General features: G+C 35.4%; 26 protein-coding genes, 4 long non-coding RNA genes and 1 other non-coding gene across 60 annotated transcripts; 18 read left to right on the forward strand and 13 right to left on the reverse strand.

Annotated features, from left to right (window-relative positions):
* The first annotated feature begins 394 nt into the window (after window positions 1–394).
* Window positions 395–49,570, forward strand: LOC111414665 (band 4.1-like protein 4). 9 transcript variants are annotated; one of them, XM_023046073.2, is made up of 18 exons: window positions 395–761; window positions 11,961–12,069; window positions 38,904–39,008; window positions 39,079–39,200; window positions 40,811–40,908; window positions 44,671–44,791; window positions 45,217–45,469; window positions 45,535–45,689; window positions 45,738–45,856; window positions 45,910–45,988; window positions 46,041–46,244; window positions 46,327–46,494; window positions 46,606–47,208; window positions 47,265–47,486; window positions 47,609–47,810; window positions 47,901–48,272; window positions 48,873–48,994; window positions 49,118–49,223. In XM_023046073.2, the coding sequence occupies exons 2-18, from the start codon at window positions 11,980–11,982 to the stop codon at window positions 49,131–49,133; spliced, it is 3,051 nt and encodes a 1,016-aa protein (XP_022901841.2). In that variant the 5' UTR covers window positions 395–761; window positions 11,961–11,979; the 3' UTR covers window positions 49,134–49,223. The 9 variants fall into 9 exon arrangements, with proteins under 9 accessions (XP_022901841.2, XP_022901835.2, XP_022901857.2 ...); XM_023046067.2 differs by having other exon boundaries at window positions 396–761; window positions 46,324–46,494; XM_023046089.2 differs by having other exon boundaries at window positions 396–761; window positions 45,535–45,626; window positions 45,726–45,856; window positions 46,324–46,494.
* Window positions 49,571–50,222: 652 nt separating this feature from the next.
* On the forward strand, window positions 50,223–56,485 carry LOC111414884 (Golgi phosphoprotein 3 homolog sauron). The gene is made up of 4 exons (XM_023046351.2): window positions 50,223–50,571; window positions 50,625–50,871; window positions 50,922–51,097; window positions 55,009–56,485. Exons 1-4 carry the CDS (start codon window positions 50,380–50,382, stop codon window positions 55,255–55,257), a joined length of 864 nt encoding a protein of 287 aa, XP_022902119.1. The 5' UTR covers window positions 50,223–50,379; the 3' UTR covers window positions 55,258–56,485.
* A 625-nt stretch (window positions 56,486–57,110) lies between these two features.
* On the forward strand, window positions 57,111–58,499 carry LOC111414831 (endosulfine alpha). Its single transcript, XM_023046283.2, has 3 exons — window positions 57,111–57,240; window positions 57,742–57,923; window positions 57,976–58,499. The coding sequence occupies exons 2-3, from the start codon at window positions 57,756–57,758 to the stop codon at window positions 58,165–58,167; spliced, it is 360 nt and encodes a 119-aa protein (XP_022902051.1). The 5' UTR covers window positions 57,111–57,240; window positions 57,742–57,755; the 3' UTR covers window positions 58,168–58,499.
* Window positions 58,500–59,121: 622 nt separating this feature from the next.
* LOC111414982 (6-pyruvoyl tetrahydrobiopterin synthase purple) lies at window positions 59,122–59,956 on the forward strand. The gene is made up of 3 exons (XM_023046457.2): window positions 59,122–59,261; window positions 59,451–59,518; window positions 59,569–59,956. Exons 2-3 carry the CDS (start codon window positions 59,454–59,456, stop codon window positions 59,924–59,926), a joined length of 423 nt encoding a protein of 140 aa, XP_022902225.1. The 5' UTR covers window positions 59,122–59,261; window positions 59,451–59,453; the 3' UTR covers window positions 59,927–59,956.
* LOC111414971 (alkaline ceramidase) lies at window positions 59,939–61,424 on the reverse strand. 2 transcript variants are annotated; one of them, XM_023046446.2, is made up of 4 exons: window positions 61,188–61,424; window positions 60,898–60,999; window positions 60,587–60,843; window positions 59,939–60,535 (listed from the first exon to the last, which is right to left on the reverse strand). In XM_023046446.2, exons 2-4 carry the CDS (start codon window positions 60,988–60,990, stop codon window positions 60,079–60,081), a joined length of 807 nt encoding a protein of 268 aa, XP_022902214.1. In that variant the 5' UTR covers window positions 60,991–60,999; window positions 61,188–61,424; the 3' UTR covers window positions 59,939–60,078. The 2 variants fall into 2 exon arrangements, with proteins under 2 accessions (XP_022902214.1, XP_022902204.1); XM_023046436.2 differs by lacking the exon at window positions 61,188–61,424 and adding an exon at window positions 61,050–61,147.
* A 1,377-nt stretch (window positions 61,425–62,801) lies between these two features.
* Window positions 62,802–68,284, forward strand: LOC111415232 (dicarboxylate carrier UCP2-like). 3 transcript variants are annotated; one of them, XM_023046799.2, is made up of 8 exons: window positions 62,851–63,004; window positions 64,931–65,121; window positions 65,223–65,381; window positions 65,432–65,550; window positions 65,886–65,995; window positions 66,445–66,798; window positions 67,593–67,734; window positions 67,906–68,284. In XM_023046799.2, exons 3-8 carry the CDS (start codon window positions 65,268–65,270, stop codon window positions 68,009–68,011), a joined length of 945 nt encoding a protein of 314 aa, XP_022902567.1. In that variant the 5' UTR covers window positions 62,851–63,004; window positions 64,931–65,121; window positions 65,223–65,267; the 3' UTR covers window positions 68,012–68,284. The 3 variants fall into 3 exon arrangements, with proteins under 3 accessions (XP_022902575.1, XP_022902567.1, XP_071054897.1); XM_023046807.2 differs by lacking the exon at window positions 64,931–65,121 and having other exon boundaries at window positions 62,802–63,004; XM_071198796.1 differs by lacking the exons at window positions 62,851–63,004; window positions 64,931–65,121 and adding an exon at window positions 63,351–63,466.
* Window positions 68,048–86,207, reverse strand: LOC111415215 (cytosolic carboxypeptidase 1-like). Of its 2 annotated transcripts, none has more exons than XM_023046780.2 (13): window positions 86,007–86,207; window positions 85,370–85,513; window positions 85,243–85,322; window positions 84,218–84,590; window positions 83,923–84,030; window positions 81,593–82,466; window positions 81,221–81,540; window positions 81,008–81,168; window positions 80,816–80,953; window positions 80,582–80,760; window positions 73,755–74,010; window positions 68,685–68,852; window positions 68,048–68,619 (listed from the first exon to the last, which is right to left on the reverse strand). In XM_023046780.2, exons 1-13 carry the CDS (start codon window positions 86,029–86,031, stop codon window positions 68,503–68,505), a joined length of 2,943 nt encoding a protein of 980 aa, XP_022902548.2. In that variant the 5' UTR covers window positions 86,032–86,207; the 3' UTR covers window positions 68,048–68,502. The 2 variants fall into 2 exon arrangements, with proteins under 2 accessions (XP_022902548.2, XP_022902555.2); XM_023046787.2 differs by having other exon boundaries at window positions 86,002–86,206.
* LOC111415247 (narrow) lies at window positions 78,646–80,567 on the forward strand. Of its 2 annotated transcripts, none has more exons than XM_023046837.2 (5): window positions 78,646–79,036; window positions 79,164–79,346; window positions 79,409–79,580; window positions 79,633–79,797; window positions 80,027–80,567. In XM_023046837.2, exons 1-4 carry the CDS (start codon window positions 78,976–78,978, stop codon window positions 79,790–79,792), a joined length of 576 nt encoding a protein of 191 aa, XP_022902605.1. In that variant the 5' UTR covers window positions 78,646–78,975; the 3' UTR covers window positions 79,793–79,797; window positions 80,027–80,567. The 2 variants fall into 2 exon arrangements, with proteins under 2 accessions (XP_022902605.1, XP_022902597.1); XM_023046829.2 differs by having other exon boundaries at window positions 79,633–79,788.
* A 921-nt stretch (window positions 86,208–87,128) lies between the features above and the next one.
* On the reverse strand, window positions 87,129–89,478 carry LOC111414876 (refractory to sigma P). The gene is made up of 3 exons (XM_023046340.2): window positions 89,367–89,478; window positions 87,534–88,810; window positions 87,129–87,476 (listed from the first exon to the last, which is right to left on the reverse strand). Exons 2-3 carry the CDS (start codon window positions 88,798–88,800, stop codon window positions 87,328–87,330), a joined length of 1,416 nt encoding a protein of 471 aa, XP_022902108.2. The 5' UTR covers window positions 88,801–88,810; window positions 89,367–89,478; the 3' UTR covers window positions 87,129–87,327.
* Window positions 89,479–89,878: 400 nt separating this feature from the next.
* LOC139431162 (uncharacterized) lies at window positions 89,879–90,555 on the forward strand. The gene is made up of 2 exons (XR_011641467.1): window positions 89,879–89,981; window positions 90,067–90,555. It is a non-coding gene; the product is annotated as an uncharacterized lncRNA (long non-coding RNA).
* On the reverse strand, window positions 90,473–226,750 carry LOC111414703 (agrin-like). Of its 13 annotated transcripts, none has more exons than XM_023046147.2 (22): window positions 172,998–173,165; window positions 148,880–149,610; window positions 132,284–132,319; window positions 108,657–108,875; window positions 101,491–101,727; window positions 100,777–100,992; window positions 100,288–100,716; window positions 100,140–100,234; window positions 99,609–99,726; window positions 99,325–99,555; window positions 98,747–99,190; window positions 98,397–98,660; window positions 97,946–98,332; window positions 97,633–97,887; window positions 97,083–97,259; window positions 96,463–97,021; window positions 94,972–95,580; window positions 92,361–92,812; window positions 92,233–92,305; window positions 92,031–92,174; window positions 91,751–91,933; window positions 90,473–91,690 (listed from the first exon to the last, which is right to left on the reverse strand). In XM_023046147.2, exons 2-22 carry the CDS (start codon window positions 149,445–149,447, stop codon window positions 91,381–91,383), a joined length of 6,006 nt encoding a protein of 2,001 aa, XP_022901915.2. In that variant the 5' UTR covers window positions 149,448–149,610; window positions 172,998–173,165; the 3' UTR covers window positions 90,473–91,380. The 13 variants fall into 13 exon arrangements, with proteins under 13 accessions (XP_022901915.2, XP_022901907.2, XP_022901899.2 ...); XM_023046139.2 differs by having other exon boundaries at window positions 97,083–97,256; window positions 98,747–99,241; window positions 172,998–173,164; XM_023046131.2 differs by having other exon boundaries at window positions 98,747–99,241; window positions 172,998–173,164.
* LOC111415059 (uncharacterized) lies at window positions 225,299–230,958 on the forward strand. Its single transcript, XR_002706339.2, has 3 exons — window positions 225,299–225,498; window positions 225,561–230,530; window positions 230,636–230,958. It is a non-coding gene; the product is annotated as an uncharacterized lncRNA (long non-coding RNA).
* A 1,413-nt stretch (window positions 230,959–232,371) lies between these two features.
* On the forward strand, window positions 232,372–236,895 carry LOC139431161 (uncharacterized). Of its 2 annotated transcripts, XR_011641466.1 has the most exons (3): window positions 232,372–235,405; window positions 235,478–235,639; window positions 235,707–236,895. It is a non-coding gene; the product is annotated as an uncharacterized lncRNA (long non-coding RNA). The 2 variants fall into 2 exon arrangements; XR_011641465.1 differs by having other exon boundaries at window positions 232,372–235,639.
* A 2,801-nt stretch (window positions 236,896–239,696) lies between these two features.
* On the forward strand, window positions 239,697–244,008 carry LOC111414657 (lipase member H-like). Its single transcript, XM_071198665.1, has 3 exons — window positions 239,697–242,964; window positions 243,023–243,881; window positions 243,937–244,008. Exons 1-3 carry the CDS (start codon window positions 242,913–242,915, stop codon window positions 243,974–243,976), a joined length of 951 nt encoding a protein of 316 aa, XP_071054766.1. The 5' UTR covers window positions 239,697–242,912; the 3' UTR covers window positions 243,977–244,008.
* A 6,122-nt stretch (window positions 244,009–250,130) lies between these two features.
* LOC111415109 (pancreatic lipase-related protein 2-like) lies at window positions 250,131–251,295 on the forward strand. Its single transcript, XM_023046620.2, has 2 exons — window positions 250,131–250,226; window positions 250,276–251,295. The coding sequence occupies exons 1-2, from the start codon at window positions 250,175–250,177 to the stop codon at window positions 251,241–251,243; spliced, it is 1,020 nt and encodes a 339-aa protein (XP_022902388.1). The 5' UTR covers window positions 250,131–250,174; the 3' UTR covers window positions 251,244–251,295.
* Window positions 251,296–251,432: 137 nt separating this feature from the next.
* Window positions 251,433–252,698, forward strand: LOC111415101 (phospholipase A1 VesT1.02-like). Its single transcript, XM_023046611.2, has 3 exons — window positions 251,433–251,528; window positions 251,590–252,511; window positions 252,570–252,698. The coding sequence occupies exons 1-3, from the start codon at window positions 251,477–251,479 to the stop codon at window positions 252,625–252,627; spliced, it is 1,032 nt and encodes a 343-aa protein (XP_022902379.2). The 5' UTR covers window positions 251,433–251,476; the 3' UTR covers window positions 252,628–252,698.
* Window positions 252,699–252,799: 101 nt separating this feature from the next.
* LOC111415209 (phospholipase A1-like) lies at window positions 252,800–254,388 on the forward strand. Its single transcript, XM_023046770.2, has 3 exons — window positions 252,800–252,882; window positions 253,303–254,224; window positions 254,286–254,388. The coding sequence occupies exons 1-3, from the start codon at window positions 252,819–252,821 to the stop codon at window positions 254,341–254,343; spliced, it is 1,044 nt and encodes a 347-aa protein (XP_022902538.2). The 5' UTR covers window positions 252,800–252,818; the 3' UTR covers window positions 254,344–254,388.
* A 3,334-nt stretch (window positions 254,389–257,722) lies between these two features.
* LOC111414797 (phospholipase A1-like) lies at window positions 257,723–258,929 on the forward strand. Its single transcript, XM_023046241.2, has 3 exons — window positions 257,723–257,823; window positions 257,877–258,741; window positions 258,796–258,929. The coding sequence occupies exons 1-3, from the start codon at window positions 257,772–257,774 to the stop codon at window positions 258,854–258,856; spliced, it is 978 nt and encodes a 325-aa protein (XP_022902009.2). The 5' UTR covers window positions 257,723–257,771; the 3' UTR covers window positions 258,857–258,929.
* Window positions 258,838–259,750, reverse strand: LOC111414814 (UPF0235 protein C15orf40 homolog). Its single transcript, XM_023046265.2, has 4 exons — window positions 259,530–259,750; window positions 259,282–259,378; window positions 259,077–259,204; window positions 258,838–259,029 (listed from the first exon to the last, which is right to left on the reverse strand). Exons 1-4 carry the CDS (start codon window positions 259,659–259,661, stop codon window positions 258,931–258,933), a joined length of 456 nt encoding a protein of 151 aa, XP_022902033.1. The 5' UTR covers window positions 259,662–259,750; the 3' UTR covers window positions 258,838–258,930.
* LOC111414805 (coiled-coil domain-containing protein 124-like) lies at window positions 259,372–260,474 on the forward strand. Its single transcript, XM_023046253.2, has 2 exons — window positions 259,372–259,486; window positions 259,717–260,474. Exon 2 carries the CDS (start codon window positions 259,741–259,743, stop codon window positions 260,371–260,373), a length of 633 nt encoding a protein of 210 aa, XP_022902021.1. The 5' UTR covers window positions 259,372–259,486; window positions 259,717–259,740; the 3' UTR covers window positions 260,374–260,474.
* Window positions 260,475–260,791: 317 nt separating this feature from the next.
* On the reverse strand, window positions 260,792–262,756 carry LOC111414787 (protein ABHD8-like). Its single transcript, XM_023046235.2, has 4 exons — window positions 261,748–262,756; window positions 261,525–261,692; window positions 261,256–261,466; window positions 260,792–261,196 (listed from the first exon to the last, which is right to left on the reverse strand). The coding sequence occupies exons 1-4, from the start codon at window positions 262,632–262,634 to the stop codon at window positions 261,080–261,082; spliced, it is 1,383 nt and encodes a 460-aa protein (XP_022902003.2). The 5' UTR covers window positions 262,635–262,756; the 3' UTR covers window positions 260,792–261,079.
* A 637-nt stretch (window positions 262,757–263,393) lies between these two features.
* LOC111414891 (COP9 signalosome complex subunit 2 alien) lies at window positions 263,394–268,127 on the reverse strand. The gene is made up of 5 exons (XM_023046363.2): window positions 267,944–268,127; window positions 267,569–267,889; window positions 266,843–267,515; window positions 263,937–264,078; window positions 263,394–263,886 (listed from the first exon to the last, which is right to left on the reverse strand). Exons 1-5 carry the CDS (start codon window positions 268,025–268,027, stop codon window positions 263,739–263,741), a joined length of 1,368 nt encoding a protein of 455 aa, XP_022902131.1. The 5' UTR covers window positions 268,028–268,127; the 3' UTR covers window positions 263,394–263,738.
* A 26,392-nt stretch (window positions 268,128–294,519) lies between these two features.
* Window positions 294,520–416,902, reverse strand: LOC111414840 (Dpr-interacting protein delta). The gene is made up of 9 exons (XM_023046294.2): window positions 416,647–416,902; window positions 345,190–345,296; window positions 324,887–325,094; window positions 323,663–323,830; window positions 313,256–313,384; window positions 300,139–300,423; window positions 299,599–299,661; window positions 298,455–298,607; window positions 294,520–295,662 (listed from the first exon to the last, which is right to left on the reverse strand). Exons 1-9 carry the CDS (start codon window positions 416,726–416,728, stop codon window positions 295,574–295,576), a joined length of 1,284 nt encoding a protein of 427 aa, XP_022902062.1. The 5' UTR covers window positions 416,729–416,902; the 3' UTR covers window positions 294,520–295,573.
* TRNAA-AGC (transfer RNA alanine (anticodon AGC)) lies at window positions 352,283–352,355 on the forward strand. Its single transcript has one exon. It is a non-coding gene; the product is annotated as a tRNA-Ala (tRNA).
* Window positions 353,724–354,545, reverse strand: LOC139430925 (uncharacterized). Its single transcript, XM_071198408.1, has 3 exons — window positions 354,486–354,545; window positions 353,887–354,423; window positions 353,724–353,833 (listed from the first exon to the last, which is right to left on the reverse strand). Exons 1-3 carry the CDS (start codon window positions 354,517–354,519, stop codon window positions 353,724–353,726), a joined length of 681 nt encoding a protein of 226 aa, XP_071054509.1. The 5' UTR covers window positions 354,520–354,545.
* LOC139430962 (uncharacterized) lies at window positions 360,623–361,111 on the reverse strand. Its single transcript, XR_011641317.1, has 2 exons — window positions 360,962–361,111; window positions 360,623–360,910 (listed from the first exon to the last, which is right to left on the reverse strand). It is a non-coding gene; the product is annotated as an uncharacterized lncRNA (long non-coding RNA).
* A 5,946-nt stretch (window positions 416,903–422,848) lies between the features above and the next one.
* LOC111414939 (UDP-N-acetylglucosamine pyrophosphorylase mmy) lies at window positions 422,849–424,835 on the forward strand. The gene has a single exon (XM_023046411.2). The coding sequence runs from the start codon at window positions 423,268–423,270 to the stop codon at window positions 424,702–424,704; it is 1,437 nt and encodes a 478-aa protein (XP_022902179.1). The 5' UTR covers window positions 422,849–423,267; the 3' UTR covers window positions 424,705–424,835.
* A 1,169-nt stretch (window positions 424,836–426,004) lies between these two features.
* On the reverse strand, window positions 426,005–427,678 carry LOC111414949 (Succinyl-coenzyme A synthetase alpha subunit 1). Its single transcript, XM_023046420.2, has 5 exons — window positions 427,472–427,678; window positions 426,826–427,277; window positions 426,485–426,769; window positions 426,292–426,426; window positions 426,005–426,244 (listed from the first exon to the last, which is right to left on the reverse strand). Exons 1-5 carry the CDS (start codon window positions 427,506–427,508, stop codon window positions 426,164–426,166), a joined length of 990 nt encoding a protein of 329 aa, XP_022902188.1. The 5' UTR covers window positions 427,509–427,678; the 3' UTR covers window positions 426,005–426,163.
* Window positions 427,679–429,892: 2,214 nt separating this feature from the next.
* On the reverse strand, window positions 429,893–438,612 carry LOC111414849 (Endoribonuclease Dcr-1). Its single transcript, XM_023046304.2, has 4 exons — window positions 437,030–438,612; window positions 433,124–434,188; window positions 432,853–433,066; window positions 429,893–432,803 (listed from the first exon to the last, which is right to left on the reverse strand). The coding sequence occupies exons 1-4, from the start codon at window positions 438,332–438,334 to the stop codon at window positions 429,985–429,987; spliced, it is 5,403 nt and encodes a 1,800-aa protein (XP_022902072.1). The 5' UTR covers window positions 438,335–438,612; the 3' UTR covers window positions 429,893–429,984.
* A 423-nt stretch (window positions 438,613–439,035) lies between these two features.
* On the forward strand, window positions 439,036–447,223 carry LOC111414901 (palmitoyltransferase ZDHHC2). Of its 4 annotated transcripts, none has more exons than XM_071198504.1 (7): window positions 439,036–439,200; window positions 439,321–439,455; window positions 439,513–439,634; window positions 445,209–445,553; window positions 445,609–445,738; window positions 445,791–445,917; window positions 446,975–447,223. In XM_071198504.1, the coding sequence occupies exons 2-7, from the start codon at window positions 439,329–439,331 to the stop codon at window positions 447,135–447,137; spliced, it is 1,014 nt and encodes a 337-aa protein (XP_071054605.1). In that variant the 5' UTR covers window positions 439,036–439,200; window positions 439,321–439,328; the 3' UTR covers window positions 447,138–447,223. The 4 variants fall into 4 exon arrangements, with proteins under 4 accessions (XP_071054605.1, XP_022902142.1, XP_022902148.1 ...); XM_023046374.2 differs by having other exon boundaries at window positions 439,093–439,262; XM_023046380.2 differs by lacking the exon at window positions 446,975–447,223 and adding an exon at window positions 446,013–446,192 and having other exon boundaries at window positions 439,093–439,262.
* Window positions 447,224–448,510: 1,287 nt separating this feature from the next.
* On the reverse strand, window positions 448,511–450,340 carry LOC139431412 (ribonuclease 3-like). Its single transcript, XM_071199071.1, has 2 exons — window positions 450,236–450,340; window positions 448,511–449,833 (listed from the first exon to the last, which is right to left on the reverse strand). The coding sequence occupies exon 2, from the start codon at window positions 449,826–449,828 to the stop codon at window positions 448,794–448,796; it is 1,035 nt and encodes a 344-aa protein (XP_071055172.1). The 5' UTR covers window positions 449,829–449,833; window positions 450,236–450,340; the 3' UTR covers window positions 448,511–448,793.
* Between the last annotated feature and the right edge of the window lie 1,991 nt (window positions 450,341–452,331).

The following is a 452,331-nucleotide window of genomic DNA, read 5'->3' on the forward strand; positions in this document are numbered from 1 at the left end:
TTATTTCGGCTAATAATGCTAATAATGTTATAGTGTCTGATTACGCCTTATAGGTGCTGCAACCGATACTACAAGTAAATTAAAGCCAAGGTCATTTTCAGCCGAGGCGCTAGAATCATGACAATGAACAATAAACAATGAACCATATTGTATTGATAACCACACATATATATATATATATGATTTTTGATGAAAATAATGTTGTGGTTCGATGGAAGAAAAAGTATTCGTCGGAACTAGCGGATGGTGATAGTGACGATCCGGGTTCTTTCGGGAGTGGTAGCGGGTAAATAGTTTCTCTATGGTCGTAGCGTTATACAACGGTTCGGCGCCTCTGAGTTCTGGAGAAGAACCAGCGCACGGTCGCAGATTGGCTTGAACCTGAACCGCGGCCGTTCGCCTGAGCGCTAGAGCGCATTTCCCTAGTTACCGCCGTGGCAGGTGGTTGTGTCGCGTTCTCGAACCGGCGATCGTCGGGTTGTGTGTTGTTGGCTCGTAGAGTCCGTACTTCGTAGCTCTGTTCGCGTACCACTTTGCGATTTTAAAAACTCGCCGGCGACGACGATCGAGGAGTTGAACGGCCCGATAGTGCGAGACCGTTGGTCCGCGTCCGTTTTGTCCAACGACAAATGCGATCGCCTATTGTTCTTCGGACGGCGCTCTTTCCAGATTTCTCGGCTGCGATGCCGAAGGAACGTTTCCCGTCCGGATCATTCCGCTCGACCCGTTAACGCACACCGTTACTTCTGGGCCTTTCCGAGGTAAGCGAAACTCCGCGCTTTAACACACCTGCGCTGCGCTTTCCGACTCCGTGTTTCTTCGTTCGACCAGGAAGCGAATCGCTTCTGTCACTTTTGATGCTGTCAGGGTCACGTCACACGTGCTCACCTGCGCCGTCGCACTATCACCTTACTCACAATTTTCGACCTAATCTACATCAACATATATAACATAAATAATTCTTTACATCTTCATCATTTTTACCCAATACATCCTTACACCATTTGAAATTTAAATAGAAATAAAAAGAACTTTTTTTTTAATCTAGCTTTAAATCCGTTGTGCGATAATCCATCAAATATTCCGAAAAGGCAATTTTTTCGCCGAGTTGATATAAACCAGTTGCGTTTCCGCATGCCAAAATGCTAGTCCTTGTTTTTCGATTTTCATTCTATCCTTTGAACAGCGTTTCGCGTTGTGCTTTACAAGTTCTACCCAAAATTTATGATTTCAATGAAAAATTTTTGTTTGTACCAACACTAAACTTTCCTTTACATGAAGTAAAAGTAATGTCCTCAATGCAGTTTTTTTATGGAGATATATGGTTCTTGTGTAACCTCTTTACAGTTGCAATGAGATTTACTGCCTTTAGAAAGTTTTTCTTCCCCGATGATTCGATCGTGACCTTCGATCAGTATTTTTTAATTTTAATTTATATTTATGTTCCAAAAACACATGGTTTAAACTAAGATATTTTGTAGTGTTAATTTATTCATCGATATTCGGTCCCGTTATGACCGAACATCAGCTGTTTGATATTCTGGGTGACGTTGTAGTAATTTAGTGATGAATAAAAAAGATTCAAGATATATACATTCGTTATTCGTTCCGTGTTATCAAATTTTGCGATCCTCGTTAGAATATTCTAGGGATTACGGTGCATGAAGCCTAATATTGGGATATGTTGAGGCTGGTCGAGCTCGGTCCTTTGTTTTGCGCGTTTTAATTGGTACGTTATCATTTACGGCGCGATGGCTTCGAAATTGCTGGAAACGTGCGGGGATGGGAGAAAAGGGCAAGAGGTGCTTAGCTCGGCGAATTTATGGCGAGATTATGTGCGTAATTACATATGGCCGGAGGTCGAAAAATGTTAAACGTATCTGATGGATGCACGTATTGTGCGCGGCGTCTGGCGTGCGTTTATTTATCGTGTCTTTACCAGCGGGTGTTGTAAAAAGAAAAAAATAAAAGCGAACGAACCTCGGCGAGGCCGTTTTGAAAATCTCGAAACGGTCACCGGCCGTGTTGCGATACTAAATTATTTAAATTGTCGTAAAACGGCCGGTACAACCGTACGGTACGAAAACGTATGGTCGTTGAGGGGCTTTCGCAACTTCGACGGTCTTTATTGTCTCCGACGGTTAACAACGGCAACCAACAGAAACCAACGGCGACCGCGCCAAACCCGATTGCCCATTCGTCGTCCACGTTGTTAATTGTTAGATAAATTAATTGCGAACGCATATCGGACCTTGTATTATAATAAACCATTGTGCGGCCCACGTTCGCTACGTACGCCCACTTTTACTATATAAAATTGACAATGTTCAAATCCACTTTGAAGTGATTTCAATCGAAACACGTCTTAATCGACACTCACCTTTCACCTTTGTTCATTCACTATTCTAATTCATTCAACTATACATAATCATTCAGACTTTCTTGTTAGAAAATAATCGAATATTAACATTTTTATATATATATACAAATTCTAATTCAAAATGACACGCAAATATCGGACTCAATATGAATTATTTATAAGTAGTGAGGGGATAAAGAAATTAGAGTGACTGTATACAATGAATATATTCAATTTCTAATTGTTGTATATAATGAAATGTTGCTCCAGGCTTAATATTCTATATACAGTGTGTCATTACATCTTTACAAGTATGCACCCAATATCACAGTATTGGTATTGCAATATGCGATTTGCAGTATTGGTTGCATACTTGCAATGATGACGTCGGGTACGATAATTAATTAACACACTGTACTATTATATTCGACGTCTCCGAACTCGGCCGAGATTGTTTCTTATATCACGAATAAAACTTGGTAAGAAACATCTCGGCCGACTTCGAAGATGTCGGCCGCCCAAAGTATTGTTCATGATACTTAGGGCGGCCGATATTATTTCTTATACCATTAACAATAAAATAAATTAAGAAAATTTAAGAAATATGATAAAATGTTACTCCACGCTTAATCTATATACAATGTGAATTAATTATCGTACCCGACGTCATCATTGCAAGTATGCAACCAATATCACAGTATTGGTATTGCAATAAGCGATTTGCAGTATTGGTTGCATACTTGCAATAATGACGTCGGTTACGATAATTAATTAACGGCCGAAGATGTCGGCCGCCGTGAGTATTCTTCATGATACTTTGGGCGGCCGACGTCTTCGAAGTATAATACTTCGACGAATAATACTTGGGAAGAAACATCTCGGCCGACTTCGAAGATGTCGGCCGCCCAAAGTATTGTTTATGATACTTAGGGCGGCCGAGATTATTTCTTATACCATTAACAATAAAATAAATTAAGAAAATTTAAGAAATATGATAAAATGTTGCTCCACGCTTAATATTCTATATACAGTGTGAATTAATTATCGTACCCGACGTCATCATTGCAAGTATGCAACCAATATCACAGTATTGGTATTGCAATATGCGATTTGCAGTATTGGTTGCATACTTGCAATAATGACGTCGGTTACGATAATTAATTAACGGCCGAAGATGTCGGCCGCCGTGAGTATTCTTCATGATACTTGGGGCGGCCGACGTCTTCGAAGTCGGCCGAGATTGTTCCTTATATTACGAATAAAACTTGGTAAGAAACATCTCGGCCGACTTCGAAGATGTCGGCCGCCCAAAGTATTGTTCATGACACTTAGGGCGGCCGATATTATTTCTTATACCATTAACAATAAAATAAATTAAGAAAATTTAAGAAATATGATAAAATGTTGCTCCACGCTTAATCTATATACAATGTGAATTAATTGTCGTACCCGACGTCATCATTGCAAGTATGCAACCAATATCACAGCATTGGTATTGCAATATGAGATTTGCAGTATTGGTTGCATACTTGCAATAATGACGTCGGGTACGATAATTAATTAACGGCCGAAGATGTCGGCCGCCGTGAGTATTCTTCATGATACTTGGGGCGGCCGACGTCTTCGAAGTCGGCCGAGATTGTTCCTTATATTACGAATAAAACTTGGTAAGAAACATCTCGGCCGACTTCGAAGATGTCGGCCGCCCAAAGTATTGTTCATGACACTTAGGGCGGCCGATATTATTTCTTATACCATTAACAATAAAATAAATTAAGAAAATTTAAGAAATATGATAAAATGTTGCTCCACGCTTAATCTATATACAATGTGAATTAATTATCGTACCCGACGTCATCATTGCAAGTATGCAACCAATATCACAGTATTGGTATTGCAATATGAGATTTGCAGTATTGGTTGCATACTTGCAATAATGACGTCGGGTACGATAATTAATTAACGGCCGAAGATGTCGGCCGCCGTGAGTATTCTTCATGATACTTGGGGCGGCCGACGTCTTCGAAGTCGGCCGAGATTGTTTCTTATACCACTAACAATACATGGAAAGAAATATCTCGGCCGACTTCGAAGATGTCGGCCGCCCAAAGTATTGTTCATGATACTTAGGGCGGCCGATATTATTTCTTATACCATTAACACTAAAATAAATTAAGAAATTTTAAGAAATATGATAAAATGTTACTCCACGCTTAATCTATATACAATGTGAATTAATTATCGTACCCGACGTCATCATTGCAAGTATGCAACTAATATCACAGTATTGGTATTGCAATATGCGATTTGCAGTATTGGTTGCATACTTGCAATAATGACGTCGGTTACGATAATTAATTAACGGCCGAAGATGTCGGCCGCCGTGAGTATTCTTCATGATACTTTGGGCGGCCGACGTCTTCGAAGTCGGCCGAGATTGTTTCTTATATCACGAATAAACCTTGGTAAGAAACATCTCGGCCGACTTCGAAGATGTCGGCCGCCCAAAGTATTGTTCATGATACTTAGGGCGGCCGATATTATTTCTTATACCATTAACAATAAAATAAATTAAGAAAATTTAAGAAATATGATAAAATGTTGCTCAAAAATTAAAATGCTGCAAAAATTACAAGTATGCAACCAATATCACAGTATTGGTATTGCAACATGCGATTTCGTTCATCGGGTACAATAATTAATTCTATGCCGAGATTGTTTCTTATATCACGAATAATACTTGGGAAGAAATATCTCGGCTTCGAAGATGACTTCAAATATATTGCTATTCCTTATATGAGAGTATCGTATACAGGGTGGTCAAATTTTGATTTTATTTAATTTGTTGTAGATTCGCTGATATGGGGAAAATTATGATGTATTATTTAAATACTCAATATGATATTTGTTTGTGTATAGATTTAATCGAATGTGTATTGAATCGTCGACTGAGATCAGAATAAATTAGAATCGTTATGAAATAACGAGTGGAAATTGTCGGTGTTCTAAAAATATTTTGCATGGCATTAAATATAATGAAATTTAATTAAAAATGTTAGCGGTAGTAATCTAATATCAAGTTTCTAGTTCAGGTTTTGTGTAAAAGTATTAAAAATAAAATGTATAGAAACGAGTTACCATGAGGATGTGGCATGTATGAGAGTAAAAAAGGGGATGAAGTGGTACTTAGAAAGATTTTTAGTAGCCGAGTAATGATATTCCCATTTGCCTTCGGAATAATTAGAGGCCACGCATGGCTTTGTGGAATTTACGGGATGTTTGAACGCGGAATGGAAACCAAATTAATTAGAACATTTAATTATAAGCAGAGTCCAGGGTAAAGTGTAGATTATTGTATAATTCAGTTCATTAAAACTACGGTAATATCAACCCTCGCAGCTACGGTAGTGTATGCTTCTAATTGGTATGTAGGTATCTAGTTGATTGCGGGTATCGACTAGTAAAAATCATCCTTAACGATTATCGCCGTAAATTATGCTCGCGTTACGGGTGGAAAAAACTTGTTATCCAATGCCGGTCCCATCTTGACGTGTGAATTTTATAAATTAAAGTCGTTAATTCGGATCCGCGCGGAGGAAATGTGTTATTCAACGGCGGCTTAATTATCAGACAACAGACCTCGACTTCCTGTAAGTAGCGAGTTTTTTTTTCTTCTCTGAGGTACCGCTTCTTGCGCATTAGCGTCTTCCTTGTCTGGTTTTTCATACCGGATTAGAACAGATGTTTTAACACAAGAAAAATCCTAATTGGGATCGTATTATCGCCCGGGAAGTGAAAGAGTTATTGTTCTTTCTCGACTCAATTAATTCGAAAGAAACCCATTTTTTAATGCTTCTTTATAATGTCGGGTTCGTCGCTTGATCAAATTTATTTGGACATTGGGAATCCTTCCAGTTTTGCCGAATTTAAACGGCGACCAAAATGTAAATCGACGCAATTTCATTTTGTCGAGTAGTGTAGCCGTAATTTATTCTAAATTATTCAAGGAAGTGCGCGTTACAGACGAAATAAAATATGCCATTCAGCCGGTTTATAAATATTTATGGTTTACAGGTTTACGGTAACTATACGGCGGACTTAACAATTTGAACATTGAATCGTTTGATGTCAATTGAAAAAAGAAGCAATAAATAACAACCACAAGTGCGGGAACCACTACGGGTTATCTTTATTTCGATCGCGCCCGGGAGCTTCCTTTTCTTTGTCTGGCGGCCAGTGGAGCAACTGTAAATTCTGCTTATTACCTCCCTACACGATTCCAGAAAACGATAGCAAACTCCATTTTCCGATTAAACTGACCAATTACCAGATTTATGCCTTCGTTTCGAACTTCCGCCAGAACCGGAAACCCTCGTCCGACAACGTTATCACAAGTCGTGATTAGAAAAGACACAACCAAGTAAAAGAAAAAAAAATAAAATCTACAAAACGATGTACATACGTAGAAGGTGAATACACAGGATGGACACTTTGTATTCAGACGACTCCCTCGTGCCGTCACGTCCCATTCGCACCACGTATAAACGATGATTTAACCATTTAAATATTTATGATTATATGTGTAAACACGGGTTTTAGTAGCATTATAAATTCCACTTTAAAGGCTCGTGTCGAATTGTTCGGATTCTTCGTCGGAAACCATCCACCGTCCTTTTACCCTTTGTACCAGACTATTCCCTGCCTGCTCGAAGACTCTCTCGAAACAATCCGTATTGATTACGCAAACTTTAACGCAATCAACACAGGAACTTGTGGATAATTATATTATCATTCCTATTGGAGTGCCCCGTTATCGAAATAATCCTTCACCACCAAATTGGGAACCGGAACTAGGCCCCAGATTTTGCAATCGGAGAACCTTGTTGCTATAGTGATTCCTTTCGTACTATGTTCACGCACCTCTCCTTACTTTTCTTTACTTTCCATCAAGCAAAATCACATTTCAAAATTCTCGTCTATTTGTATATAGAAATTCGATATGTTACTATAAAAAATAACACAATTTTGTAGTACAAAGTTTATTACTAGTTTATAGAATATTAAGTTCAGTTAAGATCAACGAAGTTTTCTTATCTAAGTTCTCTCCGCGAGAACAACAACAGCATTGTTTTCATGAACCTTAAAAATTCTTAAAAAGTAGTGTTAAAAATTTTGTTTGACTTTGAAACTATTAGGTTCAAATAAAATTTGAATTCATGGAATATATTTATGAAATCATCACTAATTATAAATAAAAGTCTCATATTTCCAATAAATAAATCACTTTTAGTTCTTAACATATATATGTTTAAATCTAACCCAAATTAATATCAAATTTTAGGTTTTGCGATTATTATTAATTTTAAAAATTTGTGGAAACTCGATTTCTTAAAATTTTTTTATAAAATTATGACTAATTAATGATAAAAGTGTCTACTTTTCAGTAAATTAATCAAATTTGAAAAATCTCTTTTAGTTCTTTAGATATGAATATTTTAATTCAACCTAAATTAATGTTAATTTTTAGGGTTTTTAGATTAACTTTAAAAATCGGTGAAAAATCGATTTCTTAGAAAATTTTTATAAAATTATCACTAATTAATAATAAAAGTGTCTATTTTTCAGTAAATTAATCAAATTTGAAAAATCTCTTTTAGTTCTTGAGATATACATTTTTTAATTCAACCTAAATTAATGTTAATTTTTAGGGTTTTTAGATTAACTTTAAAAATCAGTAAAAAATAGGTTTCTTAGAAAATTTTTATGAAATTATCACTAATTAACAATAAAAGTGTCTACTTTTCAGTAAATTAATCAAATTTGAAAAATCTCTTTTAGTTCTTAAGATATACATTTTTTAATTCAACCTAAATTAATGTTAATTTCTACGCCTTTTAGATTAATTTTAAAAATTGGTGAAAAATCGATTTCTTGGAAAATCTTTATAAAATTATCACTAATTAATAATAAAAGTGTCTACTTTTCAGTAAATTAATCAAATTTGAAAAATCTCTTTTAGTTCTTGAGATATAAATTTTTTAATTCAACCTAAATTAATGTTAATTTTTAGGGTTTTTAGATTAACTTTAAAAATCGGTGAAAAATCGATTTCTTAGAAAATTTTTATGAAATTATCACTAATTAATAATAAAAGTGTCTCCTTTTCAGTAAATTAATCAAATTTGAAAAATCTCTTTTAGTTCTTGAGATATACATTTTTTAATTCAACCTAAATTAATGTTAATTTCTACGCCTTTTAGATTAATTTTAAAAATCGGTGAAAAATCGATTTCTTGGAAAATCTTTATGAAATTATCACTAATCAATAATAAAAGTGTATACTTTTCAGTAAATTAATCAAATTTGAAAAATCTCTTTTAGTTCTTTAGATATGAATATTTTAATTCAACCTAAATTAATGTTAATTTTTACGGTTTTTAGATTAACTTTAAAAATCGGTGAAAAATCGATTTCTTAGAAAATCTTTATAAAATTATCACTAATTAATAATAAAAGTGTCTACTTTTCAGTAAATTAATCAAATTTGAAAAATCTCTTTTAGTTCTTGAGATATACATTTTTTAATTCAACCTAAATTAATGTTAATTTCTACGCCTTTTAGATTAATTTTAAAAATCGGTGAAAAATCGGTTTCTTAGAAAATTTTTATGTAATTATCACTAATTAATAATAAAAGTGTCTACTTTTCAGTAAATTAATCAAATTTGAAAAATCTCTTTTAGTTCTTGAGATATACATTTTTTAATTCAACCTAAATTAATGTTAATTTCTACGCCTTTTAGATTAATTTTAAAAATCGGTGAAAAATCGATTTCTTGGAAAATCTTTATGAAATTATCACTAATTAATAATAAAAGTGTCTACTTTTCAGTAAATTAATCAAATTTGAAAAATCTCTTTTAGTTCTTGAGATATACAATTTTTAATTCAACCTAAATTAATGTTAATTTCTACGCCTTTTAGATTAATTTTAAAAATCGGTGAAAAATCGATTTCTTGGAAAATTTTTATAAAATTATCACTAATTAATAATAAAAGTGTCTACTTTTCAGTAAATTAATCAAATTTGAAAAATCTCTTTTAGTTCTTGAGATATACATTTTTTAATTCAACCTAAATTAATGTTAATTTCTACGCCTTTTAGATTAATTTTAAAAATCGGTGAAAAATCGATTTCTTGGAAAATTTTTATAAAATTATCACCAATTAATAATAAAAGTGTCTACTTTTCAATAAATTAATCAAATTTGAAAAATCTCTTTTAGTTCTTGAGATATACATTTTTTAATTCAACCTAAATTAATGTTAATTTCTACGCCTTTTAGATTAATTTAAAAAATCGGTGAAAAATGGATTTCTTCGAAAATTTTTATAAAATTATCACCAATTAATAATAAAAGTGTCTACTTTTCAGTAAATTAATCAAATTTGAAAAATCTGTTTTAGTTCTTGAGATATACATTTTTTAATTCAACCTAAATTAATGTTAATTTCTACGCCTTTTAGATTAATTTTAAAAATCGGTGAAAAATCGATTTCTTAGAAAATTTTTATAAAATTATCACTAATTAATAATAAAAGTCTACTTTTCAGTAAATTAATCAAATTTGAAAAATCTCTTTTAGTTCTTGAGATATACATTTTTTAATTCAACCTAAATTAATGTTAATTTCTACGCCTTTTAGATTAATTTTAAAAATCGGTGAAAAATCGATTTCTTGGAAAATCTTTACAAAATTATCACTAATTAATAATAAAAGTCTACTTTTCAGTAAATTAATCAAATTTGAAAAATCTCTTTTAGTTCTTGAGATATAAATTTTTAATTCAACCTAAATTAATGTTAATTTTTAGGGTTTTTAGATTAATTTTAAAAATCGGTGAAAAATCGATTTCTTGGAAAATTTTTATGAAATTATCACTAATTAATAATAAAAGTGTCTACTTTTCAATAAATTAATCAAATTTGAAAAATCTCTTTTAGTTCTTGAGATATAAATTTTTTAATTCAACCTAAATTAATGTTAATTTTTAGGGTTTTTAGATTAATTTTAAAAATCGGTGAAAAATCGATTTCTTGGAAAATTTTTATGAAATTATCACTAATTAATAATAAAAGTGTCTACTTTTCAGTAAATTAATCAAATTTGAAAAATCTCTTTTAGTTCTTGAGATATACATTTTTTAATTCAACCTAAATTAATGTTAATTTCTACGCCTTTTAGATTAATTTTAAAAATCGGTGAAAAATCGATTTCTTGGAAAATTTTTATAAAATTATCACTAATTAATAATAAAAGTGTCTACTTTTCAGTAAATTAATCAAATTTGAAAAATCTCTTTTAGTTCTTGAGATATACATTTTTTAATTCAACCTAAATTAATGTTAATTTCTACGCCTTTTAGATTAATTTTAAAAATCGGTGAAAAATCGATTTCTTGGAACATTTTTATAAAATTATCACCAATTAATAATAAAAGTGTCTACTTTTCAATAAATTAATCAAATTTGAAAAATCTCTTTTAGTTCTTTAGATATACATTTTTTAATTCAACCTAAATTAATGTTAATTTCTACGGTTTTTAGATTAACTTTAAAAATCGGTGAAAAATCGATTTCTTAGAAAATTTTTGTAAAATTATCACTAATTAATAATAAAAGTGTCTACTTTTCAGTAAATTAATCAAATCTGAAAAATCTCTTTTAGTTCTTGAGATATACATTTTTTAATTCAACCTAAATTAATGTTAATTTTTAGGGTTTTTAGATTAATTTTAAAAATCGGTGAAAAATCGATTTCTTGGAAAATTTGTATGAAATTATCACTAATTAATAATAAAAGTACTTTTTAGTAAATTAATCAAATTTGAAAAATCTCTTAGTTCTTGAGATATAATTTTTTTAATTCAACCTAAATTAATGTTAATTTTTAGGATTTTTAGATTAACTTTAAAAATCAGTAAAAAATCGGTTTCTTGGAAAATCTTTATGAAATTATCACCAATTAATAATAAATGTATCTACTTTTCAGTAAATTAGATTTGAAAATCCCTTTTAATTCTTAAGATAAAAATTTTTAAATCTAAACCAAATTAATATCAAATTTTATATCATAATTTTTTAATATTATTTTTCTTAATATATATATAATAAAGACATCTTATATGTTTTTATTAGGCAACTGAATTGAATGGATGTGGTTTGGCCAGAGCCGGTGTTATGTTGAAATAAAAGATGTTTTTTTGTGTTGCAAGATCTTGCAGGAGATGAAGTTATTACTTCGATTTCAAGGCACGTCTGCAAGGTTTTGAGGAGACACTCGTTAGCGCTCGTGCGAGTATCAAAGTATATAAATTCATAAAAGTGCTGCGGCATTAAATGTAACAATAAAAGTTTATCACGGCAGGTTAGTGGTGTCGGGGGTTTTTTAATTGGCCGATTTTATGCGTGAGTAATAAAAACTCGCTATCTTACGCTGTGTACTTAATAAGGTAAATCTTCTGTGTGTTAAGGAGTTACGGGTCATAACCGGAATGGTTTAATTCATCTAAATCCTTACGTCGTTTTCTATGCTTTTAGGGGTGAAGAAGCTTCAGTTATGGACTGTTTCGCCTGCACGAAAAAACCCACTGCCATTCACTGCAAAATCGTTCTCTTAGACGAACAAGAACTGATTCATGAAATACAGGTAAGTTTCTATACTTTAATTAATTAGTTAAGTACCATCAATAGAAATCACACATCATTAAATCGCCACTGGTCAACTTGATATTGTCCATATGGCCAAGGCAAGACCATATTCTGTTACAAAATGAGCTTTGGGATTCATTAAGGTCGTTTTAAATTTCTCAAGGAGAAATGTTAATCAAGTTAAAACATTGCCGGGAAGTCTTTAGATAAAATTAATTGCACCCGCGGTAATTTAGAGTTTAATTTGAATATTAAATTGTTGCTAATATCGCTGCTCGTTAAAAGAGCTGTACAAATCCCCATTCTCAAATTTAATACAATAGTTATATAGCGATGAAACAAAGTCCTGCTTTTCATACACAACTGAGACTGTTGCAAATTTGATATATTCAAGGAATTGCTGAACTTAATTTGTTTCGAGGAAACACGCCAAGTTTAGTATTCATAATTATTTGCCATATATTATCATTAGACTGGAACCGTGCGCGGATGTAATTCATGTTACTATGGGGACAAAACCGCCAGCTACGTAGCGCCATACAAATTGAACTCATGTACGCTATCGCTCACGGAAACTCTTGATAAAAACCTATTAAATTACTTTTGTGAGTAATAATACGAAGAAAAAAGTGCCTTCATAACTTAATTGGTTAAACTGTTTGGATCCGATAAAGATATGTCTTGAAATAGCTTTGATAAAATTAGATAATTTGAAATTCAGAAAAGTTGGGAGTAATAAATAGAGTCGAAAAGGGGTTTGAAATTGGTGATAAGGGAGTATCCGAAGTGAACCGTTACCCCCTCGTAAATAATTAACTTTATGGCGGCACGTCGTTGAAATTTTAATAAACATTAAACTTAATTTGGAGCGACAGGGGACGCGAACGACGAAGTATAATCTCAAAAATGCCTTTGATCTAAGAATCGGCAAGCTGGAAAAGCTGAAGGGCGAAAGACAATTTTCTAAATGCCATAGGGTAAACGTGACCAAGGCGGTTCAAAGGAGCTCGAAGACGTTGGTAACCAGACGAGTCATGTATAAAAACAATGGGCGCCTAGGAACAAAGCTCCATTATGAAATTTCGCACCTGTTATTAATATATTTGGTGTCTCCCCCTTCGTTATATGAGGTTAAGGGTGTGAATTCGCCGTATAATTGAGTATTGACGGCACGGCTTTAAAGGGGTACTACTCCGCTAATTTCACGCACAAACGGTCACAGCGGAAATAACTTGCAGGTAAGTGCCGAACTTTCTGCAATTTTTAAGTGGAACACCAAATTGCACAACGGCAAAAGCGAACAAAACGTACGTTCTCGGTTTAGAGCGAATTTAGCCAATTTTTTTGCGAAATGTTAATTGCGAACCCCGTACATTTGTAGCTGCAAACTTTTTCATCTGCTTTTTTTAATTACGACCAGTGTATCGATTTCTCTATAATTCATATTCCATCGTATTTTTGCCCTTTGTTTCAAGAACTCTTTTTTTTTTGTCCTTCAAAAAAAAATCAATTAATAATTTTTGGCGAGTTTGAACCGGTTTATTTCGCACAATGTTCGTTTCAAACTAATCCAATCAATAATTTTCAAATACATCGTCGACAGGTTTTAACATTTTTATTATTTTATTGTTCAATCTAAGCATTCAACATTTAAAGTAGCAAATATGAAAAGAATTTTTTAAATTTTTCTGGAAATACTGAAACACTGTACAGGGTGTCCCGTTAAGCGTACGGAGCGGCTGTATCTCAACAACGGTAAGGCTTAGAGGTTTGGGAAAAAAATCTTTATAAGCAAAGTGGGCAAGAGAAATAGCTGGAAATTATTTTGAAGCTGCCATAGAGAAACATAAAATTCCCGCTATCTCAGAAAGTTCGACGATGAGCTATAACTTTGACAACATCATTTAGTAGCTTGGATAATACCGCATCGCTTTTGTTTTGCAATATTTTTCATATCTGTCATAATAAGGGAGGGGGAGGCCAATGCGTTTTCAAATGTTTACATTTTAATATCTCCTGGACCATTCAACCGATTTGAATATTTTTGGACTTGTTTGAAAGAGCATTTCATGCTCTTTTAAAAGATATTTTCAGTAAGACCGCTTGGTTTAAAACAAATAAGCTAGAGGGCGTTATCTGCAGCGGTTACATATTTTTGTGATTTTTGAAAAAAAGTTACTATTTACTTCACAGACCGTTAATCACCATAAAATTTGCTAAATATTAGTGAAAACCGCATCTCGATATCTCCATCCATTCTCGAATTATAAAAGAAAATGTTAAAGTTACCTTAGGAAACAAATAAGAGATAACAAAAATTTTATTATCTAGAACCTTCCTTCACACTTTATCCAAGCTTAGAACTGCTTCAAAACTACTTTTGAGGCGTGTTGAAAAGCCAACGGATCAATGAAACATCAACAATGATAATAAAACAAAATAAACCGAAACACTTAGAATAACTTAAATTTTTGGCAAAAATAGCTCACTAATGTTCGAAATGTCTTACATAAACCTCGATGCATTTATTTAATCTAGTTTCGATGAAAAAAAAAAAGCGCTGCTAAGTCTCTTCCCTGGACACTTTTTACTGGTATTTAGTATTTTGTCATATTTTCCCTGGTTATTGGTTTTTCTTGAAAAGTCAGGTCGTTTAGTCTACCCAATAGATAAAGGGGTGAAAGCAATGTGGGTTTTGCTCGAACCAAGAATGCATATTATGCAAGTTTACATCAGCTTGTGGACAGATGCTTCGTGCATCCATAGCATTTGTGATAAAAGGTTTGGATTTGCCCAAATCATATTTAAAAGTCAATGGTAATAGTTCAGTCTGTTATCATAATCGGTATCTGTTAAGGCCTGATGTAAAACAACGTGGTGGAGATATTATTCTCTTGAGAACTCTTGTGGACAATTGTTTTCGGAGTTCCCAGATTATGTGGGATCACATTGCGCACCAATATGATTTACGAATTCATAGAGATGTCGGAATGGGCTACACGTTGCCAGTTTTCCGTAATCTTAAAAACACTTCTAGAGAAAAATGTCTTTCTTTGTCGTAATTGCATTGCACATTTTTGCCATGCAGTTGGATCGTATTCGAAACATTGAAAATAAATCATCATACGCTCTATCATACGCTTCTGCGTTAGTAAATGACATGTTTACAGTTACCATGGTAATGTGATTTGTTTTTCTCGATGAGGTAACTGGATCCGATTGATGGCACTCGAGTTTTTAACATTTTCTTCTACAACTCGAGAACGGGTGGCGATATCGAGATGCGGTTTTCACTAAAATTTAGCAAATTTTAAGGTGACTAAGGGTCTGTGAAGTAAATAGTATCGTTCCATTTAACTTTTCTTCAAAAATCACAAAAATATGTAATCGCTGCAGATAACGTCCTCTAGCTCATTTGTTTTAAAGCAGACGGTCTTACTGAAAATATCTTTAAAAAGAGCATAAAATGCTCTTTCAAACAACACCGAAAACATTCAAATCGGTTGAATGATCTAGGAGATATTAAAATGTAAACATATGAAAACGCATTGGCCTCCCCCTCCCTTATTATGACAGATATGAGAAATATCGCAAAACAAAAGCGATGCGGTATTATCCAAGCTATTAAATGATGGTGTCAAAGTTATAGCTCATCGTCTAAGTTTCTGAGATAGCGGCAACTTTATGTTTCTCAATGGCAGTTACGCCCCCTAGCGGTCCAATTACGAACTTCAAAATAATTTCCAGCTATTTCTCTTGGTCACTTTGCTTATAAGGATTTTTTTCCCAAACCTCTTGGTCTTACCGTTCTAGAGATACAGCCTATATTTAATGAATTTTTTCAAATTTTGAACTGAGCAGAATTTGATATCAATTTAATTTGAAGTGCGTCATATTCCTCAGCTTCTAAAGTAATAAATATGAAGGGAAAATTGTTTCTGCCATTTTTTATTATTCTGAAAACCCGATAATACATAATAACCGATAAAACACGGTTGTTATTAAATGGTCTAAAAAAAGAATTAAAACTAATTGGAAGAAAAAGTAATAATAAAGTGACGTTTCAGCTGGAGTAAGAAAAAATTCGTAAGGAAAAAAAAGAATACCTGGAGAAGATGTATAATTGGAATCGGTACATATTAGGGTGAAGGTTGAAAAGAAGAACTAATTACTGAGTCAGAGATTTTTCCACGGTCGGCTGGAATTTTGAACGTTCGCGTTTTCATAATTGTGGCGCGGAGTGCTGACTTTTTCTTCAGTTATTTCGTTATGAATAATTCATTATATAGTAGGTACGTTGGTGGAGTGGCGCGCACGCCACAGACGTAGAAAAAAGCAAGACGAGCACACTCGAAAACTCGAAAAGGAGGCCGATCCTTGGAGGTATCTGATTTTAGATACTCTTGTGAGTGGCCACTTCACCCTATGACCGCTCCTTGCTGGTTTTTCCTGAAGGGACTCACTATTATGCCGTATCGCTTATTTACCTTGGCCGTGTAATTCTGGGGTTACTTCTCGCGACCCAGATATATCCGAAAATAAAAACGCTTCTTTTGTCGCCAATATCGATTCTCCTTAATGAGTTCGCCGTCAAGAATTTTTCAATATTATTAAATTCAAGCTTAAAGTTAATTTAAATATTCGGAGTGCGCCCCCTGTGTACCGATGTTGATTGGACGTGGAGGCCTCTTTAAAGGGGCGCCCGCAAAAATCAATTTCCTCCAACATATTACCGAATTTAAACATACCGTATGGTCAATTTCCTCAGCCATTAATACAGTGATGCCCCCGGTGCAAATTGGCTTTTAAATGGCAAGCCTCAGGGGATATAACCCAAGTAAAATATTATTCGTTATTGTTTCATACCTCTTATTTAAGCGAGATATGAATTATTCACAACCAGTTCAGATAAAAACGGTTGTTCTACCTACGTTCAGGATCAATTGCAAATTTATGGGCTTACTTCATCCTGATCTCAATCACCAATGGCTAGAAGGCGTGACAACACGCTGGACCATAGGATTAGGAACACATTCGATATATTTTTATCGGGCGTCAATCTCGACTCTTGGTAAGTCTCGGTCGATACTAGGCTTTCCACAGCTTACTTTTCTTGATTAAACACTTACGGAGTGCGGCCGCCGTCTGCTGCTTTCGAGAAAACTCCAGATAAAGTAAATTACTTATTTACGGCAAGATTTGAGTGATGAATAACTTACTTTCCTTCCCGCTCAATTTTCAAACTCGTAACGAACACTCACTCAACGTTGACAACATTAATTCATTTCTTCAACTCTTTTATTAATTCTTTTCTAAATAAATAGTGCAAAAAATAAACTGTTGAGAATTTTTTTTGTCAAAAACATTTACATAGAGGCGAGTAAATTCTAGACATCAGCATTTGTAGGGTGGATAGATGGAAAACAAGGGGAGGACTAGATCTCGGTGGAATTGTTAATTTCGGGATAATTAAAGGAACAGCCAAACAATCTAGAATCGCAGTGTGACGCCAGGGCGAATTTAATCGCAGTACATTATTAAGTAAATTAAATTGTATTTTAATCGACGGATTTGGACGCTAATGGCCGCTTGAGGCGGGCATTGTGAACGGAATTGATTTTTTTTCCAAACCGGCCGCTTTTGTTCCAAAACTGAATTCCGAAAGGCAATTACTTTTTAATAACTTTATCGGAGCTTATGATCAATTAACGGATCCCGGAATTGCCCTTCTTATACACGGCAAACTAGCAAACACGATCGGTACGTATCCGGCTGTTTTTTTTGCTGTTTAAATAAATACCGTCTGAGGACCAACAGCACCGACCCCCGAAGTAATTTTCTGAATGAGCAGTTGCACGAGCGCTGTTGTGCGAAGTAAACTTTATTATTTGAAAAACGACCTCGCGGACAGGTAACGACGCTCCCCCTGATAAGGAAATAAAATTTTCCGACAAAATATGCCCCTTAATCATAGGGTGAACTGCAGTCGACAACTACCCCATAAAGTTTTATCTTATTCCCTATTACCTCTTCTATAGCGCCATTTCATTTTTTTCCTTTCTCATTTATATAAGGCATATGTAATTTTCGGTGAACCCCATATTTTTAATAAGAAATTATTTTTTTATTTTATGATGATATCGCAATTCGTTTTTAATATATTCTGGTTTTATGTTTGACGGTCCCAGTAGTAGCGCCTCGGCCGCGAGCGACCTCGATGATCAAGAATATATATATTTATCACTCATTATTAGAATTATGAAATGATTTTAATAAAGTATATTAAAGTAAATTAAACCCAAACAATGTATAAAATGTGTATTTTACATTACATTACATTACATAGAATACATATCGGGTAGGCGGACCAACCAACCTTGCACCGCGACCCTAAGGTCCTATTCGTACTGTCATGTTCTTCACCCCTCTTTCAAGAAGGATTTTAGCACCCATGTCAATAGCAAATACTTCCGCCTGGAATACAGTACAGTACGTACCCAGGCTGTAGGCTTGCTTAATTCGAGGTGTCTGGCAGTATACTCCTGCTCCTACCCCTTCAGGCGTTTTTGATCCATCTGTGTACAAGCAAATGTCTGCCCAAACCAGAGAATTTTCATTTTCGATCCAGGACTGCCGCTCAGGCAGTACAATCTGGTATCGAGCATTAATCACTGATAGTGATACCGCCAAATCTGACGGCATTGATAGCACAGTATCAGTGCTTGTAATGTTTTCCGCAGCCCATTGGTAGGACATGTCGGAACAGTTTTGAGCATATTGCTTAAATCTGTAAATGGTTGTTCTAGCCACTTTCTCTATATGCAAATGCAGAGGATATAGGCCAAGCAGAACCTCCATTGCTAGAGTTGGCGTTGTGCCTATCGCACCAGAGATTGCCAATCCAGCTACTCGTTGAATTCGTGAAAGTTTACTGATAGCTGAAGTCTGTCGGACTTTCCTATACCAGGCTGCTGCTCCGTATGTGATCATAGGTCTAACCACAGTCACATAGAGCCAGTACAGTCTTTCAGGGGTAAGACCCCAACTTTTTCCACAAAGACTGCGACAAGTCCACAAGGATAGTCTAGCTTTGTGCAAAACTCCCTGCAAATGTCCATTCCATGACAGGGTTTTGTCTAGGATTACTCCTAGATATTTGACTTCCTTTGAGAAAGGAATTTCTTCACCTTGGATAGTTGGGCGGATTAGTCCATCCAACTTTCGCTTCCTGGTGAAGGGCACAACAATTGTCTTTTGCGGGTTTATTGAGAGGTTCTCTCCCTTACACCAAGCGCAAATGGTATCTAGGGTCACCTGGAGGACTTTAGATATCCTCGGCAAACAGGTTCCTTTGACCATAACGACAATGTCATCAGCATAAGCTTGTATTTCCACACCAACGGCTTCGACTATCGCAATCAGATCGTCAACTAGGAGGGACCAAAGCAGGGGAGATAACACCCCTCCCTGCGGGCAGCCACCTCCCGGCCTGAAGCGTATCGTATCACCGTGGAGTGAAGTAGAAACTATTCTATTTTCTAGCATATTGCGGATCCAACCCGCTATAGTTGCTTCCACTCCCCTGTCAAGAGCAGCTCTTTCAAGAGATTGTGGTATTGCGTTGTTGAACGCTCCCTCTATATCCAGAAACGCACAAACCAAGATTTCTTTACCTTGCAGCGTCCTGGATACTCTACCAACTAAGTTGTGTAGAGCCAATTCTGCTGATTTTCCCGCTTGATAAGCATACTGGTGGCGACTCCGTGGACCAGATACCAATGGCACCGTACGGATATACCGTTCCAGAACTTTTTCAAGGGTTTTCAGCAGAAATGACGTTAGGCTGATGGGTCGAAAAGCATTAGGAGTAGGGACCGAACGGCCCGCTTTGGGTATGTAAGATACCCGTACCTTAGTCCATTCTGCCGGCACATATTTCCAGGCGACACTCGCTCTGAAAATTTTTACCAAAATTGGCAACAACAAAGACCTCCCCTGCTGTAACAAAGGAGGAAAGATATTGTCTTCTCCAGGCGATTTGAACGGCTTAAACGTTTGAATTGCCTGGTCCACGGATGTGTAAGTGACGACTTTTCTAGCCACACTCCAATCCGTATTTGAGGGGCGTTCAAATGTGTATTTGAACAGCAATTTTTAGTTGAGGTCGATAGAGGTCAAAGATCTTATACAAAGAACGAAGGAGCTGTTCTTTTATGATGGTACTTTTAGGTGCAGTAAATAAAGTAAGTTAAATAATGTACCAATAGAAACGGTTAATTTAATCTAAATGTAATGAACACGATTAGTAATTAAAGTTTTTCTAAAAAATATATATATTTATTTAGGGTGCGGCCTATAATTGGGAAAACTTTAATTACAAACCGATTAATTTGGATCGAAAAACAGACGTCGAACAGAGTACGTGATTGTTACGTTACGTATTGATCATTTTTGGGTACTTTCACTTGTAAATTAGCCGGCTATTATTTGCCGTTGGTGTACCACACGGGCTTTCGCGGATGTAATCGACTTGTTTTGCATATTTAATTATTTATTTAATCAATCGTGCGTGGTTATTTATCTATTGCTACTTTTGCGGACCGTTAATTGCGTTTAAACAATCGTTTAAATGGATATTTAAACTGCGAGAAGAAGTTAATTTTGTAATGTATTAACCTACATGCTGTTTGTTTGTAACAAAGAGGTACTATTGCAATTTCTTTGTTTTTAAAAAAAATTTGATACACTACCATTATTTACCTGACAAATAAAAACGTTTTTTTTTCTTTTGAAAAGTTGGTGTTGACTTTTGCACAACGTTGTATACTATACAGCAATGTTTTAGTTTAAATTATTCTCACTACGTCGTCATATCCATTTATCATTTTGCACCGACATATTGCAATAGCTATTTGCTTTTCTGTGTTTTTTTTGCTCGGTGGTAATGTATTGGTTTTGTATTTTTAAGTTATCATAAATTTAACAAATTTCTACGAAAAATATTTTATTCATGCATTTTTGCCTCTTAATTAAGTTTATTCAGTATTTAGTTGATAAAACAGCTCGATAAATTTATCGGGTAAATTTTTATTATAAATTGCTTTAAAATTTAAAATCAATTTTCATTTTCATCAAAAAATATTTTTTAAAACATTCGTATCAGACGAAATTTAATTTAAAATAATCTCCTGTTACGCTATAATAACCATTTGTCTTTTGGTATGATACAATTAAATTTTTTTCGATAAACCTTCATAATTTAGTTCAATTTTGCTCAATCGAACGATATTGTTTGTTATGTACACTGTGAAATCGATTTTTTATTAAAAAAACTTTCTGTTCATGCTTCTGTGGTTTTGTTTGTAAATATATATTAATAAACAAAGGCAAGTAGTAATATGATGGTAATTGCCCATTGAAAAAGGTAATTTGAATAACTAGTTTTGTGTCGATGAAAATAAAAATTGTATACCCGATTATGTCGGCATTGTACAATTCATAATAGGCAGTTTGTATATATGTAGGTTTCCAACGCGTCAAACAGAATACAACAACGGGTAAAGCCCAACCCGTCGTGTATCAGGAAAAGCACATTGTCATTGTGCATCGTGCCTTGAGTTCATAAACTGGTCGTTATTGTTTAGCGGATGCGTTCATCCTATTACGAATAGTTTGTTACAAGTCAAATTTAAGAACTTAAAAGAAACGATATACACTTCTCGGAAACAAATAAAAATGCAAAGAGCAAAATCGCCAATCGAAGTTCTTCGACTTTCCGAACTCGGGTCTGTTTTATAGCTCTGTTGTGACACTTTAGCGCTCTCCCTATGTTACTTTACATATGTTATCTATCCCTTTATTGGATTCGCACCGTTTTATATAAGGTCCACAGTTCCTCGCCAATTTCCACATTGAAAAATACTCAAATTTATCTTAAGAACAAATTTGGCAGACAAATTGATGAAAAGTACTTTTTTACATCACTCTACAACACGCTGGGTCTACAATGTTGGAAGCTTAGTGTTTTAAACTTTGCAGTTTAGCTGGGAACATTTTTACACCCAGTATATAGAGTTAGATGGGCTATTCCTAAGAGCATGGAACTCTGCCTATCTTTCTGCAAAAAGACATAGAAGACCCTACATATAACTAGCTACAGCTTTAGTGCCCAAAGGTATACCCAAGGCATACAGGCCAATTAGCGTAACTTCTTTTCTGCTCAAAGATGGGATAGAAAAGATGCTTGATCAACACTTTAGGAATGGAAGCAAAATCAACATTTACTGCCCTACATGCTTTGACGAACAATTTAGAGTATTCTTAATGATATATAGAATAAATGAGATGATATACAGAATACATACACTACTAAATTTTTGAATCTTCTGGACGCATATGGGTTGTTGCAACTGGTGAACGAGCCTACTCGTATTACTTCTTCCTCGGAAACCTTGATAGATGTTGTTGTTTCTTCTTGTGTCGATTTTGCGTTTACTTCATTGGACAGTTTGCATGGTCTAACTGATCATGAATTGATTAGATGTAGCTTGACAGTCGCACCTATTGTTACTGAACCAGTTTTTAGGGCTTACCGGGATTTTAATTCTATCAATCTTGTTGATTTTACTGCTGAACTGGAGCCGTTGCCGTTCTCTTTAATTTATGAACTGGATGACGTTAATATCAAAGTTAATTTTTTTAATAATCTTATTATTTCAATTTTCGATAAATATGCTCCACTAAGGAATAGACGATTTTCTAAAAGACCTAGTCCTTGGCTTACGCCGCAGTTAAAACAAATGATGTGTTTGAGGGATAGGGCTTACTCTAAATATAAGCACTCTAAGAATATTAATGATCTGTATAGTTACAAAGATTTGAAGCGGTACGTGGAAGGAGCGATAAGAAGAGAGAAAGAGGCATACTTTGGTTCGGTGGTGGCTCAGCGTAGTTCTGCTAAGCTGTGGCGGGTCCTTCGTGATTGGGGTGTCGCCAGACAGAGGCGCCAACCATTGCCCGGGAGTTTAGGTAATGCAGATGAGATAAATGATTATTTCGCTAGATCTTCTGAATTGGGAGGGGTTGTTGATCAGGATGTTGTTGACTTCTATAATGTATGCTGACGATACTCAGGTCTATTACTCATTCAATGAGAATAACATTGACAAGGCTGAAAGAGCTATCAATTCTGATTTAGACAAATTGGCCCACGAAGCTTCAAATCATTGTTTGATTATTAATCCGTCTAAATCAGCAGTTATGGTATTTGGGAGTGGTGGTGTGGTGAACAGGGTCAAGGGGTCTCTGAGTGTCGGAGTGGGTGGTGTTAAATTGAATTTTATGGACGAGTGCTGTAATTTGGGTATACGTCTTGATACCGCACTCCGATTCCGTGGACATGTTTCTTCACTAATTCGTAGAGCCTACGTGACGCTTAAATTATTGTACAGTAACAGGAGCTTACTTAACCAACGTTTGAAAATCCAATTATGTGAAGCTCTTGTTCTGTCCATATTCAATTACGGAGATGCTTTATATCATCCATGCTTAGACTCTGTAACCAAAGTGCGTATCCAAAGAGTGCAGAACTCATGTCTGAGGTTTATATATGGTATTAAAAGACGGGAAAACATATCACACAATCTGAATTGGGCAAATTGGTTGAATATGACGCGTCGTAGAATCCTTCACAGTGCTTGCCTCTTTCACAGAATTATTATGTATAAATGTCCACCATATTTAGCCAATAGAATCATGTATCGCAGTGACGTGCACAATATTAATATACGACATCGGCACATGTTATGCATACCACGCCATGAACTTCAAATCTTTAAAAGATCTTACTCTTATAATGTAACTACTATTATGAATAGCCTTTCTGATTCAGTCAAGCAGCTGAGTGAGCGAAGTTTCAAGTCATATTATAAAAAAATTCTTTTGATTGAGCAGAACAGCATTTAAATTTAAATTTTAAATTTAAGTTCTTATTAACAGGTAACATTCACTTTTTACATTTCTGAATTGTATGACCTAACAGGGCAGGGGGAGATTGTTCGCGGCAGCTTGTTCAACCTTTTCTTCATTTTGCTATGTTTTTGTTCTTTAATTTTGTTGTATTTTTTTTTATTATTCCTTATTATTGTTATTTTTCATTGCTAACTAATTTAGGTGCTTACTTCTGTTAATATAGTTTTTTATATATATATATATATAGTTAGTGCTATCTAGTTTGAAACCAATTTATTTATTATTTCTATTATAAAAGGGCCGATGAAAAACAATAGCAGACAAGCTATGTCTGCATTGACTCGGCTCTTTTTGATGATGCGCTGTTATTAAGTCCGGTTTTGTTGATAATTTCAGAGTGTTTATCATTTTATTTACTTGTATGTATTATTTTTTGTGGGCTTGTAAATTCTTTGTTGCATCATCAATAAACAATAAACATATATATAATAATTCTAAATTAAATCCTACTAATAATTTCCTATTTGAAACGGTAGATGAATACATTGTCGGTTCACTACTTTTGAAGTTAAAATCAGGCTCGGTTGGTTTTGATGGTGTTTCATCCTTAATGTTGCATCTTTGCTGTCCCCATATTCTACCTTTTGTAACACATATTATAAACTACTGTTTATCTAACTCAGTTTTTCCAGACGCTTGGAAAACTGCTAAAGTGATCCCACTGCCTAAGATAGCCAATCCTACTTCGTGTGGTGACCTTAGGCCGATTAGTATTTTGCCTGTTTTGTCTAAGATTTTGGAAAAAATCATGGCCTTTCAGATGAGATTTTTTGTTGAGGGTTGCAGTGTTTTGCCGACGACACAGTCTGGGTTTCGTAAAAATCATGGATGTGGTACAGCATTGATGCATATAACTGATGATATACTATGACATGGTTACGGCTTTAATTCTTTTCGACTTTTCGAAAGCATTTGATACGGTGAATTATACAGTTTTGGATTCTATTCTAAAGTACATTGGGTTTTGTACTAATGCTGCTGCCTTAATATTGAATTTTCTTTCTGATCGAAGACAGGTCGTTTCCTGTGGCATGATCGTCTCGGCTGCCCGTGGATTAATGGCCGGTGTACCACAAGGTTCTGTATTGGGTCCGCTCTTATTTAGCATTTATACTTCTGGTCTCCAAAATTGTCTCAAATATTCTAAAGCTCATTTTTATGCCGATGATTCTCAGATATATTATTCTTTCAGACAGGATGATGCTCCTGTGGCCCAACTTAGGATGATTGCGGGTGATGTTGCTCGGTTTACCAAAATGGCTGCCAGTCACAACTTAAGATCGAATCCCTTAAAATCGGTTATGTTGTTGTTTGGTAGACGCAATGCCCGCAACGCTTGCTCTCATTTTAGAATTGAGCTGGATAGTGGTGACTTGGGCGTTGCGGGTTGTTGTCGTAATCTTGGCCTTCTAATGGATTGTGATGTCAGATTTAGGGATCATGTTACTTTAAAGGTCCGTAAATCATTTGCGGCGCTGAAGCTTATTTATAATATTAAAAACTTTTTATGGGCTAATGAGTAATTTATATCATTTTCGATTTTTTTTTACTATGAGTGTTATTTTTATTACTTTCTCTCTGAATGGCTGTTTTGTTGGTATTAGTATTATTGTCAAGATCGAATGTTTTATGTTTTATTTTTTGAATTTTTGATTTTTTTTAACGCAGGGTTGGGTGGTAGAGAGGACTATGGTCCTAACTCCGCCCTGCGCACATTTGTAATCTTTTTTTTTTCTGTTGTTTCTATTAATAAAGGCATTATTATTATTATTATTATTATTATTATATAATAAGTGAACGTGTGGTAAGAATGAAGTTCATCGTTGAAATACCGTTTGAAATCAGTCTTAGAACCAAATAGATAATATCGATTGAAGTAATATCTCGGTTCATTACTCCGTTCGGTGTCAATGACGTAGATAATAAGGCTTATCTGCATACGTCATACGGTCGATTGGAGTTTTATAAGTAGTTTGAGCGCATGTTTCGTTCACATAATTTGCTGGTTTTATATTTATTGTTATAGCGTCACGAAAAACAATCGGACACTTTTCTCATGGTTGGTAAGAAGTTAACTTATGCAAATTACGCTGGGTTCGCAGCAGCAATCGTCTCGGCTAACCGATAATCAAAGACCATCGCATGCGAATCACTCGGCACGTAAACGATTGATTTGTTCCTTTGGGGATAGTTGTGCGATGATTTCGGTGGCGTGAGCTCCTCTTTAATAAGACTGAACTTTTAAAATCTCCTATCGGCCGTAAGGTATTTCGTGGCATTGATTCCCATATATATCGAGCTTTCGCTGTCATAAATCTAAGGATTTTATATAAGACCCTGTCCGTGCCCCCCCGTGATTTATCTCTATTAAAAGTACATTTGTCGAAATCCGGCCATGCACCTATAGTCAACCCCCATAATCAATCACATGAACCACTCAGAGGCTTTACCCAAATCACTTAACACCTTCGACTTGTTTTATTATCGTTCGATTCATTTACATAATGAAAGATTATGTATTTGTTGCAGATAATAATAAAAGTAGTTATTTTAAATGTTTACTTAGCATTTGTGGAAACCCGAGAAAATAGGAAATTTCTACTACATGAATACAGAGAGTAGCTTGGGGGTATATGGAATATAAACTGGTGGTTTCTGTAAAATAATTTGGAATTAAATATTAAACGCGACTCATAAAGAAGTCCGGTTTAAATTTGAAAACTAATTAAACAGCGTCCAACAAAGGGTTAGCGTAAAGATGTAAAAACCAAAATCCGCTGTCCGACATTAACTAATCAGGATCGTCGAAAACGTTAGCTTCTTTGCTGAGTGCTCTCTCTGTGTACGTTTTCATTAAAACACGATCCTCTCTTTTCGCCTTTTAATGGATTTATGAAGTTTTATACAAAGCCTCGCGGGCTGGTTCGTTTTGCTTGGCCGCAACAATTTTCTGGCGGCGCCGCGGTCCGTAATTATTTACCACTTCAGCACGCCATGGACAGCCTTGAACGTTTCCTCCACGAAAAAAAATATTACTTTTACGTAATAAACGGCCGAGAAAGATGGACGCGCAGTCCATTTTCGTCTTACTCGTGGACGAAACATTTATCTTACGGTTATCTCGTATAAAAGTATGATGAACATGGTTTATTAAGGCATGTGGTCCTGCTGGGATCCGCACAACACGTTATTGTCTTTCAGCAATCCCGCTGTTGTTCTAAGATTTACTACTCATACTTCTCTCTACCTCTATAACCATACCAAAGCATTTCTTTTATTCTTCCTTTTACAGCAAAACTTTTTATTATTAAATCTTGAAAAAATTAAATTCGTTTTAATTAGTATCTTTTTATGTAAACTTTGCTACAATAGAAGCGCAGCCTTTGTTTCAAACGGTAGTCAAGTTTGTTATGTATATATATATATATATATATCGCGTGCTTCCAAAGGTACGCTTCGTGGTCACCCAAGGATACATTTATGTATTATTACTTCTGCAACTCACTAGGAAGTGAATTGGAGTACGCCCTAACAAGACGTTTCCTTTAATTATCATGTGGATTCACTCGGATACGTTTTGCTATGTTTTATTTTTCCAGGATTAATAAAAGTCCTCTACGTAATAGGGTATCTTGTAAATACTTCCAGTTGTATTGCTTCAGGGATAAGAGGGTAACAGTATATCTCAAATTCATTAGATCCGAAGTGGGTCGATAAATTTGTCTGGTGCAACTAATACCTTCCCCACTTGTTAAGGCGGTATTAACGGTATAATTGTCTACCACTTCTATCCGCCATTGTGTTTATTGACGTTAAACCTCAAAGCGACCCGATGCCGCAGACGCTTCGGGCGAAATTCGGTCCCGATTCGAATTTCATAAGGCCCCATAAACATCCCTTTGATATTTAAATTTTTTCTTTTTACTCTTTTTTCTGCTTTGATTTAGATTAGTAATGTTATATTAATTTCCCAATTTTAATTTCAAATTCTCTTGGTTTCTCTAAGGAGTAGATACGATAAACATAAAGCATTGTATTTATTGATGTTAACTCTCAAAGAGACTTTGATGTTGTTAGGATGGCTTGGGGTTAATTCGAATTTCAAAAGATGAACAAAACGTGTCTTTGACATTTAAATTTCGTTTTTCGCCTCGGTGGGGCGATGTTTACGAGAGGAAAACTATTAACTGTACCGAAAAAGTTTCGTAAATAACCGGATTTCGGCCAATTTCCCCATATTAACTGGCGAAAAAATGGCGTGCAATAAAGAACGCTTAGCGGACCGACGCGTTATTTCGTAACGTACATTTTCGTCCGACGTGCAACACCCCATACGGTGCGCACGGCAAATTGATAGATGTCCGAGAGATGCCTATCGTAAAGATAAATTGTGCATTGTATTTTTTGACCTTTAAAAAAGAGAAAGCGAAAAACGCGTCGGCCGCAAACACTGTTTTACGTTGCACGTACGATGTCGTAAAGTCCAAAAAAATTTTTTCGCCAACCGAAATATTAATTTGTACTATTGAAAGGTTTATCGACCTGGCGACGAAATGTCAAGGGCGAGCGACAATTTTTGAATAATTGCCCCGCTCGCCCTTTTGTTTTCTATGTAATTTACGACGTCTATTGTATCCACAGTTTCATCCATTCATTGTTCGAACCTTATCTACACCGAATTTTTAATTGACCCCTCGAGTTATACCTTATTACCAACACGGCTGATATCGCCCAAAGACACACCTCACCAACCGTTCTATTACGGAAATAATTACCAGAACACCGATTCGAACTAACTCTAAAATAATACCTACATCGTTCAGCTCTCGTGCACGCGAGATTTCACATAATCAACATTATTCTCAGAATTTCACTCCATATCTTTCTCATGTAACCTTAATATTGTACAATAAAATTAATTCGGGGGTCCGTAGGTAGCGTTGGGGGGTACGCAAAAAGTAGGAACAGTAGTCAGTTGTTGTAGTATATGTAAGTCTGTGAAGTGTATTAACAACTAAATTTGTAAGATGCTATAGCGTATGTTTGGAAACTGATACAAAAGATGAAACTATATTTAAGGAATTAAAATTTTTTTGAAGCAAAAGCTATTCCTTTATGTAATATCATCTGCGTTGCTACTGATGGTCCTCCGGCAATGGTAGGACGCCATCGAGGTTTCCTGGCATATTTAAAACAAGCAGTACCGAATGTATTAACAGTACATTGTGTCATTCATCGACAACATTTAGTAGCAAAAAATCTTACATCGCTCACTGAATTATGTGATTACAGCAGTTAATAAAATCAAAAAGAATGCCTTAAATGAGAGATTATTTGCTCAACTTTGCCTGGAGAATGATGAAGGTTACAATCGTTTGCTACTTAACACAGAAGTACGATGGTTGTCTAGAAGTGCACGTTTGAATAGATTTTACTCACTTTTTGATTAAGTTTTAGAATTCTTTGAAACTGAAGACAATGATCTGCGACTTAATTTATTTCATTCAAGAAATGATATGTTTGCCAAATTTAACGAAACCAATTTGAAGCTGCAAGGCGATCAGTTGAATTTAATAAAAACAAAAAGTGTAACATCTGCATTCGTAAAAAAACTTTTTTTCTATAAAGAAAAGTTGGGAAGAGGAGAATTCTCTTAATTTCCAAAACTTTTTTAGCTACAAAATCGTGATGTTGATTTGCTTTGTATATTGTCAGCACTTCACTTAGATTTCAAAAAAAGATTTGAAGACATTCTTCATTTGGTTATTCCCGATTGGGTGTTGGACCCTTTTACATACAAATAATAATAATAATAAATGTCTTTATTAGAAAATAAGCTTAATTGTACAAAAAAAAAACATACAAAAGAAAATAGGCGAGTTCCAGCTTGTACTAGTTAGTACAGCTGCTCTAACTAACCTAAAAAACAAAAAAAGAAAAACATGACTCGGCCAAAAATTACAAAGCAACAGCTAGATACAACAACAAGATTGCAAAACATTTGCCCCCATGTAGACATTGTTCAAGAAAACAAGAATATTTCTGTGTAAATTTAAACCTTCGTAGTGAGAACCCCTTGCAATTATCGTCCACCTCATTATATTTCGAAGTTATTTGAAATATGTATGATCTCTGAAACAAAGACAAACGATAGAAGGGTGGCGACAGTCTTCCGCGAAATCGCGTATTTATTCGGTGGACATCATTTCAGAAAGTTATCAGTTGGTAGAGATACTGTGGTTCCTTGCAGTTTATAATTTTATGGTTCACTTTCCTACGATGATACATATTTAGCCATCCCGCATCCTTCAGTTTATAAGATATTCTGTTATATTTTCTAATTCCATATATATACCGAAGACACGAATTTTGCACTCGTTGAATACGTGTTACATCGCTAACGTCAATGCACGGATGGTAGACCTCAGCACAATAAGTGAATTGAGCCAAAACAGAGGCTTCGCACAACACCTTTTTCAGATGAATACCAAGGTAGTGTCGATGAGGAAACAACATCCTCAGATGATAATAAGCCCTGGATATACAGTTGGAGACATGCTTCGTATAGCGAAAACTGTTGTCCATAATCATACCCAAATTCTTTACCTCACTAACCAAAGGAATGTTACAACCATCAATTTGCAAATCAATACTTTCCCGAAAACCATTACATATAGCGGAATTTCCAAAAAGTATAGCATTGGATTTACTCGGATTAAGATGTAGACCGTATTCCCGAGCCACTTTATGAATGTAATCAAGGTCTTTTTGCATATTCGTAATACCCAACGCGAAGTCGCGTGGATCAAAGGAAACATACATCTGCAAGTCATCCGCATACATATGGTACTCACAACGATTTGAAATGTATATAAAGAAAATAGAATAGGCCCTAAAATAGTACCTTGTGGTACACCCTTGCTCAAACAGCGAAATTCAGACAAAGCATCACCGATTCTAACCGACTGATGCCTATTACTTAAATAATTTTCAATTAAGTTTAAAGCGGATTCACTGAAGCCAATATACTTTAACAATTCCACAAGCAAGTCATGACAAACACTATCAAAAGCTCTACTAAAATCCAACAAGACTACCAACGTACATAATCCTTTATCTCGAGCCTGTAAAATATCATTAGTTACCTTGAGAAGAGCATGGTTTCTACGAAAACCAGATTGATGCTTCGGTAAAATATTATTAAGTTGAACAAATTGATGCAACTGATTAAACATAATTCTTTCCAGAACTTTAGATAAAATTGGCAATATGCTAATCTTTAGGCTCAGATGGGTCACGTTTTTTTAGGATAGGAACCACAATTGACAACTTCCAACAGTCAGGTACATCCGAAGTTTCAATGCAAACATTGAGTAATAATCAACTAGCTCTGTGTTTCATTCATTAGCAACTTATCGAGCTAAGTACAAACGAAGAATTAAAACCAATGTTTGTTGACGGATATGAAAAATGTTGGTTACAAAAACAGATATCAACTTTATATCCCGAAGTATAGGACACTGCGGAAAAGTTTTTAATAGCTTTTTCGTCTTCATAGTTAATGGAACGTAGATTTAGTGACTTGATCTTAGTGAAACCGACTTGATGTTAGTGCTCGTGGTGACTTGCGGTTATTGCTTACAAATATAGAGCCAAACATAAACAATTTGATCACAACTCATCAGGCTCAGCCATCACATTAAAAATGTTTTTACGACCACTGCATTCCGGTAAAAACAGTTTTAGTAGCACGGCACTGACTAGGGGGTCTACAATCACGTTTTGGCTCAAAAAGGGGTGCGTAGCCATAATAAGTTTGGGAGTAATGATTTGAATATAAATAACTTGAAACTAAACTTAATATATTATTCAAATTAAAATTGTATGCAACCAATATCACAGTATTGGTATTACAATACACGATTTGCGATATTGGTTGCATTCTTGCAATGATGACGTCGGGTACGATAATTAATTAACACACTGTAGTTATTTCAGTATATATTTCATGCTGTAATCACCGGTGGGGAGTTCTTTGTGATACGCTAAAATACGATTATTTAGCCATAAAGGTTTCCGTTTCAGATTTAAAAAAGTAGTCGCGGTTGAGAGTTCGTGGCTCGATGATAGAGAGAGAGAGCGTGTTATTCTCCTTATTCGAAGAAGTATATTTCGCGTCGTAATATCGTTAATAAGAGCAGGTCGGGAAGCGGCTCGGGGTAGATCAAAGAAATTTTGCAGGGATAATGAGCGGCATTAGGTGGAAAGAGTATTCCACCCCTTACGTACCCGAGTGAAGTGTGTCATTACAAACACTTCGTTTATTTAATTCGGAATAGTAACATGTTTTTGAAGTTTACAGGAAAAATTATCAATTAAGAATACTTATCTTATGTGCATACTGCTATGTGCGCAAATAAAATCGATTTAGACTGGTTAAATTTTTTTATTATTGGAGTGCCTATCGTCGGTTTTTGCCATTTCGATTGTTCAATAAACAAGTTTCGCGGTTACAAACGCATTGGCAAAACGATTTCGCGGATAGATGCGGCGGGTGCTACCTATTGAAATGTACTCAGGGGAAACTTCAAAGGGTCCCCACCACAGGCGATTAACCAAAACGAAACGTAACCCGGCAACGTATAATCAAGTCTTTGCATCTTGTGCCGGCGCGTTCAAACACGTTTGAACGCAGAATGTAAACAATATGATTTAGCGAATTCCCGTCGCGATACGGATCGGCCGTGTAATTTCGCAATGTTTTAATGTATGGGTGGGTGGGGCGGCGTGTTTATAAATATTTTCGAGATGATACGCCGGACTTTACGTATGATAATGAGCTTGAATTACAGCAATCTTGTATCGCGCACCTCTTTCTACCTCGACCTTGTCTCTTGCACGACTCCTCGCAACCCGGCGGTAGGTAATTTTCTCAATTCCGACGCTCCGTTTTTTAAATTTAGCCCTCTTTCCTACAAAATTACCTGCCCCCTACGACGCCAGAGGGAATCCCTAACGTTTAAAATGGATCACGAACTTCTACCTGCTCCCTAACCATCATGAAGTTACTCCAAAAGTCCCGATATACCTTTGTTTCAAGAAACACCATTTTATTTTATGATTCAAAAACTCTTACTATTAAAAAAAACTTTGGTACAATAAATTAATTATGCTGTAGTTTGTAATTGTAGAACCTCGGCTTAATCAGTAGAAGTAATACCGTATTTTCTCGAATGTAATCCGCACCTTTTTTACAAATTTTATGTGCTCTAAAATCAAATGCGAATTACAATAACACTTTATTAAGGGTTTTAGAACGATATTTACATTTTTATGTATCATTTTCTTCCCATACTACGTCATCTTCGGATCAACACGGATCAATTCGGATTATACAAAACTTCTTAAATGATGTTATAATATTGAAAGGTTTTTTAAAAAAAGACGACTTTTCCTCCGTAATTGTTATAAATTAATCAATCTGAGACGTTTCGGGAACACCTCCCATCTTCAGTCTACAAATAGTCACTCGTAATATTATCTACAAAAAAACTACAACAAAAGACCATAAAAATCTCAAACCACACAAAAAATAAAAAAATTAATTAAATAAATTTAAATAATTTATTAAAAATAAAGTAATAGATAATATTACGAGTGACTATTTGTAGACTGAAGATGGGAGGTGTTCCCGAAACGTCTCGGATTGATTAATTTATAACAATTACGGAGGAAAAGTGGTCTTTTTTTAAAAAACCTTTCATATAAAAAGATAACGCAAAAGCTTTGTGGAGGATTGGGCGAGAATTGACAGGCAGGGAGAAGCCTCTAGGGAGTATATCCTCTGTAAAGACCGCCACCAATGAACAGGTAACTAAAGAACTAGATATCGCGAATGAATTTAATCTATATTTTAAAGATGTAGCGCGAAAATTATTAAATCAGAAAAGTGGTAAAGTGTCCAATCAATCGTTTAAATTCATAAAGAGTAACGTCAACTCATTATTCCTCGCCCCAACTGATCAACATGAAATCATAAGTATTGTAAATAAGATGAAAAATAAAAATTCCACTGGTTGTGACAATATCTCTATAAAACTAATTAAGAAAATTATTCACTTAATTGCACCAGCTTTATCTATTTTATTCAATAGATGTTTCGAACAGGGGTATTTTCCTAAAGCATTGAAAACGGCGGTTGTTGTTCCGGTTTTTAAGGGTGGGGATTCATAGTCTACGTCAAACTACAGACCTATTTCCTTGGTAAACAATTTTAGTAAAATCTTAGAAAAACTTTTAAAAGTGCGTCTGACTTGTTTTATTAATGAAAATAATATTCTGTCAAAGAATCAGTTTGGTTTTATTGAAGGTAAATCTACGAATGATGCTATTGCTGAACTTTCATCAAAAATTAAATCTAGCTTTGATAAGTCCAAACCTTGTTTTTTGGCTGTTTTTTTGGATCTGGCTAAAGCCTTCGATACTGTCGACCATAGTTTATTGTTACAGAAGCTGGATATCTATGGGGTTAGAGGTATTCCCTGGAAGTTATTGAAATGCTACTTGCAGGATAGAATGCAATGTGTTAAGATTGGGCAGGATTACAGTACAATGGTTTCAGTGAATGTAGGTGTGCCGCAAGGAACCGTATTGGGTCCGCTTCTGTTTATATTGTTCATAAATGACTTGCTTTCTTTATCCCTGAAAGGGCAGTCGATTTCGTATGCAGACGACACGGTTCTATTTGTAGAAGGTTCTTCCTGGACTGATGTTGAGGATAAGACGGTGGCAGATCTAAAAATGATAAATAGTTGGCTGGAGGATAGTAAACTTACATTGAATGAAGGAAAGACAAATTTTATTAAATTTACCATTAGAAAAAATACTAATAATAACTGTATGAGCCTCCCGATACATAAAAGTGATTGTACTGATGGCATATGTGTTTGCAAAAAGATAACACCTGTACTAAATACTATTTACCTGGGAGTTTTAATTGACAACCACTTGCGGTGGGATGCTCACGTGGGAAAAATCGTTGATAAGATTCGCCGTAGTGTTTACATCTTCAAAAGACTGCGAGATGTATGTGATTTGAAAACACTTAAAACATTTTACTATGGAATTGTTCAACCTATCTTACAATATGGTATTCTTACGTGGGGTTCGTCCGCTGGTCATCACCTACAAAAAGTAATTACAGCCCAAAAACTTGTTATGAAAGTAATGTTACATAAACCTCGTATCTATCCTTCTGTACTGTTGTTTGAAGAATCTGGTTTGATGACAGTAAAACAGTTGTATGTCACGACAGTCGTGATTAAGGCAGTTAACACTCAAAGGGATTTAACATTCCCAGCCCATTGTTATTGTACGCGAACTGCATCTCACGGGTTTGCCATTGCAATTCGAACAAATAAATCAATAACACAAAAACACTTTACTTTTTATTTGGCTAGGGTATACAATGAGTTTATTGAATTTCTAACATCAAAGAATTTGAATCAGCAAAACATTAATTTGAAACGGACAGCGAAAATGTGGGCTAGATCGCTCACTGAACCACAAATTGAGGACATTTTTCATATTATGGTTTAACAAATACTACTATTAAATAGTTGAGATTAGTGGTTATAGTACATATATTTTTTTTGTTTCTGATTAGTTTTCTTGTTTTTTTTTTGTTTTCTTTTTTCTTGTTCTGTTAGTAAACCAACTCTATTAGGTACAGAGAGTTTTGTGTAAAGTTTTTTTTTAAGTAAGTTTTATGAATGGATCGATGAAGATTAACTACTGAACGCCACACACAAACTGGCTCTGCAGTTTTGGTGGCTACTCCGGCTTGCGCCAGTTGCTATGTCTCTGTCCATGTACACGGTTTTTTTTATGGCATATTGCCGGGGTTAATTTTTTCTTTCTTTTGCACTTTATTTACGCCTATCTTTGATTTTTCTATTATGTCTCTGTATTTTTGTTTTCTTAACGTAAATAAAGGTAGATTATTATTATTATTATATTATTATATAACAACACCTCTAGTTCAATTTATCGTTTAGTTATAATATTGTTTTCAGGGATCGTTTCCATGTCGCCTACACTCACTGAACAAGTTCAGAAGCTCCTTTAATTGCTCCAGATTTTGTTAATTCTCGAGTTTGTTAATATACATATACATACACAGGTTGTAGTATGGATGTTATTCCACCAGATATTATTATTATGACAAGAAGTCTAAACCAAGGGCAATCAGTCTATGGTTAATTAGTATCCTTATTTAATAATCCTCCTGGTCTAAGACTCCATACTTGTCTTAATCATTGCATTTTGTTGTGCCCTAACTAGGACGTCATTCGGGAAGTCTTTCAGATTTCAGAATGGTTTATTTCTCAATATTACTAATGACAGCAATTTTTCCCTATCACTTGTTACTGCTAGCATCAATGGTATGCGCAATTTTTCGCAACCACTCGTTTATAAAGAAATTTCCCACACACCTCTTCTTTCCAGTGTGTAATTGGGTGGCATATCCAGATATGAAAATCATTAGGAGCTTTTGGGAAGTTGTAGTTCTGCGCCTCAACGATAACATCATTCGGCGCATAAATCCCACAGTCCAAAAAATTTTTTTAGTCCCTCCTTTCGTTTTTCTTGAGAGAACTAGAAAACTGCCTTGTCAATTTCATGAAATCGTCTCTTCTTTGGCCCGGTAAATTTTTTGCACGATGCCTCAGTCTGCAATAGCTACCTGGTCTTTCCGCAACGTTACTCTCATTATCAGCAAAAATTGTACCAGCTTTTCGATTTCCTTAACGCTAACTTAATAACATCTCTTTAAACTTTGCTGTATAGAAGAACCTTTTAGATTTTTGCTACTTTTTTTTATAATTACGCTATTATATGTATAATTAAGTACACACTACGTTCGAGCTACTACGAGGGTAGTATATGAACGGAATTCGTGCTAGGCATTACTATTTATTTTTAAAATTATATTTATTTTCCAATTTTTTCTGGCTTGGTAAATTTAAAGTCTAGTCTAATAAAAACTCGTCGTAAGCAAGGTTTCTTTAGGTGCATCAGCGTCAGTCAACAGAAAAAATATATATTTATGGTTAACAACAAGCATCGCATCGTTTTAGTGTTGTCGAATTGCTCAAAAAAAGATGCGGATTACATTCGCAAACTAAATTTTTTTACCACTATGCATTTTTAAAATCGGGGTACGGATAAGATTCGAGAAAATACGGTATTCTTTGTTTCAAGTTTATTCACTTGCGGCCGAGGCGCTACAAAGTGTTTATTATTTTATTATTTTATCATTTTTATTAAAATGAATTTGTTGATAAAAAAGTATATAATAAAATTGTAATAATATTTTTGTTGTAAAATTCTGTCGACAAATTGTATTTTCGAAAATGTAACAATTTAGTGGTGTTTAATAGAAATTTCGATTTAATCAGGATGTAGTACTAAAAAAATAATTGGTCGAGCAGACAAACGGATGCGAGAGCATATATATTAATTGACAGGTCGATTGTTTACAAATTCGCAGCAAAATCGACGTTGGGTGCAATTGGAACAAACTTTTGTTTTCGCATTTGCTTGAAACAGATAGACACGTAATGACATCCGGAGGCGATCTTGAATGAAAACGAACTTTAGAGTAACAACCTTCGTTAAATAGACGGTTTCTTACCTTTTCCCAAAGGCTATTTATTGATAGTAATAGTTTATCGATGTGTTGAACTATAACCGTATATTTATAGCTCTAGTTTCCATTTTTAGAATCGATGTGTTGGAATAAACAAGTTGTTCCAAATCTTGAGTAATCGCAACGGGAAACGGGTAGTTAAATTGCAAGAGTATTTCATAGTGAAGCCAGAGAGGGGGTCTAAAAGAGATACCAAGGTACAAATGGCTTTCGAGATAAGATCGGGTTTATACACACGTATATTTTGTGACGTTTCGGGATTTCAATTTAAATTCATGGAAGACAGGGATTAAAACTCGGAAGAGGTCCGCTTTGTCTAGAATCTAAATCCTCGGCGCATTAAACGAGTGGTCAGGACGAAGGCCCAAAAGTTCTCAATGCGGAGGGAAACTTTTTGATCCAAAGTAACGTAGCTCTTTAAAAACATATAGAGAAATAAGTATTTCCTTTTGCGGGCCCGCGGACCTGCATTATTAAAACAAGTTCGGAGTCCTTTGAAGTTCCGCTTTCATTACTTTAAATTTAGTTGAAAATTCGCCTCCCCATCGCGAGGGAAAACAAATAGAATGGAGTCGTCCTGTTGGAATTAATTTGACATTTTCAAATTAAAGGCGTCGCTCGTATGGCCTGCGGATAGATACATGAACGTAACCTATCATCTAAATTAGCAAGACAAACGTAATATTGATAATTAGAGTAATGGTTCTAATATATTTGGGGAAATATGCTTTGTCCGTGCAACACACGAATAATCCTACAGTAAGATTTACTTCGAAACTGTTGAAAAAGAATATTTGCATTTCAGATGACTTCCTGCAAAGCTTCCTGACGATGACCATAAAACGCCTTGGGAAAGGCGACCTCGCTAAGACTCTTGCAGGATATGGATTAAATTCCGCGCCACCTCTTTGTTAGAAGCTTTAAGTCGCTCATATTCGCCTTCCTCGCTAATCTATACGGTCTCAATTTATGAACTACCAGTTATACAAAGCACCGGCATCAATTCTCAATTTGTTCCGCCTTAAAATGTCTCTTGGTCTAAATTTAATTAAAACGTTTTAATTCATTTTAAAAATGAATTTTGTTTACAGGATGATAAAACTGGTCAAGCATTGTTAGAAGTAATCTTTCGACATCTGAACCTTTTAGAAACGGCCTACTTTGGATTGAGATACCTGGATCAAGAGGGTCAAACGGTAAGTAGAAAACCGAACGGTGGGTGGGTCAAGAAGCGACGCTTACGCAGAGTTAAAACGTTCCTTTCAGTTATGGCTGGACCCGGCGAAGAAACTCAGCAGACAGCTGCGGGGGGCAGAGCCCTTCACGTTGTACTTCGGGGTCAAGTTCTACGCGGCAGACCCCTGCAAGTTGCTCGAGGAAATCACAAGGTAAGCTCAAGAAATATGCGAATGTAGATTTCGTTCTGACAGGAACCCATGTGGGAGGCCTGCGCCTCTGGGCGTCCACTAGACTATTCATTACGCTTCGCCGACCTAACTACCAATTACACCAAAACCTATAAACGAACAGCCCCGTGAGATTCAACATATTATATTCTAAAAAAGATCACGAAAAATAATTTTTATGAAATTATAAAATTCTAGACTGGCCGTCGCGCCTTTATTTTACCTACATAAAAAAATAAAGGCACGACGTCCTATTTATTAATTTATTCGACTTTTTAAATCATCCGTATTAATTTTAGGAGTAATTTATGAACGAGAAGTGGAGGTTTAGTTGAATTACACGAATTTTTTCATTTCATTACCTTGTTGGGTGTATTTTCCCGTGGGGTTTAAACGTTGAAGGTAGATATGAATTTACATTACGTGTGTGTACACAAACCGCGTTTACGTCCGCAAATTAAAAACGTTCACCTACACGAGGGGGATAATTAAAAGGATCCGATATGTTGCGTTTACGATGGACGATTTCGTTAGTCGCCTGGGGTTCGAAACCGACAGAAAACAAGGTAATAACCGGGTTAACTCGGCAACAAAGGAAACCTGAAGAGACCCGCTGCCGCCACCGCCGTGGAGAACTAGACGGAGATAAATTTGAAATATATGTGCCATTTATTGTTGCCCGAGTAAACACGGCCATTGCCGGACCGCGTGATTCCGAATTTAGATAGATAATGCTTTTGCCCGCCGCCAAGCGATGTTTAGGACCGTTTTTGGTAGTGAATCCCGTTTATTTCAATTTTATGCGGATAAAACTTCCAGGATGATCCGTTGTTTACTCTAAACAAGAACGCGAACAATTTATCAACCCGATTTAAACATAAACAAGATAATTTGTAAAAGCGAAATATCATGAATAGTTATTTTTTATCTAGGCGGTAAAGCTATTTGTTTTGAATATCTATATAAAAAATGTATTTGTATTATATTGGACATGAAATAGGGTATCAAAAGTTCGTAAAGCTGACGTTAATAAACAGGTTCCCGGTAACCATTCGTTCCCATGACGCCACATGAAAGAGCAGGGGTTGATTCGGGTAACTTGCTATAAATTCGCAGGGTCGGCGAATATATTACAACCGTTGACGTAATATTTTAACACCTGTTCCCCGATAATAAAATTCAAATTTTTTTCAAATGTCTATTAGTAATTATTAAAGATCGCATCAATTATTAATGGAATAATATCGATTATGTCGAACGGGATGCGTATTCCGCAATTTAAACAGAGAATTATTTATCGGTCCGACAAATTCGAGAGCCGTCGTACGTATTTATAATGCATTAACAGCCGTAAATCATTTAGCGGTTGTTAATGTGGATAAACAGTGCGGCCAATTTTAGATAATTTCCCGTTTTTGACGACGCCTTTTCGTTCGAAGAAGCAATTAAAAGAGAATTTGGAGGTCGTAACGGAGAGCGGGACGAAAATTGTAAATTAATCATAAGAAAAATGATCCCTGACCACGAAATTGGTGGGTCGAGGTACATAGGGGAGGTCTGAGAGATATAATCGTTTTCCTTTTTTGTTATAGGTACCAGTTTTTTCTACAGGTAAAGCAAGACATCCTGCAGGGAAGGCTACCAGTAAGCTTTCAACTTGCAGCCGAATTGGGAGCTTATATTATTCAATGTAAGTTAAGAAGACGAAACCTTCCCGCCCTATCACTCTCGAAAACTCGAAAACTACACCAGTTATTACGATATCTGAGCCCCTTGCATATTGAATTTTACATAAAACTTTCATGAGCTCAGACATCAGACGGGGCGCCCACTCGGCTTCCAGATGAGACCCTTTGTTTCACGCTATTAGACTCGTTATTCTTTGATAACACGATGCAATTGCCATCGGACTAACGCTCCCTGCGACTCTCTTTGAACGGATACCTTACAAATGCCATACCAAAGAGAGCTTCCCAACACAACCCAACCCCTCCTCCCATCCAGCGACACCAAACTAACGATTCTATATCATAACTTTCATTTCCATTCAAAAGCTTTTCAATCTTTCTCTCTCTCAATATTAATATCACTTTTTTTATACCCTTAAACCTATTATTTTAACAACAAAACGGACAGTTCTTTATTCTTTAGAAATATAAATTTTAATCAAATGTACTGCCTCGGTCGCAAGTGGCCTCGGATTTAATCTTGCGGTGTTTTTGAGATACAGGGTGATTCGTAACCTATACCTCAATCCTCTTGATTTTTATTTTTAGGGTCACTTAAAAAGCATAGTGTACTTCACCGAAGTTAATACTTACAGTCAGTCCCAAAAGTCATCGTACACAAAAGAATTTTTTTATTACCATACATGTAATTATTTATTTTTAACAAATTTATAAACAGAAAACACTGCAATTTAACAAAATAACTTAATAATTCTTCAAAATCGTTCCATTGCAATCTCACAAAAGTAATCGTACATATGAAAACCGACAGGGGTTTCCCCGTCTCTTTGTCAATTACGTGGGATTTCCCGTGCAGCTAGTCTAACCTGCCCTACATCTAGTAATCGTTGCTCTCCGTTTGTCAAAAAAGTGTCATGGCTCCCCAGGGAACGGAAACAAGTGTAGAAGTGAGAAAAATTGTTATAAAATTACATAATGATACGTGAAATCGCTAAAACACTTAATAAAAGTGCTTCTACAATTCAGTATATAATTAAAAGGTTTGTGGATACCGGAAATATTGAAAATGCTCCGCGCACTGGCCGTCCAAAATTGTTGACTCCCCGAGAAGAACGAAGCATTAGGCAAGAAGTCAACGTAAATCCGCGGATAAGTGCCCCAAAAATAGCGGCAAACGTCCAAAACAAATTTAATAAAACCGTAAGTGCAGAAAAGAAACGAATCGAATTTGCAAAAATGCATAAAGATAAAGATATGGACTTTTGGAAAAGGGTCATCTTTACAGATGAATCAAAATATAACATTTTTGGATGCGATGGTAGGGGTAAAATTTGGAGGAAGGCCCTAGATTTAAAAAATCTCCTACCAACAGTGAAACATGGCGGTGGATCCGTTATGGTATGGGGATCCATGGCTGCTTCAGGAGTCAGTAGTTTAGTCTTTATTGAAAATATAATGAATAAGTGGCAATATTTAAATATTTTAAAGGCTAATTTAAAGCAAAATGCTATACAATTGTGTCTTGGAAGTAATTGGATTTTCCAACAAGACCAAGACCCAAAGCATACAGCGCATGTAGTTCGCGAATGGCTTCCCAAGCAGCTACATTCTCCTCCACAATCACCGGATATTAACCCCATAGAGCACGTGTGGGATTACTTAGAAAAATCTATTAGAATGCACAACATTAGTAGCAAGGAATCCCTAAAAGCTGCATTACAAGTAGAGTGGGATAAAATTCCGGCATCATACACTGAAAAACTTGTTCAATCTATGCCGAGAAGACTAAAAGCTGTACTTAAAGCGAACGGAGGACCAACCAAGTACAAGTACCAGCTTGGCTGCGTCTTTAATTACAACTTTTGGATCTGTACGATCACTTTTGTGACATTCCAATGGAAGAATTTTGAAGAACTATTAAGTTATTTTGCTAAATTGCAGTGTTTTCTGTTTATAAATCTGTTAAAAATAAATAATTATGTGTATGGTAATAAAAAAATACTTTTTTTACGACCTCATTTTTTATATTATGCAAAAACCGTTGGTGTACGATGACTTTTGGGACTGACTGTAGCAAGAAATTATGGCACTATGCAAAATTTCAGAAAGACCTACCTCTTATAACATCTATCCTGGGACACACTGTATACCGTGGGAACAAAGTTTTATTTTTTATAAGTGATTATTGAATACATTCTAGATTGTTAGAATGACTTCTAAGTTGCAGTAAAATAATTTTAAATAACCACTAGTTTCGGGATTTCGCAATCTTCAGCCGATTTAATTTCTTGATTTATATATTTAATAATAAAAAAAAAGTTGTTCTAAAAAGTGAGAGATCCAAAGCTATTAAAAATTAGTTCTGAACCCAATAGCGGAAGTATAGAATTATTTTTTCGTATTTCATGGTAGTTTAATTGGAGTCACTGGTTGGTTTTCCCGTTAGTAATAGCAAAGTCAAGGGCAATAATCTGTAAACTGGAAATGCACGGCGTCCGGTCGAAACGAGGCATTAGCCCCGGTATAAATAACTATATCGCCGACAGGCGAGGACAATATATTAATGTTAACGTATAATTGATAACGAGGTTCGTATTGACAAGAACTAGCTACTTGTATATTGAATTCACATCCCAGATGTCGACCTCGCCCTCGGATACTAAATACCTGTCGGTCATTTTGAAATTAACCACCAGCCGAGCGAGCGCGTTTATTTGTTGTTTGGTCGCGACAAAGGGCGGTTTAAATTGGTTCGCAACTTTTCCATCTGGTAGAACGGCCAAAGTGTTAAAGCTCTACATTAAATCACGCGAACTGGAATTTAAAACCGGTATAAAAGCAGCCGAATATTTAGTCCCGGGCTCACGTTACCATGGAAAACAAACAAATATTTCAATATAGCACCGATAGCATTTTCCGCTTTTATTACTACCAAAATTCATTTAAAATTCATTATATTAAACAGTTCGTAATCTAACTATATATATATTATATTTAATAAAACAGTCAAAAAAATAAAGTGTTGCTGTGATAATTAAGAAAATTAATTTGTGCTGAAATAAAGGTACATTTTAAAGATTTAATACTGAGAAGTTGGTTGTTTATGTTTCATAAAAGCCGGATTACGATATTAACGGTGCTCGAGCCATTATGGTAATTAAAGATTGCGTTCGCCCGGTTGAAAAATAAATATTAATTGGGTTGGTTATATTTCTTAAGTTGAAGAAACTTTTTTATAAAAAAATAATTAAAAATTATTGTGGTTAAAATTCGATTAGAGGATATCAAATTGGATATAATCGATAATAACAGTTTTTTCATCACTTCCAATAAGTATCTCATATTTCCTGGGAAGGTTAATAAAAGTTTTGTCCGTTTAAACATCGAAACGCCGAACATTAAAAAGTTGCGAGAATCAAATTTCAATTTCGCCAACGCGACTCGCGCTTTAAATTTTAATTAAACCATACTTTGCCTTTGGCCGTTTGCAGCGATTCTCCGCTTTTTTTAATTTACTTAGGAAGTTCCGTAAAAAATAAGGGCGATGCGAAAAACTGATATTGTTGTAACCCCCCTTATTTGTACCGAGCTGATCGCCGAACGTAGTCTAGGGTACGGTAGGTCGAGGGTCGCGTTTCTCCCCTTCCTCCCGGAGGGGATAAACTTTCCCTCATTTGTTGTGCACCCTCCCTTTGAAAATACGACCCCTTCGATTCCCCCTAAATATTTAACCGTATCAATCCGATAATTATGTTTGTTTTTAGCCGAATTGGGAGACTACGACCCAAGAAGACACAGTCCGGGATATGTTTCCGAATTTCGTTTCTTATCAAACCAAACTGTAGAACTTGAAAACGCCATCGCTGAACTCCATAAGAAGCTGGTGTAAGTATCAACTAAATAATAATTATAAATGTTAAGTTGTGTGAGTATACGCGTAAAATACGTGGTTTACTACGTTTTTTAGTCCCTTTTTTTGAAACGTAATCTGCTGTATGGTGAAAAAACAACAGCCGTTATGGCTGGGAGCCTCATTTTATTTGACCTGCTGATTTCGCCGGCAAGCTGCCGTATCGACGCGTTAAAAAATTCAACGTCAATATTTTGCCGCCCGTAAAGGTTTTTTAAATGGACCTGCATACGGGCACTAACGACTTCCCGTCTGCCATTAGTATAACGGTTCTAGGAACATAAGCGGCCACATCTACGAGTCAGTACGAAGGAAATTGAGAACATTTTCCTAAGCTGTCTATTAGAATTTAAAATTTTAAATTACTGAAGGCATATTTAATGTTTTCATCCTTTTTTAGGGGTCAATTACCGTCCGTCGCGGAACTTAGTTATTTAGATAAAGTGAAATGGCTCGATATGTACGGAGTCGATTTGCATCCTGTTGCTGTAAAACTAAAAGGAGAGGATAAAATGGATTATTATATCGGCTTAACGCCGAGCGGAATCATTCTCATGAAGAATAAAACCAACGTAGGCACCTACTACTGGCCGCGAATATCCAAGATTTACTTCAAGGGCAGATACTTCATCCTGAAAGTCCTCGAAAAGAACGTAACTTCGCCCCCAACCTTCAAACTCCACCTACACGCTCAACCCCATTCTCTCTCTCGTTTCAGGACGAAGAGATCACCTTCGGTTTTGAAACCTCCACCAAAGCAGCTTGCAAGCACCTTTGGAAGTGCTGCGTCGAGCACCACGCCTTTTTCAGGTTGGTTCAAGTCTCTCCCACTGCTTGTAATATTTTCGGTTTAAGTTCCACCTTTCGGTTTAGGTAAGGACCTTCGACATTAAATTGGAGAAATTTTAGTTTCTGTTTTAGCGGTCATACCGAAAAACAGGCTGTCCGCGATGCCCAACTCAAAGTTCGTACACCTCCCACATTTTCTCGAACACCTTCCAGGCGATATCAACGCAGAATCGTTGAAGGCGCCAACAATGGTAAGCAAACAAAAAGATTTATAATAAAAATTATAAAACATTTTTTATTGCAGTAGGACCAGTTGATGAAATCAAAATGGATCACTACCAATCAGAAGTGAAACACGTTTCCATTCCTCAACCGGCCCAACCGTAAGAAATAAAAACACCATCTTTCTTTTTTATCCAAAAATTATTTCAAAAGGGTAACGTGCAATAGTTCAACCGAACCAAGACATCGTTCCGATTCTCCACGAAGCACCAGAAGCGCTCCTTGGTCTCAACCTCACTCAAGAGGCTTATATAACAGCTCAGTTCCACCTAGTCCAAGATCCGTTCGCTCAGCAGGACCCAGATATAGATCTTCTTCAGTCGATAGCCAAAGCTCCAATGATTCTCGTTCTAAAAGGTAATCCCAAAAACTTCATCATATATTATTTCAACATAAATTGTAAAATAATAATAATTTATTAAAAATGTTTTATTAGTAGGCGTAAACATAGAAGCAGAATGACTTCTGATAATGAAAGCGAACTTTCGAAGAGTTCAAATAGATCCCATAGAAAACATCGAAGGCATCGCTCACGAGGTAATAGAAGAGATTCCGGTTCTGAACAAGAAAATGGAACGAGTCGTAGAAAATCTTTAAGTCGATCAAGGTAATTAAATATTATTTTTTATTATTATACCATTTTCTTCGTCTTTATTTCGTTTTGTCTAACATACAATAATAATTTGAAAATAATAATAAATATTTGTTAAAATTTTAGGAGATCTGATAGTCATTATGAATTGGTGGATTCTACATCTCAATGGAGAGAAGCGCAACGTAAACAAGCGGGACAAAATTCAAGTTCAATTCAACAAGCGACCGTTATAAGCAGTAAACGATCCGGATATTCAAATAATGCCCTAGAAACGGAGTCGGAAATTTCTTACCGGAACAAACACCGCCGTGCGAGAAAACACAGGTCAAGGTCACGATCCCCGGATAACAAAACTTGGTTGCCGGATGAGTTGAAAAAACATTTAGAATTCGATCTGATAGATACATCGGGAATGAGCGAGTCTCAACTACGGGAAATTCCATACACGGTCGTTCAAACCAATGAAGCAAAGCAAATGAAGATTAAACATCTTCAGTGGGGGAAAGGAGAGAACCAAAACGATAAAAGATCGACGGATAGTCCACCGCCTCCGTATTCTCCGCAAGTTTCTGAAGCTGGGAGATTGCGAAATATGAGAGTTAGTCATTCTAGGACTAAAAATCAGTCGCCTATTACCGGAGCTGCAGATTTAATCTCGATGACAACTTCTAGTATTGCCTCTAATTCGAGTAGTACACATAGTAATGCTACAAATATGCTGCCTAGGTTAATTTTAATTTTCAACTAATTAAAAAGGGAGAAATAAAAAATTATATTTGTAGGATGTTGGATTCTTTAGGAATCTCGGATAATTATTCCTATGGGTCGCAGCGTAGTGCGAAAAGCGGTCGAGTTGGAAGTTCTGCACTTTACGGAAATCCAAATACACTTCTTAGCGGTTTAAATAATGGATATCAAGATTCATCATCTTCTCCGACCGTTAGTCACGAACACACAGATTCAGGTCTTGGTGGTGATCAAGATTTGACTTACGGTAGTGAGAGGTAAAAGAATTTCTTGTAAAGTAGTGGGTTTTGTGGATTGATTTTCGTATAAAAATAAATTGTAAAAATAAAATAGGTAGAAATAGAATATGTAAAATATGATGTCATTGGTACTGTATTAGATCGAGCGAAAGCCATGGAACTAACAAGGGGAGTGGTGACCTACGTCTAGGGGTATTGCCAGTGAGTAAATCCTTCGGTTCCGATTGTCAGCCATTGAATCCCCAGCAACTCTATCCGAGCCATAGTAATATGGCAGGTTTTAGAGCAAAACAAACCGCCGTCAAATCTGTATATACTCAAGAAACGGACGGTAGATACGGGGTTAGTGTAAATCACTCCAACAATTTCGCGCGATTCTGCTCGCGTCTCTACTAATCCATAAACCCTAACTATAAATATTTGATGTTTTAGCACGCTAAGTCGTCCCGCCTAACTTATAATACCGCTTCAAACTCGCCAATTCACCTGGAAAGGGTGCCTCATAAGCCACCGGTCGATGCACGCAACTCGATCATGAGGTCTGGGTCTAAATACAGTAACTCTCCTTACAACTCTCCTTTAACTGAATTCATACATCCATCTTTACGGGGTTCTTTACGCTCTGTCGCGAGTAGTCCTGCCAATAACGGCAACGATTCCGGCCCCTTACGTCTACAATACAAGACCGGATCGAGTGTACGCTCGAAATGTAGCATTATATCGGATACTAAATCCGAAATAGACGATAACTATATGTTCTCAGGACATAGAACTGATACTAATCAAAATATAAATGAATTTTCTGTAAGTATTTTCTTTCTTATTGTACATTATTTTATTTAATCTTACATGATCGTACACCTAACTATTTCCAACATTATCATTCATCAATAATTCATGAATATTTAACAATATATTAATAAATAAATGTTATGTGTACGTTCTAAATAAAAACCGCTAGTGCTTTTATTATTTATTTATATTCATATTTAAATTAAACCAGTAGAATAAGCGAGAGATGTGGTAATCTGTAATCTGTAACCTATCTCGGGCCTTGCTTGCTTCCTCTTTGACTGCTTCAACCCTATTCGACCTGTAGCTGCTTCGAGTCGACCGGAAAAGTAGTTTTGAATTTGGTTTCTTTGGGTTATTAGATTAGTTAGGCCACATCGTGCGGGTAGTTAACTTTTCATCTATCACACTCTACCTCTGTGTCACATACCAAAAACAAAAAAAAAACAAACACATTGAAGCAGTCTTTGAGACGTTAAGCCGAGATTTTAATAAACGCCGAGAACAGAAGACCACAACCAGTAGCTAAGCTCCGTTTATTATTTTTGTTGCCCTTTAAACAGCGTGAAGTAATTTGTATTTTTTCATTTAAAATTGCGATATGTGATGCAGAGATGTCAAAGCAGAAGCGCACGTAGTTCGCATAATAAACCTCCATTACCGCCAATACATAATCGAAATCGATCCGTGAGTTTGGAATACGTACTAACACCACTAATAAGGAGTTCGCAAAAGTAAGTAGAAACTTAGATGTAATCCGCTTACGTAATTGAACCGAAAAGTATTTCCGTCATCAAGCGATACATGGCTATGTTTTGGCGTTGACCTAAAATGTTTTTATTTTTATTTTAATACAGGTCTCGACAGCAGTAAGCTTACCAAATATTGCTCAAAACGAGAACAATCAGCCCCAAGATGGACCGCGACGAAAAGAGGCATCCGAAATGAGTACTGAACTTTAAATACTTATATTATTTATATACTTATACAAGAAGAAACAAATTAAATGGAAAAAATATATATTATATACATCGATGTAAAAACATACACTTTTTCTACACGTATTAGATAGCTATTTGTATTGATCAGTGTTCCGAGTATACTCGAAATAAAAAATATGAAAAAGCATCCATTATAAACGAAAATTGTAATCACATAAATGTTCTCAATTCAAGTAAAAGTAACCGTTTTTAAGTATTACTACAATATTATAGGACTGTTTGTAATTATTTCATATGTGATTATCTTATGTTGACAGTATTTAACATATTTATATTATGTTGATTACAAATAAAAACTTAAGTTCTGAATTTTTTATGTTTTTTTTTACCAATAATAATAAAAAGTGCACATGAACAGATTTGAACATGATGTTTTTTTTGTTAATTTGCATCGTAGATCAAAATTGTGATATCGGCCATGATCGAGGTTGGGACCTACCGTCATGGTTATTAAAACTATGAAACTTCATTTCTATCTACGCTGGTATGACATGAAACGAGTCCGAATATTACAAATATATGGACTTCACGAATGCTTCAATCGATCATCTCAAATAGTAAGACTCGGACTATGGCCTCATTTTTATCTATGACTTGCAACCTAGATAAAATAACAACGGCCATTTTCGAAGACGTCGGTTGATCCTAAAATGATCCCTAATATGCTTTTTATTTATATTTTCCTTTATTTTCATATTTAAATGAAATTTAGGATTATATCGACTCTCAATTGCAAAAATTGAAGATACCTTTAATATTTATCATTTTGCTTGTCGCCATCTATGAAACAAAATTGAAAACTTAATTAATATTTTAAAGGTAGTTTTTCTATTTTAAAGTAAAATTATTAAAATAATTAATCGAATGAATAGAGATAATTAATGGAATTAATTTAAAGATTTTAATCAATTAAAGAAATTGTATTCTTTCTATTTTGGTGAAAGTACCAACTGTCCGGTCGCCATGTTCCCATTAACTTTCCACAGTCACAAAACGTCAACAGAAACGATAACTGGCAACTGGCAGTTGTAAAAACACGATTCGTGCACTGACTAAAATTTTGTTGCTTATAGTCCAAGGCCTCCCAAATAATATTTGCCCCGGTAAAACGATCGAAAATGAATCGCAGTGACGGTTTAATACAAAGACGGAACATTCTACGAGAAAATAATAGTGAAGGTGTGCCAAATTCGCCACAGAGCGATGACAACAGGCCAGATAGGGACGAAGAGGTCGACGATGGGGATTCCAAAGAAACCAGGCTTACCCTTATGGAGGAAGTTTTATTATTAGGCCTCAAAGATAAAGAGGTAATTAAAAAACACAATTGAGTAATAAAACAGTATCCTTAATTTTTTTAAAGGGTTACACGTCGTTTTGGAATGATTGTATTTCAAGTGGTTTAAGGGGATGTATACTCATTGAGTTAGGATTAAGAGGTCGAGTTGAACTTGAAAGGGCTGGGATGAGACGCAAAGGTTTATTAACTAGGAAGCTTATTCTTAAAAGTGACACCCCGACCGGTGATGTACTTCTCGATGAAGCACTTAGACATTTAAAGGAAACGGATCCCCCAGAAACTGTACAAAGTTGGATTGAATATCTTAGTGGTAAAAAGCATAAAATTCTTATTCTTCATTTTTTTAAAACAACATTTTAGGGGAAACATGGAATCCACTAAAATTAAGATATCAATTGAAAAATGTCCGGGAAAGGCTTGCCAAAAACTTGGTTGAAAAAGGAGTGTTAACTACTGAAAAACAAAACTTTCTCCTATTCGATATGACCACACATCCCCTTACTGATAATGTGACCAAAAGCAAATTAGTTAAAAAGGTAAATATAAAGATATTTATTTGGGTAATTTTTTTTATGTTCTATATAAATGTTTTTTTAATGTCCGTTATTTTTTGATAAGATAACACTTGTAAGGCTGAACAAAAATGCTTTCAACATAATTGAAATTATAGACATTTTTTCTCTTTCCTGAAATGTATTACAAACAATTTCTAACTTACAAAATTGAAACAAAAAAATACAAAAATATTATTTCAAGGTTTTATCAAAATTTGTATCATTACTTTTCACGCGCATTTTTTTTATTTGTATGACGCAATTTTAAATAGTATTGAAGAATGGCAATTGAAACTCTGGAAATTATATATTAATTATATTTTTTGCATATAACTCCATCTTGACTCGAATTCCGCCGACATTTTTCATTTACCAAGAGTGGGAAAACCATTTCTGTTTGGACTTAACTTAAAAACAGTGGGCCACACATACAGGGTGATTCATAAGTAATGGGCCAAATTGTAAATGTACGTTCAGGAGGCCAAAATAATAATATTTTCATTAACAATAATGGGTCTTAGTCTGCTCCTTACTGAGATACAGGATGTTAAAGCGAAAAAAATAAAATAGATTTTTGTTAATAGATCAGCTACTTTTCTACATAATGACTCATAGTTGACTTATAGTTTTTGTAAGGGTAAACAATAATGTGTGAGAGGATTTGAGTTAACTCGTAGATGTCGCCACATGCGCCATATGAATTAGATGAAATCAGCTACAAATTTTTTATCGCTCATTATTTTACAACATACTTGTTTAATTTGGATAGCCCCATCATTTCTGTAGAAAAAAGCTATACTTCTTTGATCTTGAAAATATTAACGATTTTCGAGATATTTGAATTTTACTAATTCACTACACTACATTTCACGGTGGTCGACGTAGCATTAATCTGTTAAGACACAAGCATGGCATGGAATGTTGACATTTACCTAACCGTAATTGATAATTGATAACAATATTAAACTGAAACCATAAAAAAATTACGTAATAAAACAATTTATTGTACGCCAGTTAATAAAACGAAATACAACATTAGAACAGACTTGAACTAAGACCACTTACGACAACTGTTATCAAAACCTACATGTTAATGTTGTGCGAAGTTAAATTAAATTTAAGCTTAATTATGAGCTACTGCAAAAGGTTTTCAACATGACCACCACCAGCATTTATACACGCATTTAACCGTTTGGTTAAGGATTGTCTGACTTTAAAAAATGTAGCAGGATTATTTCGTATTGAATTGGCTGCATCTTGAATTCTATTCCATAACTCGTCTCGTGTATTTATAGTAGGTTCAGCATAGACCATTGATTTCATGTAACCCCACACATAAAAATCAAGTGGATTAAAATCGGGACTGCGAGGTGGCCACTGAAATTCACTACCATGTCCAATCCAACGGTGAGGGAATGTTTCATTCAGATGTTCGCGCACAGCACGTGAAAAATGTGGAGGAGCACCGTCTTGCATGAACCACATATTTCTTCTTAGTTGTAATGGAAGATCTCCCAAGAGGTCGACTAAGTCATTATTTAAAAAAATTAAATATGACTCTCCATTTAAATTAGGAGGTAATTCAACTGGGCCCAGTAATGTATTGCCTATTACACCGCACCACACATTTATTTTAAACTCGTGCTGGAAATGTCTATCTTTTTTTAAACGAGGGTTTTCGGTTTCCCAGGCATGACTATTTCGCCAATTAAAAACTCCGCGTCTGGTAAAGGTTGCTTCATCCGTGAAAAGAATGTTATTTAGGAATGTTGGATTATTATTCAATTTTCCTTTTAGCCACTGACAAAATTGAACTCTGATTCGATAATCTGTTGGAAGTAAATTTTGCACAGGTATAAAATGATAGGGATATAAATTTTCCTTGTGTAAAATTCTAGTCACGGATGGTTGGCTTATTCCAGTTGCTGCAGACAATCGACGAGTGCTTATTTCAGAATTTTGCGCAATTCTTACCAAAATTTCATCTTCTTGCTGCGGAGTGATAATCTTAGGACGTCCTGTATGATATTTTGGACGAAATGAACCTGTTTCACCCAATCGATTATAAATATTTTGAAATATCTTCCGGTTTGGCTGCCTTCTGTAAGGGTACATTTCACGATATTTTCTGGATGCTGCTTGCCCAGAAAAACATAACATGCATAACATGTCTCTCATTTCTTCGTTTGAAAAGTGATTATGTCTCGGCATTTTGATTTATGTTAGGACAAGAATGAATCAGTTTACTTAACAATAAAATGTTTTAAACTATTCATTAAACGTAAAAGCTCATTGACGTTTCATAATTCATATGGCGCATGTGGCGACATCTACGAGTTAACTCAAATCCTCTCACACATTATTGTTTACCCTTACAAAAACTATAAGTCAACTATGAGTCATTATGTAGAAAAGTAGCTGATCTATTAACAAAAATCTATTTTATTTTTTTCGCTTTAACATTCTGTATCTCAGTAAGGAGCAGACTAAGACCCATTATTGTTAATGAAAATATTATTATTTTGGCCTCCTGAACGTACATTTACAATTTGGCCCATTACTTATGAATCATCCTGTATATATACTATCTCCTATATCGCTGACTAAGGCAGCAAAAGAGTGTAAACACTAGAGTGCAGATATATATATATCTGTCTCTGTCGTGCCCCCGTCTACTTAAGAGACATGCGTGAACACGTGGTGAGTACGCTTTTATCTTATTGGACGGTGAATTAAAAATTAATAGCAGCTGATGACCTTGATGTTTATAAATCACCAAATAAATGTTTGACATAAACATAACCTAAAATCTAAATATTTAGTTATGTATATTATAGGTTTCATGTGTATAATAACATAATTATTAACATATTTTAGGACTAAGCAATTTAAAATGTAATTATTATTTGTTAAGAAAGTGAAGAAAATTTGTTAAAAGATATTTTTGGGGCCTAAAAATTGGTTGAACAGGTAGAAGGAACGATCTCAGTGTAATAAAAAAGAATTCAAAGCCCTCCTTTTCTTGTAACATTTTTCTTAAAAATTTAATTAATAATTACATCGATATGATGAAAATTTTATGATAGAATATTATGTACATTAAATAGTAAGTACCCTAAGTACATATTTTATATCGTTAATTAATGTAACAACTTCATTAAAGGGCGTGAACTCACAAATTATGTTAAAAATTAATAACTATATTTTGGTACACACTTTTAATAATTACTATGTATTAATTTAATTTTAAAGAATATAATGTTTAATGAACAACCTACATAAAGTTGATATTTATAGCAATATATATTTGATGCATCTATGATAATTTATAATTAAAGTCAATTATCTACAATAATTGCATTTCAAAGCTGCATAAAATACGCGCGAAGCACTTCAAACTCTTTAAAATTTACGATTCGCGCAAGCGCCTTCGCGACATGGGGGCACGACAAAGACAAAACATATATCATTCCGTCTGCTTTTGATGGAAACGCTCGCCACTCATTGCTTAGATAGGGAGTCAGCGATATAGGAGATAGTATATATATGGGGCCACACAATAAGAAAAAAAGACTACCAGTAGCGATTCTAAGAAGTCCTCAAAGATACGCAAAGCGTCATAGAGAACTTTACATAATGATTTACATCTACATTTTGCTCTACATATTTCCCACCCTTGCATGACAATCCATAGATTCCTGCCTCGATATATATCCATTTAGGAGTACGTCCTTTAGAAGTCGTTCTTCATTTTTGAAATTTTTTCCGTCGCGGAATCACGGACATCTTCTAAGTTGTTAATTTTTGTGAAAAATGCGTTTTAATAAAAACATATACCCTTATATTTTTGTTTGAAATAAGAAAAAAAAATAACAATGATGAAATATTTGTAGATTCAAGATGCTGTGTTATCAAAATGGGTAAACGACGCACAAAGAATGGATAAACGTATGTTGGCATTGATATTTTTGGCTCATGCGAGTGATGTATTGGAGAATGCGTTTGCGCCATTAAACGACGACGATTACGAGCTGGCGATGAAGCGAGTTCGAGAATTACTGGATTTGGATTTCGAGCAAGAATCGGTGAAGCCGAATACCACGGAAGTGCTGTGGGCGGTTTTTGCGGCGTTCACGAAATAATCCGTCGCTATTCTCGGTTCCGGGTCATTTTGTATAGGTACTTTTCTAAAAATTCTTTGTAAATAAATTAGCGTTCCCTTCCCCCCACCCAGAAAAAAAAACATTCTCCTCCATCCTGAGGACGGAAAGCGACGTTTTTCCGTCGAATATAGTATTTCGATTGTTATTTATGTCCGTTTCGGGTCGCATTTTGATGATTAATGATTTTATATTATAATTAAAAATATTGAAAAAAAATTAAAGTAATAATGAGAAGAAATAAAAGTATCAGTATACATTAAATATACATACACATAGTATTGATGTAAATTAAACTAATTAATATTTTGTTTAAACACAACGTTTTGAGCAAAAATCAGAACGTTTTGTTGAAAATAAAATCGAAATTTTAAGAAAATGGATAAAACAACCAAACAAACTCACTAAAAGTTTTTTTTGTATCAGTCTTGTTTCTTGTAAGTGAAAAAAGAATGTATCTTCTTATTAATTATATGATTTATAGGTATAAAAAGCTTGTTTTATTGTATAGCCGGTTTTTTTTATTAAAAAAAGATTTTAGATGGAGATTTTCTTTAAATGTATTTGTGTATATAGAAATAGGGCCAGTTTTTAAAAAAGTTTTTTTTCTTTTAAACTTACTTTAACGACTGCCTCCAAAACATTCCACGTTTTGGACACCGTTGGATGAACTTATGCTAGTCTAAAGTATTTTTAAAAACACATCAAAAAATATATGCATAAATATATATAATATATGTCATATCAACTGTATGCTAATATAAAAATCATTTTCGTGTCCAATTTTGTTTATAAGGTTTAGAAATAAGTTTGTGCATGGGTACATTATTATTTTCTTTTTTTTGTTCAAATCTCTGTCTAAAATCATGGTGAGATTTTTTTATTGAATAGAGTTAATAGTCTCCTCCGACTTATGGCTATATGTGATATAAACTAAAATTGAAAATTAAAAAAAATATATATAAATATTAACTTAGCCCACTTTCACATTATAAATAAAAGAAACGAAGTTAATTGGCGATGATGTACGTGTGGTATTCGGTAAATACACGGATTTTCATGCATTATTTTCTTTCATTTTAATTTTAAGCGCACCTTAGTTCAGCTAATGTATTAAAAATTGAACTTTTTTTGTGTATGTAAAATTTATACATGTTATAGTTAACATTTTTTCAAACAATAAATGTATATATACTATATGTCTAAAATATTTATGCCCGTTTTTTATCATCACCACACCTTAAGGACTAAATTATATGGTTTTGTATATGTGTGAGGTACAGTTCCTAAAGCAGTGTCTAAAGGTCAAATATTCTTCCTAAGAGTTATCAGATGAAAGAGTTTGAAAGGGTTTCTCTCCTCAATGTTCTCTGTTGGACCAAAATATGTGGCAATTAGCATATTAGTGTGCAAAGCTAAGTTTGAATAAGCAATGTTATATCAATTTTTTATTGATTCCTTCTGCCCACAGATAAAACCGATTTTGCGTCATTTGTATGTAAATCAAATAAACCCGAAAACAATTAGTGCCTATTTGTAATAATTGTATTTAAACGTTTGGGAAAATATGTATTGGCCTGTTGAGTTTTGCTTCTATCCTTATTTAATACTCGCGTGTGTAGATAAAACGAAACGTGGATCTAGGGATGGAACATTTAAAATAATTGTATCGCCTTTTTTCTTTGCCGCATTACAAATCTCTCTTCGCCAATGTCTTTATGTACCAATATCCTCAATACCGTTATAATTATTATATTTGTAATTTCCCCCACTATCATGGCATGGTATCTCCAGTTAATATAGGATATAATGGATCTCCATCTTTTTCTAACCGGTGTGAAGTTGTAACGAATAAAGTACGTTGTCTGTGGACAGTTTAGTTTTTGCTTTAGTACCCGTTATTATTCGAACATTTCGACGCTTTTTCTTCGAATTAACAGAAACATTTCTTGACGTTCACCCATCGTAAGTATTTTGCAAATAGGTATCGGTCATAATCCTCGTTTCCCCTAACGATTTTAAGATGAGAAATCGTCGTGTTTTTTTTTAACTTTTAGTTTTAGGTAACATTCTTCCTTTATAATGAGTTTATTCATAAATATTGCATAAATTAAAAAGGGTTGATGTCGACTCTACTCAGTTAACTTTAAAAATATATGTTGACATAACCTCAAATGTGACAGTGTTTTGTTTTTTTTTTTAATCTAACACACACACACATATATATATATATATACATTTGTTTTTGAATGATTAAGTACATTTTTATGATGACTAAACATAACGGATTTTATTTTTAATTTCTTATCAAGAAGTTTATAAATTCAAAAAGCATTTAAAAAATGTAATAATCATTGTTCTATGTAAAAACGATTTCGCGCTTGCGCATAATCTTTGACAACACTTAAAATTAGTATTGCGCATGCGTCATGGTTAAAAAATTCCAACCCAATTATTAACTTTCAGATTCTTCAGAAAAAATGAGCGAACAAGAGAACGAGCAAGTTTCCGAAATGAGTCCTCACGAAGTGGAAAAGATAGAAGAGGCGAAATTAAAAGCGAAATATCCAACGGGAGTCGTTGGTTCAAATGGAAGTCGTCCAATCGCTGGACATTCGGCTTTCTTGCAAAAACGTTTGGCTAAAGGAGTAAGAACGTCTTAAATTAAAAAAAAATTTATAACTGTTTTGACTTTTTTAGCAAAAATTTTTTGATTCCGGCGATTATCAAATGGCAAAACAAAAAATTGGAGGTGTTAATAAACAGCCGTTGAAAGTGGCAGTTCCTGTAAACCCATACGCCACTGGAGATGCAATCCCAACCCCAGAAACAGTACCAGCACGAAAAACGTCCATAATACAATCCTCTAAATTTACGCCAAACGTCATCTAGTCGTCTGGCTGCTGTAATATTTACGGACGTCCCCAATGTAGATACTTGTTTCTTAACTTTCTTTCCCCCCCCTTTTCATCATCAGGTTAACTTATTATTAATAAAAACCCATTAACTACAACTTATATTAAAAATAATAAAAAAAAACTTTTAATCTGCGTTTATTTTTTTTTAGTTTAATGGTTATGTTATGTATTAGTTTTTATTTCGACAAGATTTTTTTTGAAAAGTCATATTTTAACAGTTGTAGTTTAGGGTAACTAGATTTAACATGTATACATACATTCAGATGTACATTTAGTTTAATAAAAGAAATTACATTTTACAGTTAATATTGTTTTATATATTTGTGGTCAACCAAGTTTTTGTATATCATTTTGAAATCCAGGTCGCAACATTGTGGCAGCTATTTATGTATCAAGGCGTTTAAAGTTAGTTATGAGCAGATTTACAAAAACATCGTTATTGTCAATCTAGGTAGCTATTTGTCCAGCAAAGCTTTAAAATTTGATTATGAACCGAGGTCGCTTGTGGCCGAAATTCCAGATTTACAAAAAACACCTTTATTTTCAGTCCTATATCAATCCCTAGTGATTATAAATGCAATTATCTTAATATCGTGATACTTATCTAGTAGAAAAACAACCTTTCTCTTTATCAATTACTTTTAATATTAAATACATTGACCTAGACACTACTAACACAAACAAACCGTTTTTATGATCCCTATGTCATCATGTATTAAAGCCATTTATTAAAATATATTAATGTTTTTATCAAAAAAATTAACAGAGGTTGCTTGCGTACGAGGCTAAGAAGGAAAATAACTCCACCAAAATATATTTAAAATGTTTGATGTATCTAAACTTTCTTTCCAATTGATTTTTGCGATACATATATATATATATACACCCACCTCTATATATAATATATATATATCAACGTTCTCAATGGAAATTCTTGTTAAGCGCTGACTAATACAGCGTTTTGTCACAAATTCTTAACAGTCTAAATAGTATTAAATTGTTGCAACATAATTCCAGTCGTTAACAAGACCTTGACGAGAAAGTAGTGGAAAAACCTATATAATCTGGGTAAGAAATGTCCTCATTAAATTATTTTTTTAAACACCCACCTTTCAGGTTATGTTTCCTCATCATAATCACAAAAAGTTTTCATTATTTCCAATTCCACATATTTTAATAACTTTGGAAATCAATCTAATATTGCTGTTAATTGGGTTGCCTAATCTAAATTAATTTAATTTTTTAATTTCCATGTAGAAAATGTCCGTGCCAAAAGCTTATATTACACGTCGTTGTCATTTTTCAGCAGCCCATCGATTACACAGGTAATAACATAAAACAACATTGACATCATTTTTTATTTTATTATTATTAGCTCAAGATTAAATCAAGAAGAAAATTCGATTATTTATGGAAAATGTAATCATCCTCACGGCCATGGACATAATTACACAGTTGAAGTAACATTATTTGGACCTGTTGATCCTATAACTGGGATGGTAGAGAATTTGACGATTTTGAAACAATACATGGATGCGGCAATTATGAACGAAATGGATCATAAAAATTTGGATAAAGATGTGGAGTTCTTTTTTGAAAGGCCAAGTACTACCGAAAACGTTGCGCTTTTTATTTGGAGTCGAATCAGGACTATGATGGAAAAACCACAACTTTTATACGAAGTAAAAGTCTATGAAACTGAAAATAATATTGTTAGTTATCGCGGGGAATAAGAAAAATATAAATAAATTCATTGTCTTTAATACACACTTTTCCTTACAACATATTTTTAATATAATATATTAAAATCTATCACATCAAAAAATCACATCTGTTTTACGTTTCTTATATATTTTTTCATAACACATTCTTATTCCTTTATTATCTATATTTTATCATTAAAATCTACTTGAGCGGTTTTTATGGATACATAAGGTATTCCTAATTCAAAATCATTTTTTGGCCAATATCTTAAAACGGCTCTTTCTTCCGGTTTTTCTTCTCTCACGGAAAAGTACGCGAATAAAACGCACGCTGTGTAGGAAGCTATGAATATAAATATATGCCACAATCCATGGAGATATGGAAATTTAATTGCAGACCATGCCTCGCATAGTAATCTATCATTTATCCAGCAGAATACTGCTACAAACCAAACACTCGCGCAACGAACACCTAAACGATGAATTCTTTCATTTTTATCTCTTCTAACTTCATGGATTAATAAAATCACGGATGGAATTCCTAATAACATTAAGGCAAATGCGTTGACAGCTGGGTGGATTATTGCTAGAAATGTTCCTATTATTCCAAATGCTATCCCTCCAAGTGTAAAAAGTTTTCTAAAAAAAATGTATAAAAATATATGATCAAAATCGTCAAAAAAATCTTACCTATCATTATTAATAAAATTTGGAAAAAATCTTCTTGGGAAGAACATAGAAAAAGCAGCAGAAAAAACCCATAAAATAGCAACTTCATCTAACAACTGCCCAACAAGGCTTAAAGTTGCATGAAAATACGCGGATGATAAACCAACAACAATTAACAAAGTCCATATTAAGTGTATTCCCGGATTAATAATTTGCCCATAAGGTTTAAATAGATGCATTAATAAAGGCGGCAAAACAAAAAATAAAACATTACTGAACTAAAACAATTAAAAAAAATTATTTCAACAACAAATTATTTTCTGATTACCTACCGTGTTTACAAATTCAGCTATAATAGGCGAAAACGTGTAATTTTCTTCACACCAATCAATTGGCGAACTTCCTGGTTGCAAGGTAGCCCACATTATATCGCTCTAAAATAAAAAAATTAAAACAAAATTAAAAAAAATAATTATTTACCTACAAATTCTTGGTACCAAAACATTGTGTTAAAACAAAAATAATAAATAAAATTTTAATCTAGATCGCAACTGAAACTATACTAAATGCAAAACGTTTGAATTGTTAATGAGAGAATGCGTTTCATTTTCCAAATCCTTACCAATAATCGACGCGTTTTATTATCAGCAAACCAAAGTGTTGTAATTCACACGCAAAATCGACAGAAATAACAATAACAACGTCGTTCCATGGTCTTGATTCGTATGCAAGGTTCTATTCAAACGCCAGTAAAAAATGCAGGTCGTAAATAATCCTTTTGTAAACAATGGCTTTGTAAACAAAGACTTTTGGCTCACAGCAGTGCACAGTGCACAGTTTTTTTTTTACTGTTGTTGGTTGAATGAAAATCTGTACACTGAGTCGAGTCAAAAAGAACTCTGTACTGATTGAGAAGATTCCTTTGTTTCAACAAGGAGCAATCTTTTTTCTTTTCAAGTACATGTGACGCAATCAAAACATAGTTATTTTCTTAATCACAGAGTATGATTTTAATTCTTTTTTTTTGTATCATACATTTATTATTAGATTAAGTGAAACAAAATACAATTTGTTTTTATTTAGATGTCGAATTAAAGATAAAAGTCGTCGAAATCTCAACAGATTAATAAAAAAAAATCACTTAATATGAGGCTACCGGCAATAAATTAGTCCCAATGAAGGTGTTGCTAAATATATCTTGATTGATTAGCGAGCTTGTATAACATTCAATTAAATAGATAAGAGTAAATTGAAAAGGTGTGACTTTGATTTGAATAGTTTTTTCCGCAATAAATCATTTGATAAGAAAAATAAAAATATTTTACTACTTTAATCTAATACTAATTTGATTGTTTAAAAATAAAGTTTATTTTAACTCGATAGTCTTTTATGATTAGATATTTTAAAAACTACTTGCTGCGTCTAAGGCTTTGTAGATAAAAGATTGAATTTATAAATAATAATAACGTATTAAATACCATTTATGAATAATTTCTTTATCGCGAAAGATTCTTCTATTTGAATGGAAACGTTTGTAAATTAATATTTGTTTTGTATATATATATATATATATGAAGTGATTGAGCATAGCAAGTAAAATATATAATAATATAAGCACACGGTGCGAGGCAAACAAAAAAGATTTTGCTATATCCTCATTCAAGAAGTATGAAACATTGTGAGCTTTTAAAGTATACCTTTGGCAATGACGCAGGGTGATTTGGGATACGAATTCATCTTGAACCACATATTCAGGAGAAATTTGATAGCAGCCTTGAGCAAACTCAATCTGGTGTGGGGAGTTATTCTACTAGAAATAGTTCTTTGCAATGAGGTCCAGATGGGAAAAAGACATCAAACATGTTTTCAAAGTAATAATGTTTCAAAAACACTTCGAAATTGTTTGTGCAGAAGGCACCAACATGTTAGAAACTGTTCCAATTGATTTCTGAAGATACCAACCCAACCCCAATTTATTGTTTAAGATTCTTGTGACATGGCAGAACTACTTTACATAATAAAAATTAAAGAAAGATAAAAAGAAATAATAAAGCATTTATCTTTATAATCGTTTCGATTTAGAATTAGATAAATTCGATAACGATTATAAATAGTGGGAGTTTCATAGTTCACACCCCCATTAGGGGCAAAGTGCGTAGTTGACGTTGATTAGGTAAAGAATTTTTTTTATTATCGGAGTGGAAAAAAATCATGCGACCGGGGAAATGTACTTTGTACATTTCGGCTATGTTCGTAACGGTATAAATACTTTTTCGTCGTAGGTATAGACTCACTTGTTCCGCGAACTTTCGGGTCAATACTTACCCCTACCAGACACGGAAACGGCGCGAGCGCAAAACTGAAAATGTTCTGAACGGTTTATTGAGACGTTTAAAGTGTGCGGTTGAAATTGGTTTTTGGAAATATTCGCGTTCAAATGTAAGTAAAAAAAAATTTGTGTCAAATCAATACGTTTATGATTTAGGCTTATTTTAAATATTTTCTAAATTTTTTTATTTTAAATTTTCTTTGGTTAAAATTTAATAATAAAAAATGCAGTAACCTATTACATCATATTTGCTTGGGTAAGGTTACCATTTTCATCACTTCTTTATTTTTCTTGGTTAATATTGATTTTGAGAATTTTTTTAAAAATCAATAACAATAGTCGCATTCATTTTAATATCAAATCCGAGGCCGTAAACAATCCCGATCGGGTGATCTTTGTGACATTCACTTTCTGCAGATACGCAGCGCGTATTAAAATAAAAAACATTAAATTAGGTTTAAAAAAAGAATAATTATGTTATTTAAACGATAAATGTTTGCGCAATATGTAAATATTTTATGGTGCAAAGTGAATTGGTTAAATAGATTGTGAAAAAATGTCGCCAAATACAAGTAATGTTGATAATTTTGTTGCTAAGAACAATTGACGTTGAAAATTTGTTTTCCGTTTTAGTTTCAATTTATGTTAAAAGTTAGTACATTTTTAATTGTCTATTCAAGGTCTTAATAAAAAAAAATTAGATTGCGTGTTTATATACATAGTAAAATTATAAACCTTGAATTGCAAAAAAAAGTGAATCGAAGGATTTTGAATGAGAACAATAACATCAAACGGGAAGTTTTATTTTGTAGGCGGTTTATATTTGGGAATGGTTGGCATTAAACTTGAGCACGCTTTAAAAATTACCTTCGGCTTTGGCACTAAAATTTTTACCAAAAATAATCTTTTAATAATAGACATAACATTTTACATTATTTTGAATATCGAACATCTTACTAGATCAAATACAAACATTTCTCAGATAACATTTGTTTATTTAGTAGTAAAATATGAATTCTATTTTAAGAAACCTTGCTTCGGGTCAAAACAAACAAGAAAGTTTTGCATTTATACGTTCACTTTACGAAATTGGCTTAGGAAATTTACAACAAATTAATATTAATATTCACGTTCGAGATAAAAGTTTATATTGGATGTTATTATTTTTTTTCGGCTGATCCATTTATTATTTATTGTCACAATGATACTCTCCAACCTAGCAACAAGCCAATTTAAATTTAAAAAGGTTTCAAAACAATTTCATTTAGATGGATTAAAAGTCTAAAGTACAGCATCAACATTGAAAGGGTTAAGGCTGAATAGGTCGTAGATTGATCAATATTTGCATTGTTGACGATCTAATAATAGAATTTACGTGCTTCCCACATACATTGCGCCAAGTGTTTTTTATCAATGAACTCAATATTTTAAGATCTTGATAAATTTTTATTTCTTAGATAATTTGTCACACCTACTTTTTATTTTTGATTCATTTTCAAATTTTTCAAAATTACTATCAAGATATTACGGTAATGTAGTCTAAAAAAAATAATATTAAAGTCTTTAAAAACTTTAAAAACAAAATATTTGCTCAATACAGAAGATGTTATTAGGAAATTAAATCTATCTGCAAAAGGCTAAATACTGCTTGCACTACAAATAAAACACTTAACACTGCTTGCAGAAAAATTTCTTGCTCAACTTCCTTCATTAATCGCACTCCGCAGGATATCTAACACCCCAATCTAATAATAATGCCTATAATGTTGATCAAAATGTTAAATGTGGTTTAGCCAAGTAGCAATCTTCTTCAGAAACACCTCCAATTTGTTTCTAAAGCCATGTTGCAATCTTCTCAGAAATAATATAGAAGTGTTTCGGCCAAGATGTAGTTTTGACTAATTTCTTAATTATTAATTTATCCGCTTACTTTTTTGATTTTTTTTATATTAATATTAAATTTTAGTTCGTTTGGTTTTGACTCCTTTTTGAGTTCTCTTAGTTCTTAAAGTTGAAAGAGTGAATTTCAATTGCAGAATAGTATGAACAAGAGCTCCTCGAGGGTACCACGAACTAGTAACGCTCTGAGGCGGCTCCAAGCTGCCAGAAATCATCAAAATCTAAGGGTGTCCAAGTATATTTTTAATGACGATTTCAGAGAAAGTTTACCTTCAATCCCCAAATTCATTAATAACAGTCTCTCGTCTTTTTGAAAAAAATCAAATTTGTAAGTCGCTAAAACTAACTCATATAATTTTTTTCTGAAATTGGTGCAGTAATAAATGTTTTAATTGTGTTAATAAATTAATTGGATTATATCGTTTCCAGAAAAATTTAACATCAATTTAATTTGGTTAATCTAAAGTGGTCAAAATGAGTAGCTACGATAACGTTTCGATTTTTGGAAAACTACTTACGGCTGGAACATCTGCTTGCATTGCCGATGCCATGACATTTCCATTGGATACTGCCAAAGTTCGATTACAAGTAAGATTTTTCTTAAATTATATTTTTTGGTTTTTATGGAAGTTTTTTAGATTCAAGGTGAAAGGGTAGGGGCCGTCCATAATGGAACCGTGGCTATTATGAGAGCGGAAGCTCGACAACTTGGACTTTTTGGAATGATAGGCACCATGGTGCGTCAAGAAGGCACAAGGTACAGATCTTTTCTTTATTAATTATTTTTATTCAAAGAAAGAGAAAGTTAAGTATTTATATAAAAAGTTTTTTCACCATTCTTTTTCAAATTTCACATTTCAATTTTGAAAAAATAATTTTAGAAGAAGTTTGTTGTAACTCCTCAAATAACAATTTCACCTGCATATTTTTATTATGGAGTGATAAAACGTAAATTTTTAAGTAATATCATGCAGTTGGATTGTTGTTTGGGTTTTTGTGGAAATGTTACAAAAAAGATTAAGGGATTTTGTAAAAAAGGAGTCAAATAGGTTGGGGTAGGGTATAGCAGAGTGTGATGAGATCTGATTACAGGAGCCTGTACAATGGCCTATCAGCCGGTCTGCAACGACAGATGTGTTTCGCATCAGTGCGAATTGGACTATACGACAACTTCAAGGCATTCTACCAGCAGCTTATTGACGGTACGCTTACTGGCAGCCACTTTTGACTGCTGGTAATCGATCGTTTCTGCTTCGATAAGCATACGATGTTTGATTATTTGTACATTTAACTGTGTACATTCGTAGATAAGACTTTTCTTTCGTTACAAAACAGCTCTTCTTCCTACTATAATACCTTCTCACCATTAAAAAAATTACGAAAGAAAAAAGTAGAAAACGTTTTGTTTATTATTTGCCTTTTTACAGTTAATTTTACAATTAATCTTTTCAGTTTCACAAAAGCTTCTTGTGTTATCATTTTTTTGTATAAATTATTTTATTTGTGTTACCTCTGTTCGTCTTTTACTTGATTTTCCTGACAAAACCTAAATCGACTAACATCATTGCTGACGATAATTAAAAAAAACAGTAACTAAAACGTAGCTTAAGCACAATCAAACTGCCTTTCTATTTCCAATGTTTCTTCATAGGCAAACAACGAGACGGAAGCTTGAACGTTGGTGCCAGGGTTGCCGCGGGATTAACAACAGGAGGATTAGCCGTTCTTATCGCCCAACCAACAGATGTCGTCAAAGTCCGATTCCAAGCATCCATCATGGGAACTTCCTCAGTACGATACTCATCCACACTTCAAGCATATAAAATGATTGCAACCACGGAAGGATTTAAAGGATTATGGAAAGGAACTTTTCCTAATGTTAGCAGAAACGCTATCGTTAACGTTTCAGAAATTGTTTGTTATGATCTGATTAAAGATACTATTATGTATAATCATCTTATGAAAGATGGTGTTCCATTACATTTTACTTCTGCAGTTATTGCAGGTAATTAATTTGTCAACAAATTTTTGAAATCACCTATTTAATTTGACGTTTCTTGAAAGTCTCATTATCAAAAAAGATTGATTTCTCCAAAACGGTTAGGATTTGAGAAATGAAACTTTTTGAGGTTATAAAGGAACGTTTGAAGATAGGTTATGCCAAATTTAAAGTTTCCATGATAAAGAATTATTTTATAAACAAATTTTGAAATCACCTATTTAATTTGACGTTTCTTGAAAGTCTCATTATCAAAAAAGATTGATTTCTCCAAAACGGTTAGGATTTGAGAAATGAAACTTTTTGAGGTTATAAAGGAATGTTTGACGATAGGTTATGCCAAATTTAAAGTTTCCATGATAAAGAATTATTTTATAAACAAATTTTGAAATCACCTATTTAATTTGACGTTTCTTGAAAGTCTCATTATCAAAAAAGATTGATTTCTCCAAAACGGTTAGGATTTGAGAAATGAAACTTTTTGAGGTTATAAAGGAATGTTTGAAGATAGGTTATGCCAAATTTAAAGTTTCCATGATAAAGAATTATTTTATAAACAAATTTTGAAATCACCTATTTAATTTGACGTTTCTTGAAAGTCTCATTATCAAAAAAGATTGATTTCTCCAAAACGGTTAGGATTTGAGAAATGAAACTTTTTGAGGTTATAAAGGAATGTTTGACGATAGGTTATGCCAAATTTCAAGTTTTCATGATAAACAATTTGTCATATCATATTTGTCACATTTTGTCATATCTCCTATCTGCTATATTTAGTTAATTAATTTATTAATTTTTAGGTTTTTGTACAACCGTTGTTGCTTCTCCTGTAGACGTCGTAAAAACAAGATATATGAACTCAGCTAAAGGACAATATAAAGGAGCATTAGATTGTGCTGTGAGGATGTTTATGCAAGAAGGAAGTAAAGCGTTTTACAAAGGGTAAAAAATGTTATAGTTATATAAAACATATAGTACGCGTGTAAGATTGGTTGCATAGGTTTAAGGGTTGAATGGATCTTGTAAGTTCAAGGATAACGTGTGTATTGTTCTTAGAGTAGGAATAAGAATACGGTGAGGTTTTGAATTTGAATTTTTCGATCTTCGTTGCAGATTCACGCCGTCGTTTTACCGGTTGGTGAGTTGGAATATAATGATGTGGATAACGTACGAGCAAATGAAGTTGTTCGTTGGGAATCATTTTGGACAAAGGGATTGAGTCTCGATTTGATAAAGGAAGAAAAAAAAATTTAAATTGTTACAATAATAATATTTAATAACCAATAAACTTGAAGAACGACGAATAATGTAATATAACGATAGTATTAAAGAATTCCGGAACGAGTTGTGATTTAAAATTCCTAAGTAATACTTACTCATAGGCGATTATAGATTTTAGGCGTTTTGATTTTATATATTATATTTTATATTATACGATAAAGGTGAAAAATGAAATAAAATGAGAGAGTGAGAGAGAGAAAACGAACACTAAGTCGTGTTTTATTTGCCTTAGAATGCAGATATAATAGAAGGAGGAATGTAAAACGAAAGAAAACAAAACCCAGCGGACGCTTTGTAGGTTTTTTTTCTGAGCGCTAAGCTAAACCAGTTTATAAGTAAGCCTAAATGCGAAGTAAAAAGTAGCAATTAAAAGTGGTACGTTACACGCGCGGCGTCCGAGGATGATATATAAAGTTTTTAGGATTTTTATTAGCAATAAAAATCTCCGTTTCTTGGCTTCACCTCGACATCAGACTCACGGGGCAAACCCGCTAAACTCGTTATAATACTGACACCAATATCACGCAAAATCTTCGTGGTGATTTTCTGGAACAGAAATCCTTCGGTGAGCGACGCAAAAGGCATTAAAAAACGTGCAAATAAGTGAGTACCTTTTTGTCCTCCCCGCAGCAGTACGAACACTCTAAAGTATAGGAACGTTTTATGTCGAATTCCCTCCACATCACAACTCTACAGGTAGACTCACGTTTCCTTTCGATCGAGTACCGACAAAAACTTGGTTTCATATGCCGGTTTGCGCTCAACAACTTCGGCAAAAGCTGAAAACAAATATTTTCATGCAATACAAAAATTAGTTTTTCACTATGAACCCGCGCACTCTTATCGCTCTTTTATTGCCATCCATTAAACTGTTACTATTACTCGATTTAAAATTTTCTATGCGATACCAGATAACAATTGTTCAAGTACTTAACGTAGTTACGATATATTTATGCCATTAAATCACATTTATGGGGAACTATTTTGAATTAATATCACGTTCTGAACATAATTCTTGCATAAAAGTGTATTAATTAAAAACAATAGGTACCATATGCAACTTCCGGAACTATAAAACCATATTTATTAGGTGCCAAATTCTAGACTTCATTAAACTCTCATAGACTAGAGTGCGGGAAGTTAGCCCCCCATTTTTTGATTTTTAAATTTTTTATTGTTGTTCTAGATTGTTCCAGAGTTGTTCTACATTGTTCCAAAGCGGCAAATCGAAAAAATAAGAACTCCGCGAGAAAACCGAAAAAATGGGTTTTTTGGCTAGCCCCCCATTTTTGGAAAAATCAAATTTTCTTTGTTGTTCTGGGTTGTTCTAGTTATTGTTCTAGAAAATCAAAATTATGGGATACATTATAAAATAACTCAATCTTTGTCGATTCAAATTGTTCTAGATGTGTTTTACGTTTAACATGGATATTAATTTTGTAAAATCACATATTTTTTGTTGCTCTAAATTGTTCTTGTTGTTCTAGGTACTTAAAATGTTTATTTAATCACTGCGGCTTTAGTTCTTTTAAAGTTTCATATTAAAAATTAGTACTTACAACAATTAAAACAATTCAGAACAGATGTTATTTTCACTAGAAAAACCTTAAATTTCAGTTATTGTGATATCGGACAGATTTTGTTGAATCACCTTTAATGTAATAGTAGTTTTAAAAAACTAAAAAAATATGGAATAATTTGACCATCCTAATTTTCTAAAAATCACAAGTTTCACCTTTCTCTTTAAACTTATAATAGTAAAACATAAGTTGCGATTTAAAGTGTATAATCTAAGTAATAATAATAATAATGCCTTTATTAATAGAAACAACAGAAAAAAAAAAAAGATTACAAATGTGCGCAGGGCGGAGTTAGGACCAAAAAAAAAAATCAAAAATTTAAAAAATAAAACATAAAACATTCGATCTTGACAATAATACTAATACCAACAAAACAGCCATTCAGAGAGAAAGTAATAAAAATAACACTCATAGTAAAAAAAAATCGAAAATGATATAAATTACTCATTAGCCCCATTCTGGTCACAGACAATGATCTCGCGGAGCCCTTTTTTGAAGGTGCTCAGTGGCAACGACTTAAGAGAACTTGGCAACGGGTTGTAAAGCCTGGGTAAATTAAAAGAGAAAGACCGTTGAAACAAAACCGAGCGGTGCTGAGGTGGAGTAATCAAGCCCTTGGATCTGATGTTCAAATTATGAACATCAGTCCGGAATGATATTTTATTATAAAGATAAGAAGGCGACTTAAATAAAAGTAATTTATGATAAAAAGTTAACAGATGTAATTTCCTCCTGTTAGCCATATTAAGCCAACCCACCTCCTTCAAAAAACATGTAACGTGATCTCTCAAACGCAACCCAAAAATCAATCTCAGACAGGCGTTCTGAACTTTCTGAATACGGCCGGCAGTTACCTGATCCAGACAAGTGCCGTATACCGTGTCGCAAAAATTAAATTGGCTGAGTACCAAGGCGTCACACAGTCTCGCCCTAATGTCCCTAGATAAAAAGTTTTTAATATTATAAATAAGCTTCAGCGCCGCAAATGATTTACGGACCTTTAAAGTAACATGATCCCTAAATCTGACATCACAATCCATTAGGAGGCCAAGATTACGATAACAACCCGCAACGCCCAAGTCACCACTATCCAGCTCAATTCTAAAATGAGAGCAAGCGTTGCGGCCATTGCGTCTACCAAACAACAACATAACCGATTTTAAGGGATTCAATCTTAAGTTGTGACTGGCAGCCATTTTGGTAAACCGAGCAACATCACCCGCAATCCTATGTTGGGCCACAGGAGCATCATCCTGTCTGAAAGAATAATATATCTGAGAATCATCGGCATAAAAATGAGCTTTAGAATATTTGAGACAATTTTGGAGACCAGAAGTATAAATGCTAAATAAGAGCGGACCCAATACAGAACCTTGTGGTACACCGGCCATTAATCCACGGGCAGCCGAGACGATCATGCCACAGGAAACGACCTGTCTTCGATCAGAAAGAAAATTCAATATTAAGGCAGCAGCATTAGTACAAAACCCAATGTACTTTAGAATAGAATCCAAAACTGTATAATTCACCGTATCAAATGCTTTCGAAAAGTCGAAAAGAATTAAAGCCGTAACCATGTAAATAATAAATTAATAAATAAACTAAACTAACAAATAATACAATAACTATTCGATCAGTATTACTATATCAGTACAATAACTTATTCTAAGGTAAACTATAACTAAATAAACTAAATTATGTAAATAAACTAATATCATGGAATAATATGGTTACATCACTTTGCTCATTTATAAACATACATTCAGCAACAGAAGTGTGCGTACAACGAACGTCTCATGCGATAAACTTCAACTCATATTTTTTCTGCATGTTAACAATATATAAATTTATTAACAAAATATAAATCAATAAAATATTAACATTACTTAATAAAAAAAATTTAAACTAAAAATACTTCAAATAATGCCTATGGAAAAATCTACGTACAGATCAAGGCGACTTCTATAAAAAATATATTAGTAGGAGGTCGGATAACCCTTACGTTTAATGACCTCCCTTAAACGTTTCGGCATGGATTGTACTAATTTCTTCGTGTCTTCCCTAGTGATTTTTGCCCATTCGTCAATCATAACACTTTTTAGCACTTCCTTCGATGTTATATTATGTTGACGAATCCTGCGTTCCAATAAATCCCACGAGTCTTCAATCGGATTTAAGTCCGGTGACTGTGGGGTTGTTTTCAATTGTTTTGGGGTGTTATATAGCAGCCAAAGTTTGGTATTGTGGGCACAATGTTTAGTGTCGTTGTTTTGTTGAAAAATGTATTCGGACCCCAAACCCAAGTTGTCGGTGCTTGGCTTCAAATTTTCCTTTAAAATGTCTATATATATAGTTTATGGTCCATTGTGGATGTTTGGCGCACATACATCCCCAAACCATCACTCCACCACCTCCATGTTTTACAGCAGCTTTTAAGTTTTGAGGATCAAGAGCAGTACCGGGTTTTCTTCACACAAGTTGTTTTCCTTTAATGCCGAAGATGCAAAATTTACTCTCATCTGTAACCAGAACTCTATAGGCTTATTTAGGTGTTCTTTAGCAAAGGCGATCCGCTTCTTTCGATTGACATCTGATACAAATGGTTTTTTTCGTGCAACGTCGACCATAAATTGGGCCCTGGCCCCGATGGCTTGCCGGGACACTTTATTGCTAAATGTGCAGGGGAGTTAGCAACTCCTCTATTCATTATCTTCAGCCGCTCCATTGAAAATTCAGTCTTTCCCTCTGAATGGAAAAAAGCCTTCATAACTCCAGTCTTTAAATCGGGTAGCAGACATTTTGTGTGCAATTATCGTCCAATTTCCCTATTATCCATTGTTTCGAAGGTCTTTGAAAAATTAATTTATGACAACTTATATAGCTATCTTCGACCTGCTATTATCCCTCAACAACACGGTTTTTTGCGTGGGCGATCAGTTGAGACGAATCTGGTTGCGTTTGTTCAATACATTCAGGATTCTATGAATAATAACTCTCAGGTGGATGCTATCTACACCGATCTGACAAAAGCTTTTGACAAGCTTCACCATAACATTCTTATGGATAAGCTGAACAAGTTTAACCTATCTAACGGGCTGTCTCTATGGATTTCGTCCTATATATCTAAGAGATTTCAAGCAGTGAAAGTACATTTATTTCAGTAGCTTCTTCAACTTGTACGGATTTTTTTCGTAAGTCATTAAATAATATTTAATTGTGTTGTTTTAGATTGTTCTATGCTTTTTAATCCTTATTGTGTATCCTTATTGTATCCTTATTGTAACTTTAACTTTCAAAGAGTAAAGTGCCCTTTAGAGAATTGTTCTAGTGAAAATAATAGCTGTTCCAGATTGCGTTAGCTATAATAAGTATATATTTGTAATATGGAATTGATAATAGAAAAACTATGGTCACAGCAATCAACTAGACATTTCGGCGGCCAAACCTATTTTTAGTTATAACTTCGTAATGCTGTATCCCATAATTTTGATTTTCTGGAACAATAACTAGAACAACTAGAACAACCCAGAACAACAAAGAAAATTTGATTTTTCCAAAAATGGGGGGCTAGGCAAAAAACCCGTTTTTTCGGTTTTCTCGCGGAGTTTATATTTTTTCGATTTGCCGCTTTGGAACAATGTAGAACAACTCTAGAACAATCTAGAACAACAATGAAAAATTTTAAAATCCAAAAATGGGGGGCTAACTTCCTGCAGTCCATAGATTAATGCATTTGATTTTTAAGGATTTTCAGAATCAAAGGGAGCAAATATAAATTGAGGAAGAGATTATTTTTTTTCTGCAAATGGGTTTGTAATTAATACGTAATACTATATTTGAGGTAAATTAATACAAATTTTTACGAATTTAAGGTGAACAACATTACAATGTGAATTTAATTTATTTTTTTTAAGTTTAATTTAATTTTATCCCCCATTATATATAATACGGCAACTATAGTGGTTAGTTATGGTAATTTATGTAAGAACTTCCCGGAGGTTGGTGGTCAAATAGCGTGACGAATTTTCCACAACCGAACAATGGTACCTACCTTTACCTCATCATCATCTAGTTTAGATCGGATCGCGTCCTTTTACTTACTAAGTACGTCGTATTCGATGAATCATCGTGGAGTTTATCATTGTCATTCCAGCTCTGGCGCGCATTGCACCCATAAAAGAAGAAGAACTTCTTCCTGCTATGACCGTGGACGTCGATGAACGCGAAAACATCACCGCCCAATTGTCGTTTTGCAAATTCCACCAGTTTCTTAGCCCTATACACCTCCGGATGCAGGGTTTCGTTTGGCTTTTTCCAGCATCTATTCAAGTCTTCACCGGCCAATCCACAACGAGCACTACAAAGAAGAAGAATGTGAAAAAAAAGGAAGTGTAGTAAAAGGCATGCAAAATAAGCGAATTTGATTTATAGAACTCGTTTCGTACTATACAATGGGATGGCGACTTAGTTGCATCATTAAAAATAATTATGAGGCGTAAAGGAATAAAGGAGACTGCTTGTAATGAGAGATCTTTCAAGATGCGTCCATTATTCTTAGTCATCTTATGAAAATAAATAAAAATAAATAAGAATGCAAAGAGAAGAAAGTTTTCTTGGTGGTACCGTAAAAATAGGTTTGTCCTATCTGAGATTTTTATGGTTACCAAAGGAAGGAAGTGTTGATGATGTTTGAATACTAATGTTATAGACGATTCATTTGTATGAGGGCCTCGTAGGTTGAGGTGTAGACAACGCTTAGAAGCTTATAGTAATTGATATTTTAATAGGTGTTTGATGCAATAAAATCAACTTTGAAACGATCGGGGAAACAATAAAAATCATCTTTCAAATTCGGGCTTAATTTACAAACAAAAGGGTTTTATATTCTTTACAATCGACAATAATCAACGGCTTCTAATCTTTAGAAAAGATTCTTTTTTGGTTTTTGTGTATTCTTAAAATAAGTACATATTAATGCTGTTAGATTATAAATCATCGGTTTAGCAGAAAGAACATGTGAGAAGAAATCTCAATAAGTTGTTTGCACGATTACGCATATTTCCTGTCAGGCTACATTATGTTTTAAGACACGCTTTCTTAGAAGAATATATAATTAAAATATTCTTCTCGTCGTTCATTTTCAATGTCCAATAATAATAAAATTAATACAATTTAGTTACAGGTAGTCGGTTCATTGATATATATTATTATAAATATTAATATAAAAACGGTTAACTTTAACAACCGGCGCGAAACGTTTGGCACGTTTTACGATCGATATTGTAAAAAATCGTGGAGAGGTGTAAAATTAAGAAAGAAAATTCGAGATGTTTTCAAGACCGTTGAACCTCCCGGAAAAACAGTTACCTTTTTTTATTAGTGGTTTGTTCGATCCGCCATAAATGACCGAAGACGTTCGTTTATGTTAAAATATACGGTCCTAAGTTCAAAGAACCCGACCAAAAGTAATTAATAGATTCGGTGTTGCGTCATTATTAATTTATGGAGAATTCAAAACGACAAAAATTTATGAACTATAATTTTATTTATTGTTCGAGAAAAGTACCCGATACGAATCGTCATCTTAAACCAGTTTTAGCCGGTAATTGTTAAGAACCCGACCCGATTGTTTAAAATAATTTTAAGAGCTTGCCCTTGGTTTCTACCAATTGCCGGATAATGAATATTTAAATGGCATCGCTCACGAGCGAAGGTTCGTGCGCATTTCCCTCCTTTATATTCAAAACGACCAAAAGAAACCCTTTGCACGGTTTCCCAGAAACGAGAAGAAGGAAAAGGATTTTGCTTGATACTTCTTCACGAGAGGGAGGAGACAAAGAACTTCTTTATATACAATCGATTCAAAAAGTTTTTGTACTACACGTTATATTTTGCAACTTATAGTCGAATTTTTGCTCAGCCTTAAGATTAGCCAATTAACTTCAACACCTCGGCCGCAACCAGCATCGACTTAATAGGGCGAAGTTTACATGCACAACCCTATATTTAGCTGAAGTTGCTTGAGGATGGACCTCGTTGAGGCCACAATTAACTTCGTGAGGAATTCAATTAGGCGAAATTCTTAAAATTAGCATATTTTTTGTTCCCTGAAGATACCCTTGTAGGTAAAAATCGGTAATGATAATTACATCTATCTTCTCTACATACATATATATAATTAAGTATAAAAAATGAAATTGTTGATTATTGTGTTATATTAAAAGTAAGTATTTGATAATAAAATGCTTCTTGATACTTCTTCACGAGAGGGAGGAGACAAAGAACTTCTCCCGCTAAACTTCTTTATATACAATCGATTCAAAAAGTTTTTGTACTACACGTTATATTTTGCAACTTATAGCCGAATTTTTTGTTAATCAACCCAAATAGAGATGCTCAGAATTAAGAGTAGCCAATTAACTTCAACGCCTCGGCCGCAAGCGGCATCGACTTAATAGGGCGAAGTTTATATGCACCACCCTATATTTAGCTGAAGTTGCTTGAGGATGGACCTCGTTGAGGCCACAATTAACTTCGTGAGGAATTCAATTAGGCGAAATTCTTAAAATTATCATATTTTTTGTTCCCTGAAGATACCCTTGTAGGTAAAAATCTGTAATGATAATTACATATATCTTCTCTACATACATATATATAATTAAGTATAAAAAATGAAATTGTTGATTATTGTGTTATATTAAAAGTAAGTATTTGATAATAAAATGCTTCTTGATACTTCTTCACGAGAGGGAGGAGACAAAGAACTTCTCCCGCTAAACTTTTTTATATACAATCGATTCAAAAAGTTTTTGTACTACACGTTATATTTTGCAACTTATAGCCGAATTTTTTGTTAATCGACCCAAATAGAGATGCTCAGCCTTAAGATTAGCCAATTAACTTCAACGCCTCGGCCGCAAGCGGCATCGACTTAATAGGGCAAAGTTTATATGCACAACCCTATATTTAGCTGAAGTTGCTTGAGGATGGACCTCGTTGAGGCCACAATTAACTTCGTGAGGAATTCAATTAGGCGAAATTCTTAAAATTATCATATTTTTTGTTCCCTGAAGATAGCCTTGTAGGTAAAAATCGGTAATGATAATTACATCTATCTTCTCTACATACATATATATAATTATGTATAAAAATGAAATTGTTGATTATTGTGTTATATTAAAAGTAAGTATTTGATAATAAAATGCTTCTTGATACTTCTTCACGAGAAGGAGGAGACAAAGAACTTCTCCCGCTAAACTTCTTTATATACAATCGATTCAAAAAGTTTTTGTACTAAACGTTATATTTTCGAATTTTTGTTAATCGACCCAAATAGAGATGCTTAGCCAATTAACTTCAACGCCTCGGCCGCAAGCGGCATCGACTTAATAGGGCGAAGTTTATATGCACAACCCTATATTTAGCTGAAGTTGCTTGAGGATGGACCACAATGAACATCGTGAGGAATTCAATTAGGCGAAATTCTTAAAATTATCATATTTTTTGTTCCCTGAAGATACCCTTGTAGGTAAAAATCGGTAATGATAATTACATATATCTTCTCTACATACATATATATAATTATGTATAAAAAATGAAATTGTTGATTATTGTGTTATATTAAAAGTAAGTATTTGATAATAAAATGCTTCTTGATACTTCTTCACGAGAGGGAGGAGACAAAGAACTTCTCCCGCTAAACTTCTTTATATACAATCGATTCAAAAAGTTTTTGTACTAAACGTTATATTTTCGAATTTTTGTTAATCGACCCAAATAGAGATGCTTAGCCAATTAACTTCAACGCCTCGGCCGCAAGCGGCATCGACTTAATAGGGCGAAGTTTATATGCACAACCCTATATTTAGCTGAAGTTGCTTGAGGATGGACCACAATTAACATCGTGAGGAATTCAATTAGGCGAAATTCTTAAAATTATCATATTTTTTGTTCCCTGAAGATACCCTTGTAGGTAAAAATCGGTAATGATAATTACATATATCTTCTCTACATACATATATATAATTAAGTATAAAAAATGAAATTGTTGATTATTGTGTTATATTAAAAGTAAGTATTTGATAATAAAATAGTAATATTAGTAGTACAAAGACATTTTTTAATGGAGTGTAAACAATTATAGGAGGTCAACGATACCGGCTGCAACCGAACGATCTTCACGGTCGCAATCCTGAACTTGAACGTGTCTAGAAGGCGGGAAAATTCGAACCGCAAAGTCTTGAAAGTGGGGTAAAAGAGCAGAGAGGAAGATTTGACGCGAAGAGTCCGTACACTATCTTTAGGCTCCTACTACATTTTAATACCCGATGTACGCGCGGTATATAAATAGATCCAAACAGAACAATAAAATGAAGAGCCGGTTTAAAATTATATACTATACCAACAATTCCAACAAGGTCTCTGAGCGGCGAGGCCCCATTCCTCGAGCCCGATCAGATTAACACTGTTTTAAGGCGAAAAGGGGACGTTTCGACGAAATCCGCCTTTTGTCGTCGCTTCGATTCTCTTTCACACTTACTACACGTCCAAAGCCAAGTCACGACCCGGCGAAGATCGAAAAAATGTAATTTACATTCCATCTTCTTTGCGCCGGTCGTTGCCTTCATCGCTTAGAACATCTCGAAAGCACAAGTGAATCCGATCACCGAAAAGAGATCGATCGTAAAAAGTGAAATCGGGCGGTAACAAGGTTTGAAAAGAAAGAAAAAAAAACCGTATAATTTGTTTAATAAGTTGAGTCATAAAACTGTTTAAGATTAAAATAGTAATATTTTGAAGATATAAAATATATATAGAGTTGATACAAAAGATATAGTGAAGTTGTAAAATAAGGAGGTGTAGTCAGAAAGACATAAAGAGTAGTACATCATCCCATAACCACCGCGAAATAAAACCACCGAGCGCGTAAGGTTAACCAGGTATATTTGCAACGGCCGGGTCGCAGGGAGATAAAATGCACGTGCAAAGTACAAAATCGCGAATGGCCGGCCGGTGAGGGGCAATTATCAGGCCGCGACTTTTGCGAGTAGAAATTTATAATCTCAAATTTACGGTCCGGCAATTTACGATTGTTTTTTCCGAGCGGCGCCGCAGCGCCACAGGTGAGGATCTAGCGGCGACCACCATTAGATCTTCTTCTTCTTGCGGCCGTCGGAGAAGAAGGAAAAAATCACCAGAACCAGGGGCGGCGGGGGGTGCATCCGGTAGACCGTGCACAAAACTAAAGACCGCCGCTCGGCGCCTTTAGTTCGCGACCAGACGCCAACCGAACATCACAAACCACAGAGATCTACCCGCAAACATGAACGTAGCCGGTGCCGCATCTACCATACTCCTATTCATCTTCATCACCACTACAAATTGTAAGTAACTAATAAATCATAATTCCGTTCCGTTCCCCTTTCTTCAATTTATTCTTTAATTCGTTCGTTAAATTGTCCTCGTCCGTTTAAACTTAATAAAACCTTCAAATAAATCTCATCCTTTTAGGTCAAAGGATAACCACCATCCAACTTGATGGAGTCCAATACTTCGTGAGTCGCATGAATCCTTATTCGCCGGAGTTGAACTTCTTCCTCGCATACCAATACTGCAGATCTCTCGGGCTACAACTGGCTTCATTTGAAACAAAGGAGAAGGCCCTATCCATAACCCAGTACCTGAAGAATGCCGGTAAGGTTTTATTACCTTTAGCGAATCTCGAAAGCCGCAACGAGCTTGGTTTTCTTTTTAAGGGTATCAAAAGTATGACTTCTGGACATCGGGCAACAAGTTGGGCACCGACATGTATCTTTGGATGAGCACCGGTCTTCCTTTCAACGCCACCTTTAATCTTATGCGAGGTTCCGATACTATCCCAGATATTCCTAATGGTAGTACCAGTCCGCAAAGAACTGCCAGAGAAAGGTATGTTTGCCAAAAAAATGTTTTTCTTAAATAATTTTTGTTTTAACTCTAGTGGTGATAGCGGTTGTTCAAATGGTTGTGTAGCATTGAAAGCACCCGATTTTACATGGGATACAGATGACTGCACGTCCATTAAAGACTTCATCTGCGAGCAAACACGATGCTATTATTACAATTATGGTTCGATACCGGTGTCATCGTCCCAGGGGTAAGAAAGGTGAGCCCTTTGCCATCCCACCAGGGGTCTTTCCGTTTGGATATGTTTTCCAATGTGGACCCAGGTGGGAAGTCGCTGTGGTGGTCGGGCCTAACGCTTAATAACCTTATTTTTCTACAATTTTTAAAAATATTTTCTGGGAAAATTGTAGATCTGCTTAAAAATGCTTTAGTTTTTCTTCGATAGCACTCCCATCCTTAACAAATAAATTTCCATTTTGTTCGTACAGAGTCTCCTATACCACAACGTCAACAACCGTAAAGTCTATTTTGTCGTCGGAAAGGGTAAAAGTGTTCAATGAGTTTTCTAGCAAGTACAGGAGGACGGCTTCGACCAAGGACGGCAACTTGGCTTTACCTCGTAGTCCGAAGCAAGACGTGGACATCGACCAGTCGACAAACGGGCCATACGACAGCAATTTCCACGTCAATGCTGAGCTTCAGGACGACCCGTCGGCTTCCATCGCGGAGGGATCCAAAAACGAAGAGGATCATGCCTCCACTATTGAACCCGACACCGTCACCATCTTGGCCCGTTCACTCTCATCCGTCCAATAAGTTAGTTACGACCCCTTATTTATGTACTTCATCATTAATCGCCTAGCATAAATAATCGTTTTGCAATTCATTCCATTTTGTAAAGTAAGTTTTGAGTTTTAGTAAGTTGTAGTAAGATTTAGTGTTCCGTAGCTTTACATTTTATTTTTTATTCCTAGTTATTATGTACCAAGTGAATCGTGAGATAATAAACATTTCTTTTTTAACATAGAATCATTTTTACTTACTTTCCAAAAATTACTCCTTCAGGATTTAGCATTGGAATTATTTTAAACACGTATTTTTCACGAGCAGCTCGAGATATTTCATTATCTTCCAGCAAAAATCGTATTATTCCGTCCATAATCCATGAAGAATTACTTTCGCAAGGATGAACACGGGCTGTTATAAATATTAAACGCCTTTCCTACAGAAGAATTGAAATATTTATGATTGTCTTGCCCGATTTATGATTTACTTACTTGAATACAATGAGAACTCGTTAATGGCGCACTTATTGTTATTAAAGGAACCTCGTTTGAACCATTAACCGTTAATGATAATTTGTCAACTCGACTATAAATGGAATTTTTAATGATGCTGCAAGGGTAAATACTCATCTAAAAGATAATTAAACTAATTAATCTTGATTTTAATTAAAAACTTAAACATACCAATAGCCTTGTATAAGTATAGGGATAATGGTACGCTAAATAACAATAATCTCCTTCAAACGGGAAACTAATTTTAAAAGATAAACTCCTATATTGCTTCCCATCCACTGTTTTATATTCGTTACCATAATAAATAATTTCATCTCCATATTTTCTCCAACCTACAAAGTAAACGCATTAAATTAAATTAATTTAAAAAAATTTTATACTTGCCCTTATCGTTTGTAATAAAATCTAAACAAGAAAAAAAGACTGGTTGCATTCCGTAGTTAAATTGGCTGTTGGCCTTTTGGAAATTAATAACGTTGAAGGTGTACCAAGTGTCCGGGCGCATATTGCTTATTTGGAAGTAAAACCATTGAAGACCTCCACGAGTGTTAACGTCCGGACTTAAAAAAAGATTATACTCAGTCCAACCGATCTGCTCAACTTTGCGCAAGTTTCCACATTCGAATCGAGACTCGAAACGCAATGTAGTGACCTTGTTTAAAACTTTTAAACCATTTCTTAATTTTTCTTTGATAGTCTCCACACTACAACGCATTTAATATGCAATTAATTTTTAATTGATATTAATTAACTTACTTCGGGACATCAATTTTATCATTTTCTGATAAATTATCTAAATCATAAACAGTTTTTCTTAAAAACGTATGTTCGTATTTTAATTTTTTTAATTTTCTAATTAAATTATCGTTTGTAAAATGGTTTATAATCGGATCAATAACTTCGTCGGACTCATCATCGGCCCCAACGTAATCAGGAAAAGCTAACCGATTAATTTTTTCATTCCGTTTAACTCGGAGTGAAATCTCGTCGATCATTTCTTTCCCGCTATTTTTTATGTCATCAAATATTTTAAGCCCGTTATTTTTTGAATCGTTTTGAAAATATTCCGCGAAGTATTTTTTCGTTAAATCGACTCCATCGATATCTTCCATGCGAGATTCATCCTCAAAAGAATCATCCTCGGTATCGTCGATTTCCGAGGTTGAATCATCGACTTCTGAAAAATCGAAATCTTCATCTGAAACACTTTTTTCGCGGCTTTTTGGCGAACTACACCCATCTTCTTCATCACTTTCATTTTCGTTGTCACTTTCATCGGAATGATCAAGATCTACTTTTTGGTACTCTTTGGGAAGTTTTGCATCGATGTTTAACGGTTTTACTTCGTAAGTTATTTTATTAACACCTCGATGGAGAATTGTGAAACCACGTATTAAAATTAATCTCATTTTAAGTTCTTCTTGTTTATCATTTTTTGTTACAAATTCTAAAAGATTATTCCATAACAATTGTTTGCTTATTGCGTCAATTCCTGAGGAAGTTTTTGTTATTTTGTATAAAACTCCCATTAAGTATTTTTTGTAGATTAATTTTTCATTTGGTGTGTTTAATATATTCAAAATGAATATGTAGATTTTGTCGGATCGGCTTAAAGTTTCAATTGCTTCAGCTACAAAATTTTTGGTATAAAAAACATAAAAATATATAAAAAATATATATATTTTATGAAATATATATATAAAATATATATTTTTTGTAAAATATTTATAAAATATACAAAATGTATAAAATGTTTAATATAAAAAACAAAAAAATATATATATTTTATAAAATATATATAAAAAAGGACATATATTTTATAAAATATACAAAATGTATAAAATGTTTAATATAAAAAACAAAAAAATATATATATATTTTATAAAATATACAAAATGTTTAATATAAAAAACAAAAAATATATATTTTTTATAAAATATACAAAATGTTTGATATAAAAAACAAAAAAATATATAAAAAATATATATATTTTATAAAATATATAAAAAAAGGACATATATTTTATAAAATATACAAAATGTATAAAATGTTTAATATAAAAAACAAAAAAATATATATATATTTTATAAAATATACAAAATGTTTAATATAAAAAACAAAAAAATATATATTTTTTATAAAATATACAAAATGTACAAAATGTTTGATATAAAAAACAAAAAAATATATATAAAATATATATATTTTATAAAATATATATAAAAAACTTACGTGTTTTTGTCATTAATTTTAAAATTGGTACAATTATAGAAAATATATATATTTTTTATATATATTTTATAAAAAATATATTTTTTTGTAAAATATTTATAAAATATACAAAATGTATAAAATGTTTAATATAAAAAACAAAAAAATATATATATTTTATAAAATATATATAAAAAAGGACATATATTTTATAAAATATACAAAATGTATAAAATGTTTAATATAAAAAACAAAAAAATATATATATATTTTATAAAATATACAAAATGTTTAATATAAAAAACAAAAAAAATATATTTTTTATAAAATATACAAAATGTACAAAATGTTTGATATAAAAAACAAAAAAATATATAAAAAAGGACATATATTTTATAAAATATACAAAATGTTTAATATAAAAAACAAAAAAATATATATTTTTTATAAAATATACTAAATGTATAAAATGTTTGATATAAAAAACAAAAAAATATATATAAAATATATATATTTTATAAAATATATATAAAAAACTTACGTGTTTTTGTCATTAATTTTAAAATTGGTACAATTATAGAAAATATATATATTTTTTATATATATTTTATAAAAAATATATTTTTTTGTAAAATATTTATAAAATATACAAAATGTATAAAATGTTTAATATAAAAAACAAAAAAATATATATATTTTATAAAATATATATAAAAAAGGACATATATTTTATAAAATATACAAAATGTATAAAATGTTTAATATAAAAAACAAAAAAATATATATTTTTTATAAAATATACAAAATGTACAAAATGTTTGATATAAAAAACAAAAAAATATATATATTTTATAAAATATATATAAAAAACTTACGTGTTTTTGTCATTAATTTTAAAATTGGTACAATTATAGCTAATTTGTTGGTTTGGGTTAATAACGAATTAAAAAATTGATCGGTGGCTAAAATATTTATATTTTTTTCTAAAAACAAAATGAAAATTGTTATAAAATTATTTTTTATAGAATAAAATTAAAAAATATCAGCTGCGAATAACCACAGAAAATGTTATATATAAATGAACCGACTTTTTTTTAAATTTTACTTTAATAATAAAATGTTTTAATTGATTATTCGTAACATTGATAAAAAAATTTAATGAAAACTTACTATTTTTTGCAAGATTTTTTATGAGTGGTAACAAAATTTGAAAAAGATCCTTTTGGTTGCTATATTCAAAAATTAAGTCGCTAATAAAATTGACGGTAAAATTGGTGACGTAAGAAATTTGATTATTTCCTTTTTTAATATAACAACAGTTGATGATTTTGATGATTTTAGTAAAAATCTCGTGAAAGTTTGACGTGTCTTTGTAAAAAAAGTAGACGGTTTGGGCGCATTCTAAGATGTTTTTGAAGTTGTGGGGATCCCAAAAAGTTTTTCGAATGGCTTTGCGTTCATTTTCGGAAACTAGTTTGTTCTTGATAATTAATCTAAAGAGAATTTCTGTTGAGTAAGTAGTGATTTTAAAATTTCTCGAGTTCTAAAAAAAAAGTGATAAATAGTTATTAAATGATTAAGAGTGAGTTTGCAATTAGGTACGACACGAATGTCCTCGCATTGTGGTCACTTGTCATCAACACATGGTCTATGCTAGTTATTTTGACATTTGTACTCAAGGACAAGGTCCATTGCCAGATACTTATATAGGTTTTGATTTTAACGAGTTTTTCTCGGCCAAAAGGAAAATAAGTTGGCAACGATTCCATTTCACCCATTATTATTCTTTTTGGAAACAAAGTCTCCTTTGTTTTCTGTGTTATTTTTAGATTTTTTGGACATTTTCCCGGCGCGGAAATCTAGCGGTTGAAATTGCAAACTTTAAAATAGATGTAGTACGATCAATCGGACACGACTTGCTTTCAATATGACGTGCGGGCACAACAACCACCGAGTCTTGGATCGTTTCCAACATTTCCACGTGTTCCAAACATTGAATAGCAGCTGCTATTCTGTCATTAGTGTCATTACCTACACTAAACTCTCGGCCTAAATCTCATCAAATCGAGCGAAGATGTCAAATGTTCCACGCTAAATCGCGTGTCATCGTGAACAATTTCTATTTTCTTTTTATTTTATTTTATATTATTTTGGCCAAGTGACCACGTTGCTTATTTTGTTCCGCATTAACTTACTTTTATTATTTCTACCAAGAGTGTTGGCAAAATTGGATGATTACATAAATATTTTATTGAAAATTGTGCTATAGGAAATACTAAAAAAAAAGTTACAATCAAGTATTCAATTTGGCAAAAAACTTACATTTAGCAGTTTGTTTATAAGAAATAAGCATAGTAATTTTATATAAACATTTTAAACTTTCTGTGTCATTTCTAGGACTTGGTACATTTAAATTTTTTACGATAATGAAAAGATTATCGCAATCCCTTATAACACTTCGTTCACCTGCAAAGTGGTAAAGAAAACGGTAAATATTTGGCTTCCTCGAATAATCGAGTTGTTTTTGGACATTGTCCAAATCAGTTTACTCGGTTTATGGTTTTGTGGTGTCAACGGACTATTAATATTTAAAAGATTTAAAAAGAAATCAAGACAACACGGGGAGTTCAGTAAACCATTCTTGGTCGAATGCAAAACGAATTCATCTCCTCCGCGAAGAAAGCCGCCGTTGGCCGTAATTCTCGCGAGAAGAGCCTTTTTTCAAAAAGTCGTGCTTGAAGCACCGACCTCAAGGTCGCGCCATCGAGGCTCTTCTTAAAAGGATGCATACATTTTCGTTTATTTTTTTTTGTTAACGGCCATCGCGTACCAAAAACAAAACGTGCACCGCGAGATTAAAAGCTCGTAACAAAAAATAATAAGAAAAAGTGATCAAATGATATCATGCAAAAATTATAATTATTAAAACAAAAAAAACATTGGGATTGCGATACTTTACACTCATCCGTGCACATTCTGGCCATTATTTCGGGTAAAGCCGGAAATTAGAGCGAAGAGTGAGATACCCGTTTGGCCTCACTGGCCGCCGAAATATACACTGAATTATGAGTTAGATGTGTGGTGCTTCTCGTTGAGATATTAGCAAAGCGAGTGCGCACTGTTGTTACCGCTCGAAATATTCCGGCACATGCACGGACGATCCGCTCGCGGCCGCGGACATTTGAAAAATCGCACCACCAGCTGACATTTTGCCTGTTACAAGAACGTGGGTGATTATTTATTTATGATATCTACTTTGAATTTAAACTTATTTGTTGCCAAATTACATCATTTACTAGAATAAGAATAAATAAAACATTTTACTATTATTTACATGATACAGATTTCGGACGATTCGTTCATCTTCAACCTTATTAAGCTATAAATAAGGTTATTTAAGCAATTAATTTTAATTTTGTTCAAATTATATTTATGAGAAATATAAATTGATTAATGGATTCTATTTGAAGTTTATGTTGCTTGAAGTCTTTCTGCTTATCCAAAACTCACAGTGAAAGTCGTAAACTACTTTGATTATAAATAGCAGCAGTAAATTTTGAAATCGCAACAGGAAGTGTTCAAGAATTGGTGTTTTGGGATATAAGTAAAATGAGGTCGAAGAAAACTATTTAGCTATGAAGTACCATTTAACAACTATCGTTACTAAAAATACACACTTTAACAACTTTTTTCTGGAAATTTTTATTATCAAACTCAAACCTTTTTGTTTATTTTCGTCAACTAAAGCTCGATGTAACACATTAATCATTCCTCCACTACCAAAAATAGAGCTAATACGATTCTTTGAAAAATTTTATTTTTTATACTTCAATTAAATAATACTTTAATAATTTTTTTCTGAATTAGAAAGAAAGTATGTGTGCTTCAATTAAAAACATAAATCATTCCTCCATTACTAGAAATAGGTGAAATTTTTGAAAATTTTATATAAATTAGCCCATTTTTAATTTTTTCATTTTTAATCATTAAAAATAAGGTTGATGTGATTTTTTATATTTAAATCTCTTAATATGTCCAAAGCAGTAAATTTTGAAGGGGTATAAAATCTAAAATAACTTGGTCCATTTCTTTATATACTTTATTAAGAGATATTTAAAAATACAAATGTGTATGTTTGTTTATAAAGGTTAAGTGTCTAAAATATAACATCCCAAAAGTAATAAAAGTTGTCCAAAAATTTTGAATAACGTTCCTGTATCCCATAACGATAATCATATTATATAGTGTATCTAAATATATCTAATTATACATGTAATTCTTTATATTATGTTGTTATCATTATTATCAAAAATGTGTTTAATAACAAATCCAACTTGTCCATCGTATCTCTTAAGAAGGGCGAGCAACTCTGGGTGATCTTTGAAACCCATATCCTTTAATTGTTTTAAACCATCCAATATCTTTTGATCTACAAAAAAAATATATATTTATAAATCATAAAAACAATTGTGTAATTAAAATTTACCTTGAGGGTTTATTGGTGCAGTAGCTGGTGGAATTTGATGATATTGCGGAATTGTTGGCATTGGAATTTGCGAAGTTTGTGGAATTTGTGAAGCTTGCGAAATTTGCGGAGCTTGCGGAATTTGCGAAACTTGCGGGATTTGTGAAGGTAGCAGAACTTCTCCTGGTACATTTTGAACACTATCATGATTGATGATAGTCCAAGATTGGCTTTTTGGGATAGGATTTCTCATATCAACATCTTCTTCCATCGGTGAAGATGATTGTCCGGATGAACCACCTTGCGGTTGTTGAGATTGTCCATTTCCAGTTGGAGTTGGAGTTGGTGTAGGAGCATTCATGGTAACATCGGCACGTGTAGAAGCTTGAGTTGTTCTGGGTTCCGGGAAAATATTACTCAAAGCTTTCATAATCATGTCTACAAACGGAGGTTGTTGCGGTTGTTGTTGTTGTTGTCCTCCGTTGGTTTGTTGTTGTTGTCCTTCATTGGTTTGTTGTTGTCCTTCGTTAGTTTGCGATTGTTGAGACGTTTGCGGTTGCGATTCTTGTTGTTGATTTTGGTTTTGGAATGGACACCCCCTTGGATAACCCATAAAAATATTGTTCATCATTTCCATAACAGACTCGGGAATTTCATAAAAGTTTACTGGATCCTCATTGCCACATTTAAATTTTGATGCATGATCACATTTCTTCTCGTATTTCCTTGAATGTTTTGCATTACGATGAGCTTCTTTGTAGGCCATCGATTGAGCTTTTTTAATGCTTTTGTTAATATTCTCAGAAATTCTTTTGCACATCCCAGAAAATGGGAGCTCTCCATTGGCACTACGCAGCATGTAATGTTCTTTATGATGTCCGGCATGTTCGCAATCTGAGCAAAGGTCAAAATCTGGACATTGAAGGCACTTGTATCTGTATCCTGTAATCTCCTTGTTGCAAGCATCGCAATAAACGCCGAAGACTCTACTTGGATTTTCTTGATGGGGCTGTGTAGCCGTTACATACAAAACTTTTACTGGCCCAGACATTTCAGTAAATGCCATGACTAAATCTTCATCGTTATCGATGATGATGTTATCGCCATCCATATCTTTCCAGGTTATTTCAAACGGAACATTATTTAACTTTGGAAAGACCATTGCAAGTTTTCCTTTTATATAAAGGAAGCTAGTTATTACTGAAACGTCGTCTACGACGAACTTTCTTGTTTCGATAGAATCATTAGTCTTTAAAAAGACTTTAAAGATCACGCTATCTGAATTCATTTTTCTTTGTCTTGAAAAAAAAAAAAAATAAAATAATTAATTGTTTATTTGATTGAAATATTAGGGAGATAGGCAACTATTTTTGCAACATGACATGAATCTTTTGATAAATTAAATGATTAATTTAATTGATATGGAATAAATCCTGATGATTCATTTTTCTAATTATAGATGCTTGCAAAAAATAACAAGCAGATGTAAATGTTTATTATCAAAATTTAATAAAACCGTTTATATATATTTTAAAACGCAAAATATTATAAAACCAGAGATGCATACTTGCGTTAAATGTTTATGTTGTGGTATTTACAAGAATATAAAAATAATTAAGAGAAAGTTTCCCAGGTCAAAAACCTTGGTTACACAAAAATGTAATTTCTTTAATTCTAATTTAATATAATTTTCCAAAAACAAAACAATTTCATATCGGAAATAACAATCCGTTTAAATAACATTTTGCTATTATTAGATTTATAAATAACATAATGAAAAAAAATACCGTATGGTAGATTGATTTCGAATAAAAACTCTTTAAATATATATAAGAAACATCATAGAATACTTACATTTAACTGTCACTGTTTGTCGACACCAAACTTACTAATTAAATCGAGCACGGAAAGTTGCTTATATACACTTCCTGATAAAACCTGCAAATAATGGAGCGGCGAAAACTACTATCAGTGTGGCAGCACTGACGATGATTCAGGTCGACTTAAAACTTACAATCTATTCTGGAATAAAATGGAAAAATATCACAACATTTCATCATAAAATTGTGTATATTCGAAGTTTATTGTCCTTTTACGATTATTCTTCGATTAATGTCGGCATAATTTATCGAACCAATTGTTCGAATAATTTACGAGCATCAATTTTATTTTAAATACGATTTCCTACGATTCAAATTACTCGATTAATTTGTTTGTAATTATTGAGATTTAATTCATTTAATATTAAAAAATAAAAAAATTAAAAAAATTCTTTTGTTTTTTTAGTTAAACAGTTGCCAATATACATTAAAACAAAATTTTTATTACATCTGTGTAAAGGTGGTTATCTACACCAAAGGATTTTGAATCAATTTACAAATGCCAAGTCATCTTTTAATTGTTTAATGTTTTAATCGCTTTCTTCTAGAATCGTTAACATAAATACGATTGCGATGATATCCTGTAGAGGTGAGTATTGATTTAGGGGTATCACCCTCTCTCTTTCTAGTTTCCTTGGAGTGACCTTTTTCTTTGTAATCTCACGAACTGCAAGAAAAATGTGCAATAAGAAAATCTGCAATATAATATCAATGCTGTCATCAAATTCCATGAGGACATCACCAACAAGATAGATTGTACTACTCAGAATGTGGAAATCTTTAGTTTATGTCCGACAGTGGACAAACATATAGTTGCTTGATGATAATGATGATGACGCAGGTAGGCGAAAATTAGCACGATGGCAAGGCTAATGTCGAACATTGAAATTTGTTAAATAAAAACATGGCGAAACTATTAACTTTAATATTTTTATTTTTTATTACTAAAAGTTTTTTGTAATATGCTCAACAACATAGAAAACTACCAACAAAGTAAAGAAATCTGTAATCGCTGAATTAATATTTATTTAAAAATAATAAGATATGTTTAAATATAATATTTTAGAATAAAACGAAACATTCTTAGTAGGAAAAAAATATATTTCGTGGCATTTATTTTGTATAAATAAAAATTGCTAAAACACAATACTAGAAGTTACAAATACTGGGTTTTCATTGCATTTTTAATTTATCCTCAAACAGTTTTTTTTGTCTAAATTTTGCCTACGATACTAAAACTTTATGATGATTAACGATCGGTACCTAAGATTCTACTACATATTATATTTAAGCTCTTTAGGTAATATATATACAACATACATATAGTTTTTCTTTTTCATGTAAATAACGCTAAACGTATAATAATATTTACATATATAAGTACATACACATATAATATTCAGTTCGTCAGCAAAGTTTTTTTAAATTATTGCCCGTTACGAAGGTATACATTTATAATATGGCAGGTGAACAACATACAATACATATATCATTTCCTCTTAAAACTGAAGCACGTCTCTTTCCGTCAATTTTTCTAAGTTTAAGGCTATTGATGCTACTAACTAGAATAATTTACACATTTCCCTTTCATTTTAAACTTTCATATGTATCAAAATAAAGGAAGATTTTCCAAGATAATCTTTGGCAAATTACACTTCGAACGCGTGGTTTCAAGATATGTTATGATGGGATTTTATTTACGGAATAGAGTTAGGTGATATGTCTAAAAGTGAACATTATTGCACGAGAAAAGGTACTACGTTCCTTTGATACACATGAAATTTTTTTAGACGAACCAAAAGTATCTTCAATCGATTACAGCATCCGTTCAATTACAATTATACGTTTGATTCGTTTCCTTTCATTTTTTTTATTGTTGCAACGACGCGACATCACAAAAAAACAAAACGACGAAATGTTCGTTTCTTGAATAAAATGGAAAATACACATCAGTCTCAGTATTTTTTTTAATAAGTGATAGCAAAGATTTAGACCTCATTGTCATGGCAAAAGTGAATGTCGTTCGTGTTGCTATGTTTCAACATATTCAATGGCTTTACATTCACGTTTATACGTTGAATGCAACCTTCGAAACCTTTATAATATGCGGCTGGTAAACCTCTTGGCAAATTTCCCATGCCACCTATCCATAATTTCGATGTAGTTGCTAAAGAAATTGCTCCTTTTTCAGCTACACCTTTCATAGGTTCTTCTCCATCAACTGCTATGAATATTATTCGTTTTCTTCTTTTTACGTGTACTGTATGCCATTTTCCATCATCAACTCTAGATTTCGCTCTACGATATAATTAATAGGATTAATTATTTAAAAATGATTGTTTAAAGAATTTTTTTTACCTTACAACCCAGAAATCTTTTTGTTTTCCCAGATTAAAACTGACTTCTGGGTGTCCATTGACGATAGCTATGGAGAAATAGTCTTCTTTTAAACTTTTAGTTTTACTGCGCCATAATAAAAGTCCATCGGAAACGAACGTGCGTATCGTCAGTTCGTATCTATTTCCACGTTCTTCCTTTTTCCTAAAAATAAAACGGAAATAAAAATGATGAATTTCGGCGAAATTTAAATTTAAAAATTTACGATTCAAAAAATATTTTGTTAGTATGTATAGCATACCCTAAGTCATCGTTTGTGTTAGTATCATAAAAATTGTTATCCTCATATTCTAAATAACCATATTCATTTTCCGTTTCCATTTCATCATCATCGTTCAAAGAATATTCTTCTGATAATTCCGAATTTATGTTGGTACCGTTTACACTTTTTTGTTTTAAATTAGTGGTGTTAGTATGTTGATTTTAACATATAACATTCTTACCTTTTATATCCCCGATTTTTGTATTGCAGAAATGTGTTTCCATTAAATTTGATTGCTGAATATTCATGTTTTTCTAAAAAAAATTTTTTTAATTATAAATTAATATTAATTTTAAAATTATTATTTACCGTTTTCGCAATGACTTCCTTCATAATTAGAGTGACACTGACATATGTAATCATTTAAATGTGGGAGACATAATCCGTTGTTTTGGCAAGGATTTTTGCTTATCGGACAGGGCGTACCGTCATAAACGCGGATTTGATAACCACATCCGGTGTTATTGGGCGGGATGAAAGAACACGGAAGCATATTTCCAGATAGCGGGAGAGGGTTACCGTTCAAAACGATTCTTTGGATTGCCCCTCTAAATCCCTTCGAAATTCCGGCCAAACGATGGACTTCTTGCCACGACGAAACCGATCCTATGAAGAATGGTAGATCGAGGTTTAATTCTGTTAATGGTTGCCCCGAATGACCTTTCACTATTGTTGCATTGTCTAATTGAAGGGTTCCATCCCTTCCGTTTCGTGTTATTCGAATCCAATGCCAATTTCCTGGTATTATTGTTTCTTTTGATCTAAATTTGTCAAATAAATAATATTAATAAATGATAAATATAAAAGTGGAATATAACTGAGTTGTCTGGTTTCAATATCCCCTAAATCCATTTTTGGGCAAAAATGAGATATATACGCCATCTGTTAGAAAAAGTTGTTTTCTATAAAATACTCAATGATTTGTATTAAAAAACGCGCGAATCCCTTAAAAATTCAAATCAAATAGACAGCCTTTAGATATTAAAGAGAGCTACTTTCGATTTATTTTTAATACTTCCTTCAACATCGGCTTTGGATCTCCTAGCACCGATGTTTGCTCTAAGTGTCTTGAACTCCAGGAAAAAATTAAAAATGAAAAGGTTGCATCTATTAAAACAGTGCTAACTACAGAATACCGAATACATAAGCTCAGGGCCAAAGCATTTTTTGAACAGCTAAAAGAGAAACGGGACGGCCTTCTGACAATTTCTTTTGATTGTCAGAAAAACTTGGTATTGCCCAAAATACCAGATCAAAGTACCTATTATAGTAGACAACTGTACATTTACAACTTCACTACTGTATGCTCCGTTAACAAAAGATAATGTTAAAATTTTCACGTGGACTGAAGATGAACTTTGATTGGTCGCCGATGGATGCGGCGGCCAACATAAAAATACCATTATGATATGTATGTTGTTCAAATGGCTAAGCAGTATAAGCAGTTCTATTAGAACAATCGAGCTGGTATTCCCAGTGGTTGGGCACTCCTACATTCCACCTGACAGGGTTTTTGCTACTATCGAAAAAGAAATAAGAAAGAAAGAAGAAATTGTAATGCCAGAAGAATACATAAATATTTTTCAAGAACATGCTACTGTTTTTAAACTTGGAAAAGATGTTCCCGATAGTGATTGGAAAGGTGCTGGTCAAAAAATCCTTAAGCCAGTGTCTCAGTGGCATTTTAAATTTAACCAATGTAAGAGATATATTATACGACGTGGCAACAAAAACGCCATCACCATTCTAGGTGAGTTATCTTACCGTTCAGACACCGGAACATTCAAAGGAGTTTTTAGGAAAAACCAAACCGCCATGAATATCTAGCCAAAAGAAATTCCTACCGGAGTGAAACCAAAAGATCTGAAAATGAGAGATGTATATAACTTGTTAAGCAAACATTATGGAAAGAACTGGAGAGCGGTAAAAAATTTGGCTTATTATAGAGATGTGTTGGGAAAATTTCAGAACAATAATATTCCTGGCGATTCCCCAGAAACCGGATCAACCGAAAATATACCTGATGTTAGAGTTTAAGAGTTTTTTAAGTACAGTTTTTAAATAACATACCTTTCAAAAAATAAAGTTTCCTGTTATTAGCTACAAAGAGATTTGATTCACTTTCAATTCATGCCTAATCCATTTAGTTCATATTCAAATGAGCCTTAATCCACAGTTTGGTAGCAAACGCAACCAAACACCATTTTTAAATCCACTTTGTGATTTTTATATCTATTTCAAAAGACGTGGTTATAGAATTTTTGAAACTTCAGTAAGTCTTCTAATAACAAATAAATTATGTTTGAATTAATAACGCCAAAATCATCCCAAAATACTTTTTGCCGTTTTCTCAAAATCGAAAAAATTGGACTTAAGGGTATTTGAAACCAAACAACTCGTTGTGTTTACTGAGGTCAATGACCCCACCCAGAAATGTTGAGTACTTGAAGTACTTGAAAGTACGGGTAAAAGCTAGAAAGAGAAGATACTGCTTCTCTTGCTAGATGAGAGAAGGAGAGATTGGACAAAGACTAAAAAGATCAATCTCTTCCAGTTTCGCTTCTCTCTGAGACTACTTAATGTATACTAGAAAGAAAGAAAAGTGACCGCGAGAGCTAAGAGGCTGATAATAATGGAAAGCGATCGAAATGAGAAGAAAGGGGCTAAGCAGAAAAAAGAAACATTGAAAAGAAGGACGAAAATGAATAGAGACTAAAAATACAAAAATGGGACTGAGCAGAAAAGAGGAAGACTGGGTAGAGAGGTGATAGGCTGGAAAAAGACTGTAAAGGCAAGATTGCAACTTATGTTATTCTTATTATTATTATTGGAAACTCGGACGATACTTAACTCCGTTGTAGTTATATGATTTTTGAAAATATTTTTTTGTAATTTTTATATTATTTTGTAAATAACTTACGTGATGTTAGCAATTCCACTTCCCAAGTTAAAACGAAATTGAACGTATCCATGTACGAGGTTGAGTGAGATAAAGTCACCCCTGCCGTTTTTCATTTGCCCGTTGTACAAGATGAGTCCGTTGTTAACTTTTGAAAGAAAGAATACTTCGAAGGTGAAGGACTTTCCGATCCCCTCCAGTTTGGGGAATTCAACGAAGCTGGAGCCGTTAAACTCCGGGATGGATATATCGATTTCGTTATCAACAATTTCGCAAGTTTTTCCTCGTCTCCCCGGAGGGCACCTGCAGAGGAACTTCCCGTTTGGCAGAGAATCACAGGTAGAGCCTCCTTGGCACGGGTCTGAGATGCATCCATCGACGGTTTTTTCACAAAAATCACCGACGTACGTCGGTTTACATTCGCATTTGTACGATTCTGAATTAAGGGCTTTACATATGCCATCGTTTTGACAGGGGACACTTGAGCATGGACTTTCCCCACATTCATGGACCCCCTCGGTCTTTATGACCAATTCTCTATTCCGGTGTAATTCAACCGTTCGCCTCCCGATCCTTAACCGTCTAATACAACCCTGTAGTCCTCTGTCGATGCCAACGTTCTCGTATACCCTAGAAATACGATCCCTTTCAGAATCTTTTTTATGAACGCTCCCGTATGCAAATAGGAAGGAAATTGTCAACCTCAATGAGTTTACCGAACGTTATATTGGCCACTTGAATTTTGGAGAAAAGGGCAATCAGCAGTGCACGGTATCGATTTTGAACGTATTGTCACGGAAATTTAATCAAGGGCGCTTCTTTCGGTCGAACGGAACGGGAAAACTCCCACCAAAGGAGATCGAAACAGATTATGTAAACGAGAGACTATCATTTCAGCCTTCAGTATAAACATTTCACGGTACAAATAAAAACCGATTTTTCAATAACAAACAATTAAAACATATGTAAATAAAAAACTTTGCTTTTCAGAAGGGTATCTTTTATTTTCGGCTCTACCGGTTTCGACTAATTCTTTTTAGTCATCTTCAGGAGCAATAGCCACGTCTGTTATACTTTTAATTTTCGAAATCTGGAATCATCTCTTCTTTCATCAGTACTTTCTTGAATTATTCGTTCTTAAATGTCGTTAAAATTTTCTCTATTTTTATGTTTTTCTTTATTTTTAGCTCACGTTGAATGTTATTATTAGTAATGGTTGCTTTATCTTTATTTTAGGTTATGTTCAACCCTGTGAATATGTGAATGATATGTGAATGAATATATCATATTCACAGGGATAATTCAAGAAAGTACTGATGAAAGAAGAGATGATTCCAGATTTCGAAAATTAAAAGTATAACACGTGGCTATTGCTCCTGAAGATGACTAAAAAGAATTAGTCGAAACCGGTAGAGCCGAAAATAAAAGATACCCTTCTGAAAAGCAAAGTTTTTTATTTACATAATCTAACAGGATGGGAAGTAATAATATTAATAATTAAAACATAGTTACCTTGAGTAATTGGACGGAACGTATCCAATAAAAGCATCTTCTTCAAGATCCAAAGCTCGAAGATTACCTTGCGATTGTCCGGCCACATCTTCGTTGTCGTCCACTTTCAATATTCCATCCCTATGGTACCTCTTAATAATAACTTTATGAAACCTTTTCAGCTGAATACGATCTAAAGACGTAATTATTACAGGACCATTCCCCAAATTATATTTAAATTGAACAAATCCGTTTACGAGAGCTAGCGAAACAAAATCGCCACTTCCATCAGCTCTTTGTTGGTTATAAAGAATTATGCCATCGTACGCGTACGCTTTAAACTCGACTTCGATGCTGAGCTTGTGATACGCTTTTAGTGGTTCCAGTCTGACATAGGATCTACCCTCGAAGGCTGGTACATCATAATCTTTGAAGATGATTAAATTCTCACAGTAGATCCCCGTATAATTTGCCGAGCAAACGCACTTGAATGTTGCTGATGGTAAATCGATGCATCTTGAATAATGATAACACGGCGTTGAACTGCATGCTCTATACTCATCGGTTGGAACTATATCAGCTAAATAAATAATCATTTAATTATAATAATTATTAATTTCATGTATATGTAAATATCTCACCTATACATTCTTGTCGATCAGTTGATTCAACGTAATTTGGAAGACATGTACACGCACCGCGTACGCAATTGCTGTAAGGTATGAAGCAGTCTGAATTATCAGAGCATAGATCCCCCAAAAGAGCTGTTACTTGCACCGTTGCTGGTGTGGGCCTGAAGGCGGCGGCGTAGTTTCCTACTGGTAATATAAATCGTTTTATAATCATGATTAGTTTCCCCCCAACTTCGAGCTCTTCTCCCCAATGAGTTAATCAAGGACTTTGCTGTTAGTGAATATTGATTTTCCTACTTTTCGGGGGCTTATTGATTTTTTTCTAATGAATTATAAATACACCCTGTTGTATTTATTGTAAATATTACAGATTTTTTTTGAATTTTATTTATTTATTAATTCTTTTTACAATTTAATTTTAGAAGCTCGAGGTTGGTATCACATCAAAACCACACCATCACCATTCTTTCATCATTTTATTCAAACTGATTACAAACAACACACAAAGACATTACAATAATATTTATTTAAAGATGTTTGTACACCGTTGATATCTCACCGCGGGAATTATAAATGTTATCCGATCCTGCGAGTGACAGGTTGTTTTCGGGAGTTTCATTCTCGTCGATGGGATCCAAAGAGTAAGGGGCACCTTGCGGGGGTCGAATCAATTCTTTCCTTTCGTAATAATACCGTGAATCCGGAGCTAAATGACGTGTTGATTTCGATAGTGGGGAATTTGAGTCGTCAGGTTGGGTAAATTGTTGAGGGGTGTATCTCTTAACGGGCCAATCTGTTCCGGCAAACATATCTTCTACAAATAAAAGAATCAATATAATGTTTTTACATATAATCGAATAAGGATGGATCACCTTTGCACGTTCCAAAAGCTTGTACTACGATATCCTTTTGGGTTCTGCACGCTAATAATCGTAGTTGGCAAGCTGAAGAGTACGTTTGGCCATCATTTCCGCAAACGATTTGAGGATTCGGTTCTTCGGGACATTCGGAATGACATTCGCAAAAAGCTAAACCGTTTTTCTCTTTGCACGTTGCCCCAAAGTGGCAAGTTAAGTCTTTGCAAGATATTGGAGGAGGCGAAACTAAATCGGCGGAAACGCAACCGTTGGGGCCAAGGATTTTGTCGTGATTATTGCAAACGGTGCACTTTTGGCCTTGTATTCCTGGTTTGCAGACGCACCTACCGGTCATTTGTTCGCAATCGTCTCTAACGGAACCAAAAGTTGAACATGCGCAAGCTAAAATATAAGAGAATATATAAAAATGTTATGTGATTGTTGTAGAAAGGTTGGAGGCCCATACGGATGCATCCTTGATAGCCAGAGGAGATTTTGGGTAAGCCCCAATATCCGGGTTCGCATCTATCGCATTTCTCTCCGCCGACTCCCGGTTTGCAATGACACTGTTGAGTTTCTGGGTCGCAGATGTCGGAATAAGATCCTAAACGGTTGCATCTACATAGCGACGGACAGCCGGCGTAATCTGGTCCTTGGGCAGGCGTCTTGTTGTCGGGGCAACAACCGAACCAGCTGTCCTCGCAAGTTTTCGGTTGAGAAATAGCTTGATCTAAAAAATGAAAATATCATGCGAATATTTATTGTTAATTATTAACGAATTATTCCCCCAGTGTTACTTTGAATTATTTTTAGTACCTTTGTGACAACACCTTGCGAAACGTGTCGTTTGATGGCAATAGCTTCCGGAGGGACAATCTTGCCTGTTGGGGCCATTGCCGCAGTCGAGGGGTTTCCCTGTGTTGCCATCCAAGAGCGGCTTCTCTCCGTTACATGGTTTGACCTCCATTCCTTGACATAGCTCTAACGGGCGCAATCTGAGCTCTTCTTGTCGTTGGCAGGCTTCCATTTTCATAGCACACAAGGAAGGATACGTGCGGAGATCGGAAGCGCAAACGGGTTTCGATGAAGCTTCAAGTGCGGCGTTAGCGCAGTCAAATTGGCACGTGCACCTGGGGAAGTTATCTGGACCTAACTCGCAAGTAGCCTCGAAGTCGCAGTGGATGTCTCTGCAAGCTTCCTTTTCGGCGGCGGAAGATTCGGCCCCGGATACTGTAGGCGTTTCGGTGAAAGGGTCGAATTCTAAAGAAATGGTTCCGGCGGTGTTGAGTGCGGTCGGAGAGGAAAGTGTCGCTGTAGATGGTTATTAGGTTAGTGAAGCGGCCACCACCGCGTAAACGGGAGGTTTACGAAGGATGTGGAAATAGAGAACTTACTTAATGCAATGGGATATCTTTCTCTGCAATCCCCGTAGAAAACGACCGTTAATTGGGACGCGTCCCGAGGCAGTTGGCAAGTGGCTTTTTGAAGTTCGCATTCGTTCGGATAGGTGATCATGTTGGAGGCGCAGACAGGTTCGTCACCTGATCCCTGGCAGTCCGTAGGGCAGACGCATTGGCCCGCCTCGCATCTCGCCCCAAACTTGCACTCGACGTCCTTACAAAGGTCTGAGGAGACGTCTAATGCGGCACTCGAGAGGATTATGTGTACAGAAACTTACCGCAATCCCCTTTGTAAGCGACTAGTATGTACTGTTTGGTTTTGCAGGACGTTTTCATCATCTCGCACTCGCTGGGGTACGTGATACCGTCTGTTCCGCAAACTAATCCTTTGTTCAACTATTCCAGATAACACAACATCGTAATAAATTTTTTGCGACTATAATTATTAGTATAACTTAGTATAATTAAATGTAATTACGATAGCTCGTTTTATCTCTTTTGAAGAGTAAAAATAACAAGAAATTCGGGATGAAGTCGGGAAGTAATAAAATATCTTTTAATTAGGGGGGATCTTAGATCGTTAAGGAGACGTAAAAAACGCTTTAAGAACTGGAGAGAGATCTTTATTATCACTTGCACGCTCGGGGGATGTCCGGATCGATAGTTACCCCATCGAAGATAACCATCTTTCCTGTCCCGCAATCTCAAGTGGCGCAAGATGAATAGAGACCCGAATAAATAAAGTAAATTCCTAGTGTTACATAGATTAATGCGGTACCATCTGATGGTGACAATCTAATTTACTTTACCTCATCTTTGCAAGTTTCGGGACAGACGCAGCGGGTCTCGGCTCCGTCGCTTTCACAGGACGCGTGAAAATCGCACTTTTTGTTCTCGCAGTCATCTGGGAAAAAAATCCCATTATCCCCACAAATTTATCGCGGACGACACACTTACTGCAAGATCCGTAATATAACACCCTCGTCTCTGACTGGTGCTTACATGCCTCCTGCCTTAGTTTGCACTCGTTTCCATAAGTTATCCCATCGGAGCCGCAAATCGGTTCGAATTCTGCGGGGCAAATCGGACATTCGCAATGGGGTACATTTCCTGTGGCTACGCAAGACGCTCCGTGGGAACACACATGGTTACTGCAGGGTCCTACTTCTCCGCAAACTCCTGCATGGGCTATTTGAATAGTCGTTCTGGAGTTACAGGCCGACCTCTTCATCTCACACTCCGATGGATAAGTTCTCCCGTCTTTGGCACAAACCGGTCTCATTACGGGTTCGCAGGAAGGCGGACATTCACATTTTGCTATTCCGAACTTATTGATGGCGCATTCTTCTCCTAGCGTGCACTTGACGCTCATACAAGGGTTAACGCCTGCTCAAAAAGCAGTCGTTGAAGGTCGTTAATTTTACCTTTTCAACTACTCTAAACAACCTGAACTGCATTTTCCTCTATAGATGATATGCAACGTTTTCCTCATCCGGCAGGATTCCTGTCGTAAAGAACACTCGTTGGGGTACGTCTTTCCATCGCTTCCACACACGGGGGTTAGTTCTAGGGCGCACGATTCTCCACATCTGCATATTGGGTTACGGTGGTCATCCAGTTGACACACTTCGGGTTCCGCACACCTCACGCCAGCGCAAGGATCTAAATGTAGATGAAACAAAAGCTCTAAACACATTGGGTATTGATCAGAAATTACCGACCCGATTCACTGCGTATACGTGTTTATTTATAATGGCGAATAGTGTGTTTCATTTTCAATGTTTGATAGGCACTTGTAATATATTAATCGGTTTCAGATTGAATATTGTATTACCGGAGAGCTCCAATATTCAAATCGATGATGATTTCGACGGCCGAAATTTGATGAAAGTCGAACGTATTAATCGTTTATTGTTTGGTTTTGCAATATCCGATAGTAAGCGGATCTCTTTCGACAACGAGTAATGGAAGGGAATCGATTTATTTATATACACAGCAACAACATATTTGTTTATATACGTTCAGGATTTTATTAGGTATTTATTGCTATTTTTTATTTTATATCAAGTTAAGTATTAAATTTATTTAAAATTTATTTTCAAGGTGAGTTTAATGAAGTTTTAAAGTGGTGAAAACTTTCGCCGGTGAAAGTGTACTCACCACACTTTCCATAGAACTTGACCGTTATATTGGCGTTGGTAGTACAAGCGTTCTTTCGTAGTTCACATTGGTCTTTGTAATCTGCGCCGTCTGTGCCACAAACGGGTCGGGACATCGAGTGATCCCCATAGTTGGGGCACTTATCCGGGCATTGGCAGGTGAAATTGCGTCCATCTGGAGTCGGCACGCACTTCGCTCCAAAGCCACACTGTTTGTCCCGGCAGGGGTCACTTTGCTCTGTAACATCAAAGGGGACGCCGATAAGACGTTTATTTATGGCGGTTCGAAATTGATTGTCAGCCGTCGAAATTGCTTTTATTTATATAGCCGGCGATTTTTCCAACACCCTAGCGTGACGCCTTTGAAAAAGAAAATTCATTACGTTCAATCAATAAGTCTAAAAAAAATTTCTGTTAGTTATCTTAGCCTTACCCTTTGGAAATACATAACAACCATGAATCGGTGTGTTTTTAAGGGAAACCCATAAAACTACGATCATGCAGCCCCGTAGGCGATTCATCGCGAACCGCTAATTAAAAGTGAGGTAAAACCTCACTTTTAAATAAAGGGCCGTTCTTTAGAAAATGGCAACTTGGGAACTTGGAAACTTTATCACGAGAGGAAAACAAGTGAAAACGTTGGAGGATGGGGATTGTTGTGTAAAGTATGGGAATACTTTTGTACGGAGTACGGAATGCGGTATCTTTCCCCAGTAATCCCACACAATACAAATTAATTAAGATTGCCAAGTTTATTGTGAGCTCTTGCTTTTGCGCGGAGTTGTTTGCGCTGGCGCCAGGAAAAGTTGAAATAAAATTTTTAGCGCGTTTTTTAACGGAACCGCACGATGTCTGACGATCGATTACGACTTTTTGCGAACGCGTGGACTCTACTGGGGTTAAACCTTCACTGAGAACGTTGCTGTGTCACCTGTACCCCAAAGGTAGCGTGACTGTACTAGAGCCGAGCAAGCGCCATATTGATTTTAAGTTTACCAAAGCACTATAAAAGTTACGGAACTTAGCAGACGTTCTTGTAATCTCACCCAAGCTTTTTTATCTCGACGCCGAAATCCCAGCTTTTTCTTTACTAAATCCCCATAACACCGAAATTAGTTTATGCATTCAGCTAGTTTATAGCAAAATTAAACTGCATTGTGGAAAGTTTCATCTCATTTTCCTGTCATACGTCTAATTTTGGCCGGTCCGTGGACCGTAAGTTAAGCTACGCCGTCAACCGCGACAAACGATATTTCAACTTCTAAAATCTCGACAATATACACAATTTGCTTACCGGAAAATTACCCGACCACGCTTCAACTAAGTTCAATTGTAAATCTGCATTGCTCATTGCTATTTATCGGAGCGCCAAATTTCCTACGTGGTCAGCACCGCGCCATTTCAACATTCACCACCTCTAAGCACCACGCAACGTCGTAACATATTGATTATACACCAATTATTTTCATTCCAATTCTTATTAACCATTATTTCTAAATAACCAACCAAATATACTGAACTAACTCACACCAGCGAAATTGACTGAAAATTTATAGCTCAAAGCTAAATACGTTCTATGCTCTCTAATTCCAATAGACTATACCGTTTTCGGCATTTGGCCACCACTTGTAATATATTAATCCGTTTCAAATTGAATGGCGTATGACCATTATCGATATTCAATTGGACGGCGAACGTCGAGGTTCGAACTTCTCCGGAAGTCGAACGAATTAATCGCTTCGTGTTTGGCTTCCGATAACTGACTTTGAAGCCGATTTATCTTACACTTTTAATGAGATGTAATCATAATACTACTGTTTTTAAAACTTTTACAATTTATATTATATATATATCTATATATGTTGTAAATATGATTCAATCATAACTCAGCTAATGCAGAAAGCCCTACTACTCACCAGTACTTGGTGCAGAAGCAATGGGCTCAGCATCAATCCCAATAAAATCGAAGAACTTCGGAGAAGGAAGCTACAAATAAAAGCACCCTCCATTGAAAGCAGAACTATTAACCTTAAAACAGAAACTAAATACCTAGGGGTAATACTTGACAGTAAACTAAACTGGAACTCACACTTAGATAAGGTGAGGAAAAAGGCCATCATGGCAAACCAGATCTGCCGCAGGCTCCTAGGAAGGAACTGGGGTCTCAAACCACGAATGGCTCATTGGGCCTACGTAGCAATAATCAGACCCATGGTCGCCTACGCCTCATTGGTTTGGTGGCCAAAAACAAAACATAAGACAGCTCAACAACAGCTGGCACAAATCCAGCGGTTAGCATGTCTTAACATAACGGGTGCAATGAGATCCTGTCCGACGGCTGCTTTGGAAGCCCTACTCGGTCTCACACCGCTCCACATATATATACAAAAGGAGGCAGCCTTAAGTGCCTTATCACTGAAAACAGTTTCTTCACTCAAGTTGATGCGGGGTAATCTCAGAGGACACCTCGAGATCCTCAAAACCCATGTCTAAATCACCTGATTGAAATTAAAACGGACCTTATACCGACGGAATACAATTTCAACCAACCGTATAAGGTCATATTTAGTAGCAGGGATGATTGGGCGAAAGGAGGGCCTCAACTAAAAAGAGGAGCCCTAGCCTGGTACACCGATGCTTCAAAGACAGTAAGATCTGGAGTAGGCATGGGCATCAGTGGACCAAATAGCCACATCAAATTGCCCCTCAGCTCGGACTTAACAATTTTCCAAGCAGAAGTTCTTGCTATAAACTTCTGCACCGCTTTGAACCTAGAGAAGGGACAAAAAGGTGCATCCATAAACATTTTCACAGAGCAATTCAGGCCTACACGTGTGGCTCCGCACTGATCAGAGAGTGCACCAACAACCTGAGAGAACTCGTTAGGGGCAATGATGTTACCCTATGGTGGGTTCCAGGTCACAGCAACATTGAGGGCAATGAGAAGGCCGACAAGCTGGCCAAAGAGGTAGCAAACACGCCCTTCATTGGACCCCAACCTGGAAGTGGACTATAAAAAAGCTATAGTAAGTAAAGATAGCCTTACGCTGGAAAGAACTTCCAGGTCACAGACAAGCGAAGAGTATGATAACTCCGTCGCAAAACAAAACCAAAGAGGTTTTATGCCTCAGCAAAGAGGATCTAAGAACGCTCTCAGGCTACCTAACCGGCCATGTGCCCCTAAAATACCACCTCTTCCACATTGGACAAGCTGAGGATCAAACTTGTCGACTATGCAACGACGAGTCAGAAACTGCTGAACATATACTGTGCAATTGCGTCGCCAGAGGACCTCTAAGGCACAACGTCTTCTTTAAAACTCCCCTGTTACCTACCGACATAAAGGTTCAAGACCTCAGGACAATACTAAGGTTCATTAAGGACCTACATTTGCCCTAAACCTTTGGAGGGCTAAAGTTACAATAGATCTTATAGGTCGCGGTAACGAGAGGGGCCGCCCTCCTCAGCCCGGCAGCAATAATAATAATAATAATAATATATATGTTATAATTAATTAATTATATATATATAATCGAGATTGCTTTAAGCTGAGATGCTGCAGTTTCTGTTTTTCTGCGATGAGAAAAAGATCTTCTGCAATAACAATCTCGACTTTTGTAAGCAGTCTCAAGTGTTTTGCGAGCAACATTTAGTCTTTTACTAGCAGATGTCGTCTTCTGTAATGAGTATCTAATTTTTTCCAAAAAGTATCTAATCTTTACTAGTAATTTAATCTTCTGCAAGTATTATTTAGTCTTCTGCAAACAGCATCTACTTGCCACTTGAAAAAAATTTGATTCGAGGTTGTAATTTCAATTAAATTTGTATCAAAAATGTAATGTTAATGATTTTGGTAAATATAGCTAAAGTTATCTAATTAATATGAACTCATCGAGTGTAAAGTGCAATGAAGAGTAAAGTTCAAGTTCTGGTCATCTTAGAATAAGTAATTATTTGAAGTTCATTGTTTTAATTAGTTTGTAAGACTGAAGTTACAAAGTGTGGGTGAGTTAACAAGTAGTGATTTCTAGCGGTTTTTGGTCATTGTTCACATAAATATTAATGGTCCGAAGGGAATCGAGGAAGAAACCACTTTCGAAGATAAGGATCGAGGAAACATGGCGATTACAAAACGTTGTACGGGAGCCCGGGAACAATTAAACTCGTTCCCTAAGATAGGATTTAGTCGAGGATTGGACAAGCACCAATAACGATAACATATTAAATTCCTTCCGGTAATTGGGTTTACCGTCCGGACATCGGTCGATCTTCGATGTTCAAAGGTGACAATCTTTTCCAATTATTCGAGTAGAAGGCTGCAGACGTGTCCCGTGCGGGTTTCGCAGCATCCCGAAGGATAACGCCGAAATATGTGGCGCCCTCATTTCCCCGGAGGGAAAACAGCGGGGATTTCCCGTCGTTCCAGATCCTTAAAGGGATAGTTATTGCCGGAGATGATCGCATAAAAATATCATCCCATCGTAAAGCTTTTCCGACCCGCCCGGCGCGCCCGGAATTAGTTGCGTAAAAGAGATGGAAAACCTCGGCTTCTCGATTTCCAATTGAGCCCTCAATTATTATCTCAAAGGAACCGTTCCGGCGGAATTCTTAAATCAAAGGCTCTCTCTTTACTGCAGGTGATAGCGTAAATCGCCTTCGGCGCACCAACCGCAGACAGCAATAAGTCATTTCCTCCGGACGAGCAAATTGAAATGTGTATATATCTCGTTTAATGTTTTCATTAGTATGGAATCATCAAGTATAGAAGGGACAGAAAAGAAAATTGAATATGTGTTTAGATCTGAAGTTTGGTTATAAAAGATAATGGCTGGTTTTTAAGGAGGAATATTGAGCATTTGATGTAGGGAAGGGCTTTTTTGATGTACAAAGCGGAGATGAAAGGTGAGGAGGTAGATGGAAGGAAAAAGGGAAATAAGAAAGAAATATAAACATCATTAATGCAAGGTGGTTTGGGGAAACGAACCGAGTGCGTGCTGGCGACATTCGAGAACGACAGGAGGTTTGTAGATAGGGGACGAAAAGGGGCCGTGATGTGGATGATATAAAATGAAAATGAAGTAGACATTTCAAAGTTAGAGAACGTCGGTTTGAAATGTGTAAAGTTTGTAATTCGGAATGTTGTAGAAGACGTGTTGAATAAAATAGTAGAAATCTCCGTTTGAAGTGAAGCAGTAAAGGAGAGAGGTGCATTTATAAGATGCGCACGTGGATCGTAGACCTAACAAAACGGGGTTGTTTTCCCTCCTGGGGGATATAGTAAATTAACTTTTGAGCGTTGCTCCGCCGGCGAAATGTAAATGTAAAGTAGCTTAATCCGGTCGAATTTCCCTTCTGCGGTGTCGCCGAAGAAGTTCGCGATCAATCCGAGAACCGTAGTGGTTATCGTGTGTGCCGTTAGAGGGGGCGTTTGCTGCAGCCAGAAATACCAAGAAGATGTTAATTTAGATACCGTCCATAGCGCCCAAACACTATTAATCGAACGTTCCGTGATTTCGCATAATACCGCTGCTTCGTCCGATGCTATCTCAATCCTGCGAGACCCTACAACCTGCAATCAGTGTCAGGTACATGCATCTTTATTTTTATTATTACTTATTGCGCTACACCGCCCCCTCTTCTAACCATTTCAAATTATTCACACCAAATTTTAAAGCTAACACCTCATAATAAACATATCGAGCATTCCATATTTACATTGTTAGAAATTGAAAATTATGACAAGACATGCGCTCGATATGCTGTCACCGACTCGCTTCCAGAAAAACGAATTCCACCTCGAAAGATTATTTCATGTTCCACTCCGCTGAAATTTATTAAGGGAATAACTCCCGTCCTGAACTCGCGATTTTCTAGCTTTATACTGCGACCACTGGATTTTGCAAACCGCTTTATATTAAATTCTATAGGTGTTCTTTTGCTGTTATGAGAAACTACCCTAGTTCGCGTAGCGACTTTTCGAGTTCCAGAACGATATCCCTTATCAGGTACCAAGGGACTCATCATCTTGAATCAACGAGATGGTTTTCCAATATCAACTTTTATGTTTTTTGATATTCTAAACTGCTTATTTTTATGTACATATATAGTATCTTAGAGAACAAGATGAGTACATATAATCAAAGTTTGGCAATGGAATAAAAAAGTTACTCGTTATCAAAAAACTTTGGGTACAGAATTCCAATTTTAATCATGTAAAGTATGTTTTTTGATATTCTAAACTGCTTATTTTTATATACATATATTTCTTAGTATCTTAGAGAACAAGATGAGTACATACAATCAAAGTTTGGCAATGGAATAAAAAAGTTACTCGTTATCAAAAAACGTTGGGTACAGAGTTTCAATTTTAATCATGTAAAGTGGTCTGTTTTATATCTCATTGGTCCATAAATATTCAATAGTGGCGACAAAAAGTACATCATTAATATATCAAGGAATCACGTTTGGAGTTAACCCTCGGTTCCGGGTGCGGCGTCCTATCGTCCAGTTCTTAGTTCGGGTACAATTAGATAAATCGATAAACGCTGATAAGGACCTCCGGGGACCTCCGGCGGTAGTAGATACGGGCACCCTCGGGTTTAAGAACGGGAGAATTATTGCGGCCGAGTAAATAAAAAGTCGGAATCTCCCATCAGGATAGTAGGATAAATAGGGCGTTGCGGCTCCGGATTCTGTTTAACTTTTGTATCGTTAGCCGAACGTTGGTCGCGAACGGAATTACAACGACCGAAAATCCTAAATTAGTGGTGGAACCGGCACAGTGCCTCACCCACCTTTTCCAATCGTTCCGATACGGAGGCGAAGTCATGGAAAAAATCAGTTCGTTTAAATGCAAATGGATAGGTGCGCCCGAAACGGAACTTACGGCGACTACGTGCCGGGAGTCGGTTCCGTACCTAATTTTGACATTAACCATACTCGTAACTGAACCCGCTCGTGCTTGAGTGAACGGCTTCTTCCGCGTGGTTATTGTTGCAAAACTACTTATCTAATTGTGTCTTGGGAACGATTCACAAACCGCGTTAGAAACATAAAAATGTTACGCAACTAATATTGCCTTAATTTATTGTGTAAAGAGAAATAAAGGAACGTTTTAGTAAGAAATAGGTCTTGTGTACTTCTGTAATAATGGGGAGCAGCTCTTACCAGAAGGAGAACATTCTCCGGCATGCCGTATTCTGGTGTTCAGCCTTGCTCTGCAAGACGCGACCCGCAGCTGACACTGATTGGGATATGTTTTGCCGTCAGTTCCGCAAACGGGATCGGTGAAGGGCCTGCAGTGTGTCTGGCACTGGCAGTAAGGCCTGCCGTCTGCGCCGGTGATGCACTGGGCTCCCCAGTTGCAGAACATCTTCTCGCATGGTTCTGTTAGACAAGAAAAGATGCGTGTTAGTACGTTGTTAGCAAGGGAGAGGTCGGGAAGGCGGAATTCGAGTAAAAACGGGGCCGCTCTACACGGCATTCCTCGAGAATTTGTAAACTCGGTTGCTACTCCAGATATGTAAGGTATTTAGTGATATTAAATTTGGGCTGCATCTATACATAGTCGATGTTCGCCGGAAACCTCGAAGGTTTTCTTTATCGGAATAAATCCCGGAAATATTTCAGTAATTATTTGAGCAAATATAATTAATTTTGTATGTGAAAAGTTTGAAACATAGATGTTTAGAAAGTTCAACAATTGTAGGTTGCTCCAAGTGCAATCAAATGCAGTGGTATTGTCGAATGAACTGTTGCCCCTTAGGGTAGCATAGCCCGTTAGCACCTGGTTGTAACAAGGCGTGTTCTAGCAAGTATAGGGACGAGACCAAACCAGTACTCCGGAGTAGTAAAACTTTACATCCGGATCGATTATTAAAGCAAAACGTCCCCACACCCAGTTCTGCGTGGGTTATAATTTAGGGATTCCGTGATACTAGGATATTTTACTATTTTTGCGATTTCGATTTTTGGGCAAAGCTGTTGAACCGATGTTGTTTTACAGTAGGGCGACTACTATATTTACAAAACTCTTATGCTCCGCTTCGATCAAATATCAGCGGGAAGCTTTTTGTTTTCTCCCGGTGAAAAGCCCTCTCCGTCACGTGGCACCCGAAACCGGGCCAAAACGTCGAATTACGCGTTTGCAAAAATTGAGGTGCGAGAAATCTTGAGTGGAAAGGTTTTCAGCGAGGTCGATATTTTATTTTTACGATATCCCTTAGGGGTTACTGATGGCCGCACTTTACTCCGTCGGGAATATAGCGGTGCCGAACACTTTATTTAACTCCCAACTGAGTAATGATGTCAAACCCTTCATTGCTAATAATCCGGATATTTTCAATTGAAATATCCGACTCAAAAATAAGATCATTTATCATAATATGTGTTGATTGTGTTAGGATATAGAAAGAAAATATAACGATTTTTAATACTAGAGGTATATATTCGATTGAATTTACATTAGAATAGAAGAGCATGAAATACTCTCGCGTCACATAATCGCATTTCGAACATACAAAGCCCGATGATACGGTTTATTAACGATTTTTATTTTGTCGGTGAACAATGCGGGTAGCTGAGCCAATCGAAATTGAAAACAGTTTAGCATTTTAATATTAAAAAGTGACGGTCGCGGGCTGAAATACCTAAAATGGTTTGTTTACGTCCGCCTTTTTGCAGAGCTTATCCAATTCTCCCTTTCGCAAAAATATTTCCACGGTAATCCTGCTAGTCTCGTCGAAAAATCCGCAGCATAGCGATCGCCCGGTTATGCAAATGCAATATAAAATAAATCAAATACGAACAAATCCACCCTATACTGCGGTGAGCGTCAATGGCACATTGCAGACCATTCGCACGGCGATGACAAATGACTACCCAATATCGATTCGCGAAAAAAAATCAACGATTGGCTTTCAGAAATTAAACAGCAATTAATATGGCATCTATTATCAATTTATGTCGCAGCGCCATCTGGCTAACTTCCCACATCCCCTATTCCATCCCCGAAGACTCTTTTGACGGTCAATTTAATCCGAATTAAAATTTACCACTCTCTATATATAGGGACGTTCAAAAGTGTTAAATCATTATTAAATCAAGACTTCAATGTCATAATAATAACTTTCTTTCAATTCATTTTTAATATCAATCAAGGGTCTTCTGCAATCAGTATCTAGTTTTCTGTTTATTCAGCAAGCAGTATCTAGTCCTCTGCAACTAGTATCTGGTCTTCTGCAAGCAGTATTTAGTCTTCTGCAATCATAATTGAATAATAATTTTTTAATTACAACTTAAGAAAACATAAAAAAAAGTATATTCATTTGAAGATTAATGAGAACAAAGTGCTTAGAGAATTAACTATATTAAAAGTAAAGTAGAATTGTAATTGCTCCAGTTACATTTATACATAAGGAAAGATAAAAATAATGTGGATCGATGAGTGAGGTTTTGACTGGCTAGAATTTTAAGTAGAAAATTTTAAACTGTGTGACAGTGTGTGCAAATGTGGTCGTAACGAAGTCGAAGGATATAACCATCTGCCGGACAGATTTAAAAAGAGATTAAAGTCTTTGTTCCGCAAAAGCTGGAGTCGACGTCGCCCGCTTTACGTACATATTTAACATAAGTGGCCGTCCTAAAAACTTGGAGCAAAAATTAAATTTTGTTCCCGTGCGAGTTGAGTGTTATTTAGCGGTAATGTTTCCGCGAACTGACGGAAAATGTTGTGAGATAGAGATAAAAATATATATGTATGGGACACGTTGTAGTACTAGGTGTAGTATTAAAACTGAAATCGATAGCGTGACACAAATACAAAAGGAAACTCGCCACCGTCTGATATTAATAAAAGCGTCCTAAACTTTCCTTTCTTCCCCTTTCGAATTTCTTTGAAAAGTTTCGACCAAACCTTAAGCTCTCCGTATGAATGCGAGGTTATGCACAAAAGGCGGATTAATGCATATGATTTGTTGGCTCATGTAAATGGCGTTGCAAAGTTTGAATAAGGTAAAGTTTCTTCCCCGAAAACACACACCGAGGGGTGTAATAAATCCTAAAGGACACGTACCGTGTTGGGGGGCCGTTTTGCCCATATTTGGAATGTTGCTTTCAATGGTATACGTCACAAATCCACCACCTACAAAGTGCCTTTTCGCTCAGATACCTCCCCGCGTGAAAATCAAACTTTATTTACTCCCATAACTTCCCTCGGCGCTCGATTTTAACGTGAACTTTCTATTAAATTTATGGTAATGGCAGTTTTACTTAATAATAGGGTGTAAACTTAAATTACATACCTAGTATGTAATATAATATAACAGCCATGAAAATTATATGATAAGCGAAACATGAACCACTTTTTTAGTTTTCTCTATATCGTATTAAAAACATCTCTTTTTTGTTTAAGTTATACGATAAGTTTCTTTTGGTTTGTACAAAGACCCAAACTCTAGAACTCTTGAAAAACTCTTTTCAATAGTGACAGAATTGCTTAATCAATCAACTTTCTCACACCGAATCTATTCTCCCCACCTACTTCTTTCGATTTTTCTTTTCCTCTCGAATTTTCCTTCGCCAGCCAAACTCTTTTCACTACCTTTATAAATTAAGACACTAATTTGATTTAGAACTTAACATTGTTTTCAAATAAAAAACACACTTACTTTTAATTTTAACGATGTTGAAATAAGATAGTTCGTTCGGTTGATTAAGGGTGAATTGAGAGATTTGCATGAGGAAGTAATTCGTGTTAGAAAGTTAGAAATTTAAAGGGGTGCTCTCTTAATTAAGGAGTATTAGCGGGAAATGGTTTTTGGCAATTTGCGGTTATCCCTATTAAGTAGAATGGGGATGAAAGTAAAGGGTGGGTGGAGGATTTCAAGTTGAGCAAATTCACTTATGTAGTTATATCCGATAAATGGTTTAACATTTACCGGCGTAGATGTATCCTGTTTAGCAGAAGGAGCACTTAAAAGTTACGTTAGGAAGAGTTAATTTTGGCCAAGTTACAAAAGGTCCGAATCTTTAGGGATATTCTGGTGGCCGGTAACATCCGAAAGATCTTCCCGATCCCTTACCACGTCGTGGCACAGAGCCAATTAGCGGGGGTCTAATTAGACGGTGGACCTTCTCTGTGAGAACATGTATAGAGGAGATTATGGAGGATCCGATATCATTCAACTATTAATCACTTTTATGCGCCCGGACAATTTCGTGAGAAAATAAATTTATTAAAATACCTGGACCGTAGAAAAGGCACGTACAAGTTTTTAATCTTCTGGCGAACGTATTTAGGACTTGAAACATTGTCAGCAATTATAGGATGCATTAACTTCGATACTTCTAGCTGAATACGCTGTGAGATTATTACTGAAGTGGGGTAGGAAACTCATTTCTACCGCTCCTAAACGCACAAAGGGACCGCTGATGTGTTCCACGTGTAATTATGGAGGGGCACATGACAGAGAGTAGCATTGTTCCTCTGGACAAGGATGGTGTCAGGTGCAACCGTACAACAAGTGCTATTTACCTGTCATTAGCTGGACCTCGTTGAACCGTTCGATTGGCTACTCGAAAATGTCCGTTACCATTAGAATCAATCGCCCACTCTCCATAATCGAGTAAATAACCCCGACCATCCCGTTTAAGTGCCCCGTCCCAATTTAAAAAATAACAAAGCCAGATTCATTAGCCCTTCTCTCTCCATCAAACCAAATCAATTTACACAATTTTCCCCACCTCTGATCAGACAGAATCGAAAATGTCCATACTAACTTGATAAACGCAAAAACGTTTCAAACAAACTTTGTTTCGTTCAATGTACTCTTTGATCTACAGGCTCCACTTTAACACGTTTAGATTATCTCTTTAATAACATAAAAGATAAACAAATTATTTGGGTAATTGGTCAAAAAACTTACTAAATAAGCTCATTTATTAAATAATTTGAATCATAAGTATAGAATTTGTCATTTTAACCATAATGGAATTTAACCATTTTGAAATTTTGTCATATCTCCAAGATATCTGTTGTGCCAACTTGAATCAAATACACTGTATATTGCAACGCCACCTGTGGCAGACGGAAGCCGAGGTCGCTTGCGGGCGAGGCGCTACATTATGTATACAGAGTGTCCCGCAACGATATTATTTTACTATTTAATTTAATAAAACTATTAAGTATGGCTCCTATTAATTACTCCAAGGAAGAGATGGCGGATATGGTGCAAAGGTTCCCGAACAGACGATTGCCTAATAGTCACACCTTTAGCAGACTATTTCTCAGATTAAAAGAAACGGGAAGCGTAACCCACGGAGAGATATTACACAAGGCCGGTGGAATTAGAAGAAGCAGTTTTGAGAAGAGTCGATGAAAATGCCTCAACCAGCATTAGAAGAATTTCTGCACAAGAAAACATTAACAAAACAACCGTTCACCGCATTTTAAGGGAGCAGTTGCTTTATCCTTATCATTACAACACCGTTCAAGCTCTAACAGGAAATGATGGCGAAAAAAGAGAGATTTTTTGTATGTGGGCCATATTTACGGATGAAGCAACATTTACTCAAAGCGAAATTTTTAATATTCATAATGCGCACGTTTGGAGCGATGAAAATCCCCATGCAATACTAGAAACTCATCATCAGTGGCGATTCAGTGTTAATGTATGGGCTGGAGTTATAGGTGATCAGTTATTAGGTCCATTTTTTCTTCCAAAGAGATTGACAGCCGATGCCTACATACATTTTTTACAAAATGACCTTACAGAGGCATTTGATGAATTACCTCAACAAATTCTAGAAGATTGCTACTTTATGCACGATTATGCACGCGCTACTCGAGCATACTTAAATAACAGATTTGGCAATAAGTGGATTGGCCGAGGAGGGCCACCTCGTTCACCAGATTTAAATCCGTTAGATTTTTGGTTTTGGGGACATTTAAAACAAATTGTTTATTCTGAAGACGTTCAAAATGTGCAGGATTTGAAGAATAAAATTAGTAACGCATTTGACACAGTAAAAAAGTTTTGTGCCTAAACGCTCGACAATAACTAATTTATGTTGTCTTACCCAGTACGTCGCAGAGGTAATGGATGTTGGTGGACAAGTCGACGTAGTTTATACCGATTTTGAGAAGGCCTTTGATCGCATTGATCACAGTATGTTGTTACAGAAATTGAGCTATTTTGGTATGTCTTCTAATTCATTAAATTTGATGAAATCGTACCTTGCTGATAGAGTATGTCGTGTTTTTTACAATGGATTTTATTCCGACGGCTACTCGCCTACATCTGGAGTTCCTCAAGGATCCAATCTGGGACCGCTGCTATTTGTTCTATATATAAACGATTTATTAGACTCGCTTACCTGTCCAGTGCTTGCTTATGCTGATGATTTGAAAATTTTTGTGGAGGTCAGATCATTGGATGACTCTAGGATGCTGCAGAACAACCTGGACATTATTCAGAAGTGGTGCAATTTCAATGCCCTTTCTTTAAGTGTCAGTAAATGTACTTATATATCATTTACAAAGAAGTTAAATAAAATCGACACAGTTTATATTGCGGCTTCCATACCTCTAACAAGGGTCTCTACGGTGAAGGATCTGGGAGTGCTGTTTGACTCAGAACTTTCTTTCTTGCCCTATATTGAGGAGATGTGCTCTCAGGCTTGGAGAACTTTGGGTTTCATACTGAGGATCATGGGTCGATTTGCTGATTTTGGTACCCTGAAAACGCTATTTATGGCTCTGGTGATCTCTCGTCTCCAGTATGCCTCTGTAATATGGTACCCTATTTACACGTCACAACAACTAATGGTTGAGAAAGTCCAGCGTCGATTTCTAACTACTTAGATCTACTGCATCGCCACAAGCTTCCTTCTCTGCAGGATAGAAGAATGGTCCAAAGTGCCTCGTTCTTGCAAAAGTTGATGTGTGGTGAGATCGACTGTGCGTGGTTGTTGTCGCGAGTGAATATAGTGGTGCCGCGCATAAATTCTCGGTCCCATTTGTATTTTTATCCACCTTTATGCAGAACAAATGTCAAAAAAAGGGCGCCGATAACACATATGATCACGAACATGAACGATAGTTGTAGGCTAGAATAAACATTGCATTTTCTGTCTCTTTTCTTGCCTCTTTTATTTGATTGTATTATTATTTAGGTATGTATTATATGCATTTTAATTTCACTTGTAATTATATTGATGTACAATTTGTAATAATTTGTATATTTTTTGTATTTTGCCCTTAATATGGTGCGCTGTTGGGCAATAAAGTTTATTATTATTATTATTAAAACAAATTCCTGGTATTTTTGAACGCATTAGAACTTCATTTAGAAAACGTATCCGTTTGTGTTTAGAAGTAAATGGTGCGCATATTGAACATTTATTATGTTGAACGATTTTCTTCGACAATCTTTGTTACTTGTTTTGTTAAATTATTAATGAACTGTATTAATTAACTTAATATTATCTTATTATTTATTAAACTTTATCTTAACCATCGTAACCATGGTAATCATATGATTACTGCATCTAAATCGTTAGAATTAATGATGTTTACAATAGGTCAGCTTATGAAACTAAAACTTTGAATATCTCGAAATTGGTCCATTTTCGGATCTATGTTTATTAGACTTTTCTTGTCTGTTTTCGATCAGAGAATACGCTGATGCAGTATTGTACAATCGTTGCGGGACAGCCTGTATATGTTTAATGTTTACTATTTAATGTTTGAAAAAATAATCAAACAGAAAATAACAAGTTCCTAGTACTAAATAACGAAGAATTAAAAGTTAGTGTTTTTTTTTTAAATGAGTTTTGGAAGGTATGGTTGTAAAGTGAAAATAGAGACCTTTCAAAACCTAACCGGTAACACCTTGAATGCGCTGATGAAGCGAATATCACAGAGTACCTTCTATTGAAATGCTTTAACGTGTTTCATACACGAGGCTTTTTTGTAAATCGATAAGTACTCGTGTTGTTCTAGTTCCACAAGCGAAAAAAGGATAAAAACGTAGCAAATTGACGTAAACCGGAGGCAGAAAAGCAGAATGTATAGTAGCGTTTCGAAACAATTTAACTTTGGATCGTTGAGTTGGACGAAAGGCGTGGCTTCGTCTATATTTACAAAATTAAATTACCCACATGTCACGAACTGGTAGAACTTGGTGCAGGGTGTTCTTATATGAACGGAAAAGGTTTTCGGACGTTGATAAGGGTGGCGACCTAGCGGCTTTGTTTTGAGGGATTTATCTAAATTAGTGATATTAATCCAAGTTTGTTTATTAAATTATTTTGGGGTGACAAAATAATTACGATAATAGGAAAATATGAAATAAAGACTTATTGCTTTAGTTACTGGGACGTCAGTTGCAAACCAGAACTTGCAGACCGTGCTAATCGAAGTAGCCATGTGTTTCGATCATGTTAAACTGGAACTTGTAACTCGTACACCTTGTTAATAGAAAGTTTAGACATTTATTGGAACACGATATGACAAGTTAAAATTGATCCGGGTCATGATAACTTTGTACCCGTTTTTAAATCCGAAGGAAACAACTACGCGCTGTTAATTTTGTCTTCTATGCAATATTTTACTGACATAATGAAACGTTTAATTAAAAGCAGTGTAATTAGTTGATAAAGTAGAGTGATTTATCATGGAGAAGACCACGCCCAATACTAAATTTCCGTGTTTGTCGTTACGAAGCCATGTGTACTATTGCGAGGTCAAAATAGAAATCATTGTCACCGGCACGTGCCGTTGAAAGAACTATTCCCGCAGCTGAGGTTTTTAAAGCAATACTTTATCAAAATGTCGAAAATTTCGCGGAGCCATTAGTCGCACCAGAAACTTTAAACCCACTACCCCAAACAGCTTCGTTGCAACTATGAAATACGGCCCCTATATATTTAAATTAAAGCCGTTTTTCTTTCTGGGCCACTAAAACTTTATTACTTTTGTTTAAGATGCAGGCCTCATTTCAAACCTTGTTAACCCCGTTACTTTTATTAAGATCGATTCGTCCAGGAAATTCAAAATTCCTTTACCTCTGGGACACCTTAACAGAAAATCTATACCTACGACCCTTTTGCCACCGGTCCTAATGGCAACGGCAATTGAGTTACCCGTGCAATTATGGAGAACGTATTCTCCGTGACAATGCTTTATTGTTGCCCGAAGTGACAAATCCTTCATCCCCACCCGTTCACCTTTGCCATGGCTACAAGTGACTATCGTTGTTAATGCCGACGCGGACGTAGTAGATATTAAATTATGCATTATCAATTTGGACCGAAAATTGGACTTATCCTCTCCAGATCAAACGGCAGCCGAATTCAATTTTACCCCTATCGCTTCTTCATCTTTCCAACGCCGAACTCTTCCCCTTTTTCCCCCCACGCCCGAATGTCCTGAAAGATTCATCTTGCTCGTTTGAGCTTTTGATTCAAAAATCAATCGAAAAACAACCCAACCAACCGAATCAATTTATCGATAAAGTAGGCGCGATAATAACAATTTTCTCATCGTTTCGAACGTTTCGTGTTCACCCCGGAAATAAATTCGACGACGAGACCACACAAGTAGGACATCGAGCCGTGGATTTTTATTAAGAATATTTGTGGAAAGTGGTTCAAGCGAAGGTCTTTCCGTCGGGCAGGATTCCATTCTGTTTTGACTTTGCGGTTGTGTCGCGCTGAAGAGCCCTCGAGCTGACTGAGTGGCCGTCGGGCGCTTTTAGAATTTAAATCGCGAGGACTTTTTGCCCGAGGGGTACGAGACGGAAGAGGAGAACGAGAAAAGGAGGCCCGAGGTCGGGCAAGGGTTGTGTCAGGTCGCTATGGACGCAGAGTATCATTCGAACGTGACGTTCTGCGGCCCAGCTGGTGCGTGTACTAGCAAACGTTGCAAGTGATTTCAACTGATCCTTCGGAGCGAGCCAGCTAAGCTACCGTACGTGAGGACAATATTCAACGGCGTCAGCAACGCCCGCCTTACTGCTGTCGACGGAAACTAACGCCCCGAAACCCGTTCGGAATGCCAAATAAATTAGTCCTTGGATTGTCAAGTAATGACCTTTTAAACTTTTCAAGTGTTCTATTGTTATAGTTTCCTTACATAGTCGCTCAAAACTCCTTTTGACATTACAAATCACATTTACGACGATCTACTCCACAATGAACGTACAAAATAGATATAATAATAAGACAATTTTAAGATCAAATTAACGTAATTTAAGTATGCAACCAATAAAGCGATTTACGTATTGCAATACGAATACTGTGATATTGGTTGCATACTTGCCATGATTAATTAATGTCCTCAAGAATTTTCTGATTTAAAAAATTTATAATATAAAAATATAATAAATGAAGATTAAGTTGTCAGCTATATATTGTGATTATAGATGGGGAACGTGTCCAAGAATAAAATGTATCCTTCTAGTGGTAAATGAAAAATATATTGCCACTTGATTAACGGTTTTAAAAGTAATCCTCTTTCGCATCACGCGAAAGGATTAAAGGCTTCGCGGTTCATTATTGAAGATTCAGCAGGAACCCGTTTCGGATTGTTGCGCTTTATATTCGCACAAGTTTGATACATATTTATCCGGTAGAGGGAATCGTTTTTGAGTAGAATTTCAAATTGAATTTACGATTAAGACATCACAAATCGCCAATTAAGTTTTATTAATGCTGCTATAAATCACCTACAACTTCAGCAAAATGATGAATAATACAACATACCGATGCCGGCGAAACCGTAGTCGCTAATTAAGTGGTATTATGGGGACATTTCGTCTTGAATTATTTACTAAAAACATTTTGCCAACCTTTAAATTATTTATACGTGCTTTTATCGCTTGTAATAATTGTAATTTTGTTTTCATTTCTTCAGGATCCTCTAAATCCTCCAAGTCTGGGTTTAACCACCCCTCCTGAAATTCCCGGGTCAGTTCCCTAGTTTGTGTAAGTAAATCAAGTTGACAGTTGGGGATTATGATATCAGTATCGTCCCCTTGGTCGATAAAGTTTCAACTTCCTCCCTTTTTTTACTTAAAGGTGAGAGGTAAAACAATTCCCGACTTTAATTGGTACTCTCAAAATGCACCGCAAATACTTTGGAGTACAACGCAAATCCTCTTATCTCTTTCGCAGTGTCTTGGGAACAAATATTCAGCTCTGTTCTGCTTTAGAAAGTTTATGACCCCTTTATCTACTTCAAAACGTTTTCAAAGGAGATTTTTGTCAAAATTTTGATGCAAATTCTGTCATGTTTATTGTATAACACAATTTAATGTGGATTTATATAATTATCTTCTAAATTTAATTCACGTTCATGTTAAATATTGACAATTAATTGTTGGTTGACAAAAGTAAATCAATCAAAGTTAATTAAAATAGGAAATTGCAAATATTCGTTGACGTGGTAGATATGGAATTGAGTGGTTAATTATCAATATACGCGAACATTATGATTCGATTGGTAAATATAAAGCGAGTGTTTTCGATTAGAAATAATTGATTAAATGGTACAATTTGGACGTCTTGAAGAGACGGTAGTATTGAAAATTGTATGAACATCCGGATAGGATGACCGGGATTCTAAATAATTCAGGTGCTCGGCAGGTCGGACAACGCTTCCGGGTATATCAATTAGCACGAAGAAATGTTACAGTCTGTTCGCTTTTTGCTATGGTAGAATCAATACTAAAACGGTAATTGCATTTCGTTTAAAAATTTCCGGCCCTTTGAAATTTCTAACGACATTACCCCACCCGGACTTGAACTTTTGCAGATCCCAGCACTTTATCCGGCATCCAACATTAATCTCACGTCCTAATTAAATTAAATCGAAGCTTTTTGATCTTTGGAATGCATTTCCCAAGCAGCATTTTCGAAGCAAATCCAAAACAAGTTATAAACAAATTCTAAGATGTTAATTTTAAGGATATTCAAAGAAGTAAATAATAAATTTAAGTTCTGTTGCAAGGGATAAGTCTCTTGAGCCGAGTTTCTTTGTTTCGAGCGATTGTACTGTATCGATTCGTGAAGCTCAGTCCTGCAAGGGAGCTTTTAAAGAAGTTAGTTATGAAGAGTTTCTTGCAGAGAGCCGTTTAGTGTAGTAGCAGGTGCGGGTTGTATTTAAGATATGCAACCATTTCCACGGCATCGAAGTTTTACGGAAAAATCTGAAATTCACTTCACTAGTGATGGATTCGATTTTCTTTCTGCCCGAACGTAATTTGCGCTTGCCCTCGATCGGTATTTATGCGAAACTACCATGCACTACATAAATGTCATTCCAAAATGTCAAGGATTTTCAACAAGGGGTTTAAAGCGTGGAGTCGTCGTAATGATAAATGCTCTTCAGTAATTAACCCGCTTGAGAAACTTTGGAAATAGTTTGGACTTCACCATTTACCTCAATGTAAATATACTAAACGATCCTTAATTTACTTAACCCCATTTTGTGTTGCTATTATGATCTTATAATCAATTCGTCAAATATAAACGAGTTTTTGCAACTATCGATTCATCCACTATTTTCGATGGCATCCGTCAACGGTTTACCGCACGTCATTTTCCGGAACTACAGCTGCCTTTGAGAACATTGAAGTACTATCAAAACTTCAGTTCTCATTGCCATCGTCAGCTTTTAAATAAACTTCAAACATAGAAAGTCACTCACTACAACCGGGCGCGCATCGATTGTTTTCATTGTTAATTTTCGCAAGTTCGCATCATTTGTTATCACTCCACTTCCCGCTCCATTTTCTTAATTATACACCCAGACGTACTCCATCACTTCTATTGTTCGTTCTAAATGAATGAACATTTCATTCTACATATTACTCATTTATTTTGTGGTTAAATTACTTTTCTGAGTACTAACTATACAAGGTGTTTGCATCAATTCGATTTCTTCATTTTTCTTTTTTCAATAATAAATAATTTACTGGAAAATATTTATGAAATCTTTACCAATTATTAATAAAAGCATCTACTTTGTAATGAAAAAGTCCGTTTTGAAAAATCTCCTTTAATATTTGAGAAAAAAGTATTAAAGTGAAGGTCCGATTTTTAATATTTTTAGAATTAAGATTAAAAATTTCTAAAAAATTTATTCGTTGGAATATATTTATGATATATTTATCAATTATTAATAAAAGCATTTATTTTGCAATTAAAAAATCCATTTTGAAAAATCTTTAATTTTTGAGAAAAAAATTATTAAAGTGAAGTAGCGATTTTTAAAATTTTTAGAATTAATATTAAAAATTTTTAAAAAATTAATTCTTTGGATAACTTTTATGAAATCTTTACCAATTATTAATAACAGCATCTACTTTGTAATGAAAAAGTCCGTTTTGAAAAATTTCCTTTAATATTTGAGAAAAAAGTATTAAAGTGAAGGTCCGATTTTTAATATTTTTAGAATTAAGATTAAAAATTTTTAAAAAATTAATTCGTTCGAATATATTTATGATATATTTATCAATTATTAATAAAAGCATCAATTTTGCAATAAAAAAATCCATTTTGAAAAAACCCCTTTAATTTGTGAGAAAAAAATTATTAAAGTGAAGTAGCGATTTTTAAAATTTTTAGAATTAATATTAAAAATTTTTTAAAAATTAATTCTTTGGATAACTTTTATGAAATCTTTACCAATTATTAATAAAAGCATCTACTTTGTAATGAAAAAGTCCGTTTTGAAAAATCTCCTTTAATATTTGAGAAAAAAGTATTAAAGTGAAGGTGCGATTTTTAATATTTTTAGAATTAAGATTAAAAATTTCTAAAAAATTTATTCGTTGGAATATATTTATGATATATTTATCAATTATTAATAAAAGCATCTATTTTGCAATTAAAAAATCCATTTTGAAAAATCTCCTTAAATTTTGAGAAAAAAATTATTAAAGTGAAGTACCGATTTTTAAAATTTTTAGAATTAATATTAAAAATTTTTTAAAAATTAATTCTTTGGATAACTTTTATGAAATCTTTACCAATTATTAATAAAAGCATCTACTTTGTAATGAAAAAGTCCGTTTTGAAAAATCTCCTTTAATATTTGAGAAAAAAGTATTAAAATGAAGGTCCGATTTTTAATATTCTTAGAATTAAGATTAAAAATTTTTAAAAAATTAATTCGTTGGAATATATTTATGATATATTTATCAATTATTAATAAAAGCATCAATTTTGCAATCAAAAAATCCATTTTGAAAAAACCCCTTTAATTTGTGAGAAAAAAATTATTAAAGTGAAGTAGCGATTTTTTAAATTTTTAGAATTAATATTAAAAATTTTTAAAAAATTAATTCTTTGGATAACTTTTATGAAATCTTTACCAATTATTAATAAAAGCATCTACTTTGTAATGAAAAAGTTCGTTTTGAAAAATCTCCTTTAATATTTGAGAAAAAAGTATTAAAGTGAAGGTCCGATTTTTAATATTTTCAGAATTAAGATTAAAAATTTCTAAAAAATTTATTCGTTGGAATATATTTATGATATATTTATCAATTATTAATAAAAGCATCAATTTTGCAATAAAAAAATCTATTTTGAAAAAACACCTTTAATTTGTGAGAAAAAAATTATTAAATTGCAAACGGTTTTTAAAAATTAATTCTTTGTATAATTTTTATGAAATTTTTATAAATTTACTAATATTTTTAATATTTTTTAAATTAAGATTAAAAATTTCTCAGAAATTATTTATGAAATGTTGTAAAATCACCTTTTAATTTTTTGAATGAAATAAAATATCTAAAAAAAAAAAATTGGCTTATAATTCATTTTTAGTTCGGCAAGTGTTTTAAGGTGTTTTAAAAAGTAGTACGTCATTGTTGAACACGTCCTTTTGGGTATTAGCAATTTTTCTTAGGGTAAGTTGAAAAGAATCAGAAGTAGTTTAAAAGGGAATTGATGGGGAAAGGGGAGGTGACGATGTAGAAAGGGTGGTATATGAGAGTAGAATTTCGGGTGTACCACCCGAAAACGAACCGTTATTTTCGGCGTCCGTAGGCGGCCATAAATCGGAAGCCGGTTCGGATTTTCACGCGCGCCGCCCGTATTTTCCATTGTGCACCTCGGATTTCGATTTGCCATTAATTACGAAGGCCGGCGAATCAAGTGTAAATTTCGACCTATTGTTTACTTAAGTTCTATTTCATCCGGACTGGGATTCCGCGAGGCAGCCGCAACGGCAGATGTTGCTGAAACGGCCCGAAACGACGGCGTTTTCCAGGGGATGCGGCCCGCATGTCACTGGCAGTGGCGCAGGATGGCGCTTTCGGGACCATTTATTACCACAACACACGGCTCGGACCCCGTATGGACACGCGAACGCTTCTGATCAAAAGACCTTTATCAACCTCTCTACCCCGGTCCATATTCAACACCATCGTCCACCCCTCCCGATCCCAAAAGAACTATCTCGCAAACTCCAAAGGTGGCATAAAAACTCCTTTTGTAATTTATCTAAAATTTTGAGTAAAATAAATACAAAAAGTTTTTGATAAATAAAGCCTTGTCACCAAAAACGTATTGAGGCTCGAAATATTCAAGTGTAAGGCGAAAGGGGAAGGGTACAATTACAGCATAAGAATGGGTTTAATTAAAGGCGATGTAAGTGTTTCGTGGCGGCCGGAGAACCCCGAGAGGGGGGAGTCAGTTTAAACAGCTGTTGGGGAGTTGGGATTTGATGAAGAAAGTAAGCGCTGGGGTTTTGTCTAAATAGTGCCCGTTATGTATATCAACTTGTTGGGAAATTAAGGCAGTTACCGTAACACGTAGCTAGGTGTACTTTCGCGAAGCTGCTTTGCTCTCCGGGATAAAAGATGAGACCGATCTAAGGCGACGAGTTTACCCTTTTTTATCCTTCAATCCCCCTCCTCCAATGGTAATTGTCTTCTTTTCTTTCCCGATGTTTCAAATGCCAGCCATCGTTTCATCCCCGATCCACTCGGTTTATCGCACTTTCCCTTCCCCAAATTGCCTCTTTTGATATATACGAGGGAATTTGTTTTCTTTTCTGTATTTCGCGGCAATTTATCGATCGCAATTAGTTACGGTTTGATTTGAAACGACCTCAGATATTATAGTATTGGAACTTCTCATCGATGTGTTTTTTTTTTGGCAAATTTGGAACAAATCTGCCGTGTGAGTTTTGTATCGGCATTGTGAGCGAATAACGACAGGTGGCGCGTTGATCGAATGGGGGTGAATAGTTTTGCGCGACCGTGCGTTTGTTTATTCTAATTGGCAATTACCGAGTTTTATATTAATTGAAACATCCGTCGATTGGTAGCTGCTAATTTGGGAGAAGTGGATTAAATGTGTTATTTTGTAACTGGTGTCTAGGCTATCAAAAGCCAACTCGCCATCGGATAATAGGGGCTTAAGATTTTGAACACATGTTTTCCAAAGATTCCAATTTAGACGGGAAGGAGAAAGGTAGCTAATTAAGGCGACATTTATGCCCGAATGATCCAACAAGAAACAAAAGGGGAGAAGGAGCGAAGGGGTGATTCAGTTTGGAGGATTGTACTCTTCGAGATGATATTGCAAGAAGGGGGATCGAGTTAAATAGCGTTCCCGAGGAAATCTTTAATCCGAGCTTTCATTAATTATTGGGGGATAAGTCCTGTCAAAAGCAGTGGAGTCCTTATCGATTGAAAAATGTGCAACTCGGAGGGAGTCAAGGCACTTCTAACCAGTCGCCCACCTAAGGGTAATCTGTTATACGTCAGCAGGTAGGGTGCCCTCTCCCCTCTTTACAAGAACACTCGGGCAAGTTTCTAACAAGTAGCGGTCGAATAGCAATCAGTATGCAAATGAAAAGCAAAACATAGAGCGTCCGACTTGGACGGGCAGTCGGCGTCGTCAAAATGATTTCCTCTAGAACCCTGAGCTCCAAATCTACCCCCAAACATTCCTATTAATCAAAGGGATACCCTTGGTCCTAATATACAACCCTCCGCTAAATTTACTCTGGCCGGCAAATCGCGTCTCGGCCCAGCTAGTTTCCTAAAAGTCTTTTGAGTGTAATTTAAAACAAAAACTTCCGCGGGGTAATTAAACGTCGCAACTCTCGGCTCATTTTTCTGGAACCCGTAATTAATTTTTACGATTATCAAAAAATGGAAGTGATAAAATTATTATGTGTAACTCAAAATACTGGTATAGCTGCGGTGGAAATGCTGTTGTCATAAAAAGGGGTATCAACATATGTTGTGGTCCACTGAATCGAAGTTGGAGTTATAAAATCGCATCTTTACAAGATTTGGCACGCGAATTTCTATTTTATTACATTTCCGATACGAAAGCAAAAGGACGTAGGACCCTTTGCATTTTCTCCTGTCCTTTTTAGACGAATCTAAAATTGATTTGATTTATACGAAAGCTGTCCCAGCGCATTGCGGAATCCCTCATCCCGGTGTAATTGAATGGAGAAATCAGATTCAGCTTTGACGGATTTACTCAATAAAAATTAGAGGGTGCGAATTGTGGCTCCCTCGATGGGAACCGGCGTCGAAGATATACTCCTGGTTTATGCTAGCCTTATCCCCGGAATGACTATAAATTATCGCAGCTTATTGCACCACCAGTTTGGCGCTTTCCCCAAAATATATCTTTCATGGTCTACTGCGAAAATTGGAAGTTTAAGCCACACCTTTCCCTTTGACAGAAACAAATCGATAGCTCCTTTCGCTCTTTTTCTACAACCTAACTTCTAACGTACACCAAAATTCACTGCACGCTTGCGTATCACATTCTTGCACGTGCGCATACCAAAATTTATTCACCCTTTATTTTCTAATCAAATTTACTTTTAAGTTCTCGGTTAAAAAAACATCCTGTATTTTGATCTTAAAACAATTGAATTAAACAAAAAATAAACTATGAAGTATTGGCATTGGGAAATGATTTGATTTATTTATGGATGAGGCATAAATTGCGATCTAGAAAAATTGAGTTTCGCAAGCGGGGCGCCGATAATTTACCGACGCGGAAAATCTAATATCGAAGGTTTTTTCCGTTGTATTTCCCGCGATTCGTACAAATTACCGTTCACGAGGGCAAACGTTCTGACGGGAGCTCTAGCACGATTTTCATAAGTGAGAATATTTGAAAAATCGGTCGCATTACTCACTTCCGTGTTATTTTTCAATAAAAACCAATCAATTTCGAATTCAAAGAAAACTCCAACTAGCTTTTCCATTAGCGAGAATAAGATAAGATCGCTATCTTGAACTTCGTCCTTTGTTACTTTTGCTAATTATATTTCACTTTGTTTTTGTTATAAACTGTATTTAAATTTACATTCCCCTTTAATTTTTCTCACTACCCTACCACTTTGTAAGACTATCTTCCAACGAAGTTTTCGTTCACAAAGCTCCGATGTTCACTCTTCTGGATAAAATAAACTTAATAACTTTGCTTTTACATTTAATTAACTTTCAACTAGTGACATTTCCTACCCCACAAACCAAAATCCCTTTCAATTTATGCAAGTTTTTTACAAAAAACATTCTTACAGCCACGATAATTATCCTAAATAATCGATAAAACCAAATTATAAGGAACGCTGTGACTTATGACTCCCAGATACTATAATTTTCTTAAATTATACCTGCCCGTCATTTACGACATCATTACGAAACTTTACACTCAACCTAGTTGTTAGTCCAACCTAATCGATTTTAACTCTAAAGCCTACCATTTAACCACAATGATTATTACTTAATTTGACAATTAAATGATTTTATCGTTTATTAAATTATATTCTTATTAATTTCAAAAAATTCAATAAATTGGACTCAAAATGTGCAGAATGATCCACCGAATACGATGAGTATGAGTATTTTGGCAATGGAATAATAAAGTTAGGCACGTTTGAAAATTAAGGTCATAATTTAAAATCAAATAATCATTATAATTAATAAACTGACCGGCAAAAAAAACTGGCCACTATAAATTTGCCACAACTTCAAAGCTGGCTTTCTCTCGAACCGCGCATTCGATGCGTGCTAGGTAGCGTATGTCAGTTGTTTCGAATAGTAAATTGACAGTTGTCAAAGATGCCGTTGTCAATAACTGATGTTGCGCGTATTATTGGTTTAATTGAAGATGGCAAAAGTCAGCGGTACGTTGCCCATACGTTGGGTATACCCCGAACAACAGTTCAGGATGCCTGGAACCGATATGTGGAAACAGGAAATTTTACTACACTCTGAGGAATCGTAGAACGACTGCTGTAGAAACTCGGCATCGTCTTCAAATGGTGCGTGGGGTTGACATAAGTGAAAGAACCATTCGTCGAAGACTTGCTGAAAGTGATCTAACTGCAAGAAGACCTGCCAAAAGACAGCGGCTGCTCCAGAGACATCGGCGAGCACGTCTTCAATTTGGGCGCATACATACGAATTGGGAAATGGAACAATGGGGTAAGGTGCTCTTCACTGACGAGTCCCGATTCTGTCTCCGGTCACCTGATGGTCGAGAACGAGTGTGGAGACGTCGTAATGAAAGGTTTGCGACCTGCACAATTTCGGAAAGAGTACCTTTCCATGGAGGTTCGGTCATGGTATGGGTGGGTATTTCGACGGAAGCGCATACAGCGCTCATCTTTGTTGAAAATGGCACGCTAAATGCCTACCGTTATATCCAAGATATTCTGCAAGAAGCTGTCGTGCCCTATTCCTATTTTATTGGTGACGGATTCATGCTAATGCATGACAATGCGCGACCGCACGTAGCACGTGTGGTTAGCGAATATCTTGATGAGGTGGGTATTGAACGGATGGAGTGGCCAGCGTGTAGCCCGGACCTTAACCCTATCGAACATCTTTGGGACCAACTTCAGAGACGCATTCGTCGTCGTCCTGTCCTACCGGACAACCTTCAGGAGTTACGAATTGCTCTTGAAGAAGAGTTTACCGCAATTCCTCAGGAATCAATTACGAACCTAATCAGTTCGATGCCGCGTCGACTACATGACGCTATTTTGGCTTTTGGGGGCACACACGCTATTAATTTTCGTTATTATTAACTATTACATTAAATTAAATTTGTTTTCTTGTTTATTTGTCTTTGTTTTTACCGCATATTAAAACTGAGAACAGATGTAAGTGCTTCTGCAAAACTGTTTCGGGTGTCCAGTTTTAGTTTTCAAGGCTAGTGATTTAAGGCACCACTTTTAACAATGATTAAAAATCTGTATAGGCCTTCTTTGGAAATTCCTGGCCACACCATCACAGAACCACCATCGAAACTTTCGCGTTTCATAATCGTATAGTCCACAAATCTTTCATTTCAACGTCTTCATATTCGCTCCTGACTATCGGGTGATAGTAGACAAAACCACTACTCATTCCTCCATTGCTTGATCTCCCAATTCACATGTAAGCGCGCAGATTGAAGACGCGCACGTCGATATCTAGGAAGCAGCCTCGGCCCTTTGGCAGCCTTCTTGCAGCCAGACCAGTTCTAGCAAGTTTTCAGCAAATGGTTCTCTCACTGATATCAACAACACGCACCATTTGAAGACGATGCCGAGCCTCTGCAGCTGTCGTTCTACGATTGCTTAGAACAATAAAACGGTCATCAGCTACTATCGTCACTCATCTTGATTTCACAGGCGATCGCTTTAAAATACTGCATCTTCGTTAGTAACAGAGATAATAGAATGAATAAAAAAAGAAAATGCTCAGAAAAGATTGGGCTACTGTTTGATTCCAGGTAATACCCTCTGCTGTAGCAGCTGCACCCCACAGGGTGTTACAAATTTCGAGAATAAAAGTTTTTCTCATTTTTCTCATCCCGTATATGCTCAAATTAAAATCTGAACGAAAATTTCTATGGCAGGATTATTACAGAAGAATCAACCTTTCCATCAAAAAAAAAAGAAAGCCAGCTTTGAAGTTGTGGTAAATTTATAGTGGCCGGTTTTTTTTGCCGGTCAGTTTATATTGTTTTGTATTAATTGAAAATAAATCTGATCAAATACGAGAAATTTTACATATTAATGCTACATGTTAAATCCTGAAGATGGTTGAGACCGAAACTAGTCAAAATCTTTTGTGCCATTTTAATACTCTTATTATTTCTGGATTATTTTTAGTTAAATGTAAACAATTTCTATATAAAACATAAGAAAAAAATGAAAATATTTTTTGTAAGTGCTTATTCATTAAAGAGTTCTGAATTCTGAATTCTGTAGTAGCTAATCGTATAAAATCAACACAGTGAAGTAGAAGAAAGGGATCGTCGTCGACGCCTTTTGTGAGAATTAATTAAGGTTTTATCCTGAAATTAAGGGAAGCTTTTTAATTAGTTATTATTTCGAGTATAGATAACAATACGGAACGTTTTGCGAAAAAAAAAGGGGGACCATTGATTATGCAAAAAAGCTGACACGTTAACGCCGTTCGGTGATTGATAATCTAAACGGCGTAGCCTGATTGATTGAAATTTTCAAATAGTGTGAAGTTGGCAGTTCGCGCGACGCCGAGGAAAGTTCTTATCGTCGTCACACCCTAATAATTCGCATCATTTTAAACACGACGCAAACCGTTGCGACGCTTCGTAACGCTCGCTCCACCCAAAACATCCTGAAAATTAATTAATGCGATTTTTTTTCAGCGACAGGTAAATTGAGATAAAAGCTTGAAACACTGAATTATAATAGAAAAGTTTGGGCCGCACGAACTTTCTGAACACAATTAGGAAAATTCTTAACTGCATTACGAGTTTAATGGGTAAAAATGTTAAATATTGCAGACGTTTATTTATTTATCATCATTCTTTCTCAAATGCTCTTTAAAACTTAAAATGATAAATAAAACGTATTTAGGTTCATTTTGGTACCAATGAGTAACTTGACAAATGAGAAACATTAGCCTCTGCACCTAGACAAGTTTATAACCTCTGTAGCCAAAGACCTATGACCTCATCCTCCAGGAAACCCTTCACTATCTCATACTGGCCGCAAACTTAAATGATGACCATCGTGGTCTGGGCCGTTCACCAGTTTAATTCGGTTAACTCCGAACGGGAGCCGCTTAAAAGTTTTATTTATCATTAGGTTTTTGGGGTTGTCCACGAGCGAGAAACCGGACCTTTTGTTGCCAGCGTGTCCGGGAGGATGTGAAAAGCGCGCAACTGTAATAAAATAGTCATGATATAATGGTGATGGCGTCGGAAAAACTCGGCCCTATTTAAACGGGTTAAATGGACCTGAATTCGCGACAACGTCCCCTTGAAAGGTCTCCGCGATGCGCATAAAACCGGATTAATGAATGCCCAGATATTTCATTACTCTAGATTAATTAAAACTATGATCTATGACGACGGAAGTTTTCCTTTGATTTTTATTTGCACACATATGAGAACTGAACATTTTTCACGTTTTTTATTTATTCATTCGTTACATCATTTAGCTTAATTCAAGTCTGGTTTTTATTCGAGGACGACCTTGGAATTGTATAGCCTCGCTTTCGACCAAGGCTATACTTTGGTTGCAATTTCATTCTCACCTTGTTATAGATGATATATAAATAACAATTAAAATAATGACAGGATTAAAATCTTTAGAGAAGAAGTCGTGCAGATCTAACCGGTAGAAAATCGTATTATGCAAAACTTATGTTGTGACATGAATTAGTCGCGGTTCTTTTTTGCGACGACGTGAAGGCGCCAGCTCCTTAATTAGTGAGACGCCAAAGGAAAAAGCTGGCTAATCGCGTAAGATTCCTGGGCGTATTTATGACGGGCAGATGTAGACGATAACGCGTATTGATCCGTTGGAACAATTTTTAACGCCTGTACCAATTATAATACATTATGACGTGCATTTAGCTTTCCGTTTGAAACACGCCGAACATACGTTTTTGTCATCCCACCCCGCCTAGTTCGGCGACAACTTCCAATTTCGGCGTTGCTTTTGACAACAAAGCCCGGCCAAAGTGCATTTTGCCAGCAATTATTGTCCTCCATCGCGAACCGTAATTTTGCGCGAAATGGCGTCGTCGTCCACCCCTCGATCTTCTAGGATGGGGGTTTCCCCTCCCTTCTACACCCTTCGTGCTAATGATTTCATAAAGGATACCCAGCTTAATACACCGACTCTACTCGATTAATAAAGGTTACGAGAAATATTGTTTGATCGCTAATCGACCTACCACCCGTTTTCAGTAATCACCGACCCTTGCCTTTCCAAACGTTGGCTGCTCTGCCAACTCTATTCAACCAGGACTTATAAGAATATCTCCTTTATTACACTCCGTAATCCTACAATTTTGCTACAAGAAGCCTTACTTTAGTTTTAAATCGAATTATATTTAGATCATACCTAAACCAATTATTTACATAATCGATAAACTTTATTGTCTCCTTCCTCAGCTAAATGTAGGGGGTTGAAAATATCCCGAGACGTGTCACTGGATTTTCGAGACGGTTGGTGATAGAAATATCGTTCATATCGCGGACGAGAAGGGTATTGTGACATGTGCGGTCCCACGGAAACATTGAGTAAGTGGCAGGATGTATGCTTTTAGAGGGGCATCAAAAAGGAGGAAATGAATTAAAAATATCGCCCGCCCGGAAAAGATGAAAAGATATTTTCCGGCACCATTTTTCTCCGACGATTGGGCGCGGGTCTTTTATAATATTTAAAAAGGTTTCTGGAATAGGCGTCGCCCTCCCGGTACGAGGAATGAAATAATATTTTGACGGTTCCGTAGGATTTCGCCAGGACTTACCTTCGATAAATTGTTGCTTCGGCTTATGAGCTGAATCTAGAAAAGAAAAAAATCGGTGTAAAAAAATTATTTGTATATCTAACTCATTCATTTTACGCAATCTCTGCGATAATGTCATGCATTTTTCTTTGTAGTGTATAATCAATAACCAGAAAAAAATATGGGGATAAATAAAATGAAATGAAATATACTAAAAAAATGTATGGGATATTATTTTGTCATTCCTATAAATCCTTTGCGGAATTAATAGATCAAAATAAGTGGACATTCAAGGGGTATTCTAACTGTCACTAGAACTTTGATAAATGGCTTATACCGAGCCGGCGGTGTTGTGAATAATTATTTCACCATTTGATAATAAAGACAGCGCTCTAGATTTGTGACCATAATACACGTACGATTTACCCTCAAATTTACCCACTCATAAGGGCGGAGATATTCTTTTACAAGCATAAATATCCAGGTAACCGGCGCAACTACATTTGTCTCAGTAAATCGACTAAAATTATCTCGAACACAACAATAATTTCTACAAAGTAGTTTCGAATGGCATGCGCTGCATCGAATTGAACGGCACCCGAAGGGGACGAGTATAAAAATCTTTACAACGATCTGGGGAAGTTCCATTTACCGTTTCCTTGCTCCACAGGAGAAATGTAGCTGCATTTCTTCTCTGCAAAGCTACATGCTTCGAATAATATTTCGGATAGACACCGCAATAATTCGATATTTCAACTCCAACCTTATCTCGTAATTATATTACCTCACACATTTCCAATTCTTTATTCTCTTATATTCACTATATACAGGGTGTCCCAGACCACCCGTATCAGCCAATTTATTCGGAAACGGTGAGTCCTAGAGAGTTGAAATAAAAAATTCGTCAACTAAAGCAGACACCCTCCTTCTAGATAGTGTGTTACGACCGACCAACAACATCCGGAAGTGGGTGCAATTGAGTAGTACTTTAATATTTTATATGTAAAGAGGGGTCAATTACGATATCATCGTAAAGAACTCTTCAATAGAAATCTCTTTCGCTTGAAAAAAATTTTTATATTGCTAATCGTTTTCGAAATAATAAACCCTAATTGTTGGTACTTTTTACCGGTGTTATTTAAGTTGACAAATAGATGTCGCTATTCGTCGTTTTGAAAAATCGTGTAATTTAGAAATGGCTGGTTAATAACAAGAAATTGTTTTTACTAACAAAATGAATAAAATAACAAGGAGTTTTTTTTACCACAGAAGAATATTACAAAACACTAAATAATAAAACTTAATAAATTAAAGTAAAAATACCAGTTCTTATTAAACAAATGAATAAAATAACTATGGAAAGGAATTATTTGGACGACAAAACGACACAAAACGCTCAATCTAATAAAAAATTAACAAAATCAAGATAATAAAGATTATAAATGTTCAAATTGTCTACCATTTTGAGCAACACATTTTTCAAGCCGGAGCCTTACACTATCTACCGCATTTAAAATTTCTCTTGCACTTAAATTCTGACACGCTTCTTGAATTCTGTTCTTCATTTCTTCCTTTGTTGTTGGTCGATGTTTATAAACTAAATTCTTAAGTCGACCCCAAAGATAGAAATCAAGAGGGGTCAAATCGGGTGATCGTGCTGGCCACGCCACACAACCTCCTCTTCCAATCCATCGCCCAGGGAATTTTTGGTCACAAATCGCACGAGATACCGCAGCATAATGTGCTGGGCAGCCATCTTGTTGTAGCCACAATCTCCTCCTTATTGCTAGTGGAATGTCACCCAACAAATCATGCTGCAATGTGCCAGCAAGAAATTCCGCATACCTGCGACCATTGAGAGTGCCATCAAAATAAAAGGGCCCAATTATGGTGTCGCCCAAAATCCCGCACCACACATTTAGAGACCACAGATTTTGATTGTTCATTTCAACCATCCAATGGAGGTTAACTTCTGACCAGTAGTGGGCATTGTGCAGGTTTAACTGCCCATTACTTTTAAATGTCGCTTCATCTGTCCAAAGGACATTCCGATGAAAAAATTGAGTTTGGCCTAATAACCAATTACAAAATTGTAATCGGTTATTAAAATCTTGATCTCTTAATTCTTAGCAAAGATTTACATGATAAGCGTAAAATTTATTTTCTTTTAATATCCGTTGGACTGAGCTCTTGGTGATATCGAATTCCCTTGCCATATCACGGACGGATAAATGAGGGTATAAGTCAACACCGGCTATTACCTCCGCTGTTCGATTGTCTTGCACGGTTCTTTTTATTCTGTGTCTGATGTTGTGATTAGGACGAACTACCCCAAATCGCTTAACTCTACAAGCAAGACGACTGAAGACATGACGACTTTGCTGTGGTCGGTAAGGAAAGCGCTCGGCATACAATCTTTCGGCAGCCCGAAAATTTTGTCTGCATTCCCCCAATAACATCAACATGTCATACGCTTCTTCATTGTTGAAAGGCATGTTGATGTTTAAATAAAATTCTAATTAGTTGTTCAAGATAAATACGAAGAATTGATAACTGCTAGTTTCACAAAGTTGACGTTCTGTCAATAACAATTAAATAATTTTATTTTTTTTTTATAATTTTTAATTTATTAAGTTTTATTATTTAGTGTTTTGTAATATTCTTCTGTGGTAAAAAAAACTCCTTGTTATTTTATTCATTTTGTTAGTAAAAACAATTTCTTGTTATTAACCAGCCATTTCTAAATTACACGATTTTTCAAAACGACGAATAGCGACATCTATTTGTCAACTTAAATAACACCGGTAAAAAGTACCAACAATTAGGGTGGATTATTTCGAAAACGATTAGCAATATAAAAATTTTTTTCAAGCAAAAGAGATTTCTATTGAAGAGTTCTTTACGATGATATCGTAATTGACCCCTCTTTACATATAAAATATTAAAGTACTACTCAATTGCACCCACTTCCGGTTGTTGTTGGTCGGTCGTAACACACTATCTAGAAGGAGGGTGTCTGCTTTAGTTGACGAATTTTTTATTTCAACTCTCTAGGACTCACCGTTTCCGAATAAATCGGCTGGTACGGGTGGTCTGGGACACCTGTATACAGGGTGGTTCAGTTTTTAATCGGGAAACTTTACTAGGACGTAGTACTTGCCAAAATAACACAAGTTTTTTATATAAACATAGGGTCGCAACTCTTTTGTTTTCGAGCTATGAGCGATCAAAGTTGAGCTAAAAATTTACATTTTATTATTTATTTCGGCTATAAGTAAACCGAAGAATTTGAAATTTGGCATGTATTTACTACTGGTTAACATCTTGTTTTCTAGCATACCTTAAGCTTCCCTAGCGCCCTCTAAGGGGATGAAATTCACCACCCCCTTAGTTCTTTTTAGAAGAACTTTTTAACGCCATGGAGTATTAACATAAAAAAATATTGGTTATAAAGCTCATTCTTTAATGGTACTTTTTTGTCTCTTTAGTTTTTTTCCTAAAATTGATAGTTTTTGTGTAAAAAAATGGAATGTCGTGCCATGTACCGCCATGCTTAGCTAAAATTACTCTAAAAGTTGGCTTTGATTTTCAAAAAACAATTTATGTTTGTATTGAGACGAGCTGTTAGTTACGTTAAATCCTCTTAATTGTTGACAATTATTGAAAATATTTCTTGATTGTTATTAAGTAAAAGTATCATTATTTTTTTATTGTTGATCATTGTTTAAAAAACTACGAAAAATTGATCATGCCACGATTATTTTCGACAGAAGAATACGCAGACATTCATTTTATTTATGGTTTTTGTGATGGAAATGCGGAAGCGGCATCTAGAGAATACGCTAGAAGGTTTCCTAATAGAAGATGTCCTGATCCTCAGGTATTTATCAATACACATCAACGTTTTCGACAATATGGTTTAAATACCCAGCAAGTACGAAATAATCAAAATAACAGAAACCAAAGAGCAATTTTAAACCTTTTTGATAATGACAGCACATTAAGCAGTCGCATAGCTGCTAGACTACTTCAAGCTCAAAATTTACGAGTCTCAAGAAGTACAATTTTACGAACTCTGAAGAAGGACCACAGGAAACCCTATCGTTTTCAACCTGTACAAAATTTAAGACCTGAAGATGGTCCTAAAAGAGTAACTTTCTGTAGGTGGTTTGTACAGTCTGTTGAACGTGACCAAAATTTTTGTAAGAAGATTTTGTGGACAGATGAAGCCACGTTTACAAGAAGGGGTGTCGTAAATTACCATAACTTACATAGTTGGGAGCATGAAAATCCCCATGCAATACGTCCAAAAACCTACCAAACAGAGTTTAGTTTTAATGTGTTTTAATTTTTTGCCACCTCGTTTGAACGCAACGATGTTTTTAAATTTTTTGCAAAACGATTTGGCGGAATGTTTATCGGACGTTCCTCTAGGTGATCTGGAGCAACATTGGCTTCAGATGGATACGTGCATGGTGTAACGCACGTTATGGACATAGACGGATAGGACGACTAGGTCCTGTCAATTATCAAGAGGCAAACCGAGGTCCCGTTGCCTGGCCACCAAGGTCTCCTGATCTTAACGTTTTAGATTTTTTTGTGTGGGGCTATATGAAAAATCTAGTTTACGCCGCTCCAATAAACACTCGGGAAGAACTGTTGGGAAAAATAAAAGACGCTGCTAACACTTTAAGGAACAATCCGTTTCAAATATTAGCAGCAGTTAATTCTGTTGTTACAAGATGCCAAAAATGCATTGATAACAATGGCATGCATTTTGAACAATTTTTAAATTAATTGTGTTTATTTTTGTAATGAGTTTTTTTGATAAATTTGTTTCATTTTGATTCTTAATTAGTTTTCTGTTTGTTTTTTAACATTTTTCTCTTGTAATTTCCATTTTTTTAGTATACTATTTAATTTATTATTAAATGTTACTTATCTTTTGAATGATTATTTTAACTTAAATTTAATTAAATTTTTTATTACTTTAATGAGAAAACAAGTCAAGAGACGAAATCGTAAATAATTTGTGTTATTGTGTTAGCCCAAAATCCTGGTAAGTTTACATCTTCCATAGCCAACTTAAAATTTAGTTTTTTATTTGTAGGTAGCGCTTTGCCGCGCAATGTAACATATTTTATTTTTTTACGCAAAAACTATCAATTTTAAGAGAAAAACTAAAGAGACAAAAAAGAACCACTAAAGAATGAGCTGTACAACCCATATTTTTCTATGTTAATATTGCATTGCGTTAAAAAGTTCTTCTAAAAAGAACCAAGGGGGTGGTGAATTTCATCCCCTTAGAGGGCGCTAGGGAAGCTTAAGGTATGCTAGAAAACAAGATGTTAAGTAGTAAATACATACCAAATTTCAAATTCTTCGGTTTACTTATAGCCGAAATAAATAATAAAATGTAAATTTTTAGCTCAACTTTGATCGCTCATAGCTCGAAAACAAAAGAGTTGCGACCCTATGTTTATATAAAAAACTTGTGTTATTTTGGCAAGTACTACGTCCTAGTAAAGTTTCCCGATTAAAAACTGAACCACCCTGTATATATAAATTTAATGTTATATATAAATAATAAAAAATATACGGCGTATATAGTGTGTTAATTAATTATCGTACCCGACGTTATTATTGCAAGTATGCAACCAACATCACAGACGTCGTATTGCAATACGCAAATCGTGATATTGGTTGCATACTTGCAATGAACGTCGGGTACGATAATTAATTAACACAATTATTACGATTGGTATTATAATACACGAAATTTATATTCACACAGGAATATATTCAAATTACTTCATAAGGAAGAAAAAAGTTGGTAACGCTAATAAAAGTTAATTGGTGTGAATCAAATACAAAAAAATGGGAGCTCCTATAAAAAGTGGGTATATTGCGACAATATTACTAAGAATGGTTTAAAAAAAAACATTTTATTTTAGAATATTTAAAGGTTTTCATTAGAGTAGTACTTTTTGTTTTCGTTTTATGGTAGTAAAAGTAACCGAAGCCTGACTAAAAATTCTCTTTTGAGTGAGAATGCTAAATCGAGTGAATCTTTTATAAAAGGAATGGGAGAAGCCGATTCTTCGGGGTTTGGAGGTCTTTAAGAAACCGGAGGGCGATTGCGAAATGTCTTCGCTAGTCTCCGGTTCATTTACATCAATCAGGTGCAGCCGCCGGTTTCTCAACGAAGAAAAGAAAAATACTAACCGTGTTATTACAAAATGCGAATCGGAATTTAACCTTGCAAAAAACTTTCGAATAATTTTTCGTGTTATAAACATGAGTTTCTGTTTTGTTGCGACAAATCAATAAATATACGGAGACTTATTTAAATATTAATAAATGCGTGTCAATTTGGTTCGAATAAAGTTTTGTACTAAGTGTCGATTATTATCTGATTTTGACGAATACAAATGGAATTCTATGTTATTTCTGTACAAGCAGGAACGTTTCATTTTTTAAACGATCCCCACAGACCATTTAATACGACTAAATAAATTATGCGCCGTTCATTTCAACGAACCGGCTACCATCAAAACCAAATTACATCACACGGTAATTTTGAAGGATTTATTGTGTTCGTTAATGCGATTGTTTATAATAATTGAGATAAATCAATACCTGAACGAACTCTGTTTCAGTTTTGAAAGGGTCACATTGTGTATTTATTACAATACGGACTCTACAAAAGTTAATATGTTGCTATATTATAATATAGGCTCGTTATGTTGATAATAATATATTTTACCCCTCCGGGAAAAAGAAAATCCACTCTAAATTATTATATTTTTGTTTAATCCAAATAATTTAATTTCAAAAAGTTATTACAATATAGTTTAATGGGATTTTTCAAATTCATTTTAAAACATCGTAAGATCAATTTTACACATCGTTATATCAACCAGCAATATTGCGAACTACCCTGCTGCAATATCTAACAATGTAATATAATGTCAGATATAAAATGTGAAAACCACTAAAACTCGTGGTTTGTGAGAAAAGGTGATCAAATTACTTCAAAAATTTTTCTGTGAATAGATAAAAGTTTTAGTAGATAATCAAATTAAATTAAACAAACATGTGATACATTAGGTGTGATAATAACAATATATTTTGATGTTATCAGAACGTTGATTAATGTGAGGTAATCTGTAATTTAGATATAGCAACAACCCCTTAAGTCAACCCCTTTTGTCTATTTCCCGGATCATAACTATCTAATAGTCGATGTAGAATATTTGGCCACATACCCGCTTGAAATCAATTGGCCATTACAAGCGACGTCGTTTGGCGTTTAATTGTTATCTACTAAGTGTATTCCCGAGGGGTGGTGGTTGAGGGGTTCTCGACCCCAATACTATTTCAGAGTAATTTACCGTTTACAGTCCAGAACGTGAATCGCAATTGAAGGCATTTTGTTATCTGACCCGCTCGCTACAAAATGGAGACCTCATAAAATCGGGGGACTCCCCGAAAAAAACACGAATAAAATATACAAAAAAACCAACCGGCGATTTGGATAGATTCGACGGTTTAATTGCCCGTTTATGCCCAATAAAACAATAATAAAGTTTAATTATTATTAGAAATTTAAATGGTGGCTGGTGATAAAAATAGTCAACCTCCGGCGTGTTTTATCGTTTTTGGGGAAGGTTTCCGTTTTCTCTCTCCCCCCGTTCAGATGAATAACCTATAAATTTCGACCCCTGGGGCCAATAAAGTATTAAACTTTTCGCCCCCAAGTGTTCCATAGCGCGTAACCCTTCCTATTCTATTCTAATTCACTATTGATCTTCCATAGTTTTAAAACATATTCCTGATTCATATTAAATACAATGTTTTTCATTTCTTGCAAAAATTTTATTTCTGGTTTTATCGAAATTTAAATTATTAAAATAAAATTAAATTAATTATTATTAAATTTTAATTAAATTTTAAGTATTCTATTTTTGTATGAGATATATAAATAGATAAGTAGATAAAAAAAATTTGGAGCAGAAGATGTTATTTTGAGTTTTGTCAAAAAGTATAGCTTATACAGGGTGTCCCGTTAAGCGTACGGAGCGGCTGTATCTCTAGAACGGTAAGACCAAGAGGTTTGGGAAAAAAATAATTATAAGCAAAGTGTATAGAAGAAAATGTTAAAAACTCGAGTGCCATCAATCGGATCCAGTTACCTCATCGAGAAAAACAAATCACATTATCATGGTAACTGTAAACATGTCATTTACTAACGCAGAAGCGTATGATAGAGCGTATGATGATTTATTTTCAATGTTTCGAATACGATGCAACTGCATGGCAAAAATGTGCAATGCAATTACGACAAAGAAAGACATTTTTCTCTAGAAGTGTTTTTAAGATTACGGAAAACTGGCAACGTGTAGCCCATTCAGACGTCTCTATGAATTCGTAAATCATATATTGGTGCGCAATGTGATCCCACATAATCTGGGAACTCCGAAAACAATTGTCCACAAGAGTTCTCAAGAGAATAATATCTCCACCACGTTGTTTTACATCAGGCCTTAACAGATACCGATTATGATAACAGACTGAACTATTACCATTGACTTTTAAATATGATTTGGGCAAATCCAAACCTTTTATCACAAATGCTATGGATGCATGAAGCATCTGTCCACAAGCTGATGTAAACTTGCATAATATGCATTCTTGGTTCGAGCAAAACCCACATTGCTTTCACCCCTTTATCTATTGGGTAGACTAAACGACCTGACTTTTCAAGAAAAACCAATAACCAGGGAAAATATGACAAAACACTAATTACCAGTAAAAACGTGTCCAGGGAAGAGACTTAGCAGCGCTTTTTTTTCGTCGAAACTAGATTAAATAAATGCATCGAGGTTTATGTAAGACATTTCGAACATTAGTGAGCTATTTTTGCCAAAAATTTAAGTTATTCTAAGTGTTTCGGTTTATTTTGTTTTATTATCATTGTTGATGTTTCATTGATCCGTTGGCTTTTCAACACGCCTCAAAAGTAGTTTTGAAGCAGTTCTAAGCTTGGATAAAGTGTGGAGGAAGGTTCTAGATAATAAAATTTTTGTTATCTCTTATTAAGATATACGAATTTTTAACATTTTCTTTTATAATTCGAGAATGGATGGAGATATTGAGATGCGGTTTTCACTAATATTTAGCAAATTTTATGGTGATTAACGGTCTGTGAAGTAAATAGTAACTTTTTTTCAAAAATCACAAAAATATGTAACCGCTGCAGATAACGCCCTATAGCTTATTTGTTTTAAACCAAGCGGTCTTACTGAAAATATCTTTTAAAAGAGCATGAAATGCTCTTTCAAACAAGACCAAAAATATTCAAATCGGTTGAATGGTCCAGGAGATATTAAAATGTAAACATTTGAAAACGTATTGGCCTCCCCCTCCCTTATTATGACAGATATGAAAAATATTGCAAAACAAAAGCGATGCGGTATTATCCAAGCTACTAAATGATGTTGTCAAAGTTATAGCTCATCGTCTAACTTTCTGAGATAGCGGGAATTTTATGTCGGATTTTTATGGCGGTCGAATTACGAACTTCAAAATAATTTCCAGCTATTTCTTTTGCCCACTTTGCTTATAAAGATTTTTTTCCCAAACCTCTAGGCCTTACCGTTGTTGAGATACAGCCGCTCCGTACGCGTAACGGGACACCCTGTATATAGTAAATAGTAGTATATAGTAAAGTATAGCTTAAAGATTCTAGTTTATGATATATAAAATCATATAAAATCAAAAAAATTTTCAAAAAATCATATCACCTGTATTTTTAAGAATCTTGATTTGATATGTATGTTAAATTGTAGCTTAAAAATTGTAGTTTATGATATGATAAAAAATTATACCACCGGTACCACCAAGAATCTACGGACTACCGAAGATTCACAAACCAGACGTCCCCCTCCGCCCTATCGTCAGCGCCATCAACTCTCCAACATACCAGCTGGCTAAACATCTTGCAAAGATTCTGTCCCCCTTTACAGGTAACACGGAATCGTATGTCAGGGATTCTACACATTTTGTGGAATCGGTAAAAGGTGTAAAGCTGGATGCTGGGGATATGTTGGTAAGTTTCGATGTGGAATCCCTTTTTACTAGGGTACCAGTTAAGGATGCTGTAGAGGGTCTTCGCCGAAAACTCATTCCAGAGGGTTTACCAGGATACGTGCCAGATCTGGTGGAGTATTGCTTATCGTCGACGTATTTCAGCTGGAAAGGAGAATTTTACGAGCAGTTCGAAAGGGCAGCCATGGGATCTCCACTATCGCCAGTTATAGCTAATTTCTACATGGAATTATTCGAAGAGGACGCTTTGAAGAAGAGCCAGTGGAAACCAAAACTATGGCTCCGATATGTGGATGACACGTTTGTGATATGGCAACATGGTCAAAAACGGCTCCAAGAGTTCTTGGATCACTTGAACTCTCAACATCCTATGATTACGTTCACCATGGAAATAGAAACTGCCAAAAACCTACCTTTCCTAGATGTGTTGGTCACCAGGACGACAAATGGAGATATAGATCTTGGTGTATATCGAAAGAAGAAGAAGAAGGCATGTTCACATCATCATCCCCAACAGAAGAGGTCCGTGATCCGTACATTATTTAAGCGAGCAGCGAGATTATGTGAAGGAGAGAACTTGAAGAAGGAGCAACACTTTCTACGAGGCGTGCTGCAGAAGAATGAATACACTTCGAGGGACATCAACCAGGCCATCAAGCAGCGAAAGCAGAAAGAGGACACGGTAAGTACAAAACCACTTGGATTTATCTGTCTTCCCTATGTTTCAGGTGTAACGGAACGAATTGCTAGGCACCTCAAGAAGAACGACATCGTAGTTCAAAATTCAGAACACACTCCCGATAGCCAAGGACAAACTAACTCCATTAAAAGGAGCGGGAGTCTATCGACTATCGTGTAGTTGTGGGAAGGTTTATATTGGCCAAACTGGACGCAACGTCGAGTGCCGTATCAAGGAGCATGAGAGGGATGTAAGGCTGAAGAAGATTCAGCAGTCGGCGGTTGCGGAACATTGCCATGCAGAGGGGCACCGAATAGACTTCGAACAATCAAAGTTGCTGGCTAGGGACAACAGATACTACCAAAGACTGACAAGAGAAGCCATAGAGATTCACCGACATAAAAATAACGTCAACAGAGAAGATGGCTGGGAGCTTAGCAGAACATGGAAGATGGTGGTGAACACGAAGACCTCTTCCCGCCTCACACCGGACGCGACGCAATTAGTTATTAATTAGTTTGTAATTAGCGTTAACTGATTATTAATTAGTTTTTCCGACTTATATATAGTTACCGATTTTTTGATCTCGTCACTTCGAACCAGTTTCTGAAGAAGGTTGCAACATGGCATCCGAAACGTCAAACCTTTTATTAAAAGACGCACGGCAAAACCCAAAAGTTTCTAGTGTTAGTTCTAATCTTAGTTTAATATTATTGAAATTTCCAGGAAAAAATTATTAAAAAAGAAATTATCAGATTTATAAATCCAAAATAGGGCGAAATTTAAAAATGTTATATCAAATATGATATATTTGATAAATTGAAGGTTACAGGAAATAAAACCAAAAAAAAAGAAGCAGGGTGTTGCTGACTTTTTGGTGAACACTGTATATTAAAATTAAAAATAATATTTTATTATATAATAGTTGAGTTAAATATAAAAAGCTGAGAAAATAAAAGCGAGGCAACACTGAAAACGTTGCCAGTATGTCAACCTGTAATATAGCCGGCTCAAGAGAAAAATGGTTTGTCCGCTGTATAATACGCTTGTTCACGCTAGTTCCTGTTACAATCTGTCGCTAATTTTATATTTGTAATTAATGTCAGTGTGAGAAATAGGTTCCTTTTTCATTTAAAATTATTAGTTGAGATTTTTAACGGAAGAAAATTCTATATATTTTCTCACAAACATATTGATTCGTTGAAAATCAGTATTCGAGTCTCTCCTTTAAGTAACGATGTCTTTGAAATTCCGGGCCGACTTTTCAAGAGAAAAATCTTATACACAACGTGTCAATTGCAGCTTAATTCATGTGATATGTGAACTGAATATCCCCCGGAGATCCAAGAAAAATTCGTTCCACGTTTATACACGCATATCTTTCATTATTTCCGCTTTTGACTTCACCGGATGAGAACTGTAGCAATTCGTATAAAGGCGTTACGTTAAACGGCGACATAAAGAGGGGTAAATGAAATTTCTGCCAAGACAAACTTAACACAAATTTACTAAAAGTGGAATAACTTCCAATCTTCCTACGATATCTCGAACGTAGTGTGCCTATTTACCTTGTCCGTAAATTAAATTAGAACTCGGAAGCACTTTAAACGCTCTAATACTTTCCAACGCCCGACCATAACTTGCAGATACCCTGCAATTGTTCCAATCTATTGAACTAACTAAACGTTCAACTAACCTCTATTTACTTTATTTTATTTAACAAATCTACAAATGTAACTATCGAAATGATTTTTATGTAAACAGATGAAATTCTATTTTGCATTAAGTACACGAGGATTGAGATAATTATTTCTGTTATTATCCGTTGAGTGAGGAATTTGTTGTGTGTTTGGTGGCGTCAAGTTTGCCAACTGGGAAACGTGAGCCGCAAAGCGATTTCTAGTGACGGATTGGTGGATGCGAACGAGTCAATTATTAATCAATTAAGTAATTCCCTCTCGCGGCGACGTGGCACATTAGTATGCCGAAACGGGAACGGTTTAAAGCAGATAAGTGCTTGTCCATTTCGCCGTTAAAAGACGATAAAAAGTCGTAACGATTTTAATGCGTTCAAACTGTGGTAAATAATCCATATAAATGAATACGTAACGCAGTCGTGGTTGCGGGCGAACCCTTAAAAACGTTCAATACATGTTGTAACATGAGGGTACTGCATATAAAATATGAATAAGTACTCTTATTCCGATGTTCGCAAAACGTTTTCTTGTTTATGCACCGCAACAAATGGGTTTGGGACTCGCTTGTTATTTTTGCCTAGTTGTGCTTAAACAAATACAGTTAAAAAGTCGCTTGCATGCGTTACTCGTTACCACAAACTGAACAGGGTAATTTTGGGAAGTTTCAACAGTTTTAAATTTATTAACTACCAATTAAATTATATATACTGATATATTTGGTGAAGTTTTTTATTACAACATTCAACTTCTTGTTTGGAATTAGGGATATAATGAAGTTTCATCAACTGAATTTGCTTCAATTAAAGTTTCTTGGCAAATTTAAATTTTAAATTAATTTTAAATTTTCGATTAAAAATTAATCGAAGTTTCTACGAAGTTTTTGAAGCAATTTTAAATTATAATATTTGTATTAATGATAATTAACAGAATACATGAAGTTTTTGATAAAACATAAAACAACATTTTTGTAAATTTTAATGAAGTTTAATGTCTAAATTAAAATTTTAATAAAGTTTCATGAATTGAGTTGAAGTTCTAGATACAATTTGAAAGATTGATAAAGTTTCCTTAAATTCGATTGGTTTAGATCGATTTCTTTGTATTAATATTAATTTTTTTTGATTTCAATAAAGTTTTTGTGATTAATATCAAACTTTATGATCAAGACAAAGATTTTGGTAAAGCTTTTTGGGTTGCCTTTAGTTTCATTGAAGTTTCAACGAAATTGAATATTTTGTTTTCAGTGTCAACAAAGTTTTTATGATTTATATCAAACTTTATGATCAAAACAAAGATTTTTGTGCAGCTTTTTGGGTTGCCTTTAGTTTAATTGAAGTTTTAATGAAATTAAATATTTTGTTTTCAGTTTCAATAAAGTTTTTATGATTAATATCAAACTTTATGATCAAAACAAAGATTTTGGTGAAGCTTTTTGGGTTGCGTTTAGTTTCATTGAAGTTTCAATGAAGTTAAAAGTTTTGTTTTCAGTTTCAATAAAGTTTTTATGATTAATATCAAATTTTTATGATCAAAACAAAGTTTTCGGTACAGCTTTTTGGGTTGCCTTTAGTTTCATTGAAGTTTCAACGAAATTGAATATTTTGTTTTCAGTTTCAACAAAGTTTTTGTGATTAATATCAAACTTTATGATCAAAACAAAGTTTTTGATGAAGCTTTTTGGGTTATCTTTAGTTTCATTGAAATTAAAAGGTTTGTTTTCAGTTTCAATAAAGTTTTTACGATTAATATTAAACTGTATCATCAAAACAAAGTTTTTAGTGAAGCTTTTTGGGTTGCGTTTAGTTTCATTGAAGTTAAAAGTTTTGTTTTCAGTTTCAATAAAGTTTTTATGATTAATATCAAATTTTTATGATCAAAACAAAGATTTTCGTGCAGCTTTTTGGGTTGCCTTTAGTTTCATTGAAGTTTTAATGAAATTGAATATTTTGTTTTCAGTTTCAACAAAGTTTTTGTGATTAATATCAAACTTTATGATCAAAACAAAGTTTTTGATGAAGCTTTTTGGGTTATCTTTAGTTTCATTGAAATTAAAAGGTTTGTTTTCAGTTTCAATAAAGTTTTTACGATTAATATTAAACTGTATCATCAAAACAAAGTTTTTAGTGAAGCTTTTTGGGTTGCGTTTAGTTTCATTGAAGTTTCAATGAAGTTAAAAGTTTTGTTTCCAGTTTCAATAAAGTTTTTATGATTAATATCAAATTTTTATGATCAAAACAAAGTTTTTGGTACAGCTTTTTGGGTTGCCTTTACATTCATTGAAGTTTCAACGAAATTGAATATTTTGTTTTCAGTTTCAACAAAGTTTTTATGATTAATATCAAACTTTATGATCAAAACAAAGTTTTTGATGAAGCTTTTTGGGTTATCTTTAGTTTCATTGAAATTAAAAGGTTTGTTTTCAGTTTCAATAAAGTTTTTACGATTAATATTAAACTGTATCATCAAAACAAAGTTTTTAGTGAAGCTTTTTGGGTTGCGTTTAGTTTCATTGAAGTTTCAATGAAGTTAAAAGTTTTGTTTTCAGTTTCAATAAAGTTTTTATGATTTATATCAAACTTTATGATCAAAACAAAGTTTTTGATGAAGCTTTTTGGGTTATCTTTAGTTTCATTGAAATTAAAAGGTTTGTTTTCAGTTTCAATAAAGTTTTTACGATTAATATTAAACTGTATCATCAAAACAAAGTTTTTAGTGAAGCTTTTTGGGTTGCGTTTAGTTTCATTGAAGTTTCAATGAAGTTAAAAGTTTTGTTTTCAGTTTCAATAAAGTTTTTATGATTTATATCAAACTTTATGATCAAAACAAAGTTTTTGATGAAGCTTTTTGGGTTGTCTTTAGTTTCATTGAAATTAAATGTTTTGTTTTCAGTTCCAACATTAAAGTTGGTGATCAAAATAAACATTTTAGTGATGCTTTTTGGGTTGCCTTCATTTTTTGATTGAAATTGATGTTTATTTTAATAAAATGTGTCATAGGTATAAGAAGATGAAGAAAATCAACAAAATCGTTTTTCTCTTAATAAAAATTTTTCGTGGACGACTTAGGGTTTACGTTATAAATTTCGAGGCGACGAAATTTTCAGCCCTTAATTGTGTTCTGAGTGGAGTGTAACGTAAAAAGCAAAGGCCCCGGAGGAAGACAATTATTGACCCTCTTCCGTGCCATCGGGCGGCAAATTTTAAAACTTTACCTCGGCAAAGGAACGACAAGTTCCAAGCAAACCTCTGGAATTTCCTCGCGTTACTTAATCGTTTAATTAAAATGGTGCAAGGCAAAGTTTAGTTGCAAATTTCGTTGCAAGTGAGAAATAATATTTTTGGTAAAGTTTTATTGCACTTACCACAAAGCGAATGTAATCAAGAGATAGTACCCATCCAATTTCAATCAATTCAATTTACACGTTATCGAGCAATTGACTTACCTCAAAACGGCGACATCATGCGAACTTAACTAAATTAGAATTGCCTTTTGAATCGTTTTCATTTTAAAGTGCTTATTAAATCGATTCTTTTTTACACCAACTCATTTTCTATACCAGAATAATAACAGTAATCTAATAGCAGGCGATGGAATAACGAAGTCGATCGATAATCGACAACATCTCTTCAACAATTTATCACTTTACGTACACGACCCCATTTTATTTTGATTAGAAACTATCGCGTACAATGTTTCGAGTTTATAACGTACGTGACGAGGTAAAAATGAATTTTATTGCGAAAACAATGAAATGAGATTGACGGTTTGAACGAATATGATTGCATTTATTGGTGTTTGAGTGAAATACGGGTCTTGGGGTGGATGGTAATATCGATTGTAGAAATTACTTCTAACAACTTTAAAATCAATACGGGGTCCGAAGCAAGCGTCATGTGTTAATGAACCCGGAGGAATGTTGTGTGTACGTTTTTTTATTGCGGAAGCCTTGTCAGACATCTATTATTGATATCGCGTGACAATAAAATGATTTATACGTTCACCGGTAGACGTCGGGAGCGTTTTGCATTTCCCGGAATGTAATTGAGTGGAGCGGTTGCAAATAAGCCGTGCATTTTTTCCATAGCATGCAAAGAGTTAGCGGGGTTGGGTCACCAATAGTTAGTAACGTACAGTTAAAATAGAGGAGAACGCCGGAGACCAACACGAAAACGATGACTAGCAGCACTAGGATCAGTAGGAGGATTGTGGGTTTGCACCATGGGGTCCAGCAGGACTCCGTGGACGTCGCACTCTGCGATCGAGGGTTAACACACCAGCCGCACGTTTCCGAATCGGGCGGAAGTTGGTCGTTGGGCGCCACGACGCTGGTTCCGCCGGCGGCGGTTACGACGACGCCTCTGTAGGCGTTAGATCGAGGAATGAAGCCATCCTCGTCGTCTTCATTACGAAGACCGGCGTCGTGGTAGACGCCGTAAGAGGCGACTACATTCGTGGCAGATTGAGGATTGTTGTACCTCATCGTCGCCTGGTCTTGAGGCAAATCAGTTTTCGGCAAACATTTGCAGCAGGAATCCACCTCTTCTTTACTTTCCGTCTGAAGTGTGTGGTCTAAGCCGTACGTCGGTGGTTCCCGTACGTGCCAAGACGTGTTGTACGTTTGGGGAGCCTGGTGTGTTCGGTAACCGTTCACGTAACCGTCAGGCTTGCAAACCGACGTGGCCACCCTCGCACTAGACATTTCGCTCGCATTAAATCGGATTTAATTTCCACAGTTTAACCGGCTCTGCGAAAACTCGACGACTCCGCCACCGACGCCGACGCGTCGTCGCCTATCGCAAAAAAGTACGCCGCGACTGATCCGACGGCCGCCATTGTTATCTCCACAGTTTCCGGTACTTTACCTGAAAACAAAACAAAACGGCCGATTAGTTCGCTCGGCGGAGTTTGCGTGAAATGTATAAATCGCCGATGTGGCAAAAACGCCGTTTCTCTCCTCTATACCCAGTATAGAAATCGCTTACCGATCGATTTCGCTTCGGGCATACACTCTATATATGTATGTATGTATGTATGTATATCAAAGCGTCATTCAATACATCTCATAATTATTATTGCAATCATTTTTTAATAATAAATTGAAAAGTAAACCTTAAATTTACATATTTGAGGTAAATTTAAATTCATAATATGTAATACTCATACGTTACATACATATAAGCGAAGAGAAGATTTACAACAGTGTTTGCAGGTACACACACATAAAGTGGTAGAGCGCCTCGAAAATGTTAGTCATAAAGCTACCATTAGAGCTTAGTCAGTTTTAAGCACGTAGGGCCGTACTCGTGCAATAATTAACCGAAACCCTCAGGGGGTATCTATTTTGATTTCGCGAGACAGGTATTAAGTCTCCGGAGCTTTTATTAAATTTACCATAATTGTTAATCGATGTTAATGCGCCGTACGTGACCCGCGGCCCGACAAAACATCGAAAGAAAGTTTAATTAGATTACGCGGGAAAAAATCGATGGGTTCTTTGTCCAACCGTTTTGCTCAGGAGAGATGAGGACAACGCGAAGCTCGAGTTTCGAGGTATTTGCATGTTCGCAACCGGGCACGAGTCAAACTTGGGGAGTACACCCCGAAACACCTTGTAAAGGGCCCGCAACAACTCGCGCCATAAGGGAATTCTCGACCTGGACTTTTATCAATTTTTCAGTGTCATGCTGGTTTAATGCACCGTACCATTAAGTGGAGGAATGCATGAAATTTATTCGACAAAAGCGGCTCGCTAAAATACGGAGATAATGTTAAAATTAATTATAAGGACCTTGTCTGCATTTCCTGTAATCTCTACTTTTATTACCGGCGCCTACAACGCCACCACTCCCTCTATCTATTACAATTTAGATAAAGGTGATGAAATACCCTCAGAGCGTTCCCCGAATCTCCGCCCACTGTCGGTCCTACGACGAGGATCGTTGTCCAATTTGACGTTCCCTTGTTAGTACTATGTACAATTTGTCACTCCACAGTCTTAATGCTACACAATTTTAATTAAAAATTCTCCACCTGCACCGTTACCTTCGTTATCATACCACGCTTCGTTTAGTTTACAACTCATTCCACTCTTAAGTACTATTCCGTTTTATTCTTATGTCATTATAACTCATTCTATGTTTTCAACAATTAACTCAAGAATTCAAAACAATCACGACCTATTGTGACATATAGTAGTATTGTCCAAAAGATCAAGTATCTTGATATCTGTACCAATGCAGTTCATGATGTTCTGGGCTTTCGGAAAAGGAGGAGAGCAGCACTCTACATAAAAGAAAAATAATGTTTCATCAACTCTAAAAGGTCTTGTGTTAGTACTACCTAGCTTTCTGCAAACTGTATTTGGTCGTTTATTAACTGTATCTAGTCTTGCATTAGCAAGTAATAAACTTGACAAAACAAGAACAATCCCTTGGCCGACTTCGAAGACGTCGACCGCCCAAAGTATTGTTCATGATACTTGGAGCCAACCCAACCCAAGTATCATGAACAATACTTGGGGCGGCCGACGTCTTCGAAGTCGGCCGAGACTGTTTCTTATATAACGAACAATACTTGGGAAGAAATATCTCGGCCGATTTCGAAGACGTCGGCCGCCCAAAGTATTGTTAATGATACTTGGGGCCAACCCAACCCAAGTATTATCAACAATACTTAGGGCGGCCGATGTCTTCGAAGTCGGCCGAGACTGTTTCTTATATAACGAACAATACTTGGGAAGAAATATCTCGGCCGATTTCGAAGACGTCGGCCGCTCAAAGTATTGTTCATGATACTTGGAGCGGCCGAGGTATTTCTTCCCAAGTATTGTTCATGATATAAGAAACAATCTCGTTCCATATAATTATTAATTGTCAATATGCCAAATATAGATTTTTAATAACTTGGAGTCAACCCAACCCAAGTATCATGAACAATACTTGGGGTGGTCGACGTATTCGAAGTCGGCCGAGACTGTTTCTTATATAACGAACAATACTTGGGAAGAAATATCTCGGCCGACTTCGAAGACGTCGGCCGCCCAAAGTATTGTTAATGATACTTGGAGCCAACCCAACCCAAGTATCATGACCAATACTTGGGGTGGCCGACGTCTTCGAAGTCGGCCGAGACTGTTTCTTATATAACGACCAATACTTGGGAAGAAATATCTCGGCCGACTTCGAAGACGTCGGCCGCTCAAAGTATTGTTCATGATACTTGGAGCGGCCGAGGTATTTCTTCCCAAGTATTGTTCATGATATAAGAAACAATCTCGTTCCATATAATTATTAATTGTCAATATGCCAAATATAGATTTTTAATAACTTGGAGTCAACCCAAACCAAGTATCATGAACAATACTTAGGGCGGCCGACGTCTTCGAAGTCGACCGAGACTGTTTCTTATATAACGAACAATACTTGGGAAGAAATATCTCTTCCGACTTCGAAGACGTCGGCCGCCCAAAGTATTGTTAATGATACTTGGGGCCAACCCAACCCAAGTATTATCAACAATACTTAGGGCGGCCGACGTCTTCGAAGTCGGCAGAGACTGTTTCTTCTATAACGAACAATACTTGGGAAGAAATATCTCGGCCGACTTCGAAGACGTCGGCCGCTCAAAGTATTGTTCATGATACTTGGAGCCAACCCAACCCAAGTATCATGAACAATACTTGGGGCGGCCGACGTCTTCGAAGTCGGCCGAGACTGTTTCTTATATAACGAACAATACTTGGGAAGAAATATCTCGGCCGACTTCGAAGACGTCGGCCGCCCAAAGTATTGTTAATGATACTTGGGGCCAACCCAACCCAAGTATTATCAACAATACTTAGGGCGGCCGACATCTTCGAAGTCGGCAGAGACTGTTTCTTCTATAACGAACAATACTTGGGAAGAAATATCTCGGCCTAGTATTGTTCATGATATAAAAAACAATCTCGTTCCATTTAATTATTAATTGTCAATATGTCAAACATAGATTTTTAATAACTTTCTGGTCTTCCAGAAAATAGTTTGAAAGAAAATTGATAAATGGAATTGAATTTTATGAATTTCGTGGTAACTTCAAGTTGGAGCGGAGGATGAAAGTTTGAAATTATCTAAGGAATATTGCAAGAAATCGTAAACGTATCCGAGTAATGCGTCGGAAAGAATTTGAGAAGGCAATTTTTTTATTTATAATTTTGTTTTTTGGATGAAAATCGTGTTTTACATCTAATTTTAGTGTGGAACGTAAACGTCATTGCGAGCTCTAATATTCTCGAAAAATTCCGAGCGTTGTTGCCTGTAGGTAAGCAAATAGCTGCTTGGTGAAAACAGGAAAACAGAGGCATATGAACGAAAAGCGGGTTGGCTTAGGAGCGCGGGCACCAAGGACAGGCGAAAAATAGAGAGATAAATGGTCCATGACACAGGGAAAGATTGATGGAACCGCGCACCTCGGTTGTGTTTCGTTGTGTCGACTGGCCACGCGAAATGCCTCTGAAACTACCACCACACCATTCAAAAATAATTATTTTACCCCAAGTGTAAACGTAAATCAACCCTTCCAAAATTTATCGATGTTGAAATGACGACTATTAAGAATATTGACATAAAATTTGAAGGATATTCATTTATTTTTCATGTTAACATCAAACTTTGAGTGAATTATAGATTATCAGTCAACAACATTTGAGTCGGATTATTGAGAATATTGACATCGAAGTTGCGACATATTAATACTCCCCTCGTTTCAGTTTGGAACACTTTGGCGTTTCGGCTTCGCGATGAAATCCCGAACTTCACAGGATTTTGTTCTCTAAGAACAACATTCCTGCACATAAAATCACCAAGTGCCGCATATTCTAAATAAGAATTCCAACCAAATATTTCCGAACGCCGACAAAGGGCTTTTGTGTAATCGTAAAAAGATGACAAATGTTGAAATTTACGATACACAGCGTAGGTTTATTCTAATACAAGAGTCGCTGTATTGACTGTATTCCAGAAGACATATAGAGCCCTCCGACTCGAGATGTACACCTAAAATGAAAAATGACGCGGGAGGCAGTTCAATAAACACTGCGTTATTGCAAAATAAATCACTTAGGCCGCCGCGAGCCGAATTGGAAGGGCCTCAAAATCATTCTATCCTCGCCTGTCAGGATTTTGTGCTTTTTAAATTTATTCTAACCACCAATACCTAAATCATATAAATAATATAAAACATGTTCATTTTTATTTTCGGTGTGCTTTTTAGTAGATTAAGAGTAATCAATGTTTAGTGTCTACCGGCGGTGAAAAAACAATGAGTTTTTCAGAGTGCAATTGGTGAAAGTTCGTAGAAGTTCGAGAATTTAAAATATAAATTCGTTTGTGTGGGAATTGTAGAAACCGCAACATGTTTCCATTCGCAGATGTTGGGATTTGGTTGGTTTTTGAATGTATCCAAGTCGTGAACGTGTGAAAATCGCATAAATAATGCGGAATATTCTATTAAGTTATGGCATAACGGAAGGGTCCGAATTTGGTAGACAATTGAATGTTGACAGTGATTACGAATTTATATCCAAAATTCAGCGGGTAACCAGAACTGTTTAGCGCGTTAATAATTAATCAATGAAAATGGCGTACTTGCGTTTCATTTAATACCGGGGGATTTGTATTAAGTCATAATTGAATAAACGTCAAACTATATAGTTAATTGCTTTAACTTTATAGTTAATATTGTCGGAAAGGGTATACATATGAAGGGATTTTTGACCAATTGAATGTAGAGTATTTATTTTATACCCAATCTAGATGCAATTATTTTAAATGTCCTTTTTCCGCTTTTTGCCGTTTGACATAAATCTTTTTTAAATTGCCCCCACCATAAAATTTATTTTCCGAGCCGAAATTTAAATCGAAGCAAACAAAAGCACCGTATTTTACACGGCGACAAAATAAAAAGTTCTTTGTTTGAAGGAAGAAAATTTAATAAGGAGGACGCGGTCCGTATGGTGTCTGTCCCATTTAATTAAAGACAAGGGGTGCCTCGTGCGGCCGGGGACGAATAACAGGAACAATTGATGGACTCGAGATCTCTCTAAACCAGGAATAAGGTGCAAAAGGAATCTTTGTCCTCTGTGCCATGCTACAACTACAAAGGTTAACAGACGTGATTAGGAAGGAGGCTGTGCCGGCATCTACGAAAGGTTAATAACAAAGTGGCTCCACCACAACCTTTCTGTGACCCGGCGAGATAAGGTCTGCGGTCCGTGGCGCTGTGCTTTTCGCGAGGCGCCAGCTTATTCTCGTTTTACGTCGCGACGCCTTATCTTAAACAGTACAGTCACCGCGTCATGCAAACTTTTAACTTTTTCCACCACGGCGAATCCAACACATTTCACATATTTCCGAATAAAAATATTTATCGTGACGCCATCTACGCCATACCAGTGCATACGAATAATCCTATTATATTCGCCACCTCCACCAACATCTTTTCATTCCAATACACTGTTTTCTACTTTTACTCATATAACACACATAATAAAAAGTATCCATCGGTTTTCAACATCATGCTGGAATTTCTGAGTGTATCCAAACTTTTCAAACGATTTTCAGAGACTATATATGGATTTTCAACGATGTCCAGGTATTGTTATGAATATCTAAGATTTTTAACGATTTCCAGAAGTATATGTATGCATTTCCAAATATTCATAGAAGATATCCAATGAATTTTCAGGGATACCATCAGAATTTCGTAAGATTCCTGAAGCTGCTTATGATTTTTTAGAAATTTCGATGGACTTGATTCGTGATTACTAATTGCCAAGGTTTTAATGAGTCCTGGGCATTTATGAAAGCATTTCAAACTAATTCCAGAAGGTTTTCAAGAAATTTTCAACGGATTATTACAAATATACATCGAGTTCTAAGTGTATCCAAGGATTTCAAGTGGATTATTATTAGATTTTAATGCGGAGGATGTCCGAAACGATTTTACCATCAAATTTCGTAGAATTCTTAAGGACGTTTATCATTTTCCAGAAATTTCTACATATACTTCCATTTTTAGAAGATTTTGCAAAATTTTCCAAATATAACCAGAGATTTTGCAACGATTTCCTAAAATGTTCAGACATCTTGTTATTTCTGAGTGAATCGAAAGCTTTTAAAGGATTTTTACAGAAATTGTACGAATTTCCAAGAATATTCAACAAAAAAGGATTCTCAAAGATTCATATAAGCATTTCCAAGTATTCCCATAAGATTTTCAAAGATACCATCCGAATTTCTCAAGGTTTTTGAAGAATGCTACGAGTTTCCAATGATTTCTATAGAGGTATTAGGGTTTTCTAAAAGGTTTTATGAAAATTTCCAAATACATCCAAGGATTTTGTAGCAATTTCCTAAAATTTTCAAAGATAACCTAATATTTCTAGAAATTTCAAGGAATATCCACCGATTTTTACGAATTTCTTAGGATTTTTGAATGTATCCAAGGTTTTTGAATGATTTTTAGAAAAATTAGAAGGATTTCCAAAAATACTCAACGATTATTACGAATGTCCCGGATTTTTAATTCGTCCCAGACACTTGTGTATGCATTTTTTAGTATTTCCAAAAGATTTCAACGGATTTTCAAGTATACCATAAAAATTTCTCAGAATACCTAAAGTTATGTAGGATTTTGCAGAGATTTCTACAGAATTTCAAGTTTTAGGAAGATTTTATAGGAATTTGCAAGCATATCTAAGGATTTTGAAACGAATTCCAAAAATTTTCATGGACAACTAGGTATTTCTAAAAATGTTAGGAAATTTAGACACATTTTCAAAGATATCCATAGATTTTTACGGTTATCTAAAGATTTTTGAGTGTATCCAAGGTTTTTGAATGATTTTTAGAAAAATTAGAAGGAATTCCAAGGAAAGAAGAAAAACAAATTTTATTCTGTACCCACTACATAAAAAAAAATAAGAATAATAATAAAAATATCTATATGTATATACAACAAAAATAAAAAAGTTAAGGGGTGAGAATAGGGCTACCGACCAAGGTCTTTCTGCCTGTGATTTTTGTAGTCGGCGGCTTGTTTCAGTCTTCTCTGACGGCCAGGAGTTTTTGGAAGAGAAGAGGTGGGTTGTTGCGAGGGTGGAGTAATCGAGGCGATATAAGCGTGTGTTGCAAGGCGTTGGTAGGAAAATTTAGAATGGATTTATCGGACAAAGATTGAAGACGAGTATGGATCTAATTCTGGTGATGGATCTCAGTGCAAATCTTTCCGCTACTTCCAGGTGGTACTTCGTTCTTCTTGGTGCGTTGCTTAGCAGTATTGATCCATATTCTATGATGGGCCTGCATATGGTCTTGTAGATGTGCGAGGCACATGAGGTAGAGATTCCGCGACCGCTGAACGAGAGAGATTTAAAGTGTTTGGCGCGTGTCTTTACTTTCATCTTCACCTTGGTTGCATGAGTGGAAAACTTAAGCGTTCTGTCAAGTATTATGCCAAGATACTTGCAGGTTGGTGAGACGGAGATTGCCGTTGATTGGATTGTAATTGTGGGAGAGGGAGCGCGGGGTGAGAGGAATGGGACAAAAAATTGTGTTTTTGTGGGATTGAGTAAGATGCGCCATTTTCGGTACCAATTTTCCGTTTCGTTTATGAGCGTCTGCAGCTTACGGACCGAGGAAGTGATATCCCTACTGTGCGAGACCAATGCTGTGTCGTTGGCGTAAAGAAGTGCGTATGCAGTGAGGTTAAAGGCGTCTGGGTTGTCGTTGTAAAGATCGTGGCAGAATAGATTGTATAGAGCGGGAGAGATAGGCGAACCCTGATGGAGGAGCGATTCGACAGGAATTTGTTTATCAGGGTTAGAAGGTAGTATGGCGTTTTTAGCTTATCCAGTTTAAATAGCAATCCTTTGTGCCACACGGAGTCAAAGGCCTTTCGGAGGTCCAGAAACACTGCTGCAGATTTCAGTTTTACAAAACGTGCCGCCTGGAAGTTGGAAACCAGAATAGTTAGTGGCTGGGACGTTGATTTGCCGGATTGGAAGCCAAATTGGTAAGGCGGAATTTTCTTTGATACCGCAGCCAGGAGCTTGTTCTTCAAGTGCGTCTCGAAGAGTTTACCGAGTTGGCTGGATCAGATAGAGAAGAATCCTTCTTGGGAATACAAGTAATAATTGACGTCTTCCAGTCGCGCGGGAAATGGTGAGTCGTAAGGCAAAAGTTGATTATTTTTCTGATAAAGCCATGGATGTTAAGATCTAGACTTCTAAGCAATTTCCTTGTGATGTTATCATAGCCGGGAGCGGTATCTTTTCCCTGTCCAAGAAGAGTAAAATATTCGTCTTCCAACATGAGAGCATCTTCGGGTGTCTCGAACGGTGTCAAAAGTGCGGATTCGTACCAATTATCTATAATGCTTTTATTGTGGGAACAAAACGAAACATCCTCGGTAAAGGTGAATACACCTTCTAGCGTAGTTGGAGTGCACACCGCCATCGGTAGGATCAATGAGCTCCTCCGTTCCAGGTGTCTTTTGGTATCTTGATAGTTTTCGAATTTCGTGCCAATAGTTTCTTCCTTTACACAGTTTTATTTTGTCACAGGCTTCCATGTACTTTTCCGTTCTGTATTGCCGAATTAGTTTCTGTATCTTTTTGTTGAACTCATTAAGAATTCCAAGGATTATTACGAATGTCCAAGATTTTTAAGCATTTCTTAGTATTTCCAAAAGATTTCAATGGATTTTCAAGTATACCATAAAAATTTCTCAGAATACCCAAGGTTATCTAGGATTTAACAAAATAATTTTCTACTTTACCAACATTTTACATGTATATTCAGTTGCATACTTAATATATTATTTGAAGATGAATATTGCTAGTGCAGAGTATAGAATCTAAATAAGTTACCTAACTTGATAATTACAGTATAAAGTTCGTAAACTATTATTTATGTAACATACGTGAATTTAGAGGAGTTTACGGTGTAAATTCTGAACATTCGAGTAAGAAAGGTAGGTCAATGTAGTATAGTGTTGTTTAAGATAATAATAACTGGGTTTAGTTAAATGTGTATTTAGTGAAAGATATTTTAATATAATTATTTTTTGTGTATGATTAATTAAGAAGAGTGGAGGTTAAAAGTCTGGGTAACCGCAAATCTAATAAAGCGCGTACATGCCGGTATACTAAAACTATGACGATAAATTTTGGGAAAATATCGGAGTTGGTAGCTAGTGTAAATCTCGTTAGAGCCTCTGTTGTTAGCGCACGTAGATTGCGCGATAGTGCGCGTCGCGCACCTAGCGAGAACGTTAGAAAATTAGGGACGCAGGATCCGTTTTCATTGGATTGCATGTTGCCCCCTCGGTGTTGGCATTGTTCCGACGGCGAAAGATTGGGTGTATTTATTTCGGTCATTAATCATGTTGGTCCATCCAATTCTTTGATGTTCATCGAATTGTGCGATCAATTAAATATGAGCTCCATCGAAGTTGATTACCCATAGTCGGGAGATATTTTCATGCAAACTTCGAACAGCTAAGTTCAAAAGTTTACGTCATGCGAACGAGAACAAAAATCAATACGAACAAAAAGAAGACGACGAGGGGAAAATTTCCATTTAGGAAATGCATGTCGTAACGTAACGAACGATGAGAGTCCATCGTATGAATTGGTCAGAATTTTATCTTTGGGTATATAGTGACCTATCTTTAGGATTCTAGGAAGTGTTCGTGTAGAAAAAGATGGTGGAGGTGCCGGGATTATTGAATTATTTTAATGAAAATTTTGATTTGAAATTGCGAATTCGAATGCCGAGTGAATTGATAATGCACAACTGGAGAAGTTTTATATTAAAACCTTGGGTTACGATCGATACATTTTTGGACGAAAGTAATTATTAACCGGAGCGCAATTTGTATTTCAGCGTCATCTTTCATAAATCGTTAGTGATCGCGTAAGCAGAATTTAATTTAAACCATTTTTGGACCATTTGGGACCGAACAGCCGCTTGACAGCGAATTGAACGAGTTTTGTTTGATACCGTTTGATACTGGGGTTCTATTTGTAGATAGTCAACTTTTTATCGGGCGCCGACTTTAATTCCGTTCTACGTGTGTCTACCCTATTTTAACTGCATCGAAAAAAAAAATAGCAATGCCGATATGGTTATTGCTATTTGCATAAAAAATCGTCAAGCTTGCGGCACATTGTTGTGGATATTGCGAGAGATTTATATGAAGGCATTCGGGTGGGAAAGACAATATTTAATCAAGGTAAGAGGCGCAACTTTTACGGTCAATAGCTTGGAGCGTTTGGTCTACCGAGCTTATGAATATTTGATGGGCAGACCGTATTAAAAACTAACGTCGAAAAACTGGCCATCTTTTAACTCCATGTTTGCACTCCGGGACACCTCTATAGTACCGAAATGACAGTTTTAATTGGCCTTTTCAGTTCGATTTCTTTGCACTCGCACCGTCGACGATCAAAGTACCCACCAGGTACCGGGCACAAAAGGCAGATAAATTGGCGCAATTTTGCGCAAAGTTCCAACTAATGAACTTGGGGGAAACCCCACGCGTCCTTGTTCCGCGTAATGACAAGCGTAACGACGACATTTTGGCCCCTTATTGTCGTCGGAGTTGCGCATTCTTTCCGACTTGTGTATTCTACTTGTAATGAACACCGGCGAACTCCGATCAATGCTTGCTTTCACTCCTCACATTATAATGGGGAAGCTCAGCTAATGAGCACTTCTTAATGAGTTTTCAACCCCTCCCCTCCGCTACATTTACTACTAACTTTACACCATTGACACGTCTACGCATTGTAATCAACATCCCAATTGAAAAGTTTACAGAAATTTCCTTACAAATATTACTTTTGTTTTATATAAACCATTTTTTAGACATTTTACAACTCTATTCAGTACCAAAAGATTGATATCTCTCATGTAAATGTCTCGGACCTTGAGCAGTTATGGTTGGGTTTTACGCACTGTTATGAAACCTATGCATTTGGATTAATATATCGACCCCCATCCGCTGGAATTGGATGTCTGGTCGAACTTGAAAATGTCCTATCTACAATTAATACTGACTTCAACAACGTTATACTAGTTGGAGATGCGAACGTTCGATTCTTTCCGTATGCAAATCCAGAGGTAAATGGACTAAGTCCCATACTCGACATTTTCAATTTAAAACAAGTAATAAAATGTCCCACAAGGGTTACGGAATCTACTGAATCACTAATTGATATCATTTGTATACCAATTGGAGCGCAGGCTCTCGAAGCTGGTGCGAGGGATATGTTAACTTCGACTGATCATAAATGTATTTTTTGTCGAATTGATGTTCCTGGTATACGCTCACAATGTCAGCGATTTATTTGCAGAAGCTATAAGTACTTCAACCATGAACTGTTTGAGATGCATGCATCCCATCTACCATGGGGTGATGTGTATCTGACGGAGGACATTGATGTCAAGGTTACAATTCTAAATGAATTAATAATCTCTTTGTCTCCAGTGAAGGATTTCACTGTTACTCGAAAATCACGTCCATACATTACCCCTACGATCAAAGAGATGATCAAATTAAAGCAAAAAGCTGATATCAGAAATATGTCACTTCGGCAATACGTAACGAAAAGAAAGCTTTTTTTGAGGCAGAGATAAATAGTAACGTCAATAAGCCATCAAAATTGTGGCACTTACTGCACACCAATCAGGTGCACTCAAAGAACACCAAGACAATCGACGAATCACTTAAAGATCCAGAGCTAATAAATGATTATTTCGCTAATATTATTCCTTCACCTTTTTTGTCTTTGCACAACCTTGATTCTAATAAACCATATATTTTGGGTGGCAACGACTGTTTTGATTTCGATGTGGTGAACGACACAGACATCAAAAATAAGCTTAGCACGATAAAATCAAATGCTTGTGGTTTGGATGCAATCGATCTGAAAATGATAAAACTTGTATTGAAGTACTGCCTCCAAGAAATCACTCACATAATGAACTTCTCACTAATATACGGAGTTTATCCGAAACAATGGAAGATCGCTCTAGTAACACCTCTACCCAAAGTGAGCCATGCTACGTCACTAGGAGACCTACGACCGATTAGTGTGTTACCTATCTTATCTAAAATATTAGAGAAGATTGTTGCTTCACAGCTGCACCACGATGCCAATCTGGATTTCGGGAGAAGTATAGCACAACGACCGCGTTAACTAAAGTTGTGAACGATTGGTGCTGTGCCATTGATGCCTCAAGAGTTACCTTCGTTGTACTCCTGGACTTTAGTAAGGCTTTTGATATCATCAATCATCAGCTTCTAATAGCCAAGCATTTACATTGGTTCCAGTCATATCTTGTGAACAGATCTCAACATACAAAGATTAATGGTAATATATCTAGCGGTATCCTAGTCAAGCAAGGTGTTCCACGGGGAAGTGTTTTGGGTCCTATATTATTCAACTTATTTACGGCAGACATGCCAAATGTAGTGACGAGCTGTTCGGTTCATCAATACGCGGATGATGCGCAGATTTACATCTCTTGTGATATTATCAGTGTTGATGACACGGTGCGCTTGCTTAACTCTGATTTAAAGAATATTTGTGAAAAACTATATGTATGTGTGTCGGGTCGGCCAACATTCGCAGAAGAGCAATCGATAATTTATCGGTTCCTATACACCTCAATGGAACTGTCTTAGCGTTCTCTGAATCGACCAACAACTTAGGTCTTACTGTCGACAGTAATCTTAGTTTTGCGGAACATGGAAATAAGAAAATTGGTGTGTGCTACTATAAGTTAAAATCGTTATATAAATTTAAGTCATTGTTGTCACCACAATTGAAATGGAGACTTGTTAACTCCTTAATTCTAAGTCAACTTGATTACTGTAGTAACGTTTACTCCAATTTTCTATCAGCTACTTTAAAAAATCGTATTCAAATACTTCAGAACAGCGGACTTAGGTTTTCATACTCGATTGATCGTAGAGAACATGTTACCTCCTATTACATAAGATATTCTATCTTAAAAATGGAACCTAGATGTACACTCTTGCTAGCTGTAATATTTTACAAATTGCCTTATTATTTATATTGTATCTTAGTACCAAGATCGCAAATACATAATGTTAATCTAAGACAAACGAAGTTGTTGACGATTCCCAAACATAAATCTGCAAAATTTTGTGGTAGCTTTGCACCTACAATTTATAATTGCTTTTCAGATGTTTTTCAGTTGAAATCTAATAGATCTTTTAAATGCACCTTGAAGCGCAGGCTTCTTGAGGAACAAGAATCAAAATGTTAAGTTTAATTATTTTTATTTTTATTTATAATTATTTTTATTTTTATTTTGTTGGTTATTACTTTGATATATATGCATTTATTTTTGGTTTTCTAGTTTTCTAGTTTTCTAGTAATCAGCTATGCTGTACCCTATATATATATACAGGGTGTCACACAAAAAACGCCCCAAGCTGTAACTCTGTCATTTATATTCCGATTTTCATGACCGAGACATCAAATGAAATGGTTTGATGAATACTGTGGTTCATGCTACAAATAAATTTTTTTCAAGACCATCTTCAATTTTAAGCGATAATTAACTTTTGTTTTTCAAATTGCTCCATATATTTGTCTTCACGTCATTAGATAGAGATTGTTTTTCTGAATCAACTGATGTGCAATACATCCACTTTGAATGTAATTTTAGCAGAAAAAAGACACCTGTATATACAGGTTGTCGCACAAGAACGCCGTAAGTTGTAACTCTGTCATTTACCTTCCGATTTTTATGAACGAGGCAACAAATGAAATGGTTTGATGAATACTATGATTCATGCTACAAATAAACTTTTTCCAACGCCATCTTCAATGTCTAGTGATTGTCAACATTTGATTTTCAAATTGCTCGGTATGTTTTTCTTCACGCTATTAGATAGAGATTGTTTTTCTGAATCAACTGATGTGCAATACATCCACTTTGAATGTAATTGTAGCATAGAAAAACATGCCCAACCCAACCCAACCCAACCCTGTATATGATATGTATATACTTTATATGTATATTTCTTTTTGGGCAAAATTAAATTAAATTAAATTAATATGATTGATGCATTTCTAAGTATTCCCAAAAGATTTCCAACTATTTTCCAGAAATATGTAGGTTCTTAGTAGATATTATACATATTTCCAAGGATTTTCGTGGATAAAATTTTCAAAAACATGATTGATAGAACATGAGAACATGATAGAAAACAAGATATCATGGAATTTCTGCGTGTTTCCAAGATTTTCAAAGGATTTCCAGAAAATTTATATTTATTTCCAAGAATATCTAATGGTTATTAAGAACATCCAGGATTTTAACGACACCTATAGATTGATGTAAGCATTTTAAGCATCTTCAAGTATTTCCAAAAGATTTCCAATGTGTTATTAATTCAAAATGGTTTTGAAAAAAAATTTAAATTAGAAATGAGTTATGAGTTATAATTAATGTGTGATAGATGAAGAGTATAGAGGTGGGTTAAAGAATGTAGTTTGAAATTTATGATGGTAAGGCTGGACATAACTAGCCATGGTATTCCGAATTTATGATGTATTCGAGGCGTGTGGTTGTTCCGAGCTGTCGGCCATACATACATTAAGACATTCGCGGGCAAAGCTTTGGACATTACATTATTTTTACGATCCCGGATTACCATTGCAAATGGGCGGTCGCGTGCCGTGGAAGAACCCCGAAACGGTCTAAAAAACCGGCGTAGGATTGTAATTAATGGGGTTGGAGGCGAATTTGGATGTTTCCGTAACCTTTCGTGTAAATCCCGTTCGAAAGTACACAAGGAAAATAGGGAAACTATTTGTGTAAAGACCGAGAAAAGAGAAGGGAACGTATCGAAAAATGTCCAAGGGCGCCGTACGCTCCCTGAATGCCAAGCAGGCCTCACCTGGTTGACTTGGCCTGAATTTTAAATGTGCATTTCCGTCAACTGCATATTGTGTATAAAAATAAATAATTTTTGCTCTGCGACGGGAATAATAACATGAATCCTGTCCAAGATTTAAAGAAAAAAAATCTTTGTAGAACGTCACGGAAGGACTAATTAATTACTTAATTAGGATTTAGCTTGCCGTGAAGTAATAATGTGATAATTAGATCAGCGGGTTGCCTGTCAGTTTTTACGTCCGCCCTTTCGCGCCATCTAAATTAATCACTTCTTTAATAAGACTAATGGCTCAATTTCTCGACCTTCCGCTTAGTTTGATTTTATTGACCTCCGCCGAGTATCTACATCCCCTGAAAATCCGGAACAGTTCGTGCATTTTCGTTAGGATCTGATCTGTTTGTTTACAATTTATCAAAATAACAGTTGAAAAACTTCATTTAATTAATCGAAAATATTTATGTACTGTTATTTTGAGGAAGGTTATCGAATTACGGGTCCAGTTATTTTTCACCCTTTGGCTTACGCCCCGCTGATACCACATAAAGAGATTTTAAGGAGTCCATTAAGCAGGACGACGCCGTTACGGCCCCGTGTACAGCCATAAAAAGGCGAGACCTTTAATCTCCTCCATTGTGCTAGGCTGCACCCCAAATATGTACCACAGACATCTAGATAAGAAAACCCATCGCTTCGTCTGCAACGGAAACAATTTTCACGGTTCAATTTATTCAAAATCCCCCTTCTCCCTTCTTCACCGTCCGACTTGGGCCCTTTTCAAATTCTGTACTTACGCATGCTTCGTTGACTATCGCAGGATCGACCAAAGGAAACAGTTACACAAACCGGCGCTTAGGGGTGGTATTAGTGTCGAGGAGGACATCATTTTTTCCAAGAAAATCGTTTCCAATCTCAAACGAGAAACGACAAAGCTTTGCGAAAGGAAATACTTCAACTTTGATCAAAAAAAACAAAATCCCTGAACATCAAAGATTGATCCTTTAAAATTGGATATCCGAATTCCTTCCACACAAAATTGTTTTCATGTCTATTATAACGTTGAATAATAATCTTCACGACTTTACCGACTTTGTTTTCGTACTCTGTCTTGTTTTGTTATCGGCTAATTGGGTAAGACATAAAGTTGCGAAAAACATGGTCGTGATATCAAGTTTCGGATGGAGAAGAGTATTCGTGTGGATGTGATCTGAAATTGAATTAAAGCTGGTAATTAATAACGGGGAAAAAAGGAGGTTACGTTACTCTGCGGGAAGTGAAGATAATTCAAGCGAAATTTATATCGCGCGATAAGGTGGACACGAAGGCAGGTTGCGTTGAAGCGATAAAAGCTCGCGGCCGAAGGGGTTCTTGAAGGAATTTGAATTTTTAACGTTGACGGCCGACATAAACTGAGTAGAATTACTCAAAAACGGTAGCGACGACAAAGCCTGGGACGCAGGACGCGGAAATTTCGACGTGCATGACCCGAACCTCTAGAATATCAGGGAAATCGATAAAACGTACACTTGTACAGACTGGAAGTTGCAGTCGAGGAAACAAAAGAATATCTGGCATATCTGCCGTGTCGCTATTTATTACGGACCGTGATATTTTACTATAAGCGTTTTGAAGGCATTGTGCTCCAACGGCTCTCGGGCCCTAGATACAAGCCGCGATAAAAAAAGAACACCCTGAATGGGATTCGGCTTTCAATGGCCACTTTGAATGTGTGAAAGTTGATGAATAGATTGTAGGGTATTTAACCGAACCCAGCCTGACGATGTCACCCGAAACTCAATATTTCCCGCCGGGTTTTTTGAAAAGCCCTACCCCAGATATTTTCTGCTCCATAGCATCGAGCCGATTTTATTATTAGTTAACATTTCGACCATTTTATTCTTTTTCACATCATAATATTAATAAAAATTTATTAATTATATATTAACTTAGTCTAGAGTCTCAATTACACGAAATCAGATATTATTCATCCTAAGTTTAGCCGAGATCCCTTGCGACCGAGGTGCTGCATTATATTATATATGGTATTAATTACAGACAAAACTTCTTCGCCCTAAGTTTAACCAAAATTACTTGCGCCCGAGGTTTTAATCAGTTTGGATTGAGTTTTTGTAAAACATATCATTAGAGTACCCTCGGCTTAATTAGATGAAATTACATAAAAAAAGTTTGTAGTCTTATCTGTTTTGATTACAAGCTCTAAAAGATAACGCAGCTTTTTCGGCAACGCCATCAGAAATTAAAGCAAGCCATGGAAATTAAGTCTTAAGTTTTGCAGAAGTTGCTCAGGCAGTGATTTTGCTGAAAGATGGACGCAGTACTTGTTATGCTGCTCGTGTTCTTGGCGCGATACAGATTTCGGCAGACTGGTACCTTCATCAGACAACTTGGGTCAGGATATAAGGGCTACATTACATTACATTACATTACATAGAATACATCTCTGCTTCCTCCGCACATAGTCGGCATTCAACATCGTCGGCTAAACCCAACAAGTTGAGGTGTGCTTTTAATCGGCAGTGCCCAGTAAAAACACCCATTAGAACTTTTATGCTACTACGGGCAAGTCCTAAAATATTCCCGGGTTTGACAGTGGCGATGTTAATAAACACCTTAGCATGTCTCATTCCAGGAGAACTGGTCCACAGTAGGCGAAGTCTCTCTTCAGCCCACAGTCCAATCCTATATTTGGCCATCGCAAATGATACACCAACTGCTGGTTCCGGTCCCACAAACGCTTCAGCGCTGCCGTCTCGTGCTAGCTTATCTGCCGCTTCATTGCCAGCAACCCCAGAGTGACCCGGGACCCAGATCAGAGAGACTCTGTTATCACAACTCAGTGTGTTTAATGTTCTCTTACAATCATTAACCAGAGCCGACACCGTTTTCACGGCTTGCAGCGCCTGGAGAGCGGCTTGACTGTGTGAGAAAATTCGTACTGTCATGTTCTTCACCCCTCTTTCAAGAAGGATTTTAGCACCCATGTCAATAGCAAAAACTTCCGCCTGGAATAAAGTACAGTACGTACCCAGGCTGTAGGCTTGCTTAATTCGAGGTGTCTGTCAGTATACTCCTGCTCCTACCCCTTCAGGCGTTTTTGATCCATCTGTGTACAAGCAAATGTCTGCCCGAACCAGAGAATTTTCATTTTCGATCCAGGACTGCCGCTCAGGCAGTACAATCTGGTATCGAGCATTAATCACTGATAGTGATACCGCCAAATCTGACGGCATTGATAGCACAGTATCAGTGCTTATAATGTCTTCCGCAGCCCATTGGTAGGACATGTCGGAACAGTTTTGAGCATATTGCTTAAATCTGTAAATGGTTGTTCTAGCCACTTTCTCTATATGCAAATGCAGAGGAGATAGGCCAAGCAGAACCTCCATTGCTAGAGTTGGCGTTGTGCCTATCGCACCAGAGATTGCCAATCCAGCTACACGTTGAATTCGTGAAAGTTTACTGATAACTGAAGTCTGTCGGACTTTCCTATACCAGGCTGCTGCTCCGTATGTGATCATAGGTCTAACCACAGTCACATAGAACCAGTACAGTCTTTCAGGGGTAAGACCCCAATTTTTTCCACAAAGACTGCGACAAGTCCACAAGGATAGTCTAGCTTTGTGCAAAACTCCCTGCAAATGTCCATTCCATGACAGGGTTTTGTCTAGGATTACTCCTAGATATTTGACTTCCTTTGAGAAAGGAATTTCTTCACCTTGGATAGTTGGGCGGATTAGTCCATCCAACTTTCGCTTCCTGGTGAAGGGCACAACAATTGTCTTTTGCGGGTTTATTGAGAGGTTCTCTCCCTTACACCAAGCGCAAATGGTATCTAGGGTCACCTGGAGGACTTTAGATATCCTCGGCAAACAGGTTTAATATATAATAGATATATAATGATATAAGGGCTAACTTTACTGCGAACTATCTATGACTTCTTCCGATGAGTTGCAATTAATACCATACATGTCTAGTATACATATAAGTATGACCTGACGAAAAGAATTAGTCACTTCTCTGCGTAGAGTTTAGCCAAGGTTGATTCTCAACCCTAAATTTAGTTGTGGTCTCTTGCAATTGAGGAGCAGTAATGCCATGACCTGTTTTGAGTTCGTATGGTATTAATTAATATGGGTTGTGTATCAATTACAGAGTAAACTAAATTATGTGTTTAATAAAACAGCCGAAATTTTACAATGTCAACATGGTTTTTAACTGAAAATGCTAATGCCGAAAGCTCCGAACAGCTATCGTCTTTTGTTTTCGCCCTATCGGCAAAAATTGAAAACTTTGCGAAAACGACAATCGCGAATATCTAACTTATTATCAAAGATGGAGTATTATAAATAAAACATTATATGGGCAATTTTTTACGAAGAATTCAGTGGCGTAGGTAGAATTTTTTTCCCATCTTTTATTTTCGAGATTTTAGACGTAATTTTATTTTTTTAAATGGAAACCATACTTGGCTATGACCTAAAATAATTTGTTATTTCCTTCTTATAACAAATATATATAGTTTGTGGGGTATATTTCTTATAGTTATTGAATAATTAACAAAAATTCATTTTGTTCCATCTAAATCTAATGTATGTATTTAAAACTTAATGTTGTTATGGTGATAACCATACCATGAGGGAAAGCATTGTTTCCAATTATTGCCAAAGTTTGTAGCAAGGTCAGTAGAATCTAACAAGACTACTACGTCCATTGTATTTTTGTAGTCGACTACGGGTTGGTTGCCCGCACTCTACGTCACACTATTTGCCACGCCTGGTAACTGTCTATATTTTTAGAGGTTATGTGATAGACATTAATACATCTAAAAACATAAAACTTCAAAACTAATATGAATACGTCTAGGATATAACCTCTAAAAACACATAGCAAACGCATAGACCATAACAACAGCTGGGCGTGGAAAATGGTGTGACGTAGTTTGCGGGTAGGCTGTCACAACAATGGATGTAGCAGTCCTGTTAGATTCTACTGTCCTTGAGTTTGTAGTAGTATTTAAAAATTCACTAACAACTCTGGCATTATGTGCTGGTGCTCCGTCATATTGAAAATATATCATTTGAGACATATTTAGTGGCAAATTGTTGACCAAAGACTCAATGTGCTGCCTTAATATATTGAGGTATTTCCCTGAGTTTAAGTTTTTATGGTAGATACTATATGCCAAAATTCTATTATCTAAAAGGGCACACCATACATTGAACCCCAATCTTCTTTGAACACTCAGAGACTTCATCGGTCCAGATAACATTTTGAACAAACAGCAGATTATTTAATTTTTTACATATCATCTACAAAATTCTAATCTTCGATTGACATCTCCGGCACCTAAATGATGAGTTAGCCCCGCTTTGTATGATTTATACTTATTTTTCTTTCATATTCGGGAGCAGCGGCTTTTGGGTGAGACGTCTTGTTGCAATTTCTCTTGCAGGTCATTTTGGTATGTTTTTGTATGTGGTTTGGGGAAGGACCAAATATCTATTAAATTTGTCTTCTTTCTGGATATCTTGTGAAATAAAATTCCGCGGCTAAGGTCGCATTCTTATCTGATTACATATAGCATTCTATCATGTAACATTTTTCATAATTTTCGAAATTCATTGTAGTTTTATTCAGTTTTGTTATACTTTGATACTTAACATGCTGGTGCATCGTATCAGCACATAATGCCAGAGTTGTTATCGAATTTTTAAATACAAACTTTGGCAATTATTTGATAGATTATATTCCATCATAGTATGTTTGGTTATCACCATAGCAACATTAACTTTTAAATACATACATTAGTTTTGGATGGAACAAAATGAATTTTTGTTAATTATTCAATAACCATAAGAAATATACCCCACAAACGACGATAGCTGTTCGGAGTTTTCGGCATTAACATTTTCTCAAAAAACGAGATCATGACATCACATCTCTTTTAGTTTCGGAGATAGCCTATGCGGACATCGAAATTGGGACACCCTGTACTTTTAGAATTAGGATTAAATGAAATGATTTTTTAACATTATCTTTGATATATATTTTGCCAATACATTAACTAAGTTTGGTTTACAATTTACACTCAGCGGTTGGTATTTATGGACTGGGTTGAAAGTTTTCGCTTTACACCTACATGTTTATCGCTCGATTAAACCGAACGGGGTAATTGTTTTAATTAAAGCTATTGGCACAGTGCGGGATTTTTCATCGATCAATCGCAGCGTGACGCCTGAAGCGCGAGTATGGGACGCATATGTGTTGACTAATTGCCAAGTTGCATGGAAAAAACAAAGAAGAATGAGCGTACAATGTGTTTGCCCCAGAGTTAGGGGTGGTTCGAAATCCTCCCGGAGAACAATAACGTTAATCCATTAGATCGAAAAAGTACCAGTATACAACAACAAAAAAAAAGTTCGAACCCTGAAACTTTTCCTCGGAACCCCAAATGAAACCCGCTCCGAAGCGGCAAATTAATTGCCGCGGTTTTATTTAAATAACTGAGCCATCGATCAACCGGGTTCTAGTCCGATAAAGACGTATTATCGGACTCGAATATAAGAACTTTGAGAAAAACTTCATCCACACCCGGTAACCTGTCAAACAGTTCATGTCGCACAAAGAAAGCAAAAAAAAGACAAAAAATAATTAGATTCTTAAATCTAAATACAATGTTTAACTTTGTTCGCTCAATTTTTTTTGTCTCTTCTTATTTTTTGGTCGTTGTTGAGACGAAAGTTCCGGAAAAATCGGTATAGGGAATAAACCCGAAACTTTTTTAATAAGCAATTTGTCGTGCGACTCAGCACGCGTGATATTTTAAAAGTGACGCGGGAAAAGAAGTTTTCAAAGTACGTAATTAAAAGGAGACGCAGCGATATCGATTCGGTGAGTTTCAAAAGTTCCTTTTTAAATTTGTTTCCGTCTTAAACTAACAATTTTGTAACCCTCAACATGTTTTATGGAGTTTTTATTAAAATTTTTATAATTTTTTCTGTCTTAAAAGCATTCCTTAGAAATCCCTTATTACGTATTTCCAATTTTATTTATAAATTGCAAAACGTTCTCTGTTTCAAAGGAAATATTCTAATTTTTTTGTTTCATTGTTATATTTTAAAACGATTTCTATAACGATGTTTTTTAATGATGTTTTATAATGATACCTTATAATGATATTTTATAACGATATTTCATAAAGATTCCTTAAGAAATGAGTAGAGCGAATGATTTGGAAAATTGGTTCAGGTTAACAAGGTCCTAATCACGTTGGTTATTACCAATTTAGATGGGGAACGAGATAAGAAGGGTTCTATTTAAATAGGGGGCGAGGTTTTCGGCATACACGCAATGTAGTAGGGAGCAGAGGATCGTAATGAAGTGTGGAGTGCAGTTTCGAACCTCTGTTCTTTCACTTTAGAAACATGCTTCAGGGGTTGATATGTCGATAAGGTGTTTTGGATGGAAAAAGTTAAAGATTAAATGACTTCAAAGGAGAAGAGAAGCCTTTGGTAAGGCCAAAGATTATTAAGCGCCTTATCTCGGATCTAAGTTTATACAAATAAATTATACTTCGAATTCGTAAGGAATTTCCCCAGGAAGTTTTCAGCGACTACATAATTCAGCAGTTAGCCGAGAGCGGTTTTGCCCGGAGGGCGGATATCAGAAACTAACATATCAGCATCTGAAACTATTTAAGAAAAATCGTAAAGGAAACCGCGCAATTCCGTTCGATTAATTTCCACAAACAAATTACATTTTATCCGACCGTGGACTTAGTGGGCGCCCGAAATTGACCGGAATTGTATTATTCATATGTAAATTAATACCATCTCTATTTATTCACGGTTAAATTGTCATTGCATTGTTATAGAGTTTCGGTGCATATTGCAAAAATTACAACGAGGCATTGTTTTATATTCAACGTGCGTCGTTTCGAAAATTAGTACAATTTCCAATATCATTAATTTAAAAGTTTACCCATTCTGTAATAAGTTATTTAAAATAAACGATACGAACAAAAAACGAAAATAGAAATCCACAAAAACACACATCTCCGCGCGATGTAACGAGCGTTTGTGCGCGATATTTTCCCCGAAGCGAAATAGAAAAGGAGAATTCTCCCGTTTGAGGGACTCCACACAAAGCTGTCACGTTCAGTTTCTTTGAGTTTGACGAGGAAAGTTTCAGATTTCGGAATGTGTAAAATAAGATTTGCCATCCCCTCTTCTCAATGATTTCGATTACTTACCACGTTCTATAATACTTCTTGAAACACGTGGACTGTTAAATTCGCACGAGGAACGACGATTAAATTTTTTTTGTTCCAATTTTAAACGCGAACGATACTTCGATAGTCTCAAAGCTCTTTAAACACGTGCTTTCTACGCGAAGTTCGCCCGGGGTGAACTGTGTGCATGCTTTTAGCTCGCGAGCTCGCGTACTACTGGCACTGGCAGCACCACTCCGCCGCCGTCGCCGCCGCCATTCGCCGGCCAAAAACTCGCGCCTCCCGGGTCACTCTGACACGTATCATATCAAGACAACCTCTTTGTTTACCGAATACACCGTCACACTTTTGTTTTACTAATCTAGATTTATTACCTTTACTTCCTTCTACTCATATTGAACAAAAATAACAATAACATTTTTATCCAAAAATTTATCCTTTTCCTATTTTATCACATCAAAAAATTACAATTCTTTAACTTTTTTATATATTTATATGTAAATTATTGCAAACTCCTTGGAAATGTTATTCCCCAAAATCCTACATCTTATGTTCTGAGTTTAACCGAAGATATCGGCCAAGTTTTTGCAGTTAACTCCATTTGGGTCGATATGGTGTTAATTGTTGTACCTGGGCGTAATCATCGCAAACGACCTCGGCTCAATTATACAAAATCCAACATTCGTTATTTTGAGTTTAGCCAATTTCGATTGCGACTACCGTTTTGTAGTCTGTGTTAACCAGATTGACATCGAAATGATATTAATTGCACTGCCTCGGTCGCAAGCGACTTCGGCTGAATTGTACAAAATCCAACATTCATGTTCTGAGTTTAGCCAAGGTCGATAGAGACCGAGGTTTTTCAATCTGTGTTAACCAATTTTCAGTAAAAATGGTATTAATTGCACTGCCTCGGCTCAATAATATAAAATCCAACAATCCTTGTTCTGAGTTCAGCCAAGCTCGATTGTTATCACGATTTGCAATCTATGTTAAACAGATTTGAGTCGAAATGGTATTAATTGCACTGCCTCGGTCGCAAGCGACCTCGGCTGAATTGTATAAAATCCAACATTCATGTTCTGAGTTTAGCCAAGGTCGATAGAGACCGAGGTTTTTCGATCTGTGTTAACCAATTTTCAGTAAAAATGGTATTAATTGCACTGCCTCGGCTCAATAATATAAAATCCAACAATCCTTGTTCTGAGTTCAGCCAAGCTCGATTGTTATCACGATTTGCAATCTATGTTAAACAGATTTGAGTCGAAATGGTATTAATTGCACTGCCTCGGTCGCAAGCGATCTCGGCTGAATTGTATAAAATCCAACATTCATGTTCTGAGTTTAGCCAAGGTCGATAGAGACCGAGGTTTTTCGATCTGTGTTAACCAATTTTCAGTAAAAATGGTATTAATTGCACTGCCTCGGCTCAATAACATAAAATCCAACATTCCTTGTTCTGAGTTCAGCCAAGCTCGATTGCTATCCCGATTTGCAATCTATGTTAAACAGATTTGAGTCGAAATGGTATTAATTGTACTGCCTCGGTCGCAAGCGACCTGGGCTGAATTGTATAAAATCCAACATTTGTTGTTCTGAGTTTAGACAAACTCGATTGCTACCATGATAGCCTGTGTTAAACACATTTGAGTCGAAATAGTATTAATTGTACTGCCTCGGTCGCAAGCGACCTCGGCTGAATTGCATAAAATCCAACATTCATGTTCTGAGTTTAGCCAAGGTCGATAGAGACCGAGGTTTTTCAATCTGTGTTAACCAATTTTCAGTAAAAATGGTATTAATTGCACTGCCTCGGCTCAATAATATAAAATCCAACATTCCTTGTTCTGAGTTCAGCCAAGCTCGATTGCTATCACGATTTGCAATCTATGTTAAACAGATTTGAGTCGAAATGGTATTAATTCCACTGCCTCGGTCGCAAGCGACCTCGGCTGAATTGTATAAAATCCAACATTCATGTTCTGAGTTTAGCAAAGGTCGATAGAGACCCAGGTTTTTCAATCTGTGTTAACCAATTTTCAGTAAAAATGGTATTAATTGCACTGCCTCGGCTCAATAATATAAAATCCAACATTCCTTGTTCTGATATCAGCCAAGCTCGATTGCTATCACGATTTGCAATCTATGTTAAACAGATTTGAGTCGAAATGGTATTAATTGCACTGCCTCGGTCGCAAGCGACCTCGGCTGAATTGTATAAAATCCAACATTCATGTTCTGAGTTTAGCCAAGGTCGATAGAGACCGAGGTTTTTCAATCTGTGTTAACCAATTTTCAGTAGAAATGGTATTAATTGCACTGCCTCGGCTCAATAATATAAAATCCAACATTCCTTGTTCTGAGTTCAACCAAGCTCGATTGCTATCACGATTTGCAATCTATGTTAAACAAATTTGAGTCGAAATGGTATTAATTGCACTGCCTCGGTCGCAAGCGACCTCGGCTCAATCATACAAAATCTAACATTTGTTCTTCTGAGTTTAGACAAACTCGATTGCTACCATGATAGTTTGTGTTAGACAGATTTGAGTCGAAATAGTATTAATTGTACTGCCTCGGTCGCAAGCGACCTCGGCTGAATTGCATAAAATCCAACATTCATGTTCTGAGTTTAGCCAAGGTCGATAGAGACCGAGGTTTTTCAATCTGTGTTAACCACTTTTCAGTAAAAATGGTATTAATTGCACTGCCTCGGCTCAATAATATAAAATCCAACATTCCTTGTTCTGAGTTCAGCCAAGCTCGATTGCTATCACGATTTGCAATCTATGTTAAACAGATTTGAGTCGAAATGGTATTAATTGTACTGCCTCGGTCGCAAGCGACCTCGGCTGAATTGTATAAAATCCAACATTTGTTGTTCTGAGTTTAGACAAACTCGATTGCTACCATGATAGCCTGTGTTAAACACATTTGAGTCGAAATAGTATTAATTGTACTGCCTCGGTCGCAAGCGACCTCGGCTGAATTGCATAAAATCCAACATTCATGTTCTGAGTTTAGCCAAGGTCGATAGAGACCCAGGTTTTTCAATCTGTGTTAACCAATTTTCAGTAAAAATGGTATTAATTGCACTGCCTCGGCTCAATAATATAAAATCCAACATTCCTTGTTCTGAGTTCAGCCAAGCTCGATTGCTATCACGATTTGCAATATATGTTAAACAGATTTGAGTCGAAATGGTATTAATTGTACTGCCTCGGTCGCAAGCGACCTCGGCTGAATTGTATAAAATCCAACATTTGTTGTTCTGAGTTTAGACAAACTCGATTGCTACCATGATAGCCTGTGTTAAACACATTTGAGTCGAAATGGTATTAATTGTACTGCCTCGGTCGCAAGCGACCTCGGCTGAATTGCATAAAATCCAACATTCATGTTCTGAGTTTAGGCAAGGTTGATTGAGACCGAGGTTTTTCAATCTGTGTTAACCAATTTTCAGTAAAAATGGTATTAATTGCACTGCCTCGGTCGCAAGCGACCTCGGCTCAATCATACAAAATCTAACATTTGTTCTTCTGAGTTTAGACAAACTCGATTGCTACCATGATAGTTTGTGTTAAACAGATTTGAGTCGAAATAGTATTAATTGTACTGCCTCGGTCGCAAGCGACCTCGGCTGAATTGTATAAGATCCAACATTCATGTTCTGAGTTTAGCCAAGGTCGATAGAGACCGAGGTTTTTCAATCTGTGTTAATCAATTTTCAGTAAAAATGGTATTAATTGCAGTGCCTCGGTCGCAAGCGACCTCGGCTGAATTGTATAAAATCCAAGATTCGTTGTTCTTCGCTTACGACAGAGGCTCTGCAGTAAAATTTTTAAATTTTTCCATGATTTTGTGAAATATATTAAAAAAAATTTCTTTATCATGTGAGTTGACATTAAATTCATTAATACTTTGGTTGGTGGTTTATTTGAAATGTGTGTGATGTAAAAAGTGCTTGACAATCGTCAAATTTTACAGTGAAAATCCGAGCGGATAAGACAGGTATCGACATGACTGTTCCATTAAGCATACAGCGAAGCGTGGCAATATGTGAAACACATGCATTTATCGTGTCGCGATCGAAAATACTGAAAACGGCCATTTATCAATTAGGGCTTTATCGGTAGAGACAGCGCGAGCTTTGGAGAGCCGATGGAAACGAACAAAAAAAAGCCACAGAAAGGCCGAAGGAGAGAAATTCAATTTCAGACGACGACGGTAGTCGTCGTGCCGCCTAGGAGCGGTTTTAATATGCAAGCTCAAAGTTGACCTTGGAAGGGGCTTTAGGACGAACAAATTAAAAAAGCTTCAATGCATCCGATCGATTCGGCCGATATGTTAATTCCGGTGTATGCCGAGGGAAAATTATTTTCCTTCCATTTTGTTGTCGTTCAAAGTACGCATTAGCAAGACATTTGACACCCGAGGGCGGCTTATATTCAATAAGGGTAGCTGCTATATATATTAGGGAGGACCGCTGACCTTAATTTTATGATTGCCCGTAATTGAATAGAAGCATCTTTGATGTGGTTTTCAGAAATTACGCGGGAAAATGTATAGAGTGTATAGAAGAGTGACGTCATTGCCGCATATAATCTATGGACTTGCGTAAGTCGTTTATGTAAGGTCCGTATTTGGAAATGGCATTTCCCTATTACTGTCCCAATTACCTGGTAAAATTACGTTCTAATGCCGGGGCATTTCCGGGCAGATTGGGAAGCCTTGCAACTATTTAGCTACAAAGCTCCTATAGAAACTTAATTACATTGTTAATTTCCAACGAAGAAGGAATCGATAGCGTCACGTAAACAGTTTACGCGAAGAGAGTACAAACGAATAAACGGAATAAGATCCCTGCGTCTCGTATCTAGGATATTGGATGTATTATACTTGCGTGTGTCGATGACAGTTGAATTCCCGTCTGCCTTGGGCTGCAGTATGCATGGTGAAAACTTCAAATTCGCCTCAGTCGGCCTCTATACGGTCGTTTACTGCTTGTGGCTATTCGCGGCGCACGCGCGACGTGTAATTAGGAATTCCGCCGCGGTCTTGAAATCATACATCACGGTGACAGCAACCGTGTGTATATTCCTTCGGTGGTCCATCAATTGCAATGTTGGGCACAAGGTTCGACGTTCATTATTCATAAATCACGAAGAAGTCGAAGTAAATGTTAGGTGTACCGTTCAAATCTGTTGCCGGTGTCGCATACATGTGTAACCCATTTAAATATTTTATCGTACAGTTACGTTTCCATATTCATAAGGAACAACCCTTTACGTGTTGAAAGTGTGTCGATTAACCCCTCTTTAATCATTTATGAAATCATTTATGGAGTGAAAAAAAAAAATACTAAAAGGGTTAGCTTTTCCTATTAAATCATTTATCTATACTTTTTGAATTTGATATAAGAATTATATATTGTTTATTGATATAATATTATATATACATAAGGGTTTCCCTTATATTAAGATTATGTCGATTTCGAGGCGACAAATAACGGTGCCATATGGTGCTTCGCTCCCTAACTTTGATAGTTCCGCCTAAGTCTTGAGTTATCTTGTGTACACCGGCGCCTCCACCCAAAAATCTACAACGTCTAATGCCGGTTAATTTGGTAGAACACGTGTAAACGTGTATTGTAGGTGCTAAACCTGGTAATATTTGCTAGAATGGGATGCAGTGGCAACGCTTGCATACAAACAGTAGCAAAAATAATTATTCTTTCAATTAGCGTAATCCCCATAATCTGCAGCGGGCGTCGCGTGCGGAATGTAAAATTTTATCGCAACTCCCGAAATGGGCACTAACACGTAGAGATGTTAAATATTTATTAAAAACAATTCCAATGACATTGCGTAAACCGACAATTGACGTCTCGATGATTAAATTAAATTAATTAAATTCTCGCAAAATAACATTTAATTTCGGTATTGGCACCATTTGCCGGTATCCAAATATTCGAAGCATCCAATCAAAATAGGTTTGCGTTACCTTTCTATTTTACAACCGAGCCCATCTCATCGGCCTGGTTTCGAAACGGAATCGCTTCCACACGTGTCTTATCCACAAGTTGATGCAAACGGCTAACCAAAAATTCTTCTCGAAATTTTAATCTTGTTTACGAAAGTTAACCGTCTCTGAGGACGGGTCATGTTCGCGCCGCGAGCGGAGGGGGCGGAAAGTAATTAAAGAGCAGAGCTTGTCAGGCGAAATTGCATAATGCGGGAACATCTGTCACAGATGTCTATAACACACTCCGGCGTTGTTAATTAGGGGTGTAAGCAGCCAAGAGCTCGCCTCTTTTTTGTCACGAGCCACTGACGACGACTAATCATTCCCATTGTCAAATTTCCTCACGTACCACCCGCAATTATACCGGCCTGTCCCACCATCTTTCAAAGAGGCGTGAGCTCCATACTATCTATTCCCCAAAAACAAATCGATCTTTACGGATGTGTGTGTAACGGACGATCGTTACTCCAGATTTTAGATCCCAGATATCTCCTACTACTACTACTGTTATAGAATCCATATTACTCGCTACATAACCCCTACATTGTCAGGTACAATATCGATTTTCCGCAACACTGGAGTTTAGCCTTTTAAAAAAATTCTCAATTATCAATTGTCACAAGCGTCACGCTTTGTTGATTTTACGTTTTCCCCGAACTGTTATTCCAAACACATTTTTATTGTATATATCAATCTTAATTTTGAAAACATTATTACTATATTAAGTCATTCTCTCTTCCTTCTACTCTTACTAATATTCATTATAATTAAATAAAATTATTTAATTATGACATACAACTCATTATGATTAATATTTACAATGCTATCACAACAATATCGTTATATTTTTAATTATTAATTTTTAATACAGATGTGTTGCATATTGTAAAATTTATTTATCAAAAACAAAAAAAAACTTAAATGAAATAATATCTGTTTCAAAACTTTATTAATAATAATAACTTTGTATGTTAATCTGATCTTGGAGAGCATCCTTTTAATGTCTTATGTTACGGTTTCTTAACCATGTCAGACTATTATCTGTTTAAAGATTTAAGTTAATCTGCCTCGGCCGCAAGAGACCTCGGCTATTATCTTTTACAATGGTTAAATTGCACTGCCTCGGCCGCTAGCGACCTTGACTACTATACTTTTAATGTCTTATGTTACGGTTTCTTAACCATGTCAGACTATTATCTGTTTAAAGATTTAAGTTAATCTGCCTCGGCCGCAAGCGACCTCGGCTATTATCTTTTACAATGGTTAAATTGCACTGCCTCGGCCGCTAGCGACCTTGACTACTATACTTTTAATGTCTTATGTTACGGTTTCTTAACCATGTCAGACTATTATCTGTTTAAAGATTTAAGTTAATCTGCCTCGGCCGCAAGCGACCTCGGCTATTATCTTTTACAATGGTTAAATTGCACTGCCTCGGCCGCTAGCGACCTTGACTACTATACTTTTAATGTCTTATGTTACGGTTTCTTAACCATAAGTCATATCAGACTATTTTCTGTTTCAAGATTTATGTTAATCAAGCCACATCGGTTATTATCATTTACACTGCCTCGGTCGCAAGCGACCTCGGTTAGTATGCTTTTAATGTCTTATGTTAGGGTTTCTCAATTAATATTAATATAATAATATATTGTAATAATAATAATTAGATAGTGTTCAATTCGGATTATATATGAAGCGTTGATTTGAATCATTTCCGTAGAATTTGAATATGAGGTGACATAACGAGATATTAATGCACATTGCAAATTGTCATCTAAATTAATTGATCTCTCGCACATCACCTTTGTCAATATGGATACTAGATCTAAGTCCGCAAACGATGTAATAATCATTCGATAATCCTTTGTCAAATCGACGCATCCCGAGCGACGCTTAAATGTTATCTAATTGCTGGTAGGACGATGACGTAATAGGCAATATGGCTGGTACCGGGATCAGGTCGGTGGATACGGATTAATTAGCTTTGGTATACATTCGAGGAGAACAAACAGTGTCGTAGTGGATTGCAGGAACTTGATGAGACCAGTTATATGCGGCGGGTTTGCTTTTGCGCTGTATGGGATGAGGTTGAGTTGGTGGTTTTGGTGCTTGGTACATGGTGCGGGGTGGTCAGAGACGAAAAGAGGGAGTTTGGATAGGGCCACTTCTGATTGCCGAGAAGTCCGCGTTTTACTGCAGCTTTGTTACACTAACTAAGTTTACATTTTGGACCGGACACACTTCCACGTTTCCTCTCTATAATATCCATTAGTCGGCGCGTTTAGCCGCTCGGCTATGCCCCTAAACGTTTTACGGTTCGTCCATGGAATATAAACGACGCCCCTCGGGTGAAATTTGAAAAGTTTGATTGGATCAAAGGCGGCTTTATTAAAAAATTGAAATTAGCCACCCCGCAAGATCGGACTCGGTCCTGAATGCGAAATTTACCGCTGTAGCTAATCCCCGATAATTTAAAATTAACCGTCCCCGATTTCAATTTAAACTTCCGTCCCCCATTTCCGGCGGGTCGAATCGAAAGATTTCGATGTATGTGAACAAATCATTAAAGTTTTACGCAAAAGCCCACGGCGAATAGGAAAACTTGTAATTATGGCATAACGCCCAATTTGCCGCCGCATTTTAAATTTAACAAAATTCGAGATAAAGCAATTATTTTCCTTCGCCACTTTATCTAAGTGATAATGACCTTTTCGGGACCGAGAAATAGCCGGTATTACAAGGGAATTTATTCATTGTCCGGGTAGATTTAATTATTTGATTATTTTGTTTTCGAACTAAGTTCTAATTGATTTCGCTTGTTTACGAAATAATTGCCCCTTCCCGGGAACGTTCCGTTCCCGCCGGACTTGTGTTTATACAAATGCTACAAAAACAAAAATAAAAACTAAAATATCACCGTTTTATTGCTTCAATATTAACAAACTGTTTGAGTTCGCATAAATTAAATCGAATGAATAATTTTTAATAAATGCGAGGTTATACAATGTCGAGGTTGTTTTCGTCCGAGGTTATACAACTTGAACGTCTAATTATTGACATAAAAGGTTTTTCTAAGTGGTTGGTAATTAATACGTACACGTCAAAAAGTTTGCGACCGCGGAATAGGTTTTTTAATTAAAAAATTTCGATCGAAAGTTGCTTTCGGGTGGGCTTGTCGGAAACTAGAATGGAAGGAAAAAAGGGGCTGAATTAACGGAGTCGGACTCGTGGAAAAGTATAATAAATCACCAAATCGGGTAGAAATTTAAGGACGGGTTCCCTAAAATGCTAATATATAATTCTGCACTTTCGAACTTTTGAACTCGGGCACAGCCATTGTTTAAATTAGGATGGACTCGAGAGTTTCATTTCAAACTTGAAATTTTCACACGGTTTATCGATAACTGAAAAACTTAAGGCAGTATATCATGGTTCAAGGTTATTAAACGTCTTTAGATATTTGAATTCAACCAAAACGGAAACGTAATTGCTTAAAATTGTTATTAAACGTTGCTTTAAGCACTTAAGCCGAAAATTTTATTAAACATCTCAACGGTTAACTCTCGCGCAATCTAAAGACCTTAAGAGGATTAATATCGGATAGTTTGGATTTCAAACGGGCGGTTCGTCTTTAATTTAATCATTTTAATCCTTTTCGAAAGCTATACATTATTGTAATTATTCTGATAAAACACACTTTACCGAAGTTTCACAGCTAGTTTCGTCGAATAAACTCCCTTATGGGCAATTGTCTGTTAGAGCCTTATTGTGCACACCGGTCCAGCGAATTGCGACCACAACTCCTAATTGTTGTGACGTCACATCAGCTCCCTGCAGGATTACCCCTGCCTAGGACGGCTTACTACGTAACAAAACAACCTGGCCGCGCGTCCACCTCGAGATGGCAAACTCCAAGCTTTAACCCTTCTGTTATGAAATTAATTCTAAATTTTCCGAATATAAACTTTTAACGTTCGTTAACTCCTACTTTGGGATTAGTAGGGCGCCTGCTCCCTCAAACGTGGCGCGTAATCGAATATGCCTGATGAAAGATTAATGCGAGAAGGGGTTCTGATGGATTTCCTAACTGAATAAGCTTCATCAAAAGCCATGTAACCAAATGCCGAACAACTATACATCCATATCTGATAAGCTAAATCAATATGTGATAGAAAAAAATTTTCCATCTTCAAAGTTGTGTTTTCAATGAGAATGAATTTAATTTGGAAAAGCTGCTTAAAAGATTGGTAGGTATTCATGCTTACAAAGGAAGTCCTAAAAGAGCAAGTTTGTTTGTACAATTGCGAGGAATTTCATAAGCGGGCAGTGAAATATGGGCAAACAATAATTACGGGACGAGTTTGTTTTTCAATAAAACGACGTAATGTTGTAGAAAACTTTTCGAGTTTCCGTTAGGAATACGAAGGAGAAGGTTTTAGGGTCGGTTCCTTTCTCTACTTTCATATTAGTTACACGGCTCGCCCTCTGTCCCTATGGTATTAAAAATTATAATTTAATATCCCCCAGTCATATTAAGTCCGCTTCCTTACCGCTTCCGTGGGGCGGTGCTGTTGTGATATGCATACAGACGCCGCCGATCAATCTGGCAGTCCATTAAATCCCTCCCTCGGCTGAGAAGTATATCATTCCTGCGTATCTATAATAGCGTGTACAGGTTGTCACGGTAAGGGCTGCAGGACAGCTAGGCATTCACCGAAGTCAGGGATGCAAGCGGAGGCAATATCCGGCTGTATGATTCATTAATGTCTGCCTGGTGGAAGTGAACACTTCGCTTCAGGTAGGTGACGGGGTTATTCACGGATAAACCCGGATTACCCCAACAAGCCCTGGACCGACATGACCTCCCAGACACCAATTTGCACTACTACGTCATATTAATTTTCTATGTCTAGTTTAAAACCCCTCCTCATATATCGCTTATTGATATTTATAAGCCACCTTAAGGATCTATATAACATACCAATACTGATTTATCGAAACATTAATTTCATTGCACTCTAGATTAAGCCAGATTAAGATCACCTCGTACGAAGAGATTTTTATCTGAAAATGTAAAAAGGATTTTTTAATATAAATTGCGTCATTAAGCATGATTTTTTTCCTCAGGATCTAATCGAGATCATCAAAAAACGATTTTTGTATCAAAAAGATGATGCTTTCCTTTACAAGTCGTGATAGTTACATAAAATTTCAAAAAGTAATTATTTTTTTTACCAATTTTTAAAAATTACACAGAAAATCTGCAGAAGTGCATCTTTAGAGACATATTACAACCTATTTTTTGATACGATAACAGCATATTCTTAACAAGAGTAACGTAATTGTCAGCTTTTTGGTTTCCCAAGAAATTGGTGACCACCAAGCGAAAGTCATTCCAAGCATTTTTTTCAATATCTGTTAGGGTGTTGTCAAATTGTTCGTCCTTCAAAATGTTTCGAATCTGTGGCCCAACAAAAATACCTTCTTTCACTTTGATTCACTTAGCCTTGGGAATTTCTGACGCAGGTATTGAAAAGCTGGCCCATCTCTATTTAGTGCCTTGACAAAATTTTTCATTAGGCCCAATTTAATATGCAGTAGTGGCAACAAAATCTTTTTAGAGTCTACCAATTGCCAATTGGCCTGGCTCTAGTGATTGTCGAACGGGCCAGTCTTGTCTCTTGTAATGTAGAGCCTTTGCCCGACTGTCCCATTCACACAAAAAGCAGCAAAACTTGGTGTAGCCTAGTTGCAAACCGAGTAAAAGTGCAACAACCTTTAAGTCGCCACAGATTTGCCGTTGGTGCTCATCGTATTTTATGCATGTCAGTAAGTATTTCATGTTGTCGTATGACTCTTGCATGTGAACTGCATATCCAATAGGAATAGAAGGTAGAATATTTCCAATATGCAATAGTACTGCCTTTAAACTCAATGTTGAACTGTCTATAAACAATCTCCATTCCTTTGGCTTGTGGTTTATATTTAAAGCCGCTAGTAAGCCGTTTATGTCATTGCAGAAAACCAAGTTATTCTCCATGTCAAAAAATGGTGCTAGGTTTTTATGGCGTTTGCGAAAAACACATACAGAGACATCGTCTTCTAATATGTTCCACTGCTGCAATCTTGATCCTAGCAACTCTGCTTTAGTTTTTGGAAGTTCTAGATCCCTCACAAGATCATTTAATTCAGACTGAGTAATTTTATGCGGTTGACGGTGTGATGTGCTCGATGTAAAATCAGGGTCTTTTGATGTTGTAGGCATATCTTCTTGACTAATCTCTGTATCGCTGTTATCTGATTCGCAACCGTATCTTTCTGGGGGTTCTGGAATAGGAAGTTCGTCACTATGGGGTACAGGTCTTATGGCAGATGGTATATTTGGATAGTTAATAACCGACTTTTTTTTCTTGGATATACCTGTGCCTTGCCCAACATGAGGTGTCATGCAAAAATAGCAATCGTTAACATGATTTGTAGGCTCTCTCCAGACCATTGGGACAGCAAAGCGCATAGAACGTTTTTTACGATTTAACCAGTTTCTCAGACTTGAAGCACATGAATTACAGCAGATATGGGGAGCCCACTGTTTGTCTTGATCCCCTATTTTGCAACCGAAGTAAAGGTGATATGCAGTTTTTATCAATGGAGTAATAGACCGCTTCTGAGACGTAAAAGTCACTTCACCACAAACATAACAGAAGTAATCCGGACTGTTTACACACTTTCGACACATCTTACGTGAATGCTGAAAACTGAGAAAGTATAGCTGAAACAACATAATTTATACCTGACGTAACACTATCATGCCGATTGCATCATCTGTTCTCGCGGAATCTACGACTATACCACGTGCATTTTTTCCAGTTACACTATTATTATATTTTATTATGTAGGGTCATGTAGCATCACGTATCTCTAAAACGTGAACTAATATTGCAAAAATAAAATTATTTTCGGAATCAGCGCACCAAAAATAATAATATTAATATTAATATTATTATAATATTATGATCTTTTACAAATTATGATAGTTGCATAAAATTTTGAACAAGAAATCGATTTTACACAGATTTTTAAAAATTTATTTATATTTATTATTAAATTTAACTTAATATTATTTTTAATACACTTAATATTCTTAATAAAACATATAAAATATGGAAATGAAGTTATCATATCGAAACTTTAATGACCTAAGGACTTTACACAAAGAGATGTTCTTGCATGTAGGATGGGTGTGTATTATTGAGCTAGTTGCTGATTAAAGTTTTGGAGGAAGATTCGTGCAACAATGCGGGAGATATCGGGTACAATAGGGCTGTATCAGTTGGGCAGGCGAATCCAGGTCCTGGTGGTAGATTCAGGACGCCATCAGACATAATATTGATACGCGTTTGGCATCTCGCATTAGCGGAGGGCAAAATTGGCAAATTGAACGAGACCTGTCAACCACGTAGCTGCTAATGGGCGCGTTATACAAAATATAGCGGCAATTAAATTGTCATCGTTCCGAGCTATGATAAGCGAGGCGTTGTAATTGCCCTTTTTTAAATAATTTTCCCGAAAAATCGCCCCTCGCCCTGTCGGATCGACGGGCAATTAGGGTCCGATCTCGACCTAATTCGGGACATAACAGACGCTGAGCCCACGTCAAACAGTAGAATTTGCCCTATCAACGGAAATCTAATAATCTTAGTCTTCCATGGTCGCTTATCGATCCGTTCCAATGTTGGTATTGCATAACAATGGGCTCTCACAAAGGCTGATTTACTATATTATTATTATTACATGGAAATAAAATAAATCCAGTGTACATTTCCCGCTTCATTAAACAATACCGTGCGGAATGGTAAAATCATTAAACTTCAAATCGATGTATGCCCGTCGGCAAAATTTGTATTTGCTATCGTCCTTTCTGTACACGTCAATCTCAATGAAACAATCAATGCCAACAATTTTTAAACAATTACGATACCAGTTCATCCCAATTGAACACGTTTACATCACGTAGTATGATTATCAAATCACTCACAATTGAAATATACTAAAATTAATAAAAAAATGGCGAACCAATTTAAGGAGTTCGAAGAGAACAACTGAATTGAATCGTAACATTAGCGGAAGTAAAGAAATTAGTTCCATCTCTAGTTTCAATTAGTTTTGGCCCGATTAGCTAGCATTAGGGAAAAGGTGGGTAGCGAGGTCCGCCGGAAAAGGATAATTAAAAACGTAATTGCCATTCCTTAATTGTAACCAATTCCGGTGTGTCCGGGTTTATTGAAAATTTTAAAAATCCTAATTGAAACAACTCCCCGGCGATCATAACTAAGCAGTTGGGTCAACGATGTTTTCATAATTAGCCCCTCAACCACTTAGACTTTAATTTCACGTTCCGACCGCTTGGCGAAAATTCCGATTGTGTAATTGTAGCGTTCGCTATTTGATTTGTGGCTCTGGGTCGACGAAAAAAAAGAACCTAACTGATGCGTGGTTTTAATCGGCACGTGATTGGCAGTGACGCTCGACATTACGAAACTTTTTTTTGATTTATTTAGGTACAAGCATCTCTTAGGTAATGGCTGATTAAATTTCGTTTTTACAATCGCACCATTTGGGTTACGACCAATCCAATTTCCGTTTTACACGTGTTTTTATAACGCCACCAGAATCGTCCGCGGATTTAAGCTTTGCGTTCTTCTACCTGCGGTGTCTGGTTGTGATGGAGGTTGTATAGCTTGCACGACCGCTCCAGAAACTGTCCATAAAACCGCAGGGACCATTACTCGCCCGTGGGCATATTTAAAATTTCAACCGCGAATTCGTTAGCCAACGAAACTTTTGCATTTTATTCACCCTCACCTCAAATTATTGTTACCGAAACTACACCGGATAGAAAAACACTCTGTTAAATTACTTTTTAAATTAGACTCACGAAATGTTCCACCAAACTCAACTTTAAACTAAAACAAACATTTTTTTAATCTTTTTTTTACTCTTTTATTTATTCTTTAATAAATTTCTAACACAACAAGATGCTATGTGATATCTTTATTTTGGTCAAAAATAAAATGTGGTACTTGCTAATGTTCATTTTTAATTACTAAGAACTTCTGCACGCAATATCTTATCTTCTGCACGCAGTATTTGGGCTTCTGTAAAAACCTTCCAACAGTTTAATCTTCTTCCAACATTGCCTTATCTTTCGCCAATAATGTCTAATCTTCTGCCAATAGTGTTTAATCTTCTGGCAACACTATATAATCTTCTGCCAGCTATATCTCATCTTGGGAGGCAGTATTTAGTAATTAATTTAATAAGCATTTTATTGTTTTTGATAATTACAATTTTCCGCTTAATACATCCTAATATAATATATGTCATTAGTATATTATTTTCACCCTCTACCCTCTTCCTCCATTTCCATACCCTCGGCTCCTCGTCCCAATCCTCCCCTCGTCCATCCCTTTGTCTCCTCACCCCCACAACCATTCTCATCCATCGTTTCCCCTCTCCTAAGATCTGCCCTCGGTCCAACTCCTCCTCCCTCAACTCAGTGCACGCATTCAACATATGTTCCAACGCTTCCCATTCCTCCCTGCATAGCCTACACCACCTCTCCTCATCGGCCATCCAGTATCTGTTCGCTCTCTCCTCGTTTCCACAACGGAACCTAGCCACCAACTTCTTCCCTTCCTCATCTCCTTCCAATAACAAGTATCTAGGCAGCCCCTCCGTAATTATGACTCTGTACCTTTCGTTATACCTCCCCTCTTTTATTTGTGTCCTTCTTTCCTGTCTCTGCACATCTCGGTCCCTATCTCTCAACTCCCTCCACATCTCCCTACCCACCCTTCGTCTACTATTTATCTCAGTTACCGAGTAGCCCGCTCGTCTATAATAGTTGTCTCTGTCTCCTTTCCCATATCTGATCATTCCCTCTCTAATTTCCCTCCAACACTCCCCCAAGATCCCGCAGTTTGGCCTCCCTTCTATTCTTTCTTCATATTTCACTGCTCTCCTGCCCCCCTCCACTCTGACTTTATCCACCTTTACCTCTTCCCTCACTATATACCCCGGTGTTTCTCTCGCCACCCCAAGCACCCATCTCCAGTATCTAGCTTGCACGTCCTCCAGCATTGCCTGCTCTCTCCATCCCCATACATCATCATACTGCTAACCAGACCTTCAAACGTAATCTTCCTCGCTGCCACATTCCTTCCAAAGACTCTCTTCCCCCAACCCCATACTTGTCCCATCACCTTATTCGCCTTTTTTGCCATAGCTATCACATCAACCCCTCCCTGAACACATACCCCAAGTAAGTATACTCCCTAACCTCCTCGATCTCTTTTCCCTCCCATCTCCAGTTTTCTGTTCTTTTTCTCCCCCCCTTACAAAACTTCATCATCCTTGTCTTCCCCACATTCACTTCCAGCCCCTTCCCCTTAAAATATCTTTCATCTCCGCCGCTTCTCTCGCCATGACCACGATGTCATCCGCGTATGCTAACATAAGCACCTTTCTACCTCCCACCACCAACCCTCCCATTTGCCCCTTCCCCAATCTATCCAGGGAGGCAGTATTTAGTATATTATCTTCTACCACCATTTGTTTTTTAATAATCTTATTTTGAAAGAATTTTTATTACAACAAGATGGAACAAGTTTTATTTAATTTTCTTTTTTTTTTTTTTCAAATGAGTAGTTAAACAAACATCGAGAAAACAACCTTACCCTACTTTCAGGGTGGAAATTTCGCGTTCCGCTCTAATCTACGGCCGAAGGCTTCGGGCAAAGACGCGGTTGCAAGAACGGAAACGCGAAAGGCTTGTATTGTTAAGTTCGGGGGCCGACGGCCCCCCGGCCCTATGAAAATTACTCAAAGGCTTAGAAATATAACACTAACAACGACGCTTCCATTATACCAGCCCCCGGATGCGGCAACGAAAACTTTAACACGCACAATCCCTGTAAAAATCCTCTCCTTGCGATCGCTTCTTTTTATTCCCGGGCGGGAATAATTCCATTTTCAGCGTCCGTTTTAAGACAATGGGTTCATTTTTGTTATCCTTTATTGCTTTCGAGACGAATCGGCAATTTCAAAATGCAAATTCAGAGCTTGACGACGATATCGTTCATTGACAACCAAAGCAATCACTTAAAATTTATTTTAATTGAGTTTCAAGGATTTCAAAGAAAGAAATTGATTTTTTTCTAAGTTTTCTTAATGCATTGTTTATTTTAATTCGTTTCAATTCGGGTTAATTGTTTTTTCTACTTCCAAGGTAGTAAAAATTTATTTTATTACCAGATACAAGAAAAGTGCAAAGTTTAGTGTCTATTTTTTTATTTTATGGGTACTAAAATGAGATTTTAATATCGATTGTAGAAAAAAGTTAATGTACTGGCAAGGTTCTGTTTTAAATTCTGTTTTACCGACATTGCTTGTATGTTGGGTTGCATATCGTAAAACGTTTTATTGATAATAAAACTATTATAGTATTTTTGCAGTATTTCTTTATGGAAATTTCGTTATGATCGTAAATATAAAATGGGTTAGTTGATAATTTATTGTAATTAATTGTTAGTGTTAACTAATGCCTTTCGATCCATCAGCCTAACGTCATTTCTGCTGAAAACCCTTGAAAAAGTTCTGGAACGGTATATCCGTACGGTGCCATTGGTATCTGGTCCACTGAGTCGCCACCAGTATGGTTATCAAGCGGGAAAATCAGCAGAATTGGCTCTACACAACTTAGTTGGTAGAGTATCCAGGACGCTGCAAGATAAAGAAATCTTGGTTTGTGCGTTTCTGGATATAGAGGGAGCAACTATAGCGGGTTGGATCCGCAATATGCTAGATAGTAGAATAGTTTCTACTTCACTCCACGGTGATACGATACGCTTCAGGCCGGGAGGTGGCTGCCCGCAGGAAGGGGTGTTATCTCCCCTGCTTTGGTCCCTCCTAGTTGACGATCTGATTGCGATAGCCGAAGCCGTTGGTGTGGAAATACAAGCTTATGCTGATGACATTGTCGTTATGGTCAAAGGAACCTGTTTGCCGAGGATATCTAAAGTCCTAAAGGTGACCCTAGATACCATTTGCGCTTGGTGTAAGGGAGAGAACCTCTCAATAAACCTGCAAAAGACAATTGTTGTGCCCTTCACCAGGAAGCGAAAGTTGGATGGACTAATCCGCCCAACTATCTAAGGTGAAGAAATTCCTTTCTCAAAGGAAGTCAAATATCTAGGTCCTGTCATGGAATGGACATTTGCAGAGAGTTTTGCACAAAGCTAGACTATCCTTGTGGACTTGTCGCAGTCTTTGTGGAAAAAGTTGGGGTCTTACCCCTGAAAGACTGTACTGGCTCTATGTGACTGTGGTTAGACCTATGATCACATACGGAGCAGCAGCCTGGTATAGGAAAGTCCGACAGACTTCAGTTATCAGTAAACTTTCACGAATTCAACGAGTAGCTGGATTGGCAATCTCTGGTGCGATGGGCACAGCGCCAACTCTAGCAATGGAGGTTCTGCTTGGCCTATCTCCTCTGCATTTGCATATAGAGAAAGTGGCTAGAACAACTATTTACAGATTTAAGCAATATGCTCAAAACTGTTCCGACATGTCCTACCAATGGGCTGCGAAAGAGATTATAAGCACTGATACTGTGCTATCAATGCCGTCAGATTTGGCGGTATCACTATCAGTGATTAATGCTCGATACCAGATTGTACTGCCTGAGCGGCAGTCCTGGATCGAAAATGAAAATTCTCTGGTTCGGGCAGACATTTGCTTGTACACAGATGGATCAAAAACGCCTGAAGGGGTAGGAGCAGGAGTATACTCCCAGACACCTCGAATTAAGCAAGCCTACAGCCTGGGTACATCCTGTACTGTATTCCAGGCGGAAGTATTTGCTATTGACATGGGTACTAAAATCCTTCTTGAAAGAGGGGTGAAGAACATGACAGTACGAATTTTCTCAGACAGTCGCTGCAAGCCGTGAAAACGGTGTCGATTAAACACACTGAGTTGTGATAACAGAGTCTCTCTGATCTGGGTCCCGGGTCACTCTGGTGTTGCTGGCAATGTTGCGGCAGATAAGCTAGCACGAGATGGCAGCGCTGAAGCGTTTGTGGGACCGGAACCAGCAGTTGGTGTATCATTTGCGATGGCCAAATATAGGATTGGACTGTGGGCTGAAGAGAGACTTCGCCTACTGTGGACCAGTTCTCCTGGAATGAGACCCGGGAATATTTTAGGACTTGCCCGTAGTAGCATAAAAGTTCTAATGGGTGTTTTTACTGGGCACTGCCGATTAAAAGCACACCTCAACTTGTTGGGTTTAGCCGACGATGTTGAATGCCGACTATGTGCGGAGGAAGCAGAGACGGTTGAGCATGTTTTATGCCACTGCCCTGCCGTTAACCGTATCAGATTCTCGATTTTTGGGTCGCAGTTCATCTCCTCCAAAGATCTGAATGACCTTTCGCCGAGCAAGGTATTAATGTTCGTTAAGAGCATCGGTGAAATTTGATAACGATATCTATCGGGGTACAATAGATCCTTAGGGTCGCGGTGCAAGGTTGGTTGGTCCGCCTACCCGATATGTATTCTATGTAATGTAATGTAGTGTTAACAATGATCATCCAAATTAGTCGAGGTCTTCGTCCCACATGGTCGCTTGTTGTAATTTAGTATGTTTAAGGTTGATTACACCTACGTAATAAACGGTGTGAAACTAAATTATGCGAACCTCGGCCCTTATTTCGTGTACCTAACCACAATTTGGACCACACGCATTCTCAAACCGTCCTGGGACATATTTCACTTGGCGTCTTGACCTTCTTCGGGTCCTTTATTTACCTGAGAACCGCTTTTAACGATTTCAACGGTTAACATTTAAACAATTCTCTAACGGAAAAGGCGCCCACGAATCCGCGTGGAAAGCATAATTAAACTTAAAACTCACGGTTGGCGTCACGCGACCCCTGGCCGACCAATTAAAGGAGCCAATTAAAATTAGTTTATTGGACACATCAATAAAGCAAAAGCGGAGGGCTGCGAACGGCCAACGACGACGGTTGGTCGCGCAAAAATCCTTATTTGTCTTTAAAAGGAACGCACAGACTGCGGGAGTAATTGGACTTAGCCCCGAGGCAGCGTCTTTGAAAAAGGCAGAAGTTTTTAATCCCGGCAGGAACGTGAAGTTATATAAAAGTGAAATATTGCAGGTAATCCGCTATTTCAAAATCCGCAACCCGGGGCACACGAGGATATTAATAAGGGCATTGACGGCTCAAAGAGAAATTCTCCTCGTTCTTTACAATCCTCCAACACCAAAAACTATAATAAAACCAAACTCACTTTTTAAATTTTACCATAAAGCTTTTTTGTTTTGTGTCAAAATGCATCAAAATGGCCGGAATAATTCTAACGTATGTTACAACAGCGTTTATAACTAGTTCGGATGCATCTCCTTCTAAAGGACATTACAATAATTAGTTCGCGGCTACTGGCCATCTATGCCGCAAACAGTATCTGCACAATAGCCATAGACAGCCCGCTGTCCACACAACCACGTCCCAATTACTCGCCTCAATTACTAATCGCTAATTATAAGCGGTTCCAGAGGTTACCAGCGATGGTAAAAATGGTAAAAAGAGAAATCTTGTTGAAAAGATTGATTTTGCAACAACTCCGTGTTCTCGTTCATTAAATAATTCTTTCGATTAATTCTTCGGTTTAGGGTTGTTAGATGTGGGAAGTTTGATCGATAAGGTAATTTATCGTGGCGCCATCGAAAGGAGCCGTAAATTTATTAAGGGGAATTGTTAACGCAGAAACGGATAATGCAATCCATTCCCATTATATGTCAGTTATGGCCGATCCGTTAGCGTAAATACCTGGTCGAGGCTAATAGATAAATAAATCTAAGGCATACGCGCTAAATACGCCGTCGACAATAAAACGTGCAATTTATCACGCGACGAAGAACGTAAATCTGCGCAAGTGTCCAGGCCAATAAATAATAATCGGCAGGTTGTATTTGAACCTGGTTACAACAAAAGTTGATGTAATCAGTCTCGTTATTGAGTAAAATACTAAGTTCTTTACTATTATTAGGGATCCCGGCTCGTAGCCTGTAGGGGTCGTTTATTCCCTTTATTCCCTTTTTCGCTTTCGACGAGACGATGTTTGTTACGTTAGTTGGGCAGAAAGAAAAGATCATCTTTTTGCTTTGATGTCGACAGGTAACGAGGTGCGTTTTTCGAGATCCCGTCGCGTAAAGTTACACAACGCGAACAGAATTCCAATATACATATTTGATGTGTGGCGGTATTAAATTCGGAACGAGTTGCGCGAGATGACAAGTTCACCTCGAAAGCTGAAATTGCCGAATCCAAACAATCCTGTCAGCCGGCAAGCATCCCGATATCGGAATAAATTATAAAATGACACGTTTATCATTGGAATGGCGCACGCGTTCCGTCCCATCGGACATTATTTACAACTGATTGCAATTTCAACTACATTTGTTACTATTTCCGCTGCTTGCGTGTCGCCCAAAAGGGCATCGGGCGACGGCGACGATCGAGGATTTATCAGGGAGGAAAAAAATGTAATGACGCCAAATAAAGATACGGTTTAATAGACATTAATTTGCATTTATATATGTGCGGAATTCTGCGATTTCAAAACCGGTCCGAAATCCACTCTCCCCACAAAGACCCGGGCACGACAAATTAAATTATTACACTATCGAAAAATTAACATTTTAACCACCCCTCTTTAGTATCGAAAGAAGTCGTCGCACCATAACATACACCAAAATACCTTCCCACCTATTATCGTATTTCTCACTGTCTCTCCTTTCTTTTCAACATTCTTTTTGGCCATCGCGCTTTATCGACTTCACCGCGAGCTAAACAGGATCCATTTCGTTAATCCCGTTCGCGATCAAATCTATTACTTCGATTTCATGCAACATCTCACCTAGAACTACCACTAAACGTAAAAACTAGACACCCATCAAGAAACACCGTGTTCTTTACTACACTCTTCACTACGAGGAGCATCCACACTTTTATAGACTAGACTTGCTTTGTAAGTACTATTCAACTGTACATAAGAGTATACAATCTATAATGATCAAGGAAATTAAACTAATTAAAAAATTCAGTGTCCATAAAATCTCAACCGTTTAATAATGATGTTATATCTCTAAAAGCCTTAAGTTTTCTCGATTAATTGCTGAGCGAAACCGTGACGCGGAGATGATATGGGTTAAGTTACATCTTCCAAAAACATGCTTGATTATTGGTGTTTTATATAGATCCCCCAATCAAACGTGAACATATTTGTTGAGGTTCTGGATTCGTGTATATCTCAGTTTTTACCAATATGTGATGATTTGATGATTGTAGGTGATTTCAATATTAATGTTTTGGATGGAGACGCGCCGTCTTCCAGGCTTTTAGAGGACCTCATGTGTGCGTACGGTTTGCTTCAGATTGTAAACTCACCTACTAGGGTAACTGCCTCCAGTTCTACACTTATTGATCTTATTTTGGTGACGGAAAGTATTGCGGTGTTCGGGAATTTTTTAAATTCTCGGATCACTTTTTCACTTTCTGCACCATTTTGCATGAGCACTTCAAGCCCCCTCTACTCTTTAAAACTGTCTGGGATTATGGCTCTGCAGATCGGGTTGCTCTTGAGAGGGACCTGGGGATGCTGCCGTGGATGGATATTATTTATACGCAGGATGTTAACGATAAATTGAGAATTTTCAATGAGCTGCTGCTCTCAGTGTTTTATGTACACATTCCTAGTAGAGTGGTGAGAGTATCTAGCCCTCGGCCTCCTTGGTTGACGACCACTATTAGAGAAATGATTAAACTTCAAGCATACCAGGCTGGATTCTCATAAGGATTATTATAAAAGCTTGAGAAACTATGTTACAGCCGCTATCAGAACGGAAAAAAGGGCCTACTTTGACTCGCAGCTCTCCCCAAACACTTCCTCCGAGTATTGGCGTCGCATTAGGGAAAACGTAAATATTGCCAATGCAAATGAGATTGCGAGTCACTTCGGCGGCGCTGTTCCTCAAACTGGTATCGACTGTGATGTGTATCAATACTACAATAACAACAAGGCTACTGCTTTTCAAACTGAATTCTCCTTCTGGGCTATAACGGAGAACGATCTATACTCCACGTTGATTAGTATCTCTTCCAATGCCGTTGGAGTCGATGGCATAGCACTAAAATTTGTTAAGATGTGTTTTCCTTTTATATCTAGATACATTTTACATATCGTAAATTTCTGTTTAACAGAAAATGTATACCCTACCATCTGGAAACAGTCTATTGCAGTTGCAATACCCAAAAAACCAAATGCTCATTTGTCTTCTACCCGGCCTTTCCAAGGTTGTTGAAAAAATTGTGGATCGTCAGCTGCGAACACACCTAACTCAATATAATCTTCTGCCAGATTCCCAATCGGGTTTTCGTCCGGGTTTTTCGTGCACTACTTCTCTTTTAAACCTTACGGATGACATTGTGCGCTCCTCTGATTCTGGCCTTGTTACGGCCCTGGTGACACTTGACTATTCTAAGGCATTTGACACTATCAATCATCAAATGTTGCTTGCTGTTCTTAGGTTTATGGGTTTTAGCCGTGAATCCGTTGATTTCTTTCGACATTATTTGGAGGGCAGAAGTATGAGGGTGCGCGTTCGTGATTCTACTTCTCGTGAATTTTACACTCCTACAGGTGTGCCGCAGGGTAGTATTTGCGGTCCTATCCTATTTGTCCTATATACTAGTGCCTTCTCGTTACACGTTTGAGTTTTCCGTTGTCAGAGATTGAAAGTGCAAATAGTCGTTTAAATCAAGATATCGAACGGGTGGTGAATGTATCGGAAGGGCACGGTCTATTGATTAATGGTACGAAATCATCAGCTATTATATTCGGTAGAAGTAAAGACCTTGGTCCTGCCAGAGCATCATTGAGCATTCGTGTGGGCGGCGATGAATTGCGCGTAGTTGATACTGTAAAACTCTTGGGGGTATGGCTGGATTCGGATATGCGTTTTAATACACATAGCAATCACTTAATTAGATGTTCGTATGCCACGCTAAAGTCTTTATACGCCAACCGTCACATTTTAAGCACGCAAAGTAGAGCCTTGCTCACTGACACGTTGATACTTTCTCGGTTTAATCACTGCAACGCTGTTTATGGACCTCATCTGCGTGCAGATGCTGCGGCACGAGTCCAACGAGTCTCCGTTTGATATTTGGTATACGTCGAAATCAAAGGATCTCTTACAAGTTGCCCGAGATACGGTGGCTGAGTATGAAAGCAAGGAGAATTTTTCATGAGGGAGTATTATTTTTCAAAATTATTATGTTCAAAACTCCGGCTTACTTGCACAATAAAATCAGATTTAGAACGGACGTTCATAATATAAACGTCCGCAGAAAGAACTGCCTGTCTATCCTGCCTCATAGCACCCAACTGTTTAAAAGGTCTTTTTCTTACAGAATTGCTGATTTTTGGAATTCTCTGCCGGAAGCTTTGCGCTCTAAACAATCAGTGCCTGCCTTCAAAAAGGCATTTAAATTACAATTTGTTTTTTGATGTTGCTTGAAGAAACAATTTTGTTTTTGTTCTTTTGTGTTTTGTCACGTTTTGCGTGTTTTCTCGATTTATCTGTTTTCTTGTTTTCTTTTATTCTTTTCTTATTTATAGAATTTTCGGGCGATTGTGAAAATCAGAGTTGTTTATCTAAACCTCCTCTGACAATCGTCCGAGTTGACTTGATTTAATTAATAGTATTTTTATTTTGATATGTTATTATATGTTTGAATTAGGTTTTTGTTATCAAGTCAATAAATGAATTATTATTATTATTATATTAATAGGTTGTATCGCAAAAACTAAATGGAATATCAATTTTCGTGTGCCAGAAATAAATTAATTGTTTTTAATATCAACAATAACCAGCTCAACATTACAATGTTCTTTCATGGTTTTTATAATATAATAAGGTTTTTTCACAATGATACGTGGGAAACAAATGTCTTCCTGAAACTATTCACTGTTTATTAGAATATCTTCTTCTGCCAGGTTGTCTTGGGGAAGTTTTCTTTTTAGTCGAGTATGGATTCCTAGCTCTCCCAGGTGATGACTGCGTGCACTTGGACACTTTTGCAAATTTTCCAGATATTTCCTCGTTGTTTTGTTAATATGTTCATTGATCGTTTCTATATGCAATTCTTCATGTATTTGCGAATTCCGCACAAACCACGGCGCATCTACAGCTATTCTTAATATTTTGTTTTGCAGAATTTGGATTTTGTTGATGTTTGCTTTAGCTGATGAACTCCAAACTGGGCATGCATATGTTACTATAGGTCTTATTAATGATTTATAAAGTAGCACTGCACATTCAATTTTTAATTTTGATCTTCTATTAATGATAGGGTATAGTTCGTGTAATCTGACGTATGCTTCGTTTAGTTTTTTGTTAATATGGTACTTCCATGTGAGTCTTTGGTCCAAGTAAACACCCAGATATTTAACTGCGCTATCTTTCGGATTCCAATTTAAATGATGATCATCTATTGTTATCATCGTGGGATTTTTGACTTGTCTAAGAGTGAATATCTTGGCCTCACACTTACTGGGATTTAAGTGGAAACACCATGTTGACAGCCACTTATTAATTTCATTAATTGAAATTTGCAGATCTTTGATAGATTGTTCCTGGTTTTCATTTTGCGTTATGATAACCATGTCGTCTGCAAATAATGCTTTTTGCTCATTTTCGTGAATTGGAATATCATGTAAGCAGATATTAAATAGAAGAGGTGAGAGAACGCTGCCCTGTGGAACTCCTGACTTGATGGGTTTTGATTCCGATGTATAAGCATTCACTCTAACGTAAAATTTTCTATCTTCAAGAAATGAGTAAATTAATGCTTTAAGGTATTCCGGAATGTTAGTTTTCAGGACCTTATAGATTAAGCCATATAGCCATACTGAATCAAAGGCTTTAGATATGTCTAAGAACGCAGCTGTTGTGTACTGTTTATTTTCGTACCCTCTTTCTATTATCTCGACTACTCTTGTTAGCTGATGTACTGTTGAGTGACCAGGTGTAAAACCATATTGGATGTTAGGTATGATTGTGATTTTGGGTCGTAAGCGGGTTTCTTAAACATTAATATTTCAGCCTCTTTCCATGTTTTAGGAAAATATCCCATATTCATACATATATTGAAGATGGAACTTAATATATTTAAAGTCTTATTCGGTAGATTTTTTATCACAGCATTGGGAATGAGGTCGTAGCCAGGAGCTTTTTTAATTGGTAACTTTTTGATAAGCGTTTGCAGTTCTTCTGGTGTTACATGATCTATGGTACTATTGTTAACAGGAAGATTAGTTTCTACATGCTGCCGAATTTTGTTTGTGAATGAAAAGCTAGCTTTTGAGAATTGTGGAGTGAATGTTTTCTCTAGATAGTTTGAAAAACCTGTGGCTTTCTCAGCATCTGTACTGTAACTATTTCCTTGATAAGTTAATGTTGGCATAGGTTCGCTTGTTTACATAAACCTAATAAACCTTTAACAAATCATATCTCTAGAAGAAGTTGAGATATCATAATGGGATAACAAGCATTTAAAACAATTTAATGTAGTTTTAGTGTGCCATAAATTATTTCCATAACTAAAAAGTTTTTGGAGAAAATTGATTTATGTTAAGGAGTGTGATAAAGAAATACAGGTGTATATGAAAAAATATGATGATTACGTTAGATGAAGTCAGATGGTCAAGGTGAAAGGATTTCGTGGAAGATAGATGATGTAAAACTTTTGGCGTGTAATAAAAATACTAGAATTTAATACGGTGTAGGAGCCGGCTCCTTGGGGAAGGTTCGGTCGATCAGTCATATTGTCATGTGTGGCGGAGGTATGGTAAAAAAAAAGGAGGAAAAGAGGTCCGCACAATAGAGTCGCGGCCGTTTACAAAAGGCCTAATTTGAATATTGTATATCCTTTAGAATTCCCGTTTTCGTTTTTGCCCGACCCGAACAAAGATTACTTGATGATAGGTTGTAATTCCAGCGTGCCGTGTTTGCGTATTTAAGGCACCCATCAATCTTATTAGCAATTACAAAAAGTCGCCAGTCGGTCCGGTGGTAGTTATAATAAAGACTCGGGTACGCCGCCTCGGGGTTGGAGTACATCATGGTGTCAAAATGGCTTATAAAAATTCATCTTGGACAACGTGGGCAGACGGTCCGCGTATGGCGTATTTAAGCCGTGCCCGACGAAAAAACCAAAAAAAAAACTCTTAATTACAAGCGAATACTTAAGACAATTTATACGCGCGACAGTCAAGGTCGAAAAACCGTAGCAGTTCAGTTTTGTCGTCTTAGGTGAGAAAACCATATAAATTAACACAATTAAGACCAATAGCGCTGATTGGGACCGCTTTTTGCGGCGGTTACAAGAGTTTCGCCTCGTAATTGCTGGAATAAAACCAGATATTTACTACTCCACCGATGTCAGCGATCACTAACGCCGCTTACCTTAATTTCTTACTATGCTTTTTGCAAACATTCGCACAAAACGCATTTGCTTCGTTTTGTTTCTCTATTCCGTTTCAACTTTCGCTCACGCTTACTTCAAACGCCAGGCTTTGTTTCTAAAACGGGACATTCGGTTTATACGGACTTCTACTATGTTATGGCTACTAATAACCTTACCAGTTATAAACAATTCCGCACATTAATGTCCTCTAAAAACAAACATTACTTCGCCCGCAAACTGTTAATAGCAAAACTCAAAAACGATAAATGTAAATAAACCCAAACACAAGCTGTTTTAGAACTCCATATAAATGTGTTCAAAAAAAATCCTGATGATAATGACTAAATACCGAAATCGGTAGAAAAAGAAGTTTAGGTGTAATAAAGTCAGTTATTGGTAAAGGGTATAAATTCATTAGAGAACGGTGTTCGGTTTCTGTACTTTTAATAAATCATCCAATTTTACGGTTTATTCGGCCACCCTTCCAGGTTATTTTATCGGATTATCTTTATTACGAAAAATTCCATAGCGGCTGGACAAAGAACTATCGGGAGTTTTATATTGAATTTGGGTTGAACGGGGAGATCGCCTAAGTGTAATAAACTCCTTTATGTTGCTTCACATTACCTGTGTTCACAACAACCGAGATTTTGAAGAATCCGTAAACAATGAACAATGAGAACGACCCTCTACGTTGGAAATTTGACGTTTGTATACCTGGGATTAAAATTATATGTGGTCCTCGTAATTGGCAATAAATTATCCTCAGTTTCAACCCCTTTCGGCTGACAAAAATAGCTTTATATATTTCCAAATGCGAGTTATGCTAATATTATGCATTAAATTTGGAAATAAATAACTGGAAATCACGATACGCCGGGACCTAAGAGGAATCTCGCCCCCCTTCGGTTTATTAAATGTTTAAGCCACTTCAGGATAGTTTCCTCGAAAACAAGGTATATAATTTAAATATTTATGCCATAGTTCCAAAACTTTCGCGACTTCGTGAAAACACTTAGCAAATTACTTTGGCAAAAACGAGAATATCGCAACCAAATATACATTTTCTTTACCAATTGGTGCAATTACGTAAATTAATTGAAAGTGAACGATTCGACTTGCTCGATTTAGATTCAAATAAAACGCTGCCTGGCGCCATCGAGAGAACGTGCCGATTACGCTCCTCTCTCTCACCAACTACTAGAAAGTTATTGTGATTGTAAACAAATTGAGGAATTAACTTACCGACGAATACTACTAACCGTTGAGAAATACATCCGGGGACCACAAATCGCATACATCAACAACATCAACACATTCTTCACCGATATTTACAGTTACTCAATTCAAGTTTAAATTAATGTTTATACTAATTTTAAATGAAATATTGGAATAATAATAAGGATTAGTCCAAATTATAAGAAAATGTTAATATTTAAACATTAAATAGCATAAATCTGCAAAAAAATGTCAATTTTGAAACATGCCAAAGTCCGAATTTGAAGAAAATGTATCGAGTTACTTTGGCCAAACGTTAAATAGCAAGAAAATATCTGGAATTACACTGGAAAAGCTTTAATCTGTAAGAAAATGTCAATTTTTCAACTTGCCAAAGTCTGAATTTGAAGAAAAAGTATGCAGTTACTTTGGCCAAACATTAAATAACAAGAAAATATCTGAAATTATACTGCAAAAGCTCTAATCTGTAGGGAAATGGCTGGATTGGTACTGGCAAAATGCTTAACTACAAGAAAATAGTTAGAATTACATTGACCAAGCTCGATTGACTTAAATCTCAAAGCAATATTCGGAATCAGCCTCGAAATCTGCAGGAAAATACTAAAATTGCAGTGAAAAGCTCTAAACTGCAAAAAAAAAAGTGTTAATAAGTGCTCTGGAGAGCCTGTAGATTTCAAAAAAAGTCTGAAATAATACTGGGCTGACTCTAAATTTCTTAAACAACTCCGAAACTTCATTGGTCAAACTCCAAAGGTGATGAAATACGCTGAAATCACAGTGGCATACTTTTTACCCACAAGAAAATGTTTAGATTTACATTGAAACATCAAGAAAATATCTAAACTTATTCTGGTGAAACTCTAAAGTATAAGAAGAAGCCTTGAATTATGCTAAAAAGTTTCTAAATTAAAAAAAAAGTCTGGAATCATATTGGGTTGTTGTTCAGACTTGATAAAAATGTTTGGAAATTACAATAGAACACTTGTACACTAATTTAGAAATACTAAAATCTCTTAAATTGCAGATAATTCACAAATCGCATACATCAACAACATCAACACATTCTTCACTGATATTTACAGTTACTCAATTCAAGTTTAAATTAATATTTATACTAATTTTAAATGAAATATTGGAATAATAATTTGGATTAGTCCAAATTATAAGAAAATGTTAATATTTAAACATTAAATAGCATAAAACTCTAATCTGCAAGAAAATGTCAATTTTGAAACATGCCAAACTCCGAATTTGAAGAAAATGTATCGAGTTACTTTGGCCAAACGTTAAATAGCAAGAAAATATCTGGAATTACACTGTAAAAGCTCTAATTTGTAAGAAAATGTCAATTTTTCAACTTGCCAAAGTCGGAATTTGAAGAAAAAGTATGGAGTTACTTTGGCCAAACATTAAATAACAAGAAAATATCTGAAATTATACTGCAAAAGCTCTAATCTGTAGAGAAATGGCTGGATTGATACTGGCAAAATGCTTAACTACAAGAAAATAGTTACAATTACATTGACTAAGCTCGATTGACTTAAATCTCAAAGCAATATTTGGAATCAACCTCGAAATCTGCAGGAAAATACTAGAATTGCAGTGAAAAGCTCTAAGCTGCAAAAAAAAGTATTAATAAGTGCTCTGGAGAGCCTGTAGATTTCAAAAAAAGTCTGAAATAATACTGGGTTGACTCTAAATTTCTTAAACAACTCCGAAACTTCATTGGTCAAACTCCAAAGGTGATGAAATACGCTGAAATCACAGTAGCATACTTTTTAACCACAAGAAAATGTTTAGATTTACATTGACACATCAAGAAAATGTCTAAACTTATTCTGGCGAAACTCTAAAGTATAAGAAGATGCCTAGAATTATGCTAAAAAGTTTCTAAATTAAAAAAAAAGTCTGGAATCATATTGGGTTGTTGTTCAGACTTGATAAAAATGTTTGGAAATTACAATAGAACACTTGTACACTAATTTAGAAATACTAAAATCTCTTAAATTGCAGATAATTCACAAATCGCATACATCAACAACATCAACACATTCTTCACTGATATTTACAGTTACTCAATTCAAGTTTAAATTAATATTTATACTAATTTTAAATGAAATATTGGAATAATAATTTGGATTAGTCCAAATTATAAGAAAATGTTAATATTTAAACATTAAATAGCATAAAACTCTAATCTGCAAGAAAATGTCAATTTTGAAACATGCCAAACTCCGAATTTGAAGAAAATGTATCGAGTTACTTTGGCCAAACGTTAAATAGCAAGAAAATATCTGGAATTACACTGGAAAAGCTTTAACCTGTAAGAAAATGTCAATTTTTCAACTTGCCAAAGTCCGAATTTGAAGAAAAAGTATGGAGTTACTTTGGCCAAACATTAAATAACAAGAAAATATCTGAAATTATACTGCAAAAGCTGTAATCTGTAGGGAAATGGCTGGATTGGTACTGGCAAAATGCTTAACTACAAGAAAACAGTTAGAATTACATTGACTAAGCTCGATTGACTTAAATCTCAAAGCAATATTCGGAATCAGCCTCGAAATCTGCAGGAAAATACAAAAATTGCAGTGAAAAGCTCTAAACTGCAAAAAAAAGTGTTAATAAGTGCTCTGGAGAGCTTGTAGATTTCAAAAAAAGTCTGAAATAATACTGGGTTGACTCTAAATTTCTTAAACAACTCCGAAACTTCATTGGTCAAACTGCAAAGGTGATGAAATATGCTGAAATCACACTGGCATACTTTTTAACCACAAGAAAATGTTTAGATTTACATTGACACATCAAGAAAATGTCTAAACTTATTCTGGCGACACTCTAAAGTATAAGAAGATGCCTTGAATTATGCTAGAAAGTTTCTAAATTAAAAAAAAAAGTCTGGAATCATATTGGGTTGTTGTTCAGACTTGATAAAAATGTTTGGAAATTACAATAGAACACTTGTACACTAATTTAGAAATACTAAAATCTCTTAAATTGCAGATAATTCACAAATCGCATACATCAACAACATCAACACATTCTTCACTGATATTTACAGTTACTCAATTCAAGTTTAAATTAATATTTATACTAATTTTAAATGAAATATTGGAATAATAATAAAGATTAGTCCAAATTATAAGAAAATGTTAATCTTTAAACATTAAATAGCATAAAACTCTAATCTGCAAAAAAATGTCAATTTTGAAACATGCCAAAGTCCGAATTTGAAGAAAATGTATCGAGTTACTTTGGCCAAACGTTAAATAGCAAGAAAATATCTGGAATTACACTGGAAAAGCTCTAATCTGTAAGAAAATGTCAATTTTTCAACTTGCCAAAGTCCGAATTTGAAGAAAACGTATGGAGTTACTTTGGCCAAACATTAAATAACAAGAAAATATCTGAAATTATACTGCAAAAGCTCTAATCTGTAGGGAAATGGTTGGATTGGTACTGGCAAAATGCTTAACTACAAGAAAATAGTTACAATTACATTAACTAAGCTCGATTGACTTAAATCTCAAAGCAATATTCGGAATCAGCCTCGAAATCTGCAGGAAAATACTAGAATTGCAGTGAAAAGCTCTAAGCTGCAAAAAAAAGTGTTAATAAGTGCTCTGGAGAGCCTGTAGATTTCAAAAAAAGTCTGAAATAATACTGGGCTGACTCTAAATTTCTTAAACAACTCCGAAACTTCATTGGTCAAACTCAAAAGTTGATGAAATACGCCGAAATCACACTGGCATACTTTTTAACCACAAGAAAATGTTTAGATTTACATTGACACATCAAGAAAATGTCTAAACTTATTCTGGCGAAACTCTAAAGTATAAGAAGATGCCTTGAATTATGCTAGAAAGTTTCTAAATTAAAAAAAAAGTCTGGAATCATATTGGCTTATTGTTCAGACTTGATAAAAATGTTTGGAAATTACACTAATTTAGAAATACTAAAATCTCTTAAATTGCAGATAATTGAAAAGAACAAAATGTGTGGAATTAATGGTAATTATTAACCGCACTAAATCGTTAATTGTCATCATCGGAATGTTAGAAATTCAATTTCATCGTTATTGGCAATATATGTCTATATTAATGGGTAAATATTGAGTCTAATTCCTGACGCACAGAAATTGCTACCGAAATATATTTCACGTATGTGTAATTTGATATTATATATAATAAATTAAATATCTTAGTGTATCTAAAGTGTATTCGATTGATTAGAGTGAATTAGTTGTATAAATAAAGGATTGTGGAATCCGTTCTAGGGGCAAGTAAAGCAAATAAATCCCGGCATTTAGTGGCTCGGTAGTTCGTGGCATGTGAGAGAAAGAATTCTGTAGGACGCGGGTTCAGGTTCACTGTCGAGTCCGTGTGAGCAATCGCTAATCGTAAATACCATGGTGTTGGGTCGGGTTTTCACCACTCTAGAGCAAAACTCTTGATTTATATCATAATAAAGTTGAATTATACACATGTACCGTATATTTATCACAACCTTTACCCCTTCCCTAATTACAGGGTGCTGTTATTGTCAAACGACGATTAATTATACAGGAACGCGACCCACATTCGGTCGTCGAACACCTATTAATGTTTTATTCTTTATTCGCGCCGCCCGCATCAATAAATAACGTACGGTTATTATATATTCGTTTCGAAACAAATTCAATTTTCGAAAAGGGGGCCACCGTGAACCTGTGCCCATCTACACGCCTCTCTGTTCGCATTTACAATTACCACTTGTAATCATCAATGTGCCACACCTGTCAAAATCGCGTCAACGTATTAGCTTCGAGTATCCGCATAACAATGATCCGGCGGCCGTCATCGTTCAAGCATAGAAACCTGTCTCGATTGAGATATCACGGATCTCCATGCCAGATACATCGATACACCTCACCGTTCAACTACCGGCTCTAGATAAACTACGCCTTTGCTCACTTCGATAAGTCGCTTTCAATGACGACAACTTCAAACGTACGAGTTTGACGAGAACATATACAATTATCCTACTTTATCCTTCTTTCTTTATTCTCATACTATACATGATGGAGATATTTTTAGCATGATTTTTTGCGTTAACTGTACATCGAAAATGTAAATTAAAATATAAAGATAATTAAATAGTGTTAAATCAAGAGTAGAAGCTGATTGTAGTAAATCCTAAAATTTAATACGACTTAACGACCAATTAAAGGATGTTAAAGAGAAGGAGGGAAGCCTTACAATATTACCCTAAGGTTTTAATTATAACAGCCGCGAATTAATTTAGATTATAGCCGGTTTGAAATTTATTAAATCTGGCTCTAATCTAAAGTTTAGGGCTCTATAATTTACAGTGGCCGCTTTTGTTAACGGGAAAACAAAGATTTCAAGACGTCGAGTGCCTTTTTGCCGTATAATTTACTCGGTCGCAGACTTTGTCGAATGCAAATCCGTCGCCGGAATGGCAATTTACCAGTCGTAAAGCCGAGTAGATGTCCGTTTTGCACGTCTATAGCCTCGTTAGAGAGAGGATAGATATATTTCTCATAGCGATATTTAGTTCGCCAATTAGTTGACGTTGCGGTTAATCCTAAAAATATTTGGTGTGCTCGTTATAAGGTTTTAGAAATTAAGAGGAAGGATAAAGGAAAAATAGGAGCGTAGTGGCTGTCAGGTTGGAGGTCTGATGGTCAAGGGTCCTTAGCAATCCTCTTAACTTTTGACGGGACGTCTACATCAATTACTACCTGCTGGTTGACTGCCTAAAAGGAGACCTTCGAATATTTCTAATGTTTTAATTTTTCCACACCTAACACAACAATGATAAAATTTCTTTTTGTTCAAAATTTTATTATTCCACGTAAGACGTTGTTGTCAAAAATAATCAAGATTTGTGAAATATATGGCCCTCTAAAATTCAGAGAAGGTTTCTGAGATAAATTTAATTGTGTACTTTTTGGAAACATGATAAAAAAATTAAAAGCTTCCGTAGCAAAAACCATATGGTATGGTGAAGTAGCGTGGTTGGTTAACCAGACGTTGATGATGCTGATTTACGGTTGAAACGAAACCGTTCGGTTCGCATGTGCTTTATTTCCAGCCCACGTTTGTTGAAATTGAGTGCCATTGTGGATCTGCGAAGGTGAATAAAAAAAGATTTCTTTAACCCACGTCTTAGTCGGTTTGATTTTGGCGGAGCCACCGTTCGTTCTTCCATATTTTACGTTTGATAAAGTCTTCTCCGTGGCGTTGTAAACCAGGGCAGTTGTTTCGGTGGACGTTGATGAAGTGTGTATTCGAAGTGGTAAATAATTTATTTTGTACGAGTTTGGCAGGTAGCAAACGAGAACGAAGAACGAAGCCAAGGGACGCACAAGTTTGGCGCTGGAAAGTAAATAAGAGGTTGATAACGCGGGTCTCCGGCGGCTAATTGACATCTGTTGACAAATTTACATTTCAAGATTTTAATCCGCGCCAATCCCATTTATTTATTGAATTAATTAATATTTAAATGGATTATACGAAGTGACAGAAATGGACGAAAACCCTGCCTGGTAATTGGCTCGAATTTATCATTCCTTTTATTACTATGCAAATATCGAAGTGTGAGTCCTCCGTATTTATTTCTTTATTCGCGACTCCTTGACATTAGATTATTCATATTGTGTGTACACGGTGTGGGTTGCATTCGCTGTCACAACTCGTTTGTAAAAAAATGATCGCAACTTAAGCATTTACATACTCGGAGGCAACCATTTTATTATCTTAAGTATTTACGCAAATATTAAACATGGGATTTTGCGCATCACCGCCTTAAACGTTTTGACAACGCCCAATCTTGCCTTTATGACATTGAAAACTGGGCCTCAACCGTTTGCTTGATTTCAATATTATATACGCTTTGTACTAAAAATAAACTGCCGGTTTTTCAGAACAGGTTCGAAAACAAACAAACCCGGATGGAAAAAGCAAATAAATACAGTCGTTTAGGACGGGGTATAAAAATACCTCGGACCCGCGACTATTGTTGTTTGTGTATATCCGAAGCGACAATGTATACCGGACAGTATTACCTCTTCTACACGATGTTTGCGTCCTTTATGTGATACTACAAGGTGTGGTCAGCTTTTGTTAAAAACCGTCCTACTACGTGGGACGCATTTCATAGCCATTCCATAATCCCCCCAACGCCATAATTCGGCTCGATCAAAAATTTCGTCTGACAAATCTGTCCCAAATAGCTTCGGAATGTAAATCGTACGAAGATCAACTCGCTTGATAGCATTCCTCCGGCTATGTAGAATAATGGCGCCCAAAAAATCGTATATCGTCCTTAAAATCTCCTCTACCCACTTTGACCGCCCATTTAAGGTCACTTTGACTTTTATGTTTTTTTGGTAAAATGTGAAATAACTCCTCAAACCTAAACCTCCTTTATTATTATTTCGAATTCGAAACATTTTCATTCACATACATTTACTAAATCCATCCATCTACCCACACACGAATATTAAATAATAACAGATGTTACATCACTTATACCACTTTAAATTTCACATTTATAATATTAATGAAATCTTGATAACATGTATACTAAAATGAATTTATTAGTATCGTGTGTAAGAACCTCTTAAATAAATTATTATTTGTTTCTCGTGGCTATAAAACACTACTTTTTTTAATAAAAAAATCTATTTTAACAAAATTATTAGCCTAAATATTTCATCATCAAACTTTGTTTATTACTTTAAGTTTTTTGCGGAAAATGGGTCAGGTTAACAAACAGTAAAAAACCAAAACGATATACATGGAAATGAAAATTGGCGATGTTTCGTCTGACGCAAAATTGCGACAAGACGCTTTTCAAACATAACCTTTACATTACATTAAACACAAAAAAAAAGAAGAAGCACAATTGATCAAATGAACTCAAAAAATAAACTACAAACAACAAAAGAACAATGATAAATTAAATTTTCCCTAGCCTTAAAAAAGAGAAAAAAAAGATAAAGCAAAAACTTAGTATTATATGAAATGCAGACCCATCATCGAACGAAGCAGAAAAAACAGAGAAACAACAGTTCACTGTTACATTGAATAATTCACTGAAACAGCCACAGAGCTTGAAACTGCGACAGGCGTCAGACACGAAAGCCAGAGAGAGCACAGAGGTGTCGTGTGTACTTGATTTTAAATTGTTTCGACGCGCATTTTTTAAACTCATCCGGTAGCGAATTGTATTTCAAGACTATCTGATATGAGAAGCATCGTTTAAAAAACTCTATCCGGTGTGCAGGTATTTCAAGCAAGCCTCTATGTCTGAGATTGAGATTATGCACATCTGTACGATAAGTTAATTTTTCGTACAGATATGGTGGTGACTTATTGGTGATAATTTTGTGATACATACATAAACAATGCAATAAACGTCGATTCTCCATGTTTAACCACTTCACTTCTTTTAATTTGTACGATATAGGTTGACGGCTACGAATACCATATATCAATCTCAGACACGATTTTTGCATTTTCTGTATTCTACCCACATCCACCGCTGACAAAAAAGCGCCATAAACAGTGTCGCAATAGTTAAATCTAGACAGCACTAGTAAGTCGCATAGTAGTTTTTTTGTATTTTGATTTAGTGAAAACCTGTTATTAAAAATCACCTTTAGTGCCGCGAAGGCCCTCTGTATGGTGAGATTGATATGCTTTGTAAACGACAGCTGACCGTCCATTATTACACCCAGACTTTTCACCGTATTTTGTACTTCAATATGATGTCCATCTATAACTAAGGTTATTGGGCCTAAAAGTGAGCGCGCATGATCCGTGCCAAAGACAGTAGCTGTAGTTTTAGCGCTATTGATGTGTAGAGAGTGATCTCTCGAGAATTGTAAAATATTTGATATATCGTTGTTAATAATACCCATGGCGCGTTGAAGATCTGAAGGTAGAAACGAGTAATAAATCTGGGTGTCATCAGCGTACGAGTGAAAATTACAATGTTTTAAGCGTTCTGACATTGTAGATGTATATGTATTGTATAGAATAGGACTCAGAATACCACCCTGCGGTACACCAGAGACCAGGGGCTGTGGACGGGACAGTTGACCATTCAGAATCACTCTCTGTGACCTACCCTTTAAATACTGGGAAAGCAGTGAGAGGGAATTCTCATAAGGGTATCAATGTCGATTGAATCAAAAGCTTTGGAATAATCGATGAGGACCAAGACTGTAACCAGGCCCCTGTCAGAGGCGCGGACGATGTCATCACAAACATGCAGTAAAGCTGATTCGCAGCTATGCAAAGGTTTAAATCCAGATTGTAGATCCGGTATAATATTATTTTCGGATAAAAACAAACGTAATTGTGTTTCCAGAATCCTTTCAAAAATTTTGGAAATAGTTGGCAACAAACTGATAGGCCGCATATCTGAGTAGGAGATTGGAGATTTTATTTTTGGAATAGGGACGATGTTAGCCACCTTCCACAAAGAGGGAAAGGTATTAGTTTCAATACAAGTATTTATGATATGGGTCAGGAACGGAATAATGTGAGGAAAACATAGTGTTAACATGAACTGTGACACACCGTCCGCGCCAGCAGAAGTGTTTTTCATTGTAAGAAAAACCCTCTCGACCTCCGCCTGAGAGACCAATTTGAATTCAAAAATATTTACTCCATCTTTCCGATCATTTAAGTAGGAATTTATCAATTGTTGTGAAGTAGTGGCTGGCGGCAGGGCGGAAATGAAGTAATCATTTATATCATTGACATTTGATAAGGTTTCTGGTAGCGACGGCTTATTTTTCAAAATACCTATCTTTCGTAAACGTTTCCACACCTCTGAGGACGCATCCCCCGGTCTACACATACGAAAGTTGACATAAGCTCGCTTTTCGTCTCGAATAACACGAGCCGTAAAATTTCTTAATTCTTTATATTCGTTATGATCCGTAACAGCCCTGGTCCGTTTCCATCTACCCTTAGCTTTATCCCTCAAAGACATTAAAAATTTGGTATTGCTTGTTAACCATGGGCTAGCATTCGAACGGCGTGTAGTTGTTTTAACAGGTGCGTGAATATCAAAAAGATTTATTAAATTACTGGTAAGAAAAGATACTTTATCATTAACATCTAGAATACGGTAAATATTGTTAAAGGGAAATGCTACGAAATCACTTAAGAATTTATTTTTATCAAAATTACCGAAATCACGATACCGTTTGAACGTAGGCTGTTCAGCTGTTATTGTAAATTCACATTCTTTCGAAAGAAATATCCATGTTGCAAGATTCATGATCAAAATAAAAACCATAAAATAACTTCTAACTTGCGTTTTAGAGAGCAGTCAAAACGTGGCATTAATTATGGGTAGTGATGAAATGCTCACTAAGGGTATAGAGGAAGAGAAGACAGTTGAGGGAAGTAAAAAGGAGCTTGGAGAAAACATAAGGAGCCAGAGATAACAGTACAAGCAGGAAATAATGAAGATGGATGGACGTATGGAGAATAAGTAGAATGAGGAGAGAGAAAGTACTGAAATTGAATTGAAAATGGTGCTACTATCAGGCTTCAAATCCACTTTGTTATAATCTTTTTAGCAAGTTAATAAACACAAACACCCCAACCTTAATGTAAAAGACCACAATCCTACAGCAACCCAACTCAACCCAACCCAACTCTCCTAAATTAAATAAACTTTAAATATGAAATGAAATAATTATTCTTGAACACAAACTGAGAAAAAAATTTTCTAACATTCTTTGTATAAACATTTTATGTCATAGACTTTATACAATCTAATATAATTAAGAAAATATTAAAAGTAATAAATCAAAGCACAAAAGAAATTTGAAAATAATTCTTTTTATTGTATTTAGAGTTTATTAAAGTGTCCCATTAAAATGAGATTTGAAAACGTTTAATGTGATTCTTCGCCACAAACGTCGAGACTCGACCGGGATGGACTTGAGGACAGTTACTTTGAAGTAGTGAATTGCGTTCTTACTGTTCGGTCGGTAAATTTATCGTAGCACTTCGTAAAGCCATATGGTTTTGCTCAAGATGTCTTGAAATGTAAAATATGGAAATGCAGTGGTGTTATGAAAATCAAACATTGACAGCTGGTATTGTTTGCTTACTAAATTGAAGTTTCGATGAGTTTTATATGTGGATGCAGGTGGATGTGGTCTAAATTGGTGTTGGTGGCAATAAAGGTAATTGTGGATAGAGAGATTTGTGAAATTTGAAGATTATTGAGTGAAGAAATCTTTGGTAAAGATGTAATATGAAAGTAAACAAGGTATGTGGGTTAGAGACATCTGTTATTGTTTGCTTTCCTTCGGAAGGCAGCTGATGGGTTCACAAAGGCTGTCGAAATTCGACGAACGTGGGCGTGAGGAGGAGATGGAAACGTCGCCGGCAGAAGAACGCCTGATCGGGATTTTGCGAAAGACGAGCCCGGAGCGATTTTAAAATAACACATTTATTTCGCAAAATGAGCGAACGTAATAAATCATTTTTGCCGCGAAGAACGAAATTAAAGGTAATATATTATGCCTTTAGAGAAATAACTATGAATTAGGGCCGAGATAAATGTGTCTCAGCAACTCGTTATCCTTGCCGTTGAGCGTTACTTCGCGCTAGACTCAAAAACTGGTTCGTTCGTTTGACAACTAATAATCCTTTAGATTCAAATTAAATACAAGGGCCTACGGAGCGAGGGCGCTTATGGGGTAATTATAACAGTTTCTTTTTAAAAGCTCAACCTTCTTCACGCTGAGGATTTATGCGTGAGAAGGAACGTTATTATTTTTCGGAGGGCGCTTGCTACGTGAGTATCTCGGCGAGTTATCAATATGTAAAAGCATGTCGCTGAAAAGACAGCCGTCGTAGAGAGAGAGACGCTTTCTTACAGAGATAAGGCAAAACCCGTATAGGCGTGAACCATGCTTCCTTCCACCATATGTCGGCTAACTTAAATTTTTAGACAACAGACATGCTTTTTACCCTTTTCTTTCTTACTCCGACAAACGTTTACTCATCCAACATTAGACTTGATTAACATTTAGAGCGAGGTCCGCGCAGAATCGGCCATTTGGTATTCAAGGTGTGACGTCTGCACATTATGATACCTTGCATGACATACCTGTTACGCCTACGCGCGCCACTTCGACGGCTTTGGATGCGTGCGAACTCCGCGGCCGAATGTATAACAGGTCACTTTAACGACTTTATGTGTAACAACCGCGACCACGAACGCCATTTATTGTACGCTAACATCTAATACAACCACTAATAGAAGTTGCTACTTCACATATCCAAATACAGACATTTCTTCATCTTTCAACTTCTTCCTAACATACCTTTCTCCGCTTTTTTTGATCTTCTTCTTGTCCTAATTTCATATTAAACACACAAAGTTATTCAGCTTCAATCGGAACTTTCGAAGCGACATGTCAAAACGCGAAAATTTTGGACAATAAGATTCAACAGGTGGGTTAAAGACTTATGAATGATTAATACGTTCAATGTCGCTATATGGGCGTAATCAAATGAGGCATACCTATAGCACTAATAAGGAAACCGATTTATTGTGTGTAAATGTTAGACCCACACGTTTATTTTACCTATAAAAATCGATGAAATAACGGACAAACTGAAAATAAATATCAGGCGCGAAGATTCGAAAGTAACCTACTTTCAAAAGCTTCAGAATTGTTTAATATGTGATATCTCAAAAACTATATATTTTTTAAAACGGTATTTTTTTGCTAAATTAATTCAATTAATAAACGCTGATAGTTTTGGAACGATTTATTACGATTTTTTTAACATAACCTCAAGAAATGAGAAAAACACATTTGTGTTTAAAAACTGATATCTCAAAAACTACTTTCATAATGATTTATTAAAATTCCGATTTATTACGATTTTTCAAAGATATCTAAAGAAATAACTAATCATATTTGTGTTTAAAAATTGATATCTCAAAAACTAAAAAATATTTTTAAAATCGGCATTTTTCGTTGAAAAGCTTATAATTTAGTTAATAAACGCTGATAGTTTTGGAACGATTTATTAAAATTCCAATTTTTTGAAGATAACCTCAAGAAATGAGAAAATCACATTTGTGTTTAAAAACTGATATCTCAAAAACTAAAAGATATTTTTCAAATCGGTCTTTTTCGCTGAAAAGCTTATGATTTAATTAATAAACGCTGATAGTTTCGGAACGATTTATTAAAATTCCGATTTATTACGATTTTTTGAAGATATCCAAAGAAATAATTAATCATATTTGTGTTTAAAAATTGATATCTCAAAAACTAAAAAATATTCTTAAAATCGGCATTTTTTGTTGAAAAGCTTATAATTTAGTTAATAAACGCTGATAGTTTTGAAACGATTTATTAAAATTCAAATTTTTTGAAGATAACCTCAAGAAATGAGAAAATCACATTTGTGTTTAAAAATTAATATCTCAAAAACTAAAAGCTATTTTTCAAATCGGTCTTTTTCGGTGAAAAGCTTATAATTTTGCTAATAAAAGCTGATACTTTCAAAATGATTTATTAAAATTTCGATTTATTACGATTTTTTGAAGATATCCAAAGAAATAACTAATCATATTTGTGTTTAAAAATTGATATCTCAAAAACTAAAACATATTTTTAAAATCGGTATTTTTCGTTGAAAAGCTTATAATTCAATTAATAAACGCTGATATTTTCGAAACGATTTATTGAAATTTCGATTTATTACGATTTTTTGAAGGTAATCTCAAGAAATGAGAAAATCACATTTGTGTTTAAAAACTGATATCTCAAAAACTAAAAGATATTTTTCAAATCGGTCTTTTTCGTTGAAAAGCTTATAATTTTGTTAATAAAAGCTGATACTTTCAAAATGATTTATTAAAATTTCGATTTATTACGATTTTTTGAAGATATCCAAAGAAATAACTAATCATATTTGTGTTTACAAATTGATATCTTAAAAACTAAAAGATATTTTTAAAATCGGTATTTTTCGTTGAAAAGCTTATAATTCAATTAATAAAAGCTGATACTTTCAAAATGATTTATTAAAATTTCGATTTATTACGATTTTTTGAAGATATCCAAAGAAATAACTAATCATATTTGCGTTTAAAAATTGATATCTCAAAAACTAAAACATATTTTTAAAATCGGTATTTTTTGTTGAAAAGCTTATAATTTAGTTAATTTATTAACTTAACGATTTATTAAAATTCCGATTTTTTATGATGAATCTTTTTATTTATAACTAAAAATGGTGGTTCAACAAATTCCTATTATAGGCGTTTCGTTTTAATCAGATCACGGTATTCTTTATAATGTCTGCCGGGGGCAAGGATAATAAATCGAGATGTTTTCCCTGTCGCTCCAATGGTTTTCGGGGCGAAGGAGTTATACATAAATTTCGGATCCGGCGCAGCATTTATTGTTTTTCAAAATGCATTTGACGCGAAGATTTGGGTACATTACCGCCTTTTTGTTCGTTCCGTGGGCCGAGGATGATATTAAATGTATGGTTGCCAACAACCCCTGATAAATCACCTTTTTGGCCTTTTTTGTCGGCCACATTAATGGGTGATTTTTTTTAAATTGCATCCGTCTTGTGTCCGAGCAATTTATTTCTGCGGCCATCGTAATATTTGGTCGGTAATGAATTGTTTGCCGCGATGACAGGGGGAATGTTGTTGTTCGCAATTGAATTATTGGGCTTACCTTTACGTTTCGCTTCTCAGCTTACTACCACCGCCGTCGTAAAGCACTATTAAAGAAGAAACAACGTCAACAAGTGGGTTAAGTGTTTTACGGATGTCTTTCTAGTTTGTTGTGGTATTGATTGTGATATAGGATTTCATGATTTAAAGGAATAGATTATTGATGAAACATGGTTTGGGAATGAAGAGGTAAAATATGAATCAACGCCTCGAAACGTCCGAAATCATCCATTATACATCGTAACAAATAGATAGTAAAACAAAAGAAAAGGCGTCCGCATTGTTTGTGTATTTGGTCATCAATAATTAATGACTAAATGGTAAACAGTAAATGTAATAACCGATTCGATTCAGTTACTTCGTATGAATTAACACATTGTATTTGAAATGAACGCCTCATACAGGTGGTCCGGCAAATACGCTTAAAATGCGTTTCATTAAAACGGCCCGTTTCGTATTATATTTGATGTCGCGTACAAACTTTTTCAATATTGGAAACAAAGCAAATGAGCGGCTAAACTCGATGGAAATCTTACCTTTTATAATAAAAACAAGTTTTGAAATACGACGTTGAATCCTTGTTCCTTCGCAGGATATTGAGAACATTCTACAAGGCAGCGATTTATTTTATGGCCATCTCGTGTTCTGCTTTGTCTAATTCATTTACTCGTACGTTTAGCTATTATTTCCTTTTGGCTTATCTTCTTTTATATCTAGCTAATATCGGTGCAGAATGTTTTTAAGTAAAATGAGGTTTGTAATGTTGTTGTCGAGGCGATCATACGACGGCTGGTTCTTTTTAATTAGTTCTGCAAATTTAAAAACGCCCACGCGAAAAAAGGTGAGGCTCGAGGCGCCGAAAAAGGAGAACAATGGTAACGAGTGGAGGGGAATGACGTCCAGAACCGAAATTACACCTAAACATTTTATCAACAGGTGAGGGAGAGGACAGAGATTAATAGATTTGGCCGTTCGGTTTAAAGGGGGTCATTATGCGAACGATTATATCGAGCTGGATATAAAACTAGTAGTAGGAGGTTTAGGGGGCAGATAAAGTTTACGTTATGTAGAAAAAATGATACAAAAAAAGAGCGAAAAATCACCTGCGAGAGCTTACGAATTTATTATCCCGGCCCAATAAAACGTCTGGTTTATGGGGACAAAAACGGGAGTAGTAGCGTTCGCGAGGTTATAAAACGGAATGAGCCCGACCCGCGCTGATATCGATAAATTTACTTTATAAAATAAATGTCCAAAGTTTGAAGTGATGTCGCGATTTTATTATAACAATTCTTAATAACAACCCAAAAGCTTAATATCAATTTTGTGCCAGACCAAAAAACACTTCAATTTTTAAAACTTAATTTTTGTTGTTGCATTAATGCTAAAATTTCCAATAAACGTTCATAAACATAGAAAAAATCCTTTATTCACAGTGAGTTAATCTAAACGAAAATGTGAACTTTTCATCTCTAAAACCAGTTTAGTAATTTTGAACGAATTGCATTTTTAATGCCAAAAAAAACATAAAAACATAAACATCGAAAATGTTATCTGTTAGAATTTAGATAATCCGACCCAACTCAATTCAATTTCACCTAATAATTATACCTTCTATATATTTTATGGATATACATCATAGCAGATATCTTGATTATTGTTCAAAATGAATCTCAATTATTTATTATATCACGAACATAACTTGGAGCGGTCAAAATTATTTCTTCCATAAAGTTTTTAATGGTATTACTCCGGATTCGGAGCGCGAAACCAAGTCTATGATCCCTGATTGAAGTTTATGGAAGAAATTATCTCGCACTAAGTATTGTTCGAAGTGATATTGTACATACTTCGAACAATACTTAATAAGGGCGACATCTTCGAAGTCTGCCGAGATTACTTCTTATATCATCAACAATACTTAGTGAGACCGACGTCCTCGAAGTCGGTCGAGATTACTTCTTATATCATGAATAATACTTAGTGCGGTGTATCATATTGTTCATGATATAAGAAGTAATCTCGGCCGACTTCGAAGACGTCGGCCGCACTAAGTATTGTTCGAAGTGATATTGTACATACTTCGCACAATACTTAGTGCGGCCGACGTCTTCGAAGTCGGCCGAGATTACTTCTTATTTATATCACAAACAATACTTAGTGCGGCCGACGTCTTCGAAGTCGGCCGAGATTACTGCTTATATCATGAATAATACTTAGTGCGGTGTATCATATTGTTCATGATATAAGAAGTAATCTCGGCCGACTTCGAAGACGTCGGCCGCACTAAGTATTGTTCGAAGTGATATTGTACATACTTCGCACAATACTTAGTGAGGACGACATCTTCGAAGTCGGCCGAGAATACTTCTTATTTATATCACAAACAATACTTAGTGCGGCCGACGTCTTCGAAGTCGGCCGAGATTACTGCTTATATCATGAACAATACTTAGTGCGGTGTATCATATTGTTCATGATATAAGAAGTACTCTCGGCCGACTTCGAAGACGTCGGCCGCACTAAGTATTGTTCGCAGTGATATTGTACATACTTCGCACAATACTTAGTGAGGACGACATCTTCGATGTCTGCCAAGATTACTTCTTATATCATGAACAATACTTAGTGAGACCGACATTCTCGAAGTCGGTCGAGATTACTTCTTATATCATGAACAATACTTAGTGCGGCCGACGTCTTCGAAGTCGGCCGAGATTACTGCTTATATCATGAATAATACTTAGTGCGGTGTATCATATTGTTCATGATATAAGAAGTACTCTCGGCCGACTTCGAAGACGTCGGCCGCACTAAGTATTGTTCGAAGTGATATTGTACATACTTCGCACAATACTTAGTGAGGCCGACATCTTCGAAGTCGGCCGAGAATACTTCTTATTTATATCACAAACAATACTTAGTGCGGCCGACGTCTTCGAAGTCGGCCGAGATTACTGCTTATATCATGAATAATACTTAGTGCGGTGTATCATATTGTTCATGATATAAGAAGTAATCTCGGCCGACTTCGAAGACGTCGGCCGCACTAAGTATTGTTCGCAGTGATATTGTACATACTTCGCACAATACTTAGTGAGGACGACATCTTCGATGTCTGCCAAGATTACTTCTTATATCATGAACAATACTTAGTGAGACCGACATTCTCGAAGTCGGTCGAGATTACTTCTTATATCATGAACAATACTTAGTGCGGCCGACGTCTTCGAAGTCGGCCGAGATTACTGCTTATATCATGAATAATACTTAGTGCGGTGTATCATATTGTTCATGATATAAGAAGTAATCTCGGCCGACTTCGAAGACGTCGGCCGCACTAAGTATTGTTCGCAGTGATATTGTACATACTTCGCACAATACTTAGTGAGGACGACATCTTCGATGTCTGCCAAGATTACTTCTTATATCATGAACAATACTTAGTGAGACCGACATTCTCGAAGTCGGTCGAGATTACTTCTTATATCATGAACAATACTTAGTGCGGCCGACGTCTTCGAAGTCGGCCGAGATTACTGCTTATATCATGAATAATACTTAGTGCGGTGTATCATATTGTTCATGATATAAGAAGTAATCTCGGCCGACTTCGAAGACGTCGGCCGCACTAAGTATTGTTCGCAGTGATATTGTACATACTTCGCACAATACTTAGTGAGGACGACATCTTCGATGTCTGCCAAGATTACTTCTTATATCATGAACAATACTTAGTGAGACCGACATTCTCGAAGTCGGCCGAGATTAGGGTAGCCTTGGTTCCACGCTCTGAATCCCGAATGATACCATTAACAACTTGTAAAACTACGAATTCATCAAATTTTGACATTTTTCACGATATTTATGCATCTGATAGCAAAAATGACAGAAAGCAACATCATTACCATCATTAAAGACACTAACAATCATTTTAGTTGTGTTTGAAACAATGTATAAAGATATAGTAGATAAGCTTGTTGAGATAATGAAGTAAGAAATTGATTTTTTATGATTGAATTGAATTCAATTGATATGATAAGTTGGTTGTATTGAATATAGACATAAATCCATAGGAATTACAAGGAATGTTGTGAAGTAGTTTTATATGTATTGACGTGTAAGCCGGTTTCAATTGAGTTCTATTCAAATTTGACGAAGAAAGTTGTTGTAAGGTGGGTATAGAAATGAATTCGTCGAATAGAAAATCGAGTGAGGCAAAGAAAGCTCGCGTCGCGCCGCGTCGAGGTGGGATTTGAGAAGGAAGGATACATTTTAGAGTCGGTTAATTGAAGGTTGGTTGGGAAAAGAGAAACTGCACTCCCACAAAAGACAATCGCCGAAACGGTCTTTCCGTTTTCGCGTTATGCAACGTGGCGTCGTCGGAGTGCACAGTAACAACCATCTGTCGCCCGCACAGCATTTAATCATTGATATTAATGAATAAAACTTCTGCCGAGGACAAGTCCGTCCGAAACCGAGAATAATGGGTAGTATTTTTGCGCGGCGATATTAAGAAATATTAAGAAGAGCAAGTTTTCAGACGAGTTATCTTACTGAAAATTTGAGGTGGCACTAAATTGTTAATATTCAAAACTATAGATGATAAGATAGAGCCGTTATTGATGAAATAGGAATAACGTCACAACGTCCAGTCCGACGGGCGTCAGGGACGCCTACGCTGTAGAAATCATGTGTAGGTTGATTATCTTACCAGCAGTTCTTCGTTACACCTACCAGAGAGTTCAGCCGTTTAAAATCTTAGATGTGGAACGTGGAATTCGCTCAGACGCGGTCTTTTCGGATCGGTCGTCGTCTGAACTGTACCTTCTCCTGAGACTTCTCCCTTTCGACGCGACGAAAAAGATTTATATTAATGCATTGTTGCAGTTCGCAAGCCTACACGACGTTCACACCAACGTGCGCTGAAACAAATGAAGAAATGCCTGGCCATATGGTCGAATTTGACCGGGTCTCCTCCGGCCAAATGGCGCGTTATTCCGTTTAAAAACCGTAAATTTCCCGCGTAAATACCGAATTGCCTTGATCTAGAGTTATTTGACAACCAGAAATAAACAAGGAATGCACGTAGGCAGCCGCGACTCGTGTAAACACTAATCTAGTCTTTTTACCGCACCCCGACACCGTGCATAACGTGAAATATATATTATAATAAACAATCACGAAATTATTGCGCTTCTCTTTGGTCCCACAGATTGCCCGCCATTGTTCAGCCTTTCCTATTGTGGAACCGAGATTATCTACACCTTTGTGGGAACGCTCAATTGCATAATGAAATATGAAATACATTTCCCCTTGGGGTAGCTTTTCAAAAAAATACGCAGAGAGGACTGTGGGAATTCGCGTCACGCGCTTTTAATGGATTTAAATTCATTATGACCTGCTGGACGTCATCCTTCATGCATTTCAACGATTTCAAATATTGTCGTTCATACAGTTACTTTTTATTTTATCTATTTATTTATTTATGTATTCTTTTTACATAATTCAAGATATATTTATTCACAAAAAAAACGATACGATATGCCAATTTATTTTTCTCAAACGAATCCGCAAAAGTTTTACTGTTACATAGAATAAGTGCTTTAAAAACATGTTATGTTCAACATAATGATGCATGAAAACCCTACATGCGACGTATTGTATTCGAATACAAAGGGGTCGAACGAAACGATTTTTATTTCACGTTCGAGCCATGGAACGGTAACAAAAAAGTGAGGGTAATATTTAAATTAATTACAACCAGGTGGACATTGTTCGTCCAGTGTTCGCCGAATTAGCAAGATGACGGTGTTCGCGGCATGAAAAAGAGAAGGTTAAATATGACAGAAAACAGACAAAACATGCATCCACTAATTTTGCTTTGCAGGTGGCTTTATTAAATATTTTCGCTGTAAACTCTAGTAGGCCCAGGTCGTTACATAACTACAAGAGTTTCAGAGAATACAACTGGGTAAATTATAAAGCAATTATGTTGTTTTTAATTTCATTTGTGGTCTTTGTAATGATAAAATGTGACTTTCTGTCGCACTTGGTAATGCAAAGATTACCATTAATAAATTTATTTTCATTAATTATCGGTTGGTATTGATCAGGTAGCTAAGATTGTGATTATTAATAATCCAGTATCGACAAATTCGAACGGTAATTAAAGAGCGGGAATATTGTTGAAGGGCTACTTGAAAAATTCGCCTTAATAAGCGTTGTAATTACCCACAAACGATTAATTATCAATTAAAGAAGGGTAATAAATAATGCTACTGCGCCCAGGTAGCTTGAACGAGGTGGCGCCAGTCGGTGTGTCTTGATGGTGAATGCTAAACACCGGAGAATAGCATTAACCTCCTCGAACAGCTGCTGTTAAAATCGTGTAAGGATTTAAATTATTATAAAACAGGAACCATTCTCAACAAGAAAAAAAGAAAGGGGTAATAAAAACGGAGTAAAACGTAGACACACGCGAATCCCCCTTATTTATTGTTAGCACTCTTTGCCGGGCACGTTCTACTGCCGCCATTAGTTCGACGACAAAATGTTGCAGTTTTGCGAGGTATCGACACGGCGAATTGTCGCAAACACCGCATGCTATACACACGCCGTCATTTATTACAGATACGGTACGTGCTTATTGTTAAAATTGATATTAATGGCCATACTGGTAAAATCGCTCCCGTGGAATACTAATGGATACCCACCCAGTTGAGAGCAACTTCAAATGGACAACTTATTCCGTGCTTACAATACACAAAACTTACATTTTCCCGAAATGAACAGTTCCCATCCTATCAAATAAGGTAAATATCTACTTTTTAAATCAACGAGCTTCTATAAATATAATAAACCTTCTATAATATATCATCTAGTTTGATACCATATTAGGTCGCTTGCGGCCGAGGCGCTACATTGATACAATAATATCATCTATACTGTATTTTTTAATTCGGAGGAGTGTTTTCAAATTGAAACGTCAAAAAGAAGGGTTGCTATACAATACAGGGTCATTTAAGCAAAAATTGCACTAGGAAAATTCACTACCACTGTCACTAGAACTAACACAAGACTTACAACTAGAATCATTCGGGTTTAGCCGTCTTGAGAGACGTGCGGCTAAACCCGAATGATTCTAGTTGTAAGTCTTGTGTTAGTTCTAGTGATGGTGCTAGTGTAAAGCTAGAACTAACACTACACCAAAAACTAAACTCGATACCATATTATTAAGCCGAGATTGCTTGCGGCCGAGACGCTACATTGATACCACAATATATATAGTATTACATTTCCTATGATTAAGTAATTAATCATGGTAGGAAAATAGTATGAAAAAGTGAAGAAGAATAATAATAATATAATAATATATCATCTAGTTTGATACCATATTATTAAGCATAGGTCGCTTGCGGCCGAGGCGCTACATTGATACAATAATATCATCTATACTGTATTTTTTAATTCGGAAGAGTGTTTTCAAATTGAAACGTCAAAAAGAAGGGTTGCTATACAATACAGGGTCAGTTTTAAGCAAAAATTCACTACCACTGTCACTAGAACTAACACAAGACCTAGAACTAGAATCATTCGGGTTTAGCCGTCTTGAGAGACGTGCGGCTAAACCCGAATGATTCTAGTTGTAAGTCTTGTGTTAGTTCTAGTGATGGTGCTAGTGTAAAGCTAGAACTAACACTACACTAAAAACTAAACTCGATACCATATTATTAAGCCGAGGTTGCTTGCGGCCGAGACGCTACATTGATACCACAATATATATAGTATTACATTTCCTATGATTAAGTAATTAATCATGGTAGGAAAATAGTATGAAAAAGTGAAGAAGAATCTTGACAATACATAATTAAGTATAAGAAAGCCGGAAATGCAAACGACTCGTTTAAGGAAATAAGGTCGATTATTGCGGTTTTTAATTGAATGAGGTTGCGTTGAAAAGACGCGTGCGTTTTAAAAGCAGGTTTAGCGAGTAAGTTAATGAATTCTAATAGTGACACATCAATGGAGTTAAAACCTAAACGGAGCCAGGTAGAAAATTTTTGCATAATCGGAACACCTTCACACATTCTTTATGAAAGGTGACATAACCATAAGTCATTTCAACGTAAGTTGTGTAAAAATAATGTATTATTGTAACGTAGGCGCATTGGCGATATTGTTCTTGGGCAAATGTCAGTGGGGCGGAGAAATAAGTCGTCTCCTACGCTTCTAATTTTTGTCATCGATGGTATCGGCTATCCTCGGTGGGTCTAAAAACGACTATACCTAAAAATACGATTTCCTCGCGCTCGTAACATTGTCTTCGTCTATATCAAGGAACGGTTACTACGGGAAGGTGATAGGCCTTTTGTTTTTTTGGACGTTTGTAAACTGCTTCCTACGCCTCCGTGTGCTAGCTCTCTAATGAACGCGGCACCGCTTCTATTTAAAGAAATTAAAAATAATAACGGTGCTCCGGAATAATGGCATAATAGGTGTGATGAAACTAGATTGATACCTACTTAGCTACAGCAGATTTATAACTGTCTCACCGAATCGTAAATCATTTGGAAAAATACGTCGTCGTTCTACGCAAATAAAAACCGATTATTAACGCCGTCCCGATAATAAACTAAAACAATGCTCAACCTCGTTGTTTCACCACTCGTTAGCAACTCCAATAACAACTCCAATATACAAGTTAATAATCATGTTTAAATTTCATTGTGCAACACGGTGAAAGTGGTTAATATTAAAATAAATAGTATTAAAATTAACGTATAATTATTATTGACGAATAAAAGACACGATACATGGAGAAAGTTGTATATAGGCGGGACTACCCACCAAATACATAATCGCCATTTTAAAAATATGATGAAGTAATTAAATTTTGAACGATTTAACAGTGAATAATTTTGCTAATCTGTTTCTAAATTTACAGCCGAGTTACGGGCGGATATTTGGTTTGTGAGGCAGATGTCAGCACGCCTTTGTAAATAAAGGAAATATAAAATCGCGGATTATTTGGTTTGCGCCTTTATTTACTGTCCTTAACGACGTTCAGTGTATCGGCGAGGAGGTCCTTGGCCACATTATACTGTTTATGGGCCCCCGTTAACGTTTTAATCAAACCGAAATTAAAAAAAGGGACGTTTTTACAACCGAAACCGTAAAACGGCGCGAAAGAAACATTGTAGTGGCGCGTTAGGTTTAAAAAAAATGAGTAGGAATTGCCGACGGTTTATCGCTTTATGTTAAGTAAATTATCAGTGGAAGAGAATGTTCGGGGCAGTTTTGGTTAAACGATATTGCATATTGAATACGGCCGCGCACCGCACGGGGCACTAAAAAGGACCGCTGGTATAAGTTTAAAATTTATGACTTTTTGTACATATATGTAGCTTTACGGCCATTTTACCGCGCATATGACCCCTTCCATATGACGGGCGACGCGCGGACACCATAGTTACAATTAGTCCTTACTCATGTATATTTTTTTGCGCCGACCCACTTCAAACATCATAAATATCTACTCTCGCAGCGATATATTTATTTATGGGACATATTAATTCGTTACGAATAAACAACGATTGATATTCGACGAGAAAATAATAAACTAAAACCGTTTATTATTTTTTTTTTTTTGAAATTTTGATTTAAATCAAAATTTTGTGTATTGTACTAACCTTTGCTAGCCGCATTAATTCGTTCCAAATTGTTCAAGGTGATGGAGACGGGGCTCAAGGCAAGCATCACCGTGGTGTTCCCGGTTTGGTGTCCTATGAAGATAGCCGTGTACCTCACCTTGATGATTTGTCGACAGAGAACACCTTCACCATCGTGTAACTTCTTGGTAACACGTAATTCGCGAACACCCTTTAGATCCCCGGGGTCCTTAAAGAACCTCTTCACAAGAACGTCGAATGTTATATTATCGTCATTGTCCTGCAGGACATTCCCTGCCACTCTACCTGAAAACACAAGCTTCGAGGTCCGAACAACCTCCGAGAGCTTAACAGTATCCCTGATGATGTCCTCATCGTACTTACAAAACGGAACGTATTTAACAGCGAGTGTCGACACTGAAAAGAGGGTCGCGAGGAGTACCGCGAGATGCCACAAGGGTAGCATCCTTACCACGTGGTATTGTTTTCTTCGAGCACGCTCGGACTAAAGACGCCGCATGACTGAGCACACCTCACACTCCGTGGACCACTTCACCCATCGACTAGCCTAACACTACTAGCATCACTCCGTATTACTATATCACAGCCTTCTTAGGATTATCCACCACTACTTGTACCACAACTAGATGCTCTGCCTACTCATTCAAATTAGGTATCTTACGGAAACCGACTTAAATTCGTCGGTGGTGGGGAGGAGTTATTATTATTATTACACGAAATGAAAGCAAAATGTGTTCGATCGGAAATATTTTATTTATTTTGCCTTTTCAGATACATTTTTAACACCACGTTGTTAATTACTTTTAAAAATTTACATGTGTTTTATAACTTTTTTACTACGCCGTGTTATTTATGTTCAAAAAAAAAATTAAAAATTTATTAGTGATAGATGAGAAGGAACTATAAAAGTTTTCCAGTAGTTTACGAGTTAGTTCCAGTTGCATCAAGACCCGGTGGCCATCCGAGGAATAAGTAGACCAGCGATTAAAGTTGGGTGTTTATTTTTCGAAAAATCGAATTAAAACTTCGCAGATGTCACGCATCGGCGCCGGCGAACTCATCAAGAGTTTCATCCCGACATCAGACAATCCAAACTTCCGGCTCGTTTTGTACGGAAACAATCCGGAACCTTAGAAACTGTTTGGATAATAATTATAGTTAAAGATTTTCTAATTCAATAACTGTTTTAATAACGTTTACTATGCATTTAGTTTATTAGTGTTGATTCGAGGATGTTGGTCAAGAACAATCTGCAACCGGAGAACGTCTGGTTGTTGTTTTGATAATTAGTTAAGAATCCGGAGCGGTAATTAATCGCCGGCGGGTGCGATTCTCGGTTTCTTGTTTAGTTCTCCGCTAAGTTGGAAACCCTGCGTCATCTGCATAAGACGCCGGACAGTTCTACCTTAATTGAAACTACGAATCTTGTGATGACACGATTCGTCACGCACTAATTTCAATCCATAATCTTAATACCAATTTTATGAGAATACAGTATATTAAAAATCAACACGTTTGATGGTGAAGTGTGCAAACCAATATTTGTTGTGGTCGTTGGGGGATGCAATTTTTATGAAATAAATTCCGTGGGCACTTATTGCAGCAGTCGGAGAGAAGATGTATGTTCCGGTGCGAACTCAACAAACGTCGCTCCTATTTTTCCTTAGGAGGAACTTGTTAAACAAAAGGGAACCCATAGAGCGCGGTTTAAACGTTGATTTATAGGCAAACCGGGTCCGCCGCCTCGCAGTTGCACCGATCTGTAGAAATCTCTTTGATCGATTGCGAACCGCCGCCCCAACTTCCTCTCTTACATTTAAAACTTCCGCGACGCCGTGAATTATAACCCTGGTAAAAGAAGGGAATTAAATTGTTATTCCGCGCCAATGAGACCGAGTAAGTAATGGGACCTGTAACATCTACTGATAGATTTACATATGATAATGGCCTTATTGTTGAGCGGCCGGCTCCTCGAGTAGTCGAGCCACTGGGAGATAAATTACACGTCGGCCCGTTTAGGTTATAATTTACAAATCGGAAAATATTCGCCCAGCCCCGTTTGTTGTCTTTCCGATGATGTGTATATACGTTCAACTCCGAAATCACAACGCGTTTTTCCACCTGTTTCTATATCCGCCGCAGACGTTTCCCAATAACAGAATAACAACATTTCTGACTCTGGACCAAAATAGCCGTGCATCTTTGGAGGAAAACGATGCCTATCTTAGGTGTACCCGATTGACAGCCCACATGCGGTTCTAATAGACACCATAAATATTAATGGCTATTTGCAAAAGGCCCAACTGTTGGGGCTATTAATACCTTCGGCAAACAAGCCGTTAAATATCTTGGATTTACCACTCGATGTAAGAACTACTTATCTCCAACGAGGAAAGATGGTTTCCACCACTTTATAGTAATTTGGCACTACATGTTCGTGAGAAAAACAAATAGAAATTTCTCTTGCCTTAAAAAAAAAATGAACCATCGCTAACGAAAGAATCAATAGACGCAGTTTTACCAAATAACTATACTTATAAAATATTGTTCTTTTTTTTTAATCAAAAAACGTTATGCATTCGTTAAATTGTTTACTCATTTATTGCCTTTGCAAATATTTCTCATATTTCACCCAAACAAACTAAAAACATTAACCCGTATTATTTACAATAAAATAAATTCATCTTGCAAAACATTTCTGCTCCCAAATCGAAACTTGTTCATAGTCGGGTGAACACAAGGCAAACCGCCCACAAGCGACACTAAGAGAAACCATAAATATTAATACATATTTGCAAAAGGATCGAACAGTTGGCGCTATTAACGGCGGCGGCGGCAAAACGTGAGACTTACGGTTCTTCAATTAGCAAGGGCTCTTAAGTCTGAGCTAGCGTTAAAAACCGTTCTGTACACCTACGATCGTTCAGATTGAAAGCGCCGATTGTTTCCCCGTTAATTACAATTTGGTACCATTGATTGATTCATAAAAGTAAAGATTTATTTTCAAGATTTATAATAATTTTATTCAAAATAAAAGAAATACATATATATAATGCTAATATATAGTGCTAGTGTAAAACTAGAACTAACACTAGACCGAGAACTAGAAACTTTCGGGTTTAGCCGCACGTCTCTTAAGACGGCTAAACCCGAATGATTCTAGTTGTAGGTCTTGTGTTAGTTCTAGTGATAGTGCTAGTGCAAAACTAGAACTAACCCAAGATCTAGAAGAGATGTGCGGCTTCGCAACCTCAATTTGATTTTAATGCATGACGATAATCCTGAAGATGATTATATGATCGAAACACAGAAACTCAATGCTCACCTTGCTTTACGAATATAAAGAATTTTTTTTATTGAAAAATAAAGTTGATAATATCGATAATAATTGGGTTGTCATTGAAAGTTTTGGAAGATGCCGAGACGTGAATCATGAAGGGTCCGCAATAAAGTGTAGGATTTGGACAGGCTTCCGTACGTTAAGGAATGCAAGGAGGTATGGCGAGGATCCAAACGAGTACGGTGGAAGGTGATGCGGACACGCAATAAAAAGGACACGATGGACTATGTGAAGTGGTAGAAGGTGACCGGTAGTGGTTTGTCGTGGCGCATCTGGAGTGGAATTAAACAACGAAAATATAAAATATCGTTCTATTATGGCATACTACTTTCCACGGCCTACCCACGCGACAAATCATTAAGCGGCCGGAGAAACCATGTCGAGCGTTAGCCGACGTGTGTAGTCGAGCTCTCTGGCCCCCCTCGTCCTTCGTCTGTCAAGTATCACCGCGGTCGCCCCTGGAGCCCACATCGTGCGTCTTTAACCACCCGAAGGTCCCACAGGATGGACTCTTTCGCAACCCCCATGTTCACGACGTACCCAAACACATATTACACCCTGGACGCAGTTATCGAACCCGGGACGATGCTGGGGGCTCTCTTTCGCACATGTGCGCACTTCGAACCGAGCAGACGAAGAACAACGTGAGTGAGATGGACGCACACGCGTAGGAGTCCCCAGCGCATATTTTATTACTTATTGGCAGTGCGCGAGTCTACCAGACCGCGACTTAGACCACGTAATCTGCGACTTAAATATCGGCCCGAACGACGATTTCTGGAACGCCTCCCGGAAAACAATTACGTTGTTGTTTGTCATCTGACCGTGATTCGAAATAAGAAAAATCCAACCGATATTAGAAAACGCATTGTACTAATTGAAAAAGTAAGTCACGGCGGCGCGCCCGTAAGAGTAATTGCCGTCGTATCGATAAGAAAGGTGTCTTGCCGTCGGTATTTATTAGTGACCGATCGGAATTTATTTGTTTAGCAGGTATAAAATGAGCGATTGGATCTGGGCAACGGCCAGAGCGGTTGGCTCAGCTGTTATCACCTGTTAGGCTCGGCATGGCGCCAGCAGCCCACGCATCTACCTCTTTCTCGGACCCCCTTCGCTCCTCACCGGTCTTTTAATATTTTAAAATTGGCAGTTATTTACTGAATTGCTCTTACACCGTAGAATTCCATTGGGGGTTTCGTCTGTTCAACGCTATCTTGTTTTTAACTTTAAATTATCTTTGTACAAACTTTTTCCTTTATTTTTCAAACAAACTTTATGGAATGATGTATAAAATATAGATACGTTTACACATTTGGGACTTGACTTCTTATTTTATATATCCTTATTTTATATATTTTCTTTACTGAAAGTTGAAGTAATCAAAAATTTTTATATAGTAATATATGGGAAATGTGGGTAAATATGATTTGCTGGAACATAACTTGTTGACTTTGCATTATTTACCCGGGATAGAAACGGTAGAGGGATGTTGGCGTACGGTTTTAAATGACGTCGTCGATATCGCTCTTTCTGCCCATTGGCTTGGATAATGCACCTTGACGAGCGGCGGGGACGCAAAGAAAACTTACCCCGCAAATTTCCAGGAAATGTAAATAGGAACTGCTTTATGCTTTTGGAGACATTTTTATAGGGTCATAATGATTCAAAGTCGGAGGTTGTGGAAGTTCTACGAGCACAACGAAAACGTGAAACAATAAGTCGCGCGCACGCGAACGTGCCCTCTGCCGTAAACAATTGGTTACCTGTTATTAAACAACCTCCGGTGACTGCCCGGAGGCGTCTGTCGACCGCCACCAACAATCGCACCGGTTCTTCGCGCCTATCTTCTAATTAAATCGAGAATACAGATGCAAACGTCGGTTACGTTTCAAACACTTTTCGAGTTGCTGACGCATTACTTTGACGTTCACGGTGATATTGAGTTTGACTTATCGTTCGATTAGGCCTCAAAGTGAGAGTTTAATGATGGTGGCGTTCGAAGTGGCTTCGTCATCCACTGAAAGCTTCGTCACACACACGATCCACTCGGATGAAGTGGCCAAATAGTTCAAACGGTCTCCATTGTTTTACAAGAATGCCACTCAGAAAATGAGTCGATCACTCAACTAACGGAAACTTAATTTGTTCCATTTTCAATCCTATTACATATTTCCAATCAGTCTTATCTTAAAAATTTTTAAATAGAAACATATTATTTATTGTTATTGTTTAAATTTTATTTTCTTTTCATTCTTGTAAATAAAAATGACTGGTTTTCGCACTTAAACAATGGATTTTATTGTGTACTGATCAGCTTTTACCGGTTTCGCCTATTTATTCTAAAAATACAAAATAAATTAATTACAATCTTTTCCTTAACAAGTTGAAATAAATATTAAAAATAAACTTACGTCTGTATGTAAGTTGTAACACCATAAAACATCTATAAAACAGGTAAATTGTCGAAAAACATTGATACAACAGACAGATAGACAAATCATTATTGAGGTTATGTACGTCAAATCGCGCCAATTTAAAAGTAACCAAATGTACACGTTGCCAACTTCATAATTAACTGTATCAATTCACTCCATCAATTCCAAATTCTATTATTATATAAATATATCACAGGTAGAAACAAGAGAAGGACAGAGCGAAATAAGTGGGATTTGATGTGTGTACCCTACTTTTGGTTACTTTTAAATTGGCGCGATTTGACGTAAATAACCTCAATTATGATTTGTCTATGTGTCTGTTGTATTAATGTGGGATCAACATTTTTCGGCAATTTACCTGTTTTATAGATGTTTTAATAACTTTATCTTATTACCAAACTATGTATAGTAAGTATTCGATAGACACGTAAGTTTTTGTGTTTTTTTTTTCTGAAGACGCCGAATAGGCGAAACCGGTAAAAAGTGATCAGTATACAATAAAATCCATATTTATATTATTTATTATTCCTCTCTTCTGATTTCAATGCTTTAACGTCAGGAATACTAAGTTTTATTTTACCTGTAATATTGATTAGAGTATATGTAAATTTAACTATTTAAATGGTATACAGACAATGGATGGGATAAAACGTAAAACCACGGGCATTGAATTTTGGTGATGGTGGGCGTGTTGGCAATCCATTTTGTATGTTGGTAGGGTGCGGAAATTTAACATCGCCGTCGGCAGGACCGGGGCAATTCATGCGAAATCGCGAGGGGGCCGCCCGCTGGACGAAATTGAATCGATTGCTGATTAGTTGAGTTATTTATGTCGCCCTGTTAAATTATCCTAGCGCCATTAGATCGCGACACTCGCTCATAAATATGTTCCACCCACCAACCGCCCCGTTGCGTTTTCGCCCATTGTGACCAGGTAGCCGGAATTTTTTCACAATTACCTGGACGATTTCTTTTTTTCCCGGTAGGAGAGGTGGTCGTTTACGAAGGCTTCTCTCAACGGCAACGGGTAATGATTAATACCTCCCGGAATGACAGTGGGGGATTCACCGACCGAGTAGGAGGTGGAGCTCCTCCTCCTAATTGAGGTGTTAAAATTATCAATCATCGATTATTAAACACGAAACATAACCCCGCATTAGCTGGGCTCATGCGGGCCGCAATATCGCCTAGTAATTGCGGCCCACGAATGCTAATTAGGTTTAAAAATTAACTGCCCGCGTCGGATTTATTGTTCGCCATCAGCGGGACAAAGGGAACTGCATCGTATACAATTACCTTGATTACCATTTTATTTCTCAATTGTTTATCGGCGCCCAGATGGCTTGTAAGATCTTAGTCGCTCGTGGCCAACTAACGGCGACGATAAATTAACTAACTGACGTGGCGAATTTGTAGAGCATCAGGTGTTTCCAAATTAACACTACTGTTTAGGACGAGGATAATGGGCGCTGATTAGGATGCAGGAGGAGGAGAATTTGATACTCGGCATTCTCTACACTATCGGCACTTTACCTAAAGACATATTATTACTCCAAACTGATTAATCAATTTACGACATTCCTAATCCTATTTATTATTATTATAAAAAGCATTAATATACAGCCTGATTCAGAGTAAGCACCTTATTTTTTTTTAGCCACACTATGGGTACTACTTTCAAAGTATTTGGCAGTAATATGTTTTAGGACACTCTCTACACGATGTCAACTTTTTTTTTTTAAATGGAATGCCAAAATTTTTTTTTTATTATTGAGATCTTAAAAGCATTCTTTTTACGACAGTATTTTGTTTTTCTTAAAAATTCATTTCTTTCCCCATCCAAAAGGAACCTAATATTTTAATCTATACTCTGTTTTTAAACCAGGAGGAGTATTTTAAATTTGTCACCAGATTGACCTTGCACGTGATTGGTTGAATGCGAGGAAGGTTCACACACAGGCAATTTTGAATTTTGATTTTGAATTTGAAGGTTAGGTAATTGATAATTCGACAGTTTCGTGTCATTATTGTATATTTTGTGTTCTTAAACCCTTTTTTATTATATTTTGAAATAAATATACTCATAACTTCAATGTTAATTTGTATGTATAGTGTTGACGATAACAAACGAAAATAAATACAATAATAAGTAAATAAATAAATAATAATTATTAATTTAAATTTACCGCCAAAATATCTAGTGATATTTTCTGGTGATTTTTTCCAGTGTAAATCTGACTTTCGCGTTTACTCCTCCTGGTTTAAAAACAGAGTATAGTTCTAGTGCAAGTGTTAGTTCTAGTTTTAATTGTTATTCAGCGCTAAGTTGTATATTTTTAAGGTTCGGGTTTAGCCCAGTGTCTTCAGACGCTGAATGTTAGGTAAGGTTAGTTTTGTTTACAAACATTAATTATACCATGAAGTTTTCTTTGGCAATTAGTAATGGCAATTATAGCGTGAAGTTTTCTTTTGTAATAATAATAATAATAATAATAATATTCCTTTATTACCCAACAGGCATAGCCCAAAAAAGGATAACAATATATATTACATAATGTAATAATACAATAATATGCATCTGTATGTGAGAAAAAAAAACAAAACTTACAAAAAATTCAAGAAATTAACAATTGACCGAATTATAAAGAAAATAAAAATAAAAACTAAATAAGTGAATTTACATGCAGGTGATCACTGATTGTCTGGAATCCTGTTGCCCACTTTACAGAGAGTGTATGTTGGCGCCCGTCTCATAATGTTTGTCCTAGCATAAGGAATGACGAATACGCAGCTATATCTTGAGTTACTCCTTGGAACAACAAACCCTAGTCGCTCAAGAATGAAAGGGCAATCGATGTTATATTCGATAAGCCTTTGTAGAAACCTTTCATAAAACGCGTTTCTTCTGTCCATCAAGGAAATCATATTGTGTCGTGCAAGCAAATCATTTTGTGGTATACCTCGCTCAGGGTAAATTCCATCAGATTTGTAAGAAAGAAATTTTAAGAATCTACGATGGACGCGATCAAGGCTTAAGAACTCACATGCATATAAGGGACTCCAAATCAGGCAAGCGTATTCTAACTTACTCAGAACGTAAGCACAATACAAGGTCTTTAATAAGCTGACACTTGTGAAATATTTAGACATACGCATCACAAAACCTAGGGACCTAAAGGCCTCCGAACACACATTATTGATATGTTTTTTAAAATTAAGACTTGCATCAAACAGGACCCCCAAATCCCTGTACTCCTCAACACGACTTAAAATGCTGCCAGCAATATTGTAAGGATATATGCATGGTGACGAGCATCGGCTATAAGTAAGTACACAACATTTATCTATATTAAGGTTAAGTTTGTAGGTCTTACACCATTGCACTATTGTGTTTAAGTTGTGCTGCAGCTTATCTGCATCTGCCATCGATGAGACTTCGGCATAGATCTTGATATCATCAGCATATCCCAACATCCGACAATCAATTTTTAGAAGTAAGTCATTTATGAAAAGAATAAATAATAGAGGGCCCAAATTTGATCCCTGTGGAACCCCTGAGGTAAGAGTGAACTCATTAGAAAAATAACCATTGTAAGCAACATAACATTTTCTATGTTGCAAATAAGAGGCCAGAAGTTGAATTGCTGAAGGAACAAATCCGAAAGAGCTCAATTTATACAAGAGAATTCTATGGTCAATCAGATCAAAGGCTTTGGATAGATCAGTGTATACAACATCCACCTGCCCACGTCTATCCAAGGTGCTACAGATAAACTCGGAAATCGTAGCCAAGTTGGTAATTGTAGAGGGACGTAATGGACAAGTTAATAATAAATTTAAGAGGGCAAGCAAATATATAACGGCAATCTCTGACCATAAAACTTGGCAACAAATCATCTCCAGCAGTATGCTTATTAGAAAACGTTGCCATTAATTTAATTAGCTCCTCTTCTGTAGTGGGATGAAAAGAGTATGGCAACGGATTGAAATTAGATTCAGTGAAAGTTCGGTCAGTAGATACAGTGTGAACAGCAGAAAACATGTAATGTCAATTATAGCGTGAAGGAATGTGAGGTAAGGTTAGTTTTGTTTACAAACATTAATTATACCATGAAGTTTTCTTTGGCAATTAGTAATGGCAATTATAGCGTGAAGTTTTCTTTTGTAATGTCAATTATAGCGTGAAGGAATGTTCGGTAAGGTTAGTTTTGTTTACAAACATTAATTATACCATGAAGTTTTCTTTGGCAATTAGTAATGGCAATTATAGCGTGAAGTTTTCTTTTGTAATGTCAATTATAGCGTGAAGGAATGTGAGGTAAGGTTAGTTTTGTTTACAAACATTAATTATACCATGAAGTATTCTTTGGCAATTAGTAATGGCAATTATAGCGTGAAGTTTTCTTTTGTAATGTCAATTATAGCGTGAAGGAATGTTAGGTAAGGTTAGTTTTGTTTACAAACATTAATTATACCTTGAAGTTTTCTTTGGCAATTATACTCTGTTTTTAAACCAGGAGGAGTATTTTAAATTTGTCACCAGATTGACCTTGCACGTGATTGGTTGAATGCGAGGAAGGTTCACACACAGGCAATTTTGAATTTTGAATTTGAAGGTTAGGTTATTGACAATTCGACAGTTTCGTGTCATTATTGTAAATTTTGTGTTCTTAAACCCTTCTTTATTATATTTTGAAATAAATACACTCATAACTTCAATGTTAATTTGTATGTTTAGTGTTGACGATAACAAACGAAAATAAATACAATAATAAGTAAATAAATAAATAATAACAATTATTAATTTAAATTTACCGCCAAAATATCTAGTGATATTTTCTGGTGATTTTTCCTAGTGTAAATCTGACTTTCGCGTTTACTCCTCCTGGTTTAAAAACAGAGTATAGTAGCGCATGAATATAATAATACTAATAATAATTTATTATGTTAATAACCCAGAGGGTATACATTCGTCACAATCGAAATAGAAATACAACATAAAAACATATATAAGAAAGAATAAATTACTAAATACATTACATTACATTAAACCCCTGATAAAATAATCGGTGTAATAAATCGGTGTCCGGTCAGTAGCGACAAAGGCACAGTCGTGATACATCATAAAAATATCAATCGAAGGACTGTATATCGTTTTAGAAATCATCTATGGAGTAATACGCCTTCCCCACTAAAACATTTTTAATTTTGGTTACAAAAGCCTTATAAGGTAAGCTTCTATAACCACAATGCAAGACATTGAAGAACTTCACTCCATAGTAATTATATGCGTTTCTCGACCTCTCCAGTCGCAGTGCCTCCGGTCGAATGTCATTCCTCCCCCTAGTGCCATAATTGTGAACATCACTATTTTTCCTGTGCTGACTATGATGTAAAAAAGTGAGCTTTAAACATTCCAAAATATATAATGAAGGAAGTGTTAATATTTTTAATTTGATAAAAGAAGGCCTACAGTCATCAGTATAGTTCAAGTTAGCAATATTTCTAATAGCTATGTATCCCAAATATTCTTTTATTGATCGGGGCATGTCCCCAGGCCAGTAACCCATAACTTAGATGGCTCTGAAAAAGCGCAAAATACGCGGAACGCACTACCCGAGTAGAGGAAAACTCAGACAGACGACCCAACAGAAAGGCAGTGGAGCTTAAGCGTGAGGCTAATTTCTCACCATGAACATTCCAGGTAAGCCCGGAATCCAGATGAACACCCAAAAACCTGACTCCTCTATCCGCTACATAGGATTACTTCTGTTTTATCAGCATTCAGTGTAAGACGATTGCCTTGCCGATTTTAACATTAAATCTTGCAATCCCCTGGCATCAACGTCAGAATCATGTTTTGTCAGCAAACTTGTGTCATCCGCATACAAGATTGAACTTGAGCTTCCACCACTCAGGAAAAAAGGCAAATCATTTACATATATTAAGAATAAAATAGGACCCAAAATTGACCCCTGAGGAACACCACTTGTAATGTTCCCAGGGTTAGACATCACCGAGTTAAATTTAACAAATTGACTTCTATTTGTAAGATAAGATGACAAAAGCTTGCAAGCGTCCGGGGCGACATTGTAAGCGTACAATTTACGTATTAAAATAGAATGGGACACGCAATCAAAAGCTTTGGTAAGATCCAAAAAACTAGCTTCAGTGTATTGCGACGCCTCAAAACCATCGACCACATACTCGATAAAATTTTGCATAGCCAGTGCCGTAGAGAGTCCTTTTCTAAAGCCAAATTGTTGTTTGTTAAAAATATTATTAGTTTCAAAATAATTGATTAATTGATTTTTCAATAGCATTTCAAAAATTTTTGACAACACTGGCAGTATACTAATTGTAATAAATGTTTTACACTCGATGTTATTTTTGTCAAAATAAATAAATAAGTAGATGTTTATTACAAAATAAAGTTTAATTGTTTCTTTTGTGTCTAGCGCTACTTGATATTTGGACAAAAATAACATCGAGCGTAAAACATTCATGCGCTACTAGATTAAAATGTGTGCTTTTTGATGGGGAAAGAAATGAATTTTTAAGAAAAACAAAATACTATCGTATAAAGAATGTTGTTAGGACCTCAATAATAAAAAAAAATTTTGGCATTCCATTTAAAAAAAAAAAGTTGACGTAAATTGAATAAATATTACTTTCTATTTTACTGTTAATCGATGTATTAATTTAAATATTTCCTTTACATGTTTCGGCTTATTAGGCCATCATCAGAAGGTGCAACCGTTGCATGATACATCCATAACCTCAAATCTCGTCCCAATTAAATGAACATCGTTCCCTTGATCTTATTAGTAATATAAAGTTAAATTAATGTTCCAATTCCTCTCCAACCATATTAACGTTAAACCTTCTGATGATGGCCTAATAAGCCGAAACATGTAAAGGAAATATTTAAATTAATACATCGATTAACAGTAAAATAGAAAGTAATATTTATTCAATTTACCTAAATAATATCGATGAAAATGGATTTATATAATAATTTTAACAAAAAAGTTGACAGTCGCCATTTTGAAATAATTCTTCCAATTGAAAATGTGGCATCACCATATATATACTATCTCCTATATCGCTGACTCCCTATCTTAGCAATGAGTGGCGAGCGTTTCCATCAAAAGCAGACGGAATGATATATGTTTTGTCTTTGTCGTGCCCCCATGTCGCGAAGGCGCTTGCGCGAATCGTAAATTTTAAAGAGTTTGAAGTGCTTCGCGCTTATTGTATGCAGCTTTGAAATGCAATTATTGTAGATAATTGACTTTAATTATAAATTATCATAGATGCATCAAATAAATTAGAATATATGTACTTTTGTGTGAAATTGACGTTGAATATTACTTTAAATATCAACTTTATGTAGGTTGTTCATTAAACATTATGTTCTTTAAAATTAAATTAATACATATATACATAGTAATTATTAAAAATGTGTACCAAAATATAGTTATTAATTTTTAACATAATTTGTGAGTTCACGCCCTTTAATGAAGTTGTTACATTAATTAAAGATATAAAATATGTACTGAGGGTACTTACTATTTAATGTACATAATATTCTATCATAAAATTTGTATCTTTTAACAAATTTTCTTCACTTTCTTAACAAATAATAATTACATTTTAAATTGCTTAGTCCTAAAATATGTTAATAATTATGTTATTATACACATGAAACCTATAATATACATAACTAAATATTTAGATTTTAGGTTATGTTTATGTCAAACATTTATTTGGTGATTTATAAACATCAAGGTCATCAGCTGCTATTAATTTTTAATTCACCGTCCAATAAGATAAAAGCGTACTCACCACGTGTTCACGCATGTCTCTTGAGTAGACGGGGGCACGACAGAGACAGATATATATATATCTGCACTCTAGTGTTTACACTCTTTTGCTGCCTTAGTCAGCGATATAGGAGATAGTATATATATGGGCATCACCATCGTGTAGAGAATGACCCAAAACATATTACTGCCAAATATTTTGAAAGTAGTACCCATAGTGTGGCTAAAAAAAAATAAGGCGCTTACTCTGAATCAGGCTGTATATATAATATCCGTTATAAAGGTGAATAATAAAAAAATGCCATGATTAAATTACGCAAAAGCTGTCGGACATTGTTGCCAAGCTGCCGTTATTTAGTGGATTTCTAATCGGCGTGGCTGGTTTAAAATAAAAAAGGCGCTGAATTAATTGGCGATCGGAAACCGATAAATCATAATTTAACTCGGCCATAACGCTTTGCATAAACGGCCCAGATATAAAACGCGACGATCGTAAATGCGACGGCGCGCTTTTTGCCCGTGTAAACCCCTTGTATATTACCGAAAACGAAATTAATGAGCCACACATAAATATTTATATGCCCTTGGCACGACATCGCGTCTTTATCAAGGCGGTTGTACCCGGCAGCACCATCCCATTGAAATAAACCGCGATTTTCGCGCTTGTTTCAAAAGCACTCCCACAACCGCTATGAGCGGCGCCTCAAATATTTGCCGGTGATGTTTAGTTTGGTAAAACTGTTTGAATCCGATTGCAAATAAAGAAAATCGGTCGAAGAGTCGGTGGCGAACGGTCAATAGGCTATGCAAATAAACGAACGAACAATATATAAACATCACTTTTGAAATATTGAAATATCTTGTAAATATTATTTATTTATTTTCTATTTCAATTTTTTTAATAACAACTTTACGTATGGAAGCTTGTAATATGTTGGCTAAAAGTTAAGTTACACAATCGTTTGGGTGGTACAATGAAGTTTAATGGGCGTATACATAAAGTGCCTTAACGTAGGAAGGTTAAAGGTCATAACGAGCGCGTAAGCTTTTCCGCTTCTACGTTGTATGGCGAAAATGAAACTTGAAGAGTTTGAAGGAGGTCTGCAATTATAGATTACTTGGCGTAATGTGCTATAGCAAGAGTTATAAGGAAATATTTAAAATTTGGTGTTTCATTCGCAGTCGTTATGGAAGCCCTAAAAAAGCACAAAGAGGCGTTATGATGGTTTCCTAAAAAATTCTCGCCTTTTTCGACGTACGAAAAGGATCTTTTCTTTTATTCTTTGGCAGCCTAATTTCCATGTCGATGCCAAAGAGAGCGATGCTTTCAGACCGGATCCGTGGACACCGGTTAATATTTGATGTTGGGTAAGTTCGTCCGAAAACCCGTCGTCCCCACAAATCCCCTTTAATTAAAAGAATCCTTTGGGCAACGAATGACGAGAATATTTAATAAAGCCCTCTAATCCCGCGTTATCTTCGGTTACACTCTGTTTACCGTTCCCTACGCATGTAAAATACTGGGGGATGAATCTAATTTCAAGCCTGTTTAAGGACCACTACGTACACCAACATCCTACGCGCTAATCGTGCTCGTACATATAGACACAGGTTATTAGAGCTTATGTTTTCAGAATTCCAGTTGAAAAATAAACCCAACGGTAGGAATTTCGGCGGTATTTAACTTCCGCGTTGCTTACGCTGGTATTCGAAACGCGAAATTTAATCCACAACCAATAAATATTTCCGATCCGCAATGGAACCCAAAAAAAGGATGCCCTAGAAGACTTGTAGGCCGTTACGTTTTTTACTATCGATTGTCACCGAAAGCCGCGCCTATAAACTCGAAGAGGAATATCGGTTACGATATAAAAACCATTTTATGTAACAGTAAATAACGTTGACTCTTACAGTCGGGAACAAGATCCGTGCACTGCGATCGCATCTTCTAAAACCAACCTTATGGATATTCCCAATTTCGTCTAGACCCGAAACTATGCGCAATAAAATCCCGTTTTTATATTCCGCCCTGTAAAAATGAGAATTAGTCGAAGAGGGCGGCTCGAAGACGAAAAACTGTGAATAAATTTGAATCTATTGTGGGGGGACTCCAAAACCGTGTTAAAGAAACACCTTGAGTTACATTATCTTGGTTTAAATCAATTTTATTTCACCCAGTACAATGGAATTTCAAATCCAACCCCTTCAAGTTGGTTCTTTTTTTCTTTTTTCTTTTTTTCACGCTTAGCTATGCATGTGGTCCACCGTATTGATTGAAAGAGAAGATTTAGGACGCCAGGCGCGCCGTGCGTATCTCCACAATTTAAATACAAGCCCATAAACGGCCAAGAACGAGGGTGGACTGACCGCGCTTGTGTTTTACAAAACCCCTAAACTGAGCGGTAATAAATCCCATCCAAGATAACCATCTACACCTTGAACGTTTAGTTTCAAAAATCGCGGCTTTAAACCTTTAAAGGGAAACTCATCTAATGATAAGAATTAAATCCAACCGTTCCACTTACAATTAAGTGGCATCCAATTGAGTTAAAGGGGTTGAGGACGCAGGAACGCAGATGACAGCACCCCTTATCGTCCTTATCAGCTTTTGCCGTGGTGAATTAATTAAAGTAGTTTGTGACACCATTAGTCACTTAGCTTGCGCATAAAGGCTTGTACAAATAGATAGACCACACTGATTTACCGATCCTATGTCTTTTAGTACCCGATACACCATTTCTTTGTTCTATCTGACCAACAAAAACCAATTTAAATGTCACGTGCCAATATTTTTCAACATCACATTTCAATTTGTAATAATAATAATCCATCAACTATTTTAAACAAACAATTGATAACAAACTTGGTTGTATAAAAATATCGAAATTATCATTCACGCGAAATTAAAAAATTCAATGAAAATTCATTTCAACACATAATTATCATGCATATATATACTCGACACTAAAATCATATTTTTAATTAGTTCCATTTCAAACTTTGAATATGTTCAAAATAGCACTTCTTTGTTACTTAATTACTTTATCATTCGCGACAGGTAAGTAATACAATAAATTTTTTTTTAAATATATTTTTAATATAACTTTATTCCTTAGATGAAGATGACATATTCAGAATAAAAACGTTAGTTCGTGAGGGTTACGAAGAAGATTTAACGATCCCACCAGATCCATCATTCAAAGTATCAACTTCCGACATCAATCTTTACTTTTATACGAGATACAATTACTCACCAATCAAAATTCCGACGCATAATACGGATTTATCAGAAACTATTCATTACGATCCAAGCAAAAAGCACGTTTTTATCATTCACGGTTGGAAATGTAATCACGAAAGCGATATAAATAACAAAATTCGGAATGCTGTTTTAAGGAAAGAAGATGTCAATGTTTTCGTTGTTGATTGGAGCAAACCGGCGGGGGGATTATATGTGTTAGCAACGTTTTCTGTTCCAAAAATAGGAAAAATTGTGGGGGATTATATCAATCAAATGATCACTTTGTATCAAATCCCTAAATCTCAGTTCTACCTAATCGGCCATAGTTTAGGCGCGCATATCGCAGGCTGTATCGGAGCAAACGTCCAAGGGCTTCATTCCATAGTTGGTTTGGATCCAGCAGGACCCTTATTTACCAACTCAAACACCGATAACCGCTTAGATCGAAGTGATGCAGAGTTCGTTCATGTCATCCACACCAACGCCAAACACTTAGGGTTTAGCTCACCAATTGGACATGCCGATTATTATCCTGATGGAGGGGAAAAACAACATGACTGTGGTTTAGATATATTCGGAACATGTTCTCATAGCAAATCTTATGAAATTTATGCCCTTTCAATTTATCAAGAAAATTATGTCGCCACACAATGTGACAGTTACAAAAACTACCAACAACATCAATGTGATGAAAACTCAAAATCATTAATGGGAGGATTCGATGTTGATAGAAGGTAAGAATAAAATCGATTGAGTTTAAGGATTTTATATATTTTTTTTTGTTTTTAGTGCATCAGGACAATATTATTTGAGTATGGAATCTACTTAATTTAATCATTTATTATATATATATATATATATATATATATATATACAGGGTGTCCCCTAACGATTGTACAAAACTGCATCAGCGTATTATATGATCAAAAATAAACAAAAAAAGCCTAATAAACATAGGTCCGAAAATGGACCATTTTCGAGATATTCAAAGATTTAGTTTCATAAGTTGATATTGTTAACATCATGAATTTAAATTTGTTTTTATAATAATTAAGTCGTTACTATGATTACGATAAGTTGTCTAATCAAAAAAAAAATAATAATACTTCACGAAATTATTATTTTACTATTTAATTTAATAAAACTATTAAGTATGGCTCCTATTAATTACTCCAAGGAAGAGATGGCGGATATGGTGTATTGTTATTAGCTCGTTATTACGCGCAAAGGTTCCCGAATAGACGATTGCCTAATAGTCACACCTTTAGCAGACTATTTCTCAGATTAAAAGAAACGGGAAGCGTAACCCATAGCCATTCCACGGAGAGACATTACACAAGGCCGGTGGAATTAGAAGAAGCAGTTTTGAGAAGAGTCGATGAAAATGCCTCAACCAGCATTAGAAGAATTTCTGCACAAGAAAACATTAACAAAACAACCGTTCACCGCATTTTAAGGGAGCAGTTGCTTTATCCTTATCATTACAACACCGTTCAAGCTCTAACAGAAAATGATGGCGAAAAAAGAGAGATTTTTTGTAGGTGGGCCATACAGGAAGAGGTAGTAAACGTCGACTTTCCCATAAACATTGTATTTACGGATGAAGCAACATTTACTCAAAGCGGAACTTTTAATATTCCCATGCAATACTAGAAACTCATCATCAGTGGCGATTCAGTGTTAATGTATGGGCTGGAGTTATAGGTGATCAGTTAATAGGTCCATTTTTTCTTCCAAAGAGATTGACAGCCGATGCCTACATACATTTTTTACAAAATTACCTTACAGAGGCATTTGATGAATTACCTCAACAAATTCTAGAAGATTGCTACTTTATGCACGATTATGCACGCGCTACTCGAGCATACTTAAATAACAGATTTGGCAATAAGTGGGTTGGCCGAGGAGGGCCACCTCGTTCACCAGATTTAAATCCGTTAGATTTTTGGTTTTGGGGACATTTAAAACAAATTGTTTATTCTGAAGACGTTCAAAATGTGCAGGATTTGAAGAATAAAATTAGTAACGCATTTGACACAGTAAAACAAATTCCTGGTATCTTTGAACGCATTAGAAGTTCATTTAGAAAACGTATCCGTTTGTGTTTAGAAGTAAATGGTGCGCATATTGAACATTTATTATGACATGAATCTTTTCCAATTTGTTAAATATTCGTTGTTTTTATGCTGGTTGAACGATTTTCTTCGACAATCTTTGTTACTTGTTTTGTTAAATTATTAATGAACTGTATTAATTAACTTATTATTTATTAAACTTTATCTTAACCATCGTAACCATGGTAATCATATAATTACTGCATCTAAATCGTTAGAATTAATGATGTTTACAATAGGTCAGCTTATGAAACTGAAACTTTGAATATCTCGAAATTGGTCCATTTTCGGACCTATGTTTATTAGACTTTTCTTGTCTGTTTTCGATCAGAGAATACGCTGATACAGTATTGTACAATCGTTGCGGGACACCCTGTATATATACATATATATACAGGCGAATTGGCCTGGCGAATTCTATACGAGATACAGACTATAGATGAAAAAGTTAGATTTCTAACTGAAAATATACTAGTGCTATTGGATCTGCACGCGCCGCTAAAGAAAGCTCGAATTACTAAGCCAGGGATATCTGCTGAACTAAGAGCAGCAATGCAAAATCGAGATAAACTGCTTCAATCTTTTAAGCGCTCACGAGACCCCGCGCATTGGCAGCTATATAAAACGGCGCGTAACTTGGTTACAAATATGCATCACAATTGTAAACAAAAATATTTACAAAATTTTTTGGATTTGGGTAACGGTGCTAAGACCTGGCATACTTTGAAATCCACGAAATTAATTAAGTCCAAACATAGATCGCTTCCTAACCACTTTCAAGATGCTTCTATTATTAACGATTTCTTTATTGATTCGCTTCCCAGCACTAATACCACCGTTGATAATAATATGTATTCCAACTTAAATGAACGTGTTGTAATCCCTCTCAGATTTTCTACAGTGTCTGAAAGCGATGTTCTGAAGATTTTGAAATCAATTAAATCTAATGCAATTGGTACCGATGGAGTATCGGTTAAAACATTAGAATACTGTATGCCATTTCTACTGCCTTATGTCACACATCTTGTTAATTTTTGTATTCAAAATAGTGTATTTCCTTCTTTGTGGAAAGTAGCAGTCGTGCGCCCGATTCCAAAAGTTGCTAATCCGATCCTCGTTTCTGACCTTCGTCCAATAAGTATACTAACGGCAATGTCAAAAATCATGGAAAAAATTATTAATGGTCAACTGCAGCATCACCTGGAAATTAATAACATCCTTCCTTCGGTTCAGTCTGGATTTAGACATGGTCACAGTTGTACGACTGCTTTAACGTGTGTAATCGATGACATAATGGGTGCAACAGATAGAGGGTACATAACTATACTTGTTCTATTGGATTACACGAAGGCATTTGATACAGTAAATCACAACCTCTTACTAACTATATTAAAGCACTATGGGCTGGAAGATTCAGCAGTTGCATTCCTTGAGAATTTCTTAAGTGGTCGTCAACAATACGTGCAGCTGTCTAACCATCAATCTAATGTACGCCTTCTTGGGTCGGGTGTGGCGCAGGGTTCTGTGCTCTCCCCAACCCTGTTCTCAATTTACACAGCACCTTTAAGTAATATTTTTAAGTACTGCAAAGTTCATTTTTACGCAGACGATACTCAGGTGTATATATCATATAAACCTCAAGAACAACAACATTATCTGAATTTATTGAATATAGAATTGTCGGATCTGGTGTCTGCCGCCAACCATCACAGTTTAGTAATCAATCCGAATAAATCAAAAGTTATGATATTTGGCCGAAAAATGGATATTTTGCGTTATGGTGGAGATGTCAGGGTAACGGTCAACGGATCAACGCTCCCCATTGTATCTGAAGCACGTAATTTAGGGTTGGTGATGGATTCGGATTTGAGATTCCGGAGTCACGTGACAAGTATGCTTCAGGATGCGTTTGGTAAACTAAAAGCTCTGTACCCCTCTCGCCATCTTCTCACTGTCAACACTAAGACTCTACTTTGTAATGCGCTGATTTTATCAAAATTTAATTTTGGAGATGTGGTGTATGGGCCGTCTTTACTTAGGGTCGATGAGCAGCGCATACAGAGGGTTCAGAACGCCTGTCTGCGATTTATTTTCGGGATTAGGAAGTATGACAGAATTTCACATAAGTTGACAGAGGTAAAATGGCTTAATATGGTCCGTAGGAGGCAGCTGCATTGTTGTGTGTTTTATTACAACATAATTCAGAGAGAAAAGCCTCAATATTTATGCCAAAAAATTCAATATCGCACTGACATTCATATCTTGAATTTGAGATTCAGGGGGGCTCTGTCACCTCCTAACCACAATACGGAATTATTTAAACGGAGCTTCAGTTATCAGATTGTAAAGATGTACAATGATTTACCCACTGAAACGAAACTGCTAGCAAGCGTCTCCTCATCTAAAAAGCGAGTGTTTGGTTGCTTACTTGATCAACAGACGGCCATCCTAACTATTTAAATGTAAGGCGAAGGTGGCATTTATTAAGTATTAGTTTTCTTTTTTTTTACATTTTTTTTCCGTTTCTGTCTGTACTGGCAGAGGTATTTCTTTAATAATTTTCTTTATATATCTAGTTTGTTCGCGTGTTGCTGAACGTTTTGGAATTTTTTGAATATTATTATAATGGAATTTAAGGTTAAGTTGAGCAGTGTCTCGGCACTGAACTTCGCCATTTCGTACTATTATAATTTACTAGTGAATTTAGTATTTTATTTTATTTTATTTTTTTTGTTTTGTATAGAATATTTAATTTGTTAATTTGATGTTGGTACGAATAAAGACATTATTATTATTATTATATATATTAGTAGTATGTATTATCAATTAATCTTAAATAAATAAATTTTAGATTATTAATAGATCATTTATTAATCCTTCAATTAATTAAAACTCAACGGCTATAGTATATATAGGCATATATAATATATATACAGTGTGTTAATTAATTATCTTACCCGACGTATCATTGCAAGTATGCAACCAATATCACAGTGTTGGTATTGCAATATATTCTATAATGTGCGGTCTTAATGTTATGCCAGATTGTTTCGATGAGTCAGTTTTCAGATTTCTCTTTTGGTTTGAGATCAGCAATTAATGCTGCAAGTTTTCATTAAAACCATAAATGGCGAATACAAAAACACTGAAACATATTTTTTTATTAAACAGAAACTTAATAGAATAATTCATTGAAGTGAAAATTAATCGTAAATTTCTCAATATTCGATATGTTTATTAATTTCGAATCGTTTGATCAAATTTCTTGCCGCTACAGTTCACACGGGGTGAATTCAACAATTCCGCAACGAGAGAGAAAGCCTAAAAAAGTTAGCTGGCAGAAACGTTGTCCATTCGGAAAATGTTCATCTGACCGGTTCGTGAACACATGTTATGTATATGTTGTTTTCCGAGGCGCTACCGAATTTTACAACAAAACGGACCGCGGTGGATAAAAAAATACACGTAAAACGAGACTCTAAAATACGTTTACAATGTTTCAGTAACTCTAGAAAAAGTCATTAAATCAATTTTTATTGAAGCGATTAAATCTTTGGTTGTTTTAAAAACATTTTGTTGTACTGAGAATAATAAAGATAATTTTTAATGTATATGCGGGTTGTTGTTAAAAAATCGTGCCTTATTAAAAATTAATTATTGCTTAAAATTAGTATAAAAACTTCGCGTTAGTTTAAAAGTTTCATTCCAAGTTAAATATTCCAGCTAAAATGAGTAAACTAACACTAACTTTTCTTGTTGTTGCAATGTGTTGTGCAGCTCTTGCAGAACGTAAATATGATATTTATTTAGAATATTTGTATTTGTTATTTTTATTATGTTTTAGGCCAACAAAAATTTTTCTACCCTCTCCCACCAATTACACGACCAACACCACGACCAACCCAACCCAACCCAACAACTCCTGAAGTTGGACCCGGAACTCCACAATGTGGTAAAGCATTTTTTTAATATCATATAATTATTATTTCGATATCTTTTTCAGTATGCTTCAATTTCATCAACTATAGAGTTTGTATTTATGAATTAGAAAATGAATTCAATAATCATTTCGACACTTTAATTCCCAAAGTCGAAGATAAAAAGAAACACAAGAAACAACATCAATAATTCTTCAATGTATTCTTATTACTTGTAATTGTTCCGAAATAAATTGCACATGAACATTAAATTTTATTTTTTTATTATCCGTTAAGGAACTTGATATTTTTCAATCCTTCAATGTCATAGCGAAACTTATCTATGGCTGTATTTGTGTTTATAGAAGTTTCGCATACCTCAAAATAGTAAACAGATTATTCTCATAGACACAACTTTGTAAATCTTTGAGAAATCTCTTATCAATCAAATAGTTTGAAAAGTAAATAAATAAACAAATACCTTTTTTTATTTATTTTTTTAATTTTTATTCATTATATTAATATTAATACATTATCAGTGTGGTAACACTTATAGCGCCTCGGATTAATCAATTAGTTAAGTCAAGGTCGCTTGCGACCGAGGCGCTGCATTCAGATTGTTCAATGTTTTACCCAAAAATTTGCATAAAACCGATATATTTATTTAAATATTTAAGAAGTTCGTTTCAAGATCACTTCAAATAGTTCGTTGGGGCCACTTAAATTAAGCAGCTAACGTCATTACTCAAAATTAATAAGTTATAGAACACATGAAATAAATACATGTTATAAAATGCTATCAGTAATTAAAAACTTTTTCCTCGTTGATCTAATCTTATTCAGTTAATTCATGCGAGCTTGAAGTACTATTGTCTAAGACATCGAGTACTAATTATTGCATCGACATCTCTTATCAGATACTAATTTATTTTTATATCACGCCGTCTATATAAATTAATTGAAGATCGCGTAGTTAGTTTCACTTTCCAAGCAACCATGAAAGTATTTCTAATACTCGCCGCAATCGTTGCATTAACCACATCTTCTGGTGAGTTACAACAATTAATACAACAATGATTAATTTCTAAGAATTGTAGTGGTTATCAAAAATGGAAGGAGATATGATGCAGATGAAGAAAACCCGATTCCAAAACAATACGTTTATATAACTGATGAAGAGGGAGAATTACATTTGGTTAATTTGCGTCAAGAACCGAGAATAACTGTTGTTGAAAAATCAAATGTAACTCTTTATTTATACACTCAAGAAAACAGAGATGGTGTAATGTTATCAGTGGAGAATTTAGATGATTTATTAAGCTCAAATTATAATCCAAATAATAAAAATCTTTTTATCTCTCATGGTTGGCACGGAAGTGTTACTAGTGGATTAAATAGACAAATCAGAAACGCTTTATTTGATCAAGGCGAGAACTTGAACGTGTTTGTTATTGATTGGAACGACCATTCGAGATTATTTTACACTGAATCTGTTTACGCCGTGCCGCTAGTGGGAAAAATCGTTGGGGGTTACATCAATGAAATCATTTCTCATTTTCAATTGAATGCAATTGACTTTTTGTTAGCTGGGCATAGTCTCGGGGGACAAGTTGTTGGTTGTATTGGAGCTGCTGTTGATGGGGAAGTTGATCAAATCGTCGGGCTTGACCCAGCTCGCCCATTATTTAGTTTAGATAGTGTGGATACTAGATTAGATCCAACCGACGGTAAAACCGTTCACATCGTCCATACAAATTCGGGATTTCAAGGGTTTAGTTCTTCTATTGGACACGCTGATTTTTATTTTAATGGAGGTAGCAAACAAGCTGGTTGCGGACCCGATTTAACTGGATCATGTTCTCATGGGCGAGCCGTTGATTACTACGTTGAATCTTTAACTTCCGGAAACTTCAAAGCTCTTAATTGCCCAAGTTATGACGAGTTCTTAGACGGAATTTGCGATGGAAACGAAGAAGTTATTTTTGGACAATGGCCTTTAGATAGTTCTCAAGGTGGAGATTACCATTTAGATACCGCTGAATCTTCTCCGTTTGCTTTAGGTTAATTATGATGTGTACAAAAATAACAATTTATTAATAAAATAAATTTTGTGATTATCGGTTTTAATCATCATTTGCAAAAAACAATCCTTTCAATTTTTTTCTTATCAAATACTTTTAGCGATTAAAAGATTAAAAAGGTAATGAATAAATAGTAATCTTTTTTGCTTGTTAATCTGATATGGGTTTACTATAAAAGGAGAAAAATCGTTCGACCGGACAACACACCAGCCCAACAATGAAGCTACTCATCTTGGTTGCGTTCGTGGCAAGTGCCTTTGCAGTTCCTGGTAAAAAGAAGTTTTTAATTTCAAACGAGATTATTTCAAATCCTTATTTATTATTTCAAAGCTTTGGAAATGTTTGAAGACACTGAGAGGTATTACGACCCAGAAGAAGAAAATCCTTACAGAATCCGCTACATTTACCAAGAAGCCGAGAATGGAAGTTTACAACTCGTAGATCTTTTCGAAGTAGACGAAGCCGCACCTAGAGCAACAATCAACGATGTCACCTTCCACCTCTTTACCCAAAGAAATCCTAATCAAGCTCAAATTGTTCCAGGAAACAACTTCAACGCTTTAGCTAACACCAACTTTAACCCATCCCTTCCTATTAAGTTTATTATTCATGGTTGGAACAATAACGCAGGAAGTCAAGTAAACTCCGCTATTAGACCAGCAATCTTAAACAACAACAACGTCAACGTATTCGTTGTTGATTGGAGCAGACCAGCTAACCAAATGTACACAACCGCAAGAAGCGCAGTCCCAGTTGTTGGTGGTTTTGTTGGAGACTTTATCAACCGCATCAGATCAACTCATAATGTTCCTTTGAATAGAATTCAACTTGTCGGTCATTCTTTAGGCGCCCACGTAGCAGGATGTGCAGGAGCTAGAGTTAACGGTCTCGTCCATTCCATCGTTGGTTTGGATCCAGCTGGACCTCTTTTCACTGTCGGAAACATCGACAACAGGATCGATCCAACCGATGCTGCTTTTGTCCAAATTATTCACACCAACCATGGTCTTCTTGGTTTTGGAACTTCCAGTGGACACGCTGATTATCGTCCAAATGGTGGGCGTTCCCAACCGGGATGTGGCATTGATTTAGCTGGATCATGTGCTCATTCTAGAGCACACGCCTTCTTTGCCGAATCAGTCCGAACTGGAAGATTCATTTCATGGAGATGTGATTCTATGAACGATTTGAATAATAATAGATGCACTGGTAATCATAGATCTTTCATGGGGCAATTCGAAGTTGATAGAACGTATGTTGATGAATTTTTTTAATATAAATTATTACTTAATATATTATTTTAATTTTAGAGCTCGCGGTGATTACTTTTTGGCCACAAACAACAACGCTCCATTCGCAAGGGGTTAAATATTAAAAGTTTTAATTGTTCAGTGATTGTATTATTATTGTTATACAGTAAATAATAACATTGCATTCTATTTCTTTTGTTGTTTATTTTTCCATATAAAAATTGATATTTTTTGAATATGAAATCTAACATGAGTTTTATCTAAAAGATTAGGTCGATAAAAAGTTGCGTTATAAATTCGAAGTCAACAATGTGTTCCACGACTATCATGAGACGATATATAATAGCGGTTTTAACATTAATTTTTGCTGTTGGTAAGTTTTTTTTAATTAATGTAACCTTGAATTCCCTTTTTAAGATAAACGTCTAATTATAAGATCTTTGTTAATAGAAAGATATTTTAATAGCCATTCTTTTATGTTATCGAAATTGATAATACAACACTTATGATAAGTATTTCATCTCTGTGTTAACCGTTTGACACAATTAATATAAATTTATGTTTTTGCAATTTCATTTTGAAATTTCTTGCAAAACAATTTTGTTCTTTGTCAGCTCAAAACGATTTCGTTCACCGCGGAAATTACATTTGTATTTAGAGCGCAATTTAAACAGCTACCCACGCATGTAAACATTGCTTGTATTCGACAAAATTTGCCATTAAAACCAAATACACATTCACCGAGGATATTTACATAAGTGAACTTTTTAAATATTATCATTTTTTATTAAAGCTTTGATTGATGCCAATACAAAAGTACAGCGTCAATATGACCCCAAAGAAGAGGATCCAAATCGTGTGCGATATATTTATGTTGATGATGGAATGGGAGGATATGAACGTATCGATTTATTTGAACCCGATCCAAGAAGACGTCCCATCACTTTAGATGATTTAACTTTTCTTTTATACACAAAAAAATCAAAAAAACATCCAGATACAATCCCAGCAAATAATTTTAATATTTCTCGTTCGAAATTTAATGCTTCACTTCCTAACGTCTTTGTAAGTCATGGGTGGAATAACCACGCTAAAAGTCCTGTAAATACCATCATAGGATCGGCTATTTTAGAACATTTCAACGTTAATTTATTTATAATCGACTGGAGTGGGCCGGCGAATTTAAATTATTTCAGCGCTAGAGCTGCGGTACCCATTATCGGAGAATTCGTCGGGGATTTTATCAACAAGTTAATGTCAACATATCGAATCAAAGCGGAAAAATTTCATCTTGTGGGTCATTCTCTTGGTGCGCATTTAGTTGGATGTGCAGGAGCTAAAGTCAACGGGCTCGTTAAATCCATTGTTGGTTTAGATCCAGCTGGTCCTTTATACACAGTATCAAAAATTGATGATAGAATAGATCCATCTGATGGCGAATTCGTCCATGTTATTCACACTAATAGTGGATGGCTGGGATTTTCGAGCTCTTTAGGACACGCTGATTATTATCCTAATGGTGGAAAAACCCAACCTGGTTGTGGCTTGGATCTAGTTGGCATTTGCTCACATGCAAGGGCATACGAATTTTATGCGGAATCAATTTATAAATCGGCATTTCATTCAAGACTATGCGGATCAATGGACGATTTTGAACAACATATGTGTAACTCCAACCATAAGTCACTAATGGGACATCTTCATGTTGATAAATCGTAAGGATCATAAAAATATTATTATATCATGGTGATATTTTTTATTTTATTATTTTTTTAGGGCTTCTGGTGATTACTTTTTAAAAACGCGTTCTAATTCTCCGTTTGCCATGGGTTAAAAAAATTGTAATTTTTTTTTTGGTCAAATAAAGTTTATAAATTAATGAGTTTGTAAATAAATACCCGATGAATAAGCAACCTTGGTAGTTTGAGAGAAAACGATTTCGTCTCAAATCGCCGAGTTCGCTTGAGAGCGAGGCGCTATATCCTCCAAAGTTGACGATTTTGTGTTGAAATATCAAATCTAGCGCCTCGCCCGCAAGCGACCTCGGCGATTTGAGGATAAAAATCGTCTTATAAGAAAGTTTATATCTTAACCAAGATACACAAGGAACGATTTCGTCTCAAGTCGCCGAGGTCGCTTGCGGGCGAGGTGCTAGATCCTAAATGTTTGACGATTTTGTGTTGGTATATCAAATGTAGCGCCTCGCCCGCAAGCGACCTCGGCGATTTGAACATAAAAATCGTCTTATAAGAGAGTTTATTATCTTAATCAAGATATATAAGGAACGATTTCGTCTCAAGTCGCCGAGGTCGCTTGCGGGCGAGGCGCTAGATCCTCCATGTTTGACGATTTTGTGTTGGTATATCAAATGTAGCGCCTCACCGCAAGCGACCTCGGCGATTTGAGGATAAAAATCGTCTTATAAGAGAGTTTATTATCTTAATCAAGATATATAAGGCACGATTTCGTCTCAAGTCGCCGAGGTCGCTTGCGGGCGAGGCGCTAGATCCTCCATGCTTGACGATTATGTGTTGATATATCAAATGTAGCGCCTCGCCCGCAAGCGACCTCGGCGATTTGAGGATGAAAATCGTCTTATAAGAAAGTTTATATCTTAACCAAGATATATAAGGAACGATTTCATCTCAAGTCGCCGAGGTCGCTTGCGGGCGAGGCGCTAGATCCTCCATGCTTGACGATTTTGTGTTGATATATCAAATGTAGCGCCTCGCCCGCTAGCGACCTCGGCGATTTGAGGATAAAAATCATCTTATAAGAGAGTTTATATCTTAATCAAGATATATAAGGAACGATTTCGTGTCAAGTCGCCGAGGTCGCTTGCGGGCGAGGCGCTAGATCCTCCATGCTTGACGATTTTGTGTTGATATATCAAATCTAGCGCCTCGCCCGCAAGCGACCTCGGCGATTTGACAATAAAAATCGTCTTATAAGAAAGTTTATATCTTAACCAAGATATATAAAGAACGATTTCGTCTCAAGTCGCCGAGGTCGCTTGCGGGCGAGGCGCTATATCCTCCAAAGTTGACGATTTTGTGTTGAAATATCAAATCTAGCGCCTCGCCCGCAAGCGACCTCGGCGATTTGAACATAAAAATCGTCTTATAAGAGAGTTTATTATCTTAACCAAGATATATAAGGAACGATTTCGTCTCAAGTCGCCGAGGTTGCTTGCGGGCGAGGCGCTAGATCCTCCATGCTTGACGATTTTGTGTTGATATATCAAATCTAGCGCCTCGCCCGCAAGCGACCTCGGCGATTTGAGGATAAAAATCGTCTTATAAGAAAGTTTATAGCTTAACCAAGATATATAAGGAACGATTTCGTCTCAAGTCGCCGAGGTCGCTTGCGGGCGAGGTGCTAGATCCTCCATGTTTGACGATTTTGTGTTGATATATCAAATGTAGCGCCTCGCCCGCAAGCGACCTCGGCGATTTGAAGATAAAAATCGTCTTATAAGAAAGTTTATATCTTAACCAAGATATATAAGGAACGATTTCGTCTCAAGTCGCCGAGGTCGCTTGAGAGCGAGGCGCTATATCCTCCAAAGTTGACGATTTTGTGTTGAAATATCAAATCTAGCGCCTCGCCCGCAAGCGACCTCGGCGATTTGAAGATAAAAATCGTCTTATAAGAGAGTTTATATCTTAACCAAGATATATAAGGAACGATTTCGTCTCAAGTCGCCGAGGTCGCTTGCGGGCGAGGCGCTAAATCCTCCATGCTTGACGATTTTGTGTTGATATATCAAATGTAGCGCCTCGCCCGCAAGAAACCTCGGCGATTTGACAATAAAAATCGTCTTATAAGAAAGTTTATGTCTTAACCAAGATATATAAGGAACGATTTCGTCTCAAGTCGCCGAGGTCGCTTGCGGGCGAGGCGCTAGATCCTCCATGTTTGACGATTTTGTGTTGGTATATCAAATGTAGCGCCTCGCCCGCGAGCGACCTCGGCGATTTGAAGATAAAAATCGTCTTATAAGAGAGTTTATATCTTAATCAAGATATATAAGGAACGATTTCGTCTCAAGTCGCCGAGGTCGCTTGCGGGCGAGGCGCTAGATCCTCCATGTTTGACGATTTTGTGTTGGTATATCAAATGTAGCGCCTCGCCCGCAAGCGACCTCGGCGATTTGAACATAAAAATCGTCTTATAAGAGATTTATTATCTTAATCAAGATATATAAGGAACGATTTCGTCTCAAGTCGCCGAGGTCGCTTGCGAGCGAGGCGCTAGATCCTCCATGTTTGACGATTTTGTGTTGGTATATCAAATGTAGCGGCTCGCCCGCAAGCGACCTCGGCGATTTGAGGATAAAAATCGTCTTATAAGAGAGTTTATATCTTAATCAAGATATATAAGGAACGATTTCGTCTCAAGTCGCCGAGATCGCTTGCGGGCGAGGCGCTAGATCCTCCATGTTTGACGATTTTGTGTTGGTATATCAAATGTAGCGCCTCGCCCGCAAGCGACCTCGGCGATTTGAAGATAAAGATCGTCTTATAAGAGAGTTTATATCTTAACCAAGATATATAAGGAACGATTTCGTCTCAAGTCGCCGATGTCGCTTGCGGGCGAGGCGCTAGATCTTCCAAAGTTGACGATTTTGTCATCTGTGTTGATATTTCAAACGTAGCGCCTCGCCCGCAAGCGACCTCGGCGATTTAAGGATAAACATTTTCTTAAAAGAAAGTTTGCATCTTAATCAAGGTATATTAGGAACGATTTCGCCTCAAATCGCCAAGGTCGCTTGCGGGCGAGGCGCTATATCCTCTAAGATTAACAATTTTGTGTTAATTTATCAAATCTCGCCCGCAAGCGACCTCGGCGATTTGAAAATAACTATCTTCTTATAAGAGAGATTGTATATATAAGGAACGCAAGCGTCGAATAATGATTAATTAATTAAACAATTAAAAAATTTTAAATACATAATTATAAAAGAATTCATTACTTCGAGATTTTAATCAAGATTTGGGATTTAACGAACTTCTCAAAACAAAGTAATCGACATTTTTTTTTATTTTTTTAAAATAAATTAACGTTTTAAGTATATTTTTATCGCAATTTTCGTCATTTTTTGCTGTGAAGGTATTAAAATCACAATAGCACCACTCGAGATGTGCTATCTAAAGTTTTCAAGCACTTTAGAATCGATCGTGATTATCAGATCACTGCTGAAAACAATGATTTCTGAGGATGCCTATATAAATTTATTCTCAAGTGAGTTTAACTGCAATCATGAAGTTGTTTTTAGTGTTGGCGGTTTTGGCGTTTGCCACAGCTTTACCAGGTATTAAAAACGTTTATTCTTCAACAATACATAGTAATAACGTATTTTTTTAGTTAATCGTCGATTCTGGTTTATTCCGGATGATGAAGGAAAAGTTCATTTAGTTGATACGCAAAGTACCCCAAAAATCATTGATCCAGTGGATGGAAGGAACTTTACTTTTTACTTATATACGCCGTTAAACAAAGATGAACCTTTTATTTTTAACGGTGAAGAGTTAGATTTGCTTTTCGAAGCGGGAGTTTTCGACCCAAATTTGCCATCTTTGTTTACAACTCATGGTTGGGGTGGATCTGGAGAGAGCACCAGTGTAACTGGTGTTAAAGATAGCATTCTCGCTTCGAATGATTTGAACGTGTTTTGCTTAGACTGGAGTGGGCCAGCTGGGGAGTTCTACACTTTAGCTAGATCCTATGTAAACCCCGTAGGTGATTTAATTGGAGAGGCAATCAACGAAATTATTGATCATTATCAAGTTGACGCCTCCACCGTTAACTTAATGGGCCACAGCCTTGGTGGTCAATTAGTTGGACGTATTGGACGTACCGCATCGGGAAGATTAGGTTCTATCGTTGCTTTAGACCCAGCTTGGCCAGGTTTCTCGTTGGACAATCTTGATGATTGTTTGGATACCACCGACGCTCAATTTGTACAAGTCATTCACGTCAATTCTGGCTTTTTGGGGTATCCTTATTCGGTGGGGCACGCCGATTTCTATTTAAACGGAGGCGTTAAACAACCAGGATGCGGACCAGACATAATCGGAACGTGTTCACACTTTTTGATCAAAGATATGATCTTGTACACGTATAGCTCAGCGTTTATGGCCGTTAAATGTAATTCCTATGAAGATTATGTAGATGGTGGATGTAGTGATAACTCCCAATCGTATTGGGGAGGATGGCCAGTTGATACAAGGTAATTTATATAAAGGAAATTTTGAATTGTGCTTTATTAATGATTTTGTTGTAGTGCTATTGGAGATTATTACATGGATACTGAAGGGGAACCACCTTTTGTGATTGAATCTTAATTTTATTCTTATTTTGATTGTAAATCAAGAGTAAACAAATTTATTTGTTGTAATAAATATATAGCAAAGTGAAGTTAGTTTTCTTCCATTTCTTTTCGAATTTTTTCTTTAACTGATTGCAGATTTATCGCATCTCCTGATATTTTGATTATTTTTTGGCGAGATTTGAAGCCCTGTATAAGAATTAATCATTACGTTGTACATATATGTGTATTCTTACCTTTTCTAAATGAACATCACTCTTTCGCAATCCTAAAATAGAAGAAATATATTTAAGCAATTCAGTGTTAGCTTCACCATCCGTAGGTGGAGCATTAATTTGAACACCCACGCCATCTATTGTGATTTCTATAAAATAAAAGTGGTGGTTGAGTCATTTCTGGGCTTTTGTGTTGCCTACCTGTTTGATTATTTTTTATTCTTACCCGTTATTTTGTTTTGTTTCGCACCTGGTTTTGCTAAAATATTTAATAGTATATCCTTCGATTTATCCTCACTTATAAAGCCATCTTTTGGTTGTTCCTAGCGATGAAAAAACAAAAATCGTTAAATTGGCAACACTGATTAAAATAAGGTTATGTCAAGAATAAATAATTCCACAAAAACCTATTAGGAGTCTCAATTTAACACGTATGTTATATATATATATATTTTTTTTTTTGTTTTTTCTTACCAAGTTTCCATTTGTTTTTCCACCATTTTTTTTGTTATGTTTTTGTTTCGACATTTCAATAAATTTATTATTCGAATTAACCAGAATCGATTTATTCACGATATTGTTGTTAAAACTCAATATTTTCCACATTAAATCACTTCGAACAACGCTCCTATTAATCAAGTAAACATCTTACACTTTTTAGGTTATGTCTTAACACTTCACAATCATGCCTAAAAAGTTTGCTGGGGAGAATAGTAAGGCAGTAGCTGCTAGGCAGAGAAAAGCTGCAGTGAAGGATGCTGAAGTGTCCAAAAAGCAAAAAGAAATAGAAGAAGCTTATTGGAAAGATGATGATAAACAACTTGTTAAAAAACAACAAAGAAAAGAAGCAGAAGAAAAAAAGAAGCAAGCTCAACTAGAAAAAAAAGCGGAAGCAAAAGCTTTATTAGAAAAAGAAATGGAGTCCTTAAAGAAAGCTCCTTCTAAACCACCACCACCTGTTAAAATAACCCGAGCTCAAATTGAACAAGCTAAGCAACCGGTTAAAAAGGAGAAAGAAAAAGAAATTGAAACGCATTTAACTATACCTTTAGAAGAAAACATCAATCGCGCTATGGTTGAAGGTGAAGAAGCAAGAAGTGTAACTGAAGCTATTTCTATTTTAAGTGTAAACTCAGCAGCTCAGGATAAAGTGGATAAACATCCTGAGAAGAGAATGAAAGCTGCTTACACTGCTTATGAAGAGCGCAGATTGGCGGAACTGAAGGCAGAAAATCCAAGTTTACGCCTCTCTCAATTGAAACAAATGATCTTTAAAGAATGGCAAAAATCACCCGAAAATCCTTTAAATAAAACGTAATTTATTGTAATCCTTTCTTTATTAATATTCAAAAAAATATTGTGTTATTAATTACAATAAACATTATAAAGGTTGCAAAAGAATATAAAAAATACGTTTTTTCTTTGCTTTTGAAAATACTTAATTCTAAAAATACTGATTTTTTAAATTATATAGTATCCAAAAATGTTGGTATCAAGGAAAACAACACTAAGAAATGATGTTAATAATACTATTTGATAATGAAGGGTTTCTACATTTGTTTATTCCTTAATACCAGCTTTTTAATGAACACCATATTTTAGCTTATTTCCAAAATGCATCAAATATTTCAACATTAACATTTGAAGCATTGATTTAAAACTGAAACCATGATAGTGATCAAATTGAGGCTGATTGACCAATTTTTACTTAAAAAAAACCAATGTTTGAGATGCAGAATGCATGATTTTGCTTCAAGAAGTCGAGGTGCTACAATTAAGTGACCAGTTTTGGGTTGATACAATATTAATTGCAACTTGTATTTATGCAAAACCCATTACTTAAGACAGAGAGTAATGATTTTGTCTAATTATATTACTATATACTAAATTTCATTATATTTGGTGTTTCAATTTTTGACTCAACATTTAATTGCATTTTGGAAATATGCATAATTCTACATATAATTCTGTTTTGATTGAGTGATGGACGGATTTCTCTAATAACATTAATCTTGTCTTTGATTTCAACGACTCCACCAATCCAGGAAGCATATGATCATGTGGCTCAAATGCTCTGGAGTTTCTAACATCGACATATGTCCAGCATTCGGTATTAACTCTAAAAACGCTCTTGGAATAGTCTAAAAATAACAATAAAAAATGAATTAATCTACTTAATAAGCTATTTATTTATGTTTACCCTTTCCATTTCACATTCTTGAACCAATGTAACATTAGTATCTTGTAAACCATGGACTAATAAGGTTGGAATTAAAATTCTCCGGTGGAATGCTCCATCACCTTCAGGCCAACATTGTCCCTTTTCAATGTAACTAAGAACGTAAGCGGGTATCCCGTGAGTTATCTCGCATGGTTTAAAATGCTTTCCTCTTGACGAATAGAAAAAGCTCCTTAAAGAACCTGTTTTTTAACAAAAAAGTAATTAAAAGTAAATAATTTAAGAGTTACCTTTTGAGGCCACAGAAAACGAATGGTTTTATTAACATTGCACAATCCCAATATGTATCAGAAACTTCAGTTGGAGCAGCTAAAGGTGTGGGACCACCTCCGCTTATTAAAACTAATTGCACTACTTGTTGCATTCGATATCTTGCTAAAGCTGTTGCTAAACTTGATCTAAAAATGTGTTATGAAATTGAAATTAAATTAAAGAATTAAAATAGTGTTGTACCCAAATGAATGTCCAATAACAATGGCTTTTCCTTCATTAGAAATATATTTGTCAAAAACTTCTAAAGTATATCGCAACAAATTTTTGAATTTATAAGCTCCAATTTGATTGGGAGCTGCACTATAACCATGTCCTAACATGTCAGGGGCGATTATTTCAAATCCTGCTTTTTGTAATTTATTTATGATGTTCCACCAGACATCAGCAGTGCTTCCAATACCATGCAATAAGATCACAATAGGTTTTTTTTTTAAATTGCTTTTATGTAAATCACATTTTTTGTGTTTCTCTTTTTCTTGTTGATTTTGAGTAATACATTCGACTTCAAGCACAGCAGGGGAGTCAAATTTCCGTCGTAGCATCACCCCATCAAGTTCGTCCAGCGTTTGAAATGCTAAGTTATCAATTCCAATGTTTTTCACCTTAACCAAGTATTCTTGTAAAGCTTCAAAGTAAGTATCTTGGATTAATCTCTCCACAAAAGTCTCAACATCTACAATTTTTGTTGCTGGAAGATCATAATTTGAAATTCTTACATCATTTGATGAAAAACTTTTATTAATAAACGAATTTTTTGAGTATCTTTGAGATCTTCTAAAAGAACAATTACAATTTCCCCCTTTTAAAGGTTTATTCCAGCGTGTAAACCAGTATTCTTCGGTAATCGAATGTCGATTATTACTTTTCCTTTTATTCTTCTCATGTTCGTAACTCACCCTCGGTAAATTTTCACTTTCCGGTTTCACATGAATCACCCTCAACGTTTTTTTCCGATCAATCCTAACAAATTCGTTATGTTTCGGTCCTGATGCATCTCTCGGATGAATTTGATGTCTTACGTTAAAAATTGGACAAAAATCCAAAATTTTACAACACGATTCGTTCATTATCAAAATTATTTACGTTACACCCATATTTTATGTTTTAAATTAATTTAGTTCACTTGTGTATTTACAAAGTGGGGTCAGCTGCTGTTATTCACCAACGCCACTGACTTAAATGTATACCTAAAGTTACTTTTAAGCAATCTGAGGCTTAAGGAAGAGGTTGTTAAAGACGAAAATCGTATGCATAGAAATGTATTTGAGTACTGTTATTTGAAATACATTTATTACACTTTAGTTGAAGTGTAATATTTCTTTAATTGTTTGAGGTATTTTATGACGTCTTTAATTATTTAATTTTTCAGGTCAGGTTTTTAATGATTGTTCAAATTAAATCCATTTGGAAAATATCACTTTATTTACTTTACAAAAGAAAATGATACAGCAACTTGAATATTATTAACATAGAAAAAAAACAAAAAAGTATTATAAATTAAAAACTTTGTAAATTAATTTCAATCCAGTTATTTTTAGCAATGTTAGAAATACGAACACAAAGAAATTAATATTTGAGACAAAAAATTAATAATATTGATAGGGTTTTTGCAAAAATTTGTTTACAATTTTTATTTTGTTGTGTGGAAAATGAGTAAATGATCTGGGCGAGTTGATTATTATTTTTAAGAGAATTTCTTCTTTAAAGATTTTTTTATTTCATAGTTTTTTAGAGCTATATCACATTTTTATCATGAACTTTCTTCTTTGTGTGCTTGTGTTTAGGAAAATAAATCGAAAAATGGTTCTGCAGCAAAAACATGTAGCTTTTAAATACAATTTTTTTTAATTTTTCGTTAAAAAAGTTTACAGACCGATTCAAAAGTAAATCACCAAAATATAAAACAAGATTTAAGTTCCATGATCTTATCTCATCAAATAGAAAAACTAATTTTAAATTACAACTTTTACCTACAAGTGGCGTTTAATTAATATTTTAGGTACCTTAAATGTACAAATTAAAAAAAATATATATAACCGTATTGATTTAAAATTAGTGTTTCTAGATGAAAAATACAATTTTTGGTAATTTACTTTCAAATAGCGTTCAATTTTCGCGTTCAATCCTCTACCCTCTCACAAAAAATTTAAAACACCTTTTCAATGAGGATTTTACGCCATTTTATTCACCACGGAAACATGAAGGCTCGCCAATTGATTGGTCCATCTATCAAGGGCCGTGTATCGTGTGTTGTTTATGTTCGTTAAGTGATCTAAGAATAATACATGGTTTACTTCGTCGATTCTACCTAGAATTGTACTAGAAAAAAAAATTAGTTTTAAACGTAATTATATTACATTAAGACTTACTTATCCAAAATACAAGACACCAATAAGTTTTCTACATCTTCCTCATCGATGTTTAACTCACGACTTATATGAGGTATCTGAATTCTAGTATAAGGCATTATTAGTTCTACTAGCACTTGTGTTCGAATGTTACGTAACAAATCTGAAACAAAAAACTCTTTTTTAATCCTCATTGCATATAAAATTGGCTAAAACTTGACAATTAATACCATATCAACGCAAAATTAGACAATAGCTCCACTTAATAAGGCGAAAACATACATTTTCCACCTAAAACATTGTATTTTTTATGAATAAGCCGAGGAATTAATGATATCAACCCAAAACTGGTCAATATATTGAAGCACTTCCCCCGCAAGTGATCTTGGCTTAATAAAGCAAAAGTATACATTTCCAACTGGATTTTTCATGAATGAGCCGAGGCTCTACAATTAATATGATATCAATGCAAAACTGCTCAATACATTGAAGCGCCTCGCCTGCAAGCGACCTCGGCTTAATATGGCGAAATCATACATTTTCCACGCTAAACATTGGGTTTTTCATGAATGAGCCGAGGTCGCTTGCGGGCGAGGCTCAACAATTGATGTTATATGTACCCAAAACTGATCATTACATTGAAGCGACCTTGGCTTAATAAAGCAAAATCATATTCTCCATCTTAAACATTGTATTTTTATGAATAAGCCGAGGAATTAATGATATCAACCCAAAACTGGTCAATATATTGAAGCGCTTCTCCCTCAAGCGATCTTGGCTTAATAAAGCAAAAGTATACATTTCCAACTGGATTTTTCATGAATGAGCCGAGTTCGCTTGCGGGCGAGGCTCTACAATTAATATATCAATCCAAAACTGCTCAATACATTGAAGCGCCTCGCCTGCAAGCGACCTCGGCTTAATATGGCGAAATCATACATTTTCCACGCTAAACATTGGATTTTTCATGAATGAGCCGAGGTCGCTTGCGGACGAGGCTCAACAATTGATGTTATATGAACCCAAAACTGATCATTACATTGAAGCGACCTTGGCTTAATAAAGCAAAATCATATTCTAAATCTTAAACATTGTATTTTTATGAATAAGCCGAGGAATTAATGATATCAACCCAAAACTGCTCAATATATTGAAGCGCTTCCCCCGCAAGCGATCTTGGCTTAATAAAGCAAAAGTATACATATCCAACTGGATTTTTCATGAATGAGCCGAGGTCGCTTGCGGGCGAGGCTCAACAATTAATATGATATCAACCCAAAACTGCTCAATACATTGAAGCGCCTCGCCTGCAAGCGACTTCGGGTTGATATAGCGAAATAATACATTTTCCATCTTAAACATTGTATTTTTCATGAATGAGCCGAGGTCGCTTGCGGGCGAGGCTCAACAATTGATGTTATATGTACCCAAAACTGATCATTACATTGAAGCGACCTTGGCTTAATAAAGCAAAATCATATTCTCCATCTTGAACATTGTATTTTTCATGAATGAGCCGAGGTCGCTTGCGGGCGAGGCTCCTCAACAATTAATATATCAACCCAAACCTGCTCTATACATTGGAGCGCCTCGCCCGCAAGCGACCTCGGCTTAATACGGCGAAAGTATACATTTCCAACTGAATTTTTCATGAATGAGCCGAGGTCGCTTGCGGGCGAGGCTCTACAATTAATATCATATCAACCCAAATATATTCAATACATTGGAACGCCTCGCCCGCAAGCGACCTCGGCTTAATATGGCGAAATCATGTATTTTCCACGCTAAACATTGGGTTTTTCATGAATGAGCCGAGGTCGCTTGCGGGCGAGGCTCAACAATTGATGTTATATGAACCCAAAACTGATCATTACATTGAAGCAACCTCGGCTTAATAAAGCAGAATCATACATTCTCCCATCTTAAACATTGTATTTTTCATGAATGAGCCGAGGTCGCTTGCGGGCGAGGTTCCTCAACAATTAATATATCAACCCAAACCTGCTCTATACATTGGAACGCATCGCCCGCAAGCGACCTCGGCTTAATACGGCGAAATCATATATTCTCCATCTTAAACATTGTATTTTTCATGAATGAGCCGAGGTCGCTTGCGGGCGAGGCTCAACAATTAATATGATATAAATCCAAAACTGCTCAATACATTGAAGCGCCTCGCCTGCAAGCGACCTCGGGTTGATATAGCGAAATAATACATTTTCCATCTTAAACATTGTATTTTTCATGAATGAGTCGAGGTCGCTTGCGGGCGAGGCTCCTCAACAATTAATATATCAACCCAAACCTGCTCTGTACATTGGAACGCCTCGCCCGCAAGCGACCTCGGTTTAATACGGCGAAATCATATATTCTCCATCTTAAACATTGTATTTTTCATGAATGAGCCGAGGTCGCTTGCGGGCGAGGCTCAACAATTAATATGATGTGACAATTAATACCACATCAACCCAAAATTAGTCACTACATTGAAGCGCAAGCGATTTCGGCTTAATAAAGCTAAATACTTAGTTTTGCCAAGGTCATTTGATTATTATAAATGTGGGAACAAGTTTTTAAGCATCAATTAATTATATTCTTATCGCTCAACTTGGAGGTTTAACACACAGAAGAAGAGAGCATAAAATTCGAAAAGAAACATTTCTGAGTCATAGTTGTAACCTAATTGGTACTCTTGGAGGAAACAATGTTGAAAATATTTCTTTCATCACTGATAATGTTATCAGCTAGATTATTACGAAAATATTCAAAAATAACTCTTAATGAATTCACTACACCTTTACTCACATCACAAATATTACAACATCTAAAGAATGTAATCATTATTGAAACGTTTTAGTGATTCACAACCATGATACATATTGATAATTTTGGTGGTAAAAAATTTTTAATTAATTACCCAAATTTACCTTCAATATGTTCACGTATAAAAGGATCGTCCATAATAGTTTCCCGATTTTCTCGTAAAATAGCTTCGAACCCTTTGATATCATTAGTTTGATAAGCATTTACCAAATTGGTCATGGCCAAAATATCGGGATCGTTTTTATATGGTTTAGCTTCTTGCGAATCGAATGGGTTAATACCAGATTTCATTAACATATTAGCTAAAACCAAATATTTTAAACAAGTAGTCCTTCTAGGGCTTCCGGATTCGTCGTAATTTTTGAAGGCTTCAAAAAAATCTGTATGCGCCTTTTCGAATTCGCCTTCGCGTAGATGCATTTTCCCTCCGCATTCTCGGATAACGCCCATAATTAATGGGTGCGGGATGGCGCTTTTGATGTGAAGGGATTGCTCGTAAAGTGTTTTTAGTTTTTTGTTGTTCTTTTGCTCGGTGTACATTTGGATTTCGAGGGCGTAGATTTCAAGGAGTTGGGTGCCTTTTTTGAGGTCGTCTTCGCCGTCGTCCGTTTGACACGATTGATGGAGTTGTTTTAGGATTTTTGCTAACTTGTTGAAATCGCCTTGATCGTAATAAAGTTTGCCGAGTTTCGTGTTCGTTTTGAACCATAATCGGTCGTTTTTTGCATCTTTTAATGCTTCTAAAGTTGTTTCGTAAAAATCTTGAAGTAATTCCATCTAAATAAATATTAAATAAGACGTTAATTTTAAAGTGTGTTGGAAATGCTTACATTTTTTGATGTAGAAATATAATCCAAGATAGAATTTATAGATTTTTCACTATGATTACGTGTAACAGCACTCTTAATGTATGTAAGTAATTGTTTATATCGATCCATCATTTCTTTAAAATTACCCAACTTAAAATTGATTTTAATCATTTGCTTGAGAGCTTTAAATCCCCATTCGCCTTTTTCGCCTCCTTCGAGATCAAGAACTTTTTGAAAGGAGAACAAAGCCGCTTTGGGTTCATCTTCTTTTAGAGATTTACTGTTGTAGTACTGATTTTCGAGATCAACGTCTGGCTCAGAATTGCTGTCTTCGGAATATTCCTAAAGAAAGTTATGTCGGTTTGGGAAGATGAATAATGTGAGGTTATGTCTTACCAGTCCGTAATCCTCCTCATCTTCACACATAAAATCATCTTCTGCGTCGGACATCGTGTATATTAAGTCACCATCAGATGACATAACAAGCCAAACGCGGCTTTTATATTATTTTTTTTGCACCGATCCGCCGAAAAACAATTATAATATATAAAATTCGGCAACAGAACGAATGTAGATACGAAACGAACTGTCAAAAGTCAAAATTTATTTGATGGATCTTTATTTATTAATCTTTCTATTTTTAATTTACTACAATTTTTTCATTTACAATCTTCTTAAAATTAATGTTATACCTTAATATGTACCTAAATTAATTAATAGTAACAGTTTTCAAATACTTACACAGTTGTGATAACTCCCAATAGATGGCGCTTTCTTATTTTAAGTATTACAATAAAAAAAATCATCAAAAATTTAACCCCAATAAAATAAATTTACCAAAAATAAACACAATAAATTATTTTTAAATATTTTTGTAACATGATTCTTTTCAAGTTAACTAAAAGATGGCGCTACTATATTAGTGTAGTAATAAGAGGTGTTTTCGTTTGTTTACAGATGTCGGGCAGATTCGATGTAACATCATAATTCAAAACTTTTCACAGTTCAACTTCAACAGGAGTACCTCGATAAGTTACACTGAAGTCCAATGTAACTCAAGTCTTAACAGTAATACCTGCACTCAGCCTGCACCTTGGCTGAGTGATGAGATAAGATCTCTTATGTGACTGCGTAATCGGGAAAATTATCGAATTTTACGCAACCGCTGTAATCATATGCTAAGAGATCTTATTTCTACCAGAGGCTGTCTGGAGTCGCGCCCAGAACATTTTGGAGGACTATGAGGTCTCTCGGAGTGATTGATTCTCCGTCTGTCCAGATGGATCTTGATTGTGAGTCGATGGCAAACTTTTTTGCAGAGCCTCCCCTGATCATCGATGACGTAACTAAGGCGGCTACAATTAATGAAATTCTTACTTCTCTTAAATCTTGCTCCTTCTCTCTTACGCTTGTGACCGCGATCGAAGTAGGCGATGCTTTGACTTATTCGAAGTCCCCTTGCGTGGGTTCTGATGGTATCGGTCTCAACCTTCTTCTTCCTATCCTGGATATAGTGCTTCCTCCCTTAACTCATATCTTCAACTTTTCTTTTGATATTTCCCTCTGTCTGAAAGGTTGCTCATGTCGTTCCCATACCCAAATCCAAGTCCTCTTCATGTAACACTGATTTCTGTCCGATTTCCGCTTAGTTTATTTACAAGTCCAAGGATTTCTAGAGAGGTTTAATTTACACAATGAGTTGCAATCGGGTTTTCGCAGTGGGCATAGTACAACTACTGCTCTCATTAAAGTTACTGATGATATTAGGTATGCCTGCGACAACAGATGTGTTACTGTGTTGGTACTGCTCGATTTCAGCAAGGCTTTTGATTCTGTCGACCACAGCCTTCTTTTAGCGTCTCTTTCTGCCTACGGATTCACTCCCCCCTGTGTTTCTTGGTTTCAATCCTACCTTTCCCATCGCTCCTTGTGCGTACGCGCTAACTCTTCAATTTCTTCTGCTTGTGCAATCAAATGTGGTGTTCCTCAGGGCAGTGTATTGGGTCCGTTACTTTTTTCTTTGTTCGTTAATAGTGTTACTAATTATATCTCGTGTAATTATCATTTGTATGCCGACGACCTGCAGATATATACTACTACTACTGTTGCTGAATTTCCGGCAGCTATTGTGCGACTTAATAACGACCTATCTAACGTCTTGAACTGGTCTCGGAGATACGGACTTAAGTTGAACTCGGTTAAAACGCAAGCTATTGTGTTTGGAACTCGTCAATTACTTGGTAAGATTAATCCATCTGCCTGCAGTGATCTGATGCTGGATGGTAATGTCATACGGTTTTCTAACACAGTTAAAAATCTTGGAGTCCTTATGGATTCTGCACTGTCTTGGAAACCGCAAATTCAACATGTTTGCAGAAAAGTCTATGCTTGCTTCCACTCTTTAAAAAGACTTCGCTGCTCTCTTCCTCCTGTGGTGCGTCGTAATCTTTGTTACTCTCTTATATTTCCTCACTTTGACTATGCGGACGCGGTTTATCCCGATCTCTCGATGACTCTTCTGAGTAAATTGCAGCGGCTACAAAATAATTGTATCCGGTTCATATTTGAGCATGTAACGCCGTATCGCAATTACATTCAGATGTTAACCTGTGAGAGACGTAGATCCTTTCGTTTATTAACCATTTTATTTAAAATCCTTCATAACTGCACCCCAAAGTACTTATCAGATAGGTTCCAGCAATTATCAACTCATGAGCTTGCTACTCGTTCACGTTCTGATACTATTCTTACATTTCCCGTTCATAGCACTGAAATTTATCATAGATCATTTACAGTACAGTCGATTGCGCTGTGGAATGGACTGCCTTCTGAAATTCGTAATATTTCTAGAATTACTAATTTTAGACATGTTTTAAAGAGCCCCTTCAACTGGCTGTTTCCTGATTCTTTGTTCTTTGCCTTTCTCTTTTTTTCCTCTCTTCAACTGCTCTCACTTGTTGGCAACTGATATCCGGCAGATTCTTTTAGTTTCTTTTAGTGCTCTCTATCTCTCTTTTTGTGTCTTTTCTTTATTTTTCTTTTCTTGCTTAATCTTATTTGGTGATGTTAATAATATCTAATTGTCACTACTTGCCATATTCAGCAAATACTATTTTTATTTTTGTTTGTTCTGTTGGGTCATTTGGCAGAGATCGCTTGTGCGATAAAATGATCCATTTGCTGATACTGTTTAAGTTAAGTGTATCTTATGTAATTTTGTATTTTTGTCTGTGGCAATAAATGATAAATAAATAATATTAAAACAACGTATTGTGCCGATACCACCAACATGTCCAAGTTCGAGTTCGTTAAATCTTCAAGAAATGAAATAATTAATACGTATCTAGTAGTAATTAAATGTGAAGTGTGTTTTTGAGATGGAAGATTAGTTTGAAACATAAAGAAGATAACGGAACGTGAACATTTGAATACGATAACTTTCAATTGACCTAAAAAGCTTAGGGCATCGCTAGAACTGTTAATTATACGTCCGATAGACGCTAGCAGGGACGTTTGCAAATTTTTGGGATGGATTTACATAGTGCAAAGGGTGCTAAGTAGATCAATTTAAAGTTAGAATGAAACCGATGCTGACAGTTGGTTGGGGGTGCTGGGGGGGTTTGCGAAAAGGGGGCGGTTTAGTTGCGCGACAAGTTCGTACTGGCTGGGAGAAGTGGTCTTGTTTTCGTTCTGGTGACATTATTTGTAGATGAACATGTTTGAAGCTTCGGAGCAAGAACTCCGAACAAGTTATCCGAACTTGCTAAATCTAGATAATCGTAGTCAATCAGCGCGCACCCTCTTCGACCGTTCGGCGAAAATCCCAACGAAAACTCTTAATTTAATATTGACGCTTGACTGCGCCTAATAATAAACGGATTAATTTTTAATGAAAATACAACAAAACTTGGCGATAGGGACGATAGGGATGACAATATCGACGGACCAAAGATGAATTCTCCGTTTCCATTCACTACTATTGATTTTTAATATTCCACCTTAATGCCTAATCATACACGGACGGGGCGAAGATCGTTTCCAATTCCGCTCCTAATTCCAATGCGAAAACCGTTAAACCTGGTTTTCTCTCCCCTTCGAAATTTCAATTTGAAATTACTTATATTTAAAGAGTCGCTCCGACCACCCCTCATCATTTATATTGCGGTATTTATGTTTGGGTATCGGATATTAAGATAATATTTACATTTACAAAAAATTTTAAAACTTTTCCACATTAAAGTTGTTGAAAAGAGATTAAACCTTCCGCTAGCATAAACAAGATCGTTTGATTTTTAACCAAGGTTACAAATTTATTTCACGCCATCGCCGTTATAAACCGGAAGGAAAATGAGAAATGATACCATTTTTCGCTGTACACGCCGCCACTATATATTTCCTATTTCAAAAACGATGTTCCCCGCGTCCTAGCATACCATAAATCAGGATTAACGTAACACCTTGAAGATTTTTAGGGTGGCAGTGCTAAAAACATCTGTTCGAGCGCCAGAAGAGCGATGGACGTTTTCGTCCAGAATCACCAGAAAAGACAACCGCCTACTTCCCATTTTGACATTCCACCTACCATTGTTACGTTCTAGAACAACTCAGAATTAATGATTAAACTTACTAAAAACTTTAAAATATATATATTGAATATATATATTGATTTTACTTTATATTAACACCACATTTAATTCAATTTTATTAATAATATTTTGGAACAATATTGAAAGTTTCGTAAAATATATTGAATCTCTTGACAGTTACTAGTCGTTGTAGTCTTAGCCTTGTTCAGGTCACACGGTCTTCCACCCCGTCTCAGTGTAAACACAATTATCCGAAAGTCATTTTTCGCCTCACGCCAATCGGTCCTTCGCATATGTTTTATTAATTTTCGCAATATATAACCGCTTTAAGGAGACGGCGACGACGACACGCCAGCCCATTTTTTATTACCACCCCGCGTCGCATTTCCGCTATTATCATAAGTTCCCTTCGCGAGAATAGCTACATCATTTCCCGTATTATTTTCTTGTAAATATTCATACACCTTGGGCGCGTTAAGCGTTACTAATATTTCACGTAAAACGTAATTTGACTTCTTATAAAATATATATAAATATATAAAAATATAAATTGGCATTGAATTGTTATACGAACAATGTAGATATATTCTGAAAAGAATTTCTCCCATTGAATATATAAATGAGAGTGAAATATTTCGGTCGAAAAGCGACCGAAAATCTGATTTGCATGGCAGAACCGTTAAAAAAACGGTCTGTTTCGAAAGTGAGTGAAAAAAAAATGCGGTTACATCCCGCACATAAATACAAAAACGGTGATACTTTTGGAATTATGCCTTTGGTTGAAATTCCAAACGATTATAACGAAAGGACATGGAAATGTAAATCTTTTTTTTTTGTTAGAGCTTTTGATGGAACCTCTCCACCAAATTGGAGCATTGAGTTAGATTGAAAGTAGTTGTTGGTCATTGTAATTTTTTGTAAGTGGAGGAATAATTTAATCGTGTTTTTGCGCAAAACGGAAACGGTTGTACGTTGTAGAGAGAGCGCGACTCGAAACCATCGATATTATTTGACCTACATATATATAGGTATATATAAATGGCGTGTTGAAAATGTTATAAAAAAGAACAGGGTATACGTATAGGGTTTTTACAAATTGGGGCTAATACAATGGTCCATGATTTTAAGCCGTAGTGTCCCCGAGGGTGTACTGTCATTTTGAGTGGTCGCTCTCCAGCGAACCAACACATCAATATCGGTACGTGTATGACCCACACCTGGAATATGTTCTATTGTTTTACATACAATAGACCAGCGCGAAGATATCAGCTCACCATACAAACAATATAATAATTATAATGGTTACTGTGGCCAGCGCGCCCAGGGAGGCATTGTTGGTGGGGAACAGAAAACTGGCTGCATCAAATCTGGGGTGTAGAGGGAGCTTTTTATTAAACCTTCACCTGAAATATTGCCTACGACCTGCTCCTGCAGAATAAGCGACTCGATACTTTAAAGTTTTCCATCGCTTCTAACTATTTTATAGAAAACTTTTAATAAAGGAAGTATTCTATTAACATCTTGTTGAATACCCAACAACTGTATCGTTTAAAAGTTTTCCCAACGGCGATTTTTGCCTGAGCGCTTTCGTTTTTCTTTGTTTACAATCTCCCACACGTGGCAACGTTCAGATGAAAATGTCTTCGCGCTAAGGAAAACTCTCGCATAATGGGAGCCGTTTGTGATTCCCCGCACAGGCCAGAATCAATCGAAGAAGTTTGAAGAATATCGTTAAAAATTTGCGTTGTGCATTCCGTGTGAAATGATAGTGACTTTGGGGGAGCAGTTCCAAAGTGAGCCGGGATAAGGGCGTAATCCAGGACGTGACCGACACCCTGATGGGCTTCGACTCCAACCCGATGGTTTGGTCCGATTTCGACATTGATTTCATATTTGGGGTATCATTAAATTATTGCTATTTTAATTCTAAACTTATCCCAACACAATTTCAAACGTATACAACTTCAAATTGAGACAAACTTTTGAAAGGGATTATCCCCGAAAGTTAACCTTATCCCCTTTCTTCTAAAAAAAACTCTGTTTAAAAATAATATAAACGTTGACGAGCCAAAAAGAGGTCTGTTTTCCCCTGGGTCAGATTCCACAGGAAATCCAGGATTCACGATGTACGTTCCCATTTAATTACCAACGACCTTTCTCCTTTACCTGCTTTCCAAAAAAGGTGATACTCAACTTTTATATGGTATATTCTCGAATTGTCTCACGGTAACGTTGAAAAATAAAAATAAATTTTCCTTTATATTAAAATTTTATTTTTCCAGTTACTATAAAATAAAATAAAACTGAATGAGATGGATACTGCAACCAATATAAGCTTAATCTAAACTCTACACACTGTGTATTCAATTTGTTACCCCAAATACTAAAAGTGATTTTTAAGGCGGGTTTTACCATAAAATCTCTTAACGTTTAGAAGATTTTAGATTGAGCAACAAATTAATTTATCTTACTTCATTAAGGTATTTCTATAGTAAATTTAAAAGACTATATTGTAAGACTTCTTCTGCAATAGGTTATGGTGATCATGCAGAAGTGTGCGTCCTTTTTAACACTGCGTATCCTGAGCCAGATAGCAGATCTATGGTTACAAAAACTTTGAAGCGTTTCGAAGAGAAGGACGTGTTAGACTTATCAAGCGGGAAAATCAGCAGAATTGGCTCTACACAACTTAGTTGGTAGAGTATCCAGGACGCTGCAGGATAAAGAAATCTTGGTTTGTGCGTTTCTGGATATAGAGGGAGCGTTCAACAACGCAATACCACAATCTCTTGAAAGAGCTGCTCTTGACAGGGGAGTGGAAGCAACTATAGCGGGTTGGATCCGCAATATGCTAGATAGTAGAATAGTTTCTACTTCACTCCACGGTGATACGATACGCTTCAGGCCGGGAGGTGGCTGCCCGCAGGGAGGGGTGTTATCTCCCCTGCTTTGGTCCCTCCTAGTTGACGATCTGATTGCGATAGTCGAAGCCGTTGGTGTGGAAATACAAGCTTATGCTGATGACATTGTCATTATGGTCAAAGGAACCTGTTTGCCGAGGATATCTAAAGTCCTCCAGGTGACCCTAGATACCATTTGCGCTTGGTGTAAGGGAGAGAACCTCTCAATAAACCCGCAAAAGACAATTGTTGTGCCCTTCACCAGGAAGCGAAAGTTGGATGGACTAATCCGCCCAACTATCCAAGGTGAAGAAATTCCTTTCTCAAAGGAAGTCAAAACCCTGTCATGGAATGGACATTTGCAGGGAGTTTTGCACAAAGCTAGACTATCCTTGTGGACTTGTCGCAGTCTTTGTGGAAAAAATTGGGGTCTTACCCCTGAAAGACTGTACTGGCTCTATGTGGCTGTGGTTAGATCTATGATCACATACGGAGCAGCAGCCTGGTATAGGAAAGTCCGACAGACTTCAGTTATCAGTAAACTTTCACGAATTCAACGAGTAGCTGGATTGGCAATCTCTGGTGCGATAGGCACAACGCCAACTCTAACAATGGTGGTTCTGCTTGGCCTATCTCCTCTGCATTTGCATATAGAGAAAGTGGCTAGAACAACCATTTACAGATTTAAGCAATATGCTCAAAACTGTTCCGACATGTCCTACCAATGGGCTGCGGAAGACATTATAAGCACTGATACTGTGCTATCAATGCCGTCAGATTTGGCGGTATCACTATCAGTGATTAATGCTCGATACCAGATTGTACTGCCTGAGCGGCAGTCCTGGATCGAAAATGAAAATTCTCTGGTTCGGGCAGACATTTGCTTGTACACAGATGGATCAAAAACGCCTGAAGGGGTAGGACCAGGAGTATACTGCCAGACACCTCGAATTAAGCAAGCCTACAGCCTGGGTACGTACTGTACTGTATTCCAGGCGGAAGTATTTGCTATTGACATGGGTACTAAAATCTTTCTTGAAAGAGGGGTGAAGAACATGACAGTACGAATTTTCTCAGACAGTCAAGCCGCTCTCCAGGCGCTGCAAGCCGTGAAAACGGTGTCGGCTCTGGTTAATGATTGTAAGAGAACATTAAACACACTGAGTTGTGATAACAGAGTCTCTCTGATCTGGGTCCCGGGTCACTCTGGGGTTGCTGGCAATGAAGCGGCAGATAAACTAGCACGAGATGGCAGCGCTGAAGCGTTTGTGGGACCGGAACCAGCAGTTGGTGTATCATTTGCGATGGCCAAATATAGGATTGGACTGTGGGCTGAAGAGAGACTTCGCCTACTGTGGACCAGTTCTCCTGGAATGAGACCCGGGAATATTTTAGGACTTGCCCGTAGTAGCATAAAAGTTCTAATGGGTGTTTTTACTGGGCACTGCCGATTAAAAGCACACCTCAACTTGTTGGGTTTAACCGACGATGTTGAATGCATTGTTTTATGCCACTGCCCTGCCGTTAACCGTATCAGATTCTCGATTTTTGGATCGCAGTTTATCTCCTCAAAAGATCTGAATGTCCTTTCGCCGAGCAAGGTATTAATGTTCGTTAAGAGCATTGGACTGCACGGTGAAATTTGATAACGATATCTATCGGGGTACAATAGATACCCGATATGTATTCTATGTAATGTAATGTAATGTAGTGTTGAATCTCGTTGAAAATACAAAAACGTCCGTGCGCCATGCATCTTTTCGACGTTAATTAGGGAAAGAACAGTTGGTTGTAAATTTTTGTGCCACGCTTGTCCAGAAGTAATGTTGTTATTATTTTTCTAGCAACTACAGGATATTTTTTTGACAATGTTTTTACACTTGAAAAGTTTGATAGGTAAACAGTTGATCTGATAATGTATATATATATATATATAAATGAATGTTTTGCGTATTAGTAAAATGGTTATCGATCGGTAGTAGTAAGGGTTTAGATGCATTGGCGGATGATCGCTAATTCAAACTTGAATTATTCATGCGAGAATAGAACAATCTGTGGTACAGGATGTTCCTTCCCCAATCATAACCAACTCCGATCTCATCGAAATCGTTTGGAATTGAGAGTCGGCCCGGTGGAAAGGAAGATAATGCGCTTATTTGGGTCCTCCTCAAATATTTAGTTAGCACGTCGTTTACAAGATGTTTTTCGTTGGGAAAGGGGTTAATATGAGTAATTGATTATTAATTAAGTGAAACAATGTGAATAATTTGCGAAGTGGCTCGGGAATGGAGCCGCGGAGGTGTTTGAAAGACAGATAACCATTAATCATAGATTTCTTGCCGGTTTCTCAAGTGGGGGGTGGGGTTCTGCGTTCGAGGGGCGTCTAGTAATCTGGATTGAGTTTACAACTGACTAGTTAAATCTTAGATTAACCGATCAGTCCCATTATGGAAGTTGATCGTAAAAAAGGGTAAATGAATTTGCAAATTTATTTGGAACCGCGTTCGAATCGAAGAAGTTAAACGGTTTTCCGGTGGAAAAATTGCTGCGACAATATAAACAATTAACGCTCGGAGTAACAACAAACAAGACCGGAACAATAACAAACAGTCGAACAGTTTCGAGCACAAAAGGGGAATTATTTCAATACAGAGATAATACGTCACGCTGAACGACGACCCGCACAACATAAATGTTGAAATAAAATTTATATTTGTTCGGTTTTACATTTATAATGCAAATTCAATCGCGGTTGTTTTCAGATTTGTATTGGTATTATGCAACGGTAAAATACCGCAATTCTACACAGTTCGCAGTATTCCAATATTTTCTCAAAAGATAATACTTAATCCTTTTATACGCCAATTTTTTACTACCTCTAAAGTATAAAGTATAAACTATAATCTATAATCTCTGAACATGCAGTAAGGTGTGGGGACTTATTCAACCCCAATATTCAGTTTGACGTTGGCATAGTGTACAAACTGTAGTCAAGAACAGCTTACAGAATCCGGGGATTGTCGGCGGGTTTATAATTCGACGCATGCGTTACAATGCGGTGGTATTGAAGACGTAATGCGTTGTTGCATTTGCGAACGATGTCCGTTACATAACATTGCCGATAGTTTGACACATTGTCAAAATAGTTTCTAACGCATAAATCATAAGAAATTTACGATTTTTAAGCAAGTTTTAAATAAAAAATGATAATGGCTTGATGAAATATGAAAAAGGGTGGAAAATGGCGAGAATAAGTAAATGTATATTTTTTTAATGCAGCAAAGAGTATTTTCGAGGAAAAAGCGGTTGTAGGCAAACTAAGTTAGGGGATTAGTAAAATTGCATCTAGCCCCTGATTATTGTCCCCTGCGAATTGGCATTCTGCTTCGGTGTCATTTGTTACGGGTCCCGGGAACGTTATCTGCACTGCACAATTAAGGTGCTAATCCTAAATTGCATTTTAAATAAACATTCCGTCCGAGGATTTTCTTATATTTATAACTAAAAGATGTAGCGGAAGCCCGAGATTTGTCTTGGTCGTGGCGTTGCCGCGAACGAAGAAGACATTCGTTACCATAATCGAATAACAGAGTTTAAAATTCACAATGGTCCTTTTAATTTATTATTACGAAAAGTTTTGAGTCGATTAAACGAGTGAGATAACGCAGACTCAATTTGGCGAATAACCGACGCTAACTTTGAAAAAGCACTAATATTGGCTAAAACGTCACTCCTCCGCGCGCCGCGCCGGGTCGGTGGGACTTGATTAAATTAACACCTGAACAAAGGAAACTGCTCTCTCGGAGAAATCAAGCAACTATCTATCAAAACATTAAGGAATGTGGTTGAAGCTCCAGAACAGGCAAAGCGTTAAATTAATCAATTGCTTTAGTTACATCTTGTGCCGCTCCAATCTATTATGGTGCTGCAATCGATACAACCCCTTCCTTCTCTTGAAGCTGCTCAGAAATTCATCTCGTCATTAATGCAAAGTAGTTGACGTTAATTACGGACTCGAGGTTTTCGATGTTTCCAAGTGATTTCTCTTCTTTTGCGAGTCGTCCGTCAACAGACAAACTTTGAAACAAATATCGCGGCGGAGGGGAAAGAACATAAATTACTACATAATGGAATAACTCGTAAATTGGGTCAAATTATAACGAAACCAAATCGCGTTACAGTAATCATGAAGAATGTAGATGGAAAATTTAATTAACACAGATTTGAATGGGAAACTGGTGTTGTAGGCTCGGTGGGGGCTCTATAAATTAGCCGAACGTTAAAAATGGGGGAACACGGATGTCGCTAATTTATGCCATCCAAAACGGCTTTATTAATCGCACGACACTTATGCATACATTCATCTATCAATTTCCCGGTTTTAAAAACCGACGCAACTCGACCGTGCCGTTTCGCAACGGTTAGAAGTTCGGAATACGTAACAATAAACCCACGCGTTAATCGAAATTTAACATGGTCGCCACATTTGACCTCCATTTTTCGGATGTAAACGCTATTCGCCCGCCCGCGGTCACAATACCCAAATATTTCCTCCCATTGATCCTATATCAAATCTACATAATTCCGACTAATTCCTCAAACTAAACCAACGTTTAATTCAACTGTGATATCAACACATCAATTTTTAAATTACCATATCACTCCAACATTTCACACACAACCTATTTACGGATTTGATTGAGCGATTTCATTGAGAGTTGGCAATCCCAAAACTTATGATCAAGCCTCTGTACATTTATAACCACAAATATATAAATCGGTTTAATCAAAAATTGTTTCAAACAAAAGTTGTTTATAATTTAATTTAAAATCGATTATTTTAATAAAAAAAATTGATATTTCTTCTAAGTGCCGCTGTATACTGGTATGAAAAATTACAATTTTGAGGGTATGACATTAATTATTGGTTAAATCAAAACTTTTTGCAGATAATACTTGTTTAAATTTTAATTTTGAAGCAAAAATGTTAATAAAAAATTTTGATATCTATATTAATTAAGGTACTTTTATAACTCAAATGTGTAAATTGGGCTTTATTAAAAAAAAGTTGGTTTAATCAAAAATTGTTTTAAACAAAAGTTGTTTATAATTTAATTTAAAATCGATTATTTTAATAAAAAAAATTGATATTTCTTCTCAGTGCCGCTGTATACTGGTATGAAAAATTACAATTTTGAGGGTATGACATTAATTATTGGTTAAATCAAAACTTTTTTCAGATAATACTTGTTTAAATTTTAATTTTGAAGCAAAAATGTTGATATCTTTATTGATTAAGGCTGTGTACTTTATAACTCAAATGTGTAAATTGGGCTTTATTAAAAAAAGTTGGTTTAATCAAAAATTGTTTTAAACAAAAGTTGTTTATAATTTAATTTAAAATCGATTATTTTAATAAAAAAATTGATATTTCTTCTAAGTGCCCCTGTATACTGGTATGAAAAATTACAATTTTGAGGGTATGACATTAATTATTGGTTAAATCAAAACTTTTTTTAGATAATACTTGTTTAAATTTTAATTTTGAAGCAAAAATGTTAATAAAAAATTTTGATATCTTTATTAATTAAGGTACTTTTATAACTCAAATGTGTAAATTGGGCTTTATTAAAAAAAAGTTGGTTTAATCAAAAATTGTTTTAAACAAAAGTTGTTTATAATTTAATTTAAAATCGATTATTTTAATAAAAAAATTTGTTATTTCTTCTAGGAGGGGCTGTATGCTGGTATGAAAAATAACATTTTTGAGGGTATGACATTAATTATTGGTTAAATCAAAACTTTTTGCAGATAATACTTGTTTAAATTTTAATTTTGGAGCAAAAATGTTAATAAAAAATTTTGATAACTTTATTAATTAAGGCTGTGTACTTTTATAACTCAAATGTGTAAATTGGGCTTTATTAAAAAAAGTTGGTTTAATCAAAAATTGTTTTAAACAAAAGTTGTTTATAATTTAATTTAAAATCGATTATTTTAATAAAAAAATTTTATATTTCTTCTAGGAGGGGCTGTATGCTGGTATGAAAAAGAACATTTTTGAGGGTATGACATTAATTATTGGTTAAATCAAAACTTTTTTTAGATAATACTTGTTTAAATTTTAATTTTGAAGCAAAAATGTTAATAAAAAATTTTGATATCTTTATTAATTAAGGTACTTTTATAACTCAAATGTGTAAATTGGGCTTTATTAAAAAAAAGTTGGTTTAATCAAAAATTGTTTTAAACAAAAATTGATTATAATTTAATTTAAAATCGATTATTTTAATAAAAAAATTTTATATTTCTTCTCGGAGGGGCTGTATGCTGGTATGAAAAATAACATTTTTGAGGGTATGACATTAATTATTGGTTAAATCAAAACTTTTTTCAGATAATACTTGTTTAAATTTTAATTTTGAAGCAAAAATGTTAATAAAAAATTTTGATATCTTTATTAATTAAGGCTGTGTACTTTTATAACTCAAATGTGTAAATTGGACTTTATTAAAAAAAGTTGGTTTAATCAAAAATTGTTTTAAACAAAAGTTGTTTATAATTTAATTTAAAATCGATTATTTTAATAAAAAAAATTGATATTTCTTCTAAGTGCCGCTGTATACTGGTATGAAAAATTACAATTTTGAGGGTATGACATTAATTATTGGTTAAATCAAAACTTTTTTCAAATAATACTAGTTTAAATTTTAATTTTGAAGCGAAAATGTTAATAAAAAAATTTGATATCTTCATTGTGTACTTTTGTAACCTTAAATGTGTAAATCGGGATTTATGAAAAAAAGTTGGCTTAATCAAAAATTGTTTCAAATAAAAGTTGTTTATATCTTCATTCAAAACCGATTATTTTAATAAAAAAAATTGATATTTCCTCTAATAGGCGCTGTATACTGGTATGAAAATTAATATTTTTAAGGTTATGTTATTAATTATAGGTTAAATCAAAATTTTTTTCAAATAATACTTGTTTAAATTTTGATTTTGAAGCAAAAATGTTAATCAAAAAATTTGATATCTTCATTGTGTACTTTTGTATGTGTAAATCGGGATTTATGAAAAAAAAAGTTAGCTTAAGCAAAAATTGTTTCAAATAAAAGTTGTTTATATCTTAATTCAAAAACGATTATTTTAATAAAAAAAAATGATATTTCCTCTAGGTGGCGCTGTATACTTGTATGAAAATTAATGTTTTTAAGGTTATGTCATTAATTATAGGTTAAATCAAAACTTTTTTCAGATAATACTTGTTTAAATTTTAATTTTGAAGCAAAAATGTTAATAAAAAATTTTGATAACTTTATTAATTAAGGCTGTGTACTTTTATAACTCAAATGTGTAAATTGGGCTTTATTAAAAAAAGTTGGTTTAATCAAAAATTGTTTTAAACAAAAGTTGTTTATAATTTAATTTAAAATCGATTATTTTAATAAAAAAATTTGATATTTCTTCTAGGAGGGGCTGTATGCTGGTATGAAAAATAACATTTTTGAGGTTATGACATTAATTATTGGTTAAATCACATTAATTTTGTAACAAAAAGATATATATATATATATATATATATTGATTCTAGAAGTTACTTTAGAGTTAGATAAAAAGTAAGTGATATACGATAGTTCTGTACAAGAGTGAATGATATATAGGAGAAACCATGAGGCGTTTAGTTGAAACGATTGAAGGAATTGTGTTTGGTGTATTGGGGGTTGTGGGGGTGAAGTTTGAACGTAAACCGTAGTTGTAAAGCACAATGTAAGGGGGCAAGTAAAATTAAGATATAAAGCATAGTTTTTACGGTGCCCTAATCTGGGATCTATAAAGCAGCCGTGAGCTTTCAGGCTTAAAGACGTTTTCAGGGTTAAAGCGGATGGGCTAGTAATGAATATTTTACTGTTTATGAGGCGGGTTGATTAAAAAATCTGGGTTAAAGTAGTAAAGAAGTTGATTGAGTTAATTTTTGGATGGCGTTAGAGAATGGAGGTGGCGTGCATATTTGAAGGAATGTTTGAAGTTAAATTTGAAACGGTTGTCTTAAGGCGAGGTTGAGGCGATAAAGTTGACGCGAAAGGCACGAGATATCAATTTTTCAGCCGCAGCAAATTGCATATTAAGTATTGATGTGATTTTCGAGGGTTGTACTGACTGTATCGCTTGTGTTTACTGCATCCGGTCCCGATTGGCGTTTCCCGATCAGTTTTTCTTTCTGACCAGTGCTTACCGTTTTCCCGTGGGCCCATCACAGTTTTAGCATTCCAGTCGTCTCGGAGTTGCTCTGTATTATTCAAGACCCACGTGCTATATATTTATGTATTTGGGTGCAATGTCGGTTTCACAGACTGCGGCCCCGTTATACCGTCGCATAAAAATTTGATGAAATAGCTTATTCTCCGTATATATCTGCTCTGGGACCTAACACACTGCCGCGCCATACGCCGTTTCCTTTATTTCCTTTTGTATACATCATACACGTTTATTGTTTACGTTGCGTTCCCCATAAATCCGCAATTCGACCTGTAACGCGCCTGCGCGCACCAACTCGCCATACGATAACCACCTTTAAAGCGATTTACTTGACCACCGACGTAACTGGCATGTTACGATTGATAGTCGTTAAAGTTTAAATTTGAGGTTATTGGCGAGTGATTTTGACGTTTGGTGTTAATTAAAAAGGGAAAAGGCCTCGAAAGTCGTGATGGGATTTGGTGACAGTTGCAGGTCATTTCTTATCGAGTGTGTCGCGGACAGCTGACGCAATTTAAGGGCAATAGGCACCCCGGGGACGTGGAAAATCTTATTGGCGCACACTTTGTGCATACGCCCTTCCCACTGAATTTTACATGTGCCGTTCTGTTTTTCATTTAAACCCCAGAAAGAATGTATCGATTGGAGGCGAATCGAAGTCTCGAATTGCGGAAACGGGGAAACGTTTCGCGTGAAGACGGCTGCTGCAAGGTCCGTAAGGTGTAAGCCGGCGGATTTGATAAGGTTTATTTTCAATTAAGTAATTAGTACAGACCGTGTTAGTTCAGGAGTTCACGCGAGCGCTCCGGGATTTTAGATTCTGTTTGTTGTTCCGCTTAAAATATTTGCTTGCCCTCTTATTAACTCAAACATGCGGATGCGACGCCGTTTCGGGTTTAGGTACGAAGCACAGCCAACCGGCTGTGAATATTTGAGCGGCTTTTAGATAATTCACGTCGATTATTGTATTGTTGCCAGTTGAAGGACAACGCGGTCCGGCTAGAGGGTGGATTGGTCCGGCGGGACGCCAAAAAATTTCCCACGGGATTCGAGGCCGAGGCCGACAGAAAAAGAAAACGTTTTTACAAAGGTTGAATTATTAAAACCAATTTAAAGGCCTCCAAGGCAAAACGCCGTCCGTAATGAATTTCCAATGTTGCGGAACAGGGCTATAACTTTGACATAAGTGCACGATTTGAATTCGCCACAGGAAGTTCCCGTTCCGTTGTAATAATCATTTAAACAAGAACAATTTAATTGAACGCTCGCGCTCCGGTATAGCGAATCAGTTCCTCTATCTCGATTGCACGTCAAATTAAACATTGAACGCAGTTTGTTGCTTAATTAAAGCCCACCTTGCCGCGTAAGTGTGTACGACCGATTTATCTCAATTTGTTTTTATAAGGGTTCGCGCCGAACGCAATAAAGAAAAGGGAACTCATTTCGTTTCTCTACGAGAAAAGAAGGGTGTCTTCTCCCCCTCGCCGAACCAACCGCGCCCCCTTATCCATCAAAAACTTCAAAATTCCACGTTACGCCATAAAACATGCAACGTTCGCAAACGGGTTTTTAGATTCAATTTGAGCGAGGTGTTCAATTTTTTACCAACTTAGATAAGTACAAAAAGGGTTTTCGCACCGTGCTAAATACGTAATAACTGGGAGTACGGGAAAAGAGAGAACCAAGGATAATTAGGGGTGAAATTTTCATACGCTCCGAAACGTATGATAAATAGAATCACGGGACCCGCCGCCCTCTCAAAAAAATCTACAACGACCGCCGTTAAGTGCATTTAATCCCTATATAATAACCTTTGTTTGTCTGGGATAAACACGTGCACACAACTTTAACACTAACTCCACCTCTTTTTTTTCAATCAACATTTAATTACACCTACTAAACTAAATTTTGTACAAAATTACTTTTTCATTAATCAAAACTCAAATACTTTGTCTCACGAGTTTCGGTATTTAGCCATCTTCAGAGTTAAATCGTTATCAAATTTGGTAAAAACGAAACTTTTCAAATAAGTTTTAACCAAATCATTAAATCATATTAATTCGAGACAAAGTTGTGGAATATTCCTGTCAGTTGTAAGGGATGAAACCGAAACACCAAGAACACCACATCCCTTAACTGGGACATTAAATCTCTTGAATTGAAATCATTAATTTTTAATAAAAAAGTTTTATAATTTGTATAAATTAATAATATTAATAAAGATAGAGAAAGAGAAGAAATATCAATTTTTTTTATTAAAAAAATCGATTTTGAATTAAGATATAAACAACTTTTATTTGAAACAATTTTCGATTAAGCTAACTTTTTTTTTCATAAATCCCGATTTACACATTTAAGGTTACAAAAGTACACAATGAAGATATCAAATTTCTTTATTAACATTTTTGCTTCAAAATTAAAATTTAAACAAGTATTATTTGAAAAAAAATTTGATTTAACCTATAATTAATGACATAACCTTAAAAGTATTAATTTTCATACAAGTATACAGCGCCACCTAGAGGAAATATCAATTTTTTTAATTAAAATAATCGATTTTAAATTAAATTATAAACAACTTTTGTTTGAAACAATTTTTGATTAAGCTAACTTTTTTTTTCATAAATCCCGATTTACACATTTAAGGTTACAAAAGTACACAATGGAGATATCAAATTTTTTGATTAACATTTTTGCTTCAAAATTAAAATTTAAACTAGTATTATTTGAAAAAATTTTTGATTTAACCTATAATTAATGACATAACCTTAAAAATATTAATTTTCATACAAGTATACAGCGCCACCTAGAGGAAATATCAATTTTTTTAATTAAAATAATCGATTTTAAATTAAATTATAAACAACTTTTGTTTGAAACAATTTTTGATTAAGCTAACTTTTTTTTTCATAAATCCCGATTTACACATTTAAGGTTACAAAAGTACACAATGGAGATATCAAATTTTTTGATTAACATTTTTGCTTCAAAATCAAAATTTAAACAAGTATTATTTGAAAAAAATTTTGATTTAACCTATAATTAATGACATAACCTTAAAAATATTAATTTTTATACCAGTATACAGCGCCACTTAGAGGAAATATCAATTTTTTTTATTAAAATAATCGATTTTGAATTAAGATATAAACAACTTTTATTTGAAACAATTTTTGATTAAGCTAACTTTTTTACATAACCTTAAAAATATTAATTTTTATACCAGTATACAGCGCCACTTAGAGGAAATATCAATTTTTTTTATTAAAATAATCGGTTTTGAATTAAGATATAAACAACTTTTATTTGAAACAATTTTTGATTAAGCCACCTTTTTTTTTCATAAATCCCGATTTACACATTTAAGGTTACAAAAGTACACAATGGAGATATCAAATTTTTTAATTAACATTTTTGCTTCAAAATCAAAATTTAAACTAGTATTATTTGAAAAAAATTTTGATTTAACCTATAATTAATGACATAACCTTAAAAATATTAATTCTCATACCAGTATACAGCGCTACCTAGAGGAAATATCAATTTTTCTTATTAAAATAATCGATTTTGAATTAAGATATAAACAACTTTTGTTTGAAACAATTTTTGATTAAGCCAACTTTTTTTTCATAAATCCCGATTTACACATTTAAGGTTACAAAAGTACACAATGGAGATATCAAATTTTTTAATTAACATTTTTGCTTCAAAATCAAAATTTAAACAAGTATTATTTGAAAAAATTTTTGATTTAACCTATAATTAATGACATAACCTTAAAAATATTAATTTTCATACTAGTATACAGCGTCACCTAGAAGAAATATAATTTTTTTTTATTAAAATAGTCGATTTTGAATTAAGATATAAACAACTTTTATTTGAAACAATTTTCGATTAAGCTAACTTTCTTTTTCATAAATCCCGATTTACACATTTAAGGTTACAAAAGTACACAATGAAGATATCAAATCTTTTGATTAACATTTTTGCTTCAAAATCAAAATTTAAACAAGTATTATTTGAAAAAAATTTTGATTTAACCTATAATTAATGACATAACCTTAAAAGTATTAATTTTCATACAAGTATACAGCGCCACCTAGAGGAGATATCAATTTTTTTTATTAAAATAATCGATTTTGAATTAAGATATAAACAACTTTTGTTTGAAACAATTTTTGATTAAGTTAACTTTTTTTTTCATAAATCCCGATTTACACATTTAAGGTTACAAAAGTACACAATGAAGATATCAAATTTTTTGATTAACATTTTTGCTTCAAAATCAAAATTTAAACAAGTATTATTTGAAAAAAATTTTGATTTAACCTATAATTAATGACATAACCTTAAAAGTATTAATTTTCATACAAGTATACAGCGCCACCTAGAGGAGATATCAATTTTTTTTATTAAAATAATCGATTTTGAATTAAGATATAAACAACTTTTGTTTGAAACAATTTTTGATTAAGCTAACTTTTTTTTTCATAAATCCCGATTTACACATTTAAGGTTACAAAAGTACACAATGAAGATATCAAATTTTTTGATTAACATTTTTGCTTCAAAATCAAAATTTAAACAAGTATTATTTGAAAAAAATTTTGATTTAACCTATAATTAATGACATAACCTTAAAAGTATTAATTTTCATACAAGTATACAGCGCCACCTAGAGGAAATATCAATTTTTTTAATTAAAATAATCGATTTTAAATTAAATTATAAACAACTTTTGTTTGAAACAATTTTTGATTAAGCTAACTTTTTTTTTCATAAATCCCGATTTACACATTTAAGGTTACAAAAGTACACAATGGAGATATCAAATTTTTTAATTAACATTTTTGCTTCAAAATCAAAATTTAAACAAGTATTATTTGAAAAAAATTTTGATTTAACCTATAATTAATGACATAACCTTAAAAATATTAATTTTTATACCAGTATACAGCGCCACTTAGAGGAAATATCAATTTTTTTTATTAAAATAATCGATTTTGAATTAAGATATAAACAACTTTTGTTTGAAACAATTTTTGATTAAACGAACTTTTTTTAATAAAGCCCGATTTACACATTTAAAGTTATAACAGCCTTAATTAAAATTTTATATTAAGTGAATTAATGAATTAAAGAAAAATTGAAGGTGAAAATTAGAATATATATTTAAGGATATATAGGTAATAATCTAATAGCGTAACATCACGTGATATAATATAATACAACATATTATAACGTAACACAATGTAACATATCACAGTGTAAAGCAATATATTGCGTTAGGTCGTAATTCAAGATAATACATCATAAAATGACATAATACGTTGTCCGCTATAATCTAAAGTAAGCAGACATGTTAACGCACTAATTTTAAAATGATTAATTTAAAAATGATGAATGTGAAAAATGATTGACTTTAAGATGATGAATGTATTTGAAATGTTAAAAATGAAAGTATGCGAAGAAAATAAAAATGGAATAGTAAAATGACGACGTTAACTCGACGTAGGAAAATATCTGGCTGAAAAGAAAATCTGTGGGGATCGGTGAAACGGGTGGAGCGGCGAGGCGCGAGCAAAGTTGTAAATAGTTATGAGTTACGACTGAAAACTTTCTAAAGATCTAATAAGTTTTAATAATATACAGCCGCCGGACGGCGCGGTGGCGGGTTGTAACGGGAAATCGCAATTTAAGGATCGCTAAGCGCAATCTAGTGGCCGAACGAAGCGAAGGAATGGACGTATCGGGGTCTCGATCACCGGAGCTCCCGTCCATTTTAGAAACTACTTACGGCCCCTTTAGAGTTGTAAAAGAATTCCCGCGGATTCGTTTATAAATTCGCCGATATCAATTAGGACGCAAACGTGAATCCGCTACAACATTAGACTTAATGCATATTTCGTGTTCGGTATATTCGTCCCTCCCGTCGTTTGGGTGGTTCGCGGTGTAATCTTTGATGATAATTTGTGGTGTAATAATCGTAAACACAGTCGAGTAATGCCGAAAAGAGGGGGACGAGCGTGTATAGTGACGCATAAGTAATGCGCCGTGCGTCCGAACAATGACGACAGAAGGGCGCGTGCGAACCCAACAGAAAGTCATGGAAAGGAGCGAGGTCTTCACCTTCGTAATCAGAGTAATTGCTAGGTTGTCGAGGGCATGTCACATAAAGGTATATCTGCATCCCTTCTTTTCCTTGCTCTCTTATTTTTTTTTTTTCATTTTTTTGTTTTGTGTCCATTGTGGCAAAGACGCCAAAAACATCAATATAACAAAATTAACTAGAAATAAATACGACGATTAAACTAAAACTGTCTGCCGCAAATCGATGTCAAATAAATATTGTTAAATTGGTCGGGACCTGAGGTTTAGTTTAAAACCGCCCGCCGCTAGATTTCACGTGATCCGACCTAAACCCTTGGCCCCGCTACATTTTTAAAGGAGCAACTACATCTCTGTTACCTGCGCCGTTCCAGAAGCTTTCAAGGAAATTGGCCGCCTACAAAATGTAAAAAGCCGGCCGAAACCCCGCCACGTCGCTCGCCCTACCGCCAAATACATAAGGTTAGCGGGCGCGTAGATATTTGCGACAACTTAAAATGTTACGCGTTTCCTGGGACAAGTTATTTTATGGGCCTATTTATCAATAACCCGTCGGTCCCGCAAAAACCTATCGCCAGCGTCTCTCTCGCGCGTCCGCATATATCTTCTTCCGCGTCAAATACATATTTTAAAAACATTCCCATGCAGATACGGACGTTCCGTGCCGGCACAATTCCGAGAACTTTTAGAATATTACTTCGCAGCCCCCGACGTTTTCGCTCTGCACGTGACCGCACGTGATCTCGGACCGAGCGCCGAAAGCGCGATTCCATTACCTCGACGATTATTAATTTTCGCATTATCTATCATTCACGAAACGACGAGCCATTCATAATTAACGAGTACCCTCGATACGAACTAGGTTAGTTAGTCTATCATAGTGTCGATAACCGTTACTGTAAATAGTTTGTATAACAAAATCCAATTTAAATCTACCTAATCTAAAACCAATAAATCTATAACTAATTTCGTATTATATAACTTATATAAGATAATAATTAATACATTAATGTACTACTTATGGATTATTATTACCAGGGCACGGAACTTTTGTAACAAAACGATTTCCCCCCTCCACTCGTTCTCAGAAAATCTTGATTAAAAGAACAGCATACTGTTCAGTGGGAAATTAAAATTTCAAGTTAGAAAAAAATTGTGTTAACAAAAATTGTTACTGAAACAATTTTGTCAACATTTTTTTTTGATTTAATCAATAATTAAGGAGATAACCTCAAAATAATAATTTTTCCGTTTTTATACATAATTATATTTAGATGCTTAATTAATAGAGATGTAAAAATTTTTTATTAAGATAATTGATTCAAAATCGAAATTAAAACAAATTTTATTTAAAACATTTCTTAATAAAAACAATAATTGTTGAGATAATTAATTTTGATAGCATACTATTCAGAGGGAAATTAAAATTTCAAGTTAGCAAAAATTGTATTAACAAACACTGTTCCTGAAGTAATTCTAAACAAATATTGTTCATAAAAATTTTTGATTTGATCAATAATTAAGAACATAATCTCAAAAAAATAGATATATTTTTTTTATTGAGAAAATCGTTTTAGAATTTAATTTAGAACAACTTTTGTATGAAATTTTCTGCTGAGAAGGAGTGGAGGGGGGAAATCGTATCGTTTTGTTACAAAAGTTCCGTGCCCTAATTATTACATAATATCAATCAACATTAAACTTTTCGATATAGCGCCTCGGCCGCAAGCGACCTCGGCTTAAATAACCTTGAAAATTATATAGTTTTGTATGATGATATAAAAAAAATTTAATTAAACATCTCAAACAATTAGATTCTTAAAAACTGTGTATTTTATAATGATATAGTAGCCCCTCGGCCGTAAACGTCGTCGACTTAATTAATACAGTTTGTGATATTATTTTGGTGAAAGATATTTTAAAAATAAATTGATAAATTAATTGATTAAAGACAAAAAAATTGTATAAGAGAAATAGTTGAGGATATAAAGAAGGGGATTAGAAGCCAACAAATTAGGATTTGGTGGGATATAGAACTTTTCGTCCGGATTACGTTATTGTGTTTGTGGATGTGGTGGGGCTAGAGGCAAAGCGAAGGTAAGTGAAGTGGTCAACTAAAAAATGGCAGTAAAAAAATGAGATAAATGGTGAGCAGAGGTCTGTGTAGTCGTAGAAAAGTTTTTGAAAAATGCGCTAACCGAAGGCAAGTAATCGATAAGGCGGGACCGAAGGTTAGAGGATGCGAGAGACAATGTTTTAAAGATTATGGCGCAATTTAGCTCAAAGAGTTCCTCTAAACGGTGTGTTCGCATTGTGGCACGGAACGGGAACGGACTGTCGGCATAGAACCTATACTCGGTTGTTGAGCTGAAGCTTCAAATAAAACGCCACGGAGTGCTTCCTTTTTCTGGTTTGTGTCACTTCCGTTCGTAGCAGAAAACAGTCAATATGACGCTCCGAACTCATGGTTCTAGATCTCGTTGTACAAAACTAAAGAATAGATTAGGTCGAGAACGGCATTCTGTTTCAAGGGAGTAATTGTCTACGAGGTTGATAATCAGGAAAAGTAAGGATATCGGTTTTGCGGAAAGGGGTTTCGATCCTGGGGTTGGAAGAGACTAGGGTGAATTCGAGTAGGACGAGAGAGGATCTACTAAATATGCAGGATCAGTGACACCTATACATCAGGCAGTCTGTCGGATGCGGTGCGGGTTAGAATACCAATCCGATGGAGCGATCCTGGGGAAGGTCCTGGGACCGTCTTCAATCGGTCAGTAGCGGGATAATCGAGTGTTTTAGAATCCATTAAACGCCGGGATCCCGTATCGGAGGGGTGTAAGGCGGGTGTTGTGTGTTAATCGGGAATTGTGGGCGTAAGCGTTTACCCTTTGATCTCAAAACCTCGCTGCCACCGCCAATACTTGGCTCACTTTTAAATATTCAACGTGAACACTCGTAATTAAAACTCGAACGTAATGCCGATTTTAAATCGCGCGCGCGGCATGCTACGACATGAACGCGGGTTTAACGGGCTTGAAGAAGGTCACCGCAGCCCACCTGTTTTTACTCGATTGTTCCTCATTTTTAATACCCCCCAATTAAAACGGCTTACGACGGCTTTTTACTACGAGGTCGTTCGAACTTCCAACCCGTTCTTCAACTCAAACCTTTTAGTTGCTACGGAAAATAATCGCTCTTAAGGGCTCTTGACTCTATAAACAATACCTAATATCTGTTTTAATTGCATTATTTAACTATTTTGCATCAAATCATTTTATACTCGTCGTGAATATCTTACGGGGGTCAAATGAAGGTCAAATACTTAATTATGTTATTATATTACTAATGTAGCGGTTTAAGTATAATAGAAGTATCGATTTGAATATTTTGCATTCATTGTGGAATGGATCAACCGCGATTTCGAAACGGGAAAAATGTAAATTCGTAAAAAACCGTCGAAGCATAGCACGTATGAATGCAAAATTAGCGTAAACAGCAAGAGTGCAAACCTTGTTGGGGAATTCAAACTAAAACTGGAAGCAGTTGCAAAATGGAAATTTAGATCGAGATAGAATTGAGATTCAAATTAGAAAGGGTGAAATAAATAAGAGGGAGTAAACTCGTACGGTATACGAGCCGTTTTACTCACTACTTAAATCACGTACTTTATTGTGACGTTTAGATTTACATGTCAAACAAATCAATATTAGATTTCGGGTGGTGGTTGCGGGAGGCTGATGAATCGCTTGAATAAATTGGAGGGGTCCCCGGAGACCGAAGAGATACAATTTACACCTTCATTAAAACACTTTAATGCAATCGGTCGCCCGAAAACAAACGGGAGGCTCGAGAATATTGAGTTTCTTTCGTTTCGAATCGGTTTTAGGGGCGCCTTTCAAGGTCAAGCGGGCGTCTTTAAAATTTCAGCGTCGAGCGCATTCAAGCTGTAAACCATGAAATGTTCTCCACTACCGTGATTAAATCCGGAAGTGAGGGAAGGATAATAAAAAGTTAATAAAAGGTAACTGTGTTACTTAATTATCGTACCCGTAATTATGCAACCAATATCACAGCATTTGTATTGCAATACGCAAATCGTGTAATGTGCGATCTGTACTGTGATATTGGTTGCATACTTGCAATGATGACGTCGGGTATGATAATTAATTAATTTCTTCTTTCTTTTATTCATTAGGGACACGGCAAAACTATGTCTCAATTAGTTACAAACCTGGCTATGTTCGTCGACAAATAAAGTTGGACCCCGCACGAGGCCCACGTCGGTCGATACAAAGGATTTCCATACCGGATTATATCTACATAATTTCGCGAAACTAATCAAAATAGTTCACTGGAGCACAAATTGCAAAACTATTACCCAAAACCCGGTCTCGGGTCAATTACTATTTTATTCGCACCCCATCATCCTTCCCAACACTAAACGCGAAGAAAGAAACCGGGGAGAATCATGACACATATGGATCATCTGTAATTTCACATATTCCGGTAGCGTTCTAAAGAAATTGCCCCACCTTGACTTGTGATGTGATAAATTTTATTACATCCCATCGCTTTATGCGGACCTTCTAAGGCGGTGTATCGTTTACACAACCCACACTTCTTCAACGAAAAAAAAATACTAACCTCTCTATATATACTGCGGATTCAACAAAATATAAAAATATTCTTATCAAAAAATTTACTTTATTCTTTATGCATTAATAAAATTACTTATTCAGCTTTCTGACAATATTAATAAATTGTTTTGAGCCATTTTGACACACACCAATCACTTTAAAAAATTACTAAAATCATTTTTATTATTTTAATCATTCTTAAAATGTTTTTAAGCAATTTTGACTTACACCAGCGAGTTTTTACCAAATTCTAAATGTTTTGAATTTTCTGGAAAAAAATTTTTCTAAAATTTTTAACTTGGTCATCTTTGTTAAATTACAAGGAGATGTTTCTAATTGATTTGAAGTATTTCGACGCTCCAATGACGTTTTTTTAATTTTTTGGTATCTTTGAAACACCAAAATCATTTTGTCAAAGTCAACTTTGTTTACTTACCTTAATTAATAATAAGAATTTTAAAAAAGAAACAAGTTGTTCGTTTCATTAATTCATTTATTTTATTACCAATAGTAGAATATAAGAAACGATAACAGTTATCGATTAAGGAATGTATAATTGACAACAAAAATGAGGGGGAAACATATAATAGTTGAGATAAAACGATAATCGGTGATTATCGTAAAAAGTAACATTAACATCGATATATTTATAATAGATATCACAAAAATAAAAGACGCGTCGTCGGATATATATATTTTTGATTTGAATCGTGTCGTTTCTCAATTTTTATAGCGGCGGGGACTGATTCGTAACATAGCTTTCATCTCCCCGCAGAAAAAAACAAAAAAAAAATACAAACATACGTGAGCGTTTTTTGTCCTTTGAAGTGCTGAAATTATGGGGATGTTTTTTTTATTCAAATTAAAAAGTGCATAAAACTATGGTGTTCAGAAAATATTACACCACATCATCGCTCGTGTGCCTTCTATTGATATTTTTGTTTGATATGTCCAAATGAAATGCATTATTTTTGCGGTTTCGGAAAAGAAAATGTGACATTGTCTACCTACTATTTTTTATATACTTTGGCACTTTTAAACAATTCATCAACACTTAATTTTTATACACGGTGATTTTCAATGAAAATTTCTTCCGTCGTCGCTTGAAAACGGAAGAAGGTATATTTTACTAGGTACATGTAATATACAATAAGCTGTCGTATAATTATTTACAAATCGATTTTTATTTATTTATTAATTTACTTTTTTATTCGGATTTTTGGTGAGGGAACTAACATTTACGTTTTAAGAGAAGCGAAAAAATGCACACTTCACCTCGCAGTCAAAACAAATGTTCTTGCAGATCGATTGTCTGTGACCCGCCCTTATGGAAATGCTTTCGAGACCCCACTTCTATAGCCGATATGTTTTTGACGGATATTACGGTAAAACTAATGACGTAGGAAGCGAAATTGAAGCGCAATCCAAAAATGAGCAGTCTTATAGAAATTTGCGGCACATTCACATTTTCCGACTCCGCCGAACCGATTTTAAAACTATAAAAATATTTCTTTTGAGCTGACGACGTCACATTTAATTCGATCCAAACGGTTTACGCACGATGATATGAATTGTTGTTACGATCGCCATTTGATGAGTCCATTTCGATATTCTAATACAACCTGAAAATTAAAATAGAAATAAATTTCAATTATATATAACAAATACTACTTCCATACTTCTTTAAAAATTATTTAATACATTTACATGTATATAAACAACCTAGGCTTTATTAAGTTATATATCAATACAAAGCTACACAGTTTTTTAAAACGTATTATGCGATTAAGAGGTCGCTTGCGGCCGAGGCGGTACATCTATACTAATATAGTGATGCTCAGATGAACTGTATTGAACGATGTACAATTTAATTAAGCCGAGGTCGCTTGCGGCCGAGGCGGCATATCGATACTATATTGATAGGAAGCTAGTCTATTTTGAACCATATATAAGTTAATTAAGCCGAGGCCGCACATCTATGCTATATTGATGTTCAGCTCAACTGTATTGAACGATATATAACTTAATTACACCGGCCGAGGCCTCATATTGATACCATATCGATAAAAAGCAAGTCAATTTAGAACCATATATGAGTTAATTAAGCCGAGGTCGCTTGCGGCCGAGGCGGTACATCTATACTAATATAGTGATGCTCAGCTGAACTGTATTGAACGATATACAATTTAATTAAGCCGAGGTCGCTTGCGGCCGAGGCGGCATATCGATACTATATTGATAGAAAGCTAGTCTATTTTGAACCATATATAAGTTAATTAAGCCGAGGTCGCTTGCGGCCGAGGCGGCACATCTATGCTATATTGATGTTCAGCTCAACTGTATTGAACGATATATAACTTAATTACACCGGCCGAAGCCTCATATTGATACCATATCGAAAAAAAGCTAGTCAATTTAGAACCATATATGAGTTAATTAAGCCGAGGTCGCTTGCGGCCGAGGCGGTACATCCATACTAATATAGTGATGCTCAGCTGAACTGTATTGAACGATGTACAATGTAATTAAGCCGAGGTCGCTTGCGGCCGAGGCGGCATATCGATACTATATTGATAGAAAGCTATTCTATTTTGAACCATATATAAGTTAATTAAGCCGAGGTCGCTTGCGGCCGAGGCGGTACATCTATGCTATATTGATGTTCAGCACAACTGTATTGAACGATATATAACTTAATTACACCGGCCGAGGCCTCATATTGATACCATATCGATAAAAAGCTAGTCAATTTAGAACCATATATGAGTTAATTAAGCCGAGGTCGCTTGCGGCCGAGGCGGCATATCGATAGAAAGCTAGTCTATGGAACTTATCATTAATATGTTGTCGATGCACTGCCTCGGCCGCAAGCGACCTCGTCTTAATTGAATAATACATGCTTTAAATCTGTGCAGTTTTGTACAAAAATGCTATCGGCTTAATTTACTTATATGTCCTACAAAACAGGCCCACTTTTTGTCGATATTATATTACAAGTTTTCATTGCAAATATTTTCAGTATAATATAAAAAAATGCTCATTACATTAATGTAGTTATTAATTTTAATGCGAATTAAATATTGTTAATAATTAAAAAAATTGATAATTGTTAATGGGATCTTAAATTTTGAAGGCGAAGTGAATTGTTATAAAAAGGTGAGAATAAAGCCTGCTACTTATTTACACCATATTTTAGCACTTCTGAAAGCATAAGCTTTTTCCGAGGTAGGTAGTTTTTCCTTGAGTGAAATATAAGGCAGCAACGCCCAGTAGTTTCTGTGTTTTTATTTTTCGCACCATCTTCACTGTGTTTTCTTTTATATAAAAAGGTTTCTCTTTTCATTAGATAGAATAGGGTCTTGGGAGCTAAGTAAGTGGGGAGAAGTTTCCTTATTTTTTAATTATCGGGTCTGATGGTCGAAATTATACAAGGGCGAGGGTTGGCAAGCGTTTCGGTGATAATTTATACGAACGTACTTATAAGCGAGGTATAAATCGATTAAATTCAAAGCGTAAACCTTTTACTGGAATGAAATATATTCTGTATAAATGTTTCGATAAATTTAACAGATAGTAAATCCGTAATGCAGCTATTTTGCATATGTATTATGTTGGAATTAATGTCCCGTACATTGTTTACATAACGTTGGCGTATTATTTTGATTATTTGGATGGGTTGGACGAACGTAGACGACGCGTCACGACGATCGAGGGCTAAATTATTTCCATTTAATTGATATACGAAAAGGGAAACCCAATCAGCTCCTCGACCATAAAAATCAACCCCAGGCACTCACCTCAGTTTGCTCAAAAGTATTAAGGCGGGAAATTTAAAAGTCCATCATCCCCGTTTTTAAGACGGGGTGCATTTGAATGCAAAGTACATCATTTAAATATAAGTTTAAATATAAAAAGTTCGCCTTTTAAGCCAGACCTGTGTTTCCACTCCCTGAATTGATTTATTATGCAGGACCCCACATCCTTTGTGTCCCCTCAAAAAAAAAAATACATTACTCCCGCTGATTTATGGGAAATTTACTGTAGTAGAAGGGTGTGATATACTGTATATTTTTTCGCTAACGCGTTATTAAATTCCGGAACGTGCGCTCTCGGGAGAAGCGAAACTAAAAACCGAATCGGGATAAGATATTCACGCGCGGCATATCGCCTTCGAAAGGGCGTATCGAAGGTAAAAATGGTGTGTTCCGATTGAATCTCAGTAACAGGTGGTTCAAATTACAGCGGTTTGGAGCAACACGCTGGCTTCGGATGCAAGAGCAATTTTAAAGATCAATAGCGTAGAGTTTCGACCCCGGTTATATTATTGGAATACACACGATGTGATCGCTCGCGGCTTGATAAATTAATCTAGAATGCTCGAAGCGGTTATGTGCTTTTCGATGAAGTTATATACCTGATCCAATTGGTCCTGGAGGGGTGTATACACTTAAACCAGTCTCTACCGTCTGTTCTGCTTGAGGATCTTTCTTATCCGAAGACGAAACCATCACCTTCGGACGATCATCTTGACCCAAAACTCGGCTGACGTTTCGTTTACCACCTCCATCTAAGAAAACAACGTCAATACTTATTAACCCGAAAATTAACGACTATCAAAATTAATTTATTTAAAATTTATCAAGCGTGGAAGAGGTCTACGTCCGGTAAAGCTTTTTCACAATAAATAGTCAGAGGGCGAAAGAAGCAAGTTCGCCGTTACAATAACGCGACTACCGTAATGGCAAAAGTTAGGGTTAAGAAGGAGCGCAAGTTATTCTCAACGGTGATATTCGGGGTACAATGAGTCTGGCAGTTTTTAGCCTCCAACCCACTTTCCACCTTCGTCGGTATAACGGAGTTTAAACCGTGTTTCTATTCTCCAAGGAGTTGCACTAACAGTGCCACCCTCTTATAACATTCAAACTACCCTAACGTTTTTTTTAAATAAACATTTTTATTCATAATTCTTTTAACGACTATTTGAATTAGTTAATTCAGATTAATTCTGATTTAGACAGAAAATTTGATTCCTGCAAGCAATATTCAGTCATCCATTAGCAATATCAAGCTAATCCTCCATCTAGACTTATTCAGGCAGTATTTAGGAGTCTTCCATTATCAGTATTTATTCTTTTAATAGTCTTCTATAAGGAGTATTTAGGGTTATATGTAAAGAGTAAGTACTCACAAGTTGATATATAAATAACAATTATGTTTGTAAACATTTTAATTGTATTAATTCTTAATGTAATATATAAAACAAGGTTGCGACCCTTTCGCGTGAGTACATGTATGTTTAAGGGTGGAGGGTTTTGAAAATTCGGAGTGTGAAGTGTGAAATTCACGTCAACCCTTAACGACGCGTGCGGTCGCGTATTCTTTCCGGGTTAATATTAATGCGGCAACGTTAGCACCGGTATATGACACGTCGCGGGGGTGTTTTTCACTCGAAAAATGATCTCCATTCCGCGGCACCCCCAATTTGTTTACGCAGCGAGGGAGAAGGGACAACGAAAGGGACCAGGCTGATTATTGCCATTTTTAAGGGGTTCTCTTACTCTCTTTGTTGGAACCACTCTTCATCTCGGTTGCTCTCGGAGGAGTCGATGGCATTGGTATTTCTGTAATACAAAAAAAACTGTATAATGATAAATTTGATGAAAAAAATTTTAATTTATTATTTAGATTGTTTATTTTGTTCAAAAGTCGTTTGAGTTTTTGTTAAACGGATGTCAGTTGAAGAGGTCAAAAAGCCTCTTTTAGAAATGGTGAGCGAATAAAAGGCAAAGCCCCGTCGTTTGCGGTTGTTGAACACGTCAGGGAGCGAGTACGTCAATAGCCAGTTTAAAGAACGCGGAGCACACGTTGGAAATATCAGCTTATTGAAAGACAATACCAATCGCAGACGTCAGGCTATCTCTCGTCATTCGCGGAAACCCGAACGTTTCGTATCTCGCCCTGAAGTGTTTATCAATGGATCGCTTGAACACAAGCCACCCACGTGTTCGTACAGTTTGTTGAGCATTTCCCAATCGACTGTAAATTTTTTTAAATGGCATTTGAAAAGTTTCGTTTAAAAATTTTATTTTTTTATTTACCATAAAGTCTGATGGAACCTTCTGTTTCGCCAAGAGAATTTTTCGAAATACATCGATAGTTGCCGAAGTCTTTCGTTTGCATGTTCCTGACGGTGAGCTTCATATGTGCCCTATAGCTGTTCTCGGTAGTCTCTGTTCCGTACTTTTTCGACGGTAACAGCATTGCGTTTTCGTACATCCAATAACTGATCGCCCTGGGGTATGCTTCAGTATGGCAATCGATGGTAACGTCAGTTCCTGCTGGGGCCCCAACTAATTGATTTGGTACCCATATCATTGGGGAAACTGCAAATAAATATAAATTCAATCATTAAGGCTGAGTTCACTGCTTTCTTTTCTTACTAAGAAATAAAACGAAAACACTCCGAAATTATGTTACCTCTGCTCGGAAATCGATTCGGACTACCGCGTAGTTATCGTTTACAAGCCATTACACACGTTACGCGTAACTCTATATATCGCATTGACTGTGCACACCCGAAACGCGAAGACGGCATAAATTTCGACAACGAACTCCTAGAATTTCGGATACCAATTGCCCCTATGTGTCACTATGATAACGGCCAGTTCAATTTTCTTTAACTTTATCGATCAATACCTTTAAATAATTACACTAACATTTCATAGAATCAGTCAATATCTTTATATATTATAAAAATTGATCTTTAAGATTTTATTTGGGATAAAAAATTGTACACAGCCGAAAAAAATTTAGGTTATACCCGAGGTCATTTGCGGCCGAGGCACTACAATTGCATATAAATAAAGATTATACACAGCGAAGCGATGAATTCAAGTTGTAGCCGAGGTCGCTTGCGGCCGAGGCATTACAATTTAGATTCTTATAAATGAATCGTGATTAAAATACTGCCTCGGCCGCAAGCGACCTCGGCTTTATTACTTTATTTGATGGATATACAGCATCGAGAACTTGTCATATAAATATAGATTGTATACAGCGAAGCCACGAATTCAGGTTGTAGCCGAGGTCGCTTGCGGCCGAGGCATTATAATTGAGATCCTTATAAATGAATCGTGATTAAAATACTGCCTCGGCCGCAAGCGACCTCGGCTTTATTACTGTATGTGGTGGAGATACAGCATGGAGAACTTGTCATATAAATATAGATTGTGTACAGCGAAGCCACGAATTCAGGTTGTAGCCGAGGTCGCTTGCGGCCGAGGCATTACAATTAAGAATCGTGATTAAAATACTGCCTCGGCCGCAAGCGACCTCGGCTTTACTACTATATGTGGAAGAGATACAGCATGGATAACTTGTCATATAAATATAGATTGTGTACAGCGAAGCCACGAACTGAGGTTGTAGCCGAGGTCGCTTGCGGGCGAGGCATTATAATTGAGATCCTTATAAATAAATCGTGATTAAAATACTGCCTCGGCCGCAAGCGACCTCGGCTTTATTACTATATTTGGTGGAGATACAGCATCGAGAATTTGTCATATAAATATAGATTGTGTACAGCGAAGCCACGAATTCAGGTTGTAGCCGAGGTCGCTTGCGGCCGAGGCATTACAATTAAGAATCGTGATTAAAATACTGCCTCGGCCGCAAGTGACCTCGGCTTTACTACTATATGTGGAAGAGATACAGCATGGAGAACTTGTCATATAAATATAGATTGTGTACAGCGAAGCCACGAACTGAGGTTGTAGCCGAGGTCGCTTGCGGCCGAGGCATTACAATTTAGATTCTTAGAAATTAATCGCGATTGAAAGACTGCCTCGGCCGCAAGCGACCTCGGCTTTATTACTATAGAACTGGTGGAGTTAAGCATGGAGAACTTGTCATATAAATATAGATTGTGTACAGCGAAGCCACGAACTGAGGTTGTAGCCGAGGTCGCTTGCGGCCGAGGCATTACAAGTGAGATCCTTATAAATGAATTGTGATTAAAATACTGCCTCGGCCGCAAGCGACCTCGGCTTTATTACTATATGTGGAAGAGATACAGCATGGATAACTTGTCATATAAATATAGATTGTGTACAGCGAAGCCACGAACTGAGGTTGTAGCCGAGGTCGCTTGCGGGCGAGGCATTATAATTGAGATCCTTATAAATAAATCGTGATTAAAATACTGCCTCGGCCGCAAGCGACCTCGGCTTTATTACTATATTTGGTGGAGATACAGCATCGAGAATTTGTCATATAAATATAGATTGTGTACAGCGAAGCCACGAATTCAGGTTGTAGCCGAGGTCGCTTGCGGCTGAGGCATTACAATTAAGAATCGTGATTAAAATACTGCCTCGGCCGCAAGCGACCTCGGCTTTACTACTATATGTGGAAGAGATACAGCATGGAGAACTTGTCATATAAATATAGATTGTGTACAGCGAAGCCACGAACTGAGGTTGTAGCCGAGGTCGCTTGCGGCCGAGGCATTACAATTTAGATTCTTAGAAATTAATCGCGATTGAAAGACTGCCTCGGCCGCAAGCGACCTCGGCTTTATTACTATAGAACTGGTGGAGTTAAGCATGGAGAACTTGTCATATAAATATAGATTGTGTACAGCGAAGCCACGAACTGAGGTTGTAGCCGAGGTCGCTTGCGGCCGAGGCATTACAAGTGAGATCCTTATAAATGAATTGTGATTAAAATACTGCCTCGGCCGCAAGCGACCTCGGCTTTATTACTATATGTGGAAGAGATACAGCATGGATAACTTGTCATATAAATATAGATTGTGTACAGCGAAGCCACGAACTGAGGTTGTAGCCGAGGTCGCTTGCGGGCGAGGCATTATAATTGAGATCCTTATAAATAAATCGTGATTAAAATACTGCCTCGGCCGCAAGCGACCTCGGCTTTATTACTATATTTGTTGGAGATACAGCATCGAGAATTTGTCATATAAATATAGATTGTGTACAGCGAAGCCACGAATTCAGGTTGTAGCCGAGGTCGCTTGCGGCTGAGGCATTACAATTAAGAATCGTGATTAAAATACTGCCTCGGCCGCAAGCGACCTCGGCTTTACTACTATATGTGGAAGAGATACAGCATGGAGAACTTGTCATATAAATATAGATTGTGTACAGCGAAGCCACGAACTGAGGTTGTAGCCGAGGTCGCTTGCGGCCGAGGCATTACAATTTAGATTCTTATAAATGAATCGTGATTAAAATACTGCCTCGGCCGCAAGCGACCTCGGCTTTATTACTTTATTTGATGGATATACAGCATCGAGAACTTGTCATATAAATATAGATTGTATACAGCGAAGCCACGAATTCAGGTTGTAGCCGAGGTCGCTTGCGGCCGAGGCATTATAATTGAGATCCTTATAAATGAATCGTGATTAAAATACTGCCTCGGCCGCAAGCGACCTCGGCTTTATTACTGTATGTGGTGGAGATACAGCATGGAGAACTTGTCATATAAATATAGATTGTGTACAGCGAAGCCACGAATTCAGGTTGTAGCCGAGGTCGCTTGCGGCCGAGGCATTACAATTAAGAATCGTGATTAAAATACTGCCTCGGCCGCAAGCGACCTCGGCTTTACTACTATATGTGGAAGAGATACAGCATGGATAACTTGTCATATAAATATAGATTGTGTACAGCGAAGCCACGAACTGAGGTTGTAGCCGAGGTCGCTTGCGGGCGAGGCATTATAATTGAGATCCTTATAAATAAATCGTGATTAAAATACTGCCTCGGCCGCAAGCGACCTCGGCTTTATTACTATATTTGGTGGAGATACAGCATCGAGAATTTGTCATATAAATATAGATTGTGTACAGCGAAGCCACGAATTCAGGTTGTAGCCGAGGTCGCTTGCGGCCGAGGCATTACAATTAAGAATCGTGATTAAAATACTGCCTCGGCCGCAAGCGACCTCGGCTTTACTACTATATGTGGAAGAGATACAGCATGGAGAACTTGTCATATAAATATAGATTGTGTACAGCGAAGCCACGAACTGAGGTTGTAGCCGAGGTCGCTTGCGGCCGAGGCATTACAATTTAGATTCTTAGAAATTAATCGCGATTGAAAGACTGCCTCGGCCGCAAGCGACCTCGGCTTTATTACTATAGAACTGGTGGAGTTAAGCATGGAGAACTTGTCATATAAATATAGATTGTGTACAGCGAAGCCACGAACTGAGGTTGTAGCCGAGGTCGCTTGCGGCCGAGGCATTACAAGTGAGATCCTTATAAATGAATTGTGATTAAAATACTGCCTCGGCCGCAAGCGACCTCGGCTTTATTACTATATGTGGAAGAGATACAGCATGGATAACTTGTCATATAAATATAGATTGTGTACAGCGAAGCCACGAACTGAGGTTGTAGCCGAGGTCGCTTGCGGGCGAGGCATTATAATTGAGATCCTTATAAATAAATCGTGATTAAAATACTGCCTCGGCCGCAAGCGACCTCGGCTTTATTACTATATTTGGTGGAGATACAGCATCGAGAATTTGTCATATAAATATAGATTGTGTACAGCGAAGCCACGAATTCAGGTTGTAGCCGAGGTCGCTTGCGGCTGAGGCATTACAATTAAGAATCGTGATTAAAATACTGCCTCGGCCGCAAGCGACCTCGGCTTTACTACTATATGTGGAAGAGATACAGCATGGAGAACTTGTCATATAAATATAGATTGTGTACAGCGAAGCCACGAACTGAGGTTGTAGCCGAGGTCGCTTGCGGCCGAGGCATTACAATTTAGATTCTTATAAATGAATCGTGATTAAAATACTGCCTCGGCCGCAAGCGACCTCGGCTTTATTACTGTATGTGGTGGATATACAGCATGGAGAACTTGTCATATAAATATAGATTGTGTACAGCGAAGCCACGAATTCAGGTTGTAGCCGAGGTCGCTTGCGGCCGAGGCATTACAATTGAGATCCTTATAAATGAATCGTGATTAAAATACTGCCTCGGCCGCAAGCGACCTCGGCTTTATTACTATATAACTGGTGGAGATATAGCATGGAGAACTTGTCATATAAATATAGATTGTATACAGCGAAGCCACGAACTGAGGTTGTAGCCGAGGTCGCTTGCGGGCGAGGCATTACAATTTAGATTCTTAGAAATTAATCGCGATTGAAAGACTGCCTCGGCCGCAAGCGACCTCGGCTTTATTACTATATAACTGGTGGAAATATAGCATGGAGAACTTGTCATATAAATATAGCTTGTACACAGCGAAGCCACGAATTCAGGTTGTAGGCGAGGCATTACAATTGAGATCCTTAGAAATATATGTTATTATATATTTTTATTTATATTCTAATTCTTATTTTTATAAAAAATCAACTTATACAGGGTGTCACAAGCTGTAACTGTGTTATTTACATTTCGATTTTCATAACCTAGGTATCAAATGAAATTTTTTATAAATATGATTCATGCTACAAGTAATTTTTTTCCATTATCACTTAATAGTTGCGAATATTTCAAGTATATTTATTAATTAATTGTGAATTTATTGAAACATTTTCAAATCCATTAAATTTTGATAAAATTTAACTAACTTTAATAATGCATGATTGATACATTAAATGTTGACGTAATTCTGATGTGCCATAAAGGACTGTAAAACAACTAACCAGTTGGGAAGGGTTCTATTTGTATCTGAAAATCGATGTTAATTAGGATTAAATAATAATGTACCCTTTGTGATTTGTTGTAATTAATTCTTTTTGTATTAAATAAAGCTGTAGTATGTAACAACGATATGTATTAATAAACGTTAGGATTAGTTTAGAGATAAATTTAAGCATTGATTTTGTGAAATATGCGTAAACTAAGCGGCTTTTTAGGGTGCCTAATGAATGATATGATGATACTCCATTATTCGGCGATTGGAAATTCGTTATCTGTTTACTTCGGGTAGTGAGGGCGCAAATGCGTGCGTATTATCGGCCACGGCCGGACGTGGATAATAAATCGCCTCGTAGTCGGTGTATTACCTGTTTCGGCGAGCGAGTGCAACTTCCGGGTATTCAATAATTACCGTGGAGATCAAAAAAGTTTTTCCGACGACGACGTATCGAAAAAAGTTTTATTCCCGGGTGTAAACGGCTCCCGTACAAGTGATAATAAAATACATGCCACGTGTCCCGACGGCGCCTCGAGATTCCATGAAAGGAATTTCCACCCAAATTGCCGCACGCTAAGATCGAAATTAAAAACTTAAATTGTTGGTAGTAAAAACGAGTTGTCCTGGTGAGGTGAAATCGATTACGGCTTTGGTAGGATATAGCGAACCATCAAACCGAAAGCCGTAATTGTCAATGGGAAGAAAATGTCGCTCCATTATGCTGGATGTACCGGCGTCGAGCAGTCGATAATGACAGCGAACAAAGATCAATTAGCGTTGTAAAGCCGAATATATTTGCAGTCAACAATAACATAAATTTCGATGCAAATTGCCGCGTGTTGGTTGTGCCTCAGAAGCCGTGGGCACGACTATATCCCCGTAGAGCAGTAACTCAAGGGAAATAAAGCCCCTAGTAGAGTCGGGAAATTCGTCAACATGCTTTAAAACACCGCGGCCAGGATGTAATGAAAATGTTTTTAAGGAAAATCCCGAATGCCGTAAATTTAAGGGTACCTGCGGAAATCATCTGGGAGGTAAATAATAACACCCACGAAAAACTGGCGCAATTAAAAACGTGTGCGTTAAATTTATAGGCCGTATTATTTATACCTTAAACCGGGCTATTCCTCAACCCAACCCCCACGGTTTAACGGTGGTTTAATTTTAAGGAGGAGGATGTCTTTGTTTCCGCAATAAACTTTACACCCCGAAATTTATACACCGCCGCTTTGTCGTTCTAATTTATAACCTTGTTACACCACTCACCAAAAAAATACAAATATGTTGCGCTCTGTTTCACTATTCAAACATTAAAAAGTCTTATCCACAGATAGCATCCAAGATTATAGCTTCTGTTTGCCACTTTAAGAGTTGCTTAGCGATGATGTAAGTGTTGAATTGGTTGGGGTTTAGATTTTTATTGATTGCGATTAGATAGTAGAGAAAAGTTTTAGGAAGGAAATCTATAATTTACAACTTCTTCACAGCGACTTGGAATCTGTCAGTTAGCCAAATTTCCTGACATAAGAAGTTCTTAATTATTCCATCTTATTAATAGTTTAAAACTATTGTTCTAAATCTAGAAACACTAACAAATTTTTTTCTCATTTATAATGAAATAAAGTTTTCTTTATTTATTTGGGCTATGTAAAGTACATACAATAAATTGCAAATGGTAATTTCTTGAATGATAATGAGTACCATATACACCAAAACTAGATCAACATAGTATTGCTTTTCCATCAGTGTTGCTTGCTGCAGTATTGCAGCAATATAGCAGAATGCTGTTCTGGTATTTCACAAAGTCTTGGTATTTTTGATACTCGGAATCGACCGACATCTTCATAAAGATTTCTCTTCCAGCGGAAAAAACTCGAACTTGGCATGGCTACCCTGGAATCTCTGAGTACTTTTATGGCTTCAGATGTCAATATATATGTCGTTTATCACGATATACTTTATCCTGGTGTTTTTGGCAATCGGAATCGGACTCTATTTGCGTTCTCTTGAAGCTGGAAAACTTCGGTCTTGGCATGGCTACCATGAAATTCTTGAGTACATTTGTGGTGTTGCATATCGATATAGATGCAATTTACCACGATTAACATGACCCTGGTATTTCTGATATTATTATTATTATGTAATTTTTGAATGTTCATGTGGTTTCAGATATCAATGTGGATGCCATCAATCAGGATTAACAAGATTTTGCTCAAGATGGTCGTCACTTAGAATCATGCACACACTTGACTTGGAGTGTCAGGAACACCAGAACTTTGTGATGGATGACATTTTGTGCTATAATACTATATTAAATTACGGACGAAATGTTTAACCTTTAACTACACGCGCTGGTGTACTTTATACACCACGCGCAGCAAAACACGTATAGAAACCTGTTAAGTTGACAACAGTGACATCATGCGCCCTCTATCCTCTTACTATAGTATCTAGAATAGCCAACAATAGTTACAGTTAGATACATGCGAGGTAGGTGAACAGGTTGTTCGTATTTTCGTGGAAAAACCTCGTGGTGAACAAAATACACCGCGCGTGTAGCCATGTGAGTATATCTTCGAAAGTTATTTTATTATCAAATATAACATTTCACTGGTTTTTTTTCAATGTATTTTCAAATTCAATGTATTTTTTTAAAAGTTGTTAGGTACTTGTTGTTTTTTTAGGGATCGAGTCAAAATTAAGGACCCAAAACGCCTCACACAAGAAGAGCTAGAGACTCTAGCACAAGTTATTTGGGATGATGTTTCGGAAGAAAAAGTGGGAGGCAATGAAGAGACATCAGAAGAGGAAGTTATAAGCGAAAGCGATCACAGCTCTGATTCAGAGCAGGAATCTGACGATCAAATTGCCGCCTTCACAGACAGTGTGGTGAGGGACATTGAAGAAGAAGAGGAAGAGAAATACTTTTTAGGAAAGAATAAAGTGACACAATGGAGCAAACGCTCACTTGCATCTAAATTTAGTAAAATTGGTAAGAAAAATATAGTTAGAATCTTTCCTGGGCCAAAGCAATGCTCTCGAGATATAACTTCTGAAAAAAGCGCGTTTGAAAAAATGTTTACCGACGATATTATTGAAAAAATTCTTGTGTACACCAATATAGAAATAGAAAAAAAGCGAGCAAATTTCGAAACAGCTCGAGATTTTTAAGCCATACGATTTGTTTTATAGAAAATTTTCAAAATAATTATTGTCTTGGTGCGCAAATGACGATAGATGAAATGTTAATTCCGTTTAGAGGCAGATGCAGCTTTATTCAATACTTACCAAGCAAACCAGCTAAGTATGGGATAAAAGCATTCGTGTTATGTGATTCTAAAACCTTCTATGTGACCAATATGGAGATATATTGTGGAAAGGACCCTATAACAAATCTACTAAACCAGCGGACGTAATTCATCGCTTACTAGAACCGTGGAAAGGTAAAAATAGAAATTTAACTTGCGACAATTGGTATACCAGCTATCCATTGGCAAAGGAGCTTCTTACCCAAAAAATAACATTGGTAGGAACGTTGAAAAAAAACAAGAGGGAACTTCCACAAGAGTTTTTGCCGAATAAAAAGAGACAAGTAGGATCTTCGATATTTGGGTTTCAAAAGGATGTTACCAAAAAAGGGCAAAGCGGTAATCTTGCTGTCATCAATGCATAGCAATTCATCAGTAGATCCCGAAACCAAGAAGCCAGATATTATTCTGGATTATAATGCTAACAAGGGTGGAGTCGACACTGTTGACAAGATGTGCAGCACGTATTCGGTATCTAGAAGAAGCAGAAGGTGGCCATTACTTGTCTTTTTTCAACTGCTGAACATAGGAGGTATAAATAGTCAGATCCTGTACAATGCCAATCATACTGAAAATCCGCACAAATACAGAAGAGAATATCTAAAGGCGTTAGCAATGTCTTTGATGAAACCTTACCTGGAAGAAAGGGCAGAAGTCAAAAGTTTACCATCTGATACACAGGTTTTTCTCTCGAAATACAAAAGGCCTTTGAAGCAATGTGACGAAGAACCGCCAGCAAAAGTACGGAAAAGGTGTTTTTGTTGCGGAGTATATGCAACCAGCCGGTGTGCAAAGAACATGCTGTTACTACTGTTACCTGTCCAACGTGCAAGAATGACCAACAAGTTTCCGGAAATAGTGAATAAAGGTTAATTAAAACAGCTTCCAGTGGTCTTTGTTTCTTGTTTTTTAATTCGTTTTTTTTACCTACATTATAAGATTTTTTTTAAATTTTTGTATTATTTCAAAACGAGTTTTGATAATGTTCTTTCTTAAAAATAAATCAGGAAATAGCTTAACTTAGTGTCTTACTCTAAATAAATTAAATGTTGGTATTTTAATAGTGGTGGTTAATAGTGGGCGCGTGTAGTTAAAGGTTAAGTGTTTTGGTTTAGGAATTGTAAAATTTCAGAATCACAAGTTTCTAGATTATTACTTTGTATTTAGATGTTGAAAAAGCAAGGATATCTTAGATAAGCACAACAAAAATGATTGCGTTCAAAAAAAAGTAAACCAACGAGGTAAATTGAATATGAATATAGAGGATGTGTTATTACTAGATAACATAATATGAGATTATATTGACATAGTATGTAAAATGATGGGGAATATCAAACAAACGTATAAACGTAGTAAGTTTAAATGTCAACGAGTCAATATATAAACGCATAATAATATGGTAAATCGCGCAGTAGATGCAAAATTAATTTGGTAACGTATCGATTGTACAACAAACTACTGTTTAATACGATAGGGATAATTAACAATCGTTTAATTAAACATTTAATTACCGCAAATAGAACGAAATCCGGACCGGTGTTAACTGATTATCGAGTGTAACTAACCTGGGAGAACGAAAGAATTAAACGATTAACTGTTTAAAAGGTGTAGAAGTTTTATTTCGTAAAGTGGGGTACTTTGCGAAATAAATTGTTTCTGGAGGAAAAGGGAATTGAGTAATGAATATATTCTAACGTGGATAATCTGACCGCGAAATCGAAGTTTTCGTGTGATTTTGAATTATGGGATAAATTTCTATACCTGTCGAAAAAACTTTACGTATAACTCAAAGAACTTGGTCGTGGATTAATAAAAATTGGGAGCGATTTGCCGTGGACAATTTGTGTAAAGGGGCACGATCGAGTGGGTCGAAGTTTAAGGGAAATTTATATTCTCTCGTACGGGAAAAGTCGCCATATTGAAAAATACATCTTGTTCGCATTCTCGTGCAACTTGTCTAGATAGTACTATTTATTTTACTTGCAACCCAAGAATCGATCGCGTGCCGCCGCCTTTTCCAGAAATAGAAAACACACGCTGCAGTTGAGTTTAAGAATCTCAAATTATTTCTCGGGCAGATCGAGATTAAAACAAAATTAAAAAAGCAAAAGTAGAGAAATGAAAAAAAAAGAAAAATGTCGTCGAACTGTATATAAATACGAAATGCTGGAAATGTATATTCGTTGAAACGAAAGAAAAGGCAATATTTTATGGTCTCAATAAAAGCTGGTGATATCCCTTTGTTTATAATGTATCGATGGGATTGTCAAAAGCTGCGACAGACAGCCCTACATGTCGCGCATAAATTTGCATAATCCTATAACGTTGACGAGGCACTCAGATTTCCGTTTCTTTCCTCTTTTCTACCTTATTACCTTTGATATCTGAAGAAAACTTAATCCAGTTTGCATGTTTCGACGTCAAAGATATTATTTTCTCGTGGTATTACCTTCTCAAGTTCAGAAAATCGCGAATCCATCTATAAAATACATATTTTTCTCTACCCTTTCGAAATGGGAAATTAAGGCAATAAAATAACAATAAATTTTTTAAACGGCTTGTAACCGTGTATCCAGAATTGCAATTAACTGGCTCATGTTTTTTTAATGATTTTATATAATTAACACTTTAAATACGGTGCTGTCGTCCGGTCGCTTTACGACGCGCAACTAAAAGAGAAACACCCCCGTTTTACATACAGCGACGTCTCTTTTGAATTACAAACTATACAAGTTGTGACCGTTTCCGATGGAAGTCGAATGGATTAGCGCCGACTTTCCAAGTGACTTTAAAATTCTCAACCGCGCACCCAAGAAAAAAAACGCCTAAGTACACTCATTAACTAGTTAAATAATATAATTTTATTCGTTTTGCGCAACGCTCAATTACTTTTAGTTCTCGGGGGTACTAAGGAATTTTAAATTTTCACCACGATAGCGGCCCCATTACGGTAATTTCCTGTAACCTTTTAAATTAATGTTACTACCTTTTTTACTCCTTCGAGTTTGAAATTTACACTCTCCTGCTACCTGCAGCTGAAGGAGGAATTTGTTACCAATTACCCTACTTACTCTAAACCAACCCTTTTTTATACATTTCTTCCTATCCTTTTACTTCATCTCTACGAATCACTAATTTATTCTACAGTGTGTTAATTAATTATCGTACCCGACGTATGCAACCAAATACGCAAATCGCGTATTGCAATACCAGTACTGTAATATTGGTTGCATAATGGTACGATAATTAATGCATTTTCGTTTAATTTTAATAAACGTTAATCTTGTATAGGTGATTTAATAAGAAAAGTATGAAGAGTATAGGAGCAAATAATATTTTTATAGCTTTCAGAGATCGTTTTCTCGGTTCGAAGTTATTCAAATTGTTTATAGATTTTCAATAAAGCTTCGGCATGCAGTCTAATGGCGGTCCCGGGGTCGGAACGGACAATAGAGTAGAAGCATTCACTTGTTGGCAGTCGTCGTATTAATGCATTCCGACGAACCTGTTAACCCGAAAATATGTACACTATTTCAACACCGAATACCTAATTATGCCTCGTGCGTGACGTCTGCGACCGCAGGAATCTGCTCTCGCGATGAGAGAGCGCTATCGGTTTGCGCCGCGCAAACAAACCAGATAAGATTTTAATTAGCGAGAGGGTGAAGTTATATTAAATATGTTTTCGAGGGGAAGACTAGAAACAAGGTCGCTAAACTAATTTCCTCGGTCTTACTGCGCGATGGAATAATGGAAAGTGCAGTGTAGGGTGAATTCGGGGAAAATGCGTGCGCGGATTGTGGATAGAGAGGCAAAAGCGGTTCTGTGGGATGCCGTGAAACCGTAATTTTTTCACGTCCGAGTTGGAAAACCGCTGCGCCGCCCGAGTTTATTATAATTTAGTGGCTTCAGTTTCGTGTGGATGAATTGAGAATGGTTGAAATGGAATTAGCGGCCTCATAATGATTTACTGACCTGCGGAACTATCCGGGTACATCCTAATCTACTTACCCTCTACCCTTACTTACAACACCCTATGAATTACAATTTTATCCCGCAGGTAAGACGATTACCTCTACCTTCATTTTCTTCGCACCCACATTTTGAATTAAAAGAAAATGATATTTATACAAATGTTGCGGCCATCCATTCGGAACAGTTTCCCATTTTACATATCAAAGGGATTACCGTACAGGCAAAAAAATACGTCTACTTACATTCCACGTCGACGATGATGCGCTTGCTCACAGATGGCGGCACCGCGTTTGTAGCTATGCATAGATATGCTCCCATTTCTGTCCTGCTGATACGAGTCAAATTTAGCTGTTCCCCGTCGTAGACGTTCACTGAAAACAATAAATCTACTCAGTACATACGTTATACCGGTTGTCGCGATCCAATATTACTTTGGACACTAATTACCAAATTAATCCTGAGTAATTATTCCAGCAAATTTTACCTAACTACGTCTTAGCAAACCCTTTATATTGATTACTTCTATTTCAAGATTATTGTTATTATGTTTCTATTGAACATCAAATTTACATCTCTCCCTATAACAATTCTGGGAGCATCAAGTGTGTTAGGAATCTTATCAATTTATTCAGAAAATTGATACTCGCCAGTACGGAAAATCTGGAAGTATCAATAGGTAGGGAGCTTACTACATGGACTATCCTAGGTAATCCTAGGTTGTTGCAATTTATGGTTCCTGAGGTATAGCAAAGAGCCTATTTGAATTATCTAAAGTTGATGCAGTTTCTGGCAAAATTAATTCTGCGTTTATAATTAAAAACGTCAAAAATTAAAAAGTCTCCCCATGGTTCCTGCGACAAATCTAGGTATTCAGATATCTAGGGAGCATAATGTAGAGCACACTTGAACAATTTAGCATATTCTTAGGTTGCCACAATTTGTGATTCTTGAAAAAATAAATTCTGCTAAAAATCGCACATTTTACAAAATTCCTCTCGCGTCCCTAACTTCAATTTTGAAGTTGCCGATGTAAAGAAAGTATAGTAAAGGGCCAATTTGAATTATCTAAGTTAATTCCAAGTTGTTGCAGTTTCTGGTCCCTGAGAAAATTAATTCTGCGTTTATAATTAAAAACGTCAAAAATTAAAAAGTCTCCCCATAGTTCCTGCGACAAATCTAGATATTCAGATATCTAGGGAGCATAATGTAGAGCACACTTGAACAATTTAGCATATTCTTAGGTTGCCACAATTTGTGATTCTTGAAAAAATAAATTCTGCTAAAAATCGCACATTTTACAAAATTCCTCTCGCGTCCCTAACTTCAATTTTGAAGTTGCCGATGTAAAGAAAGTATAGTAAAGGGCCAATTTGAATTATCTAAGTTAATTCCAAGTTGTTGTAGTTTCTGGTCCCTGAGAAAATTAATTCTGCGTTTATTATTAAAAACGTCAAAAATTAAAAAGTCTCCCCATGGTTCCTGCGACAAATCTAGGTATTCGGATATCTAGGGAGCATAATGTAGAGCACACTTGAATAATTTAGCATATTCTCAGGTTGCCACAATTTCTGATTCTTGAAAAAATAAATTCTGCTAAAAATAGCACATTTTAAAAAATTTTTCTCGCGTCCCTAACTTCAATTTTGAAGTTGCCGATGTACAGGAAATATAGTAAAGCGCCAATTTGAATTATCTAAGTTGATTCCAAGTTGTTGCAGTTTCTGGTCCCTGAGAAAATTAATTCTGCGTTTATAATTAAAAACGTCAAAAATTAAAAAGTCTCCCCATGGTTCCTGCGACAAATCTAGGTATTCAGATATCTAGGGAGCATAATGTAGAGCACACTTGAACAATTTAGCATATTCTTAGGTTGCCACAATTTCTGATTCTTGAAAAAATAAATTCTGCTAAAAATAGCACATTTTAAAAAATTCTTCTCGCGTCCCTAACTTCAATTTTGAAGTTGCCGATGTACAGGAAATATAGTAAAGCGCCAATTTGAATTATCTAAATTGATTCCAAGTTGTTGTAGTTTCTGGTCCCTGAGAAAATTAATTCTGCGTTTATTATTAAAAACGTCAAAAATTAAAAAGTCTCCCCATGGTTCCTGCGACATATCTAGATATTCGGATATCTAGGGAGCATAATGTAGAGCACACTTGAACAATTTAGCATATTCTCAGGTTGCCACAATTTCTGATTCTTGAAAAAATAAATTCTGCTAAAAATCGCACATTTTACAAAATTCCTCTCGCGTCCCTAACTTCAATTTTGAAGTTGCCGATGTACAGGAAGTAAGTAATGCGCCAATTTGAATTATCTAAATTGATTCCAAGTTGTTGCAGTTTCTGGTCCCTGAGAAAATTAATTCTGCGTTTATAACTAAAAACGTCAAAAATTAAAAAGTCTCCCCATGGTTCCTGCGACAAATCTAGGTATTCAGATATCTAGGGAGCATAATGTAGAGCACACTTGAATAATTTAGCATATTCTCAGGTTGCCACAATTTCTGATTCTTGAAAAAATAAATTCTGATAAAAATCGCACATTTTAAAAAATTCCTCTCGCGTCCCTAACTTCAATTTTGAAGTTGCCGATGTACAGGAAGTATAGTAAAGGGCCAATTTGAATTATCTAAGTTAATTCCAAGTTGTTGTAGTTTCTGGTCCCTGAGAAAATTAATTCTGCGTTTATAATTAAAAACGTCAAAAATTAAAAAGTCTCCCCATGGTTCCTGCGACATATCTAGATATTCGGATATCTAGGGAGCATAATGTAGAGCACACTTGAATAATTTAGCATATTCTCAGGTTGCCACAATTTCTGATTCTTGAAAAAATAAATTCTGCTAAAAATAGCACATTTTAAAAAATTCTTCCCGCGTCCCTAACTTCAATTTTGAAGTTGCCGATGTACAGGAAGTATAGTAAAGGGCCAATTTGAATTATCTAAGTTGATTCCAAGTTGTTGCAGTTTCTGGTCCCTGAGAAAATTAATTCTGCGTTTATAATTAAAAACGTCAAAAATTAAAAAGTCTCCCCATGGTTCCTGCGACAAATCTAGATATTCAGATATCTAGGGAGCATAATGTAGAGCACACTTGAACAATTTAGCATATTCTTAGGTTGCCACAATTTCTGATTCTTGAAAAAATAAATTCTGCTAAAAATAGCACATTTTAAAAAATTCTTCCCGCGTCCCTAACTTCAATTTTGAAGTTGCCGATGTACAGGAAGTATAGTAAAGGGCCAATTTGAATTATCTAAGTTGATTCCAAGTTGTTGCAGTTTCTGGTCCCTGAGAAAATTAATTCTGCGTTTATAATTAAAAACGTCAAAAATTAAAAAGTCTCCCCATGGTTCCTGCGACAAATCTAGATATTCAGATATCTAGGGAGCATAATGTAGAGCACACTTGAACAATTTAGCATATTCTTAGGTTGCCACAATTTGTGATTCTTGAAAAAATAAATTCTGCTAAAAATCGCACATTTTACAAAATTCCTCTCGCGTCCCTAACTTCAATTTTGAAGTTGCCGATGTAAAGAAAGTATAGTAAAGGGCCAATTTGAATTATCTAAGTTAATTCCAAGTTGTTGTAGTTTCTGGTCCCTGAGAAAATTAATTCTGCGTTTATAATTAAAAACGTCAAAAATTAAAAAGTCTCCCCATGGTTCCTGCGACAAATCTAGGTATTCAGATATCTAGGGAGCATAATGTAGAGCACACTTGAATAATTTAGCATATTCTCAGGTTGCCACAATTTCTGATTCTTGAAAAAATAAATTCTGCTAAAAATAGCACATTTTAAAAAATTCTTCTCGCGTCCCTAACTTCAATTTTGAAGTTGCCGATGTAAAGAAAGTATAGTAAAGGGCCAATTTGAATTATCTAAGTTAATTCCAAGTTGTTGTAGTTTCTGGTCCCTGAGAAAATTAATTCTGCGTTTATAATTAAAAACGTCAAAAATTAAAAAGTCTCCCCATGGTTCCTGCGACAAATCTAGGTATTCGGATATCTAGGGAGCATAATGTAGAGCACACTTGACTAATTTAGCGTATTCTCAGGTTGCCACAATTTCTAATTCTTGAAAAAATAAATTCTGCTAAAAATAGCACATTTTAAAAATTCTTCTCGCGTCCCTACTTCAATTTTGAAGTTGCCGATGTACAGGAAGTATAGTAAAGGGCCAATTTGAATTATCTAAGTTGATTCCAAGTTGTTGTAGTTTCTGGTCCCTGAGAAAATTAATTCTGCGTTTATAATTAAAAACGTCAAAATTCCTGCAACGAATCTAGGGATTCGAACACATAGAGAGCACACTTGAAGTATCTGGCATAAATAGATAAATAATTTTACATTTACTATTAAAAATCGTATATTAAATTATATATATATTATAGATTAGTTTTTGATATCATAAGAGAATTAATTTGATGATTTGTAAAGTTGATAAAAAGTTTAGAACATAGAGTTTGGTAGCAGTTTTAAGAGAGAGGTGATTTAATTATTATCGGAGTGGAAAATGAAATGAAATTCCCTATTGTTTAGGCATAATGCGAGATGCAGCTTTGGAGAAGTTGAGCCCCGCGAAACTACAGTTGGGGGTGATGAAGCTGGTGGTATAATTATCTTGGAGTACTATATACCATCTTAGAGAGGACGTGTCTATTAGGCGGAAAGCAGTGGCGCTCTGGGAATCTTCAAACCTAATTAAATTTCTAAGGTTTTAAGATGCTAATTGCATCGGAACTTGGGTCATCGGTGGTTGTCGGACGAATCGAAGGGCGGGAAATATTCTCCGTGTGAAACGTAAAAGCGTAAAGCGCGGTCGTCCTCGCGTTTTATGTGCATAAATGATAAGGGGTGTATGAAATGGTGCACTGCGCAGTCTCGGTTACACTCTAGCCCCAATGCTAGATTAGCTATTGCAATATTTAGTAGGAAGGCGGTATGGAGACCCCCACATCTCTCCTGTATTTGCACGCCAAACCTTTACTCTCCCTCGGGTTGCGTTTCTCAACCCCTTCAAACGCACTAAGTATTTAGAATTAACCGCGCACATCTCCATACTTTTACTTTGCTACTAACGCGAAGCGATGCCGTCGAATTAATATTTACCCATATATGTATTTCGCAAACTATGTACGTTCGTTGAAAATAAAAAATATTAAAATGCAGCATCAAAACTATTTCGAGCTTCGATAATTTTTCATTTTTAAGCGAGATCCTATAGCAAACGGTACGCGTTATCAGATTTTATTGCTCGGATATTTTGCACGTAAACTGTTACACGGCTTAATAAATTATTGCGTATTTAATTAACATTCATTAGCGCCCGAACCGCAGAGTGACACAACAGATATAGCCATTTTAATTATCAAATTTGCGCCCAGAGCGAATGGATGACGTTACATTTTTACAACTGACTTTGTTACTCAAAACAGATTTTAAATTTCGTCAAATAGAGATCGAATTAGAATAAATAACTAAATTCCTTCGAGGTCAAAATCAGAAATATTTGTTAGTTGGTATAGAATAATAGCTAAAGCCACAACAAATTCCATAGAGGAGAATTGAATTGATGAAATACAATTCTCCCTTTCATGTTCCAAATAATTAAATAAAACCTATAAATACTATTAATTACCGAAACACCGATTGAAATTTTAAATAATTGCTGTTCGAAAGGTAAAAACACGGCGTTATGGGGTTTAATTGTATTATTTATCTATAAATTGAAAGTCAAATTCAATAATTCTAGTATTCTCGCTACAAATATTTGCTGTTATCGGAAAAAAGAAGGTGGGTTTTTCTAATGGTACCTTTTAGCTTTTCATCGGACACGTAAACGGATGTTTTGGGTCCACGGGTGTAGGAAGTAACGCAATAAAGGCTCAACCGTGTCCGGCCGATATTGTAAAAGTGTTAATTGCGTTAAGGGGGAACACGGCGTGGTATAACCAAGGGCGTTTTGGGCGAGCAATATACATTTAAAGTACAGTTCAATTCCTCTCTTTCCCACCAGACGCTAACGTTTATTTCCGACCGGATTCCCCGGATTCTCTTCGAACTCGTAAGGCAGTAGAGTTCGGATGAAAATAGAACGGACTATTATTCGCACCTACCCGATAACTGCAAAAGGGATCCGGAGACGCAAAAATATGGGTTTCCCTCTGACGTAAAACATTAAAGACTTATGTTTCTATTCAATTGCATAAAGGGGAGAGATAAAAGGGCGCCATTAAGCGTATAAATAGCGGCGTGGTTGAAGAATGTACATCAGATTGCGAGTAAGTAGGTACACATTTAACTGAAACGGGAGTCCCCTTTAATTAACCAGACTATCTGGAATTTCTCCTATCGACTCGATCCCGGTATTTCACTCGGAATCTCGCCACGTGTTGTCAATATTAAGCAATTCGATTAGATTCGAGATTTCCTCGCGAATCTCCTCGACCCTCCCACCTTCACTGTCATTCTTACCATAAAACCCACCCATTACATGTTCAAGTGTCATTTAGGTATGTTCTCTTTTATACAGATTAACCTGAAGATAACTTAACAGCCGAAATTGGTACTATTAAAATACTTAACATTCAAATCTCTTTTAATTTAAAGCTAGTTATACCCCATTTTGCATATTAAAAAAATTTAATATCAGCATTATGATAAGAATCATCTAAAAACTTTAAGTAGATTATATAGCAGATGAGCTATAGAGTTTGCTGATCAATTTTGAAACGAGGTTGTATTAATTGTAGAACTTCGGTCCTAAGCGACCTTGGCTTAATCAGAGATCAAGTAATAATAATAATAATAAATAAATTTATTGCCATAATAAGAAACAAAAAATACAAATTAAAGAAAATGTATACATATCTTCCAAACAACCCAATCAATCAGCAGTATACTAAGTTATATTATATCATTATGCTAAACTTATGGTCACCAAAAACGGTGCATAATGATAGTTGCTGGAATAAAAGAAGAAGAGAAGAGAAGCAAAGTAGAAGAAGAGAAGAAAAAGTTTTCAGGAAGATACTTGAAGAGCCAATAAATAACGTTTTAGGTGGTTTTTAAATGTTACAAGGTGAGGAATATTACGGATCTCAGTAGGTAGACTATTCCAAAGGGTTACTGCCTGCACAGCAAACGATTTATGGTAAATCTCGGTACTATGGGTCGGGAACATAAGCACAGAATCTAACTGAGATCTAGTAGGTAAACCATGCGACGACAAGCGTTGAAATATACAATACAAATACCTTGGGGTTTGATTGTGAAGAACAGTATATAACATAGTTAATATACGAAACGATCTACGGTTCTGACAGCTTAATAATTACGGTATGGGGTTATGTGTTGAGATCTCTCGAGATCAAAGATATACCGTATGCAGTTGTTTTGAAGTCTTTGCAGTTCAATATGGGGGAAAATCAGGGAAAAACAAAGATTACGACGGATCATGGGAGGAAGGAAGCAACGGAGACTTTTCAGTGAGTGGAAACAATGATAGACCTTTCTGCAGACGGATTGAATTTGAGGTTTCCAGGACATTGTAGAATCCATAACCACCCCAAGGTTTCTAACCGTGTCTGACAGCTGAATAATGTCTCCGTCAAGCATTAAGTGAATGGATGAAAAATTATTCAGCTTTGCCAGTAAAGGTCGACTGCCAAACGCAATTGCTTGAGTTTTAGCAGTATTTAATTTAAGGCCATAACGTTTGGACCAATCCAAAATATTGGAAAGGTCATGATTAAGACGTGCAATTGCTTCCGGAAAATCATCAATAGTTGTCGTAGTGTAAATTTGGAGGTCATCAGCATACACATGATAATTACAAGAAATACAGTGGGTGACGGCATTAATAAAAATCGAAAAGAGCAACGGACCCAACACACTACCCTGGGGTACACCACATTTAATAACACAAGCAAACGAGAGCGCAGAATCAGCACGCACACACAAGGAACGACAGGAAAAGTAAGATTGAAACCAAGATAAACATGAAGAGGTAAATCCAAGGGCAGCTAGTGACGCCAACAAAAGATCGTGATCAACCGAATCGAACGCCTTGCTGAAATCAAGTAATACAAGGATGGTAACACAACGTTTGTCGCAAGCATACCTAATATCATCCGTAATCTTAATAAGCGCTGTTGTCGTGCTATGACCCTTACAAAAACCCGATTGAAAGTCGTTGTGCAAGTTAAATTCTTGTAAATACTGTTGAACTTGTAGATAAACAAGGCGCTCGAGAGCTTTAGATAGAACAGATAAAATGGAGATAGGGCGAAAATCATTTAAACTTGAGGGACTCTTGGATTTAGGTATAGGGACAACATGAGCAACCTTCCAGATTGAAGGGAATGAGGATCGTTCAATGGAGAAGTTAAAAATGTGGGTAATAGGAGTAAGAACAATATCCAATATAGGAAGAAGAAGTTTGAGACCAACTCCATCAGCTCCCACACTCGTAGACCTCGAGTGATTCAAGGCATCGAAGTAAGAGATCAAGCTGTAATTAATATAAAGTCAAAATAAGTCGAGTAAATAATATAGAAGAAATAATCTCGGCCGCCCAAAGTATTGTATAATGTGTTAATTAATTATCGCACTCGACGTCATCATTGCAAGTATGCAACCAATATCACAGTATTGGTATTGCAATACGCGATTTGCATATTTGGTTGCATACTTGCAATGATACTTGGGATTCGGAGCATATTACAAAAAAACTTTTAGAATAAAAGTTGTAGCAAATTTTATTCTTAACAACATTTTTTTTTTACTCTAAGATGCGTAAATATCGAGAAAAATACTTGGTTGTTTTCCATGCTGTCAAATCAAACACACTATGATTTGGTTGATGCGGAAGGTCGCCTACGCCTCATTGGTTTGGTGGCCAAAAACAAAACATAAGACAGCTCAACAACAGCTGGCACAAATCCAGCGGTTAGCATGTCTTAACATAACGGGTGCAATGAGATCCTGTCCGACGGCTGCTTTGGAAGCCCTACTTGGTCTCACACCACTCCACATATATATACAAAAGGAGGCAGCCTTAAGTGCCTTATCACTGAAAACAGTTTCTTTACTCAAGTTGATGCAGGGTAATCTCAGAGGACACCTCGAGATCCTCAAAGACCCATGTCTAAATCACCTGATTGAAATTAAAACGGACCTTATACCGACGGAATACAATTTCAACCAACCGTATAAGGTCATATTTAGTAGCAGGGATGATTGGGCGAAAGGAGGGCCTCAACTAAAAAGAGGAGCCCTAGCCTGGTACACCGATGCTTCAAAGACAGTAAGATCTGGAGTAGGCATGGGCATCAGTGGACTAAATAGCCACATCAAATTGCCCCTCAGCTCGGACTTAACAATTTTCCAAGCAGAAGTTCTTGCTATAAACTTCTGCACCGCTTTGAACCTACAGAAGGGACAAAAAGGTGCATCCATAAACATTTTCACAGACAGTCGGGCCGCCTTAAAGGCAATTCAGGCCTACACGTGTGGCTCCGCACAGATCAGAGAGTGCACCAACAACCTGAGAGAACTCGCTAGGGGCAATGATGTTACCCTATGGTGGGTTCCAGGTCACAGCAACATTGAGGGCAATGAGAAGGCCGACAAGCTGGCCAAAGAGGCAGCAAACACGCCCTTCATTGGACCCCAACCTGGATGTGGACTACGAAAAAGCCACCTAAAACAAATAATCAACAACTGGGAGGCTTCAAAGATTGCCTTACGCTGGAAAGAACTTCCAGGTCACAGACAAGCGAAGAGTATGATAACTCCGTCGCAAAACAAAACCAAAGAGGTTTTATGCCTCAGCAAAGGGGATCTAAGAACGCTCTCAGGCTAGCTGACCGGAAAATACCACCTCTTCCACATTGGACAAGCTGAGGATCAAACTTGTCGACTATGCAACGACGAGTCAGAAACTGCTGAACATATACTGTGCAATTGCGTCGCCAGAGGACGTCTAAGGCACAACGTCTTCGGTAAAACTCCCCTGTTACCTACCGACATAAAGGTTCAAGACCTCAGGACAATACTAAGGTTCATTAAGGATCTATTACCCTAAATCTTTGGAGGGCTAAAGTTACAATAGAACTTATAGGTCGCGGTAACGAGAGGGGCCGCCCTCCTCAGCCCGGCAGCAATAATAATAATAATAATAATGGTTGATGCGGTATGATATATGATATGATTTAATTTAGGATATGTTTAATGAGGATTTTTTGATAAAAAATAAAGTTGTTTAAAGATAAACAGTAAGATGTAAAATGTGCATCGATATCCGGTGAAGTTTAGTTCTCGAGAACATAAACGCGAAGAAGCCGTTAAATACACGTTATTTATCTTGGTTTAAAACGGTAGGAAGTCGGCGGGTGCAAGGTTTAATAGCTTCTATTGGAGAATTCCCATTCGCGAGTAGTATTTCAATTAAGTTAAATGGCGTTTAAGCTAACGGGAGGATAACAAAATAGGTAGCCTGCGTTATTGCTCCTTGAGGACTACACAACGATAGGAGTGAATTATAGACAAGAGCCTTGTGCTCGGCAGGAAGCTCGGTAAAAGGCTAGATGGTGAAGGTATTTAGCGAATTGGGGGTGTAAACCCGTTAATTGTTACCTTTGGCTTTCTTCCTGCGCTCAAACGTGATGGGCTGACCATCTTCTCGCCTCCACATGATTTTGGGGGTGGGGAAGCCGTCCGCTTTGCAAGTCAGGCTGATGTTCTGGTTCTCCCTTATAGCCACGGTGGATTGCGTGCTCTCGCTATCCAATATATTCGGCGGTACTGCAAAAACACAGATAATACGTTTTGAATCGATTGCTTCGCACGGTTCCGGTGTAATTTAATGTTTCAAAGACCAAAGGGGTGCGCGAACAAAGAAACGCGAAAATAACAGTCTTTCGTCGAGAGCGACCGAAGAAACAGTTAGATCTGTATAGAAAACGTTCTCAAACATAAAAGAAACAATAATTACATTATTTATTTTCCTAAATTCTTATCGTTCATTGGATTTCACTCTATTATAACAAAATATCCACATAGAGCGAACAATCTCTTAAAAAAACACGGTTCAAATCCATCTTGTTTATTTTAGATAAATGGCTGTACCGATGAAACGAGCCTTCGCGTTATCGAAAAGGTCAAGTTACATTGCACTCTCTTTATTTTGCATATCGTTTCCGCGCGTACGCGCTTTAAGCTTTCTGTACCTCTTTCTATTCACTACGGAAACGTGCGTTTACTTATTTAATAAGAAAAGTTTAACGTTGCTTTGTAAACGGTTCTTTCCTGAAACTTTAGTCAAGAGTTACGTTCGCGGACGTTCTACTCTATCCGATTGGATTTGTAGTTTCATCTCTTTCCGCATTCACCGCCTATTTTAAGTTAAAAATCGTTTTGTTGAGATTGCAACAAAGTTTTTTATTTTGTATTTTTTTTTATAATATTATGAAACTGATTTAACCGATTTCGGCAAATAGAGTAGTTATAAAAATATAAATGTGTATAAAAAAGTGATTCGGAATGTCGTTGAAAATCGATTACTTGAAGATGATAAGGTTTAGGTTTTGTTGGTCGAATTGTGTTTCACCGCACGGATCTCTTTGACGCGCATGAAAAAATTTAATCAACAGTTTAACCCGGAACTTGTTTACCGACTAAATTCGGCGAAACGTTTAAGCAAATTGCGTTTAGACTAAATTGCGTGCAAACAGCCACGTGACACTTTTATATTTGTAGATCGTTATAACGGCGGAAACAGTGAGCCCGGCCCGGGTACGGATCGTGTTTGCCAGAAGGATCGTTTCGTCCTGGGACTCGAGTTTTTTTTCTTGTACTTACCCACTACTTGGAGGTATCCAACTTGGCTGATCATCGGATTGGTGTTCACCTGACACATATAATAACCACGATCCTCCTGCTGGACGCTGCTTACATGCAGCAACCACGTTTTAGCGTTATCGTGCGAGACGCTAAACCTCTGCATACGTGAGATGACGTGTCGGTGTATCGTTAGTATCATTTGCCTGTCGATGTGGATCCAAGCGACCTAGAAAACGGGAAAACGGCGAATTATTGGCCGTCCTCCAGCGCGTGTATTACATAATGCAGGGCTAAGCCGGTGTGGAGCAGCTGTTACTCATCCCGGCGGACGCAAAAAGGATGCCGTGAGCTGTTTTTCAAAAGAGCCCTTGTAAATTGTGAATTAATTCTTTAATAATTTAAAACCAGCTCCACCGGAGCTCCAATTCTATCGCCATTTACATCGAATATTTTGTACAACTACACTTTTTATATCACAACATTTTAAATATTTAAAATGTGATGTAAGAAAATTTTATATACAGGGTGTTTCATGAAGTTCTCCCGGTACTAATGGAGCATGTTGTTTAGGTGATTTGTAATAAAAAAGTTCATATGAACATATGTCCGATTCACTTCATTTATTGAGTTATATGAATTTGAAAATAATATTTAAAAATTATGGCGTTATGGCCCAGCGCACGGCTCAAAGGGTAGGTGTGCTATGACTGCATTAGTAAAATAAAGTACTTATTTACCTTACTGTTAAATTTGACAAGCTTGCCGTTTAATCTAAAATTATTTGAGTTTTATTTTGCGTACAATGCCGTTTAAATTTACGACTGTTGAGTATGCTAATATGGTTTTTGTATTGGGAAATTGCGATGGAAACGCTACTGCAGCTTCAATTGAATATCGACGACGTTTTCCAAATCGGCGTGTTCCATCGCCGAAGACTTTTAGTAGTACCTTCCAAGCTCTCCGAGAAACTGGTTTACTTCCGAGCGTTCATATGCAGTATGAACGAGCAACACAGCAGAATGTTGCAGAGGAAGAGAACATGCATTAGTACGCGACGGATATCCATACGTTTAGGGATTCCCAATACCAGGGTATGGAGAACATTAAAAAGAAATCTGCTGCATCCGTATCATCTACAGCGTGTTCAACATCTGAAGCCAGAAGACTTCCCTAGGCGTCAGTGGTTAAATAATAATCGGAACTTATACCGCTACATTTTATTGACGGATGAGTCACAATTTACTCGAGATGGCATAAATAACATCCATAATTTGCATAAATGTTCGGACATTAACCCTCATGCTACCATAGAAAGTAATTTTCATTAATCTGTGGTGCGGAATGTTGTACGATCAAGTTATAGGTACTTGCAATTTTTGGAAGAAAAACTTCCGCGTTTACTGTGGGATGTACCTCTGGAAAGACGATTAAGAATGTATTTGCAACACGACGGAGCTCCTTCTCATTTTTACCGTAGAGTCACCGATCATCTAAATGAACGTTATCCTAACCGCCGGATCGGTCGAGGTGGACCGCACATTTGGCCAGCCAGATCTCCAGATCTCAATCCTCTGGATTATCACATGGGGGGTTGGATGAAAGATTTAGTATATCAAGAAAAAGTAGACACACGTGAGGCTTTAATCCAAAGAATTTTTGACGCTGCAACGCAAATAAAGGAGCACAGTGCAAAGATAAAAAATGCAACGCGAGCCGTTCACAGGCGTGCAGATAAGTGTATTGAAGTAGGAGGTGGAATTTTCGAAAATGTTTAAAATTAATAAATTATTTTTTCAAATTATAATAAAAAGTAACATTATCGCAATTACTTTATTTTTAAATGCATAAGTGTAGCTCAATAAATAAAGTGTAACCTCAATAAGTACTTTATTTTACTGATGCAGTATATATATATATATACTTACTGATGCAGATATTTTACGCTGGGTCATAATTTTTAAATATTATTTTCAAATTCATATAACTCAATAAGTGAAGTGAATCGGACATATGTTCATATGAACTTTTTTGTTACAAATCACCTAAACAACATGCTCCACTAGTGCCGGGAGAACTTCATGAAACACCCTGTATATATATACAGCCTGATTCAGAGTAAGCGCCTTATTTTTTTTTAGCCACACTATGGGTACTACTTTCAAAATATTTGGCAGTAATATGTTTTGGGTCATTCTCTACACGATGGTGATGCCACATTTTCAATTGGAAGAATTATTTCAAAATGGCGACTGTCAACATTTTTTTTTTTAAATGGAATGCCAAAATTTTTTTTTATTATTGAGGTCCTAAAAACATTCTTTATACGATAGTATTTTGTTTTTCTTAAAAATTCATTTCTTTCCCCATCAAAAAGCACACATTTTAATCTAGTAGCGCATGAATGTTTTACACTCGATGTTATTTTTGTCCAAATATCAAGTAGCGCTAGACACAAAAGAAACAATTAAACTTTATTTTGTAATAAACATCTACTTATTTATTTATTTTGACAAAAATAACATCGAGTGTAAAACATTCATGCGCTACTATACTCTGTTTTTAAACCAGGAGGAGTAAACGCGAAAGTCAGATTTACACTAGGAAAAATCACCAGAAAATATCACTAGATATTTTCTGGTGCGGTAAATTTAAATTAATAATTGTTATTATTTATTTATTTACTTATTATTGTATTTATTTTCGTTTGTTATCGTCAACACTAAACATACAAATTAACATTGAAGTTATGAGTGTATTTATTTCAAAATATAATAAAGAAGGGTTTAAGAACACAAAATTTACAATAATGACACGAAACTGTCGAATTGTCAATAACCTAACCTTCAAATTCAAAATTGCCTGTGTGTGAACCTTCCTCGCATTCAACCAATCACGTGCAAGGTTAATCTGGGAATAAATTTAAAATACTCCTCCTGGTTTAAAAACAGAGTATAATTGCCAAAGAAAACTTCAAGGTATAATTAATGTTTGTAAACAAAACTAACCTTACCCAACATTCCTTCACGCTATAATTGACATTACAAAAGAAAACTTCACGCTATAATTGCCATTACCAATTGCCAAAGAAAACTTCAAGGTATAATTAATGTTTGTAAACAAAACTAACCTTACCGAACATTCCTTCACACTATAATTGACATTACAAAAGAAAACTTCACGCTATAATTGCCATTACAAATTGCCAAAGAATACTTCATGGTATAATTAATGTTTGTAAACAAAACTAACCTTACCTAACATTCCTTCACGCTATAATTGACATTACAAAAGAAAACTTCACGCTATAATTGCCATTACTAATTGCCAAAGAAAACTTCATGGTATAATTAATGTTTGTAAACAAAACTAACCTTACCTCACATTCCTTCACGCTATAATTGACATTACAAAAGAAAACTTCACGCTATAATTGCCATTACTAATTGCCGAAGAAAACTTCATGGTATAATTAATGTTTGTAAACAAAACTAACCTTACCTCACATTCCTTCACGCTATAATTGACATTACAAAAGAAAACTTCACGCTATAATTGCCATTACTAATTGCCGAAGAAAACTTCATGATATAATTAATGTTTGTAAACAAAACTAACCTTACCGAACATTCCTTCACGCTATAATTGACATTACAAAAGAAAACTTCACGCTATAATTGCCATTACTAATTGCCAACGAAAACTTCATGGTATAATTAATGTTTGTAAACAAAACTAACCTTACCGAACATTCCTTCACACTATAATTGACATTACAAAAGAAAACTTCACGCTATAATTGGCATTACTAATTTCCAAAGAAAACTTCATGGTATAATTAATGTTTGTAAACAAAACTAACCTTACCTCACATTCCTTCACGCTATAATTGACATTACAAAAGAAAACTTCACGCTATAATTGCCATTACAAATTGCCAAAGAATACTTCATGGTATAATTAATGTTTGTAAACAAAACTAACCTTACCTAACATTCAGCGTCTGAAGACACAGGGCTAAACCCGAAACTTAAAAATATACAACTTAGCGCTGAATAACATTAAAACTAGAACTAACACTTGCACTAGAACTATACTCTGTTTTTAAACCAGGAGGAGTAAACGCGAAAGTCAGATTTACACTGGAAAAAATCACCAGTAAATATCACTAGATATTTTGGCGGTAAATTTAAATTAATAATTATTATTTATTTATTTACTTATTATTGTATTTATTTTCGTTTGTTATCGTCAACACTATACATACAAATTAACATTGAAGTTATGAGTATATTTATTTCAAAATATAATAAAAAAGGGTTTAAGAACACAAAATATACAATAATGATACGAAACTGTCGAATTCAAAATTGCCTGTGTGTGAACCTTCCTCGCATTCAACCAATCACGTGCAAGGTCAATCTGGTGACAAATTTAAAATACTCCTCCTGGTTTAAAAACAGAGTATAGATTAAAATATTAGGTTCCTTTTGGATGGGGAAAGAAATGAATTTTTAAGAAAAACAAAATACTGTCCTAAAAAGAATGCTTTTAAGATCTCAATAATAAAAAAAAAATTTTGGCATTCCATTTAAAAAAAAAAAGTTGACAGTCGCCGTTTTGAAATAATTCGTCCAATTGAAAATATGATATCACCATCGTGTAGAGAGTGTCCTAAAACATATTACTGCCAAATATTTTGAAAGTAGTACCCATAGTGTGGCTAAAAAAAAATAAGGCGCTTACTCTGAATCAGGCTGTATATACAGGGTGCCCATTATGTATGGAATATAGTATATATCTTGGTAGGTATCAACTTTATAAAAAAACATTTTATACAAAAGTTGTTTAATATTTGATTTGCCATAATAAGACAGCATTCAACTGTTTTTATTTCAGAAAACAAATGAGTAACGAATAACACTTGAAGTTTTTTAAATGGCAATATACCTTTTTGTTAGGCTCATTTGATAGAGATTTGTTTTCTCTTTACGATGACGTAAAATTTTAGTACCCTTATATCAGAAAATTTTTGAAAAAATGTAAAAATTGTTTATTAAGAAAATTTAACTATTAACATCAATCCAGATATCCAAGATCGTCAAGTACCTCAAATTATTAGATATTTACACTAATTTTTCGTATTTGTTTTATTTTGTATGTAAATTTAATTTACGGTAATAATTCGAGGTATTTGACGATCTCTGATATCTAGATTAATGTTATTGATTAATTTTTATTAATAAACAATTTTTACATTTTTTACAAAAATTTTCTGATCAAATTTTCGTCATCGTAAAGAGAAAAGTAATGAGCCTAACGAAAGGGTACACTGCCCTTTAAAAAAATTCAAGTGTTAGTCGTTACTCATTTGTTTTCTGATTTAAAAACAATTGAATGCAGTCTTATTATGGCAAATAAAATATTAAGCAACTTTTATATAAAACGTATTTTTATAAAGTCAACATTTACCGTGATATATACTATATTCCATACATAATGGGCACCCTGTATATAGTACGCGTCAGTAGTCTTTTGCAAAATAATTCTTTTCAAGCAGTATCTCTTCTGCTACAGTGAGAATGATTCCTGCAAACAATATTTAAATCCCTCAAGCAATATCAGATCCTCTATGATACACTATTGTGTATTTCAAGCATTACAAATTTCTGCCATTAGTGTTCTTCAAGCAGTTTATGGTCTTGTGTTAGCTGTATCTAATCATTTTTAAGCAGAGCCAAAACAATGATACTGTTTGCAGAAGACCAAATTTTGAGTATATATATAATATTTCTCACCTAAGATGGGTATGTTATTTTGTAGTATTATGTGAGTTTTTGAAAGTTTTAGAAATAAAAAAGAATGGAGATCAGATATAGGGTATTTTTATTCGAGGACGTGATATTCAAATGTAGAGGGTTTCAAAATTTAAAGTCAAAACGGGCAATTAAGGTGCCGAGGATTCGGAAATCGGTAGAAAAGGGGATGAAAGGGCGAAAGAGGGCAAAAGAAGCGAGGGTCGAAAGAATCGCGCCCCAGAAGTTCGAAATCAACATACTGGGCAAAGTCGGTTGGTTGGGGCACGTTGGGGTTGGCGTAAGGAGTAGACGCGTTCAGTTTAAAGTCAGATCACGGAGGGTAAGTACGGCCCGAGGTGTTTTTCGACAACGTCTGGAGTGGAAGGAGCTCAATCTAAAGGGTTGTTCGATACAAAGCGATTTTATGGGACCGGTCCGTAGTGGAAAGCGATTCGGTCCGGCGAATGTGTCCCGAGCGGAAGTTGACGGAACAAATTTAAACTTTAACGCGTGTAAATATTTAGGGGTGAATATTTATCACGCGGGACGCGCGGCGATATTTCACCTTAATAATTTAACCTGGGCGTCGCATTGTGCCCGAAATATTCTGAAGTAATATAACTTTGGCGTGGAGATGTTTCAAGATTTGGGAAGAGACACGGTGCCACACTAATCATACTAACGAGCTGACTATATACCGGTTGTCCTTTAATTTCTGTCTGTCCATTAATTCAAGACGCGGCAGCGTGCGTCGTCTGTCTTTGTTTTACAGTTCCCTCGTTGCAATCCCTACGATCACCCGTACGCGCTCCACCCCACCTCCTCACCCTACAGCTTACCGTTCCGCAACATTAACGTTAACTAGACCGGCTCGGCTCAGAATTATTGTGATGTCTGTTAAATGATGTGAACTGACAAGCCGCGGCGGCGAATCGAAGCTTTAAGCTTGTTAGTTTGTTTTAAGTTCAACCTGGTAAAGCACACATTTACTTTTCCAGTTTGTGCCGCCCCCGGTCCACTTGTATAGCTTTTAAAACCCATTCCCGCCAGCCACTATTTGCATTAAACCGCGATCCCTTCTCTTTATCTCGAAATTTTCCAATTTTCTCTAAAATGAAATTTCAAACTTAACGGGCCGGTTAAAAAGCGTCCGATTACAAGACGCCCAAGGCCACGCGGATGCCCGCAACGGCCCCCGCGGCACTTCACCATCTGCGACATTGCTTTCGTATGCACATTTTTTAAAATCAACGTCCAAAACCAACCACTTTTTTACATTTGTCGAGATAAGTAACATCTGTTACCACACTCCCTTCACTCTACATTATCTTCATACATTCTCTAGAAGATTTTTTTAGAATTTTGCCAACATACATCCAGCTAGAAAAAGTGCTAATACATAGTTGAGTCTATCTCGCTGCGTTTATGATACTTGGAGGCGGCCGACGTCTTCGGAGACAACCGTCGTTTGTGGTTTGTATCAAAACTCATACCGGCATACATGAAAGTGGAATAAAAGATTAGTATATTAGAAAGTAGCTCACTGGGACTATTATAAGCAATTGCGGAATTATACGACTAATGCAATTAAGTGTGAAAAAAGAGCTTACTTAACTGAGAGCACTCAAAATTTGTGGAGGGAGCTGCGCAAGTTGAATATTTACAATAAAAAAAAACCCTGCCTACCGACGAGTCTGAGAGATGTTGAAGCTTTGAATGGGTATTTTTCTTCGATTTCGGGACGATCTGCGGAGGTCGACCCGGACGTGCACAACTTTTATGCTAATAATGTCAGACCTGGTGTGAAAAATTTCTTTTTCCAAAAAGTAAATGAATCTAAGATCAATATTATCTTGACGAAGATGTCGAGTCAAGTGGTGGGGATTGATGGTATAAGCCTTAGGATGTTGGCTTTCTGTTGTCCACACATAACTCCCTACCTCCTGCATGTATTTAACTTTTGTTTAGAGTTTGGTGTCTTTCCTGAGAAATGGAAATCTGCCAAAGTTGTTCCTATACCTAAGTCATCGACTGCTTCTTCCTTCTCGGATGTGAGGCCAATTAGTATCTTAAGTACTTTGTCGGGAATTTTGGAAAATATGATATCACCATCGTGTAGAGAGTGTCCTAAAACATATTACTGCCAAATATTTTGAAAGTAGTACCCATAGTGTGGCTAAAAAAAGGCTGTATATATATAGTACGCGTCAGTAGTCTTTTGCAAAATAATTCTTTTCAAGCAGTATCTCTTCTGCTACAATGAGAATGGTGTGGTGGTTATTGATAATGATGTGTCGGATCCTGCCGTATTGAGGTCTGGTGTGCCGCAGGGCTCTACATTGGGTCCCCTTTTGTTCACTATCTATACGTCTCAAATGTTGATTTTTGACCGCTTTTGCTCAAAATTTCATATCTATGCGGATGACACACAACTTTACCACAGCTTTAGCTCAAATAATGTGCTAGAGTCTGTTGCAGATGTAAACAATGATCTAGATAAATTTTTAAATATTACTAAGAAACATGGTCTTTTGTTAAATGGGAATAAATCGGTCTATATGGTATTCGGGGGTAGGGAATCCAAAGCGCTTGTCAGCAATATGGCCCATATCTTTATAGATGGAATTGAATTGGAGAGGAAGGTCTGTGTCAAGGATCTTGGTCTTTACATTGACGACAGCTTAAGGTTTACACGTAACACAAGTGAACTGATCAGGCGTGCTTACGCAAAATTGAAAATGCTGTTTGCTCATAGCAAACAGCATTTTCAAGAGTCTGTAATTTTATCCAACTTTACATACTGTGACACAATTTACGGCCACTGCCTGTTGACTGATGATGCGCGGCGTATTCAGGTAGTTCAGAATTCTTGTATTCGTTTTATATTTGGTATACGCCGACGTCAGAGAGTATCGTATAAGCTGGGGGAGTTGAGGTGGCTGAGTATGTCGAGTCGTCGTCGGTTACACTTTGATTGTTTTCTTTATAAAGTTGTGTCAAGTAAGCTACCACCTTACCTCACCAACAAAATTACTTACAGAACGGACATTCATAATATTAATGTACGGCGTAAGGACCTCATTGACATTCCTCGTCACCGTACCCAATTGTTCAAGAGGTCTTTTAGTTATAACGCGGCATGTATTTTGAATAAGTACAGTCTGCTTTTTGCTCAACCATCGTTTCGCACTTTTAAAGAGTCTTTGCGTCTTAAATTGCTTAATGACTAGCGCGTCGTTCTACCTTCAACTCGAATTAGTGTATATACAGGGTGGTTCAGTTTTTAATCGGGAAACTTTACTAGGACGTAGTACTTGCCAAAATAACACAAGTTTTTTATATAAACATAGGGTCGCAACTCTTTTGTTTTCGAGCTATGAGCGATCAAAGTTGAGCTAAAAATTTACATTTTATTATTTATTTCGGCTATAAGTAAACCGAAGAATTTGAAATTTGGTATGTATTTACTACTGGTTAACATCTTGTTTTCTAGCATACCTTAAGCTTCCCTAGCGCCCTCTAAGGGGATGAAATTCACCACCCCCTTGGTTCTTTTTAGAAGAACTTTTTAACGCCATGGAGTATTAACATAAAAAAAATATTGGTTATAAAGCTCATTCTTTAATGGTACTTTTTTGTCTCTTTAGTTTTTTTCCTAAAATTGATAGTTTTTGTGTAAAAAAATGGAATGTCGTGCCATGTACCGCCATGCTTAGCTAAAATTACTCTAAAAGTTGGCTTTGATTTTCAAAAAACAATTTATGTTTGTATTGAGACGAGCTGTTAGTTACGTTAAATCCTCTTAATTGTTGACAATTATTGAAAATATTTCTTGATTGTTATTAAGTAAAAGTATCATTATTTTTTTATTGTTGATCATTGTTTAAAAAACTACGAAAAATTGATCATGCCACGATTATTTTCGACAGAAGAATACGCAGACATTCATTTTATTTATGATTTTTGTGATGGAAATACGGAAGCGGCATCTAGAGAATACGCTAGAAGGTTTCCTAACAGAAGATGTCCTGATCCTCAGGTATTTATCAATACACATCAACGTTTTCGACAATATGGTTTAAATACCCAGCAAGTACGAAATAATCAAAATAACAGAAACCAAAAAGCAATTTTAAACCTTTTTGATAATGACAGCACATTAAGCAGTCGCATAGCTGCTAGACTACTTCAAGCTCAAAATTTACGAGTCTCAAGAAGTACAATTTTACGAACTCTGAAGAAGGACCACAGGAAACCCTATCGTTTTCAACCTGTACAAAATTTAAGACCTGAAGATGGTCCTAAAAGAGTAACTTTCTGTAGGTGGTTTGTACAGTCTGTTGAACGTGACCAAAATTTTTGTAAGAAGATTTTGTGGACAGATGAAGCCACGTTTACAAGAAGGGGTGTCGTAAATTACCATAACTTACATAGTTGGGAGCATGAAAATCCCCATGCAATACGTCCAAAAACCTACCAAACAGAGTTTAGTTTTAATGTGTGGATGGGTGTCATTAATAATAACCTCTGTGGGCCTTATTTTTTGCCACCTCGTTTGAACGCAACGATGTTTGAAATTTTTTGCAAAACGATTTGGCGGAATGTTTATCGGACGTTCCTCTAGGTGATCTGGAGCAACATTGGCTTCAGATGGATGGGGCACCATCGCATTACAGCGCTAACGTACGTGCATGGTGTAACGCACGTTATGGGCATAGACGGATAGGACGACTAGGTCCTGTCAATTATCAAGAGGCAAACCGAGGTCCCGTTGCTTGGCCACCAAGGTCTCCTGATCTTAACGTTTTAGATTTTTTTGTGTGGGGCTATATGAAAAATCTAGTTTACGCCGCTCCAATAAACACTCGGGAAGAACTGTTGGGAAAAATAAAAGACGCTGCTAACACTTTAAGGAACAATCCGTTTCAAATATTAGCAGCAGTTAATTCTGTTGTTACAAGATGCCAAAAATGCATTGATAACAATGGCATGCATTTTGAACAATTTTTAAATTAATTGTGTTTATTTTTGTAATGAGTTTTTTTGATAAATTTGTTTCATTTTGATTCTTAATTAGTTTTCTGTTTGTTTTTTAACATTTTTCTCTTGTAATTTCCATTTTTTTAGTATACTATTTAATTTATTATTAAATGTTACTTATCTTTTGAATGATTATTTTAACTTAAATTTAATTAAATTTTTTATTACTTTAATGAGAGAACAAGTCAAGAGACGAAATCGTAAATAATTTGTGTTATTGTGTTAGCTCAAAATCCTGGTAAGTTTACATCTTCCATAGCCAACTTAAAATTTTGTTTTTTATTTGTAGGTAGCGCTTTGCCGCGCAATGTAACATATTTTATTTTTTTACGCAAAAACTATCAATTTTAAGAGAAAAACTAAAGAGACAAAAAAGAACCACTAAAGAATGAGCTGTACAACCCATATTTTTCTATGTTAATATTGCATTGCGTTAAAAAGTTCTTCTAAAAAGAACCAAGGGGGTGGTGAATTTCATCCCCTTAGAGGGCGCTAGGGAAGCTTAAGGTATGCTAGAAAACAAGATGTTAACCAGTAGTAAATACATACCAAATTTCAAATTCTTCGGTTTACTTATAGCCGAAATAAATAATAAAATGTAAATTTTTAGCTCAACTTTGATCGCTCATAGCTCGAAAACAAAAGAGTTGCGACCCTATGTTTATATAAAAAAATTGTATTATTTTGGCAAGTACTACGTCCTAGTAAAGTTTCCCGATTAAAAACTGAACCACCCTGTATATATATTTTTTTCTTTTTAGTTTGTTGGGGACATTTATGAATTTTTATTTGTTTAGGCTCTTCATTTTTTATATTTTTTTTCGTTTTTTACTTATCGGCCATGATAATTGTTTTCAGGTTGAATTTAATTTTGATTTGTTATTACTTTATTTTGTTTTTTTTATATATTTCTTTTTTTTTTGTGTATGGGATTTCCAGGAAGACCAGGACGCCATAATTTGGCTTACTGATGGAAATACCCTTTGGCAAACTCTATACTTAGTTATTTTAATGTATTACCTATATTGTATTGTTATGCCAATAAACTATTATTATTATTATTATTATTATTAGCTAGCACAATCAACCTGTGTAGCAGTACATTTGGCCAATGCAATTTCAGACTTATCTAGAAGTTTAAAATTTGGCCAACCTATATCCAGACATTTTCTTATCGTTTATAATGTTGGCTAGACTTCCAGAATACCAAAACTTTGTGAATCCTAATACATAGCGTATTACGTGTTAGTCGAGCCTATCTCATGAAACGAAGGCAAGAAGTAACCTCTGTAACCACTGATTTGCTTACTACGATTACCATCGTTTTGGGTTACTTTCATTTATGGTTTGTATCAAAACTCATACAATTCTGCTCAAGTAGTATCTGGTCTTCGACAATGAGAATTTCGTCTTTTGCAAACAGTAATTCTTCTAATAACCTAAAACTGTATCTCTAGAACTATTTGAGTTAGATATTAGATTAATAGATGTTAATATTAAAGTTAAAAATAACTTTATATTTTGATCATTTTTCAAATAAAAAAGGTGTAAATTAGGAAGTATGACGTGTAATAAAGCTGTCAGTGGCTGTCAATAGTTTGAAGAGGGTAAGGAACTATATCTGAAGCCTTTTATTTCCTTTAGAAAAAAATATCATTCAAGCTGTCTTTTGAGTAAAATTTTTTTATAATATGTATATACAATAGTCGGTTATATAAAAGGGTAAGAACGCGCCTTTTCCAGGAGCAAACGTAAGGTACCATTTCGAAAGGAATATAAACGCCTTTCAAGTGAGGTTTCTCCTAGGTGCTATGAATGGGGATGAAACACTTTAAAATTAATGGGAGGTAAAGGAAAGAGATTGGAGGGTCGATCGATTTATGCAAAAAGGCCTGTTTATGATCAGGAATTTTATCTGCAGATAGTAAAGGAGACGAAAAGGATAAAATCTGTCCGATGGGGAGGGGAATAAAAAAATCTATTAAGATTCTGAGGTCAAAGTAACCATAAATTTCTATTACAACCCTTCTGAACTGTTCGGAGAGATCAAAGAGCAGCAATCGGGCCAGTAAAATGACTGATTTTTAGATTACCCTGTAAAAACAATGCCCGGATTCCATTACCCGGAAACTTTAGTTATTCCGTTTCGATAATTTCAAAGCCCGACTGTTTTTATGACGTTAAATCGTTTTCATTATTTTTTTTAACAACCACTTTTGATTTAATCGGGGTAATCAACAAGTTGGAGTATTGTCATCGTAAAGGGAAAATCATTTGATTGATTATAGTTCAGCTAACCTGGTGCACGATTACCTTGCCATTAAACAAATTGGACACCTTCGTCGTGATCTTATGCAACATCAATCAAATGATGGCGGCGCCGGGCGTCAGAGACGTCTTACCAAAAATAGGAGTTCGCGATTGCCCCCTTCCCTTTGAGACGTGGAAACACCGAATGGCAGTGATGTATTCCGCCCTTCGGCGAGAAAAAATGCTTGTTCTCGAGCTCCCTGGAGGTATTCCATTGAAATCGGTTCTGTTCTTATTCAAAAAGTGACGTAGGATATTCCCTGAGAAACAGGATGCATCCCTCATACATTTATTCATACGACCCTCTTAGTAAAACATGTTAAAGATACGAGGTTTCGGAGAGTGCTGGTTATATAAATTAGTTTTTCAGAAACTAATTCTAAAACAGAACTTTGGACTTTACCCGAACTCGAAACAAGGGGTATTGTTAAAAGTTGAAATTCAGTGACATACGTTGGTAATCAAGCCCAAAAAAGAAACAATGATTCTTAAGTAATTGCTACCAACGATGTCAGGTCGCGACTTCAGCTTGGAATAATTAAGTCAGAATTAAATCGACGCCTTTCGCGGATTTATGCGTCGTCGTTGCTCTTGTTTTCTCTGCGTCCGAGTTTTTAGTGCTTCTAAAACTCGAAATAAAAACAAAGAGGGTTTCTTTTAACTGCCTCTAATGCCGGCAATTACGACAGTTCTCTTTCATTTTAATTGCGTTACCCCATAAAAACCGGCTGTTGTGTATCCCTCAAGTAAACTTTCTTCATTTTTACACTGCGGGCGTTAAATTTAAGAGCCCCGGTCGTCTTATGCATATTTAATTGTTCCTCCACGCATATTAATTAGCTCCTATTATGATCTTAATTCATACTGTGTGTTACATCCTTCATTGTATCCTCTAACTCAATTGAATACGGTGTCAACACCATCGCAGTTATCTTAACGTAGTAAGATTATTTTCTTTGGAGATTAAGTAAATAGTGTTCTAATTATTATTATTATTATCATCCAGAAAGTGTGTCAGTTAACCGCATACTTAACCCTTAAAGTTAAATATCCCAGATAACTTTCATTATTTCGGAGGGTGTAGCACCGGTTTAATCGTTAGTAAGACGCCCTCTCGGAGTTGAGCCGGAGGATTAGCGCCCCAAATCGGTTGTAGATTGGTGTCGTAAACGTCTAGAAACATTTTGAAACGTCCCAGCATCCCTGTCTAAAGCCTGTCGCCTTTTTTGGCGCCGGGATTTGTCAGATTTGAATGGAATTACCCTGCAACGGGATACTTCCCCTCTTTCCGGCGCAGGAAAAAATATCCCAACAAAAACCGAAATTGAATTAACGTTTTTTCGCGAGCATTATGAGCCAATCAGTTTTTAAATGATGGCCATCGGCGTCAGTTCGGCCATAAATTGCGTCCACGTATGTTTGGGTTCACTAAATATTTATACAAATTAACGCCATCGGTGCAAAGCTGTTTACCATTAATTAATAATATTTATACGTCGAACACATATTCCGATGATTTTATCCCACGTCCAATTATTGAAAACGCACGGTCGCACCCCTGTAATTCAACGCTCGTTACCCCCGAAACGGTCAGATGCTTTAAGGTAGAAAGTGTAATTATAATTAAAAAATAAAAAAATTCTTTTTCAAGGGAATTTCAACAACACGCCAAGTATTGTAAAAATGTTTTTGCTCTTTATAAGCACAAAAAGATACTTTTTATAAACCTCCATCCTAAAACAACCTTACGTCCCGAACGAAATCTTGAAATATTCGTTTCAATTCTTTACCTCTACCCAACCCTTCATAGCGTAATCAATAACATGGGATACATGGAATAAGATTAGCTATAATCATCTAGAAATTTGTCATTCAAATGTAAGAAGATTTAGAATATGAAATATTTTTATTACTAAAATTTCTCGCGAATAAGATTTATCCTATTAAATCATTCACACCTTGTAAAAAAATATATAACTTTTAGGTTAATCAAGACATTTTCATGTTTCATATCTTAAAATAAAGCTTCATTAATCACAATTCCATCGTGATATGATAAGATTCACTTTATAGTATAAAATTTTTAAAATCAAGTTCCTTATAATACCTTAAAATTGTCAAAATTGAGATATTACATTTTTTAGTTGATAACATCAAAGTAAGTCAAAATATTTTAATTATTTCCATCTTAAAAGAAAGCCCAAGTAATAAGAAATCATTTTTGATATGATACCCTATGTTTGAGTTTCCAGAAATTTTTAAATCTGGCGAAAATCACCTTATAATCGTCAAAATTAATATGTTAGTTTTTCTTCGATAACATTTGAGAGAATCGAGATATTTTGATGAGTAATATCTTAAAAAAAGCTTGATTAATCACGATTCCATCGTGATATAACAAATTTCACTTCATGGTCTAAATCTTTTTATGTCAGATTACTTAGAATAGCTTAAAATTGAGATATTGCATTATTTAGTCGATAACATCAAAGCGAGTCAAAATATTTTGATTATTTCCATCTTAAAAGAAAGCCCAAGTAATAAGAAATAATTTTTGATATGATACGCCACGATTAAGTTTCCAGAAATTTTTAAATCTGGCTCTAAAATCACCTTATAGTCGTCAAAATTAATATGTTAGTTTTTCTTCGATAACATTTGAGAGAATTGAGATATTTTGATGAGTAATATCTTAAAATAAAGCTTGATTAATCACGATTCCATCGTAATATAACAAATTTCACTTCATGGTCTAAATCTTTTTATGTCAGATTACTTAGAATAGCTTAAAATTGAGATATTGCATTATTTAGTCGATAACATCAAAGCGAGTCAAAATATTTTGATTATTTCCATCTTAAAAGAAAGCCCAAGTAATAAGAAATAATTTTTGATATGATACGCCACGATTAAGTTTCCAGAAATTTTTAAATCTGGCTCTAAAATCACCTTATAGTCGTCAAAATTAATATGTTAGTTTTTCTTCGATAACATTTGAGAGAATTGAGATATTTTGATGAGTAATATCTTAAAATTAAGCTTGATTAATTACAATTCCATCGTGATATAACAAATTTCACTTCATGGTCTAAATCTTTTTATGTCAGATTACTTAGAATAGCTTAAAATTGAGATATTGCATTATTTAGTCGATAACATCAAAGCGAGTCAAAATATTTTGATTATTTCCATCTTAAAAGAAAGCCCAAGTAATAAGAAATAATTTTTGATATGATACGCCACGATTAAGTTTCCAGAAATTTTTAAATCTGGCTCTAAAATCACCTTATAGTCGTCAAAATTAATATGTTAGTTTTTCTTCGATAACATTTGAGAGAATTGAGATATTTTGATGAGTAATATCTTAAAATTAAGCTTGATTAATTACAATTCCATCGTGATATAACAAATTTCACTTCATGGTCTAAATCTTTTTATGTCAGATTACTTAGAATAGCTTAAAATTGAAATATTACATTATTTAGTTGATAACATCAAAGTGAATCAAGATATTTTGATTATTTTCATCTTAAAAGAAAGCCCAAGTAATAAGAAATCATTTTTGATATGATACGCCACGGTTAAGTTTCCAGAAATTTTTAAATCTGGCGAAAATCACCTTATAATCGTCAAAATTAATATGTTAGTTTTTCTTCGATAACATTTGAGAGAATTGAGATATTTTGATGAGTAATATCTTAAAATTAAGCTTGATTAATTACAATTCCATCGTGATATAACAAATTTCACTTCATGGTCTAAATCTTTTTATGTCAGATTACTTAGAATAGCTTAAAATTGAGATATTGCATTATTTAGTTGATAACATCAAAGTGAGTCAAAATATTTTGATTATTTCCATCTTAAAAGAAAGCCCAAGTAATAAGAAATCATTTTTGATATGATACGCCACGATTAAGTTTCCAGAAATCTTTAAATATGGTACTAAAATTACGTTATAATCATCAAAATTAATATGTTAGTTTTTCTTCGATAACATTTGAGAGAATTGAGATATTTTGATGAGTAATATCTTAAAATTAAGCTTGATTAATCCCAATTCCATCGTGATATAACAAATTTCACTTGATGGTCTAAATCTTTTTATGTCAGATTACTTAGAATAGCTTAAAATTGAGATATTACATTATTTAGTTGATAACATCAAAGCGAATCAAGAAATTTTGATTATTTCCATCTTAAAAGAAAGCCCAAGTAATAAGAAATCATTTTTGATATGATACGCCACGGTTAAGTTTCCAGAAATTTTTAAATCTGGCGAAAATCACCTTATAATCGTCAAAATTAATATGTTACTTTTTCTTCGATAACATTTGAAAGAATCGAGATATTTTGATGAGTAATATCTTAAAATAAAGCTTGATTAATCACGATTCCATCGTGATATAACAAATTTCACTTCATGGTCTAAATCTTTTTATGTCAGATTACTTAGAATAGCTTAAAATTGAGATATTGCATTATTTAGTTGATAACATCAAAGTGAGTCAAAACATTTTGATTATTTCCATCTTAAAAGAAAGCCCGAGTAATAAGAAATCATTTTTGATATGATACGCCGCAATTAAGTTTCCAGAAATTTTTAAATTTGGGTCTAAAATCACCTTATAATCGTCAAAATTAATATGTTAGTTTTTCTTCGATAACATTTGAAAGAATCGAGATATTTTGATGAGTAATATCTTAAAATTAAGCTTGATTAATTACAATTCCATCGTGATATAACAAATTTCACTTCATGGTCTAAATCTTTTTATGTCAGATTACTTAGAATAGCTTAAAATTGAGATATTGCATTATTTAGTTGATAACATCAAAGTGAGTCAAAATATTTTGATTATTTCCATCTTAAAAGAAAGCCCAAGTAATAAGAAATCATTTTTGATATGATACGCCACGGTTGTTTCCAGAAATTTTTAAATCTGGCTCGAAAATCACCTTATAATCGTCAAAATTAATATGTTAGTTTTTCTTCGATAACATTTGAGAGAATTGAGATATTTTGATGAGTAATATCTTAAAATAAAGCTGAATTAATCCCAATTTCATCGTGATATAACAAATTTCACATCATGGTCTAAATCTTTTTATGTCAGATTACTTAGAATAGCTTAAAATTGAGATATTGCATTATTTAGTTGATAACATCAAAGCGAATCAAGAAATTTTGATTATTTCCATCTTAAAAGAAAGCCCAAGTAACAAAAAATCATTTTTGATATGATACGCCACGGTTAAGTTTCCAGAAATTTTTAAATCTGGCAAAAATCACCTTATAATCGTCAAAATTAATATGTTAGTTTTTCTTCGATAACATTTGAGAGAATCGAGATATTTTGCTGAGTAACATCTTAAAATAAAGCTTGATTAATCATAATTCCATCGATATATAATAACTTTGAGTTCATGGTATAAATCTTTTTAAATTAGCTTTCTTGTAATAGCTTAAAATTGTCAAAATCGAAAAATAACATTATCTAGTAGATAACATCAAAGCGAATCAAGATATTTTGATTATCTACATCTTGGAAGCAAGCCCACTTCCAACATAGGAGCCACAATTAGCTTTCCAAAAATTGTTAAAAATGGCACGATTCAATATGGATTTTTGGTATAAGACAACAATACTAGATAAGTGTTGGAACGAATCAAGTAATTGCGGTTTGGAGAAATAGAATTTTTAAGCCGGGCAACGGCTCGGAGATTTAAAATCGCAATTTAAAACAAACGCAATTTAAGCCGCGCCTGTCTTTTTCGTTTTAATGACAATGAAAATATAGAGGTGAAGCTTTCAGGTTGCTCCGCCTGGGGACTCTACCTGTCAATTCCCTGGGAGCCTCTACAATTTGTCCCTGGCTTTTTCTCCCCGCTAAAATTCTCTTGGAACCTTACCGGTCAAAAGTTTTGTTTGCTTTTCGGGTTTTCAGTTTGGTGTAAAATATATGAGTTGAAATTCAAGTTCAAGACTTTAAAAAATTGAGCCGTTCTATTTTGGGTTGTTTGATCTTTGTTGAGGGCGATCGGAATTTTAATAAAATCGTTGCGGGCGACGATGGAACAAAATGGAACGTAATGCGTCCATTATTTTTCGTAGATGTGTTTACCGATGCAACCTCTTGGAGAAGACATCGCGTTCGCCCTTAGGTCAGGCGCCACTCGAGCATGCGTTTACTCTCCCGGAGACAATGCAGACTTCAAATTGCTGGGCAAATAGCTTTGCAATCTGTTTATATAAGAGTAGAAGAATAAAACTACCGTCGGGGAGATATCCTAAAAGAAAAGAATCTGCGGCCACCTTCAGATTATAATCAACTTTTTCATCAAAAAATATATAGAATTAAAGTCTTTGAAAGGGATCGGGAAGAAAAGGAGCTGTGACCACACTGAGATTGTAATCTATTTTGATCAAATAAATGGGAGAACGCATGCAAATAAATTAACCCTAGTAGAAGTAATGCAAGGGATGCACCCGCCCAGCTTGGTCCGTTTAGTTGATATTAATTAAAAGTTTCAAAACGGAGAGGTTTTATCCAGCACGAAAAGATCCGGTTTAAAATAAACAAATTAATGCGTCTAGCGGACGCTTGCGTAAACCAGAAAAGGGGCTATGAAAAGGAATCACGGTTCACTAAGGGTTAATTATTTTGTACGCGTTTGAAAGCCAGGGACTTTCTCAGTGTCTTTTTGGCAAAGCTTCGTGGAACTAGTTCACCGGGGATGGATTAAATATTCAAGCAAATCTAACAAATGTTATAAGTTATTCAACGAATCGCGTGGAGGAACCGAGGAAACCCCCATCATTAAATTATAAATAGTCGAAGGAAAATACGGCGCAAGTCGGCTGTGCGCGGATAAACTTGGCTTAGTCGAAATTATTTCCTGTTTCTTCCCGAGCAACTTGCCCAAGATCGAAACGTTCTAAAAACCTGTTTAATAAAATTCTGATAACTTCCTAGCGATAAAACAAAAAGGTAAATTTTTGTTTACATTAAAAAGAACTTGAAAACTTTTAAAACTACCCTTCTCGCATAATCAGTGCGACGAACCCCTCATTTTATTATTATTATCCTCCCGGTGAGGACCGAGAAGAGATGATCTCCGAGCTCGGATTTAATATTCGACCCCGTACGGAAATATCAAAACGATTTGACGTACCTTATAATTCCCTAGGTTCTCCACTACGCAGGGCAAACTAGCGTCTCTTCCGAGAGCGACGGTAACATTTGGTATGGGCTCCGCGAACCTCGGATCGTCAGTCATGGCTGAAACAAAAGAATGGGAATTTTAATACCTTCAGCTACCTCCCTTTCACGTCTTCACAAATTGATTTGTCAGAACTACTTCAATCTCTTTCATATATTTACCTAAAGAACGTAAATCAAATTTATTTTTTAACAAAAAAATCCATTACATAAGATAATTATTAATAATCATTGCAAGTATGCAACCAATATCACAGTATACAATACTGCGTACCAATACTGTGATATTGGTTGCATACTTGCAATGATGACAATCTTATATTTACAATTTAATTTATTAGAACATATTGGTTGGCTCTATACGAACAATTGTAAACCACCCCCGATTTAATTTCCCTTAAATTTAATTTAACATGCCCTTGTCGAATCGACCCCCAAAAGGGGAAGAGGAAGGTCCGGTTCAGCAACCTCCAGTTTAAACGAAAACCGGAAAAAGAAAGGGCCACCCTTCAGGAACAAAGAAAGCGATCGTAACGGCACCAGGAATCGGTGCTAATCTAACTGAACTTGATATATGGACGAGTAGTTTTATGCGTTGTCTCCATTCCGACGGATGACCGTAGCGAAATTGTTTCTTCGTTGAAAAGATGGTAGTTTTTTGGAGGTGACAAGCAATCCGGCAAGTGGTTGCAGATAATGGGTGCATGGCAGTCGCAAGGAGACGCTTCGAGTATGTAGGGGTTAGTGCACCCCTCGAGGGATTACCCGATCGATCCTTTTCGAGCACTCTAAGAAAAACTGCCCCGTTCCCGTGTCTTCTCTTTATACGCTTGTTATTCTATCCTTTCTGTTTTCAAGCCACTTAGTGAATTTTATTTCACCCCGATCTTGTTGCATACCAATATTAAATAATATCGTATTTACATAAAAAAAAAATTTAATTTCCATATTTCTAAATATAAGAAAAATTGATAAATGAGTAGTGTTTTAGTGGATAACTCATTTATGGAAATCCGATATTTGGTTTTAACCGTGACACCGAGCGGTTGGAGTTTATGGACGCCGTGCGGTGGGAATGTGATTATTGTAATAAAGTTTTGCCTAACATATTCAATCACATTGAGATAAATATGAAAACTGTAATTGCACATTACCACCAATTTAAGGATCAATCTATTTTTGAAAAATCATCAGTAAAATTTAAAAATCAAGTATGATGTACGTTTCGACAAGGCTTATTTTTACGAAACTCTCTTCCAAGCTTTTTTTGCAAGCCTCCTATGAGTATTTGCAACAAATTTCAAAATATACACCAATAGGGGCTTCCTACAGATTTATGCCCAGTTGTTTATGCGTTTTATGAGTATCACACATCACATCAGACACAACAGTGTCTAGCGTACAGTAATATGTTGGATAGATATTGGAGTTTGGCAAATTTTCGCATTATTTCTGGACGATGGTGATAACCTGATTTTTTGCATACCACCTTTTTACTTATAACTTTGGAGAAATAGGATATTCTTGATTATCAACCATCCAAATTGGAGATTTTGGGACTTCTCTCCTCATATCTAGAAGATGGTTGTAGATAGACATAAACCGGTTATGGAATATGTTTGCTTGGTTCAGTACGAATAATTTTTGTGGGTATCATCTCTTATAGTTTTTGAGTGGTGATATATTCTTGATTGGACACCAACCATATTGAAGATTTCGACGATTTTCGCTTTATTTCTCAAAAATAATGATAGCCTGGCAGGAACTAGTTATGAAATTGCTTGCTTTGATCAATACGAACAATTTTCGTGCATACCATGGTGCTTTATTCCTTATAGCTTTTGAGAAATAGCATATTCTTGGTTATCAACCATCCAAATTGGAGATTTTGGGATTTCTCTCCTTATACTTAGAAGATGGTTGTAGATAGACATAAACCGGTTATGGAATATGTTTGCTCGGTTCAGTACGAATAATTTTTGTGGGTATCATCTCTTATAGTTTTTGAGTGGTGATATATTCTTGATTGGACACCAACCATATTGAAGATTTCGACGATTTTCGCTTTATTTCTCAAAAATAATGATAGCCTGGCAGGAACTAGTTATGAAATATGCTTGCTTTGATCAATACGAACAATTTTCGTGCATACCATGGTGCTTTATTCCTTATAGCTTTTGAGAAATAGCATATTCTTGATTATCAACCATCCAAATTGGAGATTTTGGGATTTCTCTCCTTATACTTAGAAGATGGTTGTAGATAGACATAAACCGGTTATGGAATATGATTGCTCGGTTCAGTACGAATAATTTTTGTGGGTATCATCTCTTATAGTTTTTGAGTGGTGATATATTCTTGATTGGACACCAACCATATTGAAGATTTCGACGATTTTCGCTTTATTTCTCAAAAATAATGATAGCCTGGCAGGAACTAGTTATGAAATATGCTTGCTTTGATCAATACGAACAATTTTCGTGCATACCATGGTGCTTTATTCCTTATAGCTTTTGAGAAATAGCATATTCTTGGTTATCAACCATCCAAATTGGAGATTTTGGGATTTCTCTCCTTATACTTAGAAGATGGATGTAGATAGACATAAACCGGTTATGGAATATGTTTGCTCGGTTCAGTACGAATAATTTTTGTGGGTATCATCTCTTATAGTTTTTGAGTGATGATATATTCTTGATTGGACACCAACCATATTGAAGATTTCGACGATTTTCGCTTTATTTCTCAAAAATGATGATAGCCTGGCAGGAACTAGTTATGAAATATACTTGCTTTGATCAGTACGAACAATTTTCGTGCATACCATGGTGCTTTATTCCTTATAGCTTTTGAGAAATAGCATATTCTTGGTTATCAACCATCCAAATTGGAGATTTTGGGATTTCTCTCCTTATACTTAGAAGATGGATGTAGATAGACATAAACCGGTTATGGAATATGTTTGCTCGGTTCAGTAGGAATAATTTTTGTGGGTATCATCTCTTATAGTTTTTGAGTGGTGATATATTCTTGATTGGACACCAACCATATTGAAGATTTCGACGATTTTCGCTTTATTTCTCAAAAATAATGATAGCCTGGCAGGAACTAGTTATGAAATATGCTTGCTTTGATCAATACGAACAATTTTCGTGCATACCATGGTGCTTTATTCCTTATAGCTTTTGAGAAATAGCATATTCTTGGTTATCAACCATCCAAATTGGAGATTTTGGGATTTCTCTCCTTATACTTAGAAGATGGTTGTAGATAGACATAAACCGGTTATGGAATATGTTTGCTCGGTTCAGTACGAATAATTTTTGTGGGTATCATCTCTTATAGTTTTTGAGTGGTGATATATTCTTGATTGGACACCAACCATATTGAAGATTTCGACGATTTTCGCTTTATTTCTCAAAAATAATGATAGCCTGGCAGGAACTAGTTATGAAATATGCTTGTTTTGATCAATACGAACAATTTTCGTGCATACCATGGTGCTTTATTCCTTATAGCTTTTGAGAAATAACATATTCTTGGTTATCAACCATCCAAATTGGAGATTTTGGGACTTCTCTCCTTATACTTAGAAGATGGTTGTAGATAGACATAAACCGGTTATGGAATATGTTTGCTCGGTTCAGTACGAATAATTTTTGTGGGTATCATCTCTTATAGTTTTTGAGTGGTGATATATTCTTGATTGGACACCAACCATATTGGAGATTTCGACGATTTTCGCGTTATTTCTCAAAAATGATGATAGCCTGGCAGGAACTAGTTATGAAATATGCTTGCTTTGATCAATACGAACAATTTTCGTGCATACCATGGTGCTTTATTCCTTATAGCTTTTGAGAAATAGCATATTCTTGGTTATCAACCATCCAAATTGAAGATTTTGGGACTTCTCTCCTTATACTTAGAAGATGGTTGTAGATAGACATAAACCGGTTATGAAATATGTTTGCTCGGTTCAGTACGAATAATTTTTGTGGGTATCATCTCTTATAGTTTTTGAGTGGTGATATATTCTTGATTGGACACCAACCATATTGAAGATTTCGACGATTTTCGCTTTATTTCTCAAAAATGATGATAGCCTGGCAGGAACTAGTTATGAAATATGCTTGCTTTGATCAATACGAACAATTTTCGTGCATACCATGGTGCTTTATTCCTTATAGCTTTTGAGAAATAGCATATTCTTGGTTATCAACCATCCAAATTGAAGATTTTGGGACTTCTCTCCTTATACTTAGAAGATGGTTGTAGATAGACATAAACCGGTTATGGAATATGTTTGCTCGGTTCAGTACGAATAATTTTTGTGGGTATCATCTCTTATAGTTTTTGAGTGGTGATATATTCTTGATTGGACACCAACCATATTGAAGATTTCGACGATTTTCGCTTTATTTCTCAAAAATGATGATAGCCTGGCAGGAACTAGTTATGAAATATGCTTGCTTTGATCAATACGAACAATTTTCGTGCATACCATGGTGCTTTATTCCTTATAGCTTTTGAGAAATAGCATATTCTTGGTTATCAACCATCCAAATTGGAGATGTTGGGACTTCTCTCTTTATATCTAGAAGATGGTTGTAGATAGACATAAACCGGTTATGGAATATGTTTGCTCGGTTCAGTACGAATAATTTTTGTGGGTATCATCTCTTATAGTTTTTGAGTGGTGATATATTCTTGATTGGACACCAACCATATTAAAGATTTCGACGATTTTCGCTTTATTTCTCAAAAATGATGATAGCCTGGCAGGAACTAGTTATGAAATATACTTGCTTTGATCAATACGAACAATTTTCGTGCATACCATGGTGCTTTATTCCTTATAGCTTTTGAGAAATACCATATTCTTGATTATCAACCATCCAAATTGGAGATTTTGGGATTTCTCTCCTTATACTTAGAAGATGGTTGTAGATAGACATAAACCGGTTATGGAATATGTTTGCTCGGTTCAGTACGAATAATTTTTGTGGGTATCATCTCTTATAGTTTTTGAGTGGTGATATATTCTTGATTGGACACCAACCATATTGAAGATTTCGACGATTTTCGCTTTATTTCTCAAAAATGATGATAGCCTGGCAGGAACTAGTTATGAAATATGCTTGCTTTGATCAAAAGTACTGGTACTCTATTACTTGTAACTTTTAAGAAATAGCATATTCGTGATTATAAAGCAACCATATTGGAGATTTTGGAAATTCTTTCCTTACTTCCAGAATATGGTTTTGGTTGGACATAAACCGGTTAACTTTATAAGAGATAAAGTTAACCGGTTTTTGAGTTCAATAACACAGTAGAAATGAAATGGTAATTAATTGAGAAAAAATAAAACTTGAAAAAGGAAAATATGCATTTAGTGTAAATGCACGTTTGATAATTTGTCAAGATATTTGCGTTAGTATAAAATTTATTGGCGCAAACGATTTAAAGGGGTATTAAGCCCGCAAAGCTTTTAGTAAATGTCATTTTCCAGTAGATGACATGAGAAAACGCAATATTTCGTAGGATTTCCAGAGTAAATGCTGATTTAGTGTCTGTAGGAATAAAACAATGGTGGCGAGAAGAGTAAATTAATTTTGATTATCCCACTAATGAAGCGCTATAATTAATTAAAGTTATTAGGTCTAGGAGTCTAGCTGTAAGTAATTTGAACGTATCTTTTAATTAGTATGAATCCCGTCGGGTAAATGAGTTTTTCAGGGTTGTAAATTGTTATAGAAACGGTGTTAAATTCTTATTGGAGAAAGATTCCGATTCCTCGCGCGTTTACCGGTTAATAGCTTTGATATTTTATTTATTCGCGAAATAGCATAAATTCGGTTCGGTTGTTCGGTACGTTTTTAGTCATTTTTTAAAATTCAAGTTAATTGATCAATGGTAAAAGATAACGTAGATATATGAAGGTCGTTAAAATGCATATGATGTAGTGGAAATGAAACGTGCACACACGGAGAGGATTTCAAAAAGATATTAATATAATCGCCACAACGGAAGATTGAATAGAACTCATTTTTTATTCAATAAAAAAGAGGTTGTTTCAATGAGTGCAACCCGCCTAACCTTTCGGGGTGAGAGCAATTTGGAGAGATCCCCGAGGAGTTGATTTAAATAAAAATCTTAAGATTAATTACTAGATACGAGATTCAACCCCCTTCGTCGTAACGTTAGCCGAGTCCTCGTTTTGTGTAATTTCTGTTGACGGGAAAATGAAAAATGCCTTCCCTAACAATGCCTTAACGAAGTTTACTCACAATTTTTCCTCGCTCCAAGTGTTTCTATGTCCTCGTATACTCGAAACCTCTAGTCAGTCATCTCAAATGTTAATGCGATAGTAATTAACAACACCGCGGTATCGGGTTATAACCCCACCAATGCATATAGATACTTGATTTGGTAACCCCATTCCCTCATGAATTTCACTTGGCCGAATGCAGCTGATCGCATAAACATCGAATCAAGCTACAAGATACAACTACGTTATTAATTAACCATTTCAACCCAAGTTACCATTAAAAATTCACATTCATGTTGAATCATAACTTAATTAAGTACAATTTCAGCGCCAAAAGCATTTGTCAATGTAAAATGTCGTACACATAAAATAAATCGAAAATATGTATGCAGACGGTGTTGGAATTCGATTGATACGGGACAAACAAAACGTTCGTAAATTTAATGAAATTGTTTCCCATAATTAATATTGTTTTCATAAATCATGAATTTATTACGCTCCTGATCTAATCGCCGAAATGTTATAAATTCAACACTGATTATTTACTAATTTAGCTGTTGAGATACAATATTTGAACTCAATGGAAATTTATGGAAACGCAATTTCTTTCAATGACAGAACTATGGTGATTTGATTTCATTTTCTTTACTCCCAACGTTAAAGCAAGATTTATTTAAATGAGTTGAATAAGTTTTTGTTGATTATACAGGATGTCTTCAGAATACGTAGAACCGTATAATGCTCCGATGTGGAAGATACGGGACACCTGTATATAGGGGGCGTAGCTCAGATGGTAGAGCGCTCGCTTAGCATGCGAGAGGTACCGGGATCGATGCCCGGCGCCTCCACATTTTTTTACCTTTTATTATTTTCCTCGTTTAATTCCACAAATCCATCGTTATTATTGTCACAAAGAACTTTAAACTACTTATTAGGGAGGTATGCTTTAAAAATTCAAATAGGAAAGTACTTATTATGCCATATGATGGGCAACATTGACTGTACTTCATTACGTACTGTTATTTCATTGATTGTAAGGAATTATTATTAACTTATTAGCCAATTTTTTAAATTTTATTTAAAATAAATTAAATAAGTTAACTTCAAATGTTGCTTTATAACCTCAAAAAGTTTCATTTATACATTCCTAATCGTTTTAGAGAAAAAATGTTTTTGATTAACCTCATTTTCATCGAATTAAATGTGATTTTTAAAATCGTATAAAAAGTAAAGTGGTTTCCCTGGAAGCTTATAATGCGGCATAACCTAACCTCAAACATCCTTTTATAACCTCAAAATGTTTCATTTTTTAATTCAAAATAAATCGATTTTTCAATAAGCGCATCTATTGTTTTAATGAAATGGTTTGATAAATAACTTTTAGCGTTGGTGAAATGAATAAATAAGTAATAATTTGTTAATGTTTATGCTTCAATCGTCAAATGGATGTTTAAATGGAATCGGATTGTTAAAAAAATACAAAGTTAAATTTGAAAACTGTTAATCTATAAACTGTGTAAAAAGGTTTGAAAAAATTGCACCTCGGGCCATAAATGTTTTTCACGTTATTCCATAAAGTGGGACAGTAGTTTTAAAAAATCAATAAACTCGAAAAAGTATAGTCTACCAATATCATATAGGAGTTGAATTATAAAACAACCCTTCTATCGTGGTCCGTTCGGTTATGATCCCTTACATCAATTCCCATTATTAAAAAAACACTCAGCCAACTTTTAGTATTTATTTTATTATTAAAGCAACATTTCAAATAACATAATACTACTGATTACATGAATAACCATTGTGAAGAGAAACGCATCAAATGGAGAGTGAACATCGGCGGTTGACCAAATTAAAATTAACATTCCTACAAATTTATTTAAATAAAAACATTTAATTTTTAGTTTACCATGTTTTACCAACCCATTATCATTTTGTATTTATTCACAATTTCAAAAAGGGGTATTACAGCGTTTCTCAGCAAGATATCCATTTTATCAATTAATTTTAATAAAACATACACCTTCAACGACTTTTAATAACTAAAACTAACTAAAACTTCATTAATTTGGTGAGTAATCAAAAAAGTTTTATCATAGTAAAAATATTTAGAAATGCCAATAAAATATTTTATGAATTAGGTGTTCCACAAAATATTTCTTTTAATAAATTAAAATAGATTCTTCAAATATAACGATAATAAAAAAATTTTGCGATTAGAAAAAATCGCTGAATGGATCGAAACGCGGATTTCCGTTAAAATCGTTTCCTTCATAAAGGAGGTAATGATACAATTCTTGAGTAACTTCAACTACCCCGTAAGGAGCTAAAAAATAATAATATATAAAATAAATTAAAAAAATTAAAAAAAAATCTTACTTGTAACAGTTTGTGTATTTATTATATTTAATCCAAATCCTTGTTGAGTAAGAACAGCGTTTAAAATTGCATTTCTAAGCGCAAAACGTTGGTGGGGTAATAAATTACTGAACCAAGCAGCAATCACTTCAGTTTCGTCGTTTTCGATGACTTCGTTATATTCCTCATCACTTTCTTGATTATTTTCTTCACTATCATCCTCCTCTTCGGATAATTCAATTGGGGTGCTATGTCTATTATTATATATCATATCTATTTCATCACTATCGGCGTCGGAATCAGTATTAAAAGATAAATTTTCGTAAAAATGTTCCTCGAATAACTCATAATCAAGAGAAGACGACATATACTCATAGTTGCTATTCGATTCGCGAGACATTTCCGAATAAACATCGTCTTCAGTGTCACTTTCAACGTAAAACTGAGCGAAGAGTTCGTTTTGAGCGAATAAAAAGTACATCAGGGAATAAAATAGAAACGCAATCATAAACGCTGACATTGTATCATGAAAGTTGTTGAAAGAGGATCTTTCTCGAACTAGAAATAGTGTGAACCCACCTTAGAATCGATCGTAAACTAAAACGGTTAAGAATTCTTACCTAAAACAAGATTAGAACGAACATATTGTTCCATTTTATCGCTGTTATGATTTAAGCTTAATGATACACTTTATACACGCCACTCGCAATCAAAAAGAGTTAATCAAACAGACCGAATTGATGAAGTGAAGGTGGTAAGACTACCCCCACCACTGTTCGTTTATTTTGATGTCATATCCGTTAAAAAAGTTTAAAAATTTTATCGATCGAAATCTATTTGACCGTTATCATAACGATTAAGTTATATATCGATGATGAATCATTAATTTTTGCTGTAAAATTACTTATTCTTGATTAATAATTTAGGTATTTTTAATATCTCGTAATGATTAATTTAACTTTTTTCTTTTATTAATTTAATAATAAATTAGGTGAGGGTGTAATCAGCGCCCTCTTAGCGGAAATTTAAAAATTTACGAATGACAGTTATTTTTAAGGTTAGAAATACGAAATTGTAAATTTAGAGGGTTTTTTCACTTTATTATTATATATATTTTTTTTTAGCCACACTATGGGTACTACTTTCAAAATATTTGGCAGTAATATGTTTTGGGTCATTCTCTACACGATGGTGAGGCCACATTTTCAATTGGAAGAATTATTTCAAAATGGCGACTGTCAACTTCTTTTTTTAAATGGAATGCCAACATTTTTTTTTTTATTATTGAGGTCCTAAAAACATTCTTTATACGATAGTATTTTGTTTTTCTTAAAAATTCATTTCTTTCCCCATCAAAAAGCACACATTTTAATCTAGTAGCGCATGAATGTTTTACACTCGATGTTATTTTTGTCCAAATATCAAGTAGCGCTGGACACAAAAGAAACAATTAAACTTTATTTTGTAATAAACATCTACTTATTTATTTATTTTGACAAAAATAACATCGAGTGTAAAACCTTCATGCGCTACTATACTCTGTTTTTAAACCAAGAGGAGTAAACGCGAAAGTCAGATTTACACTAGGAAAAATCACCAGAAAATATCACTAGATATTTTGGCGGTAAATTTAAATTAATAATTGTTATTATTTATTTATTTACTTATTATTGTATTTATTTTCGTTTGTTATCGTCAACACTAAACATACAAATTAACATTGAAGTGATTAACATCGTGAAGACTCCACGTATCTGAACCTTTAGGTATAAGTACCACCGTCATACAGGCGGAGTTAATCGCCATACAACTTGCCGCTGACGTTATTGTCAGATCCAACTTGGTAGGTAAGACTTTTACAATTTATACTGACAGTAGACAAGCTATTTTAGCCCTGAGTAGAATAACAATTACCTCAGGACTTGTTATGGGTTGTCATCTGACATTGGAGAAGGCCGCAGTGCATAACTGTGTCATACTTCAATGGATAAAAGGACACTCGACTTGTTCAGGTAACAAGCACGCTGATAGGCTTGCCAAACGGGCTGCCAAGCGAGCGCCATGTTCGCCTGAACCGATAATCGCTCCGTCCTTATCAACTCAGATTGAGATAATTAAAGATTTTACCCACAAAAAGTTCATGAACTGGTGGGATAGGGTTAAGGGTTGCCATCTGTCTAAGGAAGTATTACATTATCCTTCAGCAGAGGCAGCCTTGTCTTTCGTAAGGCTTGGTAGAAACGCTCTACGAATTGTAACGGGACTCGTCACGGGTCACTGTAAGGTAAACAAGCATCTTTATAACCTTAAGCTTGCTGTTAGTCCTCTCTGTCGCCTCGGTAAAGAGAGCGAGGAGACGGTCCGACACATCTTGTGTGAATGCCCCACTCTGCAAGACCTCAGAATGAGAGACTTCGGAGAGGAATGGCCGACCACAGATGGCATCAGGAACACACCTCTGAGCTGTATCCTAGCCTTCGGAAATTCCTTAGGCTGGTTGATGTAGCCAGGGTTTAAGAACACAAAATTTACAATAATGACACAAAACTGTCGAATTGTCAATAACCTAACCTTCAAATTCAAAATTCAAAATTGCCTGTGTGTGAACCTTCCTCGCATTCAACCAATCACGTGGAAGGTCAATCTGGTGACAAATTCAAAATACTCCTCCTGGTTTAAAAACAGTATAATTGCCAAAGAAAACTTCATGGTATAATTAATGTTTGTAAACAAAACTAACCTTACCTCACATTCCTTCACGCTATAATTGACATTACAAAAGAAAACTTCACGCTATAATTGCCATTACTAATTGCCAAAAAAAACTTCATGGTATAATTAATGTTTGTAAACAAAACTAACCTTACCTCACATTCCTTCACGCTATAATTGACATTACAAAAGAAAACTTCACGCTATAATTGCCATTACAAATTGCCAAAGAATACTTCATGGTATAATTAATGTTTGTAAACAAAACTAACCTTACCGAACATTCCTTCACGCTATAATTGACATTACACAAGAATACTTCACGCTATAATTGCCATTACTAATTGCCAACGAATACTTCATGGTATAATTAATGTTTGTAAACAAAACTAACCTTACCTCACATTCCTTCACGCTATAATTGACATTACAAAAGAAAACTTCACGCTATAATTGCCATTACAAATTGCCAAAGAATACTTCATGGTATAATTAATGTTTGTAAACAAAACTAACCTTACCTAATAGGCCCCATACACCTTCAAACAAATTGCGCAACAATCGCTGTTTTGCAAAAATTGTGTAGTGTATGGTGTTGGTTGATGCGTTACGCAACTGGTTGCAGAAATTCAAAATTGTTTGAAATTAGTTGCGCAACGCCATTCGTTGCTCAACCAATTGCATTGTGTATGAGGTTTATGCAACATATTCTGCAACAACGACGGTTTCTCTTCACGTGTGTTAGTAAGTATTGATATTGCTTTTCTCAATATTGTGTCTTGTTTTTGTACCGAGAATTTCATATAACTCGCAATATATGAATGCAGTACCCATAGTTACGAAACTACTGTGCACTTGTACTGTCCGTCATAAATTATAACACACTTTAATAGTACCGGTATTGGATAGTTTTGCAAAGGAAAAGTTTTGCTTGAAAAAAGTGACGTCCTTATGAATGTTTCTGGTTCTAGGTCTAGTGTTAGTTGTGGGTACTTTTCATTCAATAAAAATATAGCACAATCTAACGCTGAATAACAATTAAAACTTTAACTAACACTAGACCTAGATCCAGAAACATTCGGATATAGCCGCACGTCTCTCAAGCCGGCTAAACTCGAATGATTCTGGTCCTAGGTCTTATGTTAGCTCTAGTGATAGTGCTAGTGCAAAATTAAAACTAACACTAGAATATACAACCTAGTGATATCTAATGCTAACTAGTGCTACCTAGCACTGTTACTGCAAGTAACAGAAGATCATCTTTAACCACTCTCATCCATACTCTGCTTCCTTTTTCTTTTTCTAACACACATCTTCCGACGCAATTATTATAGCTAAACAGGCTGCTTCGCCAGATGGCATGTTTCCATGCACACACAACACAAGCAAGTTTGAAGTTTGTATAAAATTGTGTATAGTGTATGGGTTGGGTTTTTTGCACAATAACCTGTTGTGCAACGTTAGTTTGCGGAATTTGTTTGCAAGTGTATGGGGCCTATAACATTCAGCGTTTGAAGACACAGGGCTAAACCCGAAACTTAAAAATATACAACTTAGCGCTGAATAACAATTAAAACTAGAACTATACTCTGTTTTTAAACCAGGAGGAGTAAACGCGAAAGTCAGATTTACACTGGAAAAAATCACTAGATATTTTGGCGGTAAATTTAAATTAATAATTATTATTTATTTACTTATTATTGTATTTATTTTCGTTTGTTATCGTCAACACTATACATACAAATTAACATTGAAGTTATGAGTATATTTATTTCAAAATATAATAAAAAAGGGTTTAAGAACACAAAATATACAATAATGACACGAAACTGTCGAATTATAATAATAATAATAACTTGGCTTTATTAATAAAAAAAAACAATGACAAAAATTATACAAAAGCAATACGTAGGGCGGAGTTAGGAATCACTCAACCCTACAAACAAACAAAAAAAAAAATTAAGTATTAATAAAATAGAACAAAAGAAAAATTAAAATTAAGAGAAAAAAAAAATCAATGTTTACGAAATTAACAATATTAAACAAATCAAAAATAATAAAAAACAAAAAAAAAAAAAATTGCAATACATATGCATGCGAAACTCAGCAACTATACGCCAGATTGTTCATCCATTAACATTTGTCGCAGTTTCTTCTTAAACGCATTCAAATTTAGAGACTTCAAAGAGCCTGGTAGCGGATTATAATATTTAGGAAGGCAATAAGTGAAGGATCGTTCAAATAATGAGGTCTCATGTTTAGGAGGTGTAATAATACCTCTATTTCTAATATTGATATTATGAACATCTGTCCTGAATGATATTTTGTTGTATAGATACGGGGGCTTCTTCAACATGAGAAGTTTATGGTAGAATGATAATAAATGCAACTTTCTTCTGTTGGACATATTCAACCAACCAGCATCTATTAATTTATGAGACACATGATCATACCGTTTTAAACCGTATACAAGCCTGAGGCAAGCATTCTGTACCCGCTGTACACGACTTACTGAAGTGCTAGCCAAACAGGTACCAGAAACCTTATTACAAAAGGTGAAATTACTAAGTACAAGTTTTAACAGTGTAGCTTTAGATACTGTGTGCCTAATGCCATAAATTAATTTCAACGTTGCATATGATTTATTGGTTTTCTGTGTAATATGTGTTTTAAATCTAATATCTGAATCCTGATACAATCCCAAATTACGAAAACAGCATCCTACATTAATTCGCTGGTCATCAACTTCTATACTAAAATGAGTAGAATGTTCTTCTCGCAAACCCCGCCTACCAAAAAGCATCAATTCACCTTCAAATTATGTCCAGACGAAATTTCCACTAAGTTCCTAATTTCCCGTGTTAAAATAGTTTCAGCCAGAGACACATCACTCATCAATTACCTAACCTTCAAATTCGAAATTGCCTGTGTGTGAACCTTCCTCGTATTCAACCAATCACGTGCAAGGTCAATCTGGTGACAAATTTAAAATACTCCTCCTGGTTTAAAAACAGAGTGTAGATTAAAATATTAGGTTCCTTTTGGATGGGGAAAGAAATGAATTTTTAAGAAAAACAAAATACTGTCGTAAAAAGAATGCTTTTAAGATCTCAATAATAAAAAAAAAATTTTGGCATTCCATTTAAAAAAAAAAGTTGACTTGAATTGAAAATATGATATCACCATCGTGTAGAGAGTGTCCTAAAACATATTACTGCCAAATATTTTGAAAGTAGTACCCATAGTGTGGCTAAAAAGAATAAGGCGCTTACTCTGAAGCTCAGGCTGTATAAAATTTTAAAAATGAAATGTTTTCTCAAAAACTATTAAGAATTTATAAATGAGGTTATAAATTATTAGAGCGGCCACTTTATTTTATATAAAATTTTAAAAATAATGCTTTGTTTGTTAATATTTTTTGAAGGTTGTTCATAAAATATGATTATATAGGTTGAGATTGATATCAGTTAATAGGTTGACATTGGTTAAAATGTTGAGTTGGTGTTGTACTAATCAATCAAACGGCACGCGTCAGTCTTGGTGCGAATTCCGGGATGGTACGGGCACCGAGATTCCGGGATCCGGGCGATCGGTCCAGACGACAACCAGGAACGCATATAGACACCTTTAATGTATATACCCTCGGTTTCGTAAAGTGATGTAATCGATTACCAAAGCGTGATCACAGAGGGGCATTAGCACGAGCCATTGTGTAGTGTACAGAATATATTATCATGCATGAGCAAACTGCGATGTGTTGCGGGCGAGGTCCCAAGGGAGGGGACTGACTTAGGGAAAATGAGATCTTGCCGTTTTGCCGGGACCTCACCTCCTCCTTTATTTCGTATCGCCCACCTCCGGCCCTCTCGGCTATTTATTACCCCGTCCTTTGATTTATTACCACGCAGCTTGCTTTTTTTGTCATCTCTAGCTACCGGTTTCACTTTTACCGGGATCCTGTAAAACCACCCATCGTCGTTACATCCGCAATAAAGGATCAACGTCCTACTTTTTACACTTTTACTACAAATAATAAAAAAATAAATCCAGCAAATATTAATTTATTAACATGTTAACGAAAAAAATAGAGACAAACGGAAGAATACAATTTTTGAAAACATTCCTAACCTCCAAATTTAATGATTTTAATATCTCTTCCTCCATTTGTCTCGTAATTAACGATTAACTATAACGTTTTTATATTAATCTGAATCGCTGTTGTCCAACTCATCATTTACTTCATAACCTTCAGGAACTGCTACCGCATAAACAAACCAATAAAGAATCAACCCGAAGAATATAATCCCTTCGAAAGTACCTAAGCGAAGTTGCCCTAAATTAAAACAAAGTTAAAACACGATAATCCCTTGTACGAACGTTTTACCTAGTATTGCTCTAAGGAACATCACCATGTCTTCCAAAACTTGCTCTTCAGCCTCATCCATATTTGAGATCAACCCTTAACTTAATTGAGATTGTATTCTTAGAATTACAAAATCGATAATGTTAAGTTTACGTTAAACTGTTTTAAACGTTTCCGAGATTGCCTTTGACATGAAATCAAAATGGTGGTTATAATATTCGAACGCTCCCTAGATGTCGCTATTATTACCTAACTTCACACCGGTTCATGTATAAACTTAATTACATGTTATTATTTTTAATTTCAAGTCTTTGTTGAAAATATTTAATAATTAATTAAATTAATAATAATAAATTATTTTAAATTTCAAAATTTAATTTAATAAAAAATGTTTCGTTTAAAATCCGTGCCTACGTTCACGTTGAATAACGTTCAAAACAATACTGTCATTTTTGATGTAACACGTTAAGTCATTTTAAACGAAAATTTGTTTAAAAGTGATTCATTTAAAGATGGTTGAAAATCTTGTGGCAATACGAGACATGCTCGGTAAGCTTTTCATTGAGATTAATTAAATTTTGTGTGAATACAAATCAATTTTCATGTTAGACGAAAATCACGACCTTAATATGAGGGAGAAGATTCATATCGTCTTTATGGTGTATTTTACGTTGTACTGTTTATTTTGGATCATCACACTTACAAGTGATGCTATCGATATTTTCGCTGAGAATGAATCTGACGAAGAGGACGATGATTCTGAAGATAGCGAGGATAACGAAGATAGTAGCGATTTCGATTAATAATGTTGTTGTTATATAGTGTGTTTTGATAGTTAATAAAGCTAATTTTTGATACCTTTATTTTTATTTATTATTAATTAAAGTCAAAATTTGAAAAGCTGCAATTTTGAGGTTAGGAATGTTACGAGATTTAATACAGGTTTCTGTAAACAACCACCTCTATAATTTAACTGTTATAACACTCATCTTGTGAGAATCCAAAACAAATTGAGATTTTCAGTGCATTAAAAAGTGTACACTTTCTCTATAGATAGAAAATTTAGGTTGAGTTCAAAAACTATTATCTCATGAACGAATTGAGATAATCAAGTACATTTTTTTTAATTTAAAAGTACATACTTTCCTCCATAAATCACGAGCAATTCATTAAAATATCTTAAGAATCCGATTTTTCACAATTTTTTAAAAATATTATAAGATTAAAAGTTGGGGTTGAGTTAAAAAATTAATATCTCAAAAACAAACAGAGATTTTCTAACACCGTTTAGTGCACGAAAAAGAACACACTTTATTCTATAAATCGTGAATATCTCATCATGATATCTTAATAATTCGATTTTTTACGATTTTTTTATAAATGTAAAAAAAAATTGTTAACTTAATAAAGTTACAAAAATTTAGGTTGAGTTCAAAAACTATTATCTCATGAACGAATTGAGATAATCAAGTAATTTTTTTTTAATTTAAAAGTACATACCTTCCTCCATAAATCACGAGTAATTCATTAAAATATCTTAAGAATCCGATTTTTCACAATTTTTTAAAAATATTATAAGATTAAAAGTTGGGGTTGAGTTAAAAAATTAATATCTCAAAAACAAACAGAGATTTTCAAATACCGTTTAGTGCACGAAAAAGAACACACTTTATTCTATAAATCGTAAATATCTCATCATCATATCTTAATAATTCGATTTTTTACGATTTTTTTATAAATGTAAAAAAAAATTGTTAACTTAATAAAGTTACAAAAATTTAGGTTGAGTTCAAAAACTATTATCTCATGAACGAATTGAGATAATCAAGTAATTTTTTTTTAATTTAAATGTACATACCTTCGTCCATAAATCACGAGTAATTCATTAAAATATCTTAAGAATCCGATTTTTCACAATTTTTTAAAAATATTATAAGATTAAAAGTTGGGGTTGAGTTAAAAAATTAATATCTCAAAAACAAACAGAGATTTTCAAATACCGTTTAGTGCACGAAAAAGAACACACTTTATTCTATAAATCGTAAATATCTCATCATCATATCTTAATAATTCGATTTTTTACGATTTTTTTATAAATGTAAAAAAAAATTGTTAACTTAATAAAGTTACAAAAATTTAGGTTGAGTTCAAAAACTATTATCTCATGAACGAATTGAGATAATCAAGTAATTTTTTTTTAATTTAAAAGTACATACCTTCCTCCATAAATCACGAGTAATTCATTAAAATATCTTAAGAATCCGATTTTTCACAATTTTTTAAAAATATTATAAGATTAAAAGTTGGGGTTGAGTTAAAAAATTAATATCTCAAAAACAAACAGAGATTTTCAAATACCGTTTAGTGCACGAAAAAGAACACACTTTATTCTATAAATCGTAAATATCTCATCATCATATCTTAATAATTCGATTTTTTACGATTTTTTTATAAATGTAAAAAAAAATTGTTAACTTAATAAAGTTACAAAAATTTAGGTTGAGTTCAAAAACTATTATCTCATGAACGAATTGAGATAATCAAGTAATTTTTTTTTAATTTAAATGTACATACCTTCGTCCATAAATCACGAGTAATTCATTAAAATATCTTAAGAATCCGATTTTTCACAATTTTTTAAAAATATTATAAGATTAAAAGTTGGGGTTGAGTTAAAAAATTAATATCTCAAAAACAAACAGAGATTTTCAAATACCGTTTAGTGCACCAAAAAGAACACACTTTATTCTATAAATCGTGAATATCTCATCATAGTATCTTAATAATTCGATTTTTTACGATTTTTTATAAATATTAAAAAAAAACTGTTATCTTAATAAAATTTAGGTTGAATTCAAAAACTGTTATCTCATGAACGAATTGAGATAATCAAGTAATTTTTTTTTAATTTAAAAGTACATACCTTCCTCCATAAATCACGAGTAATTCATTAAAATATCTTAAGAATCCGATTTTTCACAATTTTTTAAAAATTTTATAAGATTAAAAGTTGGGGTTGAGTTAAAAAATTAATATCTCAAAAACAAACAGAGATTTTGAAATACCGTTTAGTGCACCAAAAAGAACACACTTTATTCTATAAATCGTGAATATCTCATCATCATATCTTAATAATTCGATTTTTTACGATTTTTTTTATAAATGTAAAAAAAATTGTTAACTTAATAAAGTTACAAAAATTTAGGTTGAGTTCAAAAATTATTATCTCATGAACGAATTGAGATAATCAAGTAATTTTTTTTTAATTTAAAAGTACATACTTTCCTCCATAAATCACGAGCAATTCATTAAAATATCTTAAGAATCCGATTTTTCACAATTTTTTAAAAATATTATAAGATTAAAAGTTGGGGTTGAGTTAAAAAATTAATATCTCAAAAACAAACAGAGATTTTCAAATACCGTTTAGTGCACGAAAAAGAACACACTTTATTCTATAAATCGTGAATATCCCATCATCATATTTTAATAATTCGATTTTTTACGATTTTTTTATAAATGTAAAAAAAATTGTTAACTTAATAAAGTTACAAAAATTTAGGTTGAGTTCAAAAACTATTATCTCATGAACGAATTGAGATAATCAAGTAATTTTTTTTTAATTTAAATGTACATACCTTCGTCCATAAATCACGAGTAATTCATTAAAATATCTTAAGAATCCGATTTTTCACAATTTTTTAAAAATATTATAAGATTAAAAGTTGGGGTTGAGTTAAAAAATTAATATCTCAAAAACAAACAGAGATTTTCAAATACCGTTTAGTGCACGAAAAAGAACACACTTTATTCTATAAATCGTAAATATCTCATCATCATATCTTAATAATTCGATTTTTTACGATTTTTTTATAAATGTAAAAAAAAATTGTTAACTTAATAAAGTTACAAAAATTTAGGTTGAGTTCAAAAATTATTATCTCATGAACGAATTGAGATAATCAAGTACATTTTTTTTAATTTAAAAGTACATACCTTCCTCCATAAATCACGAGTAATTCATTAAAATATCTTAAGAATCCGATTTTTCACAATTTTTTAAAAATTTTATAAGATTAAAAGTTGGGGTTGAGTTAAAAAATTAATATCTCAAAAACAAACAGAGATTTTGAAATACCGTTTAGTGCACCAAAAAGAACACACTTTATTCTATAAATCGTGAATATCTCATCATCATATCTTAATAATTCGATTTTTTACGATTTTTTTTATAAATGTAAAAAAAATTGTTAACTTAATAAAGTTACAAAAATTTAGGTTGAGTTCAAAAATTATTATCTCATGAACGAATTGAGATAATCAAGTAATTTTTTTTTAATTTAAAAGTACATACTTTCCTCCATAAATCACGAGCAATTCATTAAAATATCTTAAGAATCCGATTTTTCACAATTTTTTAAAAATATTATAAGATTAAAAGTTGGGGTTGAGTTAAAAAATTAATATCTCAAAAACAAACAGAGATTTTCAAATACCGTTTAGTGCACGAAAAAGAACACACTTTATTCTATAAATCGTGAATATCCCATCATCATATTTTAATAATTCGATTTTTTACGATTTTTTTATAAATGTAAAAAAAATTGTTAACTTAATAAAGTTACAAAAATTTAGGTTGAGTTCAAAAACTATTATCTCATGAACGAATTGAGATAATCAAGTAATTTTTTTTTAATTTAAAAGTACATACCTTCCTCCATAAATCACGAGTAATTCATTAAAATATCTTAAGAATCCGATTTTTCACAATTTTTTAAAAATATTATAAGATTAAAAGTTGGGGTTGAGTTAAAAAATTAATATCTCAAAAACAAACAGAGATTTTGAAATACCGTTTAGTGCACCAAAAAGAACACACTTTATTCTATAAATCGTGAATATCCCATCATCATATCTTAATAATTCGATTTTTTACGATTTTTTTATAAATGTAAAAAAAAATTGTTAACTTAATAAAGTTACAAAAATTTAGGTTGAGTTCAAAAATTATTATCTCATGAACGAATTGAGATAATCAAGTAATTTTTTTTTAATTTAAAAGTACATACTTTTCTCCATAAATCACGAGTAATTCATTAAAATATCTTAATAATCCGATTTTTCACAATTTTTTAAAAATATTTAAGATTAAAAGTTGGGGTTGAGTTAAAAGATTAATATCTCAAAAACAAACAGAGATTTTCAAATACCGTTTAGTGCACCAAAAAGAACACACTTTATTCTATAAAACGTGAATATCTCATCATCATATCTTAATAATTCGATTTTTTACGATTTTTTATAAATATCAAAAAAACTTATCTTAATAAAATTTAGGTTGAATTCAAAAACTATTATCTCATGAACGAATTGAGATAATCAAGTAATTTTTTTTTAATTTAAAAGTACATACCTTCCTCCATAAATCACGAGTAATTCATTAAAATATCTTAAGAATCCGATTTTTCACAATTTTTTAAAAATAATATAAATTAAAAGTTTCGTTTGTTCAAAAATTATTATCTCATGAACGAATAGAGATAATCAAGTAAATTTTTTTTTATTTAAAAGTACATATTTTCTTCTATTAACATTGAGAAATTTATTAAGATACTTTAATAATTCGATTTTTTTCGAATATTTGTTTAATTAATAAAGTTAAAATGAAAGTAAATTTATTTCGCTAATTAATCGGGAACAATATCTTATGAAAATAAGTTTTTTGTGATTACCAACCGTGCACGTGGACGTAGGTTGTTTTTGTGCCCGAGGGAACATTTCAATAGTAACTTTATCCGGTTTAATCCGCTGTAGTTGGCAAACTAACGTAAATTTATTCCAGGAGTTTGATGGAATAATTCATTTTCTTGACCGGCGGTTTTACAAAACGCCGTAACGGCCCTAACCGGGAATAATGAATCGACGATTTTTTCCTACCTTAACACCTCCCAACTTTTCTCTCTTTACATAAATTGAACGAAGGCCGCACCGAATTTCAAAATGCCTTATTTCCAAGAGTCGAAGAGGAGTCTCCCCACTTCGATAATTGTCTGAGTAATTCTAAGTTCCCACTTTCTTACAAAGTGAGGGTTTCTTACCGGGAACGAACGTATTCGATGAAGTCCCTAAAGATTTGAATACAAACTTGGGGATTTGTCGATAAACCAAGCACGGAAACAAATATTTATTTTTCCTTTCTAATATAAAATATTTTTCTTTTTTCTTTTTTATTATTTTTTTCCTTAAAAAAAGTTTTGAATAGATTACATGGACAAAAGAATGAAAACTGTGGGTAATTAAAAAATTTTGAGGACAATAGGCTCGTTGATGGTTTATCGATTTCAAATTTTAAGTTGACTTTGTCCGCGGGAGTATAATAAATAATTTCCACGTAATGGCGTTATTAGATGTACCATCAATCATTAAAACAAGGGCCGGTGGGGCCGTATGTGAATCGATATATAATATTCCAAGGCAAAAATGCTGCGGCGTCCGGAGAAGGCATTTAATAAAATCGAATATTGATGGGCCGTTATGGACGCCTGTAATGAAATTTGAAGGAAAATAATAAAGACATTTGCGCGGCCACGAAGATGGCGTTACCCGAAAACGTTGCTACGCTCCAATATTATTTACCGCGGTCGTGTTTTGTTATAATTTGCATTTTGTTGAAATTCAGTCATGCGTTTAAATAAATATATCGGCTCGTTCGCGTTTTGTGTACTTTTTTATATCGGCCGGTATTAATTGTTGCCAACAATGGTATTAAATTGACCCGGAATGTACATATGTACGTATACAACTTGTTTCAAGTTGCTAAATTAAAAATTACCCACGCTCATTGCCTTTTGTTTGTTTAGCCGATTGCCGATTTATTATATTTAAAAAACTACCGAATATTTCAGACTTTCCTCGGTTTGAATTTTCATAGCCAATAAAAGCTATATCGCACTGAACAAATATATATTGAAGGTAATAAAATTCAAACGCGATTCGTTCAAATTTATTTATCTAAATATTTTTAAAAATATAAAAGGTGCCTCTTCACCTCGAATCATTTAATTAATTACATAACCGACAAAGTCTATTTCCCTTTTAATTCGGTTTAAACAACCAAAATTCGACCTACCATACAACTCTTTGTATGTTTCTTTTATCGAACATTTTGGAATTAATGATTTAAAGCGTACTCTAACTAATTAGGCCGAACTGGTTAACAAACCACGTGACCTCTACTAAAATATCACAATGATGTTAGTGTTTCAATAATTAAATTAAATTTTATATGTTTAAAATCAACTTTTTGTTGATGTACCTAATTCAATTCGATTAAAATGTTTTTCAAAGTGATCATAAAATGAATGTATAATCGTTTAACATTGTCTGGAAGCACGCAAACTACGTTCGCGGTGATGCCGCTATTAGATCTCTTTTGAAAGCAGGGCCACGGTATCAATCACACGACATACAAACATTAATGGATCGTAATTCTTTTCGGAAACAAAGGTTATGGGCCGGCCCGAGAGAATCGATCGGTTTTTTTGCCTCAGTTTGATTTCGTCCTATAGAAAATAATAACGGTCCGCAAAGTATCTCTCTTTCTACTGATTATTAAAAACTTCCGGGTTCATCTTGATTCGTCTCTTCGGTGACGTCATTTATCTCTGGTAGGAATAGGATGGAATAGTTTGTGCCCCGCACCTTGTCAACCAAATTGACAGAGAGTGCAATTATGGCCGATGGTGGCACATGTAAATTGTTATGATTTCCCGACACGCCTGCGTCGCATGTCAAATTCAGCCGCGGTGTATATTCGTATTGAGCGCAAGGCGGTTTGGTGCGAAACAATCCACTTAAAAGAGAATATCACGTGTTCTACGGCACATTAACCCCTAATCTAACTCACAATTTTCAATTTAAAATTATTTACGCTATTTGACCCCTCCCGTAATTACACACCAATCAATTTAACTCGATACATTTATGTATTCCTACGCCAGGGACTACTTTATTCATTCACCAACGTTATTTCTACTATTTAAAAACATTTCTTTAATGCGAAAAGGTGTTGTGTGAAAAAAAATCTATAAAGGCGCAAAACAAGAGCAATTGAGGCTACGTCGTTGGTCCCACATTGGCGCTACTGAAAGATATATCCGCGATTTTTGCAGCGAAGGACCGGCAAAGAGGCAATCCCGAGTCGAGTCGCCGCCGAACCCAGGGATATAGAAAATTAAACTTTATAGCACCAGTACACGTGTTTTAACGTTATACCTTATTGCGACTCCTTAATGACGACATATTGAGTTCACGACAAAAACTGAACCCTTTACTTTTAAAATCCCTTTTCTTATACCGCAAAACTAACATTTATTTATTCAGTAACAAAAAATAAATTTATCTTTAATAATACATAAACCTACCGATTGCGACAACCTCTAAGTTTGTCATGCGCATGCTCAAGTCACGTTCGCAGTTCTCAAAATGGCGACTATGCAATAGAAAGCGTAGGTGCGATGTTTATCGATTGGTATAGTGCAACGTGCATTCCGAAGGGAACACCAAATTGATCCTCCAGGTCGATGGTATCGACAATTCAAGACCACAGGTGTAGTTGAGAAACGTCTGGTGTTCAGCGATGAAGCGACATTTCATTTAAGTGGCAAAGTGAACCGTCACAACATTCGGATATGGGGAACGGAAAATCCTCATGACGTTATCCAACATGTAAGGGATTCTCAAAAATTGAATGTTTTCGGTGCCGCATCCAGTACAAAAGTGTATGGACCGTTTTTCTTTCATAAAGACACTGTGACGGATGATTCCAACAAGATGAAAATCTCCCTCATTGACATAATTCTATCTGATTTTTTTGTACTAACCTTGTATATTATTATATACAATTTGATTTTGCATAATATCGGTAACCAAATCGAAGTTAACGCCATTACAAAACCATGTTCAGATCTGAATATTAAGGTCAATTTCGAACCCTATTAGATAGTTCTATAGATATAATTAGGTTGGATATATTGAATTGTAAAGAAAATGTTTGTTTGAAATTTATTAAGAGATTGTGTTTGTTGAATAAGAATGATGTCGACGGTGGAGAAACAAAAGGAGTAATAGTCGGTGGAAAATACTGTGAAGCGGGATTTTAGGAGAAGTAGAGAAAAGCCATTACAATATCTCGAGCAGTTAGAGAGTCCGCTGAAGTTTCCTCCAAACGGCAAAGAGAAAAAGCCGCAGTTTCCGCCAATAATAAATGCAAATCTAAATAATAATGGGACCGGGCGTTGCGGAGAAGTTTTTGAGGACAATTGGGACTAGGTGTATACAGAAATAATTATGGGTAGGGACCGGGTTTAGGAATTTCGCGTTGGGAATGTGGCAGTTTGGTAAGAGAGATCAGAGCCATCAGGAACAACCCGCGGGACCTTCGCGAGCTCCCTCATTATCCCATCTCTCCTTCAGTACATGGTCGACGACATAATCATAAGAACGCGCGCTCGGGGTTCGCCCTTCCACAGTTCACGAGAATTATTTTTTTCAACGTCGAGAAAGCTCGGCTTCCTCCCGGACGTTTTCGACCTTATTGTCTCCATTAAATATTTACCACCGTGACGGCAACTGGATGGCTTTCCTAATATACTTAAAGTTTGGAAAATCGTTTTCTACTCGAAACAATACGGCCACCCTAATGCATCTACCACCGTTACGTTAGAACGTGTCTAAAAATAAAATAAACCGGAAAAGATAGTTCTTTTTTACCAAATTAGGAAAAGAAAATATCGGTTGAATCCCTCTTTTCGCTCATACTTCGAAGGAGTTGTAAACCTTAATGTCAGAGATAAGGCTTTAATAAAAATGAAGTGGCCCTGATAAAATCCGTCGCCGAGTCGGACGATGCAAGAGAAAAAAATACTTGTGCGTTTTAAAGCGGTCCGGGAACTCCGGGGCATTTAAATATACATTTTTCCCGGCCGTTTGCGCTTTTTACGAACTTTTCAATCTAGACGTCGCTGGGTCCACACTTACTACGATCCTAAAAACACCACCACGATCTCTCGCTGTGTCACCAAAACTTCTTTCGCCTCCAGCTCATACTCCACCAACCTACATTCGCTCACAGAAGAAAATATATAAAAAAAATGCAAAAAGAGATTTAAACTAATATTAGTATGAGTGATCTTCGTGATGATTTCGGGAAAATCCAGTAAAATCTACTGCGGGGTAAATTTTGCTCGGTTGGTAGAAGCAGTTGGACGGTGGAGAGGTCGACTTGTGACAATTTAAAATTTTAATGAAATTAGAATCTCCCGATTATGGAAATCAAAGGAGAGAGAGACGGCGCGGTGCGCAAAGGATAATTTTAAATAAGTGTCCGTACGCGCTGAAAAGTTGGCAAAAAACCTCTGGCGCATTAGACTTTCATATTAAACTGCGTTACAGCGACGACAATTCATTCAAAAAGTTGCTGCCGGCTCCCGCCCGTTACAAATTCGAGCTTTTGGAAAATTCAACTCTGGAAAGATTATTTGTAATTTCAAACACTACGTTCGGATATGAAAGGAGGACCCACTTCGAATCCATCTACTCCCGCAACAATTCGAAATCTGATGTCGCTCCACTGGTTAGACATACTACACACCTAATCCTATTCAATTACAACCAGCCATGTGCCACACGACCTAGTTACTTAATGAATCTTATTGATCTTACAAACGCAACATGAGTACATTCGATTTTAAGACACCCCACACCACAACTTTACAAATTGCTTGTCATCCAATTTTATATCAAAATATGTACAAATAAATTAAGCGGAAGGTGTTGTTCACGTTAAAATGAGAGTACTTTCTATGATAATTTCATAGGTGGCCATTAAGACAGCGTACAACATTGAGTAATTTGCAAGTATTAGCGGTGTTGCATTTTATCCTAACGTTTATTACGCATTCCGCGGTGCAATTAAACACTAGCAACATGGAAATTCGCGGCCTCGTTACATTACAATCGCGAAATTTTCGTCCGAGAAAAAGTTTGCGATTACAACAGAATTAATTTAATGCACTTAAAACGAATTCCTCTTACGACCCCGAGTAAGATAAATGACTTTAGAGAATCTATTAAGGTTTAAAATGAATCAGTTCCCCGAATATACGTGATGCCTTACCCTGTCTATTTGTAGGATTAGTAATTAGAATGTCGGGCCGGGTAAATTATTGTCTAATTCCCTTTCCATATTCGCGAGAATATTCCGATTTAGATATCCGTCCGTTACCTGAAAACTGGCGTTTACTACGATGTTTTAATTAAATTTCGTTTGAATACCTACTTGAGGTCAACACAGATTTTCCGAAGGCACCGTAAAGTTACCCCGAGACCTTATTAAGTTTTCCACTCTTTTCGGAGTGAAACAGAATTAAGGGCGCGTTTCGTTTCAATGAATCACAAAGGGATGCTTTGACTTGATATTGCTAAATATTAACGACGATGAACGAGCGAGATTCCAACGGACGCAACAAACACGCCGCGAATAAAGTGCGCTTTTAAAAATAAATACATTTTTAAAGTATTCGATATAAAAAGCAAAATCAATTCTGTTTCATTTTAAACCACGTTGTTAATGTTTGAAAAGCGCTAATATTTGCGTTATCAGTACATCCACTCCCTGAATCTTTAAAATAACCGCACGAAGCAAGGATGAAATATTTAATCAGGGTAATGCATTCTACTCACTATTTCGATACAATGCGACAAAGAAACTAATTCAAGTGCTTCGTTCCATAAACTTTCTATTTAAAATACAAAATAAAAAAAAACATTATATAAATTATTATTAATTAATTGAATTCATAAAAAATATTGAGTTAATGTTAACCATAAAAGGGGTCGTAAATAAAGTGCATCATATTGGTTTACAATCAGTTATGGAGTTGATTGCGCCCTCTTTGTCGTAGCGACAGTAATGACGATTGAATGGGGCCAGCGTCGGTTCCGGGATGCTAATAAAGCGATTGTGATACTTTCACGCTGCGATATTTCCGATATTTTACGGAGACCAATAAAACTGGGCGGACGTCACCCCGATCGTCGGATGTCAGCGGAAATGATGGAAAACAAATAAGACGATGAGGGTCCGACGTGGGACCGTGATTTTTTTTGCCACCGGTATATCTCGTATTTTGTCATATTGGAAATACATAAAGCGAGAATTATAGCAAGACCGGAGGTAATAAAATATAGTTTAGGGGCACTCGGCAGATTGCCGGGGCGGGAGCAAAAAGTCGCCTTTCGGGGGCGGACAAACGGCTTCCGTCGTCTCAAATGCGTAGACAATTGTCTCGAAGCGATTATTCTCCAACCATTGGTGTCACCAACATTAACACATTGATCAAATTTCATACTTGGAGTCCATTAGACCCTACTTCTTGTTCCCCGTTTACTTCTCCTACTTACACTTTTTCCCACTACAAGTATCCACTAGAACCCGACATCAATAGCGGAACACTCCTTAACCATCAACCACTTATATCTTTTATATCAAAAATTCTTATGTTATAATCCAACCAATGTTATTTTAAAATTTTATTTTTATAAACAATTCTGAAGGCTTCTTAATATGCCTTTAATGTGCATACAAGAACCACGTAAATGGGAAAATTATGCACTAACAAATCAATTCTAGTAATTATAGTAGCCGATGTGAATGCCAAATCTAAATTATAGCATAGTGAAGGAACTAGCAGTAGAATTTGAGAACAAACCTGGAAACCTGCCAACTTAACACCTTCTCTAATGATAAAGCAGTGCTAATGGCCAAGGGCTGGGAGGATCATAATCTTATCAAATTAAATGTAGCCAAAGCAGACGATCTAAGATGTGTACTACCGCCTTGAGAGACTAAAAGATATCAAAATATTAAAAAACTACTATCAGGACAAGTACGCTACCTTGGATTGGAACTTTGCAGAAGACGTCAGCAAAAAGCTAAGAAAAGGAACGGCCTGCAATCCAGTTTTTTTGAATGTAATGATGCAACCAATATCACAGTATCGTGTATTGCAATACCAATAGTGTGATATTGGTTGTATACTTGCAATGAAGACGTCGGGTACGATAATTAATTAACACACTGTACATATTGTAGTACATATTGGTAGTAGATACATCTTGTATTAAATGTTGATGAGTATTGTTTAATTTAAAAAATGACAGTTGGATAGATAGTAGTCGGAGTGTATAAGTTGTTAGTTTTTTGAAATACACAAATTATGTGGATGTTCATTGGCTTGGGGCCAAAGGGACTGTCTTGACGATGAGAAATAAAGCTGGAATGAGATTGCCGCGACTGGAACAATTTAGAAGAGACGGTCGTTGGCGGTTTCTCCAGGAAGAAACGTGGCCCCGGTGTTAAGTCCATTGTCGCGAACGACGAAGGAAGAGGTAACGTATGTCGCGTAGGAACTTTTTACGATAAAACCGTCGCAATGCCGGGGACTACAGTTTACTGCGCCTTTGGGAATATTATTTAGGGCGGGGTGCGCGTGGTGCAGTTAGTTTGCGAGGATATTGGTCCTGCTTGGACCCTAACGGTAACCGCCCGATAGCAGGATATACGGAACGAACTTGCGAAAGTTTCGCGTTAAGATATTCGGCATAATCACCAACGGACATGTTAATATTGTGTTGTTTATACCGAAATATATTTGAAAACAAAAATCGAAAAACAAACGTCCCGCAGGAGTAGTATAAATAAATATTGGCTCCGCGATGGGACATTGGGTCACGGCGTGAAAGTAAGTGCCGTTTGAAACATTAATACAAGCTTCAAGTTGCAACTCCGCGGGGACGAAGGGGAGCAAAGAGCGGCATCGATCCGAAACCGATCGACGGTGATGTTGTGATACCGGGGGGGGTGATTTTGGGGCGCGGTCTCTTCCTCCCAGACACTCGACATCCATCTAAAGCGCCAACCGGATGCACATTACCTCGCAGATTCTTTACTCCGAGGCCTCCGAAAAATAAACTTTGCATGAACCTCTTTAAAGATGAAAATCTATCCTAGACGAATAAATAGACGATTTTCTACGGTATTTTACCAAATAAAAAATTTTTAATTTGTACAAATCAAATTGAAACTCGACGCTGTGATCTGGATGGTTTAATGTATTTATCGCCAACCGGCAGCAAAAACATACTTTACGCGATCCATTCGCGTAGTTCCTAGTTACTAAATCCTAGTTAGTAAAGTACTTTACCTACCTCTATTTGCGGCAATACCCAACCCGGTACCTCTACTTGAAATCGCACTGTCTCTTCCACTGTACTACCGACCTTTGATACCTAGTGATCATTGCAAGTATGCAACCAATCTCACAGTACTCGTATTGCAATACGCGATTTGCGTATTTGGTTGCATACTTGCGTGATGACGTCGGCTACGATAATTAATTAACACAGTGTATCATATCAGCAAAGTGTCTTTATCGAACTCGACTCGTAATCAGACTCGCTTGATAAAAAATCACTTTGCTAACTTGGTACATAAATAACTTTTTTAAGTTTTTTTAAAAATTCTGAAAAAAATGTTATGAGAATGTCAATCTATGTGAATAAAAGTTTCGTTTCGCGTCATTCGGTTCGGTATTTTAAGGAAATTGCAGCTTGAATTGAGGCGGAATCGTACCGGTAAAAAAGTGACATACGACACCCGATTTGTCATCACAATTGGAACAAGTCCCATTGATTTTTACATCAGCGCCCTCAATGCACCGCGTCTACCAACGGCAATAAATAAATTAAATCGGGACAAGCGTAGAAACGGTACGTAACACACACATTCTGTGTGTAGCGGATTCCGAAAAACAAATAAAAAAATAAACAAGACCGTCGGAACACGATTCCGTTCATAAATTACGTTCACACATAAATTAGGGAGTTTTGGTCGCAATTGTCAACAATATAAAGGTTTTATTCGATATTTTGACAGGAGGACGTCGTTTTTTTTTTGTTGAAAATACCGATACGGCCGTTTATTGAACGGTAAATCCATATTATCATTGTTGGCGTTTGTATCGTTATTGTTTATATGGTACTTAGCAGAGTCCGATAGTTTAATTAATTGTTTTTCCGCGAGCTCGTAAGCTGGAGCGAGGCGGGAAGGTGGAGATGCAATTTTAATTAAACTATGTAAAATATAACGCGCAATTTAAAAAGAATAATAGATCCCCGGTAATGGTTCAAAAATTCCTCGCTGTTACAATTTTTGCGAAGTTGTGTGAAGAATTAAAATTTAGTCTGCAATATCCGTAAAAACTGTAAACACCGGACCAATATGTGTTCGCGATTTTCGATTGTTTATTTTGGGTGTAAATAAAAAAAAAAGCGCGCAAACGATTTGCAGCAAATTCGTGTTTGGGTTCTGTTAAGAGAATTGGGCTCTTGTGGAAAACAGGCTTGGGGTTCATTTTAAACAGCTCGATTCCCGAGCGAACCTATTTTATTTATCGAACCAATCGCGGTATACTTATAGAATTCCGACCCATTTGAACTAAATAAAACGTTGATATTAGAAAATGTCTGCAATGCTACGGGGAGACGCGACTCTGAACGCAAGAACATGTTCCTTTTGTGCCTCCTTTGTCTGATCTCGCATTATAACTTCAAAACGAAATTTAATTATAAATTTTATTAGGCGTTCCCGAGCTTGACCGAGCATCTCCGGATGTTATTTCTACTTATTGTGAAAGTTTACCGCCTCCTTTGCAAATTTTATTAGGGTCTCCGCACCCCGCACCGGTTGCACTCCATGCTTTTGAGCTCACTCGAAGGAGATATTGAGAAATTCTTACATTTTCACCAGCGGATATCAATAATGCGGGAATCGTGAGGGGAACTTTGCGTTATAACACCCCTTCAATATCTTAATATCCCCAACAACTCCTTTTTTATACTTCCATTCATACAAATCACATATTAATATCATTCAAGTTTTGATTTTTATGAGAACTTTGTAACGATTTCATTCACACATCTGGATTTGGATCGTTTCACACTAATGGTAAGTACAGAGAGAACGCTAGAGTTGGGATTAATGAAGGCAGCAGAAAGAGTTAATTTTCCGAGTTCAGAAGACGAGGGGGTGGAAGGTTGGCTTTTTGAAATTGTAAATTGGTGCGTTCCCGAGCCGGAAAGAGAAGGAGGAGAGCGCGAGATTTAATTTGCATGGGTGAGAAGTTTGGAGCAGAATTTTCTATCCTAGTTAAGATTATAGGGCCCTCAATCCCTGGGTCGAAACATTTCATTAGTAACGAAATCGTCGTCGCCCCGCCTTGCGCGCTAAATGCATAATATTAAATGCATAAATGTACGCGTACGTTTAAAAACGATGGGTTGGGGAGACGAGCGAAGGGGCGGTGTTGGGGCGGCGGGTTTGCGCGAATAAACACGGTTTAGCATTGCGAGGGCTCTCAAAGTCCACGAGGACACTTCAAGATCCCTAGAGGCCGCTCGAGCTTTGCTGCACCCCTGGATTAACGACATCTTAGCGTTCTTTAGTTGGCAAACCTGAACAACAACTCGTGCGGCGGCCACTTGCGTATTAAAAACAGCAGTTTTCCGCCTGCCAACGGCTTCGCCTCATAAATATGTATGTTTTAATTGCCTGCTATAAAATTACTAAAAGGCGAATTAACTATTCCTCAAGGCCTTTGCGGATTTCCTAAAAATTCACAATTTTGTCTTTTCTCTTTACTACACTAAACAGTTCTTATCATTTTTAAGACATAAAACAATTTTTATTCAAAGATTTAATCTTAAAAAGTCTGGTGTCTCATTGTTACTCTCTGTGTCTTCTCTGAGGTAACTTTCACTAGCTTAAAAACTGGAAAATACTTCAAATAAATCTTCCAGAGAAAGATTATGAGAAGAATTGTAGCCCCAATATATTGCAACTTCTTAACAGAAGAATGCAAAGAGCAAGACATAGAGGGTAAATACATGGGTAAATACCCGGCGGGTAGGTATTTATCTGGGTATTTACCCCGGCCTAGGGTAAATACCCAAACAGTACATACAAAAGTGCTCATTCTTCATTCTTGTGACGATGATCCGCCCAGTTCCACTTGAGCTTTGCCACAATGTTGACCGCATCATTTACGCCAGTTCTTCTTCGCAGGTCTTCATTTCGTATGGTTACACCCAGCATCGACCTCCCCATCTTTCTTTGCGTTACTTTGAGCCTCCTGGTAATGGCCACCGTTAATGTTAAAGTTTCGGAACCGTATGTCATAACCAAAGGAGGAACCACGCATTGATTGAAAGCCTTTCTTTTCAAATATACAGGAATATCGCCCATGAAGATGTCTCTAAGTTTCCTGTAGGCTGCCTTTGATTATTATCACTCGATACACGAACCTCATGGCCAAGATATATGGCTGCGATGCGAACCAACTGAGCTGAGTACTTTAAGAACAATAGTGGAAAAGACAAGAAAAGATAGAGTTAGGAACAAAATTGTAAGAGAATTTTGTGGATTCGGATATGTCAAGATTTGCTAGGGGAAAAATAAAAAAATTTTATGAATACTTCCAAAGAATGGTTAAGACAAAATAGACCAAAGATTAGCTAGAAAGAGATCCCGGGTGACCAGGAAGTTGGATTTCCAGCTCTAATGAAACACCATGAATGATGCGTAAACAGGTTACAACCTGAATAAAAGAAGAAAAATAATAAGATCTTAAACGAACTACTTAATTTTCAATTGGAAATCAACAATCTCATGGATCTTGGAATCTTGGATTTGATGGAAGTGCAATATGACTAGAAAAGAATCAAACAACAGGAATTAATGAAGCATAAAAACTGAATTTAGTCATTAATATTAGACTTATACTCAATTCGGGACATTCAAAGTTGTTTTTCAAGCATTAAAGAAATCGTTAAATATTTTCGAAGAGTATTAGAGTATTAGTATTAGGCATCAGAGATTAATAACATACCATCGAAAGTATTCTAGATGGAATATTCATTATCACCAATATTGATGTTACAGCTTGGAACAAGATTTGTCCTAAATTTTGTTGATATTTAGCCCAACTCTTGCACACACCTCCTATATACGTTCAGAACCAGTCTCATCTCTCCAAGTATATCCGAAATAAGGACTATATCGTCCGCGTAGCGCAAATTACTTAGGTATTGCCATCAATTTTTATACCGTTTTGAATCCAATCCAGTTATTTAAATGCACTCTTGAGGACTGTGATAAACAATTTGGGTTCAACATTATATTGCCTTGTCTTACCCCACGCTCATTGTAGCATTCTTGTAAATGTTATAAATAAGTTTGGTGTATCGATAATGGACTCTGTATTCTTGAAGTACTTGCAAAACTGCCATCAACTCAATTTAAATAAAATTTTACAAATACCTCTAAATACCCATCTTGGGTAAATACCCCAGGGTATTTAACAATACTGATCAGAGTCAAAGAATTTGCAACATATTTTACAATATCATCCAAATAACATAGTCATAAACGTCCCGAAACATTATTTCTGACAACCTTTATGACGTCATCTTGCTGAAATTAGTAGTCCTCCATGTCATTTTCTTACCAAACCGGTATCGTAGAAGTGCTGAGCACGGCTTAACTTTGGGCTTCGATGTTGCCATTGATTTTGCCACCAAACATCGAATTGCCTTAGCTGTGGGCAACTGCGATATTTTGATCAATACGATCTCTTATAGTCTTCTAGGACATCTCTCAATATTGTGTTTGACAACCTACAACATCATTCGTGACATCTCGCGATAACATTATTTTGGACATTTCTTATTAATCTTGGACATTCCTTATTATTGCCCCTAATAACCCTAAAAATAAAATGAAGTAATAAAGAATGACGTTATAAAATTAAATATAAAAATCGTTTTGATGTAATGAAGTTAAATAGAGGAAATATAGAGAAAGAAAGGAATGTTCAGTAATAAATAGTATTGTATTTCAATTAACTACAAAAATTCTGGAATGATGCAGACATATAGTATTAAAATAACGGAGTCATTTAATTTAGCTTAATTTAACTTTAATTTTATTTACCTTTTAATTAAATTTGTTTTGTGATGTAGTGCGTTTGTCCCTTGAAAACAGCAATATTTATTTCGCGACTTACGCAGAAATGGGTTGACGTTTGAAAATAGTTTTAATGAAGAGGGATTTTGCTTACGCAAGCGTGATGACCATTTCAATTTAGTTGGTTTAATAAAATCCCTTATTTAGTTCTTCTATTATGATATTTGCGAAACGAATGTATTATTCAATTGCGTAAATGGAACGTTGTCGTTTCGCAACGTCTTTTTAATCCGTTTGCTTGTTAACGTGAGCTTTTTTTACAGTAGATCTTTCCATTTTTCATCATGATTACGTTCATAAAAGGTTTAATGAAGGTTTAAAAACGTTACGCATTCATGATTGTAATCTTGTTTACAGGAGAAGGCAATAAGTAGCGAAGTAATAATTAGAAAGTGTGGCGTTCAGTATTTTTACGGGAAAGTTGGGCATTATTTAGTCGGGGAAGTTTCGCGTAAAGCTCTTAAAGCTCCTAATGTTTGTTTGAGTCCTAACTGTTAAAGATTTCGTGGAACAAAGTCTTTCAGGATCAGAGGAAAGTTGGCCGAACCGTGTGCCGAGTTCTCTATTAATTACCTATCGATTTCGTGTTTGTTTTATAACGGCCTTAAGAATGCTTGACACTAATGGAAGGCGGTGGTAATAAATACGCACCCCATGGGGGTACTTGCATCATATTTTGTTAAATTTACGTTTAGCAGCACCGTCGATAAGCCCTCAATTCGGTTAGGGTGTATTTTTAATTTGCGACCTCCTGTGGCTTTCTCGATGTTTCCTGCTGCGTTATCCGATACGACGGCGTCAGGTCGGATCTTTTAATTATGCAATCTAAATTGGGTGCTGCACGCGGTGCAACACATGCGCCTGCCCTTCTAATGATTCGTACCGCCATCAAGTGTTTTCAATTAATAAGCGCAACAATGGTATAGATATAACAATGTGGATGAATGGAATAATATATTGCGGCACTCGCGCTCCCTCCGGACCTAACAGGACCGCGTTCCCTACTAAATTACCACTCGTACAAAATTAGAAACCATTAAATCGCAGCAATACATCTTTATTTCAACAGTTTCCGCGCCTACATAACCCACTCTTTCACCCAAAATTTATTTTAACCAAATTAATTAATAACATTTCTTCAAATAGCGTATTATATGAAGTCGCTTATATGTATACAAGTCGTGTTCTTTTTCCTCGAAAAGAAATTGATTAATGGCTCATGTTATTCTTATAATAGGGGGCGCGCCAAAATAATTGCCCGACGCTCGGAAATCATCTGGAAGTTGTTACTTCCGCCGCATTTTTATGGGTCAGTTTAACCCCGCATCTTTTCATTCCGAACATGTACTTCTATTGAGCACTTTTTGATCCCCATCCAAACAACTTTTTCAAACACCGTTTGGAAAATATATTTTCAAAACAGATTTTAAAATGTTTGTTTAATTTCAGCAAAAATATTTTTATATCTTTAAAATTGAATCAAAATATTGGTTTAGCGAACCGTGAGAGTGCACTTTCATATCACTAATAGGTAATTCAACAACTTCTCGAGCACGAGTAATTTATTTATGGTGAAAATCGATAATATAGCGTTCTGTCTCTACGTCTGGGTGTACTTTCGGTCAATTATATAATCCTGACACGTTTCAACAGCGGGCCATCTTCAAGAGATTACATCGTAATAACTACTTCACTTTTACAGGGTATATTTAACGTAAATGATGTAGTAAAGTAACCGGTTGTTTTCATACGATGCATTCGAAACCTCGTGATTCCCGTTTTCAAAGTAGAAATCTTCATTATCTACTTTTCCATAGATTTTTTTTTCTCGAATCACGAAACACCATCTTATGTTAAACTTTACAACTCTATCTAAAAATTAATATTGCCATAAGTATTGTTACTATGAAAGTTGGCAAAATAAGTTGCTCTGGCAGCCTCATATCCAACGCCTGACCGTATATATTGCTACAGCCCAAGGTTTATACACTGTTGGAAATAATTCACGAGCACACCCTGTATAATCTGAACGCGTGTGTCTAGCGCAATAAAATTTGCTATGGAAGTAGTACTAAAGTAGTGTAACTTACTCTCACATGGAGAGCGGCATAACTTTGCTGGGAGGAGAAACATCAATAGCGAGAGTATCCCCCGTGAGCTTCGCGTACCATCGCTACACGACGTGGCATGCAGTCTATAAGTCGCTGTATTGTAGCGAGAGGGATGGCCAACCATGCCACCTCAACTCACCTCCATAGCTCCTCAACGTTAGCCAAGGAAGCCGGATAACGTAGAAGTCTCCGACCAGTCATGTCCCAAACATGTTCGATCGGATTCAGATGCGGAAACCGAGCTAGCCATGGAAGCATTCGTATATGGTGCTCTTCCACAACGGACCGTAGCACCTCATCTACGTATCGTTGACCCGTCATGGTCTGCTATACACGCAGCAGACGTGTACGTCCACCATATGTAATCGCACCCCATACCATAATGCTCGGTTGTCGGTGGATAGGGCGTTCTTGCACATACTGCTCGAGTAGACGATCACCACGGCTCCGACGAACTAAAATTCGCGCATCACCGGTGCTCAATTCGAATCTTGATTCGTCGGAAAACAAAATGTCCCTCTACTCGGCAACCTACTAATGCCTATCGTCGACCCACTCGTGACGTATGCTGCGGTGCTCGGGTGTTACTGGAATCCGCTGTATCGCACGACGCGCTCGCAGTCCATTATCTACCAAACTACGCGAACTGTACGGCGGACAGTTCGCGTAGTGAGTGCGCCTTCTCATGCCGGTGGCAAAACAGTTCCAAGTTGTCTTGAGGAGGACACACACGACGCTAAAGCGCTGAGCACAAGAGCGCGATCCTCGTGTGTGTGTCCATTCTCGGGCATGTCCATTCTCGCCATGCCCGTTGCAATGCCGATAACGATCGCTCGAGACGACGCGCAATTTCACAGAACGATACACCCTCAATGTGCATACCCACAAACATTCCTCGCTCAAACTCGCTTAAGTAACGCGATCGCCCATCCATTGCGCACAGAGTACGATAACAATGTGGTTCCTCACACCACACTAAAAACGACCGGTATTTTCCATCCACTTCGGTCTCCATAGCGTCGGAATGTTCCACTTGGAAGAGTGGCTCAGACAACAATGCCGCGACGGAACAACTCGAAACTCCCTGAATAAACTCGTCTACAGTAAACCTTTGTGCTCCGCAAATATTATGGACTTATCTTCACGCGTTCAGATTATATAAGGTGTGCTCGTGAATTATTTCCAACAGTGTATATAAAAGGTTGTCTAAGTTCGTACGCAATCATACTGCGCATTAGACAAGCAATTCAAATTCAACAAATGCATGGAGTACCACATGGCCATGAGGTTGCGTGCGCAATCCGTGATCGCTTACGTCACGAAACACTCCTGCTCTTGCCCCTCGCCCACAAACTAAAATCAAAGTATTGCAGCATAGGAACTTAGACAACCTTTAATATATAAACCTTGGCTACAGCCAGGTTTGAAGATATTCAACATGAGAGTTCCAGCTTAGGTTTGACATAACATATATCCCCAGGAATTTAATAGGTTCTTGCTCCCATCCCTCAATTTTAGTTGTTAATAGTAATTTTTGCGTCTTTTCGACATTAAGTTTCAAACTGTTGCCACAAATGATGTATCATCAGCATATATGTAAATGCCATCAGCTGAGATGTTAATATAATATATCATTTATGTAAATAATAAAGAGTATTGGGCCCAGAATTGATCCTTGTGGGATACCAGATATAATATTAGTAACATCCTAAGTTCGACCTTTCCACTCTACTCTGTTGTTAAGATAACTACGAATCATTTGATGTGGTAGACCTCTTATCCCATAATGTTCCAGTTTATTCAACAGAATTTCATTTACATTTTCCTTAAAAAAACTTACCAAATCAAATGCAAGTTATCGAGATATCTTGGTAAGTTTCGACATGGAATCTCTATTCACTAGAGTGCCAGTCAAAGATGCCGGAAATTCATCCCGGAGGGTTTGCCGAAGGATGTCCCAAGAGTCCCGGTTTTATCTGCCTTTCTTATGTTAAGGTAAGGTTAGTTTTGTTTACAAACATTAATTAAACCGTGAAGTTTTCTTTTGTAATGTCAATTATAGCGTGAAGGAATGTTAATTTTGTTTACAAACATTAATTAAACCGTGAAGTTTTCTTTTGTAATGTCAATTATAGCGTGAAGGAATGTTAGGTAAGATTAGTTTTGTTTACAAACAACCTGTATGCAACCAATATCACAGTATTGGTATGTAATACGCGATTTGAGTATTACAATATCAATACTGTGATATTGGTTGCATACTTGCAATGATGACGTCGGCTACGGTAATTAATTAAAATAGTGTATATATAGTAAAATAATATTTAGTATCAAAATTGAAAAAGAAGTTCATTGTTTACATGATGAAACGCGTGGAGAATGGCTTAATATCAAAGTTTGGTGGATTTATTTGGTGGTAATAGATTTTGAGGGTCGTGTAAAAGGTAAGGGAATCTATGGGATTGCAGGTAAGGATATTGGTGTTTTCGCCCGATATTAAATTCCCATAAATTTTATCCAAACGCGACGGAGGAAGATTAAAAGAAGAACAAAGCGTTTCCGGGTTGAGTTTTGCAGCACGGGGCAAGCCTCAATCATTCGAGTTAGTTCTTCTGGTCGATCCGGAATCGATTGGCCCTCGAATTCCCAGTCGCGGTAACTTTGTTTATGGGGTGTACGGCAGGGGTTAGTTCCTCCAACATTTCATCGAAGCCGCTTGGTACGTTAGAACACGTGCTCGGTTAACATATAGCTTGATCAAATGCGGACACGCGCGCCCGGAATTATTTAGAATCTAAAATACTCCACTCCGTGCGATGTGAAATTTATATTGGACCTTAATCCGTAGTAATTAAAGATTGATGGCAAATGTGCGCTTGCGCGCACTTTCATCCCTAACCTTTGCCACTGCGATTAAGGTGGAAGTTCCTTTGCTGGGTGCTCCCTCTTGCGGCGAAAAACTGCTGACTTCATTAATAACATTGAATGATATATGCGGGTGCGGTGCGCTCCGTTCTCGCCACCAGGATGCGTATAAAAGTATTTTAACTCAGATAAATGACGATAATCATTTCTTCTTACCAACACTCGAAAATGGAATGCGAAAGATAAAAGTTTCCTTTAACAGCTTCGCCCGAGAATTACTCGTGGAAATATTTATTTCTGCAGGAACCGTTTCGTCATACCGTTGACGTTCTATCATTACAAAAGAGGAATAAAATTACAACGTTAATTGAATGTTCGTGTCCAATTGCGTGTAGTAAACCTTCCGATTGATGAGGTGATAAGTTGGTGTACTTACATTATAACTGCAATGTCCCCTTGGTAAATTTACATTGTAATTGATAGTTGTTTAAAATGAACGTTAGTTCATAAATAAGTAAATAGATCAGCGAAATGGATATAAATTGCGGTAGTTCTGAAATAAAATGCTGTCTGAGGATAAACGTAAATGCCGTCGGTTAGTCGTAGGATGTTTTCCTCACCTAATTCTAAGTCCTTTGAGGTCGGTTCCGAAGGAGATCCCATTCTCTACGTAAACTGGAGACGTCGCCTCAAATAGAAAATATCTTATTTCCGGGATAAGTGAAAAATGTTTACGCGGAGGGTTGAAACTCCGGAGGTCTTTTTGCGACGGGAAATCAAAAAAGCCAGAGATGACTTCAAAGAATTTTTAGCGAAAGACGGCGGCAAAGGTGTCGTCAAGTGGCTCCCTCAAGTAGCATTTGAAAGATACCGAATGCTACCCTGAGTGACACATTACTGCCCGGAATACATAATATCCGGGTTTGAGTTCGACCGCCTTCCTCGGTGAGCTGGTATTTCAGAATTCTATTGTAAGAGATGCGGGCGTAAATAGATTTTCCACTTAGTTCGCTAATTTTTCTCGCACCGGTTGCCGGAGCCCGAAACGTTATTTGTTATTCACGTGTACTGCTTGAATTCGCACATGATATAGACGTAGTAAATCGATTCGGCGCAACTTTCCTTCTTGAGCAATATAACTTGAAAGAAACTTTAAATCCATTTTAAAACTATGTTCCGTATGAAAAGCTTTCCAGAGCTGGCGACCGGAAATGCGCGGCCTCTCGAATTATTTCGCGAAGAATCACAATACAGTATTAGTTAAACTTTCCTAGAAGATTCCTCGAGTGTATGTCACGCTCCAATTATTCTTGAAAAAATAATGGAACCCGCTTAACATTCCCTCCGACCCAAAACTTACGTCATCGATACCAAGAAGGGCCGTGACTTTTCGTATATGATTTATTGCTCCACCCTCTAATATCCTCGCCGGCACGGTCAGCCCTCCGCTCTGTTTACACATGTCTTTACGCCACCATAACTCACGTCCTCGGAAGAGTCACGATCACCTTAAACTGCAATACCGGAAATGGAGGAACAAATAAAAACGTCTCGTCAACCAAACCCACTTTCCTTTCCCACCATCCCTTATCCATCTTCTTCTTTCAAATCTTTTGGAATTAACGTCTCCAAACTAAAATCATCCATCACCTAACACAGATATCTACATAAATATATGTAAACAAACTTAACACTATAATCTGCTCATCTGCTCATCAGATTTGGTTGAGTCCAGTTCTTTTGATATTGTGGCTATTACGGAGACCTGGCTGAGTCCGATTATTTCTGATATCAGTGTAGCTATAGACGGCTACACTTTTGTACGTCTGGATAGACCGGATAGGGTTGGGGGTGGTGTGGGTGTCTACTTCAAAAGTTATTTGCACGTGGAACATTTAAATGTGTACGATTCGGTGCAGGATGGTGTTGAATTTATGGTGGTCAGTGTTAGAGTGGATGGTAAGAACATGGCATTGTGTGTAATGTATAGACCTGAAGGTAGTTTCCCTAATTTTATTCTAACCTTTGAGAGTGTTCTTGAGACCCTTAATGATCGCTTCGAAACGGTTTTCATTGTGGGTGATCTCAATGTGAATTTGGGTGATCATACGGTTTACCGTTCATTTCAGTTGCTCGATGTGATAGAATCTTTTGGATTTCAGCAATTGATTACGGAACCTACGAGAGTAACAAATGGTACTCGCACATTACTCGATTTAATTATTACTAATCATGGTGGTATTGAGTCGTCTGGTGTGATATTGGCGATCATGATATGGTTTTTTGCGGCCTTAGGTTGGGAAAATCTCTGCGTACTCCTATTCTGAAAACATTTCGCTCATTTTCATCGATTAATTATGATAACTTTCAGGCTGATTTAAATTCGCTATCGTGGCAAGATTTTCTGTTAGAGAACGACATTAATATTAAAGTAAATAAACTAACTGAAAATATATTAAATCTTTTTGATAAGCACGCCCCTCTGAAATCGGTGGTCTTTACGCGTCCTCCTGCACCTTGGTTAACTTGTACCATAAGAATGATGATGGGTTTACGTAATAAAGCTCTCAGGAAATACAGAGCAACTAGATTAAATGCTCATTGGTGCTACTATAGGGACCTGCGTAATTTGACAGCTACTGCTATTAAAAATGAAAAAAGGGCATATCTCGATTATTGTTTGCGTACAAAATCGCCCAAGGAAACGTGGAATACTTTGAGAAATTTGAGAGTTGGTAGAAAGAACATATCAATCAATTTATCTGATCAAACAATTAATGCTGATACTATTAACGATCATTTCATTAATTCGATACACCTCACACCTCCGCCTGATGAAATTTATAACTACTACACTTCAAATTTTGTTTGTGGTATGACCGGCGACTTACCTATGAATTTTTCTGCAGTTGAGGAGAGTGATGTAATGAAGGCTTTACTGACTATTAAAACTAATTCTGTCGGGTCTGATGGTGTAAGCTTACAAATGATTAAACTATGTCTACCTGTTTTACTGCCCTACATCACACACGTGATTAATTCATGTATAATTGACTCGGTATTTCCAGATAAATGGAAAAGTTCGCTGGTTGTACCACTACCCAAAAAATCTGGTCCTCACACTTTAAATGATATTAGACCCGTATCGGTTCTTCCAGTTCTGTCTAAGGTACTGGAAAAGATACTGGCATCACAATTGACGAGTCACCTAAATCAGTTTAAAATCTTGCCCGATTTGCAGTCAGGTTTTAGATCTGGCTACAGTTGTGCCACTGCGCTGGCAAACGTTATGGATGACATTGTTACGGCTAGGGATGCGGGATTAACTACAGTGCTTGTGCTTTTAGATCGATCATAGGTTGCTGTTATGTATGCTTCATTATGTTGGGATGAGCCGGTGTGGTGTTCAGTTGATGGACAATTATTTGCGAGATCGTACACAGAGTGTGTTGTTTGGGGGCAGTCGATCCAACATCTTAAATGTGAAATCGGGCGTGCCCCAAGGCTCAGTGCTTGGTCCACTGCTGTACTCGATATATACACTCAATATTCAAAAGTACATTCGTACCTGTCGCTATCATCTCTATGCGGATGATACACAGACATATTACTCCTTTAAGCCATCGGATGTTGCGTTAGTTTCTAGTCAAATCAATCAGGACTTGAGCGGGATTCTTCGCTTTGCGGATGATCACGGTTTGGTGGTGAATTCGGATAAAACTGTTGGTTTGGTCTTTGCGAATGGAAGAAATAAACTGGCTGCGCAGCGGGATTTGGGATTGCTTATTGGAGGGGCTGAGGTGATGTATCAGGATTCAGTCAGGTATTTGGGAGTCTGGATAGATTCAGAATTGAGATTGAGGAAGTTTGTGTCCTGCCTGGTCGGGAGGGCGTTTGCCAGTTTAAAGCTGTTATATTCACACAAAGCGGTTTTGAATGTCAAACTTAGAAAATCGTTATGTGAGTCATTTGTACTATCACATTTTAATTACTGTGATTTAGTTTATCATTCGTTTATAGATCAAGTTAGTGCTGGTAGAATTCAGAGAGTGCAGAATAGTTGCTTACGATTTATTTACGGTACTAAAATTGGCTAAATATGTGGAGGAGAAGGTTTTTACATACCGCTTTGTTTTTTCATGGTGTGGTGACTTGGCGCATGCCTCCTTACCTGTACTGTCGCATAACTTACAGAACTGATATTCACAATCTTGGTACTCGATTCAGGGGTCAGGTCGCAATTCCAAGGCATAGGACTCAGCTATTTAAGAAATCATTTTCATACAATATTGCAAAGTATTTCATTGATCTTAATCGTTGCTTTTGCTTTAAGTCGAGATATGAATTTAAAAAGGCCGTCATAAAATATTTGTCTGAGCTGCGGTGAGGGTGGGTTCGTTGGGTGTGGCAATGTTCGATGTGTTTAAACTGGTCAGTTGGTGGTTCTGGTCAAAAGCTGTTTGAGGTATTTAGCTTAATCCATCTATATTGTTATATATCTATAGTTTTTCTTTTTTTTTCCGGGCTGCGTGGAGGAGTGGATCGTGACTATGTTACGAGCCAAACGCAGTCCATTTGGTTGCAACCCCGTTCTATTGTAATATATATTGTTTTTGTAAAATTTTTTTTTGTTTATTTTCTTTCTGATATTATATATGTAAAGTATGTGGGTTGTGCCAATAAATATTATTATTATTAATCTTGTTTCCAAAAATCTAAATGGTAGAAATTAAAAATTGCTCAATACATTTAATTATTAATAATTAAGTAACAACGATGTTGAGAAAGGTGGCAAAAAAATAAAGACGCGACGTCGAGTCTAGAACACACACCAACACCATCTTTTCCAATTAGATGGGGCATAACTTTAAAAATCCGATTACGGGATTCGATAATAATAATAATAATAATGGAATGAGATCAAAGTTACAATAATCAAAAATAAATTATAAAAATGCGTATCGAGTATGCATATAAATGACTTAATAGTATACTAAAAGAACAATAAAAAATAGCTAACTTGTTGCGGGAACTGCATATTTAATTTTTAATATCCGTTTGAATGGGCAACCATCAAAAGCGACAGTAAAAAGTATTACACTTAAGACGGTAAGTTCGGACGATAAAAAATTATTGCTTTCGGCGGCCATATTTCCCACGACGTGTCCGTGCTTTTACTTCCTTGAAATCCATACAACTGATTCTTTATGGTTTCGACATCCACGCGGAGTTTAGACCGAAACGAGATTTATTTATTTATTTTCTTCAGTAGAAGTTAAAACGGTATTCGAATTTAAAAGGCATTGATATACGAAAATCAAGTAGTTGTTGGTAAAGTTGGGATTGTTGTTTCCGTTGTGTGACAGTTGTTGTTCGCTTTGAGTCGCAAATTTCGCGTATTGCAGATGAATTGTTGAAATTCTCGTGGAAGCATGAAAAAGTTTTCGCGAAACAGAAGTCGCCTATTTAAAGTTCGCCGAAATTTCCCCGACAATGTTTAGCCGTAATAAAAACGGGCGGTGAAATAAAAACTTCTCGGGGCCGCGTTGTTTGCAAAATCACGTGATATAATGAAAGTTGAATCCTAAAAAGTGGTCGCACGCGGGCTCCATCAAAAGTTCGTGGCGACGAGGAACGCTTTAAGCTGCGGCCCGGTTTAAATATTTATGCATTTCACACTTAAGTGCATTAGCCTTGCAGTATATGCGAACGTATACAGAGAGAAACGGCTAATAAAATATATTGCACGCTGGGGAAATTAATATCAAGCGTCTTAATCCCGACCTTCTGCCCGGAAACGGTTGCCTTATTTTTCACGGACTGCTATCCAACAATACGCCGTCGTTCGCCGTTCGTTGTCTTGTTAAGAACCACAGCCGACGCCGCGTCGCTTCACCTAATTCATTGACTCAATTTACATATAATCCGTAATATCGTTATTACCAGAAATTTCTTACCCAAGGATATTACACCAACAGGACTGTATAATGTAATTTGCAATTTTTTCCCCGGAGCATAAAAACTTTTCCTGTTAAATTTTTTCTACTTCCGCCTCCCAGAGATGAGGTGAGGATTATTCCGATGACTAGCGTTCGCCCCCTTTCCACTTCTTTCAAAACTAACGATCATCCTGCTTTCGAGCTACAAAGACTATAACTAGACAAATAAATAACAAACCGATCGGGTTTGTTGTTTATTATGTCGAAACGAAATTAATTTTATTTTTAAAAACATCGTTAAGTAATTTATATAAAAGGGGTATTTAAAATACGTAATATACCATACCGTATTTAATCTATATTCAAATTCTAATTGGAATTTATATTTATTCAGCGATATTCGAGCGAGGTATTATTTAGGTAAATATGATTTTTTTTATAAGAGGGTAATTGCCCGAGGTTGTGGTAAAAAATAAATAAAGCGGTGTATAAAAGAGAAGCATTTAATGAGGTAGCTGTTGGTTTTAGCGGTTAATAATCGCGGAGAAAACTATTGAATAATTTAATAAACGTTTAAATAATGCAATTAGGCGCGTAATTCAAAATTCAGTTTTAATTAGCATAGTAATTTGAAACATTTAAACTGTTCAGGCGGGGTAACGGTACGTAGCGAGTATTCAAAAGTCGCTAACCAAATAACATTCATTAGCAGTATTATTGAATTATTTATAGTGGATTAGTCGATTTATGCGGAGGAAAAATCTACGTACATTACCGGTCAATAATATCCGTTACAAATTGGTCGACAAACATTATTGTGGGTTCACAAGCAGCGTTCATGGTTTCCAATTTGCAATTTCATAATTTAAGGCCGCTTCAAAAATAAAATATCGACTTCCTAATGGTGGACGTCGGAAAATACGGTTTCGCCTAAAATATGGTGCGGACCGGTAGCTTATTATACCCTAACATATGTAAATACTGAAACATTGCCGGGGAATATCGTAAAAGTCAGTCGAAATTTATGCAATTGCTAAACTTCCGGAGAAGTGCGCTAATATCGATAAAATTTTAATGTTTGCACCACTTACGGAATTGGCGGAGGCGCGTTATTTGCAACCATATCTTTGAACACAAGATACTTGTTGATTTCAGCTCAAACTCCCAGCGAAAATAAAAAATTTATTATGGGCGTTCTTAAACCAGCGCGTATTTGCATTTCACTGCCGATAAAAATTTTACTCGCTTCAATTAAAAATTAAGCGAACCGTAAACGATCTCATCCTGCGAATTAATAGGTAAACTCGAACGGTTAAAAATAAATTAAATATCCTCATAGCCGAGTTTTGTTGTTTCCCGTTGAAACTTCCGCCCTCAGACAGCCGCTGTTTGTATAATGCTCTCGTTTCGCTTAATAATTAATCATATGTGGAACTGCATCGGAGTTTTAATGAAACCGGATTATACCGCCTTTATCCTTGGTGCGCCCGGCGCTTTACTTTATTAAAGGAATGATTTACATGAACCTTTCGTGTAATTTCGGCACCCACTGGTTTTAAACTTCCTCCGACCACTGCTACTCCCGGCTTATAATCTGTGTTCATTCCCTACTCATCATCATACTAATAAGACATCTCAATCCTATTCACCTCATATTTTACTTTTATTAATAAAATATTTTTAAAAAAATTTATACTTTTCTCATAAAAGAAAAATTACTTAGAAACTAAGTTTCATTTCTCAATTCTAAACCGTTTTGGAGAAAAAAATTTTATTTAATTAATTTGTTTTTTTAAGCCGTTCACTTGGAAACTTAAAATTTACTAAAACTTCATCTCAGGCAATCTTTTATAACTTTAACAAGGTTTTATTTTTAAATTTTTTTCGGAAAAAAATATTTTTCTTTAAATTTATTTTTAAACCCCGTCGAATCGAAATTAATAATTTAAAAAAATTTTTATTAAAAAATCCGTTCATCCAAGAAAATTTAATTTATTAAATTTATAATCTAACCTCAAACACCGTTTTGGAGAAAAAAAAATTTAATTTATTTTGAAAAAACATCAAATTTATAATTTTTTTAGAAAATTTTCAAGAAACTTTTGATACTAATTTAACTAACGAAGCAACTCTAAAAAGAGGATACTTTAATTAATAATTAAAAAGAGGATCTTTCAAGAAATGAATTTAATAGCGAATTTTGAAAATTTTATCAAAACTTCAAATAATGTTTTCTCAAAAACTAAAAGCTATTTCTCAAAACGGAAGAAACTTTTATTATATCCGTTCCACCACTAATAGTTAGTATTATTAATACAGTAAATGATGTAAAAGAAGAAAAATTAGATAAACACCAAATAACGTAAATTTTGAAACTTTTAAAACTTCGTCGGCAACAATACACGACTAAGAGTGCAGATTAAAGAAGTTGGTGCAATAACACCTGGGTCACAACGTTGACGCCGAAATAACTGAGACTTAAACAATGGGTATAAAATGAGTGGTGTTCGTTTATCTCGTTAATAAAAAAAAGTATAGTTATTAAGGAAAATATTTTAAACAAAAAAACAATTATTTTGCTAAAATATAAATGGCTATGCCGCACATAAAATATTGAAATAAAAACTATGGTAATAAAGTATTCATGGAGTTTCCACAAATGATGAAGGTAAAAAAAAAAATGAAATGATTGTAAAATCGTTGATGGGTATTTGTTGCGTGAAATCGCTTGTATTATTAAAGGAAGATTTAAAGGGAAAAGCAATCTTGTAGTATAGAAAAGGTGACTCGATATTTCCATAAAATAAATATCACGATAAAGGTATAAATATTCATCAATAGAGAAGTTTAAAGTGGATGGATGATTCTTAGAGAGTGTACAAGATCGGCGATAAAAATAGAGATGGGGCCGGGAATAGCTATGAGGGTTCGGAAATCAGCGGTACCATAACAATGGCTTCCGGACGATAAAATAAAAATTGGTATGGGGGGAGGCCGGGCTCTAGGAGGTCGCTCTTAGGGAAATTTGCAGCATGGAGACCTATAAATTCCATCGGATGGATCGGTCCAGCGCCGTAGCGTTTTTCAACTTTTATGGGCGCGAGAGGGGTTGAAATTCGTGCCACCCCAACGGGCAGCTCCAAACTTTCAAACTCCCCGATACAGCACATGCACCGGCTCAACAAGAATATATGTTTTCATATTCCATATTTTAAATAACTTACTGGCGGAAGCCTCTGTACCGTTGCAAAACCAGGTCTCAGCGTTTCGACTCAACCACCACCAACCAGTTTTATACTTCGCAGCCATATCAAAGTTGTGTAAATTATTATTATTTATTTTATTTATTTTTGAATAAACGTTGATTTTACACCCGAATGAATCATTAATTTCAACATCAAATAATTCAACGCATACTAAGTGCACCAGCAAATTTTCCTAAATTATTTCTGGCAGATAAAATTAGGCTGAAAGTACTCGTCGGATTTATTGGATCCGAATACAGTTCCAAGAAACGACATTCGGCGACGGATGAGACAGACAATAAATATCGATTACCCGTCCTACTATGGTCCTGTCCTTCGTTGATATTAATTATGTATTGTACGTTGGGTAATATTCGTAGTCGTTTCGGGCCAAATTGTATCGGATCATGCAAATAAACCGTTTAATTTCGAATATTACGATATCGTTATGACCCAATATGAGAACCAAAAATAAATAAGTAAAATAAATAAAATGAGTAAATTGAGTAAAACGAGAAAATAGAACGTAGCTCATCAACTACACCAAACAAAAACCCAAGATTAAAAGGTCTTCGGTCTATGTCCATCTAAGTAGATAACGTCCGTTTAAAAAATTACGTCCATCCCAGACGGTCGTTACTGAAAATTTGGGAAGCTACGCACAGGATATGGCCGGCCATAGGTTATCCTAATCGCGGTAGCTTTAACTTATGAAGCGTCGCTGCCGACAGGAGCTTTCGCTGATACACTGCCACTTGATAATCTAATTAGAAGAAGATAAAGGGTTTAATTAAGGGCTCGCCGAATTGATTCCGGACGGCGATCGTGGGCGCAGAATTTATTTAAAATCAGATTAAATAAATTGAAAACATTACACGCCAACAAGAACTATAAATCGTGCGAGTTTAAGGTAATCGATTGGGTCGGCAAATGCGATAATCGTGCCGGAACTCGTTACGAGTCAATTTACCGCCTTTTAGCCGTTTTTTTTTAACGCGTGGAATCGCGCTCGAAATATCGCCTATCGCTTATTTACTTAATGAGCCCAAATTGATATTGGAATATTGAAACTTCCGGAAGAGGCCATAAATATCCTCCTCGACTAGTTAACATAGTTTGAGACCAGGTTTTCGCACGTTCGAGGCGAGGTGTTTCCGTCGCTCGCTGACCGAACGCTTGATTTGCATTCATGTATCTGACAGCTGCTTTGGTAATATACCTATTGTCACAAAATAATCACCGGTTCCACACAATTCCCCATCGTGATTATAGGGATTAATATATTAAGCACAATCATGTCTCGACGGCATTGCTTCCATGTTAATTATATCTTCATTAAACATTAATTACAAATTTCGAACAACACTATTTACAATTTCCATTCCTTAAAGTCACAATCCTATATTCATTAACACTGCATTTGATGATGACCAAACACCGAAATCGGTTCCATCTCTCATTCTAACGGTAGAAAACAAGTTTTTAGGGTCAACGGTATTCGAGCTGGTCGGCGGAGAGAGTTTATCCCTGTATAAATTGATGACGCAGTAATAATTCTCCCCAAGTGGCAACAACAGGAAATTACGGACTTTTAGCCTAGCATACCACTTTAGTTCCGCTGCTGGCAATTGTTAATATCCGATGTGTGTCCATAACATATTTATCAACCACAAATATCCAATTCTCAATTTTGAACTGTTCGCTCCCAATCTCGTAAAGATTGACAATATTGAACATTCATCCGCAATATCTTTACTTTCTTCGTCACATGTTTAATATTTTTAGTTTTGAACACGTCATTTGTTTGTGCTACATTTGCACCACAAGCATGACGAGTTGTGCTGCTTTGGTTCGTGAGATATTTATATTTTTTGTAGATGGGGCTGACATAAACATTTGTGCTAATTTAGTTATAAAATAATTTGTTTTATATTTGTGATTTTAAATTGATTAGAACGAAGAAGCGGTAAAAGATAAGTTAATATTATTAACCTATAAAATAGGGGCAACCGCAGACAAATGTAAATGGACACAGAGGACGTCGCGATGTTACCGACGCCTCGCTGCTATCGCTATACCGGCACCGGCTAACACTTATTTCGGAAACAAATGAACCGGTCGACATAATCGCAACTGCAGGGCAGCACGTTTCTGCGCTACGTAGACGGTCTAAACTGCAATAATCATAAATAATAAAGTTTACTAAAACCATTTGTCTTAATTATCCATTAATTAATTAAAGCAATTCCGAACGACAAAAACTATCCCGCCACCGCCGCCGCCTCCTGCAAGTAAATACAAAATTTAATTAATTTCCCTTCCCGCAAGATTACGCGCCGATCCTCATTTTGACACGTTCCGTTTCAAGGCTTACTTGCGCGTCATTGATTGCGTTTCCACCATCAATTAATCAGTCAATCATCTTTATTTCTAACCCCTATTTTCAATTCTCGTAATTGAAGTGTGTAATTCTATTTAGTACAAAATACATATGTATATACAGTGTTAATTAATTATCGTACATTGCAAGTATGCAACCAATATCACAGTATTGGTATTGCAACACGCGATTTGCGTATTTGGTTGCATACGTCGGGTACGATAATTAATTAACACACTTTATTTCTTACTTTCTGATTAAAATAAACCATAGATTTAATTGAACTTGGCATAATCAATTCAATTTCGGTACGAATTGAAGTAGTTGTTCATTCTTAATTAAATTTACGGAGATTATTACCAGTGGCTTTTATTTAAACCGTACGTACACGTTTAGGGGTGGCGGTAATGAAGTTATATGCATTTCGGTTAAAGTTTTGAACGTTACCAACGCATTCCTTGCGAAGTTGCCCGACTACGGCATTTCGCGCACTTGATGTCCGTTCTGATGGAATGGTTGATTAGTATTAACAATTTACCCCAACAATCTCCCCACGGGTATCTTTCATCAACTTTTTTCAAAAACTAATTTCAAACGATTACATATTCAGTAAGAGATGTTAATTAAATTTAAGTTAATAATGGGGTTTGAAAGTAATGCGTCACGTTATATCGTTATGTGAGTTGTCTGGTTTCAATATCCCCTAAATCCATTTTTGGGCAAAAATGAGATATATACGCCATCTGTTAGAAAAAGTTGTTTTCTATAAAATACTCAATGATTTGTATTAAAAAACGCCCTAATCCCTTAAAAATTCAAATCAAATAGACAGCCTTTAGATATTAAAGAGAGCTACTTTCGATTTATTTTTAATACTTCCTTCAACATCGGCTTTGGATCTCCTAGCACCGATGTTTGCTCTAAGTGTCTTGAACTCCAGGAAAAAATTAAAAATGAAAAGGTTGCATCTATTAAAACAGTGCTAACTACAGAATACCGAATACATAAGCTCAGGGCCAAAGCATTTTTTGAACAGCTAAAAGAGAAACGGGACGGCCTTCTGACAATTTCTTTTGATTGTCAGAAAAACTTGGTATTGCCCAAAATACCAGATCAAAGTACCTATTATAGTAGACAACTGTACATTTACAACTTCACTACTGTATGCTCCGTTAACAAAAGATAATGTTAAAATTTTCACGTGGACTGAAGATGAACTTTGATTGGTCGCCAATGGATGCGGCGGCCAACATAAAAATACCATTATGATATGTATGTTGTTCAAATGGCTAAGCAGTATAAGCAGTTCTATTAGAACAATCGAGCTGGTATTCCCAGTGGTTGGGCACTCCTACATTCCACCTGACAGGGTTTTTGCTACTATCGAAAAAGAAATAAGAAAGAAAGAAGAAATTGTAATGCCAGAAGAATACATAAATATTTTTCAAGAACATGCTACTTTTTTTAAACTTGGAAAAGATGTTCCCGATAGTGATTGGAAAGGTGCTGGTCAAAAAATCCTTAAGCCAGTGTCTCAGTGGCATTTTAAATTTAACCAATGTAAGAGACGACGTGGCAAGAAAAACGCCATCACCATTCGAGGTGAGTTATCTTACCGTTCAGACACCGGAACATTCAAAGGAGTTTTTAGGAAAAACCAAACCGCCATGAATATCCAGCCAAAAGAAATTCCTACAGGAGTGAAACCAAAAGATCTGAAAATGAGAGATGTAAATAACTTGTTAAGCAAACATTATGGAAAGAACTGGTAGAAAATTTGGCTTATTATAGAGATGTGTTGGGAAAATTTCAGAACAATAATATTCCTGGCGATTCCCGAGAAACCGGATCAACCGAAAATATACCTGATGTTAGAGTTTAAGAGTTTTTTAAGTACAGTTTTTAAATAACATATCTTTCAAAAAATAAAGTTTCCTGTTATTAGCTACAAAGAGATTTGATTCACTTTCAATTCATGCCTAATCCATTTTGTTCAGATTCAAATGAGCCTTAATCCACAGTTTGGTAGCAAACGCAACCAAACACCATTTTTAAATCCTCTTTGTGATTTTTATATCTATTTCAAAAGACGTGGTTATAGAATTTTTGAAACTTCAGTAAGTCTTCTAATAACAAATTCCAGATAAATGGAAAAGTTCGCTGGTTGTACCACTACCCAAAAAATCTGGTCCTCACACTTTAAATGATATTAGACCCGTATCGGTTCTTCCAGTTCTGTCTAAGGTACTGGAAAAGATACTGGCATCACAATTGACGAGTCACCTAAATCAGTTTAAAATCTTGCCCGATTTGCAGTCAGGTTTTAGATCTGGCTACAGTTGTGCCACTGCGCTGGCAAACGTTATGGATGACATTGTTACGGCTAGGGATGCGGGATTAACTACAGTGCTTGTGCTTTTAGATTTTTCAAAGGCTTTTGATATGATCGATCATAGGTTGCTGTTATGTATGCTTCATTATGTTGGGATGAGCCGGTGTGGTGTTCAGTTGATGGACGATTATTTGCGAGATCGTACACAGAGTGTGTTGTTTGGGGGCAGTCGATCCAACATCTTAAATGTGAAATCGGGCGTGCTCCAAGGCTCAGTGCTTGGTCCACTGCTATACTCGATATATACACTCAATATTCAAAAGTACATTCGTACCTGTCGCTATCATCTCTATGCGGATGATACACAGATATATTACTCCTTTAAGCCATCGGATGTTGCGTTAGTTTCTAGTCAAATCAATCAGGACTTGAGCGGGATTCTTCGCTTTGCGGATGATCACGGTTTGGTGGTGAATTCGGATAAAACTGTTGGTTTGGTCTTTGCGAATGGAAGAAATAAACTGGCTGCGCAGCGGGATTTGGGATTGCTTATTGGAGGGGCTGAGGTGATGTATCAGGATTCAGTCAGGTATTTGGGAGTCTGGATAGATTCAGAATTGAGATTGAGGAAGTTTGTGTCCTGCCTGGTCGGGAGGGCGTTTGCCAGTTTAAAGCTGTTATATTCACAAAAAGCGGTTTTGAATGTCAAACTTAGAAAATTGTTATGTGAGTCATTTGTACTATCACATTTTAATTACTGTGATGTAGTTTATCATTCGTTTATAGATCAAGTTAGTGCTGGTAGAATTCAGAGAGTGCAGAATAGTTGCTTACGATTTATTTACGGTATTAAACGTCGTCAGCATGTTTCTCATGTGTTAGAGGCCGCCAATTGCCTAAATATGTGGAGGAGAAGGTTTTTACATACCGCTTTGTTTTTTCATGGTGTGGTGACTTGGCGCATGCCTCCTTACCTGTACTGTCGCATAACTTACAGAACTGATATTCACAATCTTGGTACTCGATTCAGGGGTCAGGTCGCAATTCCAAGGCATAGGACTCAACTATTTAAGAAATCATTTTCATACAATATTGCAAAGTATTTCATTGATCTTAATCGTTGCTTTTGCTTTAAGTCGAGATATGAATTTAAAAAGGCCGTCATAAAATATTTGTCTGAGCTGCGGTGAGGGTGGGTTCGTTGGGTGTGGCAATGTTCGATGTGTTTAAACTGGTCAGTTGGTGGTTCTGGTCAAAAGCTGTTTGAGGTATTTAGCTTAATCCATCTATATTGTTATATATCTATAGTTTTTCTTTTTTTTCCGGGCTGCGTGGAGGAGTGGATCGTGACTATGTTACGAGCCAAACGCAGTCCATTTGGTTGCAACCCCGTTCTATTGTAATATATATTGTTTTTGTAATTTTTTTTTGTTTATTTTCTTTCTGATGTTATATATGTAAAGTATGTGGGTTGTGCCAATAAATATTATTATTATTATTATTAAATAAATTATGTTTGAATTAATAACGCCAAAATCATCCCAAAATACTTTTTGCCGTTTTCTCAAAATCGAAAAATTTGGACTTAAGGGTATTTGAAACCAAACAACTCATTTGTTTCATTGTTACGTCCACTCCCGAGTAAAATAAAAAGATCATCATTGCAAGTATGCAACCAAATACGCAAATCGCATATTGGAATACCACTACTGTGATATTGGTTGCATACTTGATATGTAGATATATAGTTGACGCGTTATTGTGCTGGGGGAAATACGAATTTGACGTCGTTTGGGTGTTATTTAATTTGTCAAAAATTAGGTGGATTTTATTTCCGGTGAGTTCCTTTAATTTGCAGACAAAAGCCGGAAACTTTTGCAACGGAATCGCGGCGTGCCAGCTTTTGTTTTGAGTAACTCTTTCTGTTTCTATAATTAAGTGGCGTGGCAACGCGAACGCAGAAAACTAAACGGCGCGACGCGAAAGACGCAACGAGTCGTGACGCGTCGGCTCGCGTTTCGCCCACCCGGTTTTGCATACGAAACGAACAAGAGGGTTGTTTCCCCCGTCTACCCGTTAAATATGTTCCTAGCGCTGCGTCCTGTCATAACAATGTATTTTAATATAACGTGCAAGTCGGACGCGCGAAACACGTGTACTGCCACGATCCCCGCGATACCACCACCCTGCTTCACTTGTAAACCCCGCGAACACAACCCGCCCACTAAGGGAGCTGGGATCCACGTCTAATGCTCTACGTAATGCACATTATTCTGCAGGATTAGTCACCTGGAAAAATACTAGACGTCTACGCCTCCAGCGCGTTCCCTCGGCATTTATGACAATTATATGTGTAAAGCTTCAGTCGTACGAAAATCGGGTAATTTCTTTTCAAAAATCCCCCGCGGCCTTTGAATACTTTATTCCCATCCTCCGTACCCGTCCTAATTATATTCCACTCGTAGTTGTTACAACTACAGTTGACGTTGTTCTCGAACGATCCATTAAGAATACTTGTTCTTGTCATTTCTGATGTCGTCACAACCATTATTTGAATTACCTAAAATATTTCCGATTGACACTTGATAAAATAATGGTCACTTTAGTTTTGGGTCAATATTTCTCAACGGTTATCTAAGGATTGAAGATTAGGTTCCTATCAAAGTGTTACTTGGCGGTCCGAATGGGTATTTTGTAACTAATTCCATGAATGTCACTTAACGATGTAAGGAAGAGAGAGTGAGGGCTAGAATAAGAAGATTACGTCCCCAACGGAAACTTGGAGTTGTGAGAGTTCCTCCGAAGTGGAACAGTTTCATCTTTGTATTAAAATCTATATATACACAATCCAGCGTAGGTGTTAAAAGATCTAAAAAGGAAAGGGGAAGCGAGCCGCGTTTTAATTAAATAATACGCGAAGTAACTGGAAGTCGGAACGTTACGGCCGCGCAAACTAAATAGTTATTATCCTTAAAATTAACCTCGCCGAAAGAGGGGAACAATTTCGGGAAGGAAGGTTTCCCCCTTGGGTGTGAAGTAGAACCTCCGTTTTAATTTATTCCCTTATATGAGCGGGTCGCGGGGCGTAAGTTGCTTAATTCCGGCATTATCCTTGCTTATCCCATGACCGCCCTTTAGAAAACATTAAGAGGGATTACTGATTCTGCAAATCCAACGATGCAGGTGCCAAGTATATTTATCAACAACATTTATTTTCTATAAAAGTAAATATTAAGTATCCTGGAGATCTTTATTAGATTCGATTAGCTTTTCACGTCTTCTAAGATGTATGAATTTTCTGGAAAATATCACTATTAATGTTATTAACTCTTCTTGACATTGCCAAACAACCTGGAGGTATTTTCAATCGATTACCACCATTTTGACACAGACCAATAAGGTTTTTGTATTTCCAAAGAATTAAGACACTTATTGGTCATTTTGCAACTTTTTGTTAATAACTTTATTTCACGAAAATCTTACAATCAAACATCATTAATTTTATTTTTTGTGATAAAGTAGAATTCAATTAAACAAATTTTGCACTTAAAGGTGAAATGTGTTTATTATCATTCTACCGGTTTCGCTCCTTTTGGAGCATCTTCAGGAGTTCGTCAATTTTTGAACAACTAAACATGTATGTGATACTTTATTGAATTAATTCACTATTAAAATGTTAATCTCTAAACATGTGCTATCATACATCACTTTTTATTATATTTTATATTTTATTTATTATTATTTACAAAATATAATAAAAAGTGATGTATGATAGCACATGTTTAGAGATTAACATTTTAATAGTGAATTAATTCAATAAAGTATGTGCTATCATACATCACTTTTTATTATATTTTATATTTTATTTATTATTATTTACAAAATATAATAAAAAGTGATGTATGATAGCACATGTTTAGAGATTAACATTTTAATAGTGAATTAATTCAATAAAGTATGTGCTATCATACATCACTTTTTATTATATTTTATATTTTATTTATTATTATTTACAAAATATAATAAAAAGTGATGTATGATAGCACATGTTTAGAGATTAACATTTTAATAGTGAATTAATTCAATAAAGTATGTGCTATCATACATCACTTTTTATTATATTTTATATTTTATTTATTATTATTTACAAAATATAATAAAAAGTGATGTATGATAGCACATGTTTAGAGATTAACATTTTAATAGTGAATTAATTCAATAAAGTATGTGCTATCATACATCACTTTTTATTATATTTTATATTTTATTTATTATTATTTACAAAATATAATAAAAAGTGATGTATGATAGCACATGTTTAGAGATTAACATTTTAATAGTGAATTAATTCAATAAAGTATGTGCCATCATACATCACTTTTTATTATATTTTATATTTTATTTATTATTATTTACAAAATATAATAAAAAGTGATGTATGATAGCACATGTTTAGAGATTAACATTTTAATAGTGAATTAATTCAATAAAGTATGTGCTATCATACATCACTTTTTATTATATTTTATATTTTATTTATTATTATTTACAAAATATAATAAAAAGTGATGTATGATAGCACATGTTTAGAGATTAACATTTTAGTAGTGAATTAATTCAATAAAGTATCACATACATGTTGAAAAATTGACGAACTCCTGAAGATGCTCCGAAAGGAGCGAAACCGGTAGAGTGATAATAAACACATTTCACCTTTAAGTGCAAAATTTGTTTAATTGAATTACCCAGGTGAAAAGAAAATAAAAATGAATATTAATAAAGTAGAATGTTTTAGCTTTAATTTGAGATATAAAACGATTACACACTTGGAGTTAGAAAAAGCTTAATTTATTTTATTTGCGTTCTTCAATGTGTAGATTATAGACATAGGGGGGGACATGGAATGAAACGTAAAAAATGGTCGGTGTATTTTAAATTTTGTAGCTGAGGGTTGAAAAAAATGAAAAATGCACAACAACGAGTGCAGTTTTTCTTCCGTTGTTAATTCGGGTAATAGCCGTATGGGTTCGTACAATTTTTAAAAAGCAACGGGTGCGCGACAGTTGTCACAAACTGATAATTAAATATCCCTTAGTCACTGACATAATTTACTGTGCCTTTTCGATATTAAATTGGATATTGATTACCGCCGCGCGCTCTTTGCGTGTTTGATCAAAATTGGTTCCGGCTAGACGTATAAATAAACCTAATTTGCATAGAATTTAATATAAACATAATCATCCGCGGTTATGGGCCACGGCCGAGTTGAAATTTATTTTCGGCGCATCGTAAATCCCGATTATTTTGTTAATTTTGAGGTTTCTCGGGGAAAGGTCTAAACTCAATAAGTCAAATGACGAAAGTTGGAGTAAAATTAACACCTTTTGTAACTCGTTCAAGTCGGACACTCACTTCCGTTTTAAAGTAATTAAATAAGCGGAATTAAAAATCGTCGGATCTCGTCCTTGTTATCCACACAGGCCCTTAACGATGATAAATCCACTTGTTTTTTATTGCTTTCCGGCGGAAGGAAAGGGGGCGGCGCGCGCTGTTTAATTAACACAGTCGACAATTCCATTTATCCGGTCTCTTTTGTTATGAATAAGTCGTGACTTAATAGTCGATTGCCCGCTTTTTCGACACCATTAATTCCAACCAAAGAAAAAAATTATCAATTTGCACATAGATACAGTCCCGCGTTCGGAATTTGGACACTCGAAAATAGCATGGATTTTTAAAGGCGATCCCAAGTTCCACCGCCCCCGCGACTCGTATATTATTGCTATCTGGTATTTGCCCGCCGCGCCAGCTCTCCAAAAAAAATTATCGACTCCACGCTATTGCAAAAATAATTGTTCCCGCGCTGTATGCAACGGAATATGGATGGCGATCCTGCGATACAAATCGTACCGCTCCCACGCTGGCTGTTAACGGCATAAATGTCTTCTTTTTATCGTCGCCCACTTACCCCACTCTTCTCATCAAACACCCCCGCGTGCTACCGTTCCATACCCAGCTTATCAATACTCCCCCACATATGCACTTTTCGATTTCGTTATTCCATTTCTACGCTTCAATTCTTCAATTTCAGTATCAGATCCTTATATTTCAGCATAACACGTTTCGCGCAAACTTCATTTATTTTAATCATTTCCGATAACGACATCACCTTTAATAATTCAATTCGGCGAAGAGAAATTATATCTCCTCTTTAAATTGTTAAATGTCAATTTACGAGGGGAGTATAGAACACGCGTGTCTGGGAATAAAACATGAAACAAAGAGCTCAATTATTTTTACTGTATTTTCGCTTTTATTTGTTTCTTTTATCTTTCATGAAACGATACATATACAGTGTGTTAATTCATTATCGTCATTGCAAGTATGCAACCAAACACGCAAATCGCGTATTGCACTACGAATACTGTGATGTTGGTTGCATACTTGTAATGATGACGTTGGGTACGATAATGAATTAACACACTGTACTACTTCTCCTTTGTTAGAAAGCCGCTAGATCGAACGTTTTAAAAATAAGTCGAAAGGTATAAACGAGAAGGTAAGGGATCAATTATCGGGTTGGTTCCTTCTTTCTCCTTCAATAAACGAACAACGGTAAATTACTTCGGAAAGAATAAATTAATCGGTCCACTTAAAGTGAATCGAGGTTGTTCGGGGAGTTCCTACAATTCTTAATTTGGAGAACAGTTAGAGCGCGATTGTAGCAACGGAGGGTTGACTAATCGATGCAACGGAAAGAATTGGCACTTGTTTGTTTTGAAATCCCGAAGGAGGCAGTCTTAAATTTGGAATGCATGTAGATAAATACGCAATTATACTAAAAATATGGCGGAGGTGGCGGGGAATGAAATATTCTGGGAGGGCGGAAATGTCTCGTGCGCTTCAACGTGAACGGTTCATTGTGTTACTTCTATCTCTCAACCCCGACCAGCCGTTATGGCAATGTGATTCACTATTTAAAGTTGCCGCACACGGTTTGATCGATATTTACCCCTCCTCCAGCTGGTAACGTCATCTTTTTACGTTTTCGACACATTCCTATTTAACCAATACGCGTCACTTCAAACACTCGACTTTCGGAAGGGATTTTATTGGCATTTCTGATTAAATCCGAATTTTCGCATAACAACAAAACTTTGAGACCGGTAATCTCATTGATTCCTTCGCCAAATGATAAATTTTCAATGAACCCCTCTGCTTTACCGTTCCCATTATAAATTCATCATTGAATCTCCATCGTCGCAGCTTATCCATCAAATTCGCTAATCGACCTGCATCTTTTCAAACAACTTGATTCAAACAAGAATCGAACAAGTCTTCGATATTGCTGGATGAAGTGGTGGATTATTGATTTTAGTTTGCTCGAGTTATTAACCGATATTCGAAGCTTTTTCGTTTTGATACCTGCACCAAAAGCAAAAGGAGGATTCTTGAAGTTTCCGTTCGATATGCGTCGATTCGCACCATGCTAATGGCGAAATTCGGTACAACTTTCATCGTCCAAATCGTAGAGCTGAACGTAATAGATTGTGTGCGGGGAACCTAAACATTAAATGCACTTTAATCTTTATTTCTCGATATTTTTGCAATCACACATTATTAATTCTATTTTTTATTAGATATCACTATTAATATAAGATATAATAAAACAATAATGTGTTTTAACTTCAGTTTCTCGCGTTTATTTTTAAATTTCCTCGGTACCGGTTTCGACGCTATATTAGGTCATCATCAGCCGAATCTACAAAACAATTGAATTACAAAAAATCCTGTATGAATGTGAATAATTAAAACTGTATATAAAATCTTATAAAATATAATTTTTTACAAACTTACGGTCAAAAATAAAAACTAAATTAAAATTGGAAACATCTGTTTGGTCATTAGAGATAAAATTTCACACGTAACTAACAATTTAAAATTATTTTCACGAAAAGGACAACACTTGACATGAGACATGAAACATAAATCAAGGACTCAATACTAATACTATACTAATACTAATACTAATAATATTTTATCTCTAATCACCAAACAGATGTTTCCAATTTTAATTTAGTTTTTATTTTTGACCGTAAGTTTGTAAAAAATTATATTTTATAAGATTTTATATTATTTTATACACAGTTTTAATTATTCACATTCATACAGGATTTTTTGTAATTCAATTGTTTTGTAGATTCGGCTGATGATGACCTAATAGAGCGTCGAAACCGGTACCGAGGAAATTTAAAAATAAACGCGAGAAACTGAAGTTAAAACACATTATTGTTTTATTATATCTTATATTTATTAACCTCGCAACATGGATTCTAATAATATCACTATTAATGTTATTAACTTCTCTTGGCTTTGAAAAACAAGTTTTGACACACACCAACACGGTGTTTGTACTTTTTGTTGTAACCATTATAAAATAAAGATTTAAAATTAAATCAAATTTTGGGTGTTTTATAATGTATACATTTTATTTAGTATAAGTGAGTTGTAAAGACGAGTAAAGGGATGAAATTGGATAAAGATGAAGTTGTAACGTTCAAAATTTTTGGGGGGACGTAACGTAGATTCCGGTGCAAGGTAACGCGGTTATCCGCGGTGATCGTTTGAGTGTGTAAAAATGGGACAACTTTCAGCTCTTCGTCGATTTTCAAGTGGACGAGCAGAGAGAGGAAATTTCATTATACGATCGATGTATTTCCAACTTGTCCGCTAACTCTTCCCATTCCAGATTTGCTCAGCTTTCTACAAATAAAGGGCATATATTATAGATGCGAAGATAGATGCGTAATCAATATTTCAGTTGGGAGCATTCTGTCGTTAAACGGCCGACGTCTCAGGATTTACTTTCGAATGGTAAGCGTGTTATTTTTTTAGCCACAGTTGATGCATATATCTCTTGTAAATGAACCTTACGCAGTGGCATTCAACGCCTAGACTATTGTACTTAATAAAGGAGTACTTTGGTATTCAGGGCTCTGATGATATTAATATTTGTTTCATGAAACTCCAGCGTTTCATACATTAAATTTGTCTTTCAAACATATTACGTTTCCACCGCGTACTTCTATATTATTAACGAACTATAATATGTATAGAGAAAAAAGGATGAGACTAAATGAAACCTAGCTGGAGGGAAAATTATAAACCAAATTACCATATTTTTTCATCTGGCCGCGAACAAAATTGTAGCCGGGCAAATACATTTTTTGCACGAAACTTTATGTTTTCAGTTTCGAGGGCTTAATACTCTATTTGCCTTTTCCATACCTTTAAATTGCAGGATTTAACGTAACCGACTCGAAAAATATTCACTCTCGCTAGATGTCCATGTTCTTACATCGCGTACTGAAACAGCTCGGTCTCTGTTTTTGAAAATAGATGACCCGCGTTTATGAATGTGCCTGAATGTTAAATTTAATTAAACAATCCCCGAGGATATTATAAATTAGCGACACACGAGGAAACTTAGAACGCCCTTGGGTTGCTCTCTCGCGTTGCTATAGATATTCTCGGTTTATGTACCTGACCTTTGTTCATTTTGTCTCGCACCGTTTTATTCGCGTACGGGTTTGAAGTCACTCTTTTTGAACATCACCGCTTTTGCATTTTCACCACCGACCTACTTACAACCATTAAACTCTTCTTAGCAGCTTTTAGCTTAAATTATTTTCTCTATCCTGATTACTTCTTTCTTATTCGCTCAACTGCGAAAAAATCTTTTATAAGAGAATCTTTTCGAAAAGAAATAACTTGTCTGATTATGTACTATTATCGGATTATGTTGTAGATGCTGCAATATACCGATTGGTAACTTTAATTTTAGGAGATACACCCAACACGGACGTACGTATAAGTCATTGAGGTCTTATATATAATCTAGAGTGCGTATGTGGTGGTGGTGGGGGTAATCAAAAAGTCAGACATGTTGGATGTACCGACCTGAACGTAGCTATAGTTTCAAGTCTCTATTGTACCTACAAGACCTACGATTATAACCTCACAATTTTTTTAAATATATATTGTTATTTTTATTAAAATTTTATTTTTATTGAAGGTTTTCGAATTCTTTTTGTTTCACATATGTTTTTTTATAATTTGGTTGGTTGGAAGCTTTGATTATATATAATATGGATTGAGCCAACGAAAGAGATAGCTTGCGCAAGGTGATCGAACCGAGATAGACATAGAAGCGTACTGCCATATAATGGGTGTACTGATAGAAGTGAGATAGATATAGAAGCGTACTGACATATAATATATCTATCTTTGTTACACTTTCACATTATCGCTTTCCATCTGCGTCTATTCACCTTGAGCAACATTTTTGTTAGTAGATATATTCAGTTAGCTCAATCCATATTATATATAATCAAAGGTTGGAAGATTATTTACAAAGTCCATAAAATGTTTCTGGTTAGTTGACTTGAAATTAACAATGAAGTTCAAGTAAAGTTTATTATTAAGGAATGTTCAGTTCTTTTAAAATAAACTAACAATTATTTATAAGCAAAAGGTTAACGTGATCAATAAGAATTGTTTTAAATATTTTCTTCTTAGTTTATGTTAATTATAAGTGTTATTGTTAAAAATTATTAAGTTCTTTTAAAATACTATATAATTAATAATTATTTATTAATAAAAAATTAATGTATTTTGTTTTGGTTATTATTTTCTGTGTTTCCAGTTTATAATAATGTAAATTCTTGCATAACTATATATAAGAATTTCAAATTTCCCGCTAAGTTGGTACATCTAACATGGCGACCTTTCTGGCTTCATTTTAGGTCGTAAGTAACTGAAATAAACTTTGTAAAACAAATAAAACAAAAAACTATAAAAATAAAATATTTTTTATATTAGGTGTTCAAATAAACCACCATTCTGTGCTAAACAATAGCCCAATCTATCGTAAAAAGTTCGCCTTACATTCGCTAGTATATCGGGACTAATATCCTGTATACAATTGCGAATTTTTGTTTGTAAGTCATCCAGATTGGTTGTCCTTTCTTCATCAAAACCATAAATTTTCGATTTTAAATATCCCCATAGAAAAAAATCATTGGGGTGATCTAGGCGGCCAAGTTAACGTTCCGCAAATAGATACTACACGATTTGGAAATTGTGCGTTAAGATACTCTTTAACTTGCCGGTTGTTGTGAGCCGGGCAACCATCTTGTTGGAACCAGATACTTCCAAATTGAACATTGTCTAATTGTTGAAGCGATGGGATTACGTCATTTTGCAAAATGTTTAAATACTTATGACCATTTAAATTTCCTTCTATGAAAAAAGGACCGATAATATGGTCACCTACTAAGCCAGCCCAAACATTTAATTTTTGGGGATATTGTGTACGAGCCGCATAAACTTTGTGTTCATTGTCACGACTCCAATATCGAGCAACGCTGGGATTATGCCGACCATGCAAAGGAAATGTAGATTTCCGTTGGCCATTTCCATCATAGCAAAGCAAAATTCCGCCCTTGTAATATTATCGTTCTCGCAGACTTCCTGACTTTTTTGTACTTTGTACGACCTGTACCCGTGTTTCTTTAATGTTTTTAGGACGGCAACATGTCTGATAGCAAACGTCTCCGCAACTTGTCTGCTTGACTGATTTTTATTGCGTTCAACATCAGCACATACCTTCGTAATTTGTGTTTCTGTGGAGACACACATCCATGTCGCTCAAAGTTTTTAATAATATTTGAAATTGTTCCGCGACTAGGAATTGATCTGTTTTCATAGGCCACAGGAAACAAATTAATTATTTGGGCTACAGAATTGCCACCATAAAACCATTTTATAATCTGTACCTTTTCCGCTACAGTAAACAACATCTTAGTTTTTTTTGCTAGGGTTAACTGCAAAGCGATGCGACCAAAGAAATTGTATAACTAGAAGCAGCATTGCCTATCTCCGCCCGTATACGAGATTGAAGCCAACGTTCGAGTGTTTGTTTTGGTATTGGTCCCACTGACAGTGGCGTGTATAGTTTCGGTAAAATCAGACATACACAGTGGCGTACATGAAGAAATGTATATTACCATTATTTTTTTTTATTGAGCATGGTTGAAATGTTTATTAAGGACTGTAAACTTTGAGTTCTTTTGTAATTAATTAATTTATAATTGTAACCGTATAAATTGTGAACATTGCTTACAAGTAAATTAAAGATGATATAATTAGAATTTTACAGTACTTTCATGGTAAATACTGCAGTAAAAATATTGTATTTGCAAATAACATTGATATTTTGTTTACAAATTTTTATTACATAACAAAAAACTTAAAACTTAACTCATAAATATAAGTTTTAAAATAACTCCCATTGATTTGAAAATAATATTTGTTTGCTTAACATATGTCAAAGCCTAGGTTCTTGATTTATTAACTTGGTTTCATTAAGTAACTTTACGTTAATAAATTTTATTATTATTAACTTTATACATTGTATTTCATGCCCATCATAACATGCAGTTTTGAGGCAAACTTAATAAAATGGAATTACTTAACTTTAAAAGTATGTTCTTGTTATTGAATAATACATTTTGTCATTTATAGTCTCTAATAATTTTTTCTCTAATTAAGTAAAGTTTGACTACAAACTCAGAAGCTTTAGCCATAAATCCCATATGTCTTTTGTATCTATAGTATTGAAATATTACTAGTTCCTACTACTATATTTAAACAAAATTGACAAATAATATTAGTTTTTAGAAAATAGTAGTTAGATAGTTAAATGCATGTTGTCTAAATTCGCAACGTCTATAATGTCCAGTGTTTCAATTTCATCATTTTTATTTTTGAGTATTGATGAACAATTTAAAATATTAGTATAATCTCATGCAATTGCATTTCCAAATTCTGCCCCTTTACTGTCGGTGTGTACTAATAGTTTTTTGTATTCTTGTTCAAATTGTAGTGCAGTATGATTCTTACAATACCCACAACGTCGCCTAACTGCACTAAAAAATCCTTAAATAGTTTTGTGACAATTTATAGTTAAATATTTTTTTTTCTATCTTTAGAAAAACTGAAATCATTTTGAATAATATCTTTTTTCAGAAAAATATACTGTATTTTTCGGACTATAAGACGTATCCCAAATTTAGAGACGATTTATTGAAAAATATATTTTGAGTCCATTTTTCTATGTAAAAAGATGCGTCTTGTAGTCTGTAAACTATGGAACTACTAAAATGTTAACTTGACCAAAGCCAAAACACAAATGCGCACACAAACCTTGTTTACTTAGAAGAGAATTATTCATTTATTAGGGTTCGGTAAATATGGATAAACATTAATCAGGTAAATTTATTTTCAAAGGAACCATAAAAAGATTGGCCTGTTCGGAAATACTCGGTGATCGTCGGCCGGACGGTCCGATCTGAGCGCGTTCCGTTCTGGACTGAGTGAAAACGTAAACAAAACACATCGAACGCTGGCTTCAACTCTTGGTGTTTATATGTGCTTCTAGTTATACAATTTCTTTGGATGCGACCAACTTCGCCTCTCAACAATCTATGAACGATTCAATTTGTGCATTACCCCTACGCTTGTTTATTCCCCACTTAACGACACCGAATATACACACACAAAATTAAAGTTACCAATCGGTATAGACTTAGGTTAGGATTAATTAATTGTCGTACCTGACGTCATCATTGAAAGTATGCAACCAATATCACAGTATGTAAGATGATTGAAGAGGTATTAATTTTCTTTGGAGTATTAGTAGTATTGTTTAGGTAAATATGAAATTATTAGTGTTTGGTGAGACTGTTATTGTTAGTGTGTAATATCAATAGAATTAAATGGGAGTATAGGAACGTCTCGATTAATAGTGAGCATGCGTATTAGGTTGTATCCTGAAAATTGCCCCTTAAGGGCAATAAGGCTGTTATTATTTTGTAAAGCACTGGCGATTTACGTCGTAGTAGATGGTATCGTCAATATTGAAACTTCGGTCACGACCAAAATACCAACGTTTTGTATACTAATCTCTACATTAATTATATCGGAAGTGTTGACCGAAGGTATTATCGCGGGGGCATAAACGGATGATAAACTAATCTGTTTACTTTATATTGTACCGACGCAAGGGTTGCGCTGTAGAGTTGAACATCGGAAGGGGGAGTAGGAAAATGGCGGAATAAGTACCTGCCAAGTGGAGATCTCGCGATTACGCATTCAATGGTCTTCCCCCCTCGGTAACGGTAAACTCCCCTTTTTCTGATTCCAAGTGCCAAAAGAAAATTTAGATAAACAGTAACGGTTTTTGGAGGAAGGTACATCGGACGAGATACGTCAAACTTATATTTATCTTTCGACCGTGTCGGTATATATGTAGTGCGGCGAACGGGGTCTTTGAGCACTGCATAGATTGGAAATGTCCCGTTCGTGACCGCGGTACATAATGAGAAAGCGACGTAGGTTTGACACCTGCGGCCAGATCAATTTCGATACAGATGCACTGCAGGTTCGCTTGATAAATGTCCTCCTCTTTGGCGCGTTCCAGTCCTTCATTGTTCGTTTAGAAGCCTTCACGTTATCTTGCGATTATCAACAAAATACCATTTCATTAATCAAATTATCGACCGTCCCGTTCCGCTCAGCGACGCCGAGCCGCGTACGAATCCTATATTAATATAACAACCCCTTACGGAATGCGCTACAACTCCCCTTAATTTACTATACAGTGCGCCAACCGTCAGCCGACCAAACCATAAACAAACCTCATCAACCGTTCCCGTTGATTCAACGCGCAACGGACTTGTTCTGGCGGGACGTTCCGCCCAATATTGAAATACGCCATTTTCTACTTAATATTGCAAACACAAACGACACCCTAGAAAGTTTCACGAAATAATTCACGTCACTTTTACGTCTTGAATCGACTTTAACTCATCAATAGTAAGAACAATAAGAAAAGTTAATTAAATCTTTTATTGATGTGGATATTTTGAGAAGAAAAGGGTGTTAAAAATTAAAGAAGAAGTGGACGGGAATAGTATTGGCTCTATATCGGACGGGAAGAGGTGTGAAATATAGCAATAAGTTGGGCGGAAGTTCGTGTGCGAAGTTGAAATCAATTTGGAGCTATATTTTGGAGGCACTCGGAGAAAACAAAGCAGGGTTCGTTCGTCCTCGTCATCTCCCCGTTGTATTTCGGGCGAGAAGTTAAAAATGAATAACAGAGTCAAAGATTAATGGTTTACGTGCACCGTGAATTTACATGCAGGGCAGGAAGTAAATTAAATATAAACCCCCACCAGCGTAGTCACGAGATCATGCTCAAATCGCCAGAATATAGAATGTTTGTTTTCCGTGGAAGAAATACAAATTGCCCCTTTTTACTAGGGTGCAAGAGGTGGTCGAACTGAAGCATCAATCAGCGAGCCGGCGGGAGCACTAAAAACTCTTGAGCGTATTCAAACGTTTCCGTTATATATTGGATTAAAACGTCGAGTTGAAAAATTGGTGCCGGTCCTAGTTTATAGACGATTTCCTTAAGGAAGTGGACAACCAAACATGGAATGGGACGGTTCCTTACCCACACAAACACATGGACAATTTGAACTACCGCAGTTCCACGCAAAGCAAATTAGATAATATAAACTGTGACGCTTCCAAGTTTCCGCTGCAGCAACAACTATGTATAATCCCGCGCTTCGTAACATGTTCGAGCCGGTTGCATTTATAAACAACGCCCCGCTATTCGGACAAGTTTAGAATTGATTTTTTACCCCATTTGCCTGTCCCCTCCATTAAATATATTGCACCCAATAAACAACCGTCTTAATCAATTGATATTGTTAACGCTCCGGTTCGAAAACAAACCGTTTTTTTTTTATAACCGGCGTAATTTAATTATAAAATTGCAATTTAAATATGCACCCGAAAGCACGTGCCTCGCTTTAACGCGCACTCGCTGAATACCAAATGTATATTGATAAATTAATATTTTAATGCTTATCCGGGATTTTTCTCGTCATTGTTAAAGTTAAGTTAAGCCAAATTTATCCATTACCGCAATATATCATGCAAAGAAGTCGTTAGTGATACGGTAACGAACCGATAGAGTTACTTATTCGAAAAAAAAAAAAATCACAACTCTATTATGTTACACGGATGATTTTAGATAAAACTTTTACGGTATATAAACCCGTTAAAATGTATTTTTGTTGTTTTTTTTTTGCAAAAAAAAAATTCAGTTTTAATAAAATCCCGGTCTTATTTTATTCGGATTTAAATAAATACCGGATATTTTGTAGCTTTTGATTAAAAATTTACAGAACCGTGACGGCGCCGCAGAAAAAAATACAGCACCGCGAAATCTCATTAAAATAAACTCAAAAAAAAAGTAGTTTTTAGCTAGGAAATTAGGAAGGATTCATAGGAGTTTAAATTGTTGGTCTGCTCCCATGGGCGAGCACCATAAATTTTATTTACATCCATAACCGGGAAAACTGCGCGTAGTTTTTACCGAGGATAAATTGCCCTATAAACCCTAAATTTAAATTGTTTAAAATACCTTTTTTCTCCACGTCCGTATATGTTTGCGCGTGCGTCAGCGCAAACGCAACGTGAATGTATGAGCACAATTATTTTATAGTTCAACAAACAAGCAAACACCACAATTCTTCCACAAACATCTTATATTAATCACTTTTATGTATAAAACTTGCCGACAATGCAAATACGCATGCGTTAACGCAAGCGTAAAATCATTTAAACCTTGACAAGACACCATTAAACCGTTACGATGTTATTACTCTGACGTCGGTGTAAATATGCATTGTGCGGGAATATTAGGTTGTAAATTAGCTCGCAAGTTCTTTGCCCAGCTGCACAGAGTATTTCTAAGTTAAATTAGTGCGCTGTCTCTATTTTGACGAACGAAAGGAACGTCAGTGCTGTATATATATGCATGGAAATTAGGTGTTTAGACACGTTGTTTGCAGTAAGTCCGCGTAGTGCCCTTTCCCCCGCGTCACGAACTAACGTTAACCTGCACTGTAAATATTCATGAAGAATAAACTACACACGGAGATACACACGGCACTTTTTTCAAACTAATAAAAATTCATCCGCCCCTTCTACACCGATTTATTTCTTTTTTGGTACACACAAATTTTAAATTAATTAATTTATCGTATAAATTAACCCGAGAAAAGATTCGATTTTATTAAAACTCTATCCTAATTGTGTGCCCCAAAGAAAACAATATTATATTTGTTGTTCTTGGTGTAATTTAACACAAACAGAGGGAAGCCCGAGGGGGCGTCCGCCGCAACGAGATTGGTTTTAGAAATCGCATTTCTGACTCTGTCTTCAGTCCGTATTTCTTTAAAATCCCGGCGGATAGGAACGAAACCCGCGTGTTCAATCACCGTAATTTACCTCTTAAAAATATTACACATTTATGAACCCAACTCGAAATAAAGTTAACTTTCAAACTCTTGATGTGGTCCGCAACGATCAACGAGAATCCATCAAAACGTCGATCGGTTGGTTTGCGCTTTAAAAAAGTTTTGAAAAACTTTTACCGCAAGAACGAGACACCTGTTAATCCAACGAAATGAAAGCCCAGTTCTAATTTATGTTATATACGGGCCTTCTGTGAAGGACCCTCAATGGGCACACACGTTTTCAACACTATCACGTACCTTGGCTGATGATGGTTGCTATATAGATGATACCGATGGTACAGTAGCGGTTTTGCCGCGCGTTTTGCCTTTTCAGGGCCATCAGATCAACCGCGATTGAACACTTAGTCTTTGGACACGTGCACCCAGTTAAACGGCGAGTTAGGCAAATTTCCGCATTGCAAAAGATCGAGCGCGTCGTGCGTCTACGAGCGCCCGGAAGTCTGCTGCTATCCGCACCAAACAACAGTCGGGCTGAAACTGTCCGAATCTACTTCAGCGCTCGCTGACGCGCCTGAAAACTGCGCTGGCAACCGACCCACTCTTCGGCACTGCACACCACATGTCCTAAACATCAACCATTAAGTTTAGGTCTCCGCGAATCATTGATCCCTACCTATTCGCCACCGACGACGACTCTTTACTCCTTTACTCCACTCTACTTCATCAAAACGATTTTGTTTCCACTTACTTATTTACAACTTACACTTCATCTATTTTTAACTCATTCATAAACATACCAAATTAACTATCTTTACGTTCAATCATTACTTAATACAAATATTACATACTCACTATTAATATATTAAGACCATAATCATGTAATAATTTCTCGTGCTTGTATGTTTTGATTGATCATTTTAGAATGCGTAGATTATTATCATAAGTATTAAATTTTGATATAGTACATTATATAGTAAATACTATATAATATTGGACCAATACATACAGTGTCTTAATTAATTAGACTTATCGTACTTCATCATTGCAAATATGCAACCAACATCACAGTACAATACGCATCATACGCAAATCGCGTATTACAATACCAGTATTGTGATATTGGTTGCATACTTGTAATGATGACGTCGGGTACGATGTGAGTTCCAACTTATCTTTCAATCAGTTATTTTTGCTGTTATCTGCGATGGGTTGAGTTAGATTTATTTCTAAGTTGTTTATTTTTTGTGCTTAAATGAATAAATAAGATGCTAACTTGAAGGGTAATTCGCTTTGAGAATAAATTAATTAAAAAAAATATATTTTGTTACATTTTATTATGTTGCTTACAAAACAGTCCGTAACATTGTATCGGTGTGAAAGCATAGCCCGTAACAACCCCCTTTTCGTATACCGATAGTAATAACGAGTCGACGCTAACTCTTTGGCTAACTCCTGTAGCTCTTTCCGGTATAGCAGTTTTCTTATTTTATTATCTTTTTTAAATCCCGCTCGACTTGTAATTGAATCCACCGCCCTCTGAAGCGTAATTAAGTTATCCACTCCGGCTAACAAAGCTATATACTTTTAGAAACGCGGATAAAATTGAATTTGACAATTTTTCTTTGAAGTCGCACTTTGCGTCGATGCTATTTGAATGTGCGCTGCAGATAATGGTTATATGTAAGAAGTTACCGGCGAGTACGGACTTATTCGCGCCTTCGGCGGCCTCGCAAATCGCCGCTTCGAACTTATTGATTTGATAAACCTTATCAATCTCGGCACTTCCGGCAATACGGACTGTTTCAAATTTGTTCAACTTCCTTACGTCTTCCGCAAACCCGACGGGAAGCTAATTACGTTCTCGGCAGCTTTTAACCCTTACTTTGTTATTGTAATCGGACTTTTAGAATAATACCTCCTTGTTAATAACTAAATTATTCAATTTTTATGCAGAATCATTACTTCCTATTGGCAGTAATTTGGTAATTAATATACCGTGACCAAGTTATTTTACGTTCAAGTTGTTGACTCAGCAATATGGATTAAAGAAAAATTTTTATTTTATTGAATCTGAAAAGTTTTACCCTACTAATGACATTTCGTAATTGGTTGGGGTTTTCAGTGAAAATGAAGGCCCGTTAAGGTAAAAGTAAGTGTTGGCAAAAAAGTTATACATCATTGGGTTAATTACGGTCCATTGAATAGGTCTAAGAAGTGGTGGCAATCCGACGTCAGCTGGTGGGGGCGGAGTTCGAAGTCCGGCGATTATTCAGCCCTCGAAATTTGTTGCTTTCCTCAAGTATCAAGCGGCAACCGCAAGTTAATCATACAGCTTCAGATTAATACCTATCCTCCCGGCTTAATTACGCGTATGTTGACAAATTGCGTAAACAATCTAAACCCTGCTGGTCCAACGTAGCAAGACGCTTTATCAGCTGTTTTAAATATGATCTATTTCCGTAGACTGTAAACCGGTTATCTGCTGCGCTGTAAACTTTACGCAGTAAAAGTTACGTGTATATCGGTGTCGCGGAGACCGAAATCTCGTTTTATTAACCCGCAACGGTCGTTTTGCCGCAAATTTCTACGCTACTTTAATACTAAAACGCATTTTAAGCAGCAACTCCACATCGCTTAATGCTTTCTTTATTAACCATCAAATATCATCATATAAAACCAACTTACTCTTCGATGTCGTTTTAATAAAAATACCATGAATGCCAGACAAAAAAATCTTCGTACTACTACAATTGAGAGTTTAGATTTGATAGAATTGTACAATTCAAGACTGTTGCTTAGAGTAAAATAGAAAAAAGAATCTTGGGTCCGTTTGTAGGCTATAAAAGTTTTCATTTGCGAGGAGATGAAACCCACGTAGTTAGGATGTGTGGCACCCATCGAGACCCTTGACCATTGCGGCAAGATGTGACGGCGTAAAAAGTGAGAAACGTGACAAAGAAAAATATGTTAATAAGTGGAGGCCGAAACGCACAATGAAAATAACGCCAACGAACGCCCGGGAAACGAACTTCGAACTAGGATTCTTAGATTATGCATACGCCCGCTGCATAAGGCATGCCTTTGCCCCGAGACAGCAATTCACATATACTGCTCGGCTCCATCAAACATTCATCCGGGTCACAGCGTACTCGGTCCATCCATCTTACGTTTTGTCGCTGCTCAGACATCATCTTAACCTTCGTTCGTCCCCGCATCCAGCGAAACCATCCGAAAGTTATGTATTTTACATATTTTCCCCTTACATAGTCCCGAATGAACTACCCCCAGACCAAACATCGTTAAATCTCACCAATCCCATTTTAACTACTTTACGTACGCTCGTATTCCTCGCCGCCTTTCACACTTTCTACACCGTTCTCGTTTCCTCAACGCGGTACCTCTCATTGACGTCTCAGATACTCAGAGGTTCATATTTGATTACCTCGCGTGGATATTGCTAGTCCCAACAGGATTAAAAGAAAACAGCGACTTCAAGGGTCTCCTGTAACAAAGTGCATAGCTCGGTCGACCTCATATCCAATATTTATCTTCTCGGTGACATTTTTATGGGGCGAACTTGTGCAATAGGTGGAAGAAACATGGAAGACTTATTTTAAATTCTCAACGTACCCCAAACATTCAACATACTTTTACACTTATTCAACTATCATCTATACTAAAATACCATTGTTTCAATTTTATTAAATAAAAATTCATAACATTTATTTTCACTTGTATATTTAAATGAGGATCATTATCTAGTCCCATCGATAACAAAAACAAGTCGCCCAGCATTGTTACACCACATCTCCATGATTTTAATCAGCACTCGCGTCCTCCATCCCATTTAAGCTTGGGGGCGTCTAGTTTAAATCAAAATTTAATCAAAATCCCACCATCGTTATTGTCTATTAGGCTTAACTAATTAGTTGGTGTAATCGTTCTAGCAAAATCTTTTCGTTTCTAGAAATTTCCAACTCGAAACTGTTAAACATCAACTAACTAAATACTCAACTAATACACAGTGGTAGGACACTATTTGAAAAATATAGCTTATTGCTTGCAGAAGGCTAGATACTGCCAATAGAAGAGTAAATAAACGAGATACTGCCAATAAAAGATTAATAATTAATAATTGAAGATTATCATCGTGGATTTAGAGAGAATCGTTGAAGATAGTTCAAATATTCACTATTAGGCAGATAATAGAGAAATGCTGTTGAACATCCAACTGCAGCAACCAATTTCTCCAAATATCAAAATGACTGAAAATTGAAAAAATGATGAAAAAATTGATTTTCATGTTGTCTGATAGGTAAAAGTGTAACTTATCTTAGATACACCAAGAAATTCTACAATAAAAAAATAGATGTTAGTATAAAATTAAAAGTTTGTCTTTTATTTTATATAGAATTTAAGTCTAACTAGTTTCGGCCATTGGCCATCTTCAGATAGGCAGATTATAATATTACTATGTTGTATATTTTTATTGAACTAAAAAAAAAACTTTCAGTTGTCAATGTCAACTTTAATTTTATTATTATGTTCTTTAATTCTTTAATTTTCTTAAATAACCTTTAAAGTGAGTCCAAATTTGACGCATTTATCTCATAAAACCAAAAAACGAACTTTCAACTTTTAATTTTGACATATTTGTCAAGTTCATAAAAAATCCTTTAAAATGAGTCCAAACTCGACACATTTAACTTTAATATTAATGGAGATACAATTACTTCCGGTTTGAAACGTCAACGTCAATTTTGACATATTTGTCATCTTCATTAAAAAAAAACCTTTAAAGTGAATTCACTTATCTCAAAGAACAAAAAAAGTTAGACTAAAAAAACATTAAACCCGAAGTTAGAAGCAATGAAGATAGCAATTTAATTTTTAAATATTAATACCAACCTTAATTATTTATTTTTTTTATTATTTCTGTTTTTGTGACAAATATTAAGACGTAATAATTAAACGTATCATGTTTAGACTCATTTTAAAAAGATTTTTCACGACGATTACAAATATGTCAAAATTGACATTCTTAACCGGAAGTTGACCATAACTTCATTAATATTGTAAATTTGTAACTAATAATCTGATTTCGACTTTGATATGTGATCTTTTTTAACAAAAGAAAAAGAAACATTAAGAAACTTGTTGGTAAAATGGATAAGATGAGAGTTGTTAATCTATTAGACCTATATTTTTAGAGAGATGAAAACGAAAATCTCGTTTTTCTCAACATTGTTCATTTGCCGCTTAGTCAAGTATCTTCAATTAATCTTGTATAAAATACTTTGAAAATACGCATGGATACAATTTCAAATATAGTGTAGTAAAATATTTTGTCTATTAAATATCCGATATATACAAATGTAATGAAACGTTGTAATGTTTTTCCTGGTCCCTCTACATCCCAAAATTGATAGAACGTGATTTTGTATAAGCAAACTAATTATGCCACCGACCGAAAGTGCAGACGTGGCTACTCCGAAAATTGTAATTTTATTGCCTATTTTTAACAATGTTGAATATAGCGTTTATTTAACACGTCATATAAATTCATCGTTGGCTCATTTTGTTTATTTTTACCCGTAAACAAGTCTGATGTAGCGACATCTTCACATAAAGAGCGAATCCGAAAACGCTTGCTTAGTAGACAGCTTTGATTTTGGATTGGAACAATTGAAATTGAACACGTAAAGATCATAAACACCGTTGTTGTATTGAATGCATGTGTTGTGATCGTCAAAACAATAAAATCAAGCATTTACATACAAATGAAAAATTGTAAAAGAGGTATTTTGCGTGCTCTTCGCATTAACGAGGAAATATAAAAATTTCGAAATATATATATGTTTATCGATTACCCCAAAAACGCGTTTTATAATAAAATATATTTTTATTGCTCCGGTGGCTAAATTTATGTTCGTTTTTATTTATTCCTGACCCTTTTATCAAAAACAACTGTATGGTCGTTATTGGATATTTCAACAAACAAAAATTTTAAACTACAAAACCATTCAAGTTTTAACCAAAAAAAAGCCACAACAATTACAAGCCACCCTTGAAATAAGGGTTGTAAAGGGACGAAAACGGTCGACTATCTTTCGGCGTCCGAATTAGTTTTCCCTTCTCTCCACACTTACCGCTAATTTAATAACGGAAATGCGAACAGACTGTCGCTCTCTCTGACGTTCTGTCAACGTCAAAGTCAATGAGACCAACTCATCAACGTCCCAAAAGAAAATGGACCACCTAAATAAAAACTTATACTCGACTATAATCAATTACTTATTTAATACGTAATTAAAAAAAAAATATGCCAAAAATAAAAATGAAGCATTTTTGTAATTACCCTAAGATTTGAATTTAAATTTTAAAGAAATCTGCTTTATTAAGCGCCATCTATTAACAAAATGCTGGAGTTTAACACAAATTTGTTAAACGTAACCTATTTACCTTAAATTTACGAAATGAGTTGATATATATTTATGTATTATTCCGTGTGTAACCTCAACTTGTCAAATAATTTCGAAAAAGACATTAATTACATTCCTTAATTACTTACATTATTACATTAACATTCCAATATCTCGTAAATGATTCATAAAGTAACACCTTTCAATGTTTTTATCATAACCTAATTAAAAAAAGAGCAAAAAAATCCAGCGGAAACACTCGGAATGATTAGCTGGAATGCAAGATAAGATCGCTACCAACAAGTTATCAACGGCATGTTTTCTAGTTTGTAAGGTAATACTTTTTTTAAACGAATGCCGCGTATCGATATCGTGGAGAAAGTAAAAGTGTGCTAACGTGGAATGGGTAAAGCGAGGCCAATCGTTTTTAACTCTCCCAAGTGGCACACTTCTTATCTCGCTGCGACCACCAACACCTAAATTATTAATTATATTTATGAAAGTTATGGATGAACTAAAGAAATCCCTTGAAAGTGCAGGTCAAGAACACCTTTTAAAGTTTTATCATGAACTGGATGAGTCTCTTCGTGACATCTTCATGAGCCAGCTGGAACAAATCGATTTCAGCGAGGTAACAGAACTTTTCAAACGTGCCATAGCAACAGCCGAAGATGATGTCCAAAAGTTAGATGCAAGAATGAAACCTATTCCTGATGCTAGTTATGGATCAGAAATTAAATCAACACAAGAGGAATTAGATAAGTATAATGGTATTGGGTTGGAGGCGGTTTCGAAGGGCGAGGTAGGTGTTTTACTTATGGCTGGGGGACAAGGAACTCGCCTTGGGGTTTCGTATCCAAAAGGAATGTATTCAGTTGGATTACTTTCTAATAAAACTTTATTTCAAATTCAAGCGGAACGTATTCGCCGAGTTGAGATATTAGCCGAAAGACAAACCGGTAAAAAAGGCGTGATCACTTGGTACATAATGACGAGTAAATCAACAAAAGAACCAACCGTTAAGTTTTTAATCGATAATAATTACTTTGGGTTAAACCCCGATAACGTTGTGATATTCGAACAAGGTGTTATACCATGTTTTGATTTTAACGGTCGAATTTTCTTAGAAAATCGCCACAACATCGCCTTAGCTCCAGATGGTAATGGAGGGATTTACAAAGCTTTAGCCAAAAGTGGAGCTTTATCTGATATGGAAAAACGGGGAGTTCGTTACGTTCACGCACACAGTGTTGACAATATTTTAACAAAAGTAGCAGATCCAATCTTCATGGGTTACTGCATCTCTAAAAATGCCGATTGCGGAGCTAAAGTTGTTTGCAAAAGTACTCCAACAGAAGCTGTAGGTGTTGTTTGTCTTGTAGACGAAAAATTCCAAGTCGTCGAATACAGCGAAATCACCGAAAAGACAGCCCATCTTACCGACGACAAAGGTGATTTATTATTCAACGCAGGAAACATTTGCAACCATTTCTTCTCAACGAAATTCTTAAGAACGGTCGTCAACGAATTCGAATCACAATTAAAACTTCACGTTGCCAAGAAAAAAATCCCTCACATCAACAACAACGGCGAAATTGTAAAACCAACATCACCCAACGGTATTAAAATTGAAAAATTTGTTTTTGACATTTTCCAATTTACCGATAACTTCGTCACTTGGGAAGTACCACGTCACAAAGAATTTAGTGCTTTGAAAAATGCCGATGACGCCGGGGTTGATTGTCCATCAACAGCCCGTAAGCATTTATTCAATTTGCATAAAACGTATTTACAAAACGCAGGAGCCATCGTTGAAATTGACGAAATCGAAATTTCACCTCTTCTTTCTTACGGCGGCGAAGATTTAAACCACTTCAATGGACAAACAATCAATACTCCTTTATATTTAAAATCGAAACAAGAAGAAAACTAAAAAATTCATTTTTTTACCATTTTTTTTATCTTTTAAAACATGTCTATTATATTATAAATTTATATCAAATTGTGTATTGTAAGTTATTTTAAAAATTTATTGATTCCATTAAAAACGTTATATTATTACAACTGTTTTTTTTTTATTTTTATGATTATTGATAACGTTATCAATTGATAATGATAATGCATTGATGTCAAAATCGATAAATCAAAGTCTAAATAGATTTATTTATTGTTTCAAAACTATTTTTATAGTAACCAATTAGGATTACATCAAAAAGTGCCGTTTCATTACATGAATAAATTAATAAATAAATAAATTCTTCCTTGTATAAGATACTTTGATACAACAAATAACGCTAATATCTTTTATGAAAGTCAACATATTTTTTTACGTACAATTAAAAAGTGTAATAAAAACTATAGCATTCCGTTTAAAATAACGAAGTTCTGGTAGATCGGAAGTGACGACCATTTTGAAAATATTTTAGATCGAAAGTTCCGAATGAACAACCCAAAATTTCAAAACTGCACGAATTGTGGAACCTAAAAAGTTCTTGAGTTAGAAAAAAATAGGATTTGAAGTCAATATATTTTAGTTAATTAATAACCTTATTTTGTAATTACTTGCAGAAGACCACTTACTATTAGCAGAAAACTAGATATTGCTAGCAGGAGACAGTCTAAATATTGGTAAATACTGCTTTCATAAGACTAAATAGTGGATTTTTGATTAAAATAGTGCTTGCAGAAGACCATTCGCTGTTAGCAAAAAAGTAGATATTGCTGGCAGAACTCTAAATATTGATGGCAGAAGACTAAGTACTAATTAAAAGGCTTATCTTATTACAAACCTCGATCTTGTTAATTGTATATACCAACCCAACCCCTGCTTTAATTTCCATCTAACACTCTCAGAAAATTTTAAAATTCCTCCTCCACTCCATCTCATCCTCCAAAATCACTCCTGGATATCTTCCACCATCTTATGTTCGCACCAACCCCATGTTTCTGAAAGATATTAATGATGATTCCACAATCTTGCAAAATCAAGACTCTCGCTAACAAATAAAAGTATTCTAAAGTTTGTTCAGCAGTTTATTTTTTATCAATATCATTGATAAAAGACTTCCTGTTTATGTAATAAATTGTTACATAATTATAAGTTATAAAATATATAACAATTAGTACAAATTGTAATTAGTTAATAATTCGCACTTACACATATATTTTGAATTTGTTATTTGTGTCACAATCTTGTTATAAATTACTTGATAGGATAAATAAAGTTTTGAAAATTCAATTTGATAAAACAATAATTTATTTTATTATTATTTATATAGTAACAAGGTCACACCCTCATAAAGCCCCGTTAACTCGCGTTGTCGATTAAAAAAGGGGGCAAGAACCAATTCAAAGAAGCTTCTTTAATTAATATTGACGTATTTTTGAGAAAATTACGCTAAACCTAAACGTCGCATTTCTTTTAACAGTTCGTTACCCATCGCGGCTGGGGACTTCGTTACAATAACACCAGCCTAAAAAGAAAAATGTTAATATTTGGTATAAAAATGTGTTTTTTTACCTTTTCTAAAGCGTTGATTTTATCTTGGGCTCCACCTTTACCACCAGAAATAATAGCACCGGCGTGTCCCATTCTTCTACCAGGCGGGGCAGATAATCCAGCGATAAATGAAACAACTGGTTTTGCGTTGGGACCCTAAATTCAAATTCAAAATTTTAATTAAAAAATAATGAAATTGTTATATATTTATTACCGTATTATTTTTCATGAGATATTCAGCGGCGTTTTCTTCAGCAACGCCACCAATTTCTCCAATGAGGATGATGCCTTTTGTTTCTGGGTCATTAATGAAGACTTCCAAGCAGTCGATGAAGTCGGTTCCATTGAATGGATCGCCACCGATACCAACACAAAGAGTTTGGCCAAGTCCTACTTGGGTGGTTTGATGAACGGCTTCATAGGTTAAAGTTCCAGAACGGGAAACAACACCCACACGGCCTTTTTGATGGATATGACCCGGCATTATACCAATTTTACACTGAAATAAAAAAATAATGCTTACATAATCACTAAAATAATTTGTAATGTACATACTTGTTCTGGTGCAATAATTCCAGGACAATTAGGTCCAACAAGACGACTTTTGTTTTGTCTCAACAACTTATGTTTAACTTTGACCATATCATGCTGTGGAATGCCCTCAGTAATACAAACAATAAGGGGAATTTCTGCATCAATAGCTTCTAAAATAGCTTTAGCAGCACCTGGTGGTGGTACATAAATTACAGTTGCATCACAACCAGTAGCATCTCTAGCTTCTTTTACACTATTAAAGACGGGAAGATCGAGATGTTTCTTTCCACCTTTTCCAGGGGAAACGCCTCCAACCATATTCGTTCCATACTCAATGGCTTGTTTGCTATGGAAAGTGCCTTGTTTTCCAGTAAACCCTTGGCAAATGACTTTGGTGTTACCAGTTAACCGAAGATTGTTTCTAGTTGCATTGTAGCTATTATAACGAACTGGTTGGACATTTTTGAGAGCGCCTATAAAATTTTTGAAAGAAAATAATAGATTTAATACCAAGTTGTTAAAATTGCACTTTGTACCCTTATAAAAAAAGTACGCGTGGTAAATAATAATTTTAAGACAAGTTTTTTAATTAAACTCCTTATAAATAAATTAAGCGCATTATGTAAGTTTTTTATTTTACGATGTGGAATTTTTCATTTTGACTTACCGAATGCTCTGCTGAGTATCTTCGACGATGATGCCATTATAGGACTATCGGTGAACGTGAAGGTTGCGTTCGGTTCGTATCAGTTTTAGTCGTCGACCCGAAGTACAAATATTTTTTCCTCTTTATCTCTACTCCACGGCGGGGAGTATGTACTATTACTCGTACCACACCGTACAATCGATAGTGTCCAGGTCAGGTGGTTAGAAAACCAGCCATACCAGCTCGCACAGCGCGACAACAGCTGGTCAAAATTAATTCTTAAAGGTTGATTCACATTGTACACCCTTTTCCGGATGCACTTTATAAATAACTATATTTGACCTTCATGTTACTTAAGCGACATCCACAAAAAATATCTATTTTTAAATTTTAATTAAAAAAAATTATAATTTGATTCAACTCATTTTAAAGTTTTTTATCATAAATATTAATTTATTTATTTTAAATATTAATAAGGATTAATAGCATTACTATAACCGTTGTTTTTGAAAGATCTACATCATTTTTTAATTGCCAACGACGAAATGCTTTTGTGGTTGTCTATTTAAAAAATTTAAAAAGAAAAATTTAGAAAGTATTACATTACATTACATAGAATACCCAACAATACTAAACCCAACAAGTTGAGGTGTGCTTTTAATCGGCAGTGCCCAGTAAAAACACCCATTAGAACTTTTATGCTACTACGGGCAAGTCCTAAAATATTTCCGGGTTTGACAGTGGTGATGTTAATAAACACCTTAGCATGTCTCATTCCAGGAGAACTGATTCACAGTAGGCGAAGTCTCTCTTCAGCCCACAGTCCAATCCTATATTTGGCCATCGCAAATGATACACCAACTGCTGGTTCCGGTCCCACAAACGCTTCAGCGCTGCCATCTCGTGCTAGCTTATCTGCCGCTTCATTGCCAGCAACACCAGAGTGACCCGGGACCCAGATCAGAGAGACTCTGTTATCACAACACAGTGTGTTTAATGTTCTCTTACAATCATTAACCAGAGCCGACACCGTTTTCACGGCTTGCAGCGCCTGGAGAGCGGCTTGACTGTCTGAGAAAATTCGTACTGTCATGTTCTTCACCCCTCTTTCAAGAAGGATTTTAGCACCCATGTCAATAGCAAATACTTCCGCCTGGAAAACAGTACAGTACGTACCCAGGCTGTAAGCTTGCTTAATTCAAGATGTCTGGCAGTATACTCCTGCTCCTACCCCTTCAGGCGTTTTTGATCCATCTGTGTACAAGCAAATGTCTGCCCGAACCAGAGAATTTTCATTTTCGATCCAGGACTGCCGCTCAGGCAGTACAATCTGGTATCGAGCGTTAATCACTGATAGTGATACCGCCAAATCTGACGGCATTGATAGCACAGTATCAGTGCTTATAATGTCTTCCGCAGCCCATTGGTAGGACATGTCGGAACAGTTTTGAGCATATTGCTTAAATCTGTAAATGGTTGTTCTAGCCACTTTCTCTATATGCAAATGCAGAGGAGATAGGCCAAGCAGAACCTCCATTGCTAGAGTTGGCGTTGTGCCTATCGCACAAGAGATTACCAATCCAGCTACTCGTTGAATTCGTGAAAGTTTACTGATAACTGAAGTCTGTCGGACTTTCCTATACCAGGCTGCTGCTCCGTATGTGATCATAGGTCTAACCACAGTCACATAGAGCCAGTACAGTCTTTCAGGGGTAAGACCCCAATTTTTCTAGCTTTGTGCAAAACTCCCTGCAAATGTCCATTCCATGACAGGGTTTTGTCTAGGATTACTCCTAGATATTTGACTTCCTTTGAGAAAGAAATTTCTTCACCTTGGATAGTTGGGCGGATTAGTCCATCCAACTTTCGCTTCCTGGTGAAAATTTAGAAAGTATAGTTTTTAACAAAATCTGAATCTTCCTTTAATAACGAATGTTGGAAAACGCCCAATTCTATCATACCTGATACTATTATCATTATTAAAGCTTATACTATTCATCTATACCATTTTGCATCTCTTTTTTAAAGTATCAAGTATCGGAATTTCTCTATGTAGAAAATGTTTTCTCTCGCATTATACATTTTTAGACTGTGGTGCTGCAATTAATTCCATTTCGACCTAAAACTAAACTTAAAACAAAATAAGATTTTGCAAAGGAAATATAAAAAAATTTTTTTCTTTAATGAATAATTTATTTAAATAAATCTCGAATAAAAATAAAAAATATTGGTTTACATTAAATGTAGTACACGCGCATCTTATAAGTTTTTGGTGTTCTTAAAACTCCTAAAAGGAACATAAGTCACATATTTTATTCCAAAATTTACAGTAAAGATGTACAAAAAAAAGTTTCGTTTTTTTATACCATATGTATTGCACAATTTTCTGATCAAAAAATTTATGGATAAAATAGACGAAGTTTTCATACAATTTATGATTTGTCGATAAAATGTAATGTAATTTGTTTGTAATGCGTCATTTAGTTCATTTACGAAATAGACGAGTCTTAAAATATCACAATGATCACGATTTCCTAATTTCGCCTAGTAAAGTTTTGTTTTTTTAAATGTTTTAAGGCGCATTTAGCTGCCGTACACTTGGCGATACGATAATTTCTGCCGATTCCTTTGAAAATACCTTTTCCAAAGACTTCAACCGTCACGCGCACTCTTCTTCCATCGACTAATTTTTCTGGAGTTCCGAATTTCGCTGTTTCGGGTTCCAACTCCAGTAATTCCCTAATAGGCGACTTTGGAACTTTATCGCTAAACTGTTCGATTTCATTTTTCATCATTTGATAGTAAACTTGCCAAACAGCGTCGAGCGATCTACCGGAATCTAAATAAATCGCGCCAGCAATCGATTCAAAAACGTCGCCTAAAGCTTTAGGTACTTCTACATCTTCGACTTCTTCGCATTCATGTTCGGCTAATAAATATAATTCTTCGGCTAACGCGTGCCCACTTTCTTCTTGTAATCGAACGAATCTTTCAACTACTTGGTGTAAACCAGGCGATAAATGTCGAAAGTATTTATGAAATCCATGTCGCACCGCTAAAGACGCAAATATAGTATTATTGACTAAAGCTGAACGTAAATCTGTTAACGCTCCGGGGGAATGCATTCTGCTGTCTTCATACAAATGTCTAGTGATTAAATAATCTAAAACGGCGTCTCCCAAAAACTCCAATCTTTGATAACAGTCGGTCAATGTATTGCTGGAGTAAGAAGCGTGTGTTAACGCTTGTAATAAATAAGCCCTATCTCGAAACTGATAACCAATATTCTCTTCAAATTTAGCATAACCATCCAAAAGAATATCCAATTCCCCTTCCGGATCCGGAACATGTCGTAACAAGGGTGATTTAGGATTTTCTAATTTTCCATAGCTGCCATCTTGCAAACGAGGTAAAACTCTTATCCCTAACCACGCCATAAATAAAAGTGCTCCGTGTGGACCACATTCAATTAAATAGGCTCCAATTAACGCTTCAACACAATCTGCAATACTTTTATCGGGAATGCTATGTTGTGTTACTAAATTATATGGAATAGTCCCTGGCAAATCGATAAGTTCGCCTAATTTTTGTATTTGAAATGTGGTATCAATAATTTCTTGTGGCCTATTCGAATGTATCACTCCTGAATTTAATAAAGCTTCTTCTAATTCTCTAGGTACGTAAAAACACGGTGGCAACCAATTGTCATGAGGATCAAATTTCGTCGCTATCATACACTCACCAAGATTTTTTCTTTTCCCCAATCGATACAAATTTAAATTACTAACTTGTTTCGATCGTAAATGACTTAATTTACCTTCATGTACGTTCTCGTATTTTGAATATAAATAATCAGTGATTGCGTATTTTAAAAATGAATCTCCAATCGTTTCTAAGCGTTCCAAATTGATTCCGTCGTTTGCGTTCGACATCGTTAAAGCTTGTAAAATAACACTCGGACTTGGACCTGGATGATCCTCTAGCGACGGTTGAAGATCAAAACTAAACGGTAATTTCATATTTAAACACTGTATTTTATCGTTGAATATTTTATCCCCAGTTCCTGAATTATACTCCGGGCAAAGATCTTTTATAAGAACGTTATTATCTAAGGCAATTTGACTTTTTTCAGAATTTGCAATGTTGGCCTTCTTGAAATTTGATTCTTTTCTTATATAAATTCCGGAATTAAAAATGGTTTCAACGTTTCGATTGCAAGCTTCTAAAAATTCTTCTTTTAGTACGGTCATACTGTCATCTGTAACCATATTGTAATTTTCCCAAGAATCAGTTACTCGTAACAAATGGCTGTCATCATCGTGTTGGACGCCAGTATCAACAGCTTCAGCTATATTATCACCCATAAATTCAATGTGTAACCCTCCAAATTCTGAGCTAGATTCGTCCTCGGAATAACATTCATCTGAATCAGAAAAATCGTCATACGTTTCCGGTAGCCAACTTGTTGGTGATGCATATCTAACCATCGCGTCATTTGCAATTTGAATATCAATCATATCATTTGACCAAGTACCAATTTCCAAATTCCAATCTTTTTCATCTTCCTCCTCTTCGCCATTTTGGATTTCTTCGATAATTTCGACGGATTCATCTTCGACGATTTCCGTGATTTTTTCTCGAGTGGCTGATGAATGTCGTGAATGCTTTTCTTGGAGTGCGTTATCTTGAGGTTTCTTTTTTAGTACTTCTAAAAGACTCCATCCAAAATTTAGCGTTGGCCATTTGAAGTCTTGCGGCAAATTTTTTTCGCCTAAATTCATTTCGTGGGCGACGGTCAATCGGATTTGATCTGCTAACAACAACGCGTTTATTCGATACAAAATACAAGGTAAACAAACTGCTTTTCTCCATAACGAAGCGGGAAATGGATGAACCGCACATAATTCAGGTACTAAAATTTGTTTTTGCTCCAAATTTTCGCGCTTTGCTCGTTTAGTTTCTTCACTACTGGTCGGTAACGCAACGCCTTTTCTATTCACGTATCTTGGGGTTAAAAAATTTAATCGTGCTGAGGTGTGATCGACGTCGAGTAAGTGTTGTTGAAGATTTTGTATTTTAATGTTATATTTTCGATTGTAATATTCGTCGAATGTTGCGTACTCCGAGCCGGGAAACGCCGATTTTGGATTCAAATTTGTACAAATTTCCGCTACGTAAAAATATTGGGGTTGATCGCGATTTCTGTACCAAGGCATCACGACAGCATCCTTGTATTTACATGGTTCAAACTTGTAGTTGACGCGTTCTTCATCCGATATTGATTGTGGTAATATGTTACGATTATCATATATTAAGTCGATGAAATCCCAATCGATTTTTGTTGTATTATTAACTAAAAAAATTAAAAAAATAAATTAAATTATACCTATTAAGTTAAGTACCTGTAATCGTAGGGGCGATTAAATAGGAACTGTCGGCTTTTTCCGGTTCGAATAACATTAGGTATCGTTGAAGTCGTAAAACGCTAGTGAAAGTATAATTTAAAAATTCCCTTATCTTATGGATTTTGTCGTCGTCAAGCGATTCGTTTGATGTGCACAATTCTAAACTAATACTAACTTCCCCAGATCGCGTGAAAATTGGAAAAGGACAAATCTGTTTAAAAAAGTCGGTTATTATTGCAAAAATTGTTTAGAATAAAGTTATATTTACCTGAGGAATAGGTTTGCAAGTTAAAATACCGAAACCTTGCGGTGATTCTTCAGGTGGATAAATTTTGCGTCCTCTGGTATTTTGTTCTTCAGGTAAAGGACATGTTAACGTCATAATTATTCTATAAAAGTAAACTGGTTGATTTGGAATGGGATGACATGCTAATAAAGCGTTTGAGACACGTTTGTAATAGTATTGCCTCCGTTTAGTGGTTCCAGGTCGTTGTTCAACGTTTTCATTAACTAACTCTTCGTCGGAAGGTTCTAAAGGAAAATGATTCCAATCGTCTTCGCTGGCTTTAAAATTTTCTTTTCCGACCGGTTGCAACATGTCGTCTAATTCTCCCGCTTGATGAAGTAATTTGCAGGTATATAAAGCGGCTATTCGTTTGGCTAAAAGGCAATTGACGACTGGTGGGGAAGAAACCGTTTGTTTCACGGGAGAATTAATCGGAAGTCGTAAGGTACAAACGTAAAGATTTCCTTCTTTCTTAATATTCCAAAGTGGTGTTAACCGTGTAAATGTATCGCTTGGTAATTTGGCACAATATTTATTAACTAATTGAATGGCAGTAGCTAAGGTAACATTAGGCGATCCAACTTGAGGTAACGGCTGATATGGTAAAATAGCCCCGTTATAACGATTAGCTTCAGCCTTCTCTTTCGCATCCGGTTCCAAACTATACGCCCTCCTCAACAGCGTTTTCTCCACCTCCATGTATTCGCCCAATTTCTCCACAAACTCCTCCGAATCATTCTCGTTTACCACCAATAAATAATAAGCATCCGGCAATCTCGCCCTAGCTTTACTTTGAAGGTAACTGTGAAATGTATTCGGCAAATCGAAACGAACCACCAAGTTACATTTCGGTAAATCACAGCCTTGTTCCAACACGGAAGTCGCTATCATTATGTTACACTCGTGTGCTCGATATTTTTTTAACACTTCTTCTTGTCTTCGATGTTCTAATTCAGCCTCACGTGGTTCTCTACTTGGATCCGTTATTTTATCTACCGAGTATAATGTTGATACCCAATAATAATCTGGGTGCTGTTGACTCATCGTCTTAAATTAAAAAAAAAAAATTATATAATTATAATTTATTTAGTACGTCAAAATTATTTTTTAATTTATTATTATTAATTTAATAGATATTCCGTGATTGCTTGGGACTCAATTCATGTAGGATGCATTGAGGTTATCAAGGATTTTTGGACTACTTCCAAGAATGTTTAAAAGATTATGAAACTTAGTTCTTGGGGGTTTCAAGAATTATGTAGTGTCTTAGGGTGTGTCCAAACATAGAGCGCGGCGTGTTTCACATATGCTGTGCAAATATTCTTTGGTATGTCCAAATTGGCGCGCGACAGATACCTTTACAGGATTTTGAAAGTTTTCAAAGACTGTCTAAGGGTGTGTCCACACATTATCCTGCGGCAGAATTGTGTCCTGCGAACGCAGCGTAAGAAAGAAGATTCTGAATGTTACCAAAGACTGCCTAAAAGTTTAATTATTATGCGGCGATCCATTTGATTGAAATCTATGGAAGAAATAATCTCGGCCGACTTCGAAGACGTCGGCCGCCCCGAGTATCATGAACAATATTTAGGAATCGGAGCATGTTATAAAAAAACTTTTAGAACAAAAGTTGTAGCAAATCTTATTCTTAACAATATTGCAATACAAAAATATGAAAATTTGACGAATTCGTTGGTTTTTTAAGCTGTTATGGTAACACTAGGGAAACGGAGCATACTACTAAAAAACTTTTTAAGCAAAAGTTGTAGATAATTTTATTCTTAACAATATTGCTCTCTTGTACTTTTGCTCTCAGATGCGTCAATATCGAGAAAAATACGAAAATATGAAAATTTGATGAATTTGTTACTTTTTAAGCTATTATAGTAACACTAGGGAAACGGAGCATATTACAAGAAAACTTTTGGAACGAAAGTTATAGCAAATTTTATTCCTAACAATATTGCTCTCTTGCACTTTTGCTGTCATGTGCGTCAATATCGAGAAAAATACAAAAATATGAAAATTTGACGAATTTGTTGCTTTTTTAAGCTGTTATGGTAACACCAGGGAAACGGAGCATACTACTAAAAAACTTTTTAAGCAAAAGTTGTAGATAATTTTATTCTTAACAATATTGCTCTCTTGTACTTTTGCTCTCAGATGCGTCAATATCGAGAAAAATACGAAAATATGAAAATTTGATGAATTTGTTGCTTTTTAAGCTATTATAGTAACACTAGGGAAACGGAGCATACTACTAGAAAACTTTTTGAGCAAAAGTTGTAGATAATTTTATTCTTAACAATATTGCTCTCTTGCACTTTTGCTCTCAGATGCACCAATATCGAGAAAAATACGAAAATATGAAAATTTGGTGAATTTATTACTTTTTTAAGCTGTTATGGTAACACTATGGAAACGGAGCATACTACTAGAAAACTTTTTAAGCAAAAGTTGTAGATAATTTCATTCTTAACAATATTGCACTCTTGCACTTTTGCTCTCAGATGCGTCAATATCGAGCAAAATACAAAAATATGAAAATTTGACGAATTCGTTGCTTTTTTAAGCTGTTATGGTAACACTAGGGAAACGGAACATACTACTAAAAAACTTTTTAAGCAAAAGTTGTAGATAATTTCATTCTTAACAATATTGCACTCTTGCACTTTTGCTCTCAGATGCGTCAATATCGAGAAAAATACAAAAATATGAAAATTTGACGAATTCGTTGCTTTTTTAAGCTGTTATGGTAACACTAGGGAAACGGAGCATACTACTAAAAAACTTTTTAAGCAAAAGTTGTAGATAATTTCATTCTTAACAATATTGCACTCTTGCACTTTTGCTCTCAGATGCGTCAATATCGAGAAAAATACAAAAATATGAAAATTTGACGAATTCGTTGCTTTTTTAAGCTGTTAAGGTAACACTAGGGAAACGGAGCATACTACTAAAAAACTTTTTAAGCAAAAGTTGTAGATAATTTCATTCTTAACAATATTGCACTCTTGCACTTTTGCTCTCAGATGCGTCAATATCGAGAAAAATACAAAAATATGAAAATTTGACGAATTCGTTGCTTTTTTAAGCTGTTATGGTAACACTAGGGAAACGGAGCATACTACTAAAAAACTTTTTAAGCAAAAGTTGTAGATAATTTTATTCTTAACAATATTGCTCTCTTGCACTTTTGCTCTCAGATGCGTCAATATCGAGAAAAATACAAAAATATGAAAATTTGGTGAATTTATTCCTTTTTTAAGCTGTTATGGTAACACTATGGAATCGGAGCATGTTATAAAAAAACTTTTAGAACAAAAGTTGTAGCAAATCTTATTCTTAACAATATTGCTCTCTTTCACTTTTGCTCTCAGATGTGTCAATATCGAGAAAAATACGAAAATTAGATGAATGCGTAGTTTTCTATGTTGTTAATAGCAACTCCCGGGGTTCTGAGTATATTAGATTTTTTTTTATAGTTTTATAATCCACCAATATCTAGATCTAGTAGTCGCAGTATCTAGTTTTCCACAATCTCTCAACAGATTTTTCACTCCATCATCTTATATTAGATGTAGAAACTAAGACAATGTGATACTGCGTTCTTTCAGAAAAGGATAGTTAATGGATAACAAAAAAAATCAATTGAGGTTCCTTATATTTGTTGATGAATGAGCTATAAAGTTAGTGAGGGAAAAAATTAAAACACCATGATTGCCAATTTGTTAGTAATAAAATCACAACTAATAAAATTCACTTTATTAAGTTTATTCCATTGTTTTAGAATGGTTCAAAAAAAACAGAATTACGACTGTTAGAAGTCGTAAAATTGTTATTAACAAATTAAATGTTGAGATTGCTAAAAGATAATTTTTTACTTACCGAAAGTAACATGAATAAAACTTTAGCAGTCATGCGGTTGTGTACAAAAACTAAAGCGCATAAATTATCGTCACTTTGTTGGCGATGCATCATTAATCGTTTAGGTCCTCTATGATTTTTTCTTCCCGTTCCTTTGCCCAATTGTGGAACATCTGTAGGGGTTGTATCGCTAAGAGTAGGAGGTTCAGGTGGTTTTTCGTAATTAGCGGGTTTAAATTCTTTAATAACTTCTAAGAAACGTAAAACTTTCGGACTGGAATGTTTTGCGATTTTTTCCTTTTCCTCAAGATCGCCAAATTCCGAGTCGCAGTAAGCCCTAATTTCTAGCATAACAGTAAATATCATACACAAAAGGAGATAGTGTCTCTCGTAAGGAACTTTAACCTTCAATTTTTCTATTAAAGATATAGTGTTTAAAGCAGCTTGATCGACGGCCCATGGTCCAAGATCTTCGAGTATTTTTAAAGTATCGTTTAAAAATTCAAGCGGTTGTAGCTTTGGGTCGGGAACTTTTAAGAATTCTTCTAAAAGTTCGTCTGAATAAATTTCACTTGGATCGTAACGGTGTTCGGCAAGAAATTCTTTAGCGTTTAATATGATATGTCGAAGTTTGTCGCATAACGGGGTAGGAAGCATTAAGGCGCATTCAACAACGTGCTCTTTTGGCCTACAGCAAAGTCGCAACAACGTAACAACCTCGCTTGATGTGTCAACAGACGAACGAAGAAGTTTTTCGAGGCGTTGCATCTCAGCTTCTAACAATACTGGACGTAATTCGGTACTGAGTAAACCCGCTACTAAGCCTAATACGCGCGGACGATCGTCAATATCCAATTCATCATATTTAATCATCAATTTTTCTACTAATTGTTGCCTAGAACCGTGTAGACAATCATCTATGACTAGCAAAACTAAATTTGACAAACTCAAACTTCCGTTTAATATCAGTTCAATGCAGATATCTGCTGTTAATACTATAACAGAATACTTAGATAATAAATCATCCCATTCTAAGTTATCTATTGAGAGTACACTAGTAACAGTAAGGTCAGTAAGTAATCTAACTTGTGTGGTCATGATTGAAATATTCTCTGAATCTAATATAAAAAGAGCTCGTTTACCACGATGCGAACGCATACACCACGAATATTCTTGTACTAATTTAACAGCAATAAACGTTTTCGCTTCTCCAGTACTAGAACATACGATGGTGTTATTTCTTTTAATCGAATCAAGCAACTCCACTTGATATTCTCGCGGAGTAAAAGTGTGAGTATACACATTATCCAATATGTGATACGCCATTCTTTTTAATCTTTACTATATATTATTTTACATATCACAAAAGTATTTCGTTAAATAGTCTAATAGATGATTCTTAATTCTTAATCGAATTTTAAACTTTCTTTGTAGAGGTTATGTTTCGTATGTACTTTGTTGTGCATTTCGGCGAAGATTTTTTTAATAACACTATACTTAACTAAACAGTTTACGATAACTCCTTTTTAACTAATATAGTTAACTAATAAGTAATATAGTAAACTCTTTGAATTCACTAAAAGTAGTCGTAACTCGACGTTTTTATATACAGTACAACCATAGAATATCTAGACATGACACTGATGTCAATTCCCGCGAGCCACATTTTTGACCTTGATTTAAATTCCGCCATCTTTAAGAAAGAACCCCAAATCTAACTCCGCTTCTAAAACATGGCGTTGTCGCAAAATCGGAGTTTTGGCGGGAACCCCTCAGTGTCCTTTCTGGCTATTCTGTGGTAATGACCTACCTGTCATTTTAAAAATGTAGATGGCGCTGCGTATCAAAACAAATCTTTCAAAAAAAATTGAATTCAATTAACTTTTTAATAATCAAATAATGATGAGTAATAATAATTAAAATTGATTAGATTTGCTTAAATCTGTTTATTGTAATATAATAATTGTAAATTAAAATCGTAATTTGTTGAAATGTAGATGGCGGAACGTGTCACAACATAGATAGTCCCCCATAATTGTGGTAGGGGGTTAGGTGCTCCACAAATTTTTAATAAATTTGGTGTGAAACTAAAAAGTAATAATTCTAACGCACAAAATAATATTCAAATGCCAGCAATAATAACGATAGTGAGTCAAAAACGTAGCCACACCGAAGGACAACCGACGACTGTAGTAGGTGTTCTTCTGTTATGAACGTAAATTTTAGGTTAGCTGTCAAAAAAATATATCAAAGTGTACAACGTTAACAAAATCAAGTATGTGATAAACTTTACTCATATTGTGTATTTTTAGGTGTAGAAATGGCCGTGCCAGGTAACAATCAAAGGGAAAGCTGTTGTGTTAGAGTTTTCAAATGGATCCCAGTCTTATTTATACTATCCATAGTCTTCTGGTCTTATTATGCCTATATTATCCAACTATGTATACGTAAGATTTAAATTTATACACTATCTCCTAAGCTTTTTTAAAACATTTTTTATTTAGTTACTATTGAGGATGTCCCTAAACAAATTATATACATATTTGTTTATCATTGCATCTATGCTATGTTTTTATGGGCATATTGGCAGACTGTTTTAACTCCAAGCGGACGAGTACCCGATAAAGTATGTAAAAGTCTTGTATTATTAGAGATGTAACAGAAAATGATAATCACTTTAGCTTAATTAATTAAATTTTAATGAATGTGGCCAAGATTTCAGAGTAATTTTAGAAATGGGCATATCTGTGAATACTATAAGTCTGAGTCTAGGACATTATCATGGGAAAATATGCTAATATTGGAAAATCCTATAAGGAATTATATTGGTGCCAGACCCTATTAAAACCCTAATACAGTGATTTCAACTTATAATGAACCCTCACAGACAGAGATACAGTACCACTCAAAATTATGTGATAATTTGGTTTTTCCTACATAACTTTTTTGAAACTTTATGAAATCAGATAACTTTTTCAATGTATTTTACATGACTTGTGTAGAAGAATCCGTTTCAACTTTGAGTTCGATGTCAACAAAAATAAATCATAACTAAAGAAATATCAACATAACAATCGCGTACAGCAATCAGCCATGTAAAGCAACTTAGTACTTGGTTGGGTTTCAGCATCTAATGCTATAATGAGAGTTTAGTAACATTTTATGGTAACATTATATTTACACATTTATATTTAGTAACATTAATTGGTAACATTGGGTCATTAATTTTTTTGTGTTTTGACAATTTTTAATTGTCAATTCAAATTTCATACATACCTATTTCCCTACATTGTCAAAATTTATCAAAATCAACAAAATCAGTTTTCTTATTAGAGTATTGTGTCATTCAAGCTTGTGTGTTTTTCTTATGTTTTGGAATCTAGAGTTTTATTTTTAGTCCAATACATTCATTTTTGGCTACTTGTGGAATATTTTATTATTTATTTATATTATATATTTTTTTAAAGAATTAGCGAAGAATACGCTTCATAGAAGGCAGCTAGGAAGAAGTCTGAATCTAGGACACTATCATGGGAAACTCCAGAGAAAAGTGGAAAATCCTCTAAGGAATTATATTGATGCCAGACCCTATTAAAACCCTAATACAGTGATTTCAACTTATAATGAACCCTCAGACCATGCTATTATAACCAATGTACAGGGTGGGCAAATTTGGGTGTTATTATAGGCTATCTCAGAAACTATAAGGGATACGAAAAAAGTAGGTGCCATGTCCCGGTCTCTTTTTTCGAGACTAATTCAATCCCGCAAACATCAAACCTCTATCTTCTTTTGTTTTTAAGTTATAGCCAAAAAGTCAAATTTTCGTGATTTCAAAAAATGCTCATATTTCGTTTATTTTTCAAATTATAGGAATGGGATTGATACGTTCTTAAGACACTTTTTTAAGTGGAATATACTGCCGTTGAAAAGTTTTAAATATACTTGATGATTTTTGAGATATAACACAAAGTTGTGTTTTTTTAAATACAAACTATACTCGATTATGATGTTAAAGAAAAGAGCATATTTTTAGCTTTCCAATGATGTATCGCACGCATAATGTTTCTGCGGAAAATAAGCGTTAATTTTCAATTCGAAAATAGTAAGCGCTAATGTTCAAAATTTTGATTATAGTAGGCGGGTCCGGACAGTAAATACTACCTAGTGGCTATAATATATGGTTTTGCACGAATATGACAGAATAAAGTTGGTTTTGTACCATTATTCAGGATAAGTTGGTTTTGTACCAACGAATAAAAACTTTGAATAGTTAATTTAAATTTCTCAGCATCTTATCCCTGACTTTGTTCACCAATAAAAAATGATTAGCATTTAAAGTTTGTTTATTAAAAATACAAGAAATGTATTAATTAATGAATAATTAAATATGGACAACTTCAGGAACTAAAGAGTCATAAACTGTCATCTTCTTCTACTCAACTTACTGGTTGTAAGATTAGAACAGTTCGGTATCAATGAATGAAATCTTCGGTAGTATATTCCCAGTTTTCCCCAAACATAAGATGTAGAAGTTTTTTGATATCAGCAATCTTTTCTTTTGAAATTGGGTGAGATAGAGGAAAATTAGGAATCATAAACTGGGAGCGGACTTTCCATTGAAACACCGTTTGAATGGGGATATGAAGACTTATGTATCATCTTCAAAGCGGACTCCAATATATTCTATATTTAATTTTATCGTTTTCTTTAAAGATAATGCGGAACTTCTTAAACGGGAAACTCGTTTCGCAAAATTTATGAATGAAATGACAAGTAAACTCACGTTGCTATAGTAACTAAGTAGTATTTAGCGTTTTCCTCGCCTACTATAATTAAAAATTTGAATTTTAATCTTTAATATTTTAAAAATTGAAAAATAACGCTTATTTTCCGCAGAAACATCATGCGGGCGATACATCATATATTCTACTCAAAAAAGTGTCTTAAGAATGCATTAACCCCATTTCTCTAATTTGAAAAATAAATGAAATACGAGCATTTTTTGAAATCACTAAAATTTGACTTTTTGGCTATAACTTAAAAACAAAAGAAGATAGAGATTTGGTCTTTACGGGATTGGATTAGTCTCGGAAAAAGAGACCGGGACATGGCACCTACTTTTTTTGTATCTCTTATAGTTTCTGAGATAGCCTATAATAACACCCAAATTTGCCCACCCTGTACACTAAAACTGGAGATAACTTTTTTGAAACTGTATGAAATCAGACCATAGCTTTTCTAATGTATTTCACATGACTTGTGTAGAAGAATCCGTTTCAACTTTGAGTTCGATGTCAAAATAAATCATAACTAAAGAAATATCAACATAACAATCGCGTACAGCAATCAGCCATGTAAAGCAACTTAGTACTTGGTTGGGTTTCAGCATCTAATGCTATAATGAGAGTTTAGTAACATTTTATGGTAATATTATATTTACACATTTATATTTAGTAACATTAATTGGTAACATTGGGTCATTAATTTTTTTGTGTTTTGACAATTTTTAATTGTCAATTCAAATTTCATACATACACTCGTGATCTTTTTAAATGAAAAGTAAAGAAGGATGGCTAGCTCGGAGTCGGGGACGCTCGGGTTGGTTTATTTTGAGACCCGGGGCGAGACTAACGGTCGGAGCGACAGAAACGGGTAAAGCAAGTAGAAAATGAGTAATTTAAAATTGTCACTACGGGATTTTTAAATAGGTTTATTGTAAATGCAACCAGTTAAATATTGGATTAAATGAATACATTATTTAATGTATTATGTTTTGTTAAAAAATGAATTTTGGAAAACAAATAAAATTATTCCTAATTTAAATCAATTTCATGATGAAAACATATTAAAATATAAATACTGAAAAAATATTAATAACTTAATTTAGATAATTTTCGAACAATTGATTTGATTGCATTGATTGTGCGCAGTTAATTGTTTCTATTAATGGTAAACCTCCTTGTCAATACAAGAATACATTAATTTCATAAATAAGTTTTATGATGATAATAGAGGACCATTCACCAGTAAACGGTGAATCTGAAACCATAAAATCCAATTTGAAGTCGAAAAGAAGCACTTTCTTCCCCTTTTGCTTTTGAGAATAATTTACCTTATATAGCCCAAATTAGACCAACTCAAAAAAATGCTATTTAAATAAATCGTTAACAATTAAAACGTTGTATCGTTTAAAATCTTGTAAATCAGTTTACAGCGGCTCAAAATCAATTAAAATATAGTAAAATCATTTAGAAACTATCTAAAATGGTTGAAGATCAATCTTCTATACTCACGTAAAATCATCTGCAGAAGCTTAATATTTAGTAAAATCATTTAAGATCAGTTAAAATCATCCAAAACCGACTTAAAATCACACAAAAATTTTCAAAAAACAGTTTAAAACGGTATAATGCCACCTGGAATTTAAAATGACTTAAAACTGTTGAAATTGAGTTTAAAATTGGTACACATTATTTAATCAGTTTAAAATGGTTGAGAATCAATTGAAATCGTTTAAAATCAACTTGAACCATTCAAAATTCTCTAAAATCTTGTAGGACCACTACGGCCACTCAGACCAGTCAAAATCATCTAAAACAAGCTTAGAATCATCCAAAAATGTTCAAAAAATAGTTCAAAACGGTATAACATCATCTGGAATCATCTAAACTCACCTAAGATTGTTGAAAATCAATCTAAAATGGCGTGAAATTGCTGAATCGATTTAAACTGGTTGAAAATTATCTGAAATGTTTTAAAACCTTGCAAAATCTTCTAGGAACACATAAAATTAGCTGCAACCACTTAAAATCTAGTAAACTCATTTAAAATTAGTTAAGATAATCCAAAATTGTCTTCAAGTCATCTAAAAATGTTCAAAATAAGGATTAAATGATTAAAATAGTAATTAATCAGTATTAATATCTTAATATATTATCATCATGAAATTGATTTAAATTAGCAACAATAATTGAAACTGCACAATCAATACAATCGAATCAATTGTTCGAAAATCATCTAAATTAAGTTTTACTGTAATAATATTATTATTTAATATTTTTTCTGTATTTATATTTTAATAGTTATCATCATAAAATTGATTTAAATTAGGAACAATTTTTATTTGTTTTCCAAAAATCATTTTTTAATAAAACATAATACATTAAATAATTTATTATGCTATTTTCGATAATTTAATCGAATATTTTGCTGGTTTCTATTACAATAAACCTATTTAAAAATCACGTAGTGACAAATTCTAAATTACTCCTTCTCTACCTGCTTTGGCCGTCGTGATTACTCCGGCCCCTTAGCCTTGCGCCGGGTTTCAAAGTAAACCATCCCGACCGTCCCCGACTGTAATAGGTACTCACGAGTGTACCTATTTCCCTACATTGTCAAAATTTATCAAAATCAACAAAATTAGTTTTCTTATTAGAGTATTGTGTCATTCAAGCTTGTGTGTTTTTCTTATGTTTTGGAATCTAGAGTTTTATTTTTAGTCCAATACATTCATTTTTGGCTACTTGTGCAATATTTTATTATTTATTTATATTATATATTTTTTTTAAGAATTAGCGAAGAATACGCTTCAAAGAAAGCAGCTATTACTCCGGAACTACTACGAATTTCGCATTAATATTTTAGTATCGCATTCTTAAGACGTTTAAGAACAATTTTGTGAGAAAAAAATTGTTGAGTTTTTTCGAAGGTTCTAAATATATTTTTTGTTTAGCTAATATTAGCGAATTTTTGTATCCCTGCGATATTGATTTTCATCTGTTCAGTGAGTATCCCAGACCTCTTTGATGTTGTCCATTGTTAGGTTGCATTAAAAGCAAATCATTCTTCACCTATCCTGCTTTTATAAACTTCAATAAATATCGTTCCCCACCTTCATAAATTTAGAAAGTATCCATGTTGCATTTCAACAGCAACCTAACTAATTCTTTGTTTTTCCTTGCCTCACTTAAATATTGTCTTTGAAATCTTTCAATATTGTTCTCTACGAAACTCTCATGGTTATACTTAACCAGTAAATATCCCTCAGTAAGGATCAAATCTCTCTTTGAAAGCATGGATTTTAAATTACGAGTATTAAGAATAATTTTTTTATCTGTTACATCTCTAATTATGTTTTTTTATATAATACAATATGATTGAAATTATTTTTATGTACTATTTTTTTAATATGTAGTTTAGATTATCTGAAGTTGAGTATGACAGAATTCTACAAGCGGAAAATGAAGAGACACAAAGATTAATGTTAGAAGATTTCTCTCGCAATTTGCCGAATTTGAATCGTACCGTTAGTGGTTCTGTGCGTTATTGCGAAAAATGTCGCCTTGTAAAGCCCGACAGGACGCATCATTGCTCCGTTTGCGGTCGGTGCATATTGAAAATGGACCATCACTGCCCTTGGGTTAACAATTGTATTGGTTTCACTAACTATAAATTTTTCGTACTGTTTTTGGGATATGCTCTCATTTATTGCATCTACGTCGCTCTTACTTCTGTACAATATTTCATTAAATTTTGGCATGTAAGTTAATAAATAATTTTTTTTAATAATTTTTTATGTATAACTTGTTTTATAGGGTACATTAGAAGGTACGGGAAGATTTCATATTCTTTTCCTGTTTTTTGTCGCATTAATGTTTGCGATAAGTTTAGTATCGTTATTTTGTTATCATTGTTATTTGGTTCTTCAAAATCGGACAACGTTAGGTAAATTAAGTTATTTTAGTTAGTTTTTTATTAATTTTTAATTTATTTTCAGAGGCTTTTAGAGCGCCGATTTTTCAAACAGGTCCTGACAAGCAAGGTTTCGATTTAGGGAAATATAATAATTTCCGTGAAATTTTTGGGGTGAAACCAAAGTTATGGATATTACCTATTCCAACAAGGTGAGTTAAAATAAATGTTTTTTTACACTAAAAAACTTAAAAGGTTTTTGAGCAAAAATTTTTTGGTGGTATTTTTGTTATAAACTTTTTTATAGTTTGGGCGATGGTGTGGCATATCCAACTCACTTGCAACACCAATCACACATGTATCATTCTATGGAAAGCACACAGACCAGGTCAGACTGATGGCACTAAAAATATATTAAGTTTTAATAAATAAATAATCAAAGTAATTAGTTATAAAGTATTAAATTGTGCCGTTGGCCTCTGCGTTCAAAACAAAAAACACACCATTTATTTCTTTTTATAAAAACAATTTTCATCTTACCTTTTTTACTATCAACGCAAATTGGTAGTAAAAGTCGAGTTTTTCTCAACATTTTTTTACGTAAATGTGAACTTTTTATTATGGACTTTTTTGAGGAAAACGCAGAACCAGAGTGAATCACTCGATGTGATAAACACTTTGTATTTATTAATTTTTTTCGAACTAAGATAAGTAAGTTCTTTTATTATAAAATAAAAATAAAAAAAAATTAAAATACAAGGTGATTTAAAAGATCAAACTCAAAAATATGTTTTTTTAATTCCCGAAATTATATAACATAATAAACAATTCATCTTGTATTTTAACACGAAACAAAGTGGTTTCTATATGCAATAATAATTTTAATGAAATCAGTAGGAGCCTATTTAAGAAGCTCGCGCTATTTATCACTTTTTGTACATAACATAAATACCATTTGATTGTAAGATATAATTGAGTGATTTTCAAACTGATTATTATTCCAAATAAATTTAATTTTATTAATTTTTTGCTTTTTTGTATTCATCTACAAAAAAAATCCTAAAATATCCTGACCTAAACGTGCAACGGTAAGTAAAAGAAAAAGCATGGAAGAAGCGTAAAGGCCTCCGATGAATAATTGTAACGTTTTAACTCCCTTTTTTATACTAATTATGACGTAACGCTTTATAATAGACCTTTCTGTGTGCTAATTCCGTATTAATTATTTGTTATTAAATAATTCAGCTTCTTTTCTTTTTTGTTAATTAGCTTGGGTAGCGGATACATATTTCCTCGCCGAAAATACGGGGATGACACAGAACAGTTAATTTCTACCACTCCATATTTCCTTTGGGATGATGAAGAAGAACAATTAATGACTGGAAATCACGATAGTAGTCCCAGCCCCGACCTCGGAATGGGGGACCCATAATCAAATTTTCTTCCACGTTAGTTATTAAACAAGTTTTTTCCTATTTTCTAAACTCTAGTCTGAATTTAATTAAAAAACCGATCTATTAAGATATATTAACAAAAGTAAAATAATTTAAAGAAAAAAAATGACTTAGTTTTGAATTGTATATAAAGTTAGATGTATTTTTGTTCGTAACGTTAAATAAAAAAAAATAGTTTTGATTCAAATTTGTTGTTTATTTTGAAATTATTGTGTTATTTTGTACAAAATAAAATTAACCTTAAAAATATATTTTTCGAAATGTTATGAGCGACATCTATGATTCACAGGATGCAAATTCCACTCAAAAATTAATTTTCTGTACTTAATATGAGATCCAGGTGTACCCAACAATTACATTCAAAATTTTTAGGACCAACAACAGCCACCTAACGCATTGTAGCTTAACGTTACGTGACTATTGTTGGCCCTAAAAATGTTGTGTTTAGTTCACTGTCATCTAAAAAGATTGCTATGTAAATTATTTTGAAAATTTGAAGTTACATCATTATATACATACCCAAATGCAACTCAACTAGACAGCAGTATTTCATTTTGAAGAATAGTGATACAATGGAAGAGGTCAACATCCACATTATGTACTTATTATAACACATAATAGTGTATGTAGATCCTATCCCACCGTACAATATTCCTAGGAATGATGATATTATGGCATATCTGTAACATACGACTTAATACAAGGCAGAAATTTTATTACAGTTCAATAATTATTATCTCAAGAACGAGTAGAGGTTTTCAAGTAAGATCAAGTTCATGTTAAAATACACACTTTCCTTTATAAATTACAATTTGTTTCATTGAGATATCTTAAAAATTCGATTTTTTACGATTTCAAGGTCGCATAATAGAAGGGGCAAAAATTACTTACTTAATTTTGAACTCAGGTTGGATAGTGATAAAGTTTAAAATACGTTACTTGGAGATATGAGGCAAAAATAGTAAGTATAAATACTCACTTAAGATAATTCCTAAAGATTTTCGACCCAAAAAGGTCCAACAGATTCTATAACAAAATTAAACAAAATAAATAAAAAAAAATTTAGCATAGATGTTAACATCCCTCACAACTTTGTAGTCTTCATCACCTCCAAGATCATTCACATCTTCCTCTTCAATACTTTTTGTTGATTAATAGTCCCGAAAAAGAGATTCGGACTTAATTATATATGGATGAATTTTGTAATCAAAAATAATTTTATAATGAATAAATAAATTTGAAATTAATTTGAGAGAAATAACACAAAAATAAAAAATAAATCATTTTTATTACCCAACACAACGTAAAACAATACAAATAAAATCGATTGAGATTTCTTTTTAAACGGGATAATAAAAACTAAACGAAAATATAATTGTGTTAATCTCATAAAAAAATCTGTGGGTCAAACACTAAACAAAAAAAAAAAATTTATTCTTTTTAAAAATGATTATGAAATATTAAAAAATAAAACTTTTATGCTTGAAAAAGTATCGCATTTCTTCGATTCGGTTAATATCAAAACGATTAGAACTCTTACGTGTCTGTATATCGAATGTAAAAGGAGTTACATCCACATATTATATTTAATATCGAACGCAAAAATAATACTAAACATCAAAATCAAAGATTATTTAATGGAATTTAGTTGTTGGAGTGAATAAGCGTTTTCGTGATTCGTAGCGCTCCTTGGAGGTTAACGGCTTCTTTTTACCAGAAACATTTTCATTGTTTGCTTCTTCGCCTTGTTCATTATTGCGATTATTAGCATTGTTATGATTGTTACGATTATAATTATCCGGATAAACAAATTGAGTTTGTTCAGGTTCCGTTTTTTTGTTTTTCTTATTTCTCTTCTTTTTAGGTTTTTTGGTTTCAGCAACATTCTTTTCTGCGTTTTCTTTAGAAGTGCTTGGTTCGCTTTTTGGTTCTACTTTTACATTAACTTCTGCCAATTCTGGCTTTTTCGACAAGTCGTTTATCAATTCCCCCAAAGTTGGTACTTTTAATTCGGGCATATCAAGTACTTCAATTGTAACGTTCTTTAAATCATCAGAAGGCAAATTTGCACTCTCTTTGGTTAACTTAAGTAACTTGGCTAATTTTTCATGGTTTGCTTTCGAATCGTCAAAGAGATGTTGCATTACCTTAACGAAGTTTTCTTGGGCTTCGCTTAGTTTCTGGTTCGATTTCGATTCGGTTTGATTTAACTCGTCTTGGGGGGTTAAATTTAGTTGTTTTGGTTTTGTTTTTGGTTCATCGCGTTGTTTTAATTTTTGGTAACTTGTTTTAATGTTACGTTTTCTCGGTTTTTTGTTGGGTGCATTAAGATTGTTTTGTTCGTTTGGTTTCTTATTTAAATCGTCTTTGGATTGCTGTGGCTTGAATTCAGCGAGATCCGTGTTTATGATAGAATTATATAAATCAAGGGGTCCATATTTATCTTCGTATTTTTGGACTTGATCGAATAATGAGGAAACTACAAGGAGAGTTTCGCGGAATCTGTCATAAATCGTGATATACGCGACGACCATGGAATCAAGTTTTTGTTCGGGAGATAAGTTTCGAAGCGATTTCATCAAGTTGTCGATCATTTTCATGTCATTTCTGCGGCAATAATCTTCGCAGGCGTCGATATTTTCGAAGAACATTGTTTTAAGTTTATCCATTTACGCTAAAAACACGATTGTTTGTGTTAAAGGGGTTATTAATATTATTAATTAATAAGAGTGGGTTAAATTACGATAACTCGTGTTCGATTTATCACGTTCTATAATTTCCTTTAACTTTTAGAAACGTTATTCATTCTCGATAACATTTCCAAACGTACACATAATCGAAGAATTTTTATTGAATTCTTATCTAACTTTTTAAGCAACTTTAATTTTATGGGTGTGATTCTTTTTTAAATAAATTATTAAATAACAACAACCTAACCCCAAAATCACACCCCCAAAGAAAAATTTTAACCTCAATTCCACATGTTACAATGGATTCGAAAATTATGTGAATATAACAAGTTTCAAATTAACACTGATGATATATAAGTTTATTAAAATAAGATAAAATAACTAACCTTAAGCAAAAGTGTGGTTGCTTGGATGAAGTTGCACTTGGAAATGCACCGGTCAACTGCCAAAAAGCTAATGGGGACGATTCGCACGTTGCAATTCTTTATAAACTCCAAGAACGATGATATCATTCCTTCCTAAAAAATTCGTCTAACTTCACTCCATTTCCAAAATTAACGTTATTATAAAACGTTGTAACTTTAAAATAATGTTTTATTTCTTATCGAAATTAAGTTATCATAAAAATGTGCTATTTCTTTCTAACTATTAAAGAGAGAGAGGGAAACAAGGAGTATTCATAGATTGTAACATCATAGACATAGAAACTTTGTTTTCGTTCCTATCTTCGCGTGCATGGCGAAAAATGCAGCTGGAAATATTTAGATATATTTTTAATATCATCAGTTCAGATTACATCATTAAATTAATTAATATTTGCGAAACATAACCTCACCTTTATGTCCAGTTGATTGATAATAAATTAGTAAAATGAATAAATATGAAATTGAGTAAAAATTTTCTAGATTTGTTTCTAGTTTATCATTCGATTCATAATTAAGCAATGTGTGTTTTTGTTATTAACATTTTATCAATTCTTTTAAAAACGGATTTAAAGTTTTTACTATGTAATAATAAAATAATAATCAACGCTTTTACAAATTAATTTGGATAACGTCTAAACATCCTATATCATTTATAACCGCTGAACGTTTACCATTGGACGTTGCCCGGGTGGTCGCCATTTTACTTGGCGCTCGGAAACATGGTGTCTTAGGGAACTTTTTTTTACGTTGGGAACTCAGAATTGGAGGGTTAGGTTAAAGGGCGGAGTTTTAGGGGTTGTGTACGATTTATTATTCCTGAAAATATCCTAAAAATCGAAAATTATACATGTATAATATATTTATTAGTTATATATTATAATTATATGACATTGGTATCCACACATCTCATTATTTCAGCATTCCTCATTGTTTATTGATATAGATTTCGGCAGATTTCATCGTGATATCTTCAGGATTCGATTTTTTAAAAATGATTATAAAAAATTATCATCTTTAAAAACTAATATATCAAAAATTATTATTCGAATCAATATTTTTTGTAAACAATGTTTTTTAGAATTGAATTACAAACAACTCTTATTAATAAAAATTTTTAAAATAACTTAATTTTAATTTCCCTGTGAACAGTACATATCACCGAATATCAAAACAAATTATCACTTTAATCAAAAAATTTTTCCTACAATACTTGTTTATTACGTTATTTTGATTTGATTTTTTTAATAAAAATTTTTGATATCTCTACAAGGTGATGCTGTGTACTGGTATATAAATTAATATTTTTGAGGATATATCAATTATTATTATTCGAATTAAAATTTTTTGTAAATAATATGTATTTAGAATTTAATTATAAACAATTTTTATTAATAAAATTTTTTAAAATAACTTAATTTTAATTTCCCTGTGAACACTACATATCACCGAATATCAAAACAAATTATTACTTTAATCAAAAAATTTTTCCTACAATACTTGTTTATTACGTTATTTTGAATCGATTTTTTTAATAAAAATTTTTGATACCTCTATCAGGTGATGCTGTGTACTGGTATATAAATTAATATTTTTGAGGATATATCAATTATTATTATTCGAATTAAAATTTTTTGTAAATAATATTTATTTAGAATTGAATTACACACAATTTTTATTAATAAAATTTTTTAAAATAACTTAATTTTAATTTCCCTGTGAACACTACATATCACCGAATATCAAAACAAATTATTACTTTAATTAAAAATTTTTTCCTACAATTCTTGTTTATTACGTTGTTTTAAATCGATTTTTTTAATGAAAATTTTTGATATCTCTACCAGGTGATGCTGTGTACTGGTATATAAATTAATATTTTTGAGGATATATCAATTATTATTATTCGAATTAAAATTTTTTGTAAATAATATTTATTTAGAATTTAATTTTAAACAATTTTTATTAATAAAATTTTTTAAAATAACTTAATTTTAATTTCCCTGTGAACAGTACATATCACCGAATATCAAAACAAATTATCACTTTAATCAAAAAAT

Source organism: Onthophagus taurus, chromosome 8, assembly GCF_036711975.1.
Source record: "Onthophagus taurus isolate NC chromosome 8, IU_Otau_3.0, whole genome shotgun sequence".
NCBI lineage: Eukaryota > Metazoa > Arthropoda > Insecta > Coleoptera > Scarabaeidae > Onthophagus > Onthophagus taurus.

Bases quoted from the DNA above. Each gene is read 5' to 3' on its own strand.
- LOC111414657 (XM_071198665.1), top strand. From the start codon at position 242,913: ATGTTCAAAATAGCACTTCTTTGTTACTTAATTACTTTATCATTCGCG. The intron at 242,965-243,022 runs GTAAGTAATACA...TTTATTCCTTAG, and splicing joins TACTTTATCATTCGCGACAG to ATGAAGATGACATATTCAGA. The intron at 243,882-243,936 runs GTAAGAATAAAA...TTTTGTTTTTAG, and splicing joins GGATTCGATGTTGATAGAAG to TGCATCAGGACAATATTATT.
- LOC111414805 (XM_023046253.2), top strand. From the start codon at position 259,741: ATGCCTAAAAAGTTTGCTGGGGAGAATAGTAAGGCAGTAGCTGCTAGG.
- LOC111414849 (XM_023046304.2), bottom strand. From the start codon at position 438,334: ATGGCGTATCACATATTGGATAATGTGTATACTCACACTTTTACTCCG. The intron at 433,067-433,123 runs GTAAATATAACT...TTTTTTAAACAG, and splicing joins CTTGCAAACCTATTCCTCAG to ATTTGTCCTTTTCCAATTTT. The intron at 432,804-432,852 runs GTACTTAACTTA...TAATTTTTTTAG, and splicing joins AATCGCCCCTACGATTACAG to TTAATAATACAACAAAAATC.
- LOC111414797 (XM_023046241.2), top strand. From the start codon at position 257,772: ATGAAGTTGTTTTTAGTGTTGGCGGTTTTGGCGTTTGCCACAGCTTTA. The intron at 257,824-257,876 runs GTATTAAAAACG...GTATTTTTTTAG, and splicing joins GTTTGCCACAGCTTTACCAG to TTAATCGTCGATTCTGGTTT. The intron at 258,742-258,795 runs GTAATTTATATA...ATTTTGTTGTAG, and splicing joins GGATGGCCAGTTGATACAAG to TGCTATTGGAGATTATTACA.
- LOC139431412 (XM_071199071.1), bottom strand. From the start codon at position 449,828: ATGGATAAACTTAAAACAATGTTCTTCGAAAATATCGACGCCTGCGAA.
- LOC111415232 (XM_023046807.2), top strand. From the start codon at position 65,268: ATGAGTAGCTACGATAACGTTTCGATTTTTGGAAAACTACTTACGGCT. The intron at 65,551-65,885 runs GTACAGATCTTT...ATCTGATTACAG, and splicing joins GTGCGTCAAGAAGGCACAAG to GAGCCTGTACAATGGCCTAT. The intron at 65,996-66,444 runs GTACGCTTACTG...GTTTCTTCATAG, and splicing joins CTACCAGCAGCTTATTGACG to GCAAACAACGAGACGGAAGC.
- LOC139430925 (XM_071198408.1), bottom strand. From the start codon at position 354,519: ATGGAACAATATGTTCGTTCTAATCTTGTTTTAG. The intron at 354,424-354,485 runs GTAAGAATTCTT...CACTATTTCTAG, and splicing joins TCGTTCTAATCTTGTTTTAG to TTCGAGAAAGATCCTCTTTC. The intron at 353,834-353,886 runs GTAAGATTTTTT...ATTATTTTTTAG, and splicing joins AAATACACAAACTGTTACAA to CTCCTTACGGGGTAGTTGAA.
- LOC111415209 (XM_023046770.2), top strand. From the start codon at position 252,819: ATGTGTTCCACGACTATCATGAGACGATATATAATAGCGGTTTTAACA. The intron at 252,883-253,302 runs GTAAGTTTTTTT...TTTTTATTAAAG, and splicing joins AACATTAATTTTTGCTGTTG to CTTTGATTGATGCCAATACA. The intron at 254,225-254,285 runs GTAAGGATCATA...TTATTTTTTTAG, and splicing joins CATCTTCATGTTGATAAATC to GGCTTCTGGTGATTACTTTT.
- LOC111414982 (XM_023046457.2), top strand. From the start codon at position 59,454: ATGTCCGTGCCAAAAGCTTATATTACACGTCGTTGTCATTTTTCAGCA. The intron at 59,519-59,568 runs GTAATAACATAA...TATTATTATTAG, and splicing joins GCAGCCCATCGATTACACAG to CTCAAGATTAAATCAAGAAG.
- LOC111414876 (XM_023046340.2), bottom strand. From the start codon at position 88,800: ATGAATTCAGATAGCGTGATCTTTAAAGTCTTTTTAAAGACTAATGAT. The intron at 87,477-87,533 runs GTAAATTTTAAT...TTTTTTTTGTAG, and splicing joins TGCACCAATAAACCCTCAAG to ATCAAAAGATATTGGATGGT.
- LOC111414939 (XM_023046411.2), top strand. From the start codon at position 423,268: ATGAAAGTTATGGATGAACTAAAGAAATCCCTTGAAAGTGCAGGTCAA.
- LOC111414787 (XM_023046235.2), bottom strand. From the start codon at position 262,634: ATGAACGAATCGTGTTGTAAAATTTTGGATTTTTGTCCAATTTTTAAC. The intron at 261,467-261,524 runs GTAACTCTTAAA...AGGTTCTTTAAG, and splicing joins GTTTTCTGTGGCCTCAAAAG to GAGCTTTTTCTATTCGTCAA. The intron at 261,197-261,255 runs GTAAACATAAAT...TGTTATTTTTAG, and splicing joins AAGAATGTGAAATGGAAAGG to ACTATTCCAAGAGCGTTTTT.
- LOC111415101 (XM_023046611.2), top strand. From the start codon at position 251,477: ATGAAGCTACTCATCTTGGTTGCGTTCGTGGCAAGTGCCTTTGCAGTT. The intron at 251,529-251,589 runs GTAAAAAGAAGT...ATTATTTCAAAG, and splicing joins AAGTGCCTTTGCAGTTCCTG to CTTTGGAAATGTTTGAAGAC. The intron at 252,512-252,569 runs GTATGTTGATGA...TTTTAATTTTAG, and splicing joins CAATTCGAAGTTGATAGAAC to AGCTCGCGGTGATTACTTTT.
- LOC111414831 (XM_023046283.2), top strand. From the start codon at position 57,756: ATGAGCGAACAAGAGAACGAGCAAGTTTCCGAAATGAGTCCTCACGAA. The intron at 57,924-57,975 runs GTAAGAACGTCT...TGACTTTTTTAG, and splicing joins AAAAACGTTTGGCTAAAGGA to CAAAAATTTTTTGATTCCGG.
- LOC111414891 (XM_023046363.2), bottom strand. From the start codon at position 268,027: ATGTCATCTGATGGTGACTTAATATACACGATGTCCGACGCAGAAGAT. The intron at 267,516-267,568 runs GTAAGCATTTCC...ATATTTATTTAG, and splicing joins ATATTTCTACATCAAAAAAT to ATGGAATTACTTCAAGATTT. The intron at 263,887-263,936 runs GTAAGTCTTAAT...TTTTTTTTCTAG, and splicing joins GTGTCTTGTATTTTGGATAA to TACAATTCTAGGTAGAATCG.
- LOC111414971 (XM_023046436.2), bottom strand. From the start codon at position 61,070: ATGTTTTGGTACCAAGAATTT. The intron at 60,844-60,897 runs GTAGGTAATCAG...TAATTGTTTTAG, and splicing joins TAGCTGAATTTGTAAACACG to TTCAGTAATGTTTTATTTTT. The intron at 60,536-60,586 runs GTAAGATTTTTT...CATTTTTTTTAG, and splicing joins AATTTTATTAATAATGATAG to AAAACTTTTTACACTTGGAG.
- LOC111414703 (XM_023046131.2), bottom strand. From the start codon at position 149,447: ATGTCTAGTGCGAGGGTGGCCACGTCGGTTTGCAAGCCTGACGGTTAC. The intron at 108,876-132,283 runs GTAAGTCCTGGC...CTTGTCTAACAG, and splicing joins GAAGCAACAATTTATCGAAG to AACCATGCGAGAAGATGTTC. The intron at 100,235-100,287 runs GTAAGTGTGTCG...TTTTTTTCCCAG, and splicing joins GTTATATTACGGATCTTGCA to ATGACTGCGAGAACAAAAAG.
- LOC111414840 (XM_023046294.2), bottom strand. From the start codon at position 416,728: ATGGCCCTGAAAAGGCAAAACGCGCGGCAAAACCGCTACTGTACCATC. The intron at 325,095-345,189 runs GTACGTCAAATC...CCCGTTTTCTAG, and splicing joins AGAACCTAGGGAATTATAAG to GTCGCTTGGATCCACATCGA. The intron at 313,385-323,662 runs GTAACAATTAAC...TATTGTTTTCAG, and splicing joins GCGCAGGAAGAAAGCCAAAG to TGAACGTCTACGACGGGGAA.
- LOC111414665 (XM_023046067.2), top strand. From the start codon at position 11,980: ATGGACTGTTTCGCCTGCACGAAAAAACCCACTGCCATTCACTGCAAA. The intron at 45,690-45,737 runs GTAAGGACCTTC...TTTCTGTTTTAG, and splicing joins AGTTCCACCTTTCGGTTTAG to CGGTCATACCGAAAAACAGG. The intron at 45,857-45,909 runs GTAAGCAAACAA...TTTTTATTGCAG, and splicing joins CGTTGAAGGCGCCAACAATG to TAGGACCAGTTGATGAAATC.
- LOC111414901 (XM_071198504.1), top strand. From the start codon at position 439,329: ATGGCCGTGCCAGGTAACAATCAAAGGGAAAGCTGTTGTGTTAGAGTT. The intron at 439,456-439,512 runs GTAAGATTTAAA...TTTTTTATTTAG, and splicing joins TATTATCCAACTATGTATAC to TTACTATTGAGGATGTCCCT. The intron at 439,635-445,208 runs GTATGTAAAAGT...TTTAATATGTAG, and splicing joins GCGGACGAGTACCCGATAAA to TTTAGATTATCTGAAGTTGA.
- LOC111415215 (XM_023046780.2), bottom strand. From the start codon at position 86,031: ATGGCCAGAATGTGCACGGATGAGT. The intron at 81,541-81,592 runs GTAAGTTAATTA...AATGCGTTGTAG, and splicing joins GATAAAATTGATGTCCCGAA to TGTGGAGACTATCAAAGAAA. The intron at 74,011-80,581 runs GTAAGTAAAAAT...TCTTCTTTGTAG, and splicing joins GAAGGAGTAATTTTTGGAAA to TGCTCGTTGTGGATTGGCCG.
- LOC111415247 (XM_023046829.2), top strand. From the start codon at position 78,976: ATGAACGTAGCCGGTGCCGCATCTACCATACTCCTATTCATCTTCATC. The intron at 79,037-79,163 runs GTAAGTAACTAA...TCATCCTTTTAG, and splicing joins CTTCATCACCACTACAAATT to GTCAAAGGATAACCACCATC. The intron at 79,347-79,408 runs GTAAGGTTTTAT...TTTCTTTTTAAG, and splicing joins CCAGTACCTGAAGAATGCCG to GGTATCAAAAGTATGACTTC.
- LOC111414949 (XM_023046420.2), bottom strand. From the start codon at position 427,508: ATGGCATCATCGTCGAAGATACTCAGCAGAGCATTCG. The intron at 427,278-427,471 runs GTAAGTCAAAAT...AAAATTTTATAG, and splicing joins GATACTCAGCAGAGCATTCG to GCGCTCTCAAAAATGTCCAA. The intron at 426,427-426,484 runs GTAATAAATATA...ATTTGAATTTAG, and splicing joins ATCTCATGAAAAATAATACG to GGTCCCAACGCAAAACCAGT.
- LOC111414814 (XM_023046265.2), bottom strand. From the start codon at position 259,661: ATGTGGAAAATATTGAGTTTTAACAACAATATCGTGAATAAATCGATT. The intron at 259,379-259,529 runs GTAAGAAAAAAC...TTTCATCGCTAG, and splicing joins GAAAAACAAATGGAAACTTG to GAACAACCAAAAGATGGCTT. The intron at 259,030-259,076 runs GTAAGAATACAC...ATTCTTATACAG, and splicing joins GTGATGTTCATTTAGAAAAG to GGCTTCAAATCTCGCCAAAA.
- LOC111415109 (XM_023046620.2), top strand. From the start codon at position 250,175: ATGAAAGTATTTCTAATACTCGCCGCAATCGTTGCATTAACCACATCT. The intron at 250,227-250,275 runs GTGAGTTACAAC...TAAGAATTGTAG, and splicing joins TGCATTAACCACATCTTCTG to TGGTTATCAAAAATGGAAGG.
- LOC111414884 (XM_023046351.2), top strand. From the start codon at position 50,380: ATGAATCGCAGTGACGGTTTAATACAAAGACGGAACATTCTACGAGAA. The intron at 50,572-50,624 runs GTAATTAAAAAA...ATTTTTTTAAAG, and splicing joins TAGGCCTCAAAGATAAAGAG to GGTTACACGTCGTTTTGGAA. The intron at 50,872-50,921 runs GTAAAAAGCATA...ACAACATTTTAG, and splicing joins TTGGATTGAATATCTTAGTG to GGGAAACATGGAATCCACTA.